Source organism: Camelus ferus, chromosome 3 (genome assembly GCF_009834535.1).
Source record: "Camelus ferus isolate YT-003-E chromosome 3, BCGSAC_Cfer_1.0, whole genome shotgun sequence".
In the NCBI taxonomy this organism is placed as follows: Eukaryota; Metazoa; Chordata; class Mammalia; order Artiodactyla; family Camelidae; genus Camelus; species Camelus ferus.
In genome coordinates this window covers 86,504,084-87,080,799 of record NC_045698.1, presented here as the reverse complement: position 1 = coordinate 87,080,799, position 576,716 = coordinate 86,504,084, and the positions used below count along the sequence as shown (strand labels likewise).

Genomic DNA, 576,716 nt, shown 5'->3' with positions numbered 1-576,716 from the left:
TGCTGCAAATGGCAACATTTTGTTCTTTTTTGTAACTGTTATGTGTATATACATATACATGTATGTGTATATACATATACTACGTCTTCTTTATCCATTCATCTGTTGGTGGACACTTGGGTTGCTTCCATATCTTGGCTATTGTAAATAATGCTGCTATGAACATTGGGGTGCATGTTTGATTTGTGAATTAGTGTTTTTGTTTTTTTCAGGTGTATACCCAGGAGTGGTATTGCTAGGTCATATGGTAGTTCTTTTTTTAGTTTTCTGAGAAACCTCTATACTGTTTTCCACAGGGGCTGCACCAGTTTACATTCCCACCAACAGTGTATGAGGGTTCCTTTTTCTCCACTTCCTCATCAACATTTGTTATTTATATTCTTTTTGAAGATAGCTATTCTGACAGGTATGAGGCGATACCTCATTGTGGTTTTGATTTGTATTTCTCTAATAACTAGTGATGTTGAGCATCTTTTCACGTACCTGTTTGGGGAAATGTCTATACAATTCTGCCCATTTTTAAATTGTTTGTTTTTTGATGTTAAGTTGTATGAGCTGTTTATATATGTCAGATATTCATCCCTTATCAGTCATTATCATTTGCAAAGATTTACTCCCATTGAGTAGGTTATCTTTTTGTTTTATAGATTATTTCCTTTGCTGTACAAAAGTTTTACATTTAATGAGGCCTCTCAACAAAGTTAGTAAGGTGTCTGAGCAGACCCTTTATGCTTGGAGCTATATATGTGAGTTTGAACTCACTAGTTTTTCTCTCTCAAATTCATAGCACTTTCCTAAATAGCCAGTTTGTCAGACCTAATCAGCATTTTCTACTTAGCGGAAGCAGTTAGTACTTAGTCTCTGTTATCATTCCCAACTCCTGCAAATTGCAAATAATAAAGGAATAAATTCTATTTGGTACTGGAAATTATTTTCCATTGCTGTCAGTGGACCAGACTCATTAAACAAATGAGATCAAGGTGATAATAAAATTATAGCTGAAAGTATCCTCAAAAGAAAACTGCAGGAAAGATTCAGGGAAAGATTAAGGTTAAAAGGGAGCAAAAGGTACCTCCAGAACAGCTGTCAGAATAGTTATTTAAATATCTTCAAGGTATCGGGAAAACTAGGCCCTGCCCGTATCACAATTCCTATATTGAGTATTTGCCTCCAGGCTGAAACTTGAGCACCACACTTTATAGAATGTGACCTTCCTGGCTAGCGAGGGTGCCTCGTATTAACATTAGATTCTGTAAGAGTTTCGGGTAACTCAGGACTATCTGTGAAGACCTGAAGTAGGAAAAAAAGGCAATTTTTTTTGAAAAGCAAAATGGACTCACTTTTCTCAACGCCAGAACAAATCTCTGCTCATTTTGGCAGCTAGTGGGGAGAAAAACTGTCTGCTTGATTCAGGCCACAGGACTTTTAAGTGAATTCTGGCAATCAGCAAGTCAGACCACTTTGAAAGCATTTGTGGACAGTATCCTCATCGCAACAGAGATATGCTGAGGAAATAAAACTAAACAATTTTAGATAAAATCCACACCAACTATGGATATAAATTAGCCTTAAAATTCTTTCATACATATGAATGTAAAAGTAAGATATTGGAAGAAAAAGCAACAGCATGGAATCAAAACAAAATAAACAATGAGACCAAATTAGTTTGGAGCAAACATATAATTCAAGGAAAAAGGACTTCTGAAAATTCTTATAAGTACACTCAGAGGAAAAATCAAGAGGGTATGCTATTCAAGAACAGGAATTTGCAAAATAGAAAAAAAGTCAAAGAATACATTTTGTTGGAAAATAAACATGATTTCAAATATAATTCAACAGAAGGGCTGAATAAAGTATTTGATATCACTGAAGACTGTATTAGTGATATATAAGATGAAGTCAAGGATGTCTCCCAAGATATGCAGCAAGAAGACAGAAAGATGGAAATTGTGAGGGCCATGATAATTTTCACAGTAGTTTTAAAAATGATTAAATAGTAAATTCAGGAAGAGAGACAATCAAAGCCAAATTGAAGGAGAATTTTTCAAAGATTAAAAAAATCATGAATACTGAGTTCAAAGGGCCCACTGGCTGGGTTAGGAAAATTTATGAAAGAACAAAAACAAATCCTGAAATCTTTCAGAACTCCACCAATAAACAAAAAATCCTTAGTGCTTTCATAAAAATGGGAAAGGGAAATAAATCTACTCTCAAAGAAAGAGAATCTATGTGGTATCAAATGCTTTATAGAAAATAAGGGGAAGTATCATAGAATAAGTTCAAGAAAGGTATTTTTGTTTATCTCTAATCTGTTTTGTTTTCTTCCTTCTGCTAGCTTTGGGTTTAGTTTCCTCCTTTTTGAAAATTGAGTTTAGATTTTTTTCCCATAGTTTCTTAGGTTATAAAGTTAGGTTTCTGACTTGAGGTCTTTCTTCTTTTTTAATGTAAGCATTTATAGCTCTAAATTTCCCTGTTAACACTGCTTTCAGAGCATTGCAGAAGTTTTGGTGTGTTTTGTTTTCATTTTCATTTTTCTCAATATATTTTATAATTTTTCTTGGAATTTCTTTGACCCTTTGGTTGTTTAAAAATGTGTTGTATAATTTCCACATTTTAGTGGATCTTTCAGTTTTCCTTCTTCTGTTGATATCTAGCTTCATTTCATTGTAAACAAAAAAGGTACTTTGTATGATTTTATCCTTTTAAAATTTACTAAGACTTGTTTTGTGGCCTATCATATAGCTTGTCCTGGATAATGTTCCATATACACTTGAGAAAAATGTATTTTCTGTTGTTGATGGGTAGGGTGTTCTATATAGGTCTGTTAATGTCTGTTTAGATTATAGTGTTGTGTAAGTACTCTATTTCCATACTAACCTTATGTCTGGTTGCTCTATTCACTATTGAAAGTGGCATATTAACGTATCCCATTATTTTTATAGATATTTCTTCCTTCAGTTCTGTCAGTGTTTATTTTGGATAGATACGGATTCTTATGTTTGGTGCATCTATGTTTATAATTGTTCTATCTTCTTGATGAATTGATCCTTTTGTCATTATAGAATATCCTTTGTCTCTTGTAAGAGTTTTTGACTTAAGGTCTATTTATCTGCTATTAGGATAGCTAGCCTATGCTCCTCGGTTCCTATTTGCATGGAATATTTTTTCCATCTTTTCATTTTCAAGTTATGCCTGTCCTTGGATCTACAGTGAGCCTCTTGTATGCAGCATATGGTTGGATCCTTTTTTTAATTCATACAGTCAAATGTCTTGATTTAGGGGTAAGGATTTTTCCATTTACATTTACTGTAATTACTGATAGAGAAGCCATACTAATGTGATTAAAAATTTTTTTCTGTATGTCTTATAGCTTTTGTCTTTTTTCTCCTTCACTGCTTTCCTTTGAGTTTAGTTGATTTTTGTAGGGTATGGTGACTCACTTTCATTTCCTTCTCATTTTCTTTTGTGTATATTTTATAGATATTTTCTTTGTGGTTACCATGAGGATTACATAAAATATCTTAAAGTTAATAATAATCTGCTTTAAACATATCAATTTAATGTCATTCTCATATAAAACTCTTTATATCTCAGCTACTCTTTATATTATTGATCTCACAAATTACATCTTTATATGTTATGTGCTGATTAGTCTTGGTGAACCAGGAGATTTTCACTTTTTATTATATATGCTTCTGTATTGTTTGAATGTATTGCTTAATTTTTTTGGTGTAAAATAAATAAAAGCATGTTTAATCACATAATCAGTTTGGAATAATCTGACAATCTAGCCACAAAGGTGATTTTTTTCTTTGTCATTAGTGTGGCTGAAAGGACCAAGGTACTATTTTTTTTTTTAATTGAAGTATAGTTGTTTTCAATGTTGTGTTAATTTCTGGCATACAGCATAGTGATTCAGCTGTATCTATTGATCTCTTTCTCTCTCTCTCTCTCTCTCTCTCTACCTAACATCTATCTATCTATGTATCTATTCCTTTTCATATCATTTTTCATTATAGGTTATTACAAGATATTGAATATAGTTCCCTGTGCTATATAATAGGACCTTGCTGTTTATCTGTTTTATATACAGTAGTTAGTATCTGCAAGTCCCAAACTCTAAATTTATCCCTCCACCTTTCCACCTTTCCCCACTAGTAATCATACATTTGTTTTTTATGTCTGTAAGTCTGTCTCTGTTCTGTAAATAAGTTCATTTGTGTCATTTTTTTTTAAGATTCCACATATAAGTGATATCATATGGTATTTTCTTTTTCTTTCTGGCTTACTTCACTTAGTATGACCATTTACAGGTCCATCCCATGTTGGTGCAAATGATATTATCTCACTCTTTTTTATGGCTGAGTAGTATTCCATTGTGTATATATACACCACATCTTCTTTATCCAGTCATCTGTTTATGGGCATTTAGGATGCTTCCACATCTTGGCTATTGTAAATAGTGCTACTGTGAACATTTAGGTGCATGTGTCTTTTGGAATTAGCATTTCATCTGGATATATGCCCAGGAGTGGGATTCCTGAATTATAGGTTATGTTTATTTTCAGTTTTCAAGGAATCTCCATACTGTTTTCCATAATGGCTGCACCAAACTATATTCCCACCAACAGTGTAGAAGGGTTCCCTTTTCTCCACACCCTCTCTAGCATTCTTCATTTGTGTACTTTTTAATGATGGCTATTCTGACTGGTGTAAGGTGATACCTCATGGTAGTTTTGATTTGCATTTCTCTAATAGTTAGCAATACCTTGCTGAATGCATTGATCCCAAACTACTATTTGTTTAATTCTAAAGATTTCTTCTTATAGACTGTAGCACAAAAACAAAGTAATCTAGTCCTTACAGTCAGTCATGTTATTAATTGAAGATTAGCGAACAGGTAGAGATAAGTTTGTGTTTGTGATGGGAAGATAAATTATGCAAAACTAAGTTGTAGGCTGAATCAACAAGTAGAAATGTATATACGATTAAAATTCCTTAAATCAACAAATTCCAACGAAAAGCTAACCCCAACAATAGTATACCAAGATGGTCTATTAATTCACCTACCTACTTTTACAATTTTTTACTTTGGTACAATGGTATCTTTAATGTACATATGTATTTTTTGTTAGTTCATAATTATAATATAAGGGAGTCTATGGAAAAAGTGATTATAGGCATAGTCTTTTGGGAGGACACAACAGAGTTTTGGCATCATGGCATTCTCAGCTTTGGCAAACTCTTTCCATTTCTTTGAGCAGTCAGCAAAATAGGCTGAAATGAGAGAAATGTCTGCCAAGAAACTTTAGAAGGAGGCAGTTTTTAATTAACAGGGGCCAGAGAAGGTGATAACCCCAAGGGGTAGTGAAGAGAAATTAACATGGGAAAGCAGTTCCACGCTTCTGTGGGTCCCAGAAGGCAGCCATATTAGTGGTGTCTGTTCTGATTGAACTTTTGCTGTGTCTTTTTATTGATTCCCTTGTCAGAATCTGACAAAAGGACTGCTGCCCGTCGCTCATTTGCTCAGAGTAGCGGGTTACAGCTAGAAACTGCTTCCTTACAGCGGACTGCAGAGCGAGAGCTGTCGTTTTGGTTATCATTTTACAGACATGATTAATGTTGTTGGGCTTTATGTAAGAATTAAGTGTGTGTACACACACACAGCCCGACAGGCTTTCTTACCCTGGATTGTTGAGGCTCTTTGTTCTCTTAGTTCTCTTTGTGTATCCCCCCCCCCAAAAAAAACTCCTTTAATTATTAAAATGTTTTAAAATGCAATTTCAAGGATAATAATTACACTAACTGTTACAGACACTTTTTTCCCCCTGCCATTTACTAAATCCTTAGCTTAGGAAGCATTTTAAAAGAATAATGTCCTGTGAATAAATACTTCAAATTTCTCTCACAAGGATGAAAATGAATAGTAAATAAAGCATATAAAGAGCTTGTGAAATCAGCTCATGTAGTGAAGAGGAGAAGGTGGAGGGATTTTCTTTTCTTTAACTGCCTAAGAGGGTGCATTGAGCTGGCAAGCCTATGGTGGGGCCCAGGAGAGCTTTTGTGCTTTTAGCATAGTGGGAACAGAAACATTCTTGAAAATATTTTAAGAACACTTTAAACACTGTGTGGGTCTTTTTGTCTGTATGAGAACCAAACTTACTCTAGAATTCTGTGCTTACCAATTTCAAAATACTAGTTTTCTAAAGCAAGGGCAGATTTCCTACACCTTTTTTTTAAAGATGTGATGATAATTATTTTTTTTAAATTCAAACAGTATTATTCTTATTATTTACTTACTTGAAGCATAGTATTTATTAAGAACACTTAACAAGAGAATAGTACAATCATCAGGAACCTGACCATGATACATTCCCTAGAGCCTTTTTTCTTTTCTTTTTTCTTTTTTGAAAGTGTTGAACGCCTTTATAAAGAACTGACTCACCCACAGTTCCTTACCACTCACATCCAAAGTTAATGACCATCTAGATCTGTGCATCTAAACTAGCAGCCATTAGCCACACTTAGCAATTTAGCACTTGTATTATGGCTAGTCTGAATTAAGATGTGCTGTAGGTATGAACTACACATTGGATTTTGTAGATGTATTATAAAAGCAGAATGTAAAATATCTCATTAATAATTTTTTATTTTGATTACATGTTTATATAAGAATACCTTTGACATAATGGGTAAGTATCTTATTAAAATTAATTTCACCTTTTATAAAACTTTTGAAATGTAGCTACTAGAAAATTTAAAACCACATATGTGTCTCACGTTATCTTTCTGTTGTACAGTACTATTCCAGGCAGCAGTAAAAGTTACTGTTTATTGTTTACTACATGACATGTGCTGTATCTGGTGCTTGATATGCAGTATCTCATTTAATCACACAATTACCATTGAGATAGGTGTTATTGTTATTTTTATATAGACAAGAAAATTAGGCAAGAGGAGTAAGTTATTTACTTAAGATTATGCAACTTCATAAAATATGTCACTCTTCTTTTAGTAATTTGTTATTTTTGACAGTCTGTGTAGTACTATGCATAAGACATGGTACTGTGCATGGACCATGCACTGTAATTTAGTAACCTTTGGTGTGTACTAATGCACCTCTAGATAAATTTAAAAGGATTGAAGATTGCCAAATAGAATTTTGCAAATTATATTTAATTAGATTATTAAGTTTTAGTAAATAAAGCATTAAAGTGTTTATGGAAATCCCTACGTGCCATGGTAGGAAATGGTTTAAAAATGCATTTGTGTTTGTAAAAAAATGTTGAAGAGGAGATATTATATGAAAAAAATGACAAGTAGTATTGAATTTAGAATGAACTTTGATTTCAAATGTGTTCAAATGTAAGGTATAAGACCTGAGTATCTTTGGTATAAGGATAATCAGACAATAGTTGTAGATCTTAACAATTCATATTTTCTATAGACCTGGAAGTATTTTATGGAGTACAGTATACTTCTCAGCCCTGTTGAGTTAAGAGAAACATCATTGTCAAGGAAAGGAGGAGGGATAGAAAAAGAGAAAGAAATAGTGAGAGAGAAATTAATGAAGAATAATTGTTAAATATCTTCTAAACTGACAAATCTTATTTTAACAATAAATAATATTATAAAAGACTGCCTACTTATGCTCAAAGAAGTTTTATGGTCAAAGATGTAGGAAGAGGACTTGAATAGATGGAAAATACTTTTCCTCTTTTAGTTAATATTCTGCAAACTGTAAGACATGAGCACAAGTAAAGGAAATAACATAAGAAACTAATCTGAGATGTGTAAACATTCTTGCAATTTAAGGTCTAGTTTCTTATGTAAGATCTCATGAGCATCTGGACAATAGGAGAAATCTTCAGGGGGATGGATCAATGGGATTCATTTTACATATTTTACAGAATTTCATACACAGGAGGGTGGTTCCATTTTCAAACTATATTCTGGAGAAAATAGCTGTTGTGAAATTACTTATGTGCATTTTAATTTATTTTTCTCTGCATATTTATACACCTTATTCAGGAAAAAATATGCTTTTTTTCTTAATTAGGTGGCCGAAATAATTTTCTGTATGATATATCATTGATATTTAGAGGATATTAAAATTATGTAATTTTTTAGAAGTTATATTCAATGTGTTACTCACTTTTTAGTTGAAGGTTTTAAAAATACTAGTAATATTATTTACTATGTATTTAACTTTTGTTTCAATACAGGGCAGTCACATGACTGTCATTTGGTTTTTACAGTAACAATGTCAGAAATCATTTCCTCATTTTAAAAATTGCTGAAGGAATGGAGCTCAGTTATGTCAAATAATATTTCAGAGTATTAGGTCAGTAATGGGTGAGCAAGGATTAAAGCAAAATTTAAATAAAACTTACGTTTGCTTTCTTCTCTCTTTGCTCATCAGAGAAAATTATTATTAGAGTTAACTTTGAAGCCCTAAAACGTAGACTTGTTTTGCCGTTTGCAGTGATCTTCATCATTGTGTCTCCCCAAGTCTATTAAAGACCTTAATGCCTAACCAGGGTCACAAAGGAAAAAAATCTCAGCATCATTTTCTAATATTTCCTCTCTAATGTACATGGATTCTTTCTAGTCTACCTTTGTCCACATCCCCAGCTTTGCCTTCTCCTCTTCTTACTAACTGGTTTTACTTAAAGTTGAATTCTTTGCATATTCCTATAGTGTCCTACATGGTTCCTGTTTCCAGAATCTTACCTTTTTAATCTATCATCCATATTGCCACCATGGCTATTTTTCTAAAGTACACATTTGATTGTATCATTTCCTTACTTTAAAATCTTAAGAGGATCTGCTTTGCCTCCTTAGATTTTAAGTTCAGACTCCTTGGGAAGATATGCAGTGCCTCAACCTATCTTTCCAGCCTAAGTTCCTGCCCTTGCCTGTGTAAGCCACCTGTTTCCAGTCATACTGAAACTGCAATGGCTTCTCCATGAGCCACTGGGAATTAAACGTCTGAATCCTGCCAGTGGAGTACCATTTCAACACATGTGTGTGGTCACAGCCAGAGATGAATTCATACCAGATCCTGGAGGCGTGAGGGCTTTGTGCACTCTGGTTGTTATTTGATGATTCGATCCATACCACTAGATCTTTATAAACCCTGAGTTTTACCTGATGGATTCCAGAAAAATGCCTGAAGGAACTTTGGCTTTTTCCATCTCCAAATATAAATCTGAAACCACTTCCTGCTGGAAAATGTAAACCTTGTTCTGATTTTTTTTTTTAATTTCTCTGTTGTCATCGTTTAGGTCAAGACAATAAATGTTGAGGAAACATTTATTATTCCTGAAAACAAATCCTAGAAAAAGTTTGACAGATGATATTTTAATTGGTTTGGCCTCTCAAGTGATTACATAATCATGGAACCTATTCTGTTTAACAACAGCTTGAGGTACTTTGTATTCTTGCCTCAAAGTGGAGCAGTTTCTAGCTGGTAATGCTGTGATTGATTTTTCCATATCAAATACAATGTTATGGTCTATTGTTTCCATAGCAAACATATAGCATCTGTCTTCGAATTCAGACTGTGATCTTGCACTAGCCAGTAAGACTTCATATGACCACATCATTCCATTACAAGTATGAGTGGATTAACATTGATTTTGCTCCCCCTGTCCAAGGCTGAAGGTCTGTCTCAACAGCAATAATTTACACAGCTGGCATATAAGTGTATGCTTACTCCTTCTTACTTTCATGGTAAAGATTATTGCTTTTGTCTGAAATCAGTTTCTGCTATTTTTAACTCATGAAGACTTTGGGTAACATGTTTTGAAGCTCTAGCCGTTTATGCCGCCATGTGTTTCTAATAGCATCTTGGAGCCTTCAGAAAACTTTGAGCTTTTACTCTGTACGAAACTTTAGAAAAACCACAAAGAGCTAGCAGACTTGAATACAGTGTGATTCAACTAAACACCGAGAATTCTAAAGTGAGTGTCATCTATTTTCTAACATTAAATTCTGTTACCTTTAAGCTGAAAATTTCCAACAATCTCTCTGTTTTGTCCAGTTGTAATCCACAAAATTTCCCTCCATGAAAGCCCCTATGTACACCCATCCCTATCTCACACCTTTGCCCAAGAACACTTCCTGGCCTAGAATGCCCTCACTCTCCTCTATGCCTATACTTCTCTTACCCACACTTCAAAACCCAAATCAAATTTCACCTTCCCCTTGAAGCTTATTGAAATTTTTCTGGTTCCTGGTGATTTTCCTTTTATATTCTTCTAACAGTAAAGTAAGCATTATAAATATTAACTTGTAATTACTTTATTCCTTGTGTTTAATTAATTTGGCAGTGTACCACCCAGGGTATAATAAACTCCTAAATGAAATATATGTGAAAGAGTAAGACCACAGAGGCTGGCAAACATTAGTTATATCTGAATTTCTACTATGTTTTATAATTCTTTAGTATCTCAACCCTTACTTACTATCAGAGTAGGCTGGTGTTAATTGGTGGCTGAAAATGTCCAACAGGTATGGAGTTACTTGTTCTTATACTGTCAAAGTTGAAAGAGGACTGAATTAGCAATTAAGAAATCTGAGTCCCAGCCCTGATTCCACTACTATCAAATTGTATGACCTTGAGCAACTTAATTACCATTGTGGGATTCAAATTGTTTGCTCAAAGATGATGTGGTTATGCCTGCCTAAACCACAAAGAACTTTTTTTCTTTTATACTCTCAATTCAAAATCCACAGAAGAGGGTCTGTGCTAAATTATGTACCGTGACTCTGCCTTGTATTTCACTGGCATTTGGAGTAGAAGCAAATTCCTGACCCAAGCTGAATCAACCAGATTCTCTCTGTAACGGGGAGATTTTCTCTTTCTTGGTTTGCAGACTTATTTTACTGGAGCAAAATTTCAGAAACTTCCTGAGAAATAATTCCTTGTGTGTTTAAATGCATCTTTATTCTACCTTCATATTTGATTGAAAGTTTGATTGGACGTTGAATTGTAGAATGAAAAGAATATTTTCTTGTAATTTTGAAAGCATAGTTCTATCATTGTCCAGCTTTTGTGATGCTGTTGAAAATTTGATTTACATTTCTTTGTCTATCTTTTCCCTGTTATCATTTTATAAATGTCATTTTTCTTCAAACTCTCTAAGGATATTAATTGCAGATTCTTTTTTTTGAATTAAAGTTTTTTGAGTTTCTTGGATTCTAGGAAGATGTTTATATTCGTGTCTTTATCAAGCTTGGGAAGTTTTCAGCTATTATTTTTTCAAAGAATCTCTCTACCCCTTATCACTCTCTATTCCTTCTGGGACTTCTACAATGCTTATATTAGTCCTTTTGATAGTATCCTACATGTCCCTCAGGCTCTATTCACCTTTCTTCAGTTTTTTTCTTTCTGTTTCTCAGACTCAATAATTTTAGTTGTCCTGTCTTCAGACTGACTGATTCTTCTGCTTGCTCAAATCTGCTTTTGGATCGCTCTAGTGGATTTTCAATTTCAGTTTCTGTATTTTTTTATTTCCAGAATTTCTCCATGGTCTCCTTTTTCATTGCCTCTCTCTTTATTGGTATCTCTATTTTGTTAATACATTGTTTACTTTCTCCACATCTTTCCTAAGTTCTTTGAACACCTTTAAAATAGTTGAAAGTCTTTGTTGAGCAGGTCCTAAATCTGGTATTTTTCATAGAGTTTCTGTTGGTTTATTTTTTTATTGAATGGGCCATACTTTCCCATTTCTTTGTATGTCTTGTGTGTGTGTTTTTTTCCTTTATTGTCAGTAACTAGGTATTTGCATCTAATAATGTGGTAACCCAGGTAATCAGATTCTCCCCCTTCCCTAGAGCTTAATTTTTTTTTAAATGAAGTGTAGTGGATTTATAATATTATGTTAGTTTCAGGTGTACAACTAAGTGGTACATTATTTTTGTAGATTATACTCAATTTAAAGTTATTACAAAATAATGGCTGTATTTCCCTGTGTGATACAATGTATCCTTGTTACTTATTTTTTATACATAGTAGTTTGTATCTCTTACTACCCTACTCCTTCGTCACCCCTCCCCTCCCTTCTCTCCTGACTGGTAACCACTAATTTGTTCTGTCTTTGTGAGTTTGTTTCTGTTTTGTTATATTTATTCATTTGTTTTACTTTTTAGATTCTCTGTATAAATGATAATATAATCTTTTTTTCTCTGTATGACTTATTTCACTAGGTATAATACCCTCTAGGTCCATCTACATTGTTGCAAATGTCAGAATTTCATTCTTATTTATGACTGAGTATTACTCTATTTGTATATCTATATACCTATATCTATCTTATAACTTCTTTATCTATTTGTCTGTTGATAGACACTTAGGTTGCTTCCATATGTTGGCTATTCTAAATAAGGCTGCTGTAAATATTTGAGTGCATAACTTTTAGAATTAATATTTGCCTTTTCTTTGGATATATATCCAGGAGTGGAACTGCTGGATCATATGATAGTTCTTTTTTCAGTTTTTTAAAGAACTTCCATACTGTTTTCCACATTAACTGCACTAATTTACAATCCCACCAACAGTGTACAAGGTTTCCTTTTTCCCTACAACCTCACCAGTATTTGATATTTGTAGTCTTTTTGATTATAACCATTCTGACAAGTGTGAGGTGATAGTTCATTATAGTTTTCATTTACATTTCTCTGATAATTAGCAATGTTGAATTTCTTTCCATGTGCCTATGAGCCATCTGTATATCTTCTTAGGAAAAATTTCTATTCAGATCTTCTACCCATTTTTAAATTGGGATATTTATTTATTTATTTTGATATTGAGTTATATGAGCTGTTTGTATATATTGGCTGTTAACCCCTTATTGGTCATATGATTTACAAATATTTTCTCCCATTCTGTAGGTCATATTTTTGTTGTGTTCTGGTTTTCTTGCTGTGCAAACGCTTTTAAAATTAATTAAGTTACATTTGTTTATTTTTGCTTTTGTTTCCTTTGCCTTAGGAGAAAGAGAATTATGTTACTATGAATGATTTATGATTGAGGTCAAAGAATGTTCTACCTATATTCTCTTCTAGGAGTTTTATAGTTTCAATTCTTACATTTAAGTCTTTAATCCATTTTGAATGTGTTTTTTTATATGGTATGAGGAAATGTTGTAATTGCTTTACATGTAGTTTTTCAGTTTTTCCAAGACCACCTATTAAAGAAACTGTCTTTTCTGCATTATATATCCTTGCCCCCTTTGTTGTGGATTTATTGGCCATAAGTGTGTAGGTTCATTTCCAGGCTGTCTTTTCTGTTTCATTGATCTCCATGTCTATTTTTGTGCCAGTACCATGCTGTTTTGATGATAATAGCTTTGTAATATAGTCTGAAGTTAGGAAGCATGATGACTCCAGCTTTGTTCTTTTTTTCTCAAGGTTGCTTTCCAAATTCAGAGTCTTTTGTGGTTCCACATAAATTTTAGATTTTATTTGTTGTAATTCTGTGAAAAATGTCATTGATATTTTGATAGACATTGCATTAAATCTGTAGATTGCTTTGGATACTGTGAACACTTAAGAATATTAATTCTTAATTCTTAATACAAGTTTAAATCCCCAGGCTTCTGCTGCTACCCAGGTGATGTGACTGGGTGAAGTTCCAGGATTTAAATATCAGGATGGTTTTTATAGATATGTATAACTGAATTGCTTTCTGTACATCTGAAACTAATGTTGTAAATCAACTACACTTCATTCAATAAAAAGCAAAATTAAAAACTATAAAAAAGAATATTGATGAACACAGGATATCTTTCCATTTCTATATATCATCTTCAAATTCCTTCATCAAAGGGTTCTTTTTTTCCCCCAATAGTCTAAATAGTGGGGATTGAACCCAGGACCTTGTGCTAAGCATGAGCTATGCCACTGAACTACTTCCCTCCCCACCTTCATCAAAGTTCTATAGTTTTCAAAGTATAGGTCTTTCACCTTCTTGGTTAACTTTATCCCTAGTTATTTTATTCATTTTGATGTGATTATAAATGGGATTATTTTGTTGCTTTCTCTTGCTGATAGTTCATTGTTAGTGTATAGAAATCAACAGATTTCTGTATATTAATCTTGTCTTTGCAACTTTACTGAATTCATTTATTCTAATAGGTTTTTTTGGTGGAAACTTTAGGGTGTTCTTTTTATAGTATCACATTGTTTGCAAATAGTAACAGATTTACGTCTTCCTTTCCAATTTGGGTGGCTTTTATTTCTTTTTCTAGTCTGATTTCTGTGGTGAGGACTTCCACAACTATGTTAAATGAAAATGTTGAGAGGGGGCATCCTTTTCTTTTTCCTGATTTTCACCATTGAATATGATATTAGCTGAGAATTTGTCATAGATGATCTTTATTATGTTAAGGTGTTTTCCCTCTATACCAACTTTGAAGAGAGTTTTTAATATGAATTGATGTTGAATTTTGTCAAATGCTTTTTTTTTGTCTATTAAGATAATCATGTGATTTTTATCCTTTCTTTTGTTAATGTGGTCTGTCACATTAATTGACTTGTTGCCATTGAGCCATCCTTGCAACCCTGGGCTAAATCCCACTTGATCATAGTGAATAGTCCTTTTCATATATTCTTGGATTTGGTGTCCTAAAATTTTGTTGAGGATTTTTGCATCTATATTTATTAGAGATATTGGCTTGTCTGGTTTTGGTATCAGGGTAGTAGTGGCAATAGTAGAATTTGTTTGGGAGTGTTCCCTCCTCTCAGTTTTTTGGAATAGTTTGAGAAGAATAGGCACTATCCCTTTATGTTTTGTAGAATTCCTATATGAAGGCATTTGGTCCTAAACTTTTGTTTTCTGGGAGGGTTTTTTAATTATAAATTCAGTTTCACTACTACTGTTCAGTCTGTTCAGATTGTCTGTTTCTTCCTGATCTGATCTTGGAAGGTTGTATATTTGCTGAAATCTGTCCATTTCTTTTTTGTTGTCCAATTTGTGGCATATAACTGTAGTGTTCTGTTATGATTTTGTGTCTCTGTGATATTGGTTGTTATTTCCCCTCTTACATTACTTATTTTGTTTATTTGGGTCATCTCTTTTTTCTTGATGACCCTTGCTAAATCAATTTATCAATTATTTTATCAATTAGTATTATTTATAAATTTTGTTTATCTTTTCAAAAAGCAGCTTTTTGTTTTATTGATCTTTTCTATTATTTCTTGTCTCTATTTCACCTATTTCCCCTCTGATCTTTATCATTTCCTTCCTTTTCCTGCCTTTGGGTTTTGTTTATTCTTCTAATTCTTTTAGATGGTAGAGTAAGTTCTTTATTTGAGATTTTTCTCTTTTTTTGAAGTAGGCTTATATCACTATAAATTTCCCTCTTAGAACTGTTTTTGCTGCATCTCATACACTTTGGAAAGTTCTGTTTCCATTTTCATTTGTTGTGTGGTTTCCTCTTTGACTTTTTTATTGATTCATTGGTTTTTATAGTAGCGTGTTGCTTAGTCTCCACAGTGTTTGTGTTTTTCCCATTTTTCTATCTGTAGTTGATTTCTAGTTTCATACCATTGTGGTTAAAATAAATTCTCAATATAATTTATATCTGCTTAAATTTGCTGAGACTTGTTTTGTGGTTTAGCACATGATCTTTCCTAGAGAATGTTCCACATGCACTTGAAAAGAAAGTGTATTCTTCTGTTTTTGGATGGAATGTCCTATAGATAACTATTAAATCCAACTAGTCTATCATATCTTTTAAGAACAGTTTCTTTATTGGTTTTCTCTGGTTAATCTGTCCATTGATGTAAATGGTGTATTAAAGTCCCCTACTTACTGTAGTGTTGTCATTTTCTCCCTTTATGTCTGTTAACATTTGATTTATATATTTAGGTGTGTTAAGTGCATATGTTAACAAGTGTTATATCCTCTTCTTGTATTGATTCTCTTATCATTATATAATGCTCTTCTTGATCTTTTGATTCTGATTTTGTTTAAAGTCTATTTTTTTCTGATATGAATATTTCTGCTTCTGCTTTCTTGTCATTTCCATTTGCCCATAATATCTTTTCCCATTCTCTAGCTTTCAGTCTGTCTGCATCTTTAGTGCTGAAGTGAGTAGGGCTTGCTGTTTGTTTGTTTGTCTGAGTTTGGTTGTTTGTGGCTATTTCCATTCTGAGGATCAGACTAAACTGCAAACATAAGTCTTTCAGGTCATTTCTGAGGCTCTGCCTTCCCCTGGTTATACAGTTATCTTCCAGTTTCCCCTATATATGAAGTTGCTCTTAAATATTCCTACTCTTTGATGTCTGGTTCCCAAAGGAGAAAAAGGGAAAAAGGGGGACAGGAAGGTATTGCCCTTTTAAATACCCTAGAAGTTGCTTCAGACCAAGATGAAGCAGCTTACAATAAATGAGGTGGTAGTACAACAGTGGTCGCCCACCTCAGTGTCTGCACTTCAATGATCAGAAGCAGCACTCAGTGATCAGAACACAGATCCCAGATATTTGAAGGATAGTGTCCTTTCTGCCCACTTTGGCTCCCACAGCCTGTGTGCAAGCTGCTGCAAAAACACATGTAAGGTTTCCTGTCACAGGGCTGGGGTGGAGGTAGGGTTGCCATTGCTGAGCTAGACTGTAGTTGCTTGAAACTAACTGCAGTTTATCCTCTAAGCTTTCCTCTGAAAGGTGCAAGGCTTCAGAAGACTCCAGAATTCCAGAATAGTTGTGTCAGACAGATTCATGTTGTCTAGGTGGGGAGATAAATTCCTGGTACATCCTGCTCCACCATCCTCCCAGAATCCTCTCGATAAAACAATACTTAAATGTTTATTTAGTCCTTATTTTTAGGCACATGCCAAAGTCTTTTTGTGAGGTACATAATGTTCTTGAATTTTGAACCTCTTATTTTCAAATTCTCTGGTCTAAATATCCATCCAAGGGGAATTTGTTGAGATAGGAGAAAAATATTGAGTCATCTATCTGTGTGTAAATGGAGTGGGGGCCTGGGTTATTCATCTGCTTGGAATGTAGGTTTTCAAATAGCCTCTATTTTCAGCTTCAGCCTGATGTTCAAAGTATTAAATTTCTCAGACCATTCTCATGGCAAATTGGCTCATTTATGATTAGTGTTCCTGTTTCCTGGTACTAAAATCTTAAGTTTTATTTCACTGTGCTAAGAGAGTTATCACTCTACCATCTGCTTCCCATCTTCCAAAAATTGGTTGAAATAAATTCATCTTCCTTTTTCCTCTCTATTATTTTTCTGCCCTTGTGGGCTAATAATGTAACATTGTTATTTTGTTTTATTATACTACCCTTTTACTAGGTTTTGTGGAGGAAAAAGATATGATTCCTTTACAATATTTGATGGCTTTGCGACATGTGATCCTTTTCTAACATTTAACTAGAATTAGGGCTCAAGAATATGAATAATTGATAGGCATCTTAGGTGATTCCATTTCACATTTTTTTGAGACAGTTGCTTCAGAGAAGAAACAGACATGAATTGGGAATTAATGGTTCAAAAGAAAAGATAGAAAAATGGAAAATTTCATTTCTTGAAATAAGTTTTTTGTTAGAGGTGCATAGGGTGCTATGGGAAGAAATGAAGTAAAGGAGAAACTAGCTAAGATTTGGGAAATAATATTACCTTAGGAGGTAATATATGAAGGGCAAGTGCAATTCAGTCAAGAAGGAAGTTCAGGAAGGAGATTGAAGACAGGCGGTAGTTGTTAAAGGTTGTAGCTCATTAGAGGAATTTAACAGTGTTTGGTATGGATAAAGATAGATTGGGGGTGGTAACAAAGAGACGGTAATGACATTGGTGGTAACAGATGAGGCCAAAATACGGGAAAGTCTTGGAAAGATTTTAAGTACGTAAGAATAGTTATTAGCTATAGTGTATAAATAGATGATGGAAGGAGTAAGGAGACAGAAAAATGTAACCCTGGAGGTACAGGAGATCAATCAAGAGCCACTAGTTATAACCAACATAAAAGAAGATGATGTCATAAACTGAGATGGTGAAAAGGTAAAAGTGGATAAATTCTACAAATACTGAAAAGAAAGAAAGAACAAGATTTAACAACTATGTAAAAAAATGATAAGGGGAACACTGCAGATGAGTTCAAGGTTTTGATTTAAGAGAACTAAATGATTATAACACCATCCATTCTGAAGAAGAAACACCCAAATAAATTTGGGTGTTAATTTTGATTACCATGAGATATTTCTACTAGTAGAAAATCTAACAGTCAGTTTAGAATATAAGTTTAGGGGAGAGTTTTGGCTGAAAATGAAAGAGGGGGTGGTCATTAGTTTATATATCATTGTTGGAGAGTACAAGTTTCCCAAGAGAGATTGTAAAATCAGATTAATAACAGCTACCAGCTATTAAATATTTATTATGTGGAATTCATAGTAGTAAGTATTTAACGCTAAAAACAACCTTACAAGAAAACTACTTCCCATTTTATTACAGGGAAAACGAGGACCAGAGGGAATAAGCTAGTTTCCACAGGTCCCCTGTTAAGTCTGTGACAGAGCCGAATTAAACCCAGGTTTGGTAGAGGACAACCAAAAGAATGTGATATCATGGAATTTAATAGAAGAAAGAAATTCAAGGAGGAAATAGTTAACAGTGGCAAATACCACAGGAAGTTCAAATAAGAGAACAGAAGATTGTCTATTGGATTTATCCACAAAGAGATCTTTGCTAACTTTGGTGAGAGCAAAGACTGTGGTGTGCTAGATCATTGTGGCCTGTTAAATAAAAGAGCAATGAGGACATAGAAACAATTAATTCAAGACGTCAGTCTGTGAAAATGAGGTGAGACAAAGGGCCCTTTTTAGATATAGTGCATGGTAGAAGGGAAACATGAGAGAGACTGGAACATGTCTGGATGCTAATTGGAAAGAGTAAATAGTGAATTCATAAAGAAAGGGCATAATTTATAAAGTAATGTTGCTGAGGGAGTCTACCATAACTTTGGGTTAAAATTTTATCCTTTGACTATTAAAATTTAAAGTATGTATAAATAAATATATTTAAAATTTTTCTTAATTGAAAGTATAGTTGATTTACAGTGTTTCAGGTATAAAACAAAGTGATTCAGCTATACATATACATACATACATATATTTTCTTTTCAGATTCTTTCCCATTATATTTTATTACAAGAAATTGAATATAGTTCCCTGTGCTATACAGTAGATCCTTGTTTATCTATTTTATATATAGCAATGTGTGTCTGTTAATCCCAAACCCTTAATTTATCCCTCCCCATCCTTTCCCCTTTGGTAACCATAGCTTGTGTGATTACATATATTTTTTCTGATGAATGTAATTCTGCCTCCTCTAGAAAATTTAAATACAACCATACATAAATTAGAATTTAAAAGTACTCCTGTAAGTTCAAACTTAACCCAGGATAACTGTTTATTAAAACTGTTTATTCTTCCAGGCTTTTAAAAATGAATCTATAAACATGTATATCTATTCTTTAAAATGGAATTATAAATACTAGTATATTAACAGATTTCTTCACTTTTAAATAATATATTGTGGACAGACATCACTCCATGTTACTAACAGAAAGCAATTTCAGCCTTTTAAAGTCTTCATTGTATTTATAGTCTTCACGGTATTTGCAATATTCCGTTGTAGGATATTGCCTTGTCCATTTGGACTACCATCACAAAAATACATAGACTATCCAGGCTTAAAGAACAAACATTTATTTCTCATAGTTCTGGAAGCTAGAAGTCCAAGAACAAAACACCAGCATTTTGGTGAGGGCCCACTTCCTGGTTTGTAGACAGCTTTATTCTCATATGACAAGGGAGCTCTCTGAAGTCTCTTTTATAAGGGCACTAATCCTCTTGATGAGGGCTCCACCTTTATGATCAAATTACCTTTCAAAGGCCCCACCTTCTAATCACCATCACACTGGGAATTGGGTTTCAACATGAATTATAGGGCAGATATAAACATTTAATCTGTAGTAGATCTGTTAAACCTATTCCTTATTAATAAACATGCAGAAAGCTTACAATATTTGCTATTAAAAAGCATAGTAACTTGATGTTGTTTATATGTGGACGCTAAAAAAAGTGATACAATTTTTTATTTATAAACCAGAAATAGACTCACAAATATGGAAAACAAACTATGGTTACCAGGAGGGAAAGTTGGGGAAGAGATCGATTAGGAGTTTGGGATTAATAGATACACATTACTCTATATGAAATAAACAAACAATAAGGACTTACTGTATAGCACAGGGAACTATATCCAATTTCTTGTAATAAGCTTTAATGAAAAAAAAAACTGAAAAAAAATATGCACATGTATAACTGAATCACTCTGCTGTATACATGAAACTAACATTGTAAATCAACTACACTTCAATAAAAAAATAAGAATTAAAAAAACCCACAGTAACCATATAATATTACCAATCCTTTTTTTCTTGGATTACTTTTCTTAAAGTGTAATGTCTGGTCCAAAGAACAAGAAGATTTTAATTGTTAACACATTGCCAAATAGCTCTAATTCCTATTCACACTGTCAGCCATGGTTGGGGAGGATTTACTGTAAGGGATGTATGGGTAGGAATGAAAGGAGATTTTGAATGAAGACAAGATTTTCTAAATTAGGCCAAGAAGGTAAGGAACTATCTTGTCCATCTCCCCTCATCCTCCACTATATTTTCTAACTTCTCTGAGAAATAGAGGCAAAGTTTCCTACTTAGAGTAAGGATGGAGGAAATGGTATAGGGACTGAGGAGAATGGAGACTATTTGAAATAGTGACTATGAGGGGAGGAAGAGAGTTGAGTATGGAAATTGTGGAGGAAATAGGTAGCATTATGGCCCTATTTGACGTCAAAGTCCATGAAGTTGTGCTTAGGTTAATCTACCTGATCATGTGATCTTTTTCTGGTAAACTTTGTGTAAGAGCAGAGAGGGGAGCCAAAAAAGTTCATCTGGGTTAATATTTTGTTAGGTGAGCACAGCCAAGAGACAGGGAGCTAGAAGGTGGTAGAAATGATGGACTATGGGATTCAGCCTTGAAAAAAAGGAAGGGAAGATTCTCAGAAGGGAGCAAGTAGATTTAGAAAAAATTATAGAGTACTGACTGGCTGGCAGTGTTCCAATGCTATCTATTTATACTGTTTTCACATTTGACCATGATATGCATCATACTGATACGTGTAGATACAGAAACACTGCAGTTGAAGATTGGCAAACCTACAAGAAAAATGCTTGTTATAGCCATACTACTAAAGCTAATTAATTTTATTATGGAATTTAAAATAATGGAGATTTTATTTCTCTAATAAATTAATATGACCAAATTTTCACAAATATCTTTGAGGGTCATCAGCAGTTGTCATAACAGAACTTTCTTCTAATCAAATGTAGTTTATAATATCCGATGTCTCATGAGCTCCTTGAGTTTCCATATGTAGCAAAATAATTTGAGGTTGTACATTATTTTGCTTAAATGGAGTACAATTTATATTTATATTTTTATCTAAGTTCTCCTTGATGACTTTTTTTAAAAAAGTAGATACTAGTAAGACTTCACAATATAATTCATTATTGCATACCTAACTTGAATTCTTGCTTAAATGTGACATCAGCTCACACTTTTATGAATTATCCAGCTACATACATAATCAGGAAGGTGACATTAAGTTCATTTTTTTCTCCCTTAAGAAATAAATTCTTTGATAGGCAATTCTTTACCACTTCCTTTGTGATGAAACACTATTGCTCTAACTCATATATTCAAGAACTTAAAAGAAATTCACTAATAATTTATTCATTCTTATAAAATAACATCTAAGAGATTTGGTGGAATTTTCACTGGCCATGATGTATTGTTAGTTCATTGAGAAGGGTGTGAAATATCCTTTGAAATATCCTTGAAGAGAGATTTTTTTCATAATGCCTGCCTTTTTAAAAAATAAAAATAAATTTGTCAGTCAAATACTGCCTAAAGCTCTGCAAATCTTGAGGAGCAGAATGGTGTCCATTGCAGACCTGATCCCTTTCTTACCTGTGTTTATAGTCTAGGAGGTCCAAGGTGAAATTAGGTGGGATTGCATGTTGTTAAGTCACACACTCTGTGAGCTCTTGGATAGTTTTGCCAGTTGAGGTGCTGTCAGCAGAGAAGGAAAACTCATATCAGGACCACATATTTACCCTTGGCCTACACCAGTTTGAAGAGGTTTGTTCTAAACAGTTTGCCATCATGTGATTAATTGGTGTCCTCAAGAGTTGGAACCATATCAAGGACTCAGAGTTGGTCTCTATTGCTGACACCTGAGACATTCTGCAGTGGCAGCAGCTAGATCAGCATAGATAAAAGGTGCCTGTAATTCTGGGCATGTACATAGCCTCCATCCTGTCATTATGATTATTCTATTCAAACTCCTTGTGTTAACATTGGGGTGGCCAAGGTCAGAGGCTGGCTGATATCCATTGGATGAGTCATCTGTCGTACAGAAGTTTCTTCTGGTAGATGTTCTCCAGTGGAAATTGATGTAACACACAAATATTAGCAAACTTAGATTCCACTCCCATAGATCCACCCATATTCTTCCCTATATTCCTTGTCTTTAACCTATCAGTCTTGTTCCTTTCAGGCCCCTGACCAAACCATGGTCCACTGCCTTTGAGTCCATGTATATTTTTACCTCAGACCATTTCTTCCTCCACACCAAGTCGATGAGCAGGTATATTGTTTAAAGCTCTGTTCACTGGGAAGATTCACTCTCTTCTTTTTCAGGGACTGACCTGAGTGAGGCTGTAGTATGGCAACTCTCCATTTTTAGGTTGCACAAACATATTAGCTAACTAATGCATAAACAGTGTTGAATTTTTCTTCTTTCTCCATTAGTGAGTCAAACTTTAAGTTTATGAGGGTGGCATTAATTTCTCCCATCCACTTCAACTGCAATATTGCTTTTCTGATTTACTGTCTTGACCATGTAAAAGCAGGGGGAGTTTCATAATGTCTGTTAACCCAAAGTTTAAGAAATCACTGTGGAGATTTTTCCAGCTTCCAGATAGATCTATCTCAGTTTTGTGCCTGGAGTAGGTCTGTAGGCCCTCTGTACTCACCGAGATGGAGTTGCATTCAGACTCCATTTTAATAGGAAGACCATGATGAGATTCAGAGTCTCCTAATACCAGTATTAGCTCAGACTCTGTCTAATAGCCATCAAAAGACCTGGATATTCCCCTTTTACCCAATGTGCACTTGCTCTGGTAAATGGCCACAGTCTTTGTTTGGAAGGATGGGTATAGGAACTATACACACTTGCTATTGCTGCCTGTAGGTTTCTTCCTTTAAAGTACCTGATTTCCCATTCAGTTTATGGGATCTGGGTTTGATAACTTACTTAATTTGATTTTTTCCATGTTAGTCACTAACATGGGCGTTCTACTATCTTTCCTGATTTTTTTTTTAAATAAGTTAAGCACTACTTTTGTTGCATTCTCATTTCTCTTCATCCTGGAAGCATGATAGCCTGTTAATCATTGCCATAGATTCCTTGAAGGTCAAGATCTTCTAGTTGCCATTTTGGCCTTGCCAAAATTATTATTATGATGTTAATAATTATAATTATTATATTAATAGTGTCCAGCTTGCCTCTGATGGCTAAATACCACCAGTTGGCCTATGCCACCCCAGAATCCTTTTACATTAGACATCTAATATTAATATGGGAATACATCTTGAGAGGACAAGCATCACATTACAAAACATTTGATTCAGGTGAGAGCTTTGCCAAATCTCTAGGCATAGGGGATATGTCTCCTCTATCAAGAGAGAAGGGGCCACCTTTACCAGCATAGAGGGTTTGGGGGGAATCAGAAGGTTCCATGTTCTTAAATGCATCCACTCATACATCTCCAACTGCAGTCTCTAAATCTCAACCCTTTTTCTATTAGGGCTCTGTCTTTACACAGAAGGTGTGATATAAGCACCCTTTTTAATTCCACAGCTCTCAAAATGAAATCTGATTTCTGATTTTCAACAGAATCTGCTCTCTGATCATAGTAAATAAAGGTCTCCTTAAATACTGTTATGGACAACTTTTAGATTTTACACTGTAACCTGAATCCATAGTTGGCTGATCTATATCTACTCTACTCTTCCATTAGACTGTCTATATCCATTAATAAAAAGCCAACTACCTCTAAATTGCCAGAGATCAGGCTTTAGAGCTACTGAATAAGTCAGTGCAACCCCTTTCACTTACATCCTCTTCCACACTACCACAGAGATTATGATGCTTATAGGATGGCAGGATGTCTTGTCATGCCACTTAATATTAGCATTGACCTAGTTTGCAGTCAATGCAAATTTCTTAAGTTAGTATCCCCCAGAGACTGACCTTGAGCTAAGGAGTTGAGTGCAAGTGGTTTATTTGGGAGGCGATCTTGGAATCCAACGGTAAAATAGAAAAGTGAGACAGGAAGTCAATCAGAGAGTGTTATTAAGCATGCTATCACATGGCCAATTGAGGCTCAGTTACCCCACCCGAGGGATGAGGGAAATGGGATATTTATGTATCTTATAGTCATGGGATAAGAGTTGCTGTTAAGAATGATATCTCCAACTCCCCATGACTATCTTCCCACCCATATGCAGGTTAAGTAAGTCTTCAGCCAGAAAAAGCCATCAGGCAGAGAGTCCTTGGTGATTCCCATGAGATATTATTGATTTGTATGGGAACAGTAAAGGCATTAGTATAGGTGTAGGATACTGACAGGGGATGCTCCAAGAAAGGGTATTGGTGAAGCAAAAATCCTGAGGAGTTGAAAGAAGGAAGTCTTTCAGAACACAGATAAATGCATTGTCTTTACATGGGATAGTTATTTCTTACATTATTAACAAAAGTTAAATAGGACAGTTTTGATGCAAATAAATTTATAGGTTTGATATCAGGTCATCAGCTGATGTTTCTGTTTTCTACTTGAAATAAGTATACAATATGCAGAGGGCATGTGAAGTTAGAATGTGTAAGATTTCCCAAGATTTGAATATTTTTTAAAGCTGCTACACAGAAGGGAAAGAGCTGACAGAGTAATAGAAACAAAACTGAATTGCTGAACAGTTTCACAGGACAAACTGAGAACAGTCATCACTATTATGGTTTTTCTCTAGAAGCATTAATATGTCAGACTGGTCCAGGCTTTGAATACAGACGTTCTTCGTTGGGCCTTTTATAAGTGGGAGAATGAAATGACACAGAAACAAGAATGTTGCTATAAAACACAGAGAGGTTAAAGGAATGAATTTTAATCCAGTATTATCCACATTCAGCAGAAAATTAAGAATCACTTGCCTGGAGCCTAATAGAATGAAGATAAAATTTCCAGTGCAGCCATGTATCTGATACGTTGGGCGCACTTAAGTAAGAGAGCCCTTACTGTGTCACAAATGGCAGATTAAAATTACATTATTGTGACTCCCATGAATAGGAATTTTTGGCAGGAACAAATGTGAACATTCAAAAACAAAAATAGGTAAAACATATTCTTTAGAGATGACTAAGCATTACTTAAAGATTCAGCATAGCACAGGAACAAATGTAAACCAAAACGAACAGTGTATCTTAAGTATGATGATTACAAATAGTAAAATCAACTTGATTCTCTTTAAATTTATATGTGTGTGTGTGTGTGTATATATATATAAATTTCTCAAAAAATTAGCGTATTTATTAGTCCTATGAGAGTAGATGATGGGACAAAATACAAGTGAGAGGTTTTCATTATTCTTATGCTGTACATATACTACTTAGGCAGCACCTGGGATCAAAAAGACTGGCGCAACTGGAAGGAGCAAATGAAATCTGAAAGTATGGGTATGGAAACATGTAAAAGCATCATCTTGAAATTGGAAATTGTGTAAGGCTTGAGGTGAGAGGCCAAAGAAATTATCTTAAATAAGTTATACAGTGTTGGAATGTTGTGTCAGACAGGCAGTCAAAAATTAGAGGACTCAACAGTGACAATTCAAGGCAGATCAGTGGGTTAAGCCAGGAAGGCCCCCAGGCAGGTTGTACAGGGTACTGAGAGAGGGGAACAGGAAAAAGCTTGGAAAAAGACCAAATAGGCAATATGAAAATAGGAACCTGCCCGGGAAGTGAAGGGTTAAAGAAAAACAGCAATGTCATATGAATGGGTAGATGGGTGTCAAGAACATGGTCAAGTTTTTCCCATAACCTTGACTATGAAGCCAAGATCTACTTCAGCTGCAGACTTTAGACATAGTTCTTGCTGGAATAGGAACTTGTCCAAGTCACAGGAGGCTCATTGCATGCTGGTGAGAGCAGGGGATTGAGTGTACATGAGAGAATATGGAAATTGGAAGACATTAAAGAACAGATCTTTACAGGTGAGATATGATGAATGAACATGGATCTTTCCGAGGTTAGTGTGTGTCAGTAAGAATTGCCTCTGCTTTTTTCTCTTTGTTTCCAAATCTGAAATATTTGAAGCTTCAGTTTAGGGGATTTTAGTAGGAAGATCTATATTCCACCAAAGAAAATGTTAAATGCTGGGAATCTTTGATAACAACTTTAAGATCAATACCAGATCCAAGAGAATAACCTCTGTGCAATACTGAAGAACAACATGGACTCAGAGAGAAGAACGTCTTATTACTGCAGTCACCAGGAAAAATACAGTCTGGAAACTAAGAGATCAAGTTATAAATGAACAACTAAGATTAAGCAGAGTGCCAGATGTTATAATAAGGGAAGGTTCAGTGAAATGAAGACTCTAGAGCCAAAGTTCTTAGCCCAGAGTACACAGTCCTTAAAGGTGTTTGTGGAGAGAATTCAGATGGTCGTGAACTTGCCCTAACTTTCACTAATTTTTAACTGGAGTTTAGCATTTCCTTTGATCATGAATATAGGCAATAAACAATAGTAATAACAGCAGTAGTTTAACCAATAGAAATCACAAGTATTTTTATATCACATTAGATTTGTTGCAGATCTCAAAATGTCATTTATATCCATCCATACTTCAAAATTGTAATGGTTTCATGTGATACACTACTGGATCTTGTTTTTTAATACATTAACATAAAAATCCATGTGATTATATCACAAAGTTGTTTTTGAAAAAAATTGATAATAATATTTTAATGTTTGTTTTCCCTTGTTAATCTATATAAATTATTTTGTGCATTTTAAAATATTTTGAGAAGGACTGCAGAAGCATCACAGACTTCCTGTATTTGTTTGCTAGGGCTGCCATAACAAAATATTACATATTGGGTAGCTTCAACAGTAAAAGGTTTATTCTCTCCCAGTTCTGATGGCTAGAAGTCTGAGATCAAGGAGTTGTCACTGTTGGTTTCTTCTGAGGGCTGTAGGGAAGAATCTGTTCCATACCTCATTCTTAGTCTTTGTTGGCTTCCTGGCAGTATTTGGCATTGCTTGGCTTCTAGATAATCACCCCCGTCTCTGCCTTCATCCTCATATGGCCTTCTCCCTGTGTGCATGTCTATCTCCATATCCCCTCTTTTTATAAGGACTCCAGTCCTATTGAATTAGTGCTCACCCTAATGACCTTATCTTAACTTGATTACCTCTGTAAAGACCCTATCTCCAAATAAGGTCACATTCTGATACACTAGGTGTTAGGAATTCAACATATATTTTTTTGGGGGGGAGACATAATTCAGCTCACAACACTTCCAAAGGGTCTATAGCATACAAAAAGATAAGAATACTACTTTAAACCTAGGTAGGCTTAGAGGAGCCTCATAATACTTCAGGTTTAGCTGGATAGGTCACATAGAGACTATGCCCTAATGATTACCTAGCCCACGTGGAGTTTGTTTGCTTGTATTTTCTCTTGCAAGCAAACTACTTATGTACTTTAAAATGGCTGACTTCCCAGTGAACCCCGAGGGAGAAGAGTGATACTACCAGAGAAGAGAAAGGGAAAAGACTGTAAATTCCAGGGGCCCAGTGTCAGGAGGGGAAATCCAGTCTAATCTCCCCAGGTGGTGGCAGCTGAGTAAATTACCTATAGCAAGCAGCTGTAACACATTACATTGCAATTATCCCTGAAGAGTTCTAAGGGCTTGTAAGCAGCTAAAGATAAAAGGCAGCCCTGCTAGAGGAAGAGCTGCTTCCTTTGCAGTTTTACAGTGTTTGAGGAAATAGACCTCATAGGACAGCCATTCCTTTCAGTAAGCCTTAAAGTACAAATAATCCCCTAGTTATGCAAGGGTCTTGTGTCTGAATATGCTGCCTACACATACAAGGCTTGTGAAGGAATTGCACGGGGAAAATGAATGTAATGAATTTTATGTAAAGAATTCTTATGAAATAAAGTACATTAAAACATGTACTTCTGGAATGATATCTGCCAAGGGTTTCCCTGGTAAGTATTATGATTGCCTATTTAAATTTTGACAGCAAAATCTATAAATTAGAAACATTTATTAAGAGCCCATTAAGTGCCAGGCACTGTACTGTACTTTTTAAAAGAGATTATCTCCACGAAAATCCTAAAATGTAGATACCATTATTAATCTCACTGTATAAATGGGGGAAATGAGAGTCAGTAATCCAGCAACAGTGTACATTTGGAATGTAGCTTACAGCTCAAAATAAAAATTTTCGTACCTAATGTGTATAAACCAGCTGTTTACTAAGCTTCCTCCCTTTCCTTCCAAGGACATCATTCTCTGATTACAGGGTCCAGTAGAAATTTACTGTCTCATGCATTTCCCCTCAGCATTTTACGACTCCTGGCTACCATCTCTAGTCTAAGTGTCATTAGCTGGAAAGAATGAAGTAGAGCAAGCAGTGATGTACCTGTAAATGATTAACAACTGGCTTTCTGGGAAATAAAAGCTCTGGTTTGTAGTGGTTGCCTGATTTTATGGTGTCCATACTCTCACAATGTTCAGTTTCAAGCCACCAATATGGTATCACTGGATTCAGAGCTTGGAGGATATGTGCAGTAGCTCACAATTTTACTGTACTTCTACCATACAGATTAAATAGATACAAATAGCCTCAAGATTATATATAATATTATAATATAGTCATTGGAGGTTCTGGTTCAAGATGGTGAACATAGGAATATCCAGAACTCACCTCTTCCTATGAATGTTCTGAATCTGCAGCTCTGTATGGAACAATTTCCTCTGAAAAAAAAACAAAAACTGGTGGAGCAACCCCTTTATATTGGGCAAAGGAGAGGAAAACCACATTGGAGAAGATGGGAAAGGCTGAGACACAGTCTCATCAAAAATCCTACTCCCCGTGCAGCAACCCATGATCACGAGGAAACTTAAAACCCAGAGCTCCTCAGTGAGGAGCAGAGTTCATACCCCACATGGGGGACCCTAACTTTTAAGACTGGCACCTGACAGAGGAACCCGAAAAAATCTGGCTTTGAAGAGCAATGAGGCTCTCTCACCCATGAGACCTGAGGTTGGAAGGCAAACTGAGAAATGACTCTTAAAGGGCCGACGTAGAGATTCTCGCCTAGGGTCCAGCACAGAAGCAGCCCTTTGGAAAGCACTCAGACTTTATGTAAAAGAGACTCATTTCCTAATTTTAAAGTATTGGTCTATTGATTCATTTTCATCTTTTTTTTTTCTCTTTTGCACACTCAATAACTTTTTCTTTGATGCCAAGTTTTTAAAATTTTACTGTATCAGCTGTTGGATATTTTGTAATTTCTTTAAATATTCCTGGACATAATTCTGGGATGCAGTTAAGTTACTGGGGAACAGTTTTGTTCTTTTTTAAGGTTGCTTTTATGCAAGTGCTCATTTTCCCCTGTACTGAGACTATAACCTACTAGATTTTCTCTCTGAAATCCCAAGTACTATGAAGGACTTCTGTGGGATCATGGACTACTCCTGGCCTTGTTTTGTCTCTGAGGCTTTTCTCCCTGTTTCTCCCTAATGATTTTTCCCCCAGCCTTAGGTAATTTCCTTATGTTTATGCAGTTATCAGCCCTCAGTAAAGGATTCGAGATAGAATTTTTACTAGGTTTTATAGCTTTTTTTTTTTTTTTTTTGCAGTTCTTTTGACTCTGTTACACTCTTCTGCAAATTCTAGCTCCTGTGGACTCCTCAGATTTTCATCTCTATTATTTCTACTCATGAAGACCATAGGGCTCTGTTTGGATTACTTCTCCCTTCACCATGGCTGGGACACTTCCTTCATGCAGCAAGCTGAAGCAATTGTACAGATCACCTCTTTGTTTCCCTTTTCTCAAAGATCTCTGTCCCATGCTTCTTAGGATCCAGCATATGAAATGCACTGGTTTACGTATTTAGTCTAGTATTTGAGTTGTTTATGTGAGAAGATAAATCTGGCCTTTGTTAGTCTACCACAGCTAGAACACACATGATTTCTTGCCCATAGATGAAGCGACCCATATTCAAACTGGTGATTATTACTGTCACATTTATGTAGTTCTTCTCATTGGAAAATACTTCATGATCGCTTCTGAATCTTCTGGTATATGCTCCACAACTTACTGCAGATTTTTTGTGGACAATGCACAAGTTTGATCTTCTTGAATAAAGTACAGATAGCATAATACTGCCACGTAGACCACTTGTAACTTCTGACCTAGTTGCACATGAAAGAAGAACTTGGAGGTGAGGGCTCTAAAACCTTTCTTTATGACTGTCAAGGAGGTAGGTAGATGGGCGGACATAAGCTATCAAGAGTCGAGAAATTCTCTGATTCTAGGCAAAGCAGTGTTGCCTGGTGCCTCTTGGGCAAGTGAGCGTTAAGAGGTGAGAGGTTAGCATGTTTCCTGCCTGTGATGGTTTACAGAGTTTGCTGTGTTTTCAGCGCTTACAGTAGGCTTGCAAGTAGAATGAGGACAGAATACACTCCATCCTCCCATCAGCACACCCAGTGTCACCGGTTTTTAAGGGACAGAGCCTAGGTACACTAGTTCAAATTAACACTGGGTTTATAGGAAAAAAAAAAAAAAAGAAGGATTCTAGAATTAGATATATGTAGTCCCCATTGGAACTGATAAGTCATAGGGGTAAAAGAGGACAAACTACTGTTTTATACAATTTTTAAAGGTTACTTTCCATTTACAGTTATTATTAGATACTGGCTGTATTTCCCATGTTGTGCAATACATCCCTGCACCTTTCTTACACCTAATAGTTTTTACCTCCCACATCTCCACCCCTTTATTGTCCCTCCACCCTCTCCTCACTGGTAACCATTAGTTTGTTCCCTATATATGTATATCTGCTTCTTTTTTGTTATATTCCCTGGTTTGATGTATTTTTAGAGTTCCATATGTAAGTGATATCATACAGTATTTGTCTTTGTCTGATTTATTTTACTTAGAATAATGTCCTCCAAATACATCCATGTTGCTGCAACTGGCAAATTTTTGTTATTTTTTTTTTTTGGCTGGATAAAAACTTTGGTTTATTTTGACGACCACTTTGGTTGCTTTTGTATCTTGGCAATTGTAAGTAATGCTGCTATGAACATTGCAGTGCACGTATCTTTTTGAATTAGTGTTTGTTTTTTTTTTTTTTTTTTCAGATATATAACCAGGAGTGGGATTGCTGGGTCATGTGGTAGTTCTGTTTTTTAATTTTTTTGAGAAACCTCTATGCTGTTTTCCACAGTGGCTGCACCAATTTACATTCCCACCAACAGTGTACAAGGGTTCCCTTTTCTCTGCATCCTCACCAACATTTGTAATTCGTGTTCTAATTTTTAATGACAGCCATTCTGAGAGGTGTGAGGTGATATCTCATTGTGATTTTGATTCACATTTCCCTAATATTAGTGATGTTGAACAAATTCTCATGTGCCTATCGGCCACCTGCATTTCCTCTTTGGAAAAATGTCTATTCAGTTCTTCTGCCCATTTTTAAAATTTGGGTTGTTTTTTAAATTGAAGTATAGTCAGTTTACAATGTTGTGTTAGTTTTTGGTGTACAGCATAGTGGTTCAGTTTTATATATATAGATAGATATACACACACACACACACACGCATACATACATACACACACATACACATACATATTCTTTTTCATATTATTTTTCATTTTAGGCTATTACAGGGTATTGAATATAGTTCCCTGTGCTATATATTTGGACCTTGTTGTTGTTTGTTTGTTTTTTTTTTGATGTTGAGTTGTATGAGCTATTTATATATGTTGGATATTAATCCCTTATTAGTCATATTATTTGAAAATATCTTCTCCCATTCAAAAAGTTTCTTTTCATTCTGTCAATAATTTTTGTTTTGTTTTGTTTTTGCTGTGCAGAAGCTTTGCACTTTAATTAGGTTGCATTTGCTGATTTTTACTTTTATTTCCTTTACTTTAGCAGACAGTTCCAAAAAATATTGCTGCAATTTATGTCAGAGTGTTTTGCCTATGTTTTCTTTTAGGATTTTATAGTATCTGGTCTCACCTTTAGGCCTTTAATCTTGAGCTTATTTTGTATATGGTGTTAGAGAATGTTCTAATTTCATTCTTTTACCTGTAGCTGTCCACTTTTCCAAGCACCACTTATTAAAGAGACTGTCTTTTCTCCATTGTGTATTCCTGCCTCCTTTGTCATAGATTAACTGACCATAGTGTGAGTTTTCTTCTGGGCTCTCTGTCCTGCTTTACTGATCTGTGTACCTCTTTTTGTGCCAGTAATGTAATGTAATGTTTGGATTACTGTAGCTTTGTAGTACAGTCTGAAGTCAGGGATTATGATTCTTCCAGCTTTTATCATCTATCTCAAGATTGTTTAGGCTACTTTTATGTTGCCATACAAATTTTAAAATGACTTGTTCTAGTTCTGTGAAAAATGCCATTGGTATTTTGATAGAGATTGCATTGAATATGTAGATAGCCTTGGGTCATATGGTCATTTTAACAATATTAATTCTTCCAATCCAAGAACATGGTGTATCTTTTCATCTGTTGATGTTGTGTTCAATTTCTTTCATCACTGTCTTAACAGTTTTCAGAGTACAGGTCTTTTGCCTCCTTAGTTAGGTTTTCATTCTTTTTGATGTGGCAGCTATTTTCCTTAACTCTGTCTGTGCCCTTATATTTTTCTACCTTTGCTTCTCTCTATAACTTCATTCCATGCCTCCTCCTCTGTGTTCTGGCATCCTCTGCTCATGGTCATATGGTCTCCACAAAATAATACCCTTAGTCCTTGGTCTTTAGGATTTTTCAGCTCAGCTTTATGTACTTGATTGGCACAGTATTTCAGGGAGAGGAAATTGATTGCCCCAGCCTAGGCTGGCTGTGTCTACCTGATGTTACTGTGGCCAAGATGAGGGGGAGGAATCACTTGGTACAACCAGGCACATGAATGAGTAAGAGAATAGAGCTAGCTGTGCTCTTTTAATGACATTTATCATAATAAATTCAAGTATTTAGAGTGCCAGGCACCAAGGGCAGAATAAATAGGAGGGAAGGAGGGAAATAAGAGCCCAACTTAGTCTTCTGTGGAGTTCTGCCTTTAAACTGACACTAATAGCTCACCATGGTCTTCATCATGGTATGACTAAGTCAATGAAATTATCATCTCTTGTTCCTGATTGCGGTTAAGTCTTATGTGGAGATCTTGCTCGTTTAAAAAAATAGATTCTGTGTTTATCTCAAGTAGGAAGAGATACTATTTAGAAGAAATTCTTTGCTTCAGAGGTTCTCCCAGAGCCAGCTCCACTCTAGTGTCTGGTTTTGCTAGGCCAGGAAATCACCAGCTGCAGATTTAGCATAACTGGAGTCAATGATAAGTTTGCTTGATTAGAGAGGTCCCAGTCTTTTTAGGGGACTCCAACCTCCTAAAATGAGCATTAGGGCACAAACCTGAAATGTTTAAGGAGTGGAGATGTGGTATGTCATACCAGTGGCATATAGCTTTTCCTCAAGGCACAGCTATGCCCCTCCTCCCCATCTAGCTAATCTTATTTTCTTTTTGTTCTGTTAAAAGAATGCCTAATACTTTCCAAAAAATCTATTTCAGTTTTGAAAACGAAGTCCTATAAGTTACAGAAACCACTGGGCCCAGCTGATAATTCTGCCCTAATAGAGTCACTTTACAATATGAAATAGATTCTAAATTACTCCACAATTAGGGATTATTCTTTCTGTACTACTGTCAATTCTATTTTTTTTTAAAGTATGGAATGTTCACCTAAAAGTCATTAAATATAAGTGAATTTGTCTAGTCTGATGACCTACTGCCCCTGAGGAAAACACAATGTGTGCTCACAATTGCTGTCTCTTTGTGTTCCCTCTTTTCAGCTGCTTGTTCTCCAACAAAGTCCTACAAAGAGGTGATGTGACTATCTGTACTTTGCAAATTAAGCTGTTTTTAGAGTGAGAGAATTTCCCTAGAACTGCCTCTCTCTCCCTTCCTTGACCCCTTTGCCCTTGCATTCATTAAAGCTAAGTTCCTGGCTCAAGTTAAGGGAAGATTTTAGTTATTATCCTTGGCAGAGGAACTCTCCATTGTGGCTTTGATTTGAACTTCAGCTCTTCTGGGTGCAGGGGTCACATGTGAATTTGTTATGCTTCCTGGCAAATGTTTCAGAATAAATGAATCTGATGAAATTCTCATGAAGTATTTGTTTTTTAGTGTTTCTCTAATACACAATAAATTGTAATTTATGAGGTATAATTGAAGAAAATTCTAGAGGAAGTTGTGTATAAGATTGGGGGATTATTAAATCAACTTTATTGTGTTTTCAAAACTTAAAAATGGTTTACAGCTATAATAAATTGCTTGAGAGTGCTATCAACCCATAAATTTTAATAATTTAATAAACATTCTGCAGTTAAGTTGGGATCATGGCCAAATCCCAGGGCTGGTTTTGTACTGTGAATATAATAATACGTGTTTTAGTTTACCTGGCTGATAAAAGAATGAATTGTTCTAGTGCCTGATAAGCATGGATCGGTCATTAATTTTAATGAACTAAGACTGGCTCAAGTTTGAAGTCAGAAGGGTGCACTAGGTTTCTCCGCCCCTCTGCATCTGTTTTACTGATCACTGTTGCTATTTAGTATCTTCAAAGTAAGAGGCTTGTATCAGTTTCCTCTAGCCTTTAACCTTGAAAATCAGTTATAAAAGTAATCACTGATTCGCCTCCTATTAGTGAGCTGTTAGCTGTATAGTTAAAATATGTTTTTAAAGTAATAAACTCAAAGTATTCATAATAATTTGCACATAGGGAGTTCCCAATGTACACTGATTAAAATAAATCAAATCTATATCAACTTAATAAAGCTAATAAAATGGTATTTTTGATATATCTTCTCTTGTGAAACTTGGTGCTCAAATTCTAAACAACCCATTGAGAAGAGTGGGAAGTATATGGAGAGTCTGTGTTAGCTTCAAATGTGTGCCTTAATGAAATGTGCTAATTATGTGAGCATTATATAAAACATTATTCACATGTCTGTGTAGACATGCCTGGGCCTAGAGTTGAACCAAGTTAATTAGTGCATATTTAATAAAATATTATTTTGCTCTTTTTTCCCTTTATTCTACTCAAATGAATTCATCTTATCTTTAAACTAAAGTGACTGCTTTAATTAGACTTTGTGTTCAATTGTTCTTTGCCTTCTTTTTATGATGACAAAAATATTCACCAGCATGCTAAAGGATACTTACATAAGATTTAAATCATTGACTTTAGACTACACAGTGTATGTTTTTAAAAAGAAATTTTGTGACCATCATAAAATGTAAGTGTGATGAATATTAACAATACAGGGTCTTTTCCTCTGATTACTTATTTCTCACTTTCTTATCTAACTCGGATGACTGAAAAAAATATCATAATTGATGATTTCTACCACTGAAAGAATATCACTTGGTAACTAGATGTGTGTATGTATTTATTCATCCACACAAGACAAGCACATGCTAATATATGCACTTGCCATGCCTAAGTTTTCACTTAATGAAGAGCTTAATAAAAATCAGCATTCATAGCCCTTGCGTAGTCAGATAAATTAGTTAATGCACAATAAGCAGCTCTAATGTATAATGCAAAAGATTAGTCTTATCATTTGCATAATGTGCTACAAACGGCCCACTGTTACAAGCAGTAGAAGCTCCCCCATTAAATGTGAGTTGAAAGCTGAATGACGTCAATAAAGTAATTATGCTTCATTTGGCATATCTCATTCATTCTCTGGAGTTCAAGACCCTATCTGAGCTCTGTTGACAGCACTGCTGAAAGGCATTGGTGATGGTTCAGAAGCAAAGCGATGGGGGTCTGGAAAGAAGCCTGATGTGCTCAACTCTCCACTGTATGACTTCTTCCTCAGCAGAAACTCATTTTACACTCTGGCCCATGCACATACTTATGTATAAATGTGTGCAACTAGAAACTTGTTAGTTTATACTGAGAGTAAAAGAATTTTCAGGCCAATAAGGTTCCTACATCAGTGACTTCCAGATGTATCAGAATTCTCAGTGGAAAGAAAAGATTGCCAAGGAAGCATTTCTGTCTTCCTCAGAGACACATTTATGCACACTCCACTTCTGCCAACAGGAAACACAGAATTCATTGTCAGTGTTGTTTCCCTCCCTCTTATCTTACCCTTAGAGAACATTTTCATGTCTGTGAGAAATTAAAAGTCATTCTTTGAAACTCAGTCTAGTCCTAAATAAACACACACACACACACACACACATACACACATGTTTTACTAATGTGGAAATTAAGACCCAAAGAAGTTACACCATTTACCTAAGGCCCAGTACTACAGGCTTTAGAATACTAGTATCTTGACTCTTAACTCAGATGACTCGTGTTTTTCTGTTTTGTGTAAAGTATTAAAAGATTTCTTTTTACATTTGTTTACTGTCTCAAGGATAGGGAGACAAATCATTTTATATTTGTCATGGTCAGCTGGCAAATATTTTTGCAAAGCTTCATATTAAAACCGTAAAAATGGTGGCTATGGAATTGCCTCTGAACGATGATGCATTTGCACGCTCAGACTCTCACTCTGATTCACTGCTCAAAAGCAGACTGTGGCTGATCTTTTTTTCAGTATCTCCAGCAACAACAGCATTTGGACAAACATTGCAAGATTATGACTTTCTTCTGAAAATGGCATTTTACTGAAATCCTTGCTCTCAGGGATTGATTAAATCTTTTCTTGAATATAGAAAAATAATCTGCCAGAAAATATATTTGCTTTGAAATCATGTATTCTATATTATGCTGTTCATTATATAACATAATAATAATTTTTAAAAACACAGTCCATGGACTTACTAGTACATAGACAATCTCATCATTTTCTAGAGTTAACCTCATTTATATGCTTATGTGACTCTTCATAAGCTATAGTTCTGTCTTGGCAAGGTCAAATATGTAGTTTATTGCTAGAAGTAGGCTAAAATACTGTCATAAGATTTATGATTTATTGCTGCTGCTTAGCAAGTAATCAGACATGAATTTTAAGACATAAATGTTGGTTAAGACATGGACGAACATATTTATACTCAAAAGTCCAAAAAAAGTAGAGAATTTGACATTTTAGCCAAAGAAAGCAATCAGGGAAGGAAAAAAAAAGTCTTAAATATTTCTTATATTGTAATTATGATAAGAAACTGAAGAAATATTTAAGCAGAAATATTTGCATTTCAGTTTGATCATTTTATCCATTTACGCAAATACTTTTATTTATTGAAGTAAATTTAAATCAGATCACCCATCTTTCACTGTTAGCTTAACAAGAGAACAAATAACAGACAAATTACCTAAAATGTTTACGAGCACTAATTTGAATAGCTCTGAATCTCAACAGAATCAAATCTGAAACATGGAATGTCCTTTCTACATAATACCAGTGTCACTAAGCAAAAAGTGAGACACCGGCTAAACAGAAATGATCTCCAAATGATCAGTCTGAAAACATTTTTTGAGTAGCTACGCAACTATATAGCTTTGACCACTTCAGTATGGACTAGACTAATTATCATTTTGGCCCCTGGTGGTTTGTGTGTGTGTGTGTGTGTGTGTGTGTGTGTGTGTGTGTGGCTATTTTCCATGAGCCTCTTCTCTTCAGTAGGTTCAGATGAGATGCATTGCAAAACTCCAAAAGTGAGAGAAATAATTGTTGTAGCAGCAGTGATGCAGCCACAGTCCTACTCACATACTGAGCTCCTGGGTCACTCAGCCCCCTGAATTGCCTCTGTGTAAGAGGTAAACCTAACCACTAATCACAGAGGAAGTGCAGCTGAAACTGCTCAGTTTCTATGGTCATTTCCTAAATTTGATTGGTATAAAAGGTTTAGTACAGATGCCTGGAATAAAATTGTTCCCAGAGTTTGATATGTAATGTTCATGATGCAGACTGATTTCAACTAAGGGTGTACTTTTCATATTGTATCCATGCTGGCAATAGAAAGGTTTTATTAGGCACTGGCAAATGGCCTTTGTGACTACTGCTATGACAGTCAGTGTTATATCTTAATTAGTAGTAGTATTTCTAGTTCAACTAAAATAGCTAAAGGGTCCTCCTGGGATCTATTCTGGGATATGATTTTGTTTAATCTTATTATTAATGATAATAAATTTTTACTTCGTTGGAGTATCATCTGTATGCCAACGATTCCATTATTTAAACAAATAATTATTCCAATTACAATTTCTTCTAGAACATGACAATAACAAATCATAGTTATGGCTTATTCAAAGTAAATTAGGTCTAAAACACTAATAAAATTAATTGCAAGATGTTTGATTGGAAACCAGAGCTGGTTAAAACAGGAGTCTCTCTTACGGTCTTTGATAATGCATTACTCTCTGGAATAGAGCTCCCAGCATAAAATATCTCAGCGCTTGTTAGCAAACAAAGAGTAATTGAAACTTGGTTGCTAGGAGACATTATTTCTCATTGTTGACAATCCTGATTTTCTTTGATTACTGGCACTATTGTTGTTCATTACACAAACTGAATGTTTTTATATAACATTGAAGAAACATATTTTGGAACCCAATTGTTGTGTGAATACCACCATGTGCTACCAAAGAAATGTTTATTCACAGGTTCGGCAGGTTAACTATCTCTAGTGAGCGTTTGTTCCAAAACCTTACTAAATAGTTTTTTATTTCTTACAAAATACAAATTTTACTGGAAAGAAAATTCTAAGTTTTACAGGACAAAGATTGTGAATAATCCACGAATTTAAGATTTTTTGAAAAACAGAAAAATAACCTTATCTATGCAAATTCAACCTCTCTATTGTGATTTCTGTATTCAATATTATTCCCTTTACATGAGGGAAAACAATATTTAAAATACAAGAAATGTTTAGTTTAAATGAGGTTGGAATTTTAAAATCCTGGATAAGAAAGCAGTAAGTTTTTAGAATGAGTTTGATAAAATGAGCACTTTGGTATCTAGTTTTCTCTGGTAAAGAATATTCACGTTACCTTTATTCAGAAGGCAAGAGTTAACATCATATTTGGTAAAGCTTCAAACAGACAGTTATGCAGAATATATCTCAAAAATCTTTACTCGAAATGAAATTCCAATTAATTTTATGCTGTCTAACCTCAGGTTAGATAACACTGGAATCTGCCTACAGGTTCCTGTCCTCACAGCTGTGATAACTGCTCTACCGTTCTTTTCACGCTGTCCCCAATCTTCACATTTCAACCTTACAGAATAGATGGAGAACGGCAGACAAGAAGTCTATACGCTTTCTCTCTCATCACACTAATTATCTTTTGTCTTTACTCATTCTTATTCTGTCCTATCACAGAAATAATGCTGTGTTTCCAGTCTGAAGCTCCCTCATCTCCTACTCTCTTCCTTCAGAAATCCTGACTCTGCATTACCCTCTTTCCCTTCAGTTATCAATATTTCTTTTTTCTTTCCATGGTTACGTATTTAAGGCTAAGCTTACAGTCCTATGTTTTGGTTTCTTTGATTTACTTTTTAGACTTTTCAAAAAAAAATCCTTCATTTATAGATTATCTATTTTCTAAACTGTGCAATTTCACTTCATCAAATACTCAGCCTGAAATTTCTCTCTTATGCACAAACAGCCTCTCAGTCTCCAAATCAGGGATTTTTTTTCTTAATTCTCATTCTTTTGACTTCACATTACTGCTTGTGACCTTTCCTTCTTTTAACTTCTTTTTTTTTTTTTTGTAACTTTCTTTAAAATTACTATTCTGAAAACCTTCCCAGCTCTTTAGTGATGTTTCACAAGTCTTCTTAATCTTCTCTTTCTGTTCTTGTTATGTATCTTAAAGTCATCATTCCTCAAATTTGTCTTGGCCCACTTCACTTCTGACATTCTCTCTGTTAAATATCTCATCCTATCAAACATCCTCAGCTGTCATCTCTGTACAGATCTCTAGGTAAAGTTATATGCAAAATCCTGACTTTCCCCCAAATTCAGACTTAGCTTCTGCCTAAGCAGTATTCATATGGATGCCTCATTAGCACTTAAGCTTATCAAATCTCATAATTCCCATGAAAATTTTATTCCTAATTATTTCAATTTATATTAAGGTACTATCATTTGAAGCCATTTGTGTTCTTCTCTCATCAGATCATTTCTTCAACCTTACGATTTGTGCCCTGATTGCTTTGCCATCTCAGTTCAGCTTTCTGTTGCCTCACCTCTGAATTACTGAAGCCCCTATTTATCTCTCTAAGTCATCTGATGCATTTATCAGTTTTATATTTTAAGCAAAATTCTAGTGGTACTATTTATGTGATTAAATTATTAGTAGCTTCTTCACAGGCAGCTCCATGGCCCCTTCTAGACTCCTCTCCCAGTTGTTCTTTTTTACTTGAACTTCTACAGCATATTGTACCTCTCCTTGAGTGCATTACAAATACTGAATTGTAGCATTAAAAAAAATCATATCTTTTCCCATTCATAATAGGATATAACTTATTTGAAGGCAGGGTTTATATTTGATTTGTCTTCATATCTTCAATATCTTGGTCATATTTAATACATATATAAATAAATGAAAAAATAAGTTTTTGTTCAGAAATTTAAGTAAAGGTTATTTTTCCATGTAAAAAAATGTGATAAGTTACTATGTAGTCTTAATGTACCTTTTTTTGAACCTTATTTTAAATTTTACTTTTTGTTGAAGTATAGTTGATTTACGTTAGTTTCAAGTGTATAGCAAAGTAATTCAGTTATTACATATACATATAAATTTTTTTTCAGATTCTTTTCCATTATAACTTATTACAAGGAATTGAATATAGTTCTGTGCTATACAGTAGATCCTTGTTGTTTATCTATTTTTATATAATAATACATATTTGTTAATCACTAACTCCTAATTTATTCCTCCCCTGCCCTTTCCCATTTGGTTAACCATAGTTTGTTTTCTATGTCTGTGAGTCTATTTTTGGTTTGTAAATAAAATTTTGTATCTTTTTTTAGATTCCATGTATAAGTGATATCATATAATATTTGTCTTTCTGTGTCTGACTTATTTCACTTAATATGATAATCTCTGAGTCCATCCATGTTGATGCAAATGGGCTTATTTTATTCTTTTTTATGGCTGAGTAATACACACACACACACACACACACACACACACACACACACACACACACACACACACACACACATACATACACATACCATATCTTCTTTATGTAGTCATCTGTCAATGGACATTTAGGTTGTTTCCATGTCTTGGCTATTATAAATAGTGATGCTGTTAACATTGCGTTGCATGTGTCTTTTCAAATTATACTTTTCTCTGAATATACACCCAGGAATAGGATTGCTGGATCATATGGTAAGTCTATTTTCAGTTTTTTAAGAAACCTCCGTACTGTCCTCCATAGTGGCTGCACCAATTTACATTCCCACCAACAGTGTAGGATGGTTCCTTTTTCTCCACACCCTCTCCAACATTTATTATTTGCAGGCTTTTTAATGATGGTCATTCTGACTGGTGTGAGGTGATATTTCATTGTAGTGTTGCTTTGTATTTCTCTAATAATTACCCATACTGAGCATCTTTTCATGTATCTATTGGCCGTCTGGATGTCTTCTTTAGAGAAATGTCTATTTCGGTCTTCTGCCTATATTTTGATTGGGTTGTTTGGTTTTTTTTTTTTTTAATATTAAGCCGTATGAGCATATTTTATACATAATTTCCATATATTTTAGAAATTAGCGCCTTGTTGGTTGCATCATTTGCATATATGTTCTCATCTTCTGTAGGTAGTCTTTTTGTTTTTGTTTGTGTTTTTTTTTTGCTGTGCAAATCTTTTAAGATTGATTAGGTCCCATTTGTTTATTTTTGCTTTTATTTCCATTACTCTAATTGCTGGTTCAAAAAAATATTGCTGCAATTTATGTCAAAGAGTGTTCTGCCTATGTTTTCCTCTAGGAGTTTTATAGTATCTAGTCTTACATTTAGGTCTTTAATCCATTTTTGAGTTTATTTTTGTATACAGTGTTAGAGAATTCTCTAATCCCATTGATTTACATGTCGCTATCCAGTTTTCCTAGCACCACTTATTAAAGAGACTGTCTTTTCTCCATTGTATATTCTTGCCTCCTTTGTTGTAGACTAATTAATCATAGGTGCATGGGTTTATTTATGGACTTTCTATCCTATTCCATTGACCTATGTGTCACTTTTTATGCCAGTACCATAATATTTTGATTACTGTAACTTTGTAGTATAGTCTGAAGTCACAGAGCATGATTCCTCCAGCTCCAGTCTTCTTTCTCAAAATTGTTTTGGCTATTCAGGGTCTTTTTTTGCATTTTTCCATACAAATTAAAAAATTTTTATTCCAGTTCTGTGAAAAATGTCATTGATAGTTTAATAGGGTGTGCATTGAATCTGTATTGCCTTGGATAGTATGGACATTTTAAATTAATGTAACTTTTAAACATATTTTTCTTCCCCCTTCTTAACATTTGGAGGCATGGGCTATTTTATACTGATGGAGATAAAGACTATTTTGAAAGAGATTTTAAATCTTTGCAAACATGAGTGTTCTTGACTTGTATTGGTATATGCTAATTGCATGACTCTACATGACACAGAAGAAGAGAAGAGGAAAGTATAATGTTATAAGGCTATTACATAATACCTGAATTAGTATAATATTATTGGAAAGTATACTCTGATGTTAAAGATGCATTTTGTAAACCTTTGAACAACCAGTTATTAAATTGAACATAGAGATACAACTAATAGGACAATAGTATAGACAAAATAGAAAAATAAGAACTCAAAACACCTAAAACAAAGCAGAAAAAAGAAATAAAAAGATGAAAGAACTAATAGAAAAAATACTTTTAATATTATCAATAATTGCATTAAATGTGCCTGTCTAAAAACTCCACTCAAAAGGTACTGATAATCAAACTGATTCTAAAAGCAACTATATAAGGTTCAGAAATTTACTACAATAATATATCAGCTAATTTTCGATAGGGCTACCAAAGTAATTCAAATGAAAAAGGATGATTGTTTTAACAAATTTTGCTAAGCAATTTGATTTCCATATGAAAAATAGATTTTAGAGTGAACCTCAAAAGTGAAAGTGATAAAAATTCTAGAGAAGATTCTAGGATAAAATCTTTATGTCAGAGGACACCATTAAAGAAATACATAGACAAAAACATAGAATGGGTGAGTATATTCTTTTTTTTTTCACATTTTTAAATTTATTTTTAAAAATCTATTTTTATATGTAGTGGCTAACATTTGTAAATATAAAACTCCCAAATTTATCCCCTCGCATCCCCTTTCCCCAGTAACCATAAGATTGTTTACTAAGTCTGAGAGTCTGTTTCTGTTTTGTAGATGAGTTCATAGTGGCCTTCTTTTTTCTTTTGATTCATATGAGTGATATCATACGGTATTTTTCTTTCTCTTTCTGGTTTACTTCCCTTACTATGATGATCTCTAGGTCCATCCATGTTGCTGCAAATGGCGTTATTTATCTTTTTATGGCAAAGTAGTATTCCATTGTATAAATATACCACAAATTCTTTATCCAGTCATCTGTTGATGGACACTTAGGTTGCTTCCATGTCTTGGCTATTGTATATAGTGCTGCTACGAACATTAGGGGAATGGGCAAATATATTCTTAAAACATATATCTAACAAAGTATTTATACCCAGGCTATAATGTTAAGCTATTATAATAGACCATAAGAAAATAAATGATTAGATTTTAACATAGGCATATGATTTGAACAGATAATTCACAAAAGAATATGTAAGGATGGCTAATAATCACACAAAAATATTTTTAACATTATTAGTCATCAAAGAAATGAAAATTAAAACCAAAGTTAAACATTACCATAAATATATTATAATGCCTAAAATTTTTTAAAATGACAACATTAAATGTTTGAGACATTTTGTAGCAACTGGAACTGTCATACACTCCTGGTGGTATAAACACTTTGAAAAAATAATCTGCCAGTTATTTTTTAGAAAGACATAACATATGACCTAACATTTTCACTCCTAGGTAAGAGAAATTCCCAAGAGAAGTGTTCACAGTAACTTTATTCATAATAGCAGGAAACAATAAACAACCCAAGTATCCATTAACAAGTGGGTGGAGAGATGGATAAATGTACTGTGACATATCCATACAGTAGAATACTACTTGGCAAAAGGAGAGAATGAACTGTTGGTATAAGAAACAAAATAGATGAATCTCAAAAATGTAATGAATGATAGACATTGAACACAAAGAATATATACTATACGAATCCATTTAAATGGAATTAGTAGAATAGGAAAATGAAAGTATAGTGACAGAAATGAGATTAGTTATTGTCTGGACCAGGAATTAGGGATTTGGAGTGGGGAAGGATTAGCTGGGATGAGGTAAAAGGAAAGTTTTGAGAGTGAGGGAAATGTTCAGTGTCTAGTTTGTGGTGCTAGTTACTTGGGCATCAAAGCTTATTAAACTGTAAAAAGGTGTATTATGTTTTATGCAAATTATATCTCAATAAAATTGAATTAAAAAGAATAAAATAAAGATCTATGAAGGGTTTTAACCTCATTTCCTCATTTTCTTAGTATTTAAATTTTCATAAAGTTTATAATGAGTCACTCGCTATTAAAAGGGAGGAGTGATTCTGGAAAGTATCCAACATATAGTATCCATGGACACTGCAGGGCTTTTATGTGCCTCATGTGAATTTATGAATGACCTTATAGTATGAAAGCAACTTAAACTTAGAATCCCAGGGTTCACTCTAATAGCTCTAGTGAAACTTTTGCTGAAGAGTCCACTCTGCACCTTCCACTCAATTTTGCAGTGAACCTAAAATTACTATAAAATATAAAGTCTTTTTTTTAAAAAGTATGATTTGTTGCTTCAGATTTCCTTTACTTTCCAAATAACTATGATTTAATTCTCTGTAAGGTAAATGTATTTATTTTCACTCATCACGCTATCTTATCTCAAGTGTATTTGGAGATATTAGGCAACATAGAAAAAATAGTAAATAATTACAATAATTACATGTAGAGATCATTTTCATGATAATGCTGCCACCACTTCATTCCTGCCAAACTCAGGTTTATCTAGACTTTCTTCTAGGTTATCCTCTAAGAGTTTTATAGTTTGGTTTTTGGTTTTGCTTTTGTTTTTTTCGGCATGGAGATGTCCAGTTGTTGCAGTACCTTTGTTGAAAAGATTATCTTTGCTCTATGGTATAGCCTTAAATTATTATTTTTTTTAAATGATGTTAAATTGTTTATTTTTGCACTCTGCCAATCACCACTGCAAAAAAATTTTATTAGCTAGTGCTTTTACTCCTCGGTGAATAAATGCCTCCAGTTTGAGGTCAAGGATGACTAGCTCCCCAGCTGTCAATATTGAGGCAGACAATTGATCTTCTCATTTTATTTAATCTTAGTAGCCATTTCCTTTTCCGTAACTCCAACGCTGCTTAGAAAAACTAAATGTGTCCACTGTCATCAGTGCTTAGTGTAAGTGTAATATGACATGAATCAAAGACCCTTTGGCCCAAAGTAGAGACTGGTAATTTATTACTGAAGAACAGAGGCTTTCCTGAAATTTCCTCTGGTTCAGGCAGATCACTATGAATTAACTAAGCAAGAGGGCAGCAGGTGCTCTCATTAAATTTACAGTCACTGGCAGCAGACAGCAAAGGAGTTTTAGAAGAGTATGCAGCTGCGTGGACACCTGTAATGGCAGCCACACACTCCCGAATACCATGCGGTGGGGGAAGGTGGTCCAGTGCTCACTCACAGTACTTCAAGCAGCTCTGGTCGCAAGCGTCCAGACAGTGATTTCTGAATAGAGTGCGAGGATGTGTGTTTTCTGAAATGATAAATGACCTTCTGAAACCTCAAGATTACATGAACCCTTCCTGAGTTGTCTGGGAAATCAAAGTGCCCTGTATGGCCATTTCTCATAAAATGGAAGAGTCTTCCCTGGTCTATTTCTTCTATCCTCTTCTTTGTCCCCTTGTTAAAAACTGATGTTAAAAGTGGGCATCGTTTCTCTAGGTTAGTTTAGGTAATATATGTCAATCTAATGATAATGGCCTCGACAGAGAAATGATACTTTGTTAAAATGGATTTTGTGCACTGTGCACTTTTTCTATAGAAGGAACCCACCATTCCAGTCTACAAAGCAGAAAGAATCCCTTTTTGTAGTTCTAAAATCTCTCTTTGACATCCATCTTTCTGGGTTTTTAATCTGTTTCTTCCCCTGACTGTCTTTATCTTTCCTCACATTAATAGAAAGATAATATTTCCTAAGCACTTGGGCAATTTGCAGTAAGTTTGGTGAGGGCCTTTCTTTTCTTCCTACCTCCCCCTTTCTTTTTTTCTTTCTTTCCTGTTAGATTTCTTTCTCTCATTTATTTGTTTATTTTAAAATCAGTCTACAATTGATCTGTGGAAGCTTACAATTAGACTGCATTCAATAACATAATGTAAGGTATGTGATAATTTAAAAACAGAACTAAGAAAAATAAAACTTTATAGTCAAAATTAGAGAAACTATTATAGTTAAGTAGGTTAAATGAGTATGAGATATTGCTCTACTTGAAACTTAAATTTACCCAAATCATATTGGATAAAGTGTCTTGTTGGATTTGTGGCAGAACAGATGATCTATCAGTAAGCACTGCACTTTTCCTCCTTTTTACACAGCAAGTTATTGTAATCAGGAAAGCCACTGAAAACTTTTATTGTGATATTCTATTTTGTTGGTGATATGGTGCTAGTGAGGCAGTTACTGTGTAGGCTTCTAAGTTTTCTTTCTTCAGTGAGGGTAGATTATGCCTACAGCCCTAACTAACCACCTCATAAATCTAAACTGGAATAAGAGTAGTATGCTAGACCTGGAAAGGAAGCTTAGGGTCCAACTCATCTGACAGTGGCTTTGCCATTGATCATAGGAAAGGAAGCTGAGATGGATAAATCTGACCAAATCTGTCAGCACTAGTGAGGAAGGAAAAAAAAAACAAAAGAAAAGAAAACATGGCAAAGCCTGTGATGACTGATGGCTTCATATATACAGAAGAGCAGGATTTCGTTATTTGTTAATTACATTTCTAAAGCACAGTCATCGTAGCCTCCCTCCTGCCTCTGCAACAGGGACAAAAATGACTTTTTAAATATAAAAATATTAGTTGAAATAATATTTTATTGAATAGGAATATACTTGTAATAAAGAAGAGCATATTTACTCTCAAACTTTATGAAAAATTTTTAAGAACTTAAAAAAATATGTGGTAGTGTGGGTGTGATATACCTTTATGGTGAATCTGCAGATAGGCTTAACTTCCATATGAACATCCGCTTATGCAATCATAGTAAACTATCTCATAAAATATGCGATGTGTGTGTATCACATTCTGCGCAATGAATATAAAAGATATGAGAATTATGTGTCAAAGGCTACTTAGTGGTTAGCTATATAATCAGTGTGAATAAAATTCAGTAAAGCACTGTTTTTTTTTTTATTACTAGATTAATAATAGCCTGTGGGAAGAGCAGAGTGTCAAAAAGAAATACGGACTGGTGAAATTTTTGTGCCTGTCTTCTGGATGGCCGTATGTTTGTAATGGGCATGCAAGTGAAATGCAGTTTACAACATATATTGAAAAATATTACCTTAAGATTTCACATTACTAGTAGACAAACATGAAAATGATGCCCCATTCCCCCCCCCCCTTTTTTTTTTGCTTTGGAGTACTTATATATGAAAGCAACTTAAAGGTCTATTTATTTTGTTAAGTATATGCTGGAATAGAGACATGGCAGAATTGGCTGTGAATCATTCTAGAACATGCTATGCCTTTATTTACTGAGATTCTCTAGCAGATGCCTGTGTTGCCCCATGTCACATCACCTCCCTTTTTGAGCCTCTGATTTTAGCCAGAGCTGTGCTGGGCTCTTCAGTGCCCTGACAGAGTCCCACCAAGTGTTAATCATCTATCCTTCTGATTTCTGGCTAGGATCGTGTCTGTAGTTGCCAGAGTGTGCCCCCACCGCCCTGAAGTGTAAGGGACTAGGATAAACTCTGCCAGTGGAGAGGTCAGCTGAGGACAAGGTCTCCAGCTCCTTGTCTCCCAGGCTGATAATTCTGGAAAGCACGTGGTTCACTTCCGGAGAAGAACTGCTGGAACAGAGCCCTCATTGTCCACAAGAGCAGTCTCAATAGTTCATGTTGATGGTGGACTTTCCTGCTTTTTCTGCGCTTCCCTCTCCCTTACTCCTGATTCCAGGATAAGCTAACTATCCAAGGCTCTGCATTCTGGGGAACCCAAACCAAGACAGTTACCAATAGTGTGGCTTTCTTCCTTAACATGTACCGTGAGACTCCGTGAGCTTTCAGTATATACGTGTATAGCATGGGGTCACCTGGGGAGGTTAGGAGACCAGTGCTATATACCTCACTGTTTTCCTGACTATTGGCATTACCTTATCTGGACTATAATATCTTTAGATAGAGTGTGATAGAGATAGATTCACAGCTCTTAGGGAACCGTGGGCACAAGTGTAGACCATGAAATAGTTTAATACACTCTTATCTGTTGCACAGTATTTGATTTATTCCCTTTTGAGATATGAAGCATCTCTTAACCAGGGGGTGAAAGTCAGAATCATTAGCTGAGTTTTATTTGATCAAAATATATATGCTGCACATGACAGAAATAACAAAGTTTCTGTCAATTATATGAGAGAACCATGAATGAAAGATAACAGTCCCTGCCCTGCCACATCCCAGCTCTAGTCTATTTCCCATTAACAACCTTAACCACTTCTGTTTGTAGTGCTTAGGGTCATTTCCATAATTTGAAATAAAATGCAAAATTAATTTCTTAGTCAAAAAGATACAAAAAGAAAAAAACTGTTTTCCTAGTGATGAGACTTCTCAGGATTTACTCTCTTAACAATGTTCATATGCAACATACAGTAGTGTTGATTTTATTTATCATGTTGTACATTACATCCCTAGTACTTATCTTGTAACTGTAAGTTTGTACCTTTGACACCTTCTTCATCTAGTACTTCCTCTCCTACTTCCCACCTCTGATAAGCTCATATCTGATTTCTCTTTCTGTGTTTGTTTGTTTATTTGTTTGTTGAAATATAATTGACCTATAACACTTTGTTACTTCCAGTGCATCACATAGTGATTAGACATTTCTGTAGATCCCAAAATGATTAGCACAATTAAGTCTTGTTACTACCTGTCACCATGCAAACATATTGCATTATTATTGGCTTTATTCTCCAGGCTGCACGTTTCATCCTGTGATTCATTTATCTTGTAACAGAAAGTTTATACCTTTTAATTTCCCTCAGCTATATAAATAAATATTACCTCAGTCTTTGTTTATATGACAATTTCTCCATTTCATCTTTATCTTTGAATTGTGATTTTTCTGGATATAGAACCCAGCAGTGGGTGTAGAACCCATTACTTGTGATCCCAGAATGAATCCCACTTGATCATGGTGTATGATATTTTTATATAATTTTGGGTTTGGTTTGCTAATATTTTGTTTTGAGGATCTTTACGTTTATATTCATCAAAGATACTGGCCTCTAGTTTTTTGTTATTGTTGTTTTGTTTTTTCAAAGCATCCTTGTCTGGTTTTGGTATCAGGATAATGGTGGCCTTGTAGAATGAATTTGGGAGTGTTCTGTCCTCTTCACTGTTTTGGAATAGTGTGAAAAGGATAGGTATTAACTCTTCTTTATATGTTTGGTAGAATTCCCCTGTGTACCTATCTGGTCCGGATTTTGTTTGCTGGGAGTGTTCTAAATTACAAATTCAATTTTTGTCCAGAGCATTTGCTTGATTTGGGTAGGGCATGTGCAAGGGAGTTGCAGGAAATGCATCAGCCCCTAGAGAAGACTTCTCCTTGCTTGGGAGCAAGCCCACTCTCATGTGCTCCTAGTGAACAGAGTACAAACTTTCCATAGCCCATCTCTTAGGTCCAGTCTTCTTCCAACCAACCATGGGAGCTCATCTACCCTGTATAGGACCCCAGGACTGTGCCTCAAACTGCTCACTCCTAAAGGCAGATGTTCACCTATATAACCTCCTTGTTTCTGTGAATCACCTCCTAGGGGCACAGGTTCCAACCCGACTGCTTTTCTTCCCTTTCTACCCAATAAATTGTGTATCTTTCTTACAGCCTTGGTTGTATGGAGTCCCTCTTCCAGCTTCCTGTTAGTTTTCAGTGAGAATTGTTCCACATGTAGATGCATTTTTGATGTGTTCATGGAGGGAAGTGGCTCCACACCCTCTAACTTCACCATCTTGATTCAAACCTCTTTGTAGCTTATTTTTATTTATGGCTCTTAACCAGATGGAGAGTAGGATCAATGTCTGTTTTTGCTCACCAGTGTATTCGCAGTACTAAGATAAGTGCTTCCCATAAGTAGATATTCAATCAGTATTTGTTACATAAATGGACCCCTTCTTAGCAGTTCTCTATCTCATTCAACACATCCTAGGCTGAACTAATAATCTCTGCTTTTATGAACTTGAAGTATAAGTACCTATGAAATGATTTTGGCAATACAGAACATGCTGAAAAAAGACAAGGTTTAATTTTGGCATACAACTCATTTTACATTTTCACCATAACATAGACAGTTTTGGAATTTGTTTGACATCAGCATAAGTAAGAGGTTTTCTATTCAATGATGGCTCTTAAATTTCTAGATCTGTAAGTATGAAGGTATTTGTATGAGTCAAAACAGGCCAAGTTATGCTACAATAACATATTGACCCCAGAATGTCAATTTAAAAAGTTTGTCACTTATGCTATATTTCTAATGCTGTTTATTGGAGGAGGCTCTGCTCCACATAGTTACTGAGGAACTCAGCCTGAGACTCTGCCATCTGGAACACTACCACTGGCTATAGCAGAAGAAGACAGGGCATGGAGCAAGCATACCTATTCTCCCATGCTTTGACTTGGAAATGAAACTCATCAGTTCTGCTCATATTTCATTGGCTAAATCTGGTACCTGTGTCCTTGTAACTGCTTGAGATCTAGGGCCTTTTAAAGATCATATGGATATTTGGTGAGCAGTAAATGTCTCTGCCACAGTAGTCATTCTTAAAGTAAATTATTAACTGATCCTTTACATTTAGATGTTTCAAGAGAGCATTAAGCAAAATATAACCAAAAGTATGCATGAATTTGTGTGCACATCTACTGTGTTTGTAATGTCCTTGACTAATTTTCTACTTACTGACTTACCTCCAGAGCAAGAGACTAAAGCATAAATAAAACTAAGTTCCAAGTTTAAGTCTCTTATGTTTTACTTAACTGAGATTTTCTAAGGGACATATCAGAGTGATCATAAATTTATCAATTATTTGATCTCTTGTTACATTTCCCTGAATTTTTTTATTGAGATGTTCTTGAAAATTCTATAGATTTTTATTTTCTTATTTTTACTTCCTTACTCTTGAGTGTTTTATTGTTTTAAGACTTTACTGCTATTTCAGCTTTTCATTTTGTATATATTTTTATTTCGTTTTGTTTTTCATTCTGGAAGTATTGTGCCAGGAGTTGTGGTGAGTTGTAGGGAAAACCAAAAATTTGGGGTGGTTAGACAATGGTCTCTTTTGTCCTCTGTTGTTTTCATAATATGGTTCCATTATGTAGCAGAGTGACCTTGAAAACGTTCTCAACTTACCTCTGATCCTCAGTTTCCTTTAATGTAAAATGAGATTTATAATAACATAGGAGAGAAAAACTTGCTACCCCAGAATGTCTCTTTGGCATGTGCATTATTTTGAGCTGAGAAAAATCAAGGCCCAAAAGACTCAGGAAGAAACTTTGACCTTCCCCCTATCTGCCTAAAAGAATGTCCCTGTTTCAGCAAGGGAGCTTTCATCATACATAACTAGTATAAAAGTATAGTATGAAGTATGAACTAGGTCTGTAGATGAGGAGGAACTGGGCAAAGTCTGTTAAAATTCCTCTCTGTGCCTCATTGTCTGCCTGGTCTAACAAACATCTGTTTACCAAACACTTGCTTTCCCTTCTCCATGTGTATTGCCTTCCTCTCTTTTGAAGCCACAAAACCCTACCTCAACATCTTTTTTATCATTAGCTGGAGATGGTATTTAAGGTTTCATCCATTTTGGGAGTTACTCAGTTTTCCTGGGTTGCTTCCACATATATGTTATTAAACTTTTGTATGAATTTTTCCTGTTAATCTTTCTCATGTCAATTCAACTCTTAGACTGGCCAAAAGCATCTAGAAGGATAGAGGAAATTTTCTTTCATCTCGTTAATAACTTCACCATGGATTTTTATTTTGTTTTATTTTCTAACATATATAAATAATCTGTGTAAAATGTATAACACAAAGCTTGGCACATAATAGACACCAAATAAATGTCATTTCCCTAATATCAGACTGCTAATCAGAGACTGGACTAGAGTAGAAAAAATCCTGAAGAACTGGTCTGGAATCCATGTATTATGACCTAATAAGTGGGTAAAAATGGCAAGTTGTTTGATGTTTCTAGATGTCATTTATTACTCTGAAATTGCACATCAGTAATGACTACCTGATCATATGTCATGAAAGAGTTAGTGGAGCACAGGCATGAAAGTGTGTTTCTGGAGTTACACAAGGGAAGTTCACATTTAGCTGTGCCGTTCAACTTGTTGATGACCTCGACTTTTTAGGGACTGGGCAAAGGCAGGAATGATTCATTTGGGGGGCAAAGTTGAGATTTCTTCCTCTTAAATGAGCATTAAAGTAGACATTTCAGAACATCAAAAGTTTACTTGCCATCTAAACAAAAATATAATGCAACATTCAGGTATTTCTACTCTAGTTTCAGTCCTGAGCTTATGAGAAATCATCTAACTTTTATACGTGCCACAAACCTTTTAGGGCTTGGAGATGTCGACTGGAAAAAAAAGCACAACCTGAAAGTTGAGAGTTGACTTTATTCAGCAGATATATCTGAGGATTTAAGCCTGGGATACAGCCTTTCACTTAGCTCTGAGAAACTGTTCTGAAGAAATAGGGGAGGAACCAGAATAGACGGGAGTTTTTTCAAGGAAGATCAGGTAGTTGGCATATTAAAATTTTACTATTAATTAAAGAGAACCAGATATCTCAAATTAAAGAATTTAGCACTTTTCTATGTAGGGAAGTTGCAAAAGTCTGGGCTCATTGAAATCATTCCTTTGATATGCACGTAGCTACCTAGGGCCAGTATCCTGTACTTCCTATCCTGAGTTCCCTCAGGGTGTACCTTTTGGGGTAGCTGCAGAGGCTGAGGACTTGTGAGCAGGCAGCCTGCTTGTCTCCATCCTGTGTTCCCTCTGGCTTATCATCAGGGGCAGTGGTAGTGGCTGATGGCTGATGGCTGCAACATCTTTTATTTACAGATATGGCAGGCAATATTTTCATTCACAGAAATATGAAGAGTTTTGCCTGCAACAGGTCACATGCTTTCAAGGAGGAGGGTGTGTTGTTCCTTTTGTAACTTCTCCTGGGACAGGATTGAATGGTAGTGATGATGACAACAGATCACTCCATTTTCCTCATTTGAGGCAGGTTTAATGGATAATCCTCTCTATAACTTTTAGTAATAATCTTAAATCACTAATTGTCACCTTTTCTGAACAGAGATTTTTCCCTGTACAGAAAATTCATAATTGTTGAAGTTCCATGAAAATGAAAATTCTAGCTTCTAAGAAAGATGCAGATTTTAGTCTGACTTTCTTTAGAACAAAAGACCAGTCACATTGTATTAATTTCATTTGTTTCCCATGAGAAATGAAGTGGCATCAGTTGTACAGTGAAAATAAAAGCCTGTATGGTTGTTAAAGAGTCTCCTAAACCCTTGGGCAAGTTTCTTAATCTTTTTAAGCCTCCGTTTTCTCATTTGTAAAAGGAAGACAATGGTAGTACATGGTGGAAAGTAAATATGATAATGAGAGGAAAGCCTTTCTCCAGTGCCTGGCACAACAGTACATGATCACTAAATGTTATTTAACTTTTATTAGAAGTAAGTTGTAGTAATGAAAATACACTACCAATGCCACCATTTGGTTTGTAGTAAATTTATACAGTAGGCAGTAATTTTTTAAGTAGCTCAGAAAAATAATCTAACATTTATAGTTTTGAGATTATGTGACGTATTGGATTAAATAATTATCTACTTATGATCTCATATTAGTGTGACTCACAAAGAGTTGACTGTATATATTTGTTACTGTGAAAACTCATATGTGTGTGTCACACAAGTATGGCAAGTAATGACTATTTTTTTTTCTTGGGTAAACCAAATTTATTCTAGGAAGAGCAACTCATTGAGAGATAAAAACATTTTAAAATGTACATTTATGTATTCTGTGGATTCTTATTTTTGTGGTTAGCTTTATTCCTTTGGTAACTATGCAAGTTTAAAAAGCTAAAGCTCTAAACTTTTCTTAGAAAAAATGAACAGTACATGTAAGTAATGACTATTTAAAGGTTATTACCCAGTTTGAGATTTTATTAAATGATGAAAATATTTTTGGAATTCATATGTTAACACATATTATGCTTAATAAAAGATAGTGTCATTACTGCTGTTTCAAAATTAAATTCAGAACATATTCCTAAGCTACCCATCTTATTTCTTTGGGCAAAAATATTAATTTGGGGGTTTTGGATACTTCTATAATATTTTGAATAAAATATTACAAACTCTGAAGAAGTCTGGAAAGTTTCAAAAGTGGTTTTTGGGGTAGTAAATTATTGAGCAGCCTTAAGCCTAATCTTTTTGATGGAGTTGCCACCTTTTGGTATATTAATTTTGGTGTGTATAAATGTACACATTTATAGCAGGTTTTTTTAGTTAGTGTATTTAAATAATATTTTATAGTTTATGTACAGTTAATGTATTTTGATGAAAGAGGGAAACTTCCATTTCAGATCCCTATTACCAGGATTTCAATATATTAGATTTTATCCCCAGTCTAGGTTTGTTTGAGAGAATAAATGAGCTTACATCATTATTTATATCTTACATGAATAATTAGTCTTGAATTTCTTGAATCTTAGAGCACTCTCCTATATGTTACAGATTAGTATCCAAGTTCTTACTCCTTTTAATAAGATACAGGTATCAGTGTATCTTCCTCAGTAACACACCAGAAGGAAGCTATTAAACAAGCTGTAACATCAATGAAACATTAGGGTTTTTTTTTTTTCTAAATTAAGTGTAATAACAATCTGGGAGACAAGGCTTTAAATAAATTTCATTTATCCTGCTTTTTACTAGAGGAGGGAAAATTGGTTTTGTCATGTAGTTTGTCATGTAGAGGTAAACTAGTGTGGTTTATTTGTTTAAGAATCATTCAGGTAAGATATTTTCCATTCATAGTTGTCACTATTGCAGAAATTGTCTTTGAAAGTAGATACCAAAAAATATTTAGGGATTTATTTTTAACAGATTAAAATGAACCAAATATATATAAAATATCAACAGCAAACTATTTAAAACTAAGCACACTTAACAGGTATTTTTATAAGAAACCATCACAGTTTGGCATAACATAGTATTGAAATAGCTCACTTTTAAGAGATACACACAGGGTTGGGGGCTCTATGGGGTGTGAGCAGATATCACTGCTCCTCATCATTCTGTCCATGTGCAAACCCTCTTTCAGAATTACAAATCACTAAAGACAGATAGAGTCATCTGTACACTGAGGAAGACATTTCCTCTCTTCTGTTTCCTATTTACAATTCCACTGGGTTCATAAAATGGTCAGATGCTACAGAGCCATGAACAAACTACAGTGCTTTTAATAGAGCCATTCATCTGCTCCTTCTGAAGGTTAGTGCTCTCTCTCGAGGGAGGGTTCTCAGATAATAAGAGGAAAATGAATGCCAGTTGAGCACCTGTAATCAAATTACTCTAATTCCCTCTTGTCAGATATTGAGCTCCTCATATCGTTTCATAGGTGGGCATTTTACAGACCCCCATGGTGTAATGCAGTTAGTTTCCTTTCTAGCTTCCCTTTCTCTTTCCCGTGCTCTAGCAACCATCCATCATGACTGGGTAAATCCTGTCAGATGGGAAGTCCCAGCTGTTCAGACAGTCAGACACTGCGCCAGCCTGGTCTCCCTGTGCACCTGTCACTTCCCAGCATTCGGCTTGTGAGGAAGGAGGCCAAGAGAACATTTATGGAATGAATGCAGGCACCAGTGCCCAGTGTGTCAACAGACACAGTGTGGCCTCAGCCTCGGTCCTGGTAGGATGATACTGCTCCTGAAAAGATTCACAGCCTGCCCACTCCCACTCCCCAAGGAAGAACTGATCTATGTAAATGCTTGCTGCTTCAAACCTAGAGCAACCCGTAATTTAGTCCAGACTCTTGCAGACCCAATGTGTCACATGTAACAAAACAAACCCGGTACAAAGCACTGAGCTTCTGACTCTTTCAGCTGGTCCATAACTCATCCTGCTGTAAAGGCTGCAGAGGGAATTTGCAGAATGGGCTGAAGTGTTCCATTTCATTTGTATTGTATCACTTGGGATCTGAGATGAATTCAGGATGCAGCCAGAGACATGGTTGGAATTTCATTCATTTTATTATGTTGGTTGGGACTTATATTTGCTTCATGGTTTTCTAATCTCAACTTTTATTGAACATAATCCAGGAATAACACATGGAAAATAATGGTGGTATACAGTGAGGAAAGTGGAACACTGAGGGTACTGGTTTTTTGATTCTGTGTCAAATAACTTTTACTATTAAAAAAAACAAAACCTTGAGTCAGGGATATATGCAAAGATATCAATCTAAGAATTGTCCCATTGTAATGAAAATAGTGCTTAAACTTTATTGTAAAATCATCTGCAATCAAGTAACTCATTTATCAGTTATGGCAAAATGAATGTTAGTCTTGAAAATGTCTACCTCACTAGTTTCTCAAAAGGACAAGTTAAAACATTCCTTTTCAGAAATATGGTTGTTAAGTCAGCTGTAAATTGGTATGCCTCCTGGTTTTTGTCTACTCTGAGCTGCAGAATGTCTTGTCTCTCTGTCTGTCTATCTATCTATCTAACTATCTACCTACATACACTCTATTAAGCTCTGGATTATAATAGTGAATGAAACAGAAGACTACTCTGTGCTTCTTGAGCTCATGGTCTCATATTTTATAAGTATTTACCAACAATGAACGTGGTTATACATATAAAAATAATTTCTTAGAAGGATTCTTTAACCAACAAGTTTAAATGGATACTCTGAAAATTTAGACTGTGACTGAACCAGACTCTGCCATGAGAACAGTACATATGTTTTACTACTCCTCCTTTCATAAAGACACCCATACATGCATTCTGATACTGATATGCAGTTTATTCTCCCTGTGGACCTAGTGATAATCCCTTAACAGAACATGTTAGGCAATAATGTCTTTGCTGTTTGGATCTTATGTGTCCATGTGTTTTATCTCATCACATTTTGTTAGCATGATCACTTCTTGCTCCAAGGCCTTGTTTGCATTTGCTTAAAGAACCTACGGCCTTTCATTCGATTGCAAAGAAAGACATTAATTCCTCTAATACACTAAAAAAAAAAAAACTTGGGTGACTATTGACAGGTGACTATTGGGTGCTCTGGGTCTCTAATCCAATGTTTTCCAATATTTTATCATCCATGAAGCTTTTGAAAGCTTAAGTATTTCTCACACTCTGTGAAAGACACAAGCTGCTATCTAACTTGTAGTCCTTTCCACCTTATTCCTTGCTTACAGAGCCTGACTTTGTTCACCATTAAAGAGTTTCCATGTACTTCTGGAAAAGCATCCCTGTAGGAGAATCTTGATTGGTCCTACCCAAGTAGTTGCTGCATTTCCCATGATAATTAATTGGTCAGATTGTGATCACGTGACATAATTCTGGCCAATGCGATGTTAGAACAATTCTGGAATTTTTTTCTTCACTTGGAGAAGAGACAAATGAAGGGATATTTCCTTTTCTTCCTCTTGACATTGTTTCTGCATGTGATGCCTGGAACTGAGATAGCCATCTGAGGACCTTGAAGAAAAGAAACTTAAGACAACAAGTCAAAACTCTGGGGAAGTAAATAAGACATAGAATGTGTCTTTGAAGATACGTTTGCTTACCCAACCCCGGGAATTACCTTCCTTCCATACATTTTGTTATGTGAGATAATACATATACACACTATTTACTTTGCTTGCTATGTTTTCTGTTATATGTAGCCAAAATATATCCTAATTCACATACCTTTCTTTAAAGATATTTAAGATTTCAAAATATAATAAAGGTCACAACTAAGACACAACTAAGATTAAATTAACCCAATTTTGAACTTGAAAGAAATACATTTTTACTTTGATCACTTGGTGTCAGTGTTAAGAACTGAGACAACTTGCTTCTCCTAAGCTTTTACTTCCTAGGTTGTGTGAAACGTAAATAACAAGATAGATAACTTTCAGCATCATAACTGTGCTTGATTTTGTTCCCAACTACACGTGTACCACTTTCTGTACTCTTCCAATTCCTGTCCTTTTAAAGAATTATAGCTCTAATATCATATATCCAGGTCTATTGTTTCTAGGCCTGTGGTGGTGAGATGGATATTTTAACCCCTTGATAGACAATCACATCCTGTTGGGAATAGAACTAAAAGTATGACCTCCATGTTCATCTCACAGACGCTCAGCACATGTCCCTTAACTGAACCTGTATAAGCTGAGATCTTTTGGTGGCCATCTTCCCCACTGTATGGGGAAGACCTAAGAATAAGGCAAATCAGAGAAAAGTACTACCAAGATGTAGAGTCACAGAGTCCTGTGGATATATTTGAGTTAAAATAGATTCAGCTCTTCCTAAAGCTCAGTCTGCTCACTAGATTTTTTCGGTCTCACAGGTTGAATTACAGTTACCATAGTAGGCAGAATAATGGCCCCTCAAAAATGCCCAGGCTTTAATTCCCAGACCTGTGAACGTGTTACTTTTTGTGGCAAAAGGGACTTTGCAGGTGTAATTAAGAGAATAGATCATAGGAAGATTATTCTGGATTTTATGTGTGGATCTAATCTAATCACATGAGCCCTTACAAGACAAGAACCTTCTCTGGCTACAGTCTGAAGATTCAAGCAGAAGGAGGGAGAAGTTGGAGAGATTCCAAAAGTGAGAGGAATTAAATTTCTGGTTTAGGGGCCCACATGCAAGAACCAGAGGGACTGTTTGGAGTTAAGGGTGGCTCCTAGCTGAGCGCTAACAACAACAACAACAACAACAACAACAACAACAACAACAACAACAAAATTAAGGACCTCAGTCATGTAACTGTAAGGAATATTCTGCTAACAGTCTGACTCATCTTTGAAGTGATTCCCTCCCAGGTCTTCCAATGAGAGTTGAGTGGGTTGACATTTTGATTTCGGTCTTGTAAGACCTAGAACAGAGACATTAGTTAAGACAATCCAGCCTTTTAACCTACAGAAATGTGAGATAATAAATATGTGTTGCTTTAAGCTATTAAGTTTGTGGTATTTAGTTATAACAGCAATGGAAAACTACTATGTTTATTAAGGAGGATTTGGGGGTTTTCTAAACAAAAGGGCCTTGATGAATATAATACTTTTTTTTGTCCCCAATATATTACAATATTGGAAAAAATATATTGGATTTTCTTTTGAGTATAAAGTAGCAATAGTCTTAGAAAAAAAAAACACAGAGAATTTATTCTGAAATATATTTGAGGTTGTAGAATGTTGTGGTTAGTTTTTGTCTCTTTTTGACAGAAAAGCAGATATCTTGAGAACACATGCTGTGCCCCAGTTTGATAGTAAGTGAATTATATATGGGGTAGAAATGAAAAGAAAAAGGACACGTTTGAAGTACTGGTTTGACAGTGGAACTTGCTTCAGGGATGACTGAGCATATTAACAGGTCAGAGTCAAGTTAATCAGGAAAGACTCACAGGCTTGCATGCAATGCCCAGGTAGGTGAAACGCTCAAGGGAAAAGAAGGCTGATGAAGAGAGACTGGGCAGAACCAAAGGGAAACAAGACCTCTGAGCCTGATTGGGTGACTTTGGAGGAAAGATTTTAATCATAAAACCAGGGGGTGAAAATAAAAATCTAGGAAATTAGATTTAGAAAGCTGATGGAAATAAAGGAGCTACTTGAGAAAATTCAGCTCATGTCAAGTTAGATGTTAAATCTGTTTTAAAACGTAACAGAACAAAGTGTTACCAACCAAAGACACTCACCTGAAATGCTGACTGTGGTGTTGAGAATTTTTACTGGAAATCAGTCACATATAGTCTTAACTGACCTCAGCTACTCAGACTCCAGCCCCTCACAGCAAAGACAGGCATTCACCATGAATCACATCATTGGCATAAATTATCAAACCAGTACATTGCAGCCCAAGTCTCTGGCATACAAAAAGACTGTTATAAGCCCATGAAGTTATATTAAGAGTGACAGGATGCTTTTTAGAAGCAAGTTCACTACATACCATGACCACATCAGGAAAACACTACAGCGAGAACTCTCTTCACTGGAGCCACATACTGCCAGAGGGAGTCTGTGCTAAGAAGGACAAGCAGAGGGAAGTGTATTCTGTGGGGCCCCTGCCACTACCCAGGCTGGTGTCTGTAACCTTTTATCATGCACCAGGAGCTCAATTTCTCCAATGCCACAGATGCCTATCAAAATCCATGTAGCAGCTTCAAAGCTTGTGGGAACTTCCTCAGCTCTGAGTGCCTCCTATCCTTTCTCAAGTTAGAACATAACACAGTGAACAGAAAAGGCCACTCTTAGCTAGAAGAGACCAGGCCAAGGTTCCAAGTGCCTTGGGTCCTGCCCAGGTATCCAAGGACTGAAATAATCCATAAGTTGCACCTCTCAAATATTAGCAACTTAACGGGTTTGGGGGCTGTAGCATTTTCTGAAGGTTTGCTTTGTATTCTTCAGGTATAATAACTCCAGCCTTGTGAGGAAAAACTGCTCATTCTCTCTCAGTGATATGTCCTTTCTTAGCCAGATCATCTTACCTTGCTCACACAAGGAAGTAGAGATATGATTTTGATTTTTTTCCCCATTGGAAAATAATATTTCTCTGTTACTATACTGATTAAAGTATTAGACTGTGCTATGGGAATACTCAATCCCTTAGAAAAATTACACAGAGAGAAAGAGGGAGTGAGAGATTAGAGATGGGGAGGGGTAGGTAGAGGAGAGAATAGGGAAAGACAGAGAGACAGAGAGAAAGACAGAGACAGAGGGATAAACTGACTTTGGGAGACTCATGAAGGGTAATGAAGAGTCATTTATGTGGGTGATTCCAAGGGCTGGCTTAGTACTGGGGCCACAGCAATGAAAGAACCTTCTACTTCTGTCTTCAAGGGGTTCATACTCCATTGGAAGTGGTAGGCAGAAGACAGTTAAAACAGAGTTTATTGGGTGCTACTATAGTAGTATGCACAATTCTACTGGATGGGAGAAAAGACATCTTGACATTTTCCTTGTCTAAAATAATATATAGTCGTTCCTCGGTATCCTTAGGGGATTAGCTCCAAGACCCCCACGGATACCAAAATTCAGGGATACTCAAGGCTATAAAATACCTACATATCCAGGGGTTCACCAGTCAACCAAGGGAAATTAGATTGTGGTTGGTTGAATCTGCTGATGCGCAACCCACAGATATGGTGGGCCAACTGTATGACCTTGCATACCTTTAAGTAGGCACTTTGGGTTCTCTTTCTTGTCATGGACTTTGAGATCCTGCAAGTTTAAAGAAGATAAGGCTGGGCATCTTTGAAGTTGTTTACTGTCTATGTGCAGTGAAGAACCCCTTAAGTACAGCAGCCCAGGGCCTCAGCTGGTTGAAGAAGGCTGCAACTGTGACCATGATTCATGTGCTGCTGTCAACACTTCCCCACTGCAGCGTTACAAGATCTGTTCTCAAATTTAACCTGCTTTAAGTCTGACATGTGTTAGAGCAACTTATATAGTGTGACAAGAGGGGAAAAGTGGAAAGAGGACTTTAGAAATACTACCTCTGGGCTGGCGTGAATTTCCAGTCACACACATAAGTGCAAAATTGTACCTTTTAAAATTTCTCTAATTTAATTTAGCTCTTGAGGTCGTATCAGCTGATGGTGGAGAACATAATTAAGTCAACTGAGAGTAAGCTTAAACTCATTCAAACTCATTTAACTATACATTTAAACTCAATTCAGAATTTTAAAAAGCTTTTCAGGGCTTACGTTCAACAACATCATGATTCTTCCCCCTCCCTTCCTTCTGTCCGTTATGGCCTCTAAGTTCACAGGGGAGAGTAGAAGGTGCTCCCGGGAAAGAGCTGCTCCTTGTCACCCTTGGAGCCCCTGGACATCCTTGAGATGTAGCTCACCTCTTTTGGTCTTCATTTTCATGCTCTAATTCCCACTACTTAAGTCTCTGGTCTACACAGTCTGCATTTGTCTGATTAATAACTCAAAATAATATCCTATTAAAGAACAACATAGACATAAATTAACTTGCCACTGTGATGACTCTTTGTCTTACAAGATCCCCTCCCACTCCAGTATGAGCTCTACGCATCTTGAGATGCATCTCCTATGAGGACTGAAACATTCATTCTTGACTACACATCTGATGTTTTGGTGCCCCCTCTTTTCTATATCCAGCAGCTGTAGGTCTGTAGACCAGGAATCTACTGACCCTACCTTTAAGTTAGGGAAGAAAGGCTATAGAGTAGAAAGCATTCCAAGTGATGACCTTAGTTAAGATGTTCTGGGACCACAGGCTAGAGTACATAGAATAACTCCTGAGTTGTGAAAGCACTCTAACCTTGCTTTAACTTGTGCTCTTATATTAGAAACTTCTTTTACTCCGAGGCAGCCAGATGCTCATTGTAGTGAAGCTCAACAAATTACTAAGTGCATAGGAGAGAACTAACATGGCTACCATGGAGAGTTAATAGAAGGTGTGGAAAACTAATAGCATGGTGACAGTATGGTTATTGTGCACTAATCTCACTGCAAGCTATAATTATTTATTCAGCATATATATATGTAACAACCAAACCAAAAGAAATGGGACATGCATTAACAGGAATTACTCTCGAAGAAGCATTAATAAATTTTAGCTGTGTTACAAGCAACATGTGCCTAGGGCTTTAAGTGACTGCTTTGGCTATTATGTTGCTTTGCTACTGATACTGACTGCTGGACAAATAGAGAGGCTCTAAAATAGTAAATGTTTTAGGCTTTGTAAGCCATGCTGTCTCTGTCACATCTTTTCAACTCTGCCATTTTGGCATAAAAGCAGACATAGACAATACATAAAAATCAAGCATGATTGTTTTCCAGTAAAACTTTATATACAAAAACAAGGGATTGGCTTTGGTCCAGTGATTATTATTTGCAGACCCGCCCTAGTTTTGAAAGCAGTCCCTTCTCAATTTTTGTCTTGCTAGAGCAAAATGATTAAGGAAGGTGTCTTTTGGGAAAATATACCCATTAACAACACTTCTCAATTCTCAAGGCCAGGCTGCATCTCTTTTTTTCCACTCTGTATCCCACATATCTGGCTTAATATTCACTATATAGAAGGCATTTCAGTTCTTTAAAAAAAATACGAACTTTCTTCTTCTACTCGGCACAAGTGAGGATACATTTCCTGACTGTACGTGGCAAGCGTGTGAGGTCACAGGCAAATCTGAGACATATGGACTACTTCTCAGTAGAGAAGTAACAGACACTAGTATTGACAGCAAGAACATTCTCTACGAAACAGACCAGATTCTAAACATGACACGGTGAAATACTGCGCTTGAGTATTTGCTAAAGTTGACATCTTTCAAATACGTGTTCTTTGTAGAAAATTTAAAATATTTAGCACCTAAGAATTGTTCTGAGTAGTATTGTTGCTTGCTAATTGTATGTTGCCATTTGGCTGCTTCTTTTGAGAGGGATTATATAATGTCAACTATTGTTTCATGAACCCTAAAGGATGGAGATGTGGTTTTGTCCAAATTATATTTCCCAGCCTTTGTCCCTTCTAATTACAGTTGTTCTTATTAGCATGTTAGAGGGCATGCAAAAATACATTTCTGGGACATGTATTTATCCTAAAGATCTATCTATTTGTAAATGAAATTGCAAATAATTGGTTTGTTGTCATAGTTAGTTAACAGCAGGGCTCATAGTGCTAAAAGATTGAAGAGATTTCAATGCCAGCATTTTATTCATGACACACACAGACGTTTTCCACTTGGGGCAAGATGAAAATTCCCTTATTTTCTTCATTGTGATCCAAATTAAAGCAAAGTTTAATTAAAGTTTCATTAAAGAAAGATCTTTCGTAGTTCTGGGAAGCATCTTTTTCTTTGAGCCAAATATGTTTTAGAATGACATGCTTTCATCTCAAGTTTTTAATGTTTTGCTGAGGGAAGAAAGGGAATAGATACACCATTAATGAGACGTGATGTGGCTCAGCCGAGTATAAAGCACCAGGTGTTCTATCGGTTCTCATCTAGGCTGAATATACCATGGGGCTGCACCTATACGCTTTCCTGACTGACAGTCTCTTAACATGTTGCCACTTGAGTGACCTCTAACAGGGAGCTCCTCCCCTAATCGGGCTCCCCACTGCAGTCTCATGTCTTTAGCTATCGTTCTTCACTTAACCTTTCTGATGCCAAATCTCTTCCCATCTTCTTTTTAGTTCCTTTTCTCCCTGCCCACACACTTTCCCATATCTTCTACAAACAAGTACACCCTGCTAGTTATTCTCCTTGGAAACATTACATGACTCTTTTTCTCATTTTCAGTATTTTACACGTGCATTCATTTATTATTCTGTTTTGTCTTTACTGTTACTACTTGCAAATGAATTTCAGCACTTTTGCTTATAATGTGGGTGGGTAATATGAAGGTACACAATGGGACATGAGAGTACAAATAAAATTTACACATTTCCCGAGCTCACATTTCCCTGGGAAATAGACTCAGACAAAAAGTGCATGCAAGAAGATTATTGGAGCGTGCTCTAGAAAACAGCATTTATGAGAGCATAAGAGAGGCAGGACTGGGTAGAGTAAGAAGTTCAACTGCAAGACAACCGCAGCTGAGACTTCAGATGATCCACAGAGAGTTCACGCACTGTGCTGGCCCTTTACAGATTCACCTGACTTAACCAGTCATCCAGTGCAGGAGGAGGGCGTACCTTTGAGCAAGGAAGTTCTCTTTGGAGGAGAGCAATTCCTAGCATTCTCCCCTTTATGTGGGAACAATACCAACCTCAGAATCTGTTCCTCTACTACCTCTTGGCCAACAGGTTTATAACTTGGATTGAGTTACTGCTTAATCCAACTAGGGTCATGTGAGTCTAATAAGGAATAAAAGGGACAGTACCCCAAAGCAGCTGTAAGAAGTAGCCAGCATGTATTGGAAAGGACTAAAATCTGCAAGTCTTTGGTTAAGGAGACCAGATTGTAAAATTGGATAGGGGAGAGTTTATATGGGAGCACTTTCCTGAAATACATAGGATATAAATATCCTGAGAAAGATTTCAGGAAATGCATGAACTAGTGACTAGGATGGTTCCTAATAGCACAGAGAAATGCTGCCTACACTCAAGTGCCATTACTTGTCAGAACTTTCTTGAAAGATGGTGAAGAATGAAATGGAATGACTCACAATACTGGGCATACTAAAGTGGATGTGATATGTAAGGCTAGAAGACCTATCAGCTGATTGTGTTCCATGGGAAGGCCATAAGGAATGTACTTGTGAGAGAAGCACAAACATCGATAGAAAGCTCAGTGGTGGCTCTCCTGTTAGCCAGGACTGATGGTAGGACAAGGTATTATAGAACTCATAGGACCCTGAAACAGTAAAGGCCAAGTGGCAATTCTTATATGTAGGCAGCCACATGGATGCAGTCATCATAATGAGTTGCAAGGTTGGAGTGACAAGACTAGGGGACCTGACTTGTAGAGAATTATGGGGATGCAATAAAGCATCCATAGAGGCAAAATACTTGTGTAGCCAACATGGGTACCACTCACCTTGAGCCATCAAAAGAAAGCAAAGTTGGATGATGCAGAGGCTGAGGGCTCTTGCCCTAATGAAGAATCATGACCCTCCTTCCAGTTACTGAATCAAGCCAGTTTTCAGTCAGGAAACCTGAGAAGGAATGTTATAACCCTACAGCAAGTATACACTGTGGTAATCCTCTCTTAAAGAGATCTACATGGATTTGCTAGGGTAGCTGTACTCTGAGGAAAGGGAAATACCCAAGTGTGTCTAGGAGTGCTGGGCTTAGTATCTAAGTTGTGACTAATACCCTAGGAAGCAAAGTCATCATGGCTCCCCTTTTAGAGTGGAGGAATTTAGGGATCATGAAATGAAAGGAATCTTGACCAACATTTGGCTTATGGTGGGTTTACTGGGCTAGCTAAACCATCCAGTGGTCATTTCCCTGGTCCTCAAATGTTCAGTTGGATTGACATATGTCATAGTTGGCTTAGCCCCTACATTGAGTCCTTGGCCTGTGGTTTATGAGATTTCATATTAGGGAAGTTCAAATAGAAGACTGAAACTTCACATCCTTCCCCTGTCAAAATAGTGAATCAAAAGCAAGCATCCCAGAGTGAGAGAATGGATGAAAATAGTGCTACCCTTAAAGATCTAAAGCCGTGCTGTCTGATAGGACTTTCTATAATGATGGAAATGGTTATCAAGCACTTGAAATATGGCTATTGTGAGGAAGTGAATGTGTAATTTTATTTAATCTAGATATTACATGTATCTCATGGCTACCTTATTAGACAACATAGATCTAAAGGGTGGAGGTCCCTATTTTTTTCCGTTTAATTCTGCAGAGATTTGGCCTTGGCAGAAACCTGTTGAATGCTAAAGGATGACAGTAAGCTACTGAGAACTCAACTAGTCAGTATCCTTGATTGCAGCTGCCATTTCAGATTTATTTTTCTAGAACCATTAAAATGGCCTCAGGTCCAAAGTTGAGGCTAATAATTTCATGAATACTTTTACCTGTTCCAACAGGAAAGTAGGATTACAATTTGTATTCACATGGAAAAGGGAACAATACACAATTACAGATTGGTTTCAGGGCTTTGTTAACTCTCCTGTCCTCTGATATAACATAATCCAAAGAGGTTGGGACTGCCTGGATATTCTGCAGAATGTACTGATCATTAGATTGATGATAAACAAGATAAATCTGCATTCAGTGAATCGCCCCCAAGAGTTGCTATCAGAGAATCTAAAACTGTCACTGAGTCTATGGAGCTTGCGACATGAGTGTTTTGTTGTCTTTTTACTAAAAAACGTTTACATGAACACCAAAACTGGTCCATGACTTCCTTTCCTTGTATTCTTCCACCTGGCATCAAGGTTCTGGGAGAGGAGGCTTATAGCGCTTACCTGTCTCTGGCTACTGAAGACTCCCTGTTTGCCAAAATATGAACAAGTTGGCTTTCATTAGTTCTCAACAAACTATTTATATTCAGGCAGTTTGGATGTGCTACTTCAATAAGAAATGTTATCTCCACTTCTGGAATATTTTTCATAAAAACCAAGACTGGTAATTTAGAATCAGAGCACTCTTTCCTTTGGATAATGATTAATTTGTACTATTTAGTGCCTTTTTAGGGTTACTAATTAGATATCAGAATCTTTTTTGTTATTAACATAATTACTGTATATTTTATTATATGCCATAAATATAAAGTTTATATTATGTGCTTAACATTTAATGATTCCATAATCATATTTTCTAAAAGAAAGAAAATCTTCCTTTCCAACATATTTCTGAATATTGCCTTGGTTGGTGACATCCTTGGAAGTTTCCTTAGGTGACAGATCTCATCTACTTTGTGAAATTTGGGGATCCCAATCAATGGAGGCTATATGAGTATCAGTGTTTTGTATATTCCTAATTTTTATTCATTAGGTCAGTAGTGATTCCATTTGCTAGTTCACAATTTATGTATTAAAAACAGTAGTTGATTGAACTGTAAGGTAAGGTTACTTTTTCATGCTTCATCTGCATTCAGTCTGTCTAAAACATCAGTAGTATCTCTTGGTTTCGTTATACTCAGAATCTCTGAAAATTTTGTATTTTTAGCAACTGTTGATACTAACCAATTCCTTTTTCTAAAATGACCTTGTGAAACCCATTGTTATGTACGCATTCTGTGACTGAGATTCTGTTACAGGATGGAGCGGGTTGATGGCTGAAGTTTGAGCAGACTCAGCTGGTTATTACAGCTGTGGGTCACAGCATGCTACATCAGACCAAATGTTCAGTTTGTAGACACTGCTGAAATCTTTCACCGACAGAAGTCCCGTTGGCTTTGAACAAAAGATATCCAAGTGTCTCTTCAGTGAGCATGCTAGAGAGTTGAACAAAAACCCAGCACCCGACATTTCTATGACTGTGGAAAGTGGAGTTATAACTAAAGTTTAAATTGGAAGGTTAAAGCTTGTGCACCAATGTAGTGGTCATATCAGATAAGACTATGCTCTTTCTTTTCAGAAACTTCAGACTACTAAATATCTGTGTAGAGTAGAATGAGAATTGATCAGCTAGAATGAAATGCTATTGCTATATAGTTTTAGACAAGCTGGTCTGAAGTCCTCAAACCAAATATCATTCAAAGAATACAACAATTGTCTCTTCTCAATACATAAATTCTAAAGTGTTCCTTTTATAGCCATTTTAATAGACATGCATGAAACGACACCTTTAAGAGAAATTTTATATATCAAGCCTAATTTTACTAACTCTTTCTAAGTATAAAGTTAGAGAATGATTCTGAAAGCAGTCTTCTAGAATTGTGGGCTTAAAAGTGAAGGGGCAGGCAGAAATACAAACAAGGCAATGGTAGTCTTTTTACTTCCCTTTCATTCTTTAACTGGTGTTCTTTTGGGCATCACAGCATCCTTTTCATTGCATCTATTTTGCTACCTCCATCAAAGAGAGGAGAAAACGTGAACTGAAAGACCTTAGGAACAGTATTGGGATGAGTAGAGAAGCTTACATTTCCCCAGAGGGAAATGTCAAAGGAAACAAACATCTTTCTGTAATTCTCTTTCTCTGTGCTGCTCTTGGGAACCTTATTGTCATAATTTCATTTTCAACCCACAGGCTTATGATTCTCAATATCTTAGCCATGTTATTGCTAATAACTGATGCCCCCACAGTCTCAGCTTCAAGTACCTACCCTTGATGAGTGAACGCCTCCCATCTTTCCAGCTCTCATTTTCTCTCTCTCTCTCTGTGGTAACCCAACTCTGACAAGCGTTCTTCCTCACCAGTCCTGACAACCTATGATTCTATCATCTTTTCCATATCCCATGCCTAGCTCATAGCCAGCTTGAATTCCACAATCCACATAGCCAGCTTGAATACCACAATCATTTTAACTGCTTCCTTGCAGACATCTACAATTCCATTTTCTGTATTTTGTTTCATCATAATCTCTCAGTAAACCTCAACCCTAAGTAAATAAACTGTGCTTGTACACCTAACCATGACTGGAGAACCATGTTGCCAGACTTCACTGCAAATCCATGATCATTAACTCCGAAGTTGATTCTTAATAATGCCCAGCTGTCATATGATATTTCCATAGTCCATTCACTCACCTACTATCATAGACAAATAATTCTTATAATTTGCTCTCACCTCAAACATCTAACACGTCCTCCTCGATTCTTACTCACAGTTGAGGATCTCATTTCCTATTTCATTAAAAAAAAAATGGAATCAGTTAAAAGAGAACTTCCATAAATTCCATCCTCACATCTACCACTTTCCTACCAGAATCTGCATCTGTTTTTATTCTGCCTTTCTTCATACTATGGTAGACTGAATAGCTTTGCTCTTGTCTAATGCCAGGCGCTCCACTTGGATTCACACTCATCTCTCTTTCTCCTTTCTCTCTCCATCTCTCTACACCCATCATTCCTATTCATGGAAGAACAAACCATTATTTCTCTCATCTTTAAAATCTTCTTTTCTTGACCTCACTTGAGCAAATGTGGAATTCACTCAAGGGTAGACCACCCTCCCACTGAACTTCACCTGTCACTCCATTTCTCTGTTTCTCTTTATAAAAATTAAAAAATTAATTTTAAGTATCTAATTGAAATAGTTCTCTATGCTGAGCCTCTCCAATTCTCCTTTTCCATTTATCTCTTAAATCCAGTCCAGTCTGGCTTTTACCCACATCTGATGAACAGAAATGCTCTTGCATTTGATAGTTTATCTTTCTGTCCTACTTGACAGACATTTTTTTTTTTGACTTCTAGGCAACATATGCTCTTGGATTCCCCCCCCCCAACCCCTACTAGCCCCTTTCTCCTGGTATCATTTAAAACTTTTTGTATTGCATGCTGAATTCCTTTTCTCTCTTCACAAATATGCTCTATCTGTTCAACTCCAACTCAATAAATTGCCACTCCTTCCTTTTGGTTGCCCAGGCCAAAAACCTTGCAGTCATTCTTGACTTCTATCCTGCTTTTACTTCCCACATGTATTTCCTTAGCAAATCCTATTGCTTCTGACTTCAAAAAACATCCACAATCTCTGTTTCTATTGACCTGAGCTATCATCACGTCTTGCCTATATTATTGCAACAGCCTCCTCACTCATTTCCCTGCTTCTGTCCTTGTCTCTTTTCTCTTCTGTCCCTGTCTCTTTTCTCAACACCATAGCCAGTATGTCTTTTAAAGTGAAAGTCAGTCATTCTTCTGCTCATAATCATCCAATCTAAACGAAAAATCCTTAAAACAGCCTGTGAGATCCTACATGATCTGGATCTTTTTCCTCTTTGACCTCATCTCCTAGCTTTTGTCCTCTATTCCACTTTTCTTTGGCTATACTGGCCTCCTTCCTGTTCCTTGAATCTAATATATACATACCTGCTCCAGGGCCTTTTGCACTGACTGCTTCCTCTGCCTACTTCTTCATATACCTATATAGCTTTCTTCCTAACTCTTTAAGTCTTTGCTCAGAAGTCATGTTCTCAGTGAGACTACCCTGACCACACCCTCTTTAATACCACATGCGTCTTCCACCACTACTCCCCAACACTGGTAAACTTGACCAAGTCTCCTTTCTTTTGCGTGTGCATATTATCTTCTATTTTACTTATGTCTATTTTCTATCTCCATCTATTAATAGGTAAGTTCCATGAAGGCATGGATTTTTTTTTCTGTTTAGACCTTTAGCATTTTAGCATCTAGATTGCTACTTAGAGCATGGTACACACTTGGCAAGTAATTGTTAAATGAATTAGTAAATGAGATCCAGAGACTTTCCCTCAAACATATATTTATCAACTGCACTTATCCTGCCAGGTACATTGGCTCTATACAAAACTGCACAAAACTACTGTATACTAAGTAATCTAAGAGAGTGGTCCTTTCCCTCACTGAGTTCAAAATATTTACGATATAAAATACATCATAAAATATTTACTTTTAAATGTTTTGCAGACATCTGATATGGTACTTACTACTTTAGACTCTATATGTATATTTAATTTAAAATTTTTATAACTGAATTATTTAACCCAAAAATGTTATGACAAATTCTCATGTACTTTTCCCCACAGATTTAAGAGATTTTCTCATTTTTACATTTTTGCTTCATAAAATGGTAGTCTCACCTATATTTCTATTCTCATTTTTATCCCCTCTCTCCCCAGTGATAACTACTGTTATAAATTTAGAGAATTTTGTACTCAAACTGGATTATATACTCCATATATATGGCCATAAAAATATATAGTATTTGTTTACAGTTACAGTTTCTCTTGAATACTGTCATACTGTACATAGTCTTTGATGAATTACTCTGTTCTTTTATTGTTGTGTTTTGAGTTTATCTGTCCTGATATGTTTTAATTACTTCAAGTATTCCACTCATTTCTTCATCAGTGAACAGTGTGTTCTCTATAGTTTTCACTCAGAACATGTGCTAAAATGATCCTACTTGCATTTGATTCATTGTGTACTTTTGTTGGATTTTCCATGTTGAATATATCTACAAGTGGATATGGTTAATCTATCTTTAATTCAATAGATATTGTCAAATTTCTCCCAGATATAGCCATACATTCCTATTACAGTCAGACACACATCAATATGAAATGATATCTCCTTGTTTTAATTTGTAGTCGGAGTCAGTGAGGATTCTTCATGATTATTGGTATATCCAGGTTTCCTCTTCCATAAATTATCTTTTCATGTAATTCCTATTTTTCTATTGTATTTTTTATAATGATTTATAGGATTTGTTTATATATTATGTATACTAGCTCTAAGTCAGCTAGGTTGAAGATAACTTTCTCCAGCATATGACTTGTCTTTCAGCTTGGTTCATAGTGTCATAAAGAATGTTTTAATTGTAATTTTTAATGTCAAATGACAGTCTTGTCTATGGATTTGTGCTTTACATGTCTTGTTTAAGAGATCTTTTCTTTGCTGATATAATAAAAGTATTTTACTCTAAAAGTTTTGCTTGTTAGCATTAAGCTTTTAACCCTCTGTCATTTGTGTATGTATTTGTAGCATGATTTAGTTATGGCTTTATTTTATTCAAGCATCACTTACTTAATTGTCCATTTTTTCCAAAGTGATTTGTGATGCCACTTCTTTCATGTATCACATTTTGATACATGATACATATGTGTCTTTTTCTTGGATCTTAGTTCAGTTCCATCTCAATTTTCCATATCCTGCTTAGTTGACTGGTATAGCTTTATGATTTTAATTATGAGAAAGATGTCTTCCATGCTTTTCCTTCTTAAAAATTATCTTTACCATTCCATTTATTCTTTGATTCACTCTGATCTGGCTTCTTTGGCTACCATTTTGTTAAACCCATTTTTACAATGATCATGAAGAAACCCCTAATAGATAATGTGGGTGCTTCTTACATTTCTGAATTGAATTCCCTGCCAACACTGAATACAAATTAACTGCTCTCTTCTTCTTAAAAAACCTCTTAACAGGTGTTCAAGGCCCTCGACAAGCTGAGTCCCAGATTCTGGTCTCTCCTCATCTTCTGTCTTCTCCAGCACATCGCCCATGTTGCAGCCCTAATGTTGCTGTCACAATGCACTTCTATTCATTTGTTCCTTTGAAACTTTTTTTTAAGAAACAGGGTTCCCTATCCAGCTTAGGGAAAATATAACACACTTCCAGGATGGCCACAGCAAATCCTTCCCAAAGAGTCTTCAAAATGAATTTTAAAGTAAAAATGAATAAATAACAAAATTGTATCATAGCTAGTTACAAAAACATTAATTTCTTTCCTTGAGAGGTTGTGAAAAACTTGAGAGCAAAACCCACATAGTTTTGCTTTGGTTTTCTTAACATAGTACAGTGTAATGTGAACATTCTTTCATCTGTTCACTCATACAGCTAATGCTTACTGAGATCTTCTGTGTAGTAAATATTTTTCTATGAACTTGAGATACATCAGTGTACAAATAGACAAAAATTCTGGTTCAAAATCAGTGGAAAATCTGAATTATATAGTCTATATCAGATACTAAACATAATTTTCCTATCTTCTTTTCATATGAAGCATAGTATCTGTATTTACAAAGCAATTATCATTGAAAATGTTTTAAGAGTTTTTTCAGACAGCAGTAGTTCTGAAGTTAAATTTAGAAAAATTCAGCATTTAAAAAAGTAGGTAAACGCAAGTGGTAATAGAAATTGTAAGGGCATTGGGAAACTCAGTTGTGTGTAAACTTGCTTCCTATAGCAAGTACATGTATTATTTGAAACTGCTTTTCATATGTCTACTTCTATGGCTCACTGATCAGCCTAATAATGTTCAAATGAAAAATGTGTGAAACCAAAGTCATCGGATGTGGGTTTATATTTGTAAGCTCCACGAGGAATATGCATTAAACAGTTATAGGACTGTGGCCTAAAAGTGCTAAAAATTGCTTTTCTTTGTCCTAAACTTAACTTTGAAACTATCTTTGGGGAAAAAAATTAAACTGTACTTTATAAATATATTTTTCTGTTTGTTTATGAAAACTAACAATTGTTTGGTCAAGCAATGTCTGAAAACACTTTTACCTCTTCCATTCAGTAATTGCTGGACCAGGAAAGACCTTCACACAGGTCACGTTATTGCTTAATTAATTTAGCATTAAAGCATGACAGGTTGTGTTTTAGTGTCTATTAATGCATGCCTTGGGTGCCTTCAACTGCTTGAGACATGTATTAATAGTCCAGTAAAGCATGCCCTAGAGTCACCTAGTGTCATTATAAAATGATTACTTAATTTGGAATTTTATTTTTAAACCTTATTTTCCAATGAATTTATGCTCTGTGTTCTTCTCCTGTATGAAATAGTTTTTTTTCCCCAGTTAGAGTTTTCAAATTAATTTGCCATTATGAGGGGTGAAAAGTCAGCAGGACCATTTAGCTTCTGTGGTGTGAATGTATTACTGTATTTATAAACTTCCTACATAAATACAAAGAGAACAGTAAAGGAAGGTTTTGTCTGCTACATTTGTTTTTAGAAGATTGTCTGATGCGTAGAAGAATAATTTTCTCTTCAGTAGAACTGAGTTTTCTGTCACCAATAAATAACATCTGCCAACTCTGTTACCCCTCACCTCCATGATACACGTATAAATGATCCACTGTCTAGCACTTTCCTTCTTCTCTCTAAAATGTTACTTTCCATTGAATAATGAAGTATGGTACAACCTAAATAATGAAGTGAAAACATATGAGGGGGTACTGGATAACTCTAAATACCTCAAGCCGCCATATCTCACCAATATTAGAAGCAGCAGCAACCTCTTCCCATCCCCCCTCCCCCACCTTGTTTAGGCTGTCTTTTTTGTGTGTGCTGGAAACCCTTGCATTGACCTTACTCAGAGTCAGCACCTTGGAAGAGGAAACTAATACTTCGCAGTTCACACCTCCATCCATCCTCATTGCCTCCAGACCTAAATCAAAAGTCAGATCACACTGAACGCTCTAGAGAGATTGTAATTATAATGACAAATACAGTGTCAAGCTTGGGAGAAGATGGCTTACACACCAAAATAATTGTGAGATTTCTCTTCTGCATATCAGTAAAAATTTGGAAGAAGTATGTGAGAAGAGGTGCTGAGGGGGTGAGGTGGGGGAAGGAGGAACATGATTTCTGTCAGTCTGAATGAAGTTTTTGGCAAGTACACATAAAATAGGTTATGGAATCGGTGTCCTGGCTCGAGTGTGTGGAACTGGTTTGCTCAGAAGATGCCTGGGAGAAGAATTCCATCACCCCATTTAACTCACATGGACCTATACAGAGGACACATGGGTCTGGAACAAGGACAATGATTACTGTAGGTTTAATTAGATAACATCTTCCATTGCAGCTGTTGCTGCATATATGTGCAAATCAGCTGGTAACTGTTATGCAACTATTGAGCTTGCAAATGCTTTTTTTTGCTTTGTTGTATCAATAAGCAAAGAGCATCAGAAGCCATTTGCTTTTACCTGACAGACTGCTATTTACCTTCATCAATTTGCATCAAGGCTGCCACAGACACACTGATATGTTTATAAGAGCTAGAGAGTAGTGTGTATTCTAGAAGTCACAAAAGATAACATGACTGCTGGAGACTAGAAAAATAAATTCTGTTAAAATACAGGGTTCTGGGATCTCAGTGTTGTTTCTGGACTCTATCCATCTGAAGCATGTCAAAATAGTCTTTTTAAAGTGAAAGTTAGTTGCTATATCTTACACCTCCTACCTTTAAAACAAACATACAAAAGAATCCTTAGTAGACCTTTTTGTTGTTTGGGAACAACATATACTTGATAGGTGAACAGAGGTTGAAAAAGGCCTCCTGCTGGTCAAGTCCAGGAGGCAGCAACAAGGGCACCATCTCTTCTGAACCAGGGTACCCTATGGTGCGGGATGGTTGGTAGCAGGTTAGGAAGCTGTCTGAACTGGTGGAAAGACACAACAGTAAATTACAGAAAGACCGTGGGATTTTGGAGCAAAGCTATGCCTCTCCATCTAATGGCTCTTTTCCTTTTAAGAAACAACTCTCAGTTTTACCCTGGACACATGTATGGACTGAATGCCTGGTCAGTCACCAGGCAGCCTCTGACCGTGTGACCTGAGCTATCCATTTTGAACTTCCTAAGAAGCAATAAAATCAGAATAATAATCACTTTATTATTAATGATATTATAATTCTTAATTAAATATAATTATAGATAATTATAATTATCTATAATTTTATATATATAAATATATATATATATGAATATATATATTCACTCCAGCTAGGCACAGTTCTCTCTCATATTACCATTCCTGCTCCAACCAACATCTTTGACTTCATGGGGAGTTTCACTGTCCTGAAGGGGATGTTATTTAAACTTGGATAATGGAACATGTACTGACTGTATGCTCACTTCAACCAGAAGTAGGTTGTTGTGACTTTTGTAGCTATGGAGGCCTAAAGAACACTGGATAGTGTCATCCTCCCCACGGTCATAATTCCCAAGTGGTACATGTCATTGTTTGGCAAACAGATGTCTAAAGCTGTCCATCTTCACTGAAACAGAAGCAACAACTAACTGTGTAATTGTGGAAGGAGTAAGGTTTTGGGTAAGAGAGATGCTGATGTTTAGTGACAAAGAAGATTCGGTAAGAGTTGTCTGGATGAACTTCTTGGAGTTTGAAATGTGTGTTGTCCATGTGAGTGGTCATAATGAGGCTCTGGTATGGAAGATACTTTTAACACTCTGGTAGGTAATATGAACTACTGAATGGATGTCAGTCATCCTCCTTCCCTGGCAAGGAAGCCACCTCAGTGCTTTTGAACAGCAGTCATGAACAATGTGCCCATTGCATGAAGAATAAAATTTTGCATGAGCTCACTGACAGATATATACTGTCACCAAGGCCAGTCTAATCCATCATTCACAGGAAACCAGATTGTTAGCAACAATGACCAATATGGGAAATGGTTCCATACCTTAGCTGAGTCAGCCAGCCATATAATGGCAGGGGAGGTAATTAGGTTTATTTATTTATTCATTTATTTTTGGAGGAGTTACTGGGGATTGAACCCAGGACCGCATGCATGCTAAACATGCACTGTACCACTTGAGCTATACCCTCCCCTCTTAGCCAGCCATATAATGATAGTTCAAATATATGCTTCTTATTCTGGAAAGGATGACCATCTCTATTTAGATTCCCTTTCCTTGTCTACCATGATTTTCTACCAAAGACCCCACTTGTGAATTTATGAAATGCCTTTTTTATCATCATATATGAAGTATCTGGCCTTGTGAAAGGATGATAGGTCTATTGAAGCCTTAATTGCTGCAATTGCTGGCGGTCCTTGTGACATTGGGAGATGTGCCATAGAATTTGGTATAGAACAAACCAGTGGCTAGTATTTTGTGATCGTTCTCCCATGGCCAGAATATGTGAGTCTGAGCAATAAGGAGACAGAAGTGAGAGTGGCTTTTTCACTCTTGCAGTCCCTGATCTGCTTCCCAAATTTTTGCTCCACATCACCTTTTTCCTAAACTCTATGAATTTAGAGGTATTAGGACTCAATGTGTGAATACTTCCACCAGGGGACATAACATTGGTTCCACTGAATTAGAAGCTGAGATACCCTTGGTCATTCTTGGTACCACATGCCCCTGACTAAATCAGCAAAAAAAAAGAGGCCCTCTCTGCTTACTGGGGTTATTTTTCCTAGTTATCCAGAGAAATAAGGATTGCTGCTAAACAATGGTAACAGAGAGGAATATCCCCTTGGGACAGGGACTGCCTCTTCTATAGAAGATTATATAATATCCACTCAGGCAGACTCCTTTTAAGTGAAATTTTGAATAACCTCACTAGGCAAAGAGCCCTGAATCAGCTGAGGCATTACTAAAGGAAGGCAAATGGTGTCTAGAATGGATAGTGGAAAAAAGGAACTTACTAGTGCCAACTGTAACCTTATAACAATTTCAGAAACAAAGGCTATTTTGTTTACTGATGTGATTTCCCTCACCTTCTCTTTTTTCCTTACTATCTTATGTAGGGTACGTTAGTGATGATTAATATCACAATTTAGCTCTTTGCTTCAAGTCCATCATTATATAGTGGTAGAACCAGAGGTAGAATGCTGGGTACATTAACTGAGAAGAATTTTGACTGCTCCTGTGTGAGGAAAGGAAGACTATACTTGTGTTAAGCAGTAGCATGTTGTAATTGGGATGTTTAAGACTGCAAAAGGGAATATGTTAATATTGACAAAGCCAAAGCGTGGACTGTATTGTTGACATCTGGCCAGAACTGTCTGATTACCCTTCCTTTGTTTGTACATTTCCTGCCCTGTAAGTACCATCTTCCCAAGTCTGAAGCCTGAAAACTATCTTCCCCAGCTTCCTTGGGCACTGTGTCCAAAGCCCTATCAGTCTTACAGTTAAGTACTAGTTAGCTGTTATTAACTATTAACTGTTAAATTAACTATTTCTATCACTTAATATTTTATACATTGTACTAGAAATTTCTAACATGCCTCAGTTGGGCTAAGAGAAGTCAAAGGAAGGGCTGGCTTTTATTTGAGCCTTAGGGAAGAGCAGATTTCCTCGGGATGAGTAAGGTGGGAAACCCCGAGGGAAACTTAAAACTCACAGGGAAGGAAGACTTGCTCACATCAACTGGGTATTTCCTGCAGAGATTCTTTTCCTCGCTCACACACTGGAGAGCCTGAACTGTAGAAAAGGGTTGTTCAGTTATGCTTTCTCTTAAGAACAAGGCAGGACTTCTATGTCAGATATTTTTCTCCAAATGAAATTTCTATTTCAGAAGTGAGAATGTACCGTTATTAATAGACCCAGACATCTCCGGGTTGATCTAAGTCCTAGACCTAGAATTAACTTGAGGATTTTTTTTTTCTCTCGAAGATACTTTGCTTGCAGAAGCATTTCCAAAGCTGCTCTTTTTATATTTGGAAGAGACCAGGAGTGTGAATAAGTAAGTGCTCATCTGAGTTATGCCAAGAACTGATCTAGCATTTTAGATTCCCGGGCAAAATAATTTCACAGGCTCTTGAATGTGACATGAGCGTGAATACGACAAATCCCTTTATTATTGCTCTTTCTTCACTTACTTGACCCGGTTTTTCAAATTGTTTAGGAGAAAAAATGCAAAAACATTCTAGAATACTATAAGCGTTCTGCACCTCCTTGAGGCCGAGGCCACTTTAATCATTCTGGAAGCTCTATTTTGCAATGGTTAATATTCAAATATTTATCATTGTCTTGGGTTTGTATTAGAGTAGAAGCATTTTTCCAGGAAAAAATGTGATTTTGGCATTGTTCATTAAACAATCTAAAATACAATCCTGCAACAGTATTGCACAAGGTCAGTCATTTCTCAGAGGTTCCTAATTTCAGAGTTGAAAATGAGCCTATTTTTTCCCCACAGACAAATGCTTTTCAGGATTAATCACAGAGAAAATAGTAACAATAGCGATAGACTATCACAGTGAAAATTGGACCTGGTCTGTCTTTGGACATTAGGAGGACAGAATGAGTATGCTGAGGACTTGGTGGTTTGGGAAGAACCATATGATTGACAGGGTACCAAAATAAATTGTAAGTTAAACTGGTACTTATACCAAGCTTGTGGGAGATGTAACAAGTATAATTTATGTCTTCATCCTTGGTAGATTAAACCTGTTTTTCTTAAAAAGAGGTCTCTGTCTGTCACTCTCTCGCTTCCCTCTTGGTTTCTGGCTCTTTCTAATTCCTCTGGCAAACTCAAGTTTGAAGTTAGGTTTGAGTAGAGCCCGAGAAATTTCTGGCTTCGAGCACATTTGGCTTAGAAAGAATATTCCCTTTCAGCCCTTGGATCACAGAAATCCTGCTGGACAAAAACAAATACCACTGCCGCCTACACACTTATGTTCCCCTCTAAGGGGCCTGACTTTCTAGTTCACAAAGGTCAAGAGCAAGCATCATTAAAATGGGCATGCTGGAAAGGGGTCCATTTCCATTTCACAGTCATTTATGATTCAATCTAGGAGGATAAGTGCAAGCAGCTTGGCCTTATTTTACCTCCTTTTGTCATGAATCGCACCCCTTAGTAAATACAAATTTTATTTTTACTTAATCACAGCCCATTACAAGTCCATATGGGAGTCTTTCCAATGCTTTGTGCCAGTAATGTTGGTTTAAATGCCTGTGAAGTTCCCCTAGATAATCATACTTCTATTATGTCATCACACAGTCTGCCAGGGAAGAATGTTTAGAGAACTGAAGTTGGGGGGAGGGTTTGGGGATGGGGGGCTCTCAAGAGCGTTTCATTGTAAACATAACTCTCTGTAACAGACTAAATATTGAGGATAACATGGGAACTAACACACATCTTTGCAATAAATTATTTCTGCGTTACCTCTCTGGCACGTTTTTGGTAACTCTTCCTGTGTCTGTTCGAGCATCAGTTCCCCATATGTTGGAGGTGTCTCCACGTTTATTAGTCAGAGCGGGTCGGTTGCAGTGTGCAGTGTGCAGTGTTTACTTTCACAATAGCCTTGTGCACTATATATTTCTTGAAGGGGAACTAGCACAATGCGTCCCATTTGCCTTCAATCACTAGCAGATGCAGAACTGTCAGATCATTTCACTTTAACTGGCCTGAGGGACTAAAGGAATTCAGAGGAATTCTAAACCAAGTGGTTCCTCTGTGTTGCCTGACTTCACTTCTTGAACTTAAGGATAAGACTCCGGGTAACATAATCTGACTCCCTCCTGAAGTACTCATTTCCTTTCCTTTGTTTTTCTTTCGAACGTCAAACTATGTGAACTCATTTATCCTTAGACCTTTGTGCTACATGTGAATTGGTGTTGGAAGAAGTACAGCACTGAAAACTAATCTTGAACTTTCTATCCATGCTGCTTCTGACGTTTTTGAAAACACTCTGCTGCATCACAAAGCAGACAGGTCCTTGGAGTCAAAAGGCCTGGGATCAGCTTCTGGCTCTGCAGTTAGCCTACAGATGACTTAAGGCCAGTCAAATCCTCTGGGTCTCTGGTTCCTCATCGATAGACTATGGCTCTCAGACACTGTAACCACGACCTCCCTATCCCTGGTTACCCCCAAATTCTGCTATGTGAAGTTATCTCAATCGCAAATCTGTATGTATGTGTATAAATGCACACAGACTTCCATACAACCATTAGGTCCCCAAATGGATCTGGTGCTCCAGAAAGTGGGAGGATTCAAAGGAGAATCTGAAGATGAAGCAGAAATGAATGAAACTGGAGAGGCTTTAGGAATGATGTTGATCATGGAAGTTTGGGAAAATAGGAAAAATAATAAAAGCAAGGAATAGCCTAGGAAATTCAAAAGGGGATTATAAGAAAAGAATAAAATCCCAAACCTCATTTGTCTCCATTCTTTTCCCCTAACAAGGAAATTCTAGCGTAGAGATTTTTATTGATTTATCTCTGGTTTGTTCCCTGAGCTCTAAGTCTCAGCCAAGAAAGAAAATTTCCTGCTGAGAATGGAGACTTCATTTCTTTAAGGCCGGAAGTAGCAGGTTAAACACAGAATGTGTTGAGGCCTGTAGGACTTAGATCATTTAATGAGTATGTTTTCCAAAAGCCATTCTACAATGAGGTAAGCACTGAGTTAGAATTACTCTCTGAGTCCGAGAATTATCGCCAAACATGCTTTTGTGATTTAGCATCTTAGTTGTGGACCAAGACTTGTCATTTTGCCAAACAAATTAGCCCTTCTTTTTAAAGCTCTCCATATTGTTAAAAGAACTATTAATGATATGTTTCCCATTCATTTGCTCTTACCTTCTTATATGATTGTCTGGTAAATACCATTTGAAGTCCATAAATATTTCAGATGTTTTCATAAGTCCTGGTTCAAAAAATAGGAAATTGTGTCCTACAGTTTTGGACAATAGTCGTACAATCAGTATCGATTCTAAGTGTAAATTTATGAAGTTTTTTTTAAAAAGTAGTAATTTGAAATGACCAAAGTGCTACATTATTTGTAAGTAATATTATTATGGTAATCCAGAAAACTCTTCCTAAAAAACAAACATTGACTGTTGCAATGAAATATTTTCTTCATTGTGTTTATTTCCACTTCGTAAAAAAAAAAAAACAAAACCCCTCAATTTTAAAAATGCGTTTAGTTTTGAACAGCAGTCATGTCGTTTTCTGAATGAAGCTTTCCTTTATTTCTGATTAATTGTCCAAGGAAGTTGTCCACAGCACATCAAACACCTAAATTTCAAGGATGTCAGAGTTGCTTCAAAATGCCCCTCCTCATTGTTGTTTAATTTATAGCTAATTACATATTACAATGTGGAGAATGTTCAAGTGTTAAAATTAGGACTATGGGTATCCCCATCAGTTTATATGTTCATGCTGTTTGTTATGTGTAAACTCCTGCCTGAGATTGTCATGGGGCTCCTTCTTGTCTCACAGTGAGAATGTGTGTGGTAGTCTTGTTTTTCCCCACCAGACACGAAGATTAAAGAGAAACAAAACCACTTAATAAAACAGGTAGATTCTATTTTTAGTTTTCTTGCCCTGCCTTTTCTGCACACAGGCAAATTTTTTTCTATGCCAAGATTATTTGGGGTTAATTTTTTTTAATGACATATAGCAACTTATTAGAACTATGATCTGTACAAATAAATATTTTACTGAAATAATGTACCCATTATTATGAATTCATACATGTAAGTTGCTTAGAACAGTGCCTGGCACACAATCAGTCTGCTCTCAAATAATGTGAGCTACTCTTGTAATTTTCCCTACCTCCCCAACCCCTATTCATTCCCAAGAGGAAAACAAGTTGGAAATCAGGCTGCTGAACCATAAGGGGAAGAGGAAGGAGGGTACAGGTTGCAGAGAATGAGTTTAGTTTCACAGAGCATTCTTAACAGCTAACATCCTTTGAGCACTTACATGTTCTTTTCATCAATTTTATGGTAGACCTCTCACAGGAGCTCCAGGAAGTAGGTGTTACTGTTATTTTTATTTTAAAGATGAGGAAACTGAGATTGAGAGAGGTTAAATTGTTCATGGTTGCAAACAAGTAAGTGAAAGATCTGGAACCCAGGTCAAAGGTATTAAAAGTTTATGCTCTTAGCCACTTTTCTAGTCTGCCTCCTTGTTCTAATCACCAGGCATGCTCTCAGTCCTGTAGTTAAATGGTGCTTGGACACAGTAAGCCCAAAATGAATTTGTGCTGAATTTATTTGGTCCCTGTAATGTATGTGGATGTGTATTTATTATTTTGTGAGACACGGTGAGTCGTAACAAGGGTTATGTTTCCTACAGAGCCAGGATGGGCCTAGGGCCATTACATCATGCTGCCCAATAGGATAGTTTGTTATTAGGGATCTTTGAATGTCAGAGGCCTTATCACTTTTATATCCTCAGTAAATAAGACAGTGCTTGGCACCTGTAGTATCTTAATAAAATCTTAATAAACATTTGTTCACCCCTTCACTTCAACAGAGTGTTTGCTCCCATGTTCATATCCCTGCTTTTTTCTATAGTATTTTCTACTCTTATTCCCCATCTCCTGCTTGGTGTGTCTTTCTCGTTTTTCTTATCTGTGTAGCCCTTTCCTTTTCCAAGTTTAAACCCATAACTTTGTTTCCATGGCCACCCCAATCCCAAACAGCGCTTCCCTGCTCTGAAATTTGAGAGCCCTTATTCTCTACACCACTCATATGGCACTTATTTCTGACTGTTGCTGGCAATTTTCCAAATTTTGTAAGCTTTTTTCCCCTCCTCACTAGTTATAAGCTCCTCTAGGGCCGGAACTATTTTATATAAATGTGTGTTTAACATAGTCGCCAAATTAGTGCTTTTTTACGTAGTGAGTTTTCAGTTTGCTACAAAGACAGCTTTATTACCTGCCACATTTCTGTGCAGAGGAAAAACATTTGCTCCATGTGGCTATTCAGTTAACTCAGGTGCAAAATGAAATTCCCATCTTAAAGAAGAATACTTTCAAAGTTAGGCTGTGTGTATGTGTGAGTGTGTGTGTGTGCGCGCACACGTGTATGCAAATATTCTGAGCATATATATTTAGGTTAAGAAAATCTAAAAGTGTAGATTTTTTTTAAAAGGAGCTTGTAATGAATGTCACATCATCAGGTCAAATTAGTACTTGGTAATTTAGGGAAGGGTGATAACAACCCCTGTGATGTGAAACTTGGGTCTAGAGGCTAGCATTTCCTATGCCAGCAGTTGTAATGGATAGATAACTCACTACTAAATATAGTGAGAATGTTCTAAAAGTGACTTGTTAATCTAAAGGGGAATTTTGGATTGGGAATGGGCAAGGAATTGGCTCATACGATATTACACACTGCTGGAGAGTTTCTTTTTAAACCCTAAGAGTAGCCTCAAATCACAGTTAGTACAAAGGACATTAAATTCAAGCAAAGATATATAAATAAGTCATCCTGATTATTGTCCAGCCTCTACACCATTATTCTTTATGTATTATTTTCTAGGGTTGAGGCCATTTACTTTGATTCATCTCTTCAGTTTTTCTAGGGACCTTGCTCAGAACCGAAACAGAGAGCATGACTCACAGATGTCAGGTTCATGCATTCTGCTAGTCACTCTGTAGCAGAATCTACACCTGACATCTTTTAAAATCATTTCTACTCTTTTATCCTGCATCGTTTTCCCCATTTTTTTGTTTTGTTTTTGTTTTTGTTTTTTTTTACTTCTGCTCTTATCACAAGGTCTTCCTGCTGAAAAGCAGTGATATGCTAATCTCCACCTTTAGAGGTAGTTGAAAATTTTATTTGTTTTGGTTTTGTTTGATTGGGAGACTTTAATTTATAGTGTATCCAAGTCTATAATATAAAAGTGGATTAAGCTTTTTTACATATTGAAAAGCATAATTAATTCAGTATAATGATAATTTCTTTAAAGTAAATCAGCCAGTTTGAACGTCATTGAAAAACAAATGTTGACTTAGAAGGATCAACAATCAATTCCAGGTTTTAAAACATCACATTTTAAAAATACCCCTTGCAATATATCATCAAATGTCAATGATTCATCTGCTTCCTCCATTTAAATGAAAAATGATTCCCCACCACTGTTATCCTCTTACTCCCCCAAACCTCCACCAACACACAAAAAAAGTGAGAGGTATGATTGCTTCATGACTTATGGTTTATGCTCAGAATTTTCCAAAAGGTTGGTATATCTGGCCAGTCTGCCTTCTCCTTGTCCTGCACTTTTCCTAGTCACTGTATGATTGACCCTTGACTAACTTGGGGGTTAATCTGCATACAGTTTCCAGTTGGTCCTCTGTATCCTCAGTCCCTCCACACCTGCAGATTCAACCAACTATATGGACTGTGTAGTACTGTAGTATTTACTATTGAAAAATATCTGCGTATGAGTGGACTCATGCAGTTCAAACCTGCATTATTCAAGGGTCAACTGTATTTCATGTTGCTTTGGGGTTGTAAAACTGCTCAGATTTTAATTTTAAGTAGGATAGGGTATATCTCTTTTGCTTTCCAAAGTTTATTTCTTAGAAGACTTCTGGGACCTTTGTACTTCTATTGGGGAGGAAGACATTTTTCTCTACATTTCTAGGTTGTTCTGGCTAGTCTAAGAATTAAATTGATATTAAGCAATTAACAGGAGAAAATCAAACCAAGGTTTAATAACATGTATGCATGGAAGAGACCCAGGAAAACTGAGTAACCTGCCAAAATGGCCAAAGCCCTCATATTAAATGCCATCTTCAGCTAAAGATAAAAAAGAATGTTGGGGGTAGTGATTTGGGGCTTGTGGTTTGGGGCAGGCAATTGGTATGGAAATGGAAAAGCAAATGTTTGATAAATAAATGTTTGCTGGGCCAGGCAGAGACAATAGGACACACAGTGAACTCTGATTTCTAGGTCCTGCCTAGAGTTTCCCCCACAACATCTAGCACATGTTTTTTGCAGATACCTCTGGGGTTAGCTCTATTCTAAGAACAGGCCCTCTTTCTAAATTCTTCAGGTAGTAAACGGGAAGGTTGAATTTTCTTCCTGAGTCTTTTGGGTCTTGATTGTTTTCAGCCTGAAATAGTCAGCATGCCAGAGAGACATTTTGTGGTGGCGTTTTGTTCCCCTGCCCTCAAAGATCTTAGAACCAGTTAAGTACATTCATATTGCCATTCCTCAACAGCAAAATGGCTGTGTGTTATGCATTTAGAAAACACCAGAAATACATGGGTCTTTCAGATCTACTTTCTTTCTTCATAAATCTAGTACCATTTGGAAGGGAAATGAGAAGAAAGGTTAGAGAGAGTCAAATTTATCTTTTACTAAAAGCATACAAGGATTAATAAAGAGTACCTTCAAGTTAGCTTTCTCCTGTTTTCTCTCTATAAATTCCCCCCATATTATAGTTATAATGAAACATCACAAAGCTATCACATTACACAGTCAGAGAGAAATTATTATTCCCCTCTGAACTGTGAAACCTCAGGGAAATTTACATTTCCTAAACATGAGAATCTTCCCTACATTTTTCAGCTGTGGAAGAATCAACAGTGAGAGTCACACACACACACACAAAAGATATCTGAAGTCTTTGTCAGACTGGTGAATCATTTCTCAGTAGAAAGTACAGTTGTGGCCTATGGACTTGACTAAGACAAGACAAATAATACAAAAAGACCTATCTGTTGTGACTGAATCAAGAACCAGCACCTGTAAGAGTTAACTACTGCTCCCCTCTTCCTTCAGACTGCATTCCTCTGATCTGGACCACAGCCTTGTTCAACATAGCTCGTGACTTTTGCTTTGCCAGTGTCTGCCGAGGTATATCAGTTTTGGACAGAAATCGAGATTTCATAAAGCTAAAGGGAGATCTGGGAGATATGAATCCTAAAGTGACAAGGACTTCCTGGGAGATGTTAATAGTCAACACATTCCGAAACCTCACGGGGAGGGAATTGGATCCTTTGTCAGGGTGTATCCCTGTCTCCAACATAGTGACAGCTTGAATACTCGACATATATACAGAGAGTTTCAAACCTTTTCTTTCCCTTTTGTCCAGTGGGAGTTTTTTCAATGAACTGGCAAAAGAAAGCCATATGATTTTAGTACTATATGGGGAAAATCCTTTGTGGTTGCTTGGTGCTGAATTATACTCCCCAAACTTGTTGTATATACCGCTGTGTGTGGAAGGGGGCGTATTTTACTACCCCAGATTGGAGAGTACAGCATGCTGGGGGAGTAGATTTTGGGTTTGAGACTTAAGTAACTGTGCCCTATTTTTTTGTTTAATATAAGGCAAATAAGCGTACTGCTGGATTATTTTTAAAAAGAAAAGAAACCTCAACTGTATCACATCAAAAAATATACCCACAATAGCCCAGCTAAAATCTGACGGTGTGGAGTGCATTAAGCTACTGGGAAGCTTTGTCTTGTGGCTGCAAGAGCATATTCTTGATACAGAGGGGCAAGGTTTGCACTGGAAACTCACACCCCACACCACATCACAGCTGCCCCTAGGTTTCCTCTCATCTTTTCACTCTGTTCTCCTTGACTCAGAAATGAAAGGAAGAAACAAGAAAACCTGTCCCCGAAGGCTGGTGTGAGGCGGGAGGGGGGAGGGGAGGTTGAAGGGGAGGAAGGAGGTTACAGCACTGTCAGTCAGCACCAGAAAATGCCATTTATGTGGATCCAGTGTGCACTAAGGGAGCAGAAATAAAGCGCTCTGATGTGGTGCCGCCCCCTCCCCCGCCACGCTCTTGCTCATTACAGCTCTTTCTTTAAACTGCTGGGTAGACAGCTGGCAGCCAGTGCCTCAGAGGAGGCTGGAGTAAGGGAGCATATAAATTACTGTTGCATTTTACGGCTTAGATAAACTCAAACTGCAGGGTTATAGCCTGAAATGACATGAAGGGAAGGCTCCAGCAGGCCTCTCAAAAGAACAAGGAATAGAAAATGGATAGAAAGAGTTATTCAGGGAATATGGGATCATGGTGAAGGAAAAAAAATCTAAACAAGTTGTGTAAAATCTGCTGCTTTAGTGGGTCTTAAAGAGCTTATGTCAGCTTAATTCTGTATGGTAGTGTAATGTAAATCTGTGGGAAATGGGGCTTTAGGCATCTCTGCTCTATTCCATTTCTGCAGATTGCCAAGCATGGCAATAAATGTCAAGTGATTATTTATTTGAGCATTAGAAACTTCATTAGATTTTGATTTGATGCTCTTCAACCTCCCCATCCCCCCCCCCCCACCAAAAAGAAAGCTCAGTTTTGAAATTCAATCCAGCCAGTTTGATTGGGGAAAAAAAATGTTATGAAATAACATCTAGTAAATGCCAGCATCTAGATGACAACATTCTGCATAAATAGAGAATCTCCTCTCCCGGGAGTTTACAGCACTTTGCTAATGCGATGAAAGATACATTTTGGCTGCAGTTGGTACAATTTTTGGAAGCCTTTTTGGTATTTTGTTAGACGGAAGGCTGTTTTTGAGGTGAGATCAAGCCCCTCTGGCTACAGACAGAGTCTGATTGTATGTTCTTGGCTTAACAGTCTGAGTTCATAATGTATTTAAACTTTCACTCAGCTTTCTTGGACATGATTTATTTGCAGATTATATTACCTGGGAAAAAGAGTTCGTGGGCCTGAGTTGTCCTGGGTAGTTTGGGACTCGGCTGGTTGGTGCCTGAATGTTTGTTCCGCCCCTGCTTTAGCGTAGAACCTGAGCCTTATTATCTTCAAAAAACAGCATCTTTTAACTGCAGTCAGCGGTGTCAGATAGACTGTTTACAGCTGACTTTTTCATTGCAGTTTCAGTTTCCCCTGTGCTTTTCATTCTACAGTTTTCCTGAGAATCATATATAGTATGGGAAACAAAGACAGGATGAGAGAGACTACTGCAATGGCTCGCTTCCTCACAAAACAGTACTCGCAAGTCAAAAGACCCACCCAATAGGAATCAGACTGACTTTTATAAAACCAGGGATTTGAGCACAGTGTGGGGTATGTATTATTGCCACAGAGCACAAGCCACATAGAAGCATAAAGAGACAGGCTTTATCTCTCTGCCTGAAACCCTCTTGGAACCTTCTGGGAGTGCACATTTTAAATCAAGAATCAAAACATTTTCCCAGCACAACTGCAAATTGAAAATAGGCACTTGAACAACACAGGCAGAGATGTAGAAGAAGAATGACTTTGAAATGCCTACAACCCACCCCAAGCCACCCCAGGTCTGTCTGTAGACAGGAGCAGTATTCATCTCTGGTAAAGGGTATGTAGCACTTGGTAGAAACAAATGACAGCTGACAAAAAGATCCATTAGATGCCTGAACTTGCCCCTTGCCAGCACAAAGTATTTTTCTTTTCTTTTTTTTCTGTCATAAAGAAAGGGCAGGTATTTTTATTTCAAGAAGCAGTCTATAGCCATAGGGTTTTTTTTTTTTTTTCCTGTAGTACTTCCTAGTACATTGCAGTTGAAACGAGCACCTAAATGACGAATTTCTTTCATTAGTCTAAGTGGTGTGAAACATTGAGGGAAACAAGCTTAAGGATATATCATTGTTCTGCGTGTTTAAAAACAAGAATAACAACAACTTGGAGGTCAAGAAGTTCATCCTCTTTTTGTGAGAGAAGTTTCTATCACAAAAACAAAGAGAGCAAAACTTTTATTGCTGCACATTGGTCAGTGACATTTATTGAGTGTTTTCCTGATGACAATCTCTGCACTGTGCTGGCATGATGAAAAAGCATCAGCCTTCAAGGGTCTGGGTCTGGGTCTGGTTAGGAAAACAGACCCTCCAGGCAAGGAAGGTGAATCCTTCCTGAATGAAGTCTTTGCTAAAGAAAGAGAGATGGAAGTTAAAGGAAGTGTGTGAGGCCCAAAGCCTTCCCCAGCAGAGAATGAGAAGTTGGAAGAATGGCTTCTTTATGCAGAGAAGTTTGGGAGGAACTGAAAGACAGTTAGGAGAGAAAAGGAGAGAGGGAATAGAATGTGCTGAGGCTCAGAGAAAGGGCATGTTCTGGTTGAGAAACAGAGAATGGCCTACTTTCAGTCAGTCATAGAGTCTTTGTGAGAGGACTGATACCAGCTGCGAGAAAGGCGGGAGTTTGGGCAGAAGACTTCCATCACCAAGTTGAGCTGTATCAATTTGATAACACTAGGCAACAGGAAGCAGTTATGATTTGCATGCAAGAGCAGTGTGTCTGGAAAGAGTGGGCGGCAGAGACTGAATCTCTGAGCCAGGCTTTTTAGAACACGGATTAGCTGCCGTATCTATGCATTTTACTCTAGGTGGTTTGTTGATGAACAGGTCGTGACTCCTACATTCAGTCTTGTGGGGGTGAGAGATATGGACTTAACTAACACAAGGAGGTGACAGAGGGCAGACAAAAGAGCAGAGGGAGGGTGAGGACTCAAGGAACAGCCTTCATAGTGACTTGGTACAGCCCTGGGGCTCTGATGTGGCCCAGAGCACAATTTCTCAGTTTCATGTCCCTACAGCAGCTTGTGTAGAGAGGTGAGAAGAGCAACATGATGGAAAAGGTTAGGAGTTTCAAGTGTAAGATGAATCTATGGATACAGACAGATACTAAGGCTTTGTGACCAATCAAACAAGAATGGGAGCATAACCGGGAGTCTTGGCCAGAGGTGAAATTTTTGTACGTGTGTATGTAAGCATTTGTGATTTTGTTTTCTTTAACTAGAGATTGGTCTGATTCTAGGTGATATGAAGTCAGAAAATACCTAAAGACTAACATTCCTTGTTCTTTGAAAGGCCACTAGGACACTTACTTATGTAAATATAGAGCAAGTATTATATAAATATTTGATTATTTATAATATTCATAAGTATTTATTTACATACATATTTAAATAGTTATGTAAATATGGAGCAAGTTGTCCTGGATGACAAGACATATGTGTTTTGAATGACTTTTTAGAAACTATTTTGTTCATTATAATTGTGTAAGTAATGGGTATGTGGGAGGCCATTACACCATTCCCCTAATACATGCATATATTATGGAAAATTACATTAAATATGTATTATTATTAAATATATTATTTAATATACAAAATAAAATTAAATGTATTAAAATATTAAATACTATATATTAAGTATATTTATTTAATGTAAATTTCTAAAATGAAGGAATTAGCCATGAGGGAATTAATGCCTAGAAAACAAAGGGAGACTGTAATGGACCCTGGAACAAGTCATGATCTGGTGTGTTCCCCAGCTCGGGGCCATGCATTAAAATGGCAGAACTGTAACACTGGGGCGAGACACTAAAGCACAAGCCAGAGGGATTTCCTTTTCTGGAAACACCACCAGAGAAGGGCTTGCTGAGCCAGAGCACCGTGTTAGTGGGAGGGAGCTGTGGATTGAGCCTTCTAGGGTGGCTGGAGCATCATGGCCCCTCCCTGCAGCATGACTCCTCCCCGGACAGACTCAGCTCCTAGTCATCTGGTGCTCAAGTGGCACTTGAAACACTTAGGGCAGCTCAGCTCTTCCCTGCCTCATACCCTTGGAATGACTCACACCAAAACCATCCCATCTCTACCATCAAGTAAATCAGCCTGGTCTGCAACGAAGTGACTGGAAGAAGAATTAAAAGAGTTTTCTCCTGAATGGCTGCAGGAGGCTGGTTGCATCAAGGGGCCCATGGAATCAGCCAGAGCAGAGGACATAGCTCCACCTTCGTGCTCTGGTTACAACCTTCACCTATAGCTCCAATGGCTCACATCATCTGTCTGTCCCTAAACTAGATTGACAGTCATATTATCTAAGGAGATGGAGTCAGATTCAGTTCTGGGGATTTATGACCAAAGAAGACTTGAGGCAAGCTGCATGAAATGCATAAAGGAGAAGTCCTGCATACATTGGTTTCAAGACTAAGCTCAAAATCTCCTGTTCCTGCATTTTTTACCACCTAAACTAGAAATAATTTTTTCCTTGTCTTACTTTTCTTTACAAGCACAAATATTTTAATTTAAATTGTAATTCGTAGTGAGACTTCCTAGTCACCCCACTTCCCCCATATTGATTTTAAGCTCCAGATTGCCTAAATGTGGATTAAACAACTTTGTAAATGCCATGGTCTGTAAATAATGTGTCCTGAGTTCTTATGATGAGCCTGACACAGTACTAAGTACTTTCACATGCCTGAACTCACAAGTTACAAAATCCTAAAGAAATATATGTAATATCATTATCCCCATTTTACAGATGAGGAAACTGATGCACTGAGAGTTTAATAAATTGTCCAAATTGAACCCAGGTATTGTGTCTCTGGAGTATGAACACTTAATGATTATCTTTTCTGCCTTGCTTACAACATATGTATACAGCATGGGCTCAGTAAATATTGATGAATGACTAAATGGATGTGGGATTAGTCATGTCCTAGGGTCTGAACAAGGCTCTGAGGTGGGACTGTGGTGGTAAACGTGCATAAGGAGTACCTTTTTCTGTGATGACAACTGTGTGGTAGTTAGAGGTAATATGAAGATGAACTTAATTAAGCACACTTCAGCTTGTGGACTAGATACAAGAGGGAAATAGGGATGTATTTTTTTCTTATATAACAAGATATCCAGAGTTTTATTGTTGGTAGTGTTGGTTTATTTGCTCAAGGATGCAATTAGGATCTTTCTTCCCTTCTGTGTGGGCATCTCAGAATGTTGATTTTCATCCCCATGTTTGTCTCATGGTCACAAGATGTCTGCGGCAGATCCAGTCATTACATCTGTGTGGGAGACAGAAAGAAGCAGTGAAGAATAGAACCTTCCCCATCTGTCCTCTTTTACAAAGAAAGCTTTCTATGGTGCTATCTTTCTCAGCAAAGTTCTGTTCAGCTCTCATTGGCTAAACAGGTCACAGGGTCATCCCTAATTGCCATGAATAGCTTATGCATCACCAACGCTAGGCAATTTGTGGCTCTGAACAAAATCGTAATTCTCTTAGGAAGGAATAGAGATTGTTTCCATCTGAAAAACAGATGAGAAACATACATATTTCCCAGTTAAATACAAAACAGATCTTCTATTTTATTTTGTCTTAAACCTGTTGTGTGCTTGCCTATCAAATAAGTTCTATAATCACAGTGTTTCATGTTTGCAAATGTCCTAGTGTCATTCTTGGCCATCATTTGTTATTTTGTTACGATACACCTCATTGCATTGCTGCTGTTTTGATTTGCCAATTTGAGTAACATGTCATTAAGTAGTTATAAGACACTTCTTTACAGAGCTTTAAGAGTTTTAAAAGATAATATTTATTTTGGCAACTACTCAGTGTGGTAATTTGAAGTCAAAGTCCTGCTGGGGCTGGGAATGAAACCCACATTCTCCAGCCTGAACTAAAACTGAATGCACATTCCTGTGGAAGACATCCCACAGTTTCCTTCTGTGCGAGGAACTGTATCAAGCCCTCCTGCTGCATGTGTGGAGGGGTGAGTGTGTGTATATGTGTGTGTGCACACATATCTAAGTGATAGAGACAGAGACACACAGAGAGAAGGAATGGGCCACATATAGCGTCTCTTAATAAGGTTCACCTATTGAGTTGCAGTGTCAAATCCAAAGTTTTTTCCTTCCTTCCTATCCTCTAATTGCTGTTGATATTTCATGGATTCATGGCTGTGATTTTTGTATAATGGCCATATTTACCGTTGTATTTAATTCTAGTATCAATTTTAATTAGACATTTCTGAAGCTGGTTAGTTTAATCCCAAATCATTATAGGAGGGTTTTTTTTTTTCCTGGTTTCTATAACTCTCAAATTTATGACATTGATATGTAGTGATCCAAATAAGAGCAGAAACAAAAACCTTTTACTTCTATAATCCTGCAAAATTAAGATTTTTCCTTATCACAATTGTAAGTTCATTCCCATCTCTTCATATTAAACATTTTCTTTCCTGTAAAAAACTGTCACATTTGTAAGTGACTTCTCAGTCCCTTCCTATTTTAGTACAAAAGCAAGATGACCATCTTTAGAAAATTATTACAAAGCTGCTTTAACAACTTGGAATATTATGCGTAATCATTTATCATAATTGCTTACTGTTCTGTCTTCCCCACTGAAGCATTGGCTTCTTGTTGGCAAGCACTTCACCTTTTTTTGTTTCCCCCAAGCCTTGGTTTGCACTTGAGTAAGCAAAGGGACAGGCTGACAGACCTGGGGAAATAAAATAGGCTTCTGTCCTTAGATGGCTTTTCTTTTAGTCTGAGACCTGTGATAGACAAACATAAAAATGTTCTCATTGTTCTCGTCCATTTCTTCTATTCTCTGGGAAGAGGAACCAACAATTTTAGATGCTTTCCTTCTTAAATCCTTTATTTCAAACACCCCTGCCTCCTCTGAGTTCCTGAACCATTAATTACACTGTCTCTTTAGTATCTTCAATCTCTTCCTCACCACTATCCTCTTCTCTCAGACTACAAATGTTCTCAAATCTTCCTCATCCTAAAAACCCTTCCCCTGAATATATCCTTCTCTCCCTTTCCCATCACTGTCAACTTCTTTCTCCACATTTACATGTTTCAGCCACTCCTCACCTCCATTATAATTCACCGTTACTGGATTCACAAGTGTCAACATGGGGCTTGGATGAAACAAAAGACCTGGCACAGACTGCACTTGGGTAAATCTGTCCTAAAGAAACAGAGGGGAGTCATTACTGCTGGGATATGTGACAAGACCAGAAACGTTTACCAGGATATTCACAGATTAAGCCTCTGGTCCACATTGTGTGGAACACAGTTGCTAATGATCTTGTCTGTAGTTGAAAGAGGATCATATTAGAGTTATTGGAAGCTTAACTAAACCCCCAGATCCAACACCAGGTAGCCTAACCTGACTCACCCCATGTGGAACCCAGGCGAATTTAATCAGGATCAGCTTCTCACAGGTGTAGTGTGGATACTAGAGAAGTACACTTGTACTCCACAGTTATTCACTGGACACTCAAAAAAATAAACAATGTATATTTTCACACCAAACTTACAAGGAGAACTTAAAGAGGCTAGATCTGAAATCTTTACAGCCATCTTTTATCAAAGGTTCTTTTATCAAAGCCCCATGGATTATGTTTTTCTAGACTAGATAACACAAATGTGAAGAAATATTTTGCTAGAGGAAACCTAGGAGATCAGACCCTTTGGAAGGTTGGTGTGTGTGTCCTAAAAGATGGCTGTCAATTCATACAGCAGATTTAGGGGAGGATCTTTTGGAAATGATGACGAACAATATTAGGAACTGGGATGCAATCATGGGAACACACATGCTGAAAAGTTTAGCTTCTAAACTGCTTTTCCCTTGAACTTAAAGAGGTCACAATCTTTTCTTGATACATTTTGATCTTATTTTGGAGGACACTTAAGGAAAGCCTGATATACTTATCACTTGTGTATGGGTGAGTGGGAAAAGTACGTGGAGGTGCCCAAGAGAGTTGGAGAACCCAGCATTGTCTATGGGTCAAATCCATGCACTCCCTCTTTTCAGGTACACTCAGTGGAGATGAAACTTAATGAGTGGAACAAAATGAACACATGTCTCATTAGCCTTGGTTTTCGTGTCCCACTCTTCTCTGCCAACATGTCCTTCTAGTCTATTTTACAGCCTAAGGTATGAAGAATCACCACCATTGTGTGACTCCCAAGTCCTTACATTCAATTCTGAGTGTGTGTTCAATCTGAGCTCAATCTGATCCTGGACATCATCTCCTAAACATACTCTCTCAGTCTGCCCCTGGTCACATTCTCCTTCTCTCCTTCTCCTGCTACTCCAGCACCTTCCTTCCTAAAAACATTGATGTTGGCACAGTAGCTCAAGGTAAACACAAGATCTTTTTTTGTGTGTTCACAAATGTTGACAAATACTTTCTGTTTCATCTCTAATGTATTTCCCAGTTTCATTTCTTCCTCTGCATTTTGCTTACCCTACTGCCCTTACTCCCTCTCACTCCATTGATTCTTCCTGCCTCTGTTGCCACCTCCTCAAGCCAAATTTCATCAACATATTTCTAACCCACAAATCATGTTAAATATAACAGAAAATAAAATACATAATTAAGTTTGAAATTTCTGTGTATTTTTAGCAGGTTTTACCAACCAGCCTTTTTAGTTTTATGTGCCCTTCCTCTCCATCTATAGAAGCAAGTCCTATATCCTAATACTCTGATATACAAGCTAATCTTCTAATATAACGTACTCTTTATTTTTTGCTCTATGATTTTGTACACGATATTCCTCCTAACCAAATATTTTTCCCTTCCCCTTTTTCCAAATGTCAAGCACATGATCGTCCCACAAAATCAAATCCGTATATTATGTTCTCAAAAAGCAGCCCCTGATTCCTACCATCAGACCTCCTCAGAAATGCCCTCCTTTTCCCCCAAGCACTCTGTATACAACTCTGTGATAAGATTTTTGAAGCAAAGTGTCTAAAAAATTTTTTGACTGAGCATTTTAAAACTCAGGTTGTCATTTAAATTTTTATCTCTATAACACAGCACAGTGTTTTGTACATAATAGTTGGCAAATAAGTGTTCAGTAACCTAGGAGGAAGCAAGTCTGGGGCAAAGCCATGAAGTATGGTCACAATAGTGGAATTCAAACCACCAGTGGAGACATTTGTTGCTGAACAGAGGAAAATTGCCACCTAATTCATCCAGCAAGTGTAATGTACATGTATACAGATGCTCTTTCCTTTAGGTAGTTTTTCACCAGCCTGTTAGCATAGAGACATAGAAAATTTCCTCAACACATATCGCTAATTTTATTTAGGATCGATGTGCATTTTTTTATTAGCACAAGAACAGGATTTTCCCCTAAGGTTGCTAGTGTAGGCTTCGATGATAAACTCATGACACTTACCTTCAGCAAGTAATGATTCATCTCCCCAGATCTCACTCAGAGTCAGTAGCAGATCTGGAGAATTTTCTGAAGTTTCTTTTATGTCCAGCAGGACTGGCTGAGACTGGACATGAAAGCTGTCTGAATACTCTAATCTATTCCCAACCTGCAGAAATGCAGGCTTCACGCTCTCTCTGCTCGTGTCATGAATCATGATGCTGACAAGTAAGTCAGATTCATAACATTAAACACAGGTTGATAGGAAGAACTTTTTCCTGCATCTGTTGGGAAAGGGCACAGCTGTTCTCCTGCAGATCTGAGCTTCTCCTGCCCATGTAAATGTAAAGCTCGAGTAGAGACCAAAAGATAGCCAGTTTTTATTTTATTTTCGCTGGGATAAAGAAGATCCATTTTTTGCCCTGAGAAGTCTCTATCTTGTTTTCTTTAAAGCTGCTTGCTGCGTCCTGGAAATTCCATTGTGTCATTGCTCTGAAGTTGATTCATATTCTATTATGAAGTTGTTATTATCCTGGCCTTTATTATAATGAATAATAATACTCTTTAGCTACACAACATCTTTCTTCTTAGATCATCCTGCTTAGCCTCATAAAATAAATTAATCAAGTTACACCTTTAACGAAAACAGTAAGCTACTTCATTGTAAAAGCAAATTGTCTTTGTTCTGATTCCAATTGTGTACAGTTTTCTAAAGAGGTATTTTAAAATATCAGGGGAAATTTCAGATTGGGCATTATTTAAGCTGACTGACTGGTCTCCCCAGAATTAAAAATAAAATAGTGTTTTGAAATGCTTAGTATGTGAGAAAAATGGATAAATGCTTCTGAAGCACAACAGAGAGATCAGAGCATATATTAAATACACAAATATAAAGTTAGTCTCTTCCTAGTGCAGTATACATTTTAAAATGTTTGTCAAGAAGAGTATCTGGTAATATTGAGCTGGTCATAGTTCTCCTTGCTCATAATACTTGCAGAAGTTTGTGCAGAAGTCACAGACAGGAAATATTTCTGACAGTATCTTATAATGTGACTCTTCATCACCCCCATCACCTCCTCCAACCTGGATGACTGCTGCCATTCTATTCCCTGCAGTGGGAAATAAGGAAAGTAATTATCATATTTAATGTATGTATGTGGAAATTTCTAATAATATCTAATTGTTAGGCTTCGACTTGAATTTAGTTTTTTTTTCCTCCAGTGGAAGTTTTTAAGTACTTGGTGTACAACCCTATCTCTCAAATTTATCTCTCAAATTTTCTGCGTCTGATGGAAGAAAATGGTAAGGGAGTAAACAGGGAATTTCCATCTCAAGCAATCTTTAGCACCATCCACCTCTCATCTATAATTGTGGCTGTTTGCAGATTCAGCACCACCTGAGTCCACATCAGTGCAGTCAGGTTTGGTAATAGATTATTTTCTCTATTTTTCTCTACCGTACAAGCGTTCCATTTACAGCCGGGCCATTTGGCTGTATAGCTTTTGGTTTAGGGTCTGTATGTGGCTAGAAGCAAGTAAGAATAGTCTATTTAAAATTATAGCCATATCATGAAGTATATATAAGCCAAGAAGACCTCAAAGCAATTTTTCTGTATAAAACAAAGAGAATTGAGTTAGTCATATTTGAGAAACAATTCATAATCCAGATGTGAAAAATTGTGAGAGAGTCAAATGAAGAGTCACAGCCTTCACTTCTAATTCTCACATGCAATTCAGATACTTCTCTTTCAAATCAATTTTGACTCACTATGGAAGGGTGAATAGTGCCCCCCTAAAGATGTCCATATCCTAATCTCCAAAACCTGTCAATATGTTGCCTTACATGGTCCAAGGGACTTTCCAGGTGTGGATTAAATTAAATATTTTGTGATGGAGAGGTTATCCTAGATTACGTGGGTGGCCCAATGTAGTTAAAAGTGTCTTCCCTCTGATATGTGAGGAAAGAGAGTCAGAGTTATAGACAGACGGTGATGTGATGACTGAAACAGAGAGAAAGAGATTTTTGAAGATGCTACCCTGCTGGCTTTGAAGATAGAAGAAGGGGCCATGAGCCAAAGAAGGCAGATGGCCGTCAGAAGCTGGAAAGGCAAGAAAACGGCTTCTCCCGTAGAGCCTCTAGAAGGAACACAGCCTTGCCAACACTGTGACTTGAGCCAGTGAAAGCTGTTTTGGACTTCTGACCTCTAGGACTATAAGATTATAAATTTGTATTTTTAAGCTGTGTAATTTGAGGGCAATTTATTATAACAGCAATGGAATCCTAATATGGTCACTGATGGTGATGAAGGGAAGTGTGAACACTGGGCCTGTCCAGGTTTGAGTCTTGGCTCAGCCATTTATCAGTTGTGTGACCTTCAACAAGTTATTTATACTCTCTGGGACTAAGTTGTCTTATCTATAAAATGAGTATACCTATATTGTATTGAGTGTTATAAAGATTAATTTAATTAGTTCATATAAAGAGCTGAGAATAGTTCCTGCTGCAAAATAAGTAGTCACGGAGACATTAGAAGAAAAATAGCATGAGTTAACCAGCACATGAATTAGGAGAATTTTGCCATAGATAATGCTTAGTGATAGAAACTTAAAACTAATCTCATTGATCTCTGTCTCTTCACATGAAGGATGTGCTGGATGCTATGTTAGTATATCTCTCAATTTCCTATCACTGTTGATTCTCTGTACATCATTGTGCTAAAATTACTGTCTACTTCTGCTTAATTCTTTAGCTTGTTATATGGGAGTTATTTGGCTTCTAACTTATTAACTGAAATAAATTAATCCAGAGATTCTGTAAAGTTTGTTAATATTCAGATTTATTGGGTTTAAATTCATTTTTCCAAATTCTTTTCTCTTAGACAATTATCATTTAAAAAATAATAACCCTTGGCCTTTATGCCATTTATTGGTTTAATAAGGGAAAGAGTAGGAGTATTAAAGACAATATGGGCAGAAGAATTTGGTTTCCTTCAAGTGCCTCTTTGGAAAGTTTATTGACGAAACATGCATTCTTAACATGTTCTTGAGATGTTATCAGATGCTCTTAAGGTGTGGACTTCAAAAGGATAGATGCTGAAAAAACTAAAGTTTATCTTAGTTATATATTGAAGAAAACTTTCAGAGTCCTGAGTTGGATATGCAATAGTGACAACCAATTATCTGAACAAACCCACTTTACAATTACTTTATGAATCTCAGAAATGAACACATGAAACAAAATAATAATAAGACGAGCATAAAGGGATCCTTTGTTTCTGGGATAAAATATCTTCCTTGTTGGTGAGAGAAGCAAAAAAAAAAGAGTCACATCGTTCTTTTTCCTCCTAAAACTTTCAAAGATGCCTTTAATTTCTAACAAACCATTCATCTCTTCCTGCATAGTGAATATCTGTTTATCACCACCACCCCCGAAACAAAACAGTCAAGAATCAGTATTAGATGGGGAAAGGCTCAAAGAAGAATATTGCAGTGAAACCAGAGAGTCCAAATAGTGAGGAACTGAAAATCCAGAGAGGTGCAGACCTTTTCATAGGAGGACCAGAGCGTCCCAGACTGCTCGAGAAAAAGGGAGCGTTTTTCTGAACATGTTACGGAAAACATCTGAACAGGAAGGACTTGACTTAGTTCCCTATAATTTGTTTTCTTCATGACTTTGAAAGGATTTTTTTTTTCATCAGAAGGATCACTGGAATAATTTTATTCCACAACAAGCCAGCATTACATAGAATCACACTATAATTGATACTGAAGTAACCTAATTATTTTCTCTGGTTTATTCCCAAAAGTCATACTCAATTTGCTGTATTGTCTCAAGGAATTTCAAAGAGAGAAAAAAAAGATGTAAAGAATTATTTAATCACTGAAAATGTATTGTGCAATATGTTGTGTTAAGCACTGTGCTGGCCACTGGAATTTGTTAAAATAATTCCTTTCCATAATGGATGGAAAAGTTAGAAAAAATACTAGAGTTAAATAATTTATTTACTGTTTGGGAATATAGCAAAGCAACTGTATAGAAAGGCTAAGATAAGACAACAGCCATCTTCTAAGCTGGAGGACAAAAAACAGGCAGTAAAACAATGAGGAATGTTGGAGACAGGCACCCAGTGCAGCTCAGAGATTGTGAATAGTTCTTTTCAGGTCTGAAATCATGAAGTCCCACAAAATCGTATAATACCATGCATGGGCTGCTGAATTTCAAGGATTTTCTCTTTTTAATTTTCTTTTTAATGTATATTCTTCCCATTGAATGGTTATCCTAAAAGTCAACAATTTTGACAGCTTTGATGTATTTGTATTAACATTTTTCTAGGAGAAATAGTCATTTAGAAAACATTCTGTTACAAAATGGATTTGGAAAAAATACCCACTGAGACCCTTAAACCTCAGTGTCAAATAAGAAAGAGCCATCAATGTGTTTGCTGCTCCACTTGCGGGGCTAATCAGTCCGCTTAGCCTTACAGGATGGTCAGAGTAGTTAATTAAGAGCCAGGGGAACTGAGTTCTGTAGAGCAGAGAGCAGTTTACAGTGAATGCAGGGTGAGGCAGCGTATGGCCAGTGCTAACACATTAATCCCAAATCGGTTAGCCAGTAGAGTTTAAAGAACAACAACATCTAAATTGGGCTATGAATAATTGATGACAGCAGCTGAACTATTAAAGAAAAATGACCCTTTCCTCTAGGAAGCCTTCTATATGCCTGTAATTGCTAAGCTTATTTTGTCTCTGATTGTGTACTGCTTCTCCCAGGAATATTTTCTTTCCTCTGAAACATGAGGAGGAACTCCAGCAACAGATTTTTGATGGGGGTGATAGAAAAAGTATATGCTTTAAAAAGGCTGCCAGATTAACTGAACTGACTTCAAAAAATCATGACCATAATTTTGCTGTTCATGTAGGTACACAACAGGAGAGACAAAAATTGAAAATTCCCTTTTTGTTGAGGGTTTTTCGGTATGAGGGTGGGATTATGAGGGTGTTCACCACAACGCAGACTTTGAGATAAAAGGGCAATACTTTTAAAATCATATCAAAAGGCGGACAGGTTTTTAAAATACGGTGATTACAAAGAATCTTACATAAGAATTGAGTATAATTCATTGCAGACTTGTGAATCATTTCCTCTAATGAAACAATGATCTTTCTAACCTTCTAACACTGTCTAACCTTCAGAAAGAGTGTTATTTGCAGAATCAGTTTTTGAAGAGCTATCAAACAGTGCATTAATACAAGTGAGATTAATTTTTCCTATTACCTCTTTTTTTTGTGCATTGTAAATGTTACATCTCTAATTGTTTCCATAGAAACAGTTAATGTTGGACTTTTGAAAGTAGTGGTAAGGGAGAGGGGAGCAAGGAAGATAGTTTGAGAAGGAATGACTAGCAGATGTGTTAAAATAAATTTAAGGATATGTGACATTTAAGTGCTAAATGAAAAAGCACAAACATTTCATACGTGTAGCACAAGGTTTTACAAACTTGTTGAGTAAAGGTTGGACATGATAAAGTTGCAAGTCAAAAGTCTGGACATTACATTCTGATCTTAAAAATATATGCATCTATCTACAGAAGTGTTTAAGGTGAGCCATCCCTTGCCTTACTTATTTATGTAAAAAGCACAATTAAAATTGGTGATACATTTCTTCATTCAATAAACATGTATAATATGCCTACTGTATGACAGGTTCTCATCAAGATGTTTGGGGCACATTAGTCTAAAAAGCAGAAAGGATCACTTGACAAAGCTTACATTGGGGTGGGAGGTGTAGACAGTGAGTGGAGTAAAAATGTTATAAATTGTTATGCTCTCAAAAAAGGAAAACCTGAGTAGGGTAAGAGAACTGGGGGTTTGGGTTGTAATTTTGATGAGGGTGGTCAAAGGAAGCCTTATTGAGATCATGAATAAAGACTTGAAGGAATTGAAGAAGTACACCACTGAAATATCTGGGGGAGATCCCTGCAGGCAGAAGGGCCAGTACCAAGACAGAAAACTGCCTGCTTGTTTCCGCTACAGCAAGGAGGCTGTTGTGGCTGCAGCTGAGAAACCAGGTTGGAGGGTTATCGGTCAGGAATGTAGCTGTCAGCTAGACCATTTTAATTTTTATACCATTATAAGGATTTTGACTTTTATTATGAGTAAAACAGGAAGCTAGTAAGTCATTGGTTCTCAAAGTATGGCCCCCAGATCAGTAGCACAAGCATCATCTGGGAAACTGATAGAAATGTGGAATCTTAGGCCTTACCCCAGACCTAAATTTCTGGGGATGAGACCCAGAAGTCTGTATTTTACTAAATGATCCAAGTGATTTGGATGCATGTTCCAGTTGGAGAACCACTGCACTAGGTGATTCTAAGCAAAAAAGTCATGACTGAACCTGATCATTTATCTTAAAACTTCTAGAGATTCACTATTAGTAGGACAGCCATGACTTATACTCCAAATTTGAGCATTTTTGATAGTAAAAAGGAGGCTAAAAATAAACAGTTATAATTTATCTACAACAAGTTGTAAGCTGAGATTTTCTCATAGAGTAAATGAGGCCACAAATCACTTGTTTATTCTATAAAGTATTATGGGCTCTTCTTCTAAAAAGAGATCTAGTCACCAAGGCTGACTTCTGTAGATTGAAAAGAAGAGGAAGGGGAAAAGGACTGCAGAGTATAACTTCCCAGTCTGGACCTTTCACTCTCATAAGTAATGCCTGGCCTGAAGTTCACAGGAAGGCTATCTCACTTGAAAATACAGACAAGTTACCGTACATAATCTGAAATGATTTAAAACGTAACTGGAGCTAGAATGGGATTTTTATAGAGGCCTGACCTTTGGTCTTGCTCATTTCATTACCAAGTATTTTACTGCTGACATTTAGTCTGGGCCAAAGTTTGTCCCTACGCATTTCAAAGTCATGACATTTCATCATGTGGTATTTTGCTTTTGATTAAGGTGCTATGGCATTAGTTGCCTTATAAATTTAATAGTATTTAACTATTTTATATGAACGTGCTCTTTTTAGAAAATGTGGCTACATAAAAGTACTATCTGAGTTGATATAAAATATTTAAATGAGGAATCTCTCAAAAGTGAAATGTTGCTAGTATCAAGGGTGGACTGAGATGCATTCTAAACAAGCCCCGGCATAGACATAAAATGGGAGAGCATGAAGCACAGAGCCCGTGATCAGTGTCTGTGCCTCTTGTACTCTTGTTTCCTGCCTACGACACCGTGGAATGCTTCAGGCCTCAGGAGAGCTCTTTCAACATGGTCGAACCACAGTTAGAAAGTGAGGATGGCAACCTGCACTATTAAAAACATTGCCTAAGGAAAATATAAACTAGCTAAAAATAGAAAGAAACACAGAATTTAAGCTTGATAAGAGATTAAGGTTTGAATCGGATGCTTCTCAAAGGTATTCCATGGATCATCTGCATAAAGGTCACGTGTGGAACGCATGAAATGTACAGGCAGTCGAAGGCTACCTGCTAGACTTGCTGGATCAGAATCTCTGGGCAGGAGACTTAGAAATCTGCATTTTTAATAAGCACCTTAGGTGATTTTTACGCACACTAAAGTTTGTGAAGCACTATGATACAGACAGTGTCCAAAAAAATAAATTATTCAGGGCCACAAAAGGTGAAGATAAAAAATAATTATAATGGTAAAATAAGTTTCAATGTTTAAACTGTTTTGGTTTGAATGACTGTCAATTAAGGAGAAATAGAGAAGAAAGAGATATACTGAAACTCAAAGGACTCACTGCAGCAAGTCAGAGGAAATGTTAAAAGCTTGAGAAACAGCCAAATAATTGCTGGGGTGGGGTTTTGGTAGAGCCTGCTCGGAGATCTCTTGGGACTAACTTCACATTGCTAATTTACAATCACATGCTGCATCTGTCACTTTTACAAGTCAATGAGAATGCCCACCCTTTAATAGCATGGAGTTACTTGTGATGGTCTCCAGTGTGGGCCATCCAGATAAGACCTTTCAGGATGTCAGGAAAGAACCTTGGTGACGCACATTAACACACACATGCTCCTTTATGTCACTTCCAATTTACTTTATCTTAAATTGTCAGCAAGAAGAACTCAAGCCCATATTAATAACTAGAGGTTTGTATTTTAGCCAAGAAAAATAAACCCTGCTGATAGCTCTGCAGACAGCTGGTTTGCTCTAAGTAGAGCCAGAAAAAGACATGGCTCTTTGTACTTGTGGAAATTTTATAGTATTTAGGAAAGGGAACTGGTGGAAGAGCAGTTTCAATGTCTTTGTTTAGGAGTGGCATTTTGAGAAAATAATTGAGCTTATCATTAAACATGATTTTTACTATAAACAGCAGAAAAAATACAAACACTATTAAGATAAAGTCATGGTAAGTTTCAGCCATCTAGAAATCTAATTGTGCTGAAGAAAAAAGATCTAAGTTTTTTTTTTTACTTTTCTAAATACAGTTGAAGAAATTAAGATGCTGTTCTGATCATCTCATTCTGATCAAAAAGCAAGAAATTGTTCATAATGAGAAGTGACGGTTAAGTGGAAATAAATGTCGGCCATAACCAGACATGGGGCTAAGATATTTAAAATGTAGACTTCAAAAGGAAAACTCAGGTTTGTCTCTACTATGAGCCTTAAAAGGGAATGTTACCCAAATTGCACAGTAGATTCACTCTCCGGTTTATACAATCTTCATTTGAACATGGAAGAATATATTCTAAGGGAACTGGTTTAGATGCACAGGAAGCTTTCCCAAATATAAAAGAACATGTAGAAGAAGTGAAAGGAGGGTCATACAGCAAGAAACAAAAACAAAATAACTGCCCTCTCTTAGGAGAGCAGTGTCAGAAAGGTTTGAGGCCAGACTTGCTGAGGCTTGTGGAAATGCTGAAGATAAGGAAAGGCTTGGTAAGCTATGTTCAAAGATAAGCTATGAACTAAGAAGGGCGGGAATCACTGCTAGGGGAGAATGGTACACTGTTAACAGATGACTGAAATGTTTACCAGATTATTTATTTATTAACTCCTATAATACCCTAAGCCTATCTCAGTGCCCATCACCTTTCAAGTACATCACACATGTGGAGGGAATGGATGGATGAGGAGTTCAGGTAGTGAGAGTGATTTCAAAAATAGGAAAGTGGTAGAGTAAGTATGACTTTTATAAAAGAAATTTCAATACCAAGATAAAATGTGAAGTTAATAAAGGGACTTGGTTGGTTACTTTAAAATTACGTCTCTGCAGACTAATAGGAATGACATCCCAAGAGGCAATCTGATGTGAGAACTATCACTAACAATATTCAGGACCAAAATGTACAAGTTTCCAAGGTGCAATCAGAGTATTTATCCACAATTTCAAAAGGGGAAAAAAGATGGATTTGGGATATTTCAGAACAGTGATGTGACTATTTCTGCCATAATTCTATCATATCTTATGAAGCAGAGAACTTGGAATGATACAGATTTTAAAAATGATGTTTAGATTCTGCTAAAAAATAAAAGTGTAATCAAAAGTAGTAGAATTTATTTTTTATGGGATTACCTAGTCTGTATATAAAGAAAATGCTGTCATCATTATGATTTCAGTAGGGCATCCTGAAAATTTTCTCTTTCATACTCAGAGAAAAGATGGAGAAGGTTAACTTGGTGATGCTATAAACAAATAGATTTCTATCTCTCCAACATACTCAAATAAAACCAAAATGGAAGGAGACATTCTCAAGCTGTACTGTATGACTCTGTGTTTGGCCTTGTTTTGTTCAATATTTTGATCAGTGATTTGTATTAAAAACAAACAGAACAGGAACTTACAAAATTTGAGTTTGACACAAAGCAAGAGAAAAAAATAATATTTTACTGCCAACCTGAGCAAGGTAGCATTTACTTGTCTTTTTTCAGATTGCTATAACAAAGTCCCATAGACTGAACAATAGAAATTATGAACAATAGAAATTTATTTCTCATAATTCTAGAGCCTGGAAGTATGAGATCAAGGTGCCAGCAGAGTCGGGTTCTGGTGAGGACCCTCTTCCAGTCTGCAGACTGCCATCTTCTCAATGTGTCGTCACATGGTAAAGGGTCAGGGAGCCTTTCTGGGGTGTTTTTTTAACAGGCACAAATCCCATTCATGTGGGCATAGCTCTCATAATATAGTCACCTCCCAAAGTCCTCAGATCCTAATACCATAATATTGGAACTTAGGATTTCAACGTATGCCTTTGGGACAGACACAAACACGTCATCTGTAAGCCTCTGTCCCTGCTCCTCTCCACTAAATGCACACATAACCTAGAAGCAACACAAGACATAACCAGAGGAGAACTCTGTAAGGTGGTGTGGTAGGTTGAATAATGTCCCTCCAAATGTATCTAAATCCTAATACCCAGAATATGTAAATATGCTGCCTTATGGGAAAAAGGAACTTTGCAGATGTGATTAAAGATCTGGAGATGAGGAGATTACACTGAATTATCTAGGAGAGCCCAATGTGATCACAGGTGTTCTTAGAAGAGTGAATGAAGCAGGAGGGTCAGAGTTAGAAAGGGAAGGCTATGTCATGATGGAAGCAGAGAGTTTGAAGATGTAAAGCTCCTGCCTTTGAATATGGAGAAAGGAGCCACAAGCCAAGGAATGCAGGCAGCCACTAGAAACTGGAAAAGGCTGGAAATGGATTTTTCCCTAGAGCATCCAGAAGACCAATCTATACCTTGATCTGAGCCAAATAAGACACAAGTGTGGGTTTCTGACCTCCAGAACTATAGGAGAATAAATATGTGCTATTTTAAGTCATCAAATTAGTGATACTTTGTTATAGCATCAATGGGAAACTGCCACAAATGGTAAGAGGAAGAAGAACTGATTAGGGACCCCAGAACTGGAGGGAAAACATAATGGTGGGGTGCTCAATGGCTGAACTTCCCCTTCAGCACCCAACACAAGATGACTCACACATGTTCCAACCTTTACCTAGCAGCCCAGCTGCCCACTTAGGCTCATTCCTCCTCTCGATTAAACAGAAGACTGGCTAAAATAAAATATAACGACAGCACTAAATGTTGGTGAAACCGGGTCATAGAGAAAGCCAGTCAATTGTACAATGTTGGTGGGAATGTAAAATGGTAATCCATTCTGGAAAACAGTTTGGCACTTTCCTATAATACTATATAGGCAACTACCATGTGATGCAGCAATTAACCTCTTGGGCATTTGTCCAGAAAAATGAAATCCATGCTCACACAAAACATCTGTATGACTATCCATAAGAGCTTCATTCAAAAGAGCCCCAACTGGAAACAATACAGATGTCTTTCAGTAGGTGACTAGTTAAATTATCAGTGATACATCTATAGTATGGAATATTACCCAGTAATTTAAAAATATGAACTTTTGATGCATGAAATAATTTGGATCAATTTTGAGATAACTATGCTGTTACAGAAGTCAGTCTTGAAAAGTATTTTGATCCCTTTATATAACATTGTTAGATAGACAAAATTATAAAAATGAGGAATAGGTTAATTGTTGTCCGAGGTTAGGGATGGTGAGAGAAGGTGGGTGTCATTATGAAATGGAATTATAAGGAATCCACTTGTAGATGTAACTCTGATTTATACTGACTATATATCAATGTCTATACTCTGCTTGTAGAGTTTTGTAAGATGTTACCTTTAGGGGAAACTTGTGAAAGGGTAAACAGGATATCTCTCTATTATTTCTTACAACTACATGTGAATCTATCTCAAAATAAGGAGGTAAAAAGAAGACTTCGTGAAAAGCAAGCCAAAAATAAATGTCGTGGATGATAGAATATTCAGCAGTGCTCTTAATAATGAATTTTCTCAGCTTTTATTTTTCATAAAAAGTTTTTATTTCTCCTTTGTCTTTAACAGATATTTTCACTAGGATTAGAATGCTGGCTATGATGACTTTTTTGCTTTTTCCTTGCGTTAAAGATGTCACTTTATGTCTCCTGGCTTGTATTGTTTCTGATGAAAAATGTTCCTTTGTATGTAAAGTTTTTTTTCTCTCTGACTTCTTTTAGGAGTTTCTCTTTCTCTTTGATTTTCAGCTGCTTGAATACGATGCATCAAGGCCTAGTTCTTTTGTTATTTTTTCTGCTTGAGGTTTTCTGCACCATTTCAGCAATCTTGAAAACATGAGTTAAAATCATGTTTTGGGGATAAGTCCTTCACTTAGTTGTAGGAAAGCCCTTTTAAATGGCAGACTAAGAAACTTTGAAAATTCTTTTCTCCATAAAAGCACCAAGAACAGTGCAAAATGGTCAAAATTACCATTTTTCTTAACTATTCAAGGTAACCCAGATCTTACAACAGTCAAAGAACATGTATTCAAGAAAAAAATGGCTGAATCTCAGTCACTTGAACAGCAGATAATGCTATATGAATTTGCCTTATATCCATGCCATTCTTCATGACTTGACAGAATCCTTGAAAATAATTAACCTCACAGCCATGATAGCTGTGAACCAGAGTCTAGAAATCTAGTGATTTAGGGACAAAATCACTTTGAAGCTGCCCTAAAATTCATATTACCAAACAATTGCCACTCACTGATTTGTATGACAGCTTTCTTAAAGGATTTTTCTTTATTTGACCTGACTCAGAAATCACTCAGTGAGAAAGTCCTTATCCATGGAATATTTGTTGAAAATAGTATAAAAAGATTAGAAAAAATTGTCAAACAGAAAAGTGTTGAAGAAAAACAAGAAGAGGAAGAAGAAGGAGAAAGATCATCTTGACAGCTGTAATGAAGATGGAATCCAGGTGTACACCAATGGAAAGAGAACAGAGATGTATCAGATAATAAGAGGACTGAGAAGGGATCATTGTATTTAGCAATGGGGGTGTTAATTGTGTATCTGAAAAAGAGCTGTATTAATGAAGCAGGAGGGGCAGAAACTGATTGGAGAGAGGTTAAGGGAGAATGGGAAAGGAATAGCAAACAAATACAGTCTTAGAATCAAGATGTTTTGGTCTTCCCAGTACTTTAGTTAGCCTCTTGACTTTGTAGGTAAGAATGGAAACTCCAAAAAACTGACCACAAAACACATAGCTAGTTAGTGGCAAACAAGGAGCTAGCATCCACATGTTCTCACTCTCATTTTAAATATCTTCCATTACACAAGATTGCCTCCTGAAAAAAAAAAAAAGCCAACGATTTTTTTTTTATTATTAGTTACAAATAGAGATTTTGGACTTCAGAAATAAAATAGTTTTGCTTTGTCCAAGAAGAAGCCAGCCCTTATTTTGGTTATGACATTCTGAAAAAGACAAAAATACAGAAATTGTTTCCCAATTCCCTTTTTTTTATCACTGCTCTCCTTTCAGAGACACAGCTGGTGATTTGCTCTTCAGTTACTATTAAACAGATAACATATTCAGCTACTCTTTGAACTATGAGTGTTATCAGCAAGAGGACAATTTCATTTTGTATTTTGGTCACTTTTTTCATGGACTTAACCCCGTAAAAGAACACTATCTCTGGTTCTTAAATATTTTACTCAGAGTGAGTTGTATTTTGTTTTAGAATAATAAGAATTGAATTTCTTTTTTTATTCAAAATCAAAGCCTTCCAAAGGCCTCTCTGCACCTCCCCCTGACCCACCAGCCTCTTATCCAGTTTTGATGTTCTCCAGAAAATATAGACAGGTGAATAATACCAAGTTTTATCTACATATCACCCAGCTCAGCATAATCTCATAGAAGAAAATGTAAAGAATAATCCGCAGTGGTCAAGGAGCTAGACTAAACTTGATCCCTAATTAAACAATACACCCACATGGCCAACCAAAGAGCTTGCAGCTCTTGCTAATCTGATGTTCTTTTACAAGGCTTATCTCCACTTGAAAGCTTTCTTTGAAAACATTTCTTTGGCAATAGTCTAAATTATTCACTGCTTCCAATATTAATTTTTGTTTTATATTTCTAGTGTATTCTATACAATGGGATAGAAACATTTTATGCAGATTTTTAATTAAGATTAGTGAAAGCCATCATGCTGATAATAATAACAAATAGACACATAACACACATGTACACTTTGTAGTTCTGGCTCATTAGATAGACTATGTGGCAAACAGCAATCAAAGCATCATTTCTTTGAACATTTACTTTAATTATGATACTATATACTACATATAATATTTATTCTAGGGGTGTGTAAAGGATTTTAAGATGAAAAAAGTATAATTATAGTAATTATGATTTGAGAGCTTTCTTGAATACTTCCTTTGGAGGTGACATGAAAAAATATTAACTAGAAAAAGGCTCTGGGCATGAACAAACACTTCGTTTTTTAATAATCCTCATCCTATCCAGTGCTGCTGCCATATTAGCATATTGTCATTTCTGCTTTTTCCTTTTTCTTAAAAAATCTATTTGCATAATTATGTAGAGTGCAATCTCCCTTTTAGATAGTTCTAGGGTATGGAGTACTTAGCATTTCATATTACTATAGGAGATAAGCTTCTGTAGATACACATGACTTTGGATATGAAAAGAAAATACATTTTTGTGTTTCCTCTCCTATTTCTGATTTCTTTGTGAAGAGGGAAGCTCTGGCATATTAGAACAATGAATGTTAAATTGTCTTATTTTCTTTCTGAAATGTCATATATGTCATAGAAAAATACTTATGTAGACACAGGTTTTAATTTTTGTTGTGATGAGAAATAGTTTTAAGAAATTCTGACCTCTACATTTATTACTCGGTTTCTATTCAGATACATAAATGAAATATGAATACATAATGAATATAAAAAAATTTTGTTTAATAGTGGACTAGTTTTCAGTGATCCTTAAATAACACACACAAACACATTCATACACATACAGATGTACACTCACATATGATGAATTACCTATACAAGGAGAAATATTTCTTAAATGTGCAATAAATATTTTGAATGGAACTCTTCGTTTATACCAATTTTTAATACAATCATTTTATGGGCTTTATTTTAAAAATACCTACTCATATATTTAAAAAGAAAAAAGTAAAACAAAATGGAAAGTTTCAAAAAGAATGAAAATTTGCTACAAATCTCATCACTCAACAGTTGGTTTTGGTGACCATCAACCTAGTCTCCCTTTATTCACACACAAGCCATCTGAAAGATAGGAGTAGTTTAAACAATGAAATTGTATCATGTGGAGTATTTTAAACTTAAAATTAAGTTGAATTGTATTTGACTTTAATTGAAGAAAAGGAAACTGATGTGAGAGTTAAAGAATTACTGAAGTGTGTGTGTGTGTGTATAGCACACTCGTTCATGTATGCAAGACACATCTGTTAATGATAGCTTTTAAATTAAGAGTAACAAAATTTAGTGCCTTTTATTTTTAGCAAAATTTCTAGTTTAGTAAAAGGTGTTATGTGGCTTTCAGAATAGTTGGGAGAGCTGGAGGACCAGATTCATGACTGATATTTAATGAATAATGTACAGAACCGTATCAAAGATTAAATGTGATTAAGAAGACACTATCACCACTTCTACCATTCACACTTGAGATGCTAGAAATGTTATTTGACAAGTGTTACTAAAATCTGAACGTATTCATTCATCCATCCCATGAGAAAAAAACAAAACAACAGAAGAAAAGAAATAACAATAAAAAATAAATAACAATAAAACTAAACATAGCTGGATTAGTTATATTTCTTGCTTCCAATTTTTTAAATAGAAGACTTACAGGAAATCTTCTGTTTAGTAGAACCTGCACTTCAGCTTCGTGGTGGCTAGAGAAGCAAGTGTTCTGGATTGTACTTCCTTGTCCGTCCAGCAAACTGGGACTCATAATACAGGAATTTGTCTTGTTGTTAGAATTTTGGAATGAATGGTCATAATAATTATCTGTTACAAGAGTGTTTGCTGATCTTACCATTTTTTTTACTCACTTCTTCCTTTTCCTGGAGCACACTCAATAATACTTACTGAGAAATTTTACATGGGAGGTAATATTTTGAGGACTTGCATGTCTAAAGAATTATTTTTAACTACACATTTCAAGCTTGAAAAATATTTGACTCTCTGCTAAAAAATATGAGAAAAATATCACTCATGCTTCCTCCCACATTTGCTCTTTTAGCTTTCATTTTTAATTATATTGTCATTTTAACATTTCCAAGAAGTTTAACATTCACATTAGACTATGTAACTATAGTTACTTTAGTTCTTTCATCCTCTGTGTTGACGTAAATGGATTCAACTATCAGTAACCATGCTTTTCTACAGTTTCTATTTTCCTAAGCTCTTTATTTTGTGTTATCACTCATTTGGCTAAATATCATTATACAAGAGTAAGAAGTCATATCCTTTACTTTAAATATAAAAGGTAGTTTTACTACCTATAAATTTGGAGTGACAGTTTTTCTTAGAAATGTATAAATATTTCCACATTTTTTTCTGAAACTGAGTATTTCTTTGCAGACCACTAAAAACTACTTGACATTCCCTTTTAATGTGACTTGCTCTTTCACTTATTTGTGAATTCTCATATGATTTTTTCTTTATCCTTAAAGACTGAGGAATTTACCAGAATGCATGTATGTACTTATATCAATCCCTCTGTATCCATTTTTTCTACAACACTGTGAGACTCATTCAGTAAATTCAGACCTGATGTATTTCAGGACAGGTTAACTGTGTACATAAATTTTGTGATACTTGTTCTGTTCTTAGAAACAAAAGTTATATATAGTTCAGTATCTTTTGCTGTATTCATAATTTTTTCCATAGTCATGTTCATGTTTTGTTTTGTTTTCTATTTTGTTTATATGATTTACTTCAACCTATGATACTTTTTTAAATTGAAGTATAGTTGATACACATTTTGTAAGTTTTAGGTGTACAGTGTAGTAATTTTTTTTTTTGGCAGTATATATTCCATTACAAGTTATTGCAAGATATTGGAGATAATTCCCTGTGCTATATAGTAAGTCCTTGTTGCTTATCTATTTTATGTTTAGTAATTTCTATTAATCCCCAAATCCTAATCTGCCCTCCATGCCTCCCTCTTTCCTTTGATAACCATAAGTTTGTTTTCTATGTCTGTGAGTCTATTTCTGGTTTGTATATAGATTTATTTGTATTATTTTTTAGATTCTACATATGAATGATATCATATAGTACTGATCTTTCTCTGATTCATTTCACTAAGCACAGTACTCTCTAGGTCCATTCATGTTGCCACAAATGGCAACATTTCATTCTTTTTATGACTGAGTAATATTCCATTGTGTATATATATACACCACATCTTCTTAAGCCAGTCATCTCTTGATAGGCACTTGGATTATCTCCATGTCTTGGTTATTGTAAATGGTGCTGCTATGAACATTGGGGTGCATGTACCTTTTCAAAGTAGAGGTTTTTGGGGGTTTTTTTCTGAATGTGTACCCAAGAGCTGGATTGCTGGATCATAAAGTAGCTCTATTTTTAGTTTTTTAAGGAAACTCCATACTGTTTTTTTATAGTGGCTGCACCAATTTACATTCCCATCAACAATGGAACATGGTTCCATTTTCTCCTTACCCTCTCCAGCATTTATACGTAGACTTTTAAATAGTAACCATTCTCATAGGCGTAAAATGATACCTCATTGTGGTTTGATTTGTGATATTTCTCTAATAAATAGCAATGTTGAGCATCTTTTCATATGCCTATTGGCTATCTGTATGCATGTTTTAGAGAAATGTCTATTTAGTCTTCTGCCCATTTTTTGATTCAGTTTGTTTTTTCAATATTGACTTATATGAGTTGTTTGTATGTTTTGGGTATAAACCCCTTGTTAGTCACATCATTCACAGATATTTTCTTCCATTCCATAGGTTGTCTTTTCATTTTGGTGATGGTTTCCTTTGCTGTACAAAAGCTTTTAAGTTTGATTAGATCATATTTGTTTATTTTTACTTTTAATTCTTTTGCTTGAGAGACTGATCTAAGAAATTATTGCTATGATTTATGTCAAACAATATTTTGCCTATGTTCTCTTCTAGGCTATTTATGATGTCATATTTTACATTTAGATCTTTAAACCATTTTGAATTAATTTTTGTACATAGTATGTGGGAGTGTTCTAATCTCATTGATTTACATATAGCTTTCCAGCTTTCCCAACACCACTTGTTGAAGAGACTGTCTTTTTGCCATTGTATATTCTTTCTTCCTTTGTCATAGATTAGTTGACAGCAGGTGTGTGGATTTATTGCTCTGCTCTCTATTCTGTTCTGTTGATCTATATGTCTGTTTTTGTGCCAATATTATGCTTTCTTGATTACTGTCACTTTGTAGTATAGTCTGAAGTCTGGAAGGGTTAAACCTCTGCTTTGTTCTTTTTTCTCAGGATTGCTTTGGGAATTCAAATCTTTTGTGGTTCCATATATTAGGATTATTTGTTCTAGTTCTGTGAAAAATATCATGGGTATGTTGATAGAGATTGCACGGAATCTGTAGATTGCTTTGGATAGCATGGCTGTTTTAACAATATTAATTCTTCCAATCCAAGAGCATGGGATATATTTCTATTTCTATGAATCATCATCAATTTCCTTTATCAGTGTTTTATAGGTTTCAGTGTGTAGGTGTTTTATTTCTCTGGTTAAGTTTATTCCTACGTGGTTTTTTTTTTAATGTAATTTTAAATGAGACTGTTTTGTTTTAGGTTTTTTGGTGGTTTTTTTTTTTTTTTTTTTTTTTTTTTTTACTTCTCTTTACAATAGTTCATTATTACTATATAGAAATGCAACAGACTTCTGTATATTTATTTTTAGCCTGCTACCTTGCTGAATTCATTGATCAGTTCTAATAGTTTTTGTGTGGAGATTTTACCATTCTCTATATGGATTGTTATGTCATCTGCAAACAGTGACAGTTTTACTTTATAACTTTTATTTATTTTTCTTGTCTAATTGCCGTGCCTAAGACTTTTAAACTATGTCAGAGAGAAGTGGTGAGAGTGGGCATCCTTATCTTGTTCCTCAGTTTAGCAGGAAGGCTTTCAGCTTTACACCATTGTGTATTATGTTGATTGTGGGTTTGTCATAATTAGCCTTTATTATGTTGAAATATGTTCCCTCTATACCTACTTTGTTGAGTTTTTATCCTGAATGGATGTTGAATTTTGTCAAACGTTTTTCTGCACCTGTTGAGTTGGTCACGTGGTTTTTGTCTTTCCTTTTGTTAATGGGGGTGTATCACATTGTTTGATTTGCATATATTGTACTATTCTTTTGACCCTGGAATGAATCCAGTTTGATCAGGGTATATGATTTGTTTTGTGTATTGTTGGATTTAGTTTGCTAATATTTTGTTGATGATTTTTGTATTATACTCATCAAAGATATTGGCTGGCAATTTTCTCTTTTTTTTTGTAGTGTCTTTATCTGGTTTTGGTATGGTGATGTTGGCCAGTGTCTTTATCTGGTTTTGGTATCAGGGTGATGCTGGCAATAAACATATAATGAATTTGGGAGTATTTCCTCTTCTTCAGTTTTTTGGAGTAATTTGAGAAGGATAGATATAAGTTCTTTTTATGTTTGGTAGAATTCCCTAGTAAAGCCATCCTGTCCTAGACTTTTGTTTATAGGGAGTTTTTAAAATTAAAGATTCTATTTTACTTCTAGTGATCATTTTGTTCAAATTATCTCTTTCTTCTTGACTCAGTCTTGTGAGGAACTTGTCCATTTCTTCTGGTTGTCCAATTTTTTGGCATGTAATTGTTCATAGTATTGTCTTACGATTTTTTTGTATTTCTGTGGTATTGATTGTTATTTCTCCTCTTTCAGTTCTTATTTTGTTTATTTGGGTCTTCTCTCTTTTCTTCTTGGTGAGCCTGACTAGAGGTTTGTCATTTTTTTTTTTTATCTTTTCAAAAAAACCAGCTTTTGATTTTATTCAATTTTTAATCTGTATTTTATGTTTTCCCTCTCTGATCTTTATTATATCCTTTCTCCTACTGAAAACTTCCCAAACCTAAATAATAAAACAGATATCCAGGTACAGGAAGCAGAGAAGGGCTAAATAAAATGAATCCAAACAGACCCACACCAAAACATATCATAATTAAAATGATAAAAGTTAAAGAGTGGATTATAAAGGCAGCAAGAGAAAAACAAAGAGTCATTTAGAAGGGAATCCGCATAAGATTATTATCTGATTTCTCTGCAGAAACTTTGCAGGCTAGAAGGGAGAGGTAAGATAAGTTAAAAGTCTTGAAAGGGGAATACCTGAAACCTAGGATACTCTACCCAGTAAGATTATCATTTAGAATATAAAGAGAGATAAAGAAGTTCTCAGGCAAGCAAAAACTAAATCCTAAAGATAGGATTAGTTCAGCAGTACTAAGGCTAGCCTTAAAGAAATATTGAAAGATCTTCCCTTAATAGAAAAGAAGCAATTACCTATAGGAAAGGGAAAATCACAATAGAAAAGACAAACATATAGTAAGAATTGCAGATCACTTAAGCCAGTACATACATTAAAAAATAATAAAAAATTTGTTGAAGTGATTATAACTAAAACAAACAGTAAAAGATAAGCATGAAGATGTAAAATAGGACAGCAAAATCACAAAATGTAAGGGAGAGGAGTATAAAAATGTAGATCTTTTAGAATATATTTGAACTTGAATGACTATCATCTTAAAGTCATTTAGGTACAGATGTAGTCATGGGTCAACATACTTGAACTCCATGGTAGCTACAAATCAAAAACAGTAAAGTCACAAAAATCAAACAGAAATTAACTCAAGCATACTACAAAAGAATATCATTAAACCACAGCTGGAGAAAGAAAAAGATAAACAAAGAATAACTACAAAAACAACTGGAAAACAAAGATTAAAATGGCAATATATACATATCTCTCAGTAATCCTTTAAATGTCAATGAACTAAATGCTTACATCAAAAGACACAAGAGTGGCAGATTGGATAAACCTGTAACATGCTGCCTACAAGAGACTCATTTCAAGATGAAAGTGATACACAGACTGTAAGTGAGGGGACAGAAAATGATATTTTATGCAAATGGAAGTGACAAGGAAGTGGAGGTAGTAATAGTCGTATCAGACAAAATAGACTTTAAAACAAAAGCCATAAAGAAAGACAAAGAAGGACATTATGTAATGATAAAGGGATCAACAAGAAGAGGATAGATACTACATTCATTAACACATATGCACCTAATATAGGAGCACCTAAATATGTAAAGTGTATACTAACAGGCATAAGAGGAGAAATTGACAGTAATACAATAATATAATAATAGTAAGAGACTTTCTAACACCCTGCTGAAATCAACAGTCACATCATCCAGACAGAAAATCAATAAGGCAAAGAGGTCTTAAATGACACAATAGACCAATTGGACTTCCTTGATATCTACAGGACACTACCTCCAAAGACAAAAAAACAGAATATACATTCTTTTCAAGTGTGAATGAATTGTTTTCTAGGATAGACCACATACTAGGTCATGAAACAAGCCTCAACAAATTTAAGAGGATAGAAATTATTCAAGCATCTTTTTTGACCACAACAGTATGAAAATAGAAAGCAACTACAGCAAGAATAATGGGAACAGAATGAACATGTGGAGACTAAAAAGCAAGGTACTAAAAAATCATTGAGTCAGTGATGGAATCAAAGAAGAAATCAGAAAATACTTTGAGACAAAGAAAATGAAAACACAACAGCCCCAAATCTATGAGGTGCAGCAAAAGCCATTCTAACAAAGAAGTTCATAGCACTATAGGCCTTCTTCAAGAAACAAGAGAAGTCTCAAATAAACAACTTACTCTACCACCTAAAATAATTTGAAGAAGAACAACCACTGTACCTTTGACTTTCTTTTTAGTGATGTTTCTTTTTGTTTGATTTTTTAATGTGACTTTCAGAGCTATTATATTTTCATTGATCACTTGAGTTTGTTTTCTAAGATCTATAAGCTAGTTGAATTTTCAACCCTTTCTCCCTTTTATATTCCTGTATTTGAGTATTGTAACTCTTTTTTCATTTTTAAAATTTAAACCAATTACACCATCCATGATTTCTTTCTCCTGATCTCTTCTTTATCAGCTTTTTAAAACACTTTTAATCTTCTTTATAAAGCATGCTTTAATGTGTGATTTATTATATTAGAGCTTTTGTGGTTACTTGATGAGAGACACATCTGGATGGCCCTGGAGTCCTTTCCCCTTTTAATACCTTATCTGGGAGCTGGTTCAGTAGACTGAACTGGGCTGCAAAGAGCCGAAGTCTTTAGCTCATGTCATCATTCTTGGCATATAATCTGTTTCCAGGGCTCTTGGTTTATATCTCTTGAACTTTGGTATACATATTCCTTATATTTATCCCAGGGCCTAGATATCACTTAATATATTTCTTGTTGCTTAGGGTAGGAATGAGCAAACACCATAACCCAAGTGCCAAATCCAGCTGCCTGTTTTTGAATGGAATGTGAGTTAAGAATAGTTTCTATATGTTTATATAGTTGAAAAAAATCCAAAGAAAAATAATTCTTGAAACATGAAAGTTATATGAAATTCAAATTTCAGTGTCCATAAATAAAGTTTTGTTAAAAGAGAGCTCTGCTCATTTGTTATGTACTATCTATGGCTACTTTTTTACTGCCACAGCACAGTGGAGTATTTGCAATGGAGAACATAAGGCCCACAGAGGCTGTTTTTGAATCAAATACAGTACTATTTGGTCCTTTAGAAAAAAAGTTAGCCCACTCCTGATTAGAGAAACTAGGTGTTCCCAGGTCCCATGTTAGACTTACGTATAATTATGTTATGTGGTATTAGGCACACACTCACTCTTGGGATCCTCAGTTGCATGTCCAACATACTAACCTAGGAAGACCCTCTCTCCTAGACCTTTGGTTTTGATGCATAAAGAACATCTAGGTCCAGCCCATGTTAGAGAAAAAAATGAAAGTATGGGGTCTATACCTACCCTACTATTTCTCTGCTTATAAAACTTCCCTGAATGAATTCTATGTTACACTGGAACTGTGTGGTGCTAGTGATGTGTGCCTGTTACCCTCTTGTATGATTTTATTCATCTTTGAATGTTAATCAGTGCTAATAGAAAGTCATGTGGGGTCAAACTGAGCATGTGGTGCCTGGAAGACCTAGGAGAATCTGAAGCAATTCACCACCTGTATTTTATTTTTGATGTTTCTTGTACACAATTTTTTTGGTCTTTCATCTCTATCTTCCCCACCATTGTGAGATATCAAGCTGAATCTCCACTGGGACATTTTTTCCTGTCTTTCTAGACAACCCTAGATCTCATCTTATAATTAACCATGATCATTTGGTATGCCATCTTAACCACTAAGAAAATTGTAAATTTTTCCTGATACATCATTTTGATTACCATTTGGCAAATGATTTGGCGAGTGATCTTAAAGATTTGTTCTTTGAGTCATGACAACTTTCTAGCTCCCCTTATGGTGGAATATTTTCTTCTATCATTTATTGTTTTTTGTTGGTGGTGAGATTGGAAGAAGCAGAGGGAAGGAAAATTTTCTTCTGCCGTCTTAAACTAGAAATTCCATGCTGTCGTTATACCCTTACAATTTCTCAGAATCATGTATAATTGATTTTGCTCTCTGCCCCTGAATTTAATTTGTCCTGACATTAAACTACTAAGGTTTTTAGCTGTGCAAGAAAAATCACTAAGATTTGTTTAAACTTTGCAATTTGGCATTCTTAGGACTATCCTTTCAATTGGATATACTAAGCTTATAGTAATAAGAGTGGACAGTTAAGCCTTTTTAAAAATATAGCACCTATTATGTCTTCCACTAGAAAGAAAATAATGTTGATTTCCAAAGAAATTTGAGTCGTAATTATGAAATACTTCCCTCAGTTCCCCACCATCAGCTACCAAGAATTTGCTTTCATTTAGTCTTTGAAACCAAGTTAACCTATTCATTCTATTTTTTGCAAACTCTGATTTTTGTAATACTTTAAGACATTGTATATGCCTCCCACAATACTCCTTAGAAATTGCATGATTCAAGTTTATTGTGAATTCCCAACTAGACAAGGGTATCAGGATTTTCTTTTCTTTCTTTCTTCTTGTTTTCAAAATGATATTTCTATGATAAGATGTTTTAGAGTTAGTAAGCCAAGACCAAAAGAATAAAATGCTTAGGAATGCCAATTGTTCACAAGATAACAGTATGGATAACATATAAAGAAGGTTTCTTTTAATTAATAAAACTGCCTTAAGAACAGTCAATCACAAGATATGAAGACATGTAGACCCAAGAGCTAGTAGCATGTTTGGGAGTTAAAACAAATACAGTCTTTAGAGATTTATTTTCTCTTGAGTACAAGGAAAAGTCAAAATATTTACAGATGGATGTGAGCCATGCTTGAAATTTTTTAAAAATTGCTTTACCTTTGTTTAGAATTCCTTGATGTCTAATAAATAACATTTTCTAAGGAAAAAAAATAAATTTCAAGTATGATAAATCAAAACTTTTGATTAGCTCTTTTTAAATTCTTTTATTTCCTCAGTTGAAAAGAATTTATGGGTGTAAAGGAGAAATTATTCAAAGACAGAATAGCATAAATTGGAAAAACCTCTCATGACTAAGACAATTGAAAAAAGCAGATGTTTATTGGATTATTTTCCCCAACACTTTAATGAGTAAGGATGTTGCCAGCAATTGTTTTCTTTCCTGTCTTCATAGTGGAGAACCATTAAAATGAAATAAAAAATAATGCACACTGCAAAGATCTACCAAAAAATCCACATTTTTACTGGTCTTAATTCATAGATAAGTGTTGGAATAGTCTTACAATGTCAGTTTTTTTCATATAGTTTGTCTTCTGGTATTTATAGCATTATAACTCACATTGCATTATTAACTACCACAGTAAACAAGTTCTTTAATATACTTAAGAATTATTTTCTCATTTAAAGCTGAGATTTTTTTAAATATTTATGTTTAGTTTAAAGAACTTTTGTATTAACTTTCATATAATGACTTAATAAAAATATCAGTTTATCTCATGTGGTTATGGTTATTGGTATATATGGCTTAAATGAATATCCTACATTGCCTATTTATTCAAGAAATAACATAATATGACATAAATAATATTCCATTCCTCAATCATACAGGTTTTATTATCTTCATTTACATTGCCTTCTTCTATGTCATGAACTTACGTATCATTATGAATACTCATAGTTTGATATCTTCCATTTAGGAATCAGCGTCTACATAGAAAATGCGAAGGTTGGAATGGACAAGAAGCTATTGCATCCATGAAGTAGTAACATGTAAGTACTATTAAACTCTTATACCCCTACTCTAGGGAAGGAATAGTTAAGTAGTTGTATTGTTAATTATGTGCAACTATTTATAACTGAAAGAAAAAAGACTGAATAATTGAGAGCAAAAAGGTATCCAAATACTTCCAAGTTCTGATAAATACTATAACCTATGTATGCAAAACTGTGCTATTCTGAGTCCCCCCAAACTTCCTTTCCCTCGCAGATATTTTATCTTCCATGTGACAGAATGTCTCATATGATGCAGTTCCCCCAAAAGGTGTTTTGATTCTAATTAGTATATGGCCAACATGATTTCAGCTTCAAAAGAGCAAATTAATGATAGCCAACATGATTTCAACTTTATGTCTTAGAAAATGACATCAAAGTACTTGGTAGTATTGGCTGTAACATCATGAAAAGTTAGGAGTAAGTCTGATAAAAACACCAAGACTTCTGTTTGGTCCATGAAGCACAGAATTATTCTGTTACACACATGCAACACATACAAACATAAATAACACATGGTACTGTTAGGGTCTGAAAAGAAAATGCAGCATCTATTTTTAAACAGGCAAAACAATACCACCATCCTATTTCATTCACTGAGTTATTGAAAGGATTTTCTGACATAATTTGAATAAAAATCTTTGTAGTAATTCCCACCACATGTTGATTATTATCATTAAATCTTAACCTTCACAGTAGCTAAAATCTAGCATAACTCATATGCTGACTTTGATGTAAATATTATGCTTTTCAATAAAGCTTTATGATACTGGTAATTAATCATATGTGTAGCTAACATCTACTTTATGGACTTGATAGTAATGAAAAATCAGATGTTCCTGTTTGTTTATTTAGTTGATAATTGCAGAAACACTCCTTGAGGCACTCAAAAGACCAACTTCAAAGTTCTATAGATTTAATTTATACCCACTATACCTCCAAAGGGATCTGATGTAGCTACAAACTTCAGTAAGTTATAAATTAGGAAAATCTTCAGACTAGCATTTTACAGAGTATGTTCTACATAAATTAGCTCCATGAAAGGTTAAAAATATAGCAAAGGGGGAAAAAGTTATGTAGTTAAATAAACTGAAAACTAGATAGTAGGTTTCTTTGGCGACACAGATTTTTTTAGCATAGATAGATTTTCTTGAAGAAACGTACATTGTGAGTCCACAATGGGGGCATGAAGTATATAAAAGAATAATTCCCTATTTCTCCTTTATTCACATATTCAATACTTATAACTCCAGATGTGTAGGGTTTTCCCCCACACCAAGCCACTCTTTACAACAACTGTGTGTCCTGCAATTTAATTCAGTTCTGACTAACCGAAGTTAGTGCAGACAGCACGCGTGAAGGACTTAGTTCCTCAAACCTGCTCCCTATTTCAGACACCTATCACGAGTAAAAAGCCCCCATGTTATCTACAACTTCTGTCCAACTTGGCTACAAATTGGAGGTTTCTATGACCATACTCCTTGGATTTGAACACTTGCTACAAAAGCTCACTGAATTCAGAGAAATACTTATATTTACCAATGTATTATTTTTTCTTTTTTTCCAATGTATTATATAATATAGAATACAGATGAACAGCTGGATGGAGATATATAGAGTGAGGTCTAGAAAGATCCTGAGTTCAGGAGCTTCTGTCCTCATGGAGTTGGGGTGTGCCACCCTCCTGGCACATGGAAACTACCCTAACTCCTTACTATTAGGAGGCTTCATCGTATAGGCATGATCAGTTATCTCTATTTCTTGTTCCTTTGTGGGGAATAAGGGATGGGGCTAAAAGTTTTAAGCTTCTAATCATGGCTTGGTCTTTCTGGTGACTAGCCCACACCCACCAAGAGTCAACTCATTAGAATACAGGATGTTCCTAATCACTCAGGAAATTCCAAGGGATTTAGAAGCTCAGTGTCAAATGCTCCTATCACTCAGGAAATTACAAAAGTTTTAGGATCTCTGTGTCAGTAACCAAGGTCAAAGACTAAATATAAGAACAAAAGCTTCTCTTAGTACCCTATTTATGAGGGTTTTAGGAGCTCTGTGCCAGGCACTAGAGGCAGAGACCGATATAGATATAATTCTTATTGTTGCACAGCATGTTATGTTTATCAAATACATTTGTCTACTGTGAGCAACTTACTTCACTTAGGAATATGTTCTGCTATATGCATTTTTGGAAATGCTATTTTAAACCATAATATTAAAGTACGTCACTGAGGATTTTCCTGTTGTCCTGTTGTCTTCTTCAGTGAGCTACTTTTAATTTTATAATCAGCTGCTCCTGGATTCCTTCTGATGACTGATAAGGACTACAGGCAAAACTAGGACTGGACTAGAAGAGCTACTGTCAGGAGTCCTACAATTCTATGGTAGTAGGGCAGAGGAGGGAAAAAGAAAGTAACATTTAGAACTTTCTGCCCTTCTTGTACAGAATCTTTCTCCTCCACTACCTCACCTCTACCACCACCACCATACAGTTCTTTGGCCAAAATCCTAGTGCCCAGAACCTGAATCTCCACCTTGTATCACCAATCTCTGGTAGGACTACATTTTAATCCTTAGCCTTACAGTCTTCTTTCCTCAAGGCATTGTGGCTGTCTGATTTAGTGGGTGTCAGAGGGCAAACATGTCTGGAAGAGGCCACAGTATGTAAATGATAGCAAAAGTACTAGCAAAGAGCATTATAACAGTTATCTTGGATACGAAATTACAAGTGTTAAGGCAGTTTGAGGTCAGTGGAAATCTCCATCATATTTCAGAGGCTTTGGGGCTTACTATTGCTCTAGGGAAGTACTGTAATAATAAAAGCAAAATATAAGCCTAAGGATCTTTAAATGCTATTAATTAGATTCATCATAAAAGGACTGTGAAATTAGAATTGTTGTGTTCTCAATTGTAATTTAATTGCATTAAGATGACAAAATTTTGTTTGACAATGGTGGTTCAAGACATTCAACAGAAAGTGATGCTTCAAATATAGAAAATTGTTTAATACTAAACTGTCAGAAAAGTATAGCACACTGTTTGAAAGCATGGCTATACCATATGCTTATGAGTACATGAGCTGTACATACCTGATCCCACGCACAGGCAAGAACATTGTTTTTTTGGCATGTGAAGGGAGACCTGAAGTTAGGTTGTTATTCTTTTTCTAATAAATATTTTTATGTGATTAAATGTAAAAAGAAGGAATGATATAATTTTTAATATAATTTATTGCGACTTACAGACATCTTATAAAAATTCATTATAAAAGCAAGAGACAGAAATTATAACACCTCTGTGAGTACCTTGTAAAACTTTAAAAAAATATTTCCAATGCTAGAGACTGTTCAGAAAAACTTTTGACTCCTTAAAAATTACTACAACTTTTTAAATGCTATGTGACTTATGCTTTGGTAATCATTGATGCTCTACTTGTCAGCTTTAGTTAGAAATAAGAGAGAGAACTAAGGTATTAGAGAATTAGTGTAAAGGCAGCCACTAGAGCAATATAAACCCTCCTAAATATCAAAAGAAATAGTTAACTGCTGAAAGAAATAAAGGAAAGAGGACAGGGAGGGAGGGAAGGAGGAAGGAAATAGATTAAGGGAAATAGACCACATAATGAGAAAGTAGGTGTTTGCGTGTATCTGTGTCTGAGGAGAGAAGTGAGTATATGGTTGTAAGACATATATGTGTATGTGTGTGCATGTGTATAGGAAGCTAACCTCGTAATGACATCAATGTTACCCAAGTTAGTTTATGAATTTAACATGATCTTATAAAAAAATCAATAGATTTGTTTTCCTCTGGTGCTAAATAAGCAAGTTGATTTTAATGTCTGTACAGAAAAGTAAGCAATCAGGAATATCCAGTGAAACTCTGATAAAAGAGAGCAATACACATGTTAGGGAAGAGGAGGGCTGACACCTCCCCCACTATAAACATATTATAAAGTCATTATAATTGAAACAGGTTGATATTGGCTCATTACTAGACAAACAGAAGAAGACTTAACTGTTTATAAAAATTTTGTATATGATAAAAGTTTGCATTTTTAGTCAGCAAAAAAAAGATACTTTTAAATGAGAGATTTGAGGACACTGCATAGCCACCTGGAAAGAGATAAAAATGGCTGTGTACCTCATGTCTTGCATCATATTAAGTTAGGAAGGGATAAAGAACTATTAAAAATGAAATCACAAAAACTAGAAGAATATATGAATGAAAATATGTATAGTCTGAAAGTGTGGAAAACTTTTTTCTCTAGAACACAAAATCTAGAGGCAAAAGAAAGGCAGATTAAAACATTTGACTCCATAAATAGTATTTTTAAAAGTAGTTTTTTGTGTGGCAAATAAGTAAAAAGTAAAAGCATATGAAATATTTGTAATATACATCAGAGACAAAGGGCTAATATCTCAGTACATGAAGCATTCCTATAAATTTTTTAAAGGAAAGCTAAGAAACCAGTAGAAAAATGGACAAATGTTATGAACAGGCAGTTCATAGGAAAATAAATAAAGATAGCTTTAAACATATGAAAATATTGTCAACCTAACTCATAATAAGAAAAAAATAAATTGGAACTTTATCTTAATGCCATTTCTTACCTATTGAATTAGCCCATAATCTGAGAATCTGACAATATACTCTGTGGATAAGATGGTAGAATGACACACATTCTCATGAGTTTCTAGTCAGAATGCAAAATGTTGTAGGTCCTCTGGGAATTTAACAGTATCTAGCAAAATTGCTTACTTCTTTATTCTTCAATCCAGGAATCCTGCTTATATGACTACATCTTAAAAATACACTAGGAAAATTTCCAAGGAACTTATATACATGGTTATTATTTGCAATATTATTTGCCAAAGCAAAAGATTGGGACTAACCCCTGTGTCTTTCAAGAGAATACTGTCTGAATGAACCAGGGTATATCCTTACAATGGTATACTATGTAACTGTAAAAACAGTAAGGAAATTTAATTGCTCTCCAGAGCAGATTGTTAAGTGACAAGAGCAAGAGGCAGAAAAGAGGAAGAATACAAATATGTATATGTGTGTTTGTACCTATTGTCCTGTCATCACAATTAATATGATAACCAGACATTATTGTCTTCCTGACATGATATACTATGAAGGACGTAGAGCCACCTATGAAATATTCTTATCCAGTGTGAACCTGTGTTCAACAAAGCCTTTAGTGCTAATATTCAGTGCATATGAAATAGGAGGAATAGAGAACTATGAAACTATTGACTGGGTGTCTTGAATAAATAATATAAACACAATTAATAAGAAGAGAAAGCACTGCTATAGACTGCCCCAGGGAGGGTCTCTGACCCTATGACATACCCCTGCTCTTCTGTGTCTCCCACTAGGGATGCAGGTCCCAACCAGATCATTTCTCCTGCCTTCCTACCAGACTCCATGTAGATCTTTCTTTGTTGTAAAAAAGCTGTTCTGCTAGTCCTGATATCAATTTCAGCAAGAGTCTCTCTGGATGTAGTTGTAGTTTTGACACGTTAGTGAGGGCAGGTGAGCCCAGTGTCCTACTCTGCTGTTTTGACCTCTCTTGAACAATTAATGAAATTTTAATGTGGAACTTTTCTTAACTGTCTTACTATAAAGTAAGCTATAGTTATATAAGAAAATACCTCTAAGTTTAGAGATGCATGCTAAAAAATGAAGGTGTGAAATGACTTGATGACTGAGATGTGCATTAAAATACCTCACCCCAAAATTGGAAGGACTAATAAAACCAGTGGAACAAAAAGAAACGAACAACAACAACAAAAAACCCTCCACAGTATTCAATGTTTAGAATGCAAATATGGAAAGATAGAACTGTGCAATGTTTTCCTAATCCTTGATTAAACAGATTTCATTAAAAAAGATTTTAAAATGCATTCTGCTGAGACACAATTTTTCCACTCACTGGAAGCTTTCAGGGGATACAGACGTAGAGAATTGTAACTGGAGATGATCTTCCTGCTTTATTGGGATCTACTAAACAGAAGTGTTCAAATTGCCTGTGCATTGATCAGAGTTTTTCAGAGAAACAGATGCAATAGGAGATTATAGAATATATATATGATTGTGTGTGTGTGTGTATATGTTAGCTTCACATATATAAGAAGATTTATTATAAGGAATTGGCTCACACAATTATTAAGGCTGTGAAGTCCCACAATCTGCCCTTCACAAGCTAAAGAAGCAGAAAAGCTAATAAATCAGGAAAGCTGGTGATATAATTCAGTCCTAGTCCAGAGGCCTGAGAATCGGGGGAGCCAGTGGTCTAGGTCCCAGCCCAAGTCCAAAAGCCTAATCATTGAGGGAGACCAGTGATATAACTGCCAATCTGAAAGCCCAAGAACCAGAAAGTTTGATGTCCACAGGCGGGAGAAAATGGATGTCCCAGCTCAAGCAGAGAACAAATTTGCCTTTCCTCGGCCTTTGTTTATTGGGGCCCTTAATGAATTGGATGATGTGCACCTACACTGGTGAGGGAGATCTTCTTTATTCAGTCTACTGATTCAAATGCTAATCTCTTCTGGGATCACCCTTACAAGAACACTTAAAATAATGTGTTATCAGTTATCTGGGCATCCCTTAGCCCAGTCAAGTTGACATAAAATTAACCAGCTCAGCCTGTATGAACTACACTCACAATGGCTGCAAACAATGTTGGCATCTGGAGGCACCAAAATAGAGTTCTATTTCCCACCCTGCTTATTACTTCTCTGACTGAGATGTTTTCATTTGAAAGAAGTGTTTCATGTGAAAAGAAACTGTAAGAGGTAAAATTGGGGGAGAGAGAAGAAAGGAAATCCGTCAAATAATAAACACCAAAAGACTAATTAACTTAAACTCAAGTTAATAACTCCACTGAATCTTGGCCTTCATTACTGCATTCCTTTCCCTCTGAAAATGAAATAATGAGCTCTATGTGTGGAATATTAACCAAAGAAAAGAAAAGAGACCAGGTCAGTTTTAGTAATTGCTATAAATTGGCATATCCATTTTTTGTTGCAAAAAATGTGCCAATGACATAAATAACTTCGTTTTCTGGATAACTTTGTTTACTTAGCTTTAATATAGGCATATCCATAATAATATCAAGGTGATTATACATGCATTCACCACAATCTGGCTATGTATTCCTACAACCATCCTGGAAAAATGAAGACATTAATAGACTATGAACTTTGGCCTTCTGGGAATAGGAGTAGTGCAGAGTGAGAAAAGGAGACTAATAGGTATGGAGTGCATGCTATAAATGTTAGAGACAAATTTGAGTGTCCTGGGAGGAAGTATTTACTTTTTATACCTTTTTCAGTAGCTCAGCAAGGGGCTGGCTTAGCCTTTTGGGTTAGAGGATGGTTAACAACCATTGAACTATGAACACGTGCCCTTCTAAAAAGGGTACTTTCTCAGACAAGAAACTCCATTGTTGGGCAGTTATACAGGTATCCCCTGCACTGTATTTCCCTCTCATCCCTCTACACACACACCATGTACAGAGCAGTGTGTCTCTCTTGAGACACACTTGAGACACACTTTTACATGATGAGGCCAGTCCATTTATGCTCACTGAAACAATACTTTATTTAGGATGAGAGCTCAGGAAAAAAATGTGTGCTTTGCTGTCTCTGTCTACATTTTTCCTAACAGATATAATTATACCCTACACCACATAGCACTTACAGAATGTGTGCCTATGCCCTAATTGTCTCACAAAAATGTTAGACACTTTTACCTATATTACCTAATTTTTATCTCTGCTCTAAGGTGGACTTTGATATACTTATTTTATAAACAAGGAAACATACATTAAATCCAACAATCATTCAGGCAAAGAAAAAAACTACCAACAAGCTAGAAATAGAAGGGAATTTTCTAAACCTGATTAAAATAATCTACAAAGACTTAGAGCTAATATTATACTTGATAGTAAAAGACTGAAAGCGTTTCGCTTAAAAATGGAAGTGAAGCAAGGATGTTTGTTCTCACCATTTCTTAGGTAACATTTTACAAGAAATCTTAGCCACTGTTATAACACAAGAAAAAGAAATAGAAATCATACAGACTGGAAAGCAAGAAGTAAAACTGCCTTTATTTGAGATGACTTGACTGTCTATGTAGGAGACACTAAGGAATCTATAAAAAAGCTACTGGAACTGAAAAATGAGTTTAGCATTATCTCAGAGTATAAATTCAATATTCAAAAGCCAATTATATCTTCATCTCACTACTATGGTAAGCAGAATATTGACCCCCCCCCAAAGATGTCCAAACCGTAATCTTTGAACTTCTGACTATGTTACCTTATATGACAAAAGAGATTTGGGAATGTGATGGAAGAATCTCCTGAATTATCCAGGGGCCCACTCTAATCCCCCTCTAGTCTAAGTAAGGTGAATATCTAAACCCACTCCATGGCCTTAAATGTGGAAAGTCTTGTTTTCAGAGAGATGTGAGAAAGGAGAAAGGTCAAAGAGATGCAACATTGCTAGCTTTGAGGATGAAGGAAGGGGGAGACAAGGAAGGAATGTAAGAAGCCTCTAAAAGCTGTAAAAGACAGGAAAAATGGATTCTTCCCTAAAGCCTCCAGAAAGGAATGTAGCCCTAATGACACCTTGATTTTAGTCCTATGAGACATGTGTTAGACTTCTGACCTGTAAAAATATAAGTCAGAATAAGACTAGAAATAGAAGAATAAGAAATAGAAAAAGAACAAAATACAGTAAATGTTATTTTAAGTCACCAATGTTGTGGTAGTATGTTCATCAGCAATAGAAAACTAGTATCAAAAAAATAGCAATGGAAAATAAAACTAAAGGACAATATAATTTATACTAGCATCAAAATATTAAATACCAAGGGATAAACTTACCATCTATCTAAAACCTATAAGTGGAAAGCTACAAAATATTGCTGAGAGAAATTAGAGAAGACTTAAAAGAATGGAGATAACATGTATGTCATGAATCACTTAAAAGCAATAGCACTTCCAGTGGCTATAACCAAAAAAGTGAAATATTTGGGAATAAGGTTAATAAAAATGTATGACTTTTACCTTAAAAGCTAAAGCATGTCTTAGAAAGATTAAAGAAGATATAAGAAATGAAAAGTATATATTGTTCTTGAATTAGAAGACTCAACGTTGTTAAATTATCTAATCTCCCACAGTGATCTATAGATTTAATGCAATCCCTATCTGAATTCAAGCAGGTTTTTGTTTTTTATAGATATACAAAGATTCTAGAATAGCCAAAATAATTTTGAAAAGAACAGAATTGGGTAACTCACACTACTTGATTTCAAGACTTAATACAAAGCAACAGTAACAAGATTGTGTGGCATCAGTATAAGCTTACACATATAGATGCATGAAAAAAAATTAAGGGCTTTTATTGAGAATGTATAAAGAATTTATACACCTCAATTATAAGAAGAAAAACAACATTTTATGGGTTGGGTTGTGTCTACTCAAAAGATATATTGAAAGTCCTAACTCCCATTACCTCAAAATGTGACATTATATGGAAATAGGGTTGTTGCAGATGTTAATAGTTGAGATGAGGTCATACCAGAGTAGGGTGGGCCTTTAATCCAATATGCCAGATGTCCTTATAAAAAGAGGAGAAGAGACGCAGATACTGAGGGGAAAGTGCCATGTGATGACAGAGGTGGGGTTGAAGTGCTGCTACTACAAACAAGAAATGACAGGGATTCCCAGCAAGCCGCCAGGAGCTATATAGAGATAAGGAAGGAGTCCACCCTACAGATTTCAGAGGAAATGTGGCCTTGCCAACACCTTGATGTTGGATTTCTGCCCTCCAAACTGTTAAGACATTAGAGATCTGTTATTTTTAGCCACCCAGTTAGTGGCACTTTGTTATGGCAGCCCTCAGATACTAATACACAACCCAACAACAACAACAGCAACAACAACAAAATGGCCACATCCAAAGAAATATACATATGACAAATAAGCATGTGAAAAGATGATAAAAATCATTAGTCACTGGGGAAATGAGAATTAAACTACCATGAGAAACCACCATACACTCCATAGAAAAATGAAAATTTAAGTATTATCAAAGATGTGGCACTAATCAGATTCCACACAGTGCTGGTGAAAATGCCATAGTTTGTGGTCACTTTGCAACGTCACAGCGTCTCGTAAGAGCAAATAGACATAAACGATGCAGTTCAGCAACGCTGCTCTCCTGTATTCACCGAAAGGAAGAATTCAACACACACACACACAGTCTTCCCAGATGCATTTTTATTTGTAATAACCCAAAATTGAAAAAAAAAAACTGCAGCACCTGAAAACAAACTGTCCCTCACCTGCAGTGTGGATGTATGGAAGTGTGGCACATCTATACTACAAAACAATATCAAGCAATAAAAAGGAAAGGACTATTCACACAACAACATGTGTGATAATCATGTGCATTATGCTAAGAGAGAGACCCAGACAGAAATCCATCATGCTGTATGATTTCTATTACATGAGTTTCTATTAAAGGCAAAACTATAGCTGCAGAAAACAGATCAGTGGTGGCCAGTGGACAGAACTGACAGTGAAGGGACATGAGAGTGTTTTCAGGGTTAAAAAAAAAAAGTGATCAGTATCATTACTGTGGTGGTGGTTACACCATTTTGTATGTTTACCAAAGCACATAAAATTGAACAAAGTGGCAAATTTTGTTTTACATAAATTACATCTTGGTAAGAATTATAAAATAGCAGTCTTATTTTTATGTAATTATTATGTCTTCCTGTACCTACCAACCTAGCATTTCATGTTTATATGCAGAGAAGTGACTAAATAAAGATTACTCAGGGTTAATAGTCACTTTTGGTCATCATAGTTTGAGGATTTTTTTTTTAGTTATATATATTTTGCTGCATTGTGTGAATTTGTGATCATGTTTCATAAAAAATAATCATTATTCTGGCATAAATATAAGAAAAATGCTAACTATGTTTTTATATATTGTAGTAAAATGTGCCTTTAAAAATTTTGTATTGAGTCCCCAAATGCCAAGAAATTGGACAAGAGATCACATGATACACAATAGTCAATCTATGTATTAATGACTTAGGAAGCATTTAGTTTCTAATCTTGCTGGTAAGCTCTGATATCTGTTATGTGAATTACTTTATTTCAGCATATATAGGTAGTATTATCTGATGTTATCAAAATAGAAATGCTTTTGAGCATTACTCACAGAAATAAATTTATCTCTCAGACCATTATTTTGTTCTCAACTTTAATCCAAATGTGGATCATATCTTATCATCTTCATTAGTATTCTAGCAATGCATTATGTTTTTAAAGAAATGCTATACCCAAGTGCATTTGAGTATCTCTCTTAGAAAATGGAACATATCTCCTTATACATACAGTATCAGTGAGTTTTCACACATTTTCAGGTTACTCAGTTTTGTAAATGTTAGCCTATAAAATTGGAAATAATTGCATCTAAAACCTACCCTCTTAGATCCTGGGTATATCAGATATTAAGATTTCTTCAGAAGATCATTACATGCTTAGTAAGGTGTTTTCTGTATCTATCTGGCTATATATTGTCCATTTATATCTATATATCTATCTGTTATACCTATTTATCAGGATAGATTCACTGCATGTTAAAGAGATTGAAAATGTAATTACATAAAAATGAGATGTAAGTGTATGTAAGTTACAATGAAATTTGTGCTTTAGGACATATCACATATTTGTGCTTTGCATGCAAGTATTCCCATGAGGTTAGATGTGACTAAAATAAAAATAGTGACTTGTGTGGCATATTTACATAAATACGTTGTATATATTTCCCTGGTCTATTTTATACACAAGGATAAATTATCCAATTATTAATCTGATATTAAGTTTACCCCTTCTGTTTAACGTTTCAATTGTGGAGAATTCTAGGTTTGTTCTCACAGTTCAGGGGCCTCACATGTATCTTCATCCTTTTTTGGTATCTTGCCCCATTTTAGTCCCTATTTTTGATGAAGTGGTATATTCCGACTTTGGAAGAACATCATCTGAAAGTGGAGGTGACATAATTTTAGGTCCCCAAGGTATTTATATTCTAAAGAAAAAACAGGGTTTAATGCTAAAGCCACAAATCAGTATCTTTGTGACATTACAGACTCTTTGAAACCTATACGGAAGAGATTTTGTGTTAGTATGAGGGAGAGCTTTCAGTCAGCTGTCCAAATACACTACCAGCCCCTTGTCTTTGCTCTCTGCTGACCAGAAATCCTGACCCAAGTGAAAAGTCTGCTATTGTAAAATGTGAAAATAAAGCAAGTTTTTGCTTAATTGAAAGGAGAAAAATAATCTCTCGCTATTCACTCATACACAGTAGAATGACAGATGTCATCTTCTAGTCCAAGATACTGTGTAAAATATATTCATGAGTCTACATGTACATACAAACTATGAAGAATTTTTTTTCCCCCAGTGGAAGCAAATGACACCAGCATAAAACATTCCACAAACCAAGCATGAAAGGATTTCACTGAATATGCAAAGAGACAAATGATAAAACTGGAAAGTGAGATATGCAAGTTAAGCTAGTCTTTGGAGCTGGCTGCATATGTAAAGCTTTCAACAGAATAATATTACACTTTACTGACAATGAAATGTCCATTACATAGAAGAATAATCATTATCATTAAGTGAATTTCCTGCTGAGTACATTTTTCACTGTGAGCAGGCTCATCTCTTGGGACATTTGCAAGTTAGTCTCTGTAAAATTGTTTAGATCAGAGAAAGTAAAAGCACTGGTTGTTTGATTTAGTTGTCAAATAGAAAATAACTTGAGAAATTTTAAAGCAAGCCACCAAGGTAGATTTTTTTTCTGCCCCTTCAGGACAAAATGATATACCTCTATTTTGTATTTTCATGGAAGTAATTTAAAGAAAAGCAGAGAAATTGAAATTCTGCTTGAAATAAACAAATCCTTTTACAGATGAATAGTCCTCATCATCTTTGTATTCACAGACATCTATATAGCAAGGCACCTGCCCAAAAAACCATGTTGGTCAAAGGGAAATTAGAAAAATCTGTTGCAAAGTACACATTTATTCTAAGAGTTAAAATATGAATAAAAGCCAAATGTATTTTTTATTTAGTCTTGGAAAGTTTCATTTTTCCTAAATTATGGGTATTTGACAGTTTATTTCACATCTTTTTGTTTATTTCTTTCTTTTTTTCATGAGACTTTCATAAATACTTCACATAAAGACCTATCAAAATATTTTTGTTTCATGCTCTAATTTTTAAACATTCCTTTGGCATTAGCAATGTTAAGAGTTACAGGAGCAAAAAGTGATCAGATTTTGCTTCTTTCCTAACTCTTCTTTCCCTTGAAAATATTCTAGTTGATAGAGTAAGGAATGCCCATGTTTAGTCAAAGAGAACATCCTTGAATATTACGGATTTCATGACCTCATCACATTCCAAAAACTTCTGAAGAAAAAGTGTAATAATAATAAAAGTGAGTTAACATTTTACAAGTGATTGTAATATACAAAGCAGTATTTGATTCTTTCAGTTGATTTATTTTATTTAATCCTCACAACCACTCTGCAAGTTACTCTTCTCTTTATTTTTTTTTAAAGCAGAAACTGAACCCCAGAAGAATTCAGGTGATATAAGCAAGCCAAATAGCTTTCCTAGAGTAGTTTTCTGGCCTCTAACCAGAAAGGGCCCTAAATCAGATTTTCTATATTTAAATCAAAAGCTTTGTTTTGTTACATAACTTTCTTCTGTTTTAAGGAAAATATTAGTAATAATAGCTAATGATTGTTCTTATCAGTGGCAGGTGATGAGCCAAGTGTTTCATACTCACTAACTCATTTGACTTCACATCTGTGTTTGCTGTGCAGAGCTCCAAAGCCCACACATATGTCCAAATAGTATGCCATAGTTTCTTTCCAGGTGAAGCATGTTTTCTCAGATTCAGGATGAACTCTATAAGACCAACCATTCTATTGTGTGTACGTGAAGGAAGACTGGTGTATAATACACTCTGTAATTAACACATATCCTGACCAATTTGGTTAAAAGATGATCACAATGACCAGCTCAGGAAACAATTTTATTATTTCAAACAACAATTGAATTAGATCTACTCAGCAATTACCTAATCAATTTCTCAGCAGTAAACTATATAACAGCTAAAATCTATTGGCCATTTAGTTAGAGCTTTATTAATAGATATTATTTTAATAACATATCACTATCTCATTTTCCAGGATGTAAACTGTGCCTTTTTTGTATCTAAAATATGTGTGCTAATATCCAAGAAATGAATCTGTGATTTAATAACTTTCATGTCCTATTTGCAAAAATAAGATCAGTGTGTTTTGTAATTATTTATTGTAATCAACTCTCAATTTTGGTACCCTGAGCTGAGTTAGTTATTAAAATTTACATTTGATTAACTATTACTCTGTCTTCACTCACAGAAATAGCCATGTTTCCATTTTCCTACCAAGTTTTATTATCTTTGCATTTTCAGTATATCTTTGTCTCGGAGTTTCATGAATATCACTAAATTTTATATTCAGGCAGTGCAAGAATTCAGCACATTAAAAAAAATCTATTCCTAAAATTAAAACAAAATAGACTATCACTGCTCACTGTGGTTAAAGATCTTGAATCCCCACGGATCAGTAGCTGCAATAGTAGTTCTAAACTGCATCCCTTTCATTACACATGCAGAGTTTTAACAGAGAAATGTTCATAGGACATTTAATCTCTGCTATATCAGAAACATTTCACATGCTCAAAAAGAACCAGATCAGAAAGGCAGCTATTCGTAGATCACTGAGATGAAAAGATTCTCAAGAGGTTATCTACCTATAGCCTTACAGTTTAAACCTGAATAGAAAAATAATCGTATTCTAACTTTTCTTCCGCTTGCTCTTTATAATCACCAAGAACAGCATTATTTGGTAGCACATAGTGTAACAATCTCCTTTATGTTCAAAATGCTCTTCACAGTTCTTATGAATCTCTGTATTTAAATTCAGAATCCAAACTGATCTCAATAGAGACCTAAAATGTCATCTTCTACCAAATCCTCACTGTCTAACCAATACTCCTGAGGCAATTACCCCCTCTCCACAATCTGAGTGCCATAAAACTCCTTTTCCACACTTCTTTCATGTCTGTTACTCTAAACGAGCCCCAGTGCACACTATACTTACTCTCATAGAGGCCGTAAGCGTAGAAGACCTTCCGTCTTAGCTTCGTCTGCAAAATCAAGCCCAGTTCTGTCACTCCTTCATACAAACTCCCTTCATGTGCCAGCCAAAACGAGGTATACTCTTTCTGCGTCTCTCCCTGGCACAGTGCATCTCCTGCTTTTTAACCTAAGTGTCAAGTGTGCATAATTCACTGGGCTAGTGAAGTTAGTTCCTAAGAAAGTAATGAGATGTGGTGGGCTTCCTAAGGATCTCTGATAGTTACACTTCCTGCTGACATGGAAACAGGATAAGAGAGATATGTGCTTTAGATATTCTTTTTATTCTTCATATAGGTTTTTATGCTCATTTCTTAATAGTGTTATTTCCTTTTCTTTTTTATCCTGCCTTTGAGATATTTTATCTCGTTCTGTATTTCATCAATAGTGACTGCAATTGTTGTATGTGTGAGGGAGAGAGACTGAGAAACTGTATAGTCCCCACAATCCTAGCAGTATTAGATTTGAATATTTTAAAGTAGAAAACTAGACTTATAGTCTCATGTAGGTACTATGCAAATGAGTCAAAATTTCATAGCTCTTCACCTCTAAAATAAAAAAGGAAGTAGCAAGACCTCATTACATAGGCAGAAAGTGGAATAAATGTAGTTCCTAAAAATGTCAGAATAAAATTTTATAATCTGATGATTTACAGTTCATTCTGTGGTTTTAGTATGTAAAGGATAAGCATATCTAACGGAAATGGATGAATTGGGTCAAATAGAACTGGAACCCATTAAAATTCCAGCCTGAATCTTTGAGGTATAGAGAAGCTTGGTCACCCAAGTGATATATTATATAGCCCATTATTTGCTTCTGAGTTTCCTATTTTTCATCTGCCCAAGAAAATGGATGGTTCAAAAATCCCCTCAAACCTTTCATTTTGGAATCCATGTTGGGATAGTTAAGAGAGATTAAAAATCACTCAGTAATTGAGTAATATTTGCCTGTCTGAGGTTTCAAACAAATGCTAATACAAAAATTTTTGAATAACTCAGATTCTTAAATTTACCTTGAAACATTATCGTATGATACCTAAATTCTAAAGGCATGTTTCCCTGAAGATTATGATTTTGTCATTAAAACAAAGGCACCAAACAAGCCTGCAGATTTCCCTGTCACTTGTTTGGAACAACTTTTTTCAAACGATGCAGTATATTTATGTGCATAAAGCAATATTCCCCCTAATTATAATTTCTTTTTGCCTATTCAAAAAAATACAACAGATGTATTTCTGCCAACTCTTGGACTGTCACATGGCAAAGGAACAACTGAATAAATGCTTCAAATAAATGTTCAAGTACTTCAACATGAATAATTTCTCAGCATATCCTGGCTGCTGTATTATAGCATTTAACCCTAATTCTGTCTTTGTTGGGAATGCAGATGATGAACAAGATGGTTTGCATTTTACTCAGATCACTTCCCTCTGTGATCAGTAATCATCAGAAACAGAATCTACAGATAGCAGAGCAGTTGCCTTTTAAATGTCACATAGCTGCCTTTATTATTCCAGCTGGCTTGCAGAAAGAAAGGTCCCTCTGTTAATGAGACTAACACTGCCAGTCTCATTATAATAGATTTAAGCAAATAAATAACATGTTTGCCATTTCTTCTCTTGTTTTTCAAGCACTATTTTTGTCACTGATCTCATTGCTACGGACATTTGAGTAGAATAACTGTAATTGTTGCATAGCTTAGGAAATGAAAATTACACATGGAGTCTCTGTTTATTTTAGACAATTCAGCATATTAATCCAAATTGTCCCAAGAGCCTGTCCTCCTCTTGGATCTTGCTCTCATTTGCCATTAGTGCTAACATGATGAAAAAGATACCATGGGTTAGGTTTAGTGGGTCACTAATGCGTGGCCGTACCTATTGCACGCTTGACAGGAGAGGAATAATAACATATAACTTCAAAAAGAACAAAGTCTCTTGCAAGCTGAAAAAGGGAATAGTACAAGGTCTGTCTAGATTATTGCCAACATTGATTTAAAAATAAAGAGCACTGATCTCCGGTCTTACGTAATTTAGTGAAATCAAAAATCCACTGGGAAAAAAATTCCTGAGAGAAGACATAGATATCACTTATAGAAAATCATGTTTTTCTAGTTGCACACAGTAAGTTAGGATGTCTAAACAAGAACTCTATGGCTATGTGGACAAATCGCACTGTATAGTCCATATTAACTCACTCCTTTCCAATTTAGAAGTTCTCATGTAGACACTACAAGAGTCACATAAAAGTTCTTTAATTTATTGAGCTTTTCACTAGTCACAGGCTTTCTCTGGATCACCTAGTGAGTAGATTTCTTAAATACCACCTAAACCAATGACCCCCAGATCTAGAGTTCCAGTCCTCCCTGTCCCTGGAACTCCCAATGCAAATATCCAGCTCCTTCATTGCCATTCCTACCTGGGTGTTTCAAAGATGTTGCAAATGATTGTAGCCAAAACAGAACTCTACCTACACTCTACTAAAAGTTTTCTTTCCTCGTCATTCCCAATCGGTGAATCACATCACTATCCACCCACTTTCTCAGGGTGAAAATCTTAGACTAATCTTAGATTTCTCTATTTCTTTTCTTCATGTCCTATACCTATACACCACACATATAAACATCAGTAAAACACATCTTTTGATGCTACCTCCATTATATCCCTCTGTTCACCTCCCTTTCCTCCACTACTACCACGGTGGTGCCAGCTGCAGTGTTCTTTTACTTGAACCCCTTCAAAAGGTCCAACCTACCCTTTCCTCCCTCCACCCCCTACCCGTCTCCTCTCCTTCTCTTCTCCTTTCTCTCTGCCATAAAGAGTTTCTGTTTATCATTTTGCGATGAACAAAGTCACAGTTTCCTAAACTTTCAAATAGAATATAAGAATAGAGAAAATGCCATATTAATATTTTCATCTTACAGACAGAGATTTCCAAACTCAAGGAATAAGTGCCCTGTGTGCTCATTGTTTTGCATGTAGACTTAGGAAATAGGTTTCTGGACATGCAGTTCAGTGACTCTGGAAACCCTGTGTGTAACATAATCTCGCATAAACTCTGTTCATTCTAATTATTTTAATTCTGTTGTATTATAATGATTTGATGGCTAATTATAACATTTATATTGCTAAATTGTGTATCATTGTATATTGTTTAATGAAGATATAAGCCCTAAATAGTTCTAAATATTTAAAGACTTTCAGTTATACATCTAAGACTGAGAAATACAGTGGCCTTCTCAATTGTTTTTATTGTTCAATAATTTAGGAATCATGTAACTTAGAATTGCTTAATTTTTAAAAGGAGGCTCATATTATTTCATCTACCTGGGATCAGGCAAATGTCAAATAGGTTTACAAAGAAAAAGTAAATAGGCAGAGGAGGTAATTTTGTAAGGCAAACATAACAAAGCTTTTTCTAAATGTATTAGCTATTTTATTGTGTTGTTGTCACCATTGTTGTTTTGATGTATTTCTTCTTAGACTTTTGAGGGGAGAGGGAAGAGAGATCCAGAAATAGTGACATCTGTGCTTATTCCAAAGCTGGGAAATAAAATCCTTACTACTCAAGAAGCAACCTTGAGCTTGTCTATCTTAGTGTATTTTCTTTTAAGCTTCAGTAATGAACATCTAAAATTGTTGTAATGTACACAGATAATAATCAGTGAGGTTTTTCACATTGCTTCTGGAAAAACTGCTTTGTGTTCCAGTTTTAATTAGTGTATTATTATCCATTGCTAATTTGAGGGGTTTAGGCTAGAATTAGCACACAGCTGCAGAGAATGCAAGCGCATGAATTGCTAGATTAGCTGGAGTCCATACAGAGGGGAAGAAGTAAATGAGGGAGATGCAACAAACCGTATCCTCCAGATAGCTCCTAAAATTTACCAGCTATTACCTATAATTTAAAAGTGAATTCCTTAATGAGAAGGAAACTGTGTTTCTATATTTCGTTTGTTTTATAATGTAATAATAAAGTATAGAATTATCTTTTCTTAAAAAAAATTAATACATTCAGAAAACTAAAGAAAATAACTTAACCTGTTTACCTACCACCCAAACTAAACAAATAGCAAAGTATTTCCATGTTTATTATTGATTTTTCTAAGGGCAATACATCTTTGCAGAGGTGGTTTCAGTTGCCTTTCTAGCCCTCCTCGTGCCCTACCCCATTCTTTTCTCTCCCTCCTTAGGGGTAGCCAAAATTCTGGAGTTCCTAAGGGCACTCTGTATCTTGATTTCTATGCTTTTGCCAGATGTCTGTAAATTTACAGCATACCCAGTAGTTTTTTTCATGTTTGAACGTTTTATAAATGATAACATGCCATGTATATTGGTACTGCAACTTAGTTTTTTTCACTTAACCTTATGTTTGGCCGACTTCTCCATAGTGATACATGTATACAATTGAGTTTGTTCATCCTGACAGCTGCAGTGATAGTCTTGTCCATGCTTCCCATGCATATATGCTGGGATAGGGATCCTTCCTGGCAGAGGTTCTCAAGCTGACATGATGCCACTCCCAAGGGCATCTGGAAATGCAGGGAGCTTTCTTTCTATCACAATATATTCCATTTTCTAGGGCTTCCACAACAAAGTACCACAGACTGGGTGATTTAAATAATAGATATTTATTTTCTCACACTTCTGAAAGCTGGAGATCCAAGATCAAGGTGTTATCAGGGCTGATTTCCTCTGAGGCCTCTCTCCTTGGCTTGTAGGTGGTCATCTCTCTGCATCTTCACATGGTCTTCCCTCTGTCACATGCCTGTGTTCAAATTTCCTCTTTCTGTAAGGATGCTAGTCAGAGTTCACCCTGGTGATTTTATTGTAATTTAATTGTCTCTTTGAAGACCTTATGTCCAGTCATATTCTGAGGTTGAAGGTTTGTATAAGGGTATATATGCATGATTCAAGTTACCTACTCCGTGAATTGTTTCCCATAACATTTTCTGTGTATTCTTTATATATTCTGGATTCTATCCTTTTGTTGTTTATATATATATATATATATATATATATATATATATATATATATATATATATATAAAATATCTTCTTCTAGCATGAAACTTGCCTTTAACTTAGTTTTTGGAATCATACTGAAGAATGGTTTAATATTTATTTAATAAAATGTATCAGTATTTTCCTTTGTGTAAGTGATATTTGAGCCATATTTAAGTCTTCCTTACCCAAAGGTCATAAAGATAGTCTCTGGCATATCCTTCAAAAAGGTTTAAAGTTTTGCATTTCAAATTTAAGTCTTTACCTAAATTTTATTTTTGTTATTATGCAAGGTAGGAGTTGAATTTTTCAAGATGAATAGCCAATTGGCTCATCACCATTTAGTGAATATGTAAGCAATTCTCTACCTCTCTCAAATAATAACTTTCCAATTAAGTGTAGTTCTCTTTCTGAGTCCTCTACTTTGACCCATCTGTCTGTGTGTCTGCTTCCACCTGGAATATTATAACTGTGTGACATTTTGAAAAGTCTTGATATCTCCTAGGGAAATTGTTTCTTACTGTTTTTCAGAATTACCTTTTTTTTCTTGGCCTTTACTCTTACATCTGAATTTTTGAATTAGCTTGCCATGTTAATGAAAAAGAGAATTAAGTGGATTTTCTTTGTAAGTGAGCTAAACTTATAGATGAATTTGGGAAAAAATGTTCATCTAAATATTAAGGTTTTCTATCATAAGCGTATTATTTAGGCTTTTGAAAATTATTTATTTTAGTAATACACTGTAATTTTCTTCACATATTTGCATCTTTAATTAGATGTATCTATCTTTATCTTAAAATATTTATTGCTATTATGAATTGTATCTTTTCATTGTTACATTATTAGAATGAGTAGTAATGTTACTACGAGATGATTTTGATTTTTGAATGTTGGTCTTAGATTCCAGCAAAGTTGCTAAATTCTCATATAAGTTCTAACAGTTCTTCTCTGGAGTTTCTTGGATATCATACATAAATTGATTATATCAACCACATTGATCACATATTTTTCCTTATAAAATCTTGTATCTCTTTTTTTGCATTGGCTAGGGCCTTAATAAAAATGTTAAATAGTATCAATTGGCATATATAATTTTTTGTCTGTCTTTTAATGAGAATGTTTTTCAGGTTTAACCATTACATGTCATGTGTGTTGTAGGCTTTTTATAGATACTCTTTAAGAATCCTCAATTCATCATTTGCAAATATTTTTTAAAGATTAATTGGTTTTGATTTTTACCAAAAAGGTTTCTGTGTACATTTAAATTCTCATTTGGTTCATCTCATTTAGTGACTTAATGTGTTGAATTTCATTCATAATACTTTATTTCCTGGGACAAATCTTGATCAGTCAAATTGTATTTGGTATATTTATTATTTTTTATGCTGTAACAGACTTGCTTTTCTAATATTTTATTTACATGCATTTTATCAGTATAATATGTCTGTAATTTTTTTTGCACCCTCCTGTCTAGTTTTGATTTTGTGTCAAAGTTACACTAGTTTCAGAAAATCATTTGATTAGTGTAGCAGAGACATCTACTTGCTGTCTAATATCTCCCTCAATCTCTATTTTTCCTTTCTTTTCTGATAAGAGATGTCTGATGATATTCTGGCATATTTTCTCTTCACTTTTATCTAGATGGTGACCATATAATAAATTCTAGTATGAATGTCATGTTACTATGTGAAATGCTTCTCCTGGAATTACGCAGACACAATATTGAAGTCTTATGTGATGACTCTGTCTGCACAGGGAGATAGAAACAGAAGTGTTGCATCAAATTTTTCAGGAATGTTTCTTAAAAGGGAAGGTATGCACTCTTACTCTTCTGCTTTCCCTCTTCTGTCTGGCATATTGGACACGATTGTTAGAGCAGTCATCTATATTGAATCATAAGATGACCTTGAAAATGGAAGCCCACATACTGAAAGTGGTGGTTGAGAAAGATTAGAACCTGGATTCCTGAAGATGCTATGAAGTTGTCCTGGTATATCAGACATGAAAAGTGTGTGTGTGTGTGTGTGTGTGTGTGTGTGTGTTGTGATAAGTTCTCTCTTGTTTAAGCTCCTATTATTGTAAGGTTTTCAGTAATAGCTAATGCTTATTTGTACTGGTAGTAGTTTTTATTACGTTTATTTTAGTCACTGAAATAATTTGCTTATAATAAGAATTATCTATCCCTTAAAATTCTGTTAACAATATCCTGTGAATCCTCTGGGCTTAAGTGTGTAGTTTGTCTCACTAATTCTCCCATCTGAGTTTTCTTCTCAGGAAAGGAGATTCACGATAACCATGGAGTTGCCATTCTCCCAACATTTATGAAGTAGATCTACATGGTCCCAGGGTGGACTGTGACAAAGAAGTATACTGTTCATATCTTCCTTCAAAAGAAACTGCCAGGGAAATCCTAGTTGACTGACAACCTTAGGATGCCCCATTTTTGGATCCACTGTAGTGTTCATGTCAAAGACACACTTACATCAAACCACTACCAGCCAGTGATGGAGCATGATAAGATTGCTAGAAACAGTTATTTATGCTCAGCAGGGGACTAACCTGCCAGCCTTTACTCAAGGACTCCTTTTTGGCATGATTGAGATTTTCTCAGTTTACTGTTGTTCAAATCTCTTTCTACCCAATTCTTCTTCCTTCATTCCCCGCCTTTAGAGGAGATGGACCAACATCATATGCTGAAGGCATTCCCTGCTTATTCATATTTTCCCTCCTTTATTCCTTCACAAGTTTTCCCTCAATAACCTTCTTCTATGTTTAATTTTTTTTAGGTATATGCTTTTCTGTACAAACACAGAATCAAGGCATTAAAAATCAGAAGGGGAGGCACTGTCATCTAAGTAAAGAAATAATCCACTTAGAAGATTACCTAGATAATTAGTATAAAGCCTCAGGCTTTCAAAGTATGAAGTAAAAATAGAATTATAAAGACAACAGAAATTGAGAGCCACACTGATGGGACTACAGCTCCCATGTCTGCAATTGGCCTCCAGTCCACCTGGGGCTCATCCTACCTGATCAACATGGTGTCATTGATCATATGGTTTAATGTGAAGCTCTGCAGGGCATCAGTTAGAGAAGTCCACACTGAGCGGAAGTAGCCCTCCTCTAGTACCTCTACCATGCTCAGGCAATGGCTGGGAGCAGTTCGGAGGATACATGGCCTTGGCATGAATCCCCTGAGAGAGCTGATGATGCGGGGCAACTGCAGGCTGTTCGTCAATTCTCTCTCCTCTTTCTCGGGCAGCAAGTCCTCTAGAAAGGAAATCTGGGAGGCACAACTCCCTGACTGCCACAGACCCTAAATCCCATTTTGTCTCATATTAGTAGTGGAACATCTATATCCACATAGAGTATTATACATGCTATGTCTGATATTACATTTGATATAACTGCTATTTACATCACTACTAATTACCTGTTAGGTTATTGATTAGATTACTTAGTCAGTTGTTTGGTTATATGTATGCTAGTTTTCTTGTTAATTCTTTTTGTCTTATATTCTATTTTTCATGTTACTAATATTGCTATTCTTTATGCAATATCAGTTTCCTGGAATTTTATAAAGGTAGTGTCTATTCTCTTCCTCACAAGTAAATAGTAAGCTTTTTCCTCACTTTCAAGGATGTAAAAATAAATAAAAAATAAACATGCAAATAGCAGAGCTCTTACAATCATGCATATTAAAACTGAATCTCAAAAAATGAAAAAGTAATTCTCAGCAAATAATTTGAAATTATGAAAGATACTGGTGGGAGGATGGAGGAATCAGTGAAAATAAAACATTTATTATCTCCTATTATCTTTCAGAGACAGCACAGTAAAGTATTCCAGTCCATATGTGTAGAAATTGTGGGTACTAATGAGATGTGAACTAATAATAAGGGCTCCGTTTGCTTCCACCAAAAACAATTCTGGATGGAAATAAAACAGAAAATAAATGATAAACCAAATATGAAAATCTTGAGACTTGTCCCCTGAAGTCTATTTGTGAACCCACTTTGATAAGAGTTTTTGTCATGAATGGGTGTTGAATTTTATCAGTGCTTTTTCTGCATCTATTGAGATGATCATGTGATTTTTATCCTCTCTTTTGTTGATGTGGTGTATCACTTTGATTTGCATATGTTGACCCATCCTTGTGTCTCTGGGATGAATCCAACTTGGTCATAGTGCATGATCTTTTTAATGTGTTGTTGCATTCTGTTTGCTAATATTTTGTTAAGGATTTTTGCATCTGCATTCATCAACAATACTGGTCTGTAATTCTCTTTTTTGGTAGTGTCTTTGTCTGGTTTTGGTATCAGGATGATGGTGGCTTCATAGAATGAGTTTGGGAGTGTTCCCTCCTCTTCAATCATTTGGAAGAGTCTGAAAAGGATTGGTTTAAGTTCTTTGTATATTTGCTCAATTTCCCCAGTGAAGCCCTCTGGTCCTGGACTTTTATTTGCAGGAAGTTTTTTTCATTGCTGATTCTATTTCACTTCAAGTGATTGGTCTGTTCAAATGATCTAGTTCTTCTTGATTCAGTTTTGGTGGACTGTATGTTTCTAGAAACTTTTCCATTTCTCCTAGGTTGTCCAATTTGTTGCCATATAGTTATTCATAGTATTCTCTTATGTTTTTTTGAATTTCTGTGGTGTTGATTGTAATTTCTCCATTTTCCTTTCTTATTTTGTGTCCTCTCTCTTTTCTTCTTAGTGAGCCTGGCCAGAGATTTGTAATTCTGTTTATTACTCTTTCAAAAAAAAAAAAAAAAAGCTCTTGTTTTGATTTTTTTCTTTTGTCTTTGTAATCTCTGTTTTTTTATTTCCTGCCTGATCTTTATTATTCCTTTCCTTCTGCTGACTTTAGGTTTTGTTTGTTCTTCTTTTCCTAATTCTTCTAGATGATAGGTTAGGTTGTTTATTAGATTCTTCTTGCTTTTTGAGGAAGGCTTGTGTCACGATGAACTTCCATCTTGGGATTGTTTTTGCTGTATCCCATAGATTTTGTGTGGTTGTGTTTTCATTGTCATTTGTCTCAAAGCATTTTTTAAATTTCTTCTTTGATTTCATTTTTGACCCATTAGTTTTTTTAGTAGCATGTTGTTTAGTCTCCTTGCAGTTTTTTTTTCTCATTTGTTCTTCTGTGGTTGATTTTTAGTTTCATGCCATTTTCTTCAGCAAATGGTATTGAGAAAACTGGCCAGCCACATGTAAATCAATGAAGTTAGAACACTCCCTAACACTATACACCAAAATAAACTCAAAATGGCTTAAAGACTTAAATATAAGACAAGACACTACAAACGTCCCAGAAAAAAACATAAGCAAAACATTTTCTGACATAAATTTTAGCAATGTTCTCTTAGTATACTCTACTTAGGTAACAGAAGTAAAAGCAAAACAAATGGTATCTAATTAAACTTACAAGCTTTTGTACAGCAAAGGAAACCATAAGCAAAGTAAAAAGACAACCTACGGAATTGGAGAAAATATTTGCAAATAATGCAACTGACATGGCTTAATTTCCAGAATATATTCACAAGTCATACAACTTAGTAACAAAAAGGCAAACAACCCAATCCAAAAATGTGCAGAAGACTTAAACAAGAAATTCTCCAGTGAAGACATACAAATGGCCAATAGGCACATGAAAAAATGCTCAATATTGCTAATTATTAGAGAAATGCAAATCAAAACTACAATGGGGTATCACCACACACCAGTCAGAATGGCCATCATTAAAAAGTCCACAAATGATAAATGCTAGAGAAGGTGTGGAGAAAAGGGAACCATCCTACACTTGTTGGTGGGAATGTAGTTTGGTGCAGCCATTATGGAAAACAGTATGGACATTCCTCAAAAATCTAAAAATAGACTTACCATATGATTCAGCAATCCCACTCCTTGGCATATATGTGGAGGTAAATCTAATTTAAAAAGGTACATACATGTTCATAGCAGCACTATATGCAATAACCAAGACATGGAAACAGCCTAAATGTCCATCAACAGATGACTGGGTAAAAAAGCAGTGGTATATTTATACAATGGAATAATACTCAGCCATAAAGAAGAATAAAATAATGCCATTTGCATCAACATGGATGGACTTGGAGATCATCATCCTAAGTGAGGTAAGCCAGAAAGAGAAAGAAGAATTACCATATGCTATCACTCATTTGTGGAATCTAAAAAAAAAAGAAAAAGTAGACATTAATGAAATTATCTACAAAACAGAAACAGACTCAAAGACATAGTAAACAAACTTAGGGTTACCAGAGGGAGAGGAGGTAGGAAGGGATAAACTGGGAATTCTAGATTTGCAAATGTTAACTACTGTATACAAAATAGATAAACAAGAAGTTCCTTCTGTATAGCACAGGAAACTATATTCAGTATCTTGCAGTAACTTATAATGAAAACAAATATGAAAATGAATAAGTAAGCGTGTGTGTGTGTGTGTGTATATATAATGACTCAAACATTGTGTTGTACACTAGAAATTGACACACTGTAAACTGACTGTACTTCAATTAAAAAAAGAAAAAGAACTGATGGAAAGAAATTCAGATTCATCAACTTCACCTCTCTCCAAAATTCTGAATCCTTTCATTTACACTAGATGCATAATGTATAAATTTTTAAAGTTTTGCCTCTCCTAATGCTATAATCAAGAGTCCTTTTTTAGTCCATTTTCATTGTCTCTCATTTTTCTTAGTTTTTATTCATGTTGAATTATTCCTTTATGGGTGTAGTTACTTTTTAGTGAATATCAGAAACTTTGAAGGAAATTTCCTCAACCAGATAAAGGACATTGACTTAAAACAAAACAAAACCACTTGCAGCTAACATCATAGTTGATGGTAAAAGACTGACTGCTTTTAAGATTGTCCACAAGGCCAGAATGATTACTCTCCCCATTTCTGTTCATTGGAGGTCCCAAGCTATACAATAAGTATGAAAAAGAAATAAAGCATTTATGTTGGAAAGGAAGAAATAAAAGTCTCTATTCACAACTAACATGATGGTCTTCATTTTGACAAAGAATCTATTAAATAGCTACTAGAACTAATGGGTGAATTTAGCAAGATCACTGGGTACAATATCAGTATATGAAAATCAGTTGTTTTCAGTATACCTGCAATGAAGACTTAGAAACTGAATTTAAGTAACATAATGCCTTTTACAATAACACCAAAATATGGAAATACGTGATAAATCTAACAAAATATATGCAGGATTTATATGTTGAGAACTACCGAACAATGGTCATAGACTGGACCAGTTAATATTGTTAAGAAGTTAATTCTCAAAAATGTTCTTTAGACTTGGTATAATCCCGATTAAAATACCAACAAACCTTTTTTGTGTGGAAATCAAAAAGCTGACTATAAAACTTATATGGAAAAAGCAAGGAAGTTAGAATAGTCTCCCCAATACTGAAAAAAATAAAAATAGAAAGACTTAAATTGCCTACCTATAAGACCTGTAGGCGAAGTAGGTAATCAAGACAGTGAGGTAAAGAAAAAGGATAATCACATAGATCAACAGAACAGACTAAAAGGTCCTGAAATAACCTACACATATATGGTCAATTGATTATCAACAAAGTTTCCAAGGCAATTCAATGGAAAAATCAGTATTTTCAATAACTATTGTTACAACAGTGGAGCCATATGCAAATAAATTGTCAACCATAAACACCATAAACAAAAGTTAACTTGAATTGAATAATCATAAACCTGAATGAAAAATGTAAAACTATAATACTTCTGAAAAAAAAGCATAAGAGAAATCTTATTTCAAGTGAAGATTTCTTAAGGCAAAAAAAGTATAAACCGTAAAAGAAGAAAGTGACAGGACTTCAAAATTACCTCATCAAGATTAAAAATGTCTACTCTTTGAAAGACACTGAAAAGACATGCTACAGAGTAAGATAAAAATAATTGCAAAGCACGTATCTGATGAAGGATTTGTATCCAGAATATATGAGTAGTTCTCACAACTGAATAGAAAAACAAAAATACCCATTAAAATATGGACAAAAGATTTGAACGCCAAAGAAAATAAACTGATAGAAAAAAGCGTATGAAAAGAAAATCAACATCATTAGTCATGAGGAAATTGAAAATTAAAACCACAAAGAGATATTGATACACATTTAGAATGGTTAATTTTTTTTTAATAAAGAAAAAATAACAACTTGACCACACCAAATGCTATCACGTATGTGAAGCACCTGGAACCCTCTGGAACTCTCATACATTGTTGGAGGGAATGACACAACCATTGTGGAAGTCTAATAAGCAATTTCTTTAAAAGCTAAACATACACTTACTACACACAATCCCACTCCTAGGAATTTATCCAGGAGAAATAAAAATATAATTTCACACAAAAACCTGTATATGTGTGTGTGTGTGTGTGTGTATACATACTCAAATGTCAAAATGCTTTATTCAGAAATACCTAAAACTGAAAGTTATTCAAATACCCATGAACTGATGAATGACAAAGTATGGTACATTCATACAATGGAATACTACTTAGTAATAAAGTGGGAAAATGATTTATGTAAACACAGAGATGAAGTTCATGCATTATGCTAAGTGAAAATATCCAGACTCAAAAGGCAACATTCTGCATGATACTATTCATATGACATTGGGGAAAAGACTAAACCACAGTGACAAAAATCAAATCAATGGTTGCCATGGCAAGGGGAGGGGAGGAAACTGACCACAAAGGGCCATGAGTAAACTTTGGGAGATGATAGAGTGTTTGATACCTTTATCATGGAGGCAGTTACACAAGTATGTGTGTTTGTCAAAATTCATAGAACTGTACACTAAAAAGAGAAAATTTATCTTAATGTAAATTTACATCAGTAAACTTAACTTGGAAAAAAATCAGTCAATTAAGGATGAATGTGATATAATTTTTACGTTTGTTTTTAGTAGACAACTAGCAATCTGAGATCATTTAAGTCACTAAAATTGGATTAGAGTGACTTGAGGCTGTTATTGGTCCCTGCAACAGCTGGTCTATAACCAAATCAATGTTTCTCATGGAATGTAGACTGGAGGGTCCTAGCATTAGTGCACAGGTCTCCTAACCCTTGGTGATCCCAACAGCTTTGCAAGTTGCCCATAAATTCTACTGACTTCTTAGCCTCCCACTTTCCTGTTGCAGAATTGGTAGTTGTCCTTAGGAGCAACTGTCCCCAGATATTGGGCTCTGTTCTCTGGATTCCTTGTCTTTTTATTAATCTTATTTCTGCAATTCTTTGCTCTTTGATAGCTATCAGATATATTTATACAGTTTTAATAGTAATATAATAATAATAAAAATAATTGTCCAGATTTTCTAGTCATTCTCGTTGTGAGAGTTGGTTTAATTTCACTATTCCATCATTCCATAGGAGAGCTCTGCCATTTTCACCATTCATCTTCCAAGGCTGCCTTTGTGGTCACCATTTCTAATCAACAGCAAAAAAGTCGATGTTTAGAGCCAGAGCTTTTTGTTTTGTTTTGTTTTGTTTCTTTTTGATCCATTGACATCCATTTGCTCATCTTCCATTGGGGAAAACTTAGTCTTGACCACCCAGCTCTAAGGGAGCCTAAGAAATATAGTTGTAGATGCACAGCCCAGGAGGAATGAGAGACCAACCATCTTTGCCACATGAGGCCACCAAAGAATATTCTAAATTAATTCTTTTGTTCTTGTAATTCATTGACTCAGATCTGCTCTTCATTTGAACCTTTAGGATGGTAAATGTTTTTCCTTGTTATGCAGTATTTTTTCATATTCTTCATGATAATCTTTAAAATTTATCCTGTAATAAAGAGATATTTGTCTGGGCTTACCCCTTTTATACTCTCATGGCTTCTGGCCTAGTCCTCCTCCTAGAGAGAAGATCATGCTCAACTCCTAGTCTAATTTCCAGAATTTAGCAGGCTTTTGTCCACTCTAGTCCTACTGATCTGGAGTGAATTCTTTGCTTGGTGCCCACCTGCATTTTCATTCTAATTCCGGACTGTGCAACGCCACCTCTCAAAGCAACCCACCAGCTCTCTGCCTGGATTTCTGCAAGTTTCAGTGGACCATCTCTTTTTGTTCAGAGTCAGAAATCACAGCTAGTGCGAAGGGAAGCGGGGACAATATTGTGCTGCTCCAGAATGTAGTACCCTTGATCCTGAGAACAGCTGTCTGGCTTTGTATTCGGAGTCAGGGGGGAAGCAGTAGGAAACGAATGAGGGACTTTAAATCATTTTTAGTGGACAGATTTCCACGGCTTCTAATTATACAGAACCTGGAAGTCATTTTATTTTTTGTTCTTTAAATTCTCAGATTGGAAAATCCTAGATCCAGGCCTGGTTTTGGGGACAACATAAGAAGATTCATCCTTTTTGAATTTTAAAGAAAATATTTTAGTGAGAAAATCACGATAAACCTAGTCAATGACTGCTTTCCACATACCATTTTAAATCAAAATACTGTGTTTGGCCTATTTTACATTGTATTGTTTTCATCATTTAATCTTGAATTATCTCTAGAAAAATTTCCAAATTCTTAAACCTTCTTCGGGTTTGAGAGCACTAAATTTAAGCCTCCGTAATGTCTGCAGTACTTGGACAAACAAAATAAACAGAATCAAGGGCATAGCATTACAACTGTGAATTGCGTTGTGCACTGAGAATGATTCACTATCCGGCAAGTCAAATGAGTAATAAAGATGCATTAGAAATACTTTCTACTCATATCTGCACAAATTCAAATAACCATATCACAGATACCAGAGGCCACATTTTGGGTTAGTGACTGTTAAACTCTGGGTGCAAATTTTCAAGCATAAAGAGGGAAAAGAGAATTATATAACTATGAAACGTCTACTCTTGTGAAGATGTTTTGTTTAGTTTTTAAAATCAGTGATTCAATATGTTTTATTTGTGAAAAGGGGGGAAAATAAGAAGAGGTTAACCACTTAATGCATTCTAAAAAGAGGATGAAAATGAAGCACGTTTTCAACTTTCATGGTTATTTGTGGGGCTATAACTGTACCCTCCAGAATAATCATTATAATTCATATATTATATAGTTACTCTTATCCTTTTGTGGAATAAAACATAATGATCCTTTCCACATCTGTATAAATAAACCTCCCCAGCCTGTATCTCTACAAATCACTGTGACATAGCCCTCAAACTAGACGCTTCATTAAATTGATGAGTAAATAAATTTTAAAAAAGAGTATCCATCCTTCCTAATTTATATGCTCCTTAAAGGTGTTATAAAACAAAACTTCCTTTAACATTTCCAGGCACTCCACTCATCTAAATTAAATAAAATTCAAATACTTGATGGGTAGGATATGCTATTTATAATCATCTGTCAATGACTGCTTCTTTTACAAATGGCTAAACCACTCTCAAGTAAAACAAACACAAAAGGGAAAGCTATGGATGCATTTTGCTTCTATACACACTGGCAGAATGCTGCCCTTATGTCTTAGAAGAGGAAATGCATATACAGCCAGAGAGAAGGAGATAGTTCTCATTTTCCTGTTTAAGTACAGTCTGTGTTGCTTTGTTTCCTCCGTTTTTGCCTTTTACTTGGATTTTGTTTGTTTGCTCCTCTATGTGCTGGACATCTTGTTTTTCTTTTTAATGCTAATGGGATGTTCTTAAAAGGCTAAACTACAACAAAAATATTTAAGCTCTTGTCTTTATCTTTTCAGAACAATATCCCATTTCATTTTCTTAAATTCTCTAGGCCTTTGTGGTTTTTTCCCATGTGTTCCTTGAAAAGGTTGGCAGATCTGGAATTTTATGAGGGGAACTGCACTATGGATTTCTTTTTTCAAATGATGCTTGAGGAGAAGGTTTTTCCTTCCGCTGCTCTTCAGGTTCGGGTCACAAGCTCTCTTTTGCAGCATGTCAGGGGCCAATTATAGAGCACCTATTCGGCCGGAATGCCCTCTTGCTTCAGATGCCGCCGCTCTCTCTGAATCTGCTGGGCTTTTAATGCGATGTTGAAATCGGCTCCTGCTTGACTCCTACAGCTGGTTTTGATCAGACCCCTCTAAAGAGGAAGTTTCAATTAGCACAGCTCCACATGTGCTCTGGAGGTAGATTTTATGACTACTCAACTAATAGCACTCTTTGTTCCTGGTGGTGTGTGACTCCTTAACAAACAGCCATTCGTGTGAGTCACCCAGTGACTTTATAGCAGGGCTCGGCTTTGCCAAAACCAGAAGAATGAGGCAGGCCAAATTGAATTAGTGGTTGAAACACATTAATTTATGCTAGATAAATGTTATTGTGGTCCCGTGGGCAAGTGCGTAGGTCATAGGCTTTATGAACTATATGCAGCAAGAGGGCTTCGTGGCAGTAAATCAGTCTCCAGCAGGACTTTACAAAGGACTTACAGCCACTTACTCTCTCCTGTTCCCTTAAATTGCTTCCGCCTTTCCCCCCTCCTATCACCACCGTCTTCCATGGAGACAGCTCACCATTTTGTACATGTTTTGTGATATTTAACATATGAGCAGTGGGATTAATGATTTGTCCTGGCTTTGCCTGACTGTGGTTGAGACGTGGCCATCTATTATGCCTGTGGCCCTTGCCACAGGCAGCTGTGTGTTTATCATTCCAGACTGCAGATCTCAGTGGGTACAGAGCTCTGGCTTAACACCAGCTTCCGGAGTCCGTGCAGCTGTGCAGTAAATGGAAACCTTGATGCCTCAAACATAGCACACACAACCAAGTCCTGACAGGGCTGTTTCTCTTCTGGGGAGGAATTAGATCCACTTAAGGCTGGATTATTTCTAGAGTAAAAAAAGTAGAAATAAGTGTTTTCTGGCTGCAAATTGTGGCAAGTGAGAGATGATGCCAAGAAAGAATTATGCAGAAATGATAGTGTTTAAACTTGTTTTTATGTGTTTAGATGTGTCTCTGCCAAAAAACTGACAAGGCCTCTTTGTTGGCACTTTTTCAGACAGAGACCACTCACACACTGAACATTTTCTTAATAAAGAAATAATTGTAAATCACTTGTGTCTAGGCAGGTGATAACCAGTTTACCTTAAACATGATCTCTTACAAAATCCAGGGAAAACAACTGGCTGGACAGAGTGATGAACTGCCACCCCCACCACTTCACAACCACCAAAAATGCCTGTGCATCAGTCAAGACCCTGGGAAATCTAGTGCAGTGCATGGCGGCATGAGCTTCAGAGAAGGTTTAAATACTGATTCTACCTCTCATTGGCTTTGTGATTTTGAGCAAGTTGCTGCTCCCTCTGTATCATCACATGTAAAATAGAGATAATAGTCTTATCAACTTTTGCAGAGTGTTAAGATTAATGAAATTCATAAATGTAAACCATTAACTGAGTAAATGGGGTACAATGTAAACTCTCATCAAATGATAGCTTTTATTAATTATTGTTGTTGTTATTATGATTGCTGCTGATCCAAAAGAAGAAAGTCTCTGCTTTCCGTTCAGTTTCCCGGAAGCTTTCAGAAGAGCTAATGGTGCAGGAGAGGTTGCCTTTTCCTGGCATAATCTATCCTCACCTGAAGAATAGTCAAGCTATTATATTCTGTTCAGCCCATTGACCGTGACCTATCTAACTTTTGGTCCTCCTCTACTCTGATGCTCGTTTTGCATGTTAGAAGACAACTGCTGTGACACTCATCTTCATGAGGGCACACACAACAGATGCTCATCCCATTTCTGGTGAATTGTTTCGTGTTGACAGATGCCCATGTGTTTATGCTTATGACTGTATGTATAGAATTCTCCAGGGTGAAACTTTCTCCAAAATTCACCATAAATTCCCAAGATTAGACAAGATCTCATTTTCAAATTAAAAAAAAAAATTCTATTGCCCCTTTTGCACTGGCAAATAAGAAAGAAAAACTGCAGTCTACCTGCAGTCAACCTACTTTTGGGCCTTTAAGCTTTCTGAATTAATTCAATCGTATGAATGTTGTTCTAGCTGAGTTCCCAACTAGAGCTCATTCAACTGTTTGAATTTAACCTATTGCTTGCTGTGCAGCCATATTGTAGTTACTTGGCTGATTTAAGAAACAAAAACGTAAATTTAGTCAAAACTTTCTAACCTGTCTGTGTGTGTATTGAGAAATTTTAATTTGTCCTGCTCTCCATTTTTAATTGGACTTCCTTAAGACCAGATCCTGAGGGGGAGGGTATAGCTCAAGTGCTAGAGCACATGCTTTGCATGCTCCAGGTCTTGGTTACTCACCCCCCCAAAAAAACAGATCCTATGTCTTCTTAAACTGAAAAAAATGTCTGTAGTAGCCTTTTCAATATATACCTTCTGAATATTACATAAAATGATGTACAGAGCTTATTTTCTCATGGCCAATCTTAACTTCCTAAGTCATCAAAGAGAATTTTTCATCCTATGGGCTTTCTCCTGAGTTCCCAAGGAAAGTTACAGTCGTCACCACTTACCTGCAGGGGATGTGCTCCAAGCCTCCCTCCCCCCACTTCCATGAATGCCTGAAAGCTCAGATTGTACGGAACCACAGTAAGAAATTAACAATAATAAATAGTAAAATAGAACAAATATAGCAATATACTGTAATAAAAGTTAAGTGAATGTGGCCTCAGATATCTTTTTTTTTCCTTTTTTTTTTTTTTTTTTGTTTTATTGACGTATAGTCAGTTTACAATGTTGTATCAATTCTTGGTGTATAACAAGTTTCAGTCATACATACAGATATCTTACTGCACAAATTTAATGCCTTCTCCATCTCAGCTAAGCATTTAAAGTACACCTTGGCTGTAACTTTTGTAGTTTGAAGGGTGACAATAAAACTTCCACAGATTACTCTCTCCTTTTTCATCATTTCACACATAGAAGATGTGTTCTTATTGTAGATCTTAACCTCAGCACCGTAACTTTTTCTTGCCTTATTAAGGCAAGAACTTTCACCTTTTCACTTAAAGGAAGCACTTCATGGCTTCTCTTTGGCATACTGAATTACCAGCACCACTGCTCTCCGGCTCTGGGACCATTAGTAAGTGAAGTAAGGGTTACGTGAACCGAAGCTGTATGATACCACTCGCTGATCTAATGACGTAAGCCCAGAAGTGACTGACGGCAGAGCATGCCAGTTGAGGGAGTGACTTACGGCCGATCGGGACTGGATTGCGCCTGCGCGAGATTTCGCCGCGCTCTTCAGGACGGCGGATAATTTAAAACTGAGGAATTGTTTCTTCCTGGAATTTTCCATGGACTGTTTTCGGACCACAGTTAACCTTGGGTTAATTGAAACCACAGAAAGTGAATCTGTGAACTAGGGGGACTATTGTGAGTATAATCTAATGTGGAAATAGTTCATGGGCCTCAGTACCGGGGCTTTTCAAAAATCTGCTACTGTTGCTAATAAAACTCCCCAAGAGCAGCGACGCTGTTCGTCTTCTCACTCCCTAGTTTAGTTTCAGTGCCTGGAACTGTCTTCTGACGCATAAGCCCTGAAGTATTGTATTTGTTCAAGTACTTCTTTAGTTAATGAAAAGTGTTTGAACAATAAACATTTTTTTTCCTCCTTAAGTCCCATTTCTACTTCAAGTCATGTTTTACTCTCATTTTTTTCTTCATTCAGATAAAACTTTTTTTTTCTTTAACCATGTTTTTTGTTTTGTTTTTTTACTATTGAAACCACCTTCCCAAGGATCATTTTCTAAGGGAAAAAAAAATTGGAACTGATACTATTAAGTTTTATGGTAAACGTGGTAAAATATGCGTGAGAATTGGTCTCGTGTCAAGGATACTGATTTTTAAACTACAACCAATAAATGTGATTTTTTGTGACACTTTCTGAGTAGCTCAATATGCTAAGACAAGTCCTTGGTATATTAACAGGCTGTAGTCCAGTGTGTATCATCACCAAGAACATCTGTCTGGGGCTGAGTCCGAGGGGTTCATAACTTTCCCGTGGAGATGGCTAATCAATAAAAGTTCCATGCTCAGGATTTTGTACATTTTGTTAATTAGGTCAAAGCAATAGGCCTTAGTGGCAATTATTTAGACAGTGATGTAAAAAGATAGCCTGACAAACAAACCTCCATAATCCACTTACGTCTCACAGAAGCCAAAGGGTTGGAAAAGCCTATTAACAAGCTCCCTGCCTGTCTGTTTGGAGACGTTGTTAAATCGAGAGTCTCAGCACCTGAGGCAGTCTGTTAATAAAGATCGTTTGTAGCAGATTTCTGTTCTATTAAGAATGGACATAAAACAGCATAATTTAAAACATGTCAATAACTCAAGGCAAAAATGCCAAGCATAGTCTGTTCTGTCTTCATAAAATGGAGCCAAGTATACACAAGGAAAGTGCCAGGAAGGCTTCTGCTGACTGAGTTTTAGAGATTGTTCATGATGAATAATGTGATCCTTCAAGTTAAAACAACTTCGTGGGTGGGTGTCTCTGTGTCTTTTCTGCACTAAATGCAAGGGATCTTTTCTATTTCAGGGCCATTGAGATTCTTAACCTCCAGCCCTAGAAGATGCCTGGAAACCTGTGCCGTGTGCCAGCCTTGTGAACTCATAATAGCTTGTGAGTGTTTCATTTTCCCCCCCTCTTTCTGTCTTTCTGAGTGGCATTTATCGGTTGTTTGGGAATAGATCTTTCTAGACACCAGGCTAGGGTTGGAATATCTTAGGAAGACTCACTAAAGAACTTAAAACTATGAAGCACCCATGTCACTCCTTATTTGATTAAAATGCTAGTCTCTTCAATGGCTGTGCTATATTTTCAACACAAAACAAAGGCCAGCAAGTCAATATTCCTGCAGCGTTTACCTGGCACTTACTGTATTACAATGGTAAAGGCTGATTGAAGGCATTGTCAGTGAATGCTTTCGGAGGATGAGAAGAGGACCTAGAAGGGATGGCAGAGCATTACTGAAGATGTGGGCGAAACCCTGCCATGCTTAACAGGCCCCTAGATTAAAATTCAACATGCTGTGTCTCCCACACCAGGTTTGGGTGGATGGTTGAGTCTGAGTGATATTATCTACTCTATTAGAAGGCCTCTCATGAACTGAGTGGTGGTTTTAATTAAATCCAGTAGGTTGAGAAGAGTGGTTTGGCAGTTTCAATTGATTTATTGTGTTTGTGACATCTGGGCCTGATTTATTGTATTGACTTGCAGAATTGTTTTTGGACACTCACCCTACGTATTTTCGTTCTGGTTGGAGGGACTCACAGCCTATGAATATGTAGCATTTTCACTCTACTGTGATTTTAGATTTCTCTTTGTATTTTTCTTATTTTGGCAGGATGGTAAACTATTGAATTCATCTTGTTAAAAATGTGATTGTCTGAAAGCTTGAGATTTTGTGTGCTTGAATAAGGCTGCTTGAAAAGTAATGCTGGGTTGAAATTCATTATCATCATCCCACCTAAGTTTATGAGAGAAGAGAGAGAAATTGACAGTTTTTTTTTTTAATTTAGTCTATAAATAAACTATTTACTCCATGTTATTGTGCCTTTCTAAATTTTAAAGTTTGGATTTTAGATATAAATGTGAACACCCAAGTCATAGAGAGTTTGTTTTCAATTCTGAAAGCAGTGAGCATATTCAACTGGATATTACAGACAAGTGTCCCCCAACCCAAATCTTACTGAAGGCAAGTCAGTTTTAGAAAGTCTCCACTTCAGACTCCACGAAGTATGTGTAAGAAGGGGTGGGGAAAGAAGGGAGGGGAGAGAAGAGTCAAGCTGCAATTTCTGCCAAAAGAGGAGGGCATAGAAGCCAGCAGGTCCCAATCAGCTGAATGCTTTGCTAGTGTACGAATGAGAGGTCACACATCCCAGATTACAGCCATCGTAATGATGTGTGGGGCTTCCAACATCATAGCTCTCTTTATTTTCTACAGCTGGGGCCACTTAGCCCCTGGCTGAACCCCCAGCCAGGGTCCTGGAACAAATCAGGGAATGTAAGGAAGTCTAGGTAATGCTCTAAAGCAAATCAGCTTCAGGTTCACCAATGGCTTAGCTTGCTTTGACCTTCTGCCTCACTAGAGGCTGGACACTGCCATTGTTCTTTGTAGTCTGCCACTAAATGAAGTTTAATCCACTTAGAATGGCTTCCTATTTTTCATTCTTGAACCCATATCTCTGTCTCTGTAGACTACCTAGTTTGTCTTCATAAATTCCTTTCCAAAATGCCCACAGTTCTACTTTGAGCCCAAAATTGGGATGGACGTGATAGTAACTACCTATTGCCTGTGATGGACTCCACTGATGACCACATACTGTCTAGGTGTTCCTCTATGGGCTACAGCTGGGTCTACCAGTTAAGTGCAGTCTGCCCCTTTAACTGGGCTATTATATAGGTGATTATACGTCTTAAAACATAGCATGATCTTTAAGTCTTTCTTTAAAATGCTAAATTTTTTTTTCATTTCCTTTTGTGGGGCCATCAGTTTAAATAGGAAATGATTGCTCATAGGTGTATCAGGTTGATTTGAAATTTTTACTATACTCCATGGTACCAGAGTTGCTTCAGATAACCTATGAACTAATTTAGTTTTCTGGGAGCTAGTTTAGTGTAATTCTCCAAATTGGATGAGATGGGATATGGGAAAGGAAACTCAATCATAGGAGGTACTTACTGAACATTCACCTATATTTCAGACATAAACAGGCATAAATTTTTAGCCCAGCATAAAATCTTCTGGGAAAATTTCACCCATATCAAACTTAACTAGGAGATAATGCCAAATTTCTTTTTTTAAAACAGCTTTACTGAGATATAATTTATATATCATTAAATTCACTACATGTACAATTCAACGATTTTTAGTAAAATTTTACAAAATTTTACAGATTTTACCAAAATCTGAGTTCAGAACATTTTCATCACCCCAAAATAGCCTGGTCTCAAAGGTATTATTAGTTATGATATTATGTGTGAATTATCTTAAGTTCATCATAGAATGATATTCTGTACATAAGTTAGCAAGAAAGTATAAAGAATGTTATACAGTTAAAAACAGCATATTGGTGGAATGCTCTTGTGGGTGGTTAGTTCAGATTGATGTGACCCAGGGATCAGACTACAACGTAGCCTGTCCTTCACAGAGAAAAAAAATTGAGAAGATTTTTAAAATTATTCATTCTAATGTAGAGTAAGTCTTTACGTGGGCAAAAGTATATCACGTATTAGACAAGCAGAAAGAACAGTGGCTTCTATGCTAAATTCAGTCGAGGAAACACATTCTTATTGTGAAACCATCAATCTGACTCACCCGTGCAGTGGGCTCTCTGATCCTGTACCTGTAAGCTCCTGTACCTGCAAGGTAAGCACCAAGATTTCTGGAGCCTCATTTCCTAAAAAACTGCCTTGAAAGTGCAGCATGAAGAGAAGCTGGAAAGAGCATTCTCAGTAGTGGTAAGTCTGCACTTCTTCACTGTCAAAGATAATGATCCTAATGGTGTTTTTCATGTGTGATGGTCATACCCAGTGGGCTAGAGAGCATGCTAGCAAGATATCAGACATTTAAAAACTTGGTCCATGAGCTAGGTGTGAACTTAATGAAGCATCCCTAATAAGAAACTCAAACATTCTTTTGAATTATTCAACATGAAAGGCTCACTATTTGGTTTTGCTTTCACTTAAAGATAACATGACACCAAAGAAATAGCAGTGATCAGGAGGAAGAGTTGGATTTGGCAGGCTCTCCAGTCTACATTATAAGTGTTTCTCAAGCAATTTTCTTTTTATAAACAAGACTCTTAGACTATAGAAGATATACATAATTAGATGTTGAACCTTGAATGATTTTAATCTTGAAGTTGAAGAAGTGGACAAATTGTCAGAGTCAGTTCTTCCTTAAAATACCTGTGATAGTGATTGGATATGAATGAAATTTACTAAGATGGATACTTAGTGATGTTTGATAAATATGGTCAGAATAAAAGCTATCTAGATCCACCATCCTTTTCCTTTCTACCTGTTTATCTAAGGAAACAGAAAGTTTCCTGTTACTGAATTGATCAGATAAATAAGTAATCCCTTATTTTTACTGGATTAACTATGGATTTTCAAAGTAGAAAAGAGGGAACAAAGGAGTTCAATGGGGTGGCAACTGAATGCCTCTGAAACAAATGTCCATTTTTCTTGTGAAACATTCTTTATTCCATATCTGTATCTTCTCTGCAGCAATCTGCTAGGTAGGTTTCCCTGGCATGTAACAAGGGTTGGAACCCAGTACCTCCTGGGATCACTCTTTCTATTTATGGACAGTTCAGATTGCTAGGAAGAGCTTCCTTGGATATACTGAAATCTGTGTCATATAGCTTTTACCCCTAGATCCTACACTCAGGGGATCATGAAGAAATGATCCTTTAAACTCAGCCATGAACCTCATTATTGGGAAGACTTCAGCTAGGACCAGACTTCCTTTCCAGCCCCAAATTCCTCTCCTCACCACCTAACCTCCTACCCCTTTCAGACTCTCCTTCTAGAACTAACCCTCCTTCTTGACTCTTGGTCAGATGTCTACCCAAATTAAAGGAACTTGATCCAACTGTCACTTGTTTTCTCACCTGAATCCGTAATTACCTTCTCATTACTGTATCACTCCCTTTATTAATTTGCTCAGGTCTACCTTGTACCACATAAAGTAAGTTAAATAAAGCCTTCTCTTAGCCTTGCTACTTCCCAAACAGCCACACAAACTTGTGCCTTTCTTTTTCAGTCAAATTGTTTTATTAGATTTGTATAAATGATCTGTGTTTTACATTAATTTTTACAGGTTGCAAAGGTGCCGTTCAACACACTGCTTTATGGATTTAAAATAAACGTAGTAGTTGACAGAGTTATAAAAGTAGGCAATGGTTAAGTTTTGATAGGAACTAGTTTATAAGGTTTAAACAAAAAAGTTGATAGCGTCTAATGGATGAATGTATATTATCTAGTCTAATTTTTTGCATTTGTGAATGACCTAGGAAGACTTTTGTCTGCATTTCATATTAAAATAACACATAACTCTCCTTGCCAAATTCAACCATACAAAAATGGGAGTGAAGTAATATAATTGTTGAAAGGTGGTATAATCTGCTAACTTTTCTGATGAAGAGAGCATATTAATAATGTACTCTAAAAGGAAAATTCCACCTACTGCAGGCTTACTGTGATCATCACTCCATACACATGTAGAATGGATTATCTGATGCCCTTCACACACTTATTTTTCTTCCCTTTCTGGCCCTTGAGAGATGAGAGTCTTTGGTAAGACACAGTAAAAAGACAGAGACTGTTACCATGAAGGCATCAAGATTTTCTATGAAAATACTTAATAGTCAATATTTTTAAAATAAAGATTTACTCGTTTTATGCATATGTTACTCTGAATAACCGAAAAAATATAAACTCAGTCCAAAGAATATTGTAAGAGGCTCCTGGCCCATCCTGACAAAGCAGGAAATTAAAAGGAACAGAGGAATTAGAAAAGACCTGGGAAAATATGAGGATGAACCCCACTCTCCAAAAACAAATGCCAAAGAGAGCAAATTTTTGAAACAAAGAGAATTATTCATAATATAAAAATAATTCTTCACTGTACAGGATTTCTAACAGAATTCTCTTGAATAAAGAAGTCCCCTGGCACTTTCAAAATGATTTATTCTCTGATGATTTAATTCTTGCAACATATACAAATAAAATTCACTTGAATTTATGCACATTAAACTTCTGTGAAATAATCCAAACTCTAACATTCTCATTTTTTAATAGATTTCCGTAACACGCAGTAATATTCTAAAGTTCCCTAAATTCTGAGCATTATATAAAACCAAATTTGGTTAAATCGGTTTTCCTCAATGGAAGAGAACATTACTGAAACCTCTGTGATTTGTGACCTATGATTGCTCTCTGTTAAATGTTATTTGAAGGTCAGGTCTAACCTAAAACTCTGGAATACAGCGCAAAATCATTAGCTTTAGTGACACAGCTAAAATCCCATGAATATCTGTACCTCTAACTCAGAACTGTGAAGAAAATTCATCTCTCTGTTGTTGCCAAGTCATTCTGGCCTCCATCAGTGAGATCACAGAGGCCCTCAAGGAAATAAAAGTTTACAATATTCACCAAGACATCTATGAAAATACACTATTGCTGTCTTATAGTGCAAATGCAGATCACACAAAAAGCAAAAGTACCATATATTCCTCCCCAGCAGATGAAGCCATTAATATATGTCTTCACACCATGAACTATGTAGCTTACAAAAGCAAATGAGAAAAGTTGCCAACAGTCAGGATTCATTATGTAAGTTCATGAAGTTTCTCAACTGAAAAAGATTTTGGAGTTAATTCAGCATACTCCCTTGTTTCAGAATCAAGGTGACTGAAGAGCAGAACATTTAAATTACACAGGATTGCCCAGCTTCTTAGAGGCAGAGCCAGGATCAGACCTCCTGACTCCTGATTTCAGTCTTGTCCACTTTACTGGTAATTAGTTGCCGAGACAACTTCTTATTCCTAAGATGTCTTTAGGTATGGAAAGTCAACTATGAGAAGCATGCATTTCCCTCAACCATGCATTCTCAGCAAGGGCTCTATCATTCCCGCAAGGGGTAAACTTTGGTTCCTGGGGATCAAAAAAACCTCAGATGTTAGGTATTCATGGTTTGTGGCCTTCCTAAAGGCCACAGTATTTAATCAGATACACGTTATGCCTGTGACCTCTAAGTTTCAAGGTGAAGGGGATGTGTGGGGTTGGGGAAGGGAGGATTAGGAAAAGAACATCTGGAAAATTCCTTAGGGGATCATTTTTCAAAAGTTGAGAAACACTGTCCTGGACCAAAGTCCACGTTCAGGATCTTAGGGAAGTTACCCAGACATTGATTAAGTACAAATGCTGGAGGCTCAACTTGTTTGTAGGGTTAAAGCAGTAAATTGGGATACAGAAGCATGCTTTACTATTCTCATCCAATTTTGGTGACCTGTGACACGTACAAACCAGCTTTTTACAGGGCCATGCTTGGATCTTCATCATTGTCTAACAGGACAAACAAGAAGAGGTGACACAGTACTGTGCTCAGTACTGTGAAAAAGGTAAATGTAGGAGGGTTGGAATCTGGGGAAAAAGGCTTAATGAAAAGGAAAATACTCAAAAAGTTCTCAGCATCTGAGTCCTACTTCTGTCATATATTAACACTTACTTGAGACTTTTTCTACTGAGGTTCTCCAAGTCTCACTTTCCTCACCTATAAATTTGGAATTACCTACCTTACATGATTTGGGAAGAAATAAAAGAAAAGCAGTAAACCTGGAATATAGCACCCACCAAATAAGTAATAATCTGTATCATTATTGCTATTACTTGTTAATATTTCAGAAGCCTTGAAACCTAGATTGTTCTTCATCAGTTTATTCAATAAGCGATTTATTCTTGGAAACTTTCTCATCTCCTTTTTTGAAAAGTTCTCCCCCTTCATCTCTGCCTGTCCTCATTTCATTCTCCCACTCTTTGACACTCCCTATGCCTGCCTTGGGCTTTCTGATGATGTGTTTGCGCCCAGTTCTGCCTGCACAGGGATACCTGAGCCCACTGGAACTATTGAGATTCAGCACAAGCATCACCCTTACCTTATATTTCTGCCTTCCCATCACCAAGATGCTAGAGTAAGATATCTCATTGATTAATGTCTCCCATAAGAACTTTAACCCCTTTGGGCAGAGGTTCATTTATTCAACAAGTATTTATTGGTCATTTACTCTGTTCCAGGCACTGCTGTAAGTGAGATATTCCAGATGTTGTTCTATAGTTGTGAACAGAACAAACACAACACCTACTCTCATGGAATCTTTATTTCCATAAGGTAGAAAGACCTTAATGCAAATAAGTGAACCACAGAGTTTGTTAATGGTAAATGTCTAGAAGAAAAATAAAGTAATAAAGGCGGATAATAAGTAAAACAAGGAGTATAATTCTAGGAAGTTGGCCAGTTCCAGAAGTCACACACACACACACACACACACACACACACACACACACACACACACACACACACACACACACACACACACACTCACAGGCATTTGAGAATAAGATATGAAGGAAGTGAGGAAATGGGCCGCATTTAGGGAAAGAATCTTATATCCTGAGAGCTGAGAGGTACATTTTTATGGCTGCCACAAGGCCAGATGTGTAGACCACATAGATCATTTTTAGGATGTTGGGTTTTACTCTGAAGGAAATGGAATCATGTTATATGCTTCTTAATACCACAGGTACTAGGCCCGATGCCTAAAACATATTAGGTGTTGAATAAATGATTGATGAATAAATCAGTTCATTCAAAAGTACATGTGTATACACACAACCAATTAAATGACATAAAGACTGTGATGTCCTATTTAGACAGGTACACTGTATGTACTTTTTCAGGTGAACATAGAACCCATTGCAGACGATATCGTTTGAAGAAATTGTAGCAAAATATATGGCTTTATACCTGTCAGTCATGTGTTAATAGATAATAATTATAACTTGATAAGGAAGCTAGGGAGAGGGGTAGGCATAATGAAGTGTTCCTCAGACAGCTGGACAGACAATTGGAACCTCTGTCAAAACTGAATTTTCAACATGATCTGGCTGCTGTGGGCTCTCACCGAGCAGTCTGGTTAAGATATAACTCACAGAATGTGAGTCAAAATTGGACATCTAGCTACATTTATTTTTATCCCATCATTTTATATCTATCTTACTGTATATATTGCACAATGTGTACATTAATATAATAGCATAAAAATGTTTATAGTTTACATATAATTTATGTATAAACAATTTTTAGAACTGAGTAGTCAAACTTTTATTCCTGATAAGAGGAATAAAATTTGGATACTACTGTCTATTTTATAGATAAGCAGCATGGAGACAAAGAACATCTATTCCTTTTTCTTTAAAAAACAAAAACAAAAGAACTCCAGTCAAGAAAAACCCTTATTTGCTTGGTAAAATTGTCAGGCTATTTAGTTTGGAGAATTTGTGAAACTGACCAGATGTGCTGAAATATACTTTCTTGTCACAAAATAGCTGATAATCCACTAGGATAAATCATTGTAGGGTAATGACTTTCAAAGAATCCATTTGATGCATTCTTCATCTTAATTAGGAAAATAAAAGGTTTGTTTGAACTTGATCTTTAGACTTCACAAGGTCAGTCATACTTGGTTGTTTCGTTCCAACAATTGCCTGTCCATATTCAAATCTGAAAAGATAAAAATGTGGAAATAAAACAGGAAGCCACAAACCACTCCCACTGTGCAGAATGACAGCATTGTAATACCACAGAATCTAGAGACAGATGGTGGCTTATAGCAGACATCAATCTTCAATGAGAGTAAATTTAGGATAATGCCCCTCTTTGGTAATGGACATGTCTTTGCAAAGTTATTGCTGACAACATCCTCTAACATGCTGATTTGCTAAGACAAGGTTTTTATTGCATCTAATCTTGTCGTAAGGCATGAAAAAAATAGTTGGGTACATGTTTTTCATGTATAGTTTTTACAAGAATTGCTTGCATTAGAGAGTGGCTAAATTGTTTTCCATATTTTATGGCACATTTTTAATGTTCCACTGCACACAACATTGATCACTTAGTCCATTAGCTTATTATGGTATCCTGAAAGGAGACACTTCCTTTGGGAAAAGCCATTATTTGAAATGAGACGAAGGCTCTGACTACATAGGACAAAACGGGGTGGGATTTATTGAGAAGCTGCTTAATTCATCAAGGGAAATAGCCAGAAAAAGTATATAAATGTAAATATATGTATTTTTCAAAATATCTGACCTATCTAAATATCCTTTGTTTTCTGAGTATCTTCTGAGTGTCTGCTGTATTGGACACTTCCCAACAGCCCAAACTCTCCCCAGTGAGGTTGATGGAAACAGCTTTTATGATGCGAAATTTTTTCTTAGTTGTATACATTAGGAAATGTTCATGGCGTTATCAGGGTTCTAATAGGAAGATAGAAAAAATAGAGGGACTTTAACATGGGGACTTGTTAACACAGGTTTGTTATAGAGGTTGCAGAGGAGCTGCAGAGACACACAGGGGCTGCGGAACATCCCAGACATCAGCTACAGTATAAGGTGCCACCTCTACCAAGTGGTATTTCCAGAGTCAGGGCCATCCAGCTGGAGCTAGACCCCTCCTGGGGCTGTCTTTGGGAGCTGGAACCATGAAAGGAAGATTTTCCAATGGGCCTGGAATCACTGTGAAGATATGAACCCTGGAGGAGACACCACTGAAGGGAAGTGAGAAAATAGTTGATTTTCCCCTCTTCCTACCATCTAGTTTCCAACAGTTCTTCCCTTTGACAAGGGAGCCTTGGAAATGCAGTTCCCAGTAATGCAGAACAAAGAGGAAGGCAGAGGATAAAGCTGGGAGCCAACAGATGAAGACAACTTGAACACACTGAAGTAGCTTTTTCTTCCATGCTTCTTTTAATATGCTTCCAAGCATGTAAACTCTTTCCTGCACATAACGAGGCATTTTTTTCCCAAGCAGTAAACTTTGAAATCTTTACCAGGAGGGGTAAGGGTCATGGTGGAAGTTGGGGGTCTTACAGGACAAGGTTTTCTTAGAACATAGTTTGAAAAAATGTTGTGAAATGGCTTTTCAGGCTCCTAATGCGTTCGTGCTTTCAGAAACGTAACTGAATGGTGAATGCCACACTCTGTTCTGCACTTACTATATTCCAGAAGCTAAGCAAGGTGCTTCTCCACATGTCACTTTATCTTCAGAGGGGCCTAAAAGGATTATTTATGTCTCTGTAGGGTTCAAATTACCACATCACATCTTCCCTGTAGGGGGTCCTTCGTATCTGCTGTTGAGATAGGTGGACAGTTCCAAGTTCTCCTTTGACAGGAAGCACAGACAACTCCAGTTATGTAAAACGTCCCATCTAGAAATTTAATAATACATGAGTTACTGTACTGAATCAGGCTTTGGATCCAATCAGTTATTTTGTCTCTGATGACACACACGGTTTAAGATCTGACATGATTGTTCTCAAATAAAATTCTTAAGTAACTTGTAAGGTTGTGTTCCAGCTAGTAATAGCTAGCACTTACTGAGTGTTTACTAGATGACAAGCCCTGCTGTAAGCATTATACTTTTATTAATTACTTTAACCCTTGCTATGAACCTATGAATTGGTTTTATTATTTTCCTTTTGCAAATGAGATAGAGACAAAGAACATTTATATAACTTGTCTAAATGCATTGAGCTAGTGATTGGCAGAGCTGAACTTGAGTCTTGTGTCCTCAGAGTCATAATACAAGACTTCCCCATATAGCATGATGACCCTTTATGGATTTGTGTCTCATAATTTTATCTAATTCTTTGTACAAGAAATTTCTAAATGAAAAATTGTGATTATTTCTCTAGAGGAAAGGCAGAATTACAGTCATACTAAATATGTGCATGTTGAAATATGGAATAGGTTTGGGTTTTTAATATGCTCTGTTCAGACAAGAATTAGATATACCTTTTGCTGGTTCACAGAATATGACCATAAATTTTTTTGTATCCTGTATTAACTAAATATAATTTTCTTTAAGCAAGATAAAATGGTGGACGTAATAATATTAGGATTTTTGTTTCTTAGAAGATAAAGCCCCAGGGGAAGGGACTGGTGAAGTTCTGCTCTGATGCAGGGACTGGACAGTGTAATAACCCTGGACCCTCGTCAAGTTCTGGAACCGCAGATGTGCCCATCTTGTTTTCTCCGGTTACATTTGAGGCCTGATTCAGTATCTTTGTCTTCTCTTATGAAACAAACAATCAGTGATATGGGCCCAGTCCTAGACAAATTAGCTAATAAAGAGATCACAAACAGAATGTGATGCCAGCCACCTCGACCATGAAGAATGCTAAAACTGAGCTTGTCCTGTCTTCGGGCCAGGGATGGAGAATTAGAGAGTTGTTGTTTTTTATCATTTTTCTTCATCTTCTTCTCAAACCAAAATATAGGCTGTGTCTCATTTTATAAATAAATATAATAAATATAATATCTCATTTTATAAATAAAACTTTATGAACAGTTTAGGATGGTTCTGAGCTCTCATCCTAATTCCTCTAGCTAACTTAGAAATTCATTGTAACATTCTCCTTTTAACTTATGTGCAAATTTTGCTATCTCCAAGAAAGCCTTTCTGTTTTCCTACCGCTCACTGCAGAAGGAAGCCTTGATATTTGCCTAAAACTGTCATGTCCAAGAGTCACTTCTACTCGTGGTCTTTGTTTCTACTCATTTTATCACCTTTTGTGATTTTTTTTAATAGATCATTATCTTATCTTCTGGCATAGATGCTATAGATTTAATAGCTGTATCTAATAGGTTTAATGCATTTAACCTTTTAATCCAGAGAATTCCTAAGTTTTGTTTTTTGATGAGCAGCCCCATTTTCCCCAATATGACTGATATAGTTACACTAAAGCGGTCACACAGGCTTACTTGCCACCATTATCTGCAGTCCGTCCCTGCTTGATCCCTACTCAGGTTTCTCTAGACCAGCGGCCACAGTAACAGAAATCAGGCTCCTTTTATACAGTTGGCAAACAATGACATTTTCCTGGCCAGGCCTCTAGGCTCTGACTGCTTGCCATGTTGCTGTCCCCTTCTGAAGGCAGAGCCCAACACTACTGCTTCCTCGAGCAGCTGTCAACAGGTTTTGTCCTTGGGCAACTGTCCCTCTGCCCATATTGGGCTGGATTGACTTCTGAGGGGGGTGGCCTGGCTATAGAATTTGGTTAATAGATAAATTCTTTTCTGGAGAGGAAAGAACTAACCCCATCCAATCTTCTTGTGGGATGTTGGAATGTGAAACACAGAGAGGGCAGGACTGCTAATAGAGCAGCATAGACGATAAAAGCAGATAGAAAGCAGTAAGCACAGAGGAAATAGAAACAACTAGGGCACAGGCATATGACTTGGGGAGCAAAAGTTGCAGGAATAAATGCAGTTAGGGACAGGGTTGAAAAAGCCAAGAGGCAGAGACCAGGGGAGCCAGCGAATGGGAATGTCCATTTGACAGTTGATGGGACTCGGGAGCCGGAGTATCCGGTCTCATGTCTCAGGGCTCCCCCCAAACCTGTGTGCACCAGATGAGTCCCTTTTCTGTGCCTCCTTATTTCACGGTGTTTCCTTGAAATAAACCCATGTCACCAAGGTAACAAAGACCCTATCTTGGTGCTGCTTTTGGTCTGAAAGAGGCCGCATGGGCATCATAATCTTAGATTTAGAATACCCATACACACTTTTCAGCTTTTCAGCAATGTAATACAAACTTTTCTTTCTTTTGACCCTAAACTTCTGATAGGTGTAAAAATTCATTTGTATACCAGAAGCCAAATCTTTCTGTGTTGAGAGGTCTAGCTGTAAAAATAATGAATACTCATTAATCATACAGAAATGTATCCCAAAGGTGCTAAGAATGTAGATTTTTTTTTATTGTATAATCTGCTGTTCTTCTCTGACCTTTTGCAGTTCTGTTGTAAACAATTATTAGGACAACAGAGTGGTTGTAAGTAACTACTTTATTAGACTCTGTAGGGGAAGAAAAATTTTCCTCAACCTTCTTAGGGTCTCTGGCTGGGTCTGAAAAATAAACAGACAAAAACAGATTAATAGGATAAGAAGGATACAAATTTATTTAAGGTTAAGTTCTATGTGATAGGAGCTTTTGTAAGGAAATAAGATCCAAAGAAACAGGCCTGTGCATTTTTGTGCTGGGTTTGAGGAATAGTGGACCATCGTGGAGGAATATGATAGATTAATGAGTAGAAGGTGATTATCGTAAACTGGGGTACACTTAGCAAGCCTGTCTGTTAGGGTTCCTTTTGCTGTTCCTTTGTCTTTGGAAATAAGAATGTGCCTTTCCTCTGGGTGTAGGGAAGGCACCTCTCACATAAAGATTTCATAACCTGCTTCAGGGAGGAAGGGTCTGTGGGGGAGGAGGTCAGAGTGACTTTCCTGCTTCTGCAGGAAACTCTTGCAGCTTAAAATACTTCCCTAAGGTTTTCCAGAGAATAGTAACTGTTAGCAATGTAAACAATCATTATTAAGAATCTGTGATCAAATAGTTATGAACAAGCTGTGAAAAAAAATGAGAGATTTAGTAAAATGATTTCCCCAACTTTTTTGTCCCTACATTTTTCTTAAAGGGTATCTGTGGAACCTACCTAGAGAAACACTACTTCATAGCATCCTTGGTAGAGTCCAGCATTTTATTGTTTAATGTAACCTTTTACCTGAACTATAATAAGCTCAAAGAAAACTGCAGAATTAGGAGTATACAGCTCAAGAGATTGTCATAAAGTGAATATTCTTGTGTAACCACCACTCAGATCAGGAAAAAGAACACCAGTATTGTACCAGAAGCTCTGTTCCTCCTCTCTCTGAGCACTGTTCTCATACAGGGAACGACTATCCTGACAGAGTAGTTTTGACTGTTTCTTAGCTTGGTATAAGTGGAATCATTTAGTATGTGCTAGTATGTGCTCTGTGTGTTTAGCTTCTCTGCTCTGCGTTAACGTTTGTGAAATTACTCCATATTGTTATATGTAGCAGAAGCTTCTTCCTTTTTATGTTTGCATAGTATTCCAATGTATAACTATACAGTAATTTGTATATCCATTCTGTTGATAGACACTTGGGTTGTTTTCCATTGGGATATAAAACAAATAATACTACTCTGAAGCTTATTGTACATGTTTTCATTGTACATATGCACTTCTTTTTGTTGGGCACATACTTTGGAGTAGAGTCATGGGGTATGCATAAGTTGAAAGACTCTAAAAAACATTTATGACAATGCAAGTTGCTCTACATTCTTGTCAATACTTGCACTGTCAGTCTTATAAATTTTAGTCATTGTAATGGATACATTCCCCGGATAGCTAATGTTTATTGACCACGAGGAGATCTATTTGTGTGTGCGTGAATTGCCTGTTTGGGTCTCTTGTCCACTTTTTAATTTCATTTTCTGCCTTTCTCTTATTGATTAGTAAGGATTATTTATGTGTTCTGGATATGAGTCCTTTGTCAATTACATATGCTGCAAATATATTTTCTCATTTTTTATATTGGCTTTTCACTTTGTTAATGGTGTCTTCTTAAACAGAAGCTAGTAATGAAGTAAAATTTATGAATTATTCCAGCATCCTTTGACCTGATTAGTGGCCATGTTATATTGCTCTGATGTCTTTATGGAATAGTCTTTAATAAATAGTTCCTTTGCTGGGTTTAATTGGTAATTGTAGCCTGTTATCTCATTTATAAAATTTAGGATGTTTCTCCATAGATGGCTGTCTTTCTTCTTGCCCAGTTCAAAGCCCTAAGGGCTTTTATGTAGACCCCTTTCATAACATGACCAAATTTTCTCATAATTTGTCTTGTATGTTAAAATGATTCACTACTCCATATGATTCTATCAAAAATGTGACAGTTTTTGTGGACATGCCTTCTTTCATAACAGTGACAAACACCATAAATGTAATTTACCCTGGCACTATTCCTTATGGTACCACATTGTTGCCATTCTTCATTCAAACAGACTCATTCATTCACTTATTCAGCAAACACTAATGACATGACTACTGTAAGTTAAGCACTGTACAGGACCCTGGTATCTAAAAGTAAGCAATATCAACCACAGCACTTACTTACCTTCCTGCACGTTACAGTCTAGAGGGAGAGGTAGACATTGCATCAACTATTACACATATTTATGTAAAGTAATTATGGCAGGTGCTATGAAGGAGAAGTGCCATTGTCAGGGAGTGGCCATTTTTCCAGGAAGGTGTATCAAGGGCTTTGTTTCCCCTTGTACAGCAGGCACAGGAATGTTAAGAAAATAATTCTTCATGATTCGAAGGAACTTGGGTATGAGGAAAAACTTCCACTCAGCAGATGACAGCATAGTTAGGTGGCTTGCAGTCTGCTTAAGTGGGGAACAGGGCAGCAGTAGACAGACCAAGAAAATCAGTGTGTGTTATCTTTGGAATATTAGATTGCAAGTTTTCAATCCTCATTCTGTGAAGATTTTTTTAAAAGAGTTTCTGTTCTAAAGCATTTATTGTAATTTCTACCAATTGATTGGATGAAAAGTGTTTCATGAGTATTTCAAGAGATTTTTCCTGTCCAGTAAATACTGACAGAAAGCCTGTTTTGTTGTTTTTTTGTCATTTTACCCACTTTCTCAAGAACATGTGAGGGTTTTTGAGCAATGTTTTTTGTGTGTGAAAACATTTCGAGGAGTAGAAATTTTGTAGCTTTCTAACTTACTAGTTTTATGTCTTCCTAGAAGCCAACAGTTCTTCAGTCTATTTAATCTAAGAGAAGCCACCTAATTATTTGCATCCAGGAATATCTATGGGGAAAAATCTGCTCATATCTTAGCAGATGAATTCATTCCCTTTTCTTTTGATGTTTTTATCTGCATTTTCAGTGCACACATAATCCAGTGTTGTCCAGTGGATTGCAGAGCAGGCTTCATTTTCAATAGTTACTTTTAGAATTTTCTTTTATCTCATATTTTAACTGCCTTATGTCATATACATGTGTTATTAGTTTATTTCAAATGACTGATTGGGGTTCAATTTCATATAGCATGGTAGAATGAGCTATAGTACCAGCAGCACATTTTTAAATAGTAGTTTATTTTTTACTCTTCATTATTAAAAAGTAATATAGACTCCTTTTTGGAAGAGTAATTTAAAAATAAAAATTAAAAATTATCTTTTACAAAACAATTATCTTTTAGATCTTTTAGAATTTTGATGTATATTTTTATAGTCATTTATTTTGTGATAAGCATGTATTTATAGAAATATCATACTCTGTGCTTCTCTTTAATTTGCTTTTGTCATTTAACACTAGGTAATGAACATCTTTCTATGTTATTACATAGCTATAAACTCACGTAATTAATGACTATTGCATATTTGCTCACATAGTTTCTTAGTCTAATTCAACTGCACAACAATAGTTAAAAGTACAGTGTGTGCCTGGAAAACCATAGGAGCATGAAATACAAATTTGAATAAAAGAAGATAGCAAAAGATGATCACACAAATGAATCAGTGAATGCTTTTTTCATAAATAGTAGGCAAAAAAGAATCTAAGTCATGTTTATTTTACCAAAAACAAAAATTAACCAAATATTTAAAATATGTACTAGAATTACAGTAAAAATTGAGTTTGTATGAAAAGATCATCAAATTGATAGTATAGATCAAGAAAGTTCAAAAATGCAGTTTATGTGTCAGTGGACAGATTGAACAGCATATATTTGTTTGAACTATATAGTTTACTTGTAGTCTCTAATATGATGCATCCTTTTTTAAAGTGAAATCCAGCCATTCTCTATCATTTCTGCATCCATTCATTCAGCAGTTATTTATTGAGGAGCTGGTATCTGCCAGTATCTTTCACAACCTAAGGGTACTGTAGTAAATCAAATAATACAGTCTTTCAAGAACTCACAAGCTAGTGAAAGGTGCAGAAATTAAATATAAAATTAGACACTTAAGAATAGTGGCCTGACTTTTTTACCCTTCACACTCTTTTGCTCTCCAGACCTGGAAGAAATAAAACCCACAACACACAGAAGCCTGAAGGGAATGAATCTTTCAGGGTTTGAGATTCTTAGTGTCCTGAAATCACACCACATTGAATAACCACAGGATGGTTATTCTTCCTTCTCTTGCTACACAGTAGAATCCAAAGCTCAGCCTCCCTTTCCTATCCCCCTTTTGTCTATGTGGCTGAGTCCAAGAACTCCAGAAGCCACAGGGAAGGAGATATAAAGAAGCTTCAAAGCAAGGAGATTTCCCTAATGCTTGGAGAGACACCCTGGGTTTATGTATCAATGAATCTATGTGCTTGGATGTTTAAATTTGGGAACATAAATACCCGTACAAATTTAAAACCTTTCAGTACAACTTGTTCTACTTTTCTCCCACTTAACTTACAGAGGTCTGTTGAAGGAGGTAAGAATCAAATCTTTCAGAAATCGTGAGGACTTCTGGTACATTATGACCAAAAACTCAGCTAATATAATTGTGCATCTGGTTATATAAATATATTCCCAGTATATATCTATGTGTTCAAATGTGTGTATGTGTGTTTTATAATCATCTTGCTTATGCCCTGCTGTATCTGAGAAGACCCTGGAATAGTGTATCTTGGCTATACTTTGGATTCAGCTGGGTAATTTAAAAGAAAATTCTGATCCTGGATTCCACCTCCAGACAACCTGATTTATTTGGTCTGGAATGTCTGGTCTGGGTGTGTGCATTGGGAATTGAAAACTGCATAGGGTAATTCTAATGTATGTCCAAGTCTAGGCACCCTGGCCTAAAACAAAATGTTATGGCTTATAAAAGTGGAATAAAAATGTATTTCCTTTCCTTACACAATGTGCTAAAATACAAGTAGTATATTTGGAACTTAAACTCTACAGATTAACCATTTTCTTCCTTTGTTTGTCTACTCTCCCGCAATACAAATGTCTGAGATAGAGCTGTGCCAATACTCTTTCTAAATTCTGCTCCTCCACACACCAGTTTTGGTTTATTGTGTGCATCCTACTTCCTGTAGCCTGTGTGGGGAACTTAAGATGCCTCTGAGAAACTCTTCCCTGCTTACAACTTTGTACCACAGGAGAAACTGAAGTGAGCGTCATTAACAGTTCTCTTACCATATACTGCTTTCCACTAAATTTATATTCTCAGAACTATGCTGCTTCTTATGGTGAATATATCTAACTCTTATTTCAGAATATAGATGAAATTACACTTAAAATTACACATATTTAAATAATGTAGAGGTACGTGACTTAAGGTGAGGAAGTAAACATCTTTCATTACCGTGTGGCATTTTTACACAAAATTTGAAAATTAACAAATTCTTAAGCTTCAAATAATACATGTGGTTTCTCTTCTCTGATAAAGACTTCCTTGAGGTAGGGACGAGAGTTTTAAACTGAACATGGGAAATATCATTTCAATTTAAATCTGAGCGTACCCTAACTTAATCATTAAATTAAAATGTGGGTTATTGAAAGTGTTAGACTTAGATAATTTCATGTGCCAAATATATTTTCTTTAAAATGCTCACCACATTTAAATTGCACACTGATTCTTAAATATTTACATTTCCAAATGGTCTACTTTTTGAAACTTGAAACACAAGCATCAAGTTCAATTTGTAAGGGCTTTGTCTGTCTTTCAGTTGTTTTCAACGATTATTTATTGGGTGCCTACTATATGCTAGACAGCACTTCAGCATTGATACACTAAATTAATACTGGATTCTCTTATGGAAAGCATAGTCTAGTGAGGGATACAGGTAATTAAAAATATAGGCTAATAAATACATAGTTACAAATGAAGATAAGTACAATGAAGTTAATGTAAAGTGTGCTCTAATGGAAAATAAAGGATGAAGAATAAGAGATTTTAGACTCTTGGAAATTAAAAAGCCCAGGGTGGATAGGGTATAGGAATAATATTCTTCCTGTTAGAAACAGGAAGAGCTACCAGACATGAGAGAACTTGGAGTGTTCAAGTTCATGTTGCTGGAGTTTATTGACCTACCAGTGAGTGAGATATAAGATGATATTGAAAGATAAGTATAACCTTGGAATAGGGTAGCTCTATATTTTATTTAAATGAGATGGAAGACCATTAAAATTTTTAAGCATTATCCAATTCATATTTTACAAACATCATTATGTCTGTCTGGAGAAGGATTATATTTAAGGCAAGTATAAAATAAGAAAGATGAATTAAAAGGTTGTGGCAGGAGTCTTTGTAAGAGATGTTGGTAGCCTAGATTATGAAAGGGTCAGAGGAAATTGATTGTAATTCATTTTAATACTTATTGGAGGTAGAGTTAAGAAATCATGGTAATGGACTGGATAAAGAGTTTTAGAAGAGGGAAGTATCAAGACTTATAGCCAGGTTTCTGGATTGGGGAATTGAGTATATGCTGCAAGAATCATTGAGTTGGGAAAGACAATTAGAAAATAGATTTTATTGCTCTTATTATTATTTTAGTGGAACTTGTGGAATTTGAATTGCATTTTGTGTACACTAAGTCTAAGACTCCTATAAACCCATTATACTCTGATGGCATGGTATAGTGATATGTAACTCCATGTACAGAAGGGAGGAGGGCTATTCTAGATTCAGTCAATATTAGCATATGGATTTTTCAAAAGTTTTTCTATTCTGGATTAAAATGTACACAGAAGTAGAGACTAGAACAATGAACCCCCGTGTGCCCTTCACCCCACTTCAGCAACCAGCAACTCGTGGCCAATCTTGTCAGCTACATCCATCCATTCCCTGCTCTCCTCCTTCCTACCACCACCACTACTAACACTACTGGATTATTATTATTATTATTTTTACTACTGGATTATTTTTAAGCAAGGCCCAGGTGGAGTACAGTTCCCATCATTAATTGGTTAGTATGGATTTCTAAAATTGAGGACCCTTCATAAAAATATAAACACGATATTATTATCACAACTAAAATAACAGCAATTTCTTTATATTATCATGTATTCAATGTGTTCTAGTTCCCTTGTCTATCCATAAATTGTTTTTAATCAATATCTGAATAAGTTTATACATTATAATTCATTGATTTCATTTTATGTTTCCTCCTCTTTCCTCTCCCTCTTTTTTTCCACTTGCAGTTTATTTGTTGATAAACTAAATTTATGCTCCTATATAGATTCTCACAAACTATATTTTCCTATGTTGCGTCCCCATGGTGTCATTTCCCACATTATTCTCTTTTCCCCCATTATTTCTTGTAAATTAGTAGTTGGATCTGTAGTTTTATTACCTGACTTATATTTAATTTTTGTGCGTGTGTCAAGAATATTTCATAGACGGTGGTATGTACTTTCATCACGAGGCACACAATATCTGGCTGTCTTGCTTTTTCTGCTGTTAGCAGCCACTGATGGTTATTGCTGAGATCCATTATTTCATTTAATGTTGCAAAAAGCCTCTTCAATTTTGTCTCTGGGTAATTTGGACACATTTCCTACCTTATACCTGGAATCAACCATTTCTCTTAGGAACTCCAGTTCCTTTCAGTTGAAAATGGTATTTCAAGAACACAATCTGGGTACTCATCGTTATTGGTCATTTTGGATACAGCAAAGAGATATAGCACATGTTCCTACTGATTATTTTTCTTTTAAATTCAGAATTATCAGGCTTTTACTTAACTGCTTAAGTCTGGCATATTGATGGTTTCTGATGTCATCAGAAGAGCTTACCTAGTGAGAGTGTAGAGAGGGCCCCATAACCTGAGTCTTATGAAAATAGATACTTAAGGATACAAAGGAGGAAAAAGACCTGACAAAGCTGACAGAGAGGAGCAAGTGGATGTGGTGCCCTGAAGTCAAGGAAGAGACAGTGTTACAAGAAGGAGAAGACAATTGCATTGGACAATCCTAAGAAATTAAATAATACAATGTGAAGAATGTGAATTTGTATTTGGCAAAAAGGAATAAATTCTTGCAGTGGAATGACAGGGCTAGAACCCAGGCAGAGTGGGTTGATAAGTAGTTGGGAGATGAGAAAATGTTGACAGTATGAATAGAGATATGTTCTAATTCTGAAAGGCGGAAAGAAAGTGGCTACTTATAATCTATTTTGCCTCAAGAAGTATTTCTTAATTGCTAAACCCTAGGTCTCAGTCAGGGCACGTTCTTTTCTTGAAGAAATCTGCGAAACTAAGGCATCCATGATTATAAAATATAGATTATTGGGGAACAAACAGATTTCTACTCAGTTCCCTTTTACACTTGTGGATGCCTTAATGTACTGAGTGATTCAATGTATGGAAGTATATTTACACACAATTCTTCTGACAAGACTGTCATAAACCAAAATAATTTCCATCTTCACTGTTCGGTAGAAGTCTATAGAAATTGTAAATCACTGGTATCTTATCACTGGTCACATCAGTCACCTATCATTTATTTACTTTAGCCCTGGATTTCTCTTTCATTCAGCTGAGTATTTCATTGTTCAGACTGTAAGAAGATTCAGAGGGTAAAGAAAAACAATATCCAAACTTTATCATTTCTGTGTGTTGCAATAGATTCACCTAAAGTCATTACCTAGACTGTATATTCTCAGCCTCACTGGCTTGGCCAGATGGTGTGTTTCTTTCCTCTGTAGCCTGTTAGTTTATTTTAACAAACCCTTGAGACTGCTTTAACATCCCATAAATGGAGTGGATGAAGGCCAGGTTCTTTCTAGGTTAATGATTTTGAGATCAGTATTTTTGAAACCTAAGCACTGTATCAGCAAAGGGGAAAAAAAATCAGATGGGAGAGAGGGTCACTATCAGTGATTATGATGGCAGTAAAACAGCTTGCAAAAGAAAAAGAACAGACCTTGTGGCTGAGCTTAGTCCCTCCCCTAGTTAAGTGGTAATACATACAAAAGTAAATCAGCCTGCCTGTTGCTTCTTTAGGAGCAAAGGTAAATGATAAAATGATAGGAATTATTCTCCTGTTTTTCAGTTTGGCAGTATTTTACTTCTTACTAAGAGTTATTTTTCCAGGTTTACAAGACCTGCGTTTGAAATGAAGGGGGTCATGTTATTGATTTACTTTTATTTTATAATATACAGTCGGTAGCAAGTAATTTTAATATTTTTTCTGAAAAATAGCAATCTTTTGAATCAAAAGAAGGCTCCACTTAAATGGACCCAATGTGGACTACTCAAATTCAGCAAATTACTTCTCTAATAGGAAAATTCTTTTTAATAACTATGATTAAAGCAGCTTATCTAAAAACAGTACCTGCAAAGACATAGGTGTTTTTCTTACAAAGAAATTCTGGAAAGTGAATGAGGGTGGGTTTTAAAGGAAAATATGAAAGATTAATAGCGTCCTCTGAATCACATTTCTTTTTTTGGCACAGGTGTGGATCAGTAGGACCCACTGTAGCTTTGGGTTTGCTCTCTCTCTTACCTGGATTATTGCTATCACCAGAAGGCTTTAGCTTTCCAGCAGCATGTACAACAAAGATGAAATTAAAATACCTCAGGCAGAAATGGGGTGGAGGATGGGTACAAGAGGTAGAGTTATGAGTATGGCTAAGAGTCACTAATAGCTATAATTTTGTGGAGGAAGAGAATCTCTTTCCTTTGAGCCTTATATTTATTTTTGAATTTAATATCCCAGCACCTAAATCTTCTACATTTGTTGACTCATGTGTAGTGGTCTGAAAGAAATACTGTACCGAAGAGACCAGGAATATAAATTAAATGTCATGAAGAATGGCCTTCAAAAATTATAGCACATAATTATAAATGCCTCTCTTAATTGACTAAAATCTTTAGGCACGTATACACTGGAAATTAAGCTGATTCTCAAAAATGTTGAAGTGGACCTCAACGATGGGTGACAGTGCCAGCTTTAGTTCTACTCTAGAGTGGAAGAAATCAGTGTTGGGAGAGTAGACTAGTCCAGTGCTGCTGAACTCCTTTAGCTTTTGCTTATCTGAGATCTCTTTCAATCTGAATGATAACCTTCCTGGATAAAGAATTCTTGTTTGGAAGTTTTTTTTTTTCCTTTTAGTACTTTGAATAAGTCATGCTATTCTCTTCTGGCCTATAAGGTTTCTACTGAAAAATCTACCAATAGCCTTATGGGGTTTTCTTTGTATATAACAAGTTCCTTTTCTCTTGCTTTTAGGATTCTCTCTTTATCCTTAACTTTTACCATTTTAATTATAATGTGTCCTGGTGTATTTCTCTTTGATTTCATCTTATTTGGAAATTTCTGGGCTCCCTGGACCTGGATGTCTGTTTCCTTCCCCATATTAGGGAAGTTTTCACTATTTCTTTAAATATTTTTTTCTAGCCCTTTCTCTTTCTTCTCTTTCTGGGACCCCTATAATGTTATTATTATTCTGCTTGATATTGTCCCAAAGGTCCCTTAAGGTATTTTCACTTTTTAAAATTCTTTCTTTCTTTTGCTGCTGTGTCTGTGTAAGTCCTATTTGCCTTCCAGCTTGCTGATTCACTCTTTTACCTCATTCTATCTGCTGATGAACGAACCTCTCTAGTATATTTTTCAGTTTAGTTATACCTTCTCTTTGGTATTTTCTAATTTTTTTTATTTCTTTATTGAAATTCTCGCTGTGTTCTTCCATTTTTCCTGAGTTCAGTGAGCTTCTTTATGACCTTTACTTTGAACTCTTTATCAGGTAGATTGCTTATCTCCATTTTGTTTAATTCTTTTTCTGAGGTTTTGTCTTGTTCTTTTGCTTGAAACACGTTTCCCTGCCCCTCATTTTGCCTCCTTCTCTGTGTTTGTTTCTATGTATTAGATAAATCAGCTGCCTCTCTCAGTCTTGAAGGAGTGGTTTTGGGTAAGAGATACGCTATGGGACTCAGAAGTGCAACCCTGCCTGGCCAAGGTGTCCTTTGTGTGGTTGCATGTGCCTTCCCACTGTGGTCAGGCCATGTAGCTGTTAGACACCAGTGGGCAGGGTTATTACTCAGCTGTCTGTAAGACTTGGCTGAGGAGCAGGGGTGCACATGTGGTCTTGGCAGGGCACACCTATGGGCACTAACAGGTTATAATGGAGAGTTCCAGAATGGTGCCCAGCAGTGCCAGTAGTAGCAAGGTAGCCTGAGATCACAAAGAGTTTTCCTGCCAGTAATCTCAGTCCTTGGGAATCATCCCAGCTGATTCCTGCCTTTCTGGGAGATGCTTCAAAATTGTAAGTGGATCTCTTTCACCCATGATCCATGTGCTTTTCAGTCTGGAGTTTGCTGGTTTTGGGGTCTAGTGAGTCTGCAAGAGCCCTTTAAGACGGTATTCCATTCCCTGTCGTTCTATAGTTTACCTGGAGATATTCCTCATGGTTTTCTAAAGCCAGATGTTTTGGGGGCTTGTCCCTCCTGTGCAAGATCTAATTGTCAACCTACCTGATGGGGAATCTCAAATCCTTCACTCCTCAGGGAAGGTGACCCTACCTTTGTAATCCTTCCTGATTGTGGATCACTGTGGCCAGGGTGTGTTTTTTCCTTCTTGGTGTGACCATATTCCCATTTCTGCTACTTGTCTTGATGCTGTCCTTTTGACATTCGTTGTGAAGATGCTGTTCATCCAATTTTCAGATCCCTTTCAGAGGAAATTATTACATATATAGTTGTAGATTTGTTGTGTCCATGAGAGGAAGTGAGTTGCAAATCTTTCTATGATGCTATCTTGAATCTTCTTCGCTTAGTTCTCCCACTGATAAGTTTTTAATTACCTGTACAAGCTTCACATTAAAACAGAATGATTTGCCTCAAAAGATACTATGTATTTGAAAATGCTTAAGTTATACAGATTGAGCTTTAGTTCTATATAGCTCAACATTTTTTTTTTTTAGAAATTATCTTATCCTCTTGGGAAATGTGCCTTTTCCCTGATTTCCATTCATTTATTTAAATATTTAAACCTAAAAACACTTAGCTCCCATTTGCCAAAATGGTTCATATCCTGACACAGTAAAAATTGCTTGTGCTGATGAAACTAAGTAATGGGTCTGGAAAGAACAGGGAGTAATACTTCACACTTCATCTTATTTTGAAATGTTTCTTTTATAAAAATTGTGGGAGGGGAGCCCCCTTTGTCCTTTATCTCTCAGATTGTACATATCTCAAAGCCCATCTCTCCACCATACAAAAATTAAAAACTTTTCTACATTCACAATGAGGAACTGAAAACATACAAGAATCTGGAAAATAGCCAACATTCTGGGTGTCTTCCCATCTATCTTGATGTAAGTTCAGTATGTACTATTTCAAACACATTTCCTTTTAGCCCGTTTCTAATGGTCCTGAAGAAAACAGTCTCAAAATCTCCTTTAAGCATACAAGTCAATAAGTTTTGTATGCATCATTATAAGAACAAAACATTGTCAGGTTTTACATTTGAGTCAATTTCTATCATTTGAAAAAATAATTATAGTAAAACATTCTGCCTTTGCTTCTGAACTGAGTTTAGGATTACTTTTATCTTCCATTTGCAAAGAAGTTCTCCGTTTTTCCCTTAAAATCACTCTCGAATCATGTTCCCTCACATTTGGGAAATCCCATCTGTTTACGTTAGCAATGAGCAGGCTAGGCATAAAATGGATAAAAAAATCAGAGGTGGGAAACAGAGTCTTGAAAATGTGTGAGAAATGCTCAGAAAATACACACGTACATACACATATTTTAGCAGTTTCCTGGAAACAATGGAAATCCCTCCTCTTCTTGAAAAACTTCCCTTCTTCCCTCTGCTCTCCAATTCCCACCCAAAAACCAGTGTTTTAACAGCAGTAAGGTTCCCAGAATGAAACAAAATGTGTTTCAGAGGCAGCATGGGAGACTGAGAGCTGTGAACATATGTGCAGTGTGGTGTAATATTAAAATACAGGCTTTTTTAATTAGACCCTAAAACTGCTTTTTAACGCTATTTTTTGAAGTTAAAGAAATGTATGGTTTTTCTGTCATATAGATTCATGCTACTCCCAAGCTTTCTTTTTAATTAATACACAAATAAGGGATACATAATGGGTTGCCCAGAGATGGCACATTCATCCTCACTAATGAGGATACCGTGTGTGGATGCTCACTTCTTGCCTAAGGCTATGCTGTTTTCAGTTCTTCATCCTGTAATTGCAGAATTAAATAGTTTACACTGGCTTGTGATTAGAAAAAGAAGAAACACATTTTAGGAGGTTAAAAATCCACTTGGTTATGGCATAGTTACAATTTCCTGTTAACACCAAGCCTTTAAAATTTTCTGGATGCATGATTTCTGTCTTGCCAACATCTCCCCAAATCCCAGTTCCCAGAGTAAAAGTCTTTAGTTGGGAGGAATTAAATGCTAAGAGTTCAAGTCCCTCTAATTGACCAGTGAGAAATACTGAGCCAGATGCCTGAAAAGGAGTTGAGAGAAAGTGAGCAATGATGGCAAACAAATGTCTGGACAGGGCAAACACTAGTTTATCAGTCCTTGAGCAGTAGCTTAATGATGGGGCTTTTGTTGAAGCTTCTCTCTTTGCTATATGTGAAAATGAGGAAAAACAAAACCACTCCATCGAGTGCTAGACCATCAAGTGAATGACATGGGATAGATGTAAATACTGAAATATAAAGTAAATCAAGTTTAGCCAAGAGAGTGTCAAACTGTTAATGATAGGGAAAGCTGCTTAAAGGAGGTGGGAAATCTAACCAGTGAAAAGGCTTAGCAAGATATTTGTTTCAAAATTCCTTGCATTAAGGAGACAGTTTTATTATTGAGATTGTTGTTGTTTAACATCTTTTCCCCTGTTCCCTGTCCTTTCGAGCCTGGTACTGTACAGACCAGGGAAGGAGGGAAGTGCTTAGTGAGATGCAGGGAAGGGCAATACTCAGGGATTCAGTAAGGTCAACGACAAATTAACAATTGAAGATAGAAATTTAGTGCAGAGATCTGGTGGTTTGCAAAAAAAGAAGAAAATGAGCAACATCTCACTTTCTAATATTCTTCACCTTATGAACCTACTGTAGGAAGTATTCTAGAGTCCTTTTCTTCTGCCTACACACAGAAATTTCAGTTGGGACCAATATAAAACAAATAAAAATTTTGTTTGCCATTGATATAGAAAGTATTAGATTCTCTTATTTCTGGATGGAAGTTACATGATATAAATTATTTACTGACATGAGGTTATAAATTATAATAATGAGTGAGTTCATTTGAATAATTTTCATGAATAAATATTAATATATTTTGTTTTATTTTTTAAGTGGTGATAATATATTTGGGTTACGTGGAGAAAAGTCCATTCTTAGAAAAAGATTGGATCTAAATTGATCTATGGAATATCTAGCTAGTATCTATCAATACTATGTAAGGATAGGAATGCTTTATTAGAAGGGAAAAAACCTACTCCAGTCTTGGTTCTGCCCATTGGAAACACCGTGTCCTTAGAGAAAGTACCCAAACTTTTATCTGAAAAAATTAGTAAAATATCTGTAACTCCTTTTTTGTAGCAATTTTTGAGGGTTGATAGAGACGTTTTATGTGGAGGTAACAAACATTTGCACATTAATATTCAGTTAACTAGAATCTTGTGAATAGATGCTTTGAAATGTTAAATTAAGAAGCTGAAATAAGCCTCTTACAACTCAGCAGTCTAATCCTTTTATAAAGTAAAAGACCTGATGTTCAGGAATTTCAAGGTAACAGTGTTCTCACATACCTTTGTTTCTTGCTGGAGTTAGTTCATTAGTAGATCTAGTCCAGACAAAACAAATGGAGTTTCCAGCAAAGTCATCTATTTTGAAGCCATACAAGTTAAACATCATCCATTGAAAGCTTCTTTGGAATTGAATTATGTCAAATAGGTATATGGGCCAAATATAGTGAATGTAGTTGATCATTTGATTCAGAAAATACTTAGGAATGATGGACTATTCAGACGTCACTGCTCAATGTCTTGAATCATAAACACATAAATCTAGCCATTTTCACCTCTACCTAACTTACCTGTATTCTGATCAGCATTGTTGTTTTTACTTCGGAACTGAATTTCCAGAGGTTCTTTCTAGAGGTCGGGCAAGGGAACATTTTCTTATTTTGAAGTAATTCAAACATTTTCTAAATGAGAAAAGCTCAGATAATGCAGTAATTTTTAGTTACAATTGCTTTAATCTGTTCTTAAAAAGCAATTAAATTCCTCTTAAAAGTACCTATAAAAATCTTATTTTGATGTTATGTTTCTATTTAAGTTTCTCACATACTGTGTTATTTAAGGATTATATGTCAGAGCCTTACTGGAAGTGTTTGTACCTTCTTGTTTATAAATAGGTAGAATTTAAAATATATAGTTCTGTTTCAGTAGTGTGTGAGTTCAAGTTATTCTCAACAAATCTTCTTTTACCTTTTTGTCTTCAAAAAGTTCCAAGTTAAGGATATATATTCAAGGTTTATTTAGGTAGCTTACCAGAAAAAGGGGTTGGGTGAATGGGAAGGAAAGTATTTGGAAAAATATCTCACAAAACCAAAGCTAGGGAAACAGCGAGGCTTCAGAGAAACTAAGACCAAAACAGGAGAGCCGATAGGAGCCAATGATCCCCTCTGGATCTCATTTGGGCTTGCAAGGACTTGTAGCTTTGGCTTTGTCTTTTTCTTCACTTCTTTTCCCTCTTTAAATAAATTGTTTTATTGATGTATAAAGGTCATAAGTTACAGTTTAATGAGTTTTCACAAAATGAACTCATCAGTGCAATCATCACCTAGATTGATAACTAGAACAATATCCGTACTCAGAAGCCCCCTGTTTGGCTCTCCCACTCACTAGCTCTCTCTTCCACAAAGGTGGACTTCAACTATCATAAATTAGTTCTACCTGTTTTTGAACTTTGTATAAATGAAACTATGCAATGTGTAGTCTTCTGTGTCTGACCTCTGTCACCCAGTGTAATTTTTGTGGGAGTAATTCATAATGTTATGTGTAGTTTCATTTGTTTTCATTGCTACATAGTATTCCTTTGTGTAAAAATGCCAAAATTTATTTATTCAACTGTGGTTGGAAATTCTGCTTGTTTTTCATTTTTGGCTGTTTTTAAAAAGTACCTTTAGGCAACATAATCAAAAATAAATAAATAGGACTGTATCAAACTAAAAAAACTTCTGCACAGCAAAGGAAATCGTCAACAAAATGAAAAGGCAACCTACCAAATAGGAGATATTTGCAAATGATATGTCTGACAAGGAGTTAATATCCAAATACATGAAGAATTCACACACTTTGATATCAGAGAAATTAACAGTCTGGTTAAAAATGGGCAGAGAGTAGATATTTTTCCAAGGAAGACATACAGATGGCAAAACAACACATAAAAAGATGCTCAACATCACTAATCATTAAGGAAATACAAATCCAAACCACAATGAGATATTACCTCACACCTGTCAGAATGGCTATTACCAAAAAAAACCCAAAAAACAAAAACACAAATAATAAGTGTTGGTGAGATTGTAGAGAAAAGGAACTCTTATACACTATTGGTAGGAAATTGGTGCAGCCAGTATGGAAAACAATGTAGAGGTACCTCAAAAAATTAAAAATAGAACTACCACACAATCCAGCAATTCTGCTTCTGGGTATGTATCTGAAGAATGTGAAAACACTCATTCAAAATGATGTATGTACCCCTATATTCATTGCAGCATTGATTACAATAACCAAGACATAGAAGCAGTCTAAGTATCTATCTATAGATAAAAAGATGGATATATACAATAAAAAAAAAATGAAATCTTGACATTTGTGGCAACATGGATGGAACTTGAGGGTATTATGTTAAGTGAAATTAGTCAGACAGAGAACGACAAATACTATATGGTTTCACTTATATATGGAATCTAAAAAACAAAACAAATGAACAAAACAGAAACAGATTCATAGATACAGAGAACAAACTGGTAGTCACCAGAGGGGAGTGAGATGGGGGATTGGGTGAAATAGGTGAAGAGGATTAAGACATACAAACTTCCAGTTATAAAACTCATGGAGGTATAATGTGAAACACAGGGAAAATAGTCAATAATGTTATAATAACTCTGTAGGGCGATAGATGGTTACTTGACTTATCATAGTGATGATTCAAAGATACATAAATGTCAATCATGATGCTGTATACCTGAAAATAATATAATCTTGTATGTCAACTATACTTCAATTAAATAAAAAGGAAAAAAGTGCTTCTATGAACATACTTTAATTTGTCTGTGGCACACGTATTTGTGCATTTATGTTGGACATATACCTGGGAGTAGAAACTCTTGATCATAGGTTATATACATATTCAAGTTTAGTAGATACTGCTAGACAAATTTCCAAAGTGGATATATCAATAGTGCATAGCTTCCCCAGTTGCTCCACTGTCTCACAGTGCAGTAGCAATAAAGTAAAGTAAATTACAAGCACTGTAAAATGTTAAGATAATATAAAATTAATTATATTACAGTAGTACTTATCTAGAAAGAAACTGAGTACATTAATATAGAATTTTTCAAATCTAGAATTTTCATTCAGTTTCTTTTATCTAGATTCCTTTTCTCGGCATAAAGTCTGAATCTTGTCAATTTGAGATATTAGTCACAGTTATATTAAAATCCATGTGAGAGATAACTCCATTGTCTAGATCATCCATGTGGCTCTTTGTGTTGTCTGCTTTTCCTCTTGGTGCTGTCTGTTGGTATGCCTTATAAATTTTGATTGAAGTCTGGATTTTTTAAGAAAAATATAGAGGCTTTAGAAATGGGGCCTTCCTCCAAAAGATTTTCTTTAGGTTCTTGCAGAATGTTAGAGCAGGGCTAGGCCAACCTTATTTAGTTTCCCGTGAATTGATTTTTTTTTTTTTTTTTTTTTTTTTTTTTTGGTCTGGGAAGGTAGTTAAGTTTATTCATTTATTTTTAGAGGAGGTCCTGGGGATTGAACTGGGGACCTTGTGTATGCTAAGCATGCGCTGTGCCACTTGAGCTTCACCCTCCCCCCTTCCTGTGAATTGATTTGAGACTGAATTTTAGCCTTTTTAGGGATTGATCTATCTAGTCATTCAGATGTCTCAACAGAAGGCTAGGCTGTTTACTAGGGTCTTTTGACATTAGTAGGCTCTTAGCTACAATTTATACTTAGGGTTTCAACCTTTTAGCAACTGTTTTCTGGTTGGTTCCCCAGACTCTCAGTCTGTTTCACTTATGAATGACAACTGCTTTTGGGGAAAGCAGCTCAGACTGCCTGGTTTACTTCTCTGTGCTTCCCTTCTCTTCAAAATATTAGCCCCTCAACCTTGAGCTGCCTTGCTAGCCCTGAATGTAAAAATTTTTCTCCCCAGGTCCATGAAACTCCTGAAGGCTATAATCAGCTTCTGTACCTCTTAGTCAATTCATTCTGCTAGATTTATTAGTGTGTCAGGCAACACTGCTTATGAATCAGCAAATGGATTGAGGCAAAAAGCAGTATGAAATGTCATGTTTCCCTCAATGAGTTTCTCTCCTCCTGGAGATGTTGAGCCGTTAAGCCCTGGCTGTTTTAATAGCTCAATAATATTTCAAACAGGTTACTATTGTATTTTGTCCACTTTTTGTAATTGTTTTTATTATGAAGATTGGTGTGCTTCAAGTTAATTCACCATTACTAGAAGCAGCAGAATTCCTCTCTTTAATTATCTCTTACAGTGTATGCTAACATTTTTTGCTTTTTCTCTATTTAGGCTGAAAATGGCCTCTCTGGGGCCTCATGACTTCCAAGTCTAATACTCAACAGACATTGAAGGAAGTCTTGTGTGTCAGTTCCAAATTATCAAGATGAAATCTAGTTGGTTGAGCATTATAACTGACACTGGAGGGTTTGTGTGTGGGGGGGAGGGGTATATCATTTGGCCTATTATCTAAATCACAGGGAATCTAAGAAAAAATTCTCCACAGAATAGTAGTGAAATTTGAAGAAGGAAAAAGTGAGAATTATAGTACTCAAAAAGAAGCAGAATCAGAGAAGAAAGCCAGAAAGATGTAACAGACATATGGCCTGAAGTCTCAAATGGCAATCTCCAAAACTCTGTTTCCTGAGAGTTGTTTTTGGGGGGTTTTGGTTTTGTTTTCTTAAAGCAGGGAGCTTCCATGATGTCTTTCCAAATTATAATACTCAAAAAAACCTGTATGTGCTTAATCTAGTTTTTGTTATGTTTCTGTGGCACATTCAAAACTTCTTGACTAATATGTAAAAAAATTCAACCTCTAGGTTGATAAAATTATCTGACACAAAACAGAGTGAGAAAATAACAGGTAGACAATTTTAATTCCTCTCACACTTGTATTGCTCAGTTCTGTTGATTCTCTTCAGCAGGTCCTTGATCTTTGCACACAGCTATGCAGTGGTTCGTAGAATTTTGATTTCCTTTGCATTTCCTATTGGTAAACATTCACTTTGAGAAATGCATCTATATCAGTTCCCTTCTAATTTTTTTTTTTTTTTTTTTTTTGAAAATGCTGGCTCTCTGCCACATTCATGTCACTGTGCCTGTGCAGGTCTACATTAGTCTGTAGTCCGTGCACTCTGGCCTGAGTTCCCTAACGTATGTCCTTTGTTCATGGAGGAATATGGGAGGCCTTTCAAATCCTGCTGGGCTGGAAGAATTCCTTCTTAGGTGGCTCCACTTTGAAAACAGAGAGTCCTTCATTGAAAACAGAAGATCTGCATAACGCTATTACTAACTTTGCAATCAGTAGGATATTTTTGATGAGTGAGGCTAGGTTATAAAAAGCCATGGTTGTGTTTGTATTTCTCTTTCCACACTCACTCTGGGGGAAGCTAGCAGCCATGACATGAGACTACTCAAGAAGCCCTACGAAGAAGGCATATGGCCTTCTCCCAACAATCAGTGAGAAACTGGGAGGCCTGCTGTCAGTAGTTATGCTAGTGAATCTTCCAGCCCCAGTCCAACCTTAGAAGTCACTGTAAACCCAGTGGGCATCTTAGTTGCAACACCGTTAGGTATCTCAAGCCAGAACCACCCAGAGAAGCCACCTCGATTTTCTGATCAACAGACACTGTGATATTATGCATCTTTATTAATAAGTCACTAATTTAGGGGGTAATTCGTTATGTAGCAATAGATAACTGATACGATTTCCGGAGGACCAGGGCCAGTAATGTTGAAATATTGTGAATAAAACAGAGAATGGTGAAAGATTAATTTGAGGAGAGGTTTGTGGGCAGATTATTACACAGGGAACTACAGACTATGACAAGGAATTAAATTGTATTACAAATTCAATTGAAGGTCATCAAAAAGTTTTAAGTATAGGATTAACATACTGAGGAGAAAGAGAAATAAAGCAAATTTAACTGTTCATTCATTCATTTAGCAAATATTTGTTGAATGCATATTTAAAGCAGATTTTGAGCTAGGTACTTGTGACAGAATGATGAACAAGATACATACAATACCTCCTTTATAGAATTTGCATTTCAGTGTGATGCAGGAAAAAACAGATATGGGGCATGCGGTGGGCCATGTCCCAAGATTCCATTGAGCCCCCAGGACGTGCCCCGCCAAGTGTGGGTCCTTGGCTGTACGCAGGAAAGAATTCAAGAGCGAGTCACAGTTGAGTAAAGGTAGATTTATTTAGAAAGACACACTGAAAGGCAAGAGAAAGGCCATGAGGTGTGGGGGTTGCGTGCTCAGATTAGAGTAAAAGTAGGTACACGCTCCACAGACACGTGCCAGCGGTCAAATGGAGAGAGAGAGGCAGTGGCCACTAGGCACCTTGTTGCCAATTTTTATGGGCTCAGTGGCTTCATATGCTAATAAGTCAAGAATCAGTCTAACTAGCCTGGGGAAGGGGCTGGGATTCCCAGGAAGTTGGCCATTTCCGACTCTTTGACCTTTTGTGGCTAGCCTTGGGACTGTCATGGCGCCTGTGGGCATGTTATTCACCTTGCTAATATGTTACAATAGGCATATAATGAAGCTCAAGTTCTACTAGAAGTTAAATCTCCCACTATCTTGAGCCTCAAGGCCTACTGGGGGTTGAATCTTTCACTATTTTGTTGTTAATTGCTGTAGCATTCTTTGGATGGCTGTGCCCAGCCCCCTTCCTGTCTCAAATGTTCACAGCAGTAACTAATAGACAAACTGAAAGTAAAACAAATTTAGATTGTGACAGATTGTGAAGGGTGAGTGGTGGTAGAAGGAATAGCATGATGGGACAGTGTTAGATGAAAGAAACTGCTTTGAGGTCAGTAAAGATGATAAGATTCAAGTCTATCCCTCCATACCTTGAGGAAGAGAAGGCAGTAAGTATGGGAAAGTAGATGATAACTATCTTCAGGCATCTTGAAAGGGTCTGAAGTGGGAAAGAATTTGACAAAATAGAAAAGAAGAAAAGCTAGTGTGGTCAGAGCAATACAAGCAAACAGAGGATAGGGTGAAATATGCTTGGGGAACTAGGCAGCAGTCAGATCATATAAAGCCCCAGGGATCATAGAACGGAGTTTGGATGGTACTCTAAATGCAATGAATAACTGCTGGAAGTTTTTAGACAGGTGAGTATTAAGATCAGATTTATATTTTAAGAATCATTTGATGCTATGTGAAGAAGACTTTTAAAAACATTTTATATAAAATATAAATATTTATAAGAAATATATAAAGTATTCAATTTTATATTTTGAAGGGGGCAGGAGAAAAAGCAGAAAGATTAGTTAGTGGCTTGTGGAGTAAGTCTGGCTAGAGAACATTTGTCCTAGATTAGGCTGGTGGCAGTCTACATAAAGAGAAGTAGATGGATCTGATGGATGCAGGGTGTATTTTGGAAATAGCTGTTGGAATTGCTGCTAGATGAGGATGGGAGGATGGTTTAGTGATTGCAACAGGCTCTCTTTGCCTTTACAACTTGATGGCATGATTTGTTTTCCTGCCTAAGGAATTATATGGCAAGTATTTTAAATGCTTTTAAAACTGAAAGCCAATATAAATTTGTTCTTAATTGCTAAAAACATTTATAATACCTCTTGAAATCATTAACAAAATAAGGAATTACTGGATTAGTAGGTAATGCTAATTCTTTGACCTTGCCTAAGGTATCTAAGAAAAGAAGGAGAAAGTATATATGATAATGTGTAATAATAAATCCTGCAGATAAAAAAATGCCAGCAAGGTCTGATGGAGCAAATATAATGAGAATGATCTTCTGATGTGGACCTCTATTTAGAAATTAGATGCCAAAGTCCTTGTTTGCATGCACTTGTGCATTTATATGTATTTATTTATTATGTATGTAGATACTTTATATGCATTATATGTGCTTGAATTTTTACTGTGATCAGAAAGTCTCATTGCTTTCCTGTCCACTCCTCATACAATTTTAATGTTGTCTTTTATATTATACTTAGTACGTTATTTGCACTTTAGCTCTCCCCTCCCAATTTCTTTTAAGGAAAAAAATCAGTCAGTTTAGGTGGTTTTTATTATATTTCTTAATCCATTATATTGTTTTCTCTAAGAATAATATCTATTTTGTCAAGTGAATTACCTAGAGATTGCTGATAAGTAGCTGAAATATTAGATATTATGCTTCTTTCTAGGCATTTGTTCAAGTTGATTTCCACAACTCTGCCTTGTGCTTGCATTTGAAATATCTCAACCTCTTAGTTGAAGCATGTATATTAAGCCACATTGTAGTTAAGGAAGCATAGAGTCTGCAAAGGTGTGTGCCCCGTTAAAAGACAGTTGCCTTGTGGTAATACTTTTCTTTTTCTCCCAGGGCTGTTCTTTACAAAGTTTGTAAGGCAGGACACGAAAGGAAAATCTCTGCTTGGAAATCTGGAAGCAACATGAAACTTGTGGTGTGAAATCACAGCCACTCTATTCTTATTTCCAATAGAAATCAGTTCTATGTGTTTTTTTACCCCTCCAGTGATACTAATTTTATTGATTACTTGATTCCATTCTTCTCTGACATTTTATTCTTGTTCATCCATCTACTTCCTTTTACTGTCCATAACTCACAAACTGTATCTCTTCGTGGACTCAGCTCCCATCTCCACTCTATGCTAATCTAATTTTACTCTTTTCTTATCTGTTATTCCTGATTTTCATAACTACAATCCAAGATGTGTGTATATGTAGTCATATGTGTACATGTGCAAAGCTGTACAGGTGGAAGAATTATTATGTATCAGTGAGGCTGTAAATAAATTGATTTCTCACACTTTCTTCTTTCCCCCTCCCTAAGCGTTGTATTCCTCATAGTCTTTTTTAACCTCTCCTAGAATGCAACCACACACTCAGCCTTAATACTCTTGATTGTGAATAGCAGATTTTTAAGGATGAGAGCTCTACAGTCAGAAACAGGGAGCTTTCCAGCCCTGGGGACTTTCATTACCACCTGGGAATAGCACCAGTTACCAGAGATGGATGAGAGGAGCAGGATTTCTAGCAGCTCTCAGAGAAAATTGCTGAAGTACACAATCATGCTGGGGGCTAGAACATGTTCTCTGTGGATAAGAGCTATTCGTTTGGGGTAGCTCTTTTTTCTTTTCTTTTCTTTTCTTTTCTTTTCTTTTCTTTTCTTTTCTTTTCTTTTCTTTTCTTCCTTATGATAGATGCACATTCAGGAGAATGTGATATGTATGTATCACATATATTTATATTTGTTTACATATAAATTTGAAGAAAAATAATACACTTACTGACTATGTAACCACAATCCAGTTTGAGAAATAGAATACAGTCTGCTTCCTAAAAAATCCCTTTGTATCCTATCTCAGCACATCCAGCCTTCTCCTCTAGGGTAACCAATAGCCTAAATTTTGTATTTATAATCTCCTTACTTTTCTGTAAAGTTTTATCATCTATAAATTGGCAAAGGCTCCAAAGGAAAAAGCAGTGCAAAATGTCATTTTCACCTTAATGAGCTTTCCTCCTCTTCAGGATATTTACCCTTCACATCTTTTTTGCTTGGTTGGTTTTTACGTAGCTCTTTCAGTCATTTTTGTTAGGACAGTTGGCTTTACAGGAGCTAGTCCATCAACTCTATAGGCAGAATTACTTCTATATTTAACTAATAATATGAAAAGTGCAGTGTGACATGCAGAAACCTGAACCCAGGCTGGGAGGCTTCTTATATGACAGAACACAGTAGACGTTTCAAGGCTCACCAGGGAGGGAGGAGAAGGGGCATTTTAGGCAGATGGCATCAGGCAAAGCAGTGAGGGTGTGGAATGACTTGATGTCACTGGGGAAAGGCTTGATGTCACTGGGGAAGAGTCTCCCTTTTCTGCATCCCTCTTTCTTTTGAGTGCTGAGGCCAGTTCCAAGTTGTCCTGAAAGCTTGAGTAACAGCCCTTTCTTTAAGAGATGAAGAATCAAATTTGTGTTAAAGGAGGCCAAGATAAATAGTATGTCAGTATAAACAGTATGTCACTTCCAGGCTCTCTTTTAAAAACTCCTCCTGTGCTATCTTTCCCAGGCAAACTTTCAGTGTTGTATGGCATGCTTCTGGAATAGTTGTTGTAGCCACGTGCCTGGCCTCGCTCTACCAGGATGATCTGCTCTGTACCAGCTCTCTTGCCTCAAGGAGTTCATCATCTAGTTAGGGAGCCAAGATCTAAATACATGACAAGTCAGTTCAATTTAACAATGACTCGTGAACACCTGCTATGTCTGGGATGGCACTAACTCCCGTGCTACAAGATGGACAGGATGTGTACATGTATGTCAGGAAATGTGTACAATGTGTAATGTGTTCTTATCTGGAGATAAGAACAAAAAACTGGAAACAGGAAAAATTTCTGTCAGTGGGAAATAAATAAACTAGGATATAAACATTCAACAGAATCTTACAAACAAGACAAAATTAATTTATTCTCTTTGAATATGTCTACATGGATGCGTGGCAGAGATATGATGCTGACTAAGAAAAAAAAGTTGTTACCTTTTACATAAAACTTGATTGCACACATATATACAAACTTTTGTACTGCTAATAATGATAGCTAATATTTCTACAGAGCTTAACATGGGCCCTTAAAGACACTTATATGCATTTTATTCTCACAGTCACCATGTGAGTTAGACTCTGTTGTTAACCCTATTTTTTCAAATTGAGAAGTTTCATAATTTGCCCAAAGTCACATGGTCCAAAGTGGCCGAGCTGACTCTAGAGTCCTCTCTCCTGTGCCATGCTGCACTGCCTCAGGAAAGCCTGACACTCTTGATGGGCGCGGTATTCACCAGCTTCTTGATAATGCTTACCTCTTAGAGGGCAGAAGGAGAGTGGAATAAATGATAGGATTTTTATTCTGGGAATAGCATATTATTTGTGAAAAATAAGACCTATAGCAAACTTCACATGATATTAAAATTTGCTTTATCTCTTGTCTCATATTAATTTTTCCTACTTTTCTGTTTATTTAAAAACCGCAATAAATTATTTTTTTTAAATAAATAAGAAAGGGACTTCATGTCTGGTAAGAGAGATAACCATGAAAATAAAACCTATTTCGGTGCAATGTTATTGCTATAATTAGCAAAACAATTAAAGCACTTGAATGTTTACAAAACATTATTACCTCATATGTATACAGCCTTGGGTGGTGGGTATGACCGATGTTTAAAATTTTTACATATAAGCAAACTGAAGCTGAGAGAGGTTAAGTAACTCACTAAGTCTGTGCAATGATTGGTCATTGATAAGCCGTTTTTGTTGTCTTATCAAGTGATGATAACAAGAGCTCTCCTCTCATTAAGAATAGTCCAGAAACACACCAGACATTAGAAAGTGCCTCGGGGGAGAGCATTCCAGTGAACAAGACACTAACTCCCCCATCCATTTTTATACCAAAATGAATGCTTCCTTTTCTCTTCTTTATCAAAAATCGTGAATTAAAGCCTGAGGATCAGCTCTGAGACCTTTCCTTTCCCTGCTCTCTGCCAGGACTACCACCGCAACAGAATGAGAAGGGGTTTGGATGAGGCACCCTCGTCTTCCTGCTGTCTTATAGACCTGTGCTGTTCACATGTGGCTACTGAGCACTTAAAATGGGGCTGGTGTGACTGAGGAATTGAATATAAAATTCTACCTAATTTAAATGTAAAAACTGAAGCAGTATAAAGTGTATTTTTCACAAAATGCAACTTTATTATTTTAAGACATTTCACTTTAACATGTGCTTCATGTAAGATAGCCTTATTCCCTTATAGTGCCCATGTCAGACTTGTTTCTAGTTTTACAGAAAAACTTATCACCCTTTGAGTCAGATTTTGTCAGATCTAGTCAATGTGGATTGATTCAGTTTGAATGACTTTTTTTATGCCCAGATGTATCATTATCATGTGTTTGAATATTTTATGTAAACAGTACAAGTTACAGTGATACCTACAATGCACAATTTATTTAATTCAACATTAATATGAAACTTTAATGTACCTACTTTATTTCAATTTTGTAAATTTTCCTTCCCAGTAATGTGCTTCATATAGAATTGTTAGCACCTGATTACATTTCATATCTTGAATACTTAATTTTTTCAGAATACTGGTACCCCCCCCCCAATAATTTTGCTTTGAAAACTTAATAAAAAAGCATTTAGGGTCTTATTAAAGTTAGAAAGTAAAAAAAGACTCAATCCCCTGACCTGGCTTAACAGTCTTTCCCCTGTTCCTTGAAAAGCTATAGAAGATAAGTGTGGGTTACATGGACATAATAGGGCCAGAAATTCTCCACTTAGACTCCTAGGAAGGGTAGGAGACCAAGTAGCTTTGCATATCACAGAAATGCAAGCTGGAAGTTTGGAGGTGACTCTGCCTGAGTGTGGAAAGGTGGAAATAATCCATGAGCCTGAATCTTGTGGAGAGGACTAAGCTACCTCTTCCCTTCCTAATGAAGCAGGGAAATGGGCCCTGCTCCCCACCTCTTAGCTTAGCCTTAATGGAAATATATATAGCTGTTCACCACTTACCTATCTTCCACCCTTGTACACACTCTAGAGCAGTAGGGAGCTTGGAATTTCTAGAGCTGGAGTTGGGGGGCGGTGCTCTCATATAGGCTTCTGTGAGCCTGTTTATCTCCCACCCAAGTGAAATCAACTCACGCTTAATGGCCCTGATCACAGAGTCTCTAACCACCCTTCTGTCTCAACACCAGAGAGGTTGCAGACAGCTCTGTGTGAGCAGTACCTCTTTGTGAAAGTGTGTATGGTAACTATGGCTATCTATTGGACACTGTGGACCCAGGGTGGGAGTGGTGGTAAAGGAATGCCTCTTCTCTGCTTTTCTTTCCCCAGGTGGGGAAGGCCTAAGGGAAGAAGGAACAGAGGAAAGGTTTTAGCAAAGAGAGGAGGGAAAGGAGAACATGCTATTTACAAGCTTGGACTACATCTTCAAGTAGTATGCAGGTCATTCTCCAGCCATTAGATGGGAACTGAATTCAAACCTAGGGCCATGATAATTGATTTCTGGGTAAGGCCAGCTCTCGCATCCCATGACAGTTTAGTTCTGAAGGGGTTCATGGACAGGAACTTTCTCCTGAAAAGTTAACCAGTGACTAGTGGACATAGAATAGGGTAAGCACTGTTTGGGTGTGTATGTTTTGGAGGTGGAAGGGATATCACTGTGATGTACAGGAGGTTAGAGCCTAGGAATAGGGTAGATACTGCTCAGAGATCTGTTGTGTTAGTCATTGTGGAAAGTAACTTTATGAGATAATGATTTATCTCCACTCGGTGGGTACCTGGGGGATGGGAAGCCTCTCCATAGAATATCTTCATCAGGCCTCCTTGATGACATCATTGCAGACCACAGGATTCTCTTAGCCACCAAAAGTAGAAATGTTCATGATGAAGACATGCAGTGCCTAGAGAAACAATAGGGCAAAGAGCAAGCAAGAGGCTGGGTTTAGCATGAGTGGGAAAGGAAGCAAAAGCATGAAAAGAGGAAAGAATGGACCACGTTGTGGGAAGGAATAGAAATGTTCCCATCATCCGTTATAATCCCTCTTCCCTGTACAGATTCACACAAACCCCAATTCAAGCTCCATCTCCTTCAGTCTGATCAGGGGACTGTAGAACACATTGGTGTCATCTTGGCAAAAGTGTTCATGGACTTTTCCTATAGCACATATCTGCATGGATATCAAGCATGGCCTTGCCCACCCTGGTTCAGCAGACCTTAATGACTTCTGTCAGTCATGCTTAATTATGATGTGGAGATTTTATCTCTGATACAAACAGTTTAACTATCAGAATGGGGTACCATATTGTGATCTTCATTGATTTGGCAGAGCCTTGGAGATGTCCTCCAGGTACATCCATCACATATGCCCCACAGGTGAATCCTGTACCCTGTGCCAAAGATTAAACCCACTGAAGCCTGACTAGCCAAGGTTACCAAATGAGTCCTCATCTTCAGTGGTGCCATGGCATCTGGATCACAGCAATTGAAATAGTTGAAGGACCAACTGAAACAGCTACATACAAAGAATAGTTTGATGAGGCTGACAGAAGGAGACAAAAGGGGTGGAGGGATCCCTAGGAAAGCTGTAGTGAAAGGAGACACTAAAGCCATGTGATAACCTCCACTGGACTGGGCTCTAGGCCAAAAGGGATGGAGAGATAAGGGGTAGTAAACTTCACTCTGGCTCCATTCCACTCTCTCCATCCTGCCCTAGATCTCATAACACAGACCTAGAAGTGCAAACTTTAGTTCCTAAAGAGAGAAAGTATAGTCTATAGCCATGGAAGATGTTTTTTTCTGCTATTAATAACATACTTAATAAAACTGTACATCCATCATTTTATTTGGTTCTCTCAACTTAACTTGCAGAGAAGCTGAGTTACCCCATAAGTGGAAAATACAAAACTCAAGAACTCAGGGGATGTGCTTTTCCAGGAGCCCATGGACCAAGGCTGTCTCACTGAGGTAGAGGTGCCGGCTTAAGAGATCTGGGTGACTGGTCAACAAGTCATATCTGGCTTCTAGTTTTTCTCTTATCTTGAGAGACACATAGGACAAGGTAATCCGATAGGATGTGCACACATAGGAGGCTAGAAAATGACATGTCCAAAATGAAGTGGGGGCACATTTCAGGTAGGATTACCCACTCCTACTCTGCCTCTTTCATTGTTTCCCCTTCCGTGATTCATGACCACAGGAGCCAACAGGAGAGCCTCCCAAAGCTGGAGAGTTCTTTCTCTCAAATCTAGAAAATTTCATCAGGTGTTTTATGTAACACCAGTGTTGCACAACTCCAGAGGGCATCATTTGCTCACACTTTACAAAATTGTGCCCCAGGAGGTAACATAAAATAAGACAGGAATAAGGATTCCTGGAATCAAGTAATCTGAAGTCCTAAACACCTAATATTAAGACAAGATGCATGAATGGTCTGGCACTTTGGAGATGGAGTAGGCACAAAGTCCTACCAGCCCAGCTGCTGAGACCACACATTTCTGTCTTAAGCCAGGTCCTGTCTAAGGAGATTCCTAGGGGTTGCCTCAATGCTAAGAGTTTCCACTGAGAACCAAAATAAGCTTTTCAAGGCTTAGAAGAGAGGCCTAAGAGACTTTGAATCTATTTGGGTGCCCAATGGGATAACCACTGGCAACATGTGGCAATTAAACATTTAAATTAATTATAATAAAATTAAATTAAAAATTCAGATCCTGTCACTATGCACATTTCAATTGCCCAATCGCCACATGTACTTAATGACTATAATATTAGGTAGTGCAAATGTAGAGGGTTTTCTTTCTCACAGAAAATTCTGTGGGACAGAGAACTTAACAGTAGTTCTGGAATCCAGTATCTAAATTAGCCTCTTCTTTTCCTATGGTCATCAGGACAGCTTTGGGTTTCATCAGGAAGGCCAAGTGAGTCAGTGGGGAGGAGCTAGTCCTGGCAGATACCTGCCTTCAGGACAAGGCTGAAACTGCCAGCCTTGAGCTGTCAGTGCCTGAGACATTAGTACAGGAGAGGGGGTGTTTCTGAAGATGGGCTCTACTAGCAGCATTCGTGAGGAGGTGGTGACACATCTCCTAAGTTACAGGGTCCTCTGTAGAAATAGCTTCTCTGTCATGTCTTCTACCTTGGATGTCACTGGAGAAATGTCCAGTTGGGTGAACAGAATCTTTTGATTATCTAGTGAGCACAAAAATGAGCTTATCTGAGGGCAGAATTGTGTTGATTGTCAAAATGCCTTTCTCATCCACAAAGGATATACTAGGGAAGATACCTATCACCTGTTCTGCATGTCAAGAAGAGAACATAGCCACATGAACTGTATATGCAGTCCATCAATTAAAAGCACTTGACATTTTCTGTAACACATCCCCATGATATGAATCATCCACTGTCCAGTAAATGGGTTATGCTGAACATTTGCATTCATTAGCTGAGCTGTCATAAAGACAGAGTGTTAGGATTGTTACTTCTAGTCCTCATTCTGAGCATTAGGCACTTGGGAAACAGACAGACTTTGCTCGTGTAGCCCATAGCAGGTGTCAGCATATGAGCTGCCATCAGCATCTCTCTTCTCTCTTACTGTGCTTTTCAATGAGTGCTAAAGAATTGCTTTAGGAGCTGGAGGAAGCTGTCAGATCCCCTGTGAGATTAAATGAACAAGCTTAACAGAACAGAAAGGCAAAAGGAGATCTGCTCGTGCAGGGGCACGCTGGCTTTGGCTCGCAGCTGTCAGGAAAAGGGAGCTCCAGTGCCAGCAGTAAAAATGGGCTCCTCCTGGAGTCACTTCATGCTATGATTTTCTTAGAAAAGTACAGTTTTCTTGGGCATGCCCATTTAAACACTTTGGAGAGAATATTTTACCAGAAAGAATTTGTTTTGTCTTCAAAATGTTTCTGATAATATGCAAACCCTCCGAAACAAATAAGTGCTTTCCTGGAACTCTTCACTTCTCACAGCTACTCCAGTTACTATTGGGGCCAAACTATAGATGTATATATCTCCATTGGGATGTGCTTGCCTCCCATGCACTCTGCAGACCAACGACACTACCATCCAAACCACCCCAAAGTCCCAAAATACACTTTCCTGCTCAGGTTTAGCGGAGGGTCTGAAAGATGATGAACAAGTATGACTTTCTTCTGAATAATCAGATTCTCTTTGGTGACACAGCACACCAAGTTAGGCATCTCATTCTCATTCTCTTTTGCTAGTCCCTCCTCATCTGCTCTCTCAATGTCTAAGTGCTCCAGAAACTAGTTATTGAGCTTCTCCAGGTGACCTCATCTAGCCCCCTAATATTGTCTCACATGTATGCTGCTGAGTTCCAAAATCAAATCTCCATTTCCTTAAGACATCCAAAATTTGCCTCCACACGTCCCTCTCATAAATGTGGTACACACAAAGCGTTCTCCATCTTAGTTAGTAGCAACGTGCTCCTTGCAGTTGCTCAAACCAAAAGTGTTAGAGTAACATTTGAATCACTTGGTGAGGTGCTAGTGAATGCTCCACAATCAACTCTCCAGGGGAAAAAAAAAATTTGTCAAGTTTGCTCATTTCCATGGTGCAAACGTTCTCACCACGGCTAGAAGCTATCTATGTGACTTCACTGTGGGCAGAGATAAGAAGCAATGGCACGATCAGCTCTTGCAAGCTAGTGTAAGTTGGCTCCAGCACACCACCGGGCTCTCATCTCTTTCCCTCGCATCCCACACTCAATGCAGAAGTAAACCCAACTGGCTTTACCTGTAAACCACATCAGACTCCCCAAGTCTTTCTCAGCCCTTGCACTGTACCATTTCATGTTCTACTCACCAGCATCTCTCACCTCAAGTTTTGCAATAGCCTCCGAACTAATCTCCTTTAGCCCATATAGTCTATTCTGAGCCAGAGGGATCTTTACAAAAGTTAAGTCATGTCACTCTTCTGTTCAGAACCTTCTAGTAGCTTCTGTCTTAGCAGGCAATGTAAAAGCCATCAAATAGTACTCCATTACTACTTTCTTTCTCTGTATTTACCTTATCTTCTAATATAATTAACTGTTTCATCATTTACTTGTCTGCTTTCCCATTCTAGAATGTAAGTTCCATGGTACTACATGGAGCATATTTATCCCTTTTGTCTGAAACCCCAACTCCTAGAAGAGGAAACAGATATACACTAAGTATTCAATAAATAATTGTTGAATGAATGAATAAATTAATAAATGAATCTTACCTCTTGACTTTTTTGATCTGGTTGCTGCTCATTTTGCTATCCTCCTGCTTCCTGGGCCTGACCTGCCACTAACCATAATGCATCCTGCCTCACTCCCAACCTGGACCACTGTCCTTACTGCTTTAGACTTCACACTTGATGGGTCAGCCCCTGACACCTCCCTAGTTCTTATCCACTTCCAGCGCTACCTGTTTTGATCTCCCTCATTGCTGGCCACAACCTGGTATGACATACAGAATATTCCTTTTCAGCTGTCTCCCAGCATCTTCAAATTTTTAGAAACCTGCCCAAAGTGAGTAATTAATATAACACATTTGCTCTCCTATCTCTGACACTGTGAGGATCACTGAAAACTAATAATTTAGGTGAATGATCATACTTCTATATTAAGCAAGTACCCATCATCATTGGTGCAAGTACATAAAAGGGGAGTTAGTGGGCAAATAAATAGTCATGATAACTAATATTTATTAGTGCTTACTCTACTCTTTGTTGGGCACTCTGTCTTTATTCTTTTCACATTTTTTCATGTCCACTTTTGTCAACTTAGATCAAGAGTTTGAATTTCTGAAGTAGCCTTTCAATCATAATCCATGTTTTTTCCTTTTTTCTCCTAATACTATTCACACTATAATCTCCCTGACTTTTAAAAGTATTTTAAAACCCTCCTGAGCCCTCTCATCATAATTACTAAAAAGCCAGGCTCTTATCAATGTCCAGTGATAATACTTAACATCAGCAGGTGCTTACTGTTTCCAGTTTTGCTTGAATGATTTGTGTATAATTATCATATTTAATGCCCTCAACAATCCAGTGAGGTAGAAAAAGAGGCATGAAAAGGTTAAATGGTTTTGTTCAGTGTCATGCATTTAATCAGTGGTGAAGCTGGAATTTAAACCCACTCATTTATTCTGCTATCCTGTTCCCCAGATGAGTAAACTGGCCAAAGGTACTTTTACAGCTTCACCTCCTACCATGGCCTCCACATACTAAACTGCACCACAGACATACAGGTGCTTTTTCTCCTCCTGAAACACATGAAACTTAATGCCCTTCGTCAGTGAGGCTTTCCAGAGCCACCCAATCTGAAGTGCGATCCTCTCTCTGTTAGCAGCCGGTTCATTTCCCTCACAAGGGTAGTCATAACTTAAGCATTTACTTGTTTGTTTACATATTCATTCTCTTTGCCCACCACATACATATTTTATTCAAAACAGGCTTCACCTTAAACTTTTCCATTTCTTAAACCTTTGTCAAAACCATCTATGTCATTGAATCTTCACCACAAACCCTGAGAAAGTACTACTCTTTATTGACACACATAGTAACTAACTTGCCCGAGGTCGAAGAACCTGTACGTGGTGAAGCCTGGATTGGAACCCCAACCCTTCTGGTTGCAAAGTGCTAGCAAGCTTACTTCCGCCCTAAGTGCTCAAGATTTGAGGACCCTAAACAAGGAGATTACTGAAGCAGCTGGCAGATGGGTTTAATAATCTCCTCTATAATTACCTGCAAATTTGTAAACCTTGAAGTGAAAAATAAATCCTCCCTCCTCAGGTTTCTTTTTAGAATGATGACTGAATGACCGAATGGAGCCTCATCTTGGGGGCTTGCACTAAGCAAATCACATCGCAAGAAGGCAGCTAATTGCTGAACTTGATTGCAACTGCTAATCACAGTCATCGGGAGAAAGAGTGTTGGGAATTAATTAGGCAAGGACCTTCCGAACAGCAGCAGGAAGCCTCCGAGTGACCTTTATTTACAGTCAGTTAACAGAAGTGTGACTAAAAATGCCAGGGAGCAAATCAGATTATTAATATTGATTGCTTAAAGAAAATGAATAATTTAGAAGCCTAGTCAGAATAAATACCCAGTGACAGAGATGAAAGAGCGCAGCAGACCACATTTCTAACATTCATCTGTCATGCGGCAGCGTCCCCTGCTCAGAAATTGAGAATTCTCACTCTCACAAAGCACAATTAGTTTCATGACCCAGCATGACTGCCAGTAGGAACTGTTCTCATTCAGCCAGCGTAGGGGAAATCCAGGGTGTTGAACTAAAGCTTTTGTCAACACTTTGCGTGGTAAACTAATTACAAGTCCATGGAAGGTTTACTTTCCAATTTTTATCAATAAAACATCAACCAAAAGAAGTTGGATTGCATTTTCTGTACTTACTAAGTAAAGCTCACAGGTGTCAGTTTTTGATGACTGTATGCCTTTTGTGGTGCATATATGACAGAAGTTCTCAACAGGAAAGGCAAAGGTTTCAGATTGCTCATAAGTAGAGATTTTCAGAGGTTATCTCCAACTTCTAATAAAAGGTCCCTTTCATATACTGAGGTCAGTTTTATACCATACTTCCCCAGCAACATGCCTCTGTCCTAATTCCATTTGATGATAAGACAGACATAGAATATTTATATAGCAAGATCTTGAACAGGTACTTCTGAATTACAGGTTTTCTGGAAGCAGTGATTTTTGAGATTTTTATGCCATGTTGAAGTATTTAAGTTATCTTTAAAGTTACACTCTTCTCTACCTGGATATACTAATTAAATTTCCTGGTGGGGGGGTTATTGCTATAATTATGTTTTAGGGCAGTAGACATTAATAGTTTTGCTGAAGTGGAAATATTTCAGAACTACCACAGTGGTAGAGAATCCAGGCATATTCACTTTGGATAGGACTCAGAGAAATTAAGCTCTGTTGCTATCAGATTAATGTAGCAAATTAACTAGCCGTGTTCAAGGCAGCCACAGTTTCTATATGACAGAAAACATAATTTGTAAACCAATCAATAAAGCAAGTCAAATCATTCATTTTCTCTATCCAGTATAGGCATTAGTATTCATTTATGCCTCTACTAATTTATGTCATTCATATCATATATCAGATATAGATAATAGCACTATCTCATACACATATCAGAGAAATAGATACTTAGAATAAATGTTTTCCAGTGAAGAAAATTGCATTTTTCCCCTCACAGTTACTTGAAGTACATTCCCTTAATACTCAGCTATACAATGTCAAAATGTATTGCTGGATAATCTCCCCTGGTGTTCCATTGCCCTAGAGTTGGGAAGGAACCAAATGCAAGCCTCAGTGAAGCTGAGATAATTTCAGGTATGAATTATTGACTTGCATTGGTCTCATTCTGTTGCCTGTTAGATTTTAGCAAATACTGCAGCTCTTGGTCTGCATGATCCTAGGTGAGACCCAAGACCAGCACACTTAATGTTCTTGTGGTCAAAAAAAAAAAGTGGTACTAAAGGTTGGAAGATTGCACCAAGTATGGCTAATATCTTTCAATATGGCTGTTATTGATTTAAGCATTGATAGGGTATTTGTCAAGCATGAATGAATTCTTGCTTCTCCTTTACAAATAGAAGTTGATAGTAATGGTGGTCCTTTTCTAAGGGAACTAGTTGTTTATTTCCTGGTAACAGGAATTATTACTAGCTTTTGACCTTTCCCAGGGAGCAATAGGAATGTCATCCAATTATGTATCTATTTCTTATTATATGGACTTTTTTCATGAGAACTTAAATTAATATAGCCGTCCTTTTGAAAGGAGAAAAGGTCATGTGAAAATCAGATTCCTCAGTCCTCTATGATCAAGGACCTGAATGCCAGCACTGCAGTCTGATCATCTTCTACTGGAAGATTTTCCTTTACTAGGTATTTTATAGGGACATAAAGGTTAGTAGGGAATTTTTCTTTGCCCCACAAATTTGGAAAACATTGTTATTTATAGGCTGTTTTATATACTATTTCTAGTATCTCTTCCTGGATGTTTTAAATTAGCTTGTTGTTTTTTAAAACATGCAAAACTGATGCTCAAAGGAAATGCAACAGCAGCAACAAAATACAGAGAGCTTTAATTAAATGCTGGTGTAAAGCCTCAATCACATGTGATGTTAGAGTAACACAGTTTTTATTGAGGTGTGCTAAATGATTCAGGTAGCTGGCAGGTGGGTTATCACACGTCATTAGACTGTAAGGGATTTTATGGGCTCTCGTTTGCATCTAGATACTAGAACACTGACTGTGGCAACCTTCTTCTCCAAAGCAATTTTCATTTTCAAAAAAAACCAAACCATGCAGAATTATGGCCTCGTCTTTAGATTCCAAAACGCTACCTGGAACGGAACTAGACTGGGTAAAAAGCAGAGCTTACTTTTTCTGATTCTTTTTCTGTTTTGAGGCGACAAAATGAATCAGGTTCTTTGGAAAGGCAGTAATGTGCCAATTGTGCCTCTTTTAATACATGAAAGCTAACATTAAATACATGATGCTGTGGCATTCTTAGATTTCTTTCTTTTGCTACTGGAGGGTGGTGATTTTCACATCAATTTTGTATCATTTGTAATGCAGAGGCATGGCTTTACGTGCAGATGTGCCCTATTTCTTTCCATTATGGGAAGTAAGAAATATGATTGCAGTAATTCCTGGTGTCAGATTATAAAAGCAGCATCTTTAGAATTTGTAAGTGTGCTGTTTTTATTTTATATCTTTGTTTATACACAGATTAAAACAAAGTCCCCTATGGCACAACCAACAGGTAATTGAATAGAATGTTTAAGGCTGCCACAAAGCAATGGAGCAGTGCTTGAATGTCTTGGAAATAGAGTCAACACCTGAGAAATTTTCTCTGTTGTCTTTCCCATGGCTTTGAAGTTTTTGATAATGCTGAAAAGATACAACAAAAATGGTATTATTTAATGAACAAACAAATCTAGCTAGTCACTATACTGCCTGCTATAGGAAAGAAAGATTTTTTTTCAGTATTACTTGAAGGATTTCAGGGGTTAGGGTGGATATTTTCCATATAATTAATTTTATCTTAATTTGCTTAGCTTTCTGGAGATGATCATCATATTGAAATTGCAATATGTTTCTTTGTCTTTTTCATCCCCCTGAAGTCTCAGCATAGTTTAGAACCAGGGAGAAGTGATTCTTTTGTACTTTACATGCAATTCACTGTTTCCTTATTGGGTTCCAAAGGATCCCTGGTCTCCAAGCTCCAGTACACAGCTGCCACTGCATATGTTGCTGCCGAAAACTAAAACTTGCTGAAATAATCATTCCCTATGTTTTTAAGAGGCTGTGTTTAAAGTACTGCTTGACACATCTCATTTCTTTAGGGAACTTGAGCTCATATGGCAAAACAGCAGAGCTAATAAAAATCCAAGATTTTTTTTTTCTGTTTAATATTGGATATTACGAACACTCCTTAGAATCACTGACAATCAGAATTCTTTTGAGCCTGAGGCATTGTATGTACTTTAGTTTCTAGAAGGTATAACACAAATATAAATTAACACCATATAGTGAATATAAAATTTGAATCCTTTTCCATGCACATGATTTAAAAACAAATTTTCTGTACACACACAAAGCTAGTTATATTTAAAACCATTAAAGGCTTTATTAATTTTTTTCTTCTATTATCTTGCTGCAGATTATTTCCAGAACTTTTTAAAATAAGTAGCAAAAATGGAAAATAGTGTTTAAATTGCTTTACTAGCATATAGAATCCATGTCAGTTACCTTAAGTCATCAGGTTATATGAGCTCCTCCATCTAGGTGGAGAGATTTCCAAGACTAGATGTCCGTACACTTCTTCCTGTATTACATATAAATAAGACAGTAAAAAATATAACTCCCACTCAGCAATTTCCAAAGTTAACACAGAAAGAACTATTTGGACACAGCCAGGATCTTCATTCATTTTAAAATTAGGTTGCTGTGGGAGAACATTCTTTCTGAAAATAAAAAGCTTTGTTATCAATATCCCTGAGATGTGAAATTAAAAATATAAGTTAATGGTAGATAGTCTGGGAAGAATTCGATTACAGCCTGAATAGCAAATTAGCATTTAGGGTTTCCTACCTTTTTTTTTCAAAAACATTCTTAACAAATAGGAATACCAAGGGAATTTTTCTCAAAGCCCCAAGCATATTTTGTGGAGTTTTTAGTCCCCCCCCCCCCCCCCATTCTGGACTTCTAGATTGTCAAACAGAAATAGGAAACATTTCTAAATGAAAAATTGTTCTAAGTGTGGTTTTATCCAATAATCATTACCGGATTGAATTTCACAGAATTCTAAAGATTTTTGTTTTTATGTTTGAGAGAGAAAGGGAAAATGAGTTGCATTTGAATATTTCAGTGGTTTTGAAAATAATATTTACGTTTAAATTTAAATGCAAAGTGTAGATAATTTAAGGTAGAATGGAATTCAGTAATTACAGAGTCCGCTTTTAGCTAAGTCTTAATTAGTGTGGAAGAAGATCTTTTGTGGCTTTATAGCATTCAGATGATGTTAGAAGATTCTGAGGCAGGAAAATAGATGTACATTCCTTTGACGTTTTTCTTGGGAAAGTTGGAAGTGCATCCCCCAGGGAGGATACATTTCTCCTTGTCTGCTTCCTAGCCCTTAGAAACACAGGAAGTGACCAGAATAGTTGTATTTGATTATTATTTAACCACTCAATTTCTGAATAATTCAATGATTAATTTTTTTCTTAATCAGAAAGGTTGTAACTGTGGCTAATATAAGATAATTTGTAAAAATCTTGTGATTAGCTACTTAAAGATGAAAAAAGCTGTTTAAGACTTAAACCATTTAGCTCTTTATAAATAAAACTTACACTGATCAGATAGATCTTTGTCCCTAACAATTCACGTGTACCATGTTTACCATGTCACAATCCATTTTATATCCATGCTTGACTCTCAATAAACTCATCTTCCTTTACCAAACCCAATGAAAATTAAAATGATTTCAATTACTATGGTTACAAGGTTTGACTATATGGATCAGTTTTTATAAAATACTTTACTCTTTTGTTCAACTATCTTAATAGGAAGTTCTAGTAAACAGTGTGAAATCCATAAATGAACATGTTTAGAATACCAGATGTGGCAAACTAGCACTATCTGGGATTGAATTTTATATGAACTTAATCATTCTGGATAAAGATTACAGCTCAAAATACCTATACTCTCAAAAAATATATATGGATCTGGAGCATTCATCATTATTTAGAACATCTAAGAAAAATACTTTATATAATAGGTTTAATTACCCCCAGTTGAGGTTGTGACAGAACTGTTTATAAAACTCTTTACAAGTATCTTAACATGAGAGGAAAAAAAATGTTTTAAAAATATAGAGCCAGTTGACTAATTGATTGCTTATGTGGGAGTTTGCATTAGAAATAACAGAGAGTGGGGTATTAGTCCTGCCCATAAAAGAGGGGAAGAGTATGATATGTAGACCCTGAGGAGACACTACTGAGTAGACTTGACTGATCACTTGTGAGAAGCAAGAGACCAGAAGCCAAGAGTGACTTAAGATTTGCCAGCCTTTAGATTTGGCTAGCTGAACAGAAAATGATTGTATGAAAAGAAATAGGGGAAATAGAGGAATTTTTGGATATTATAATCAGTTCTGCTTAGAACTTTTTGAGTTTAGCTGAACCTCCAGGATAGAATATCTAAATGAGAGATGGAAACAATTAATTGCTTTGATGTTGAGGCTGGAGATACAGATGTGGGAGTCATCTATACTCATATCTATCTCTGTATTTACTGATGAAAATAAATGAACACAAAATAAACTAATAGTTACCTGTAAGCCTGCTACCCAGAAAATAACCAGATAATATTAATATAATACAATACAATATAATGTATTTTCCAATCCTTCCATTACACACATTTATATACATGAATGTGCTTTTCATCCACTCACTTGCATGCATAACTATTCTGTTCTGATCACTTGTAAGCAGGCAGCTAAGGTGTTTGAGCATAACATTATTTCAAAGCCCTAGAGTTGATTTCTCACCTCATGACCAAATTGCAGGAATGGTATCTAGGAGGAAAAATAAGACTGGGAGAACACCTTGCAAATTCCAACATATTAAGTGCTAGTAAATATGTTTTTTATTTTGTTGTATTTTTTTTTAGCACGTCTTATTTAAAAGAGGATTTGAGTCAAAAAAAAAAAAACCTATTAAAAATACCTCTGTATTTTAAGTTAATACATCAAATCAAAGTTGCCCCACTGATTCCCTTCCACCTTCCTCAGGCTTACACCTCTTCAGTCTGAGACATGATTTCAGGCAAATTAAAGTAAATGCTGATCAGGATGATCAAATAACTGTTTGGCAAATCAAATGTCTTTTCTTACGTTAAGGAAAAGAGCTTGCTCTAAGCTGGTACACATCACAATTACGGCAGTGCTGCTTGGACCTGTGATAATGGTTTTAGACATAGCCTCAGATTGCTAAATTTCAGAAGCTCCAACCAGAACTGCAATTCTCTGCAGTGTCTTAGTGCAAGCACACAAGATGTGAAAAAAAAATTATTCAGGGAAGAAAATTATATGTAAATAGGAGGTATGAAAAAAATTGCCTTAATCTGTGCTCCAATAACATAGTCTAAAAATACAAAGAACAGTGGGTGTGTGCTTCTCCAGTCTCCAGCGAAAAAAACATCCAGAAGTTCACAGAGCTCAACTGTTTTCCCAAAATGCCTGATTAGGAAAATCAATTAACTTGGCATAATGGGCCCTGTGGAGAAATTGCTTCATTTCTATGGACTGGGGAGAAAAAATGTGAAAAACCTATGTTTTCTATTGCTGTACCCTTCCACAAAGCTATGAAAGCAAAAGAATAAAAAGCAAGATGCCTTATGGTGTATCCGCCTGGTTGAGCCTCAGCTGCCATTGTGATCCCAACCTCTTTCCCATAGAATTCGGGTTTTCATATATAGTTCCTGGGCAGATTTTTTACTCAGGGCTACCACTGTGTCTTAGGTTTCTGGCCTTCCAAGACTAGCTTCTAAATAGGATGTAATCTCTCCAAGTTACCCTTTCTTTGGAGATCTGGAAAATAAATAGACCTTGACCTTTCTTTTTTTCAGTTTCAGTTTTCATACTAATGTGGGCTGATGGGGTAAGGAGCAACAGTGGCCAAAACAAACACAAATTACGGTGTTTCCAGAAATTTTCCAACTTTGTCTTGGTGATAATCCCAGATACTGGGAGACTTTTGCTCCAGAGCATGAAGTTAATCAACTTTTGCTTTCCTTCAGTCCCTGGATCTTCTCTAGATGATAAAGAGTACTTTGTTATTTCAAATACGGTTGATTCGTCAGAAAAGCCTGACAAAATTCAGCGTGAGAATAGTTGTGATCCATAGGACATTTATATAAATCTGATCTTAGGAGGGTGATTTGCATTTCTAGAGCTTACAAGACTGACTCTCATCAGTTAAGTGCTTTCTGTTCTCCAGGTCCAAGGTCATAGTAGGGCATTTTCTCCCCATGAAAGTTCTGAACCATCTAAACAGAAACTACAATCTGGATGTCTGTGATACTGCTTGAATCTCAATCTTTGCTCCACAGATACTGCATGAATAAGCTAATCTCTTTCCTTTATGTCTCATCTATAAAAGAGAGGTCATATTACCTACCTCCTAGGGATGCTGTGAGAAGTCAGTAAGTTAATAAGGTAAAATAGCCCACAACTGTGCCTTTCACATTATATAATTACTGTCATTGCCAGGATTTATTTTGCAATGAAGTTGGGTTTGGCCTATATCAGTTTTTAATGGATGGAATTGTTTCCCCCTCAAAATTTGTATATTGAAGTCCTAACCCTCAGAACCTTAGCATGTGCCTATATTTAGAGATAGGGTCTTTTAAGAGACAATTAAGTTATGAGATCATTAGGTTGGACCTTAGTCCGATATGACTGGTGTGCTTTAAGAAGAGATTAGGACACAGACAGAGAGGAAGACCATGTGAGGACATAGGGAGAAGATGGACATCTCCAAGACGAGGAGAGAGGCCTCAGAAGAAACCAACGCAGCCAGCACTTTAAACTCCAATGTCTAGCTTTTAGAACTGTGAGAAAGTAAATTTCTCTTGTTTAGAACACGAAACAAAATTTAGGTACCTTGTTTGGCAGCCCTAGGAAACTAATACAAATGGACTTAAAAATTGAAATTTTCTGATAAAAGTTCTTCTTTGGAGGCTCTCTTGAAAGTCAAGAGATCTTACAAGGGTGGACCCCCCCTCAGCTACATGGAAACAATACATGGCAGTTGAATGAAAGATACTGTTCTTGTAGAGAGAGGATGGATTATCCAGTTGGCCCCAAGACCATCATTTCCCATTTTCTCACATCCGATCACTGACCCCATTAGTATTTATGGCACCTGATCTAAAGGTCTAGTTCCTTTTGGGTTATTATTAATATTGGTTCTATTTGTTCAGAGTTATCTAGACAGTCCCTGGTGTAGACTTTCTCCTGTCCTGACACCCTGGGAAAACCTTCATAGGGATGACAGTACACCGTTGGCGGGTTTGGGGTTGTTCACAGGTAGTTTCCTCTGTAATTCTGCTGCCTTCTCACCTACCCAGTATAAGCAGTAAAATACACATTTTAAGTTATGTCGTGTGTGTGTGTGTTGTGACCCCATGTTTAAGAATGACTTTCAGTAGGACAGAAGACATTTCAGTTTTAAAACGAATTTGGATATCATGAAGCCATAGCCTTCATTTTCCTGATTTTGGCTGGAAACTCATGCGTTTTCCCACAAGATGTGCATTGCCACATCATTCTGAAAAGCACCGTCATTTCTGAGATACCAATGGAAAGCCCTCTGTGACGTGGCCAACCGGCGAGACTTTGCCGTAACCCCATGCCATGCCAAGCACTCTGTAATGAGGACCATTCCTTCTTGGAGGCATTTCTTTTCATGGGTTGCCACAACCACTAGAAGCACAGTTCATGTCTACTGCTGGCTGGTCAAAGAAATAGTGTCGGTTTTTAAATAACAGTCTACAAGCAATTGTAAGTGAAAGACAAGGAGGGAGAAAGAGATGCATGCCCAGAGTTATTTCAATAGGCAAGTTCCAAAGTCTTCTAAGGTTAACTCTGCCTAATTAATAACAGTACCAAATGGGGCCAAAAGCATGAAGTCTGCAAATGGCTAATAATGAGGGCTAGACAGACATGCCCCACTTTCCATGTATGTTCATAGCTCTGACTGCAAAATGTAATTGAAGTAAATGGGGTTTTCTACTTACTCTTTAATGTCGAAGAGTGTTTGCTATTCTCTTTTCTTACCTCCAAGAACCTCAATTAATTTGCAGCAAATCTTAACACCGGTGGTATCACCGCTAGAACGCTTGAGGGCATTTACAGAAGAAGAGGGAGACACAGTCCTATGCTTATGCTCAGCGCACATTTATCTCTTTGTAGTTGTAGCTGATGAACCCTAACTATTGGGTTGGGGAGGAGAAGAGGGGATTGTTGTTTCTAACTACTCATGCTCATGAAAACTGAGGCTTTCCATTCTTTCTTTTAAAAGCTTAAATTCAAATCATTTCTTAAGTACCCTTTCTGTTAAAAGCTTAAATTCAAATCATTTCTTAAGTACCGTGACCCTTGAATGAAAACAGCCAATAAGATAGGATCTGAAAGAGTAAGACAGATTTTAGGAAGAAGGGATTTTTTTTTTCCTTGGGCTTTGCTTTCCCAGTCTTGAATTAATCACAGCTGTCTTTCACCAGCAAAGGTTATTTTTATCTAGCATGCTTTAAATTAAAAAAAAAAAAAAAAAGCAACCACCACAAAGGGAGCAATCTGATGTTCTTCAAGCTTCCCTAACCTGCCACAGAAAAAGAGGGAAGCATTAGCTCTGTGCAGCTAAGAATCCAGCTTTTAATTATATCTTCCTCGTGTTTACATGAACTTGAGTTTGCATTTCAGAAGCCTTATGGAAGGATTCCTGCGGCTGACCCAAGAGTGGTGGGGAATTTCTCCATCAAGTGAGTATTGATGAGCTGCAAAGTTCAGTGAACAGGAAAATTCTGCTCCTTTTATTGCCAGTGTGACAGGTTACTTTATTACCATGCCTTTCACAGCAATTTAACAGTTACCCTGGTAACGGATTCAGTGAGGTAATGGGATCACAGGCATTAGAGCAGAGGCAGGCTGGCCGCTTGGAGCAGCCATCTGCTGGCTGCCGTTCGGAAGCCTGTCTTCCTGGAGGAGCCCTGACAATCATGGGGCCTGCATGGCAATGAGGCAGGTGAAACCGCAGGCCTGCCCTATTTAGCTGTACTCTGGTGATTTGTCTCTCTAATTCTATTGAAATAATAATCAGGATTTGTTTCTGATTAATTAACTAACCTTTTGGTAAAAAGATTAGATAACGAAATTGCTGCCTATTCAGAGATAATGAGATTTTTATTACTCTGTCAAAAGAAAAAAGTACATTTATGTGTCACCAGCCCCTGTGTCAAAAGGAGGGGGAAGAAAAGATCTTAAGTCTTTGTCAGATGTGTGTCTTCCTCAGCAGAGGAAGGGTGGGCTTCCTTTTGCAGGAACTCCCTAGGCTGATTTGAAGCCTGTAGGAAAAGCTTTTAAAACAGCAAAGTAATAAACACATTTAGGCCAGTAGGCTTTGGGGGAGGGTGCTAATTTGTTTTAAAATGTCTCCTAATGGAAGAGAAATGCTTGGGTGTCTCAGGAACTTGCTTGTACCGTGTGGGTGTATTTATGTAAGTGTGAGAGTGTGAAGAAAGCAGTAAAATCTCCTTGCAAGGCTTTAGAATGACATATGTAGACAGGCTGCGTTTCCCCTGCACTGCCGATATGTCTCCGGCTCGCAGTCCATTTGTCTTCTGGCAGGAGTTGTACTCAGGCGATGGGCAGGGAAATCAGCCGAGCTTAGCAGGCAGGCTGGGGAGGTCACCTGTGACTGTCACAGGTAGGCTGCGTCAGGAAATGAATTATTCTAACTGGCTGAGTAAAAAGGGAAGCAGCCCTTCTTCCTGCTTCACTCCAAGACACACAGCTGGTTGATTTAACCTTTTCTCTTAAGAAGTCACAGCTCAATCCTTTATTAGGGGGAACGGGGGGACTTTCATTTTCTCACTCCTCTGTGGTTTCTTTCAATGTTGTGATATGAAAACAAAACAAAACAAAACAACAAAAACAAAAACAAAGCAACCCAGGAAAAGTGCTTCCCTTGGATAGAGAGATGCCAAACGAGTCCAGTGGCCTGTGTGCAGCAGTCAGCGTCATAGGGAAGAAAGCACTGAGTATTTCCAAATGGAATTTCACAGAGCTACAATGGTGTTTTAATTACTGAGACCTGAGGAGGAAACAGAGTGCGTGTCTCTTCCTGTGATGCAGTAAAACTGACTAGTGGGAGGGGGGCCAGGCCATGGGCTGGGACCCAGCTGAGCATTTTGTTAAAGTGTATTTGTGTCACTGCCTTTTCACATTCAGTGAGACACTTAGGCTTCCTGTGATATCCTGCGGCCTTGGCTGCCTCACTGTGTGTGTATGAACAGGAAAAGATTTTGAGTTCTAAAAATAGAAGTTTCTGTTCTGAATTTCATACGGTTCACAGACAAGTTGAAGGAGACCAAAAAAAAAAAAAAAAAAAGTGAAGGGGATCAGATGTGCACATTCCAGAGCCTACGTCCCATTCCTGAGGTCCCCAGTCTCCATCCCCCTCTTTATTCTCAGTCCCTCCTGCACCTCCAGTTGCCAGCTCATGGGCTCCATTTCTGATAAAAGATGCTTGACAAAGAAAGAGAAGTAAGATGTTAGAAAGGAGAAGGCTGCTGCTGGTGGGGATTTCTGATAGTTCATTGCCAATAGCTTTTTACAGGAACTTGATCTTGTTGGCCCTTAGCCAACTGAAAGGAATGAACACGGTGGGGGTGGGGAGCCTTTGTCTTCAAACTCCTGGTGAAATACAGGGTTAATATTAGCAATTATTATTAAAATTAGCCAAATGTTATTAAATGATCTTTGTATAGAAGAATAAGTATAGTTTTCCCTTTGGCAGACAATGACATCTACAGCTCTACATTTTCATGAAATGACTACACTTAAACACATTACTTCATTTTCATGGTATTTCTTTTGTGCCTAGGAGCAACCCTGTAATTGTTCACTTCAATTACAACATTACTATTTTAAACTGAAACCCATTTTATCTGCATGCCAGCTTTTTATTTGTTTTACCAACTATATCTATTTCCATTACTGCAAGGCTGATGGTTTGTCTCAAGAGGAAATCAAATCCATTAATTCAGAAATTTCAAGCCCGACTAGCTCTGCCATAAGCAGCATTTCTTATCCTAATAGCAAATGTGCTGAGACTGAAAGGAACTGACATGGCCCTGTTTTTTATCATAACTTAAGCATTTATGTAAGAAGGCAAATCTAATAGTACTAGGAAACTGTAAGTGTTATTATATATAATTCACTTTCCTGAGATCTGGACCAGGCTCTGGTTTGTGTAGCCATGGTTTAAATCAGGCTGCCACGAGACTTTAACTCACCTGACTTTTCCTATTTAGCCAACATATGGCTTCACAACAGATACATCTAGCATGAAACTAGATTTGTGGTTTTATTTTTTTAATCTCAACTTTTTTCTTTTCCCTTGAAAGAGATAGTTATCAATGCAGGAATAAAATAATAATTTAAAAAATTTTAATTGAGGTATAGTCGAGTTACAGTGTGTTTGTTTCTGGTGTACATCATAGTGATTCAATTATATGTATATTCTTTTTCATGTTTGTTTTCATTATAGGTTAGTACAAGATGTTGAATATAGTTCCCTATGCTATGTATTAAAACCTTGTTGTTTAAAAAATAATCATTTTGTATTCAAGTGATGTCTGAAACTAATCCCTATAACAGCACTAGCCTGAGACAAACCTGGTCCCATTCTGCTTCCTTTTTAATGCATACTGTTTAGGTCCTATCACATAGTTTGTGTTCGGTTAGATAGCTTGACTCGATAAAATCTGACTCTGACCCAGAAAAAATAAAAAAGAGAGACAGAGAGAGATTGCTCCTGACTTCTGCATAAGCCTTTGCAGGCACTGTGACCTGTTTATGTCAATGGTAAAGTGTAAGAGATTACTATCACAGAACCACATCATCTTCTGGGATCTAAAAAATACAGAAAGCTCTTGAGGACCCTGGCCCTCCTTTGTCACCAGAAAGCCCTTCAGTGCTGTAAATCAGTCCTCATTGGGAGCTCTTATATACCAGCCATCACCGATAAGCTTGGGAGAAGTAGACAAGGCTTTTAGGAATTGCTGAAGCATGAAGTTGACCTGCTTAGGGTTTTGTTGTAGGCTATTAAATCCAGGATGGCCGTTTTTTAAGATGATTCTGCTTTCTTCCTCCTTCGGCCTGGTTAAGCAACTCTACCCCCAGCTCATTATTGGGCTGATTAAAAAAATAAGAAGAATGGAACAACCTGCTATTTGAGAATACTACCTTCACACATCAATTTAATGAGAGTGACTTATGCTCATGTAGTTTATGGGCTCAAGCAAATTGACACTAATTTTGCAGCTAAGAAAAGATTTACTGACTGTACATACTGCTCTGCTTTTGTTGGCATGGGTACCACGACTCTTTTCTCCAAAAACAAACCCCAAATCTTTTGTAAACATGCATGATTTGGTTAACACATTGTAAATGGATCCCAGTTGTGCCGCACAAGCGCGCTTCACTATTATGTAAACAATTATTCACTGAAAGGCTTTCTTTAAATTGTAAATGAATATATTTCAGCTGTAATGTTGCTTTTCAGACCTGCCCAGTGGTATAAATCTGGTCATTTGTTTTTTGCACTCTGCCTATTACTAACCAGTTAGAAATGTGCTGATTATTTGCACAAGCCTTTCACACTGCGAGCGCAGTTAAATTGCTGTTTTATTTTTCCTGTGTTTGATGAGTGTTAACAAGAGCACCATTTGAGGAAACCTAAACCAAATACAGCTCTTTAATTGGGGCTGGGGGTGTTTGGGAAAAGCCACCCGGTGAGTAATTCTACTATTTAATGTTTGAAAGTTCACTCACCCCATCATAGGACTTATGGCAAGATTAATTAAAGGGGGTTGAGAAAAATTCATTGCCTTGCTCAAGCAACACAAATGGCTTGAGATATGGTGCATCCAGTGATGGGGGAATTGATTACTTAGTGCAATGTCTAATTTCCAACTCTGTCTTTTCAATGCCTGCGTTGCCAAACAGCTCAATGTTTGGGTTAGGTGATTCTGCATTCTATATCTCTCAAAGAAAGCAAACTTTGGAGAGAAAACAATGTGGTGCTTTCACTGCGCACATGATTTGGCTTTGAAGGGTCTGGCCAGGAACTGATGAAAGTTCCAGCTGACTCAGAGAGGTTTGTCATCATCATCATTTTTTTTTTCCTAAACAGTCAATGATTCATTTTAAAGGTTTCCCCACCCCTTGCAGTTTAATGGCATTTCAGTAATGTGCTGATCTGCAAAGCTCTGGAGACAAAAATATGATGACCTCAGATGGGCTCCTTCACGTGAACCAGAATAGGTGTTGTAAGTTTATCTAGCTCCTATACTGCCATTGCCTGAGATCGTGCTAACCTAGCATTAAGCCTTGGATAATGGAAAATGCCCCAGGTTCTATCCCTGGATTTGTCTCTACCTGGCTCAGTGACTGTGGACACTCATTTGTAACCTCTGTGAGCCTAATCTATGATATGACGGACTGGGGCAGCACGATCATTATTATTCTTCAAAAACTAAAATTCTGGGATGCCCGAGACACATAATTCTAACTGCTTTTTTGCATCCATAAATACAAGGGAGACTCAACAGTCAAAATATATGGTAGTTATTAGATAAAAGTATGAGGCTCTTTATTGCCATATTGAACATTAAAAAGGAAATCGGTTTTCTTGTTACTGCGAATTCTGTAGAGTTAAAGTAGGATAGGTGCACTTCTTCAGTATGCATTCTTCAAAGCCTTAAATGCTGATATTATCCTTGAGGAAACCACATGAATCATATGTTTTAGATCTAAATTAGTTTGTACTTGTATTGTTTCCAGTTTCTTTAATAAACTTTCTCCTCTAGTTATCAGGATTCAAACTACCTTTTTCTTTTCTATGTTCAGTGTAAATGAAAGAATGAAATGTGCACATCAGTATGCACCTGTGAAAATAAAGATAGGAGACTTCCCCCAATATCTTGAGAAGAGAAGAATTTTCTCAAGATACTGATTCAAGTTATCACTCATCACATATTGGAGCCGTAAGACTTGTGTACAAAAACCCGTTTAAGAGCCATTATTATCAGCTTTATTATAATGGCAAGGATAGGATTTAGTCCATTCTTTTGCTGTACTAAACACAGCTTTCTAAATAGTTCTATACCATTTCTCTTACTCACTATGTGTTCTGGTGCAGTTCCACAGAGGAAATGAAATTATTTTTGAATTACATGTTTCAGTTAGAAAAACACTTTGAAATTGTTAAAATATGTAGTTTTTAGCTAGTCTTGAATCCAGATACTTGGTTCATTTTGAAATTTAGATGTTAGACCAAATTCAAGTAGTAGCAATGCCTCCTTTTATCAGCTTTCCCGTCTGCCATGCCTTTTATTCAGTACTTCCTAGAAGAATATATATTTTATTACTCACTACTTCACTGTTTTCTTTGCCCACTTCTGACCCTGTTCAGGCAGACAATTGGCTGTCCTCATTTTACTTTTCAGCTCTCCACTTTATAAAACAGTATCCAGGAATACCCCCACTTAAAAGAGGGAACCACTAATCTCAAGCCAAATGCGTAGAGTATTGATAAAGTCAGTTTGGAGCTGAAATGTTATACAGAGCAGCTCACTGTGGCCTTCTTAACGTATCAAGGAAGGAAAGGTATCTCTAGCCTCTCTTGAGGTCTTGGCTGTTTACACAAAGAAAGACTTGGTCTAATTCTTTTGTATCAGGTGAATTCATGTTTGTTGTAATAAATGGTCACCTGAAAGGTTTCAAGTAAATTCTGTTTTTATGCTGAGTGAATTCAAAAAATCCAAATATTTTACTATATAGTCCAGCTATGCCTGTGTTGAGACTCTCCTGCTATTGTCAACTAGCCAACATAATCTAAATGGGAATTATTCTGTACCATGTTCCTGAGTAGATAGAAGTTCCCCCCTTGCCATGACTTGAATCTCAAAGGATGTCCAGCTACTTACAAATTTTTTAAGGTAAAGGTCCTAGAGCCTTGATTGATATGTCCCTCTTCACTTGCTTAACCTCTAAACACTTTGAAGGTAGGGAATTTACCTTCCTCATCTTTCTAATCTGAGATTTAGCACAATGCCTTACATTGAGTTAGCATTCAGCAGATGTTTGTTGACCTAAGTAATTATGACATCGTGAACATTCGTTCTTCCCTGTAAGGTGGTAAATACAAGTCATGTAATCATCAATGCAGATATTTTACATGTGTAGGAAATGTTGATTTCTACTTACAGAATGTCCTATTTGTGAATTTACTTGCACCTAGACACAGGTTCAGAGGCTAAAATGTCATTCATATTGCAAAAATGAAGACTTCTCAAAAATACAATTAAAATAATACATCTATTTGAGTTAAATCAATAAGGCAGGGGGAGAAAGGAAGATGATAAGGCACAAACAAATGAATCTCAGAAGCAGTACCAGTAGGAGAGTTCTAGTCTTGAAAATGTCTTTGTGTCATTATGGACCCAGAATGTGATTTTTCTGCATAAACTTGTACAAGAGCCTGTAGCTACCCTTCTGCTTGTAGACTTGTTGGTGTGAGGGCTTATAATTTAATGATCACTCATTTAAATAGCAGTAGGAAGAGAATAACTTAGTAACCATTGTCATATATTATTTCACTCTTCTTAAACATGCATGTATTTTTGTCTGGTAAAAATACTAAATCTCCTTTGAAAAAGAAAACTGAACATGCCATTCTTTCAAATGCAGTCTGACACCAAGCCCAGACAGAGGTAGTCAGGAGAGGCTACCCTGCAGATCGATGCTCCAGCTCTGCTGATTCTTGAAGAAGAGAATTTAACCTGGAGAAAGGAAGCAAGATTCATTTCAGGCAGGGGGAAGAGCATATGTTGTTCCATAGCTTTGAGTTTAAATCACACCACATTAGGAATGCCTTTCCTGACTACAATCCAAATATTATTTATATTTTATAGAAACTTAATTAATAATTTAGGAAAATTCTCTACCTTCTCTTTCAAAAAAGTATTTGCTTTTTTAAAACAGAAATTTGAGATTTATGAGACAAATAATAAAACAGTTATTCAGTAGCTCAAGTTGACCTTGTTAATTTTAACTTCTGAGAATATTTAATCTTGTTTCTTTGTTCATCTAGTCAATAAAATTTTATTGAGTCTATGAACACCTCTAATAACTATGATAGCTACAGGGGATACAGAGGTGAAAAAACAAAAAGAAAAACAAATGTGGCCTCATGCTCTCATGATTCTTAAAGATTTTTGAGGCCGTCTCTTTATTCATCATGAAAAGCGAATGGTTCTAGAAGAAAATCTCCAGAAAGTGGGTGCTCATTTATTACTTTTTTTCTGCATAACAAATTACCACGAAACTCAGTACCTCAAAGCAACAATGATCATTATCTCACAATTTCTTGGAGCCAGGAATTTTGGAGCAGCTTTGCTGAGCTGTTCTGTTTCAGGGTCTCACAAGATTTCAGTCAGATGTAAGCTGGACTGCCATTTTCTGAAAGTTAAAGAAGGCTGTAAGATCTGCTTCCAAGTTCTCACACATGGCTGTTGGTGGGAAGCCTCAGCTTCTGTCACCAGGATTCTTGAGTGACCTCATGGCATGGTACTGGTTTCCCTCTGAACACATTCTAACTAGGCATCCAGCAGGCCAAGTCAGAAGCTACAATTCCTTTCATAACCTAGTTTTCTGAGGCTACAGTGTTCCACTAATAAGCCTTGATTCCTTATGGGAGGGGACCACACTGAAAACCATCAGAGGTCACCTTGGAGGCTGGCTATGACAATAACTAATCATGTGTTTAGAAAATTTTCACATCTCTGAGTCTAGTTTGTAACATAGTCATCATTTCAAAAACTCTTAACTTAGTTCACCAATCAGTTCAAGTTAACAGCTCTTTTACTTAGAATCTGATAAGTTTAAGGAATAAATTTTCAGACAATGTTGGCCTTTTGTTTCTTTTCAGTAAAATGACCATCCTAGTACTTTGAAACTATTATTCTCAGTCAGAAAGCCATGGTCTGGAGTGAGCTTTGTCTCTGTTCTTCGTGAGGCATAAGGGTTCCAATAAAGTGCTGGCACAGTTATGTGAACAGTGGTGTATTCTTCCCAAGTATTGAAAATTCTAACCCATCAAGGAATCATTTCAGCTCTTTCATCTGTTTTGTATACTGAAATTCTGAGTGAGATTTGAAATTTTCAAAATTTCTGTTGCAAAAAAAAAGTTCAAAGCACTGATCTAACTCAAAATCTACCAAATGCAAGAGTTCTTTACACAACCTCCCTTACAGATGGTCACTGGGTAGCTGGACTACTTTACATGACAGGAGGCTCATTTCCTCATGAGAAACAGTAAATTCATATTCAGTAGAAAGCCAAAATTAGCTCGTTGAAACTTCAACCCATGAATTTTAACTCTGCCTTCTGGAGCAATGTAAAACAAGTTGGCCTCCTTTACTGCATGACAACCCTTCATGTAGATAGCTGTCATTTCTTGCCCTATAAACAAGTAATAAATTAACTATAAATTGGTAGTCTATTTGTCATTATTATTTAAATCCCCTGAGGCCACATTCTCTTTACCTATTTTCAGGTCCTCCTCATTTCTTTAAACATACTGTTTAATTCAAAATTTATGTTCTTTTTCCTTAGTCCAAATTACTGAGATTTTACTAAATGCAAAAGCAGATACTTGCTAGAGTTCTCAGAGATGGTGAATTTAATTTAATAGCCCTCTGAAAAGCTGACACTTAACTAAAGCAAACTACTATTGTGCCTTCACATCTATTTCCTCCCACAGTAGGATTTAAAAATCAGATTGCAAATCCTGTTACTGCTGGTCTGTCTGGTTGACAGGTATTCCTTGGGTTTACTTGGAGTCAGCAATGAGATTACCTAATCCCAAGAGTCCTATTTTCCCTTTTGCCTAAGGCCTTCCTGGTATTAATTAGGAGTAAGGAGAGGTGCAGAATTAACTCTTTCAGGAACAACATTTGCCTTCCTCTCATTAAATGCACTGCAGCAATAATGATGTAATAACACCTTCACTGTTGAGGTTGCCATATTTTAAAGGAATTCTCTGGTGTACTAGAGGGAGTTTGTAGAGCTAATTCTTAGCCAGAGCTACAAGGGAAGGATCTGAGATTTCTTTTTTGACAGTTTGCTCAGTATCTTTATTCTTGGGGACTAACTACTTTTGAAAGATTGCCTTGTTGTTCGTGGCTGGTTTGTTGTCTTTCTCTGACCTTCCTAGACGGTGATGATGCCGGTCTTGTGATAGCAATATTGCCATCTGGCTCTGTGCTCCTTTGAACTGATGCCATGTGGAAGAATTCTTCTCTTTCTCTGTATTCCTCAACAATAAATAAAGATGTTTAATTCAGGTTTTCTGGAGAGTTTTATCAATGCCAATAGCTTGCCCTGTCATTGTACACAGTGGTAGCAATTGCTCCATTTTTTTAAAGTGCACTCTTACATAGAAGTCTTCAAAAGCATTTTGAAAAAGCATCTTTACTTGTATAATACAAATAGTGTTTTCGAACTACTAAAAGCAGTGATTTATGCAGGGTCGAGAACTAGGCAAACAGGCTTCATCTCTATGTATGTCTTCCCTGTGAACTTCCTCCTGGAATTATACAGGATGAGACAAATCTAGAGGAACTATACTCTTCAAGAGGAGAAGAAATGGCCTTGTCAAAGACAGAGCCAGGTGAAATCAGTTCTCATGTCACATGTGAATGTTCGGGTCTTAAAAAGTAATTTTTTAAAAAGTCTTGTTAAAACAAGGTATCCATTAAATGTAGAGAGCCATGCTATTTTGGTAGGTGGAAAGTTAGGCTGTAAGAATTTTGACAGCTAATTTAGAACTTATGAGATGAGTCATGGTAGGGAAATGAAAACTGAAGTTTGATTCTCATTACTATTTTATTGCATCTTTCTAATTTAAAAGTCATTATTGGAGAAGGTACATTTCATAATAGTAAGAACACACTGAGTAGCATAAACCATTCATTTCTTGGAAAATTAGAGAAATTTCTATGAATGTCTTATGTTTGCAGCTAAACTTTGAGCATTTTGGGGCCAATTTCCATGCTAGGAGAAATGAACTTCAAGAGAGTAGAGTGGTCTTTTTGACTTTTCTCTAGGTTGTATCTGAAGAAAGATATTTAAGAAAATGATAGGAATGAAATAATTCCACGTGATTCCTCCTATTGTTAAAGTTAACTAAGCTCAAATATTAGTTTTAAAGATAACGTATACTCAAATGGTATATTATATCATTGCTTCAGGACTTTATGATCTTGGTGAATCTACTCACACAGTTGTCAAAGAGAAAAAAAGACAATGCTAAGTACTCTAAATAAATAATGTTCAGATTATCATTAAGAATGTATTTAAAATGTTTAAAGTATTGTAATACTCAGAATGGTCCCATGTCATATTATCCAAGTCTTAGAGGAACAGTATGAAGTTACTAAAATTATGTGTTATCTCTACTTTACAGATGACTAAACTAAAACACAAATTTAATGACAGTAATGGATCTAGATTACAGGGCAATTAATGACTTATTTTGTGTACCTACCATTTTCCTCTCTGAATCTCCCAGGATTCTGTAGCACACTGTTGTGAAGAAGAGTAAGACTCTCTGGCTGCAATCTCTGTTGTTATATTTCCATTCATCATACATAAGATAATATATCATAGTAAGGTTGATCCATGAATAGTATGAATTTATCCACCAAATCAGAGCAATTTTGAGAGCGAATGGAAATGCCACTAATAACTATGCTGGGATTTTGTGTTCACTCTAATTATGAGTAGAGATTGAAAAACTTAAACCACAGAAAATTTTGTGGTTTTGTTTTTCAATTTTGTTTGTCTTGTTTTGCCACGAGAGTGAGAATCCTTTTCTTATGTTTGTGAGGATGTTTGTTTGTTTGTTTGTTGCCTGGGTAAGTGGTGATTGACTAAGTTTTGGTCTTAACTTGCATGGGGCATGTGTCCTCTCTTCATTTCTTAATATCTCTGAGACTATTATGCGGGTTAGTCAGCCATATTTAGGTAAATTATATAAAATAACAATTATAAAGAAAACTTTTTATCTTTAGAGGTTTTTTAGATGTATGTGTGCATGTGTGTGTATATATGTATTTGAACATATATTTTTTTCTTGTGACAAAAAGATGGGAGTAATAGAAATGACTAACATTGGGTACTTTTTAAAACACTCAAATGTTGCATAAATATTTTTCAGAGCTCACTAAAATTTAATTTTGGATTACCAAGGGTTAATCTCAGACAAAATAATCCAGTGCTTACATTACTAGATTTTAAGTTTTATTTCTTGATAGCAATTACTCAATCTGAAATTAGTTATCTTTTAATGAGGGATTTTAATGTATTATACTAAAATTGTTACCACTAAGCTATTTGTATTTATTTCTACCTACCTCTGTTATATTTTTCTCCTATTTTCTGTTTCTTAATATTTTCCTAATTTGCTTTTTCCTTTCTTGATTATTATTTGGTTGGTCATATTTTTTGGTTCTTATTTTTTTTCAAATGGGTAATTCTAACTCTATTAATATTTCATTAGTAAGTGCCATATGTTTGTAACTAAAGAGTTTTGGATAATAATACCTAACAATAATAAAACAAATCAGTTAACTATAACACTCAATCTTGCTTTGATGACAAATAACCTCCAAACCTCAGTGGTTTACCACAAAAACTCATTTCTCACTTATGTTTCGTGTCATCTGAAGGTTGCAGGTTGACTGTGGCTTTACTGCATTTATCTTGTTCATTCCAGAATCAAGCTGTAGGAGCAGTCCCTTTTTAGGAACTGCTATTCTTTTGGTGAACAGAATGAATGAATAAATGAATGAATAAATAAACAGAAGTAGGCCCTCAAAACTTTCAAAACTTCACATTGGATATAGTGTATTTAATATCTCCTCACCTCCCATTGGCCAAAGCATGTCACATGTCCATGATATCAAGAGGGTTGGACTGTATGTTTCTCTTATAAAATGATGCTTCAAGTCACATGGCAACAGAGAAGGTAGAGAATAATTGGTAATGATGGCACAGTTTACTACAGTAACTCTAGCCTGTTGCTCTGATAAAACAAGATCAACATGTACTGAATCCATATAGGGTTGGGGATACTGTAAGGAACAAAACTATCCTTGAATCGGTGAAACTTACATTCAGCTTGTGACTTTCCTGCCTCTCTACTCTTCTGGTTTTGTTTTGAAATTATGCGAAACTTGCACCAAGTTTTTCCCGAATTTTAAATACTCCTTTTGTAAAGTAGCGTATTCTTATTCTAGTGAATTTGGTATCCTGTCAAATCTCTCTAGGAATACAAACACCTATTTTAAAGTTTTCTTCTATTTCTGTTGTCAACTTTACTTTCTCTGGTGAGAATTTATCCTTTTACGTAGTTTACGTGTTCAGGTATATCTTTATTCTGTGTAGACTTTTCTCCTCTTACTGTGATTAATCTATGTTGACCACTACAGAGGTCTTCCTCAGTTCAAGTGAGTATCACTGTTTTCCAGGCAAGACGTGCATTCTGCCCACAGGTCATCTGGCTATAGCGAATAATCAGTAGCAAATAACGAGGAAGGGGCTTGGTATGTGGGAGCGGTGAACATTGTGTTTAGTTGGTTTTATTTTAAGTCACCTGGAGAGCTTATCTTTTACATACAGGTAATTCTTATATATATGAAAGTTATTTAGGCTCTTGCTCCATTTCTATCTGTATCCTCAAAGTCCACTCTGTAAGTCCCCCATGGAAAAGTTGCCATAGGACTTAAAGAACTTATCTCCCTGCTTTATCCCTGAGAACAAACACCAGAGTCAGTGCATTAAGTGTTGGGTCTAGCCCAGTGATTCAAAATCCTTTAAATAATATTCAAAGATTGTCTCAGAGCCCACTCCTGCTGCCTCTGATCTGAAAGTTCCTCCAGGTACAACAGCTACTTAAAGGGAGACATGCAAGTTGAGTGAGGATTTTTGCCATAGACACCAAGTAAAGTAGGTGCTAAAACACTTGGTAATCAGGGTAAATAATACAGTAGTGCAGTATTTTAAAAGAACCCAAAATAATGCAAAAATCTAGGATGGATAAAATGGCAAACTTTAAATAAAGACAAGATCACTAACAGTGCTGTGCTGAGCCATGTTGAAGCATAAGGCAAAAGGAAAAATGAGTAATACTAATATTTTTAATAGTGGAGTCTTGTTATTAATTTTGATTTTTTAAAATATTATTTCTTGGTATTACTGAATTTTTTTGGCATCCCCTGAAGTTTTGCATTCAAGGCAAGTTCCTCACTCGTCTCTTTTACTTCACCCTAGTCGTTATTGTGACTCAGGGCCCTTCTGTCAAACCTTATCATTTCAGCAGTTCTATGTTCCATTTATATTATGTCAGTGGTGCTTTGACTTTGTTGGGTTAAATTAAAAAAACAAAACCAAAAAACAAAAAAACCCTCATCTATCAGCTTTAGAGCTTTTCCAACTTTCCCAATATTACTGTCCACCGATGGAATTTTTTTTCCCCTGCACTGCTATAGATTTACTCTTATTTTTTGTTTTGTTTTGTTTTTTTCTCAGTAGAATTTTAGGAGAGACTTAAGGTAAACTTGTATGTATATATGTACTCAGCCATGTTGAAGTGGAAGCTGGCAACAGATAGAAGAGCAAGAGAAAATGGTAAAATCACGTGGCAAGCGAGGGAAAGATAGGGAAGAGAGATGCCACACCCAAGTAAAAACTCTTAATTATGTTTTAAATGGCCACTGTCTTTCCTTCAAAAATAGTGGAAGAATATGAGTTGGGCATATTTTAGAATTTGGAAGTAAAACGTTTGAGTAAAAAGGAGATAGATCAATTGGGTCTTTTCAATCCAGGCCTAAAGAAATAATCTATAAAAGTAGGAAGACGAACAACTCTGCTTCCATTTTCTCTGAAAACTTCAAAGTATTATAAAGATAGATTCATTGAAATAGAGACACATAACTAAGCAAATAAGGAGAATTTAAAATCATTGCATTTTTTAAAAAAATCTCTTAAATTCAGGTAAAAGAGTCAAGAGCATCCCATGTTGTATTGTGATGGAGACCTTAACCAGCCGATGCTGACCTGTTTTGCTCTAGCAAAACTTTCCTTTTTGTCCCATTGGCTGTTCAAGTCAGAACACCAAATGACGAATCTATGTCGCAAACACTGAAATGTTAAAAGAAAAACATAACATCTACCATTTATCGATTGCTTAATGTGTGTCAGAGACTTAAGATGCTATCTCAGGTCATCTTCACAACACACACACACAAATGTGTGCCTAGAAATTAAAACTTCTCTAATTTTATTTTAAAAAAAAAAACACAAAAAAACAAAAACTGAGGCTGAAGAAGTGAAATGACTTGATGAAGATCACGCATTTAACATTTGCTAAGCTGGGGTCCTGCTTGGCCTCTCTGATCCCAAGCCTGTGCTCTCAACCACTATATCACAGGGGTATCTTTTCTTCTATATTAGTGATCAGGTTAATAGCCCAGTAAGTTTGGACCAGTTAGTAGAGGACCCCAGTTGTCTCTCTCTTCAGTCATTTCATTAAAACCTGTTCATTGTGAGTGTGAATTTACCTTTGTACTTCAGCTTTCACATGTATAAAGTAAAAGACTCCTACTAACTCCTTGGTTCTGTGATAATTATCAACAAGCCATTTGTTCTAAGTAGCTCATATGTGGAGGCTCTAGTGACCTAAATGGTAAACTAAGAGAATGCAATTTAAACAGGCAAATTTTAAGGAAACAGAAGTAATCTCCGTATTTTCATGCAGCTCTTTTTATTTTCATTCTCTCCTTTTCATTTTGAATCACTCTTTTTTTTTTTTTTTTTATGCACCAGCTTTGTCTTTCTTCCATCTTGTGGTAATAGAACCAATAGTTTCATTTGGCTTTGTTTCTGTCCCAGCTTTTTCCCACCATTGAAAACCACACCACCTTTAGATAAGTAAGATACCGCAGTCCCACGTCAGAAGATGCCACACGTTTCCCTGAAGGGCCGTGCCACTGAGAACCTGAGAGACAGCCTAATGAGTTACTTCACCAGTCAGAAGTGCTGGTTGAGCTTTACTTTCTGGAGTCTGTTTTTATTAAAATGATGTGTTATCAGGGAACATCAAATTAAAAGAATGAGACCCCCCATCTCACAACCGTTGGACTAAAATTTTGAAAGTCCTGGAGAGGATGTCAATCAACAGAGACTGTCATAAATTGCTTTGTGGAGGGGAGGGAAACTTGTACAACCATTTTAGAGAGCAATTTATCAAAATATCAGAAATTTGAAAATATGCATGCCTGAGGACTCGGCAGTTTCACAGTCATACATGTGCACCCAGATAAATTCTAAGAATGTTCACCGTAGCATCATGGTGTTATGAAAAAACTAAATAACTTAAATGTTTATCAGCAGAAGAGCAGGAACGTGAACTGTGATTTTTGCAAGTAATAGGGATACTAATCATAAATCAAAATAAAGAATCAGAGCTATATGTAACAACATGAAAAAATCTGAAAGCCTAATATTGAGGGCAATAAAAAGCTGCAGAATGGTACATACTATACGAAACCACTTAAATAGTTTTAAAACGTGAAACAATAGACTATTTTGTTTATAAGTATATAGTTCAAAACTTAGTGAAGGGGCTTGGAGAATGACAGGATTAGGACAAGATTAGGACAATTGCTAATTCTGGGAAAAAAGTGATTAGGTTCATGGGGCAGAGAGTTTCAGTTATATTTGTTGTCCCTAATTCTTAAATAAGCAATGTATATAAGGCTATTTGTTTTATTATTTTCATGCTTTTTTCATGCCTTACATATTGTACAATAATAAAAGTAAACTTTTTTAATTTTCTAAATATGGAATTATATAGTCCTCCCTTTATATGTTTATATCTGCAGGGCATTGGTTCCAACCCACCATGGTTACCAAATTCCGTGGTTGCTCAGGTTCCTTTTATAAAATGGATCTGTGGTTATAGAGGGCTGTTATGAGATTCAATATTTTTTTTTCAAATTTCTGACATTTTTCTCATAGATATCAGTATATCCCCAGTGAGAATGAGAACCATTGCTCTAACCAATCCCCACTTAAATTAATTTACTCATCCAACATAATTTAAAATTCCAGCTATGCATTTAACCGGGTACTACTTTATGATGTTGACCACCATTTCCACTTCCCCCTCTAGGAGAACCCAAACTTTCTGTGAAATGGTAGAAGTCAGAGGTCAGGAGAGCAGTCTAGTTAGCATGTTACTAGATTGGTCCAACCCCAAAAAATTTACCCTGAGCTCATGGCTACTGCTGTGGGGAACCACAATGACTTACTCACAGTGAAAGGAAAAATTTTGGTCAGCAGCCACCCAAATTCTCAAGTGCACAGGCTTGAGGCAAACTTTGACTGTATCATTTAGATTCTTTCCCCTTCTGATATCGTTCTTTGCATCACATTGCTTTGTAATCTGCCACAGTAAGTGAATCTTGGGAGGCAATGTGTGGTTTGGCCTTCAGTGACTCTTTGTTTCCTTGTGAGTTTCTTTACATAAGGTCATTAAAATAAGGTTTGGTCTCCACTGCCAAGTTAATAAGAATCATTTTCTACATAGTTTGGCCTCCACAGAGACCTTGAACTCCATTTCCTCAGAGAACTACAATATTCTTGGCTCCCTAACTCTTATTCTTGAATGAAGTACATCATCCTACTTTTTCTGCAAGTATTCACAGCTCAGGAACTTACGTTTTTTGGTTTTGTTCTTTCCCTCTTGAACTTACTTACTGAACTCTTCTAGTCAATCTCTCCTTGGCAACCTCAGTAGTTTCCCCACCCCATCTCACCTGAGGTACTCATTTCATTGCTACGTCCTACATCTCTGTCTTCAAATGAACCATCTCTTCGTTAGCTTAGCTCATTTTACCTCTTTTTCCCAGTTCCTTTCTTGTGCAACCATTCTTGGGCAAGAGCTCCAGCACATTAACACCACAGCTTTTTTCATTGCTGAAAACCCTCTTAGCCCTTCTGTTCCCTGGATGGGATTCCAGGGGCCACGACTGAAACCCTCCTTTCAGATACCCTCAAATCCCTGGTCTCTCTCTCCATTGTACTCACTTAGCAAATCCTGGCTCTGGTTAAACCCAGATATCTGTTTTCTCTGTGGCTGAACCCAAGCAACCAAATATTGCAGGAGAAAAATTACATAATTTGTTAACTGAAATCATTTAAATACAACACAGAAAACTCAAAAAAAAATTCAACAGTAACCTAGTTCTGTTTTCCTGCTAAGTTTTCATTTTCACTTTCCAAGGTGACTTATAATTTTTCTCTGTAATTTTGAAACTTTTCATCTCTTTGACCTCTATTTCATATTACTCACAACTTAAAATTTTGTCTCATACTTAATTGAGAGAAAAATAGTGAAGTTTAAATTTCCTAATGACCCAGCAAACATTTCTACAAACTTTTGTGCATTTGTACTCTTATGCTCTATCTTACTCCTCTAAAAAAGATAGACACATCCAAGTCTCTATTAATAGCCAATGTATCCACTTGTGTTGTATATTATTTACTATTTTGTCTTCTGAATGACTTTGCTCCTGGGGTGTATCAGGTATTTATTGTTGCATAACAAACTCTTCTGAAACCTAGCAGCCAAAAATAATAAACATTTATTATCTTCCAGTTTCTAAGGGTCAGGAATCCAAGAGTGGCTTAGCTGGGTGAATCTGGACCAAGATCTCTCACAAGTTTTCAGTCAAGCTGTCTGAGACCACAGTCATCACACTGTTTAATTAGGGCTAGAGGATCTACTTTGAAACTCATTCAGATGGCCATTGGTGAGTTTCTCACTATTAGCTGGAGGCTTTAGTCCCCCACCACTTGGGCCTCTCCATGGGGCTGCTCAAAATATGATAGCCTGTTCACCCCAGAAGTGATAAAAAAAAACAAGAAGACAATGAGAGACACAAAGATTAAGTGGAAGCTGTAGCTTATTATAAAATAATTTTGGAAGAGACTATCCCATCACTTCAATTATATGTTCTTGGTCACTGTGACCTTGAAAAAAATATATATATTGGTCTCTGCCCTGGTTCTTCACACAGAGTTCTTTAAATCCTTGTAATTTCTTAAGTGATATGAGCACTAGGAGCCTCTTCTGTTCTAATATTTGGTCTTTGATCCTGATTCCTGACACAGAGTTCCTAAATCCCTTAGAATTTCCTTGGTGATAGCAGTATCTTTTGTTCTAAATGAGATGACTCTTGGTGGGGGCTGGTCACCAGAAAGACCAAGCTGTGATTAAAAGTTTGGAATTCAACCCAACCTCCCATTCTCCAGAGGGAGGAGAGGGATTAGAAATGAAGTTAATGATTGATCGTGCTTATGTGATGAGCCTTTGTAAAAATTCCCAAAGTTTGGGGTATGGAGACCTTCCTAGTTGGTGAACACATGGAGATGGTTAGAGAGTGTCACTCACAGAGTGAACATGAAAGCACAGAGCTGCTTTCCACATATTACCCTACACATGTCTTTCATCTGGATATTCATCTATATCTTTTATCATATAATTTTATAATAAACTGGTAAACAGTAAATAAATGATTTTCCTGAGTTTTGTGAGCCACTCTAGCAAATTAGTTGAACCAAAGAGAGTCATGGGAACTTCCAGTTTATACAGTCTATCAGTCAGAAGCACAGGTGACAGCCTGAGCTTGCAATTGGCATCTGAAGTGGAGGGGGGCAGTTTTGTGGGGCTGAACCCTTAACCTGTGGAATCTGACACTATCTCCAGGTAGATAGTGACAGAACTTAGTTAAATTGTAGGACACCCATCTGATGTCTCAGAGAATTGCTTGGTGTGGGAAAAACCCACATACATCTGGTGTCAGAAGTGTTATGAGTATGGTAGTAGTGTGAGAAAAAAGAAGAAACGCAAGAAGAGTACTGAGGTTTTTCCTTCTCAGTCACATAGCCCAACCCTGATACAAGTGGCATGAGTCTACCCAAGTGCATGAGTAACGAGAGGTAGGATAATTGGGAGTCATCTTGGAGGACAGCTGCCACATGCAGCTACTCCTGTGCAGCCTAGATTGTAAATACCTCTCTCACTATTGGAGCATTCCCACCAGCATACAAATTTGCTTCTATGAAAAAAGAAAACTCCCATGCCCTCGCATTTCCCTCCATCTGCCTCTGAATCTGTTTGCCAAAACTCACTGCCAAACTTCGCAGGACTTGTCAATAACCACTGTCACCATGCTACAGCACTTTTCATTCATTCTTTAATTCTCTCCTCTGTTTTCTGGCTATACCACTCCTCTGAAATAATTCTTGTCCAAATCAGCAACAATTTTACATTGCCAATTCTAAAGGACCCTAATGTACCTTCATCTAGCCATAGCTGCCTGCTAGCATCATTTTAAAATTATGGTTTCTCTCTTGCTTTGCATGCAGAGGTGAATTTAGGTTTTGTGAGACTTGAAGCATATACAATTTTGGACACCCTACCTAAAACTAAAAACTCACAGTTATAATACCAGATATGAAAGTATATATGTATTTAGAATGAACAATAAATCACAGAAAAGGTAAATATTAAAAACTAAAAAAACGCCACCAACATCAAAAACAGAACAGAAAATAATACACCTCTCTCCTTTTTTTCTTACAGATTTGACTGAATACTCTTTATTACCTCTTCGTATAATAACGATCTTGATATATTATTTTTCATTGTGAGAGTAGAAAGATAATTCAGCTTCTCTCTGAAATGGCTGATCAAATATCCTTTTCATTATTTTTAGTTTAGACAACTTACTTTCAGCTTAACAACTCATCAATGATTGTTAGCATTGTTGTCAAATTTGGAAATTTTTCTTCCGAATACAAGCAACAAAATTTTGATAAACTTCCACAGTTCCCACAGAACTCCATACATTCAAACTTTATTTCTCCTTCAGTCCTCTCTGGGCATCATGCTAATCCTTCTATTTTTTTACTTTACACTCACACTGCCAAGTGAGTTAGCATGATAGGCATCCTGGGTGGTTCTGGAGGCCATTCCTACTCTGGAGTGGCGAGCAAAACTTAACCATACACAACAGTGGACTGTGAATTACGTAAGTTTCTCCTACTAAATCTAAAGTGAATGAATGTATGAATGTGTTATATGCAAAAGTACAAATGTATATGATGTGTGTAGATTAATTTTCTATTGCTGTGTAACAGATGAGTACACCCTTAGCAGCTTAAAACAATGCATACTCATTATCTCACAGTTTCCATGGGTCAAGAGTCTGGGCAAAATCTAGTTGGGTTCTCTGTTGAGTGTCTCAAAAGGCTATTCTTAATGTTAGCCAGGACTAGGTTCTTATCAGAGTCTCAACTGGGGAAAAATCTACTTCCAAGCATCTATACAGATTCTTTGCCCCTGTAGGATTCATGGCAGCCAACTTTAAAGCATGTAACAAGACAAAAGTCTAGTAAGATAGAGACTACAGTCTTATGTAATCATATGCATGTAATCACTCATTACATCGCCTTTGTTGCATTATACTGGTTAGAAGCAAGTCATATGCTCTGCCTTTAATGAAAAGAAGGGGATTACACAAAGGCATGAACACCAGGAGGTAAGGATGATGGGGCCATCTTCAAATCTTTTCACCACAGTCTGTCTTAAAGAATGGATATATAAAAAATATAAACTAATACTTGCCATAATAGAAAAACTTATTTTAACGAGTTGAAAATGATTTACGTGTAGCACTATCTCAGTGGCTCTATGAGGTAACATGGATCTGCTTTCTACATAAGCAAATGAAAATTTTACCTTTTTAGATTCCAAAGCCAGATAATTGAGCTAAAGCTTAGACTTCTCATAGTTCAGCATATAGTTGATCCCTCAGTGATAGTAGCTCCTCTGGGAACACTATAAAGTTGAAACTTTTTTTCTTTGAGATAGCTTTTAAGTACCAGAACCACATAATACACATTTTTAAGCATAAACTAATTACTGAGAATTAATTTAAGCCCCTAATTACTATTTGCATACAATTTAAATATATTTTCATCTGAACATAGCTTGATATATCACTAAGCTTTCAGGTTTATAAACTCAATGATTTTGTGGGCTTTGCTTCATTTTTCTTTCTCAGGTACTTGACACTGTTATCATCTAGTAGTCTTTTTTATTTTCTAAAGACTCATGTAGAGATGTTCATCTCTATCTTTAATTTAATCCTGAAGACAGGAACAACAATACTTCTCCATGATCTTAACAGTAAGTTTACATTGACAGTAGTGGTTAAACAAGTCTATAGCTTGTTTAATTTTGATAGCCCTGTGTGTCTTTTTCTGTCATTCCTCACTGGGTACCATGAAATAAGCATTCCTTGTTATTACAGTCTTGATCCTCCACACAGATATGCCCTTGTATTAAATAGCCATGTTCTAAAGGCAGGGAAGATGCAGATGTTTTCACTTGCCCATTACTCCACATAGCAATAATATTAGCCTTTTAGCAGTATACCCACATTAGCAATGTGTGTTGTGAATCAGCGCTGAGATTTGTAGTGCCTCTAATGTGTAATGAAGTTGCATATTTTTACCATGCCTTCACTCAGGCATGTGGGTTCTATAATTGAACTCAAGAGATTGTATTTTGGATTTACCTCTGTTCTAATAAAAATGTACACATATCAATGCTTCTGTCCCTATTTGGAGACACAATTTGATACAGTTTGGTCATCTGTTATTGAGTGTAGATATGCTTTCATTCCTCTGTTCAAAGAATAGAGTCATGATAACTTAATTATGCAAAATAAATTACTAAATAGTAAACAGTTTATCTGCACATGGCCATTATAATAGAATTACATGATGATACGAACTACTGGTGTCAAAAACAAATATCATTGCAACACATGCTTAGAATTTTTGAGGAAACACGTAATTTTAAAGTATTGGCTTAATTCTACTGTTATTACTCTTAACCAACCAAGCTTTCAAATTTATATGAATGTTCACATTTACATGAATGTTTAAACTGCGGATTTTAGGAATGCTCAGATTAAACTCAGAAGCAGATATTTCCAAATTTTGCTCAAAACATTACTTTTATGGTTTTTTTTTTTTACTGCAGTTGAATATTGTTGAATCACATCTGATGAAAAAGTAGAAATAATCAGAAAATTCATTACTCTTTTTTAAACAGCCTTTAAAGATTTGAATTAAAGTTAGACCTTTGGTTAGGTTCAAACTGAATTTTTGTCATCTGTGTGAAGTGTAATTTCAAGGACTGTGATAATGTAAGCTAAATTTAAGTGGTTTAAAATTTTTCTTTTGCATAACTCTTCTGCCTTTATGTGGAGATGTTTATGTATATCTTTCTCCCATGTAATCAAACCACTAACTGGGGCAGCCATTATTGTAGTCTTCTAATGAATGAAAAGAAATCAACACTAAAATGATCAAAACCATCAAATGGACATTTTCAGTTTAAGATTATTTTATAGAAAGTTTCATTTAGAAGATTATTATAATTTATAGGATGGAATATATATTTTTTCAAAATGAAAACATAATAATCACTAAAATTTATTAATCATTTATGTCTCTAAATGTTTACTTCTATGTATTAATTTACTTTTCTCTGCATTAACTTATTAAATCATCACAACAACCTTAAAGAGAAGTCATATTATTTTCCTAATTTCACAAAAGAGGAAACTGAGGCACAAGAGGCTAAATGACTGGTAAGAGGTAAAGCTGAGATTCCAACCCAGGAAGTCTGGCTCTTGATGACTAACTTATGCCATCTTCAAGAATTTATCACTGAGTCAAATAAATCTTTTAATGACAACTTTTTCATTATCTTTTCAAGAAAGTATTTCTTTTAATTAAGACTATAAAATTCATTTTGTCTTATCTGCTATTGAATTGTTTAAAAAATTATAAGCAATATCCAAAGTTTATTCTGTTTCTATAACAACACTCTTGCCTTAACTCAGAATCATTATAGTGGTTCTTTTGTTTTAAAGCCATTTCCTCAGACCACCACCAGTGTTGAAAATGTGTTTCTTCTTTTGTCCTCCATGTTCATCCCCACTTCCTTGCCCCACACCCACCAAATAATGACAGCAGATAACCTTTAACTATTCAGCCAACTATTTTGCTCAGTTATATTTATTAAAATAACCAAATTGATTTTCTGTCTATAAGAAAAGACAGTTTGAAATCTATATGCTTCTTGGTCAAAGGTTACGTCAATAAAATACTCAGTAAAGTGGAGATTTCAAAATCATCCAATTAATTTGATCAATAGAGAGACAAACTCAATATATTAAATCTTAAAGGTTTTTTCCTCTTCTAAATTACTGTCTGCAGACTACATTGATACAATTAGCCAGATAATCACCACAGCTCACTGCAACATGTGTTCACTCCTCAGTACTGTAAACATTTGGTAGACAAGGCAGGTTCCCTCAAATTGTGACTCTTCTCTACAGTTAGCAAACAGTTGTTAAGTAAAACAATTACAAGATACTTCAAGAAAATGTGTATTTTAACTGAATTGTAATGAGTTACTCCGATAAACTACCTGACTTTAAGAATATGCCAGTTAATATAAATGTTCTAGATCGCTTTAATGTTGATGTGTAATTTTAGTTTTAACATTTCCACCAAATGCAGAGATTTGCATGGGAATTTTTGACAGCACCTTTTCACCTGTTTTGAAACATCGTCTTGTTTAAGAGCCGAATGTTGAATCAAGTTTTAAATGTCCTGAGCTTGAAGCTATAGCAGTAGCTGGGATTTGTTTCATTTCACTCTCAAGGGTTTTGAAATACTAGTCATGTTCAAGAAGTCTCCCATGTCTTGTTCCTTCTGTTTCATGATAATATCATGAGTCATTTGAGGTCATGATTTGTGCTGTGAGCAAGTGCAAATTATGTGTGATGAAGAGTCTACTGTTGTTCTATTAAGTTACCTTTTCCTAGGGAAAATAATTTTCATTCAAAATAGAGAAGACATTAACTCACTTGGTTTAAGCCACAAGCTTTTATGACATTCAGTGTCAGAAAAAAGATTTGGTCATTAATGCAACATTTTGGACTCTTTGGGGCTCAATTTTAAAAAATATCAATTCATCTGTGTATGAACTTATCAGTTTATGAAAAATACTAAATGGCATGGAATGATTATACTCAGAAATCTAAAAAGAAGCAGTCAAATAATGAAGCAAGTACTTTTTTGCATGAATTAATGACACTGTATGATTATTTCACACATTAAGCTAATGTGTAACTGTTAAAAGAGTTGACCCATTTCAAGAAAATGAGAAATATAAGTAAATCCAGTATGAACTTTCTGGACCTATTAAATGTGCTGACTAGCTTTGGATGCCTTCCTAATTACTTCTTAATGTTTTGCACAAGTCATCACAACCTGCTAGTACATCTGTTGAGCCTGTTATTTCACATGTATATAAGGACACAGAGGGAATACATAGATCATATGGTACTGTGTATCCTTTAATACCAAGTCATTTATTTACCTGTAGAACTACTGGAATTTGTGAAGCACACGTGGTTTTTCAAAAACATTTTGGACTGATTTTTGGCATGTTTTCTGTTACTTTATTTCTGCTTTGTGCCAGAATTATGTCCAAAAATATCATGTGAATCTTCCATCTGTTCTCATTTAAACTTAAAGCAATTTTCTTTAAGGGTACTTAGACCACATTAAGTCATATCAATATCTTGTTTTCTTATTTTTAAAATGCCCATCTCATACGTATGTAGAAACGAGTGTATAACTGGTCTAGATGGTAGGTACTAAGCAAAGAGAACTTTTTAAACCATGATCTAAGAAAGAAATAACGATTTTCTAAGTTATCTTACCCCAAGGTAAGATTCAAAATTAACTTGATAATTAGGAAAATATCTTTTAATAACAAACATATTCCATTTTACTTTTGGCCTGGTTTTAGTGCTAAAATAATGCTATCTGGAATAAATAAAATTTGGGGAGAAAAGGAGAGAAAAGGTTTTTTCTTTTTAAAATACTTAACATTAAAAATAATGAACTAGAAGTGTTCCATTTTTCAAAATGTTACCCAAAATACTGAATTAAGGGAAAAGTACAAAAGAAAGTGAGATTTATAATTCAACGTAAAATACCAGGTTTACCACTAGCATTTGTAACAGGCATTGTTGGAATATAGGTCAGGGACCAAAGCAGAAAGATAGATACCATACTACGTATTACAAATAGAGAACATTTAATAGAATTAGTTACAAAAGTGTTGAAAGTCTGAAAGAACAAAGAGGGAAAGCTGATATGAAGAGGTCAATAATGTAGAAAACAGTCAGCATCTTTTGGACTTGGAGAACTAAATGGAAGTGATGATACTATAAAGTAGAAGACTGAAGTAGAAGTCCTGTGGATTGGGGCTTGGAACACTGAGAGTGGCATCCATGGCTACTGCTCAGACCACTGAGGGGAGTGCTCACAGCTCCAATGTAGACCTCTAGGATGCCTTATGAGGGATGCTCAGTGTAGTGGAGACAGCATGTGAGGGCTCGCCAGGTGTTTGGAAGGCACAGAGTAGGGTGACTAGGGAGAAGCATGACAGCTGGTGCTCACACCACTGAGGCATGCCAGATAGTGCTAGAAGCTGGTGCCTTCTCTGTCTGCTGCTCCAGGAGGCATACAGAACCAAGTGGAAAATGGGTGTGAGGCCACTGTCTTTTCCACCTTCCATCAAATAACATTCCAGTTCTAATTACTCCTTCCTCCCATCCACTGGCAACCACTGATCTACTTTCTATTTCTGTGAATTTGCCTAGTCTGAATAGTCCATAAAAATGGAATTAATGATATATGGCCTTCTATCATACTTTCTTTTACTTAGCGTAAAGTTTGGAAGATTTGCCTGTATTGTAGTATATATTAATACTTCATTCATTTTTATAAGTGAATAATATTCCTGTGTATGATTCTATCATATATTGTTTATCTATTCATTAGGTGATGGACATTTAGATTATTTCCACCTTTTGGCTTTTATGAATAGTGTTGCTTTGAACATTCATATACAAGTTTTTGGGTGAACATAAGTGTTTAATTCTCTTGGCTATATATCTAGTAGAATTGCTGAATCTTGTGGTAGCACCATGTTTAACTTTTTAAAGAACTGCCAAAATGTTTTCCAAAAGCAGCTTTGCTATTTTACATTTCCAGCAGCAGTGTTTGAGGGTTTCAGTTTTTCCACATCCTCACCAACATCTGTTATTGTCTGTCTTTTTATTATAGCCTTCCTAGCGGGAATGAAGTGATGTCTTACTGTGGTTTTGATTTGTATTTATCCAATGACTAATGATTTTGAATAAATTTTAATGGGCTTATTTATTATTTGTATATCTTTTTTGGATAAATAGGCATTCAGATCCTTTGTTCATTTTTAATTGCATTGTCTTTTTATTATTGAATTTGGAAATTTTTATGTATTCTGGATACTAGACCTTTATCAGATGTATGGTTTGCAAATACTTTTTCCCATTATGTGAGTTGTCTTTTCACTTTCTTAATTGTGTCTTTTGAAGAACAAAAGTTTTGTGATTAAGTCCAGTTTATGGCTTTTCTCTTTGGTTGCTTGTGCTTTAGGTGTCAGAGCTAAGAAATCGTTACCTAATCTAAGTTTGCAAAATTTTCTTCTAATATTTATATAGTTTCAGTTCCTATACTTAGATCTTTGATCCATTTTGAGTAAATTTTTGTGGATAGTGTCAGTAGGGGTCCAGCTTCATTCTTTTGCATGTGGGTGTTCATTTGTTTGGTACTATTTATTGAAAGGCCTATTTCCTCTCTCCATTGAATGTCTTGCCACCTTTCTCAAAATTATTCAACAGTTGATGTATGCAGGTATTTTTTTTCTGAACTCTCAATTTTATTCCATTGATCTATCGTTATGCCAGTGCTACTTTTTAGTTAAATTTTTTTAAGTCTTTATATTTTACAACTGTATATTGAAGTTTATAGAGATAAAATAATGTGATATCTAGGTTTTAATTCAAAATAACTCAAAGGTGAAGGTGAGAGGAATGGATAGGTGTTCAAGCTAAATAAGATTGGACATATGTTGGTAATTGTTGAACCTGAGTGATGTTATGCACAGAGGTTCTTTACGTATTCTAATTTTTATTTTTTTTATATTTAAAAAAATATAAATAACAAATATATAACAAAGATACACAAATGACAAAAATAACAAAAAATGAACAAGTTATCCACTACCGTCACCTTATCCACTACCGTCACCACCAGTATTACAGCTCTGGAAGAATTAAGGAAATAACTTGGGTTTACTTTTCCCATGTGGAAATAGTTTCCCAGTGTATCTCAGGAAATGTATATATTTTTCTACTTCCAAATTCTGAGAAAAAGTAGTCAAAAATGAAGAAAACAGAGGAAAAGCATTACAATTCTCCTGTAAGTACTTAACAATCAACATAGAGACATTACTGGTTGGAAGAAATTGCTGATGTCCAGTTGAAAGCAAGAGCAGGAAATGCTGACGTTGAAGAGAGAGGTTAAGGTTGACCTTTTCAGGAACCAGAACAGGAGCACATTGGAGAGAAGTTATTCTGATCTAATTTGTCTTACTTATAGTTGTTGTCATATTGTAAGTATGTTCCTGACCCTGACTGCTGCTAACAGTGAGTCATGTTTGCAAATATATAAATATTAGATTATTTACATAGCATAGTTTATACAAATCCTGTAAGTGATGTTCTAAGAAATACAAGTTTTGGAACCAGAATATGTCCTTCAGTTATAAATTTTAACATGCCATTCTTCATATTTCTGTCAACCTTGCTAGCAGATCTGAATGTTGTGTTATTCAAATGCCTCTCAATAATGGTCCCTGGCATTTCCCAAGGATTGGATATGTGCTGAACAGGAGAAATTCAGATTGAAGATACTCTTGTGAAATATTCCAACAGGAATTCAGAAACTGACCTAAAATCTGTACTAACTAGAGCAATATTGATTTTAATGATAAAATCCAAATCAAAGCAAGCAAACATTTTCATTTAAAAGAAAATGAGATTTAGGGGAGCAGTAGGTATCCTAATGCTTAACTTAAGCTTGTAGACAGGTTTGTGCAACTTGATCAACATTGCTGAAAAATAAATAACATTTTTCTGGACTGGAGTATTTTGTCATAAGAAGATCAAGATTATGTAATAGGCCAATTAATGTTTTGTGAGTTTCAAAACTTCATGTTAAGAAAGATTGTTTCTAATTATTAAATATGTGTGGCATTTATCTTTCAATTATTTAAATGATTTTTATATGTCATTTATATAATGTGAATGTTGTTTTCTTTAATATTTTCTATCACAATTTGCTCGTATCAGTTAAAGATGAGTTTTACATGGTTTTGAAAGATACAATCCTGTTAAAGCCATACATTTATTATTATAACATTTTTACATAAAATCTTTGAAGGCATAGTATAATAATGGTTTATATTTTGTTAATATCACAAAAAATGTTGTGAAAAATAGAGGAAAACTTGTGATTCCAAGACTGCCTGAGAATTTCTAGGAATTCTGGTTTCTCATTACGGAATCCTGAAATGGTTGTCTGCCAGGAATTTGGAAAAACTACCTAAATTCTATTTTGAGAGTAAAGAGCTATTGGGTGAAGATTAGCAACATGGCATTGTTGACTTATTGTGAGTCCAGAGGGACAGTGACCTAAAGCTAAGTAAGAAGCTTTAAAAATGACCAGTGATCATTCAAACTGAGTTCATAGAACCATTTCTCAGAGAAATCCAGAAACTCAGTGATGGATACTTGCTAGAAGAATGGACTTCCTGTATTTCATGGAATGGGAGCTCAAAATAGTATTGGTCATTATAGGGAGGGTGACTCCTTAAGGATAGATTAGTCAGGGACATCTGAGATTTGGAAAGAATTTAAATTCTAAAACTAAGAATTAAGTGAAACCCAGAAGTCCAGCCTACAAGAGAGAGTAACTCAATTACTATTATCTAGGAAGTGTTCTGAACAGCTGTTCTTGACTACCATGTTAAGTCTGATAGAAGGAAACGGAAGTGGTTTCAAATGGACATAAGAAATCACTGTTTAAAGGCCAGGATGATAAATAGCAAGTTAATTGTAGAATCTCCAGTTCTAGAGATGGTTACGAAAACATTGAAAAGTACTTATTTTAAGTAGTGAAATCCATCTGTCTGAAGTAGGGAGGTTGGACTCTTCGTGTTCTTCCAAAGTTCTTCCAAAGAATAATAATTCTATGTACCTTCCTAAGAATCAGATTTGAGGTTTTATTTACTTTAGGCTACAGGCCTTAATGAACTATAGATCTTTTTCACTGTTCTGTGATCAAATAAGAAGTAAATCTATACAGTTAAATATAAACTATCTTAAAATTTAAATCACAAGAAATGTTGAACTTAGTTAAGAGTTTATTTTTCTTTCTTCTCTTAGGGCATTAGTGGTGAAGGGTTGGGGGAGGGTGATATGTGTGGGTGTGTGTAGGCATGTAGGGATGTGTGTGTATGTTTATGTGTGTGTGTAGGCAATGTAGAATGCAGGGAACCGATGTTGTTATATGTTTATGTCACCAGCCCACTATTAGATAAATTCTTGCTGAAAAACATGAACCCATACTTTGGAAACATGAAAGATTTAATATCCCTTCCAAGAGAGCAGTTCTTGCCCTATTAGCCGAGATGATGAAGTTCAGTGAACATTTCACAGATACAGCTGACATTTCACAAATTGAAAACAAGCACAGACAAGCTATTTTATTTTCAAATGATTTTCAGAGTCAAAAGAGAATGCTGTACCCACAAATATGCTTACTTGAAAAAAGAAAACATTTCCTTTCCTTTTTCACACAAAAAGTTTTGACAGTTGAATTGAGGTGAATTGACTTCAGCAATTTTTGTTTGGATTTTAATTCTTCCTGTTCTTTCACAGAGAAACTTAAAGATCAATTAAGTATATTATACTATGTTGAAATTGTATAGCATTTAACTAAAAACCCAAAAGCAATAATGCTTTTCAAGAATGGAAAAGAGGTATAATAGTCCATTAGAAGTGGATTATTTGTATCATTAAGGGGAATCATTATGTGCTTTTGAATGAGAAAACACACTGAAGAAACAGAATTTGATGGTGAACGAACATTTGGTTAATAGTTATGCAGCATACATTCAAGAAGAAATAAAGATATGTGTATGTGACTAATAGACAAAAGAATTTGCAACACAAGTTGCATATACCATTAAAACACAATTATTCCTGGAAAACCCATAAGATTTTGCATCATGTCATATCATCATGTTAACACACATTTTTCAAAGATACCAATTTTGAAATATAATATGCCATTTCCTCTCCTATTAAAAAGTTGAATTGCTGCCACTGAAGGATTTATACACCTGCCAGATGCTGCACAATTCTTCAGTCAAAATACAAGTATCTCAATCACAACCCATATGTACTCCTTCAGTATTATGAACTGTGATTTCATCTCCATTCTCAACCAACCATGAAACTTGAAACATAGCCTGCCAGTTACATGGAAATGTACAAAATTGTATGGGGTTGAAGACTGCTGGCAGAGTTAGGTGTGGGTGTATGGAACACGTCCTTTCAGACACATAGACATAAATACCATTTGCACTCTTCTTTTTTTTTCCGTTTAATCATTGAATTAGGCAACAGCCAAAATACTCAAGAACTAGTCTTAAATAAGGAATACCAGGAAGGCATGGAGGAAGAACTACATACAGATGAAAATAGTCCATAAAAATGAGATTACAGGTCATTTCTTTCTAGATTGAAAAATTAACATACTTATGCTAAAACTCTTGGTAAGAGCTTATTGGGGGCAGAAAAAAATATTTCCCTTTAGATAGTCTCCAAAAGGAAATCACTAAATTAGCTTAGCATCTTAATCTTTTCAGTATTGTCTTAGAAGCCCCAAAGGAAGATTCCGACATGCACACATGCATGTGTACACAAATGAGTGAGATGAGCCGAGACGGCACAGATCTGCACTGTCAGATAAACAACTTTGTAATTTTCATTTGTACCCTGGATTTGCGTGTTACCAAGAGACCATCTTTTCCAGATTATTAAATTTTTTACTTAGCAGGTTCCAAATTTTATCATATGTTCTAGTATTTTACAGCATCTGAACACTAAGCTTCCAGAAACCCTTTTTCAGCCTCTAATTTGTGACATCTAATCTGCTGTGATTTGGGAAATCATATAATGCATCTCGGTGTAATTGTGTCAAGTATCAGATAGATCTGGAGGCGGGCCTAGAACTCTGACAGTTCCTTGTGTGGCCCTGAATGATCACTTACACTCTGAATTTCAGTGTTCTCTTCTGTAATATTTCACAACGGGCTCCAAGGTCTCTAAGCTCCTTGACAGATCTGTGACTTGTTTGGGTTCTCCAAGGCAATTTTGTTGTTATTTCTAATTCCTATTTCTTTTCTAAGTTTGCTGAATGAGTGACCTCCTTTTGAAGTATTACTGTATTTACCCTCTTGATTATTTAGTGGCAAGAGCTTTCCTAAGAATTCAAGTAGAAAATGAAGCTTTGCAAATAGATCATATAAGCCACCCTTTTGTAGCATTTTAAAACATTCCGTATGAGTAGACACTAAGGTTTACAACTACATGTATTTTTATTGCCCCAGCAAGTCATATTAAATAACCAATGAACTTTTGATGTTTGGATGAAGGAATGAACATGTGATTGAGTAGGTTGGATGGTGTCATGTATCAGTCAGAGAATATGATTTACGTTTTAACAGCTTTCCATCATTCTTTGTTTGTTTTTATTTTTAGTTTAGTTTACAAACAAAAGTATACGTTGCCCCTTCTTTCCAAGTTTAAATAGTTTTCCAGTCTCTATGGACAGAGAATAATTCTTTTGATAGAAGTTATCCTGTGTTCATTTATTTGTTAATTGGCTTTTCCTAAATCTCTCATAACTGAGATACAGCCATTCTATTTGTTTGTTTCCTTCTTTCTTTGTCTCTCCCTCTTTCTTTCTTTCTTTCTTTCTTTCTTTCTTTCTTTCTTTCTTTCTTTCTTTCTTTCTTTCTTTCTTTCTTTCTTATCTATTGTATATCTTTATACAGATGTTGGAGGATATATTTATACACATTATAGGAGGTGTATATACATATACATATATATGAGGAAATGACTAACAATGATTAGTGGTTTATTAAAAGGATTATTTTTTATTAAGTAGCTGTGTGTAATGAACCTAATTTCTTCCTTTTTACAACTTCCCCTTCTATTACAGGCTGTTAAGCTCAGAGCCTAGATAGGCTATACAGCAGACTCAGTAACAGTAAATGAAGTGCTGTGAGCTTACATCAGACTAATTAGTCTAAAGGATAAAAAAAAAAGGATGGGGGAAGGGTTTGGGAGGACATTTCAGGTTGCTTTGTGAAAGGCAGTTTGCTTAATTAAGCCAACCACTAATTGTTAAATATTTTTGAGGCATTAACAGAGCTACTCTGAGTGTAATTAAATTTTGATTTTAGTGGTATTTGCAGGGATTAAAGTCACAATCTGCTGAGGCACTGGGGTTAGTTAATATTCACTTCACTGCCACAGCTGTCCTCCATTATAATACAAAGGACAGGAAAAGAGACAGCAGAATGGGGGTGAAGTAATGAGAAAGCTATTCATTCATCTCAACCAGCTCATCACTCCACAGCCTTGTACACATGGGTCTGAGCTGGATGACACACAATCAGGCATTAAATCCGATTTAATTTGATACAATAAAGGGATGTCTAAGCCCTGTGCATTTTTATTTTTATACATGAGACTACGGAATGGATAAAAAAAAAGATAATCATATAATTATCATACATTTCCATCCAAGTGGAATTTCTGGACTTATTAGCTCTACAGGAGTCCACCAGGATTGTAAACCCATTCCTGCTAAGCCATTTTTTGTCCCAACTGAGCATGAATGAACCCTGTGGAAAGTGGTAGTGACTTTAAATCCCTAGTAAATATAAACTGGCAGGATCAATGTTTTGAGGGGTATTTTTTGTTTTGGGGTTGGTTTTTTTTTTTTTTTTTTTTTTTTTTTGAACCAAGACTGTCCCCTGTCCCCACCCTCCCCCAAGCAAAAAAAAAAAAAAAAAAAAAAAAAAAATTCTTCAAATGGATAAAGCTTTGCATCCTGTGACTGATAAGGAGCATTCCTACTGTTAACTCATAACATTGCTGGGGGTTTTGTGTTGTTTTGTTCTTTTAATTCAATAACTTTATGCAATGTCTTCTAGTTATTACATACTCTGAAAAGAGGGCAGGCATAGAAAAAAATCATCTTGTACTCCCTTCCAACACCATCTCCCCAACACCATCTCCCAGAATAGGAGTCTAACCTAGAATTTACTCCCTTTTGTTTCCAGTCATTACATTGGCTATTGATGGTAGTTTTCAGGATGATCTACAGTCCAGGATCCCTGCATCAGTGATACTAGGTTCCCAGTGTGTGCAAAACAGCAGCTTTGAAACTAGCTTTTCAATACAAGCTAGGGCTAGAGGTATTAGTGTGATGAATCTGGCCAATTGTATTCTGTATTGGCAAACATCATTTTTAAAAAAGAACCAAAATCTGGAGTACCCCTAGTGTTTACCTTGGTACTTGTCATTAGAATAAAGAAAGAGAGTGAGAAGAAGAGAAAGGGAGGGGATCACTCCAGCAAAATTCTATCTCAATTTGACTGCAGCATTTCTGTTCATACTCAGACAAGTTCAGGGACCAAGTGATTTGTATTAGTCTTGAGATCTCTTGTGTAATCTGGTTGAATTACTATATAATGAATCCTGCATTTGACCTTGTTCTGTAACAAGTTACTGTCTGACTGCTTCTATAGGCAAAGAGAAGTAGAGAAATGATGAGTGGATTCTATAGGGTAATCACCTTGAATTTCAGTTAATATTAATATTAGCATAATTTAATTCTAGTGTTAAGATGACTTTGGCCCAAAGGACTAGGTTTCTTTTCTGAGTCTTTAATTTTTCACTTCCCGTGAAGCCCCACCCAGCAGGTGGGAAGCGATTTCTATTGGGTAAGCCAATGCTTCCTACTTAAATGAGTCCAGTGCAGTACTTTGGGAAGAAATTTAAGAGCAACAAACATTAACTATGCAGCCCAAATATGTTACATAAATGTCTCATGATGTCCCAATCTCTTGGGTGTCTTGTTACCTCTAGGTGACTAGAGGTAACAGAAAGCATTCTTGTCCTATGCAGTTATCCCCATGGCTGCTCTCTGCAGTGTGACCTTTTCTCCTCCTACCCTCAGGTTTGGGACCCTCTCCTGGTGCCTCAGTAGTAGCCCATCTGATAACTTCTGCTTGCTGCCCTTCGCTTATTTTCTTAGATAGCTGCAGTATTTCCTTTCAGACTTTCCATCTTAGCAAAGGAATGCAGCTCTTTTTTTTCTCCTATATCGTGGCTATTTTAGTAAATAAATAAATAAACAAACAGAAGCCCACTCCCAGGCAGAGTATGTTTCTCTTTGTCGCTAACCACATGTACTAGTAAGCACACACAATCTCAGATGAAACTGCTATTTTCTCCATCACTTCAGTTGCAGCCCATGAAGCCCTTCTCTCTATCTTTGCCTTAGGTAGATAGAATACACATTCTTCTTTGCTTTGGGGTAACTTACCCTCAACATAGTATCCAAATAAGGATTTAAGCATGAGAAACAAAATCTCCAGTGATTCCCATGTATAATACTAATAATTTTTACTATAACTCTCCTGTAGGTATATGGATAAAATCTACAATCCACCATTGTTTAGAGCACAGTGCTTTAGTCTCAAGGTAGAAATCCTAGTTGGGTCATGCTAATTTACCCCACAATTCTCTTTCTTAATTCCTTGCAAAGAACAACTATGGGCAGTTTTAGAATGGTTGTTCAGAAATGGGGTATCCCATTACTTTGAAAAACACCAAGCTAAGTAAGCTACCCACACTGCACAGGTAGGAGCCATTTTTATGATGGCAAAGAATCATACTTCATTTAAACTGAGGTACCTATTCACAGACATGATTGAAATGACTCTGGTCCACACTGTCCACATTACAGGAAAGAAATTTCTATTTTGTCTGTGGAAACGCAATCCTGTCTAATCTATTATTTGCACTTACCATCATGTCAGAATGTAAGCTGTTAAGTTACATTCAAGTGAGTTTATTTGACATTTCCAGAGCAATTCCAACCAAATTGGTACACTAGCAGTTTACATCAGTGAGCAAGGCAGTCACCAACCAAGACATACTTTCCAGTTCTTTTTAGTCAAAATTGATTTAGAAACTAAAGCCTCCACAAAATTTTTTTCCCCACATTAAAAATATGGCAAACAACTTTGCTCTCTCCTCCCCCGCCACCTAAATTCAAAAATAAAGTAGCATGTATCATTTTTGTTACAGTAACTTGTTGAAGAAATCAAATTTATTTTAGGGTAAACCAATCTCTAAAACAAACTGAAATAATGCAAAGGATTGATTCATTTTTTCATGTCTTACTCTTTTCTGGAGCTTACTTTTTAAAAGCCTCCCCTTTTCCTTCAGTATCATCAATCATTCTTAATAGGTTTAACAACACTTCGAGCAATGTTTGAATTACTGTTAAACTTCTCTTCAAATTACTTGGTTCATACTCAGAGTAGAAAATAGTTAATATCTTTGTAAATTTATTTTTCTTTGATTCTTAAATTTCTCTAACAGTCATCTTGGAGCTAGGAAGTATCATTTTTCTGTTGACATGTGTGATTTTTCAGGTGATCTAAAAATGCTTTGAAAGCATTTTGCAAAGCTTCAGTTACAGGATTTTATCAGTATATAATATACTAAAGTTCAGGCCATAATCCTGCAAGAAATTCTTGAGTCTGAAGCTAAAACTGAATCAAAAATGTTTAAGCCAATGATCCGTCCTTACCAGGATTTTTCTCTATATATCCTGACAGGAAAAAACAAAACAAAACAAAACAAGAAACTCTTTCATTGTGTTGGTGACAAATGATATGTTACTTCTTGCTTTGCATCTACAGTGGGTGTGAGGGTAGCCAAAGTCATGTAACAACCTGTGTCCCCCATGTTGTATATTCTTTCTGCTCTTTGTGTGATACAAATATTTATACCATGCAAAGACTTTGCCTCCCTAACTCAGAATTCTCTGCTCGGAAGACCACAGCCATTAAGTGATTGTAAACAGCACCATTTGACTTTTGTGGCCACCCTGGAAGATCAAGTTGAAAGAATTTAGGCTGCGAGAAAGCAAATGCTTGTTTAAACACATGTATGATATAATTAAGGGAAGACTCTAGGGAAATTATCCAAAGCACATAAGAATCAAATAGATTCACTTTAACAAGTATAAGAACTCTGTTCAAATAAAAGCTTTTCGTGGCTCTCTAAGAGATCATACTTGAAAAAAGAAGGGTGGGGATAGAGATTATAATTCATTCCAGAACTATATAGCATAAGTAAATGAACAATAAAAATGATAAATTGGGCAATAAAAAAGATTACAGAAATAATGCTTTCACATATTGGGCATTCATTAAATTGACTTCTCAATGTAATTACTTTAACATTTCTACTTCTGATTCAGTACAGATTTTTAGATCATTAAGTTAGATAGTAAATAATATACATTTTTCCGGAAGGTAATTTATGATCTAACAAATTCCCCCACAGAGCATAAATGTCTGATGACCAGATCAGAATTTTCTGTAGTAAATTTTTGGACTTAGAATCATTGTTTAAAACCACTTCAACAGCTATGTACTTTGTACCTGTTATGCTAGGCTTTGTATAGTAAATTTGCACATATTTGACACAGCAATTATTTCATACACTTCTGTTTTTCCATAAGATTTTGTAAATACTCTCTACTTTATACATTATATAATATCTACTTTATGTATCATTTAATAACTACTTTGTGTGCAAGTTTTGATTCCCACCTAAATTGCAATGGCATGGTCACCACCTTACACCACTACGTAAGTATCAGTAAAGCACTATGAGAAAACAGATGAAGATTCAATTAATTCTTCCTCAGGCAGGTGAAAAAAAAAAAAGGATTCAAGATACGGTATTTGATCTAGGTTTCCTGAGTGTAGCAACTCATTAGACAAGTAAGGTAGTAAGAACATTCCTGGCAGGAGAAAAGAATATGGCACAGACATGTGGAAGTACATGGTATATACACTCAATCATGGAACCTTGCTACTCCAAGAGACATTTGATCACCTGGAAACTTGCTGGAAATACAGAATCTCAAGCTCCATCTTTGAATTTCAGTTTCAGAATCTATATTTTAACAATCCCTGGGTTGTCTGTATGCCCACTAAAGTCTGAAGTGCTCTAGTTTAAGAGGCTTGCACTGTTGGAATGTTGAAAGTCCATGCTGCTGGAAAAGGTGGGTGGAAACCTGACAGGAATAAGACTAAATTACAGTATCTAGGAGCCTGCAATCCACCCTATAGGCATCCTATAGTCCACCCACGATTTTCTGAAGAGCAGAATGACAATACTAAACCAAAGTTGTAGGATACTAATGCTTGCAAAAAAGAAGAAGGAAACTAGCTAGGATATTTTTGTAGTTGTTTAGGTAAAAGATCATGATGAATCCCTAGCCTGAGGCAGCAGTAGTAGAAATTGAACGAATAAGACATATTACAGAGGAATGCTTCAGAAAAGATTACCGTGGTTTTATCATAGTGCTAAGAAGCTATATTGAAAGAGGACAGACTGAGAAAAGGAGTCATTCTAGTAAGTGACTAGTTTCTAGAAGACCCCTGTAAAATATTGTTGGAGTCAAATATAGATGGAAGTTGTTCAGGGTATAAAGGTAAAGAAACTTCAAAAGTGGGTGCCAGATTGGTCAACATTAGTAGCATAGGTCATTTACCCACTCAATCATTCATTTATTTAACAATGTCAAGTGTCTGACACTTAGAGACATGATAGCTATGTATGAGCACTGAGGAAATGGAGTCTGCCCACAGAATTTCAGGTTCTGGAAGAGACAAAAAACAAATGGGTAGATGAAAGACTGTGTAATGTAATTTAAGATGGAGATTAGTATTCGTGTTATAAAAAAAATAGGGCAGTCTCAACATCAAGTCAGAGGTCAGAGAAGGACTCTGTGAACCTGGCCTTCACAACGAAAGAAAAAGGTGAAGTACCTAGAACTGTCTCGGGAATTCAACTACAGTTAAGAAGACATTTTGTTTTATTGTTTTGCAAAAGAAATTGAGTCATTTTAATGATAACCAAGATAAGACCTTAAATTTGTTTTTTTTTTTTCACAGTTTTACTCTTTCACCTATGTTATTATGTTGGTCTGTGTAATCCAATCTGAAGAGAAGGGAGGAGAGAAAAAGATTTTTCAAAAGATTAAGTCAAAGTTTCCAACAGGTGGGGTGACTTGGTCAAGATTACATATCCAAAAATTATGAGCTCTCTGATCTTTTGACTTACAGATGACTTAACTGCTAAGTAGTAAATTATGCATTAAAGTTTGTTAAGCATATAAAAAAGCTTCAGGCTACATATCTAAAAATATAAATCTCATTGTGGTACATTAAAGATGGCTGCAAATTCTTCTCTGCTCCTCTCACTGCGGAGCAGAATCCAATTCTCCTCCCCTTGAGTCAGGGTAGGTGAAATGATTTAATTATTACAGCATGTGTAGAAAGTGATGTGATGCTATGTGACTTTTGAAGCTGAGTCTACAGAAGCCTGGAAATTTCTGCCTGTGCCCATTACATCACTCACTCTGAAGGGAAGCCAGCCAGCAAGTAAAAAGTCAAAGTATCCTGAGACCATCATGCTGTGAGGAAGACCAGAAAAGCCGTGTAGAGACAGTGCAGGGCAGCTGTTCCAGCTGTGGTTGCCCCAGTTTAAGATCTATGGGTGAAGAAGCTTTAGATGTCTCTGTATCAAGCTGTTGTTAGATGGCAACCCCATGAGAAACCCCCATGGAGAACGGCCCAGCTGAATCCAGTCAACCCACAGAACTGTGAGAGATTTAAGTGAAATATTGTTTGAAGCCATCAAGTTTTGTGGAAGTTTCTTACACAGCAATAAACAACCAGAACACTCATTCTTTTCAAGAGGCATGAGATGGAACAAAAAGTATTGTAAATAAATGGATACCAACTCTACTACTGACCTTCTTTCATAGGTATCTTATTCTATTAACATCCACATAGATTTCCACATGACCCAAAGGATGTTTGTTTAGGAAAGGAATGCCTTTTATATTGGATTTATAATGCTTTTTTTAAATTTGGTTTTTTGTATTTATATTATTAAATGTAGTGCTCTGAGAAACAATATAGCATCAAAGGGTGCTAAACCTGGGAAGTACCTTCCTTGGAGGTCATTGGTTCAGTCGTCTTAATTTGCACATGAGGACAGAGGGGAAGGGAGAGCATGAAAGATTCTATAATTTGCAGAAATTCATGTAAACTTAGTGATAAAACCCCAGATCTCTAGACTTATTTTTCTTTTTCTCAGAGATTATTTTAAAAATAATGTCTCAGTAGATGAAATCAGCATGGTATTATTTTACTACTAGATTACATTTTATATTGTCAGATGAATCCAAGTATTATATAAATTAGACCTAACACTTCAGTCCTGAAAGAAGTACTATTTTTTTTTCTGATATACTGTGTTACACAATATTGGTTGGCAATTTAAAAGCAAGTGTGTTCCCCAAAAAACTAATGAATGGGGACTAAATTCAGAAGAGCAGTTACCTGTAGGATGGAGGGAGAGGACTGACTAGAAAGTGGTACATGATAACTTTCTGGGGTAATGGAAATTATCTGTAACTTGATTGAAGTTTTGTTACATGTGATGAATATTTATTTGTTAAAACTCTTAGCACTGTATTCTTAAGATAGAATCTGAGCATTTCACTATGTGTAAATTACTCCTTAATTAAGAAAAAGAGTAAGAACAAAAAGGAGAGGGAGATTTTTTTCCTTCATATAAGAAAATGACTTCTCAGCAGTTGTTTTCCCAATAGTGGAGATGGTTTGGGCTTAAGTACCCTCTCTCTCTACTTTTTAAAATTTTGAAATGGTCAAGGGTATGTACATCTGTGTTCATAAAACAAAGTGAAGCTAACAAAGCCACTCAGAGGCTAAATATATGTGATCATAAACATTAGTGTTAGAAAGAGTCTGATAAAACATCTAATCCAACTTTTTTTCATTTTATGGATAATCTTTGTCTTGCTAACAAATCCAGTAAACAACTGTGCTCTCTTAAAACTTGATGGAAAGTGAATATGTTGAACCATTGTTTGTAAAGTAGGAAGCCATTTGTCCAATGAAATCAGGTCAGTAAATAAAAATGGAGTAAAGCTCATACTCAAAAAGAAAGAGAGAAACCCAAAGAGAATAAGCATTTTAGCTTAACTGAAACATGAATTAGGTTTAAACTGAAACAGAAGGACTATAGCCTTTGGTTTTTTCTTCTCCAAGTGGATGTGCCAGTTGGAGAGTTGCATAGACTATCATGGATAAAGAGAGGAGGGGTAGCACAGCGGAAAGAGAGTGGACCCTGGACGAAGCTGCTTGGGTTCCAAGTCTCACCTCTGCTTCCGGATGGCCATGTGACTATGGCATAGCTTCTCTGTGCTTAGTCACCTCACACGTCAGATGGGATAATACTACTTACCACACTGAGTAGTTACAAGATTTAAGTGGGTTAGTATTTCTAAACACTTAGAATAAGTCTTGGCTCATTGCAAGTGCCGTATAAATGTATATTTAAGATATGAAAATAAACAGCTTCCATAATGCATCAGCTTTGACTTCTGGGTTAGTTTCTTTAGATGGCGAAAAATTTCAAGAGAACTTCCTTTTTTTTTTTTTTTTTAACAGTTGTCTAGCCCATATGATTGGATATCGACTTTTTTAGGTGGTTATTTTAACAAATCAACTTTATCAAGTCTTTCTTCAGCATTGTCTCTTTCCATAGAAACTTAATACTCTTTTCTTCCCATTCATATTTGGCCTCTGGTCTGATATTTATTAAATAGTAACAACAGAAAGTAAAACTTATGTGATTTAAACTCAACAATTGTTTGGTAGGCACCAATTCAACATGTGCGGCAAGGGCACAGACCCACCTCAGAACAGCCAGTCACTTGCAGAGGACAGTAGGCATCAGTCACTGTGTTATGACACAGAGAATGAGAACTTTGGCTAGTCTACAATTTAAAAGAGTTGCTATTGTCCTGTGAAACTATCATTTTAAGGCACTTGGAGGCTTTGTGCTGTTTCAAACTTTAACTTGAGAGATCTATTTATATTTAACTTGAGAGATCTGTTTATAGTTTCAGACTTACAACATTATATGTTTATTGTTATTGTTATAACTTAGAATACTTCTCTGCTGAATTTTTTTTTAGAATTATTAATACTAAGTAGTTTAGGGGAAAAAGTTGTGGAACCATTGTCAACAATTCTTTAATACAGTGTCAGATGAATCCAAGTATTATATACATCATACACAAGACCTCAACCCTTGAAGCAGAACTATTTGTTTTTCTGATGTACTGTATGATACTCTATTGCTTGGTGATTTAAAAGCAAATGTGGAAAACTCATCTGTGGGGGTAGAAATCAGAAGAGTGGTGATCTGCAGGATGGAGAGAGGTTGACTGGAAAGGGATCCAAGAGAGCTGTCTGGGTGGCGGAAGCACTCCACCTCTAGATTGTTGGGGTGGCCGTTACACGGGCCACTGGTGTGTGATCTAGACAGACACTCTGCCCTTCTCACACCTTCTCCAGTGCCCAGAGTACCCACAGCCTTTTCAGTTCATTCCATTCTTGCTACTTGTTCCCAACCCTGCCCCTCCACCAACCAGGAACTGTTCACTAGTAAAATGTCAGCAGAAGCAGCATGACTTCCCACATGCATATCTGGCTAGAACGGGACAGGAACTAAATCCCTGATTTAAAAACACAAAAAACAAAAATGCCATGATTTAGAAATTGACACTGACATGAGCTGGGACTCTATTTGTGTTTTAAAAGCATCTGTTGTTGGGCCACTTCATGCTGACTGAGGTTTGACAGGGCACATTCCTTTCTTCCATTCTATTAAGGAGAGTGGTGGGCCACATAAGGATATGGCAGAAACACATCACTTGAGTATATGGGCTAGGCATGCACTCCAAAGATAAATTCAAGACTCTTCAACCCGTGCTGAAAAGCATGCATTTTCATCCTAGACAGGCTGATTACAGCCTCACCAGCAGGCCTGAATGCTGATCCCCATTCAGTAACGCTTTGCCTGCTTTTGTTCCAGCATCTCCCAGCAGTGAAAACATAATGGAAAAGAAACTGCCAAATGACAGCTCACTGCTACTGCTGCTGCTTTTTTCTTAATATAAGAAAAATAATGGTGAAGGAGGACAATACAGTGAGTAGAAACATAAAAAAAGATGGAGGCAAATATATAAAATCCATTTAGATAATCAGAAACAGAGGAAGCCTTTGCATCTATTTTATGGTTTACCTTACTCTTAAGAAAATGAACAGTAAAACTAAATAAGAAAAAAGATGTTAATGACGGCAACTGCCATTAAGTGTGAGATGAATTTTTCAGCCTAATCTTTACCTCCCAATGGTAGCCTGAGCAGTTTCTATGGAATAGCAGTGAAAATAGGTGTAGTTGAGGAGCCTGCATCCCAGCTACCCCCAAGACTGCTTAATGATACAGCTGCCCTTTTAGGATAGTAAAGACATATCCTACCCCATTTCAAAACAATAATCCTACAAGAAAAACATAATGTGAATCCTTATAAATCTACAAGCCAAAAGACCAAGTGGGATCAGGCATAGCTAGCAACACCATTGCACCTGCTACCCCCATTTCCCCTACTAGGGACTGGATTCTTTTTTAAAGGCCCTTCTTCTCTGTTTGCTTCCTCTCCGTCAGAGCCCTCGTTGTCCTGCATGTGAACCTCACATAAATACTACACGAATTCACTATATCCATTCCTGAATTCCAAAGGGGGATAGCTTAAAATACACTTTTTTTCAAGACAAGTCAACACATGGCAAACAAGAAAGCCCTATTTTAATTTAGAGAGCAGACTAAAACCCACAGCGGAGAGGAGCTCTGACTCCCCAGTGCTCCGGGCTGTGAGCACCAGCGGTGGAACTGTCACAGTGAGGAGGCTCTCAGAGGAAGGGAAGGGGAATTCAAAGCCAACACCAGTTCCCCTGGGGTCTGTTGTAATCAGGAGACAAATGGTCTGTACTCAGTAGCATGTATTCATCGTGTTGTAAGAGGCTGCCAATGCGAGCTTTCCTATGCTTTTGTGAAAATACAGTACAAGTCTTTTTTTGCTCTCAGTTGCTTTAGAACAAGAAGAATAAAAAAAGTCCACTGCTGACAAACACTGCTTTGGGCATTTGACACTGGTCTTTGATCTAGTTACTCAGACAGTTCAAAATGAACAAATTAGGTGTTTACAACAAAAGACATTCCGTTTCAGCCTGTTCAAGTGCTAAGCGGGGTGGACAGTCTTTTCAAACAGAGCTGGGAGACTGTCCCTGCCAGGCCACAGGACGGGCAATGGGAGTTGATTCCCCCACAGAAATTAATAAATGAGGATACTGCTCTGTGAATTACCAAAAAAAAAAAAAAAAAAAGAAAGAAAACAAAGGGTTGGAGGGTCAACAAAATAAAATCTAAACCATTTGGATCACTCAAGCTGGAGGCCCCCAGGGACACCTCTTGTTCTTCCTGTGGTGGTTTCATTATGGTACCAACGCAGAAAAAGCTTTCATTCTCATTTCTGACTAAAGACCATGGCACCCATCCAGTCTACACACCACATAGAAAAGGGCAAAATCTTTATCCTATTATGTGAAGTCAGCTGGTGAAAGTATTCTATCTAGCGTTATTCTCAAAGAGGGGAGGAAAACTGGGTGTCTCTGTGTCATTTTCTATTCATGAAAGAGAATGGTTTTGTTCCCTGGACTCAAGTGTCTGTTTTGTTCCTACTGAAAACAGTGCGCTTAGAAAAGGACTCTTTGCCTTGGTTTCCTTTTTGTGAAAGGAAATGTTTATCCTATGAGATGATTTGTTAACAGTTTTGGCAGTCTATGACCAGTGAAGGCTGCCTATTAATTGCATATGTAATTTGCACCATGTTTTTCTGTTAGCATCAGGGGACAACCTGGGCTCTTTTGTTAGTATTTTACAATGTTGGAAAAAGCAGGTGCCGTCTCAGCAACTGTTCCAGCGGTAGTGGGCTTTGAGGTGTGCTGTGTGATTAAGGGGTACATGCGGAACATGCTGAAAAGTGACACCTTCAAATCACATTTCATTTGCATCAAGCAGTGGGGAATGGGAAAAAGGAAAGTAAGGAGAGAAAAAGAAAGCAATCTGCTAGCACAGATCCAAACATCCCCTAGAATCGAAATGTCAGACTTGAAAATACCAAATGAACCAGCCTGTCTAATATGTTACCATCCTAGCTTATAATTACCGGAAAGTAGTTATTTATCTGTTGTGTTCAGCTACCCTGTCAGCACTCCTGAGTTTAATTATCAGACTTCACTGAAAGTTCAATTTCCTCGGTTCCCTCCTCTTTCTGCAACAATGCAAATCGGAATTTCTTCGTGGTTTCTGTGGACTATCTTGGCACATCTCAGCCAGCCTCAGTTCTTGTCGGAGAGGCAGCTCTTCCCCTGGCGCTCAGGGAGGCAGCTGTTTGGCACAGTTACCACCCGCACAAGCATGACTCTTTAGTAGATCATAGTTCACAGCCTCTTGTCCATCAACCGGGGGGAAAAGAGAAGCCTCCGAGGAGGTTGTTTGCTAGCTTCACCTCCACGGAGCACAAGGGCTTCAAACATCTGCCCGCAATGGTGCGGCTGAGCCAGGAAATTCAAAACTGCTCCAAATAAGGGACCCTGGGAAGTAAAACAAATAGTTGTTACTCTACCCTTCTCCCTGGAAGGGCCAGTGAAAACAGTCTTGTTCTGGGTGTGATTCTTTCATGAAAGTCGATGGTTGAAACAGAGCCTTGATTGTCAGAAACAAGATCTGGAGAAGGTGGAGGACTTTGGAACCTGGGCGTACCTAACTTATAAAGAAAAACAGCTAGAACTTAGATGCTGAGTTTCCCCAATCTCCCACCAGTCTGCCACGACTGAATCCAGCCCTGAGGAGAAAAATAGATACTTAGGATAAGCTATTCTTACAAAGTCTGCTGAAAATCTGGACTCATCCTAAAGAAATTGTCTTAGACGGAAGTGAATGATCAGATGGTGGTGACATCTGTTAAAGTTCATTTGTAGCTGGGCGCGACAGCAACTCAAAGTTTCTCTAGTTGGTTAGCCGTCCTCTGAGGTATGATTTTTCCCATCAGCCAAGGTTGATGACAGTCAATGAGTAGTACAGACTTTGAATCCCAGCCCTGGCACTCTCTACCTCTGGGACCTCGGGCAACCTAACTCTTGTCAGTGCCTCAATATTCTCCCTATAGCAGGATAACAGTTTCACCTCATAGGAATGTTAGATATTGTAATATAGAAGTGTACTATATGCCAAGTGCTTGGGGCGGTGCCTGAAGTCTTGAGTGCTATAAAAGTGTTAGGTACTATTATTGTTATTTTTGTTGTTATTATTATTACTACTATTGCTATTACTATTTCATTTTCTTCGCGGTTTCCTCCTCCCCTGACATAGTGATTTGATTTACTCAGAGTAAGCTCTCAGTAAGTACACACTGATTAACAATGTGCAGTACAACATTACAGGCTTTTAAGGAGAACTAGCTCATTGACAAGTACTTTGACCAGATATTCTGATAGGTTTGACATCTAAACAAGGTGACTGTGAGCGCTAATCTCTATGCAGTAGAGCATCACTGATTACATGCAAGTGTCTAAAATGGACAGGATTTTGTATATTTTACACAATTTTAGAATCTAAGGACTTGTTGTCCGTATTAGTTTCCCACAGCCACCCTAACAAATTACCACAGCCTTGGCCTAAAATAACAGAAATGTACATTCTCACAGTTCTGGTGGCCTCAAGTCTGTAATTAAGGTTTCAGCTGAGCCGCACTCCCTCCAGGTTGCTCCGCTGATCTCTCTGACTTCTCCATTGAAGGGCTCCTATGATTATACTGGGCACAACTGGATAACTCAGGCCACTGTCACTATGTTAATGTCAGATGATTAGCAACAATTACATCTGGTAGATCCCTTTTGCCATTTAAGAAAAGACTTACAATACCAGAGGGTTAGGTTCATGAGGGCCAAAATTTTGCCTGCCAAGCTGGTAAATCTTGCAATAAAGCACACCCGCAACCAAAAAAAAAAAAAAAAGACCCCTGCACTACCCATCAGAAGACTATGTTCAAGTGTCACCTCTACTGCCAGCTCATTTGTTAATGAACATGAGTGACCACTGCTCTGCTTGAGGGCTAGTTTCTTGTAACTGTAGGGTGAAGGAGTTTGAGTAGATGCCATGTAAACACTTTCATTGCTCCAAAATTGTATAACTCTGTCCTCCAGTAGGGAAAATTATAACCCATTATCAATTTTCTGCAGTGCAAAGTGAATCTTGTAGTTTTTCAACCAATTGCTGAGCTACTGTCAGTGCCATTGCTAGGTCAGAGTAATGGGATGCTGCCAACCTATATATACACTGTGCTTTTACAATAGATAACACCAAGTATATGACATGATAAGCATATCAAATAGTTTCCTTTAGGAAATCACTGACTATGCATGCAGTTGAGTCATTCAAAATAAAGGTTGGAGCTATTTGAGTTTAAGCTTTATTGACAGACATTACTTTTGTACAAATCATTTCATGTGGAGTTTAAACGCTACCAAGTATTCAAAGTGAAAGACACAGAGGGCCTCTAACTTTCAGCACATCTCAATGGCAACCCATAAAGAGTGCAAGCTGGAAGGCAATTTAGAAAACTTATTGTATAGCAAATACAAGCACAGGCAAGAGATGGACTAGGGTGGTAGTAGTAAAAGGGTGATCAGGTTTAGAATCTATTTTTAAAGTTTTGCTTACATGCCTTGTTAATGGAATGGATGTGGAAAATGAGGAAGAGAAGGTTGAAAGCCCATCATTGACCAGTGTAGGGTAACTGTCAGTTATATTTTCAAACATAAACTCAGCCTTCTTTTTAAGGAGAAGGGAGTGCTAGTTTTCTTCATCATCTGTTCCCTTGGAGGACTTACTAATGTCTAGACATGAGGAGATAATGAAGGATAACTGGAGAGACGGTTACTGCTCCTAGTGCTGTCCAAGCCCAAGGCATACTAGCAACATGGAGAAGAAAACATCAGGATCCATTCTGTGCATATGGAGGCTGCACTGAAGGAGAGGGGCCAACATAAAAGCATACACTCTGCCCTTTTCATAGCAGTAGTAAGGCAGCCACAATCAAAGAGGACAGATAATCATTTTACTTTAAACTATAATATATAACTGGATCAGCTTGTAACCAGAATGGTATTTGGCAAAGTACAATAAAGTTTTTAGCTGTATTACAAATGCACCTTTATCAGAAGGTAAAATAGTTTCCTCCAAGTCTTCTTTTAGATCAAGAGGAAGTTGTTGCCACCTGCTTAATCTTCATACCTGCTCAAATTTTGATACCAAATATATATTAAATAAATCCAGTGAATATGTTCTGTATTGTAATCCATGAATACTCAGCTATACAAAGTCCTCTAATTTTTTTCAGGTATATACTAAGGCCTAGTATCAAGTATTTTATTGAGAGCCAATGAATTCAATAAATCAGTATGTATTTACTGAGGTCTTACTGGAGAGGCTAGACTGCAAAGATTCTGAGAATACAGGTATGAACACTATAAGGTCTCGTTCTCGTAGGAAGGAAAGAGACATAAACAAATACCTGTATTACACATGGTGTCACAATAGAAGAATGAATGAAGTGCTACAGGAATATTAATAGGCTGTAGTTAGTATTTGGATGAGGGTCTCAGGTGAAGTAATTGAGAGAGCTGACATTTGAGTTGGACCATGAAGGCTTAAAGTCATGACAAAAAGGAGAAAGCGTACATTGGTCTGGGAGCTTGTTGTTGGGATGGTGTAGTTCAAGACTGGTGGGGGTGGGGAGTAGGAGGGCATCGTGATCAACAGCATGCTCTCTGCAACTACCGCCTCTGTGTAAATCCCAGTTCTGCCACTTACTACGTGTCACTGGGCAACCTACTTAATCTCTGTGTGCCTCAATTTCCCCACATATAATACTGCAGTAACAGCCATTTCTTAGAGCTGTATAAAAATTAACTAATTTAACATTTAGTGCTTTGAGTAAAGCTTTTAGTACACAGTAACAGGTATACAATACTGTGATTACTGCAATAAAAACCAGGCAAGTATTTTCTTATTTTAACCGTGTTAAAAAATAGGTCAGGCAACATTTATAGAGTAATCAAGGTCTAAAAAATTATTATTTTTTATCTCTCTTGATCTCAAACGTTAAGATTGAACTTACCAGGTTGGAAACTTTCCTTTCTAATGACTATGTTTGTTGTTAGTTATTTCTAATGAGGACAAAGTGATAGGTATAATGCCCAAATGGGTTGAATGGCTACACCCTGCTCTTGACCACAGAGCCTTCAGCTCTGGCTCACTGTGAGGCAGATGGATCATGAAAGAAGGAAACCATACAGTGGAAACGTATCTGCATTACTTATCAATTAGCTGCTAGAAAAAGAATTCAAAGTCATGTCCTAATGGCATTGAGGCAGTGAGGTCATTTTAATAAGTGAACTTAATGCTTTAAAATTATAAATTGAGCTACTTTGTTCTTGTACCTGGGGAAGAGACCATATTTGGATCATAAGAACTAAATTCTGAGTGAGATTCTGGCTTGCTTACTGCATGATGATACTGATAACACCTCACATTTGGATGCTAAGTCATATTTTACAATAAACTCATCCATTGACCTTATCCTATTTGAATTTCCAAAATTATAAAATACTAAACTTGAGAATCTTGAACAAGACTTAAGGTGCATGGATGCCATGGAAAGAAACAGCAAAGCTTCTGTGGGCAGGGAGAAGAGAGAGTACTAGATTCTTGCCATGGTAGCCCAGCTTGACGACTGGGCAGTGAGGATGATAAACAAAGGAAAAGCACCTCACAGTAACTCATCATTGAAGGCCTTCTTTATCTACATTTTTTTTTGCACTTTGCTTGGCAACTGCTAAACATTCTCCAGTTGCCAAAGCAGATACACAGCCATCAGCTCCTGTGCCAGAAACACATTTAAATGACAATGCAACACTTGTGCTTAAGGAAGACCAGCCCAGTGACCTGGAGCTGCCTTGCCTACAACTGCTTTGCTGTGTTGAAACTGTCCTTTGTGCCTCATTTATTCTGAATACATTTGAGGGCAGCTGGAAACGAACTGATGAGAGAGTCTGAATACTGAGAGAGGTGAAGGAATGACATTTTCAAGGCAGACATTGAGACTTTTCAGCCAGAAGCAGCAGCAGCTGCTACAGATGCTGATATAACAGATAACACTGGGGGCAGCGAGCAGGGTGGGATGTCAGTTCCATGGGAGAGACACTGCCATACAGAGAAAGCGATCCACTAAACACAGATGCTACAGCATCCAGGCCGCACAGAGTGACCCAGGCGAGGTCTTCCCCCCGCAAGACGGCTGGCTGACAGATAATAGAGCAGAGAGAGGGGGAGAGATTCAGAGTTCACCTGCCCCTGTGGCAGGAGGCACTGTAAGAAGCATTCCAAACCCGAAGAGTGAAGCCTGCATTCTTCTTCCTTCAGAGCAAGCTGTGTACACCTCCTTTGGAAGCTAAAAGATTCTGCTTTATGTTCAGTGACCTTAAAGAAACTCTTCTTTGGTAGCTTTGATTCAAGAATTCTTTGCTAACCACTCTGGTTTGAATCATTACTAATGACTGGGACAAGTGCCAAAACATTTGACTAGATGTCCAAAGCATTTAAGAGTTTAAAAATAAAGTCTTGTGAGTTGAAAAATGCCATTTAGACGTCAGTTAACCTTGAGGCCTTTCTGATTCATGCCGTCTCAAAGAGTTCATAAAAATAGAAACAAAGAGAATCAGAATGCACCTGCCTCAGTATCTGCAAACCCCATGAAACAGCATATCAAAGGATTGGTTCCAAGTCAGTCTGACATTTGAAGAACAGCAGGGCTTACAGCAGGTGAAATATCAAAGAAAACAACAAAGGAAGGCAGGCAATTGCAGCTTTACCTGGTCTTTGCTGGGTAAGAAAGCCTGGAAAATCTGTGGCATCCATTTCTCAATGTGTTCAATAGCAAATCAAAGGCTTTCATTCACCCAGAGAAGTGACAGAACCCCAATTTCCATTTAGTCATTAAAGAACCATTTACTGAGCCACTACTATGTACCAAACATAGGGGCCTGGGAAGCAAATGCCGAAGACATGGCGCCTGATAACAGATTCTATACATTTTATATATATAATCAATCCATGATTTTAAAGGAGTGCAATGAATATTCCAAAAAGACACACATTGCTTTTAGAATGATAGAGAGTGATTTTACAAAATCGCTTGAAGAGGAATCTAGTAAATAATAATAGCAATAGTATGGAAAGGTGACCAAATTTTTGTGGATAAAAAAATAGGTCGTGCCATTAGTTGAGAGAGCCTGTAAAAGGAAGAATAGATTTAAAAGGAAATCTGGTAAGTTCAGCTTTAAATATCTCTCAAATTGACATAGGTGTCCCTGAAATAATCAAATAGCCTGATGTGATTTTCATTTCCTTTTCTGCTACCATCAGCACCACTGACATTGTAACACATGAATAGCAAAATGAACAGAAAAGTTAAAAGGCTTTGCCTATATCAAGAAAAAGCATTTAGGACTCGTGAGGGTTCTAGGCAACTGTGCCCGACACTCAGACTTCTCCCATTTTGGTTTCGGTTTTTTCTCACATTTTCTATAATTTAAGTGGTAAAAAGTGAGCCCAGAATCTGCATAGGTTCAAATTCTACTGCTTGCTGACTGGCTGACCATGAAAACTTTTCCTAAGACTCTGCTTCCTCCTTTGTGAAATGGGGATAACTCTACATAAATCATACAATTGATAAGAGGATTAATGGATTTGAATACAATCTGACACATTTTAAAGAGCCTAAAACAATGCCTGGGACATAGCCAGTGCTCAATATCTGTCAGCTACTTTCTTTCCTACTTTGTGTTTTTCTCCACTTCCTTGTGCTTTTAATTTCCATCCCCACCCTCTAAACTTTCTCATTTTCCTGTGAAAAAAAGAGCCTTGGACTAAGAAGATCTAGGTTTCAATCTTGGCGCAGTCAGTTATTACCTATGTGTTCTTGCAAAAGTTCCTTGACTTTCTGAACTTAAGTTTCCCTAGCCATAAATTGCAGATGTTAATGATGTATTTTTCATTAGGGCCTGGTGAGGAGTGAATGAGAGGTTATGTGTGTTGGATAGTCTCCATTTGCCCCTCCAAATCTCCTCTCCCATCTTCCACACCCTACCATTTCCTAGGTACTGACGTAAATTAATTTAGTTTAGTTAGACCCATTACCAACTAAATCAATGGGCAAACTTGCCCTCTGCCTTCTGGCTTGGTTTGGTGAATAGAAGACACCAGAAGAAATTTGAGGAGTCAGTATAGTGTGGTCACAGTGTTTATTTTCCTAGTTCTCTCCCTGTGAGTGAGCTGTGTCAATCCACTGAAGGTCGCCATTCCGATTGAGTAGCCCCTTCTCTCTCTGAGTTCTGCTATGTGCTCCCTCCTGCAGTGCTTTAAGCCAGGGATGGAAAAGGCTCCCCACTGGCGCTAGTCCTGATACTCTGCAGCATCCCTTTCTCCTTTCCCTAAAATAACCCTACAGACATCTTTGTAAATCATTCCTTTATTAAATTCTCCTCAATTATCCCTGTTTGAGTATGCCATCTGTTTCTTTCTAGGATCCTGACTGCTACACCATGTAAAGTCCTTGGCACTATGCCTGGCTCTTAATAAGTGAGAGTTTCTCCCTAAAAACAATGTCAACAAATGATCTCCTGCGCATTGCCTGGCTGTAGGGTGGTGTCCACAGGAAAAGAGTAGAGTCCTGACTTTGACAACATGACTCTGGACAATAATATAGACTCTTTGAAAAAGTGAGAAAATAGTATTCCCCAAAGTAGAAGAATCTATAGTCATATCCCTCTTGTAATTCAGACTCGAAACTAAATCTGTAGTAAAGTGAGTTTTACATTTATTGTTACTCTGTGTTGGCACATCTGGCTACCGCCAAGTGCAACAGTGCCCCAATCATCATTCTGTCTTTTGGACAATTCCAGTGTCCTCTCACACACGGAAGAAGAGAGAATCATGAGAAAGAACAATGTTTGTTTTCTGTCATAGATCTATAAATTATGCCTTATCGAAGGAGTTTCTCCCAAAGTCGCTGGTTACACGATTGGGTGGATTTAGCACAAGAACAATTGGAAGTTGATCAAATCCTTCAAAAATAGTATGAAAACTTCAGTATGGTGTTACAATGAAGAAAAAATATCTAATTCATTTTCCAATTATGTAACCACATTACCAGCATCTCCTTTAGTTTTAAGTCAAAATATTCATATTTTAGTCTACAAAAAAATAAAGAGATGTCAATTATGCAGCTGATGAATAATACAGGAGTTAGTGTAATTATGTGGTGCACACCTCCTTTTTTGTTTTATTTTTTCCTAGGTGCTGGCTTTTTTACACTTCCATTGGCTTCATTTTGGTGTTCATTCGTTGTATTCAAACATGCTTTTTCTAAGCTTCATGTTAAATTAGCTTCATTCTAAATACCAAATATCTTCTATTCAGATCCTTAAATGTATGCAGGATATTAAATTCATAGCACTGTTTCCATAACCCTTGACACTGAATATTTAATGAGGGTTTAAAAAAATTCAAGTAATTTTTCCTGATTGTGAGAAAATATAGTCATAGGACAGCCACTTAAAGTGTAAGTAGTATTTTAAATCATTAGTGCTAACATGCTTCAGTGTGATATTTCTTTTATATGTTAATATTAGCAATCTATTTGAATGTTTTGTAGTCTTTTTATCTGCTTCGCAAATGTTTTGCTTGCATGTCTTAAGAATTGTAAATCTCACTGATGCACAGATAATAAATACTGATATCTCTATTTTGTTTAAAGTCTGTAAACTGAGTTTTCCTTTTCTTCTGTCAAGTCCCTTGTGGCTTAGGGTCTTAATCGTCCAAGTGCCTTGTGTGAACCAAGATGGCTAGCATTCCTTCGTAAAAAAATGGACCCACAATAATAAAGACAGAGCAGCATTCTTTTCTTCAAAGAGTTAAAGGCATTTAATTTGCCCGTAGGAACCTATTAGCTTGTTTCTACAAGGCTCTTTGGATGTGTTGGTTTACTAAGAATTAAATATGATGCTGACACAGGTGAGATAGGGCTATGAGGAAAGATATATTTTTCAGTTGGGGCTCCATGTTTTCTTTTTCTCCTTTTTAAAAAGTTTTAATTTCCTTTAATGCTGATAGGGTTGAATCAAGGTGACAAACCCCTGGCACTGTGAAGACCCCTCAGCCTCATCCCGCATCTCTCCCTCTCTAGCACCACCAGTATTGATCAGGGCCTCAAATGTTTGGCAGGGCAGTAGCCGTAGTAGGTTTTCAACTAACTGCAGTCAGGGTATTTCTCTAAGGGGCTGGACCAGTTCTTCACAGACAACCCCGAGCCATGAGCTTTGCAATGAGACTGTTTCACTTGGAAAAATCAATATAAGGCTGATGCATAAAACAGTTCTTAGAATCAAAAGGTAAAGGTATTCTAGGGATGTATACCTCACTGCAAGGCCCCACAAACAGGCTCTTCCTACAGCAGGTTACTTATCTAGGTAAAGTTTTTCTTGTACACTTGGAATATGCATTCTGTCATTTATAAGAAAAATGTTATTTATTGCTTGGAATGGTGGCCAATGCCTAAAGAACACAGATTCTCAGTGTCACTGTGTTTAGAGAACTATTGAGTTGTCCCTTTCCATTCTCTATAGAGAAGAGGACAGAGATTGCAATTTTAAGATAATCTTTTAAAATCTATCATTTTCCACAGCAAAAACTGTTACACAGACTTTTTATAAACAGACGCTCACTCCCTATCCAAGGGGGAAAAACCTTCAAAACAAAAAACACCTATTTATTTTGATGGGAAACAGTCCTTATCAGTAGAAAGTTTAGGATTGTAACTCAAATGGTGGGCCCACAAGTCAGAGGCATAAAGAGGGGGCTCCAAAGAATACCTTTGGAGCCCATGACCTGTTCAGTGCATCTTATATAAATAAGAGTTGAGAGAATCGTGTTAATTCAGTGGAAAGAATATAGTTTTTGCAGCAAGGAGTTGCCAATTCTGACACAGCTCCTTACTAGCAAGTCATTGAAACTGAGTCTGGCTTCCTCATCAGTGAATTGGGTAATAATACAGATGAGGATTAGCAGAATGCTTGCAGAGCCAGTGCAGAGACTGGAACATGGCTTGCCTGATAAATAATTATTCTGGCAAACCGTATTTTATTTTGTGTTTACCACAATGTGGTGTAGAAGAGAAACGTGAAAAAGTGGAATTTGTTAAACACAAACATATAAAATCTGCTTATCCTCTTTCAGTGTTACCCAAACTTTTTCTCAGCGCCTGTCTGCCAGCTTATTCTTCTTTGTTTATAAGAGGGAAGAGCTTCATTTTCTCCACCCATCTAACACCTCCACAGTGACTAAGAGTTTCCCTGAACTGGTCCTCTATCCCAGGGAAGACTGCATTATTTCCCACAGCAAAAACTCTGCTAGTCCTTGTAATCTCAGCTCCTAAGTATCTCTGCCTCCTGGCTGAAAAACATCTGAATCTGAGAGAGAGAGGACTTGGTGACCTTTTTTATTTTCTGATTAACCAGCCACACTCAGTATTCTTCACTCTTGATTAGCAGTTGATTTGATTTTACAATTTAAATAAATCTGTAGTGAAAGAATAGCTGTCCTCTTCCAGATAAATCATTCGTTTAAGGTCTCAGACTTTGCAGTCAAGCTGCCTAGGTTTCTTGGCTTCCCTGTTTGTTGCCTGTGTGACTGTGGGCCAGCAGTTAATTTCTTTCTTCCTCAGTTGCCTCACCTGAAAAAGAAGTATAAAAATAATACCTACCCTTTAGAGTTGTAGGTAAAATTTGTATTAGTTAATAAATGCAAAAGAGCATAGAACATAGAGTAAATGCCATATAAATGTTGGCTATAGTTTCCCAAGGGTTTCCATTGGGCTTATTTCATAGTTGACTTTCGTACAAAGAAAAAAATATATATATATGTATATATGTATGTATGGTCAACTGTTAGCATGTGTCGTCAAGCTGTCTGACTTAATCTAGGCTATGTGATTTAAATCCCTCATTCCTCTCCCTGGCTAGTCTGGTTCCACTGAGTGAATGTGCTTGGAGAGGAAGTAATTCTTCGACTTTCTTTCTTCATCAGGCAAATTGCCTTGGGAGCTTTACCCCCAGTCTCTCTTCATCCCAAAAACTCAAAATGATGTCTTTGCAATAAAATTCAATCCATATGTCTTTTCTTTCTCCAGGTTTATTGAGATATAGTTGACATACAACATTGTGTAAGTTTACGGTTTGCAGTGTGATAATTGGATATGTGTATATATTGTGAAATGATTACCACAATAAAGTTACCTCACTTAGTTACAATTTGTGTATAGGGTGGCAGTGATGAGAACTTTTAAGATCCACTCTTTTAGCAACTTTTAAATATACAAGTATAACATACAATACAGTATTATTAACTATAGAACTTATTTATCTTATAATTGGAAATTTATGCTCCTTAACTACCTTCACCAATTTTCCCTATTCTACCCCCACTTCTGGAAACCACCAATCTACTCTGTTTCTATGAGTTCAGTTTTTTTTAGATTCCACATATATGTGAGAACATACAGTATTTGTGTAATAATTTATCTTTTATTTGTCTTTAGTATTTTGTTTGAGTGAAGAATTTTTATTGAAAACCTCAAAGATTAAAGAGGACCAAACGGTGAGTTTGGGTACCGTAACAGAAAATTTCACTTAACTGTACCATCATTCACAAGAATGAACAAGTCCAAGCATGACAAAATTCAAATTCTTATGTAATTACCACAAGTGAATGTAAATGAACCAATCATTTTATCAGAACCTTTCTTTAATCATATGAAAAAGAAGGGAATTTACATGGCATAACAAAATATATGCAAAACTTAATGAAACACAATGCTCTTAAGTTTCTCAAACTTATTTTTATAGGATACCGGATGCACTTGAAATGATTAAATGACTTAAGATGATACTTTTTTATTGCAAACTCTTTTAACATCAGTTTAACCCCCATGCATGTATTCAAAAGGAACACAGCTTTTGAATTAGAAAGATCACTTAAGTTGAAATGAGGAAGTAAGTATTGAACTTGGGAAAAAGTTGACGTATTTCATTGAGCATAATTCCCTCAAATCTCATCCATGTTGTAGCAAATGAAAGGAGTTTCTTTTCATGGCTAAATAAAGTCTCATCTATGTATGGGCACTTAGGTGTTTTCCATATCTTGGCTATTGTAAATAATCCTGCAAACAATGAGGGTACAGTTATCTCTTCAGCATAGTGATTTAATTTCTTTTGGATATATAGTCACTAGTGGGATTGCTGGATCATATGTTAGTTCTATTTTTAATTTTTTTAAGAACTTCTATACTGTTTCCATAGTGGCTGCACCAGTTTACATTCCTGCAAAAGTGTACAAACATTCCCTTTTTTCCACATCATCACCAACACTTACTATTTCTGGTGTATTTGATAGTAGTCATTTTGACATCACATTGTGGTTTTGATTTGCATTTCCCTGATGATTAGTTATGTTGAGCAACTTTTCACGTTCCTGTTGCCCATTTGAATATCTTCTTTGGGAAATGTTTATTTAAGCCCTTTGCCCATTTTTAAATTCAGTTAATTTATATTTTTTGCTACTGAGTTATATGAGTTTCTTATACATTTTGGAAATTAATGCCTTATTAGGCATGTGATTTGCAAATATTTCTTCTCTTCCACATGTTGCCTTTTCATTTTGTTGATTGTATCTTTTGCCGTGCAGAAGCTTTTTAGTTTGATGTTGTCCCACTTGTTTATTTTTGCATTTGTTGCTTGTTCTTTTGGTGTCATATCCAAAAAAACCAAGACCAATGTGAAGGGGCTTTTTCCTTATTTTCTTCTAGAGTTTTATGGTTTTAGATCTTACATTTAAGTCTTTAATCCATTTTGAATTAATTTTTGTGAGTGGTGTAAATAGGGATCCAGTTTCTTTCATTTGCATGCGAATATCCAGTATTTTTAATCACCATTTATTAAAGAGACTATGTTTTCTCAATTGACTGCCTGGGATCCTTTGTCAAATATTACTTGACTCTGTATGTGTCAGTTTATTTCTGGGATCTCTGTTCTGTTCCATTGGTCTATTTGTCTGTTTTTTGCCAATACAATACTGTTTTGATTGTTATGCCTTTTGTTATATAGTTTGAAATCAAGGTGATTAGTAATATACTTTGAAAGAAGTATGATGCCTCCAGCTTTGTTCTACTTTCTAAGGATTGCTTTGCCTATTTAGGGTCTTTGTGATTCCATACAAATTTTAGGATTGTTTTTTCTAGTTCTGTAAAAATGATATTGGAATCCTGATAGGGTCTGCATTGAATCTACAGAGGGCTTTGGTTAATATGGACAGCTTAACAATATTAATTTTTCCAATCTATGAACATGGATATCTCTCCATTTATTTGTGTCATCTTTACTTTCTTTCATCAATATCTGATAGTTTTCAGTGTACAGAGCTTCACCTACTTGGTTAAATTTATTCCTAACTATTTTATTATTTTTGATGCTATTGTAAGTGAGGTTGTTTTCTTTATTTCCTTTTCAGATAGTTTGTTTTTAGTGTATAGAAATGCAACTGATTTTTGTAGGTTAGTTTTGTATACTGTCACTTTCCTGGATGGCCAAGATTGTAGATTATACTCAGCAGTTAGGCAGGACTTTGAATTTGCTTCCCTGCCTAGGCAAGAAGGGAGAACGGGCTCACAGCAGTTATGACCCTTTGCTTGAAGACCCAATCAGGCAGAACTGCCAACCAAGGTTCCTGGCCACATGGGACCCACCAGCTCAACTCTGTGGTTGTTGATCACCCTAGCAAGCCAGCATCTTGCCCCATTCTTCCTGGCTGTCTGTTGCTATCAGATGTTTCTCTTCTCTCTTAATATTGGTGATTTTGTAATCAATCTACTTTCTTTTTAAGCTGGAAAACATTCTTCCCTTAAAATTCCTAACCACAATGTAAGATAAGGCTGTGGAGTTTAAGAAAACTTCACTAATGGCTTGAGAATAGAGATAGGACTTACAACAAGAAAGAAAAAAGAAAGAGGGATGGAGGGAAGGAAATTCATGTAAGAATTCCTTCTCTTACAGGCCCTAGCCCCAGAAATTCTTCAGTGACCATTTACCCCATTGGATGATGCCAGCACAGGGTATGTGTCCAATGAAATTAGTTAAATGACTGAATGAAAAGTTGCAAGATTAAGGCCATCTCCCATGCAGTGGCAGGGTTTTTGACTGGATTCTTCTTACCCTGGAGTTATTTCTTTTAAAGTCTTGACTTACCCCAAAAGTCTTGACTCCCACAGAGAGACTGATAGGTTATTCTCAGACCTGCTACCCAGGGTGTATAATTATACCCACCGGCTCAAATCTGCCCACAGTGAAGAAAACCTCTTGTGTTATTATTCACAGACTTTTAATTTGCAGTTTCCGTCCCAGAATTAGATCTAGGCTTTATCTTTATACAAACAAAATCCCATTGAAGGTTGTTCCACTCCCTTATGCTTATTTTAAAAATAAGTGTCTTACTAAGCAGAATTCAATCTTTTTCTTTTCAGTAATACAGATTTTGAAATTATAATTTCCTCCTTGCCCCTACCTCCGTAGTCCCCAAGTGTTTCAATCACTAGGTAGGGTTCAAGTTCAAGGTTCCAGACTTCTCTGGCCCCACCTCCCCTAGTAGCCTCTGCAAGTAGTGGCATTTCCTGAACAAATGAACTGTTTGGGGCAGAGGATGGGGAATCCATCTGACTTCTTTCTGTATTGCCTTTTCATTTATGAGGAATGAGTGTTTTGCCTGGCTTTGCTTTCTGTGCTTAAGAGCTTGCTCATTAAACCCAGCAAGGGTGGCTAGTCAAAGATTCTGGTCATCTCTACCTCTTTTTCCACCTTGAAGATAAGACTATCAATCACTAACATGCATTATAAGTTAGCTGATGAAAGCTTGATACTATTAGTTTAAATATCTAGTAATAAGGGTGCTTTCATTTTCTAAAAAAAACATGTAATTGTTTAGAATTCACAGCCTTATATTTAAGCTCTGATAATTTCTTGGGTAATAAAGTTTATCAGTATCAGGCTTTTAATTTAATTTACTTTTAATCTACATACAGTCTTAGTTAAGAAAACGTACTTATAAATTTCAAAACTGTGAGAAAATTCAATATTAAAGTTTTCCTTGATTCTGCTATCATTTAGCCTCTTTTCAAAAATATTTCTTTTTTTTTTTCCTTAATGACCTTTGCATTCTGGTAGTTAACTGCTAAAATAATTACTAATAGAATCATCCTACCTAAGACCCCTTGAGAGAAATCCAGTTGTATAAAGGAAGAATGAATGAATTAACTACTTTTTAACAGTAGATTGACATCTAATACCTAAGAGTTGCTTAATTTAGGATGGGCTGTTCAAAATTACTTTTGGATAATTTAAGGAACAAATTAGACAGTCTTAAAATTTAGACAAAGTCTAAAATTATAATGGTTCGGGTTAGACTGCCATCCTACATCATTTAAGAAATCCTGCAGTTTGCTTTATATTTATTAAAATAAAAGTAAACTATTGACCTTCCTATCTGTTCTATAGACTAGTATTAACCTTGCCTGAAAGAAGGTGATGATTTTTAGAGTTATGATTGTTAATGGCCTTTGAATGCATCCTGCACAGGCCTTTAACTCCCTAGTGTACGTAAGGTTCAGCCCTTTCCAGATGGGAAAATGATAAGGACACTAGGAAGATAGCGGGTCATTCTTGGGCAGCTGCCAGAAACTTGCAGCAAAATGAATCATGTTGGACTGCAGTACTTTAGCCAGCATTTTTCTATTTTAATTTATCAAGCCAAAGCTTGTTGACATGAAAGAGAATGAAATTGTTATACAGTGGGTTCTAAAAAGCCAACTCAAGGGTTTAGTGAAGGAGAGCTCTGGCTATAAATAACAAAGAAAATACAGGAAATGTTCTTTCTACTAGCACCTGCTCTGTTGTCTGAGATGCATTGGCAATTAACTCAAATCCCAGTATCAGTATCAACTGGAAAAAGGCCAGTTCTTTGAAATATTACAGAGGCTGCATAATCTGTTGTAGATGATCATCAAAGGGCTAATCCTCAAAATAATCATTTTACTTTTTGATATGCAGGGCTATATTTATTGTTTATCAAGTGTAATAAAGCAACTGACAGAAATGACAAAGTAGTATTGATACTTCTAAGAGAGACTTTGCAATCAGAAAAGGTTAATACCATCTTGCTTTAAAAAAAATTATCTTGCAGTGACTTGTCCGAAAAGGAAAACAATGATATAAATCACTGACCAGCATTCACAAATGAAATCTCTGCATTTAACTGAAGCATATAAATCAGGTTTTACAGGAAAAGCAAAGTACTGGCAATTTCCACTGTGAGAGATAGGAAAAAATTAACTGATGAGAGTAGGAATTCACATATGTGCATTAAGGGAAAAAAATATCTTCCTTAATGAAAAGGCATTTAATATTTCAAACCTCTAGTCAATGTTTTGTACATAGTGGCTCCTGATTAAGTATCTTTCTCCTATTAAAGAATGTTACATGTATTTGGGAGAGATGAAGTATAAACTGATACTATCTCTTGTCATCTGAGGGTGAGATAACACAAAGTTTCCATTTCATATGCTTGGACCCTGTGGAATCTGGAAATATATATTGTCTGTGAGTCTGTTTATTTCTTCAAGGTACAATTTGTTTATTTATTTGTGCCTTTCCTCAAAGGATCTTTATTGAATGCCTACTTTGGGCATCGCACTAAAGAAGGCTATCAGTTGCCCAAATTGACCATGCAGATAAATCAACTGAGCATGATACTTAGATTTTCTATGTAGAAAGATAGAAAGAGAACATGTAAATAATTACCTATGATAACTATCACCTGTGATATAATTGTAGGTAATATCACCTAAATATAGTGATATTTTTATTTAAGTTTATAATCAAATATGAAACAAGACTTCCTACTATCATCACTCTTTTTCTAATTTGTGAATTCAGTTGTACCTTGCCAAAAACATAAAATTAAATGCCATCTAATTTCACTATAATTTATTGTCTTTATTTAAAATAACAGAATTGCATGTTATTGTAGCCCTGGTAAATCTAGATTAGATGTTTACTATACGATAGTCTATACACTCCCCATAGACCATTAGGCCATTCCACATATCATCACTGCAAGTCATTTCAAATTTCTATTAGTATTATTTAATGATGACAATAAAATACTAGACTATTCAGTTACCTTTGAGGAAAAGTAAAATAATGATTAAATTTTGAGAGTGTATTATATTCTGGGTATGCTGCTCATTGCTTTACATACATTACCAATTTGATCTTACGTTACCCCTGTGTGGTAAGTACAGTTGACCTTTGAATAACATGGATTTGAATTGCACTGGTCCACTTTCACATGGAGTTTTTCAGTAGTAAATAGTACAGTACTACACAATCTGCAGTTGATTGATTCCTCAGATGCAGACCTGCAATACGGAGGGTTATATGTGGATTTTCAACTTCAGGGAGGGTGGGCACCCCTAGCTCCTGAGTTGTTCAAGGGTCAACTATACTATTATTCTCTGCATTTTACAGATGAGGAAACTCAGGATTCAAACATTTAGTTAACTTTAACTTGATAGTGTTTAAATTTGAACCCAAATGAGCGATAACATCAGAAATTGTACTAATCTGAAACAGTTTTTGAAAAGAAAAGGTAAAATATTACTTGCAGATAGTATGATTGCATTTTTAAAAAGAATAAACTAGAAAGCCACTAAATATGAAGACACATGATATTTACATAGTTAATAAATTTAATTTTTTATATAAATAATAACCAATTAAAAATATATTGGAAGAAAATATCTCAAACATAGTCCCCAAAAGAATGAGCTTTACGGAAACAATGTTATAAGGAATCTGTAGGTGATTACGAGGAGAAAAGTTTTCAGTATCTGTTGAAAGACATAATAAAATCCTTCAATAAAATGCAATCTATCCTGTTCTTAGAAATAAAGACTCAATATTGTTAAAATATTAAGCCAAAAAAAGAACCTCTAAAATCTACAAAATGAAACTGTTTTACTGTATTAGTCTGAAAAATGAACACATAAAACTAGCTAGAGATAGTCTAAAGAAGAATAAAGAGTCATACCAGATAATAAAACATATGCTAGTGCTCTAATTCATGTAACTTTAATAATGGCTGAGGAATACACAGAAATATCAATGGAAGAGAGTGAGTTCATAAATAGACCCAAATGCATATGAGAAGTAGCACAAAAAAAGAGTATCTCAAATCAATGGAGATAAAGATGAATTTTTTAATAAATCTTTGATAACTATATAGTCATTTGGAAAAAATAAAGCCACATTTTGAAATCACTACTTACATAAAAATAAACTCCAGATGGATCAAAGACTTAAAGTAAACAATGAAGTCATAAAAGTGTTGGATGAAAACATAACTGAATTTATTTATAACCTTAGGATAAAGATGATCTTTTTAAGCAGACACAGAACTCAGAAACCATAAATTTGATGACTTAGACAACACTTAAAAGAAAAACCTTTCAGCAAAGTCTAAAACATTATGAATAGAAGACATTTAACAGACAAGAAACACATGACAAAAAACTCATGTTTTTAATTTTGAAAAATAAAAAACTTACAAATTGATTTTTAAATAGAGAATAATTTAATACAATTATAATGCTGTATAATTGTATTAAAATGTGACAATAATTTAAAAACTGGAACCAACTTAAATATCTTTCAGAATGAGATTTGTTAAATAAGTTATGGTATATCTAAATAATGTAAAAAGAAAAAGTACAACCTAATCAATAAAAAAATCACAGTAGGTCCAAATAGTATAAAATTTTTTACCACTTAATTAAATACATTTAAATTATTTTGAAGAGTGATAGCCACAAAGTGAAGTTTAGGAAGGTGCTTATGTGTAGGAAAGATTACTTCTAGCTGTAACTATTCTCGAAGGAGAATCTCAAAAAGTAAAGAGAAGTTAAAGATGATGAGAAAGAAAAGAGGAGTGCTTTTCAAGCTAAGAAATAGCATGCTGAAGGCTAAGCGTTAGAAAAGGTTGAGAAGCTGAAGGCAGATGAAGTTTAAGACAGATGAAGTAAAAAGGTATCTTGGGGGTCATATCACTGAAGGGTTTAATTATCTCATTGAAGAGGATACAGATGATGAGGAAATAAGTTTGCTGTGAACTAACCAGCCAGGCATAAGGCAACTCTTCCTGAAATATCTCATTTAAACCTCGCAGCATGCCTCAGAACTGCTTATCATTATTCCCATTTTAAAAGTAAAGAACTGAGACTTGAAAACTTAAATAACTCACCTAAGTTCTCACAGTAAGTAGCAGAATTGACGTTTAAATTGGGCAGTCATAAAAGTTATTGTGTAACTTGGGACGCTGGAGAGTAAAAGGGACGACAGGCTCAAACACAGTTCTGTCGTGGCAAACAAAGGTGAAGGGTCACCTTTAGTACATTTGAACCAAGCCTGTCTCCAGAACCTCCTCTCTGACATCACTTACACAAGTTGGCCCACACCAAATATTTTCTTTTAAAAACCTCTCGTGACCTCACCAAATGCTCTGTCAAACATTGCCTCACGTCAGAATTAGGGATGAGGAAGCCCTGCTAGCTCACGGGGCTGAGGTCTCCATCCCCAACAAGGATCTGTACGGGTTAGGGGACAGCCGTTTGCCCAGGCCCATGTTAAATGACCCGAACCTCAACGTCTCCAGTCTTGTCCTGGAATATTGTTCTTCTGAATAATAAAGCCTGCAACTTCAGAATTTGAATGCCACGGCATTTCTTTCCTAGAAAAAGCTATGTTACCACCGTTCAGCCTAAGCCCGATCTTTTCTAGCAGAGGATTCTTGGTTGATTGATAATCAACACGATGAACCTTATACATGACATTATTTAGAAGTTACTTTCCTTTCACAGGCTAAGCAGTCATTATTAGCTGACAGTGGAGGACTGTTATTGAGGGTTGTGCTTGTTTCCAAAATATTTCTCATCAGAAATTTCTTCCTCAGTGGACCATATTGGATACCTGTTATCTTACTCCCTTTGCATGTTAAGCCTGTCGTCTTCACCCTGGCCCTCTTCCACCAATTTTTTCCTCCCAGGCCCTGTGCGTGTGTTCTTGTCCTCAGGTACAGAATCTGTGTATGTACATTCTAAAATGAGCCAGCATTCACATGAAAAGTGCCAGTAATTTCTATATCTCATTTGAAGGATGATTGCTTATTTATTAGTAGTATTTAAGTATTTATAATCAAGATTACCTTCTTCCTTTACATTTACAAGTATCAATGAATATACTCTATATGGAATATGAAGTAGGGAATATATTACATTATCTGTCTATAGATAGATACACACATATGTAACAGCAAGTTTTTGATAAGTTGTTACTTTGCACTTTTAAATGTATTATAAATTTTTGAAGGCTTATATATAATTGGCATTTTCCTTTACCTCCTTCTTGCCAGATATTTTTATTGCTTTTGTAAGCAAACTAATTTGTGCCACTCAAACACCAGATGAATACAGCTGATGTTTCAAGAAATACTGTCAAACCCAAACATTTTCAAAGAGACCATAAATAGCAGTGCCAATTAATTTTCTTTCCTTCCTCCTTCCCTCCCTCCCTCCCTTCCTCCCTTCCTTCCTTCTTTCTTTCTACCAACAAATTGACCAATACTTTATGACAGGCACAGTTCCTGGTAGTTAATATGGAAGTAAACAAGACAAGGCTTCCGACCTCATAAAACTTGCCTTCTAGTGGGTAGAAATGTGAGTAAATTAATTGTGTTGACAGTGCAAAGTATTCTGAAGAAAACTTTTTTTTAAGTGATGTAAAATAGACGTTTTCAGATAAACAAACACTGAAAGAATTTGTTGCTTGTAGATCTGCTTGTGAGAAATGCTGAAGTTTGTTCTTTAGGATAAAAGGAAATAATACAGATGAAAGAACAGGGTGAAGCACCCTGGAAATGGTAACTATGTGGAGAAACATAAGAAAATATATTTTTCTCATAATTTCTTTAAAAGGCAACAACAATATGATCACCCATGATAGAAAATTCCACCAAACTGTAAATATATGCTCATTTCCTCAATCTAAAAGATGTCTGTAAAAAAAAAAAAAAAAAACTACAGCTAAGATCATACTTCTCTCAGAATCAGGAACAGGGCAAGAATTTGTGCTGTGAACACTTGTAGTCAATATTATACTTCACGTCCTTTCCATTGCAGCAGGGAGGAAAATTAGTGGGGGGTATAGAGACTGGGAGGAAAGAAGTAACTGTTTTATTTGCAGATGGTTTGATTGTTTATATAAAAAATTCTGACATCTATAAAACAAACTACTAGCAGTAATAAGTGAATTTAGCAAGGTCATAAGATACATGGTCGGTATATCAAGAAATCAATGCCATTGCTATATACTAGCAAAAACAATTAGAAAATAAAACTAAAAACAATATTGTGTTATACTATCTATTGCTGCATAATAAATTACCAGAAGTATAATGACTTATAAGCTGCAATTATGATCTCACATAGATAATTTCCATGGATTGGGAATTTGGGGAAAACTTGGCTGGATGATTCTGGCTCTGGTTTCTCAAGAGGTTGCAGTCGGGATGTCAGCTAGAGCATCAGTGCTCTGGAGGCTAGACTGGAAGGTCTGCTTTCAGGAAGGCTCACTCACATGGCTGGCAGGTTGATGCTGGATATTGGCAAAAGGTCTCAGGTCCCCACCATGTGTGCCTCTCCACAGGGCCTGGAGGGTGTCCTCATGACCTGGCAATAGCTTCTCCCAAAGTGAATGATGATCCAAAAGAGGTCAAGGAGGAAGCCACAGTTTCTTTTATGACTGAGCCTTGGAAGTCCCACTCAGTCATCCCCACATCTTCTTGGTCTCTTGGGTCAGCTTTATTCAGTGGGGAATGCCTACAAAAGGGTATGAACCTCCAGAGAAGTGAAAATCTTTGGGAACTTTCTTAGATGCTGATCATCACAAGTACTATTTGTTATAGCACCAAAATACTTTTTTAAGTGTAGAAATAAAGTATGTGCAAGACTCTGTTCCAAAAACTACAAAGAATTGCCCAGGGAAATTGAAGATTTTCTAAATAAATGAAAAATATGCTATGCTAATGGATTGGAACGGTGAATAATGTAAAAGTGTCAATTCTCCCTCAAACTGATGTATGATTCAAGTTCAATTAAAATGTAATCAAGCTTTTATGTAGAAATTGACAAGCTGGTTATAGCATTTGTAAGGAAATGCAAAAAACCTAAAATATCCTTAAAGACAGTTGGAAGACACACACTGTCTGCTTGCAGGACTTATTACAGAACTACAGTATACTCTCAAGAAAGTAGCAAACAAATAAAAAGTGAAATAGTTCAGTGAACACAGTAGGGAATCCAAAAACTTTAAACATATTTATTTGATAAAAAACCAGGGCAATTTAATATGGAAAAATCTTTCTAGCAAAGGTAGTGTTGGAACAATTGGATAAATGTATGAAAGAAAAATGAATCCTGATGTCTCATTTTATATGATACACAAAATAATTAAATTAAGGTGCATCAGAGACTTAAATGTAAAAAAGCTAAACCATTAAAACTTCTAGAGGAGAATGTAACAGAATATCCTGGGGGCTTTGGATAGACAAGGATTTCTTAGGACATAACAAACACAAAGCATGAATGAAAAAATATATAAAATTTGATTTCATCAAAATTAAAACCTAACAACATAGCTTTAATAAAAATAAAAATATAAGCCTCAGACTAGAAGAAATTATATGTGTGCATTTAGAATACATAAAGAACTATCAAAACTTGAAACAAAAAAATAAATAAGAAATACACAAAAACTTGAACAGACCCTTCTAAGAGAAAATAGATGAACGGTCAAAAAGCACATGAAAACCTCAAAGTCATTCAGTGTCAGAGAATGCAAATTAAAACTACAATAAGATAATACTGCATACCCTTTAGAATGGCTAAATTAAAATACTGGCAGTATCAGTGTTTTCAGTACTGTGGAGCAACTTGAAGTCTCAAATGTTGGGTGGCGGGAGTATAAAATAGTGTAACCAATTCAGAGTACAGTTTAGCATTTTCTTATAGCTAACATAGATTTACCATACAATCAATCAGCTCCACTCCTAGGAATTTACTCAAGACAATTGACAACATAAGTCCAACAAAAAGACTTGTGCTTGAAAGTATATAACAGTTTTATGCATCATAACAAAAAATTGGAAATAGAGCAGATGTCTATCAACAGGAGAAAGGGGAAGCATATTGTAGTATACCCACAAAAGGGAGTGCTAATCAAAAATTAATAAAAGAATAAATGAATGATGCACATGAATGAATCTCAAAAACATAATGAAGAGTGAGGAAAGTTACATGTGAAAGAATATATACCGTATAATTCTATTTATATGAAATTTAATAACAGGCAAAACGAATCCATGGTGTTAGAAAGTAGAATGGTGGTTGCCTATGAAAGATGGTGTTTCACTGGATTGGGTGGACAGAGGGGATTTTCTCTGAGGTGATAGAAGTGTTCTGTGCCTGATTAAAGTGTTGTTTACATACATATTCATCCATACTCACTCAAGATGTGCTTTTCATTGTATGTAAAATTTACCTCCATTTTTTAAATGAGGAAGAAATTAAAAGAGTAAAGCAGTTAGGAGGTTGTTGCAAAAATTCAAGTGAGAAAATGATTATAAATCAATAAAAAAATGTTAAAAAAAATTCAAGTGAAAGATGATGGTGGGACCAATGGAGGTGGTGAAAGTCGCAGGATGGGACACGTGCTTTAGAGTGTGCAGATAAGACTTACTTATAAATTGGTTGTGAGAAATGAGGAAAAGAAAGGAATCAAGGATTACAAAGGTGAGAGGTGTCATCTTACTTGCTCTTTATTTTATGGCTCATCATACAGCCATAAACCTTTCTACAGAAGTTAGCCTTTGTTAGAAGGGGGTTTAGCATTTACTTATGTGGAAAGCTAAAGCCAATCTTTGACCCATTTGCCCCTGAGTCTCTTCCTCCTCCTTCCCCTTCTCTGTTCACGGTCACGAGGAAGGAGGAAGTGTTGCTCTCCTCTCCAAGCTGTATCCCAGGCTACCTTGTCAGATGGCTTCTGGTTAGGTTTGGCCAGTGGAAGAACTGTAGGGAGATGAAAACATGAGGAAGAGAGGAAACAGAGTATCTTTCCTCCTCTTTCTTCATGGAAGCATGTCTCCAACAATGGCTTTGTCTCCTTCATGGCTTCAGCCTCCATGAGGTGACCCCCACCTCCAGGCTCCCGACACCACACTGCCACTTTGGTCCTCCAGCCTAGTAATGTTTCCTGCTGTTGGTAATACTTGGGTTGCCTGGCAACCTCCTGTTGGCTTTTCAGCATTTACATCACTTGGGTGCCCAATTTCCTATATTAACTTCCCTCCATTTGAAAATCATAGTTTGATTTGTTTCCCTGGTTCAAGCTAGGCTATTAGTCAGGAAAGAAACAGAGTAACACTGGGACCTGTTAACTCTTACAACTGAGTCCAGTTTGCTTATTTTGTCTTACTTATTGTGAGTTGGTGCACATATGAATGGAAGACTCAACTGTTACAGTTCTGTAGGAAAGGTCAACTTAATAATAGTAGTATCAATTTTGCCTTAAGGAATGTTTTAAGCAACCCTTTTTTACCTACTTTTTCTCCTTTACATATATAGAAATACACTCAAAATAAATGTTCCATAAATGTTAGCTATTATCACCTGCAAACTTCTTGTACTACTATTCCTAAATAAACTATTCTTTGGAATTTTGTAGTCCTAAAGAAAACATATTTATAATTATCCTTGGGTCTAGGGATTCATGTGTAAATGATTATGTTAAGATTGTGATTTAATGAATCTCACATAAGGAGGAAAAAGAGGTTCCCTAATAGACTAAAAATGTAGTTCCTTAAAAATATGTCTTAAAGGTTTGGGATAATGAAACATTCTAGAAAAGCATAATGATGATTCTACAATATTGTGAATGTACTTAATGCCACTGAACTACATGCTTAAAAATGGTTAAAATGGTAAATTATGTTATGTATGTTTTACTGCAATAAAAAAGTAAAAAAAAAAATTAAACCTAAAGGAAGCAGAAAATATAGAATTTGGGGATATCTGACACTTTTTTTTTAAAATAATGATTTTAAAATATGTGTGTATAAATGTGTGTTAGTCTGATGTTCTTAATTTCAGAGCATAGTCACAAAGAAAATGTAAAGGAAAATGAGGCATAGTTTATTTCTTTTCCGCTTCTACCATCTGTTCACATTAGCCACAAAGAAACACCCTTATAAAATTCATTAAGCTACCGCGTTATAATTCAGTGTGGTAATAAGTCTTCAACACAATGTACACAATCGACAAATGACTATGGCAATGACATCATTGTAATGGTCATAATTACACGACAGTTCAGATATTTGATCGTTCAAAACATCAGTAAAATAACTATTCTTCTTTTTTGTCAGCCCCTAAATACCTCTATTCATTCTTTATTCAAGAGCCTGTGGCTTTCAGGGAAGAGATAGAAACCCAGTGCAGCAATAATGGAGACAAAGCTGGGAGAACTGGAGGAGAATCGGGCTTTGAGGGGCAGCAGGAAAAAACACTGCACCGCACACTTTGAGTGTAGAGAGAGGGAGATGAATGTGCAGGGAGCCAGCCTAATTATTGCAGAGTGAAAGGTCATCAAAATCAATTTGCAGCATGATGTACAAAGGTCATTATCAGCCTCAGATTTTCTCTGCCCGTTTAAAACACAATAAAAATAAAGTGAGTGCTTTAATAACTATGATTAGTAAAGAAAAAAAGCATATCATTGAGCCATCTGTTTAAATATTTGTGCTACCTTAGTTTTACTCAAAACAGCATGAAAGATGAGCAGTGAGGCGATTTTTTTTTTTTTTTTTCTGTTTGTTTGCTTTTAAAATCCTGACATTTTCTCCACTGGTTGCTGAGATTTATAACCCAGATGAAAGAGCTCCTCTAAAATTACTGCCCTTTGAAATCAATAGCACAGTATTTGTAACGACTTTCTTTTTATTAGAGAGCACTTCATTATTATTTTTATTATAATTTTATGGGACAGTCTGGAACAGAATTCATCATTCACTTATTTGAAGTATCTCACTTACTCAATGGCACAGATGGCCTGATCTGAGGAGATTTAATCACCCTATGGTAGGGCCAGCCGCCTTGATATTATATAAATGCTAACCATGAGGACAGGAAGCATCGTGCAACAATGACTGCATCTTAGCCACCATTAGAAGCTCTATGGACACTAATGCATTCGGGAACTCTGGAAGTTACAGTTATAAAGCTGCATCTTTTTATTTTTCCTCTAAAAGTTAATATAATAATAGTACCTTATGGGGCAGGGCTTTTGAAGTTTTTAACTACGTCTACCAGTAAAAAAAAAATACATCTTGTGTTATGACTCAACACACAACACACACGCACACACAAATATTCACACCTATACTGAAATATATTAAGAAGCAGTATTTGTCCTCATTATATGTGATTCACAAAGCTTTTTTCTAGTCTAATTTATTCTGTTTTGTTTTTAATGCCAGTCATAACCCACTAAACTGTTCTAATAAATGGATCTGGATCGTCATATGAAAAACAGATTCAGGAGGTGCTTTTGTGTTTTAAATGAAATAATGTATGTGAGTCCTGAGTGTATACCTGGCATGTGGTAAACATTTGATATTTATAGCAGTTATGAGAAATGTCTTGAATGGATTTTGCAACTTACCACAGTTTAAAGGAACCAGGAAATGATCTGCCTATAGAAGTGGCTTCTCTGAGTTGTTTTGTTTTTTTTTTTCCCCTGTTCATATTGCCTGGCCTCGATCCAATTACCTGGTTTTGAAAATTAACCAACTGATTTTATATTACAAAAGGTCTAGATTGCAGACAGGAAGAACGTAAACCCGAAAGAGAAATATCACTGAAAGCCTAGCACTTCCTTTCTATTCTCTGCTTCCTGATTCACTTACCTGTATTAGTTCTTACCTGTATCCTATGATGTAGGCAAAAGGGGAGAAGTGTAAGTTCCATAAAATGACATGTTTATAAAAGACCACAAAGACAAAAAACAAAGAAAAGGATAAAGTAGATACACAAATAGGAAAAAATGAGGAGTTCTCTAATTTTTAAGCTTGTATTATTCACTCACTTTCTGTGAACCTAGAAGAGACTTGAAATCTTATTGTTAACTGAAGTATTTTCATCCTTAATTTATTCGTGCAGTAAATATATATTTATTGAGAACCTATGTTTCTACCATAAGAGAGTCAGAGTTTCATACATACTTATTTTTTAGTTGAGAGAAATTATCTTTTCTAAAATGTTAAATTTTCTGCCTCACATATGATAAACTAACCACAGATCAAGAAAAGTGTAAACACATTATTTATGAATTTACCTGAAACTTGTTCTTTTATGTGAGTGTGAGAATCTGAAAATTACAACAGCATGAAATTTAGACTGAGACAACATTAATCTGGATTACCACTACTGAAAACTATGCAGAGTGCACTTGTAAGGAGATCAATGGCCAAACACCAAGAAGAGATGATAAAAGTCACTGGGAAAGGCCAAAAAAGAGTACTTCCTTTTCTATGAAGATCAATGTCATTTCCATCCAGCAGAGGAAATTAGGTTTAAATGAGGTCATGAGGTTGGGTTCCCCATGACACATGGGATTTGCTGTCCTTTTAAGAAGAGGGAGAGAGACCAGGTCTCTCTCTTTCTCCATCATGTGAGGACACAGTGAGAGGGACACTGCCTGAAAGCCAGGAAGAACTCTCACTAGGAACCAAACCCACCACCACCTTGATCTTTGACCTCCCAGCCTCCAGAACTGAAAGAGAGAAATGGCTGTCATTTAGGCCACCCAGTCTGTGGTGTTTTGTTTTAGCAACCCCAGTTTACTCATACATCTTTCATATCTAGTATGTGGTAAGAGGTGATGAAATTTTACCTGTTTAGCTTTTTACTATAGCCATAGATATACAAGGTGTGTACTTTACACTTACCTCTAATGACAGGAAGACAATCACAGAAACTTAGAATGGGTCCAAAAAAGCGATGAGCCAGGCAGAAGCATGCTGTGGGTAGTGAAGGAATGGGAGTTCTTCATACAGAAATGCAGAGTTAGCAGAAGCACATAAATTTAGGTAAGAAGGAGAAATGTCAAGCATTTTTCTAAATATTGGCTTTTACTTTTACAGTCATAGTTTTGCCAAAAGTGGCCATTCTCAAACCTCATGTTCTCCTCTTAAAAATTCACATTAATAAGAATTGCAGCATGAGCTGAAGTTTATAATGCATAGCTTGATGAGCATGAGGATTATATAAAATACTATTGATATGGAGGCTCTACACACTGAAGCCCAACTACAGGGATGAAATGATCAGAAGAGGAGGCACATGGTAGGGTATCCTATCTTCTTCTTCACTTAGCTGACCTGAAGACAGGATTTTTGATGTTGACTCTCTGATTAATAAGGAATCTGATGTAGAAACAGTCTATAGATAAAAGTGAGCTCTTCTCAGACTGATCCTAGCCACCTGGCTGTGCTAGCTACGGCCATGGCTAGTCACTCACAAAATGCAGGCATTGTATTCAATAGAAAACTCTGGACTAAGCACAGACATTCGTTGTAGTGTAGTTTGATGTTAGGCACCCAAGCTCTGGATCCAGATTGCCTGCATTTTGAATCTTGGCTCCGTTCATTAGAGTTGACTTCCTCATCTGAAAAAGAGATATAAAATATCTTACAAGGTTGTCGGGAAAATTAAATGAGATCATCCAAGTAAGCTCTAGAATCAGGCCAAATCTTTTCTACTTGTTGAACCTAGAATTTCCCATATGGCAAAACATTCTTGAGAGAAGAGATCATGGAGCCAAATTAAAAGGAGAGTGGGAAACCATCTAGTCCAAGATAAAGAAGATAAGGCTCAGAAGGATTCAAATCCCTGCCTACGATTACATCATGGTTGGTAAAAGTTAAAAGCCAAAACCCATCTCTTATGATCTTCTGCATGGTCTCCAATGACCACGAACACTTCTACACGTGCTAATGAGACACAGCAGTCATACTCTATAGAGACTCGTCTATGTTAGTAGCTTCTTTCCTTCTTGCTTGTCCATGGCTAGTCTCCATCACTTTTTTTTATTGTCAGCAGTTTTATATTTTTCTGGCCCATTGTTGTAAGCTTTGATTCTGCCTGAAGCATATCACGTTTGAAGTCAGCAGTTCTCTGACCATAATTAGGCATTTAATTAATATTGTTGAAAAATGTGCTTTCCTATTTGAATAGAGACAAAGCATGTCACTACCTCACTGTAAAAGGATGTGTGCACAGAAGTGCCTTCCTCTACATTTGACCTTTGAGATGAGCCATAATGTTACTTCCTGAATATGTTCTAGTCCTTCTCAGTTTCTAATAGTGACTTGTTAGTAAACCTGCCCTATGAAACCATGTGACCTATATTTTATGGGAGGAAATGAGAAGGTTTAGGAACTCTGTCATACTTCTTGATTTTTTTGTTGTTGTTGGTAAATGGATTTTAATCGTCACAAGTTGCTTCAGAAAAGTTTAAAAGAATTAACAATATCTGTGTACCTCATATTTCCTCTGGGCCCTATTCTTCTTGCTTTGGTGAATAGCTTAAGGATAAAGAACACGTTTCACTAGAAAACAGTTTTTTCGGTACAGTAATTTGTGCTTTATGTCATATTATAGTGGCGAGTGTAAATTTATCTTTGAACCATGTTTTATTAACTTTTCCCCCATAGAGTTACATCAAAAGAGTCTATAAATAAATGATGTGTTCATCCTGCTAGTTCTTACATGCATACCAATTACTTCTATTGGTTTCAAAACACGTAGTCAGTACTTTAAACAACCGTGGTAATATCACAAACTAAAATATTCAACATCTCCATCTCAGTATGCTGTCACAGTGCAGACAATGATTAGAATTGGTAATCAGTTTCACTGCTGGTAAGTTGATGCATTTTATACCCATGCTATGTCAGACTTCAATTAACATTCTAACACAGGGAATTTCAAAGACACTCACCTAATCTCAGAGAACAATGCATTTATTTATTTCACTTAAAAGCTCTTACGTTTTATGAAGGGTTCTTGAAGCAAAGATACCTATTGTCACAATAATATTTAAGTTGGAGCTTCTGAAGAAATGCAAAAAATACACTAGCTTAAAATTCCTACTGTAAGTGATGCATGTCATTACTGTGAAAGAAGAAAAGAACTTCACAAGCTATAAATTTGCAGAATTTTAAAATTATATAAAGGTCCTATCTCTTTACAAATAACACATTTCAAATAAGCCTGAAGTATGTGATGTTTTTTGAATACCCACAAAAGTATACTTGAAATTGTGTGAGTAAAATTTTAAGTGGTATATATATACTTACTTACTTTTTTATTTTTGTACCAGAGTGTCATCTCCAATCACTAACACATAAAACAATTAACAGCATAGGATTCATATATGAAATAAAAAACGGCGTGATGCTTGTGTGTGTATTATGCCTTGCTTTCTCCATTAACATTTTAACAGTACATAATAAGCTACTCAGTGTCAGATTAACTACTTATTCAGAATAATAATGGCTAAATAATCAGAAAGTTTAAAAAAATCAGGTTTTTTCTCAGAGAAAACGACCAAATGTAATGAGTAAATTGATTTGAAGTTTCTATCAAGTATCAACTGTTAAAGACAGTGGAAGGGCTTTACCAACATTGATGGCAGAACATCTGGATACCAAAAAATGAATGGTGCTGTCAGATTATCCATCTGTTTTGTCTACACAGTATGAACAGTCATATATTCAGAAACACTGGGCTGGTTAGCACAGTATAGACAAAACATCCCATATTTAAAGTTATTTTAGAGTTAACATCTGGATAGTGGAACATTTTTTCTTTACATCTGTATGTTTGTAAGTTGCACAGACACAGCTCTGATATACAAGATTACCATTGCATTTCTTTAAAAATTTGTACCATTTATAGTTCATTTGATATCATCTTTTAATTATATCTGCTGAAACCATAGTTTGGAAACACATATCAATGAAAAACCAGAGAGATGAAAATTAAAATTTTTGCATCTCAGAATAAATTTTATTGAACATTTTTAGAAAGGAAATTGAAAAAAAAATACCAAATGTAAGGATAACATTTTGCTTCAAATTTGTTTCCCTGATTGAGTCAGGATTTGGAAACTGACAATAATAGACACAGTTCTGTTTACGGGAAGTCAATGTTTTAATGCTGTTTAGGTGTGTGTAGAAAAATGTCTTGAGAAAAAGCAGAAGGCCTCGTTCTTTGAATTTCCATAATTTTTCTCAAGTTCTTCATGACCTATGAGCATTTATTTTATCATCCTTAGGAGCTAGCCTAAAGAATCTCACCTTGCAAAGTAAGGAGACATAATGTAATTAGTGACAGCAGTTGATAATATGACAACCCAAAGGGAAAAAGAAACTCTCTGGCATGATTTCCCCTGCATTAGTTTGTTTGTTTGTTTTTTTGTTTCCTACAAAGTACGGCATTACATTAAATTAAATTATTTTTCTGAAGATTCATTGCTGGACAAGAGAAATTTTAGTTTCCCTTCTTGTATGCCTTAAACAAATGCTCTCTGTGGAAAAATTGTGTTTAAAATTTAACATAGGAAAAAAATTCTTTGTAATCCACTAGTCTTTCCCAAGAGAAAAAAAAAATCTCTTATTTCTTGTACAGTAGTGACATTTCTGCTGAAAGCATTTGTTTCAGCCAATTTATTTTTGTAGTGATCTTGATTTTATGCAGCCTCACAAGGCTCAGTTCAATTGACATATTTTTTGGTGTGAGCAGGCACATCTCCAGAACAAAACTAAAGTCCAGCTTGGGAATTGAATGCAGGTGTCTTCAGCTGTGCATTGAAAAAAAAAGGAAAGAAAGAAAATGAAGACGATACAGGACACACTGCTGAAAATATTAGCATGAATCCAATAAATCCAAAGCTGTTCGCTGGACAGAAAAGTAGCATAACCCTGTGCCGAACCCACTCTAGCAGAAGATTTTATTGACGCAATTGCCTGGAGTGCATTGGGCCACTACATCCATAAAAATAATAATTAAGCTGTGGGATGTATTACATTCCACAGCTTAGCACCTCAGCTAAGCTCAGAGCATTGATTAATATTTCTATTTGTATGTCTTGTTTTCTGTCATTGAGTAAAGTACCTATTGGCCATCCATCATCTTTCGTTTCCATTTTACTTTTATCAGTACCTCTATTAAAAGGGAATCAAGAGAGCAATGGAATTTCCTTTCTAATAAAACCACAGGAAGGCCTAACTCCTGAATGTGTTTTTCAGATTGAAATCATCTAGGTTTAGTTGTCTTTTTATTTGAAACTTATAAGTTCTAGTCATGCTGACTGATTCCATGTATAGCATGATGCACGGGAGATGTAAATATCACACTATCTGCAGTTTGTTTTCTAATCAGTGCTCACAACTCAACCTCCCATGGATCTAGGGAATTCCTTGCCCTAATGGGACCGATGGCAATTTCCCATAGGCACAAAGATCCGTAGATCTAGAAGCTGTCTTTCCCATACAACTCCTGTAAACAGCTGCGATGTAAACTCAGACTGCCAGGCAACCTCACATTCTGCTTGCACCCCTATTAACAACATCACTCTTGTGCCTACCCTGTAAGAATGGAGAACAACAGGAACAAAAATCCATTCTGTGTCTAGCAGAATGGAGCTAGAGCTCTCGATGAAGTACCCAGAGCAAGGGAACTACAGACTTTCTCTTCTTCATGATACTTGCTTTAAAAATTTCCCCAATCATCCATACAATGTTAATCTGATGGATATTTTTTTTTCTGATTTCTGCTACATGACTGGTAGCCATTATAAAGAAAGCCACCTTACTTGATAAGTACTGGTCTGCATTCCATTTTAAAGGTGAGAGTGTTGCTCTCCAAGTCCCAAGTTGAGACCTGGGGAAGATATAAGGCAGGAGGGAGCAGTAGGGAAGCTTCCACGTCACTTTTGAGGGGTGAGAGTTTCAGCCAAAATCCAGGCTGGCTCATCTGCATCGTTGTTGTCTGGTGCTTGTCAAGAAAATGCTAGAAGTTGCCAACACGAGTTCCAAAGGGAGTGGGGGAGAATCACAGAAGCCAGATAATTAACTCAGGAGAGTGCCTGGAACAGAAAGTCTGTAATAACCAAGCAGGATGGTTAGGAAATGAGAACCAGGTAGCAAGACTGTCTAGGATAAAGAAATTCTGAATCACCCTGAAAGCTAGACCTAAGAACAACAGATCCTTAAAAACAACAAAACAAACAAACAAGCAAAACAAAGCATAAATAGCCGGAAAAAGAACTTGTTGAGGTCTTGGGAGAAAGACAAGCCTTACTGGCAAGCTGCTTGCTATAAAAGCAATAATGAAATTTTCTGATCCCTGACATCTTTGATCTAAAACTGGTTTGCCCATTATCACTGAGAAAGCCTTGGTCAGGGCAGGGGTGGGGATAAATGGAAGAGACCTTTGAAAGCAGAGTATCTTATGTCACAGCTTGGGTGGGACAGTTTCATATTCTGACTTTGTCCTGGTATAATCATCAGTAGCACCTCCTTTCACTCTAAGTAAATGACAGAGTTTATGGCCATCTTATTTAGAGGGCTCCAGCAGGGGGAAAAAGGGGGAAGGAAATAAGAAGACAGCCATCATCTATGTATTCAACAACTGTCTATTGATCCTTTGCTCTGCCCCAGGCTCTGGTAAGACTGCTGTAAATTAGATAACCTTATCTGTCCCTCTCCCAGAGCCAGCCATATAACAGGAAGAAAGATAGCTACAGGAAAGCAAATACCAGACATAGTTGGATTAAAACTAATTTTATAAAGGATAACCAGGTGGCAAGTAGAGGCTGATATCAGAAAATAATGTAAATATTTCAGAAGCATGAAACCTAAAAGATCAAAAGCTGTAGATAATAGGGTGCATTATTGACCTTGTAGTCTTTGTAGTGAGCTGGACAGCATATCCCTTCTTTGCTCTCCACCCCAACTGGATGGGTATGAGTTGGTAAAAGTTTCTTTTAATATGTATAGGATAGATTTAATCTGTCAGCCCCTCCATCTACAAATATTTATTATTTCCTACATTGCTCAGAACACTTCACCTGTTGGGTACGTGATGGTAAACCAAAGGGCAGACCTTATGCTCACAGAGCTGAATTAGTTGAGTTTTGAGTAGTCAGAATTATCCTGAATATTACAGACTAGCATTATTGAACACCTGAAAGTGAAACCAAGCATGTGCCTTTTTTGGATATAGTTTATATTTTGTATTTTTTAAAAGGAATTGATATAGATAGCTATGATAAAAAAAATATAACTTTTCTGGGCATCTTTTACTGGTTTCACATATTACTTTTGTCTTATGTTTAACAACACATGGTATGACAGAGTATGCAGGGGCAAGTATTTATTTTTGTGCTTAAGAACTCAAAGTATCTTTAGCCAGCCCCAGGTCTCAAATCTTGCCCCAAACTTCTTCACTGGGATCTCCTGCCTCTCTGTTTACCTGTTCCCTTTGCCTTCTGCTGCCTAGGACAGCACCCATTGCACCCTTCCCTCCTACTGAATTGCTGTCCTGTAAGAGATCAGGGAAGGGTTGGTGGGGCATTTACGGCTGTCCTCACACCATTGCTGTAACTCCATCATCTCCACCACACTGGTTTCATTATTAGCATCCCAGCCTATCTCCTCACCAGTCTCTTCCTGCACACCACACAACTTCCCTCCTGTCACAACATCCAAGATCTCCAGGATCAGGTGGGTCTCCTGAAGTTGAATTAAAGCTTATGTTATTCCACACCACCGGAACTAAATGCTATTATTTTAAAAAAAAACTATGTGTAACTCTATTTCCTCTAAAAAAGAGAACTATTCATTAGATTAACCTGAGTTAATAACTACATGATAAACTCCAGTTGGTATAAGAGAAAAAATTATATATATAAAATATATGAAATACATATATATTATATATGAAAGAAAGTTTCGTATCAAACAACTAACTTCTAAGAAATCTTGTGGAATCAAACTCTTAAAACCACTCAATACCTTGTGTTTTGGTTCATTAATCACGTAGCAGGCTTCAGATCTTAATTTACTTTCCCCAATGGGAAGAGTACCCTGATGGATTGACTCAGCTATTCCAAACTACTTAATGGTTAGAATTTCCAGTTTAAATTAGTAACTTATCACAGTGGCCTAATGAGAGTGCTTTAGGATGATAACTGCTGTGACTCCGCTCTCTGGGGACTGAGGATCAATCCCCGGAACCAGTCAATCATTGGACCAGGTATAGACATTACATTTCTTCTCTTCCAGGACCTGCAACTATTTAAGGATTCGAAAAGCTGCCATATTATTGGGAACCAAAGAACACTAGTGGTTGACTAAGCTGACTCACCTCAAAACCATAGCTGATACCCAAGTGAGAGTGAAAATTGGTTGAAATCAAAGAAGAAAAAGAAAAAAAACTCAAGTTCCTCAAGGGTAAGGACCAGCTTATATTTATCTCTGGAACCCTATAGTCTAGCATAATTTTTTGAAAGTTAAATGATTGATTTTCTGACTATAGGATTTTGTCATATTTACCACAACTATAAACTTAGGTATTTTTAAAATAAAGATTAAATTACTTTTTCAAACTTAGCCAAATTTGGTTAATTCTTCCAGATTTTTATGTGCTAAGTTATATTTTTAATATATAATGTCTATGTATGTACATTATACCTATATAATCATTATAATAAAATCATCACATGTATGGTCTGTGAAACGCAGTTACACTTCAAGAAACATTCGTGTGTCTCAGTGCTTGGAAAAGAGAGTAGAGACTGACAGATGAAGGGATGATGCAATGGCCCAGCCTTAGGACCACCCAGCCAATCCTGCCTTCTTTTCCGATGAACCTGAGACTCACCCCAAACTCCCTCTGAGACTATTACTCCAGATAACTGCTTTGAATAATCAGAACGGCCAAGAGATAAAACCTCCTTACCATCCTGACTAGCAATTCTCTAACAGAAAATAGTACTCAGATTTTTCAAGGTTTTTGCAAAGGGCTTTATGTGAGTGACACTCTTACCGATTAACAGTAGTCTGAGGCTATTCAGGAGATTTTCGTAAGCAGTGGTGGATTTCATTGGTCAGGATAGCCTGTGCCTGAAGAATGCAGTTTAGCAAGACAGATGGCTAACAAGATGTTAGCAAGTGACCACGCCCAGAGATTTTTCTCCATTAGATCTGGAAGCTTAGACATGCAGAGACACAGAGCATGTTGATATGAAACTAGGTGGCAATTGTTTTATGTGTTTGTTTGTTTGGGTTAAAAAACTAAAAGACTTTGTTTCTTGCAAAAGCCTGCTCTTAATTTTACCAGCCAACACTGCAAATATCCATGACATTGGTGTTAGGTAGATTGGGTAGGACAGGGTAGAGCTATAGTCACCCCTCATCACGTTATCAATACTGTTTTCTCATGCCTATCAGGTCCAACAATACCACTTTCTTATGCAAAGGACAGGTTATTTGAAGGATTATTCCCATTTTACTGAGAGACTGTCATTTGTCATCTAACAGTGATGTTGGTTGACTAATAATGCCACGGAAGAACACTAAAAATCTTGTTTATACTTCAATACTTTATCCAAGTTGTTTTAGAACCAAACATTTTCAAAAAGGCCAATTCTGTCTGTTCAATAATCCAAACATTTGTTTTAAATGGGAATTCTCAGGCTGAAAAGTGAGCAGTAAAAAGTAGAATTGAGCTAGATATGGACATGACAAGGTGCAATATTCAGTGTGTATATCAGATTTAATTTTGCTTAAGAAATGAATTTCTTCAGCTTATTTTTTAATTAGCTTAAGCAGCCACATTCAGGAGCCAATAACACAGACTTACGGGAACTGAATTACTGAAAGGGTTCTGCACCCAGGCTCTAAATCACAGGCCTTGAGCTGATCTCATAATTAACACCGAGCTGAAGCACTGCATCCAGTGCTGCAGAAAACACCACCAAAGAGCGGATGGGAAACACGGCAATCATTATACCCAGGCAGTAGCATCTCAGGGACTACAAAGCTTTGCTGAACATTGGGACGTCAGTTACATCAATGTGCTAAGCAGTTAATGTCCTGTCAGGCACATCTGTGTTTACTACCATCAGATACTCCCAGCTGTTCACATTGCCTCTGTTTGATGGTCATTCTGGGACCTGCCTGATGTTGAGAAGCGTGTTATTAGAGAAGTAAATTCCTTACTGAAGATTGATCAGGGAGGGATGTAAACTCCGGGAGCCTGTAGTTGGTTCATAAAGTTGAGGACATAGACACGTACTGGCAATTATAGAAGGTGAATTTATTTAGGACTCTTGATCAGGGCTTTTAGGGGTCTGTTATTGCTTTGGTTTAAATTATGCTTTGAAATCATTCCTGTAGTTAGATTCTTCTAGGGCACTTTAAATAAATATAAACCGTTCCTTTTCTGTAAGGACTGGAAGCAGGTAGGTGCCTTGCTGCTATACAGATAAGGAGAAAGAGCTGTTGATATGCCAAGAGCAGCCTCTTAATCAAACAGCTGGTTACTGAGGCCAGGTGCCCTATGTTTAAAAGAGAAAGGGTAATGTGTCTGTGCTGAGGATCCTTAGTTTGCCCCTCCCAGATCCCCTCTCTGACCCTCTCGACTATGCTCTGGGCATACAGAGCTCCTCAGGACTCCTGAGCCTTCTGGCTTCGACTTGTGCTCCGTCTTTGGGAGCCCCTGGCAGGAGGGGCAAGGAAGGTAAGAGAGCACTCTCTCCCTCCATCTGGCCTGCCCCACTTCAACTGGCTCTATCAAAGTTCATAGAGCAGAAGCTTCAGGACTCTCCTCTTTGGCTTTCTCTGAGCTTCGGGTGGTATCTGCAGCTCTGTTACTCCCAGGGCACTGTACTCACCTTTCTTCCTCTATTAAACCCTCCTTGAAGTATCCCGGTTTGAGTGTGTCAGCCCCAAATAAGCTTACAGGCTCTTTGATGGAGAAAATGAATTCGTACTACATAAACAGTAAGAAAAGTGATCAAGACTTGGGTTGTTTTGCAAGTGAAGAGCACACCTGAACCCAAACAGCTCTTGATACTTTACCAACGAATGAGGTCATAAAGTCTATGGTGTTTTCTCCTAATTCTCTCTCCTCCTAAAATATTTCTAAGATAGAGGAAAGGGAAGACAACCTGGCAAGTCAGCATCACTCACCAGAGTAGGACATGGTCTTACACAAACTTTTACTATGGATCCCAGGGGCTGTCCACCCCACCTCTATTCTTACTTTCTGTGCTCTCCCTGCCAGCCTAACAAGAATACTTTGGCATGTCCTCTGGGCAAGAGATACAATCTGATATGAACCAAAATGTTCTAGTGTGGGTGGAAAATGTAAACCCATTTTACAGTTAAACTCTGAACTGTTCAACCTTAGACTCTCCTACCACCACTTAAAACTGTGGTTGGCAATTTTGGTGCCCTCAAACGTTGGTTAAAGCAACTTAGCATATGCAAAGTATAAACATGCAAAAATACCACGCAAAGCAAGAGCAACCAACCACTTTCCTACTTAATTATTGTAGCAATTTCCTACTCATGCAGTCATATCTGGTGGCCAAGTATCATGGGATAGGCTTTGGTTTTGATCACTAACCAAAGTGAAATTTAAAGATTGGTATGAAGAGGGAAGTGCTTAGTAGTGGTAGTGATGGTGATTACTGCCTTCTTGATAAAACTTTCATTGCTCCAGGGTGTAGGACTTGCATCTTTCGTGGAGTGACCCAGCAAAGCCAAATGGCTCAGAGTCCTCAGTAAGCTTCCCCTGGTTAGAATAAGGAGTTCTGCTGCTCGCACTGGTGATGGACCACCTTCCTGGAGATGCTCAAGATCTCCACAGGTACAGCCATTTCTTTTTTGGCAACTTTATTGTCAGACAACCTGCCTTCTGGGTATGTTGTTATCAGTGTAGTCAACTGATGTTTCTGACATTGTTCTTGGCAAGCTCAGTTTTCCAGGGCCCTGCTCAGGAAGAAAGCATGAAAAAGCCTGGCACTGTTTTATGCATTTTTCCTTCTTGTGTGTTATATTTCACAAAAATAGAGGTGGGGAAATTATACTTTAAAAGAATACATGGCACCGCTGAATAAAGAAAAGGAATGACATTCATCTACAGAAATCTGTCACTGCCAGACTTTCACAGGAGAGAGTCCTGAGGTGTGTGGAGTTTTAGCAGACTGTTTGCAACTGTTTAGTTTGCTTTTCTTTTAGTCATATGTAGTAGATTCACCAAATTTAACTCATAACAAAACTCAGATTTGCAAAGAAAACAGGAATACTTTGTCTTAAACTAATATGAGCTTCCAACCTTGTCATTATCCACACCTCCCAGTCCGAGATCCTGGCCAGCTCCCCATCTCCCACCTGATGTTCAGTAGGAAAAAAAAATGGCTTAGTGTTCAATTTTGTTTAAAGTGTAATCCATTCTAGTAATTTAAACAGCCTATTTACAGTGTTTAGTAATTTGAGTAAGCCTTTTTTCCTCTGAGGTATCTCCCATGCCCTGTTTCTTTCCTGGTGATATTTTTGGGGGATATTGGTTGAAAGTGTGGCTTATGAAACTTTCCAGAACTGGAGAAGAGTTAGGGCCTTTCTATCTCAACTTTTCTGCCTTTTCTCCATTCATGTGCGGCTTACTCTGAAAGTGTTCACAGCTGAATTCTGCAGCGAGGTAACTCGTGATGTTGACTCAGTTGGGTTGGAGCCCATTAGTGCTCTCAGGCGATTTTGACCTCATTTGGGTTTGTGCTCCATCTGCAGATTTCTGTGAGTTGTGGCTTTGACTTCCATTTGACCCTATCATGGTTATCCCCTCAGCTGCCTGTGCTGTGAGTTATCTTACATCACACCTCCCTCTGGCCTCTTCTCCAGTCAGTCTCTACTACTACATGTTCTGTCTACACCAGTTAGGAAGCAGAGGTGCTTGGGAAAACTAAATTTCAGGGATTTCCTCCACCTGGATGTGGTGCCCCATTAGGTTGACATGATCTATCCTTTATCAGGGTAAGGAGGTCTCCTCTCAGAGTCAGAAAGGCGAATAATGGCAAAAAATGATACCCTAACAGTCCTTTCAGTATATTTAACGTGATTCCTCTTTTCTAAGATAATACCCACAGAGGAAACTCAAGAGACGTACAAACATGGCCATATAACCATCCATTCTACCTCCATGTCTCCTCACACAAATTTCCTGGGATTAGAAAGAAAGCCCTTATTTAAAGTACTTACTTATATCTTTCTTCCTCACTCCTGCTAAGCCCCAGTAATATCAGAAATGTCTGCTCTATACTATGTGTATTAGTCAAATAGAGTAATTCTGTTATAACAACCACCCCAAATCTTGTTCACATAATATTGTACAGATTTATTCTCAGTTCCACCACAGTCTATTGTGGACCAGGGGGTATACTGGGGACCAAGATGCTTTGATGCATAGAATTATTCAGGACCCTAGGGTCCTTCCAACTGCTAACTGTACCATCTTCTAGGATATCTGAGTTCTTCACTGGGTCCTCTGCATTTGGCTGCAGATGAGGAGAAAGAGACTGGAGGAGTGACAGGTTTGGATGCCAAGCCTAGAAGTGATAAGGATCACTCCATCCTCACTCTATTAGCCATTTACCTGCAACAGAGACTGGGAAACACCATCTACCTGGGTGTCCAGGAGCAATATGAGACAGGTATAATGAACATATGGTGGTGTCTCTATCACAGTCTAGTGACACAGTCTATTAACTGAGCCCACCAAGATTGATAGTTGATATTGTAACGGTAGGGGAAGAAGTGGGAGGAGGAGGTTAAAGGAATTTTAAAATCTGCTCTCAAGCTTTGAGCTTCCATTTTAGAAGCTGAATATCTTTCACTTCAGCCTCCTTTTTAAATGAAATACTAATCTCCACTGGGGATATAAGTATCTACTATGAGCTAGAGTAAATGTCTGGTATGTGGGCAGGAGCAAAGTATTTTTTAGTAATTTAAGAATTACCCTATTACCATATAATGTGAATAGATTTAATGATCCTTCCCCTACACAAATATAAATATGAGAATGAACTAGTATAGACAAGGGTCACTGAGAAAAGATAAACACGCTGGTTTAGAGACCACTTAGTAAAACAGTTTTGAAGATAAATCCTGGTCCACACACAAGGCCAGCCTCATAGACATGCAGCCTATACAGTCATTCAAAAGGGCCTCATGCTTGGTTCTGCTGTTGTCATCTTGAAATGCTTAATAATTTTTTAACATGGAGACCTTCATTTCCATTTTGCACTGGGCCCCACAAACTGGTAGCCTTTTCTGCCCACACATGATCATGCCCAAAAATGATAAGATAGCTCTAGATACTAAGTGCCTTCAAACCATGATCTGAAAAGCCCTTAGGATTTGGTGGAAGTTCCTCAGAGGTGTCTGCATGATGGAGATGGAGGGGAACCAAGCAGATGTTCTGCTGCCCACTTTTATTCATTGTGTGCATCAGGTTGATACATGACAATTCATGTGAGAAAGAAAGTCAATGCTAAAACAAAGTTGAAAGCCATTGAAATACAAAACTCCTCTCTGCTTTGAGACTGTACCAGAAAGTCAACTGTAGTGAGGTGAAAACAGATCTCAAACTTGGTTTCAGAACAGCTGGGTTTATTCCTAATTCTGTCATTTATTAACTTTGGGAACCTTACACAAGACATGATTTCTCTTAGTGTCAGTTTATCTCTTAAATTGAGATGATAATAAACTTGGTATGATTATTGTTTTCATTGTATAAAATAATATATCAATACTATATATAAATAAAAGGCACTATAATAGTATATAAACATAGTTTAAATGGATTTCTTTATTTTTAAATATTTTAATATAAAATTAATACAAAATTGATATGAACAATAAGGGTGTGAAAAGAAAGAATAGAGCATATTTGATCCCACATATCTTAACTATTTGCTGATTATAAGCCTTACATGACAAGTATTATTAATCGCATTATGTTGTCGACTCAGTAGACATATTAAAATTAAATGAACAAGATATCAGTCAACTGTGGTTTTCCAAAGAGTGCTTAATTAAGTGGCATTTGGTACTTAAAATATTGAGAAACATCACTTCTGTTCCCCAATGCTCCAGAGTATACTGACAGAATTAGAATCCTGGAACTCTGCAGCAGCTGCCTGCCACTCCCAGATATTTCTGAAGAATAAATGAATCTACTCTCAGCTAGTGTACTTAATGAATTCTAGAGGTTTTGGGCCCTCTGTGGCTTTCTGTCTTGGTGACTAAAGGAAGACAGGTCCCATTTGGTGTCTCTTCCTTGATTTTGCTCCTTGAACTATAACGACACAGTAAAGTGAAAACCCTGTACAAGGAAAAAAGACTTTCTCCCTGGAGCAGAGCTTCCCTTATTTTGTTCCCTCCCCCTGCCAATGGATTCAATCCTGGTTTTTCAAGACCCTCCCATTTCAGAAGGCTCTTCCCAAACAGCAGACAGCTTTATATCTCTCACCAGTAACTTGGGAGAGAACAGGAGGGACAAAATAATAGGAAAGAATTCGAAAGAAACAATATTTTCCAAAGAGGAAATAAAGCCCAAAGGAAACCAATTTAAAGAGTACTCCACTGGCAGGAAGAGCCCTCAGCCTCTTCACTTTTCTCCCTCTTCTGTAGGAGAGTGGTTCTATTGTCCTTGTCTTTGATGCACATAGCAGAGGTCTTTCTGGTTGGAGGCAGAATGAGCTACAGATAGGAAAGGCAAAGCCTTGAGTTCTCCATAGAAGTAAGAGTTTACAGTCAACATATATCTCTGATTTTATTTGATAGATCATTCTTCCCTTGTCATCCCCATATATGATGACTTACCAGCATGCAACTGGTAGACCTGGGGTCTCATATGACTAAGTAGATATTGTCATATTGACTTAATATTGACGAACTGTCAGAGGGGTTATTGGTAAGAAAACCAAAATGATGATGATGATATGATAGTAATATGACTGACATTTTTAAGCATGTATTATTAGACTAAGAGTTGTTATGTTATCTTATTTCACCTCCATTAGGTATTATAATAATAGCTAAATCAAAGAATTTAGCTATTATTATTTTCCACATTTCTCAGTGAGAAAATAGAAGCTCAGAAAGGTCAAATGGCTTCTCCAAAGCTGCACAGTTTGTTCCTAAAGAGGGCCAGGACTTATGCCCAGGATTCCTGGGAATCAGAGTCCCTGCCCTTAGCCTTCTCTTTACTGCCACTTTCAGGGCATAAAAATAACATGGCTATGGGAACCATAAAAAGATAAAAAAGACCACTAGACTTGACAACTCCAAATTTAAATTTACATCTAGAACTACAAAAAGACAATGTACATTGACTATTTTCTGGCAAATTTGATCTGTGATTAGAGTCAGAGAAAATTCATCAGTCCTACCCGCTGGCTTGGTGATTAGTGATTTCTTACTTTGAACAGTGTCTCAAAGCTATGTTAGTCAGAGAAGGCATTGCTTTCAGTGGGGAGGAGGTGATTTTTCTAATTCTTCTTCATCTTTCAAATTGGAAAACACAATTTGAATTTATATCCTGGCCTTGCAAATCCACCAGGAGATCTCTTTAGCTCAAAGCTTCTGTTTTCACAATAAAGCTCACTCACCCCATTCATGCCATCACAAGAGCATGTATACCTTGAGCCTTCAATATAAATCACATTTAATCACACTTTGTTTACATTTTTATTAGCTTTTAAGAATTTACCTTTGTAAGAGTTAAAAAGAAAATCTACACCTTTTACATTTTGGTGTCTGATTCAAATAAGAAAACATAGATCTAAACAATCATAGCCCTCAGAGTATAATCAGCATTTTAAGGTAAAAATACTAGTTCTCCACCAGAACCTCTGGCAATAAAGCCCATCAAATATTCAAACAAAAATTTCCTGCTAGATGATCCATGAAGGCTGGGATGATGGGCAGCCTGCTTCACCACTGGATGTTCCTAGCCTGGTGCAGGGCGCAGCACATGCCAGGCAATTGTCAAAGAGTTTGGAAGAATAAATACAGAGTTTCAAATCCTACTTGTTCTCTTTATAGCCCCTTTCTCATATTCTGGGGCTGACACTGCAGGCAGAAATTACCACTGGCAGCTGGTTTTAGTTGACAGAATAGTCTCACAAAACCTTTTTTATAAATTGAAATTTCAGTTCACTGAAATGGTTCCATCACCCATTATCATTGATCAGTGATTATAGTCAACACATTGTGCCAGGTTACACATGGTTCCTACCTCCTTTATGAGATTTTGCTGTGATTTGGGGCCTTCACTAGATTTTGACCTTCTAACAACCACCTGCCTCAATAGGCTGTCTAGACACACTGGTTTAATAGAAATAAATTGTAGCAAATTTGGGATTGGTAGGATGTTACTGAATTTGGGATTGGTAGGATGTTACCAAATTTGAGATTGGTAGGAAAATAATTAGATTTAACATGCCAAGCCACTTTGTATCCATGATGTTTCTCCTTAAGTCTTTTATTTTGGTTTCTTATAAATGCCAAAGTTCATTTAATTTCTTCTACCTCGTCATTGTGGTACAAAAACTCCCAAACTCCCATCCTCCCTTCCCAAGCAGGTACTGAGAAATAGGTAGCATACATAACACGGAGAAGAAAGAGGTCACAGCGTATACATTTTTTCTTTCTCTTCTGTTTTTCTCATAGACCTGGCCTGATTTCTTTGAAGCCTTAGGCCTGTTTTCAAGGCTGCTTTCAGCTTTATGTAATTCTAATGGTTCCTTCTTTCCTTGAGCTCCACATTACACATTGTTAATGCTAAATAAATGTTTCCGCCATTCTTGTCACCATTGCTTTCTTACTGGGTTTGTGTGCATTACTAAGTCCAATGGCAGAATCTCATTTCTTTGAATAGCTTAGCAATTTCTTGCACCTACCATAAAAACAAGCAAATTGACACCCTGCCAGGAGTAGCCAGAGGAGATCTTAGAAGAGAGTTCATAATGACACTGTTGCCATATTGCATGCCTGTAAATAATTCATTAAGTCAACCACCCTTTTGTTTTAAGCAAACACAAGCAGATGCCATTTTAAATTGGATTCAGACAACAGTCTTCAGAAAAACGTTATTGTAATATGACACTTAAACAGAATAACATATTTGCTTTATTGATTTTTGCAGTCATAATACACAGTGATTACTTCTGTTATCCATTTTGTCTTACTCATGGGCTTTGTCCTTAGGTCTTATTATTTCATATTTGTGGGAATATGTGTGAAATTTCATTGTTAATGGCAAGAGTATGGAAAAGTAATGAGATCAATTCTTAATCAATCAAGTAAACCCAGGTGATTTTCCTGGTCAACACTATCAGCAGGTCTGTACTATTAGCACCAGAAGAGGAACTCTGCTGACTTCAAGAAGAATATTCAAAAGAATATATGAAACCAGATTATTAAGGGAAATGGAACAATTTCCAAAAGAGAAGCACCTCTGTCATCCTTAAAGGATTGATGAGTTGCTGTCTTTGAGATAAACCAATGTATATATAACAGTCACATAAACTTTGGGGCCAAAAATTTAGGTTTACATTTTCTAAAAGTAAAGATTTATCTGTGCTGACAGGACACTTTATTTGTTGAATTTATGTGTTTATTTATTAATATGTCTTGTTCTAGGAAATATTTTACCTGATTCACTCCTTGAAGTGGCCATTTAAAAAAAATCTGTGTTCAGTAAACTGACTCATATTGATTATTATTGTAGTTTATAATCTTAGCTGTAAAGTAGAATCACATGTGGGAGCCTTTACAAAATACATATGCCCTGTGCCAAGGGGTTGAATTTAATTGGTCTGAATGGGCCCTGGGCAATAGATTCCATAAAAGCTCCCCAGATATTTCTTATGTGCAGCCGTGTTGAAAACTATTGCAGTTGTCTATTGACTAGATATTCTCATTTATTTGGGTGATCATCGTAACTGGGAAATTTTTAACACATTGGAACCTAGTTATTAGGAGACCATGGGTTATCATTATTATCAGTATAAAGATATGTACAAAATTATAGGATGCTGAACTGGAGGCAAGTTTGGAGATAGGTCTTCTCCATGGTATAAATGAACAAAAACTCTAGAAGATCACAATGCTAGTTAGCGTTAAGTCTAAATTAGAATCTTAGAGTATATCTCAGAATTCTGACCCAATTGTTACTCTATTATATAGAGAATCTGAATTGGCCAAAGTGGACATAGTTGTAATACCATTGGGTCTAGTCTAGCAAGAACAAGAGGTATAGAGAAGAGAAAGCAATCAAGGGCCTCTGGGAAAACAAGAGCTCAAGTCTGGAAGGTCAGGGAGCAGAGAGAAGGTTGAAGGAGGTTGAAGAGTCAAGGGTCAGCTACAAAGTGGGTGCTGCAGAATATGACAGCAGGAACCCAAGACAGAGTCTGGATTTAAAGTAGTCAGAGTTTAGGCAAAAAGTTTAGACACAACATTGTAAAATGACTATAACTCAATAAAAAAAAAAGTTTAAAAAAAAAGTTCAGGAACAGGCACAAAATGCAACAACCGTAGTAGAGGTGGAGGTGCTTCTTAGAATCAGTGAATGAATGGTGTGCTTCCTGAGTAATGTGGGTTGGCCCAGACTATGGGCAGAGGCAAGGTAGTGTGCCTGGCTAGAGTCAGGCAGAGATAGGATGGGGGAAGCTGTCGTTGATAGTCAACACAGCTCAGTCAGAACTTCAATGCCTAATAGAATCCTTGGGGGATACCCTTGTAAAGGGAAACCCTAACCAGAAGTTGTGGTATCACCATTAGTGAAACAGTTAGAATATTAGTACAGGGTTTATTTGTTCCTCCAAGGTTCTCATGGTGGTTAAAATGATTTTCAGCGACCCTCCTGACCTATATACCTAAGGAAACATTGCCGACTGCCTCTTTTCTGTTATCTATTAAAAAAAAATAGTAAAACTAAAACTTTGAAATGATCTGCTATTACTGTCGCTTCAAATGCTGGTATGATACTCACTTCAGTAAGATTATTTTTGTCATTATATAGATAATACATGTTTATAAGCTCTTAACTTTCTTGATATTAACTTAAGGAAGCAACTTTATCTCCTTTTCTTTGTAATACTTTATAGTGTATACTTTCCTTCCTGGAAAACAAGTGTTAGAATGAAGTATTATAGGTAAACTCTTAGGGATGAAATAGAAGAATAACTAAATTTCTTTTTTAAAATAGATGGAATAAATGTATTTTTCTCTCTATATTTTATTCTTAAAAAAATCATTTTGTGTTTAAGAAGAATCATTCCGTAACATATATGCAAGGTTTTTAATTGTGTGTTCACTCAGCAACAGGTTTTTGGAAAAGAAAATTTTAGACAGCATTAGCATAGCTTTGGACCTAAAACTATATGAGTTAGAAGAAACATATATGCTCATTCCTATCCAACCTCCCCCCTGCAACTTAGATTCACATGTAATTAGTTGTTTCTAACTCCTTTGAAGAATTGATTCAGTAATATAATCATCATCCTTGTGTAGTCTTGGGGAAGTCAAAGTGTCACATATTAAGGTAGCCATTTGAAATTGTCTTTCTCTTCCAGAAAATTTTGTTTCAATGTAGTTTGGTTATTTAGAGAAACATTCAAGAATTTCACACATCATTTTAGCCCTGGGCGTTAGTAATAGTCTAATCTTGATAGAGTTTGAAATTGTGTCATTTATGTGATACCTATGATATACTGATTTTTTTTTTTTTTGAGAGCAAGAAGAACAAGCACTGAACTCTCTTTCAGAGAGATTTACAGCATTAATAACCCCAGGCTGTTTTAAGTCACAGTCAATCTTTATTGAAGAAGTATAGAGATTATACAGCAATTCTTAATTTTTTTCCTCCTAGAATTGCAAACAGATATCTCACATATACATTATTTGAAGAAAACAGTGCATTCACACTTTAAGAATATGCCTAAGGTCATTACTTCCCCTTTTTAAAAAATTCTTTTCCATCTGTGCTCTAATGTACAGTGAAAAAAGAGCACTCTGTTGAATTTATCAAATCCAAGAAGGGTCTCAAATTTAAACATTTGATGGTCAGAAGTACATAGTCCTCCATATAAACACCAGGTTGTCAGTTTTGTAGGGCAAGCCTGAGAATGCCTGAGGATGAGATGCAGGATCTGAAGAGCTGTACAGTACATTCTCAGTCTTACAATAGTAAAAAATTAGAATCAGCTGAGAGCCTATAAATAGAATTAATAAACAAATTGTTCTATAATCATAACAGACATCTCTCTGAAATAAAAAAAGAGCAAACTAGTGATATGCCCAACAATTTACTGACTGAAAGAAGTCTTACACAACAGCACATACTATGTGATTCTATTTATATGATGTTCTAGAGAAAAAAAAGTCTATGGTGGGAACAAAAATAAGAACAATGGTCATTTCTGGAAGTCTGAGGGCAGTATTGACTGGGCAGGGGCCCTAGGGAACTTTCTGGAGCGATGATCATGTTTGATAACTTGTTTATTATTAACTTGCATTTTTCAAAACTCAGAATGCACATTTAAGCTGTGTTCTTTTCATTGTATGTCTATTTTGCATCAAAAGAAAAAAACTACAAACGGTGAACTCTAATGATATGCATGATGAAGTATTTAGGGGAAAATGTAGTAATGTCTGCTATGTACTTTGAAATGCACCAAAAAATAAGATGGATTGATTGATTGTGCAAGGGGATGGCTAGACAGATGGACAGATGGTAAAGCAAGTACAGTAAAATGTTCATGGTAGAATCCAGGTAATGAGTATACAGATGTTCAATGTAATATTCTTTTAAGTTTGCTGCATGTTTGAATTTTTTGTAATAAAACATTGGAAGAATGGAAAAGAGAAAAAATATTTATAAATCTACAGGTGATTTTCTCAAGAAATCTTAGCCTGATGATTTGCTGTTTCATATATTAAGATATGTGAAGATGTCACAAAATAGTGTTCAAGTATCAACATTAGCCTCAGGGTGATTGAATTTAGTTCCTCATCATGCATGTTTGAATTGTGAACCTTACCAAGCTAAAACACGAGAATGTCTTTTTTTTTTTTAACTTAATATAAACATATTCTTTGACTTTTTACTTGAAGCATACCCCACTACTGATAGTGATTTTTTGAAATTAGAAACCAAAGATGAATAAAAACATTCTTAGTTGTGGAAATACCCTAATAGCTCCTAATAGGTTTGTTGTTTGGTTTTTAGCCAAGATTGGTGTTTGGCTTTTGGGGGGAAAAACTTTTCATTCACTCTCTCTTTGGGAACAACCATCCAGAAGTCTTACAGGTTCTCCCTCCTGTCAGAAAAATCTGGTCATGGGGTTTTTCAACAATCAGTAAAAATACTTACACTGATTTATCTGGAGCCTGGTTTGTCTCAACATGATTCCTTCAAACACCTCATTACTAAGTTGCTGTTCAGTTTCCTGAAGGCTGTTGCCATCTGCAATTTTCATAGCTTTTAGAAAATGAAGGACAGTCCATATGTGGGCTGTAGGATGATTGATAGTAGAGTCAGATTTTTGCAGTTTGTGACAGGAATGACAGCTCTCTCAAGACACTGTTCATCGTGAGCCAATTCAACATATCCTTCTAAATGTTTCTTTTGACCTGGATTTATCTGTTGCTGAATAAACGATCTTTCCATATTGTCTTGTATAACGTCGGATCTTTATGCAGTGTTGTCTCTGACTTTTAAATCTCCTTGGCTGTTGCATTCCTGCAACTCTACCCTGCAAGGTCAAGGATAGAGCTGTTTTAACAGTGACGGCAATCTGTGCCTTCAGTTTATACTGGTTTGTTATTGATGGAGTATAAACTGTGCAATTGCTTTGCCATAAATTTCTCAAGATTGATCCTAGCAACATTTAGCTACACACACATTAAAAGCTAGGAAATTTGGTACAGATCTACCACTACTACTACCACCACCACTACCACTACCACTACCACTACCACCACTACTGCTACTACTGATGATGATGATGATGATGATGATGATGATGATGATGATGATAAAAATGCCATTTCATCTTTTACTATCAATTATAGTTCATGCATTTTGATTGTTACCTAATCTATTATGTTTTCCTTTCCTTCACTGTATGTATATCTAAAAGGGAATAGGAATTGATTTTGTATTTGCTATCCTTTCATCCCTTTTCTCCCAAATTTTCTGTGCCAGAGGGAGAGGTCTATTTGGACTAAGAAAAAAAGCCTCATCAAGCAGGAGAAATAGCCCCTAATGTGTTATTTATGATAAGATTTTTTTTTTAATGAGAAGACAGTCAGGATACCAAAGATGGATAATCTCAACATATGCTTCATTTAATCTCTTTGATTGTTGAAAGTCAGACTGGTTTAAAAAAAAGAAAGCCTGTTTTAACAGGAAGAGTAGGAACTTCTATACAGACTAGCTGAAATAGTATTCAGTCTCTATAAATAGCTTGTAATACATCCAAAAAGAAAAAAAAAATTCCTTTTATCGTTTTCACTAAAGCCATGTACCTTGAATATATAAATGAATCACATGGGCTCCTTTATCTTTATTCTGTCCTTTATTGTTTTTCCTTGTTTGTAAACAGAAGTTTTTATTTTAGAAAAAACTGCATGATTGTTCTGATTTGTTTCATACCAAGTATATATCTGTGCCTGCCATTTTCATGTGCATTCACACAAATCTTCTATTCATTTAGCCATCTGGAGTAAAGAGACTTTCTTGTCTGCAGTGTTTCATATATTGGAGACTTCAGTTTTGTCTGACTGTTTCACTGTAATCTGATTTTTTCCTTGTCCATGGTATATGTTACCGTTTATTGTTGTTAATTCTATACCCCTCAATAAAGTCTGTTTTCATGTCAAAACATTTTAAAACTAGAAGGGACCTTAGAAACACCTCATACAAAACTCTCCTAGTTATAAAGAATGAGACCCAGAGCCATAAAGTCACACCTGGAACCCACATACCCTGACTACCAGTCTAGGTCTTTTCTTGTTGCAGGGCTGTATATGATCTTAAACTATTCTGATTCCACACCTGCTGTCTTTAATCTATAAGTAAGGCAATTATTAATTTTCTGTAGATAAAAGAGTTGAGTTATGTACACTAGGATTTTACAGAGTATTCTGGGAGTTTATTTTTCTCATGGAGTCCAAGAGCATAATTTGGAAGCTACTTATTTAGTATTTGAAAGGCACTGTATAATGCTCACACGCGCTCTCTCTCTCTCTCTCTCTCTCTCTCACACACACACACATACACCCCTCTATCTTTTTCTCCCTCTTCTTTCCCTCCCGCTTGCCAGGTACTGTATTAAACACTAAAGATACAATGATAGATGAGGCGTAGACTCTGCTATAAGGAGCACATGCTTCTTAAGGAAGACAGAAAAGTAAACCCATATGATGTTTGAACTCAGCTTTACTGAATGAGGTGCCTGCAGCACTAGTAAGGAGAAAGGAGAATTTGCAGAATGATCTGGGAATGCTTCCTGAAGGAGGTCATCCTTAAACTGAATCTCCAAGGATGAGGAGGAATTAGCACATAAAGGACAGAAGATATATCTTGGTGGATAAATATCATTGGCAGCAACCAGGTGCCAAGCCAATAAATTTCCTTTTTATATTCAATTGAATAGTATCAAAAGGTATTCATTGCCATGTTTGCTATCACAAGTATATTCACTATATTTACCTTGTTCTCATCAAATATATGTAAGTAGCAGCTGATACTGGAAAAGATGAGGGAAGAGACACAAAGTTGAGAGAATAGAGAGTTACCAAGTATCAAGTTAGTAGTTCTAAAACCCTCAATCATCTCCATCCCTTTCTAGGTCTCTGATCTTGAAAATAGTGTGTAACTTCTCTGAACATTAGCCTACTCAAGCTTTAATTGAGAGAGAATAGTATCTTTACCTCTTCACAACCTAATGGTGAATATCAAATGACAAATAAGGAAGTACTATAGAAAGTATGTAGCATTACAATGATACAGCTATTGTTATCTATACAGAGTGTACATGTAACAGCTCTCAATGTGTACTGGCAGTGCTAATGTTTATCTGTACATCCTGGGAATGGAGGGGGCCTATGCTGTGTACCACACTGATAACACATGTCTGTTTAGTACATAGGATTTGTACTTTTCCTTTACAGTTCTTTTCACACTTGTAATACTTAGTATGTTTTTTCTATTAGATCTGAGATTATCTTATTCACCTCTGTCTTCTCTGCACCTAATAAATTGCCTCAGAATATGCTGAAACTGGAAACTAATCCTAATGAGTGAAGAATGAAATTTTTAAGCCTGAATTATAGAACTAAGTGATCAGTTTTCACTAGCTCTAGAGATATAGTTTTTTGTTCATTGTACACAACACAATGTTTGACTGCAGAAGTTAATTTCCAGTGGGTTTTTTCAGATGGTCCTTTGGGCCAACTGTGATCCTTTTTGAACATGCTTAAGAATATCCATAGCCACATCCTATTACTCCAGGATATTTGCTAGGTGCCAGTATAGACATAGGGCATGGAATTAGATCCTGTGCAGAGAAACAAGAAGTATCCAGTAGGCATTTCCTATCCTATTTAAAGTTACCTGACCATACAAAGCAACATATGCCTAAGAGAGCAATAAGAGATTCAGGCCAAAACAGTGCAGTGGTTTAAAGGCAGGGGAGATGTGGGCTAGTTAGAGAATGAGTTCATAGAAGATTACAATTCTAGCTAACATTTTTTGAATGCTTGCCAAGGCATCATTGTTCTAAGTTTTTCACATATATTAACTCGTTGAATTCCTACAACAACACTTGAGTTAGGTGCCATTCTACACTCATTTTAAATCCAGGAAAACTGTAGCTGAGTCAGGTTAAATAACTTGCTAACAGAGCTGAGTCTGAACCTTTAGTGTCCCAGTGCCTTCGTTCATAATTCCTATCCTTTGCCTCTTCCAATAGAATGTTCAGAGCCCAGTGAGATGTGGCCATTTAGAGAAAAGGCCCCTAGTGAAGGGGTGGGGGAAGAGTAAGAGCAAAGGCACGTGTGATAAGGACAGCCCAGTCAGAACATGGCGTTCCCACTGAAGAATAGGGAAAGTCTCTTCTGGAAACTTCTGATGAGCTGACCTATGAAGCCTTGAGTGATAAGCTGAATTATTAGACTGTATTATTTGGGCAGTGAATACTGGTGATCATGTTTTCGGTGGAGCTTGAAAACATTAGCACAGTGATTTGCAATAGGATCTGTACCTTCTGGCCTTTTTGAGGCAAACTTTATTTTTCCAGAAAGAAGAGTGTGCCTATATCTGAAAACTTTGCTGTTTTCACCAGTCTCACCAGCACTCAACTGTACTCTGTAGCAGCCTCTGATTTCCACTTGGACATCCATGAGTTTCCTAGGCTAAGCTGATCAATGACTTGGAATCCTCCAAAAAGAGAGATGTCAAATTTGCATTAATATTAGGACTTCACCTGAGGTCTTTAGACAAAGGATAGAGTAGGGGTGTGGGCAGGAGCTGGCCTAGGAAGGAGTCCAACACACAAGGCAGAGCATGAGAATAACAAATAGAGTTCAAACCCTCATGATACCACTGACCTCAGAATCCCACATGCCTGAAGCCCATCCAACTTCTGGACTTTTCAGATGTGTGAACCACTACATTCTCTTTGCTACTGAAACCAGTTAGCATAGGCTTTCTATTCATTTCAATAACAATCACCCTAAGTAATCTGTTGGCCAATGCTAAGGATTTCCCCTTGGTTTTAGGACACAGAGAAGTTCTACCTGAGCTAGGTGACACTGCACATATTATCTCCCTTTTTTATGCTCCCTCTTTGTGACCTCATCACCAGGACAAATCCCAGTGATTTTTCATAGTTCAGCTCTGAAGCCTCAAATCCCAAGTCAGTATCTTCTTTCCCAGGACTCCTAAAGTCCCTGCAATCTGGAGCTTGTAAAGCTCTGGGTGACCAAGGAATGGCGGTATATCATACCCAGGGCTTTGATATCAAAGTACCCAGTGGAGGCCTCATCCTGTTCAAATGACAAATTAAAATGAATCCCAGAGCTTTATTCTCTAAAAACATACGACATGTTTTCTTTTTGAACCTTTCGTTGTACTGTCTTCAGAATCAAGCTCTCTAAAGAATGTTATTATACCTTGAGCTTTTTGACACGTTTCCTAATAATTTGAAGCTTCTGACATTTATACAATAAAAGATGGCACTTCTGGAAAAAAAAAATCAATGAATCTTTTTGGCAATCGCCTAACTCTGTAGAGATGAAATTCACTTCCCAGACAGTGCTCTTCCATATCAAATACAGAGTCCCACAGTATAATTAAGATAGTTGTAGAACCATGTATTTTATGCCTTCACTGTCTGCTTTCAGCTACCTTGCGAAGTTCAGAAATAATACGGAGGCTATGTCTTAACTAGGGTAGATACATTTGCTAAGCAGAATGGGATGAGCAAGAGCTAGGTAAAGGAATAAAATAAATCCACCAGAAAACCAAGAATGTCTGCATTCTTTCTGATATAGAAACCTTGCTGATAAAAAAATAAAAGAAAAAAAAAAGGCTCACCTCCAGTTACAATTCCCAGGAGATTGGCAGCTATTACCCCCTATTGAGTTGGTACTTACCATATAGAGCCTGAACAATTCATACAGGAAAATAAACCATAACATTCCTGTTTATTATTACTTTAGCTGAGAGGTGGTGACATTAAACAGTTCTGCACTGCTGCTATCAATCAGCAGGCTGGGGAATGCTCTCAGCATGGGACTAGGACTCCTTGGAAACCGTGCTCATCAAAGCAACCAGCTGTCAGAATTCTTCAAATTAAACTGTTATTACAGTAGTATTCATTAGTCAGTTACTATTAAGATATTTTTATGTCGGCACCATTGACATTGGCTGTTGCTTTTTAACATGCAAGTTACAGATAAACATGATTCAGTGGCTCATGTGAGGCTGACAGACTCTATTAGAACTTGGTGTCCCTAGTCTAACGGCTGCAATAAAGGGCTCCTGTCTTCTCCATGCATGTGTGAATTCCTCTGGGAAGTCGGATGTTTGTTCTGCTGGTTGGAGTGGGGAGAAGGGGAGTAATAATATATTTCAACACTAGTGTTTGCCCAGCAAAGTGATAGCTCAACATCAGAAATGATAACTCTTAAAGCTGTTCCTGAGCCCCTGATGACAGTGGTTTATGCTTCTCCAGCTTGATGGTTTGGATTTCCTTTTTGTCTGAGTTGCTGGGCATGTTTTTAACTTTTTCCTGAAATCCAGACTCAAACAAATGATGTCAGATGGGGTGTGTGGAGAGATAAGGAGGAAAATCAGTATACAAGTTCTGGTAGGAGAAAAAATAGGACAAGACTTGGGTTCTTATTAACTTCAGTAGTATCCTTGGCATTTGGAGACGTTCTTAAGTGTCAGTTTTTAGTTTCAAGGCAAATTTAACTAAATAGTTTTACTTCAACTAGAAAAAAAAAATGTGTGTTAAATACTCACTAGCCACGAAAGAGTAATGTATTACTTACACGCATAGCACAAACTCATTCGCCATAGAAACCACAGACCGTCTCGGTTTCCCTCCCCTCATGTTAATCCTCATACAGTGTCTAGAATTCTGGTCTCTTTAGTGTAAATGGAGAATATTTAGTCCAGATTGTTTATTTTGTAGATGAAGAAAATGAGATTCAGTGCATTAGGTAACTGGTGTCAGCCTTAATTTTGTTTACCCCCTATTTTCAAAAACATCTGGGAGCTTCCATTCCACCTAGTAGACAAGCCACTTCCTAGTCCTCACATGCATGAAGATGCCAACAGACAGTAAACAGCCCACCTTTGCTTCTGCTGCAAGGAAGTGTGGGACTAGTTATTTTCTCTGACCCAGAATCTGAGGTCCCCATGGTTCACCACGGGAGTCAAGTATGAGTTGGTGTGAGGGAGCTAGTATGAACCATTGATATCCTATTACTAGCATGTGAAAGTATGAAGTTTTCAGGAATTTTGCCAGTCATTGATGTCATGTTAATAGCTTGAAATGGGTTATGGTGATACGGACTATTTACACCATGGAAATTGACAGACGCTACAAATTGAGCAGTGTTGGTGGTTGTTTCTTTTGGAAATATGTTTGTTATCCATTCATCAGCACATGACTGGTTTGCTGCTGTGTCTTCTTTGCTGCCTCCAGAACACAGGAGAGTGTACCCTGCTGATGAGCCTTGCCACAGCCACCCCTCATGAATGCATTCATTAACCCATGGCTGAGCTGCCAGATTCCAGGTGCTTTGGCCACCTCCTACCATTGTGCAGAACAAGTCAAAACTAAAATTCAGCTCATGCCTTTCTTGGACACCTCACTTAAAGCCTGCGTCTGTCTGGAAGAAGGAACATGTTTTTCTGTATCTCTCGAAGGGACTCATAGAGTTGTGGGGGTTAGGGGTTGGATCTGCAGTCCTGTGTCTGTCAAGAGGGCAATTTTTTCTTATTTTCCTAGAGAGACCTGCAGGCCAACAGTGGTACTTCGTATGTACTGGGAACACAGCAGTGAGCATGTCAGAGTTGTGATTTCACAACTTACCCTCTAGGAAGGGGATAGTGAATGTGATAATTTGAGAAAGTGATGGCGCCAAGGAGATGGAGAGAGGTGGACAGTAGGAGCAAGAGAGGTAGGGAGCTTCTTTGGGTCACGAGTTCAGGACAGGCCTCTCTGTGATCTTGGAAGAGAGCACTCCAGACAGAGAGAACAACAGCAAATGCCCAAAGTCAAGGGTGAGCTTGTATTACTCAAGAACCAAAGACACCCAGCCTAGCTGGAGGAGCGGAAGACACAGAGGGGGGTATGAGATGGGAACAGTGAGATAAGCAGGGGCCTTTTGTGTCCATGGAATGGAATTTGGATTTTATTCTGTGTGTAGTGAGACACTACTGGAATGTTTTAAACAGGGAGGTGATTTGCATTTTTAAAAAGATCACTCAAGCTTCTGTATGGAAATTAGATTGTAAAGAAACAAGCACACACGAGAGACCAGTTACAAGACTGAATGCTGCTCTCCTACACCTGAGTGCACACCTCCCCGGTTGGGCCTCTTGGTGTTTTCATTTTTATTGATTTCAGAATCCTGCTTCTAAAGCCCAGCCCAAACCTCCTGAGTCAATTACCACTCACCAGCTCAAGGAACCAACTTCTACCTCTGTAACATTTGGTTTTCCTTGAATTGGCTCTCAGTTACTCTATTAACAACATAACATGATGTATTCCCTGAGATGATTTGAAAGATAATTTAAGGAGCACAGGATAGTGGAAACAGAGCATCAAGACAAAGGAAAAATATGCCTGTTACATGTCAAAATTGATTTCAGTTTGAGACCTCATGCTGGAATTATGATGAAATAATAACCCTTGCACGGTGGAGGGTGTCTTTTCTAAGCCAGTGGCTCTGAGTTCTGGAAGCATGTTGGTGCACCTGAAGGACTTTTAAAAATACCTATGACCGGGTGTAGCCCCAAGAGTTTCTGATTTCATTGGAAAAATTAAGACATTGGAGTGTTTTCAAAGCTGCCCAGATCATTCTAATGGATAACCATGGTTGAATATTATACTTCTAAATGTCTGGGCACTTGGCCAGGACAAAAGGAAAATGAAGAAGAACTCTGCCTGGAGCAGTATCGGCATCACCTTTCACCCTTGAGCCTGGAATGATAAATAGTGGCTCCGTTTTTTTCCCCATGAAGGATGGACAGTTCATTTTACAATTTAGGCCCCAAATAGCAAAAGAGGGTATTTCTAGGACTTAGGGCGGGAACTAAGTATAGATGTAATCCATCCCAAAACACAGATGTAAGCCGTCTCAAATACTCGACTTCTAGAAGTGAATGTTGGCTAAACAGAGATTGACTCTACTTTGCTCTTGTCCACTGTAAGACACAGATGTGAAGTGAAGTAATGGGAGTGTGCTCCCCTGTAAGCCCATCTCCACTCAGGTCCAAGCGTGTGTACTGTGCTTCCTCCTCAGAGAAAATACAGTGGTGCAGAGAGGCTTAGAAACTGGGCAAATTGGAAAACAGATATTGGAAAATCTGGAAACTTAGGAGGTTGAAGAGAAAAAAATGCCAAACATATTTTTCTTTCCCCTTCTTTCTGGAGCAGAGGTACTATATACTGTATCAGGGCTTCCAGGGAGGAATTTCAAGTGGAATGTGGAGGGACCCCTGACTAAGAATGCCTTCCTGGAATGAACTGGCAATGACATGGACGAGAGGGTCAGCAGAATGTAGGACTGGAGAAGCGAGAGCCATCTTGGGTTAGAAGCACGTGGCCCCAACTGTCAGCAAATTGCCTTGTGAGGGAGAAGACAACTCTTTCTTTCCCTTCCACCTCTCTCTTGAAAGCATTGCAGAAAGACTGACTTTCAAGTGACATTTTCTTCACTTCTCCTTTGTCAGATCAGGACATTCAGGAACAATTCCTGTCTGCTTCCATATTTATGTAAGAGCTCATTTGTCATGGTGATTCAGAAGAAAAAGGCTTTGGAACATTTTTTTGATGGGGGCAGTTTTTGTTTTGTTTTTTGTTTTTTAATTTGCAGAGGGATTTTGAGATTGCTGCAGAGTGGACCTGCCTTTTTCCCCCCCATGGAGTAAACATTTGGGGAAATGGACCAAGGAAATGGAAACTAGTATTTTCTACCTGCTGCAACCCTCTCAGCCTGGTTATTTTCAGCACTTAAACACCTTGCTTCTACTTAAACAACAATTTTGTGCAGAACTCCACTTTCCATTATCAAATCGCTGTCATTGCTTGAGGGACAAAATGGCTTCTTCTCAACAAATCTAGATTTTCACCATTTCCAATTAGCAACTAACCTCTTGTCAAACTAGTGGAAAAGCAGTGGCACCCAGAAGATTTTATAAGATCTATGAATGCTTTCCAGTCTGTTTCTTTTTCATTTCTAAAACTCTCACCATGATTCTCTTTGAAGTTCTATCAGATTGCTTTTCTAAGTTTTTGTGAAATCCATGTCATTATGAAGAGATGATGTATTTACAAATGACTGGTAGACATCTATATTCTGCCCCTCCATTCAGTGTATATGGGTCTTTCTCTTTGTTTTCTTTTGAGTCTCAAAGACCAAAACAAAGATAAAATTGAACACAAAGCAGTCCCTCTTTGCTGAAGGTTGGAATGATATCAGAGGCAGTGAAACCGGTTATCTGTAAGGGAGGCTATTTGAATCCTGCCGCCTCATTGGTTTCCTGTTGTAAAGGTTGCTTTGGCCTTTTTGCACACTTGGAGAAAACCTTATTCATTGCGTTGTCACATCTGTGAAATAGAGCTCTTTGATGACAACGCTGCTGTGAAATAGAAGGTAACCTTTGCTTCACTATCAGGCAACTGGGGAAGTGCGGTCGTATCTCGGGGCTAAGAGTGATGTCATTGAAAGGCGAAACTGTTAAAAGAGAAACTAAACAGAAAAGAGTGCACTCTCACTGTTTTCCCCCCAGTAGGAAGACATTCCGTCGGGAACAAATGTCATGGCTGGCTTGGGTTACTCCTGGAGTTACAATGTTGTACTGGAACAAAAAGTGTTGATAACTGCTAAGAAACTAAATTGTGAAATAAAAGCAAGTATGTCATGAAGTGGTTGTCTGTCCTCTCTTTTTGGTCTATTGCCTGAAGCAGAACTTTATCCCTATAAATAAAACACCAAGCAGAGGACAAAACTGATAAAAGTTGATGTTGAAGAATTTAGTTCAGTTTTCCAAATTAGTAACCTTTCTAAACCTCAACTCCTAGCACAGAGTTTGAGTTGGTACTTGGCTTACTCTTTCCTTAACATGAAATGGAAGCAGTTCTTCTTTTGGGGGACGCCTAAGTGACTATTAAAAACTACCAGAAATGTTCTTTATACCCTGCCTTATTCTGAAATAATCACTTTTCTTAAGTCTGTGCTATATTCTCGAGATCATTATTAAAGACATGCTGAACTATTGCTCTTACCAGCAACATGGGCAGCTACTATTTTACCACCTTTCCAGCTGCCAGTTCCATTTTCTGAGGGTCACTTCTGATTCTAGGCAACTCTGGCATCTTTAATGATTTATTATTCACTCTGTGATTTGTCTGGATCCTTTATTCCTTTTCTTTCTCTCGCCCACTGTAGTGTCTTTTCCTCACTCTTTACTCTTATCTATGCCAAGTGGAAGTCAAGGATATGAGACTCAAGCCAACTGGCATTTCTCCTTGGAAATGGGTTTGGCAGAGGACTTGATGGGTGAGGAAGTACTGGGAATTCTTGGCTAAAATGTGGTTTTAGGATTTTCCATGGATTTTTTTGTTTTCTCTGCTCTTACTCTTTCCCATCCAAACTTATAATTGAAGTATAACTGTTTCATGTATCTGCATCTGGACACAATGCAGTCTATTTTTGTAGTATGACTGTAAAGACATTTGGAATGGTGGAACATCTGGTGGAAAAGAGAGGTTTTGATACTTGTCTAAACTTTGAATTTTGTGATTTTTATTTTTCTATCCAGTGTTTGTAAAAGAGTAAGATTTTCCACATTGTTGATATAAATTGTGTATTGAAATCATATGGAGATCTTTTTTTTTTCAAAGCATACATATGTCATGTCCAAGCCTGGAAATTCTAATTCGGTAGTCTGTGGCTGGAGATCAGGCATGTGTGCTTTTTAAAACTTTCCAGGTGATTCTGAACTAGACCTCTAGCTGAGAACCAATGGAGTAAAGACAAATTTTTGTTTGTTTTCTTTGATTGTCTTTTTAAATTTAACTACTACTTTATCTCCCATCCATTTTTGAAAGAATCCTCTGGTGCTTATTTAAATAATTTTCATTTATGTATCGTATTTCCATGGATGATATTTTTAATGATCCACTCCATGAAGTTGCACGTGGAAATCCTGATTGCTGTATTCACTTAGTCAGCCAAAGTAGATTTCTCAATCTCACCAATTAGAGAACAGAGATAGGAATACCTGTTGTCCAATGCTTAAGTTTTAAATGACACACTATATAGTAAACCAGAGATTACGTTGTGAGTCAGAAATGTGGGTTCTGATCACATCTGTGCCCTGAACTCTAGGGCTCAGTATCTGCACTGGTTAAATGTCAGGTTGGTTTAGGTGAGTCCTCGGTTCCCTTTTGGCTTCAGCGTGATGTGATCCTATGTACACTCCAGTCCTGTGTGAAATGAACTGGCAGTTGCTAACAGAAACGGCAAATGCATGAGAGGTTGCCTTTGCTGCTTTCCAGAGAACTGCCGTAGCTGCGGAGTCAGGAGCACCCAGGAGCTCCGCTTCCTCTATGCCGTCTGCCCCAGCCGGGAGTGGCTTGCTTCACACAACCTGTTATCCAGGTGGCAGGCCTTGGACTGTCAGCTCGCCTGTCAGCTTCAGTACCTTTAGATTCATGACCCTTAAAGGTGTTAGTTGCCTGATTGACTGACTGATGATGACTGACGTGTATACACAATTAACTCTTTAGTTTCACTAGACCTAAAATGAGACCCATATGTTTCTAATCTACAAATGTGTGTTAGTCTCTCCTCCCACAGTGAAATCACAATCAGGCACTTCCAAAGAGATGTAGACCAGTGATTTTTAAGCATTTTGGCAGTCATGCAGAATTTCCAGTCCATTGATTGATCCCTACCATAATCGGTAATGCCTATCTTTTACATGTGATTTTATAGCCATCCGCCAGAGACTGGGCATAGACAAGTACCTTTTTTTTTTTTTTTTGCCAAACCACACTTAAACTACCATTGATTAGTTTTTCCTCTAGTTTTTGCTTCTGAGCATTTTGGTTACCAACAATTTTCTACTAAAAAAAATTCTTTTAAAAGTATGCTACACGATAGTGACAGTACATAGTTAAATATTAACCCATTATACACATCAATACATGATTCACAGGAATAGTTGCTTGTTTGTATATCTATGGCATAAAGTAGATTCCTACTGAATTCCTACCTTTAGTTCTGGAATGCCCACAGTTTCTTCAGTTTGGTGCTGAGTGAGGCTTAGAAGGGCAGATTGTAGCCTAACAGCCCTCTATTTAAATATATACCACCTGCTTTTGCTCTTAGAATCCTTCAAAACTATTTCCTTTAAAGGAGGAGGGACTAATTTATTTTCTGTATCATACTCACTTCCTGAGGCTTGTAAACCTTTGAAGGAAGGAACAATATCTATTCTTTCTTTGTACCCCCAAATAACAGCTCTCAGCACATCGCATGTGTCAGTACCCCAGACTATCAAACAGTTTTCTCACCTGCCCAAACACCTACCTATACTGTTCATTCATGCATTCAACAAGCATCCAATGAGTGTCTACTATGGATAAGCTCTCTACAAGGCTGTAAGCGAGACTGCAATGAGAAAGAAGACACTGTCCCAATGGAGGAGGAAGACCAATAAATAAGCAAATAAGTGAGTAAAGAAGATGCTTTAAGAGCATATTAAATACTATGAAGCAAAAAAAATGGCTGATGTAACAGAGAGAGTCTGGAGGATTACTTTATACTGGAAAGTAAGAGAAGGCCGTGCTGCGAAGGTAGCAGTATAAGTTGGACCTTAATGAGAAAAGAAAGAGAAGCCAGAAGGTGACATAGAGGAAGAGAATCCAAGCCAAGGGAAGAGCAAGGGCAGAAGACACCAAGACAGCCACAAATGTGGCGCAGTTGAAGGAAGAAAGTCCAGTGGTGTGAGCAAGATGGAGAATGGAAAAAAAGGTCTGAGAGAAATGTGAGTCACAGCAAAAAAGCTTGGATTTTATCCTACATGCAAAGATGAGCCATGAGAGGACTAATCTCCATGCTGTGGTCCAGTCCTGAGTGCTGTCACCTGCTTGGAAGTTGGATTATAGGAAGCAACAGTAGAAGGTTATCAGTTAAGAGGCTATTGTCTTTCTTATGGAATAGTTATAAAGCATGGAGAGGAGTCATATATTTTAAGTATTTAACAGTGTTAGACATCCTCTTGATTTATCTACTTCTCTTCTCCTTGGTTCTCTTTTAATGATAATGAATATTATTCTAATTATCGTTATTTCCATAGTTTACCTGGGAGGTGATGGTGGCTCAGAGTAGAGGGCTAGGGCTAGAAATGAAGTGTATGGATTTGGGATATAGTTTGGGGTTCCTACTTATCTTTTGAGGCCCAGATAGAGTCCCAACTTCTCATGACATTTCCCTGCAACAATCATTTTCTCCTCAGAACACCTGTAGTACCTGTCAGTTGGCTATTATTGATTATATCATCTTGAATCTGCTTCTAGTCAGTTCTGTATCTAAAACTTATTGGGGGAAAAAAGAAGGATGTGTGAATTCTGTTGAGGATACTGAATCCCAGGCTCCACTCTAAATATCTTTCTTCGGAAGAAGGAGGAAGAAGTCAGCATTTCAAACAAATGCTCCAGGTGATTTAGATTATGGTGATTTATCAACCCTGCCTGGAGGAATACCAGTCCAAACTTTGGAAAAGAGAATAAGACTGGAGATAACAGATTTGGGAGTATAGGTATAGGTAGCAATTAAAACCATAGGCATGGGTGGCCACTGCCTAGGGAGAATGTGTAGAGGGAAGAAAGGAGATTAGAACTGAGCCTTGGGAGAGCCTCTGAAAGAGAATGGGGAGAAAAAAAACCTGACAGCTCTGTCAGTGACACTTAGGAGCAGAATTTCAATGAGGTGGGTCATACTTTCATTGCTACAAAATATTATTAGAAGGCTTTCTCTGTGCTAGGCACCAGAACATAGCAGAGAACAATACTGACAAACATCCCTGCTCCTGTAGAACGTACAATCTAGTATCAAATGAACAGAATGACCTGAAAACTCCAAAATAGAAAAGAGAGTTTTAAGGAAAGTTAGATGGATGCCAAAATTGCTGTGGGCTGAGAAATGAGTAGATGAGAAAGTAAGACAGAGGAAGTCTGATTTATACTTTCTAAATGGACAAATAGGGAAGAAAGAAACCAAACTCTGTATGGTTTTTCCCTGCCACTCACAGGTGAGTTGTGTGACTTCAGTGTTACTACACTGCTACTAAGAAGGGAAAACTTAATTTTCTGGGAAAACTTAATTTTGAACTCTAGCAAACAAAATTATAGATGTTAAAAGAACTAAAATACCTTCAAGTCTCTGGAATCAGGAAGAACAAAAATAGAACCTTTTGCAGAATGGTCCAAAAAACTAGCAGATGACAATGACAATTCACTGGCTTCTGCAAGAATTGGGGGGGGGGGGGGCAGGATATTTCCAGGCTAACAAAATAAAGAACAAAAACTAATTAATTAATTAATATTAGTCAAACATGAAAATTATGAGATTGCTATTCTGCAAAGCCTTTTAACCATATAAAAGTGAGGTAGAAAGGAATTTAAGACTGACTCAAATATAAAAATGTATGACTCACACCCATTTCTTCCTTTTCTGATTCACTTTTTCCTGCTCTTTTGCCCACAAACTACAAAGAGCACCTTAGTTCAGAGAAATCAGTTGCAAGTCCAAACATACATTCTTTGTTAAACCTGGAGTACAATTTTTAATCAAGGAAATTGATTCTCTCCAATTATACATTAAAAATTAGTTATCTCAATTTTTTCATGGTTAATATTAAGCCAATCCAGATTCTAAATATTTTTGGAGTGTGTGGTAGTTTATTCAGCAGAATAATTCTAAGTTGGAAACCATCCTGGAAAAAGAAGTTTATGAAAACTATCAGGAAATTTCAGAAAGAAACAGAAGTGAATTTCCTCCTTACACTAAATAAATTTCAAAATGACCAATGATTCAGAGACAAATATGGACCAACACAAAATCAAGAAGAAAAACTGGGAAATTTTATTTCTAATTATGGAATAGAAAATACTTTGCTTCTTATACAATACAAAACATATAAGTCATAGGGAATATCTGACTTGATAAAAATTTAAAATAAGGTATAATAAAAAGCAATTACTATAAGCTAAATGACAAAAATGGAAGAAACACTTGGAATCATTATGACAAAGAGCTAACTTTATTAATTTCCAAAAAGCTCATACAATACATTATGAAAAAGAGAAATAACCCAATGGGAAATTGGCAAGAAAATATGAATAGGAACTTCATAGTATAAAAAATAGTCATTGTTAATAAGGTAAATATAAAGATGTATCCTTCATTTATAGTTAAATACTTTGCAAGTTATCACAACTGCCTGAGCCTAGAGTACTATTATTACTCACATTTTCAGAAAAATAGCTAATTGGTCTGGCACCATTTGCTTAAAAGACCCTCTATTCCCCATTGATTTGTAATGCCACAGCTGTTATGCAGTAAATTGCCCCATGTGAATTAGACTATTTCTCAGTTCCACTATTGTATTTCTCTATTCCTGGAAAAATGGCACAATGTCTTACTTACTACTACTGCATGATATTTTGATATCTGAACAAAGTTCCTCCATGACAGTCTTGACAGTAGTTTCTCAACTACTTAGGGGCTTTTGCACCTTCATTAAACTTCAGAAACTCAGGATTTTTTATTTTATTCTGTTCCACAGAAGGAAACATCTAACAGGAATAGGAAATTATAAATATATACGTGGAAAAAAAGACATCTTTTCAAAACTGAATCTTCCTCTCCATGAACATGGTATAGCAATGCATTTATTTAGGTCTTCTCTAATTTACTTCAATAATGTTTTAGTTTTCTCTATAACCTCCTAAAATATCCTTTGTTAAAATTATTTCAGTTACATCAGACTTTCTAACTACCTTTGTCACATGTATAAAAAATTAAACAACTCTTTTGATAAGGTTATAGGAAAAAAGACTGTACACTCAAAATTTTTAAGAATTGGTTTATGGGAAGGCAAGGAGGAGAGTACTCACTAGACAGTCTTAACACATCACAATGACAGCCTTTCTTTATATGAGACTAAGGCCTGCCACCCATCTGTCAACCTCACTTCCAAGAATTGTTTAGCGATCCACTAGAAGAGCATTTACTTGTTTACCCACAAGTAAATAAACTTTGAAAGAGTAAACTGGCAGTGTTCACTTGAAAAGAGTTCAAATGTACATTTGAAAGGAAGAAGAATCAAATTATTCAAAGCAGATTATGGCATTAAAGGTCTATAAAAGAGTAATAATAATTGGTCAAATGAGTAAAATAGTAAGATTTTTTTTTGCTAGTTGAGTTTTTAACTTTTAGAATCACATGGCATATTCTCTTAATTAAAGAAAAATTAAATTACTTCCTCTTTAGTAGCCCTGAAATACCATGAAATATTATCCTGATTTATTTATTTGTAAAAATATTCACAATCCAAATTTGAAAGTGATGTTCCAGTGAACGGTGAAAGGAACGTGTCTAGGAAGAAATATGTTTTTTTTAAAAAAACCATGATTAAACACCACCACTTCCTTTTGACCCCTTAAATTCTACTGGCTACTACTTTATTATATGATATCTCTCCTTCCTAGACATTCTCAATTTTTCTCACTTCTCATGTCAACTGAGGAATTCTATTAAATGCCTACTTGATAATACTGTGCTAAGGACATATAAGAATAATACAAGATATAATAAAGCCTCACAAAGGAAAGTACAATATTTTTGTGAAGATAAGAGATGCCAATATGAAATAGAGAATAAATATGCATAGCATAGATAACAGGTCCCAAACACATACACTTGTTTACTAGAAAACAAAACAAAACAAATCAAAAGAAAGGAAAACTTAGAGCTTCACAAAGAGTTCTATGCAATATAAACTGAAGAATGATAGTAGAATATATTTCTCATTTTTATAAAGTTCATTGCTTACAATACTGAATTCTCTGGTCTATCCCAGATTCCTTTAGGCCTAGAACACCATCTCCAGAGAGCTAAGGAGTTAATGCAAAGGATTCAGTAAAATATTATCATCTCTTTTTATCCCTTATTCAGTGAGAGGGAACAGCCTATTTGAATATTTTGTTTAACATTTAGTTTTCATTTGCAAGAAAGAAAATGATTGTTCTCCATTGCTTGCTTGGTTTCTGTTATGCCTAACCTCCTGGACTGCATGTTATTATTCATTGCGTACATGCACCCAAGTTGAGCAAAGGTATTCCTCCAATGAAGTTAAAATAAGACTCTCCAAAGGATACCCTAGTCATAAGAAAGCAAGTCCAGCATGGGTAGAGGTCTTTGTTTCTTTCACTGAATAATGCTTTGTGCACAGTTGGCATTCAATACATATTTGTTAAATAAATTAATTTATTTAGACCTGTTATGGGAGATAATATTCAACACATCATGTTAGGGGAAGTCCATATGAAACGGAAGATAATAACCATGAATAAATGGGTAGGTTGCATGAATCACGCTCCTCTGAGGCAAGGTCAGTAGGTGATGCTTTTGTTTTCCCTTGTTGTGTATGTCTTTGGATTTTTGACAAATCTTTCCCTGGCTTGTCAGCTTTTTAAAGCCAGGTAAAATATTTTAAAAATAAGATCTTTCAAGTAGATAAATACAGTTATTTCTCCACATAATTATTCAATATTGAGGGGAAATATTATAAAATAGAACAAACTTGGACATTTACAAATAAATAGTACCATTTAACTGGTGAAGATGAGCTAGAGAATTTGACAATAATATTGATACCAGCTAATTTACTTCTTTAAGTAAGACGAAAGATAAGCTCCCCTCCTGTGCTGTCCTCATGCAACGTGGAAATTGTTTGCAAGGTGGAGTGACAAGTAAAATTTCAACTTGATGTATAATCTTTGTCCTAATACTAACATACAGTTATCAATCTTGATCTTCAAAGTTCTCTGATTTAGAAGTTAATTTCAACTTCAGCCTTTGTTCAGACTTAATAATGATGGTAATATTTTTTTTTTCAATTTTTTTTTTTTTTGGTAGGGGGAGGTAATTAGGTTTATGTATTTATTTATTCTTAGAGGAGGTACTGGGGATCGAACCCAGGACCTCATGCATGCTATGCATGCACTCTACCACTTGAGCTATCCCCTCCCCCCCATGATGGTAATATTTAAATAGGAAAAGTTATTTCAACATTGCAATTGTTAGAATTTAGGGATGTCCGTGAATCAAAGGAAAGGAGGAGGTTTCTATAAAGAGGGATTTACCCTAACACAGCCCTGGCCCCTCCCTGTTTTTTAACTACTCTGTCCCACAAAAAGTCATGTGACCTACCTGACTGGTGGGTTTGCAGGCTCTAAGTGGCCACAAATGACACTCTTGGCTCTTCTTCCTCTTGAGAACCTTCATCCTCAACACCTGCAAGGGCCATCTACCAGAAACAGTTGAAGGGCATATCCATTTCCTGAGGCTGCTATAACAAATTTTTTCAAGTTTCATGGCTAACAACAACAGAAATTTGCTCTCTCACAGTTCTGGAGGTCAGAATTCCAAACTCAGGTTCATTGGGCCAAGATGCAGGTGTCAGCAGGGTGGCACTCCCTCAGGAGACTCTGGGGTGGTGCCGGGGAGTCTTCCCTGCTTCTTCCAGCTCCATTGGCTGCTGGCTTTCCTCAGCTTGTGGATGCTTCGCTCCAGTCTCTGCCTTTGTGGGTACACTGCCTCCTCCCCCTCTGCCTGTCTTATCTCCCTCTGCTTCTCTCTTGTAAGGATACTTCTCTTGGCATTTAAGACCCACCTTGATAACCAGGAAAATATCATCTCCAGATTCTTAATGTAATCACATCTGCAAAAACTTTACCAGTTAACCTTCATAGGTGCCAGGAATTAGAACCTGATATTTCTATGGCCATTATTCAGCCCACGACATGAAGGAAGCCTGCCCTGTCCAGTATGACCAAGACAGACCAGGTATCTCCTAAATTCTAGTCCATTTGCCCTCCAGACTGAATTACAGTCTCCATCTTAACTTTGTCCACAGTAAAGCTAGTATTTTGATCTCCTACTCTGTGTCTTCCCAAAGTATTTAGAACATGGACAGGGAAGAAGAGTTCTATTTATTGGAGGCCCCTTGAAACTTAGTAGGAAATGAGATAAAAATCATGGCATAGATTATCATAGACAGACTACTTGAGAAACCCCCTGTTACCATGTACCACTGTGAAGAGGTCAAGAAGCAAAAATGAAATAAGGTGAGGGAAGGGGAGGTAGAGCGTGGAAATCTAGACCTAATTCAGCCACTGTGTGCACATTCATTATGCACAATGAAGTATCTACATATGGCACCTGAAAAATACCACTGAATTAATAATTTAGATGGTGATTATGCCTTTAATTTCCTACCATATTCTACTAAATAGACATTGTAATGAAAAGCATATTTTATTTACAATTATAGTTTATGAAAGCAAATGTAAACTGACAGTAATGAGAAGGTGGTGTCACTAAATCCATTTTAATGTAAATTGCCACACTGAAAATATTCTGAAAGCAGGAAGGGCAGTTAATGAACCTAGTACTGATACCCTGGTCAGAAATGACTGGCTTAAACCCTGGTCTTCTGTTTCAGACTCTTCGACGATCACCTCCTCATCTTTGAAGTGTTTATTGTTTCTCTTCATGGTACTCTAATTATAACAGTTTTTCTTCCCTCCCCCACCCCTCCTCCTCCTGGCTATCAGCAAACCTAGTTTGAATTATAAAGGAACAATTCTTGGCTGTAAACACAAATCTGTCTCCCAAGCAAGGGCTCACTTGCTGTGTATATAGCAGAGGAAGGGATGATGTAACAAGGGTAATTATAAGCTGAGCTGGCTGGTGTCACTGTGGAGAAGGGCCTGTCAGCATTTCACTGTGAATAATAATACCACTGCCTCTGCTGATGTGAAACGCCAGGTGTTGGGTTCTTGGACAGCTTTTAGGTCTAAGGATGCAACTTTTAATTGAAGACTCTGCTACAGAAGGCGATACTTGCTGCAACCCTGATATTATAATGCACAAAGTCTTTTTTTTTCCCCCACTGGTGGGAATCAGTCTAGAATTGGGAGCTACTGAAGGCTAAGACATTAGAAAGGAGCCTTGAGAGGAATGATTCAGACTGAAGGTGAGAAAGTAAAGAAAGCAACTTTATTCAACGGTTCTTTCTTCTCTCTTTTTTATTTCTTTCCTCAAAAATGTATTCCCTCTAAAAATGGTATTTTAGCTTGTGTTACCCAGAGACCTACAACAAGTTTTTAAAAATATTCTTGAAAACTAGAAAAAAAAATGAAGAGGTCACGACTCACCGTTAAATTCATCAGGAAAATGAATGATTTGGGAAAAATTCGTCACAATTCCTATCACATGTAAAGTCCTCATTTTCTGAATATATAAAGAACTCTTAGAACTTGATTAGAAAAATACCAACAACCCAATAGAAGAAAGGGCAACAAACATGAACAGATGTGCAATTAATACAAGTAAACATAAATGTAAAGATGCTCAACTTCATTCATACTGAGAGAAATGCAAATAAAAATCACATTGAGATACTCTTTTCATCTTTTAGACTGGCAAAAATCTCAAAGTCCAGCAACACATTCTGTTTGTGAAGATGTGGGGAAACAGCCTCATCAATTGCTGATTTGAGTGCAAAGTGGTCCAAACCCTGTAGAGGGTGTATTAGTTTTCTATCGCAGCTGTAACAAATAGCTACTTTTAGAGGCTTAAAACAAGACAGATTTATCATCTTACAGTTCTGTAGATCAGATGTCCCACATAGACCTCACAGGGCTAAAATCCTTGTGACATCAAGGGCTGTGTTCCTTACTGGAGACTTCAGGGGAGAATTTGTTTCTCAGAAATTCCAGAACTGAGGTCCCCATTTTCTTGCTCATTCAAGTTGTGGGCAAAATTTAGTTTCTTGCGGCTGTCAACCAAGGGTCATCCTCAGCTTCTAGGGCTGCCTGCATCCTTTGGCTCAGGACCCTCTTCTTCCATCTTCAGAGACAGCACTGGCAGGTCAAGTCCTGCTCATGTCACATCTGTCCTGCAAGTTTGTCTGCCTTTTTCCTCTTCCACTTTTAAGGACTCATGAGATTATACTGGGCCAAGATAATCCAAGATAACTTCCCCATCTCAAGATTCTGAACCTTAATCACTTCAAAGTATCTTTTGCAGTATATAGGGTAATATATTGACAAATTCCAAGAATTAGGATATGGACTTTTTTCTTCCTTTTTTCAGCTGTACTGAGGTATAATTGACAAGTGAAACTGTAAAATATTTAAAGTGTACAAGATGATGACTTGATATACATATCCATTGTGAAAAGATTCCCCTAGCATATAGACATCTTTCAGGGGCCATTACTCTGCCTACCCCAGAGGGTAATTTGTCAGCATCTCCTTTATTAGAGGTGTGTCTATCCTTGACTTAGTAATCCCACTTCTGGCAATGTGTTTTATGTATATGACTGTGCACAAACAAAAATGGCCTCTGTACCAACTTATTCTTTGTAGTACAGTTTATCATACCAAAAAAAAAAAAAAAAGATCCCAAGTGTTTGCCACTAATAGACTGATTAAACTATGATATATCCTCTTAATGCAGCTTTAAAAATAGTATAAAGCTTGATTGTAGAAAGATCTCCAGATATTATTAAAAAGCAGGTTTATGTTAATGTATGTATGTACGTATACTGTATGCTGCTTCAGTTCAAGAACCCAGTATTGACGCCCTTGTAAGATATGCCTAGCCTAAACCTTCATATATATATTTGTATATATTGTATATACATACTATTTTAATGAGTTTATCAGTACCATATGTAAAGATAGTCTATGTGCATATAGACTTTTTATATTTATTTATTAGTAAACAAAGGAACATAGCCTAAGAAACTAATAGAAGTGAGATTACCTATCGGGCATAAATGAAGAGGAAAAGTTAAGCCCAGAACAGGGGTGTAAATATGATTTCTCAGAGAACACTTCTTTTTATCATTTTGATATTTGAACGCTGTGATTGAATTACTTATACAGAAATGTAGTGGTAAAGTAAAGAATAAGAAAAAAACCCACCGGAGTTGGGGGAATGGAACATTGTTCTGCATCAGAGTAGCTTTATTTTTGTTAACTTATACATTAAAATGCATCTTACATAAGTTAGTGGGGAGACAAGAACACTAATTGACATGGAAGTTGGTTTAATATTAAAGTTAAGGGAAAGTGGTCCGATATAGAATTTTTTGTAGCATTGGTATTGATGTGAGTTTAAAATAAAATGTATTTCCACAGTAAATGTAAGTGGTTGAATGTCCATTGATAGTTTTTTCCCTTTCTAATATGTCCTGTACTTTTTAGTTCCTATAAGTTCCATTTTTTAAAGAAGTTAAATGTAATTAATTACAAATTTAGCATTTCATCCTGGCATGAGCTTTTCAGTTTCAGCAAAGCTTAAGAAAAGCACGTAAACCAAAGAACAGTGGTTCTATACCCAGAGCCAGCAGGGGGGTTGGTACCTTAATCTCCAGTTTCGTCAGTGTCTACCCTCAAACATGAACCAGCATAGGGTACAAATTGGTAAAACCTCTGACTTTAGTGGTGCAATCTGAAACTACTTATAGAGGGTGCAGCATTTTTTTATCACTTGGTTTCCTACAAACGTTAAAAGGACAGAGCCTACAGGAAAGAACATATGGGTTCTTATTCATTTTTTGCCTCTCAGTCGTGTGGGAAAACTCCAAAATACATCACAATCTTAACAAAATTGAGAGTACTGCCTTGGGATAGAGGGATTGCATGATTTTTATTTTCTTCTTTACAGATATATTTTCCAAACAAATACATGTTACTTTTTGATCAGGAAGAGAAATAGATGACATTTAAATAGTCACTGTAAATATCTCACTCTAGATTTGTATGAATCTTTCATACCCTATAATAATAATTAAAAACCCATCCAGTGTTTTCTGACAATCATGCCTATCAAGTTTGATACTTAGCTTCCTGACCTGCTTCCATCCTTTCTCAGTGTCCTCATCAGCCCGTTGCCTGTGCTGCTTAGCTCTCTAACCACATTCAATAATGTCTTTTAAAAGTGAAGTCAGGAAAGGCTGAAAGGCTGTGTGTGTGTGCATGTGTCTGTGTGTCTGTGTGTGTAAAAGTGAGGGAGAGGAGAATGACTTGTTTTCTGTGAGAAAACACACCCTACAAAACCAAAATGTCTCCCAGAGGTAAGAGAAGGAAAGAGAAAATCATGGGATCAATTGTAGTTTGTTACTAGAATATGTCTCATGGTTTTCAACATATCATTTCTGTGTACTTCTTTATTGATTGATTACAAAACCAACCTTCTGGGCTATAAGGAATGCAAGTTCCTGTCAAGGATTCAGCTTAGCATCAGCCTGGATGCTCAGACACCTCCTTCATTTTTAAGTTAGAAAAGCACCCCTTTCATGTGATGTTTTCTTTAATTGAATTAGAAATACAATTCATTGTAGGTTGTTTGAAGCATCTGTCTTCATAAGATAGCATTAAAACACTGAGATATAACAAGAAAAAATCACCCGCAAAAAAGAAAGAAAAGCATCCCTTCTCACCACCTTACGAATTGACCAACCATCAACGTCAGATAGTGTCTTTTTCATAAACCACCTCTCCTTACTGAGATCTGATCATATCTCCCCAATCCCTCCAAATACAGCACAGTGCAGGGGAACAAACTCAGCCAGGGAATCATACTTTGCTTCAGATTCTACTCCTTCTGTTAACTTCATGACTTTAGGGATGTAACTTAACCCCTTGAGCTTCAGGACCTTTATCAGTAAGAAGTCTTATTGCTTCATAGAACTGTTTTAAGGACTTAAAGAGATCACAAATGTAAAGCAGCAAACTTTACATTCAGATAAGTAACTGTTGACATTGAAGAAGGATACCTTCCCTCACTTAAAATTGGGGAAGTCCCAAGAGCCTTGGAATTCTTAAAAAATTCATGTAAGTTCAGTAGGAAATTTGGAATCCATTTTTAAGAAGTGCCTACTACTACAGAAAGAAATTTACCAGATGTCACTTCCAAGCAATAAATGGCACTAATATATTTTCAGTGGGGAAATACATTATTTATCCCCATAATCTTAAATGCTCTGGATCCAAATTTGTATTAGTCAGCAGGCAAAGCCTGGGTGTTGATTTCCTAGGCAGAACTTGAACAGATCCCCTTAATACTGCTTCTGAGGAATATCTGGGCATTCATGGGTGGTTGTACTCATATAAAGACAAGGAAGAATTCCTCTAAGAGTTTAAATAAGACCCGTATATAACCTACCCGTAATTTAGAATAAAAATGGTCCTATATACCATATACATATTTATACACATAGACACCTTTTTGTGTGTGTAGGCCTGTGATGACCTGGCTTACAAAAATAAATTGCCAGTTTGCAGTTTTATCGTTTTACCTAGACTCAAATTTATGAACTCTATTGGGATTCCAGGTTAGACATCAGTGTAAAGATACTGTTCACAAAGTATCCTAATGGAAAAAAATGGTCAAGATGGGTTCAGTATATTGATCTTCTTGAACCTCATTATAGCAAAGAGAACTAGAATTTGGAATTGAGATAGATGGAGAGAAATAGACAAGCTTTGTTAGATGTGAACAATCCCTTTCCCCTCGATTTTATCCTTTAGGGAAACAAACAGAAAAACCTCATTAAGTCAACATGAGTCTAGTCACAATAGTGCACAGTTCCAAGTAGCTCTGATTCCGTAGCAAAATTCACACCTCCTGTTGTTTAATTAAAACATCACATGACTCAAACCGGTCCAGACAGTGGTGGTCTATACTTTTCAAGTTAGTGAGCTTTTCCCTGTTGCTTGAGTGGGATTTAGATAGTGAAAACAGAATACCAAACAGTATAATTTCTATCTGCTCAGAATGTCCTTGTTTACACACGTGCTCACGCACATACACACACACAGGTACCTACACAAACACATACATACGTGGAGATGACTTGAGATTGCTTCCCAAGTCAGTTAGATAATCAATAGCTAAAGCTTAAAATGTCAGAGTTAAGTGAAGAAAGCCAAGCAGATGGAGGTCTGTTACCATTGTAGCAGTCAGGAAACCACAGAGAAGTAACAGACTTCCATGCAGTTTGTGAAAATTGGAAAGAGAAACTTATTTTTTTACTAGAAACCCAAAAGTTACAAAACATGCAACCTCAGCTTAATTCTGAATAAATCTTCTGATAACTCCACTTGTATGATCCTCTTGGAGATAGATTTCACACTGTAAATCACACTAAAATCTGCTCTACCAAACTGCACCACACTCTCTGACTTACCCTGCTGAAAATTAGAATAAAGGCTTTCTGTTACATCACTGAATCTATTTGAAACAAAACCCTTGTGAACTTAGGAAGGTCAAAAAGCAACAAGAGGTATAACAAAAGAAAGCTTGGGTGAACTTTCCTGAACTTCAGAGATATTCCAGTTTGGTCTATAATTACCCTTGAGAAAGAGAATCAGATTTTTATTTTGCCCTCCATCAAGACAAAGCAAAGTACATGTGCACTGATTTGGACACAATTTACCTGGGCCTAAGACTAACCCCATGGCTTGACCACAGCAGGCACATGTAAAGGTACTGAATGGAGTATAACTTTTACTCCAATTCCCCACAGTTCTATGTCAGTTGCTGCTTTAATTAGCTGCATAGAACTGGTATCAATATCAAATAAGCCTGAAAATCCAGAACATTCTTTTGCTGTCTTTTGTTCTGTTTTATGGAGGAGCACATATTTGAGGATAAGTGCTAGGCATTAGGTTCTGTGTGCAGATTATGTACTATGAGTCTGGACCTTAAGAAATGTACCAACTATTGGTGAGGTCTTTTTCAAGTGCTAAATTATCAGTGAGGTCAGTTCTTGGAAACTTTGGTGGGACACTTCACCACAGATGATCACTTTTCCGCAAGATGCCCACTGGTGATCCCCTGAAGAATCTGATTCACTGTCTCTCTTTTGTGTACAGGTTTAATACACTGATTTTATGACAAAATAACAAAGAAGTCCCAAACATTATTTGTTAGATGTATGAAATAATTATATTATACTACTGGGGGAAAGACACTGTTGTTTTTAATCCTGGCTTTCAAGTCAACAGAAGAGTCACTTCTCTGTCAGGAAGAAAAAAGACTATTTACTTCCAACTACAGCTAAGTGTTTCAGATTCAATGGTTATGCTTTTCCCTGAGGCAAATTTGAGATGACTCACAGTTAACCCACTGCAAAATTACACCCTGTTTAAACAGGGAAAAAATCTGTATTTGGTAACAGAAGTGGCAAATTTTTACAAATATTAATGAATTAAACTTAAATATAAATATTTGAGATGTTGGAATAAAATGAACAAATAGTATTTTGCATATTTATTTTATGTGGTACCCCAGTTAAGACTGAATTTCTTCAAGTATGAGATGTTGTTATTAAGGTTTCTCATTTTTCATTTCCAAAGCCATTGTTACATTGGTGATTTTTTGTTCTTTGACTATTGAATTATTTTAATCTATGAGATGTTTGCTGAGGCAGATAATAGGAGGTGTATGATGTTACCAAAAATAAATAAATAAACCCATATTCTTGTATATAAATGCATACTAAGTTTACAAAGTTGGGGATTTTTGTTCATTAATACTTTCATATAGTAGATGTTAGGATCAAGCCTGGAATTTCAAAGAGATCTGTTTTTATCAATTCTTTTTTTAAGCTGTCATGTGTCCTAAATCATGAAAAATAAGTGTAGATAGGTTTGTTATTAGATTCATCAAATGCCTCCCTTTTCCTGCCTGAACCACCTGTTATCTTTGAAGAAAGTATCACGAGCTGGGGGAGGAAACCCTCTGATAAGAGCATTAGGCTCTCTTTTAACTCTTTCTAGAATTCAAATGTTAGTGTACATTTGAGGCCTTACCTACTGTATGCCTTTGACATAATAATTATCATAATTAAATCTGTTGAATGTTTACTAGCTGCCAGGCCTGTGACCAAGTTTATGGCAGGCATTTGTTTTTATTATAGGTATTCATTTCATTTAATCTTCACATCATAGCCAGGTGTAGTTACTATTACAAATGTCATTTTACAGTTGAAGAAAGTGAAGCTTAAAGAGGTTAAGTAACTTGCCAGGAAATCACACAACCAGTAAGTGGCACAGCATTTACTGGAACCCTGAGTGGGCTGATTCAGAGCCTTTGTTCTTAACCTGCATAATATCCTTCTTAAGAAAATAATTTCTTACTAATAACAAGAGGGGGAAAATACTATACCTGTCCAATAAGAAATGGTTTAAGTTAAATTCACAGTTTAAATGAAAACTTGAGGAATAAAAAGCAGCTACTAAGACTTTTCACATAATTTACCAACAGTCTGTCTTTTGCCACTGGTTTGATATGTGTCAGAAATGGGTGAGAGCAAGCACTTGATGTATTGGGAATAATCATGAATTTGAGAATCTCTTCATGTCTACCCAAATTAAATCCTGAATTTTAATATATTTTTGAATGGTAGGACCAAATTTTGCCTGTGAATTTTCAAATACAATATACATATATGCATGTATATCAGCAAAATAATGCCGAATTATTAAATTTATATAGTTAAAAGCTATTTACATGTGTATAATGTTAGCCAGGCGTCTTTAATATGTTTTTACTTTGTAACATTTGATACATAAAAAGGAATACATATAACAAATATGTATACTACAAAGCATAAAATTAAACAAACACCAGTGATGCCACCAGCAAAGCCAAGACCCACAGCCTTGCTAACCTCACCACTGTCGTGTGAGACCTAATTTTGTGCCCCTTATCCGGACATTTTCCAGTTTCCTGCCACAGACAGATCACTATTATCCTGAATTTGATTTTATCATTTCCATTTCCCTGCTTTTTAAAATTGAGGCATAATTGACGTAAGCTTTATATTCATTTCAGGTGTACAATAATGATTCAATATTTGTATATATTGCAAGGTGATCACAACTAGTCTGGTTAACATCCATCACTATGCATAGTTATAAACTGTTTTTCTTGTGATGAAGACTTTTATGATTTACTGTCTTAGCAACTTTCATGTATGCAGGATGGTATTAATAACTATACTCACCATGCTATATACATTATTTTATCATTGGAAATTTGTACCTTTTGACCACCTTTATACATCTCACCAAGTCCCATCCTCCAACTCTGGCAACCACTAATCTGTTCTCTGCAACTATGACCTTGGTTTTTTGGTTTTGGGTTTTTTTTAGATTCTTTGTGTAAATGAAATTATACAGTATTTGTCCATATTTATCTGACTTATTTCATTTAGGATAATGCCCTCAAAGTCCATCTATGTTATCACAAATAGCAAGATTTCCTTTTCTTTTATGGCTGAACAAAATTCCATTGTTTGTGTTGTATGTATGTATGTACATAAGCGTGTGTGTGTGTGTATAGCATGTTCTTTATCCATTCATCTATACCAGAACACTTAGGTTGTTTCCATGTCTCGACTATTGTGAATAATGTTGCAATGAATGTAGGAGTGCATGTATCTTTTAAAGTTAGTGGGTTTTGGGGAGCTTGGGGGTAAATACCAAGAAGTAGAATTACTGGATGATAGTTCTATTTTTAGGTTTTTGAAGAACCTCCATACTGTTTTCCACAGTGGCTGCACCACTTTATATTCCCACTAACAATGCACGAGGGTTTTTTCCTTTTTTTACATCCTCACCAACACTTATTATTTCTTGTCTTTTTGATAATAGCCATTCTAACAGGTATGAGGTTATATCTCATTGTGTTTTTGATTTGTGTTTCCCTGGTGATTAGTGATATTGAGTGTCTTTTCATGTGCCTGTTGGCCATTTGTATGTCTTCCACAGAAAAATGTCTATGAGATCTTCTGTGCATTTTTTAATTAGATTGTTTGGGTTTTTCCTATTGAGTTGTATGAGTTCTTTATATATTTTGGATATTAACCCCTTATTAGATACATGATTTATAAATATTTTGTCCCATTCTGTAGGTTACATTTTCATTTTGTTAAGGATTTTCTTTGCTATTCAGAACCTTTTCAGTTTGATGTAGTCCCACTTTATTTTTGCTTTAGTTGCCTTTGCTTTTCCCTTTGCTTCTTAAAAATAATTTTAACATCTATGTATATTCCTACACAATATGTTGCTTAGTTTTCTAACCTTTAAGCTTTCTAGAAACAGCATCGTAATATGTATATAAGCAATCTGTGTGAACTTGTTCATTCATTCACCACTTTTATACATTTATTCTTAATTTTGAAAGTAATTTTCATTTTTTGAGGATGTAATATTCCCTTTTATGAATATAAGAGAATATCCATTCTCTTAGAGATGAGCATTATATTTTTCTTTTATAAATGGTGTTCATTTGAACATAATTGTGCGTGTCTCCTGTGTGAGTCCTTGTGGGCTGCTATAACAAAACACCATAGACTGGGTGACTTGTAAACAACAGAAATTTATTTCTCACAGTTCTGGGAACTAGAATTCTAAGATCAGAGTACCAGCATGCTTGGGTTCTGGTGAGGGCCCAGTTCCAAGTTGCAGACTGCTGACTTCTTGCTGTGTCCTCATATGATGGAAAAAGCATGGGAGCTTTCTGGGGTATCTTTTATGAGGGCACTAATCCCATTGATGAGGGCTCTGCCCTCATGACCTAATTGCCTACCAAAGGCCCCACTTCAAATACCATCACCCTGGGGATTAGGTTTCAACATATGAATTTGGGGGTAGAGAGGGACACAAAACATTCATTCTGTAGCATTTCCTATGCATGACAGTCTCTATAGTTTGGATATCTCTTTCTAGAGAAACATTTAGAAGTTATTAATGAAAATCCAGTTCCTAAGCTAAGCTAATTTTTTTTATTATAACAAATGCTTGCAAAGTTGCATTGAATAAGGAAAAATGATGTCCTGTCATTAAGTATACATTCTGTTTTATAGTCATGAATATTTGCAAAAGGGATGATTTAAATATATATCTATAACAGAGTTGGAAAAATGCCAATAATATCATTTGAACTTTTGTAGCCTTTTTGACCAAATAAGAAAGCTAAAGCATGTCATTTGTTTAAGACTATTAAAAGTGTGAAATCCATGTTCACTTAATAGAAGTCTGTTGCCACTCTCACTCTAGCAAAAGGAGTGCAATTGACATTTTAAATATACTTATGTATGGGTAATAGGAATACCATCCAAGGCTGAGAAAGATGATTAAAAAAAATACTGGTAATGCCAGGTGCATTGTTGCAGCCGTAGTCTCATTGCTTTCTTTGTAGTTTGTTGACACTAGAATTGGGTTCTAGATTCAGCTATCATTAGGAGAGGAAGAAACCTGGTACCTAATTCAGTGCTTTTAAGACCATGAAACTTTAATTATGTACATTTTTAATGACACACTGATCTAAATTATTATATTGTGCATCAGAATGCTTTTTATTGCAAGGGACGGAAAACCCAAGCTAAACCCAATTAGGTAAAAAGGCAAGTTATTGGGTCATGTTATATCATGGTTAAATCTAGCTTCATCTGTGCCTGAATTCAGGGCCTGAAACACCACCACAGAGCCTGATCCTTCTGATCTTGGCTCAACTCTTGTCTCTGTTGGCTGTCAGAACTATACTATCCCAGGTCCAGGTCTACAGGAAAAATGGGCACGCATTTCTGTCATCAATCTCTGCCAAATATCCTGCATTTCATTGGCTCTGACTGAGTCACATAAGCCATCCCCAAGCCTGTTTATATGACAGAGAGAATACAAGATTCTGATTGATCAAGCCCTTCTTACCTGCCCAGCTCTGCTCAGGGAAGAAGTCACCCTTACCCAAAACTTAAGCTGAGCCTGAGCGAGAATGTGATTCTCCAAGGATATCCCAGAAGAGCATCAAAGAAATACTGAGTGGCTGATTTTTCACTTCAATTGTTTTTAATGCTCTGGTTCTACCAAATTTTATTCCAAATTCTACTTCTCATCCCTAATTACCTTCCACTTTCTCATGGCTTTCGGTGCAGTTGTTTCATGTTCTTAAAGTGGAGGGGGACTTGTTTTGGGTGCCAAGCATCACCTTCCAGTATCATTACAGATAAGTGTATGCCACACATTTTCATTCATTGTAAACACTCCAGTAAGCTGCAGTTGTAGTGAGGAATCTGACATTCTTGTACTCTTTGTCTAGCAAGTCTGAAGGGAATAGTTATGTCATTCAATAGACTAAAAATGTCCCACAGCAAGTTTTAAGTATTTTTGCACTAAAGATTGCTCTTAAGTCAGCTTATAATTATCTCAGCTCTAGTTTCAGTTTTCTTTCATCTTCACAAAATATTGTTATCGTGTCATACCAGAGGAGATCTACCCTGTTTGCACCCAAACAGTTTAAAATTTGACATCTACTGTGGTTAAAATGATTACCTTCAAAAACAGTCCTCACACACTGATATTTCCACTAGCTCATGCCTGTGAAACACACATGAAACATATGCTCATTAGTTACAGGAACCAATTTAAATGATAATGTTTTCAAATGGCCAACATCAAATAAACTTAGGGAGTAAACATCATTGCAACATGGTAAACAAGCTCTGAAGTGCAGCTGAGTGTGAAGGTGATTATCAAGGGACAGAGCTGGTGGGTACAGGGTGAATAAACCAATCTAATGCCAGATAATAATGTAAATTTCTCACGCATCGCACTCCATTACTTGTCCCTTAATTCTGCTCCCACTCTCCCCTATAGTTTAAAAAAAAAAAATTCCTGAGCTCTTGCTGGCGCGTTCAATGTCCATTAAAAACAGGGAGATTGGGCATGAGGATTTGACATGTAGACATAAATAGGGACATTAATATTGTTAGGCTATTGCTATTAAGTATATTCCAATTAAGAATATCACAGATTCATTACACAGACCAAAGCTACTATTATAAACTTCCAATAGAAGTTTATTTAAAAATTTCATCCTTTAATCTCCTAGTATTAAGCATATTTTTAAATAGTATAATAATACTTTGAACATTTCAGCAAATTACTGCCGAGTAACATTTGATAGGCATTAAATATACCAAAACCACAACGGACTTAGAATATTTGAGTTGTTATGCCATGGTAAGAGGGCAGTTTATCAGACTGACAAAGAGGAGGGAAAATATTTCCAGCAGAAAGCATTATGGGAAGAGACATGAAAATATATGTTCCATTTTAAAAGTAGCAAGTGAAGGAGTGGGAGGGGGTAAGGAGGAGGAAGAAATGGAGCTAAGAAGACAACTTAGGTCTTACTTGTTTTGAATTTCAAATAGCAAGTATTATACAATTTTAAATGTAGAAAAAGTAAGACAAAGAAACCAAATAATGGGTTATAATATCAAAACCAAATTAATCTTATTGACAACTTTCTAAGTAAACTCACAAATATATATAGGTTATTAAAATCATACATAAAGACAAAAGGAGAAAGTAAAAACTCCCATTTTATCATCTCTGATGTCTTTCCCCAAAGGGAATTACTCTGTAATAGTTAATCTTCAGTTTCCTTTATAAAAAAGTATTTTGAATAATTTGAATTTGTATAATTTGCATGTAAAAGAAATATTCCACATGTTCTGCATCTTGCTGGTTCTTTAAGGGGATTACAACATACATGTGGGATTCTCTCATGGCAACATGTACAGATGTAACTCAGTAATTTTAGCAACTGAATAGTACTTAGTTGTAGGGTTGAAACAATTTAACTGATCTGATTGAAGGATGTTTTGGTAGTGTCCAGAGTTTTTTGTTAATAACAATGTTATTTACTTAAATATCTTGGTATATAGATACCTTAGCCAAATGGCTTTTTCCAACAAAATAGCCTTCTACCGATAGTTTAACAAGTCTTTTCTTAAGACCTGACAGCCTTGGGAACCATCAAACCTTTTAAATTTACTTATGTAATAGGTAAAAATTTTGTATCTTGATTATTTTATTCCTATTTCTTTTAAGAAGAGTATGATTAAGCATTTTTCATAATACGCCTAGCCACTTTGGGACAGGTTTTGAAGAAATTTTTATACCATGCTAAGAGATTTGGACATTTTCCTGGCACTAAAAAAAAAAATTCTATCATTAAAAGTTAAGTCTTGGTAAAATCTGGATGATAAAATGGAAAAAGAAATGACTAAATTATATTTTATTATTCTTGTCATTTTGTTTTATTATTTTTTTATCTGTATACTTAATTACTATATTAAGTTTACTCTTGAGGCATATGGAGTAAAAATTATTTGAATGGGCTGTCAGTTCTTCAAGCTTTAGTGATAACCTACCCAAGTAAATTAAGAGTGATAAGCATGGAGGCACTCATGCATGGAGTACCAATGATGGGGAAAGTGCCGCCATATGTATCTAGCCACATAAACTTACTGAAAATCTGTATGTTTACCAATGTATGCTCAGCAAATATTTATTTCTTCTAATTAAATCAACCCTATTACTTGAACTACTAAAAAAGGGGTTAAGAACAGTAGTTAACTTTTATGTCTTTCATATATTCAAGTATTTATCAAACCCTGATTTTATAGCAGTAATATGGGTCCTTACTTTGTCATCACTGTATTGCGTGGCAGTAGAAATTCTGAAAGACTAAACAGTGTTTCTAGAGGGACACTGGAGTCCCCATTGCAGGAATCTGAGTAGGCCCTGCCTTGCTGCACCAGTTATCACAGAATCCACAGTAGGCTCTGACCCTCATATGTCATACCATAATCATGCATGTGACTTCATTTTAACACCAGGGCTCAGAGGCAGGCTGCACTTCAACATCTCTTACGACGTATTGGGTATATTCTGTTAACACCCTGCCTCGCTGACCCCTGTACCACCATGAAAACATGTATTTATGTTCAAAACACAAGTGCCCTGTTTACCTATATGATATGTGACTCTACTAGAAACAAAACTGCATTCTCAGTTGCAATATTGTTTTGGAAATTGTCAACATAGGATGTGGACAATTTGGAATTTTCGGAGAACAGATCATTCCATTCAGGAGCAGAAAAGAATTGTTTCTGCCAGAGACACCATTTCCTTTTGTAAATCTCTGCTTTTGCAGACAGTTTATCCTCTGTTTAATTCAAAGATTGCGCCTCTATTTGAGATAAATAACCACAATTTAAACTGGACTTTAAGGGAATATTTTCATAGCATATTACTGGTCAGTCTCATGAAGTACAATTTTTGGTTTGTTCTGTTTTGTTTTTCCATAGTGAGCCATATTCAACATGTCTTGTATTCACACACAAAAATGAATTATACAACTTCTGTTATGAGATTTCGTTTTATAAGTTTGTTGGGATAGAAAATCCAGCTGTGTTAAATGATAATAATGTTGATATCCCTCTCCATGGGCTCTTAACTTGATATTCTATTAAAGTCTTGTTTGTAGGCTTAAACCTCGTGAATTCATTGAGGAGACAAAAATATCCTGCTTTCAGATTGCTAGGCAAGAATTTGCCTTTTTGTCTTCGCTTTTTCTTTCTCTAGATTTGTAATCCAAAAATCAGAGAAGCCAAAACATCATCACTATGGAGATATTCACGTGCCTTGTTCTTTTTCTCTGGCTCTGGAAAATAAGTCTGTGCAGGGCACATAACAGTGTAATTGACTGTCTGGTGCAGCTGCCATTGGGTCCTTCCTATAAGAAATCATATTAGCCTTCCTTTTTAATGTGTTCAGGGTAATAAGTCATCCTTGACATTCACCATTCATACAACAAAATGTCTGTGTTGCTAAATCAGCCCCAAGCTTATCAAATAATTAATACCAGATTTGTAAGTGACACAGATGATGTCAGGTTTTTGTATTAAGTAGGACCTTGATCCCCAGCATTTACTGGTTGCAATCCTTTTACTAACAGATAACATCTGCCAATGAGTAATACTTGGTTTCAGGGAAGAACAGCTTTTAGTGATTTTATTCCTATGAAGTTTACTAGGTTGACAACGCTTTAAGCCAAATGCTTTTGTTTAACTGCCGTAAAGCAAGAAATTGCTGTGCAAACTCTTTCACACTTTTTTAAGCCTTGAGGGAATTGCATTTCAGGATAAGAAGATTCCTGCTCAGTCCTTGGCATAGACTCACTTCAGAAATCACCAATGAGCTCATTGCCTTTATATTTTGGGTAATGTCATTTTGTTGAGTAGGAAGTAGAAAGACATTGTCTACCAGGGTCAGTTGGGAAAGACTTTGAGTTCTCAACCCTGTCATCTAGATCACAGAAGAAGGTGTAAAAATACTCCCAAATTAGCCAAGTTTCTTACTGTTGGAGTGGGAAGTCACAGGTGAGCAAGTGTAGAATCTACAATCATCTGCAAGTATTAGATTTGGAGAACTCAGTATCAGTTCATGCTTAGCTTAATACAGACACAGGTGGTTACATACAGAAACCTTTATAGATATGTGAACATACATGGGTTAGGTTATATACATGTATTTCCTTGCACTGTCAACTGAGAGGAAGTAGAAGCAATAATACCCTAGTAATAACCAGCATCCTGTGTGCCCAGATCTTGTTTTCCAATTCCATCCTCCAATAGAAAGAACCAGGTTCCTTGGAGAAACTGCTGATTCTAGGACTTGAATAGGAAATGCACAAGATGAGGTTGGAGCATCTTGCAGTGCCAGAAAGCAAGAAAGTGCCAAAAACAAAAACAAAAAGTTCAGAATGAGGTCATATCAAAGGGACATAGAGGCCACCTAAAAAGTTTCAGATGGCTAAAATGATAACAATTTGAGCAATGAAATAAAACTGTATTGGTTTATAACCCCAAATATAAAATAAACATCTATAAATCCATATTGATATAAATGAATGATTGAATAAATAAATGGGGGGGAATAGATTGAATAAATAAATGGGGGGGGGGGATAGACATCTCCTGTGAAGAATTCCAAATAATTCAGGAAGATAATTCATCCTCAAGAAGGTGAAGCAAAACTCCCACTTAAGTATAGGCTGCACATAATATGCTCTTTCCAAAGAACACAGTATAGAAAGGGGGAAAAAAGAGTAACCTGGAGAACATTGCCTCAGCAGGGTAATGAAGGTTAACATCAGCAGTGATGAGTCATGTTGATAGCGTGCATTCTTGATCTAATGTGATAAGAATGGAACTTGTCCTCTGTAGTCTTTCAAAAACCTGTAACCCTAGTCTAATCATGAGAAAAACATCACACAAATCCCAATTCAGGGACGTTTTACACAGCATCTGACTAGTACTCCTCAAAACTGTCAAGGTCATCAAAAATAAGAAAAGTCTTAAGAAACTGTCATAGGCAAGAGGAGCCTAGGATGACATGACAACAAAATATTAGTGATATCCTTGATAGAAATCCTGGAACAGGAAGGATAGTCAGTAAAAAATAAGGACATATGAATAAAGTGTGGGCTTTAATTAATAACAATGTATTACTATTAGTTCATTCATTATGAGAAATGAATATACCATAGTAATACAAAATGTTAATAATTGAGGAAACTGGGCCTATAGGAATGGCATATTATCATCACAATTTTCCTATAAAAATCTAATTTTATTATAAAATGTAAACTTTTAAAAAAGATTTAAACACTCCCTAATTTACTGTTTTTGGAATATGGAATTTAATTAGATGTCAATATTTTTATGACATCCAAACTAAATTATTATTCTCTGATGTCCCATAGATTTGTGAGTTGGTTCTGCTAAGTGCTTTAATCAAAGCTTTAATTTTACCCTGAGAATGGTCTTTCCAGATGTTAGTGAAATATTTTCTAAGTTATTCATATGCTGTCATTTTGGTTATTACACCATCTCTGATAAAAGACCACTGTAGCTTGACTCTCAGTTTTATTAAAACTCTATTATGATTATCCTTCTAAAAACACTCTAAACTCTGGTCAGCCTCACTCAGAGTGGTAATGAGGGTGGTATGTATCATTGCAAGTCTAATTCTGCCCATTATCTTCCTGACTCTCCACTTATGCTCATCTAAAAGTGTTATTTGAGCTGGAAGATCATTCTGTAACCTTCAGATTACTGCTGGGTGGCTTCGGCAGAAAGGGAATTACCAATGCATTAAATTTGAATTAGCTCTGAGAAATCATGCAGATGTATGCACCGAACATTATAGCAATACTGTCTCCCAGGCACAGCAGAATTGCTTTTATGCAGTTTTAAAAAATCACTTGAGCAACCCTTAAATTGCACACATGATGAAGCTGAGCCAGCATCTTCTGTTTTAAAAAAAAAACCAAAAAACCCTGCAGCCCAAATCTAGCCTTTCAGGGAAGTTGTCTTTCAGAGAAACCTGATCACACAGGGACTGCTGCTGAGTGGACTGTTTGGGTTTCAGCCCTGGCATATTAGAGTGCCCTGGCAGAGTGACTGCAGAAGTGTCACTTAGACTAATGATTATGAATTATGCAGAGGGTCATATCCTCTTAGTTACAAGTCATTTACACGGTCTCCCTCTAGACTGCCTAGCCTGGTTCAATATTTTTTCCTCCTACTAGGAAATAACTCATTGAATAGATGTTCAAAGTTGAATTTATTGACATTCTATTTTTCTTCCATAATGCCAAGCTTGCAAAACAACCAAATGAAAAAAACCAGACACTTACCCTCAGTGAAATTATAGCAGTAACAAGTCTCAGTTTGTTTTTTTTCCTTTAGTCTATCAGAACGCTTCTCTTTTTAAAGGTCTGACAGTACTAATACCTCCCTCTCTGTCTAACTCTTCTATCTTCAGTTAAATTGAAGAGGTGGTGTAAAGAAACATGAAGGGGGAAAAAGGACGACACAATTGACACTGAAATCCACACATCTCAATCTATGAGATACATACTGTTTGAGTGAACTACTTAGAAGGGGGTACAACAGGAAAACCAGAGAATCTCATTCTTGACATTAAAAATCTATCAGACTTAACTATATTTTTTATAAACCTGAGGCCTTGTGCCTACACTTAAGATGAAAGAGACAGGTCACAAACGATTGTCTATGTTAACATGTGACTTATTCAGCATGACTGCATAGATCAGTGGGGAAGTCAGCTGAAATATGAGGGTCTGCTTCTGTATTGCTCAATGAACTTAGATTTCAGTGGAAAGTATGAGGAATGTTGACCTCTCCCAAAAGTGGAACATCCATGACCAGCTTCAAAGTCACAAACTATTTTTCACAAGAAAGCCAGCCTGGAGCAGGACAAAGTGTTTTTTTTCCAGAGAGACTGAGCAGATTTTGTCTCCATGAGAGCTGATCACGGCAGAACCTCTCAAGACTCCATAACCAACCTCAGGGCCAAGTCTTGTCATTGTTTATATGTTGGGTGATCATTCAGCCACACAAAGTGTCATTCAACCTAGACCTCGGTCCAGGGCAGCTACCCTGATGGCTATATTTTAGAGTAGGCTCTTGCTACCAGAAATGACAAGGGTCAAGTAGGGAAAACAGAAGGAGAGTGCTCTGGAACACTGTTCACACTTCCAACAAGCTAGCTGACATAGGTGGTACAGTGATACAGTGATGGCGTCCAGCTGACACATTTGCTGTTCCTGAGGGACCTATGTTGTCTATAGAGGTTTCTCAGGAGTACAAGTAGTAGAGCAAGAAGATAACTGTCAGACTTCACCAGCTAGATCTCACTCCCATCATCCCTGCCTGCCCAAAAATAAACCCAGAAAAGCTCCCACAGGGCAACTTGTGCCAGTGCAGTGGAGAGAAATGTCACTTGAAAACCTTCCTTGACAGGATAACTTTAGTTGTTGAGATAGCAGCCAGAGGGACGTTTAACCCAGAACTCCAGCCATGCCACTCCTATGCTCAAATATGAAAGGCCTTCTCAACCCTCTCAGAAGAAATAGCAGTGCTAGAATGACCTCCAAGCCAGTCGCTCTGCCCCTCCGCAACTTGACCACTTCCCCTCCTTACACGTCACCCCATGGCTGCACCCCTACTTGCCCTTCCTCTGACCATCTAAGTTTGCTCCAGCTGATGGCCTCTGCTTAGAAAGTTCTTCCCTCAGCTGTCTACCACCAAGGCCTATTTACTCACGCCCTTCAGGGCTCAGCTCAAATGTCATGACTGACATGTTCTGGGACCTCTTTGTAGCAAATAAAAACACCCACCCAGACATAACATGTCCCCTTGCACCGCTATATTTTTCTATATAACACTCATCTCCCACAATATATTGTGGGATGCACAATATATTTCACTTATTTGTTCATTCTTAGCTCCTGTGACAAGAATGTCAAATATACAAGTGGCAGACACTTTTGTTTTATTTACTGCTTTCTTCCTAGAATCTAGAAAGTGCCTGGGACAAAATGAGTATTCAGCACCATTTGTTGAATTAAACGAGGAAGTTTTAATGTGTGTTTTCTCTATCTCCCCTTCTCAGCCTAACATCCCTCCACCCCCATCTCTTCCACACACACTCATACTTGTATCCATACCTAGCTCGATGAATTTTAAAAAGCCTTGCTGTTTTGCAGTATCCGGTCTTACATTTAGATCTTTAATCCATTTTGAGTTTATTTTTGTATACAGTGTTAGGGAATGTTCTAATTTCAGTCTTTTACATGTAGCTGTCTACTTTTCCCATCACCACTTATTGAAGAGACTGTGTTTTTTTCATTGTATATTCTTCTTTGTTGTAGATTAATTGAGTATAAGTGCTTGGATTTATTGCTGGACTTTCTATCCTGTTACATTGATCTGTGTGTCTGTTTTTGTGCCAGTAACATACTGTTTTGATTATTAGCTTTGTAGTGTAGTCTAAAAACACAGAGTATGATTCAGCCTTGTTCTTCTTTCTCAAGATTATTTTGGCTATTTGGGGTCTTTCGTGTTCCATATAAATTTAAAAAACTTTTGTTCCAGTTCTGTGAAAAATGCCTTTGGCAATTTGATAAGGGATTTCATTGAATCTGTATATTGCCTTGGGCAGTATGGCCATTTTAAGAATATTGAATCTTCCAATCCAAGAACATGGTATATTTTTTCCATCTGTTTGTGTTGTCTTCTATTTCTTTCATCAGTGTCTTAGTTTTCAGAGTATAGGTCCTTTGCCTCCTTAGGTAGGTTTATTACTAGGCATTTTATTCTTTTGATGTGATGGTAAGTGAGATTGTTCTCTTAATTTCTTTTTTCTCTATTTCATGGTTAGTGTATAGAAATGCAGCTGATTTCTTTATATTAATTTTGTATCCTGCAACTTTACCAAATTCATTGATGAACTTTACTAGTTTTCTGGTGGCCTCTTTAGGATTTTTTATGTATAGTATCACATCATCTGCAAACAGAGACAGTTTTACTTCTTCTTTTCCAATTTGGATTCCTTTTATTTCTTTTCCTTCTCTGACTGCTGTGGCTAGGCCTTCCAAAACTATGTTGAATAAAAGTGGTGAAAGTAAATATCCTTGTCTTTTTCCTGATCTTAGAGGAAATGCTTTCAGCTTTTCACCACTGAGAAAAATGTTGGCTGTGGGCTTGTCTTATATGGCCTTTATTATGCTAAGGTATGTTCCCTCTATGCCCACTTTCTGGAGAGTTTTTATTATAAATGTTGAATTTTATCAAAATCTTTTTCTGTGTCTAGTTGAGATGATGATTTGGCTTTTATTCTTCCGTTTGTTAATGTGATATATCACATTGATTCATTTGCAGATATTGAAATATCCTTGCATCCCTAGGATAAATCCCACTTGATCATGGTGTATGATCTTTTAAATTTATTGTTGGAGTCAATTTGCTAGTATTTTGTTGAGGATTTTTTGCATCTATATTCATAAGTGATATTGGCCTATAATTTTCTTTTTTTGTGATATTTCTGTCTAGTTTTGGTATTAGGATAATGATGGCCTCATTGAGTTTGGAAGTGTTCCTTCGTCTGCAATTGTTTGGAATAGTTCAGAAGGGTACGCGTTGCAGCAATATGGGTTGGCCTAGAGATTATCATATCAAGTGAAGTAAGTCAAAGAAAGAAAGACAAGAATCATGTGATATCACTTATACATGGGATCTTTAAAAAAAAGAAAGATACAAATTCTATTTACAAACTAAAAACAGACTCACACACATAGAAAACAAACTATGGTTACCAAAGGGGAAAGTACAGGGAGGGATAAATTAGGGGTTGGAGATTAACAAATATACATTACTATATATAAAATAGATAAACATCAAGGACCTACTGTATAGCAAAGGAAACTATTCAATTTCTTGTAATAATATATAATAGAAAAGAATCTGAAAAGAAAAAAATGTACATGTATATGTATACATATAACTGAATCACTTTGCTGTACACCTGACAATGTTACAACTAACATTGTAAATCAACTACACTTCAATAAAAAAAAATTTTTTAAGTCTTGTTGTTAATAGAGGTCGGAAAAATGCCGTTACCAGACAGATCACAGGGTTCTCAGATACCAAAGACAGAAGCGCTTTTTCCTGTCAAAGGTAAACAAAAACAAACGCTTGAGCTCTGAAGTCAGAAGCAGATGTCCAGTATCCTTGGCCTATGGCCCACAAGCACTGTGGAGTACATGTATGTGGGCACTGTCCCATGAGCATTCCCTTGGGCTTGTAACTGCAGTACCATAGTGGGAGAGAACCAAAGGCTGAGAGCAGAATCCATCGCTTGTTCTTTGTATTTAATAATATAGAGATATATACAGTAAATGGTAAAGAGTTTATATGATAGGTTATATGTTCAGTTATTCTCCAAATACTATTTCATCATCTTTCCAAGGTATTTCCAAAGTACAGAATGGTCATGTTGTTTGTATATGCAGATGCTTAGACCAGGTAGACTTTTAAGTGCCCAGAGAGGGTGCAGTTAGTTGAGCAGCTTGTTCATTCAGATTTCTGTCTGGATATGCCCTGTGCTCTATTGGATGCACATTATTTTGATTGACAGACCCTTACATGTAAATTCATATACCTGGAAATTATGCCCTAAACCAAAAGTTGATTTCATGTTACATGGCAACTTTAGTTCATCAATGTAGCTATGCAGAGGGTTATGTTGAAAAGAGTCAGATACTGTGGGCTCAGTGGAAAAGAAAGTGACATGGTCCATGTCTGCCATGGATAAAAAAGGGGAAAATGACAAGCATTTGTGCCTTTATTTGCCATCCCTGTTTTAGTTTCCAGCAGCAGTTCCAAGTTTGGGTGTATACTTAACTAAGGGAGTATTTCAGAGTTTGTGTCTTATATAATTTGCTTCATCAATATTTCATAATTTTCAGTATACAAGACTTTCTTTTACACTCCTTAGTTAATTTTATTCATAAGTGTTTTATTCTTTTTGATGCTATTATAAGTGGGATTTTTTTTTCTGCATTTTCTTTTCAGATACTTCTTTGTTAATGTATAGGAAGAACTGATTTTTGTGTCTTCATTTTGTATCCTGCAACTTTACTGAATTTCTTCATTAATTCAAGCAGTTTTCTTGATGGGGTCTTTAGGGTTTTCTATATATAAGATCATATATTCTGTAAACAGAGACAATTTTGCTTTTCCTTTCTGATTTGGATGACTTTTATTTCTTTTTTCTTACCTAATTACTCTGGCTAGAACTTTAAGTTAATATTTTGAATGGAAGTGATGAGAGTGGGCATCCTTAACTTATTCCTGATCTTAGAGAAGAAGCTCTGTTTTTCACCACTGAGTATAATGTTAGCTGTAACTTTTTATATTAGGCCTTTATTATGCTGAGATACTCTCTTTCTGTTTTTAGTTTGTTGAGAGTTTTTATCATAAAAGGGTGTTGAATTTTGTCTGTTTTTCTACATCTGTTGAGATGAGCATGTGATTTTATCCTCTGTTCGGTTAATGTAGTATATCACATTAATTGGTTTTCGTATGTTGAACCATCCTTGTGTCCCAGAGATAAAATCCCATGAGTTCATGTTGTATGTTCCTTTTAATGTGCTGTGGGATTCAGGCTGCAAATATTTTGTTGAGGACTTTTGCATCTATGTTCAACAGTGATATTGACCTACAGGGTTATTTTTTCTTTGTGGTACCTGTCTGACTGATATAAAGGTAAGACTGGCCTCAGAGTTTGATATTGTTCCTTCTTCCTCAGTTTTTTGAGAAGAATTTGGAAAGACTGGCATTAATTCTTCTTCAAATGCTTGGTGGAATTTACCAGCAAAGCCATCTGGTCCTGGGCTTTTCTTTATTGGTTTTCGATTACTGCTTCAATCTTCATATTAGCTATAGATCTGTTCAGATTTTCTACTTCTCCATAATTTAGTGTTGGTAGGTTATATGTTTCTAAGAATTTGTTGATTTCTTCTTTGTTATCCAGGTTGTTGGCATATGATTTTTCATACAGTCTCTTATGTTCCTTTTCATTTCTGTGGCATCATTTGTAATCTCTTCTTTCATTTCTTATTTTATTGATTTGAGTGTTCTTTCTTTCTTTCTTTCTTAGTCTAGCCAAGGGTTTGTCAATTTTGCTTATCTTTAAAAAGAAACAATTCTTAATTTTGTTGATTTTTTTTCTATTTTTTATTGCATTTATTTCTGCTCTAATCATTATTTCCTTTTTTCTGCTAACTTTGGGCTTAGCTTGTTCTACTTCTTCTAGCTCCTTGAGGGGAAAGTTAGACTACTAATCTGAGATCTTTCTTCATTTTTAATGTAGGCATTTATCACTATGAACTTCCCTCTTACTACTGCTTTTGCTGGTTGCCATATGTTTTGGTATATTGTGTTTTTATTTTCATTTTTCTCAAGGTAATTTTCTAATTTCCCTTGTGATTTCTCCTTTGACTTTATGGTTGTTCAAGAGCATGGCCTCTAATTTCCACCTCATATTTTAAAATGATTCTGTTAGAGCCAGTTATTACAAAGATGCCTGAAGGAAAAAAAAAAAAAAAACCAGAGACAAAGAGTTTTGATGTTTTCCAAATAACATGGAAATGCAGGTCCATTATATAAAAATGAATTTAGTACACCTAGCCTCAGGAATTTATGATGAGAACTATAAATCTGACCTAAAGAGGACTTCACCCTAATATCATTCCGCCTTAATGTTTATAAAATACCTAAGACACAATCCCAGCTTCATCCTTTTCTGTCCTGTTCTTACTGGTTCAATAGTCCAGAGTCTAGTCTCATCACCACCCCTGAGTCAACACTCTCTTATCCTACCCAGACTCTTTGTTAACCATTACTAATTAAAGACCTTTGGTCTCTGGCTACAGCATGATTTTTATGAGCTAGAGTTTAATCAGGCATATGGGGCTTAAGGTTTTCTATTTCTACATTAACGAATATGAGACATATAATTACCTGTGTGCACAGTCTAAAAGGAAGAATAAGATATATACGTTGTAGTATCTGCTTCTGGGTAATATAACTCATGCGCTGATTGTGTATAGTGAACAGTCCCCAGTTTTAGCAGCCAAATAAAGTTCCAAGTGATTCATAAAGAGAAGCAAAATTTTTCCTCACAATGGGTATAATGATACCACTTGCGTTTATTATTTCCATGTATTAGTTCACTTGATTTTTGCAAAATCGCAGTGAGAGAGCCAGGGTTTTATCTTAGGATAAATGCTGAGCATATGTAGTTTGAATATTTGTAATGTTAACTTTTGAAAGAAGCCCTCCGTTTCATGACATGAAATAACTGGCAGTTTTGCTGGGAGATGAAGTTCAACAGCATGCCCTGTAAGCCTGGTTGTTGGGATGAATAGGGCATGCTAGAGTAAGCCAGTGGATATAAGGAATCCTAATTGAGAGTGAATATCCAAAGACAAATGAATTCAGTTGTAACTGTGCCCCCTACCCACTACAGTGGAATTCACAAAGCTTAAAAAAGCATAAAAATACCAGGAGGAATTTCTCATAAATATCAAGATGTAGACAAGAAGATTCAAAGAGATAAATAATTTCCTAAACTTTATCAGGTTAGAGTATAGTAAAACTTGGACTAGAATCCTAATGCTATAATTCTAGACCAAATGTTTTCTTCTACTTCATGCTGCAGTCAGCACATAGCAGCTAGTATTACTGAGGGGGTGAAAAAAGGCCCTGTTTCAAAATCAGTGGACTGAATCAAACACCATTCTGGCTGTGAGTGTATTAATTAAGTCCAAATTGCATATTAGAGCAGAGAACTGACTACAACCCAAGATACATCCCCTGGGGAGAGCTATCCCTGTGGGATGGAATGAAGAAGTGACAGAACGGGATCAGGAACCTATACAGTGGAGTAGGAAATTATAGCAAAATTTAGGGTTTTAGAGAAGCCATGGATTCATAATTTGGCTGTAAGTTTGAAAAATAATATGTTGAGGGATATTAACCAGATGAAAACAATGTTTAGACAGGAGGGAAGCTAGTTAGAGACACTGTAGGCAGAAACTCGCAGAGAATCACCTCTGAGCTAGGATCTGAGAAACAGAATATCTCTGTCAGTTGGGTCTTATTTCTCCAGTGCTGTGGAGGTGGAAAGAAATATCTCCAGTTCATACCAGGTTAAAGTGAGCTTTAAAAAAAGGAAAGTAAACTGAAAATCACTTGGAAAAACCACATCTGCACCTAGTTATAGCATAGAACAGAATGCCTGAATCTCATTTGATTTCCATGTAGGTAACATCCCCAGACTCACTCAGACTTGTAAAGTCTGTTTACATTCTAAAGTGCTTGCTCTGACTTGTACTAGAGAAGACATGGACAGAAGTCAGGGGAAAATATAAAGAGAAACTGAAAGCGTAGAGATATATAGATGATGGGGAAGACTTTCGTGTTTTTCTAAATGCTTAACTCAGCTATTGAACATGTTTACCTAAATGGAATATCAAAAACCTCAAATTCAACCTGTCAAATATTTAATGAAATGTGCTTTTGCTACATCTGCTTTTCCTTTTGCATTCCCGTCTCAGAGGAACTAGCATCTACTATTCGTCTCCCAAATTTCACAAAAAACAAAAACTAAATTTATCTCTGTGCAGTCCCTTACCCATTCCTTTAGATTCTTTACTATGAGTCTAGCTTGAGGCCCTCACCCCCTAGATTACTACAATAGTCACCCTACTGGCCTTAGTTCCTCCAGTCCAGCCCCATATGTTTACTCACCACACTGCTGACAGAGTAGTCTTTATAGGTAATAATTTGATCCTGACAATTAACCATATAAAATCTTCAAGAACAGCCCAGCTTTTAAAAGATGTTTTAGAGTCTTTACTCTTTGGGACCTTTAATGACCTTCATGACCGTGGCTAAGTGCATGGTCTCTAAAGTAGGCTATTTAGTTCAAATCCAAATTACACCAAGTTGTGTAACTTTGGGGAAATTATTTTTTTGTGTTCTCTCTCATTCATCTGTAGTTGAAATTATCAAGCATATGGAATATGTTTGAAGAAATGTTTTTAAAGAAGATGGAAAGAAGTGAGTATCAAGCAAAAGATTATGATAAATTTACCAGATTTTAAAAATAACCAAATAGAATATAAAGTTTAAAATTCTGAAATCTATAAAATTAATGTTTTAAGTTACAAATACAAAAAAAATGTATGTAACACTGGCAATCAAAATCCAGCAGTATTTAAAATATAACACAACATGGCTGAGTTGGATTTATAACAAGAGGTACTCGAAGATTGATTTCTTAACTAGTGTTAGGAAAATGATTAATTACATTAATTACAAATCATATGATCACTCTGATAGAAGCAGGAAAAATAGTTGATAAAATTTAACTTTTAATCATAATTTTTAAAAAATAAAGCTCCTGGTAAACCAGGAATAGTGGAAAACTTCCTTAATTTGGTAAAGAGCAACTAGAAACAGTTTGTAAACATCCTGTATGACGAGGAAACACTGCAATCACCTTTTACTTTCAAAAAAAGGACAGGTATGCCCTAAATTACCATTTCTATTCATAATTTAAAAGTGAAAAAAATGCCAGATTCAGAAATACATACACAAAAATTAAATGCATTTCTACTTATCAGAAACAAGTGTAAAAATTATGTATATCATTTTTAATGGATAACATTTAAAATATCATCTAAGAAATCTATAAAACAAGATAAATCTAACAAAAAATAAGACCTTCAAGGGAAATTTTTATAATTTCAATAAAGGAAATGAAAGAAAACTTATATAAATGAAGGGATACAGGATGTTTATTGAGGAGAAGACTAAATAGTATTAAAAAATCAGCTCTGCCACAATTCATCAACACACTACAATTATAATCAAAATTCTGACACATTTCTGATAGATACATATGGGTATGTGTAAGGAACTTGAAAAAGTGATTCTAAATTGATACAGAAGGAATTGAGAATATTGAAGAAACTCATCAAGAAAAACCAGGTGGGAGGTTCTTATCTTACCAGATATTCTGACTTACTAGAATGCTAACTTTTAAAGGATTGTTATTGGAGCAAGAATAGACAAATAACCAATGGAACAGAGTGGATGGAATAGAGAAACAGATTAAGAGCTGAATCCTTCTGCCTCCATACTCGGCCCAAAAAATGAGAATGAAATCACACCTTATTACCATTATTAACATGAATCTGCTTTCCACCGTCTTCATAGAATTTCCTTACTCCTCCAGGACTCTCCTGACCAAGTGAATGGCTTGATTGTTTATCACAGGAACTTCCCCAGTGACCCAACAATTCTGAGATGGAAAACATTGACAGTTTACACCCTAAGATGTTTTGAAATCCTTGCCCCAAAATCCTCCTCTTAGCCTTTTTCCACATTTCTGGACTGCTGTGATTTTTACCGTAATGAAATCTCCACAGTGGAAGAGAAGCCTTAAACCAAACTTCCAGCTCTCAGTAACCTCTGGCTTTCCTTTGTTCACTTTAAGGTGCTGCCAAAGCTTTGTGAGGTGGTGTTTTCTCATACCACAAATGCAGTAAACTTAGATTTTTCTCTTTTTTGGGTGATATTTGGGAAGCTCAATTTCAGCATTAGCTATATTTGTATAGAAACTTGATTTCTATCTGAGCTGGCATGGAAGATCAGTAAGGAAATAGATGATTGACCTTCAATACAGTGCTGGAATAATTGAATTTTATCCTTATAGAAAACTACAAAGTTAGACCACTTTGTATTATGCACAACAATCAATTTAAAAGGATATTAAATACCTACATGTAAAAAGCAAAACTGGAAAAATGTTAGAAGACAATAGAGAAGAATATGCTTATGCTCTCAGGATAAGGAAGGTTGTTTAAACAAGATACAATAAACCCAAAATACAAGAGACAAGATTGATTAACTTTATTAATACTGAAAATTCTAGTTTATCAAAATTCATCACAAAGTGAAAAGACAAGTCACAGATTTAGAGAAGGAAGCAACACATAACACATAATGATTCAGAATCAAGAGTAAGAAGGAATTCCTACTCATCAATAAGAAAAAAATAACAGGAGGCACATAATAGGAGAAGAAAATAAGCATATGAAAAGATGCTTAATGTCATTTATAATAAGAAAAATGCAAATAAAAACTCTACTAGGAAATTAATTTACACAAAACAGACAGGCAAAAATTTTAAAATCATGTATTATCAAATGTTGGCAAGAATGTAGACAGGACTCTTACACTGTCGGTTGGGCTTGCAAATACATAGAACCACTTTGGAAGATGATTTGGCACTATCTGACATATAATACACTTATCCTATTCCAGAACAAGTTTTAAACTATTTTCATATTATTCTTTTTTCAAACATTTTAGTGATTTGCTTTATGATTGTTTCTGAAAAGCAGAGGAGGCAAACATGAAAATATATTTTTAAGTCTTCTAAGCCTTTAAATGGTCCAGTTCTCCACTTTAGCATCCATTCTCCAACCAGCCTCTAGTTCCTCAGCACGAGGTTGAGATAGCAAGAAGAGAAAGGAGCAGGAAAGCGAAATTTTCTTTTCCATTAAGGGCTGTACATACTAATTTTAAAGAGCCTAGAGATTTTATTTATCCTCTAGATCTTACAGTCCTGAACTGGGTACCAATTGGAGAAGTTAAACATTGAGAAGAGGGGAGCAGTGATTTATCAGTGCCTTGGTCTGCAGCCATTCCAGTAACTATCCATCTGTCTCTTTGACACTGTTTGGGGAGGTGGATGGAGCCATGCTGTCCAGTCAACCGGTCAGGTCTCTTTCTTTAAGCCAGTAGAAGAAAAATCCAAGGGAGGTTCTTTACCACTTCGTACTTGAATAGAGATGTTTTATTTTGGCTGAGTGAAGGCCCAGTAAAGGCTGCTATTTCTCCATTATTTCTTCCTCTGCTCTCAATTCCCACAGCCGTTTGTACCACTAACAAGACACTTATTGGAGTCAGAGGGATACTGCAGATTTCTATCCTGCCAAATTGCAGAACTTTTTAGGGCATCTTCACATCCCTTAACACAATGCCTTGCAGGTAGTTTGCCCCAAAGTGATGCTCTCCCAGTTGAGACCATTCACCAACTATCATAGCTCCAAGTGGCATTATCTGAATTACAGTGCCCAATTTCTGCCTTCCTGCTAGTGAAGAGCAGGATGGTAGCAAGGGTTTTTGAGTCATGTTGTCTGTCTCCTAATGCAGAGATCCTCACGTAGAGAATAGTAGCAAAGAACCTCAGATGAATCTGAATCAATCCTTATAAGAATTTCACTTTTGTAAAACCTCACAGTTTTCCCAACTCGTGATCTCCCATCTACTAAATGGTATATGAAAGGGTATTAAATGCCTCTTGTAAATAACAGCATGATGATATTTTGAAAAGAAAAGACACCTGGGAAAAAAGTTGTCAGCATGTCTTGTGGAGACTCTATACCTATTGGTACTCTTTCTTCCAGGTAGCATTCCTGCATGTCAAGCTGAAGCCATTATCTTACCAAGAAAAATAGGGCACATGGCTGTCACCTTGGAATTAAATTAAGTAAATGATGCCCTAATGGCCTAAAAGAATTAATAGACCTCCAACACGTGAGCCATTTCCTTCAGAGAAATAAGGTCCTTATTAATCTGGACAAAAGATTCGTGAAAAAAAGGCAGGTGTCAGGAATGTGATCCCGTTTTGGGGATGGACAAGCAAGACAGAGGAAATTGAAATGACTGACCTTTGTCTTAAAAGGAGACGGGTGTCAGAACTAATTACATAGACCATTTTGGCTTCCTATTTTAAATTGTCACACTTCAGCAATTAGAAATCACTTATGCTCTCAGTGCTATATTAATTTGTACTTATAGTCACAGACTCAGAAACTATCGGATGTAGAAGCAGCCTTGGAGGCCAACCTTTTCACTTTTCAGATGAGAAACCTGATACCTAGAGATGTGATAAAATTTTTCCAAAGTCATACATCCAGAACTCAAAGTCTGACACTAAATTTGATACTTTTTCCTACAGGGATGCTATATTTTGGATAAAGATAAACATTTTCATTTCTTTTAAAATTATTTTTTATAATGAACATGTATTATATATATGAATTTTTAAAGTAAGTTGCATGATTTTCAAATGTGCTCTCCTTATGCAACATCATTTCCAGGATGCCTTTTCTGATATTAGCACTTCTACCCAAATACCTACATAAATACACACTCCACCACTGAAGTACACCCTCTCCTTAGGGTAGCTGTAATACCCATGCATACTTGATCATTACATTAAACATATTTACAAAGTTCTGTTCATATGCCTGACACCCCTACAATACTGTTAGTCTATTGAGTTTAGAAACTGGGTCTCACTCAGCTTTATACCCCAAAATCTTAACACAAAGTAAACATTGTTGAAGGATTTAATTATTTGTAATTTATGCATGACAGGACAACATTCTATAAATGACCCATGATATATTGGAAACTACTTAGCCTTTTAGGTGATTTAATAAACAACATACCTGGGGTCTTCTGGAAAAAAGATCTCCTAAGAGAGTTAAATAAATAGCAGCATCTCTTCCCTCCATCTCAAAGAAAGAAACATCCTATGGCTTGTCAAATCCATCTCCTCCATCTGGATGTAGAATCTTAGAGCATCATATGGGCATTATTTTATTAGGCATTCCTGGATCCTCAGTCTTTCCATTCATGTATTGCCCTCAGGCTCCCTACAAACAGACTTAAAACTTTTGCCTTTACCTTCTGTCCCCATTAAAATACTACTCTGTTTTTCTCTCTTTGACCTCAAACCCTAGTGATCTATATTCCTTATTGCTACTTATTGAGTGTTCATTTTTCTTTTCTCCATTATATATTTGATGCACTGAATGAATGAATGAATGACTATGAGATCTTCAAAGTCTAAGCTTGCCCAGTTGATCCTCCAGGCCCAGTTGCCTCAACCTGTTTCCTGGACCCTTTCTGGTCTGACAGTTCCTCTTGATTCACATCTGTCTGTAGCCTTTTTTGTTTCCTAGAAATGATGACTGGTTCTCATTCTTAGGTTTTAACCCTGCTTTTGAGTCCTGTTTAATTGGGGAGCATGGTGAGGGGTGGTTTTAACCACTCTGGTAGAAACTTAACCTGACATAACCCACTCTCAAGGGACCTAAACCAAAGCATGAGTCTTCCTTACAGGGTTCTTTGAACAGTTGGTCCCAGCATCACCACAAAACAGATCAGAAATAAAACCTCATCAATGTAAAAGAAGAAAAAAAAAGTGAAGGGATAAAATTGACAAAATTCGTTCTTTAATTTAGAATACTAGAATATCATCTGACATAGACAGCTCTCTTCTTATCCTCTCTACCCCAGGTCAAACTAAAAGTTTCTAGAGCTGTTCTATGTTAGCCAGGGACTCCCTGGGATTAGGTGTTCTCAGTAGTGGGAGCTGCCCCCACAACTCCTGGCTTCTTTTGAGTCTTCTTTTCCTTCTTTGAACCCTCAGCCAAAGCCCCCTCTGCTCTGGCCACACCAACCTTCTGAGGGTTAGGGAACTGTCTGCTTTATTTTATGAGCTGGTCTCCAGGGTCTTAAGGGTATCAGCACAGCCACAGGGATAGCCACATCACCTACCCTGATGTGGAAATACCCACAGTAGCTGTTGCCTATATGCCAGAAACAACACAATTTACTTACAATTCAACTAAGGCACCTAACAAGCAGCATGACCTTGGGTAAAGGTTCTTAACTTTAATGAGCCTTAGCAGACAAACTAGATATAATAATACCTACATTGGTATTATAATAAGTAGGCAAATTTTGATTAAAGTGCCAGCAAATGGAATAGGTTAAAGAAGTAGTTGTTATTTCACTTTATGTGATTTCCAATGTTATGAATACCATAGCAAGTAGAAACGTTTGCGTATCTTCTCTGACCTCTGTCCCAGTATCTGACTACAGGAGTTAAAGATGTCTCACACATACGTAAACCTTGTGAAGTCATGTGTCAGATTTTGTCTCTTTTATCAATTTCATTCATTGTATAAATTTAGCTCTGTATCATATTTATTCATTAACTTGAGAAATAATTATGTGCCTGTAATGCTCAAGGTCTTATGCTAGCCACTGGAGATAGAATTGTAAACAAGATAAACAATATCATTGTCTTCGTGAGGTTTTGGAGCCTATGGAAGGGTTACCGGGCTTCTAAAGGTGGACGTGAAGACAGGGCAAGTACCACAGCCAAAGCAAACTGCATATGAGAAGGCCTATGTGTCAGCAGAGTTTTCTTCTGCTAGGTGACCCTGGTTCCCCAGATAGCACAAGAGGAATAGCTGTGGTCTTGGCTACTGATTGATTTGATATGTTAAAAGTGCTGACCTACCTTTGAAATCCAAGAAAGTGAAATAGGACTCTTAGGTACCAGCAATTCTAATGAAGCCTTTATTCTTATATGACAGTAGCCATTTATGGTGGGATAGTAACAGGTGGAACCAAGACTGTCCACTTCTCAAAAGATTCAATTAGGAAAGCCATGCTCTGCATCCTCGTGCTAATTCAGATTTCCTGGCTCCCTCCCTCTAACAGACAAAGTATCTGGCCTAAGTATCAAAGGAGTGTCATAAAATTCACAAGTTTTGCTTCTTCTTGCATTTAATAAATCCCCAGTGATTTCCATGAAGCTAATTCTGCATAAGCCCCTTTTCATATATTACATGTAGAGGGGTATTGGTGTTATGGGGGCAGCTCGAGGGTTTGGACTGTAAGCACAAAGGCAAGCAAGAGTCTTCAGCCTCACCTTTGAACTCCCTGACCTGCTCTGGAGGGCAGAAGGGGACTGGTATATTTGAGGAGGAAAGAAGCCAGTGTGGATGGCAAAAAATGAGTATGAAGGGAAAGTGGAAGGAGATAAAACTGATGGGATAAAGGTGGGTAATATTATGTAAAACATATGCCCATGTTAAAAAAAATATTGAGTCTTGTGGGAGGGTATACCTCAGTGGTAGAGCGCATGCTTAGCATGCACGAGGTCCTGGATTCAATCCCCAATACCTCCATTTAAAAAATAATAAAACTTTTCTTTTTAAAGATGAAGTAAATAGAAAAAAAATGCATTAAAAAATTGAATCTTATATGGAAGGCAGTGGGAAATATACTGCCTTTCTTTAAAGGTTCAGAAAAACAAATGGACTCAAAGCATAAAAGAAATCTGAGAATGAGATAAACATTCTGCTAGAAAAAAACACCTCAATATAGTCATTTGATTGCTATGACTTCTCTTTAGTAGCAACTGAAGGAGACACAAGGAAAACATTGGGCTCTTACATTTATGCCATTCATTTGGGAAACAAGAGTTTCATTGGTCCTGCGGTGATAGATTTGGATTAGGCCTGGGAAGATCATTTGGGTCTGCTCCCTGCCAACAGGCACGTGAATCAGGCAGTCAGGACAGAGAGGAGATGGCTTTAGTGGTGTCACAGAAAATCTGTCTTTATGAAAAAAAAAGAATATATATATATATATATATATATATATATATATACACACACACACACACACATATATATATATGCACAAAGACATATACAAACATGTGTATGTGTGTATATGTCATAAATACAGTAGTGTGTCTGTATAAAATTAACACTTTTTACTGCCTTCTAAAGAAATTCTATCTTGGTAACCATGTGGGATGTTTTTGAAGCATGTTGGGGAGGCATCGATGGTAGGAGATCCATGACTGCCTACTGTAGAGAAACTGTAGTGGAAAAAAAAGTGCTCATTCAACAGAAATGTATTGCATGACTTCTGTTTTCCAGACAAGATTTTAAGTAATGAAGGCTACAGCTGGGAATAGAACAGACAAAATCTCCACCCTTGAGGAGCTGTCTGAAGGAGACAGATGATAAACTTAAAATTCAGGAAATCTAGAGGATAAGTACAATGGAGGAAGATTTAGTAGGGAAGAGAGAGGGAGTGCTGTAGTCAAAGGAGGCCTCCCAGATAAGATGGGGTTTGGACAAAGGCCTGAAGGGAGGAGGCAGCCAGCGATGTGGACACCCAGGGAAGAGACTAAGATGAAGGTAGGGACTCAAAGCAGAGAGCACTGGAACAGAGGACTGGGAAGATCAGAAAGGGAGCTAAGAGTTGGCTTGTCTTCAAAAGGAGTATTATGAAGATGTTTGCTGTATGACCTCCATTTTCTCATATAATCCTTCAGTAAAATTCTCACAAGTGGCTCTTGCCAGTGGAGAGGATGCAGTAAATTGCTCGCTCCTTTTTTTTGTTATTGTTAGTCCTAGACTGTAACTTCAGGCTATGCAAGAAAGGCCCCAAACACGTGGATTAAAATAAGAACATGAGTAAAGGAAGACCTATGTTGGAGGACAGGTTATATCTTTAAAATATTTACAATTTCCAAGAGCAAAAACTTGGCTCAAATGAGTTAATCTGTGGATTACACAGAGTTCTGAAGTCTCAGCCCTGTGGTTTAGTTAGGGAATATCCCATCCCCTTCCCCAGATTCAAGGGCAAACTGTGGGTGACTCAAGCCAATCCACTATTTAGTGCTGGGGTACTGATGCTCAGGTCTGGCACCCCACCTAAGCAAGTTCCATCAAAGCGACCGTCAGAACTTTTGCTAGGAATTCTGGGGATCTTTGTTGCTGGGGCTGCGGTGTTAGCCTATGGCAGACCAGGTGGCTTAAAGCACAGAAATTTATTTTCTCATATTTCTAGAGACTAGAAGTCTGCGAATCAAGGTGTTGGGAGGGTTGTTTTTTCTTGAAGCTTCTCTCCTTGGCTTGGAGATGGCCATCTCCTCTGTGTCTCCATATGATCTCCCCTCTACATGGATCTGTCTCCTAATCTCCTCTTCTTGTAAGGACAGCAGTCAGATTAGGGCTCTCCCTAAATTATTTCATTTTAACTTAATTAACTTTTTTAAGACTTATCTCCATATAGTCACATAGTGAGTTACTAAAGGTTAGGACTTCAACATATGAATTTTGGGAGAACACAGTTCAGCCCTTGACACTGGGACTAGGACTAATTTTCCTGGGAGCCATCCTAAAAGATTTCCCCCTTTCATTGGAAATAGTGGTATGGGGATTTGTGGTCATCAAAGAAGCAGCTATTCTGTGGCCTCGAGGGACAATGAAAGGTTCCTTGTGACAACTTTTGAACTGCTGTATCCAGCCTCAACTAGAGACAAATGAGGCTTTTCAGGTACTCAGACCAATAAATTACCTTTGCACTTACACTCTTTTTGGTCTGGTTTTCTGTCAATTCTGATTCAATTATTCCTTACAGATAAAGACTAGAGTGAGTTCATTGACTTTAAAAATTAATAATATATGGGATTTATATTCAGAGTTCAAATTGCTTTTTCCCTGCACCACCAACTGAAGCCTCTCTCTCTCAAAATCTCAATGAAGTCAAGATCCCCAGACAGCAATAGGGTAAAGAGAGAAAATATATAGCACAAGTGGAAATGTATTTTTTTCTTCTAAACAAACCACAAAAATAGTATTCTAGACTAGACTAGTAGATTAAGCAGTTGAGAACAAAAATGTCTCAATTCCACCATCATTTATTGTGATAGTTTTTATTTATCTTTGAATAAACAGAGGCTGTGCTTAGCACATCAGTCTAGTTCTAATCTCCCCTCCTTTGAAATAAACACAGGTATGTACACACAATTTTTCTGCCCCAGAAACTTGATCCCTGGAGAGAGATGAGTATTGAAAGCTTGAGTCCATCATGACTATATATAATAGATCTTTTTAGCAAAGCAATCAGAATTAGAAAGTAACAACTCTTCATCTTTAATGACAAAGGCCAACTCAGAGATTCATGTCCTGCTATTTAACTAATCATTATTTCAGGTTTTATGTATGTTATAGTTATCGCCCAACTTTCTGTGCTAAATGCTTAAGTCACCTGGAAGAATTTAAAAGAAGATTTTCTGAATGCATCCCAATGTTTCTCCCTCCTTGAAAAAAAATGGGAAAATGATTTTCTGATAAAATTCTAAAGCATTCTTTACTTGATTCCTTAACAACAAGAAAATAGTATTAAGGAAGTTTTATCAAGGATAAAGTTACTAAGTTAGCAAAATAGCTGAATTAAAGAGTCAAAATTCAAAGCCACTGTATCATGTGGTCCCAAAACATTTTTTTCTCTATTTAAAGCATGACAAGATGGAAACAACTTATGATAAATATTGTTAAAATTATGGTTTGTTAACATTACACTATCACCATATGAGAATGTAACATTAGAAACCACTGTCAAACATGTGAGACAACTTCAGAGGACAAGGGACTTTGAAGGAGGATGAAACTCACAAACTTTACACATTAAAATGAAACTAGATCCTTGTTGCCTGACAGGAGGCTATATGGTCTAAGTCTTAGGTCTCATACTACAGAGGATTAAGTGGCAATGAAGTGGAGTTTTCTTGTCCTTAGTGGTAAAGAAAGTTGCCTCCTCCATAGGACATTTATTTATTCACTTCTTGTCCTTACAAGTCTCTCGCTCTTCTTTCACCTCAGGTCAGGAACCTTTAACCCCAGCCCTTGCCTTGTTCCAGTTTCAGCTTTTGTCAGTGGCTCTGAGGCTGTGTCTTCTCTCTTTTATCTTAGTCAAAAGTTAAGGTCAAACTTTCAAAAATGTCTTTCAAGAAGAAATTGTACACCATTCCCAATATTCTAACACATCAGGTTCAGAGAATCTTAAAGCAAGCAGTAGGACAGAAGGGAGACACGCACATTTCCTCTACAGTCCACAAGATGGGTATTAGCCAGTCATCATTCTCCAGACAAAAGAGCCAGTTGTAGAGAAAAATTACAGATTACATCTGCTTCTCAGTACAATTGAATTACACTGTCCAGTCACAGATCTATCTGGCCATTTACCACAAACTCAGATTAATACTCGGGCTTCCTTTCTTACCCTGTTTGTTGAAATGTCTCTTGTAAAGCCAGCTGTGGAAGATTTTCCTCTAAAAGTTAATTCTAAAGCAAAACAACTGGTAATTACTTTTCAACTTTTAAGGCTCATTCCCCTTAATGCTTTCCAGGAGACCGAGAGAGCCCATTTACCATGAATATGTCACATGTTGAAAATATTGTCTCTGGTTATATTAGTGAGGTTCTTTAAGTAAATAATTAACATTAGAGGAGTAAGACATCACAAGAAAAAAATACACATATTACGGACCCTTTATTTATTATGCAGTTTGCCAAGGTTTTTTTCTTTCCACTGTCTTTTTAAACTGGAGAGAGAGCAGCAATGTCCACTAGAAATAAAACATAAGCCACATATGTCATTTTAAACTTTTAGTTGCCATAGCTTTAAAAAGTAGAAAGAAATGGTTAAAATTAACTTTAATAGTATATTATATGTATTACATTTAGTCCATATATATTATAGATTATACCTATTATATTATGTCCAGATAGTATATTACATCCTAAATGTTGCATTTCAATATACAATCCCATAAAATTATTAATTAGATACTTTTTATTTTTTCCATACTAAATCCTTGAACATGTTTAACACTTAGGCCACATCTCAGTTGAGACAAAGCATATATCAAATGCTCAGTAGCCACATATATCTAATGACTGCCATCTTGGACAGTGACGGCATGGAAATATGTTTTGTATACTCTTTGATTTACATGGATATCATTATATGTCACTATTTATATAAACCTTTGACCTTGATATGCTTGGAAGGAAAAGCCCTTCACAAGAAAGAGAGAAAAGAAGAGAGAAAATGCATTATATTTATCTCTCTAAATAGACTGTAACTGATCATTCTGAATAATCAAATTTATAAACTCACAATTTAAAAGAAGAACTGTGTTAAGGTTGTCAAATGCTGGCTCCCAAAATATCAGCAACATAACCTTTTAAGAAGATAAAGCTGAGGTGTTGATCACAGTAAAGAGAACACCCCTTACTTTTGGTAGCACCTTGGAGGTGGAAAGTCTAAGTCAGAATTGAGAATGGAAAGTGTGATGTAAAGTGGACCTTCCAATGCAAGGACTTGATTATGTTTAGGTCAGGATCGTGATATAAAATTTAGAACTGTTAGAAATAGCCAGTAAGGATTTTTGAGGAAGAGGATTCAAACCATTGGTGTGTAAAAATTATCTATTGATGCTTTCTAATGAAGGGTTGAGAGGTATTCAGAAATTTCCTGTGATGAACAATTGTTATTTGCTTGGGCAAGACTCTACTGGAATAATAAAGTTATGCTAATGAAGAAAAAGAATACTTTATGTAATCATGTTAATGTAGACATTAAGTTGTAGGAGGGAAGGTAGGTAGTTTTGCTTTCTAGAGTGTGTGTGTGTGTGTTAATTTCAATACACACAGATGTCCTGCAGAGAGGAAATCCCTCCTACTTCACACATCTGACAAGTCTGAGAAATATTTACACAAATAAACTATCTTTGCATGGCCACTTCCACGTAATCACAAAAATCAAGTAATTATAGGATAAATTGGTAACATGTTTAAAAAACATGAAGGAATCGACCCTTAAACCGAAATGATCTGGGTCAAATGCCCACATGCTTGAAGTTGTCTTTATTTATCAGCAAATAAGACACAGAGAGCACCTGCCCTCAGGAAATTTACTTTCCAGCTAAGTAAGACTAGAAAGATTTGGGTGATTTTTAAAAGGAAACAAACAGGAAAGCAATAAAATAAGGAACTGGCTGGCATAGGTATGCTCCTGCAGAAATAAGAAGACACTTTAATACTTGAGGTGGAGAATTGCTGAAAAGGAGTTTTCTAAGGATATGACATTGACTTCTTGTTTCATTAAAGATAGAGTGGGAGCCAGTGCAGGAAGCATAAATACTGAGGTTAACTGTGGCAGAGCGTTCCTGACTTTGAATAGCCAAGCGCCAAGTGTCCTGAGCAGGAGAGAGTTTAGTATGATCAGGAAGCAGAAGGAAGGCTGTTGTGGCTAAATTTCATTGGGTGAGGAAGGAATTGGTACCAAATGAGACAAGCTCCCTGTGCTTAATAGTGCTGTATGCTAGTTTTATCTCTGTTGTTTCTGCCTTGAAAATCCTTAATAATTTTTAAACAAGCACCTCTGTTCAAAAATTATTTGTACTGAATCCCACAAATTATGTAGCCCATACTAGTAGTAAACCATAGTAAGGATTTCAATTCACACACATTGTATGGGTTTTTTGTATCCTTTACACACTCAAGAAACCCGGAAATAATCAGTCGAAGGCTGATGTAGTCTTTGTGGTATCAGAGCCTCTAATTCCTTATACCTTATTGCTCTGCTGTACAGGGCTTTTAATCCCAGCAGTACCCTAAACTCCAAAGCGACTGCTAGCACTCCAGCCATTACAACTTCTTCCCAGCCATGACCAAGGTTGCCTCCTGAGTTACCGTACCAGACAAAATCAGGTACATTCAGGGTGTTATGGCCATAATTGAATTACTATACCATTTCTACCTACTTCCTATTGATTGATATAGAAAATGGTCATGCCTGGCTGCAAGGCAAGCTGGGAAATGAAGTCTTCATTCCAGAAAGCCATGTGTCCAGCTAAAAACGAGGATTTCTTTTTTCTACATAAAAAGAAACTGATATGAGGGGAATATTGTCAGCTCTGCAATACACTGTCACTTTTTTCTTTGACTTGAAATATACATTCATTTATACCTTCATTCATTCAGTATTTATCTACTCAAAAATTTTATTGAGGATTTCTTTGTGCTGTGCTGTATGCTAGCAACTGAGGAGAGAAAAATGGTTAAAAGGTGGACCTTAGGAGATAGATTGGGGGCAGGGGAGAAAGACCACAGGTAATTACAGTAGAACATCACAAGAAGTAGAATAAACTGTCTAAAGAGATAAAAGTTATGAATAGCTAACTGCAGGTGTTGAGGAAACCACCCAGAGGACATGAGGTGACAGGTATGCTTGATTTTACAAGGATAGATTAACAGACAAAGAAGGGAAATGTATTTACAAGTTATACCTTCTACCATGAAGTGTGATATTGACATAATATGTGCCATTTTTGCAGCTCTGTTATAACTATTAATCAGACTTGATAGATAAAGCATGGCTCAGCCACTTCTTTGGTTAAACCCCTCAGCAATCACTGTGGGTCCCCACACAATTGTTTTGGCTGCAGCAGTCACAGCCAATGACAAAGAGATGCTGATATGAATGGACTGACCATGTTGCAGCTCGGTCCACCAGTAGACATAACCTCAAAGGCAGGGAAATATACTAGCTGACAGAAGAATCAGGCACTGCCTTTATATCTCAACCCTCCTGCCTCCACACCCATCCAGCTGAAAAATCCCCCATCTGCTCTCCATCTCCCTCCTTGGCCAGTCCTACTGCATCAGAGACCCTCCAAGCCAGCAGGAGGGTCTTCCCCAACTACCCTGAGATTGTAGGAGGACAGCTTGCCCATGACACCCCCAACCCAACTTTGAGAAACGATTCCCATAGCCACTCATTCCTTGCTCATCTTTTCTCAAGGAAAAAAAAAATAGAGCGAGATTGTTGGGAATAATGTTGAGCTTTAGAGAACAAACAAAAGGATTTCTCAGTTTGGAAAATAAAGATCTATTCAGACTTTTCAGATCTACTCTCTGAAGTCACAGTCATACTCCCACTGTGAGGATGGCTGTCACTGTCACAGTGCTGACCCTCCTGTGCAGCTATTTTCTTCTGAAACAAACAAAAAAAGAGCTCTGTGATAAATCACATCTGCAAGATGTGTTTCATATGTCAAGCACACATTGCTTCTAAATCAAATGCTGATACATGACTTATTCCATCAAAAGTAAGCAGAATGCCGTAATTTATAATCATCCTGAAGCCCACTGCAGAGAAAATGAAAGCAGACCATTAAATTTTAATGCCTGTTCGCTTCTCTGAAAAGTGTTTCTGGCCACATTTGAAGCAGGGCAGTGTTTCTCACACGATTGTGCATGCTCCCAAAAAACAGTTTGTGTTTGCCAACATTTGTGGAAACTAATTGAAAAAATGATTTAGCTGTCAAAAGCTGCTGTCAGTCAGGAAGTTCTCCTGAGCACAGAAGGTGATGGCAGAGGAGCAGCAGGTCCTGTCCATCCCACCCCCCCACCCCCCGCTTTTTAACAATTGTCTGTTGTGCGAGCCAGCTCCCTGCAGCAGGGCTGGGAGCAAATATTCATTGGGGTGTCATCTTCGTTTAGCCTCTCGTCCTGCACACCTATTCATCTGTGTTAAGTGAACAGCAGCATCAGCTCAAATTAAGCTGGCTTGAAAACAGCCACTGTTAATAATTTCTGCTGTGATTCAACTTCGCTTTGGCTAACAGGTGAAGATGTTTCATAACGGAGGCAATTACAGCTCTGAGAGCGCTTTCCCACTGCCTGTTTAATCAGAGGAACGGAACACTAGCTCCTCGTGCGTGGGGAAGGGCCAGCGCAGCCACCATTGGGCTGCATTCGTTATCTGCTAGATTGAACAAGCTGCCTGCCGGGACAGATGCTTAGTGCAGTGATTAGAATATAAAGCAATTGCAAAGGCTGAGGGGGTTGGAGTCAGTCTCCTTTATCTCAACTTACTACAGGCTTTTCTGGTCAGATAACAAGTCTTCCAAACTGCTCTTTGTAGATGAGAAATCATATGTGTATCAATGCATGAAGACTCATGCATATTCATTCATCTGTGCCCTGTATGAATTTTCCATTTAGACTAGGAACTTTTTTTTTTAAAGGAGAGGATTCTTCAATTCTATGCAAGTTCAGTTCAGTTCAGTTTTTATAAGCAAATTTTTATGACATGGAATATAGAGGCAGTAAGTGTTAAACCAGTAGAATAAAAATGCCAGTTTTTTTTTTATTATTTTCTGGGATTGAAAAGTCCAATGGTTTTACTAATTTCCAAGCAACTTTCGTAATTAGGTTTTTTTTAAATGAAGATAGGTGAAAACTTCAAAATACATAACCCTAGGTTTTCATTACTTCATAAGGAAAGAAAATTGGAATTATGTGTATGTTTTGTTACTTTTTACATTACAGAGATAGCATATTTCCATGTAGAGGGAAATCCATCATTCTAGCACAAAATAATTTTTCATATGAACTCTGCATAACTTTAGATTATAGCAAGAACATAGCTGTATACATCCTAATTGTGGAGATTTTCAAATAGTTCTTTGCCAGCCAAACATTTTTCCTCTTCTGCTAAAAGAAAATCAAGTAGTCTAAATTGAATTTTTATTCATTACAATTTCCTGAAATGTAGTTCTTAATGGTTTCTGATGTGCCTAAAGGCATGAATCTTAAACTACTCCTCCCTCCCCCCAACCAAAGAACTAGAGAAATGAAAAAGACCCTTTTTGTTAGTGGTATTAAATTTCCATTGTGCACATTAATCTACTTTCAGAGTATTTTCCTTCAGTATGTTTTCCATTGAGGGCCTTTAATAAAGTCCTTGGTAGGTTATGCTTAAGGAGCAATTGATTACAGAGCTGCATATCCCCAAACTGATCACATTTTCTATAAACAGCAGAATGGCAAAGAGGGATGGGGATAGTGAGAGGTTAGCCATATGCTTACTTTTATTTTTAAAAAAATTTAAGAGCTTGTGAATGGTTCTAATTTCATAACACCATGGTTATACTTAGAGCCATCTATTTCTATCTAGAATTTTAATGCAGATTGTAGTCTTCATCAATTATTTAGTAGGCTTTGAGGCTGTGTGTGTGTGTGTGTATATATATATATATATATATATATATATATATATATATATATATAAAATGTGTGTGCTTAAGTTTTGGGACACAGGAATAAACAGGAAAAATAGAATGATAGTGTTTGCATTGCTAAATCTATGGTTCAGCACTGTGTTTAAAACACCTGCTTAACAAGATAGCAACTTGTCTTTCTGAAGAGATATTTCTCTCTCCCCTCACTCTTTGGAACCATCCATCTAGCCTCGTCTTGGAATATTCTCGGCAAGAATCCATTGCCCACTGAGTTTCCCCCTGACAATTATTGTTGCTCCTTACCCTGGAAGCTTTGAAAGTCTGTGTAACATTAGCCTATCTAGCCCAGTGAAAATGTCTTTACAGATTAGTGTAATGTTAATACTGCTGGCTCCCTGCTTTTGACCTGAAGTGGAATATATTGCGCTGCTGGAGCAGATGGAATCGGAGTTTCATTGGGCTACAGAGATGGGCTGGCTGCCTGCCAAAAATTCAGTGCTAGTGGCAGTGGAGGCTTGGGCTCAGAAAAGCAGGCTTGAATCTATTCTCTGCTCTTGGAGATGGAGAACAAAAGTGTCACATAAGTTTGTGTGGAATCAAAATACATTTGTTAAGATCGTTCATCTGCAGATGTTTACCCAGCATTCGAGGAGTAATTGAATCTTTTGGTATAAAATGGAGACATCTTTATTCAGTTTTGCTGAAAGACATGAGACAAAAGCCAGAGCAAAGGATAAAACAAGAAATTATCTGAACTCCATTTAACCTTCCAGCTGAATGCCGATCTCACCCTAAGAATACAAATGTGTACGTGCGGAGTATTTAAAGTCTATTTCCTTTTTTATGAGTGTAAATAGATCTTTGTCTGAAATAATAAACCAAATTCGTAGGTGAATAAAAGAGCTATGTTAAATATAGTCAAAGTAAAACAATTATGCAGGTAATTCCAAACCAGAATCTAAAACTCTGGGGGGGGTGGAGAGATATGTCCTAAATGATCCATACTGGCTCTCTTACTGACTGCATTATTCAGACCAGCGTTCAAGACTCTTACTGGCTTTATGTGCACAGAAAGAGCCCAGAATCATATTCTTCCAAAATAGATATACCTGTTGACGGCTTCCCTTTTACCTGAAACTGGGACCATTCATTAAAAACTGCAATATCAGCAGCATAAAACTGTGGTTGTCAGATATAGCAAATAAAAATAAAAGACACCCATTTAAATTTGAATGTCAGATAAACAGATGTCAAATAAATATTTAGACACAATTCATGATACGTAGCGTAAGTATCTCCCAAATAATGCATGAGCCATGGGGCAGTTACTATTTGGAATATACGTAAACTAAATGTTTATTCATTGTTCATCTGCAATTTGATTTAACTGAGCATCCTGTTTTATCTGGCATCCCCAAGATGTACTTTTTATTGTCTCACTTTTTGAACATGATAAGTTCCGCCCTACACACACATGCGTGCACACACACACCCCAACCTCCAATGAGCACACTTTTCTGTATTTATCCATAGGGTTATTTCTGAGCTTATTTTAATCATATTTTCCTCTCAAGTACTGCCGTTCCACAGCAGTAAAACATATGCTGTTTGCTGCCTGAGTAGATGGGTAATGTAAGCTGTGATGTGGAGAGGATTCTTCTCTTATCTGTTCTCTCTGAGGGTGTAGTTACAGAAACATATATATGTGCTTTTATCTGTGATAAGAGCTACCATCTGCTAGCTGCAATGTGCACAGCTTACCGTCTGAAGTGCTTATACATATTATGAAAACACACAGCTTTTGTGTATGTTGAGAGTACATATAGACAGTGTTCTAATAAACCAGAATATTAGCTATTTGAATATATCAAATGGATGCAAGATCGAACCGCAATTATGGACAAGAGCGATTAGAGCTGGCCCGTTGCCATGCGTATATTTATGCCAGCAGCATTTTTGTGACCTTTTAATATTGCATTATTTACAGCCTCTTCCCACGAGATAATTATTTTAAATACATGAAACCTTTTCAATGAGACAAAGCCTCTGCTTCATTCAAGAAGTAGGAGCTTCTTACTAGGGACACTCAAGCCCTGAGATGTGTGCTGTGTATACGTGAGCGCCAGAGAGACTGAAACAGGGCGACAGAACATATAAATTCGAGTTCCTTTGACCTTTAATCCAGGAGAACACGACAAGAAATGCGCTACGAAGGTTGGTTTGTAGCTGTCTGGAGACTGATAAGCTGTAATAAAGGTGCACTCAGTTGCAATTCATCTAAAGCTTCCATTGCTATCATCCTCCTTTTTCGATTTGTATTACCTCGAGTACTTATCTAAATCCCTCTCAATGCCAGCTTGAATGCACCTCGTGTTCTCTTCAGCTGTGACTGGGGCTGTCCATGTGCGTCGGTGTGCCACAGTGCACACTCTTTCCCTTGTTTGACAAGAACCAGTGCCAACACCTAATTAAGGATAAGCCACAGAGCTCTCAGCTTTATCTTTGTCAACTGCTCCATTCCTAGCTTTCTGCTTAGTTGAGTTTTTAATGACACGATCAATAGTTCTGTTCAGCCTTCCTCCGGCCCACCCGTTCCCCATCTCGGTCACTAACCACGGCAGCAGCAACAGCAGGAAGATGGCAGCCATTTGTGCCCCATGTTCTGCACAGAGTGCAGGGAGATGTGGCCACCTTGCTCTCTGAGTGTCACCTGCACACCAGGGGGATGTGCAGATCTGTTGGAGGGAAAATTCAGGAGTCCCTCAAAAAGGTGTTCACAATTTTGAAAGCATCTAATTTACAAAGAAAAGGCCCATCTGGTTCAATCTTATGTTACATTGTATTAAACTTTCTAACTCAACTTTGCAAATGTAAGAGTTCATCATTCCCTAAAACTCTGGCAAAACCAGATTAAAATATGTGATACTGACTTTCAGACAGCCAGTTAACTGTGAACTTAAAACTTAAAGTGTGACATCTTTTATATATATACATCATATATACATATATATACACATACACACATCTTTTTATATATATATACACACACACACATACACACAACACATATATATGTGTCCATATGTATTTACGTATGTATTCAGAGAGTGAGCCCTGTGTTGTGTTTTACTCTCTATACTTCTGTATTATATTCAAGGAGGTGCAATATTTTCCCAGAAGGTAGTTTTCACTATTAATTTGAAATCTCTGTTTGCATTTCTCTTTGTTCTCTGGCTGCTGGTTGAAGCTTAATGTGTTATATGATCAAGGAAATGTCACAAGGCATTGAGCTGTCCCGAGACAGTATGATTCACTGAGAGATCACTGAGATTAAAAAATACCCAAAATGCTGAGATAGTTGTGTACATCACTGTTTTGATGTGATTTTTGACCATGTCAAAGGCACCTACATTCAGTGGGGAAGAAATGGATTATTTATCCCATTTTCCATTGCTACTTCATTTCAACTCTATGTTTTCTTTAACATTACTCAACATCTTTTGTGCTGGCTGCAGAATCATCTGTTTTCTCAATTTACTTGGGGGTTTTGACTCCATTCAAACATTTGTTTTTAACTGGTAATTTGGTATAAAAGAAAAGAAAACCAGTATTTTATCTGCAGACAAGAAGGGGTTAACATATTCTATAGCAAAAAAAAAAAAGAGAGCAATAGTAAAGGAAACTATTCAATCATTTTATTTCACAGACATTCCTAGATTGGTCCCTAACTGCTCTACAATGCGTAAGAAATGGATAAGAAACGTGGTGTCGAATGGATAAGAAACATGATAATCCCTAAATGACAAAAGTTTAGAGTACAGTTAAAGAGATAAGATATCCTATATCTAATATTTCACTACATGACCTTTGGAAGTAGTGGTAAATCTTTGCAAATATTGTAAAAAGGAATCTCACATAGGATATACTTGTTCCCCTTTTTTCTGAGTTGATCATCCCAGCCCTACCAACAAAAACAAGACAAGGAATTGAGTCTCTTAGGCACTTAATTTAAACCAAACATTTGCTTTTGCCCACATTTTCTAAATACTTTAGATGAAACTTTTGCTCACCCAAGTCATTCAGGCCTCAGTGTTTTCTGCCTGCCAGGAGAGAAAGCCTCCCTTCCGAATACCACCCTAGCATGTCAGAATCAGCAGCGCTGTCTGCTCCTGCCTCCTCTCCTTCAGGATGTCGAGCTGATGCTTTTGATGTCTTTCCTGATTAACATTGTTTTTGTGAGTGGTGGTGATGGGTTTGTACTGGACCATCTGTACTCTGTGGTAAGGCACCTTGAGAGGCCAAAGGCACTCTTGGCAAGATGACTATGGAGAGATTTGTGTGCATCCTGTGACCACAAAGCTGAGTATTTCTCTTCCTTGTGTTAATTAGACCACAGTGAAATCACTGAAACCTGCTTTCTCTCTAATTGGTCCAGCTCCTCAAAGCTCGTATTCTAAAATACTGTTTTGCCCAGAAGGTGGCAAATGCAGATTTCTCAGTAGGCTAGTCCATGTGAGAGTCTGACAGATTGGAGATAATTGGTCTACCTAGTCCATAATAAGCCTATTCCTAAACCAGTGCTTTTGTGGCTAGGGGAGGTTAAATCAGAAATGTCATGTGATCAAGATCTCTTAGTTCTTTGAGGAATGTCTCAATTGTGGACGGATCTCCCACTGAAGAACTATACTATGTAAACTCTACAATAAGAGCAATTCTGTCCAGAAGGATACAAATACAACCCATTTAAGGATATTATATTGATCTTAGATTACTGCACTTCATGAGACAGCGAAAAAGCAGCATTCTTTTCTAAATGGAAAGTACAAATGGGTCTACACATAAGTTGACCAAAAGGGAACAAAACAAAAAATTTGTCTGGACTTTAGATGAATTTTTTCTATAAGCAGAAGTAGCCAACAATGTTTTCCTGTCAAAGTTTCAAATTATGTATAACCAATAATTATTTTTTTAAACAAATAAAACTTGAAGGCCTATTATATCAATGGTTGATAGAGAATAATTTTGTGTTCTACACATGAAGAGTCTTATTTAAAATATTCTTATAGTTTACTCTGTTCATGTTCACTTCGGTTAGGAAATGAAAGTAAGCATATTATAGAAAATGCAAAAGCATAATACATCTATGTGGGGATTACTTTGAACTGATTATTTGTACATTTTTGTTAATCATATACCAAGTATGAACAATATATTTTTCATTTCCTAATTTCTGTGTGCATACATTGCTGTCTATAGTTAAGCCAAGCTCCTCTGCAGATGGACCAATAGACTGTCACATTAGCACATTTTTCTGTATATTCAGGCTTGGTGGCTTAAGTAAAACAGGATGCTTACTCCACATAACCTTTATTTACATACATGTCCCGTCAAATTTCTTATCAAAAACTATCAATTATACCTGAGTTTAGTGGGCAGAAAACATTCTGTTTTCTAAGGATAAACATAGTGTTATTGCTAGGGGGCTACACATAAATATCTATTTTACATAAACTAAGAAATTCAAATTTCTATTAAAAATAGATATACTATTTAATAGGCCACATTTGATTTGATTAAACACATACAAGAGTAATCCATCTGTTTACAAGACCTGTCCAGAAACTATTGTTTTAATACAAAAGGTGACCTATTTGTTTTGCCAGACAAAAGTCTATGTGTTGTGGGTCGATAATTAACCTCCTCAATGTATATCTTTCCCAAGTCAGTACCTTAAGCTGCTTATACTTGAAAGTAAATGAACTGCATAGCGAAATAAATTGCTGTGACTAAAGCATAGTATCATGTGTTGTTCAGCCATAGTTTGGAAGAATCAGTGCAAATCTTTTATAAGAGGTACGCCAACATGGAGATGTAGGTTAGTTTCACCTCTGTCTGAATCTGATGTCAGTGTGGTAATTACCAGGCCCAGTCAATAATACCTCTCCTCAGTATAATTGCAAATCCAGTACAACCATGACCAGGACTAAATTGCTTCAGAACAATCAATAGGAATCTTCTGATTGTGTTCCTGGGTGTATGCATCAAATATAAAGAGGAAAACTGTCCATTCAAGCAAAAGGTCAATTTTATAAATAAAAAATACTGCATAAAAGTCATGTTATGTTTATGTTCTTTCTTGGTAGAAGAGACTAAATATATTGGTTCATTGTCCATGGAAAGAAAGCGTGTAGCAAGGAGTTCATCATCAGGCAAATAGCAATCAAGAAAAGCAAGAATATTTTTGAGTGAGGGATACATCTGTGGTTGAGGATAAGCTAGCCAGTTCAGCAAACACCTTCCTTTTATTAAGGAAAACAGCTTTGAACTTAAAGATAAAATCCTTGTACTATTTGGTAAGCTTCAGTCATTAAAGGAGCTAATTAACTAATGAGCCCCATATGATTCCAGTTACATTAGAAAATAAGATTAGAACTATTAATTTCCTATCAGAGGCATATAAGTAATAAAAGTTACTTGGAAGGGTCGGTATCCCATCTACTGAGGCTAGTGTTCCTCAAGCTGAGGAACAGAATTTTCAAGTAGATGAGAAGATTAGAATCATAGAGGTACAGAACTAAGCCAAAAGTGAAAACATATGTTTAGTGATGATGAACTTAGGGAGTTATGTTGTTGCATATCTGGCCAAATAAGAGCAACTTTAGATCTAAGAAAATGGGAACGAGGTTCCAAAAGGTTGGTGACAATGATTCCACAATGAGGCTAAGTAAAAGTGGTAGGGGAGTGGCCGGCAGAAAAGGGAAGAGAGAGACAGAAAAAGGTATGAGGACACACATGCAATTTGGGCATATAAGGAAATTTAGAACTAGATGTTTAGAGCTTTTATAATAATTGTCATAAGACATTCTGCTTCCTTTTGTTAAGATCTTCTTTGATCTTTTCAAAGAAGTTGGAGAATAGTTGCTAAATCACATTTGCCCAACTCTTCTGGAGTGGGAGATTTGAGTTGCTTAAAACAATATGCCATGGGAAGCGTACACGGAAACTTACATACACCAGGTACAAGGGTAGAGGCAATGATTTCATAGGAACCTGGGCCAGACCTGCCTGCTGGATTTGGAGGGTCTCCGGGGACATGGGGGATGGCTGCGGTGCACTCAGGGGACATAAAAGCTGGTGGTGGACATTCTGGGAGTGTTAATCTACTTGAGCTTTCCTGGAGGCTGACATCTTGCTTGGATCTTTAGCACCCAGACCTAGCCCCACCCAGCAGCCTGTAGGGAAGCCTCAGGCCAAACAACCTACAGGGTGGAAACACAGCCACACCCATCATCAGACTTTCTAAGCCTCAAAGGCCTCTAGACACAATCCTACCCACCAGGGGTTCAGGACCAAGCTTCACCCAGCAGTGGGCAGGCACTGGCTCCTCCTGCCAGGAAACCTACATAAACCTCTAGTCCAGCCTCATCCACCAGGGGTAGATATTGGAAAAAAGAAAACAATAATCCCAAAGCGTGTAGAAGGAATCCACAATCACATAGAAAGATAGACAATATGAGGTGGCAAAAGAATATCTCCCAGGCCAAGGCACAAGATAAAATCCCAGAAGAAGAAATAAGTGATGAGGAGATAGGCAATTTATCCGAAAGAATTTAAAGTAATTATGTCCAGGATGTTCAGAGAACTCAAGAGGAGTATAGATGCACAGAGCAAAGTTTTTAGCAAAGAGTTGGAAAATACAAAGAATACCCAGAGTTGAAGAATAAAAACACTGAAATGAACAATACACTAGAAGGAAACAAGAAAAGACAAAATGAGGCAGAAGAATGGATCAGTGAGCTAGAAAACAGATTAGTGGAAATCACTACTTCAGAACAGGAAAAAGAAAAAAGAATGAAAAGAAATGAGAATAGTTTAGGAGAACTCTGGGACAACATGAAGCGCTCTAATATTCGCATTGTAGGGGTCCCAGAAAGAGGGAAGAGAGAGACAAAGGACCTGAGAAAATTTTTGGAGAGAGAATCACTGAAAACTTCCCCAACTTGGGAAAGGGAACAGTTACCCAAGTCCAGGAAGCACAGAGAGTACCACACAGGATCAACCCAAAGAGGAACACACCAAGGCACATAGTCATCAAATTGACAACAATTAAGGATAAGGAGAAAAGATTAAAACTAGCAAGAGAAAAGCAACAAATAACATACAAGGGAACTCCCATAAGGTTATCAGCTGATTTTTCAGCAGAAATTCTACAGGCCAGAAGGAGTGGCACAATATATTTAAAGTGATGCAAGGGGGAAACTTACAACCAAGAATACTTTATCCAGCAAGGCTCTCATTCAGGCTTGATGGAGAAATCAAAAGCTTCACAGATAAACAAAAGCTAAAAGATTTCAGCACCACCAACCCAGCTTTACAACAAACGTTAAAGGACGTTCTCTAGTCATCAAACCATAAGAAAAAGAACAAAAAGAAGACAGGAAAAAAAAAAAAAGACCTACAAAAGATTGCTTTGGCTGTTCAGGGTCTTTTGTGGTTCCTTATAAATAATTCTGGAATTGTTTGTTCTAGTTCTTTGAGGAATGTTGTGAGTATTTTGACAGGAGTTGCATTGGATCTGTGGATTGCTTTGGGTAGTGTGACCATTTTGATAGTGTTGATTCTTCTAATCCAAGAGCACAAGAAATCTTTCCGTTTCTTTGTGCCACTTCAGTTTTCAGAGTATAGGTAACCTCCTTGGTTAAGTTTATTTCTAGGTATTTTGTTGTTTTTGATATAATGGAAATGTCTCTGCCAGTTATAAAATTCTGGTTTTTGAAGTGAAAAAGTGAAGGGCCACAAATGGCAAAATATCCTTCTTTTTTGTGGGTGGGTTGTATTCCATTTTATATATATATATAAAATGTGTGTGTATATATTCATATATATGTATATGTATATATACATAATGCATCTTCATTCTCTATTCACCTATTGATGTGCACTTAGGATGCTTCCGTATCTTGGCGATTATGTTGCTGTCAATAGCAGGGTGTATGTATCTTTTTGAAAATTCTTATTTGGTGGTTGGCTTTATTCCTTTGGTAACTATGTAAGTTCAAAACAGTAAAGCTCTAAACATTCTTAAAAACAATGAACAGTATGTATATGTAAATTTAAAAATATATGTGCAGTGAAAAAAAAAAGATCTATCAAGACATAAAAGAAACTTAAAAGACTTATTAGTAAGTGAAAGAAGCCAGTCTGAAAAGGCTACAAACTGTACGATTCCAATCAAATGACATTCTGCAAAAGACACAGCTACAGAAACAATAAAAAGATCATGGTTTCCACGGGCTTGGGGAGAAGGAGGGAGGGAGGAATGAATAGATGGAGCACAGGGGATTTTTAGGGCAATGAAATTACTCTGTATTGGTGGCTACATGTCATTATGCATTTGTCAAAACCCATAGAATGTACAACATTAAGAGTGAACCCTAATGTAAACTATGGAGTGGTTGATAATAATGTGCCCATGTTGGTTCAGTTATACCAAATATGCCACACTGTTGAGGGATGTTGAGGGTAGGGGAGTATATATGTGTGGGTGGGGAGGTCTATACACAAACTCTGTATTTTCTGCTCAATTCTGTTGTGAACCTGAAACTGCTCTAAAAGAATAGTCTATTAAAAAACAAAACAAAACAAAAACAAAACAAACAAACAAACAAACAAAAAACAGTATACCATGATGCACTCTGTTCCACTGTCCTTGGTGACTTTCCATTGGCTAGCGAGAAGTTTCAAACTTCTCATTATCCCATTCTAGGCCTCTCATCATCCATTCTTAATTGGCCTTTCCAGGACGGCCTTTCAATCTTCTCTCCAGGACAACACTCATCTATAATGTGCCTTAGGGTCCCAAGAGTTCCCGGCAACTCTTCACAACATCCTACACATGCATCGCTTTTCACTGTGACTTGTTCCTTCTGTAATTAGAATGTTCTTCCCTCATCCCTGCCCACTGGCATCCTACCCATTCTTTCAGTCCCAGGGCAGTGTCAGCCACCTTTCCTGATTCTTCTAGATTGTCCACCATCTCTCCTTCAGTGCTCCCACTGCACTCTACACAGCCTTGTATTGAGTAAGGTTGGAATGAGAGAGGTATCAACAAAGGCTAATCACCACCGAGAGGAATTATACTAATAATATGCTACTACTAATTAAAAAATATAAAAGTTGCCTAAAATATTGGTTGCATAATGAAGTTGAATTATATACAACTTAGAAGTAACCACACTGAGAGCTGGCCCTACCCTCCAGTGGGGCCCTTAGGAAACTGAAGGAAAACTGAGACTCCTAATTCCAAAAGTTCTCAAAATGGAGAAAACTATTTTTGATATACAATCACTACTTTATATCACTTCTTAAAATGTTACTGACATACCACATATAAGACACAGTAAACTAAAAGTGTGTAAAATTGCTCATTAGCCTACACTGACAATTCTACTCTCACTATAAAATATACCAGATCTGAGGTCTCTTTGCTTGACTAAATATTTTTAGGAAGTGCTAAATGAAGAGAGAAAGAGAAATTAATTTAAATACTGTAGTAATTTCCAAAGAGTCCAAAGGAACACCTGTCTTAAGAGAGAACGTCTTATATATATCACCTTGTCTAAGCTCCTTTTCACCACCCCACCCCCACCAGCAAACAGGAATTCTACAGTTGGCATTTCTGCATTAAGGTACAAATGAAAATGCTGCAGTCAAAACACCCTAAAAGGCTGTTAAATAGCTGATAATTTCATCAAGTCAAAAATGTCAGTGTATTGGAGGCATAATGCTATAAACATTCTCAATTACCTTGCTTAACCCTTGTAGGAAGCTAACTCGTTCTCAGCGAGGCAGTGGACAATGGAGCACAATAGCCACCCTCCAGCCCCTCCCTCACTCCACCTGGGCAGCCGCTGTAAGGGGACTGCGTGGACCGTTGCCCACTTCAGCTTTAAATTGCCCAAGCAATTGTTTCCTGTAGATTAATTTGTAATTCTAAATTTCCAGGCAAATGAAATGTGAGCCTGTCCCTCCCTCAGGCCATTTACAGAGCCATAGCTTCCCTGTAATCTGAGGCTGAGTGCTAACACGGGAAACAGGAGAGAGGGGGCCAGGCCAGGGATGTGGGAGAAGGGGAGGATGGGGGTGGGGTGGGGGAACCATGGACATAGTTCAGGAGAAAAGAGAGCAGGTAGAGAAAGCAGGTGAGATGGGGGAGAGAGTGCAGAAACCAGTCCTGGGATCTTACATCCCTCACCCTCTCATCCTCAACAGTATTTCTTGTATCCATACACAATTGGCAATTTTATGCAACAACATTGTCCATGCATGTTTATGCCTCATATCACACACACACACACACACACACACACACACACACACACACACACACACACACACACACACAAATTGTAAATGAACAAACAAAATAGTTTTGAAGCAAGATTTTTGCAATACTGTGAGACACATGTCTAAAATATTCACAATGGAGGGAACTGTAGTCACTGATTTCCTAATGAGCTAGTTAGTCCTCTCCCCTCATTCTAGCCTCCATCCAGGACTGCCGCTTTGCTTTGAGGTCAAATTACGTATCACATTGTGGAACAGTTTGAGTCCCTGAGAGGAAGTGCATTCTCAAAGGGCAGAGCATTAAGTCATTCCTCCAAGGCAGTGGTTTCACTCAGTCAGTCAACATTTGTTGAACAAGCACTTCTCTTTGGAAACAACATAAGACCGTGTATTTCTTTAACATGATACTTGCCCAAAGCCCACAGTTTACTGCAGTGGTGCTTAACCTTTCTCTGGGACATGGACCCCGTTGGGAATCTGATTTTGTAAAAATATGAAGCCTCTTGCAGAAGGCACATAAACTTAGCTACCAAACTGCATTCATCCTTACTTTCCTCCACCAAGGCAAAATAGGAAAGCAATCTTTATGCACATTTGTATTTTCCGTGGCCCACCTTTCATTTTTCATGCAAGTATTTATGGCTGCTTCCTAAATATAATTTAAATCAGTCTAAAACATGCTGAATCATGCCAATTCAAATTTTATTCAAAATTACATTTCAATAAGAAGTCAGCCAAAGTTTGCCTTTAAGCTGGCATTGAAAATGTGGAATGGTCTTTGACGTGGTCAGGTGCAGGCCACTTTTGAGCCACTGACTTCAGCGCTTTGTTTTGAAGGCAAGTCTTAAAAACCGTGACTCACGATATGTAGATGCCAGGAAACAGAAACAGAGTTTCCATAGCTCTATTTGCCAGACAAAGGGAAACTTATATTAATAAGAATTCTAGTATGTTCCATGTTGCATTATTTCCCTCATCTGCTTAGTAGATAAGACTAGTTTTGGCAAGCTCTGAATCACCAATCTCGCCCATGTAACATCATTATTGTTATAGGGAAAACAGGGTAAAAGATCTCTGAGGTCACAGAGCATATCTGAACTATTTTCCACTGGACCTCTTACCATGCCCATAGCAGAGGCAGTGTGTCACAAGGGCTCAGAGAAGTTGCTTCTTCACCAAAGGATTGGCACTTCATATGCAGACAAATAACAAGGCGCTCTAGCTGCACACAGATTCTTCTGTTGGAAGTTTCACGTGACCAGGCATCAAGCACAGTACCTAGATCACAGGAGGCATTCAGTTGATAGATGCTGAAAACATTTTTAAGGCAGAATAGGATTCCAGTTGTTAGAGCATACCCATATGTTGTTTAGTCTCTAATTTTAAGTAATTTGTTGGGCATTAAGCTACCAGGGAAGTAAAAATGGATGTCACACTTTGAGAGAGAAATTATAAAAATTTTGGAAATTCTGTACATTCCACCGTAGATGACTGCACAGTTGAGATATTTAAAAGTTTGCAGAACATGAGGGGCTATGAAAATAGCTGCCCAGTTTTCAAAGCTCACTGACTCAGCAAAATTTCTTTTTTGCCTGGAAAATGTAAATTGATCCCATACACACCTATTTCCCAGGTCTCTTCCTGCCTGCCTCGCCCCTGCCATGCACATGTAAATATCTTCTGAATTGGCCTTTTCTTTTTTTTTCTTCTTTTTGTCTGAGTTAGCCTTTTAAAATCATACATCATAGAAGCTTGCTCAGCTCAGAACACTGTTTTCCTTTCTTTTCAGTATTCAGAGAAACTAGTGAAAACATAAGTAACATTTTTCCCTGAACAAATGAACCATATTTCTACAAAGACATGGATGGTGCCAGACCCTGGGATGACAGCCTTTAATAGACAGCCTGCACTTGCATGGACCAGGCTGAAATGATGATAACTCTAGACTCCTAATCTAGGAAAGTATCTTAGGAATATTTCAGTTATACCAGGAAACATATGATAGATAACATGTACACATGATCATAAATTCCAAACTGGGACTGGAAGTCCCAGGAAAATATAAGTCCTATTGTAAGATGACCTACTTAATTGGATGTAGCCCTCTGCTTGATCCTCTTCAGTTTCAGATGTAGCTGATTGAGTAGTGTTCTTCTGTGATTGCCAAAAATAGTCCCCAAAATTACTGTTAGGATACATGTGTTTGACTTAGGCCGTCATCTTTCCGCAGAAAGTACCCTTACTGAGCAGTCTCCTTGTGCCAGGCCAAGGCATACATGCCAGGTGCCCTTAGGAGAGGTGCAATCTCTTGTCCAATAGGCTGAAGCCAAGTAGTAAAAAAGCAAACCAGACTGCAGTAGGGAAAGGCCTGATGCTTGGCTGAAGAAGGCTTATCACTGAAACTCCCCAAAGTTGGACCTTGCCTGAATTTCCCAGGATGTTAAATATTATAATCTTAATTTCATCTAAAATATCAAAAATATTTTCTTGTTCAGTGAGAGAGCGTGGTAGGTAATTTTTAACATGTCTTCAAAAAAGAATAAAGTGAAATGATATTGAGATACTTCTAGAAGACTATGGAGACAGCGCTCCATTCTGTTGTGATATTTCTTTTGTAACCAACTCTGTAGTATGTTAGTGATTTGCATGTAACAGCCCCCTGGCACAAATTAAGTGGAACAAGGTCCCACTGCAGCTAATAAACTCTCTGTAACAATTCCCTCAACTTTGCCTGGTCACAGTGCTCAGCAGGATCACCATATGTGGAATTGGATTGCAAGATAAAAATAGTGCTGTTTTGTGCTTCCAGACCCGTACAACTCTATATTGTCTCTTTGGAAATACATTTTGTTTAATGGCCAGTGATTATCTCCTCTCTGGCTTGCTGTAATACCAGTTTTGGTGGTGATGGTGTTTTTTTTTTTTTTTTTTTTAATCACTAGTGTTATCTGTACTTTGGAAGAAGAACTACAATTAAACATATTTTGAGCAGAAGAGGGAAAGGCAGCAGGGCTCTTTTAGCGTCAGTTCACAAAGCCTATCATTCCAAAATGTTTCTGGTTTTAAGCTGATACCGTCAACCAATGTCAGCACAGCTGAGGTGACTGTGCTAATTAACTGTCCTGCCGAACCAGCTGAGAAAGCTTGTATAAACTCCATGGGAACATGAGCTGTTAAAACGAAATTCTATCCCATGGAGCTAGGGATCGAACCCAAATATAGAATCAAAACACAAAACAGTTGCCCTTAACCCTCAGGTGATAACATCATCAGCTCACGATGTTAGAGAGTCAGCAGAGATGAATATAAGGCTGGTATGACAGAATAAAAATTAATCACGTGTAAAGAGCTCAAGGCATCCTCCCTTCTCCTGTTTGCAACAAAGCACTTGAGAATAGCCAGCCAGCATAGCATCTCCAAAGAGAGAAAGCACTCCCCTTCCAGAGTCCATTCTCAGGAGAAAACCAGACCAACATAAGAAAGGCTGTAGTCTCCAAGGGGCTGCTTGAGGTCTGTACAATGAGGCTGGAGGAGGGATGTTTGTCCTGGGAATGTGTTGAAATGGGAAGTGTCATGTGGTTGAGACAATAAGGGTCAAAGTGTCAAGAGGGCATGTGTAACATGGCACATGGATAAGAAAGATTGTGCTTTGGCTTAGGAGGATGAGAGGCTACAAGGAGCTTCAGCATACTAAGGGGTAAGAGAGAAAGTTTTATGAAAGTTTCTATGGACTATGTACCCCTACCACCACCAATAAAAAAATCTGGGAGAAATGGTGAAAGGGATATTTTTATTTTTTGAAGTTTTTTTTAAAAAATTGTATATCAATCTACAGATGCTTCAGTTTAGATCAAGTATGTCATAAGTATTAGAGGAGAAACCAAGAGTCTTTTAAGCCATAACCCTTGTAAGGTCATCATTTGGGTTCAAGAATTCAGGAACGAGGGGGATGGTATAGGTCAGTGGTAGAGCATGTGCTTAGTGTGCACAGGGTCCTGGATTCAATCCCCAGTACCTCTGTTAAAATAAAGAAATAAGCCAATTACCTCCCTCCCACTATGAAAGGCAGGCAGGCAGGCAGGCAGGCAGACAGACAGAAAGAGAGAAAGAAAGGAAGAAAAAGGAAGAAAGAAAGAAGGAAAGAAAGAAGGAAAGAAGAGGGGGAGAGGGAGAAAGGAAGGGAGGAAGAAAAAAGAAAGAAAATAGACGAACAAGTTTATACTGTTTAGCACAGGGAACTATATTCAATATCTTATCATAACCTATAATGAAAAATATGAAAACGAATATATGTAGGTATACATATGACATACATTATGCTATACACCAGAAACTGACTCAGTATTGTAAACTGACTATACTTCAATTAAAAAGAAAAAAATAGCACCAGTGAAAAAAAGTAAAAATTAATAATATTTTTTAAAAAGAATTCAAGAACAAAGGAAGAGAGCACATTGTTTATTAAAAACTGAAAATCACTGTTTTCATGTCATAGAGAAACTGATATTTACCTCCTAAAACCATGTCATTAATGAAGAGAGAGAGATGGGGGAGGAACTATTGGGAGAGAATTCATCTAAAAGCATAGGTTTAAGGTAAAAACTTCTTGAGATGAAGTAGGCTGGTGTCAGATCAACCTGAAATTAAGAGAGCTGAAATCCTATCCCATCTTTACTGTCTCCATCACAAAGAGAACCAATGGTAGACCAATGGAGTGTTGCCCTGGAAAAAGATACTTATGTACTATACTTCATTGAAAAGTAATCTAGCAGACTCTCACAACTGGTTAATAGTAGATTGGCTATTTGGAATGGGATGTTTACAACCAATTAAAGAGAAATAAGTCATCATCTCATTAACTAGCTCTAATTTATATTTTCTTTAAAGATAAATGCATAATCATCAAAGCTTTTGGATACAATGTAGGTTTAAGGACTCGGTGAGAAAAGGGCTAGACTGTTGTTTCCCTCAAGGACCCCTTTTTTGTTTTTCTGTATGTTCAAAAGGATTTCTCTGTAGGAATGGATATTTCAGGACCTGTGTAAAATGGAATGTTCTCTCAACAGGCATGCTTTATTTTTGAAGTGATAGAGTCTGGTCAACACTTGACACTTACCAGATAAATAATAAAAAGAGGAAAAAAGATATAATAAAAAATGAGACTCTTGTTTGGGCTGTGCTTCTCTACATACATCAAGACCATCTTGAGCACCATGGATTTGTAGGCGATAGTCCTGTGTCAAGACTGTGGAGGATTTGAAATTTCCATCTGTTTGCCATCAAACAAGTTAACCTGGCAGAACATGAGACTCCCAGGGCCAAGACAAAGGACTGTATTACCCACAGTACAGCAGACAGAATGAGCCTCCAGCATGGAGGTGTGTCCTGCTGTGTGATATTCAGCTGGACTTTGCTTCTCTGGTGGTGGACACCACCTTTGTTCACCTAAATAACAGACTTCCAAGACAGTTGCCGATGGGCCATGGGGAGCTGCCTGGAAACCAGGTCTCTGTAGATCACCTTAATCATTTCGAAATATCTTATCTAGGTCCTAGTGCAGTCATCTTTTATAAAAATTTTTTTTCAAGAAAATCACTGTGCTTTTTCAATTTCAGATAACATATAGTATGATTGTATTTTAAATCAAAGCTCTCTCCTAAGCACTTGAGTTCTGGAAAACAGCAGCTTACACAGGCTGGAACTTCAGTTAGCAGCACTCGGGTCTATGATACTACCATGTTCTTTACCCCTAATCTTTTCCATCAACAAGGCAGTTAAAATAGTAAACCCCTGGAAGATGAAGAAACTAGACTCTGAAGAGGTTATTAAGTTGTTCAGCTCCTTTACCATTCAGTAAATTATCTCATCGTCTATAGCTGAGTCATTAACTCACTAAGCTGATATATTGAGATTCCATCCATGAGCAGATTACTATCCTGGCCCCTGATTATTCCTCCGTGATTAAGGCTGGGTGACCACAGTCAGAGAAGTTACTGCTTAAAAGGAGAAGGCAGTTTTAATATTGCACCTGCCAGGGTCAATGCACAATGTGAGGTGTTTCCGAATACCATGTAAAATAAGATTCTTTTGCTTTCATGTAACAGAAAAAGTCAACTCACCTTGTTTAAAGTTTAGAATAAAAACACTTCAGCAGCAACAGTTCGGTAATGCCATCAGGAAACCAGATTCTTTAGGTACTTAATACAGTGTTTTTAAAAATGTCTGGCATCTAGTAAACACTCATTAAATCTCAGCTATTTTTAATACCTAGCACACTTTCCCCCAGACTCTTAAATAGTGGATTTATATATAAAGTAAATGAGAGCAGAGTGAATTTTGCCCAGGGAATGAGAAACAGATTTTACAGAGAAAATTATATTTAAGCAGGTTCTTGAGCTTAGGAAGATGATTGCTAACTAGATAAGGAAAGTCTTTTAGGGCAGAGGAAGCAACATGTACAAGGCAAGAAAGCTTGAAGGCCAGAGAGACTGGTTAAATAAATGTGGTTCATCTGTACAATGGGAAAATAAGCAGCCATTGAACAAAATAAGATAGAATCCATGTATTGACCTACTCATGAATGGAAAATTAGGGTTAGACAACAGTATGCAGAGTAGGCTCTCATTCAGTTCTTAGTAACTGCAGTGTTCGAGTCATTTATTATCATGTCAGTTTTTTTACATGAGAAATTATATCATGGAATTGGGAATTAGCAAATTGTTTATTTTTATAGGAGGAATGGAAGATGGTGAAATGGAACTAGAAATGGTATTAGACTATATGCTATACTAGAGAATTTGGACCTTATGCTCTAGATTAGATTAGGAATTGGCAACTACAGCCCATGGGCCAATCTCAGCCCAGCAGTTGTTTTTGTAAATAAAGTTTTATTGGAACATAGTCTCTCACAGTCATTTTTATGTGGTCTGTGGCTGCTTTTGCACTGCAGCGGCAGAGTTGAACAGCTAGTTGTGAGAAAGACTCGATAGCCCACGAATCCTGGAATATTTATTACCTAAAACTGTACAGAAAAAAATCTGCTGACGTCTCCTCTAGCTAATGAAAAGAGATCAAAGTAGAGGGTGGCATCATCAAATCTGTTTATTAGCAAGATAACACCAACAGAGCCTGGGAAACAGATATGAAAATGTTAATTGTAATAGCTCTGACAAACTTTTTACTCTGTCTTATGGAAACTTCTCAATAATCCTCACACCATCCTACAAATATATACAAGAATTATTGTATCCTTTTTCTGAAATAGGAAAAGGGAGAGCAGACCAGATAGCTATTATGTGGTGCTCCCCTAATAGAACATAAGCTCCAAGAGGAAAGGGACTTTGTCTTGGTCACTGTTCTGTCTCCAGCACCAAGGACAGTGTCTGGCACATGATCAGGCATTTATCTAAATAAATATTCATGGCCCAAATGCAAGAAGGAATCAATGAATTAAAAAATGAATTGGTGGAAATTCATATGGGGGTGGAGGCAGCCTCTCAAAGTCATCCTGCAGAATCAGCCATCCCAACTCTGTATCCTCGTGTCATCTTAGGAGCTAGGAAACAGAAAAACCAACCCAGAATCCACAGACTCTCTTTAGCCCAAGGCTGTCTCCTCTGTATTCTATCTGAAAAGAGTTGTCACTTCATTTGTCTATCAATTTGCTTTTGTTGTGTAGCATGACCTATTTTCTTCCAATTTCTCACATCTAGTTCATGTCTCCTCTTTAACTTCAAGCTATTCTGTGGGCTTTCCCATTACTAAAGGGATTCCTCTCCCCTCAGCAGGTTGCCCTCCATCACCTGTCCAGTAGACAGGCTTGAGCGTTGTCAAACATTGCTCTTGTACAGTTTGTATCTAGTTCTTGGTCTTTCCGCTGCACCAGCCCTTGAAAGCTGACAGGATGAATTGCTTGCTTTCTGAATCTTAATGTTTATCTGCCTTCAGATCTCACCATCTGCTGTGACTTGGAAGCTCAGGTAAAGTACGTTTTTTTCTCCTTCTTCCGGTTGCTCAGCCTCCTGCAGGTATTGCCAATGTCTCTGTCCTCTCTTCAGACATCGTCTACTTGGAACTGATGGGGTTTATATTGAAATTGATGGGTGTGCCTGGTGCTTTTCGCCTTCTGGGCTGTCATTCTTTGCACGGCACAGATTCAATCTGCCCACTGAGGCCTTACGTAAAGGAAGCAAAAGCATCTGTAAAATCAGAGTCAGCTGGGTTCTTTCTTCATTCCACTTATCTATGCTTTCACGGTACTACTTTCTCTAGTTTCTAAGCCAGAGGTGGCAGGTGGTAGTCAGACCTCTTTGGCTTATCCTGAAAGTGACTCTGAACTTGAAAATTTGATTTAAACAATGGAACCCCGTCTTCTTTTCCAAATTTGAAAGAAGCGGTACCCTGGGGCTTGTGTTTCTCTTTGGTGAAAACAGGCAGGAGTAGAGGAATGGCTTCTCAGCTGCATTCTTTTGATGCTGTTCACACTCTCAAGTTTCCCCCAGTCTCACCACTCCTCCAATCTGCCTTTACAGCCAATCAGCATAAAGTGTTTATAGTTGCTCTTTATGCCTGAACTTTATAGTTTGAGCTTTTTCAAACTCTGGTGTAAAGCCAAGTTTCCAAAATCCTTTTAGAGAAGGGTCAGTAAACTTTTTCTCTAAAGTGCCAGAGAGTAAATATTTTAGGCTTAAGCAGGCCATATGGTCTATATCTCAATTACTCAACTCAGCCATTGCAGAGTCAAGGCAGCCACAGGCAAAACCAAACAAATGAATGTGGCTGTTTCAATAAAACTTTATGTACAAAAATAGGCAGCAAACAGAGTTGGCCCATTTGTCATAGTGTTCTGATCCCTATTTTGGAACATCACCTCTGATTTTGAAACATCTCACATGCATCACTCTATATTATCCAAGGAAGAGTCAAACTGTATTTAATTAGTACAGCAGCTGGTAGAATCTGGTTCCATACTGATTCAATGAGTTTATCTCTATGAATGTGTATTAACATGTGATCTCAGCAGCTCCAATCAAATTTTTTTAGAGGGGCCTGAATTTGTCTTCTAGATTTTAAGCATTCATGGCTTTTTATGAAGCCTAATAAAATATTATATATGCACTACTAGATCCTTTAAACATTGTTTACATGAATAAATAATAGACCCTAATGAGACCAGTGCTGAAGTTATTCCCTGGTTCTAACACTATTCCCTTGGGAGCTACATTATCTGGTTTAAGTCACCATGGAGCCATTTAGCATACTATAACAGTAGACAAAGTCACTTAGTACCCTCCCAGCAACCATGTTCCCCAAGACTGTTATGGCCCTGGGGAAATATTTGTCTCATCTGTCTCATATTTGTTTAGTATTCTACATCAGTTACAATCAATACAGTAAAAACACAACTAAATCTTCCTGGAGATACTTCTTGACGAACTACTATGTTCCAGTGCCAGGTGATAGATAGATAGACAGACAGACAGACAGATTGATTTTATATATATATATATATATATATAATTTTCAGAGAATGAGAAATTGTATCTATATTTGTACACATATATTCATATAATAATTTTATGTAATTATTCCATATTTAATCTCTAATTCTTAGAACACCTAAACTTACAGATGAGCAAACTGAGACTTAGATGTTAAGCAGCTGGTCCAAGTTAACAGAACTTCAATATCTTGCTTCTCAAGCGCATGCTTAATCACTCTGTAATGGTTCTTCGTAATAGTATGTTTTCTATATTTTTGTTGTTGTTCCCACACACACTAAAAAGAAGAACTATGTTTCTGCTGAGGGATTCTTTGGATGAGATTGATGTTTAAATTGGTAAACTTTGAGTAAAGCACAATGTCCTTTATAATGTGAGTGGACCTCATCCAGTTATTTAAATGCCTAATAGAAAAAAACTGACCTATCCCTGACCCCTCACCCCTGAGCAAGAAGAAATTCTGCCAGCAATGGCTTTCAGACTTGCACTGCGACATCGGCTCTTCCCTGGGTCTCCTGTTGGTATCTCTGGAGAACTCTGACTAATACAGTTCTATGAATTTTCTGTAATATTCTTTACCATTCTCCATGCCCTGCATTGGCTCAGGTCCCAATCTTTTGATGTACAATTAGTCTTTCTGCTTCTAGTTTCTTTAATTCCCAATATGGAATTAGGTCAGGAGCTCCCAAATGCCTTCAGAATCAAATTTAGTCTCCTTGGCATGACATTGATGGTCCATCACAATTTGGGGCCAGCTTTCCTGACCAGTCCCATCACTCATTCCCACTCCACCCAGTGTCACCACAGCATTCCATGAACTTGTCCTGCTTTCACACCTCTAGATCTTAAAACTGTTTTTGCCATGCTTTTTGTGTTGGGAAATATTCTTCTAGGCATCTGAGCAAGACTTCCAATAACCATGTGTACAATCAAGCAGAAGTTGAAGATTTTGTTTCTGGCCTTTAGATGGTCTCATGAGTTAAGAGCAAGAAAAATATTCAACCTTCCCTAAGAATCCTTTCCTTATCTCTATGGCTCATATAAATCCATATATGCCTGTTAGAGTTAAAGAATAATCAGTTGCAGGTAAAACAATAAATCATCTATTTGTTCAGTAAGCACACTGACAAGCCACAATTTTGACTGTTTTTTCATTCACCCAATGTTCTTCACTTAACTGACACAATATCCCAGTTATGTTTTCACGGGTAGCCACACCTTCAGCAAAGAGATGATGTGAGACAGGGGCCCATAAAATTTCCAGGATAATTTGAATTCTTTTGTTTCATATTGTATTGAATTTCATCACACTGATTTCTGACTACCTGTCATGAATGTTTCTTTTGTTCATTAGAATGTAAGATTAGAGTTGCTTTCAAATTCCCTTTGGTGAATTGTTAAGAGCTGTGAAATGTTATCAAAAGGTCACTGAAATACATGTGCCAGTAGCTATTAAAGTTAATAGACAGAAAGGCCGATTCTATATCTGGAAAATGGCCCAGTCAAGAATGCAGGTACAATATCACCAATATCCATTCATGCAGCAAAAGAGACTGAGTTCCTCTCCACTGTGCTAAGTCGAAGGAAAATAAAAATGAATGTGACATACTCTCTACCCTTAAGGAGCTTATAGTCAAAGGAAGAAAACAGATTAATAAACCACAGCTTTCTGTACTGTAAATAATGCTTATGAACCTAGAAGAAGGTGTGCATCAACTTAGTATTAAGAGAGGCCCTACAGCAGGGAGGGTATAGCTCAGTGGTAGAGTGTGTGCTTAGCCTGCACGAGGTCCTGGGTTCAATCCCCAGTGTCTCCATTTAAATAAACAAACAAACCTAATTACCTCACCCCTCAAAAAAATTTCCTTTAAAAAGAGAGGCCCTACCAAGAAAGGAAACACAAGTGATTTTGAGCTGAGTCAGAGGGTTTCACATTGTCGAAAATTCGGCTTACTTTAAAGAACTGAGTCTCAAAGTGAGGTCACTAGACCACAGAAACCTGGCCTTGCATGCTGGACAGGGACCCATGTCTTGGGTTTAGAATGTATTCTACAGAATTATTTTTTAAAAGGGGCATAGGGAATTGTATCAACCTGTGTATTTTAACATTGCCCTTGTTTATTAGCTCTACCATAGTATTTGTCATTCACTTGAATATTGAGATTCAACATTATCTCCTGCAATATTTGTGTTTGTTACTAATTCACCTCATTTTAATAGCAGATTTGTAAAATATCTATATAAGAGGATGAAAAATTATGGATTGTTTTAAATGCTTAATATCTATTGAAAGCACATACAGGCATACTTTGGAGATATTGTAGATTTGGTTCCAGACCATTGCAATAAAGAAAATATTGCAATAAAGCAAGTCACACAAGTTTTTTGGCTTCCCAGTGCTTATAGAAGTATGTTTATACTATACTGTAGTCTATTAAGTGCACAGTAGCATTACATGTTAAAAAGAAATGTACATACCTTAATTTAAAAATACTTTATTGCTAAAAAAAGAAAAAGATAACTGTTATCTTACAATGCAGGATTGCCACAGACTTTCAGTTTGTTTAAAAAAGAAGCAGTATCTTTGAAGCGCAGTAGAATGAGGTATACTTGCATATGGAGCATTTACTTATGTTTAGCATTGATTAGTTTTTCCTAATATGTGTATAGGCATTTGCAGTATTATCTCATCAAATATATCACTTGACTCTCATAGCCCTCTGGTAGGAGAAAATTACTCAGGAACTTTTTATTTTTTATTCTACTACAGGTTGAAAAATCCTGCGTTTATTACTTTCAGATTTCGATCAGTTGGGTTCAGCCCATGACTACAAATTGTCCCAATTATTCAAGGTTTTAATCCATTTTACAAAGGCTTGCCCAATGTATTGTGGTTAACAACTAAATGAATCAAACTAATAGTCTGTCCAAATATGAATCTCTGAAGAATGTCTGTGCCTCATTTGAATATGAAGCTTTTGTTAATCATTGTTCACTCATTGGGTTCTCAAATGTGCCTCCTCCTTAAAATTATCGAGAGATATTTATAACATTTCCTTGATCTTGACCTGCTAAACATTTGCCAGAATTTCTGTGTGGTGAGGTTGTAGGAATGCATTTTGTTTTTAATCCCAAATTATTCTAGAGTAGAGATGATTGCATTGACCCAGAGCATAACTGGTAGTTTTCTCTATTTGGTGTCTAGTTGAAAGCCAGTTCCTTGCTCTGCAGCTGTAGCCAACCTGTTTTTGACTTTTCTTTCATGCAATTACCTACTGCTTAAGGAGAACTCCTTTTAATATGGCTGTTACAAAGGAATACTCAGGCATATACCCTTATGGAATAGTAAGCTGTAAATTGACATTTCCCATTTCTCAACTGTGAATATCATTAAATCAAAAGGTTTTTTTAATTGAAGTATAGTCAGTTTACAATGTTGTGTCAGTTTCTGGTAAACATCATAATGTTTCAGTTATACATATACATACATATATTCATTTTCATACTTTTTCATTATAGGTTACCACAAGATAGTGAATATAGTTCCTGTGCTATACAGTATAAACTTATTGTTTATCTATTTTATATATAGTACTTAGTATCTGAAAATCTCAAACTCTCACTTTATCCCTTCCCACCCTCTTTCCCTCCTGGTAACCGTAAGGTTGTGTTCTATGTCTGGGAATCTCTTTCTGTTTTGTAAATAAGTTCATTTATGTCTTTTTTTTTTTTTTTTTGATTCCACATATGAGTGATATAATATGGTATTTTTCTTTCTTTTTGTGGCTTACGTCACTTAGAATGATGATCTCCAGGTCCATCCATGTTGCTGCAAATGGCATTGTTTCATTCTTTTTATGGCTGAGTAGTATTCCATTGTATAAATATACCACAGCTTCTTTATATAGTCATCTGTTGATGGACATTTAGGTTGTTTCCATGTCTTGGCTATTGTAAGTAGTGCTGCTATGAACACTGGAATGCATGTATCTTTTTGAATTAGAGTTCCTTCCACATATATGCCCAGGAGTGGGATTGCTGGATCATATGATAAGTCTATTTTTACTTTTTTGAGGAATCTCCATAATGTTCTCCACAATGACTGCACCAAGCTACATTCTCAACAACAGTATAGGAGGGTTCCCTTTTCTCCACACCCTTTCCAGCATTTATCGTTTGTGGACTTTTGAATGATGGCCATTCTGACTGGTGTGAGGTGATACCTCATGGTAGTTTTGATTTGCATTTCTCTAATAATTAGCATTAAATCAGAAGCTTTAAAACAGTATATTAAAACCATGTCCTTCTACCATGGTAACTTTTCTCTTTTGTTATTTTATGTTGGAATTTTAGACCTCTAATATTATTTTTATGGAGAAAATTCTTAAATTGGAACTGTTGTCACTTAAAGATAGATGTATTTTTTGTTGTTGTTCTCATATGATCCGTTTAAACTCACCATCAAAGTGAACTATGGACTCATTTTGGGAAGAAAATATATCCCATAGACCATAATTCCCCAAGACCTTTATTTATTTGATTTCTGCTCCCTGGGATCACGGCCTCATGACATGCAATTCTCAGTTCTGTGAGCCTCCCAGGAAATAGCATTCATGAAAATCATTTCACAGCAGACTTCAATGCCAACCCAACAATAAAATATTCCAGCTCATTCTCACACTGAAGGCAGCCACGGACAGCCACTGCTCTTTTCTTTTTACATTGAAAAGACATCTTTTGCTAAAGACATCAGAGATATCTGCAGAACAGACTACAAAGCAACCTCTTTTTAATAGAGATGTCCTTGAATGTCAAACTCCAGTATAATCTAATTGGAACTTGAATAATTCCAGCTACTAGAGATTTAGATTCTAGCAACACATAAATCCCTGCAATTCCTTTTTTATCAAATGGAGAAGTAATTTTGAATATAAAACTGGAGGGAATTCACACCCATTAAATGTAATCTTCAAAGCACCTGGTTCTTCACTTCTCTCAAAGCCAACCATGAAATCATCCCTCTTGTTGTCCTAGCAGGAGGGAAAATCCTCCACTTTAATTGTTCTCTGTTGAGTCTCTTTCCACCCTTGATTCTCTGTACCTTCAAACCCTTTAATTCCTTCCTCTACCAGAATCCCACCTTATTCCCCTTAGCTCTGAGTGTGATGTGTTTAGTCATCCTTCAGGCTACATCAAGTTGCACTGTCTTTGGCACATGGAGGGAAAACTTCTGATTCAAGGAGGAGCCACCACAAGATACTCAGAATTTTGCAGATAGATTTCTTCCTGGCATATCTCCTGTGCTTTACAATGTGAATTACAAACAAATAAGCAAGCAAAAACAAAACCAAAAATGGGTCCCTTTCTCTGACTTCATAATGTTTAATAAGTTTGTTTTGCTGTATTTAGGTGAGAGGCAAGGGGCTGGCTATTTAAGAACATGTTTATCAGATTGTTCGGGCATATAATCTAAATTTACTACATAATTTCCAATAAATTGCTCAACTTATTCATTCTGTCTTTATCACTGCTGTAGTAGTCACAAATAGACAATTATTAAACGTTTTGCTGTGTTTAAAGGAACTGATAGGAAAGCTAATCTGACGAAGTAAGGTAAATGAGGCTTTATCAAATATATAACTTTGAGCTACACTACACAGCTACAGCACAGTGAAAAGATACATGTAGTTTCTGCTCTTTTACACTGTTTTATAAATTAGGACATAGAACAAAGCTTTCCTAGGCAGTGGTTTCCTTATCTGCAAAATGTCCATGTTTGAGAATTAGTTTCCATGTTGCTTATAGATATAGAATTCTGATTTGAAACTCAAAAAATAATTTGTCATTATGATTTCTTTTAATACTTCCTCCTTAACTCTAAGGCTAATCGGTTTTTCTTTTCTTTCTGATTGTTCCCAAATGACCCAAATCTTAGACTACTAATAAATCAAATTTAAACTCAGTTGCAGACGTTTGCTATCATCCATACGTGCCTAGAATCTGGTGATTGATTTTTATGATCTTTAATCTTTCTGAGCATTTTTGCAAAAGACTGAGTAAGTTAGATGTACATCCAGTCAATCATTTAAGAACATTTATTGACTCTTGATATCTTTTATTTCTATTTCTTTTCCCTATAACATTTAAAAGCAAGTTGCAGTTACCGTGATAATTCACTTCAAAATATTTCAGCAGACATCATCTAAAAATAGCACCTTCTAGTAAAACCACAACACCATGAACACACCTTAAAGAAGTAACAGTAATTCAAATGTATCTTCTAATATATATACCATATTTATATTTCTCCTGTTATTCCCAAAGTGACTTTTATAGCTGATTTGTTTCTCATTCTGGGATCCCATAAAGATTAACAAATTCCATTTGGCTGTTATGTTTCTTTATTTTCTTTAAATCTAAAACAGTCATCATCAAATTTTGACCCATGGGACACTCCTGCATGCTTTGTCCTTATATCTCAACCTAAGAATGATTTTCACATTTTTAAAGAGTTGTAAAACCAAACAACAAACAAACAAACAAACAAAAGAAGAATACCAAATAGAGAGCTTATGTGACCCACAAAGTATGAAGCTTTTGCTATCTCCCCTTCGCATAAAATGGTTGCTGATTCCTTCCTGATCTAAAACTGCTGATTCTACAAAGGATGGACAGTTTTTTTACATGAAAGTTACCTAAATGTATTATTTTTTATGTATGGTTATACAACTTGATATATAGTTAAGCCAATTTCTAGCTTATTATAACCAATTAAAGGATTTGAATTTTTTCATCCCTTTTCATCAAATTTAATTTTTGAATGTTTAAAACATTTATATGATTCAAAAAACAAACTGTATGAAAAGTGTGTTCTCAGAGAAATTTCCATTGGTATCACTGCATCCTAATGCATTTTTAGATAAACATTTCCATTTGTTTCTGATTTATTTTTCTATATTTCTTTTTGTAAAAATCTAAGGCCATCACACTGTATACCCTTTTGCATCTTGCTTTTTAAGCTTATCTGTATGTCCTATAAATCAATTAATATCATAAGGAAGTTTTTTTGTTTTGTTTGTTGGTTTAATGACTACATAGTATTATGTTGTATAGATACAACATAGATTATTCACCAGTCTCCTATGCATTTGTTATTTCATGTTCCTATAGCTGTGTGTTTTAGATTTGGGCCATTCAAGTAAGTGTGTAATGGTATTGCATTGCTATTTTAATATGTAATTCCCTAATGACATATACTGAATATCTTTTGATACACTTATTGACAGTTATATATCTTCTTTGGTAAGTTGTCTGTTCAGGTATTTTGCATATTTTTAAATATGATTGGTTATTTTCTTATTGTTGAGTTTTAAGTGGTTTAGTCTTGGGTTTTACATTTAGGTCTCTAATCCATTTTGAGTTAATTTTTGCCAACACAATAAGACCTGTGTCTAGATTTATTTCTTTATTTCTCTCTCTCTTCTCTCCTTCTCTTTCTCTCTTTCTTTTTTTTTTTTTTTTTTTTTTTTGCATATGAATATCTAGTTGTTCCAACCCTATTTGTTGAAATGTTGAAAAGATTATCTTTGTTCCATTATACTGCCATTGCTCCTCAGTCAAAGATAAGTTGACTCTATTTGTGTGTGTCTATTTCAGGACTCTTTATTCTGTTCCATTGACCTATTTGTCTGCTGTCTTCCCAGTTCCACCCTGTCTTGAATGCTGTAGCTTTATACACATAGTGTAGGTTCTCTGACTTTGTCCTTCTACTTCAATATTGAGTTGGTTATTCTCAGTCTTGCTACTCCATGTAAACTTTAGAACCAAATTGTCAATACCCACAAAATAACTAGCTGAGATTTTGTCTAAGGTTGCATTGACTCTGTAGATCAATGTTGGGAAGAACTGATACCTTTACAAACCAAGTCCTCCTGTCCATGAACATGAACTGTCTCTCCATTTATTTAGTTCTTCCTTGATATCTTTCATCAGAGTTTGGTACTTTTTCTCCTATCAATCTTGTACATATTTTGTTAAATTCACACCGAAGTATTTTATTTTGCAGGGTGCTAATGTAAATGGTATTGTTCTTAATTTCAAATTTTGCTTCTCCAATGCTGGCATATAGGAAAACAGTTGCCTTTTGTATATTAACCTTGAATCTTGAAACCTTGCTATAAGTAATATAGTAAAACCCACTTGCCACCCTGAGGAGTTCACCATATTGTGGAGGATAAAGGCATGTCCTCCCCCAAATGATGGTACACTGTGTTAAGGCTGTAGAGGTAATCTGATCAATACATTTGCAGAACACAGTGGACAGAGTGCAGAGTCCTGAGAGAAGAAGAAAGGAGCTGTTTTCAGAGAAGAAAAGACATTGGGAATATAAGCAGGAGGCTTTTTGCCCATCAGAGAACAAAGAGAGATGAAATCAAGGCAAATTTTGCAGCATAGGCAGAGGCAAGAAGGCATGGGATTGCTTAGCACATTCTACACAGCACTCAAAGTTCAGTATGGTCAGGACCCAGGCTTCCCAGGTAGGGAAATCAAGGGTCAAAAACAAAGCATTTAGTCTGATTGTGAATACTCATGATTCTCATGGTAAGGAGTTTGGACTTGATTCTGAAATAATGGGGAAGCAGTAAAGATTTATTCTTGTGGACAGGACACTTTGAGGGTATTCACGCAAAGTGTCTCTTTGAGTTACTGGTTCTGATTCACATATGAGGCTAGGAAACTAATCCAGAACTTGGGAGTCCAAATGATGCAAAGACTACACTTAAGGTGACTTTTACAAGCAAAACTCCGTAGGAAAATCTCATGATATCTGTAACACTCTGCAGGGCAATAAAGAAAGCGCACTCTCCCCTACTCCCAGCTGGTCTTGCTCTAGTCCTTCCTGCAGTCCTCTGGTCTCAAGTGCTCTTTTCCAGAAAGTTTCTCCTAATGAACCTGATCCAACTGAATATCCCTTGATTATCCAGCTTGCAGTCATTTACTGACTCTTTGTTTCCTCTTTGTTCCTTTGTCATTTTCATGAGTTTATGTCCTATCTCCCAACTGGACCGTGTTTCTGAAGTTTACCTCAACTGTTCCTGTTCACGCAGTAAGCTTTTAGTAAATTCTCTTCATTGTCTGTTTGATGGGCTGACTCTCTTATAAGACACACGTAAGAAATAGACAAGTCTAGGGATTCCAGAGAAGTGGGTTGTAATAAAGGAAGCCCCATTAGCTAACATTTGGAAAAACTGAGCTTGCTAGCTAAGAAATATTATGGCAACAGAGGGAAGACTAGAAAAAGAAAACAAAGTGTTGGAGAGGAGCCTAAGAAACAAAGGGAAGAGAAGAATTAATAAAGGCTCTCTCTCTGAGAGACTGATCACACAGTGGCCATAGGGCTAAGAATCGAATTATTTGCTTTTGGGAATGTTGGACCACAATTTTCTAAACAAGCACCTTGGAAGACAATTACCAAGTAATTGTCCTTAATTTTTAAAATACTGTGAAAATCCGTAATATGCCTTATAAACGTTACCAGAATATTTTTAATCAAATGGCATTTTGCCAAGCCATGAACTCCTTTCAGCCCCATGACTTACATCATCACAGCCTGGATTCAGGGAAGCCCTACCAAGATTTTGGTGACAGATTTCCATCACTTCAAAACAGAGGACCACCTTGGAAATGAAGTGAATACCAATTCATTCCAAGGAAATCATGAAAGCCAAGGCATGATGAGCTTGGTCCACATCCTGGACTCTGGTTGCCTCATGAGCATACACAACCTGGCATTCATCTGCCTGGGAGGAAAAGGAAGGTTACAGAAAGTCTTTTGAAAGGTCTACTGATAGGAGAAAATTGTCTCAAGTCCAAACAGTCCTGATATTTTTTTTTTAACATCACTACTTACCTGCTGTTATATACTGAAGAAATTTGATGACAGTGTTTGTTTAAAGCATAACAGAATGTTTATAACCCAGAATAAATCATACAAACAGAAAAATGGAAGATGGACACAGATGGAAAAATAAGGGCTGCCTTACCCTAATATGTTGCCCGTCTTGCTCAGAGAAGTTGGACTAACTAGAAGTTGTTGCTTTGGCAAGATGAGAAATGTTAAGGAAGACCTCTCCTGAAACTCTCCTTCTCAGTAATGGGTTATCTTCCAGGAGGGAGCTTTCTTTTCTCTTAGGCATTTGTCTTGGAGAGGAGGTTTGAATAAGATCAATAATTTAATTTCCATGTATAGCAAGAGAAATAATAGGAAGCAGAAGATAAATGAGGAAGAACCTTCAGAGTAAGGAAGGAGGGACTGGGAGAATTAAAGTCATATACTTAGTTGTTTGGTCTCAGCGAATGCCTGGGACAGAAAAAGACAGAAAAGAAAATAAATTCAGAGAAAGATTCAAGAGCTTAGAGCCAGACCATAAGAGAGCTTGGCACCGAAGTTCTTCATAGGGAGAGGTTTTTTTGATTTTTGTTGTTGTTGTTGTTGTTGTTTTTTAATGAAGAATTATGGACAAATAAATCCTATTTAGGTAGATCTTTCATCATCACTTACTCTCTTTTACAGTATCCTGCTTATTTCTTCCAAGGTAGTTATTGCAAGTAGCAAGTAGCAAGTAAATTATCCATTCTCTAGTTTACTTCTCTATTTCCTGTTTCTCACATAAAAGTATCACTGAGAAGTGAGACCCTTTCTTTTGCACCATCTCTAGTATTCATCAAACAGTATTATTGAATGATTGAATAAATGAATATTAAAGTACTACATAGAGGCTAAAAAGAATGAACTGGAAAAATGTTGCTGTTGAGTGTGGGTGGCATTTAGGAGGACCTGAGAGCTTACATTATAGTTTCATTATAGTTGTATTAGACCTAAGATTGCAAGAGCCTAAGGAGAGTTCTTAAACTGGTTCTCAAAGCTGGCTTTGGATCACACATACAATGGAATCTTTTGAAATATGTGCTGAGCCCACGCCAGCTCAGTACCAAATTCCAGGGAAGCATCATTCACTAGTTCACCATATTGGATCCCCACCCATGCTACTAAATCAGACTCTCTAAGATTGAAGCCTGTGTTGTGCATCTGTGTTAAAAATGAATATTTACCATTTGAGAACCCTCGCCTTCTTGAGGAAACATTTCTTCAAAGCCATGGTTCTAGTGGGGTCAGGGAGAGGGGTGACTGAGAGGGTGTGGTGGGAGCAGAACATAATCTGGGATGAGCCAATCGCAGGGCTTCTCCCTCTACTGCCTTTTCACCCTCCATCCCCCACCTGAAGAGATAGTGGCTGCTGTAAGCATGGTCACACGACTGAGGCCAGAAACATCAGAGTCCTTTCTCAGAATTTTTCAAATTCTTCCTGAAGAAAAAGCATGCTTTCCTCTTTTATTATATGGCTGCAGTGGCCCCACTGCTTGGAGAATAATGAGTGAGTTCAGAACATGAAGTCAGTGCTCAGAAAGAAGCAGAAACAGGAGCAGATTTCCAGGGCCCTCAGCATCCCTGGCTTAGGTTCCTATTTCCCCTCCAAAGTCTTGGTTATTGGCCTTTTTGCTTTGAGTCTCTGTGCTACTCCAGTATTCCTCCCCCAAATTCTGTGTTCTGCTTAAATTAGTTCAAAATGAATTTTTGTCACTTTGTACCCAAGAGAAGCTTAATACAAACGGTTACGCTACCTTTAAATTTCTAAGTAAAACTAGGGAGGGTCTTGGGTAATTATTTTCCCCAGCCTTGAACAGGCAGCTTAGAGAATTTAATTGTCACCTCAGAGGCTGCACTAAGAATAGAGAGTTTCTACCCTACATCAGCTTTCTCTATTTGCTTTTGTTCTAACTCAGAAAGAACAGAGAACCAAAATCCCATAAAGAGTAAGAGGAGTGAGAAGATTAACGGCCAAACACACTTGCTTCCCACATTTTGATATTTATTCATTTAGATAACCGGCTCGATTTCACAGCAGAATTATACTCTTCTGACCATAACCCTTCACCCCCTGTGCTCCAGCGTTTCATTCTGAGGAAATAATTCATGATTGTAGGCCAAAACACAAAGCGGTGAATTTGTGATTACACGAGAAGAGATTTTTGCAAGTGAAAATACATTCCAATTTAGCCGTTGTCCTTTTCCTTCTTTCTTTTTAATTTTTCTCCCCACTTCTAGGCCTTTGCTGTTTTCCCTTTTACATATGTAGAGTGGAGTATTTCATAGTGTCAAATGAAATCGTGACACTATTCATTTGGGGGGATCGTGAACAAAACTTGCTATTTTAAAATACAGTGAATAATGAATAAATACCTAACACTGGAGAACCTTTTAGCTGACTTCTTACCGTCTAAATACAATAGTAGTGACCTCTGTAGATAGGACTTAAACTTTGAGCAGAGTTATTAGATGTGGCAAGCAGCCATCCCACCCCTTGCCCTCTCATCCAGTTTCATTGCTCCTTGCTAACAGAACTGCCTGAATGTGGGCTCCAACTGTGCAGGGAGATGCACAGGCCCAGCGTAATCTTGCTCGGCCAATGCCAGTCATGATGAATTCTTACCTTTTTTATTTCAGTTGGTCTAAGAATGACTGTGTGACCCAGTCCTAGGCTAGATAATACCTAGAGGAAGACTGTCTAGGGCTTCCACGAAAGATTCCCCTGATGAAAGATGTCAGCCAACAGATAGTGGCTAACAGTTTCTTTCATTCCTTGTTCTAGAGCTAACCACTCTAAAATTGTTTGATAATGTCACTTAGTGTAATTAATTGTAACATTATTTTAAATAAATTAAATAAATTGATTTATTGATGCAAAAATTGCTCAGGTCCCTTCCCCTTCCTACTTAGTCATTTTAGTGTGAGGGTCTGTACCTGGAGCTATGACTGTCCAACAAACAACACAGATACCCAGGGATGGAAGAACAAAAGGATAAAAAGAGCCTGGGTCCTCTAGAGTTCATGTTAAGTGAACAACTGTCTTTCTAGTGGTCCATGTCACATTAATGTAGGAAGTTATCTGCGGCTGAATGCATCTTAGCTGATACATGATGAAGAATTGAAAGCACACTTAAATTCATCAAATTTCATTGTGGTAGCAAGGGGATAGGGAATGAATAACAAATACTTTAAACATGGAAAAGCTAAGTTTTTTCAATAGAACATCTAACTCTCTGTAGAGAAATTCTGTTATACTCAAGACTGTACAACTATAGGACCAGTAACACTTGGAGGTAGAACACAGTGAGAATTGAACTTTACACATGCTAGAATACACTTGGTCTGGTTTTACTTTATGCTCCATTTCTCTCATGTACAACTTTAGCATTTACAGATTTGATTAAAAACAGATTAATGGAACAGAATGTGTAATGGTCCTCAGCTGAGCATCAGGAAATTAAAACAGATTTGAGAACTCTTCTGCGACACTCAGGATTTAAATACATTGAATATGTCAGCAATTTTGTACTCTCACAGCAAGAGATAAAAGAAGCAAAGATAAAGGGATGCACAAAATAGAAAAGTCTTTGGGGATATTAAGGCAATTAAGAGCAATATGGAAGTAATCAAAACTTGGTCGACAGACTAAATAAGACCTTATGAAATAAAAATATGGGCCAACATTTGCAAAATGTTGCATGCCTTCAGATTGCATATGTCTACAAAAGAAATCAAGGGTTAGATTCAATGAGCAGATATGAAACATTAGCAATGGATGAAACAAAAGGATTTCCTAGGGTTGAACATAGACAGGCATGCTGCAATTTAAACCCTTATCCAAACACCAGCCGAGTTCTGAGGGTTGAAGCAGGGTTTCTCCATCTTTCATCATGAGAGAGAACGATATGTGAATAGAAAACATGCAAAAGGCAAACACACAGCGTGCTTGTTTTAGTTATTGTGAGCAATGCTGTTTCACATCATCCTGAGATATTCAGGAATTAGGCTTAAGCTTTTATTTATTTTATTAAGATTATTTTTTCCTGAGATAATAAGTGTTAAAAGGTACACATAGTAAATGTACCCAATATCCTAGCATGAAACATACAGAACTGCCTGAATGTGGGCTCCAACTGTGGATTAATAAAACCAAGACACTCACATCAGGGGATATGGTGCTTCTCCAGAGACTTCCCTGGGAGAAAAATAAGAACCGCAGACATAGATAAACATGGGGTTTAAACTATCAGTCAATGCAGATCTCATGAAGATGAGAATGCAGCCAACAGATGTGACCCAAACCGCAGCAGACAGAGGGAAATCATAACGAGGCAGACGAAAAGCTATGTCTCTGTCTGGATTATATGTGATGGGTTGGAAACTGACATATTACAATCCCGATTTCAATGCAGCAGCTGTCATCTTGCTGATCCACTTGTGTATTTCTCTCAGCTCATCCAGCTTCCTTTTGTGGTTCTTTAAATGTGGCAGTATCCTGAAAAGATTATTTTAATCATATCAAAGACATTTGAACTTTAAATAATAATGCCACAAAAGAGAGGCATAGCTGGTGTTTCTGCTGTTAATTTGTTTCATTGCTTCTTACATTAGCTGCTTTCCTATATCCATGCATACCTTCTGTGTTTGCAGCTTTGATTGTTAAGGGACATCTAAATGCCTTATACACTACCCTCCCACATATTAAAAAATCCCTTTTTTCTTTGGTTAGAAATTTTGAGGCCAGATGCAGACTGTGATTTCCAGCAAAGACAAGTTCCTGCTAGCTTACTCAAAGAGGTGTTTCCTTACAGTCCCCTAAACAATTGTGAAAATCCCACTTGGAGCCTGGTAACTGTGCCTGATGTTTTTTCCACAGCAAGCACAGCCACCAGATAGAGGATCTGCTAATTAGCCTCTTTTAGAGTCTACCTGTAAGTTGCCAGACAAAACATCCAGAACTTTCAGGGTCATGTGAATAAAGCACCTTTCCCATTAGTGTTCACAAATGGAAGGGGAAAGGCTCCAAGGAAAGCAATGTTTCAAGCCCAAGGAACATTCCACAATCACAGAGCAATGTTCCAAGAGAAAATTAGCCACAAAGACCTTTTTTGGCCTTCAAAGATTTCAAAACACTCTGGGCATAAAATTGGAAAGCATCTGATGAAGTAACAACCCAGCTGCAAAATGAGAGAGATAGAGATGTCATCCTTTTTCTTATTTCCTGAGACTGTGAATGCAATAGACAAGAATGCTGTGAAAGGCAAAAATACCCAAGGTGTAATCATTGATGGAAACTCTTGTCTTTGCACTGCATAGTCACAAAAGGAAGGCTTAAGTGTGTGACAAAAGGAACCCAGGCTCAAGGGACCGCTTCTCTCAAAACCTTGGTATTCACTAGCCACCATCCAGGACAGGTCACTTGAGAGCTTCATCTCTAAAACAAGACCTTGGACTAACAGACCTTTGAAGTCCTGTCCTCTCTCAAGCATACAGATACCCGATATCTACCTCTGAAAAAGAGGCAAATAGATACTGAGAACAGAAAAGAACCTTGTCCCATAACATTCTCCCTTTGGTTAAGGGCTTCTCATCTTTGCTTTCCTACATGTAAACCTTGAAAACTCAGGATGTACATTTCAAGGGTGAAACTTAGGAATAGGAAGCTCTTCTGTTAGGGAAGGCACCTGAACAAAGTAAACAGGTAAGAAAATGGGAACCGTGGACTCATGTGAAAGACTAGAATCCATGGTAGGTAAAGTGCCTTTAGAGAAATGGGAATTTTTACTGTAAGATTCTTAGAAACAGTTAATACCCTCTTCAAAAACAGAAGAATCGTCCTCTTCTGGCCCACATAACCCAAACTCCAGGGAGTTAGCTGCTGTGGGCCATAGTATCCTGGCCAACAGGGATCAGAGAGTAACTGGATTCTTGGGAAACCTGACAATCAGGTTTCCTAGAAGGGGTGAATACAGTGCAGACTAGCACACTAAAAAAAAATTTAATATTTAGCAAATACTTACATAATAATTACTAGGTGCTAGGTGCTAATATATACATTTGGTATATGTTAACTAGTTTACTCCTCTCAACAATTCCATAAAGCAGTGCTATTATTATCGCCTCACACGTGGATACTGCCCAAGGTCACACAGCTCTCAGTGGTTACCTAATGTTGCATGACAAATCCCCTAAAACTCAGTGGCTAAAAACAACAATAATCATTTATTTATATATTTTTCACAGTTTCTGTGCAAGAACAGTGGACTGAGTGATTGTCAGTCAGGGTGTTTCATAATGTCAGATATCACCTGGAGCTGTGGTCCTCTGAAAATGTGACTGGGACTGGGGGATCCACTTTCAAGGTGACTTATCTCATGACTTGCAAGTTGGTGCTGGCTTGTAGAAATGTCAGTTTCTTCCCACGTGGGCCTCTCCACAGGATGTGTGAGTGTTCCCATGTCATCCCACTGGCTTCTACCACAGGAAATGATTCAGGAAGTCAAGGCAGAATTTGCAATGGCCCCATCTAGCCTCAAATGTCACATGCTATCACTTTTGTCATATTCCACTGGTCATACAAAGCAGCCCCCCTTCATTTTGGAAGGAGGCTGCATAAGGCGTGAATACCAGCAGGTGAGGATTAGTGGGTGCCACCTTGGAGGCTGCCTACTGCACAGCTAATACGTGGTGGAGGTGGTGTTCCACCCCACACACCTGGCCTCGCAGTCCGTGTTTCTTCCCCTATGCAAGGCTGCCTCTTGATTGGGGAGCATGCACTTCTCATTAAGGATGAGGAGAAGAGGAAGCGCCTCAAGGGAGGCAAGACTTGGATAAATCCTAGATGAATAGCTTAGATTTATATTTTTCCCTCTTGGACACAGGGAAAAGTCCTATTCATGATTTTATTTTAGGTTTATAGTTCCCTCTAATTTCCCTCCGTGAAGTCACTTTTGCAGCACCTATAGAAGCCTACTTAGACCTGGAGTTCTGAATGCTGAACAGCCCTGAAGGTAGAGATCCCAGGTAGCGCTGCTCAGAAGGTGAGGCTGGGTGCCAGGTGACAGGTAGTTACAGCAGAAGTAGGGTGGGCTGGCTCCTTGCCCAGAATGTGTAGGGAATAACATGAGAGAAAGGAGAGATCTTGCTTATAGAATTTATATAAGAGTTATTCTGTGGCAGACATAGGTTACAAATTAGGAGAGCGTATGATTATGGAGTACTGTCTTCTACTACACGTAAGAACCTAGGAAGTAAAGAATCCTTCGGATTTGAAGGTAAATATGCAAAAATCCCCCACAAAGTGGCCAAGCCAAAGAAAAAGTGGTGATTCTGATAAGCAGCATTGGATATTAAGACAATTAATTTCAATCTTGAGAAATTACCAAGTAAAGCTGAAAGTTAATCATATTAGCATTCAGTTTTCTTACAGTTTGGATATGGGCTTCTCAGGGATTTTTATACAGAAATCTGGCAAGGCTCCCCACTTCCCCTAGTTAGACACTGACACTTCCTGGTTAAAAGGCAGTTCAGAGAAGAAAAAACACGAATAGCTAATAAATACATGAAGATTTTGCTCAAACTTGATAATAATCAGATTAAATACAAATTAAAACATAATACTCCATTTTCCACTTAGTACATGTATAAAATTTTTGAATATTAATATACAGTACTATGGAAAAGGCACACTAATACACTGTTAGTAGACATGTAAATTAAGGCACCATTTGGAAAGAAAATTTGATCATATTTCTCACAGTTCTACTCCAAAGTGCAGTCCTAGAGAAATACTCCCACTTATTCTTAAAGTACTACGTACAAGGAAGTGCATTACAAAGCACTGTGAAATAGTGAACAATTAGAAACCCAGTGTTTCATCTGTAAAGGCTTGGTTACAAATGATTATATTACATCCATAGTATAGAATATTACCCAGTAGCTTAAAGGAGCATGGAAGATCTGCATGAACTGACATAAAAAGTTTCCCAGGCCATACTGTTAAATGAAAAAAGCAAAGAAAGAACAGTAACTGCTACCAAGTCCAAATTCATTCTGGTCATCACATGACAGGCCAGTAAATCAGGAGACAAGGTATTGGGGCAAGGAATAACAACTTTATTTGAAAAGCCAGATGACCAAGAAGATGGGCCACTAATGTCCTAGAGAACCATCTTACCCAAGTCAGAATTCAGGCTCCATTTAAACTAAAAAGGGGAGTGGGTATGGTTAGTTATTGCACATTTCTTGGTGTCAAAATCCTTTGTTCTTGCAGCTCCCCATAGGTCAGGTCGTGATGTTCCTGTAAACCTCCCACAAGACAAATGTTATTCTCTGTTCTGCAACTGTTTTTCTCTATATGAATGGAAAAGTGTTATACCCTTAAAGTCAGAGCCTTGTGAATGGGCTGCCCTGTATATTTCAGGCTATAGGTAGCAAATTTTAATAAAAGGTACAGAACTAGTATGACTAGGCACAGAAGACAGCACAGAGTTAGAGCTAAAGGAACAGATCTAATATGGAGTCATGTTTGTTCTTCCCTATTATGTAAGTACAGTATAATCCTATTTATGCAAAAATAATAACATAAAACAATATTTATATTGGTGTCTGTCTATAAATTAATCCACAGAAAAGGGTCCAAAGGATGCATATTTCTCCCTTAACCATAGTTTCCCCTGAAGAATGGAGTAAGATTGATTGGAGGTGGGAGAGAATATAAGGTTGAGACAGGAAGCTATGAAAAGGAAAACTACAATTTTTTTCATCAAAATTTATTCATGTATTACTTGTGTAATAAATAGAGTGTTTTAATCCTGAAGGCTTTCTAGTGAAGTACTCAGTGCATAAAAACATTATAGAGGTATACACAGTATCACTCTTTTTGCCACCACATTCTCAGAAAATCAAGCCTTGTTTGCTTGAAATTGTAAACACTAGTGGATCAGGTGTCTGAAAGAGAAATAAACCCATTTATCTCTGTTATCTGTTGTTAGTTTTTAGCATGACCTTCTTATGGTTTCCATCCTTTTTATGATCATTGCTTCCTTCCCAATTCATATAAAAGGTCAAAAACATAAACCATCAGTTGAATTGGAAAATTGGATATGAAAAAATGGCTCATGAAAAGGCAGATTCTGCATTCGAGGCACACTGGCACACAATTTTCCAGGTGAATATTGCAAATAAAAAAATAGATCAACAGTTCATGGATTTTTGCAGCATGAGTAACAAAAAACCACCCAAGGCTCAATGGAAACTCTTACCTTCTCTTCAGATCTGTCGATATAACTATAAGCTATCTACTATATATAAATGGTACCAATAATTTCACTATTCCTCACACCTTGTCCCCTGTAGCAAGATGCTTTCATCCTTGCTTTTCATTATCAGGACTTCTGTCCTGGCTGTCTTCCCCACTAGACAGTAAACAACTTGAGGGTTAGTGTGTCTGGTTCTCCTCTGCATCTACTACGTCTAGCTCAGTGATCAGCCAGTAGATGGTTCTTAAGAATTACTGCCCGTTGATTATTCAATTGATATATAAATGCTATGTGTTAAATAAAGCATCTATAGAAGGAATTTCTAATTTTTATTCTTGTTGATTATTACAAGTCATGATAGAAAGCATGTAAAACACCAAGTTACAATTCCAAATATGATAATTTTGGAGCAGAATTTGGAAGAACTGTAGAATAGAGTCTGAGAGGTATAGTGGAAACATTCGGTCAGTGCAATTCTTTGGGGCCAGGAAATTTCTATATTTCCTACATCCAGCACAGCGGCTGGTGACCTAGTACCTAGGTGGTGCTCAATACATACTGCTGAATAATGATTAAAGCAGGAATAGGCCTGGGCTTTGGAGGCAGACAATCCTGTAATTGAATCTTGGCCTGATGAATTTCATTCACGTGATTATAAATATTCTGTTTCTTTAAATCCTCATTTTAAACTTGAAATGAAAAATTCCATAATCATCAGGTTGCCGTGAAAGTGAGGTAGGTCAAATATCCATAGCAGTGCCTGGTTCTTGAGAAACAGTATTTACCTGCCTTCTCTCAACTTATATTAAGATTGAAGCTGAGTTTCCCTTTTCTGACAGTTTAGAGAAACAAAGATGTTAAATTCAATCAAAGATTTTTCCAGTTTGTTCAGTTTAAGCTTTGGCCACCACAAGCACATCTCCATCATTTTAAGTGATACTAGTATGATGTGGATAAGATATAAAAGCTACTAGTTTCAAAGTCTTCACAGTCTTTTTCTCTGTACCCCCTTCTCCACCTCCCCATCCCTCTACCTGCTAAACAGAAGCTTTGTTTGCTCACTTGCCCTCACCCCTGCCTGCCAGGAGAGAAGCTGAATCTGTGGGCTCAGGTCCTGCAGCTTGGGATACAGACTCAGGAGAGAAAGTAGGAACTGGAGGAGCAAAGGGAGGAGTCAAGGTTGGTTCCTGGGGGACAAGGAAGACCAGAGGTAAAAGCTAAGAGTGAAAGGAGGAAATGTAAAAATCTTTCAGCTCCCTTTGGAGCAGAGGTTATAGTAGAGATTTGCACAGAGTGTCAGACAGAGAATGTATGCAGGCACTTCTGGGTGCCAAGGAAAAAAGGAGGAAAGAGATTTTTTTAACTGTTGCAGTGAGTTACGAGGCTGATATCTTTAAATGTTTTCGAACAGATTTAGTAAAGCTTACAATTATGTTTAGTCACTTTGAAATGCTGGTCTATGCTTCTTTATGCACAATACCGTGCAAAAATTCAGTCTCTTCTTGCCCCAGGCTTTATTCAAATTATAAAGAGTTCGTAGAAGATCATATTAGAATTGCTCTTAGTACAGAAATGAATAATGAAAAAGTCTACAACTGGTGTACAAAAATGTGGTGAATTGTTTAAAGAACATCACAAAGAATAAGAAGAAACCAAGAGAGACTAGGACAAGATGGTTCCATGTCAAAGGTAGAATCCAGTGTGGCCTCTGCCAAGAGGTCTGGGTGAACAGGACTGGATCTTCTTCCCAAAAGAACAGAGGATGCATATGCACAGTTAGAAACTCACACTCTCCCTTGTTGTAAACAGGTAAAATACCTAAAAGAGAGGAAGTTAGATTGACCTTTACATTACTGTCAACCACTCACTAAATGTAGGGTATCCTTTTAATGCAAACTTTATTAAAATATAGCAAATATATAGAAAAGGGTATGTAACAGTTTCCTAGGGCTGTGTTAACAAATTACCACAAACTTGGTGGCTTAAAACAAATTTATTCTCTCAAAGTGCTGGAGGCCAGAAGCTCTGGACCAAGGTGTTAGAATAGCTACACTGTCTCCAGGTGTGCTGGGGAAGAATCTGTTCCAAGCCTTTCGGCTAACTTCTGGTGGCTCCCAGCATTCCTTGGCTTATGTCCATATCACTACCATCTCTGCCTCCATCTCCACATTGTCCTGTCCTGTGTGTATCTGGGTTTTTGCCCTACCACTCCATTCTGCCTCTGTCATTACATTGCCTGCTCCTCTCGTTTCTCTCTTCTTTGTGTCTCTTACAAAGACACTTGTCATTAAGTTTAGGGCCCACCCAGATAATCCAGAACGATCTCTTCAAGACCTTTAATTTAATTACACCTGTAAAGACCCTTTTCCCAAATAAGTTAATATACACAGGTTCTAGGATTTGATGTGGACATGTATTCTGAAGGGCCAATGTTCAACACACTAAAATGTCCATGTCATAAGTATACAGCTTAATGAATTTTCCTAAAGTGCAGTAACCATTCCCCAAATCAAGAAATAAACAGCATCCGAGAAGCCTTCTCCCGCCCCTTACCATCATCACCACCACCTCCAATGATCTCTGTTAGTTTTGCTATTTTCAGAACTTTATATAAAGAAAACTATCAGTATGTATCCTCTTTTACTCAACCTTGCAACATCACACTGTGAGATATTCACCACTGTGAGATTCATGTAGTTGCAGATGATTCATTGTCATTACTATGTGGTATCACATTGTGTAGCCATACCACACAGTTCATTGGTCCATCTATTGTAAATGGACATTTGTGTTTCTACTTTTTGGCTATTAATAATAATGCTGCCATTAATAGTCTAGTATTTGTCTTTTGATGAAGATATGCTCTCATTTCTATTGAGTACATACCCACAAGTGAAATTGCTGGCTCACAGAGTGTGTGTATGGTTTACTCTGGTAGATACTACCAAAGGATTTTTCAGAGCGTTTGTACTAGCACAGCCTTTGAGCTTAAATTTTCCAAATGATTAATTAGTCTTTACTGAAGTCTCCAAAAGGGAGACTCTACAAACTCCTTTGGAAACTCCTCTGAGGTTGAACTAATCTCAACATTTCCAGTCTTTTCATCAGAATTAGTGAAACTCACTTTTGCAGAAATGGTTTGTTAAGTAAATAGTCTATACAAAATGGTAGAGAGAATGCTTCACCCACTTTAAAAGTAATTGGGAAACATTTTAACATCATTTGTTAAACATCACATGCAGCCTGAGTGTGAGCTGCGCCCCCTGGATATACAGCCCTCACCTCTCCAAGGTCTCCACAGCTGTGCTTTTTAGGCTCTTCTTCAATGGATGCTTTTTGTCTAATGCACTGTCTTAAACTAGAGGAAACACAGTTTCTTCCTTGCGTTACAAAGGAACTTGTTTCATGAGTTTAAATCAACTTTGCTGAAGTTTAGCAGGACCACAGAAAGAAGAACATTATGGCAGACATGGTTTTCCTTTACCCAGGCACCATTTCCACCCTGATGGACCATGAGGTCCAAACACTTCTCCTTCTTTTATGCAAAGCAATTCACAGTGCTCTCCAGCTTGTACCCACAATGCTGCGTATCCAAACCTACAGTGGTTATTCAGCAGAACAAGGCCTTCCGTATACCTGGATCCAGACTCCATGGAAACACTTGGGGTTATGAACACAGAAACTGGATGTAAGGACCCTGGCCACAGAGAAAAAGAGCAGATACAACATATATCAGTTCAGTGCCCTTTAGCCTCATGAAATTTCTTATATGGTATGTGCACCTGCCAGTAGCATTGACTGTATTAGGTAGGGTTGTGAGAGATTTGGGAAACTTCTGTAAATGGGACCAGCGTTACCGTTCAGAAGGCTTTTATACAGTCTCTGCAATGAATGCTTCCATTTAAGGGGATGTTTACAAACATTGGACTCTCCTGGCTGCTGAATCTGATTCAGTAAAGTCAGGGCCATCTCATAGCATCATTTCCTGTAGGAAAAAAAAAAGCAGAGTCAGTGCCCTGAAGTCCCTGAGCAACATGTCTGTCTCCGGCTTGCACAATCTGGAAAGCCTGTTGCTTCACAGGGGGATTATTGTGTCAAGCACAAGTCAGTTTCAAAATTCACTCAATTTGGTCCAGCTCAGCAGTAGTTCAAAAGGAAGGGTGCACAATGGAGGAAACTGATCCTCTAAAATCAGTTCTCTTAGTCTGGCTTCCAATTAATTTCTAGAGCACCAAACAAGAAATCAAATGAAGTATTTTAAATGGACAAGAGTCTTCTAGAATATGGTAGATATTGCCTGATACCCTCCTGAGAAATTTTATTCTTTCTGCTATCCCCCTAAATAATCCAAATTTCCCAACCATATGGTTTAGATGAGTTTGGCTCAGTGTTGTGCCAGTAAATGTTTAATAACCAGCTCACTGAGGTCAGAAAAAAGTCCTGATTTCTAGTGTTTGACAAATTCCGTGGTATAAATATGCCCACAGTGACCAATTTGAAGCTACCAAAGTGATGTCACTGGATGAAGAGTTGATATGAGCTGCATAGTGGTAGACCATTATATCGTATTTCTACCATACAGATTTAGTAGATACAAATAACCTCACGAGTAGAGATAATAGTAAAATGGTTAAGAAATTATTCGTTTGGATTGTTATTACCTTTGTTTTTAATATAATTTAATTGTAAGTTATATAGTTTAATTTTTATTAATGGCTATATTTGATAAACAAATGGCAAATTTCCTGAAAATTTATTGATTGGCTCTAGCAAATAGGTACTAATTAGCTCCAGCACATCACTGGGTTAACCCCACCTTCAGCCAAAGGGAGGACTGATTTCCTTGATCCAATCAGAATTTCCTATTTCCCCTGGCCATGGTTTTAGAATGGGATAGTGATTCAGTTTAGGACAGTGAGATACAAAGAAATATTGGCTGGGAGTCCCACAGAAGAAAACTGCCCTCTCTTCCTTGAGAAGAAGATGGATGGTGTAGTCTAAAGATTTGAGTTTTAGAACTGTTGTATCTTGAGAAATTCAACCTAAGGATAAAAGTGGTGTATGACTGAGGACAGAGTAGACAGAATGGTAGAGAAATGGAGCCAGGGTTCTAAGAACATCATAACCAGAAATAAGTCAAATCATGTTGGAAGTCCTTCCTCTAGATATTTTAATTTCATGAGCCAGTATATTATTCTTTATTTTGTTTATGCCATTTGAGTTGGTTTTATGTTACTGATAGAGTTCCAAGAGATCTTTGGAAGATTTAATTTATAAAAATAAAAATTCATTAACCCTTCTTAGAGATATTTATGGTTAGCACCCAAATGAATATAGCAGATTGTGTTTCTATATGATAAAAAAAAGTTTTTCTTAGCTAAACTTTAAATTTCTGCGTTATCTGAAGGCTCAAAGAGTAAGCCTAGTTAAAAGTAAGTTAAAAATATTTTCTGGAAATTATTATTTAGGGTATGTTAGGTGTAAATATAGATGGTATTTTTTAATTAAATTTTTTTTGACATAATTGCAGTTTCACACAAAGTTGTAAGAAATAACACAGGGAGATTTTAGGTACCTTTCCTTTAGTTCCCTCATTAATAATGTCTTACAAAATAATGCTACAACATCACTACTAACATACTGATATTAATGCAGTCAAGATTCCATCACCACAAGATTCCTTTGTGTTGCCCTTTTGTACCCACACCTACATATACCTCTCTTCCCTTACTCCCTGACTCCTGGCAACCACTAATCTCCACTATTTCAATAAATTTGTGATTTCAAGAATGTTATGTAAATGTAGTCATACAGTATGTAACCTTTTGAGATGGGCTTTTTTCACACAACATAATTCTCCAGAGATTTGTTTAAATTGTTCAGCGTATCAATAGTTCATTCCTTTGTATTGCTTAGCTCTATCCCATGGTATCAATTTACCAGAGTTTGTTTGTTTAACTTTTCACCTGAAGGACAACTGGATTGTTTACAAATTTTGCTCTTACAAATAAAGCTTCTATGAACATCATGTCCAGATTTCTGTGTGAACATAAAATTTCATTTCCCTGAAGAAAATGCTCAGGAATGTAATTGCTGGGTTGCATGATAGTTGTAGGTTTTGTTTTACAAGCAAACTGTGCCCTAGAGTGTCTGCAGCATTTTACATTCCAACCAGCACTGTGTGAATGATCTTGTTCCTCTACATTCTTGACAGTATTTGGTGTCTTCATTATTTATTATTTTAGCCACTCTGATAGGTGAGTAGTGATATCTCACTGTAGTTTAAATTTGCATTTCCCTAATGGCTGATTACATTTGAAAACCTTTGCATGTGCTAATTTGCTATCTGTTTATCCTCTTAGGTCAAATGTTAACTCTTATCTTTTGCCCATTTTCTAACTGGATTTTTTTTTTTTTTTACTGTTGAGTTTTGAGAGTTCTTTATATTTTCTAGATACCAATCTTCTGTCAGATGTATGTTTTTGCAAATATTTTCCACCAGTCGGTAGCTTGTCTTTACATCTTTCTGAAAGGGTCTTTTGCAGAGCCAAAGTTTTTAATCTTGATGAGATCCAATTTATCACTTTTTCCTTCTATGGACTACGATTTGTGTGTCAAGTCTAATAACTGTTTGCCTAGCCCTAAATTCTGAAGATTGTCTTTTGTTTTTTTTTCTAAAAGCTTTATAGTTTTACTTTTCACATTTCAGTTTATGATCCAATTTAAGTTACCTTTTATGAAATTTAATATTTAGGCAGTGTTCATTTTTTTGCCCATGACTGTTTACTTGTTTCAGCACCATTTGTTGAAAAAGCTAGGTGGTATTTTTTGAAAGGAATCATCTCTGCTGCTCCTAGTACAAAATCTGGAAGTTGGCTGTTTTTCTATTAATACCACATGTAGCTAAATTGGTTATGATTTGTTACTTTTCTTAAAAATGGAAAGCAATAAAGCTAATTTCCTTTATTATTAATTTCTATACAATCATTACAAATAATTAAGAGCTTAATTAGACATCTAAATATTAAACTTGGGTATATCTTCTTATTTCCATATAAAATATAACTAGAGTTACACTGCGATGGCCTATCAAAGTATTATGTTTGAGGTCTTTTCATTTTGTTTTGTTTTTAATGTAACTCGGAGAAATCAGTCTTATTCCTTCATTATGACATCACATACTTTAGTCCACCGCCTTGCCCAATAGATGAAAACTCTTATTCTGCTAAGGATAAGCAAAAATATGAGGGGAAAAAAATTATAGGTTTTAAGAATTGCTTATTAAATTCCTTAATATTAAAGAAAAGAAGAATGAGAATACTCTGCTATAAAAGAAAAAATTAATTTGGCAGATACATACTATTAATTGTGAAAAATCTTGTGAAAATCAGGTCTGTAAAGTTCCCATCCCCACTGGGTCTAGGCTCTTTCCTGAGCCCGTCAGACCCTGCTTCTTCTCTTTGTAAGAACACTTCATGCTTCCGTAGATCCTTGTCACTTTCCCCCACTCGGCCACAAACTCCTTATAATATCACCATCTTGCAGATTACCATGCTTACAATGAACACTCAATCTTTGGTGGATGAATGAAATGTTGAACCAGTCAACAGTCCTCCAGGAGCTTAAAATCTACAATGAGGGCATACTGAAGGATACAGCACTAGTGGAATCTGAGAAATGTTTCAGCTTTGCAGAAAGAGAGGCAGCTAGACCAAGATACTTTGCCTAAGGATATTAGACTCTCCTATATGGCCCCGCCTTCTTATAATTTTCACTCTATCCTTTGGGGCAGAAGCCCTGCTAATAACTATTCTCTACTTTACTCTCCTTTATTTTCTTTTTGTATACATCCCCCATGAGATGTGAGGAGCCATGTTTGTGACTATGTTTAGACAAGATTCCAGTGTTTGGGGGACCTAAGTGCCATCTTAGTAGTATCTCAGTCTTTCTAGGTTCACTGACACAGTGAATGATGCTCACCAAGTACACGGTGTCCAACTTAGATACCCTAGGATCATCCTGACTCTGCCTCCACCTGCTCCCTTTATCCATTCATGTAGCTCAGATCCATGCTTCAAACCTCTTCACGTTGCTCAGTTCCCATGCTACACCCTAATCCAGTTAGTCATCTTTTCTCACTTGGGGAATAAATAGCCTCAGCTTTTTAACAGGGCTTGTTGTACCTAGTTTTTCCCTAACCTACCACCTGCCTAAATGTGTCTAAACCCCAAACTGGTTCAATTATCCCCCTGCTAAAAGTCCTACCAATCCTTTCCATTGCCCTTAGGATGACATCTAGATTTCTTACTACAGCCCTTGACAGTCTTTCCCAGGCTGTCTCTCCAGACTTGTCCCAACCCCATCCCCACCCCTTTGTGGGCCCCCAAAACTTGAGTTCTAGGCTCTGGCCAAATGGAATTTCTTTTATACATGTCCCTTCATTTCTGGTCCTTGTCACAAAAAATTTTCCCTGCCAAGAATATACTTTCTGCCTAAACTCTCTGCATCCTTTAGTGATGATGTTTAAAAATCACTGCCTGTGGGAAGTGTTCCCTGACCTCCCTGACCAGATGAGATGCCTCTGCTCAGGTCACCCACCTCCCTGTGCTCCTGCTGTCACCAGTCTTGCCGTACTTTTTCCATCCTTTAATGCTCAGTCTCTTCCTCTTAAAAGACTACAAGATCTCTAAGGAGAAACACTTTGCCACTTTCTCAGTGTTGGATCACCAGCAGCTAGCCCAGCACCAGGTACTCTGTTGGCACCCTACAAATGACTTTTAAAATAAATGAATAAATAATCGTTATGTGGGATGGATTGTAATAGAAAAAAAAAAAGAAATATAGAAACCAGTCTGTAGAATTTTGTTATCATGAAAGGAAAAAAGTAATAAAAGTCTGGAATACATTTTGGCAGTGAGAAGAGAAAGCAAGCTGTGGCCATGGCAGACTTGATGGAGGCAGAAGGTTAGAGCAACAGCAGAGAAAGGAAGGGAGAGCTAGAGGAGTGAGCATTACAGTGCTGGTCAGTTTAAACAGAAAACAAGCACACACACACGCACAATTTCAATGAAAAAGAGGAGAATTAGGTTGCTTATTTTTAGAGGAAGGCAGGATGAAACTCTGAAATGATTGCCACAGTGCTTCTTTTTTGGCATTTTTCTCTTTTCTGAAAGAAAAGAGAAAAGAAACCTCTTTTCTGGTTTCTTTCTTTTTTTTCAGACTTATAGTAGAGGCAGTGGCCTCCAAGATCAGAGACCAAGCTTATTAAGATATTTCTTGTCTAAACATGTGGCTTTGCCCATCAAGATTAGGCACCTTAGGGACTCAGCACAGAGTTCAGGCTGTAACTAACTTAAAGGAATGTGAAATGACATTAAGGACAGTTTTCTAACCCAAGAGGATGTAAACATTCAGCCAGCTGTGAAGGCGAGAATCAGAAGGACAGGCCCGGGGACCAGAAGCTAGGGAGCCCAGAGCTCTGCCGCCCCCTCCCCAAAGTTAACTCCAGAACAGAGCGTTCAATAAAGAGCCCAGAGAAGTTTGTGTGTGGCCACCAGCGAATGGACTTGTGTCTTACTTCTTGCATGAGGCTTAAGATGGTGCTGAGACGCACACAAAAGCCATCGTTTCAACATCATGTTGGCCTTAATAGAGACATTGCCAAATGCAAGTTCGTCTGTCCGACCACAGTGAGTCCTGACAAACTGAAACATTGGAGTTTAGAAGCAGAGAGAGGTTTATTGCAGGGCCGAAGAAGGAGAGCGGGGTGGCTCATGCCCAAGAAAACCCCGAACACGCCAGAGGGTTTCAGCAAAGTATATTTAAAAGCCAGGTGAGGGACGGACGGGGATCACGGGGTGCATGATCAGATCGTGCACAATTCTCTGATTGGCTGATGTTGAGGTCAACACTATCAACTCCTAGGTGCCAGAAGGTCTGGGGGCCATGTGCTCTTTCTATCATCAAGTGGTTAATTTCTTCCCTTTGGTGGTGGGTTTTAGCATCTGTAAAATTTCAGGAAATATACATGAGATACTATTATCTGAGTACTTCAGAGAGGGGCTACAACAAAGGATATGGGGACAGGCTTGTCCCAGGAAGGCCCCACAGAGTCCTGCTCAGTTACAGAGACAATGGAAACCCTGTAAGGCTTATCTTGTAGATGTTTCCAGCAACACAATATGGGAGTAATAGAGCGGATACCATACACAGACACAGATGCAGATACAGGAATAGACAGAGAGATATCAGAAAGAAAGAAACAGAGAAGGACTATGATAGCCACTCAACCTGAGTTGTTCACCCATGTAGTGGGAGTGGAAGAGTGTCTCATCTTTTCCTCTGTCTCCAAGAAGGACAAGGAAGGAGCCGAGTTGGTGGCCTTGAGAATCAGAAAACATTTATAGTTAGGGCAAGGAGGACACCAGAGGAATTGTAAAACTGTAGAAGAATGGTAGCCATGGACTACAGATTAGCTGTAGATGCCACAGAGATAAATGTTAGTAATCTAAGAGCAAAGGAGTATTTATATATCATTGGAAATGACTTGAGATTGGATGCCAATGACTGGAAGCACATATCTCTTTCACAGTGCAATAATAGCCATCCTGGAACTAAAGAGAATGGAAGGAAAGGTTGTAGGTGAGAGTATCTGGAATTGACTAATATTTACCCAGAAGAGCTAACAAAAATCTGAAAGTGGCATACTTTACCTTAATTTATTTTTCTTTTCTTTTGTTTTCATTAGTGGTTATGGGGCCAAAAGCTAATTTAAGTGCAGCTATAGTGCAATTTTTCTGTTACATTTATTTCTGCATACCTAAGTCACACAGTTTCTGAAATTTGTAATATCAACAAAGATGGAGGATATGTAGGTATGTATATTTCTAGAGATAAAAAAATTGGTGGTCTCACTTCTTATCATCCTAACAGATAACTTTATATACTTAAATATGCCATCATTTTTATTTTCCCCCCAAATTAGAAATATTATGAGGAATCAATTATTTCTTGCAATAGTACCATTTAAAAAACTAATTTTCAACTAACTCCACCATGGTAATGAACAGATAACCCATTCTAGGTAAATCAGAGTATGTAATTGGTGTGCTATTAAATTATGAAAGTACATATATGGTTATTATGTTACATATGTGCCACTGTGTTATGTAGTTACTAGGTTGCACATGTATAAGCTCACTGTTCAGTGGATATCCATCATTATGTTTCATGCAGATTGGAATCAAATGGTCCCATTATTTTGAACTTGGAATGACTTTAGAGTTGATCCAGCCCAGTGCCGTCATTATACAAATGAGGGAATAGAAGCCAAAAGAAGTTAAATGATTTACTCAGCCGTACTGTCCATTAATGTTGCAGCTAAAATGAGACCCCTGCTCTGATCATTTTAATTAATTTCAAGGGTAATTCTTCATAAATTGGCTTATCACTTAAGACACCTTTAATAGCAAATAACTGAAAATAAAATTGAAAATGGTTTAAATGATAAGGAAAATGTATCCTTTTGAATAGCACAGAGCATGAAGGTGTAAGAATTCCAGAGTTAGTTAATTCTGTGGTTCAATCCCATGATCAAAGGCCTGAAGTTCTTTGCATCCCTTTGTTTTCCCTTCCTTTCTGTATCACACTGTCCTCAGCCTGGCTCTCCTTATGGTCCTGAGACAGTTGCAGCAGTACCAGGCAAAATACAGACACATCAAGATCCAGTGTCACTTTATATGAACAAAGATTGTTTCCCAGAAGGGCCCCCAGAAAACTGACCCGCATTTCTCCTTGATAACAACTGCATCCTGTACTCATGGAATAGGATTGCATTAGGGACTTAGATTAATCAGGACACTATAGGGACAGAAATGCACCAGCTTCCCCAATGTGTGTAGCCCTTCTTGAAAATGGAGGAATTAGTCAAAGATAAAGGGAAAGAAGGAGGAATAATTGGAAGGTAACCAATAGTGTCTGTCATAACTGGTGCATGTTTCTGGGTATAAATCCAAGTTGGCTCTAAATGGTACAGGGAAAATGAGTATTCTTATGGTCTAATTAAAAATCCATAATAAAGCAAAGAAGTACTTTATGAAAGTGAAGAACTAGTCACATATCCTTAATGTCAATCCAGATGATCACATAAAGGATTTGTTTAAATAGCACAGCTGAAAAAGCACAATTTTTTCAATTAGTTATAGTTTACATGGAAATAACAAACTTTGTTTTGTTTGTTTTTTCTAAATCACAGTATTCTGGAGAATTAACAGCCTTAAAGAACTAGTTATTACTATCTCTACAGATAAGGAAACTGATGCTTAGAGAAACTGACATTTATGATTCCTACAGTGTGGTCTCTGCATCAGCTATATTAGCATCACTTGGAAACTCACTAAAAATACAAATTATTGGTGTCTATCTCAGACATACTTAGAATCTTTGAGAATGGGGCTCAGTAATCTGTATGTAGTTTAACAAGCCTCCCAGATGATTCTGATGCCCTGGAAAATTTTAAAACCACAGCCCTAGACAAATAGCTCTGGGTCAGGATTTGAATATTGGCTGTCTTACCTCCAGAGCTGGTTTATTTAACCAGTAACACTCAACTGCCCCCCTTCCCCCAGGAAACATAAGAGTTGCTTAAACAAATTAGACTAAGGGAGAGCAAAACAGTGCCATTTTCTATATCCATATTTCACTATTGATTCTGTTGCCATCATGAACATGATCCATATTAATTATTAAGGAGGTGGTGAGTGGGAGCTACCAGTTTGGCCACAGTGTGATCTGGTTGCTCTGGCTTCACTTTAGGACACGAAATTGAGAGTTGCAGGGGACTGAGTTCTGTGAACCAGACCCTGGAATGGGTTTCCATTTACAAAAGGCCTTCTTCTGATAATTTTACATTCAAATGATCCAATACAGAATTAGATGAAAGAGATGAATCATGAGATGGCTGTGGGTTAGTTGAACAGATATTTTTATAATGATTACAGGCACTGACAACACCACATTCTTGAAATTATATTGCTTTGTGTTACAAAGAGCTTATTCTTCTCATAATGGCATCTTGATAGAATGTGGGTGGGCTGAATAGCTCCCAGGGCATTAGCAAAGCAAAGACATGAAATCCTTGTTTTATTTTCTGTAGCTCCTCTGGATAGCTTGAGAGAAATTATGTAACTACTCTACAAATGATGGGTAACTATGAATTCCAGAGAAATGAGGCAAGGGGTTGCATGATATCATTAACTAAAGGAAGGACAGAATTTGGGTCCTCCTTCATGCAATCCAGACCCTGCAGTCTTTTTTCTTTATATTTTGCAGATGTCTCCTCTATGAGCTACGTAATAATTTTTACCAAAGTTACATGCATCGTCTTTCCTTTTCATTTGTTTGGTTTTCACACTAACACTGTAAGACATAAACACTTTCGATATAAATAGCTATATTTCATGGAAATAGTAACAAAGCAGCAAATTGAGAGCTTAGGTGTATACATAAGCAAACCATTTAGGATTTTATTTCATTGCATGTTATCTGCTTATCTAAAAACACCAAACTGCTGTCTGTTCAGGGTGGTTAGCCACAACCTGAGCTTGATGGTTCCACCTGAGAAAACTACATCACCTCTCTCAGCCTCAGTCTCTTGATCTATAAAATCGGGATAATAATAAAACCACATAGGAGTATTTAAGGTTTTATAAAATAATATGTGTAAGTCACTTACCCAGTAACTGACTCTTTGATAGTAAACAATGTGTATTATTATTTTTATTTTCTCTTCCTTCATTATCATTATCACAATAAAAACCATGTGAAAATTATACAATGACATGCATTTAAAAAATTTTTATATGAATGTTTTTCTGAGAAGTTCTATAGCTTTTATAAAATTCTCAAAAGAGTCTTTGACTTTTAACAAAAATGTTAGGTATTAGAGCAAATGTTGCATATTAATCACCATATCCCCAAGAACCAATAACCAGTGTTAAATGGTTAAGCAACTAAACTCGCTTACCTGAAACTACTTGCTTTTGAGGAAATCTGTGAGAATACTTCTCCTTTATGTCTTATTCGAATAAATGTAGAATCAGAGGTTTTCTTTATAGTTGTAGATATAGATGTGTTTCTTTTTGCCCAGTGTTTTCTAAGCAAGGTATGTTCATTGCTTTTTTAAATTGTAGTATTTTTCAACATTTTCTGCTTTATGAAGACCTGGAATAGAAAATTACCAAGATAACATTGGAATTACAAGAATATTGTTAGCCAGCATACTGGCTGACTCTGGAGGTGCCTTCGGTGCCCAGATCTAGATAGCTGGTTGTTTAGATCCCGGATGAGATTGTAGGGTCTACTTCTTATCATTAATTACCTCCCCACCCTGATTGGCAAATTCATCCCACCCTTCACCCAGAAACAGATGAATGAGGTGGGAGGGTCTGAGTGGCTCTGTGACCACAGCTGAAATGATGATACCAAGAGTTTATACTTTTACAGTCACTCAAGAATCTTATCTTTGTGCAGTTCAGGGCTGGACATGTAAACAAAACAAAAAACAGGTTATTTCCTTTTCTTGGGGTAACTGGAAGGAAATTATATGAATACTTTATAACTGTGACTTCTCAAGAACTATACAGAGGATTAGCATTCAGGTGAAATGATTCTATGAGGTCAGTATTATTACAGGACAATACTGAACATTAATCACCTCAACTTAGAGGAACATCATGAGCTTACCTGTGATGGTGAAGCTAAGATTCTTTAGTATTTTTTTCTAACATTTATGGGAATTCATTTGAACTAATTAAATAAATTCAACAAGATTGGTGTGATGATTAATTTTAGGTATCAACTTGGCTGTGTCTCAAGGTGCCCAAGATATTTGGTTATACATTATTCTGGGTGTGTCTGGGAGGCTATTTCTGGAAGAGATTAGCATTTGAATCAGTAGACTAAGTAAAATCAGTAGACTCACCAATGTGAGTGGGCATCATGCAATCCATGGAGAGCCAGAATGGAACACAAAGGCGGAGGAAAGGAGAATTCACTCTCTGCCTGACTGTGTAAGCTGGGATTTGGTCCTCTCTCGTCCTCTTTCTAGGAAATACACCATCAGCTTTCCTGGTCTTCACACCTTCAAAGGTGGACTGGAACTACACCCCCTTGCTTCCTGGGTCTCCAGCTTGCAGATAACAGATTGTAGAATTTCTCATCCTCTATAATCATGGAGACAATTTCTCATAAAAAATATATATTGGTTCTGTTTCTCTGGAGAACACTGACTAATACAACTGAGGTATTTGTTATGTGTAACAGTTGCAACTTTTAATTTCATAATTAACTGATAGTCTACCTCCTTTTTAATCAAAGACAACTTTATTGTGTTTTTCTTAACATAGAAAAATAATGATTTACTGTGTAAAAAGATAAAGTTGCCAAAATTAAGGCACAAAGAAAAAGTAAAAATTATCTGTAATCCCACTGCCCAGAGATGATTATGGACACACTGCCTTTAACCTCATATTGATGCATATTTATCTTTAATATAAATAGAAATTTACCTAGATCTGCTTTTACATGTATGTACTTTTTTCGTAAACTTTTAAGTATTAACATATACAAAAAGGTACATAGTTCAAAGTAAAAATACCCAGATAGCCAGCACCCATTTCAAGAAATAGGACATTGCCAGTATCCAGGAAGCCCCCTCAGCCCACTCACAGTTACCTCCCCAACAAGGGTAATCACCAAACTAACTTATAACATCCTGAATTATTTCTCTGTGTTCCTTTGTTCTATATAATTAGAATCATACAATATGTACTCTTATCTACCTGACTTTTTTTGCTCAATTATTTTGTTTGTGACCATATCGATGTTTTTGTATGAGGTTGGTTGATTCATTTATTTTTATTGCTATATAAGATTCCATTATTGTAGCTACTATTTTTATTTTCTTATTGTTATATAGAGCAATATACATGTTATTGCTATATAGGATTCCATTGTTGTATCTTTTGTTTGTACTGAATATTTTACTTAATGATAGTAAAATATTCCTACAGCAGGAAATATTCAACAAACCTTTCTGAGCACTTACGTTCCATGCTCTGCATTAGGTATTCATTTAAAGCGTCGTTTTAAATACGTGGAATTTTTTTCACTATATGAAGGGACTATTCACTTTATTTTTAATGATCCTTTAGCATTGGGGAAAAAGTGTTTGTTCCCATGTTTAGAATTATAGGAAGGAATTTGTGCTTCGTTGAAAAACTGTGCATTGTCTAGAGTCTAAAGGATGGATACCCCTCAGGGTTATCTGATTCTGGTTCCACTGAAGCACTTTCACAACTAGTCCTAAATTGTGAATCACTTGTAGCAAAGAAAAAAAAAAATCTTATCTATAGACATGCAAATTCTGTCCTTTAGAAAACAACTGACTTCCTTCTCCATACCTCCAAAAGTTCTGCTTTCCATTTGCACATATATGTTACCAAACCAAACTTGGTCCGCTCACCCACAGGCAGTAAAGCCAATCTACTGAAACAGGGTTGTGGTGAAGAAAATGCGGCATTAATTGCAGGCACGAGACAAGAAGTGCTGGGCAGCTAATGGTTATAAAAACCCCAACTCCCAGACGAAATTCAGGAAAGCATTTTTAAGGCAAGGTGAGGGAGGGGAGCCCCAGGGTGTGTGATCAGCTCATGTACGATTCTCTGATTGGATGATGGTGAGGTAACAGGATGGTATCACAGGGGTTAACATTATCAGTCCTCAGGCTCCAGTAGGTCTGAGGGTCATGTGCTGATGGTCATGAAGTAGTTAACGTCTTCCATTTGGTGGGCCTTTTAGCATCTGTAAAACAACAGTTCTCCTGGCCCAACTGCTATTTTTGTCACTCCAAGTTCACATTCTTTGATTCATTAATTCTTGAACCAAGCTTTTGTGACTCAGGAGGGGCCGGGGAGACTATAGATTTTCTACAAACAAGAGGCAGGTAGAGGACATTGGGGGAGGAGGTCTGTCCCAGGAAGGCCCCATAGGGACCTGCTCAGTTACATACATTGCACTAGTCCTGATCTATAAATGTATTATTCTTAAATTTCTCTTTTGAGTCAGTTATAACATCTGCCTGGTTCTCTTATTAATTAATAAATAGACTTAAATTTTTAACACATTCATTTTTATGTTTGTATGACAGTCATAATTTTATTTTTTTTTGAAAATTCTCTTTACACAATTTTACAGTTTTCTTCAGTAATAACCTAAATGATGCTACACAAATGCCCAAAGTTCTCTTTTTTGATTCTAAAGAGAAAGCAACTGCCTGAAGGTGGGACACAGGGGATCTGTTTAATCTTGCTGGCTTAAATATTTTTCCTATTTCATGGTCTATCATAGTTGGCTGAAATCAATTGAAACATCTTCCACCTGTTACCTGCAGAATTCACACAAGTAGCACACTAAGTTGTTCACTTCAGACATTTCACACATTCTTTCTTATTTGATGCACATTTCACTTCACATCATCGTTATATATTGATTACTCCCTGCCTCGGGAATTCAGTCTTAGATTTCATCAGCCAGTCCCCATTACTATGAATGAGATTTCCTTGTTCTCCTTGGTCTCCCTTGATGAGACTCCTTCTAGTCATGGTAAGTTAGTTAACGATATCCTTCTCCTCGTGTTTAATCCTCCTTTATATCAGCTCCAGCACAGAGCTTGGCACACAGTAACCATTCAACACTTTGTGAATGAGTGAATAAATAAACAGCAATATTGCTGCCAGTCTGTTTTTCTGAATCAGAAATTATTAAATATGGTTGTATAATGACTTCTAGAATATAGCAGTTAGGCTCTTGAGGGATTCCTAAAATAAATTTGTGAATGTTCACTTACTGTAACAAACACATGTGAAAATAGATCAAAATAGTGTTAACCCAGGGAGAAGTAGGTAGTAACTAGTATGGCAAAATCTGCTGAGGTTCCAGGCAGGTTTGGCAAGGGTGCAAAGGAGGATTCCAATCTAGAACACAGGACCATGGCTTCAGGTACACAGAATAAAGATGGTGAGATGCATGGTTATTCCAGGAAATCTGTCTGGTAGGAAGACTTGACAGGAACAAAGTGGGCTGATAAGACCAGCGAAACAGGTGGCTATTTGAGAGACTTGGTGAGACAGGGCATAGAGATTTTGTGTGTTTGGGACAGAAAGGAGAGAAGCCAACATACAGAAGGGGCAGATACTTTCCCCTCAGATACAAAGCAGCAGTAGAACAACTGGGGGAGGGGGTATTCTTGATATTTGATCAACTGCCTACTCACTGGTCCAAGAGAGAAGCAAAGAAAACTTGCTAAGGCTTTGAATTTGACTTCTATGAGCTGGACTTGAACCAGACAGGTTGTGCCAAGTACAGAAAGAAGTGTAAAATGACTACAGACTTGTAAGATAATTCATTCTGAGTTAGGAAGATTAAAAACAGAGGTTGTGCCAGGTGAAATTGGAGTCTTAGTAGCTTTCCCTAGTTTACAAAAACATCTTTAATTCTCCATCTCTCCCAGGTTTCTTCAGATCTATCCATTGTGCTAATGATTCTGCTTAGCTCAGGTTCCAAGGTAACTCAATGTTTGTGGAATTTTTAATCTCCTTTCAAAGTGTGTTGACAATGTCAAGTGGTTTTGCCACTCTGAGAAGGCGTCCAGTTGGTCATTTCTGAATGGGAATCCTACTTAGCAATTTTCCTTGTATAAAGCATAACCAGAATGAGGCAAACCCAAGTCCTTCATGAGTATAGCAGTGGTAGAACAGCTCCCAGAATCATTCACTTCAAGTAATATGCAATACAGTAAAATTCAAGTACAATTTTTAAAAAAATTAGGGACATTTGGTTGAGAACATTTGTAGCTCTGTTTGAACTAGGAATAATACAAATGCCCAAACACATATAAAGTGAAGAGGTCATCAAACAATGCATTCTTCGAGTGATGACTTTTTAAAATAAATTTCTATCCTTAAAAATTTCAAAAAACACAAAAATAGAAATAACAGTACAATAAACCACAGTGTTTCCAGCATCCAGATCCAACCATTGTTTATGATCTTGTCACATTTGCTTTATCCATCCTTTTTATTTTCATTTGCTGAAGTTAGTGACATGTTTTTGACACCAAAACTGGAGTCAGTATTTGCCATCATGTAAAATTAGTTTTGTGTTTTTCTGAATGTCTCTTTTGGAAAGTACTTCAGTATTTTGATTTGTTCACCTCCTATGAATTCCTAGCAACAAATGATGGATGCCTACTGTGTACAAGGCCCCCTGTATTTGAACTTCTTCTGCCTTTAGCTCTTAAAACTATCAAAGCAGTTCCAGGAACATCAGACATCTTTCTAGAAAACTTTATCTCATTGCGTACGTGGGTTTCCAGTGGCAGGATACAGAAAGTAATCTAGCTAAATTGTGTAGATAATAATATACCAGCATAATGGTACTTAATTTCTGTTTAAGAGCATTTGCCTTCTACCACTTTCTTTGAAAGCAACATTGTGTTGTTTTAATATTGTTAAATTAGAACAATAAAAGATTGGCTAATTATTTTTACTTTGCTTGCATATCATTATAACTGTGCCCTCTGTCTATAGAAAAAGAGCTGACAAATAACTGGAAGCTACAAATGTAACCACAGTTTGGAATAAAATAATCCCAGCTCCTTCTAACTGCTTAGGACTCTGTCCAAGATACATCGCTCTCTCCTGCCTCACTGTCTCCTGCAGCTGCTACATGTTGAGAGTCATGCCTGCTGGTACTGCTGGAGCTAAGAGGCTGTCAACATACCCAGTCTGACCTCTTTATACCAGGTTTATAACTCAGCTGTTTAAACTTGTCTTGAGCCAGAATTTAACACAGTGTTTTAATCTGAGAAACATAAGCATGCCTTTACATGTGTATGGAAGTCACATATTTTTTTTCCTCTTTACAACAAGTTGATTAAAAATACATATGCATGACAACTTAGCCATTTCAGAGCTATGTCAGAAATTAGAGAATTTGTTCTGGAGCTGATTGACTTTAACTGCATAAATAATAGAATTTAAGAAAGCCTTTCCCTTAGAGAGGAAACTTTGCAATTTAAAAGACCAGGAAATTGGAAGTTTTTAAAACTTTTAAAAATAAAAAATAAATTTTGAAAAAGAGAGAGAAAGTGAAGCATTGACTTCTTAGAACCTGAAAATGAGCCTTTATTCATCTAGTATTTCACTATGTTTACCGTGAGAACACTTTGAAATTTGGCATAATGACGTTAAATAACCACAATTGAGACAAACATTCTATAAGGGACTGTTATAGGTTGCCTCTAATGTGGTAATAGATGTCATTTTAAAATGCAACTGTACCGTCTGAATGAAAGACGATGACTTCTAACACATTGGTTACAGACAATTGAATATTACAGCTGTCTTCCCTCCTGACTTGCTGCTATCATTTTATGCAATGCAACTGGTGTTGGATTAGCATGGAATTCTCATAGGATCAAAGAAAGCTACCATTGAAAAAACTCTCATGTTCACTATGAAGTAGGTAATAAATCTTCATGATGTATTTGCTTTCAGAAAAAAAAAAAAAAAAAAAAAACCCTTACAAATACATTTTTGAAATCTGAAATCTGGTGAGTATCTCTAAGTTTAAGAGTGTACTCACTTCTTTAAGTCCCAGTGTCCTTTTCTGTAAAATGGGAATTCTAATACCACACAAAGTGATTATTAAAGATAATTGTGACTTTATGAATAAAGAGCCTAATCCTGTGCCTGGTACCACTTTCCTGTACACAAAAAGTACTCAATAAATGTCAGTCTCTGATGCTTTGAAGGAAAGATACAACAACTTGAAAATTCCATTTCATAGTAATAAATAGTAAATAAGGAAGTACCATTGGCTGCTGAATAAACTGAAGCTTTCTAATATCTTCCATGGTGAACACTCATGCCTTATAGTACTAAAAACATCAAGTTCAAATGTTAGACTGCCTATTATCTTTTCATCTTGAGAAACAAAAATGAAAAATCTTACTTTCCACATGTACTGTCACAGAGAAAAACATATAGAAAATAATAGTCTACTAAAAATCAAATTATTTGCCCCTTATAATGTACTTTCCATATCAAAGTCTGATTTTCCAGAAAATTTTGAGTGATGTTTATTCTTTGTTCCTTCAATATTATTTGACTTTTGAAAGGGATTAATCTGTTGGCTAGGAGCTCTTCTCTTTTTTTAATTTATTTAATTTTTTATTTTGGGTTTTTTTGGGGTGGGGAAGTAATTAGGTTTATTTATTTAGTTTATTTTTGGAGGAGGTACTGGGTATTGAACCTGGGACTTCGTACATGCTAAGCATGGACTCTACCACTTGAGCTATCCTCTTCCCCCTGCAAGGGGTAACTCATATTTTATTTTTAATACATATTTTATTCCAGCCTTTATTTTAAATAGATTTTTAAAACTATTTAATGATTGGTTCTATTTTGCTTTGGCCACACTTTAAGAAAGTTTTTCACATTCAAAGCTTGTGATTGTCTACCTACGGATGAAGATGCATAGTACTGATCTTGCCAATCAAAGTTTAATAGCCAACAATCACATCCTGAGTATTTACATTTGTTCATGTACATACATCTTGACTTAGGGACTGTAACGTTTAGCCATAGTTATTTCAAATCTTTATTCTCCCTCCTCGTTCTTAAGCACTCTTCTATAGTTGGTTATATCATCTTCACAAGTTTTAATACTTCTTATACATTACATCTTGCTTTTACTAATCATAGAAGTAAAATAAGCAATTTAAGATAGAATATCCAATTATGAGAGAGATTAGATGAATGAAACCCACAGTGCCCTTTAGTTCAGTACTATTGAACCAAGAAGCTCCAGAGTTCACTGGAATTAGTAGTTCAGAGATGATGAGTTAGGCATTTAGTGGAATGTAAGTTTGAAATGGTTAAGAAGTCTCTGGGGGATGGCATTCGAGATAGAAGGAAAATGGGAGCAGAGGCACAACTGTAGAAATATACAAGGTGCACCTACTTCCCTGTTTATTTCCTGCCTCCTAGAAACATAATTTATTTGCACTGAGTTAATCACTTAGTTTGCACCCTATACTATTGTGGGCAGAATAGAAGAAACATAACTTTTACACGGCACTCTTTTGAATGTTACTGCATTAAACCTGTACATTAATGTAAGATGCAGGGATATATTTACTTCATTTGGGAGCACTTCTCACCCCAATTCTGAAATAAGGTTTAGCTCCCCATCCATCCAGTTCTTTTATAGTTCTTAGAGTAGTTTTGTCACTTTGTAAGTTTCTCCTATTTTTTAGAAACATGATTCTCAGAAGATTTCTGGTTTCTATTTCTACTATAAATGGAATTTCTTTTTTGTCACTGTATTTTCTAACTACATAATATTTATGTAATAGATCGTTCTAGACATTTGGATATTCACCTTGTATTCAGGCACTTTGCTGAGTTCTTCCAGCTAATTATTTTGACATTTCTAGATAACAATCCTCTTACCTAGTAGTTACATATTTATTTTTGTTTCATGTCTTATTTTGTATGTCTCAACTTCTTGAATATAACAAGAAATGATGATAATGACTAGCCTTGTTGTACTCCAGCTTAAAAGAAAAGCCTCAAGAGTTTCAATATTATGTGCCTCTTGCTTAGAAATAGATTATCATGTTAAGGAAGAATTCTGCTATTACCTAGATTTGTGCCCAGGCATCACCATCATATAAAACAAGGTATGCCTGAACTTCAGAATGTAGTCCCCTAAGTACACACTCCCCTGAAAGAAAACTGGCCTTTCTAACCATCCCCGCAAGAGGCCTTCCCATTTCCAGACCAATGTGACAATTTTCAATCTTTCCAGAGGAAACTCAAATTTCTATTTCTATCAAAAGGATGGGATAGACTTGTACAGTCCTGATTCTCAAGCTCTGAGATTTCCTATGCTGAATCACACCAGATTTGATATCCTGTTCAAAAAGGACTCCACCAGGCCAAGCCAGGATCCTTCCCACAGTCTCTCCTTTGAATGAGATAAAGAGCTCACATTCCCTGCTTGAGTGCCAAGGCTTCCCACACATCTCCTGAAGATAACCAATCATTTTTAGGGTGAGCTCTTTTTAAATACATATTTTAAAAGAAAATGATCTCTAAATCTAAAGGTATACCCACTTGACAATTTAAAAAAAATAACTTCAAGGTTTATCTCTACTTTCAGAGTGATGATGATTTCACAGATTTTGTTCAATAATTGTGGGGGAATATATGCTGAATATTCACTGCAACATACCCTATAGCTCCCTATCCCCATATACATTACCTTCTTCCCCTGGCAAATATCATCTTCTAACATACAACAAAATTTATTTATTTATTATAGCACTGTCTCTGTCCCACATCTGGAATGTGATCTCCACCAGGACAGGGATCTTGCCTGTCTTGTTAAGTAAAGGATCCCAAAGATCTAGAACAATGCTTGACATTTAATAGTCACTGAATCTATATTTTTAAAATCAGTGAGTGAAAAATCACATTCTGATACTCTTGCTGAAATGAAAAAAAAAACCTGTTATTAAAGGAAATTAATATTTTCATCTTTAGAAGCAAAAAATCAATAGCAAGTTTCAAATTATTTCTCTCCAACTTTAAAAGGCAAAACTTCAAGTATCCATTGTAATGATTTTTTTTAAAAATACTGTAGCTTTTTGACCAAGAACACATAATGAGGAAAGTAGTATTTGGGGGGAAAAAAGATTCTAAGTAAAAAGACAGGGTTATCAGCACTCACATGAGGATGAGATGGCCTTAGAGGCAGAAGCCATTCCTCACTGGCCCAGAATGATGACAGAAATGGAATGCATGCTTCATAAATGTTTACTGACTAAATTAGTGAGCAGATGAATGAATAAATGAATACACAAATGAATAGCATTCTAATAATGTAAAAAAGTCATGAGTGAGAATGTCTTGGAAATTCGGGAGAGTCAGTGCCTTACCCCAGAGAAGTAAACCTTTTCAAGGTGGCTTAGGATTGGAGGTCAGAAGAGGACTTTGGATAATGAAATCGTTTTAGGAAATTCAAATTACCCTGGAGATACACTAATCATACTCCGAGCCTGCATCTTAATGATGCCTAACAGAAGAATGAAGTAAAACCAAACTCAGAATTTCCTTCACCCTCATCAAATATACTGTCCATTTGAACATTGCCAACTTTTTCTTCTCCATCTTCCAAGTAAGCAATCCTAAATTTGAGTGTGGAGTGTGTGTCAGTGAAAAAAAACAAGTGTTAAATTCTGCCAGATGTACTCATTTACATTCTTCCAGGCAAAGGAGCCCATTTCTTTTGCTCAATGACCATCACTGCCCTCCTTGCATTAGAGTGCTGAATGAAGGCTATTCTGACTGTGATTCAGAATTCCTGGCATTTACTATCCAGTTAATTGTTGCTTCCAATTAGTCTTTCCTGATAAGGAGATGCAGCATTTGCTCACTGATGTGATCTTGTGCTCCACACAAATTGCTATGCAGAAAGATTATAGCTTTGTGCTGCTGCAGCATTTTATTAAACTAAACCTGAAATTCAGACGGGAGTTTTTAGCTCTGGTTTTCTTAGTATTGCTTCAGCCTTAATTTTGTATCTTAACACAAATCAGTGCCTACAGGGAGGGAGTGAGTCTTCCATGGTGTGCCCCTCTCTGGTTAATTTTCCTGATTCTTCCCTAACATCATTGGTATTTCACAGGAATGCACATTTTATTAAATGGATAAAATGTGTCCTACATACATATGTATATGGATTCCACAACAATTTTCCAGCTCTTTCAAAACCCAGTTTCAAGGGCATTTAAGAGTGGGGGGGATCTTTGGTAAGGGAATATGAGGTTCATGATGTTTCCTAAAAATGGACACGGCAATCAGTTTCTTAACAAGCCCTCTAGGTAATTCTGATGCAAGGTCAAATTTAAAAACCAAAGATTCAAAGGTCTTGAGGAGATACTGCCAAAGACCAGTGGTTCCCAAACTTCAGTGCATCACAATCACTGGGAGGACTTGTTTTTAGATACTGAGCCCCATCTCCAAGTTTCTGATTCAGTAGGTCTAGGGTGCCAGACAAGAATATGCATCTTTAAGTTCCCAAGTTATGCTGATGCTGCTGGTCTGGGGACCATATTTTGAGAAACACTACAGAAAAATTAATCATTTACTTCTTTGCAGTCTCTTGTAGCATTATTCCAGTGATGTACTTTGGATATAAAACAAAATCTAATGGAATCTTGGACCTCTCAAGAGTTCCATGGTCTCAGAAATTTAAAATTTATAGAACTAAATGGAAAAATGCTGAGGGTTTTAAGATGTGAAGGGAGACTTGCTTTTGATGCTCCTCACTTTGAAAGAAATCTTGGGTATTAAGTCATCTAGAAATGCATTATAAATGTGTACAGGACAGGACATAGACCTCTACTTCAATTTTTTTTTTTTTACCAGACAGTTTGTATTAGAGACCTTTCTGTCCCCTAAAAAGAACAGCTGTAGCAGTAAAAGACTAGAAAGAATAAAATATCAGAGATTGAGAAGAAGATGACCCTGGTGGCCATTTTGTCACTGACTTGCCTGGTGGGCAGATTTTTAACCTCCCTAGAAATCAATTTCTCCTCTGTTTAAAATTCATTTAACAAATTATCAATTCATCCATGTGCAGAACACCAAACATCATACTGTTAAAGAGACAGAGATACATTATCCATCTCTCCTGAAGAAAGACATGCATATAAATCACTGCAGTGTGTGGTAGAAAGTGAGAGTGCTACTGAGAAGAGCCCCAGAAAGAGAATGAAATGATGGACCCCATCACTACATCTTAATGCTTCTTCCATTTTCTGGGCCCTGGGCTTGATCACTTAGGGTCATCTTCTCCTTCCTCCCCTGTTTCCACAAGCTCCCCAAAGTCCCGTTGATTTTCCCTTTGAAATTCCTCTCAGCATCATTTCTTCTTCTCCTCATAGCTTCATGTCCTTCTCAGACCTTGTCTGTCACTTTGCTCTACGATTTCTGCCGTAGCCTCACACAATTCTGGGAGCCTGCCGTCTTCTGTCTCTCTGAGACATCCTATAGCCTGTTACCAGATCCATCTTTCAAAACAGGAGCTTTTATCCTCCTGTTGCAACTCTGTCTTTCTTTAGCAGTTTCTGCCTAAACAGCTCCACCTGGCATTCAGGCACCCTCCTGAAGTGCCTCCCTCTCCTGTCCACACATCCTGCATTCCTCTCCTGCTTCACCAATACACTCTACGCAGCAAAGCTATGAGCCTTTAACAACATTCCACAAGCCCTTCAGAAGATGCCCAGTTCTTTTCCCCCATCCATATTTGGTCCATTGTTCAAGACCACCACCCTCCCCCATCAAGGGTTTTCTTCTGCTCTGAATTTCTGACACCTGTATCAACAAGTTCATCAGAGTCCTTGTGTCTCCTTGTCTTTAGACTCTCTCCTTTGAGGGGACGGTTTAGGTCTTGTGAATTTCTTCCTTCCTGCTGAGCCCATTGCCCTACTCCCAGTCACACACACTCTGTTGCTCATACATACAGGGCAGCACAGGGCACAGAGCAGAAACTCCGGAAGCGTGTGGTAGATGAGTGAAGTAAGGCAGTGGACATCTGTTGCTTTCTTTCTGCCAGGCTGGTATGCACTCACCATCCTGATTCCTATGCTCTCTTTTCCTTATGGTTCTCTGCTGCTAAGAAATGTGGCTCAGGCCTGGCTAACTGAAATTTTGGATGCCCCAGTAAGTCATGATCCCTTACAGATGATTAAGTCTCTCAAATCAGGCCAAGCAGAACCAGAGAGACTCAACTGGAAGCCTTTGTCATAAGTGCAGGATTAAAGAAATCCTCTATCTGCTGTTCTTGAAGATAACTGGATACTCATTTGGAAAGGCTGGCAGACATATGGGCAGAGATAGCGTGCCTCAGAAACATGTCAACCCAGAGAAAGGAAGAATGCGGAGATGGAAAAAGACAGATTCCTGACATCGCTGACACCTGAATTAAACTCCGCCTGAAGCCAGTGCCCTCGACCTTTCAAAAGCCAATAAAACCCTCATTTTCCTTCAGCTAGTTTGATTTGTTTTCTATCATTTACTGTCAAGAGAGACCTACTAATTTAAATAAAAATAATAAAAGCTGACACAAATTTAGAACTTAAGACACACTTTGCTAAGTACTTAAAGTAAAAAATGCATTTAATCTTTTAATAAAAGACCATTTCTAAATAATTGTAGTGAGTCAATAATAGTGGATGATTTTCTTCTCCTTGAAATAGGGTATTGATGGCAAACTTTATATACCAGACAGTATTACTGATCTCTCATTATGGATTTTTCTAATCGTCAAATATGGGCAAGTATTGCAAAAAAAAGTCATAAATTCCATCTGTAGCTACTGAGGAATACGTGTATCATAGTACTTGCCTCTGCCAATCGCAACATTTTTCCTCCATGTAATAAAACCAATTATTTCATAAAAGAGCTGTATGTGTATGCCTTATGGAATATGTGAATATCTATAGCTCATTTTTTCTGAATATAACTAATTCATTAAGCACATGAAGGTTAACACATATATTTTTTAAATATCTTTGGAAATATTTTATGAAAAATCCATTTACAAAAGTTGTCATAAAATTTCTTTTTCAGAATATGGTGGAAGTAAACTAAAGTTTTGGATGTGAATATGATTTAGGGTCTTCTGATGTAAAACCTGGAGGCAAGCACTTTTATAAGAGATGGACAACTAGAGCTAGTATATACACAAAGACACAAACTGACAAGATTTACAAGGGGTGTTTTGGTTAACAAGGAGGCTTCAATTCTCTCTACATTTATTTCTATAATTACTTTTAGACTTGAGTTCTATTTGCAGTCTGTTCAAATGCCATTACTTTTTACACGTGGACATGTAGCATAAGTGGGAAGTCACATTAAAAATGGGAACAAATAACAGCTTTCACTTGGATTTCAAGTTCATAAGATAAAGTATTTTTGCAGGAAAGAAAAGAAAAGGACCTGGTAAAATGTCTTTAACCCATGCTCAGTCAGCTGACAGTTATGAGTTTAAACTTTATGCAACAAAATGGCTTGCTAACTGAAAAACCCTGTTTGTCTTATTAAAACCATTTGCTTTGCCTACTTAAAGTTGGTTGTCACAGATACCATTAACTTTCAAACTCAGGGTCAGTTCACTTGTCCTTATTCAAGAAAAAATGTATCTCAACCTACAAGGACTTACTGTATAGCACAGGGAACTATACCCAATATCTTATAATAACCTATAATGAAAAAGAATCTGAAAAAGAATATATATAATATGTATGTATGTGTGGGTGTGTGTGTGTGTGTGTGTGTGTGTGTGTGTGTGTGTGTGTGTATATATATATCTGACTCACTTTACCATATACCTGAAACTAATACAGCATTGTAAATCAGCTATACTTACATTAACAAAATTTTTTCTTTAATTTATCTCCTTTGTTAAGACACATTTTCCAATTTTTGAGGAAGCCTAAACCTTTTGGTAACCCCAGATCAATGGTGAAAGACGCCCTCCTCTATCACAGGCAGATGCTCATCCTGAGAATTACAAAAATAGAGGCAAAAATAAAGGAGGGAAGGAAAGCAGAGGGAGGAAGGAAGGAGTTAAAGGACAGAGAGCATCTTGCTGTGGGAACACAGGGAAAGTATCTGTGCCTCATACACGTTCTTTCCGCGGACTATCAATGCACTTCCATGCCCTCGCCGTGTGTATTTCTCCAGTTATCATTGGTGTCCAGGTAGAGGCAACACTTCTATTCAGAACAATCATAAAGAACTCTGAAAGATCAGGCTACCATGTAGTTAATATGAACAAGCCTGAGGCCAAACATAAATTTAAATTTCTCCACCTTTAGGAAAGAAAAGGAATCTTATGATCTAAAGTTCTATTAGGGAAGTCTGAAAAACTTGTGAGCCCCAAATGTTTTCACAGATATCTTCAGTGTAACTAGGCTGGAAAGAGACAATGGAATCTTTTCTGAATCGAGATCATGCACTGGCTGTGAAATGTAATTTTAGAGCAAGCCACAAAGAAAAATAGGGACCTGTTTGCAGTTAGGATCAGTGACTCTAAAATTTCTCAAAGATTCAAAATGCAAAATGACATTAACTTGCATGCAGTTCTGGACATGGTGGACCACTTAGCAGGGTTGAAGCAGCAGAATTTGGATATGCTAGCTGAGCATGTAGAGGGATCCAAAAGGGCGGTTGTCATTTTGTCAGAGTCAGGAAAATAGTGGCAGAGGAAAACCACAGTCATCAATCAGAGAAGAGCTGCTAAGAGAAGCAGCACATGGGAGCCAGGGTCTGCATCTGCCCTGAAGAGGGTCTGTCTCTGGAACATTAATGCAGAACCAGGCCAGTGTTTGAGCCAAGAGAATGCACCATGGGGGATATCTTGTTGAATGGTCCCCTAGCTGAAAAGTCAGATGCTTTTCCTGGTACTGATCATAAGAATGGCAACAAAGCAGTTGTGCTTAAACTTGACTTAAGAGAAAAAAAAGTCTTCATCTCTGAGCCCAGATAGAATTTACAAATATTTATTTGTATTGCATCATCTCTCTTGAATTGTCATTGTGCTGGAATAGAATAAATAATAGAATTCTGGGAGTAATCAGCCCATGAAATGTGCACAGAGTTTATAGCAGCAGCAAATATGCAAAGTCTGGCTAAGCCAATGATAAAGATCTTCATTTATTTTTCAAGTCAAAATTTTAAATCTCAAGGGATCTAATAGCAGCAATAGAAGTTGCTAAACAGATTCATTTAATTTTTATGTATGTTTTGCCCTGTTAGAAACTCCAAGGACTATAAGGAAATCAAAGAGCTTGATTTTTCCAGGGATACAAGATACACATAAAAAGTTAACAGTGCAGCAACCATTCAGAAGCCACAATTTGAGTGATGTCACAAAGCTGAAACTGGTACCAAATGGCAATAAATCACTGCCTCAGAGCTCCTATCACTTTGTCCTCACCATACTATTCTGGTGGACCCCACCAGTATAGTCCCACCAGTGTAGTATGGATCCCCACCTACTTGGACATAAGATTTTTCACAAGTGGTGAAACTTCACTGACTTTCAAGGTTTGCACCTCAAAAATGGGCATTGGATGTCAGATTCCCCCCATCCTCAAATCTCTGTGAATCTTTGATGATTTCTAGGATCCTATATGAACACTTCAGTGTACAATCAACCTTTCTTCTTCTCCAAATAGAAAGTCAACCAAAGCTGAAATATTGAAGATCAAAGGGGAAATCAGAGTAGTAGTAGTAGGAGGTGAAGGAGCAAAATGAAAATTCCTTTAACATGATATATATCTACGTCAGGTCAACCAGTGTCCCTGTTTTCACAAGTGAAAATTATAATGTATGGAACCCATAAAGTCTACCTCTAGCCTTTTAACCTCAGAATCTCTGTAATTGATTAATTAAGGCTTAAACTGGAAGGGAGAATGAAGATATATAATTCCTGATTAAATAAAACAGAAAATATATGAATTGTTTCCAATATAAAAGGATACAATGCAAAAAAATGAAAATTCTGTTGTTTATTTAATTCTACTGTGCCACACAGATTTCAAAACTGTAGGAATGATTGTTGTCAATGGCAATTTACATATATCTCAAACAATACTGTCAATTGGGCGTAAAAACTGAGACTCTCATTCAGTAGTTGTGATTCTGTTAAACTAGGTTTTGCTTTTTATCTCAGGACTGATTTTCTGGCATTTAAAATTTAGCTAGTACTTTCAAATCATCATATTGACTCCATCAGAGTTAATACCTCTCTTTCCTACATTATTTTCTTCTTTTTTTTCCCTTTCACTTTGGCTAATGGATTTGATGAAGTTGGAGTATCTATTTTCTTTTCTCCCACTTGGACTTAAAATAATAGTAAAAATATCACATGTGTGGTGTTGGGAGAAGATGTTCGCATGCATTTATATTGCACCATCTCTTTTGAATTGTCCTTGTGCTAGACTAGAGTAAATGGTAAAACCTTGGACATAACCAGTCCTCGAAATGTGCACAAAGAGTTTTCATCAGTAGCATATAAAAAAGCAAACTAAAATACAAAAAGTTAGGGGAACTTAGCAAAGTGACTCAGTCAAGCTTGTTTCTAGGCCATTGCTCTAAATATAGGAAGTGCTAATTTTGGACTGACATAGACACGGCATACTACAGGGATTTAATACCATACTTGAACTTCTAAACACCAACTATTTGCCAAATAATTTACGAAAGAGGCACATGACTTTAAGACATAGCTCTCTCTTTTCATGTCAATCATTCACTTCTTAGCATAATTTTTCTTTTATTATGGAGCATTTTCAGCTGTAACACTTCCATTGATGATGCTGATCACTATATGTATTTAGTCTCTCTGGAATACAGTGATGTGATATTAAAGAATTTAAATATGCACATAACCAATTGAGCACAGCTTTCACTTCAAAAACAAGAAAGAGGAAGGAACGGAGAGGTGGGAGGGAGGGAGGTTCGTTCATTCGTTCGTTCGTTGGTTCATTCGTTCATAGCCGGGTAAAAGAAATTGAAGTATCTTAGCTTCTTCGCTTTAACATTGCTAACAGACTCTTTTTTTAAGTTGTTGGATTACATTAGAACATTTCACAAAGACTGCTGATTCTTTCTTCTTACACTTCTTTTGTGGCTTTCTATAATACCTATAAGCATCTCTGGAGTAATTTTAAGTAGCATGTGTGAAGTATGTCATTGAGAATTTATGGGGAATATTTATTGGAGTCATTGAATTGTCTCCATGAAGCTTTTGACAACTGTAATCTCACAAATGATCTATAAGATTTGGAGTGGACAGGAATCTCAGTTGCTAGAATTCTGAATGGCACAGTAAAACTGAAATATTCAGAATTACCAGGGTTAGATATATGTTTGGCTGTAGAGATGTGATGGTTAATTTTGTATCAAACTGACAGGGCCACAGGATGCCCAGACATCCAGTTAAACATTATTTTAGGTTGTTTCTGGATATGAACTTGGGATTAAACTGGGTAAAGCATGTGGCCCTCTCTCGTGAGGGCAGGCATCATTTAACCCACTAGGAGCCTAAAGAGAACAAAAAGGCAGAGGAAGGTTGAATTCACTCAGCCTCCCTGCTTGACCAGGAACCTTCATCTCTCCAGCCCTCCCTGCTCCTGGTTCTCAGGCATTCAGACTGGGACTGGAACATACACCATCAGCCCCCCCAGCTCTCAGCCCACTGAACTACACCACCAGCTTCCCTGGTCTCCAGCTTGGAGAGGGCAGAACGTGGGACTTCTCAGTCTCTATAATCATGTGAGCCAATTCCTTAGCATAAACAAACAAACAAAATACATACATGTCCTCTATTGGTGCTGTTTCTCTGGAGAACTATAACTAATACAAGGGGAAAAGGGTATCTAGATAATTCAAAACTGCATAATGGAGCTCCCTAATTTGCCAAGAAGGTTAAACAGTTATGTCTCATACGGTAGAAGGATATTCTCCTTCCTAATAACCAGGGGCCACCCCACTGTGCATGTAGTTTGTACAGTCAGTCAGCTCACTGCTGAGAATCTTCCGGGCATTGTGCTGGCTGCCAGTGATAACAAGGAAAAAGGCATAGTGGCTGCCCTTAAGGAACCTAACGTCAGAGTCCTGAGATGACCCACTCTCTGCCTTAATTGAAGGTGAGAGAGGAAGTAGTTATTCACTCCTCATTCAGGAAGGATTCATTAGGTGCTTAACGTAGTAAAGGCTCTGTGCTTTGTGCTGCAATGAGTGCAGTGAACTAGGCAGACTTGACTTTTGCTCTCCTATAGTTGGCACTCAGTTTAAATAGACAAGCAAGTATTTCATCACCATTGCTATATGTGTTAAAAGGAGGAGGAGGAAGGTGCTGAGGGAGGAAGTGTGGAAAGACAGCTCCTCGGCTGGGGGTAGGGGATACTGAGCTATCTAAATGATAAGTTCAAGGTGACTCGGGAAAGAGGAGAAGAGTTTGGGAGAGAACGTTCCAGCCAGAATGAAAAGTAGGCCTCACAGGCCATGTTAAGGATTTCTCTCTCGATTCTAACAGTCTCAGAGGATTTCAAGCAGGAAACTGATGGGATCAGATTTTTATCACTAAAAAATTCTTCTGCTTTCTCTGTGGAAAATGGATTCATGTTCAGAAGTACAAAGCTATTTTAGAAGCCCAGGTATTAGTGCTATAATGGAGGAGATGGCAAAAAATGGACAGATTGAAGAGGTATTTAGGAGGGAGAATGGGCAGCAATAAGTAAGTGATTGAACACAGGGTAAGGGAACGTCTGGTACCAAGGATGACTTCCAGGCTTCAGGCATGTGCAGCAGAATAGTTGGTGGAGCCCATCACTAAAATGGAGAGAAATGGAAGAGAATTGAGACTGGGGCAAGGTGCGCTGTGGCATGTCAGAGAGAGGGCAATATTGAGGATGAATCCAAAGTGTTAATCTGGGCCACTGTTGCATTTAGCAGAAGACTCCACAGATGTGTGTTAATGCCTTTCGGGGAGAATGAATTTTCTTACTGTAAAGCATCATAACATTATTTCAAAATTAATCTGCATGCATTACGCTATCATATATCGACAATTTAAGACAAATATAACCTAATTAGAAGCATGGCAGTGTTTGTCACTCAATTATAGTATAACATTGTTTATTTACTCTCCCTTCCCACCTCTCCCTGTTTTGCTTCCCCACAATTTGTGTCCTCACTTTATCTGGATGATGATATGGAAGAGATGGTCAGTGAGGTCAGACTCCATGGTTCAAATCTCCCTGCTACCATTCTCTAGTCGTATGATTGTGACAAGTTGGCCAAACCCTCTGTATATATTATGTTATATTATATTATATGTATTATTTCTATTATCACCTATAATAATGCCTATTGCACTTTTGTGACATTTTAATAAGAAAATCTATCTAAAAGATCTAGTAAAATACTCCATCTATGTTAAATGCTCCAAAAATAGTAACAATAATAATTGGCTACTGCCCTATAGTATCAGAGTGTCCTTACCCGTGTTCTGCTACCTCTCATCTGGCAAACCAAGATGGGAGACGTAGCTCTCCTGCCCCACCCTTTGGGGAGAATAGCAGAAGCGTACCATTCTAATTTGAGCCTCATATGCATGTCTCATTTACTGAGGCCTCCCCAGCGCCCTCTCCCACTGCTTGGCCTGTCCCATTTCCAAAGAACTTGACCCTCTCTGCTCCCAGACAACTGCTGAGAGTGAGAGTTTCATTCTTATATTTCTTCTATTTCCACTCACTCTCTTTAAAAACAAAAGGAGAGCAGCTCTTTTTGTAAACAAGTAGGAGGGGTATATCACAAATAGGAGGGCACATCAGAGTTTCCTCAGCCTCCATCTCTGTGGGCTGGAGGGTAAGCCCTTGACTGCACTCCTTTCTCTCTCAGGAGAGTGCAGATCCAGAAGTGGTGTCCCGGCCTTGGGTGGCCTGAAGTGGTTCTGACTGAGACATTCGAGCAGTTGTTGATGTGGACACAGCATTCAGTTCAGCTGCCAATTTTAGAATCAAATGCTTACAGTACTACAAAATTTTCACAGAACATGTTTTCCAAAATAAATGTCATTAAATCCACACTCCCACCAACTGATTAGAGACTTGAACTCAGAAAATATGGCAAAAACATTAGAGCATCGAAAGGAAGAAAAACACATGCTCACTTCATATGGTAAAAATGACTCTTCCCTTCCACTCCAGAAAGCACATACACTTGGCGAATCAGCAAAGTGAATTCTGCTTCCCCTGAATGTAGGGGAATCATACAACGTATCTACTTATTTCCAGCTCAAGCTGCACTAGGTGTTACTGAATTTACATTTCCATGACTTCACTGTACATTTTTAAATTAACAGTGAAGATCTCTTTATTTTGTATGAATAATTTAAAAATTAATTGTACAGTCTCAAAGAAAACAGTTTTGGCAAATCGGGGCAACAGTATACCTGATGGAAGTTACTCTAAGAGTCTTGAAAATAATTTAAGTATTGTCTTCTGGAGCTAAGGGTCCTACCTATCTTCAGAGTGGTTATGTCTGTAGTTTTGAGAGTTAGTGAGCCACGAAGTGATCATTTAAGGGACTGTGTCACAGCAATGGCCATATGAGTTTATTACTGTGATGACATTTCTTTGAAAGTCATCTCAATTTGTACCTTGTACTTTTAGAAGAGGGAAAAAAAAGAAAAGAAAAACCTTTCTACCTTATTTCTACCCATTACCTCCATCTGGGATACAAGCAGTATCTGATCAAACATATGGCACATAAACTGTAATTTAATTAAATGTGAACAAAGCCTTTTCATGTACCATATTTAAATTTTGAAATGTAGCCCAGTTTTCCTTCTATTTAAAATACATGAAACAACACACACACACACACACACACACACACACAAAGTCACTCTGTTAATGACAGATGTGCTGATGACATGTAAAGAGCCCTGGCCCCGTGACGTGGCCTGGCTCCAGCTGTGTAGGTAGGCTACTTTGAATCTCCTCCACATTGGCACTCAGTTGAGTTGAGTATTTTTGTCCTGACCAACCTATCATTTTAATAAAATTGCAAGCATAGCTTCATTGTGATTTCATCCAGTTCTAGCATCTGAAATGATTTGATTTAAATGATGCTAGGGTGTTTAAAGCCCAACCACAAGCTAACCAAAGAGTGTTTATTTAAACTTGTATGTTCTCGTAGGAATTCCTGGGCAAATCAGGGAACAAGTATAAGTTTGGAAAAAAGAGGGGTTTGTAGACACTGCCCATACAGAAGATTTAAAATTCATTTAGCTAATTAAGTATTCCTACAACAAAACAGGAATTTGAATAAGGACTCACATAATGTTAATAGAATAAAAACCAACTCGCTCTTCATAAAGTTGGCCAAAAAGAACAAAAATAAAAACAAATTATGAGAATCCTGAAATATTTAGATTTTTTCTTTCTTGATAGAAATAATCAGAATTCTACAAAGATCGCAGTTATACTTCACAAAGTAGAATGTTTGAGGCAGAAAAAAATGACATCTGTGAAAGATCATGCAATAGATTGTTTTATTTTTTTAGAGAGCCTTAAAAGTTTAAGCAAAGTAATGTACACATCTCTTTTCTTCCAACTGCCCGATTATAGCTTTTTACCCAGGCAGCATGCTCCTTATAATGAAATGGATTCCTCACAGCCCTGTGCCTGCTTCTCCCACATTAGATTCAAACTAAAAACCTGCTTGGAAATTTCTTTTAGTAAGTAATATAATTAGGTCAAACACTAAAAGTATAACAAGGCATTCCAAATGGGAGCTCTCAGACTGGATGTTCTTACTACTCCAGCTAACAAAGTGTGTTATGTACACATTTAAAACTTTAGATTCAATTGTCTTCAGCTTCTATCTTCTAAAGATCACAAGGGAAAAAAGAGACCAAAACAATTCAAAACATGTCGGTCCGAGCACTTTTTTCCATTAATTTTTAAACCCATACATATGGCAAAGGAAATAAAATCCTTGTGTTTCTGACTCATTTACACTTAACTCACCAAAATGTTCTTTTTAAAAAGAGAACTGACATCCAACAAGTCTTCTGAACCGTTTTTTCTTTTCCATATTAGTCCCATCTTGTCGACTCACAGTTCCCAAGGTTCAAGGTTGGTTCACAGCTTTGAACCCATATGCTGAGAATAAGCTTGAAACTTCACAAAACAAACATGCTTTGTTGTGACCCCCTCTGAGAATAATTCCAGTCAAGCTTTGGGTGTGACATTTTTTCACTTCTGCTTCAATTTTGAGTTAGAGTGGGAATAAATGATGCAAGTGGGAGAAAAAAAAAAACTTTAAAAAGAAGAAAGGAATGAAAGAGGAAATGACTAATTCCCTTGGGATGTGGTGCACAGAAAGAAGTCTGGACTGGAAGTCAGGGGAGCCCCTACAGCTGCTCCTCCCAGCTCCAGCACTAGCTAGGGTAGAGCTACGTAAAATGGTCACCTGTCCACGTGGGTAACAAAATCCACAATTACAAAAATGAGGGGGTTAGAATTTATAAAGTTGAATGAGATGATTATGATGTTTCTTTCTGCCCCTGACACTTCTATTATTTTATGAATTTATCTGTGGACAGTAAAGCATGCCAAGCCACTCTGGGAACTTGGTGATCATGCGAATTGCCCCAGACCAGCTCTTCTTCTACCTCTAAGGCCTCCCCTGCACTCTCCTTTCCCCAGGCTGCCCCTGGAACACTTCTTTGACCTCTAGGCTGCTCTGATCCCTACAGCTCCATGTTCCTATTGATCCACTTCTATTTCATGTTCCTATTGATTCATTTCTATTTCATGTTCCTGTTGATGCACTTCTCTGAATCTTGAATCTTCTGCTTTGTTCTACAGTCCATTTTTGGACATGAATTGGTTCCTTTTGTACTTGCGTGGGATTTAGCCCAGAACACCCTCTGTGGTTTGCAGTCCCTGAACTTCTCCTTGTCTTCAGTCACAAACCACCAGGTCCCTGCATCAGACAGCTCTAAAAGTCTGTGTGTAAACATCTTGAGAATTGGTTCAGATTTAATGGAAGCTTTGTCTAGCTGTGAAACTAGCCAATCAAACATTAAGCCGTGATAACTTTTACTCAAGTATTCTGGTCTAGAAACTGATCTAAACTGGGGAAAAAGAAAAAGTCTTTCCAGCCTACTGATGTGAACATAAAGGAGTTTGTTTTTTTTAAATAGATACATGTTTAACACACTTTACTTAAATGGAAATAAAATCACTGGTTCATCAAAAATTCTGAAGAATATCCTTTGTCCTTTTTCTTGGATAAATTAGCCTATTGGCTTCTACAGAGTGTTTGGTACACATGGGCCAATGTGGAGCTATGTGTGCTGACCTTGAAGTTTTTTCACTTAAGAAACATAGAGTAAATCAGATCTATATTGTAAGTCATCTGACTAAGTATCTTCACATTCTAGAGACTCTATTCATGCTTGTGATTTTTTTTTTTTTTTTTTGTCTCATGTTTATCACTTTAAAGATTTTGTAACCATGTGTGTGGAAAGTAGTTTGCCAAGTTTCAAACCCTTTGGAATTTCCTTAGTTCTCCAGTTGAAATCAGACTTAAGCTCTTCCAGGTTCTGTTTACTGCTGGCTAATGATGATTTCCTTATCCAAATGGAGGAAAGACTTTTGAACATATATTAAAATGTGTATATGGTTTCTGAGACATCAAATAGCTGGAATAACAAGTCAACATTTTGATGAGTTAAGTATAAATTAACTAAAAACACATGAACTAAATTCCCCTTGAAGCACAGATGGTTTGAGAAACCTAGAAGTGCTTGGAAAAAAATATGGCTTCTATTTTCATAAACCACTAAAGTTTGAAATAGTGGTTGAAGATTAATTTCCATCTCTTTCCAATTGTTGCTTTAGAGTTTTAATAGATTATATCCTTGTTTGGTTGTTTGTTTTTAACCTGGATTTTCCAAGGAATGGAAGTTCTGTCTTCTTCCTTCTTCCTTTCTTCTCTTTCTTACTCAAGGATGACTGGGCAGCAAGAGTAAGAAACCCATCTTTGAAGAGTAAAGAGCACTAATCTGATAAATACCAAGACACTAGCCAGCCATGTTTTCTGATGGATGAAATATTGGAAGTACAGACAAACCTGTATGGGGATCTGCTCCAGCCTATTTTCTTGGCTTTGGCAGAGATATATTTTTGTACTGTTAGGATGCTAAGTGTTGACCCACTAGTGTAGACTTAGAAATGTGGTGTGACCTGTCTGTCTTCCACCTGCTGTGATTCTGGCCCCTAGGCTTCCATTGGATCAGGCAAAAGGAAGCCCGTGGGTAATAAAGCGAGCTCAGGGGGTGTGGCACTGGTGTTGAGGCTGATGCCCAGTTAATAATGAGGTGACATTTTCCTTGGCCTTCTTTGAACATATCTTTCTTCCAGGAGCCTCATGGGAAGTAGGGATACCGAGACCAAGACAAGATTCTAGGTCTCTGGATGAAAAAAGTCAATATATTACTAAGCATCATCTAACACCACCTTATTATTATTATTTTGGATACTTAATTGTACCAATATTCAAAGTAGATCTTTTAAAAAAAATAATTAAACTTCCTATGACAGTAGAAAGATCTTTTCTATAAAACCTGTTCATCCAACTGTATATTTTTTCATTTCCTATATTCTTTATTCACTTTTTAAAATTATAAAAGTAATTCATACTTGCTTACCATGGTGTATAAGTTTTAAAGGAAAAACATAATCACATCACCATGTCGTATCACTATTAATAATCATATCATTATTGATGTAAGGAATTTTGATAGGCTGATGTATAATTTCAAACCTGCTTTTATGTGTATATGTATGAGTAGCTTTTTTGTTTTTCTCAGAAAAAATAAGTTCATACTATATCGCATGATTTCTCAACCTCTTATATTCATTTGAGTCTATTCTGAAAATCCATCTAGTTCAGTAGCTATAGCTCAAACATATCTTTTTAAGTAACAATTTAATATTCCATATCATTATTTCCTGTGCTATGTTCAATTATTACATAATTGATGGACCTTCAGGTCATTTCCAGGTTTTTGCCAACCTTAAGAGTTTTGCTATACAAATCTTTGCACATATGTCCTTGAATTCTAGGGTTTTGGTCTATGCAGAATTAGTGCTCAAAAATGGGATTGCTCAGCCAACTAGTATGGATGTGTTTAACTTGTAAAAGGTATAACTACATTACTTTCCAAAAAGGAATGTAGAAATGTGAGGCTGTCCATTTCTCCATATTCTCTTTTTAAATTTTGCACATTTAGTGAATGAAAATAGCCATTAGTTTTCCTGAGTGATTTTCTATTTCATTAATTTCAGTTTTGTATTGCTAAATTTTTAGAAGAATTTATTTCTGTGATTTAAAGTAATGCTAATAATGATACATTTTGTAAAGAGAAAAGAACATTGCTCATGAAAATTTAACATACATCAAAATAGAATGAGGTAGGTCATGTGTTGACATGGGAAGATGTCCTTCACAAACTAAGTAATAAAATAAAGATGCAAAACGAAATGAATAATAGAAATTTTAATATATATATATATATATATATATATATATATATATATATATATATATATATATATATATATAAAACAGCAAATAAAAAATTTCTTGTTGGTAAATTCTGAAACCTTGTTCACCAGAGTAACAGTACTGTTTCCAGGTACCCTCTCTGGAGGGGTGGATTTTTACATTTTACCCAAAAGACACATTTGTGTGTAAATTTGTGTGAGTGTCTATTATTTTATACCTAAAAAATGATATAAAAAGTCTGATAAAAAGGAGCTAGTTGCAGTATGGCTACTGTTTTCCCTAAGCAGTAAAACCTCCATTTTCTTACCATGGCCAGTATTAGTACGTTGTACTGAATTTGACCTTGTTTCCTAAAAACTGTCAACTCTCAAGCTAATATTCTCTGGAGAGGATTAATGTCTGTGCTAAATTCTTCTGGTTACTTAGTTCCTGACTCAATCTAATTAAGAGCAACTACTATAAGTCACATTACCCGAGTAAGAAAATCAGCAACAGGAATACACTCCCAAGTGGAAGGATTGTATCTGTTAAAACAGTGTTTCAATTACCAAGTTGCTGTTCTCTTAAACGTCACTTTAGATGTTGATACTTGTCAGACCATTCTGACGACTTTTGACATGAGCCATGCTCAGTATTTAGCAATGACAAAAATGTATGAGACTAATTTTCAACTTGGTTCTGTGGTATAATTTTATTCTTCGAGGACATTGCTGTCATTTGTAATTTTTCTTTTGGGATGAAGTATGACTTGCTCTAGTTAATTAGGTTTTAATCATTTGAGTTCAAAATGCAATATCGTGAACAAAACCAAGATTATCTTTTAATTAATTACTGAAATATTTAAAGTTATATTGTCTTGGTAAGTGAGTATACAAACTGATCAGTAAAATGAATAGAAATAAACAAACATATAATGATACATTACATCTCTCTACCTTAGAATGTATATCATAAAATTCCCATTTCAAATAGGTGAAAAAATTGATTATTTAATTAGTGGTAACCATCTGGAAAAAAGTTCAATTTCTACCTCTCATGTTGCACTAAAATAAATTCCAGGTGGAACAAACATTTTAATATAAAAAATGAAATTACAGAAGTACCAATAGCATAGGAAAATTATTTTCATAGTTTTGAAAGAGGCTTTTCTGAGATTCACAAAACTAAGAAACAGCAAAACAGAATTAATTAGACAACATAATAAGAAATTTCTGTATATCAAAATACGCTATACACAAGCTGAAGACAAATGACAAAATAATTTTTAAAATACTGAAACATCACATTCTGAATTAAGAGCCCATATTCTCAATTCATAAAGAGCTTCTAAGAATCAACACAACCAACAAATTGATTTTAAAGTGGAAAAAAGGTAAAAAACAAATGAAAATTTTAAAAACTCTTAAATAAAACTTACACAGCCTTCAGCCTTACTCAAAACAAGAGTACAAATTAAAACTTCAAGACACCATTTGTTACATCTCACTGCCAAAGATCAAGTTCATCCAACCTGTTGGTAAAGGCAAAGGGGAACAGACAAACCCATGTATGTTGCCAAGACTGTAAGTCAGAACAGTTCTATTGTGAAGAATCTGGCCATATCTATGATGATTAAAAATTATATTTGATCCAGCATTCTACTTCTAGGAATTCATTCTGCAGATTAACCTGCACATATTCAAAATACAATATTTTGAAGAGTATTCATTTCAACAATGTTTTGTAAGAAAAAAAAAATACTGAACCAAACTGAGAGGGCAGGGTGGGGGCAGGGTCTGGTTAAATAAATTATGTTACTTCCTTACATTCCACTACTATGCAGCCATTGAGAAATATGACCAAGCTCTCTAGATACTGTTATATATTAATAAGGATACGTTAAGTAAAAAAATGGAAGATACAGAACAGTGTGCATAGTATACCACAAATTGTTTTAAAAAGAAAAAAGTACATATACGTATGTGTATAGGCACAGAATACTTCTGGGAGTGTAGATGTGAGACCTGGAGTCAGTGATTATCTCTGGGAAAGCAGCTGAGTGCCTAGAGGACGCAGGTAGGACTTAGACTTGATTTTTACCATCTACCTTTGTTATATTTTGAACTGTGTCTTTCCCCAGTGAAGTATTCAAAGAAGGGTTCTTGTTCGTATTCAAGGGTCCTCCCTGCCACTCGTATTTCCCAAGTGACTAGATGCAGGCAAATAAGTTTTGCTAAGTACTGAAATATTCCTTCTGTGTATTAAGCGCTAAGGAAACTGAAATCACAGTTTTACTGTCATGCATATCATGGAGACAATGGGAGAATGTGAAGTAAGGGAAATTCCTATATGACAGAAAGGAAAATAAGAAAGAAATTCTAGGGCTTGGGGAAGAGCTAAGGAGAAGAAAACAATAAAGAATGACATTCAGGGGTGAATGTCCTCTATGAGCTTGGGGTGACAACCCTAAGAGAATGAACAGAAACATCCAGACACAATCGAGGAAATTCCAGGGTGGATTTTCTTGTTCGCTTGGGTTTAGTTTGGTTTGGTTTGATTCATTTCTTCGGGCATTGTCTGAGAAAATTTCATACCTCTTAGGAAGATCCCATGTTCATCAGAGCACCTGAACAGGGATATATCTAAGCAGGTAGGCCTAACAAAGTAACTCCAGTGCCTCCTTGCCTTTCATGATGTGTTCAAGGTCCAGAGCTTCCTACCTGCTTTGACAGGAGGACAGAAAAGTACAGAGTAAACTTGTGAACCTAAAAAGGGTTGAGGTAGAGTCCAACAGGACAGGAATCTATGACCAGACTCAATAGCAGGGACTATGAACTCAGAAGTAGATGCCAGTGCCATGCCAAAGGGACCCAGCAGGACTGGTCACCCACAGGATACCCAGCCCAGCCACTGTGCCATGGGGACCAGTGGGGAACCAGAGGACAGCTTGTCACATAGACCTTCCTCCTGCTTTCAGGAGAACACTTGCAAAGGCAGGCTTTCAAGGATGTTATTTTGCTAAAGACTAAAAAGTGTATCTTGTCACTCCATGGTAAACGATGACTTCCATTTTTGTAGGTGGGATTCGTCCTACCTTAAAGCAGTGAATAGCTTGATACAATGAATAGGAAATCACAAGATATAATTTATGGGGACTGTAAAATACACTAGGTTAATATATCATTCCTCATGCATCAGTGTATTGTTTGTTTATTTGTCTGTTGTAAATCACCTAAAGTTCTGCTAGGCATAGGTAGGTATATGGATATATTTTGACTGTTAATATTGTAAAAATCAATTTTTTTGGTCAAGAGCTAAAATATATTGCATATATACAAATGAGAATTATATATTTTCCTAAATATTTGATAGGTGCAAACTGCATAGGAAACATCAATACTTGCTATTTGTTGCGATCCACTTCTCTCTGACCTTGAACATGCAGCCAAGACGCTAAGAAAATCTCCATTTTTAGCTGCAACTGCTCTGAAAGCATCAACATGTCATTTAAGCAAAGGAAGGGCAAACTGTGTGTGTATGTGTGCGTAAAAGTTATATATCTAATAGCCACAAAAAAGTCTTCAGGTAAAGCAGCAATCAACTATTTATAGTGCTTTCAAGTCTATTTCCAAATATACTATGAATATTCTTGAAAGCCCCCGAAGTATTTCTTGCCTTGTATATTCATCAAAGTGCTGGAAAATTACACAAGAGCAATCAGATAAGGCAGTTAATACGGCTGGCACCAATGTGACTGCTTTACTCCTCCCTCTATGATTAATTACAACTAAATTGATGTTACCAGCAATGATTAATTCACAACTTAGGTGCAAAGTAAATGAACTAACCAAATTGGAATTGGCACTAACAATTTCTTAAGCCTCAGCAAAGCACCCAAATCATGATAAGCTATTATGCACAGAATAATTTCTCCCGCAGAATGGTTAAAATGCATAGGGGTAGGCTTTAGTTTATTTATATACATAGGTTTATTTTCTTATATCTTCTGAAGCAAAGTTGAGATGCAAAAAAAAAAAAAACTGACATGTTTTTTGCTTAGATATATCACAAGCATGGGGAGACAAATGCCTCAAGTCTCATTTACTCAAAATAAATGCAAAATGTTTTCTTCCATTCTGGTCTTTTAGTATTAGCTTTAAGACCTTACATTGGGTTGTATGTAGACACAAACCCACACTTGGCCCAGCTGTATGTATTCTGAGCCACTTTTCTCCTCCTAAGAATGAAGAGAATTTTAACTATTCCGCAGAGCTTTTAAACAAAATAATACCTTAGAAGCCCTGGCACAGAGCAGGCTTCCTGTAAGATTGCCCACTACAGTTTCTAGTGGGTTCTCCTGAACAAGGAAGGAGTAGTCTAATAGTCTAATAAAGGCTCCCCACACCGGCCAAAGCACCTTTCTGTTCACTTCTATATCCAAGTGCATAGGAGAATAAAAGCCTACAGGAAGCCATTATTTCCCCCAAATAAGTTGAGATAACAAGAAAATGTATTTATGATGAATGACTGTGTAATCAAACAGCATTGAGACAGTAGCTTGCAACTATATAATCTCTTAGCAGAGGGAAGATTAAATTTCATTCAATCAGATATTCTTAAGAAACACAAAAACATAATTACTAGAGCCATTAAAATTCAGCTAGTCAGAACACATGCTTTTGCGATTAGAACCCTGGGAGAAACTGATTGAAGCATGGAGAGGCAGGGTAGGAACCAGAACTAGTCTCTGGTCTGAAAAGTTCTCCCTTGTTTGCCTAAAATCATAATGTGTGTTCTCAGCCTGCAAAATATACGAAATTCCCAAATAACATCATTTAACCTAATTGAATGCGTTTTTATGTTTCAAACAGTATTTCTTCAAAAGACATGTAACTTGACTGAATGGAATAACTAGATAAGCTTCCCCAAAGCTCTTTACTTTACATTTCTTAGAGCAAAGACCGTATTTTAATAATTTATGTATTTTTAAACACTTAGAAGAGTGCCACCTGGCATATAAGAGTTTCTCAATGATTATTTGTATCATAAATACATATTCTTTTCTTTAAGATTCAGCATTTTTGGACAACTGATGGCTAAGAATAATGAATTTTTTTAAAAGAATATGACAACTATCCTTATCATTTTTAATTAACCTTTGACCAGATTTTTTCACTACAGAGTCACACATACATCTTAATTAAGGGACAAAAAATATAATTAGTGTCTATTATCTTTGTCGGGGGGACAGTTTAAATTCTTGCTGGTTCTTTTCAGTTGACATCTTTTACACGTTTGAAAAGATCTATTTTGATCATTATAAAGAAAATTACTAGGTTGGCTTCAGACCTTAAGTTTGATTCTAAAACAGCAGAAATGCATTGATGAGAGCTGAAGTAAAGCAACTAAAATAAATATTTTTTTTAATTTATTGCAATGAGTGGGATTACCCAGTGGAAAAGTGAGCAAAGATAATAGAAAAGAGAATCGTCCACAGAATGTGAAAATATTAACACATGAACTATCTATCTCCTTATTTCCCTGAAACAAACACAGTCTTGAACAAGGATTTATTGACACTAAACCTGGCCTTAACCTCTCCACTGCTGGGGTAGTGCTCTTCTCACCTCTTTTCTTGTCACATTTTGCCCATTCTCAGGAGCTCTTCTTCTACTGCCCACCTCCTCACGTACATGAAACCTTCGAGGATTGACGCACTCTTTCCAGCTGTTGTTGAAACTCTTGTGTTTTTAAGTTCAAAGCAAAGAATTGGACCTTTGCTTCCATAGCTCGGCTATATATATATATATAGCTGTATTTTAATATCTTGCTTCAGTTTAAGAGAAACAACCTTCTGAACAAGAAGAGTCTTGTTCCTTTTATCTTAAACCACTGAGACTGGCTCCTAATTCGATTTCCTTCACGACCAAATATGTGTGGTTGTGTCCTCCAGAAATACAATGAACAAGAGTCAGTGCATACTTTTAGGGAATTTAAAGTCTGGTGAGGGATTGTGTTTGTGTGTGTGTATGTGTGTGTATTTACATATGTGAATAGAAAGATGTAACAAGTTTCATATTAGGTGCACAAACAAGTTGGTCCTTTTGGCTCTTCAGGTAGTAAACTGAGTAACAGGCATAGACCCAAAAGTTTAAAATCTAGTTCATAATCTGGTATTTATTTTTGAAATGGATTGAGAGGCTTCCTTTTTAAAATTACACACAAGATTATGTTTTTGTTACTTACACAGCATGGTAGGTAATACCACTTTTAAGACTTAAGAGAAAAAATTAAAGAGGGAGAGTATTACACAAATCAAATACTCTAAGAGAGTGGTACATCTTATATCACATAAGCAATATGATTGGGGAAGAGAGCAGGTTCAATGTTTTAAATCTATTTTGCGGCACATGTGTTTGTGTGGCCATATTTATGCAAAACCCATTTATTTCATTCTTTGGGTGCTTAGTTTTTTCTGATACCCTCATAATTTGGGGAAATAAGTGAAGCTGAAAATTAAGTAAACTAATAATCTTTGTTTCCTTTTTTTATATACTACTGTGATACCATTATCTTTTGATACGAAATTTGTTAATTTTTAACAGTCTTTTGTAAGTCAGTGGTAGATGTTTTTTGTCAGGAAAAGGTCAATGCCCTTAGTCTTGTCAATGCAATGAGGTTGACACCACTCTTCCTTTTGAGTATATCATAATTTATGCATCTCCTGGACACCTGTCTGGTTTAGGTGGACATTTTTCCATCTGTACTTGAGCTTTCTGCCATATTAATTTCCAAGCCTAGTATTTAGAGACATTTCCTTTCATTTTTCTGCTACTTTCTCTGATTTTCAAATCCTTGAGTGTTTTTCCCTTTCTGGTGCTAAGCTTCAGTTCCTGAGAGAAAAAGCAGGGATTACTCACTGTGATGGTGCACTGAATGCCAGCAACAGCCAGGACACTTAATTATCTCAAATAGTCATTGCATAGATTCACAAAATCACCCTCTTGTCACATTATTATTACATGATCCCCAAATGAGACCATAATATTTATTTTATTTTTCTTTTTGATATATCTAAAAATAGGGCAGGCAATTTCTAAAGGAGAAATTAAGAGTCTAAAGATTTTAGAAGACAAGTCCTTATTCCCCATTTAGTATTGCTTGGGCAGTTTGTATGTTTGCTTCCTTTCAGTTTATTTTCTTAGCAATCTATGATAAACTCTCCCATATTCATTTTGGTTCTAATTTCTTAAGGTATTTTATTTGATGTTATATATGGTATTGTAGAACTCATCCAAGTATGAACTTTCAGAGCAATTTTCCATAATTTTACCAAAATAGTCCCTACAATCAGAATATAAAACTACACACAGTTTTATTTATTCATTGTACTTAAGGATTTACCAGCTATCTGTAAACTCCAACCCACTACATTATTTATAAATATATATATACTGATTAGTTCTTATAGTTCTAGGATCTGTTCTTCCTTCATTTGCAATTCATTTTTATATAATCAACCTATTTACCATGATCATTTTAATCCTTTTTTAATATAATTGAGAGCCAAGTCTTTAGAAGTAAGAAAGAAAGAAATGGTCTTCTCTTCCCTTTCTTCTCTTACTAACCTGCCAAAAAGGTCTGTATTTAGGATCCTGGAATAATATCTTGTTTTTAATTCCATAAGGATGTTATGCTCAGATTGTTCTTGTCTGATTGCTCCATCTAGCCTTTCACATGTGATAGTAAATTGGTGCTACATCCCCCATTAATGGTCTTCAGATGGATTTGACTCATTTTTTTGACGAGTCTCATTAGGAGACAATCATGCTTTCCTTTGGTAAAAAAGAACCAACCTCATTTTCCAGTTCAGTTCAGAAGCTTTGGCTTTCCCATCCAAAAAGGCTTTCATGGACAAGAGTTTTGTCTGGAATAGCAAACTGTTTCTGCCCAGAGACTATGAAATAGTCATTAAAAGGTACTAGACTTTCAAAGTATATTGAATTACTAATAAATTCACTGACTTGCTGTATTCTTTCTCAGCTCTTACTCACCACTCCCATAGAGAGGGAACAGCAACGTCAAAAGCCCTGATGCTAGAGAAAAAAAAAACTTGGCTGACTCTGGCCAGAGTCCTTCTTAGAATGGGAGGTAATATAAATTCAGTTTTAGGGAAGCTGCTTTTGGAGCAAAGTTAGCCTTCAAAGGGAGAAAAAAGACTCAGCTTCAGAAAGAGAGATGGTATTGCCATTTTCCTTGGTGTTTGACGGATTTTATGCTTTCTGATTCTAATCACTCATGAGGCTCAACTTTGATTATTTCCACTAGATTTAGTGAGACATCTTGCAGTATACCCCTGTTCTCTGAGGACGAGGCTTAGAAGCACCCTACAGCCTTGGTCTTCCAGCCTTGGTCACTTTCTTGGGGGACAACGCAGAAGCCATATGCTGTGCTCAGGATACGCCAAGCACAGTCTCCTCTTAGCCTTCAGAGAAAAATCTCTACCCTTCTCTCATCTCTTCTGTCTTCACTCTCTCCTGAATGTCATCAATCTCGCCCTTCCTACCCTAGGTGACCCTTTTACAAGAGATTAGACTCAAGGGTTTAGGCTTTCTAAACCAAAAAACCAGGAAGAGAATTGACTTCAAGCTATTTCTGCTTTCACCCGGCAACTCTAAGCCATAGAAAGGCAAAAGTCCAACTACCTTTTCTAGAATTGGCAAGGGAGAAATGCCAAGAAAACATTACTATGAATCAATGCACGAGCAAACTCTATCACCTTGATAGTTTAAGTGTATATCTGCTACTTGTAAATGAAAAATTATTGACTAAGGAAAAGATTATTGAAAATAACAAATGGCTGTTATCACCATGTCATTACCAGAGCCAAGTCTGATGAATAAGGTGGTGTTCAAGATGGGTAATTCAGTTTGGGATCCAAAATGAGCTGTAACTATAGAGTAATTAAATTGACATTATTAATGACTTGCAAGCTGGCTTTTAAATCAATTCCAAAGCATGAAAATAACTATAAAGCTACCCAAAACTACTATGATCGACAGCTTTTATTTGCATATAAAATTGCTGGTGATGTACTTCTTTACTTTTCAATAATATCAATATGTCACAATTCATTATTCAACAAATATTTGTTGAATTCCTCTGTGCCAGGAACTGTTCTAGGCACTTAAGGGTACTTTGGTGAATAAAAACAAGCAAATTTTAAAAAATGCTTGCCCATATGAACCTTATATTCTCATGGGTGAAAGCACACAATAAACAAAATAAATAAGTTATATTTGATGTTGCGTTGTGATAAGTGCTATAGAGAAAATTCAGAGAGAGGAGGAGGGTAGGAAGGGTGGAGATAGGGAAAGGAATTCCAAATATGGTGGTCAGAGGATGTCTCACCAAGGTGACGTTTGAGCCAAGGCTTAATAGAGATGTGGGTACATGAAGGAAGAGTGTTTTAGGAAGAGATCAGTAGAAGTGAATGCCTGGCATGTTTAAGATGGCAGACGGGCTAAGTGGTTCATGTCAAGAGGGCGCAAGGCAGAGAATAGCAGGAAATCAGACCTAACAAAGACTGGGTCACAGAGCCCTTAGAGACTGTAGTAGGAACTCTGGCTTTTACTCTCATGATATAGAGGAAGTTATTTGTAGGGTTTGACATCAGATTTATGTATCATCGTGGCTGCTGTGTTGAAGGTAGACTAAAGGACATGAAAATAGACTAAATAGACTAAAGGACGTATGTTGAAAATAGGCTCAAGTAGAAATCAGGGAGACAAATGGGAAGTGTAGTGCAGTAATCCCAGGAAGAGGTGATAGTGTGTCGCACCAGCCTGCAAGCAGGTGTTGTGGGAGAATGGGTTCTTGCCTCGTGCAGAAAAGAATTCAAGAGAAAGGCATGGGAAAGTGAAAGCAAGTTTATTTAGAGAAATACACATTCCATGGACAGAATGGGGTCTGTCTCACTCAGAAGGAAAGACAGCTTAGGAGGTACATACTCCATAGGCATAATATGGGCCATCTCAGAAAGGTGAGAGGGAGAGAAGCCGAGGTGTGGGGTGTTTAGTTTAAAGTAAAAGTAGATGCACATTCTGTAGGCAGAGTGCAGTCCGTCTCAGAAGGCGAGAGATCAAGAGCGATCGCGAGGTGCAGGGCTGTTAGGTTTTATGGGCGCTGTAATTTCGTATGCTGAGGAGTAGGAGGATTAGTCCAGCTACTTTGGAGAAGGGGTGAGGATTTCCAGGAAATGCCCCCCAGCCCAAGTTTTGACCTTTTGTGGTCAGACTAGGAGCTGTCATGGTGCCTATGGGTGTGCCATGAGGCTCAAGGGCTACTGGAAGTCAGATCTTCCACCCTCTTGGTTATAACCAGTTTGTCCTGTCCTCAGTTACCATGTCATTCCTTCAGTGGTTGCGCCCTCCCTCCTTTCCTCCCACTTCACAGTGAGGGTGATGAGAACTGGTCAAACTCAGGATGAAATCAGAAGGTGAAACCCAGCAGAATTTGCTGCCACATTGGATGCAAAATGGGATCAGAGTTAGAGATGGGTAAAAGTACAGGTCAGGCAAGTTGGGGATTTCATTTCTGGATATAGTAAGTTTCCACACTTATTAGACAGTCAAGTAGTACTAGTCTGAAGACCAGGGCTGGGGTAAAAGCTAGAGAAAAAAACATTGGGAGTCATGATTCTAGAGAGAATGTTAAAATTTTGATTTAAGTTCCCATAATTTACATGCTGATTTACAGAATTTTTGTCTGGTAGCAATACAGATAATTTCTGTCCAGTGGAAATTTATGGATTTTTTCCAATCCTATAAGGCATTAACCCGTTTTGTATCTAATCCTGAAGCCTTGTCTTAACATTCTACAATGCCAATCTGACACTTACTGAGTTATCGAAGACTTCACAGGTAGAGACTCAGTCTTCCACAAGACTCCCCTCACTTCAGACATCAGTTGTAGGCTCCAGGGCTCCTAGCCACTCACACTTATGACCAGCTACCTATAAATTTGAAGGCTCCTGTTACCTCCTCATGTGTGATAATTTGCTAGAGACACTCACAAAACACCAGGTAGTGCTACACTTAAAAATTACAGTTTTATTATAAAAGATATAAATCAGGGCCAGCCAAGTAAAGAAGCACACAGGATGTCCCCAGAGCAAAGCTGCCATGTGATGTTTCACCCTCCCAGCATGTCAGTGTGTCTCACTGACCAGTGAAACTCACCCAAGTTTTGGTTTCCAGACTTTTTATTATATAGGCATGATTAATCAAATCATTGACCATGAACCGTCTCCAGCTCCCTTCCTCTCCCTGGAGATCAGGCTATTTATCATCTGCCTCAAAGCACCAACATTCCAGAATGGTCATTCTGGAACTACATTGGGGCACAGCAGGAGTGAACTGCACTAGCATAATCTCTAGTGTGGTCCCAGGGTCTCACCATGAATAACAAAGACTGTCCTATCACTCAGGAGATTCCAAGGGTTAAAAGCTCCCTCTTGGGAACCCAGGACAAAGACCAGACACATTCTTTATTATACAACACATTCCTTTATTAAATTGCTAGTAATTACATAGCTCTTCAAATGTTCTTCAAATTCATTTTAATCTCTTACTGGTCCCCTCATTAATTAATAAGTGCAGTAAAATATTGGACATGTATTCATTATATATTTTCTTGAAAGTCATGATTTTACATTTTTGAAAATTAAACTTGAACGATAGTATTAAATGAGGTAACCAACAGAGTAAATCAAGAAGAAAGAAGGTCCACAGAACAACCCTTAAGGACTCAGAATTAAAGTTTACGATAAAAAGCAAGAATTCATAGGAATGACTAGTGACCAAGAAGGAAACCAGGAAAAGTGTATTCTCCTAGAACCCAAGCAAAAATTGCAGTTCAAGGATAAGGTGGTCAACTGTATCAAATGTGGCTGAAATGTCATCATTGGATTTAGTAACTTAGTGGACACTGGTGACCTTGACAAGAGCACTTTTGAAAATGGTGAGGCCATAACAAACAATGAAGTAATGATTCATGCTGTAATATGGATAAACTTTGAAAACATTATGCTAAGTGAAAGACGTCAGACACAAAAAGATTGCATATTGTAAGTTTCCACTTATATGAAGTATCCAGAAGAGGTAAATATGTAGAGACAGAGCACCAAGCATGGACAGCCAGAAATGGGGAGCAACTTCTTAATGGGTCCAGGGTTTTCTTTGGGGCTGATAAAAATGTTTTTGGAGCTAGATAGAAGGAGTGGTTGTGCACATTCTGAATGTACCAAATAGCACTGAATTGTTCACCTTAAAATGGTTGATTTTATGTTATGCGAATTTTGCCTTAATTAAAAAAAAAATAGGTGGAGAGAAGTTGGGGATAGTATAGGCCACTCTTCTATGAGAGATTTGCTGATGGGAAACAAAAATAGAACTGTAGCTAGAGGAGGATATGGAGTCATGCAAAGATCTAGTTTATATTAAGGGAAGAAGTAAGAACATATTTGATAGCTGATGGAAATGACCCTGTAGAAGGAAAAAAAAAATGGATGATGCAGAAAAAAGAAGGGAGATAATCATTCCATTTCTTATACATTTTGTTTTCATTAAAATGCAAAAAAAAAAACCCCAAAAAACCAAAAACAAAGAAACCATCTTTCAGAATCCACTTACATAATATTAAACCAAATATTTCTGGTGTCTAATCCGAGCTAGGCCACTATCTTGTTCTGTGTCTTCACAAAGTCTCCCAAATCCTCAAACCTAAGTTTTCTCCTCTGTAAAATGAAAGAACTGACTGAGATTATCCCTCAGAATCCTCTCAGTCCCAGAGCTCTATGATTTTTCTGATACTCACTGATTTATTTTATTATAAGATCTAAGAATATCCTTATGAAGTCTTCTCTCCCAACATTCATATCATTGGATTTACTCAAACTTCCTTTTTAAAAAATTCAAAGCTATACTGATTTATAGCAGATTAAATGAACAGAACACACAGGTTGAGCAAAGAATTGAAGACTAGCTAGATGCAATCAGAGACATCTGGGTGGACTTAACACCACAGCTTTAAAACATCTGGGTGACGTTAGTACTCTGGTTCTGGAAATCATACATTCCTAAGTGTGACATTACTTTGGATGAGCAACTTGTATCCTTAAGCTGCAAATGCTTCATTTTGGCAAGAAAACTTGATAACCAGAGGAAAAAGCACAAAAGAAAATAAAAATCAGAACATATCTAGCATGCAATGGTGAGCTATCTTGATACAGAAAACTAAACTCTAATTATGATACGTGATTTATTTAGAGATTACAGATATTTGATAACCCACTCACTCATCAAATTCACTGTGCCTGAACCCAAAACATTACATTTCCCACACTCCTTCTCCTTCACTGTTCCTCTCACCGGTATCCTGGTTCAAACTTAGGAATCAATTTTGACCCTCTTCCTCTTTGGACCCCTTTCCTACATCAGGTCGTTTGTTCAGTCCTGTAAATTTTTATCATCTCCATCTTGTTCCTGGCTCCATTCTCACAGTACCACTGCTCTCCTCCTTGTCACTCTCCAGAATTACTGCTGCCAAACGTTCCCTGGAGCGTGGACTGCTACAAGCCTTTCCCGGCCATTCTGTCTGCTTCCACATTCCATTCATGCTGCTTTGCCAATTAACCCTTTTAGGAAGCAAGACCAACCTTTGTAAGACTGAGCTCAAAACACCCAATAGTGGCCTCCAGTGGGATTCAGACCACAGGCTGTATCTAGCACCAATGCCTTGAGCAGAAAGAAAAGTCTTGAAACATGGCCCCATCTTTATTTCTAGTATTCCCCGGGTAATCACCTTAACCTCTTGCCAGATGAGACTCCTCATATCCCAGCATGATGATGATAATGTTCTTAAAACATATTCTTGTCTTGCCTTTTTCATATATCAATATATTTACCTATTCAAGCAGAAGCATCTTTAGTCACAGAGAGGATTTGGATAACTACAGCAGAAATGGAAAGAGAAGCTCTGTTCAGTTTTGACTTCAAAGCTGGGTCAGAAGGACACAAAGTGTGGAGACCTTAGAGCCAGAGGTCTGGCAAGTCCTTGGGTCACCTTGGCACATGGGACCAGCATGAGATCACCCTCTCTACTCAAGTTCCCCTCTCCTCACATGGGGAATGAAACTTCACCAAGAGCCTTGCTTCAGGGGAGGCCCTATAAGTTGGCAAGTAAGATTGACAATGGCAGCTCTAGAAATAAAAGGTAGAAAAATTGCCTTTTAAGGAGATGGGTTTGTTACCTGTGGGTGTGTGGCTTTACTTCATGGAATCTGTCCTCCAGAATCTCTTCTAAACTCCCTATACTTCACCACTGCTTTTGGAGCATTTTGACTTTTTAAAAGGCATTTGGTAAGGTAATGAAGGCAGTGATGTTGTCAGTGTTGTACACAGAGAACTCAATGGTATTCTCCTTGGACAGCCATATAATCAGTTGTGTTTCTAGACTTTGTCCTTGAATGAAAGGAAATGGCAGACTTTGTACTGGGTACTAACATCAGTATGTAATTTTGTGTTTTATTGGTTAACACAGATTTTTAAACTAGCAAGAAAAATGAACTCTTCTGGATGAAAGGCTGAGATTTAATAGATATTAATTGTTGGAATTATTTTTTAAAGTTGTTAGTCTTTTTAGTCAAACTGCTTAACTCCTCAATTGTCCAAACAGATAAAATAAGTTGAGGAGGTGGTGGTGGGGTAGTGAGACAACCATCCACAACACAAGGAAAATAAGTTTATTATTTATAAAATACTTCCCATTTAAGTATTTTTGCACTGTTAGTCAAATCAGTGTTTTTTTAAATAGCAAAAGAAAATAGATAAAAAGCTACAAAAGTCAATGGTATTAGGCAAATTAGCTTTACTCCTTTTGGCCTGTACTAGTAATTCAAGACAACTGACCTAATCCAAGTTGGAAAAAAATAATTAAAAATTTAAAACACTGAGGCTTAAATTATGCTCATAACTCCTCACACCAACATAATACTTATTACTACATGAAAGTTTTTAAATAGTTTTGATCCTCAAAGGAACTCTGAGAATTAACAACTTCTCGATTAAGTTGAGAGCAGGCGGGAGGAAGTAGGGTCCCTCTGAAGGGGAGAAGCTCATGAACAAATTCCTCCCAGTCTGTTCCTGGCTATGAATGATTGGATTTACTTCTCTAGAAGGCTTAATTAATCAAAGAATATCTTTCTTTTCATTACTGTTATATTGAGAGCCAAGAAGACGACAAACTTTAAGAGAAATGTTTTTCAAGAGATTTTTATTTTCCATGTAATCTGGCAAATGGTACAGTATCTACAAGAATTACTGACCATGTCAAGTCTGCTGATGGCTAACCTGACAGGCAGCATCATTCAGGATCATTTGCTGGTGGGTTTTTTTTTTTTTTCTTAGTTCGAAATTGTGGTGATAAGATGGATAAGGTCATTTAAAGATGGTGACATGTGGTATCCGCTAACAAATGCTGGGTCGTATTTAAAACATGCTGAGAGCAGCACAGAGGCAGGGACAAAATGTTCGGAGCTTTTCAAGCCTAATGTCTCTTTCACTGTATAGATTTCCATCAACTGGTTCTATTAGGTAAATTACATCTGACCTTTATATCTCAGTAAAGGTAAATGTAATTTAAGAGTTTATGAGAAAGGGAGTAGAGAAAATGGAAAAAGTCCACTGTGCGGAGCAGGAATTGTGAAATAATGATACAGAAGTCTCCAAATAAATGTCCCCTGTATGTAGTTCTGATCAGTTCCACTGGAACAGCCCAAAAAAGTAACTGTTTTGTTCTTTGCTGTTTTGCTTGTTTTTTCCCTCTTTAAAGTAAATCTCAGAGTTGCAACCTAATTCTTTTCTTTGGTCCAAGTTGTCTTGGGAATCGTCACTTTTTCTATTCAGTATGTATCGATAAGCGCACACAGGACAGCAGAGGTGCAATGCAATAGTTGTTCTCCTAGGCTGCAGCCTAGATGTCCGTACAAGCTTTAGGAGGAAGGTCTCCTGTGTTTTTCAAGGGCCTCGAAAATATTCATAGATTTTCTATATGTTTCCACTTTTAAGAATTTACCCAAATGGTGTAAGAGATGTACACACTGATTGCTATAAAGCACTTGTTATAACAATTTGAAACAGTTAATGTTCCATAACAAGACGATAGTTAAATTATGATATAACTTTACAGTGGAATAAATGCAGCCATTACAATCAGGTTTTCCAGAATGCTCTCACTTTTAAACAAGATATATATCTGGATTGAGAGAGAGAAAGAGTAAGAGATATTCTCCAGAAAGTTAAGGTCTAGGTGAATGATAGGATTGTGGGTGATTTTCTAAACAATTGAAAACAAATATGTATTATTGTACTTCACATAAAAGTAGTATTTTTAAAATTACCCTTAGAGAATATACAGTGGAATGAATAATGATCAAGATAATTGTGAACTGAAGAAGCAAATACCGAATAGTACATACAGTATAATTATATTTTCATAAAATTATATACATGCTTTAATATGAAAAGAGAATAAAGACCAAAAAGAAACAGAATGTAAACAGTGTCTGGGTTAAATAATTATTGGTAATATTTATTACTTTATATTTTTCTGTATTTTCTAAAATTCCTAGGGCTAATGTTTATAAAATTAATATGTACATATAGAAAAAAACATACAAAAAACTTCTTTTATAAGCATTTCTATGTTTTATACATTTGGTCCTTACTCCATAACTCTAAACAGTGGGCGTGCTCACACCTCTTGTGGAGTCCACCTCCCAGTATGACCCCCAGTGATCTTCACTTCCTGATATTCACACTCTTCTGAGGTCCTCTGTTAGAAAGAGTAGCCTATGTGACCAAGGGGGTATTGCAAAAGTGACAATGTGTGACTTCTGGGACTAGGTAATAATTGGCTTCTTAGACCACTCACTCTGCAGGAAGCAGCTATGGTGTCATGAGGGTGCTAAAGCAGCCTTTTAGAGAGAAACCGAGGCATCCTGCCATCTGCAGGCATGGTGCGCCTTATTGGGGGTGGATTTTACAGCCCCTTCATGACTATACCATGAGAAACTGAGTCAGAACTCCCCAGCCAAGCCACCCCAAATTCCTTATGCACAGAGTTAACTAGTGTTTATTGTTTTAAGCTGCAAAGTTATGGAGTAATTTGTTATGTAGCAGTCAATAGCAAATGCACCTCTCTTTCTTAATTTATGAATTTTGAACATTTTCTATGAATATTCTGTAACAGATGAGAATTAGCTCCCTCTCCCGTCCTCCATTTGCAATCCCTTCCTCCTCTTTTCCCCAATTTTTGGTAATTGTATCATTTAGTGAGTGAGGTGATTCTATCCATTATAGTTGAGAATATAAATGATACGCCTAAAGCCCTACATCTTTTTCCGTCAACTTTAAATGACACCTCTTAATCTCAATGTACAATACGAGGCTCTGTGACTCCACCCCACTCTCCTCTCCTCCCTCATTCCCATCTGCTATCTTCTGCCAGCTCTGCTTTTGCTTTAAGATCATAAAACCTGGTTGTATTTACCCTCCGTTCCATGTCCAAGTGATGTCTTGATGCCCTATCTATAAGTTGATGCTGATATTTGAAGACATAAGTAGCATTATGACAATGTAAACATCTTTTTCTCCAGAACAGCCATGTTGTATGGTAGGATTACATTTCCACTTCGATCAGTCCCACGTGATGAATCCTAGGGGGCCTGAAGGAACATGTTTCTGTGATCAAATATTCTTTTTTTTTTTTTTTTTAGATTCCATCAGTATCTCAAAATCATGTTGTATCTCAGTTTGCTTCACATTTGGCAATGTCTTTCCTTTCCAACTTTTCCCTCATATGAGTACTTTTATATATGCTCTACATTTCTTTTTCAATATGATCTTTCAGTTTTTTACTGCAATTGAGTGAATCCATTCCATTCTTCCTAATGTCATTTTTGGAGTCCACTATATGCTGTATTAGTTAGGACTCATTGCTTGCATTCTGACATTTCTTTCCCTTGTACTCTTAGGTTAATTCCACCATTTCTTTTATTTCATGTCTTCCTATTATTTGTTTTTCTTCCCCGTCATTTCTCTAAAGCATACTGTCAAATATGTTTTTCAGGTTGGCCATATAAGAAGAAACTTTCCATGACCTTGCCTGCAGTGTCTTCATTTATACCTCATGCTAGATCAAAATGTTGTTAGAAACATATCTCTAGGTTTAAAAACCTTTTCTCTCAGACTTTTAAAGTTATTGTCTTATAGACTCATTGTTATGAAAGAGAAATCTGACACCAGTCTGTTTGGTGTCAAACTTCACAGGACTTTTTCTCCTCTGGAAGCTTTGAGAGTCCTGTCAGTATATTTGCTTTACTGAAATTTCATGGCTCGATGTTGAGATCATTTGGCCACACTTGAATTCCTTTGAAATGAAGGCTCTTGTCCTTTCTCAACTATAGGAAATTTTCTTCCACCATTATTTGACAATTCTCTCCTGGTCTTTTTCCATATTGTCTCATAATCAAATATTGAAACTTCTTAAATTATAGAAGTCTCACCTTTTCTTTCATGTTTTCTTAATTTTTTATTTTGCTACATATTTTCTTCCCTCAACTCTATCTTCTGTCATTTTCATATATATAATTTTTAGTTTTCCCAAACTTTGATTTGCTATTACATTTAATTTGTATTGTATTTAATGAGGTATGAAGATGACAAGCTAATTACATCACTGTACAAGGTACATCTTCAAATTGAAAATCAGAAATCAGTCTTCACTGGCCATTCTCTGCCCTGAGGTATCTCTCTCTTGGCACTCCACATCAGGTGTCTTTCTCAAGACATTGAAATAAGACAGAGATTGTGTGGTGGGTCACATAATAAAGACCAGGAACACTTTGTATAGGGAATAACCAGGTTTCCTCAGGATAGCAAGAGACTGCGAGTGGGAGTACAACCTATGAACTGTTTTTCCCAATCTTCTCTTCCCCAAGTCCAGTCTCCCCATTCTCCTCTTTCCCTCAGAACCTGCCAGAAGAAAGCTAAAAATTTCCCTTTACTTAACTATGCAGAGCAATTTACATGCCCTTGTTCCAACCTTCTCATCCAGGACCATTCTCTTAGCCTTTTATAATGTTTTACAACCTTTTATAACCACAACATACATCTCTCATTTATTCAGCCATTCAACAATCCTTAACACCCAAGTGCTCAATGTGTCCAGGTGCTCTTGTTCTGGGAGCCAAAGATTCAGCAGTAAAACAGATAAAAATACCTCCCCTCGCAGAGCTTAGCTCCAGTGGGAGAAACAGACTGTGTAAAAGAAACGGAATGTGGAGAAAAATGGAGCAGGGAACAGAGAGGAAGGAAGGGTTTGCAATTTTTAATAGAGGGATCAAGGAAAACCTCAGTGAAGAAGGGACCATCAAGTAAAGGGACCAAGGATATCAAGCCAGATGATTCAGCTTTACGTTTTCTGCTTCTGTCTACCTGGTTCACTTTGGTCTAATTTGAACAGGTCCTTTCAGGAAGATTCAGGAGTATTTAGTGATCAGAAGTTCTTGAGGCAGTAATCAGAATCAGCAGGAGACAGCTGGCCCCTCCCAGGCCCTCTGGTACTTGGGGATAGCAAATCAAGTGAGATCTCTGTAGAAGAGGCGGGAACTGTAATGTTTTCACGACCAACATGACCTGCTATGAGGCTCTCTTGTCCTCTCTTTCTAGTGCTTTCATTGAACTGGAGCAACCAGCCTCTTGGCCTTCTTTCGAGAAATGCTAATATGAGCCAGATTTTCAGGTAAGCAAAAAATAAAAACAACAGAAAGCCAACTATACTTTCTTTCATGTTAAGTCATAGAAAAGAGCCATGTATGTGAATATAAACTGAACATAAGGGTCAAAGTTAGGGGATTCTTTTCAGTGTATTTTTTCATTCCACATGAAGGGTGAACTCTAACGTAAACTATGGACTTTGGATGATAATGATGTGTCAGTATAGGTTCATTATGTGTAGCACATGTACCACTCTGGTGCAGGGATATTGATAATGGAGACGACCATGCATGTTTTGGAGGCAGGGGCTCTATGGGAAGTTGCTGTACTTTACTCTCAATTTTGTGAACCCTAAACTGCCTTTAAAAAGGAAAATTTTGAATTAAAAATAATTAAATGGAGAAAGGTCCATTCAATCAGTCTTCTGAATATGCTAAATTCTAAATTGCAGAAAAAAAGGTCCTTTTTAAGGCTATTAATTTGAAGAAGTCCTGCAAGGTTGCCTTCCTCAAGTTGAAAACTCCTGTTTTCCACTACAGGAATCTGATGTAGAACATGGCCTGATTCACCTGCTCCACAAGGATACAGTGTCTGTCTTGCTTTTGGCACTTACCATTTTCAACAGGATTCACACACCTAGTTACCTACGTTCCCAACAAGGCTGTGAAATCCTCTCAGACAGGGACCAAATCTTAGCCTTCAAACAGTGCCCAGCAGCTAACTGGTTCTTAATGTATGCTGACCACATAGTGTATATCTGTTACTCAACCAAACTTGGTTCCGCTCTCCCACGGGCAGTAAAGTCAATCTACTGACACTAGATTGTGGTGTTAGAAAGTGCAAAATTTATTACAGGAGAACAGGTGGCTCATGCTCAAAAACCCCGAATTCCCTGAAGAGTTTCAGCAAAGCATTTTTAAAGACAAAGTGAGGGAGGGGTGTACCAGGGTGTGTGATCAGCTCGTGCACAATTCTGATTGGGTGATGATGAAGTAACAGGAAGGTGTTACAAGGGTTAACATTATCCATCCTTAGACACCAGTAGGTCTGGGAGCTATATGTTCATGATCATCAAGCAGTTAATTTCTTCCTTTTGGTGGGGGTTTTAGCATCTGTAAAACAACCCAGGAAATGTGTATCAGATGCTATTATCTGGGTGCTTCAGAGAGGAGCTACATACAGCAAAGGATATGGGAGAGAGGTCTGTCCTGGGAAGGCCCCATGGAGTCTTGCTTGGTTACATAACCCACTGGACTCACTGTAAGAGCAGAAGTATCAGTTGGCTGTTACTGAGCACCATCTATTCTAGGCAGCTGGCATCATTAGCTGTAATCTTCATAGCAACCAGAAAAGTTAGGACCTGTGCCAGTTTTACAGATGACAAAACTGAGGCTTGGAGGATTTGAGTAAATAGTCTAAGTGTGTACAACTAGCCAACATGGAGAATCTAGGATCCTGCCCCTGGCATGTGTGACCCCAAACCATAATTTTGATTATGCCCCCTGCATTCATTAAAGATAAACAGATGAGACATCTCAGAAGAAACAAGGAGAAGGGAGGCCATTGTCTCTGATGACTGCAGCCAGTCTGAAAGAACACACTTGGAACACAGCACACAGAAATGAAGGACTCCCCCGCCACTACAGCTGTCCCTTTGCATACTTGGACCCATCATAGGTGCAGTGGTCACTACCCTTTCATCCCTATTCTAGCCACATTTCGAAACTGAAGTAGAATGGGGTTAGATGACTTCCCATAATAGGACCCACAATCTCTTACTATTAGCGCATGTGAAAGGCCCTATTCTTTCCCTGTTTCCCTTTTAGAGAAAAAAAAAATTAATGGCAAGCAAACCACACCCGAGACTAATGAGAAGAATGAATAAAGGAAATATTTTGCCATTTTGCAGGCCCTCGTGCTCTCGTATTTATAGACATCTTACCAAGAGAACGTGTCTTGCAGAACATGTCACAGCCAAGGACGTTGAATTTTCAGTAACTCTTGGCTGCTTCTAGCTGTGCTTTGAGTTTAACCAGAGCAGTGCTGACGTGTGGTTTCCCTTACTTTGTTCAGGCTCTGGTGTGTTATCTCTCAGCAAGCGGAACGATCTGATGGTTTATTTGGCGTGAGGTGCACGAAGGGCCCGAGTTACGTAAGGCTATTAAATCAGAACCTGCCTAGACGTCTTCAGAGGCTGTTAGCCTCGTTCACTCTGGGCAAATACAATTAAGGTCCTGGCTATTATTTACAGCAAATACCAGTGAAAATAACCTCCAGTTCCTGGGTTTATTAACAGCAATGCTGAGGGGAAGGAGGAGGATCAGTGGGGAACGTGTTCAGCGTTGCAGCTTGCGCTGATTAAAGCCTCCTTGTCATATTCCATATCGCTGTGCTGTAGTTATAGCAAATGTTCCTTGTAATGCATTTTCAAGTACAAAAATTGCTTCAGAAAAGAGCATTTAGAAAACTAATTCTATTGAAACCAATGAAGTGTTGACACATTGCCTGATGCAGATTTGTTGAAAGAGGCTTGTTTTAAGTTAGAAAAGCACAGTCCTGGAGGCAAAAATCAGTGACTTCTCAGTCTAGTGAGTGAGAGAACAGTGAAGCAGTGTGCTCGGCCGGCACCCCTCATTAATCCTTTCCCGTAATTCTACCCTGCTCACCTTCTCCCTTGCCTGACTCTATAGAATTTCAAACCCGCTGCCAGCCCAGGAACTTGCTCAGAAACCATTCATTACTCAGGCAGGGCATTTATAATGTTTGCTGATGTGTCGGTGAATAGAACACAGTGTAAATTTGGACTAAAGTGGGCTCTTTTTTTTGTCACGTCAATGGCTCCTGTACCATGTGTTCCATCAGTGTTCAAAATCCTGGGAGGGTTTGACATCCTCATCTTTCTGAGAGTCACGTTTCACCGTGCCCAACCCCAGGAAGAAAAAAGGATGGAGGCTGTTTGCAGCTGAAAACAGAGATACAGCATTAAGTAAAAAGTTTATTATTTACCTCAAACTAGGCTATTTGGTTTCCACAGGAAACCTGGGCCTGCAGACCCCGGTAAAATCAAACATAAAAGTAGTCATCCCTCGCATTCTAAACAGACCCTTGTGTAACCAAGTTAAGCAGTTTGGTGATGAGAGAAGGCGAGTGAATTAAGGGAGTGGTCAGTGAAGAAAGATGGTCCGGTTTTCACATGATAAGCTGTGTCAGGGGAGACACTCACCCAGCCATTGTCAGGTGGTAACTGCATGTCCCAACGCTGCTTTCCCCAGGAAGGTATTTAGGGATCTCTACAAACTAACATGTGGAAACAAGGTTGCTAGCGGAGAAGAGGGTGGAGGCGCACTTTCTCTGGGTCACTTGGGTGATGGATTCATCAGATCTGCTCTGGTTATTTATAGTCATAGTCATCTGTCTGGAAACCCGATTGAGTAACTCATTTTCAAATTCTGTGCCTACTATAACCTAGACAGTAAACACACTCTAGATTTTTTTTTTCCAATTGAGGTGAAATTTACATATCATAAAATGAATCATGCAGTAGCATATATTACATGCACAGTGGTGTGCAACCACCACCTCTATCTAGTACCAAAGCGTTTCATCACCCGCAAGAAAATCTCACACCCATCGATCAGTTATTCCCCATTCCTGCCTCTCCCTAATCTCTGGTAACCAACAATCTGCATTCTGTCTCTAAATATTCTGGGTATTTCTTTTAAAATGAATCACATGTGACTTTTTGTGCCTGGCTCCTTTCACTTAGCATAACGGTGTCAAGTTTTGTCCACCTTGTAGAATTCCTTTTTATGGCTGAATAATGTTTTGTAATATGGATATACCACAGTTTGCTTATCCACTCATCAGTTACTGGATATTTGGGTTGTTTTGACCCTGTGGCTATCATAAATAGTGCTGCTATACGTGTGTGTGCTTGTCTTTGTCTGACTACCTGTTTTCAGTTCTTTGGGGTACATACTTAGGGGTGGAATTGCTTGGTCCTATGGTAGTTCTATGTTTAACATTTTGAGGAATCACCAAACTATTTTTCAGAGCACTGATTCATTTTACATTCCCTTCAACAATGTACGTAGATTCTGATTTCCCAACATTCTTGCCAATACTTGCTATATTTTTTTCTTTTTATTATACTCATCCTGGTGGATATGAAGTGGTACCTCAGTAGGATTTTGATTTTCATTTGCCTGATGACTAATAATGGTGGACATCTTTTCATGTACTTGTTGACCGTTTGTTTATCTTATTTGGAAAAAATAATTATTCATTTTTTAAATCTTCATTCGTTTTGTATCCAACTCCTTTAAGAAAGCCCAGAGGTACATATTAATGTTCCATGTTACAAATACGGAACCTAAGGCCTAAAAATCCTAAGGAACTTGTGTGAAGTGATACAGCTAGTAAGTGGCAGTGCCAGAATTCCAGCCCTGATCTGTCTCCTTCCAGAGTCGGAGCCTTAACCACCATCCATACTACCCCAGTCAACAGTCTCTCCCAGAATCTCAGCCCTGGAGCAGAACTTTGAGACCATTGAGTCCAACTAATTGATTTCTCACGTGCAAAAGTGTTGTGAGTTCTCATTATTTACGTACTTCTCAGTATTAGTCAGGGCTCTCCAGAGAAACAGAATCAACAAGATGTGTATAAAGAGAGAGAGAGATTTATTGTAAGAAATTGGCTCCTATGATTGTGGAAGCTTGGCAAGTCCAAACTGATAGAACAGGCCAACAGGCTGGAGACTAGGGAAGAGTTACAGTTTGAATTCAAAGGCTGTCTGCTGGCAGGATTCTTTCTTACTCAGGGATGTCAGTTTTTGTTCTATTAAGGCCTTCAACTGATTGAATGAGGCTCACATTTTGGAGGGCTTTCTGCTTTACTAAGGTCTAGTGATTTAAATTTTAAGCTCACTCAAAAAACACTTTCAGAGAAACATCCTGATTAATGTTTAACCAAATATCTGGACACTGTGGCCAAGCCAAGTTGTTACAGAAAATCACACTTCCCTTCTATACTGTCATCCACATGTTCAGAGTTGCCCAAGCTCTGATTTCCCTGAAGTGAAGGAAGTGTTCCTTAACTAGCATCACAGGTGTGCAGACTATATTTCCCTCACCTCTTTGTTCACTCAGTAGCTACTGATGGAGCAGCATCTCTTAGGTGACTTTTGGTTGGACAGTGAACATTTTACTCGTGAACCTAACCATCTAAGCTGTGTTACAGGGCTCCCAGTTTCTCATGTGAGTCCACGCAGTGGTCTGACCAATGAAGCCCTCTCAGATTGCCTCTGAGGCAGAGGCACATGCTTTGGTTAATTGGAGTGGTCAGGTCTCAGTTTGAGAGAGACATGTTTTCTTGGCCCACAGTTTAGAATTTCATGCTGATCTGGTTGACACAGTTCAGATCAGTTTGACCCACCGCTGCAGTAGTTACCCTTTGATCTGGAGTCTAGTTTGTAATGTGACCCATTCAGATGGCTTTCCTATAATAGTCAAGCAAGACAAAACCAAATCATCCCATTTATCTTAATGGGCTTTTTTTCCCCTCTTTTTTCTTTCTTTTTCTTTCTTCTTTTTAAAAATTTTTTTAGATGTGAGGCCTTGCCGATCTTTTGTTAAAAAGAAAAAGGATATCTGTGTATCTGGTGGGCTTTGAAATACCATCTGGTATTTAATGTTATTGTCCTCTGTTCTCCCAGTGGTGTGCTGAATCATATCTTAAAAGTTCAACAGCCATTCAGTGGGTTGCCATTCAATATACCGTGTCATTATCAAAGATTTGGATTTACAAAATGTTACCTGGAAACAAAGCCCACTTAACACGCTGTTATCCCTGAGGCCACTGCCTGAGATGGGTCTTATAGTGTGAAGTCTGTTTGTCTGACATTTGTCACTGCCCTTTGGGTACCCGGGAGACCTTGTAACCCTGAAAATTGCTGGTTGGATTATGTAATTTTGTGTGACAAAAGAAACATGACAGCATTCTTACACTAATATATCAGTCTGGGTATGCATCTTGTCTTTTATAAACCCCCATATATTGGCAGTGAATGTGTGAGCAGTTAAGCTTTATTTTAATGATTAAATACATGCCAAGAAAGTTGAACTGTCATGAGTACTTTCTAAGTATTAAGTGAAGGAGGAAAATCCATCAGTGAAATAAACCCTGTGATGCATTGTTTCAGGAAAAAAAAAAAAACTTTATAACAGAATACTCATTCCAGAATGGATCTGTTTGGCAGGTAAAAATACTTGGTAAAAGGAACACACACTTGTATTTAGTACAATTTCACAAGCTTAAGCAGCATCATTAAATGCCTGGACGCAACTTGTGCTGACTCCTTGTAGAATAACAATGTGGCTTTCTCTTTTCACTTAATAATGATCAGGATTACTTGTATGAAACACAGCAGCAGAGTGCTTTATGCAATAGTCATAAACAACCTCTCCTAAAATGCATTTTTGCTTTTATACCTCAGTGAACAGCTCTGTTTGAGTAAATGATCCATCCTTGAATTGTGTATACAGAGAGAAGATCAGCATTGGATTGTTGTTTTAATAAACTGGAAGGCTGCCAACGTTCTCTGGGAAGAGGACAAAGACATTAATGCTAGCATGCAATCTAGCCCGTGTTTGGATTTAAGACGGAATTTAATCTTCTTGCCTCCTTTCCCATTCTCCCTCCCCCTTTCCAGTCCTTTCTTCCCTTGATACACAGTCCCTTTCATGGAGTTAATTCAAGCTATCCTAAACAGCATGAACTAATAAAGGATGGCATTTTTAAAAAGAGGAGGCATTCACAAATGTTGAAATGTGGAACGTTTAAAATTCTTTCTCTGGTCCTTAGTTTAAAAGAGTGGTGATTAATGAGTTTATGTTATCTATCAAAACGCTTCCATCATGCTGCTGATGTGACATGGGATTTATGGTAATGAAAACCCTGCAGTCCCTCCCCTGTATCTAAATCAGCCCCACATTCATACAAAAAGCACTATATGATGTATTTGTAGCTAGCTGTAAGCAAGATCATTTTTAAGAGATTATGTACTGCCAAAAGGGAACATTCTTAAAAATATAGGAAGGAAAACGATTTCCTTTCCAACCTATTGCTCTAGCAAGCATCATACTACAAATACCAATCTCCTCCTGGAAAAAAAAAAAGAAAGAAAAATATTGAGCAGATGATGATCACGTGATTAGGCTAGTAATGCTCAGTGAATTTCCTGTAGTTTTCTTGGAACTCCTTTGTAATACATTTGCAAAAAGTCATACAGATTTTCATTGGGACAGCATGAAATTGCTCTTTGTGTTACGCATCTTAGAAAGAGAAAATCCACTACTACCTTGAATAAAACTCACTTGGTTCCTTCTGTTAGCCGAGTATTCCAAGTAACCTGATAAAAAAAAACCTCATCCAGTCTCAGCAACTGGAAGAAAAAGGCTCTATCCATCCCTCCCCCTTCATTAGGCAGATGTTTCTGTTTCTGCAAGACCTTACACAAAGGACAAAAATGTGTTTGCAAAAATTGCCTATATCTTGCTTTCCAGTGCCCTCTCAGAAGGATCCCAAAATATAGACATTATATGCCCTTTTATCACCTGGGTGTAAGAATGAGTATATAAGAGGAGCGAATACCAGATCAAGTTCTCAAGACAAAGTCTTTCAACATGTGAAAGGGTGTGGATTAGAAATGAGGTGTGCTCAAAGAATTGTGTTTCTGCAAATAGTAAAAACCCTGAACTTTGCAACTAATTTCTTTCTTTAAATATTGACCAAATCAAGTGTCTATTCCTAAAAATCTCAGTCTCTTGTTATTTAAACTTTGAAATGCTTTGATGAATGGGTGAAAAGGGGAAGGAGTTACCCCAAGAAGAAGCAGACATTTGTAACTAACACTCCTGAACATCATCAGGGGTCACATATGCCCTACAGGGGGAGATTGGAAAAAATCACAATTTTTTCTAATTGAAGTGTAGTTAGTTACAATGTGTCAATTTCTGATGTGCAGCATAATAAGGGAAAAAATCACTATTTTTTACATCACGAGGACCCCTCTGTCATCTTACTCTGTAAATAGTCATTTTAGTCTGGGTCATCTACATGTCAGGCTTTTGAGTACCTACATTTTAAGTTGATCCATTTCTGTGTGCTTTGGAAAGCAGACAGAGAGCACCGTAGTGGCATATTTTTCTTGAGGCAGAATTTCTCCCTCCAGGGTGTAGACACAAGCTCAGTGTGTTCCAGAAACAGCACAGTCTTGTATTCCTTGGCCATTTCCTGCTGCTTTTGCTACTTCTGCCTCGGAGAGATGCAAAGGATTGAGAAACACAGTTAAAGAGAAAGGAATCCCAGAGGCCACGAGGCGAGTGGTAACAAGCGAGTGTGTGTGTGTTCATACTGGGCTGGGTTTGAAGGGGGTGGAGGAGTCTTGTTAAAATCACAAAAACTGCCTGTGCAGCAAATAGATTCTCCTCCCCCTCCTCCTACTACTAACACTGCAGAAAATGGAATCTATCAAAATGCTCTTAAAAGTAGTCCCTGATGATACTGGAATAAAAAGGCTGTTATGACAACTGTGAGGTGGGAGGAGCTTCTTGTCACCCACCTGTCTGTCAGACTGAGCCTCAGGGACCCTTTAGATTTGTAAGGTCACACCAGGAACCTGGCTGCTAGCTGAGATGATCTCTTTCTGTACCCTTCCCCCAACCTACCTCCAGATGACCTCAAGCTTGGCCTTTGGGGTCAAAGTCACAGGAGGGCAAATGTCATTTCCTATTGATTGTCTATTCCTTGTCTTTCTTCTGGTCTCAGTTTTGCTGTTATGAATCGTTGGTCTTACTCTGGCCCAGCCCCAAACACCTTCAGTATTCTTAGATGGCTCATGTTTAGCAAAGAAATGATGAACCATTTTCAAGTTTTAAACCATTTTTCCAGTTTGCACTGAGGTTGGTTTTAGTTTTGAAGAAATACTGTGATGTCAACATTATTGTCTCTAGTATATCTGCTTCATTGGCCTCTAGTATTAAAATGCTGTTACTAGTTTGCTTGGTTGGTTGGTTGGTGTTTTGCCAGATTGGTAAGAAAACCATGAAATTATCACTCTTTTCAAGGGGCAGGTCATTTTTTAATTACCAGGGAAAAGCAGGAAAATAGTTATGTTTGTTATATAACAATCAGAAGGTAGGAGAGCTCACAAGAAAACATCTTTAACTGCTTAAGTTTTATAGGACAAAGAGAACGAAGAAAGGAGACACAAATTTCAAGCAAAAACTCCGTCAAGTTTTTGCTCCTCAAGCAGAGTGACAAAGTCAAGCCACAAAACAACTAGAAGGAAAAGGATTTGATGTACTCACATGATCAGGATTTGCAGGCTTTCTCACTGCTGTCCCTGCCACCACACGCATCAAGAATCATTTTAATGGACTGGCAGTAGAGAAAAAGAGCCCCAGGATCAGTAACGATGCTGTGCCCCACCATATTGGAGCCTAGGGCAAGATCAATAATACCAATTGTGTTTGGTTTAAATTTTTGATATTTGATTCATCATGGATTTTTAGCATTAATTTTGATTTTTTGAATATTGCATTAAAATATGATTTATCTTGATTACTCAATTTTTTGGTATCCCCTTAATTTTGTACCCAAGGCAAGTACCTAACTTGCCTCATTCACCTTGACCTAGTCCTGGCCCTGCTTTCAGAGGAAAATAAAACAAAAGAGATAACTAAGTAACTGACATAAGTGATTTTCTTACATTTAGCAAGCTTAAATGAACATTAGAATTAAAGACTAGTTTTTAATTGTTGGTATCACCAACACTTATTGTTTTCTAAAACACACGCCAAAGTTCTTAGGAGTCTGGAACGTTTTATGTAAATTAGGTGACATATTTGAAGATGCAGTTTGGGAATTTTTCTTTCCTAACTCTCATTTGTTGCCAGCAGCACTGCACCTAATTAGTGTGTGACAGTCATTGCCCCACAGAGAGGACATAAGCCCCAGAACAAAGAAATGAATCAGGCGGCTGGGTAGATCCTCTGTAAGTATAGGCATCACCCGTCCTTTGTGTTCTCTGTAAGAACTGGGGCATAGAGAACTCAGACAAATACTGTACTCTGGCTACTGCTATTGCTGTGAATAATAGTTCATTGTCTCTGACCTGAGAGTTTCTTGTTTTCTACAAAATCCATGACACTGGCAGGATAACTTATTACCTTGCAAAAGCTTGCAAAAACCTTCATCCTATATAGTATATAATCAATATCCTAAATAAATCAAGTTACTTAATTTGATTTATTGCAGTGTAATTTAATAGTATCATAAGAACACTAACTTTTTAACTTTTTAAAGCTTTTCAATGTTTTGTTTTTAGGCCACTCAAATATACTTGTTTTATTCTTTACCCACAGCATGCCCTTTAAAAAAGAAAAATACTTGTCTATATTTGAACAGTAATTAAAGGTTTATGCGAGTGACTAGAGATGTCCAAATGTGGTACATTCTGGACACATATACAGTCCAGAGGTGTATCATTACTGAAACTAAGAACACAGCAGAATAAAGATTTTCAAGGAGTGCAAATTCCATTTCTCCATCTGCCATATTCAGAGGAGGACATGGATTAAGAATGCATTAACATTTCAAACTCAAGTTCAAGGTAGTACCTTGAAGAATGTAATAACAGCAAATAGCAAACACAAGACAAATAGAACATCATTTATCTTATTATCTCTGATTGAAAACAACTGGTTGGATTACATTTTTTTAGAATATTTAAAGAAAGAAAAGAAATCAAATGTTGATTCTTCTCTAATCACACAATGAGATCACCAAAGCAAACATACAGGTGACATGCTCACAGCACCACAAACCGTGAAGAAGGGAGTCAACGTTTTTCTGTAGCTCTCCCCAAGCTTGGGCATTCGGGAATAACATGTTTCTGCCCATTTGCTCATTTGTGAATGACCTGTAGAAACTGACATCTAAAATAACTTGATGGGGGTAATTAAACCTAACCAGTCTTGGCTACTTTCTCAAATGTCATAATAAAAGGGTGAAATTTTATACTAGACATAGTTGTTTTCCAAAGTGGGAAACATAAAAATTGAGGGAGACGAATTATAGTGTTATGAGAGCAGTCTTTTTACTGAGTAAACCAATGAACGTGGGTTTGCTGAGACATTTCTTCTCACTCATGCCCTGCTGTCGGGAGTGGCCGCTCCTCTCTGCTCTGTTCCTCCTCCACTTTCCTTCCTTACTCATTATCAAATACACTCATCTTGTTTAAATAACATGGTACTTAACCTCTGTTTGATGTTGGGAATGTAGGGCTGCTGAAATTACAACCAGAAGGATATAAAAGAGTGTGAGAGAAATAGGCAGAGAGGAAAATAGAAATTTCGTGTTTAAGTCTCATAATGGCCAAGAAGTATTTTAAGTTCAAAGTGTGATGTGTATTTCTGGAAGGAGAAGCCAAACTGACAGTAGATATTTTAACCTGGTAAAATTGGAGATGTGGATCAAGCTGTTTGTAATTTGACCATTTATTTTAGGATTGTACTATAGTTATATATTACCATAGTCCACTGGCCACTCACCAGTGCCTAAAGTCTGTCTAAACGACTCTCCTAAAATCATGGAAGCTGAAAGACAATTCAGTAAAATAAATTTTAATTGGGATGCACTTTGTACTAACTTGGGGAGTTTTCAGACACCCCTCTACCAAAATTTTGTCCTTTATAAAGGGGTTATTGTGACCTAGATGGTACCCTTAAGAATCATTGGTCTTGGCTATATTTGGTGGGTTATTCTTAGGTGCCCAGAAGAGATGTGCATGTATTACCTTTGAACTTGGGCATTACTGAAAGGACATAGAAAGAATATCATCTATTGCAGTCTCTCTAAGCCACAGAGCTTCTGGGATGGGGATACACAATGGGTTTCATGGAAAAGCAGAACAGTTGCTCAAAATGTTTGTGGAATCCCCTGAACTCAGTTGGCCCGCCTTTTTCATTTATCTCAAATGAAAGCAGGGCCAGTAATCTTCCATTCAACAGGGAATACTTCTATTAGCCAGGAATTTATGCTAAGCCATTTCACTTGCCTCCCTAGTTTTCAATCCATGTGTGACTGACTTTGGTTTGAATTCCATTAACTGGTTTAATTGGTGCTGTTTGGTTATGTAAAAAAGTAAGTTATATCTAATTGATGCCATAAGAGATCTTTGTTGTCTGGCATATCCCAGTCTCAGTAAAGGTGGTGCTAAAAGGCCTGGAGTTAACAGGGACTAGAACTCAGATGAACCAGGCTTCTCTAGGTTTCTCTTCTTTGTGATTCCCTGCATACCAGGTTTTTCCTTGAAGTTGAAACTATGACTACCAGTATCTTACATCTTTCTAGCGCCGCTGCCAAGAAAAAAAAGTACTTTCCCCCCATTGTGAATAAAAAACAAAATTTAAAAATTACAAGGAAAGTTTCTTATTGGTTGGCCTGGCCCATGTGACCATTCCCATGGCCATAGTCAAGGAGCAAGAGTGACAAGTCCAATGAGACCTCCATGGGTAGAGTGAAGGGAAAAAGAAGTTCCTCAACAGGAAGGAGTGAATGCTAAGCAGGTAAAGCAATAGCTATCTACTAACCTGAGGGAACAGTTAGCTTTTACTCAATACAGTGTATTGTAGGCTATAGCAATTCGTATAAGAAAGAACCCCCCTGGGCTACTCAATATGGCAGCTGTGGGTGAGAAAAGTAACTGAGATTTATGCATTCATAGTATAGCCTGCCCAGTATTTAGTCCACTTTCCCTTCATTCAAAAGATGGGGAGATAGAGCTTAGAGAAATAAAAGATAACCCACATATATGAATGTTGCAAATAACAACATCTTAGTTCATTCAAGCTGCTACAACAAAAATGCCATAGAGTAGGTAGTTTATGCAACAGACTTATTTCTCACAGTTTAGGAGGCTGAGAAGTCCAAAGTCAAGATGCTGGCAGATTTAGAGTCCAATAAATGCCTTCTCCTTTCAGTGTCCTCACAGGGCAGAAGGAGTAAGGGGGCCCTCTGGGGTCTTTTTCATAAAGGCACTAATCCCATTTATGAGGACTGCACCTTTATGACCTAATTACCTCCCAAAGGTACCACCTTCAAATACTGTCACCTTGGGGATTAGGCTTCAACATATGAATTTTTAGGGGACACAAACATTCAGTCTCTAGCAAACAGTTAAGAATAAATCTATAACACAACATTATAAACCAACTATACTTCAATTTAAAAAATTGTTTTTTAATTTTAAAAATTAAAAGAAAAAAAAGAATAAATCCAGTTGCTTCAAACACACATTGGAGGGTGAACTGACATCCTTCCTGACATTCGTTCACAGGAACTGGGGAGGTGTGGTTTGGGGGGATGTCTGACAGTGCCAGTTAAGAGATTTTTTGCCTAAATCAAGAGCAGAGAGAGGCCCAGGGTTTTTCAGGCTACTACTTCCTCGCAGTCAAAGTTAACCCCTCACGCCATTATAATGTGTTTAATGAAAACTCTTGAGAGGAGAAGCAGCCAGCAGCCTAAATGGAAGTTCTTCATGTCACACCCCCACCTCCACCCACTGCCGCCATCAAGCCAGCCCTTCTCTTCCTACCTCTCTGAGGGCAGAGCTACACACTCACGCAGTCACTCTACATCCCTTCCTTTCAAACATGGAGCCACTTGTGCATTTATAGAGATTGACGTTTACATCCCTGGAGGGGCAGTCATCTTACCCACTTCATGTCTATTTAACTGAAATCACTATGCCAACATGTAACCTTCAACTGGGAAGATGAAGTTTTTCTGCTCATATGTGAAAACACAAATTCCTCAGCTAAATTTCTTCCCATTGTACAGAGAAAAAGAAAATAACTTAATCTCTTCTGGGTAATAGCAGAACAAAATCAGGGCTAGTGTCTCCCTGTCTCTTCTCCCTTTCTCCCCTGGGCAAGGGTCAGCTAATTTCCACTGTCTGATTCTCATGCCCCACTCCGTCCCACCAGCCTCTGCTTAGTTGTAGATTGCTCATGTGGACACGAGGTACCTGTTGCACTCTGCCGCTCTCTGTCATCCTCATCAAAGCAGGAAGCCCCCTCCAGCCCCACAGTCTAGTCCTCTCAGCACTTCTAGGTCCCACCTAGGAGTCCAGGAGTTCACACACACCTTCTCTATACTGATCTGGGGCCGTTGGATTAGATGGCACTGTCCTTGGGCCTCCCTGCCTTGGCTGTGGCTACATTGTTACACCAGTACCAGCTGCTCCAGTGCCAGACCAACTCTGGGGCTTTAAAGAGATTAAGGCTTCCTCTGAGAAGGAGCACAAAGTCTGCAGCTCTCAGATTCCCCCATATTTACACACAGATATGCACACACTCTTGGGATTTAGACTTTACTTCTCAGGATCCCCGAAAGACCCAATTAAATAGTTGACAAACGTAAGAGGTAGTTTTAGATATTAACAATAAGGGAAAGTAGCTAAAGGTGTGTGGAAATTCTCTGTGCTATCTTTGTAACTTTTCTGGAAACCTAAAACTATTCCAAATTTTAAAGCTTATTTTAAAAGTAATGAGAAGGGAGAAGTGGTTGGAGGTATGGACTGATGGTTGTCGAGAGGGGGTGATGAATACAGGGGCTTTACTACACTACTTTGCCTACTTTTAACTCTCCATAATAAGTAATTGAGTAACTTAAAAATATATATTATGGTCCCTCCTATAGAATCTTAAAAGTCTATGTAAACCTTTAGAAGTCAGTAATTTTTTTAACATTTTTTATTGATTTATAATCATTTTACAATGTTGTGTCAAATTCCAGTGTTCAGCACAATTTTTCAGTTATTCATGGACATATACACACTCATTGTCACATTTTTTTCTCTGTGAGTTATCATAACATTTTGTGTATATTTCCCTGTGCTATACAGTGTAGTCTATTCTCCAACTTTGAAATCCCAGTCTATCCCTTCCCACCCTCCACCTCCCTGGTAACCACAAGTCTGTATTCTCTGTCTGTGAGTCTATTTCTGTCCTGTATTTACGCTTTGTTTTTGTTTGTTTGTTTGTTTTTGTTTTTGTTTTTGTTTTTGTTTTTTAGATTCCACATATGAGCGATCTCATATGGTATTTTTCTTTCTCTTTCTGGCTTACTTCACTTAGAATGACATTCTCCAGGAGCATCCATGTTGCTGCAAATGGCATTATGTTGTCAGTTTTTATGGCTGAGTACTATTCCATTGTATAAATATACCACATCTTTATCCAGTCACCTGTTGATAGACATTTAGGCTGTTTCCATGTTTTGGCTATTGTAAATAGTGCTGCTATGAACATTGGGGTGCAGGTGTCATCCTGAAGTAGATTTCCTTCTGGATACAAGCCCAGGAGTGGGATTCCTGGGTCATATGGTAAGTCTATTCCTAGTCTTTTGAGGAATCTCCACACTGTTTTCCATAGTGGCTGAACCAAACTGCATTCCCACCAGCAGTGTAGGAGGGTTCCCCTTTCTCCACAGCCTCTCCAGCATTTGTCATTTGTGGATTTTTGAATGACGGCCATTCTGACTGGTGTGAGGTGATACCTCATTGTAGTTTTGATTTGCATTTCTCTGATAATTAGTGATATTGAGCATTTTTTCATGTGCTTTTTGATCATTTGTATGTCTTCCTTGGAGAATTGCTTGTTTAGGTCTTCTGCCCATTTTTGGATTGGGTTGTTTATTTTTTTCTTATTGAGTCGTATGAGCTGCTTATATATTCTGGAGATCAAGCCTTTGTCGGTTTCACTTGCAAAAATGTTCTCCCATTCCGTAGGTTTTCTTCTTGTTTTATTTCTGGTTTCCTTTGCTGTGCAGAAGCTTGTAAGTTTCATTAGGTCCCATTTGTTTATTCTTGCTTTTATTTCTTCTAGGAGAAAATTTTTGAGATGTATGTCAGATAATGTTTTGCCTATGTTTTCCTCTAGGAGGTTTATTGTATCTTGTCTTATGTTTAAGTCTTTAATCCATTTTGAGTTGATTTTTGTATATGGTGTAAGGGAGTGTTCTAGCTTCATTGTTTTACGTGCTGCTGTCCAGTTTTCCCAACACCATTTGCTGAAGAGACTGTCTTTATTCCAATGTATACTCTTGCCTCCTTTGTCAAAGATGAGTTGACCAAAGGTTTGTGGGTTCATTTCTGGGCTCTCTATTCTGTTCCATTGGTCTATATGTCTGTTTTGGTACCAATACCATGCTGTCTTGATGACTGTAGCTCTATAGTATTGTCTGAAGTCTGGGAGAGTTATTCCTCCAGCCTCTTTCTTTCTCTTCAGTAATGCTTTGGCAATTCTAGGTCTTTGATGGTTCCATATGAATTTTATTATGATTTGTTCTAGTTCTGTGAAATATGTCCTGGGTAATTGGATAGGGATTGCGTTAAATCTGTAGATTGCCTTGGGCAGTGTGACCATTTTAACAATATTGATTCTTCCAATCCAAGAGCATGGAATATCTTTCCATTTTTTAAAGTCTTCTTTAATTTCCTTCATCAATGGTTTATAGTTTTCTGTGTATAATTTTTTCACCTCCTTGGTTAGATTTATTCCCAGATATTTTATTACTTTGGGTGCTATTTTAAAGGGGATTGTTTCTTTACTTTCTTCTTCTGTTGATTTATCGTTAGTGTAAAGAAATGCAACTGATTTTTGAACGTTAATTTTGTAACCTGCTACCTTGCTGAATTCTTCAATCAGCTCTAGTAGCTTTTGTGTGGACCTTTTAGGGTTTTCTATATATAGTAACATGTCATCAGCATATAATGACACTTTTACCTCTAGAAGTCAGTAATTTGATGCTTTATTCTCTCTGTATAATTTCTACCATTAGGACACTGGTGCTTAAATGGTAGGGCAAAGAGAAGGAATAGAAAGAATCAAAAAACAGCAGTTAAATATTATCCATGTACAAAATTGGCTTATGTTCTTTTGTTTTGTTATTAGATGGACCACCTGAAATTATTTCTCCTTCCGTTATATTTTTAAAATCTTTTTCCACCTCCATTAGATCTCTTCTATACCATGTGCCCCTCTGTGTGTCACTTGGCATAAGATCCCACTGCAATATAACAAAACATCCAAATCACTGTGGCTTACACAATATAAAAGCTTATGTTTCTCCCACAGAAAATGGGTCTGGAGATCAATAGCCCAGGACTGTCATGGCAGCTCCACAGACTTTTCCATGGCTCAGGCTCCTTACTGTCCTCCACTCCTTAACTCCTAGGATGTTGCCCTTGTCATCAGGCTTACAAGACGGCTTCTAGAGCTCCAGCCATCACACTAACATTCCAGGCTGCAAGAAGGCAGGTCAAGTCACTTCTCTTTAAAGAAACATCCCCAGAGTCTCACAGAATAATTTGCTAATCTTTCATTGACCAAAACATACTCATACAGCCAGTCCTAGCTGCAGGACAAAGTGTAGAAAATAGTCTTTTAATTGTACCTTGCCTGTCCTCTATAAAACCAGAGTTCTATGACTGAAGAAGGAGGGGAGGATGTATGTTGGGTAGGCAATTAGTAGCCTCTGCCACAGTCAACTATGAGAAAAATCTGAACATGGACTGGCAGGGCAGCCCAACCATGACTTATGCCCAAATTAATGACCCAGCTAGTGCAATCAGCAAAGATCTGGAAGTATCTGTCATCCCACATACGCTGCTGACTGGTTTATGTTGATTGGTCTGACTGAAAGTTGAAACTAGAAAACTGCCTGTAGATCCACCCTTCACAGTCAGATGCCATCCATCTCCACAGAAGCCAATACATGTGCATTTGTGTCAGCATCATGTTGAGCACGAGATATGCCTGCTGTGACTGTAATGTCCTTTAAACCTAAAATGGAAGCATTACAGATTCCTCCTGGCAGCCCTCTTGACCCTCTGGGGGACCTTCTGGGCTCCTGGCCAGTCTCCAGAGAGACTCCTGCCCGTCTGCCTGCAAGCAGACACATTCTGGGCTCCCTGCCCACGTTCTAACCTGCTGCTCATAAGAGAAGTGAACGAGGTCTATTTGGGTCAGTCCTGACTGATTATCCTGTTGCCCTGAAGTAAGTTCAGTTGAATATTCCACACAGAACCAACTGTCTACACCACATGTCCACACACCGGATACTCAGTAAAAGCAATGAGGGATGATGGGAAAGACCAGCTGAAGCCTGAGACCAAGGATTGAGACTGAACAATTCTTGGGCCAGATGGTGAGACCTTAGGAAATTCACTGAGTCTCTAAGCCTCGGTTTTCTCATAGGCCAAGTGGGGATTTTGCTCCCTCCCCTGCTTCCATACAACCTGATGGTGAAGCTCGGTTTCGGTGAGATAGTACATGTCAAAGTACTGTACTTTCTCCCCCCACACCCCCCCAAAATGGTTATTGTTATTGTTGTTGATCTAAGGAAAATATACATCATTGAAAAGAAAACAAAAACAAAAACAAAAAATAGTGATGATACGGTTCAGGCCCATTTGACTGTGGCTAAGAAAAAGAAATACAGTCCCTAGTGCACTATATGCAAGATGAAAGGATTAGACAAAAAAAAAAAAAAAATCAGTGAAATTATATCCGTCCCCAAAAGGAGAGATACTCAGAGTAAACTCATAATATTCTAGCCATCATTTCCATTTATTATTAGCTGTTCCTTTCACAGAACACCAGTCCAAAGAGTAAATGTATCATTAAAGATTCGGTTCTCCCCCTACAGGGAAGGTAGAATGAGTTTTATTCCTTTTAACAAAGTCAGCGTTAAAATACAGCTAGACTCTTCTCTTGGCAGCAAAGACCCAAAACACCCACCTAGAATTTCCCTTCTCAATGCAATCCACTAGGACCTACTTCTATTCATAAACACAAGCCTTTGGGCATAGTAGGTAAGCTGTTAGTTGTACACATAAATCCAGTTTGAGGATAGGTGTGTTCTGTAGTTGTGAATGTGTATGTAAATATATTTCTATATACTGGAGCCTGCAGAAGGTTTATAGTTTTGTAGAAATATTAATAAGAAACTATTCTAAATCCTTTAGTTTTTGTCAAAAGAAGGAGCTTTATTTTATATAATGTAAAATTAGAATTGCTTTTACTGGCTATCACTTTAATATCAACATTTTTATTTGGCATTAGATCCAAAGATAAATGTCTGTGATTTGACATAATAAATTGCTCCCCATATGTGAAATGAAAATCACTTGAGCTTTATTGGCCACTTAGGGGTTTTTCTCTGATCTAACTTTAGAGGGTAATTTCTTTTGGGAACAGAACAACATCATTCCGTGATTTGACTGCAGAAGTCGTAAAAGTCAATAAACAGATTCACTGACCATTTGTGAACTTTTCATTTGACCCACAACTGGAGCAAAGGACCTCTTAACTGTGAGTAATTTTTCCTGATGAGATTAAAAATTTCTCATTCCAACTTTCCTAAATCTAGAACTTCCCTTGCACAAAAAACAAACACACACACACACACCACAAAAGGAATTGATTCCAGATGTGCAAGAGGCCTTGCATGACAGTCTCTGGTTTGCTGGTCACAAAAGGACATTCTGGCAGGTGGCCACAATGGTATTTTGTTCCTCTCGAGCTTGATGCCATTGAAGCACACTGTAAAATTCACCTGGTTTATATCTGTGAGATTTTTTTCCCTAAGAAAGGAAGGGAAACAAGATGAGAGAGGTAGCTGAATGTTCACCAGATCACAAGGCTGGAATGTGTGGTTTCTGAAACACAGATGTAGGTGAATTTTCCAGTAAGAATTTTGTCAATGCTGACTGTTCGCAGCGCTATTCCACGCTGTGTAGAGGGAAGAAAGATTGGAGACATCGTCCCAAGCCTGGAGAACTTAAAATGCCTTATGAGAGACAAGGTTAATGAGAATGAAACAGGCAATGTGCTCCCCTACCATCCTTCATAAAGCATCACTGTGCAGCCCACACTAGGGTATGATGATCTGCTTCTGTGACTGATGTCACCCACCACATTGGAGTCCTCCCAGAACTGGAACCGTGGCAGATCCTTGCTGTAAGCACAGAGCCCAGAGCACAGCCCAAAGCATATTTGATGTTAACTCAAGTAATGAAGGAAACAACAATGCAACAGGTTAAAAGGATGTAAGTGCCATGGGATTCAAGCTGCCACCAAACATAAGCCCATCTTATTTATGGGAATTAATCAAGCATTAATATCTTTCATTTTGCTAATAAGGCATTCCTTCATCTTCTAAAGACCAATTTGAATGTCTGCCCTCAATGGTACTATATACTGAGAAACAATGGATGCCTTCCTGGGGAAATAGAGTCTTTATTCTGGAACTCCGTTGCTAAAAAGTAGACTTTCTATTATGGGGCAAGAAGGGGAGAAGAGATGGTAAAGGACATCCTGCAGAGAGATGAAGTTAGGTTCACTGCTTTTGGTGATAGTGTATTCCAAGGACCAAGGCAGTGAGTACGCTGCTAAAAACAAATGTGCTCAAACCAAGGTGAGGGCTGGAGATTGGGGGTTTTTTTAAGTAAATTAAGACCAATTCTGTACAAAGCAGTTAAGTAAGACAAAGTATTTGCTTACTAGATTTTATAAAGACTCTAGAGGAAAAAGCACTAGACTTGCCATCACTGAGACCCAATTTTCCAGCATTCCCAAAGTGTGTTCCATGGAACACTGTTTACAAGGAGCTTTAATAAAGATCATTATTAGAAGGATAAGTTCCATAGTCCAGTAGGTTTAGGAAACACTGACTACATCATCTCCTCCTTTGCGTTTATGTTGTAAAGAAAACAGTTTATGTTTATTCATTCCCAAAATTCTCCCAAAATTTTTTGACTAAGGGCTCTTTATTCACAAAATATCTTCCAGAATTTAGATTCAAAAACATCTGTCCAGGAGCCCTACATGAACTGATGTCTAACTTTCCTTTTGGTGCTAACATTCGGTATCACTTCCTACAAGTGACAGTTGAGATGTGGAAACAGATTACTAAAGAACACGGGCAAGATCCAGAGATTGAGGCTTAGCAAGAAACTGTTCTGAAGACCAAGGAAAAGAAACAGCAGTGGGCGTCACATCCTGAAATTGACATGTGCTTGAAAAAAAAATGGAACTTGAATCTGATCAAACCTCTCTACATCTTGCCACCAGTTTACAGGGATGACACCACAGACCACAATCAACAAAATTCCAACCTGAGAAACTCTAGAGGATGAATAAGCTGCTGCCTTCAACAAAGAAATTCTAAGTAAAAAAAAAAATAACAAAAAGAGGGAAATATAACAAAGATACCTAAATAGACAGGTAGATAGATAGATAGATAGATAGATAGATAGATAGGGAAAATACAACAAAATTTTTCCCAAAAAGAAGGTATCTGTAGATTAAAAGACGCTTAAGAGGAACTTCGCCGTTGAAATGTTTGGGTTTTACTTGGGTCCTGGATTGAGCAAGCTAACTATGGAAAAAATATGTTCATGGGACACTCACAGAATTTTGAATACTTTCTGGATATTTGATGACATTAAGGAATTGTTAATCTTCTTAGGTTTGATAAGTATTATAGTTGTGATTTTATGAATCTTTATAGTTCAGAAATATATCCTGGAATATTTATGTACAAAATATGTAGTCTGAGGTTTGCTTCAAGACAACCCTGTGATGGAGGATATCAATGAAAAATAATTGGCCATGATGTGATAAGATGGCTACATGAGGGTTTATTATACTCTTTTCTCATATGTTGTATTGCTGAGGTTTTTCCGAACTAGTTTTTACAAAGCAGTTGGAGGAGAAAAAAAATGCGGCGAAGAGATTATTACAAACTTGGTAAACACAGAGTTTGAAAAGGAACAAAAGGAAAGAATTTTGGGGAGCAGAGGGGCGAAATCATCATGGATGCAACAGAGAAATTAAAGAGTGTGAAAACCAGGAGAAGAAGGACAGAAATGTCAGTGGGCTTTTGAGAGAGGAAAAGAGATTGCAGAGGGTTCAAGGCACCATGACTGGTGTAGAAATGCTACATGCAGGAATAACTTCTCATTTGAGAAAGTTGGTTATGAAAGAAGATGGCGGCCGGAAATCAAGTGAAGGATTGTCAAGGATCATGCAGTGGACAGAACTGTGCCCTTACAGAGTTCATGCATTAAAGCCCTAGCCCTCCACACGACTGTACTGCAGATCAGACCGTTAAGGAGGTGATTAAAGTTAACTGATGTCATAAGATGGAGCTCTCATCCAATAGACCTGGTGCCCTTATAAGAGGAGGAAGAGAGGTGGTGTTTTCTCCACCATGTAAGACACAGCAAGAAGGCTGCTGTCTGCAAGCCAAAAAGGGAACCAGAACCTAACCTTGTAGCACTCTGATCTTGGACTTCCAGACTCCAGAACTGTGAAGAAATAAATTTCTGTTGTTTAAGTCACCCCGTCTGTGGTATTTTATTACAGCAGCCTGAGCTGAGACAGGTGAAACATGCACACCCTCTTCAGTAGCCTTTCTCCTTCATCCAGTGATTATCATGACCTTCTTTTATGATGTTGGAATTAGACATGGAAAAATGAGTGTCCCTGAGTAGTACTATTCTGTGTTCTTTTATTCGATGGTCAGTCAGGTGTGGCCACAAGAGGGGTCATAAGAGAGGCACAGGAAAACAAAAGTTTATTATACTCAACCGGTGCTCGAGAGAGTCACTGCACAGCAAGAGGAGGCCACATGGGAGAAGTACCAAGGCAACAGGCTCACCCAGGCAGGCGGGAAGCTGAGAGAGAGAGAGACAGAGGGCCTGTGGGCAAGCGCCTTTTTTGGAGGTCAGGGTGGAGCACGCAGAAAGATCTCAAGGGATTGCACTGGGGCATTTGAAACTTCCTAGGAGCGCCAAGAGAGGACCTGCGACAGGGCCAGCCCTATCGCCCTGGTGCACCTGCCCCTGGGCAGGATGCTTGCTCACTACCTGTGTCGGGGATGTTGAGGCCGCAGGAAACAAAACTGAAGTTTCAAAATTTTATAATACAGGTACCAAGTCTCAGTAATTGCTTCTCTAACATTTTATTTTTGCGACTTGTTCTTTGCACTGCATTCATCTTTTCCTTCTCTAAAGGAAGTTAAAAAACAACAGTTTCCATCATAATCAGAAAGGTTGGATAAACAATTTTAATTCAAATCTTTCTCCTTATAACTTATATAATATTGTAAGTAATTACATTTCAAGAAGTAAAAAAGATGTTATACTTCTTGGTCTGCCATTAAGATCTTCTATGATTTGACCACAGTCTCTTTTTCTAGTCCTAGGTTTCTCTACTGCTCTTTCCATAGTCACATCTGAGATGAACAAGGAAACAAGTTAATAATGCTTTTCAAGATAAATTAGTCAAAATATATCAAAGGGCCAACATTTTTTTTAATGTACCTTTTCTCCAGTGAAAAGCTCTCCCCAGGCTGTACTAAGTGAGAATAGAATCAAGGGCCTTGTTTGCAGTTAATTATCAGCTACAGCCAGATTCTTCACCTTGCCAGCACAGTGGAATCACCCAGGGAGTGTTAAAAAAAAATACTGATGCCTGGGTCCTGCCTCTTGGGTTTCTGATTCAGTTGGTCTGGAATGTGACCTGGTCATTGGGGTGTTTAAAGGCTCCCCCAGGGTTTGACTGCACAGCCAGGGCTGAGGAACACTCACAGCAACCTGCCTTTACCTGTATTTTGTCCACAAAAAGACTGTGCAATATTTACAAAATACAGTCCATGCACCTTTTTATTTCTCTATTCTTCACTGGTAATTCCTGTGCTCCCCTCAGTCTCCGTTTCTCATGGTTGAAGTCTAACTCAAAAACCATTTTCTTGAAAAGCCTTTCCTGATCTTCAAGTGATAGCATTCTTGCCGTTCTCTGAATGAAAAAAAAATTTTACTCACACCCTTTGTTAAGCTGCTCATCAGTCTTGGACTCTTACCTTGTTCATGTGTTCTTGCTGCCTCTTCTCTCCAGTGCCTTTCCAGCACCCTTCCCATAGCTGACTTGTAATAAAATTTTGTGTTTTCATGTCATGTGAGAATTTGAAGAATCACAATATGACTATATTTCTACAAGTGTTGTATAATGCTTTTAACAAGAAAATCATCCAGTCAGTTTAGTTGAAATAATCTTCTAATACTTCCCAAGTCACGATTTGCTATGAATGCGAACACTCACCCTGAATCATTTTAAGATCTGAATCAACTCTGAGTATATTTGCTTTACTTCTCACTGACAACTTGTCATTGTTCAGGTTTACATGACCAAATCCAACATTGTATATGGGATTCCATAACGAAAGGAAACAAAATAGTCCACTTTGCCATCTGGCCTCCTGCTAGGCATTAGGCTGGGTTTCCTTCCAAATTTTAGGACAGAAAAAGGAAATAAGAATTAACATGCATCGTTGGTTTCTTGGCTTTCTGCTCCTGATTGCTTCAGGGCTGACAGCTCACCTGCATTTTGAAACAGACACCTGCTAATTCACCTTTCCACCCTTTAATCTCACCTTTCCACCTACAGCATTTTAACTACCCTACAATTAATACACTCCTGGTTGTACCCACTTGGAAGGGTGAGTTGGGAAGAGGCTGAGGAGGAAAGCCAGCCTGAGCGTAATTCATAGTCCCCACTCCCATCTTTTGTTGCTGGGTGAGAATCCCTAATCTGGATTCATTCTGTCTAATAACAGGCTTCAAAACACTCTCCCCACCACCCCCCTACACACACACCCCCATGAGATGTCATCTCCTTGAACATAACCATCTGTTCTCAGTTTCCCATGAAGGTCTCTGACCCGTGCCTCCCAGATCACTGCCCTAATCCGAGGACCAGCTGTCACTGGGAGAAGGAGGTGGTGTGAATAAGCGACCTGAGGAAGGGGCACAGGGAGCAAAGGGTTCTGAAGAAGCGGGGAAAGGGAAAGAAAGGGGAAGGTAGATAAACAGAGACTTTGTTCTTCGCCCTTTGCATGCTCTCCACGACCTGTTGGTTAATATTATATTCTCCCTGGTGGAAGACTGAGAGTCTCCAGCCTGTCCCAGCTTTATGGTAATCCTTACTAAAGTCAGCTTCATGTGCCAAAGGGAACTTCTTTCCAAATGAAAATTAAGTTCCAGGTCCTCGGGATCGGTGTGGAGCCTGCTGCAGTCCCTGCCACCGGCCTTTGTACGTCCCTGGGAGGGGGCCGTCAGTGGGGGCACCTGCAGCCCTTCCGAAGCAGTCCTTTGGCGAGTGTTTGCCCGGTGGCCCGAGCCACCGGAATTGGACTCTGGCCGTCTCGCTGAGGCTGCCTGCTGGGGCCACGGCCCTCCCTCACTCCTGCACTCACGGGAGCAGGGCTCCAGAGATTTCCTCTGTCTTGGCAACATTATTTTTCTGCCCATCCTGGACACTGTTGATCTCTTTAGGGAGCTCTTTTAGAATCCCACAGGGTGTCTTTTGCCCCTTTCACTCCCCAAACTCAGTCTTGTCCTGATGCTGGCTTTGGACTGCAGAGACTTAAAATGGCAAGCTTTTGTCTTGATGCTGTCTGTATTAACAGGATGGAATGCTGACTTTGTGCTAAGAACTTTACATCTTGTGTGAATGAACACTCAGTGAGTCTGAGGTATTGGTACTCTCCCAAATTTACAGATCAGGACACGGAGGCACGACGTCTCACCCAACCCAGGCACGTGTCCTCCCCACTTTCTACTATGTCGTGCGCTTTTTTGCTTGGTACTCAGCATGCCCTGGGTTTGAAGCAGCATATCTGATGCATCATTTAGGCTGAGAAAATAAGGAGGCAGGAGAGGAACCACCCCTTTTTACCAGACACTGGCAAGATGAGAACAGGCTATCTTCATGCCTTCCTAGAAATTAAAGAGACAACACCTTTCCAAACTGCAGCTCCTCTCCCAGGGTAATTAGGGGGCACCCAAGGCTCTGGTGATTTGTGATTTACTAGACAACAGCAGCCAGACGTTGGTCTGTGGAACCAGGACTGCGTGGTTACTGCAGAGGCCATGGATGTAGTTCGGAGCTTGCTTCTTTATTAAATCTCTCTGCCTAATAACCTGAGAAGATACACATTACATTTTAATTTCTTTACTTAGTTTCCCTTTACATTTCATATTTTAAATTTCATAGGGCATTTCCATGTGAAAAATTTCTTCATGTGTCCAAATTTATCATTTTCCTGATTCGTAGTCCCTTTTACCGATGAAGCCACAAACTCTGCCCTAAGATTCAAGTCCAAGGTTACTTCCACTATTCCATGTCTACCCTTCCAACACAAGGATAATGTAAATGCTCCTATGGGAGTGTCCCAACACCTGGTAGCAGTGAATATGATCTTATTTGAAAGTGGGATGTTTGCAGATGTAATTAAGATGCAAGATAAAATAAGGTCATAGTGGAACAGAATTGTTACTGAACCAAACTTGGGTCCTTTTGCCCCCGCGCAGTAAAGCCAGTCTACTAACACTGGACTGTGGTAAAGGAAATTGTAGCATGTATTGTACGACACTGAGCAAAGAGCGGCTTTCCCAATGGCTTTCAGGGAAAGGTTTTTAAAGACAGGGTGAGGGAGGGAGATGGTGTATGATCAGCTTGTAGACATTCTTCTGATTGGTTGGTGATGGGATAATCAGGAGTCAACATCACCAACTTTCTGGTTCCAATCAGTCTGAGGTCTATGTGCTTGTGGGCAACATACAGTTAACTTCTTCCAGCTGCTAGGAGTTTCAGTATCTGCGAAACAGCTCAAAGGACATGGATCACCATATTGTCCATAGCCTTGAGGAGGAAAGTCTTTGACTTTCTTTAATGGCTAAACTATTATTATTTTGACTTGCTTGACTGTTTTCCTTTCTTTTTGCATTTTTTCACTTCCTTGATTAAATTTATCCTTTGGAACTAAGGGAAGGCCTAGGAGGCTAAAGTTTTCTACAGACAAGAGGCAGGCAGAAAACATGAGCAGGGGCTCTGTCCCAGAAAGTTCCCATGGGGTCCTGCTCGGTTACAGTGTGAGCCCTAATACAGTATGACTGGTGTCCTTCTAAGAAGAGACAAGACACAGAGACAGATGCATAAGGAGGAGAACTTAGTGATGATGGCAGAGATTAGAGTGGTGTATCTACCAGCCAGAAAACACCATGGATCGCTGGGAACCACCAGAAACTAGGGGAAAGGCAGGCAAGAGTTTTTCTCCCAGAGCTTCCAGAGAAAGCATGGCTCTGCCAACACCTTGACTTTGTTACAGCAGCCCTCGGAAATTAACACAGGTAGCCTCTGAATACAGATATTACACATCTGGGACTACAGCAAGGATGGGGCTGCAGGACTTTCCAGGCTGAGGTAGATATAAGCTGTTCTGGTTTTGAAAAAACAACTTATCATCACTTACTCATTTTAAGTATAATAAAGTTTCTTAAATTTCTTTCTTTTTCTTCAGTGTGGTAGGGAAAGTTTCTGTGTTAATGTCCATTTCCCAAAGAACTGAGGCACACAACCAGCCTTTGCAAATCTCCATTCCTGTAACGCCACTGGAGCCTTCTGTATCTAGAAACATCTTCCAGGTGTTGTTGTACAACAGTTCTTCTCAAACTTTGTTTATTTTGAAAAATCACACTGCCCAGATTATACCCCCAGGCAAATTCTATCTGAATCTCTGGACCTAGACAGGGGACCTAGGTATTCATGTTTTTGTAAAGCTTTCCAGATGATTCTAGTGATCTTTCCATTCAAGGTCTATATCCTACAAATTCCTCTTGGGGTGTTATTTCATCAGAGGATAAGCTTAAGTAAATCCCCAGCCATATTACAAGCATCTAGAACAGACTGTTCAGTAAATAAAGTTTTATTTGAATGCAACCACATTTATTTAGATGTTGTTTTCCGGCTACAAATGGAAGAACTGAGTGTTATGCAGAGACCATGTAGCCCACAAAGCCAAAAATATTTACCATCTGTCCCTTTGAGTAGTTTGCTGAAGATGGAAACTTACCAGATTCATCTTTTCCTTCCACGAGGAAGATCAAGGAAAGGGGTTTGCACTTAGTAGGGGCTCATACAAATCAAAGTGAAGTCAGGTGAACTGAAATGAACTGAATTAAATTGAATCTTCTTCAACATAGTATTTGTAAAGAATCCAAGGGGTTCTGCCTCCCAGGGGTGTTTTGTATTTTAATAAGTAACTTGCAAAGCCCCAAAGCCTTTATCTGAAGACAGAAAGGAATCCCTAATTGCTGAAATTGCAAGCACCTGTAATTATGAATCTGCAGCTCTATTCTATTCTATTGTGAAATCTCCCCCCTAGAACCCCTCAAATTGCACCAGGAAGGCTGCCACCCAGGCTCCCTGAGTGCAGAATCTACTCTACTTCACCAGCCTCAATGGAGCACTTGATGATAGTCATTTCTGTGAATAAAAAATATAAATATATGCAAGGTTTATTTGTTCTGCTTATGTTCTTTTCTGTTAGCTGAACAAGTTCTCCATGGGAAAAAACTGATCCTTTTTCTTAAAGGGTGTCACCACTTCTCATTTTCTATTTTCTAGAAATTTCTTCCCACAGGGACTTTTTTATTTTTCCTGTTGTGAACAGGTACGTCAGCAGAAGTATGTTGGCAGATTTCATTATTTTACTTTAGTCTATGAGTGATGAGAAATTGCTCTGAATTAAATTTCATCAATGCCAAATCAACTTAACTGGGGAATTTGTCGACCAACTAGACTGATACAAAGGCTTCTAAGATCCTCATAACCTGGGCATTTCTTAAATTTGAATTAGTTGACATGGACGCTCATGAAGAACAAGTGTCCCTCTGGTGTCTCCGGAAACCCAAACCTCCCCAGGGGAAGGGCTTTGGGCAGCTGACTCCCAAAAGAGTCAGGAGAGAGAAGACTCCAACCAAGGAGTTAAAAGGATCAAGGTTGGAATTCTGCGTCTTCTTGTTTACTAGCCCCTGAACTTGGACAAGTTACTGAACCTCTCTCCATTAGTTTCCCCAAGTGGAAGTGGGAGATCATGAAAGGATTGTAAAGATTAATGACATGGAGAGAACTTGGCACAGTGCCCAGCACATAGTAAGTATTCAATAAATGCTCTCTGTTTTTATGGTCTTAGTTAATATTAAATTACTGTTATGGGAGATTACATCCTTGTGACAGACGACTCTAGAGCATTCTAACCCCTATTTTCATAAGATGAGGACTCATGATATGCCATTCCATAACTGCACCTGGTGCGTGTGTGTGTTTAATTTATAAACATGAAATTGTTACATCTACCCAGCAAAATATTAGAACATATTATGGCTCTAACACAGTAGCCACATCTCCTCATCTTCTCATTCCTCCTCCTGCATAAATCATTGCATCTATAGCATGATCTTATTCTCCTCCTGCTCAGGAGGAGTGAGTGGCTCTTTCTCCCTCTGTGACAAACATACACCCTTCTGCCCGCTTTCAAGCAGCAATCACCCAGTTCTTCAGGAACCGAGTCCACTAAACCCCACCACAGCTGGTTTTCCTTTAACTCTGGACTTCCTCTCCCTGAAGTCACATGTCAAGCTAACCAGTCCTCCATCACCTCACACAGGAAGATGACTTTACTCCCTTCTTCCTTCCATCTTCTCAAACCATACTCACCCTCTAAAAGTCAGCTTCAGTGCAACATCCTCCCTATCAGGGACTCCTTCTGGCCTCTTGAATTCCTCTTTTATTTCTGAGTTTGATAGCTATTATAGTCTGTGTCCCATAATTTAACATTTTACTAAACACCCATCTTTCACTCTCGATTGATGTTTTGTGTGTTCTAGTTGTAGCTGCTTTACCTGACTATAATCCTTAAGGCAAGAAACATCTCTCAGAATTCTTGTGTAGCCTATGTTTCTAGATCATATATACCATGTGGTGTGGAACATCAAATGCGGTTTTAAGACACACCTAAATTCAAGTTCCCAGTTCTGTGAATTTGAGCAGGCTTCTTCACCTCTGTAGTCAAAAGTTTCAATTATTAAAAAAAAACTATCAAGAACCTCATTTTTAATGGCTTTATAACATTTTACTTTATGTTTGAACCTTGCTTGCCTCCTCAATCCCCTATTATTCGACACTTACATTGTTTTAATTTTTGCAACTATACGTGACACCCAAGTAAACAGATAAATATTCCTAAAGGTGAATTCCTAGGAAGGAAATTGATGGCTTAAGGGTATGGACCCTGTGAGCATTTTGGGTAATTATTATCACCTTCTCCTCCAGAAAAGCTGTATCAATCTAAACTGTTCCAGCAGTGTTCAAGATTAGATATGCATTTGCAGACTCGCAGATTCTATTTCATGGTTCTGACCTCAGCTGGAGCCCTGCTGAGTGTGTTGAGCTTGCCCAAGCACGACTCCAGTCAGTCAGCGCTCCAGCTCATCACCAAGTAGGGTTCTGAGAGCCCTGCAGTAGCATTAGCTCCTCAGAGCCCTGGAGCTATCTTTCTCCTTCCTTTCATCTCTATCTGAGAGACTCATCAGTCTTATCATTTCATTCAGTATCATGAAATAATCATCACCTTGGCCAGGATACTTTGGAAGTCAGCACTAGTTCTAACAAATGACCTTCCGCTAGGTTTGGTGGAACATTTGTGTTCTGGTGAGAGTAATTCCCATACATACAATCCTGAGTAACCTGTTTGCCAACCTTACAGGACTAAACTACAATTTTCTACAATGCATAATCCTTTCATCTCTGAGAAACACATTTCCCTGCCCAGCTAGACCCTTGGTGTTCGTAAAACAATAAAAAGCATTTATTCTGGGCTTTTAATCTTCAAAGTATTTTGTGAACATTAACTAATTAATTTTCACAACACTCTTGTAAGATTAGTAAGTACTCCTCCTCCCTGAAATAAAAGCCGCACCAACATTGAAACATTTGACGTCACAAAAGCCCAGAACCTAATAGTCTGGGAAGGGAAGATTGTTGATTACTAGCTCAGTTGTGTGAGTAGAAGGAAGCTGGGCAGGCTAGTGATTGATGCAGAATCACAAAGGCAGTCAGCAGTAGGGCAGCAATTAGATTTCACTTTGCTGGTGCCCATTGCTCTGCTTAGGCCAAGAAGCAGTTAGGCCACGGTAATTCAGTCAAAATTCTGTACAAGAGTTAAAGATGTCTGACAAATTCAAGGTCACCTACATACAACCGAATAATGTGAAGGAAAAGTACAGAGAAAAAGTCATAAATATTCAAATTAATGATAGAAGAAGGAGAAAATGTATCTCAGAAAACAGGCACACCAGGCATTGAATTTAAAGGTTAGGCATTGATGAAGAGCTTCAAAATATAAATGCAAATGACAGGGTGACTGGACAATTAATCATAAGACGACTGTCCCATGAATTCTTACTTGGATTTATACCAGTACTATCAAATAATGTGGACTGTTAGGAGCTATGAAATTCTAGAGAGTAGGTAAACATATAGCTTTTAACACTCTTGGGGAAAAAATTAACTTGTTTTATACACTGAGGGCATAGGGATTACTTTTGACCTTTGTGTCTTGAATAGATAATAAAATAAATAATTCTAAGTTTTGAAACTTTTCCTTATCAGCTAAATCGTTAACTTCATTGTGCTCCGGTCTCCAGTCTAGGAAGATAAGTGTCATTTGCTGTCATTTTTCTGCTTTATGTGGGTAGAGCATATAATGGGCACTGTGGGGAAAGTGTGCTAGACTCCTGGAAATCAGAATGATAATAATGTAATGATACATTGGGTATTGAAAATGTTGTTTCCTATGATACTCTGTATTTGTGCCAGATATGGTACCTAGAATGTAAACAGCAAAACCGGTCATATAGTATGAAAGAGCGTGGACTTCAGTAAAGAAGCCCCCATTTTCACTGTAGTACTGCCACACGCCAGCAGCGTGCCATTGTGTGGGCTGTATACACTCTCTAGGCCCCAAATCCCTTATGTGTTTAATGCAGATAATGACATAGTGCTGGTCAGGACTCTTGGTTGCAAGTGACCTTTCCTTGACTCCATATTCCCTTCTGGCAGCTGCTTTATTTCTCTGCTCTTCTGAGAGAATTGTTCATCCTCTATCTTTTGGTCCTCATTTCCCCACCTTTCTTGAACTAGCCATGAGTAAGCTCCTCTCTATCATCCTCCATTGAAACTTCTCTTTTCAAAGTCGACTTGGTAAAGCAATATTCAGCTCTCAGTCCTCACCTTACTGTACTCTCTGTAGCTAGTCCTCGGTGGACATAGTCAAACATCTCCTTGGTTTCTTTAATATCACAATCACCTGGATTTTCTATGACCTCAATAGTGATTACTTCTTTTGAAATTTTATATATATATTTTTTAATTGAAGTATAGTTGATTTACAATGTTGTGTTAGTTTCTGGTATACAGCATAGTAAGTGATTTAGTTATACTTATGTATATATTCTTTTTCATTATAGGTAATTACATGGTATTGAATATAGTTCCCTGTGCTATACAGTAGGATCGTGTTGTTTACTTTATATACAGTATTTTGTACATGCTAATCCCAAACTTCTGGTTTATCCCTCCCACCCCAATCCCCCCTGGTAACCATAAGTTCATTTTCTTTGTGAGTCTGTCTCTGTTTTGTAAATAAGTTCATTTAGGTTTTTTAGGTTCCACATATAAGTGATATCAAATGATATTTGTCTTTCTCTGTCTGGCTTACTTCCCTTAGTATGGTCATCTCTAGGTCTGTCCACATTGCTGCAAATGGCGTTGCTTCATTCTTTTTTGTGGCTGAGTTGTATCCCGTTGTATATATATACCACATCTTCTTTATCCAATCATCTGTCAATGGACATTTAGGTTGCTTCCATGTCTGGGCTTCAATAGTGATTACTTTATAGTCTCCTGTACTGCTGACTCTTCTTTTTCTGCCTGATTATAAGTGTTGGAAGATCCAAGGACTCTGTCCTTGTCTCTTCCCTTTCTATTCCCACCCCTCTGGGAGATCTCATTGTATCCCATGGCTTCAAATAGCATATATATTTATATCTGCAACCACATGACTTTCCTAAACTCCATACTGGCAAATCCAACAGTCTACTCAACATCTGCTCTTTTATAGGTAAGAAAAATTTCACACTTGACACATCCAATGTTAGAATTATGACATCTGTCCACTTAGTCCATCATCAGTCCTGCCAATCTTTTCTTCCCCAGATCATCTCCATCTCCTTTAGAGTCACTACTATTCATCCAGTTGCTTATACCAATAACCTAGGGAACATCCTCATTGTTTCCTTGATCTTCTACTGCCACTCTTCATCTCTCCCACCCTTTACTCACATATCCTATCTATCCGGAGGTACCACTTGTTCTAAGAATGTATCCTGATTCTGCCACTTCCCCCATCTTCCCTACAACCTTCCTAGTTCAAGCTGACAACAAACATCTCTCACTTGGATTAATAGACTTTTACCTGGTTTCTCCACTGCTTTTCCTCTTGTTCCACTGTTGTCTTTTCCTCGTGTAACAAAGTGATTGTTTTGGAAAATAACACAGATAAGTTTATGCCTGTACTACAAAGCCACCAATGGTTTTTCAATGCAATTATAATAAAATCTAGAATTCTTAGCAAGTTCTTAGAGGCCCTACATGAACTGATCTTGCCTTGCTCACCAACCTTGTTCATTGATACTTTCTTTATGATACTTGAATACAACAAGCACATCTGAATTTCAAAGACATTGTACTTACATTTTGCCCTACTGGGAAAGTCATGCCCCAGATTTTCACATGGCTGGCTCCCTGACAACCCAGATCTCAGCTCAAATGGCAATTCCTGAGAGAGACTTTCCTTGATATTTTGAATAAAGTTGTCTCCACACACTTCCACAAGCACACATATATTTTCTACTCCATTAACTTTCTAAATTTTTTCAAAGCACATATCACTATCTGAAATTTTATTAATCATGTATTTATTATCCGCCTTCCCCATTAGAAGATTCCATAGAGCCAGGACCTTATTTTTTTTCTTCTACTCTACACCTCCCACACCTAGAAAGGTTTTAGCCTACTCATGGCACTTATTAAATATTTTTGTAGTAAAAATAAAACTCCAACTCAAACTGGCTTAAGGAGAAATAGAAAAACTAAATGTAACCTAAGAGTTGAGGACTAGATTTCATATAAGGTATTGCTCAAACCAAGTACGCAGGATTGAAACATTAGTGTTACATGTTTTTCAGTCTCTTGGCTCAGTTTTCCTCTACATTAGTTCCCCTCTCAGGCAGATTGGGCAGGAAAAAACATAACAAGTGGTACCTCCTGAATAATATGATCCTTATTGTTCTAGATCTCAGGATGGAAAGAGCCCTGTGAAGAGAGACAATGATCTGCCCCCTTTCTTATCTCCAAAACCTAGAATAGTATCTGAAACGTAGTGAATGCTCATTAACAGTTATTAAGTGAGTTAATAAATGAATAAATGCAGACCTTGTCTCTCCCAGTACCCACATGTCAACTCGTAGAGAAGACTCTGTTGGCCCATTCAAGTAGAAAGGGTAATGCTGAGCTATCAGCTGGGTCCCACACTCATGTTAGCAGACTAGAGTTCCAACAAAATCCCAAATGGTGGGTGATGGTCAGCTCCCAGTGAAAAAAGTGGGAAGAGAAGACAAAAGATTTCTACTACAAATACATAACTGGTTAGGCTGACTTAAGGATTAAATGAGTTAATATTTGTGAAAAAGCCTGATCCAATGCAGAAAAAAATTAAAAGCATTTCAACAAATATCGCTTTCTTCTACCACTTCACAAACTAACCTACATGGGGCGTAGAAGTATAAATTTGTGTTCCATCCACTTGGAAGACTTAAGACTACTTGAAAAGGGTAAGTCTACAAATTGCTAAGTCTGAAAAGCCAGTCTCAAACAAAGATGCCTTTGAACCTGGAAACATGAGCCATTTGAGTTTTAAGTATCTATGATTCTCTTTGCCCAAGGAACCTAAAACTTAAATGATGAAAAATAAGTTTTTACAGGCTTTTGAGTCCATCTAATTTTCTAGTCCATATAGTGTACCTGCTTCAACATCTGCCTTGGTCCCAGTTCTCTCTTCCCATAGGTAGATGACAGGCAGAACTTCAAATGGAGGAATGCCTATGGTTTGGACTTCATTGTGAAGTCTATTTTGTGGGTGGCACATTTTAGGGGTGACATAGGCAGCACAGGGGAAAGAGTATTTCTGGCTTCACTGAGATTTTATTTTACTAAGAATGTGCTCTCATCTGTACATATTCATTGCCCTGAATTCTATATATTTCTCTTGTCAACTTGTTCTCCCAGACAGTATTTTTCACAAAATATTCTCTCCACAAACCTCAAACGACTACTCCCCATGCTCCAACCTCAACTAAAAGCCTTGCTCTTATTTTTCTAAGGAAATAGAAGTTGTCAAAAGAGCATTAATGTGTTCCCACCACTAAATGTACTCTTTTTGTTCTATACAACCTGCTGTTTCAGAAGATGAACTGTCTGTGCTCTTACCAAGGGTCATGTGGACTAATTGTGTACAGGATTTACCCCTCTCATGGATGCAAGGATATGGTTCTAGCTAGCATTTGTTCTCTCTCTCTCCTGCATCTTCAGTTTTCCCTTTGAGTGGCCCACTAACTTGAAAGCATAGTTGCACTGATGCTCTTGATCAGACATTACCTATCCAATAATTGCCTGACTTCTCCCTTCCCCTTTATAGCAATAGCCCTATGAAATAGCTGCATTTTCTTTCCTCACCTCTCTTTTGAACCTAATCCAATCAGATTTTTGTCCTTACTAGTCTACCGAAACAGTTCTTGTCAAGGTCACCATTGACCTCATATTGCTAGGTCCTTTAATCAAACCTCAAGTTCCATCTTACTCTGTTGAAAACCATTGACACACCATCTTTTTTACCTTCTTTTTCCTTCTTGAAATACTTTCTTCAAGTTCAGAATAACACTTTCTTCTGGTTGTCCTCCTTGCCCATTGGGCTCTTCCACTCATTTCTCTGCTGGTTCTTCTTCATATTGAGAACCTCTAAATATTCCACTAATCCAGGGCTCCATCCTCAGACTTATCCTACCTATTTACATCACTGTACATCCATATTTACATTAGGAATTTCATCCAGTAAAATTACTATCCATATGCTAATGGTAACCAAGTACACATCTCTGGTCTCTCACTTTTCTTTGAATTCCAAGCTTTGTGCCAAATTCCCCACTCAACAGCTCTGTGTAGAATTTTAGTAGACTTCTCACACTTCATGTATGTTAAAACTCTCCCAGACTAAATACTTGACCTGGAGAAACCCACACATGCTACTTCTCATATTTTCCATCTCAATTAATGGCAACTTCATTCCTCAATCTACCAGGACACCTCGAAAGCTCTACCTTCAAATATATCCAGAAAATAACCACTTCCCACCACCTCTACTTCTTCACCTACACCAAACCTCCGTCATTTTGCATGAATTATTTTAACAGCTCCATTATCTACTGCAGTTGATTCTTTTGCACAGAAGCCGGAGCGGATTCTTAAAAACATAACTCAGGTCATATTACTCCTCTGCTCAAAATTCTCCAGTGGCTTCGCATTGCTTGCAAAATAGAATCCAAACTCTTCACTATGAGACTATAGGCCCTCCACGATCTGGCTCCTGACTGCCTCTCTGACCTTGTTTTGTACCACTTTCCCCCTCATTCACTCAAACCTGGTCACACCAGGCTTTGCTCTTCATTGAACGTGCCAAGCTCATCTCTACCTTGAGGTCTTTGCATGTACCGTTTGTTCACCTAGAACACTCTCCTCTGTAGGTTGCACACCCCAGCTCTCTTCAGGCCTCAGAATCCTTCCTTGATGACCTTATCCAAAGCAATTCCTCTTCTCCCTGCAGGGCTCATTTTTCTTTCTGACACTTATCACTGCATGACCTATAGATTAATCAGTGCCCAGTCAGGAGACAGAAACCACACCATAGATTTAAACAAGGGAATTTTAATATAAAGAATGGTTAACTAGTAGGAGGTAGTTAACTAATAAAAGGGGTAGAAGAGGACCCTGAGGGGTCTAGATGTATGCAGAAAGGTAGCTCCTACGTCTAGGCTGAAGAAGGATGCACACCTAGAAAGCTAATGGCTAAGAGGACCCCCTTCCCAGGGATGAGAGTCAGATCTTCGCAGAAAGGGTATGGCTTCCACAGGAGCATACAGTCCGGCTGAGACCAAGAAGACTTACCAATGGATATGGACTATTATTGGTCTTTAGAAGAAATCTCTTGCCGGAGGGTGTGACTGGGCCTGTGTTGCCTGCCATTGCTGGAGGGCTCGGAAAGTGGCCCTGGTGGGGACAGTGTGACCTAAGGGTGTGGCTGGAATTTATCTGCAGGAACTGCTGGGCTTCTTCACAGAATAATAAAAATGGAGGACGGGAAGTTGGAAAGGAAATATTGTCCTGCCATTATCACGTTGCCCTGTGACTTCTGTTACTGAAGTTTCACATTCTGCCAGCTGGAAAAGAAGAAATGTTTACAGGATCCAGCTTTAGTATTACAAAGAAGGGAGGACAATAAATTGATGACTAGGACAACAGCTTTTATCTTTACCTGTTTATTCTCCATTTCCTCCCCACTAGAATACAAGGTCTTTAAAAACAATGACTTTATCTTTTTCTCCTCTGTGTTCCAGCATCTAATACAAGTCCCCAGGATAGGGTAGGAATTCAAAAAATATCCACTAAATGAAACTATAAATATAGAGCCAGGCTCCAGTCATTTGTTCTTTTTGCTGCCTAGCATCCCTTCCCTCTTTTTTTTGGCCAATTGCACCCCAATTTGCCTCGATAAAATCCCACTTTTCTGACTCTTAGGCCATGCAGGTGCGTCACATGCTTCAATGGTGAACACAAGTCCTAAACCAATTAATCATTGTATTCCATCATTTAGCCAGTGAGATTCAGGCCCAGATGTTTTCTGAAAGAGCCCTGGATCTTGTGCTTTTCATGACGAGGAAATAAGTCTGGGGCTGCTGGCTGAAACCCCAGTCATGGGGGTTTGTCTGAGGTTAACGCTCACTGAGGTAAGAGCCAAGCAAAAGATAGAGCAGTGCAAGATCCAGGTGACATCATTTGAATTCCTGGCTCCAGCCAGCCACAGACTTTTCAGTTACATTAACCAATAAATTCCCATTCCTCCTAGATGTATTAGTCAGGATTCTCCAGAGAAACAGAACTGATAGATAGATAGATAGATAGATAGATAGATAGATAGATAGATAGATAGATAAAGAGATTTATTACGAGGAGTGAGCTGCCATCATTATGGGAGCTGAGAAATCCCGTGATCTCCAGACTGCAAGCTTGAGCCCCAGGAAAGCCAGAGAGATGTGATTCCAGTCTGAATCCAAAGACCTGAGAATCAGGGGAGCCAATGGTATATGTCCCAGTCCAGAGGTGGGAAAAAAACACATTCTAGTTCAAGCAGGCAGGCAAGAAGCAAGAAGGGCAATTTTCTCCTCCTCAGCCTTTTTGTTCTGTTTAGGCCTGACAGATTGAATGATGGCACCCATATTGGGAAAGGCCACCTATGACATTACTGAGTCCACTGATTCGAGTGCTAATCTCATCCCGAAACACCCTCACAGACACAGCCAGAAATAGTGTTGGGTTTGGGCACTCCTTGGCCCAGTCAATATGACACAAAGAATTAACCATCACAACACCTGTTTGGTTTTGTTTTTCTGTCACTTGCAGCTGAACAAGTTCAGTTATACTTTCTAATTTTCAAAATTTCAGGCTCTTTAGGGAGAATGTCCTTTCCTTATGCCTTATACCACTTTATCAAGCACCCAGCTTCCCCCAGAAGATACTCTATATGCTCATAAATAATCTTACATCAGTATCTGACAAGTTTTGTCAACTGACTTTGCATTTGGCCCCTGATCTCCAGCCTGGAATAACTGCTTTGAGATACATTCATCTGTAAAAATGATTGGTCAGAGGAAATAAAATATTCAAACTTTCAAATTTTCTCCAGACATAGACAAACAGATGAAGAAAGAGCTTGAAACTGACTGGAAACCTTAACATAGCCAAAAATAACCAAGTAGCTACATCAGTACTTATCGTAATCCTAGAATCCAGTCAGAGTGGAAGTTTTTCAAGTACATCAGCACAGAGGATAAGAATGACAATGCAATACCTGACCAGCTGCTTTCTGCCCGGCACTAAGTGGATACTGTGACACCCCACCAGAGTCCCACTTCAGGACCAACCACAAACCCCCAGTTGCTGGGAGTATCACCTGCCGATAGACCACAGCTCACAGCCTTGCTGGACACTGTCTCTCACCACAGGGAGCTGCCTCACTCGAGGTTTCTCTCTTCAGGAAATAATGTGAGGTTGCAGAGGCCCAGCCCCATGCCTCAGCTGGGATAGTTCTGCAGGGTTGCCCCAGTTCCAGGGTTCCCTGCAGGGACACTGGAGACCTTGCTTGCAGTCACTTTCTCAGTGCCCAGTGCTGCTTTACTCACTTCGTTACAGGTGTAGCCGTAACGGCTCTCCCCAGTATACCTTCTGCAGGCAGTTCTCCACCTCAGACTCTGTCTCCAGGAACCTCATCTAAGAAAGGTGAAAAACGAAAAGACGTTAAGAGAAGATGAGTAACGTGAGCCTTTTCACATAAAAAGAAATGAAAGGTGGGACCACACCTACTATAGAGCCCCGAAGTTCTGATTTTGAAGGCGATGGGCAGGATACCTCTAAAGTACTGACTTCTATAACTGGGGAAAGAGGGAATGGAAATCTTAATATTTAAAAAACTTAGTATTTTAAGTCTGGATCCACTCCTAACTATTTCTAATACCAAAATGCACTGCAAGTGAATTAAATATCAAAACAACAATAAAAGCAAAAACATTAAGTGGATAGTGGTAGATATACAGATAGGTGTGTAGGTGAGAAGGAAGGAAGGGGAAAAGAAGAGAGAAAAAGGAAGGAAGGAAGGGAGAGGAGGAAGGAAGGGCAAGAGGAAATCCATGCATGTATCAGTTCATCTTGGTGGTTCTGCTTTTCTGACTGAATCATGACTGATACATTACTGAACTGATCTGAACTACATTGAAATCCTAAGCATGAGGGCTTAAGACTTGAAGACTTGAAAAACTACTGATTTAATAATGGGTGAAAAACATTACAGATAGAGCTCACATTTGTCTGAATATTCCTAAATGAGAAAGATGAAAATCACAACTCCCCTGGAAATTATACCGAGGATATTGAGGAAAAGCCACAGTCAGTTTCGTGACTTAAGATTCTTCTGTCACCTTAGTTGACTCTTGACTTCTGATTCTACCTTTGTTTCTCTGTTCCAGTCTTTGAATGAAAGAAAAGACAGACAACTTGGCTAGAATAAGATTGCTTGTACTGGCAGCATCCAGAACCCCAGATTTTTATCTTTAAAATTTACTTTCTTTGATTTATGTTATTTATTGCTTTAGAATATATACATATATTACGTTCCTATTTCCCCAGAGGAGTTGAGGTTACAGCTAAAAAGAGAAAAGAAATTTGCATCTTTACACAGTGTATAACATAGTGAAAATGTTTCCATCAAGATTACTTCTGATTCAGTTTCTTCATAACATCTGTTTCCACTGAACAAAAATAGTATGCTGTCATGTATCTGGGACACACTCACACTTTCTATTTTCACATTAACAGCACAAAAACTGTCATTGTTAGCTTGATAGAACTGCCACCAACACCACCTCCAACACAGGGGCGTGCACACTGCAGACTCACAGATTCTTCTTACTCTGTACTTGGAATGTTCTGTACAAATTGGCAGTTTTCCCTCGCTCATTTCATCCTGTTTTCAATCTTATAATCTGGATACAAAACGATGTTTTTACTCAGACATAATAAAATGCCTCTATAATGAGAAGCAACATCTTCATTCTCTTCTGTATTTTCCAGATTTTGTACTATGAATAGGTATTGTTCTTCTAAACAAAAAATAGTGACATTTTAAAAAACAAAACAGTATCAAATTCTTGTCTCTAAGTTGAGGGGGAGAGTGATAATAAAAGAGAGACTTTCAACAAAGTAGAAAAATATGTTCAAAACTGAAACATCTTTTACATGATCTCTCCTGATTCAGGACATTCCATTCTTAACAGTCATTTCTACTTAACACCTACATGACCATTTTATATCTTATGATTTAATATTTATGTTGCTTTATACATATATTAGATGTACATATGTGTGTATATTGTATATACATTATCCATATATTTCTAATTGAATACTATATATTTAATGTACAGTTGGACATTCCTAACGATATCTTTTATTTCTAAAGTGTAGGACGAGAAAAAAATTATTTGTTCACTTTCTCCTCTTACCATCTCCTTTAAGATTCTCCACAGGCACTGCCAACTCCAGTCCTAAATGTCTTATTTTCTTCTCCACCTGTATTTTCAGTCTTTGAGGTAACTTCAACACAAGGCACTCAAACCAGAAACCCACAAGTTGTCCTATGCTCTCATTTTCTATATTTATTCTGTTGCCAAATCTTACAAACCCTTTCTCCAAAATTTCTGTTGAACCCAGTTCCTCATCTCCATCCCCTTCGAAAACACTTTAATTCTGGTTCTACCAGTTTGGAGCTGATTCATTCCATGGACTTTCACAATCTGATTATTGGAGAGTCCAATTCATTGAAATTTAAACCTGAAAAGGTTTTATTTCTTCTAGTAATGGCCCTCAGCTGTGCTATAGTAAAGATCTCCTTTTTAGACCAGGTTTCTATAACTTCCTTAAATGTTAGTTCCAAAAAAATTGTGTCAACGTCTATTCATCCTTAAAACTCTAATCTCAGACTCCATGCAGTCCGTCACATCTCCACCTTCATTGTTACACGGAACCTGTGATTCCAGCAGGTTGGAGAAGGGGTGGGAGGTATGGAGGCATCCAGTCTGCACCCACATCCTTCCTTTTAGTTGCAAGCTCATCTGCTGTGCTGAGGCTGGAAGAAGATGGGCAAGAGCACAGCCTGCTCCTTGGTTAGCTGCACCTGCTGTTCTCTATGGGCTCAATGACCATGCATGGTGAGGCCAACACTAGGCAGTCACAGTCCTCCAGTGAACCCCAGGCAGAGTTGTGCTAATTACATCTCTCCCATGTCTTTGCTCTCTGCATGTCAGAAATCCCATCAAGATGGTGTCTCTGGTCTCATCTTCACAACACAGTCAAGTCTTGCACATGTTGGCTTGTGCAGGACCCAGTACTCCTACCTCAGGAACTGAGAACCTGTGGGCCCATCCTAACCTCTGTCCTCTTGGTGGTTCCCTACCACGCTGTGTCTCTTCATTTCTCTTCTCTTTAGACCAATTGGCACAAGATTATGTCAGTAAGTTCAACGGCCAACAAGGCATCCAAAGGGGGAACAAATACCAGCCTTCCCTCTGTGTGCACCCAAATATTTAAGAACTGTACTCTGAGAGTCAACTCCCCCTTCCTTTGGCTTTAGGGAGGGAACAGCCTTCATCTAAGAACACCACACTTCTCCAGAATGCATCAAGACTGGACCCTATCAATCTGGGCGAGTAGAGGGTAAGAGAGGGGATATTGGCAATAGATGGTAGGACCAGTTCTGACTTGGTCCTGCTCTCTAATAAGCCCAATTGCTGGCAGTTCTTTAATCTTACAAGATGAGGTACTCAATGCTTTTGTCTTCAGATTCAGTCTAGAGTCACAACTCCTAGACCCGAGAGATGTCTTACCCTACTCCTAATTGGTGTTACCATCTACTATCTTATTCTCGCTCCATTTATCATGTATTTCTGGGGAATTATGGAAGAACCTATTTCTCTGAAAATCAATTTTCTGAAAGCCAATCGACCAAATGACCAACATGTCAAAATGTTCAAGTTCTCTTTTACCGAAAGCTTCTTTTTCAAAGACCAGTTCACCAAAAATCAATTCACTCAAGGCCAGTTTGCTGAAAGTTAGCCAAAAGAAAAACTAGCCAAATTACAGATTTCCCAAATACTTGTTTTTTACTATCTGCTTGAAGTTTATAGCAAAGTTGTTAGGGAAATTTCAATAGTCTTTAAGGCTTTGTTTTGAAGCTTCAGTTTATATTTAGGTCTAGATTTAATTTAAGCTTGTTTTTAACCACAGCCATTCATCCAGGTGATATGCAGTAGGTTTGTTAATCCCTCAAACGTGGATGCCGATTCTGTATATGATTCACATTTCAAATGCTAAGGCTTCTCAAATTTTTGAAACATACACAATACAATCTTTGAATTGAGCTCGATAAAAATATCTGTGAATTCTGAGAGATACAAAAAGCAATGGACTCTGTTGTATATGTTTTAGCGAAATCCACTTGATCGTTTATAAAATACTTGACATCAAGATATACACAATAGTTGTAATTCAAAACACACTAACAATGGGCCTTTCCAAAAGCCATAGACCAAAAGTACAGAAAAATCCAGACATTAATAAGCTTTTCCTGGCCACAGTAGAATGTTTGCCGCCAAAATAAAACTAAACAACATTAGAACTTCTCAACAGTCAAATAAAATATCACAGAAATCTTTGAAAACTGTTAAAACCATTCCTTTCCATGGGAATTTCCTAAAGCTTAATAAATAGATGTAAGAAGTAGCTTTTTGTAAAATAGTGAGTTTGGTAAATGAGGCATTTGATGACAGCCAATCAGGCAAACAATGAAGTATGCAGCTCACACCAGGCCTGATTCAGAGCACTGGATTATAACCACACTTCTTGGGAAGGATGCTTCATCTGCAGCCAATGTGAGAATGTGGTTTGGATGTGTGCCCTGAGAAAGCTTTCTTTACTCAGGAACATATAACTAGGGCATATACAAGTGAGACAGAAAGTAAATTGTGCGCAAAGAATTGCACAGAGAAGAATGGGTACTCCATGGTGGCAGGGAGAGGCCTATTGGGGGCAGAATATTGTGTGTGTAGAGGGAACAGAGTATTGGCAACATCTAGCAGAAGCAGCGGGATCAGAATTTTCCTTAGAGGAACTGGGGGACCAGCTCCCCCAGACAGACTTAAATGAGAATAAAAGCCTTGCTGATGAAAGTAATTATAATTAAAACACTGGCTACGTTGTACCAAAAGGCAACTAAGTACTGGGGTTGGCTAGGAAAAAAGCAACTAAGGCTGAAACTTACACTAAACAATGTATTCTTAAAACCCAGAACTTAAAAATCTGAAGTGCTTAGTCTCACAAAACAATCCCAGCTGACTATGTATGCCTCTCCATTACTTTCAGCAGTCCTAGCTTTTATTATCTAGGAAGAGGGATGGTGAATTCTTAACTTCATGATAGGCATTCAGTGCCTGCCAGATACGGAAAGAAGACAATACAAGATGAAAGGAAAGACAGTACATCACAACTGGGACACCTTCTATCTGAAGAGAAAGGATGGGAACTCAGGCAAATAAAATCTCAGGGCATGTGAGCTCGAGGAGTGCATTTGATGCAGCTTTTTAGTATTGAGGTTTTCCTGAGTCCCACTGACTACTGTGATGACAGAACAGAAATGAATGTGGGATTTTCCTAAAGTAAGCAGTGTCCTGTGATTCGTTTTCTTGCACGCTGGTGGCCGTGTTGGACGGAAGTTCAGCCACAAAGCCGCTGAGGCTGGGAGATGCTGGCTGCAGGGCACATGCTGTGCCAAGTCACCTAGTGTGGAATCATCACAACAGCCCTGGCAGGTGAAGTGTGGCTCCAGTTTACAGACAGGAGACGTGGACTTCACAGCACTTGTTAGACACATTGCTAGCCAATGACACTGATATTCCATGGTACTTTGCTAGTTCACTGAATCTACTACATTCTCTTTGCTACAGTAGAACTCAAAATAATGAAAACAAATGGGATTTGTGCCCCCTCCATATTTATGTGCATTTTATCTATTCATTTTCCCTGGGCCTTTACATTTCCAGATAGGATAGCTGCAGCTTATATCTTACATGAAGGTCACAATCAAAACATTTTCCTACTTCTTTTTCATTATTTGAGATTTCTAGATACTTCAAATATTACTGCATATTCTAGGTATGAAATATTAGACTTTGTAAGGTATACTATTTTGCTTTATAAGATCTTTTTAAAAGGAAGAAAGGAGGAAAGGAAGGAAGGAAGAAAGGGAAGGAGGGAAAAAAAAAAAAAGAAAGGAAGAAAGGAAGTTAGAAAGTTCCCCTAAATAATGACAGGTCTTTGTACAGATGTGGCTAGGAGTGAGGAGACCCAGCACAGGCTCAGCACTGCACTGAAGCTGTCACTGCATTCATGCAAGATGCTAGAGTGACATTGATTTCTTTCTCTGTAGCCCAAACTTCAGGCTCTGAGTCTCCCTTCTGCTGCTGAAAAATAGGTTCTTGCCTTGCTTAGGAAAGAATTCAAGAGCAGGGCATAATAAAGTGAAGGCAAGTTTATTTTGTGATATACACGCTCCATAGATAGAGTGCAGGCCATCTCATAAGGTGAGAGGGTGAGAGGCCAAGAGGTGTGGGGTGGTTAAAGGAAAAGTAGATACATACACCAAGGATAAAATGCAGGCTGTCTCAGAAGGCAAGTGAGAGAGCGACCACATGGTGCAGGGTTGTTAGTTTTTATGAGCTCAGTAACTTCATATGCTAACAAGTAGGACGATTATTCCAACTATTTTAGGGAAGGGATGGGGACTTCCAAAAGTTGGGACCCCGCCCACTTTTTGACCTTTTCTGATCAGCCTATGAACTGTCATGGTGCCTGTGGGTGTGCCGTGAGGCTCAAGGTCTACTGCAAGTTGAATCTTCCACCATCTTGGTTCTAAGCAGTTTGTCCTGTCCTCCACTGCCATGTAATTTCTACAATGGTTATACCCTGCCCCCTTCCCTCTTGTCTCACGTCCAACTCTGAATCTTCTCCATGTACCCTGGGAGGACATGTGGTCCACTTCACTTCCATACATGTAGGGAAAGATGCAGCTGCATGCCAAACCTGTGTAAAAGCTTCTCTTTATCATTCATGGACTTCTTAATGATGGCCATTCTGACTGGTGTGAAGTGATACCTCATTGTAGTTTTGATTTGCATTTCTCTGATAATTAGCAATATTGAGTATTTTTTCATGTGCCTACTTGCCATTTGTATGTCTTCATTGGAGAATTGCTTGTTTAGGTCTTCTGCCCATTTTTGGATTGGGTTGTTTGTGTTTTTATTATTAAGCTGTATGAGCTGCTTATATATTCTGGAAATTAAGCCCTTGTCAGTCGTATCATTTGCAAATGTTTTCTCCCTTTCTGTAGGTTGTTCTTTTGTTTTGCTTATGGTTTCCTTTGCTGTGCAAACACTTATAAGTTTAATTAAGTCCCATTTGTTTATTTTTGCTTTTATTTCTATTGCCTGGATAGACTGCCCCAGGAGAACATTGCTAAGATTTATGTCAGAAAATGTTTTGCCTGTGTTTTCTTCTAGAAGATCTAGTGTCTTGTCTTATGTTTGAGTCTTTAAGCCATTTTGAGTTTACTTTTGTGTATGGTGTGAGGGAGTGTTCTAACTTTATTAATTTATGTGCAGCTTCCAGTTTTCCCAACACCACTTGCTGAAGAGACTAAACAATAAATGCTGGGGAGGGTGTGGAAAAATGGAACCCACTTACTCTGTTGGTGAGAATATAGTTTAGTGCAGTCATTATGGAAAACAGTATGGAGATTCCTCAAAAAACTAAAAATAGACTTACCATATGATCCAGCAATCTCACTCCTGGGCATATATCTGGAGGGAACTCTAATTTGAAAAGATACTTTCACCCTAATGTTCATAGCAGCACTATTTACAATAGCCAAGACGTGGAACAACCTAAATGTCCATTGGTAGATGGCTGAATAAAGAAGTTATGGTATATTTATACAGTGGAATACTACTCAGCCATAAAAAAAGAAATAATGCCATTTGCAGCAACACAGATGGACTTGGAGGTCATCATTCTAAGTGAAATAATCCAGAAAGAGAAAGAAAAATACCATATGAGATCACTCATATATGGAATTTTAAAAAAAAAAACCACAAATGAACTTATTTACAAAACTGAAAGACTCACAGATGTATAAAACAAATTTATGGTTAGCAAGAAGGAGAAGGGGTGGGAGGGGATAAATTGGGAGTTCAAGATTTGCAGATACTAACTACTAAATATAAAATAGACATACAATCAATTTCTTCTGTATAGCACAGGGAACTATATTCTATATCTTGTAGTAAACCATAATGAAAAAGAATATGAAAATGAATATATGCATGTGTATGTGTGACTGAACTATTATGCTGTACACCAGAACTTGACACAACATTGTAAACTGACAATATACTTAAACAAACAAACAAAAAATGCTGGTCTCTAGAGAAGATCCCTTGTGGTGCTTAAACATGCCTTAGTTAGCAGTGTTTCTTAACTCATTGTTGGGAAAATTGCTCATTTCCTTAAATCTTTTCCCTTTCAGATTAGCTCCATTTCTTCTGATTCTGTTCTTGGAATACAGTTGTAATACGACTGCTGACACTTTTCACATATTCTAGATATTAGTCCTCATCTGAAGATAGTGAAGGTCTTTCTTCATTAGATATGTTAAAGTTGTAGAGGTTAAACATTGTTATAGTTCCTTTGTAAAGATCCATATTGCAAGATGATCTTTTTAATCGAAAGTATTGACCTTTACCACTCTGAAGATATCAGGCGTAACTGTCAAAATTTCATAGGCAGTTAATTTTTTTACTGATATAGCTGAAAAAATGACATAAAAAAATAATCAAGTAAGACTAGTATAAAATTCCAAAGCACTCATTGTTTAAAAGTCTTATTCAGATCAGTGGGGCTGAAGTTCATATACATTTTATTTGGTTTTGTTCTGCTTTCTATGAAGTTTTAAAGGAGTCAGACAGAGATCCAAGGAGAAAAGGAAGCATTTGATTTTTTTTATTTTTGTGTATATATCTCATAAGTTGCAAAATAATCAACATAAAATTTGGTTTTCAAAAAATAAACACTTACCCATGAGAGTTTTAAGAGAATAAATAACTTATTTTAGTATCAAACCTAATTAACTAGAAGCTTATTATCAAGCTTTCTTTTTTTTTTGAAATATAATTCCTTGTCAGAAAATTGGTATTATCTCCCTTTCAGGCAATAAAGAAAATATATCTAAGATTTTCCATTTTCTCTTTTTTAATTTTTTTATACTTTATCCTCTCAAGAAATACAGTGCCTCTGTTTAGGAGAGATGCGTAGTCATTTTGTCTCTTTAGTCATTGTGATCACTTTTCTGGTTTTATCTACATGTCTAATGGCACCGAACTTTCTTCTTAATACTAACATGTTCAGGCCCTCATCCTTTTTTCAGAATCCATTTCATCAGCTTGAAATGGATGCAAGGAAAGAGTGCCAGGGCTCTTTGAACACCCAAGAGCCACTTTGAACTTCCCATCCATGATTAGAGCCTCTCAGGAAAGCCCTCTGGTACTGGCCTCAGCCCTTGGCTTCACCTATCTCCTACAAGACCAGGGCTTCTTGGGCGAGCAGCAAATCTTAAAACAGCTCTTACCAAGAATTTCTCTGGTGATGTTGATAGCCACTCAGTTTTAAAAGGCTGAAATAAAGGAGACAACTGCTTGGCTAAGTCGATGTCCCTTGACTCTTCCCAGCTCCTCCATCCATGCCCATTAATAAGAGCTCATGGTAGACTCCTAGCAGCTGGTGGAAGAGCCATGAGTCGATGTTAGTATGAAGGGAAGGGAGAGAAGAGAAAAAAAGAAAGAAGATGTGGTTCAGACTGGCAAGTAGGAGAAAGGTCAGTTGGCAACAGCGCTTGATTTTGACACCCAGGCTCCACTGTCAAAGGACTATGTGGTATGTCCTTGCTATAGGCACCGTTAACAATCTTGTTGACTGTGAGTCAGTATATGACAAAAGGGTTTGAAACACGTCTAGCTGGTTGTGGTTAATGTGAGCTCCTCAGAGGCTTCCAGAAAGGCTAGGATCAGCTTGGACCAATTGGACAGGGTTTGCCCAAGTTCTGAGTGGTCATCTTGACTGAACCAGAAGGACAGGAGCAGACTGGTCAAAACCAAAAGAATGTTGCAAAATAAATATTTTCCAGTTTAAATAAAAATGTTATTTCTACAAATTAATTAAGGATATTTTCTAATGGGGAGGGATAAACCGGGAGTTTGGGGTTTGCAGATACTGACTACTATGCATAAAATAGATAACCAGCAAGGTCCTACTCTATAGCACAGGGAACCATATTCATTATCTTGTAATAGCCTATAATGAAAAAAGAATATATATGTATGTATAAATGAAAAATTATGCTATACACTAGAAATGAATACAACATTGTAAGTCAACTGTACTTCAATTTTAAAAAGGATATTTTCTGATGATATTCTTTGGTATTTGATAGTACTTCGTGAGTTGTAATTCGATGACTGGTTTTACATAATAATTTTTTTTTAAATACTTGCCATCATGTGTTGTAAAACATACATGACTTGCATTGAATTTTGTTTTTTATAGTCCTGATTCAACTTCTATCTCTTCTTCAGTAACTAATTTCTTAATTAAGAGGTGCCCAAAAATGAGGAATGAAGTTAATAGGTGTACACCGTAGTCCTGAAACTTCTGTTTGGCACCACTCAACTGGCTGCTTAACTTGCCTTTTTGTAAACTTTGGTGTCCTTCTAAGACTCTATAAATAATCATGACAATAGCTAATCAAAATAGATGTCATATCACAAAACCACAGCAGAGTTTAAACTGAGTTTAGCAAAATCAACAACTTGCTCACAAGACTGATGAACTGCAGTTACATATTTTCAACCAAAGCGTTTCTTGCAACCAGATAAGCAAGTGTCTTCCTGACATAGATGGATGAGAGCACACGTGCCAGAAGCCAGTGGAAAATAGAAGCTGTCATCTAGAAAATGACAGAGCCATTTCGAGTCCCTCTAGATTAGCTCTCCATCTTCAGCTGAGCAGATATACTGTTAGCCGAAGGTCTATTGCCAGCAAATCAGAAGCAAGAGGCCAGAGCTCTACCCTTCTGAGATAACTAGAATCATCAGAGGCTTAGAGGCAGAGAATGCTCATGATGACATCTCAGCTTTCTGGAAGGTTTGTGGCATAAAAATGAAGCAAATAAGAGTTCTACCATGTAGGTCAGCAAAAAAAAAAAAAAAAAAAAAAAACAAAGAAAGAAAGAAAAGAAATAAATCAATCTATTCCCTATAGAGACTTACTCATGTTCCAAAACAGTGTGAGCTGGTGTAAACAGATTGTTTTTAATACCCTGCCTCATTCAAAATTGTCTGGCAAATACCTGATTATAACATCACAAACTTTGCTGCTTACCTTTATCTAAACAACTATTTGGAAATTCATCTTCTCTGCCTGGTGTCACAAAATAAATACTGTCTCACTTTCTGACCAGTATCAAGGGAGGTAATTCTGAGGTTAAAAGGAAGGTCTGGAGTGCAGTGAATTTAGCGAGACAGATTTTCACATGCAGCTGGGTCTGCATTTCGGTAAAAGCTTCCCTACCTTGTCTCAGAGCCCTCTGGGGGCTGTCTCTTTGTGACTGAGCTTAATGGCTGAGGATAATATGCTGCCCTCCGCGCGGTCCTCAGGCAGAGATGGAGCGCTGCTGTTCTGTTAATGGCTTGGCACCACGTGACACACTCTTCATAACGCTTTCTAGGCCTCTGGGCACAGCCAGCCAGGGCCTGGGCAGACTGCTGTCTCATGGTCAATCATTAGGGCATCTCTGATTTCCGAGGATCCAGCTCAGGCACCACTGGGGAGGTCCGTTCAGAACCCTGCAGTCATGATGCCAGCTCCACGTCTGCGAGTGAAAGTCTCCAAGGACACCAATGGACAGATCAGCACATTTGCTGCAAAACAATAACTGCCTTATACACATCTTTCTTCATGGCTGGGGTTAGCAAGAGGGAGAAAAATTTGTTTAAAAGTGTTTGGAAGCTAAGAATAATAAAGAAACAAGCCATTCTCCCAGGGGAAGAAATGCCTGCCTTTCACTCTAACTTGGAGCTACAGGAGGACAGTTGGGTATAATTTAGGACTCTCTGGAATCTCATTACTCTTATCAGGCCTAGAGTTGTTCACAGATTTTTCTATTAATTTGATGAGCCAGATTAAATCCGGTTATATTGAGGAGGCTAACTTCAGAAAGAAATATTTTTCCAACTACTTATTTTGTCTATAATGACCAAGTTATTCATCTTACGTGCATTGAAGTAAACTCCTATTTCTGTGTCATTATAATATGATTTCAGGTCTGTCAGGTCATATCACACAGAAGCTTCCTAATCCCCTCTCTCCCCAACTGTTTCTTTTTTATCAATGACGTTCCCCATGATAAGCATTCCGAAGGAATAGCTGTCGCTTCTCTCGTCAACTGAGTTTCGTCAGTTCTGAACACAGGGTCTTGCTTTGCCATTGCCAAGGTCTCTCTGAGACCCCGAATCACAGCTGGCACTTCAATCAGGAATTCACACCATGAAGAAGCTGGCCGAGGGGCCCCAACCGACTCTGTAGAAGATACATCATCTCCTTTCACAGCCCGCAGTGGAATACACCTTTCGTTTTCTCACTGAGAATGACTACATCATTCACAAGTCCTTCTTGACAAAAATAGTAATAACATCCCAGCCTCTGAAGGGATGGGAACATTTTGGGATTTGAACTGAAGTGACCTTAGCTTGTCAGGATGATTTGACTCTAAGAAATACAACAGTGAATCCTGTTTTCTGTCATGGTTTTAAAATCTGGCATAGCAATAAACTTAAGGGCATTTTAGTTATGTGTATTATGACAAAATGTGTCAGTAAGGATACATAAGTAGAGGGTTTTTTAAAAGAAATATGTGTATATAATGGAATTGATATTCTTTCCCGGTACATGGTGTAGTATTTCTACGTGATTTTTTTTTTTATCATTTTCAGGGATAGATTATAATGGAACCTCTTTAAGATAATACTTTTGATATTTAAAAGTGTTTTATTTATATATGGGAGTGAGGATGAAGGAAAACATTTAGTGACCATTTAGGAAGAGAAAATATTGCCAGTCTTGGCAGATGTGGTATTAAGATTTGAATTTCTAGCTGAAGTCAGCACGGAAAGTTAGCAGATAAATCTGAAAATGGAAATGGAAGATGGCCACACATAATAAGAACTAAGAATTTGAAGTAAAGTTCCCCTTCTTTGTTGTTAAGTTCTGTTTTCAAATTTTATGGTTTCCCCATGGTACATGTTTAACAATTAATTTTCTAAGTGTAACTCATTCAAAGAAAATAAGCCTTCTTCAAATACTAATACAGGCTGAATCTAAATATGCCAAGTGAGGCAGAAAAGTGGTAGATCAGATGCCCAAAAAATCACTTTGCTCTCAGTTATCCAGACATTGTTTCAAGAATCATTTTGTGTGGCTAAAGAGCATGTAATCTAGTCTCCAAGAAAATCCGAGAACATCACCGTCTTCTAGAAAAACCACCCTTTCACATTATACTATCTTCCATTCTTAACCAAAGCAGAGCCCAGGGTTACAAACATATTCATCCAGCATCTTACGGGTGAGATCTATATTTATCCATATTTCATGGATCATTACTTATATTATTGTTATGCATGGCAGAAAAGGAGCATTTTGTGTGTACCACATTTGTGAACATAGGTGTTTTAACAATGAGAAATGACTTTTTGTAAAGATACTCTAATAGTTACCAAATATGTGTTTCTGTATCACCGCATCTGAAACTAGACAGAAACCAACAATTAAAAACATAATCAGAGGTTCTAGGAGAGGGAAAATGGGGGGTTATTGTTTAATGGGCATAGAGTTGCAGGTTTACAAGATGAAAAAGTTCTGGAGATGTGTTATACAATAATGTAAATATACTCACCACTATTAAACGATACACTTAACGTGGTTAAGATGATAAATTTTACATTCTACATTTTTTTACCACAATTAAATTTTTTCTAAGTTTTAAAATATAATTAGGAAAAATATTTTCTTCTGGATCAAGGAAAATGGGCTTGGTGAAATTCACTATCTACTTGCTAAAAGCCAGCTTTAAGTTACACAAAGCATTTATAGAGAACATTGGCAAAGCTGCTATAGGGCTCAAGGAAAACAAGAAGCAAAGAGAAGATGATCAATGCCTTTGTCTCCTTGAATAATCTTGATTCGTGCAGAATAACTGAGATGACCTCTCAGAAAAACCTCTCACTGTGAAAAGCCTGGCTGGGGAACCTGTGAAAAACACTATTCCTGAACAAGGCCTATTGATCCTGGACATGATCATTGCTTAGACATTGACAACAACACCACGTCTCTAAATGTCAGCTATACAACAGGGAAAAGAAACTCCTTGGATAAAAGTAAACGAGAGGGAACTGAGATTTGTTGATCTTGCCCAGGATGCTTTTTCACTTAATCCCCTGAGGTAGGTACTCTTATGCCAGTATTTCCAATGGAAGAAATTGGATTTGAGTGGATTTGAGAGGTCAAGGAATTTGCCCAGATAGTACTGATATCATTAGAAGTGGAATGCCAGTTCAGGGAATCTGATTCAGTCCAATCCTAATTTCTCTGTTACACCATTTTGGAAGGTCAGGAGTGAAATTGAGGGTTAGAGGCATAACTAGTGTATTCTGTCAGCTCTCATACTCTGTGACGATTCTCACACACTATGTCTCTTTATGGTCCCTGGTTCCTAGGAATCTGAGTCTGCCTTCTTGAGTGACCATATACCTCCCACTGTCACAGGTTAGCCATTATCTCGTATCCATCCTTTCAGCGATTGACCTTCAATACCGTAATGCTTAGACACAGACACATGAGCAAGATCAGGCCCCTGACCTCAACAAGCTAGTGGAAAATGATGACAGATAATAAATGTGCGATATACCTGCCTCAGTGGAGGTATACAGAGAGTTCCATGGAGGGAAACAGGTAAACACCAAAATGGAGGAGAGAATCAGTGGAGAAAGAATGGACGGGATGTTGTATCTTCAGCCCAGGGCAATGAGAATGAAATGGTATACTTCATCCCCCAAATCCCCTCTGCCTAAGATCCATCTCTGCCTTTTGTGAACAAAATTCCTAAAATTTTAGGGACGTGAAGCAGTACCTAGCATTTTAACTTTTGCCTTATCATTAAATGCAACTGGCCAAGTGACAGATCAAGAATATGTCATATCCTATGACTAAGGACTAAATATGGTCCTTAATTAGGAACCAGATGTGTATGGGAAGGTAGGCAGGGAGGATAAGTAAGAGTGGGATTGTGAAATAGGACTGTATTGCTTGTGAAAATTAAAATTTCTTAAAGAATCTTGAATGGGCATAAACTGACAGTGTTACCTCTCCCCATATATATCATACATGCATAGCATACTAGACAATTAAAACTTTATTCTTTCATCTTCTTCCATGAATTGGAAATTCATCTTCCAATATTATATTATTTTATTTATAACATCACATATTATAATATTTATCTTATATATTATATAATTTGTCTACCAGTTTAATGAGACCACCCACAAGGATTACCTTTAACACACCAAACACATGGTTTGTTGGCTATACTTAGGAAAGCTCTTTGAAAACTCCTGGTATTGCCTTGAACTTTCTTTGGATTTCTTGGATCTGATGTTCACAATCAGTTACAATAGATATACTGAAGGAGGGTGTGCTGGATGTGGAATATCTCTATAGCAAGCCATGCTAAAGCCAACTCCATCAGGTATTTTAGTGGATAATACTACAAAGGAACTCTCAGGAGAACAGCAAGGAGAAAGCTGGAGAGATTCACAAACTGTAATTAGCTCCATTAAATGCCTGTAACTGAATTTCTAACATGCTGTTTAAAGAATGGGGACATTTATGAGAAAATGTAACACACCTCTTTTTGGTCCCTGTTATTGGGTGTTAAACGTAAACTACATTTATAGGTCCCATGATTATCACATTTATTTTCTCACAACAGTTTCCTCAGCATTGTTTGTTATCCAGGAAATTTCACAGCTCTAGAGGACCCAGACTTCAAAGTCAAGGAAGTAGATTTGGGGCATGGAAGCCTGGGGGCACCAAGGGAGATGATTCATCAGCGTTAGAAAATTACTATATTTTCTCTTGGTCTTTTTTTTTCACCTGTAGGATGCAAATCAGAATTTGATTTTCTGCACATCATTTTGAAAGCCCACATCTTCACTTTAAAAGATATATAGAGATTAGCTTATCACTTGAGAGAAAGTTGAGCCTATCAGACAAAACACTGTTTCATCAGTTGTTGATGGAAGAAGGCTTCCTTGGCTAAAGAAAGCAGCGTGACCCCTGGGTCATGGGATAACACTGGTGTGTTCACACTGGCAGGGGCCTTTTTTTTTTTTTGTAAGTGGCACCTGCTGTGAGGATCTCCGTCTAAATACTGAGTGCCTGCAGCAAATCACAGATGTTTTATGCACTAGAAAAATCGACAGGAAGTAATCACTAAAAAAAAAAAAAAAAGAAAAAAAACCAGTGTGGAGTAGGTAGGAGCAGAGAGGGAAAAAAGACTCCTTTACCTTTGAGGGGATGTTTGGGGGGATGGATTTAAGATGCAAAATGTGAGGAGCTTTGCTGTGTGTCTTAATTTGACCCAGACTCCATCTTGGCCTGCTGAGATGGCACAGGCCTTGTAAGGGAGAGGGGGCATCCTTGATAGAAGCTGAGTGGGAAAACATGCTTAAATTCTTTATGTTGTTTTTGGTAGGTTGGGGTTCTTAGCTTTTTCAGTTTTCTTGTTATTTTGTGGCCTCTAGGTGTTTCATAGGATGAGTACCCTATAATTTTTTTATTATTAAAATAAATGGTTTCATTTTGGTGCAAACCTTTCTTATTAGCCAGGGAACACTTCCCTTTATTTACACTTCCCTGGGGACTGTCCCCACCACCTCAACTAGGTGCTTTCTCCCGTACTGAACACTGGACATTGAGCATCTAAACAAAAAGAACTCCATGCCTGAGTTTATCTTGTTTACACACCAGCTTATTTTCAGTGCATTTCAAGGCCATAGATTTTATTTTGTAAATTTCCAAGTAAGTGATAACAGAAATTATTTGTCTATTCTCCATTTTCCCAACAATTTCTGGACCTCGTTTCAAAGAGATGCATGTCGTCAGAGTGTTAACATGCTTTTCTTTCTTCCAGAGAAACCAAAGCACGTTGTTTGTTTTCACAGGAGTATTTGTACTTAACACGTTTACATTTAAAGTCACAATTGCTGCACTTCTTAAATGACTTCTCTAATAACTAACTTCTAATCACATTAAAAATCTGCCCCCAATGAATTCTTCGGAGCCCCCTTTTTAAAATTTTTATTTTAATATTTTGTCAAGTTTCTTTATAGAAAGGGAAGAACATCTGAAATAATATTGGACATTTTGCCAAGTCTGTCAAATGAGTAGCACTTCTACTTTCTCAGCTCCGTCTCATTAAAATTGTGTTCTAATTCTGTCTTAACTTGGTCTCTGTGCTTCATAAGTCATTGCCTGCTCATTACTTGTAGTGTGGGAGATGAAATTTATTCAAACCCAATAGCTGAGATAAAGAATTGAAAAGCAAGCAGCTAGGAGCAATGGAATCAGCCTATTTCAGGGCTTTTCTGGCTGGATTTTTGCATCACCACCCTTTATGCCATGTGTCAGTTTGCATTTGTGACACTATCTGTGTTTGGCTTATAGATTTCTGTTAATATGATATTCTTAAAACAGAAATGTAGAGAATCTCCCTTCTTTTTCTTGTCTTAGCATTGAAATGTCCCCAAGTATCTGAGCTGATAAAGGGGAAAAGATGATTTTCTATAGTTTCATATAATTAGAGAATCATTAAAATTGCCCCAAAAGATTAATTGTTTCACCGTGTGACAATTCATATCAGTGTGTCTTACAGAAAAGAACATTAGTGACAAAGAGTAAATGTTATACCCTCAGAATGGTTTGAAGGGAAATGGATTTAGAATATAATGTGACTTACAAGCAGTTTCACATAGAATCCAGAAGGGAACTGTGCTTTCTAACCTAACCACTCCATTTCGAGCTTTAAATGTCACAAGAATACACAGTGGAATTCCTAATTTTGAATATAGAGGAGTTTTTGAAGAGAATTGACTAAAAGCATTGTACTTTTCCATTATAAAATTGAGTTGTTAAGGAATTATATGGTCTAATTACCAAACTTGGTATTTTTGACTGCTTTGATTATGAACAGATATTGTCATTAGCTAGCTATTTAAATTGACGGCAATAACAAGCAGTAATTTAGAAATATGTTCTAAATTAGTTTCTATATGAAAGCAGAGTCTTTGTTGATTTGTGTATGTGATTAATGTCAAGTGTCATGAATTAGCTGAGGGATTTCTGTGTAGAAATATATGCATTTATATAAAAGAAAGAAGAGATTCATTTATACTCCAATTCTGAATTAAAAGAGGGAGCTTAATATGTGCCTAAATATAAATACCAATGCATTTTTGTCTGATTACTCATAGAGAATATAGGAAGAACAACACATTTCTTAGACATGTGACACTTAGGTTTAGGTTAGGTTTAACCATCTACACATACAGTGCAATGTATACACCCAATCTCGAAACCACAAAGAATATATGTAGATTTAAATTTAAATAGATAGAGCCCGTCAAAGCATTATATAAGATATGTGGAGAAATCTGACAAAGCCACTGTAGTACAAAATTACAAAATATTTTATGTGACTAATAAATTGTGCAGATAAGCAGTGGACCGTAGTCACAAACAAATTAGCCTTTGATGTAGGTATTTTCTGGTAACAGTAACTGGATTGGAAAGGTGACCCTCTGGAGAGCATTTAGCATGGAGCATTTTTATTTGGTTTTTATTTCTTTCCGGTGTGATATTTGGTTCATGATCTTGGTCATGCTTGGACCTCATAACAGTTTGTAAACCATCCAGCAGAGGAGGAGGTAAAGGTATAATCTAGGACTAAACTAGAAATTAATAGCCCACACAAGCCTAAACTCTGTATTTCTACCCCTGCTTCTCCTCATGTTCTCCACTCCAGGCCTCTACAAAGCAAGTGAAGCTTCTAACAGTAATGTGGAAACCAACTTGCTATTCAAATATGAACATTTTAACCCCAAGCTTGGGTCTATATAACCCTTGAATTTGTAACTTAAGCCTCAGAAATCTACAGACTAAAGGGCTCTGTCAAGAAGCATACTGAGAAAATGCGCCGTGTGTTCCCGCAAAAGACTTCACTCTGTTTTTTCACTAACAAAACATTTTCCCCTTTTTTTAGGCTATAAGAATCTAGTTGCCAGTTATACTTAAAGTCTTTTGTGAACTGGGCATTTTCATAGAAATAACCGCTGCACCAGCAACACTTCTCCAAAGCGACGAGGACAGGATGTGTTCCCACCCCAGAGTCCCATGTTAGTCAGCTCCTTCTCACCAGAGAGGGACAGAAAATACCTACAGCGACAAGGAGTAAAAGAGCAAAGGGCCATTGAGGGTCTATTGTCAGTTAAATACCCTGCAGCGGCCAGTAGTCTGTGGGGCTATGCTCTTTCCTAAGGACTACTGGTTATATCTGTCCTTCATGGTTGGTGGTGGTGGGTAAATCTATTTAGCACAAGTGGCTGCTATGGTCATTGTCAAGGATTTTGGTTGATTACTCACATTTTGCCCTTAATATCTTCTCCCTTGACATTCTGAGTTCTTACAGTTTCCTCAGTTGTTGCATGCCTTCTCACTAATCCCAACCACATTAAAGCATTTGTGATGTCAGGTCACAGAGAAATCCTTGAAAAAGTGGAAGGCCTTATTGGACCTTGTCCACATCATTCTTACAAATAGGCACGCCCACACCCTCCTCCCATTAGCTTTAGTGAATATTGTATAGAAGAGTATCTGTCTGTGTCTCATCACTCAGTAGACCATCAGAAATTATTTACCCTACAAAATACTTTTTCTTTGCCCATTTTTTAAACTTTCATGCAGGTATACCTTGCTTTATTGCACCTTGCTTTATTTCATTTTGCAGATACTGTGTTTTTTACAAGTTGAAGTTTTGTAGCAACCCTGCATTGAGAAAGTCTTATCAGCACCATTTTTCCAACAGCATTTGCTCACTTCATGTCTCTCTGTCACACTTGGTAATTTGCATAGTGTTTCTAAATTTTCTTTATTATTATATTTGATATGGTGATCTGTGATCATTGATCTTTGATGTTACTGTTGCTAAATGATTACAACTCACTGAAGTCTCAGGTGGTGATTAGCAATTTTTAGCATTAAAGTATTTACATTTTTTAAGACAGTTCTACTGCACAGTTAATAGACTACAGTATGGTGTAAACAACTGTTATATGCACTGGGAAACCAAAGAAATATGTGACTTGCTTTATTGTAATATTAGCTTTATTGCAGTGGTGTGGCATTGAACGCCCAATATCTGTGTATTTTACTTTCTTCAGATGTGATTGCATATTTCTTTGACTTGTTCCGGTAGTTGATTTATCTCTTGCAATCATACAAACTGCCCCTAAATATAAAGATTTTCTCTGAGAGTCCTGATTCAGCATCAGACCTATTGGTCTCCACCTATGAAAACTAAAATGAGTGTTAAAATGAATGAATAAACACACTTCATTAGACTTCTGCACATATTTAGGATTAATAATTCATTCATTCAACAGATGTTACTTCTTCCCTGCCATACCTATGTTCTGAGTATGTTCTGGGTGCTGAAGATAGTGCAGTTAACAAAACAGACACACCTTTGTCTTATATTCTAATGGGGAAAAAAAGAAAATGAATAAGTAGATAAGCAAATTATCAATATAAATGCCAGATGGTATTTCATTCTATGGAGGAAAATAAAGCAAAATATGGCAGAGAGAGTGGGCCTGAGGTAAGGGAAGGTACTGTTGTAAAAAGAATGTTTAGGAAAGGTTTGACTGATACAGAGTTATTTCAGCAGAGATCTGAAGGAAATGAGAGTCAGAGTTATACAGATCTCTAGGAGAAGAGCTCTCTAAGCCGGGAGAAGAGCATATGCAAAACTCTAAGCAGCAGGGTTAGCGTACGAAGGGCCAGCAAGGAGGTCTGTGTGACAGAACAGAGTGGGCCCGGGGCCAGAAGGAGTGGAGCAATTCAGGTAGGCAGACTGAATGATGGAATGACAATGACTGGATGGCCTTACAGGCCATGATAAAGACTGTATTTCTAAGCATTATGGGAAGCAAGGGGAGGGTGAGACGTAGGGTACCAGAATATGCCACCCCAAGATATGCCTCTTTGACCTATGGATTATTTTGAGCTATTGAGAACCAGCGGACACAGGAAAAGCTCTAAAATCTGGACATAAGTTTTCCTTTTGTAAAGGAAATTTACATTAATAAAGGAAATTTCCATTTGTAAGGCTAGCTCCCTCTCTCACACCAGGAACAATTCTTATCAGTGGAGAAAGCACACACTTAAATTTGCATAACAAACTTTACCAAACAACCCTTGATTACCATACTTTTCCTGGTCACCTTCCCATAACTTGCCTCTCCTGCCCAGAAGCCCAAAGCCCCTTTTCCTTTGTTTAGCCTAAAAGGGAATATAAGCCCAAATTCTAACCAACCCTTTGAGTTACTCAGCACTAAGTGCTCCTGTACATACATGTATGATGCGCATGTTAATAAACTTGTTTGTTTTTCTCTTATTAAATCTGTCTTTGGCCAGTCTGATATATAGGGCCTGAGCAGGAGAACCTACATTGGGTAGAGGAAATTTTTCTTCCCTTACAAGTGTTTGAGCTTAGGAGTGGAATGATACAATAAAGATTTCATATTGGCTGCTGTGGGAGATGGGGCCAGGATTTATTGGAGCTCAATTAAGAAAGCTCTGGCAGTCTACTGAGAGATTATGATAGCTTGCAGTAGAGTAGTAGTTGCACAGGAGGAGTGCTCCCTTTTTTGCTGAATATTTTAAAAGTGAGGCCTCCAGAGAATTTCTGCTCAACCCAGCAAGAATAGGAAATAACTTCACAAAATTCACCCAGTCCATTTTTCACTCTTGAAAAACTTTTCCTTAATTCAAAGACACAAGTTTGTCATAACACAGAAGTGTTCCCGGAAAACTATTTTTATCATGTCCTGTGAAGCATAAAGAAAGACAACCTGTTGTTTGTGTCTGTCTGTTACTAAGTCTGTACTGGGTGCTTGTTTGCAAACTAGAGAAACCTACTTTGACTGAGTTAAGCAAAAAGGAAAAAATTTAAAGAATATCATTAACTTGCTGAATCTGTGGAAGAGTTGGAACCAGGTCTTTTAAGCTGACAAGAAAAAAGAGTTTCCTAGATTTTTTTGGTGGGAGACAAACATGAGAATAAGTTAATATATAAAACAGGAAAAATGGCGGGTGGGGGGAACTAGATGAATACAAAACAAAAAGGAGAGGTATGCTTAGGCAGTTATGTATCTAAATGAGAATTATCCTTATGCCAAGAGTGATACATTTTTATAAAGTCACTATGATCAGGTTATAGAAAATGTAGGCTCTCTGGCTCTGGTTTAAAGGAGGATTTTCCCTTTATTATTACAGGGAATCTAGTTGGATTATTTCAGCCATTCATTAGATTTCTCTGGGGAATTGTTGTTAATGTTTTTATTAAAAACACAAATTTCCAGACCATAATACAAAATGTCCTGATTCAGTGTATTTGAGCTGACACCTGGAAATCAATCCTTTACAAGTTTATAAGGACTTTGACAATTAGCCAGTACAGGGAGTCACGAGTTAAGCCGCACCCTACACTTGAAAATGTGTTTTATTTACCTGCTGAAAGAGAGAATCTGAAAATAAAGGTTTGCATGCTAATTTGGAGCTACTCATTTTACGGAGTCACAGAATGCTAGTGTGCAAAGACCATTATCTAGTCAAAAAGAAAACAAACAAAAGCCCCCAGAGTACCCAGTACCCACAGAAAGCTCAGTTCCCCTACACCGTGTCCACCCCACTGCCCACCTGTTGCCTGGCATTGCTTGAGAAGTGCATTTAACGTTGTTTTCACAAGTATATATTAGTATGTATTTATATTTATCTGATTTCTGTCTATTTTCAGAAAGTAACCAAATCGGCATTTAACAATTATATATACAACAAAATGGTTTTTTAAAAAAAAGTATTAGAAGAAGGAGGAAGGAAGGAAGGAAGACCGAGGAAGGAAGGAAGGAAGACCGAGGAAGGAAGGAAGGAAGACCAAGGAAAAGAAGGTAAATGTGGCAGTGATCGTTCGTTCACCTTTGTAATGATAAAGTTTAGATTGACTTCTGCGCTCCATCTCACTCAGGGCAAAGAGGAAACTAAACTGTAAGCTTCACTAAAGGTAAGTGGCCTAATTGCTTTCTCATATTTATTTTCCTTCTCGTATGAAGCCATGAATTGCTCAGTCACTCGTCAGTGGCTGTAAGTCATAGCACTGGAGCCACCACCACACTGAACTTTTATTCCGTCGTGCTAAGGGGCCTACACATTTCAGAAGGAAATTTTGAAGTCACCTAAGACTATGCAGGAAATAAAGTGGTCTACGGCCCTGAGTATGTGACATCACATTGGGAAGGGGTACCCTCAAATTTGAACAAACTTTATTAAAATGTTTCTAAAGGGAATTTAGGTTTGTCCTTGTTCTTAGTTTTCAGATCTAACAGCTACGCCTAAATCCTCCGAGTTTCAGTGTATCTGAACCACCGTTTCCCAGGTTTCATTTTACTTTTTTCTCACGGGACACTGCTTCGAATTCTTCAGTCCCTTCAGCGTCTTGGGCTTTGTCTTTCTCATTTTTAAAGGTATTTTACTCAAAACAATGGTGGGAAATAAAAAGAAAAGAAAAACAGTTCAATCCTAGGCTCCTAAAAAGTACTGAGCTGCCAGTGTCCCTTGTTTGTTGTGGTTGTGGTTGCTGCTGTTGTTATGACTGTCCTTTCTTTTGTGTACCTTGAATGGTTCTTGCTTTTTAAAATGTTTATCCAGTGTTTCACAGACTTCCCATGACTCCCCACTGATAAAGCTTCGGTATAATTAAAGTATTTATATGAACACTGCTGAATTCAACTTGCATTCTTTACACACACAAAGGAAAATTCCTGGCATTTCCAAGTCACAATTGTGTAATCAGATGGCATAGTGTCAGTTGGTTTAAGAATACTTTTGCACTCAGTTTTTAAAAAAAAGTAAAATTGCTATGTTTTCTATTCAATGGTGTTTTTAAGTGAAATTAATTTTTCTTGGATTATACTTCAATTTGACTGAGTTTTTTAAACTAAGCAGTTATAAAAGTCATACTGGACCATATTTGCTTATTTAATTAACTTGGGAAAAAGGAGCGTATCTGGACAGAGAGAAAGACAACTCATCACTATTCAAATAGGCCTAAACACAGCCTTTTTTTTTTCTTTTTTTTTTGCCTTTAAGTGAAGTCTTGCCCCTTGACACATCCTTATTATGGAAATAAATGTAACATTGAATAAGTTAATGTCATTCTTTTGAAATTATGACATGAAGGGGAAGAATTAGAGCATGCTGGGAATTTTGGTAAGAATTGATTTACAAAAGAAGTTGCCACATTCGTTTTTATTGTGGTTAAAGCTCTAGTTTGGGAAAGACAAAAGGGCAAGGAATTGGGGAGTTTATGGCTGACTGTGGATCTAATGAAGAGAGTCCATTGGTTCCACAGGCCAGGGTAAGATTCCCACAGTCCTGAACAAACAGTTCTCAACCTATAATTCCTAAGCCTTTGTTTCCCCACTTTGGAATTCTGACTACAGGCAGGTTACCAAGCCAACTGAGTTCCCTACAAAGATCCAGCAAAGCTCTTTTTATCACAAAGATCAAGACAACAATTGTGTGCCTACAAGAAAAGAACAACTAAAACCATCCAACAAGCATTAAAAGAACAATTCTAGAGATAGTTGCCTTTGAACTCCAATAATGGGCAACATTCAGTCCCGAGATTTGAGATCCCTGAGTTAAAAAAGAATTCATTACCGATTGCCTTGCCTTGTAATTATAAGAGCTGCTGGCAGCAAGTATTTTCAGCAGCATTAATTTTGTCAAATGTGGTATTTTGCAGTGGTGTTGAATCCCATACAACGGCCATATTATAAATCTGCTTTATCAGCTTAGTTTTGTTTATTATGGAGTTCATTTATGAAATAAAAGAGATCCAGATTTTTGCCTCGGCTTTACCCCAAACCACAGAAAATGGCATATTGTTTTGCAAAAGCTTGTTCTGAAATACCACTACCTGAATGTAAAATACTCTGTTTGTACAGATACATTCCATGGACATGCGTAGTGCCCAATTGAGAAAATAAAAAAGGTTAGTCATCTGGACATTTCCCTGTCTATTAGCTACCTTGAATAATTTCAGTTTCATGTGGGAAAAAATGGAGATTTCCTTTTTGGGGTAGACATTTCATTTTCTGATGGCGTGGGAGCATTTTAAACTGAATCTGAGCAGGCGTCAGTCATTCAGAATAAATATTCTATTTGAAGAACTTTGACTACTATTATTTGTGCAGGCCCTATATTTAAACCTTAGAAAGAGCTTCTGGGATTTAGTAATTCCTTATTGTGAAATCCACAACAGGCTGTTTGTTTTTATGTGAGTGCTGGCTTTTTTTTTTTTTTTGGCATAAAAACATCTAAAGAACCAGCTATACTGGTACTTTGTTTTGGAGAGGACTGAGTGAGTTTTGCATTTGACAAAAATCTAATAGCACCACCCCAGGTTGTCCAATGTGAACAACCTGCTGCTTCTAGAAACCTTGTCAAAACAATTTTCTTGCTAAAAAGGAAGGGATGAAGAAAAGTTCACTGATAGAATGAGCATTCTGGAGTTTTGTTTTAAATTAGATTTTAATGATCTATTATTGATGTATATCTGCATTTAAGTTCCAATGCTCTGCCAGCAAATTTTATGCCAGCATCAACATGGAGACCCACTTTGGGGCATGTATGTTAATTTCTTACAGGAGAAGCTGTAAATTTGGCAAGTAACTTCTCTCTTTATTTGTAAATAACCAGCTTTAGTATGTTGCCTACAAGATTGCAGATTATCATGAAAAAGAATTTAGATTTTGGGGGGGATCTACATTTCAATACTAGATGTTGGTAAATAACAGAAATGCATTAATTAGCAGCCTACATAGGCAACTCTGAACTAAAAGTAGATTGGTAAACTATGTTCTTGGAGAAAAAAATCCTGTAAATCAAATGTGATTGTTTCATAGGATTATTTAATGTTATATTCCCATCAAGACCTTGATGACAAACTTTTTAGAAAAAGGGGAGGGGCCATAAATGCCATATTTAATTAATGGTAAATAATATATTCCACGTAGTATAATCAGGTTCATAGAATGGCCAATCCTGTGTATTTTATTAGTGATGTCTTAGAACAGGAACTGCATCTGAGTCCAACAGTTAGAGGTCCCAGAGAGATTAAGGCCAGGCAAATGCAGAAGGAGAAAAGGAGGGAGGGATGATTTTACATGCCAGGGCACAAGAAGAGAGGCAGACTGAGAAATGTAATTTGTGACCTCCCTCCTTTTAGGTCTACAAATAATAATACAGGGTACTCTAGGCAAAGAACTTTGGGTATGAATTGCTGTAAGTCAAAGTGTATTGTGGTTATGCACATTAGGCTTTCAAAATGTAGAGACGATGAAAGCAACATATGAATGATATGTACCAAAGCACTTGCTCTACTTTCAGATGCTATTAAAATTATGAAGGTTTCTTGATGAGATTTTTGGTCCCAATAACATGGAAGAGAAAGCATTGAATTAGTATGTAAGTTGAGTTGTTACGCACATACGTACATACGTACATGACATAGGGGAAGAAAACCTTTTTCTCTCCCCTTTAAGGCTAGGCCTGAAAATTAAACTGACAAAGACAGATTAATAGGAGGAAAGCATACAAATTTATTTAATATAAGTTTTACATGACACAGGAGCCTTTATAAGGAAATGAAGACCTAAAGAAACAATTAAGCCTAAGTGGCTTTGTTGTTCTTCTTCTTTGTAATAGAAAAAAAATCTCCTATTTGGGAAATGGATATGCACTTCAGGAATATCAGAGATAGAGCACAACAGAGAAAGATCGGGCGTCACGAATTGTAAGTTTTCATTTTAACATTGTGATGCCTGATAAATTGTGAAATTTTTGTCATACGCAATTATTTTTCTCAGCTATATCTTTGGGAAATTCAAGGATCAGAGGTTATGGTCGATGAACACAGATAAGAAAATATTTTTAAATAATTCTAAGGGGAAAATCTAGATTTTGTTCACCTCTCTATTATGTGATGAAGCAAAAGCCTAAGTGTTTTTACACTAGATTTGATGAAGAGTCAGAAATTGTGGGAAAATGTAATAGGAAAATGTGTATGAGTTGAGGGTAGTAAACTAGGGGAAACTTAACAAGGACTGTTTATCTGGATTCCTCCTGGTATCCTGCCATCTTCAGAGGTAAGGATGCTCCTTTCTTCCAGATATAAGGGGGAGTACATAACCTGTCACAAGAGTGTCCTATGACCTGCCTCAGGGGAAAAGGCGGGGGTCAGAGAGTTCTTCCTGCATCTGCTATTTCTCAGCTTCCTTTGGTTTAAAATTGCCAAGATGGCATATTTTGGGGTAATGTGTTCTGAACACTGACAGTGTGCGTATATCTATATATATCACACACAAATACATACAGGCACACTTAAAGCTTCTAATTTGTCTCTAAAGAGTAAAAAAGAGCTGTGGATGCAGTCAGAGTATATAGTAGGCTCTTATCTTTTCGGAACATTATCTAATTTATATACCCATGAACCTTTGGTTTGGCTGTATAATTCTGAGGAGTTGCCATTAGGATTATAATTTTTATGGGTCGATGCATAATTTATTTGTCTTTAAATATAGTGTTAGCACTTCCAGGTTGACTTTCGTTTCCCCAAAATTTATGTGTAAACTCTAAGCACACACCCATTACCCACCTAATTTTGGAGTCTTTTAAAAATTAAAAGAGAAAGGGAATGCAGTCTAATTGTTTTGTTTCTCTAGTAGAGAAACATTTCTAATATCCAAAGTAGAAATTCTATGAGAGAAAAAAACTTACTTCAGATTTCGATCTCTAATATCAAACCTGTGACATTAAACTTAATTTCCACTCAATTACAGGTGAACTCTTGTCTTCCCTCTTTGGCTCTCACTGGGGGGCAGGGCAGCACATGGCCTTGTAAATGAGGGCAGTGGTCATTGCCCTCCTCTGACAAGAGCAGCCACAGGTGGTTCTTCTTTCACAACTCACTGTGTCCCCTGCCCTCCCAGTCACAGATCCCAGAACTGTGATCTGGGCCTGAACCAAAGCAGCTATCCTCACGTGTCCACCAGGTTCCATGTCAGACCAACTCATGAACCCTAGCTAGTAGATAAGGACATAGGAGCAAGCAGAGATAGGCAATCGAAATGCTAGTCCCTGTTTTTCATGCTTTAAACATATTATTTCCAGTCTTCACAAAACCCTGCATAGCAAATATAATTATCTCCATTTGACAAATTGAAAAACTGGTAAGTAGAAAAATTTAAGTAATCTTCCCACCACCATATAGCTAGGGAGTGGCTGAGCATTGAATCTCATCAGTGTTGTCTGACTCCAGTTAGTTATTTTAGCCATGCTATCAAAGTTATTAGTTATAAGTGGATTGTTATCTGTAAGTGGGAAGAGTCCAAGAGGTCTCTGTTCAGTTGCTCGAATGGAAAACTCTTGAGATTCTCAAGAATCAAGGATTGTGTCTTACTTATCTCTACATCCTTCAGGGAGACTACCTCAGTATTAGCATAAGAGATGTTCAAGTAATAATAATTGAATGGATTGTGCGTACATTGGAATTTTTTTCAGGTTGTTTTAGTTAGAAATGACAGTAAAATAGTAAGTTTGTGTGAATATAAGACACACATTTGAAATTTTTGACTATGCTAAAGATTGTAGAATGATACAACACAGAAACCATTAGCTGCTATATTCATTCACTGTCCCCTAATTTTTCGCTATTAAGAGATAAGTAAGTCCATGGGCCAACTGTACTCTTAAAATGGCTTTGACCTTGGTTGCATCTCTGAATCTCAATTTGGAAGTAAAATTTTAAGATTGTAGACAACATCTGGGTGGGAAAAAAGATCTTATCATATGTCTGATCACGTAAAACCCAAATATCAGCGTAAGGAATCTGTAAATGAGACATCAAAGTCAGTGGATATGCTAATGAATGCTTCACATGCTTGCCAAAATGAAGCAAACTCCAATAATAAGAAAATTGGATGTGATACACTACTATTTGCAAAGCATTTTCCTAAGTTTCTCAAACTGAGGTACTTGTCCTTGATAGCAGAAATCAAAGATAAACATGGTTAATGTCAAAGTGGGTAAAATATTTTTATATTAAAGCAAACAGATCTATTATAGATGAAAAAGGCAAAATAGGTATTCATTTTTAAGATATGAAAGAGGAGACCTCAATAAAGTTTTTCTCTAATGTGTACTTGTGGGTTTCCCCCAACTTCTCCCCAATCTGCCATGAAAGATAGTGATGAAAATATTTGAGAAAAACTACTGTATATTATTGCCTTTGTCTTCAGGAGAGCCCTGTGATGTATTTGCAATCATGCCTAATTGACAGATAAAGAAGCACTGAGAAGTTAACTTGCTCAATTGTGAAAAGGAAAGGTTTTTAAGAACATTCCCATTTCCAGAGAGACTCCCTCCTATCTCTTGCAAATGCCAGCTATTCAGAGCACATCATTAACATCCTGTGTCAGATTTAGTAGTGCTCTGGAAAAAATGCATATGAATATGGATTGCTGTTTACCAAGTATATAAAACAGATATATATTTATATTCACTCTCAACCTACTTTCTATTAACCAACTCTGCTACTAATTGCCATTCTTCCCTCTCTATATAAAATATGTCGTATTTACTTTCTGTGAAGTGTGATGAAAATCTACAATAGCGGTTCTCAAAGAGTGGTCTCTTGACCAGCAATATAAGCATCACTTGGAAACTTGTTAGAAATGCCAGTTGGGAGACCCAATCTCAGAACTGCTGAGTCCAAAACCCTGCAGGTGGAGCTCAGCAATCTGTGTTTTAACAAACCCTCCAGGGGATTCAGATGCCAGCATTTGAGAACCACTCATCTAGAATGATTCTACCTGCACACTGCTTCTCAGTTGACTGTAAACTGTTACTTCCCTTGAAAGAAGCCAAAACTGGAAACTATAGACCATGCATTATGAGTATGTGCAAGAAAAACCATGCAGAATTTCCCAGTCAGTGGAAACATCCTTATCCCTCTGTAAAAAGATTGCTAGATAGATGTCTAAAGTATGTATGTTTCATTTTTGATGTATTCCTTCCCTGGCAACTTTTTGATTAACTGACCGACTGTCAGGGCTGGTCCCAAGTGTGTTCCAGCTCCCTTTATAAGAAAGTTGAGATAGATGATAGACAGATGTAGATAGGTGAGAGATAGATAGATAAACTTGATGTATATGAATGAGATAAGAATATAAGCCCATCTCTGAAAATCCCTCAAGGGACACAGAGAGGGCATTAGCTTTTTTAAATGCCTACATTTGAAGTACATTTGGGGAAGTGAAATAAAGGAACGTGATGCTAAGAACTAAGAAAGAACAAGCCCTCAATTCAGAGGCCTTGGACCACAGAGAATCTGGGAGAGCTGCCATATGAGCTGTGTGGAGAGAGAGAGGACCCTCATCTAAAGAGAAGTCACAGCACCTAGATCTTTTAGACCGGTCTGTGGGCTAGTAGTATCTCAAATCAGGGCTAGACCTAATTGAATAAAGAAAAGCTTTGCCTAGACCACCCTAGGTAAAAACTGCTCTGTGGATACTTCCACCCCAGGGTACTTTAGGAATTGTGCATACTGGCTTGGACCAGGACTGCCAACCATGGAGGAAAACACTGTAACCCCAGTGTGTCCCTTGAAGACTCTCACCAGTTCGCTCCCTGCTCTATACCTCCAAGATAAGCGAAGGAGATAGTAGTAGTATTGCCCCCGAGAGAAATCTCTCTGCTTCTCTTACTGTCCCTCTCCCACCCAGTCTGATCCTTACCTGCCTGTCAGGTCAAGACGATCTACTGTGGAGGAAATCTGAGCTCTCTGACTGGTGCATTGAAATAATCTTCCACAGCAAGTGGATATGCAGCCTAGCAATTCAGAATTCAGTCTCTTCTCAGGTGGACTTACATTCTTTTTTTTTTTTTTTTTTTTGTATTTTTTTTTTGCACCTTTATTGTGATATGGTTTCTGTACACTAAACTACACATCTTGCAAATGTACAATTTGATGAATTTTGATAGATGTATACACCAATGAAACTACTACCACAATCAAGACAGCTAACATTTCCATTACTCCCCAAGAGGTGCAATTGTCTGTGAATCTGTCTGTTTTGTACATAAGTTCATTTGTCTTTTTTTTTTTTTTAGATTCCGCATATAAGCAATATCATATGGCATTTTTTTTTTCTCTTTCTGGCTTACTTCACTTAGAATGACAATCTCCAGATACATTCATGTTGCTGCAAATGGCATTATTTTATTCTTTATTATGGCTGAAGAGTATTCCATTGTATATATATACCACATCTTCTTTATCCAGTTATCTGTCAGTTGACATTTGGGTTGTTTCCATGTCTTGGCTATTGTAAATAGTGCTGCTGTGAACATTGGGGTACATGTATCTTTTTGAATTATAATTTCCTCTGGATATATGCCCAGTAGTGGGATTGCTGGATCATATGGTAAATCTGTTTTTAGTTTTTTAAGGAACTTCCAAACTGCCCTCCAGAGTGGCTGCACCAATTTACATTCCCACCTATAGTGTAGGAGAGTTCCTTTTTCTCTACACTCTCTCCATCATTTATCATTTATAGATTTTTTAATGATGGCCACTCTAACTGGTATGAAGTGATATTTCATTGTAGTTTTATTTTGCATTTCTCTAACAAATAGTGATGTTGAGCAACTTTTCATGTGCTTATTTGCCATCTGTATGTCTTCTTTGAAGAGATGTCTGTTTAGGCCTTCTGCCCATTTTTTGATTGGATTGCTTGTTTTTTTGTTTTGTTTTGTTTTATATATTAAGCTGTATGAGCTGTTTGTATATTTTGGAAATTAGTCCCTTGTTGGTCTCATCATTTGCAAATATTTTCTCCCATTCTGTAGGTTGTCTTTTCATTTTGATGATGGTATCTTTAGCTGTGCCAAAGCTTTTAAGTTTACTTAGATCCCATTTGTTAATTTTTGCTTTTACTTCCATTACTCCAGGAGCTGGTTCAAAAGATATATTGCTATGATCACTTATAGTTTAAAATATAGTGAAGTTAACAGAACTAATGAAGAACAGTGAGAACTTCCCTTCAAGTGATGCAGAATCTCTCTCCAATGCTAAATCCAGAAAGAAGATTTGCACTAAGGGTTCTGGGGGAGGGGAGTAGGGCAGGAGAGAGAAAGTAATATTGCCAAATGGCTAGTAGTTAAAAGCTCTCTGCTTTGGGCTTTTTTTTTTTTTAATCTTAACCACATTGCCTTCAAAAGAACTATATGTGATTACATATTATTGCCTCAAAGATATCCTAACATTATTTAGTAGTTAGTTTTAGAGCAATGCAAGAGAAAATTGTTTCCGTTAGTACTGAGTGATAGCTCAACAGTATTTGACTGGGCTTTAAGGAACAGAGCCTTCTGATTACCCAGGTGTCAGCCTCTCCCTCTCAAGTCTGGTTTTCTGTGCTGCTTTTGCTTTTTCCTTGGCACCTTATTAGAGGCAGAAAAATAATCTGAATATGAATTTGAGGTGTGAAAATTTTATCCTCTAGGATCTAATTTGGTTTAAATTGGGCAGTTGATCACCGATCTGGGATTTGATAATTTTCCTTTTCCCAGACTCCGTGCACATTTAGAGGGGTGGAAAGGGAGCATCAGTATCGTCTTGTTGATTTTGACTTAGCTTTGCCTCGTGAGTGGATATGAAGCTGTATTTCTTGACAGAGAATGACCTCAAAGAGAAATGCACTGCTGTGAAGGTTATGGCAAGGAAGAAGCCATGAAAGGGTCTAAGAAGCAAGATAAAAGTTTTATGAGGAAAGTCATATGCTGCATTTGTGTTATCAAATCTCAAAATTCAATACCCAAAAGAATTGAAAGCAGAGACTCTGATCTTTGTACACTCATGTTCACAGCAGCAGTAGTCATAATAACCAAAAGGTGGATACAGCCCAAATGTTCAGCAGATGAATGGATAAACAAAATACAGTATATACATATAGTGGAATATTATTCGGCCTTGAAAAGGAATGGAATTCTGATGTTAAAAACAGAGATAAGCCTTAAACATGTTATGGTTATGGTAAGTAAAATAAGCCAGTTGCAGAAGGACAAGTGTGGTATGGTTCCACTTATATGAGGTACCTAGGGTGGTCAGAGTCAGGCAGAGAAGGTAGAATAGTGGAGATAGGGAGGAGTGGGGAGTAACTGTCTAATGGGTCCAGAGTTTTAATTTGGAATGAGGGAAAGGCTCTGAAATGGATAGCGCTGAGGGTTGCACAACATTGTGAATATACTTAATGCTACTGAATTCTCCACCTAAAAATGGATAATGTGGTAAATTTTATGTTATGCATATTTTACTACAATTAAAAAATGAAGAAAAAAAAATCTTGAGATTCGTGAAGGTCCACACAATGGGTTCCTGGCACATGTCAGAGTTCTGTGATATTATTGCTCTTAAATGGAAAAATAACAAAATGGATAATCTAACAGGCATATACAAAGTCCTTCGAGAAAATTATATTTAATCTCACTTTTACCAATCATCAACTAATTAAGAATGTTAACTACAAGAGTCTGAAACCTGAAAAAGCATTAAATAAATATTATGGAATAAAGTTGTTCTAAACTCACAATAAGTGATAGGGATGTTTATTAGCCGATTGTGTGTGTGTTTGGATGGATAGTGAAGTTGTTAAAAACTTTCATCTCTTGAATAAATTTCAGAAGAGGTGTCAGGAAAGAGAGCAAAAACTAGACAAAAGAGAAGAGACAAGAAGCCCATCTGATGACCAGCTCTGTAGGGAAGTAAGAAGAGATAAGTTAGAATAGCAGTGGAGAGGTCTGAGATGGCAAGTGCTTGCAAAGCTAAAAATAGAGAATTTAATCTGGGATGGAAGAAACTGTGAAACCTGACGGGGACTGGTGATGTCTCATTCTGTAACGGTCTAACTTTGCTCTCAGTATCAATGAGGAATGTTATTGATGGTGATGGGGAGGAAAATTGGGGATTGGGTGCCAAAGAAAAAAGTATTTCGGCTCAGTGTCTTTGATGTGTTCGTCGGAGGAACGGGGAGGACCGGAAGAGTGATGAACAAGTGCCGGCAAGAGCTGCGGCAGGAAGCAGCCCACGTGGGGCAAAGGTTTGGGCAGGTTTCTAAGCGGAGAAAGAAACCATTTCTGGTGCTGATGCAGCGCACAACGCAGCAGGACTTGGCCACAAGAGCCAGGTAGGAAAAGATGGAAGGAGAGATAATTGAAAGATAAGAATGAAGCTTGAATCTGGTAGCCAGAAGGAAAAGGTGTTCCCTCGGATGAAAGGAAGAGGTGGGGAAAGGAGCAGATGCTGACAAGAAAAGCAAAATTATTAAATTAGTATGAAAATTTATTTAGCAGTATGTTCAATATAATGACTTAACATCTCTCTCAATTCTCATAGTGTAAACAGCAAGCACAAGGAAACAAGTTTAAAAGGAACTCCCAAAATCTCACGCAGGAAAATCCCTCCTTCATGTAACCGCACACACCAACACATTTATGCTTTATGTTAAGATTTTGTTTTCTAAAGCCTTGGAGGATTTGATGGAGATCTTCACTTAAAACTTGAACCTCATGTGAAGTTCCCTCGTGTATATACCCTGGTGTAGAAAAGCATCGCGTCCTGCAGAGTTCCAAAAGTAAGAATGATGCGTATACACGTCTATGCTCTTGTGTTACTCACCGTGATAAAAATAGTGTTTAGTGTGCTTCAATCCCACAGATAGATAATGCGTTTATCCGTTACATTACACCAAATAAATCAATGAAAACAAATGTCTTTCTGCAGAATAATTTTGTCTTAGACGGTTCACGTAGATCAGGAAATAGATTTCCTGCCTTCCTGCGTAAACAGCCCGAAGCCGGTGGTCTCTGTTTATGGTTTTGTGTAAGTTTAGAGGCGGAGAGGCTTGTTTACTAGAATAAAGTCTTTAAAAAAAAATTCTTCTCTTTCATTTAGGTTAATAACACACCACATATATTTGTCAATCAAATTGGAATTACTGTCAGCCCATAATGCATTTTAGTTTAGCCAATATCCGTCAGTCCTGATTTATTTGCTTAATACAAATCTAATTGCGTTTCAGCCTGCTCGCCTCCTCTCAGCTGTTAACCGACCAAGTACATCTTTAATTTCCAAGACCGATAGTGTGGTAGCAATGGAGGGAGAGAGATTTGCATAAGGCCCCAGAAGGGTGCCAAAACTCTTCACGCTTTAAACAACAGCCTTTATTATTCTGTAAGTGGATGTGTTGAATTTTCATGCTTTTGTTTCCAGTTCAGCCCTGACAGAAAAGAATAAAGTAGATTTTGCCAGCACCCCTGCTGTGCCCTGGGGGAGAAATTCAATGTGCCTCATTTGTCTTAATTGGAGAACCGCCCTCAGCACCAGCTTTTTCTATGAATACATTAGCATAACCGACAGAAAATTCAAGCCTACTTTGGTAGAAGTAGTCGCTCCCCCTGCACACACACCTCCCATTTTTAGGCTAATAAAAAGTGCAAGAAGGGAGAAGTCCGTGTTTCATCTCCTGGACTTCTCAGAGTTGCCGTTGGAAAATTCTCCTTACAGGAGAGATGCATCAAACCTATTTTATCTCTGCGCTGTTATTAGAGCCGGTCGTGAAAAATGTGATAAATATCATGCATGACAGAGAGCTGAAAGCTTCTCTTTATTCTTCATAATGTGCTAATCCTATATCCTTGTTCTTTGACTGGTTATGCTGCTTATTCAGAGGGGAGAGTTGGTTTTACACAGAGACAAATGTGCCGCAGGTCTGAATGAAGCTGGGGGAAAAAAAAGAAAAGAAAAATTCTTACCGAGGCGAATTTATTCGTACTGAAACAGACGCACTTATCTCAGTCAGAGCGGGATTTCCAGCTCCGTGCCAATTCGTTGGAGGACTATTAAATTCATCTTCACGTGTTTCATAGTACAAAGGGGTTCTGAGTCTGGACAAGCAGCCTGCGCTGTGTAAATCGTTTCCCTCATCCAGGCTCTTCCAGGGTCTGATTGAACTAATGGAATTTCAAGGTAGGTGTTTCAAAAGAAATATTTCATTTCCATGTTCCCAAGACTGGTATTAATTCTTTCATCACATCTGTTCAACTCACTTGCCACTGCCAGTGAAAGAAATGGAAAACATGAGGAAAGATATAATTTCTTAATAAAACGTGGTGTACACATTCTCTTGGAAAGATGGCTGCCTTTCAAAAAAACAATGAATCCATATTTTGTCTTGATTTTGCTCCAGCAGGCCTAATTTACCACGTCAGTCACATGCTGCTCTCACTAAAAGCCTTCCAGGGATTTTCAGTAAGGTGGGAGTTTTTGTTAAAAGCTTGTTTTGTTTTGAATTATTTGGATGCCCATTTAAAAATTAAATACCTTTTGGGTCAGGTCATTGTAGGGAAACAGAAGGCAGAATCACTTTGGAATAAAAAATGCGTGATGCAGAAGCTCCTATGGCCTGGAGACAACCAACCCTTTCTTACTTCTGGGTAAACCCTCATTGTGTCGCCAGTTGCAAGTGCTTGGTCCCTCCATCGGAAGCCCGAAGGCAGAATGAGGGATGAATCCACTCCTTCCCTCCCACTCCTGCCCCCTTCCTTTGCTTTTCTCTCACTCAGCCCCAATAAACATTTCAAAAGGCTAAGAGGAGGTGGTGAGTGTTGGAAACTAAGAATAAAATGTTTGCTTTCTTCTGTAAATGATTCTAAAAATAATCATTTGGCTTTATCTGTCCAGTGAGAGGATGTCAGCTTTTCGGTTTACTACTGGTTTCATTTACATTATAAAAATGACAAGCAGTTTACCCAGTTTAGCAGATAATCCCTGCTGCTTTCTAAACAAACATTCCACCCACTGTGAGAGCTGTAACTAGAATCCTTCTCCCCCCAACCCCCTCTTTACCCCCCCCCCCCAACTCGCCTTGAAGTCTGGTCTGGGGTCTGAACTCACCTCACTTACCTGGCTCAGCCTTTTCTGAGCAGCAGTATGAAAGAGGGTCCTCTGAACGCTCTCTCCATCCCAGACTCTTTGTTTCTTTAAAAAAAAAAAAAAAAAAAAAAAACTCATCTTCCAGGAAACTTGTATTTACCACTGTTCCTAACAGCTTTTAAAAATCATAAGGAAAGAGAAATAGGATTAGAGGGAGCAATGAGGACTGAATTACAAAGTGTGCTCAGTAGGTTGTTGCTGTTGTTCTAAAGTATATTTTATTAAATATTTTTCTTAATGTTTGCTGTTGTGAGAATAACGTGTTCACCTGATCAAAATGAAAAGATACTGATTATAGAAAAGAGTGAAAGCCACTCGTGTTTGGGGGGGTTTTTTTGGTAATTGTTCCAGTTTCTGAGAAAGACCTTGCACCCTTTGTGAATATATTAAAGGAACTGGAATTTTGAAATACACTGATATGGTACTTTCTTGTTGCTCTGCGCACTTGCACGTGCAAACACACACACACACAGGGCTGATTTGGCCCACCTCTCCTAGGTTGAGACGTGCCAGTGGGATTTAACCTTTTTAGGAAGACTAATCACTAACTAGTTGTTAACCTGAGCAGAGTTAAGGAGGAATGCTTTATGGTAATTCATACATTATTTTTTGAGCCATCACTCTTTGTGAAAATCAATTTTCCCCACAAAAATGAAACATTTGTAGTAATGACTCTTGAAAATCAAGCATAGGTATTGGGGGGTGAGGTGGGGGGCATATTACAATTGAGGAACGGATGGAAAGGAAATGAACTCTTTCCCTGTTCACAAAATATACATGTATGTGGAAGACCCGGAGTGAAAAATCATCCTGATGATTTCACATCGCGTTATCGTGGGCCACCAGCTAAGTGGATAACTTGATGAGGAGTCGGGTGTTGACGTGGCATGTCTCAGAAGAAACTCCTGGGATTCTTTCCTGGATCAATACTTTGAGGACTGAAATTTTAAAAAGTTATATAAATATTAACATGGAAAAATCTAGAACTGACTTTGGAAAGCACTCTTTTTGACTCTACAGATTTATTTAATTTACACAAGTTCCTTACGTGGTCAAAACACAACAGCCAAGCAATACAAATCAGGAGAAAACCTGTGAACAAGAATAGGGCACCGAGTAGGACTAGAGTTGAAGATAAAATATTCCTGAGTTTAAACACACAGTTCAAATAACAGTGACCTAACATTCCATGTGATAATCATTTCTGTTGCGGTTACAAAGAAAAAGGCACGTAAGTGCTAATTTAACATCAACAAATTAACAATAACATGTGCCACTTCCTGTAGTAACGGGCAAAATGAGGTGGTGAGTGGGAAACACTTACCTGGGACTTGTTTTGTACAGTGAAATTTCTCACTTTAGGGAATTTGTAACAAATTAGCCAAACGAGAATCCCCAGTTTATTTAGGGAACACCTTATGATTTTTTTTTTTATTGTTTAAACTTCTTTGGAAGCTACTGATTCACTGTTCACTTTCTTGGTTGATAACCTCTGTATCTGATTGTAAAGACTTAGCCAACATAAACTGGGAGAGTCATTTCAAGTAATCTCTGGCTTATCTGTTTGACTCTTTTCAGTAATATATCTCTTCTCTGAAAAGAGAAAGAATGTCAGATAATGAATGATGGTTGTTCAGTAACTATCTCCTTTAGGTTTTCACTGGAAAAAAAAAGTAAGACACCTGTGTGAGGTATGCAGTTGTACACACGTTTTGCCTCTGGGAAACCGACCAGTTCCCTGTAAGAAGGTGAAGTAGACGCAGTTCATTCTGGCTTGGATCTGAGGTGTCTGGACAAACTGCAGTGTTATCTGGTCTGACAAGGGAAAGCAAGGGATAGAGGGACACAGGCTGTTACTGTTCCCAGCAGCTTTTCTCGAATGTTCTGAAAAATGAAGAGAAAGAACAGGGTCGAAGAGTAAGAGATCATATAAACACACCCACTTGATACCAGAGGCAAACAGAGGAAAAGCACTTGTCCAAAAGTCCACCAGAAGGAGGAGGTTCGGGTGGTACTGGAGTGTTCAAGAGAGCTCAGGAGGTGTCAGGGAGAAGACATTGCAGGCTGGGTCACAAAAAGTATGCTGGGAGAGGAGACGCTGTCAAAGATTCTTTGGGCTGTGATACTGCTGTTTTCCTCATTCATTTGAATAAATTGTGTATCTCTAGATCAGAGATTCTGCCCTAAGAACTGAGGTGAAGTGAAATGAAACGTAAAAAAATCCAACTGGTCAGACTCCCACAAGGATTTTGCAAACCACCTGGCTTGATGAGGCTTAGGATAGCTTGTAAAGTTAGGCAACTTTTGACTCCCTATCTAGCTCTGATTTGCCTGAGTCTCAGCAGATTCGAGGGAAAGGTCTTGAACTCGGCAATTCAGACATGTATCGATGGGGTATAAGTGAGGGCATTGGATCCCCAACTGCAGAAGAAACAATGGCATCCCTCAGGAAGGGGAAAAAGAAACATAATGATGAAAGAAGTTCTGCGTTGTGGACCAGATGCAAAAACAGCTCTAACAAACAGAGAAGTAGACCCAAGTGGAGCGTGAAACTAAATTTAAATCCATCCTAACATAGCCCTCAGAGATCCCCTGGATATGCTGGGGAAAAGATGGCTCTATGTGGTTGTAGGATAAGAAAATGAGAAGAGGTAGCTGTGAGGACTAAATAAAGACCCATAGATCCAAAAGGATACACAAATGTCAAGGAACTCAGGGTCAAGCACAGAGACCAGAGTGCCTAAAGTTGTGAAGGTTAAAACCTGGTAAGCACCACCATTCAGATTCCCTGAAAACAGCAATGGTGATGTGCTGGGACACTGCCAGAAGCACCACCAGGGTCAGTGTGATCTGCAGCAGAGCCTAGGAATGGCAGGGGGCTGGTAGTGGAATAAAGGTAGTGACATCCACACAGGGAGGAAGTTAAGATTCAGTCAGGTTGGAGCTGACTTGTTCCTACCTGGGAGCTAATGATGATCATTCATCTTCAAGGCTTTGTGTATGACCTGTAGATGAGAAAGTCCTGTTGCATCAAGTAAAAACCCCATTATTCCCCTCTGTCAGAGTTTCCAAGACATGGTCTTGTTTCACCCTTTTGTCTAGTGGCTAGTTAATCAAAAGAAGAATTCATCACTTACACTGACACAAATGAAAACCATTTAAACAGTGTGTGAATTCTGACCATCATGAATTTTCTTCAGCTTTAAGAAAGTGTGTTCTATGTCAGATTCATGCTGTCTATTGCATCTAATTCTTCTGAAGGCAGAGCAATAAAAATATGAACATGATATCAATGTATTACATTATGAGCTGATAAAAATACCCTAACTTTAATTTTTTTCAAGGGAAATAGAAAACCAAAAGTACACCAAAATTTCAGTACACAATTGATCTTTCTCTAAGAAAAAGTTAAGGAGCATAGAAGATTTGATTTTAGTGTATGCAAATAACCTGAATTAAATGTGCTTCAAACTACTGACCTGTCACATACTAAATGAGTATTCAGTATCTTTGATCTGTTCTCTTTCAGTGGCTGGTTATCATATGTGGACAATATGGCATTTAGGTTGGGTTATAGGCAATATAAACCAACTCCAACTTAAGCAAAAAGAGACTGTTAGATGAAAAGGTAAAAGTCCCAGAAGTGAAGATAAGCTCCTGGCCTTTGAAAGGACAGGATGCAGAGTAAGTTTTAGGGGTCTAGGGAGCATGACTCAATAGCCACTCTCTTTAGGAAGCCACTGTTGGGATAAATAACAACCTCACTAGCCAGACTTACACTAAAAAGAGTCACATTAGTGATACTTGGGTCAGGTGCCCATTTGATTAACAGTTCCACTAAGACCACACATGATGAGGAAGTGACAGGTTTTCAAAGAAAGCATGTGTGCTATTAGAAAAATGGGAATGGACACTGAACAGGGAAAAGCAACAGATGTCCAATAGAGCAACTTCCTGAAATGTACCTGTGCTGAATATTGATTAGGGAAAGGTGAGAGGTGAGAGTATAAGCACTGGCAGCAGAAAAATTTCAGGCTGCCTTTCGTTCCCATAAATGACCTCCAAGGAGATCCTCAATCTCTGAATACATTGTAGTAAAACCCAGAAATAACGATGTTGTATAATGGTAGGGAATGTCTGCCTAAGAGATGCATTTAAATATGGTGAAACTGAGACCCCCTAAAAATGAGTTCCCTTATCAACTTTGTGATTTATTTCTCTATCCAAAACTTTATTCCCTGTCTTGCCCCCTCTGATCTCAGTCTTGTGCTAACTGAACACTAATCAAACAGTCTGATGGCTAAAATTGCTGTTGTCAATAACACCATTAATGCACTAAAATTGCTATTATAGGTATCATTAACATACCAGCTCAGGTTGTTTATCCAGGGCAAGATGAGCTAACAGACCTTCAAGCCATGTACCACCTGGCCAGAGAACCATAAACCAGAGGCATCCTGACTCGCAAAACTGGGATTAAGAAGTGTCACAGAAATGTCATAAGAGAATGATTAATTCCAGCTTCTTTGTTCTTCCCCTTAAAAAACAAAACAAAACAAAACAAAAAAAAAAACTAACTCAAAACCAAGTGGGAGTGGATCTGAGGCTTGTCTCCCATTTCCTTACTTGGTGTTCTGCAATAAACACTACTTTCCTTGACCATTACCAGGTGTCAGTAGATTGGTGTTGCTGCATACTGGGTGAGCAGACACAAGGTCTGGTCAGTAACATTGGTCATTTTTTGCCTCCTTTGCAGGCTTTAAATGCCCTTTCCTGGTTTTGTACTGCTGACCACCTCTTGATCACTTTCTGATTTTCCATTTGATCTTCATTATTTCTCCATCTCCCCACAGATCTAGTCACCAGCCCAGTGTCTCAACAGTGCAAAACCTAAAGCAATGGTATCTGAGTTTTAGTCTTTCATAAAACAGCAATCTTTATCAATGTGAAAATGACATTGTACTCTAACTACCCTCTAATCCTTGGTACCCAGGCACTGTAACCTCAGCTGTCGCCTCACAACTCCATGTTGGTCTGACTATAGAGCTTTTAGCAAAAGTGAATTCTTGTGAAGCAATTAAGAAAAGTCTAGGTATAGACCAAGCAGCCTTTCAACTGTGGGCATTTTTAAGGCTGGTCTGATTTTGAAATGGCTCCCTTAAAGACCAAATGGGGGAACGCCAAGAACTCTGGGCAGTACTTCAAAAGTCAACAGCTGCTCTGCATTCCCAGTCAATCCCAATTTGCCACTTGGCTGCTTACTGATGAGCTTTTGTACCAGTGTTGGATAGCCCCATAGTGTATTTTCTAGTTCACCCATTGGCTTGTCAAGCTTTGAGCAGATATCTGGTACCCCAGAAGTTTGGCTTCCCTGCAAAATAGCTTGTTATAAGGGAAAGAGTATTTGATTGGAAGTCAAGAGTCCAATTTCAGGTTTGAACTGTTCCTAATTACATGTATGGTGTTAGACAAGTAACTGAATGTATCTGGGCTTTAAGGATTTTTTTTGCTTTGTATTGTTGTTATTGTTAACATTTTATTATGGGAATTTCAAACATACACAAAATCAGAAAGAATAATAATGAATCCCACATAACTATCATCTACTTTCAATAACTGTTAATTTTGATTTATCTACACTCTGCCTTGCCCACTAGATTATTGTAAAACAAATACCAGACTTCATATTATATCCTTAAATATTTCAGAGTTTATCTCTGAAAGACTAGAACTATTTTGTTTTTTAAAATCACACCAACATTGTAACCAGGCAGGACCCTTGGGGCTTTCCTGAGACAGACCCCGCCCCCCATGTCCTCTGCTGTAACTCCTCTCTGAAGTACCCAGATAACAGTATCTGATGCACTTTCCTGAGTTGTTTTACGGAGGCTAAAACCCCCACCAAATGGAAGGCATTAACTTGACCTTCTTGAAGCCTACTTGATGACCATGAGCATGTAGTCCCTGTGACACCTCCCTGTTGCTTCACCATCAGCCAATCAGAGAATTGTGCACAAGCTGATCACACACCCTGGGATGCCCCTCCCACACCTTGCCTTTAAAAATGCTTTGCTGAAACCCATCAGAGAATTTGGGGTTTTTGAGCATTAAGTGTCCCAGACTCTTTGTACATACGGTGCCTATAATAAATGCTGTGATTTTCTTCACCACAGCCCTGTATCAGTATATTGGCTTTACTGCGTGCAGGTGAGAGGATCCAAGTTTGGTTCAGTAAGAATTTTAGATACTAAAAACAATCATAATTTAGCAATATTTTAAAATATCCAGTCAGTGTTCAAATTGTCCTGATTGTCAAATGTTTTAAATGCCTTTTTAAAGGATCCAAATGAGGTTTACAAAATTTAATTGTTGAAATATTTCTTCAGTCTATTTTAAACTATAGATTCTCTCTCTCTCTCTTTCAACTTATTTAGAGGGGGAAAAAACGAAATCATTTGTCCTGTAGAGTTTCTCAGTATGAACTTTGCTAATTGCATCCTTGTAGTCATAATATTTAATATATTCTTCTGTCCCGTGTATTTCCTGTAGTTAGATCTAGATGCTTGGTCATTTCAGGTACTAATTTTTAGTAACAGTGCTTATTAGGTTGTATTGTGTACTTCCATTATGAAGCATATTATGTTGAGTTATTCACCCTTTGGAATTGCTAGCAGCCATTGATAATCATTGTCTAAATCCATTATTTCATAAGGTATTGTGAAATGGGATATATTTCTAGAATAGCTTGTACATTTACTAGCTGCAGTACTTATATCAACAGTAGCTTCCTCTTGCAAGCTATTTTGATATCCTGCAGAATACATATATAGGAAAGGCAGTATAAATATTGGAACATTTCTCTATATTCACAACTTTTTAAAAATAGTTATTTCCTTGGCATCTTCCAAAGGAGAGCAATGGGATTTTGTTTTGTTTTGTTTGTTTTGTTTAAGATCAGTATACACTTCTAGGTTTGATATGCTTTAATCCATTCTAGTTATTATTCTTATTTACGCTAATGGGAACCTCTTCAATTAATCTAATAAGGCAAGAATACATAAAACACATTCACAGAAAACATGATAAGCTATGTAGAAAATCCAAAAGAAATGACAGAAAATACTCCTGGAACTAATAAGCAATTATAGCAAGATTGTAGGATACAAGTTTAATATACAAAAGTCAATCCCTTTCCTGGCAGTAGTGAAAAAGTATAATTTGACATTTAAAATGCCATACTGTTTACATTAGCACTCCCAAAAATGTACTTGAGATAAATCTAACAAAATCTGTACAAGATATATATGAGAAAAACTATAAAACTGAACAAAAATCAAAGAAGGACTAGGTGGAGAGATAATCCATGTTTGTGGATATGAATACAATATTGTCAAGATGTCAGTTATTCCCAATTTGATCTGTAGATTCAATACAATCTTAATCAAAATCCCAGCAATTTATTTTATGGATATCAAGAAACTGATTCTAAAGTTTTATGGAGAGATGAAAGACCTGGAATATTCAATACAATATTGGAGGAGAACAAACTTGAAGGACTGACGGTACCTAACATCAAGACTTATAATTTAAAACTAATGCTCTGCAAAAGACAATGTCAAAAGAATGAGAAGACAAGCTACAGACTGGGAAATAATATTCGCAAAATACTGACCAGATAAAGGATTCGTCCAAAATATACAAAGAACTTTTGAAACTCAACAATAAGAAAACAGTCTGATTTAAACACCGGCTTTAGGGGGAGGGTATAGCTCAGTGGTACAGCATGTGCTTTAGCATGCACAAGGCTCTGGGTTCAATCCACAGTACCTCCATTTAAATAAATAAATAAATGAACCTAATTGCCTCCTCCCCCTAAAAAAACAAGCAAAAAATTTTTTTAGAAAGTTAAGTCTTTTTTAAAAATTGTCTTTAGAAGATGTAGAGGAGGAAGGGAAGAAAGAAGAAGAGGAAGAGGAAGAAGAGAAGACATAACTGGCAAGAAAGCAACGCAAAAAACAGCCCCTGTCTCTGCAGTGCTGAAGTTGGATGTGGATCCAGACAGAAATCCCTGAGACTTTCTTTAGCGCGCTCGCTCTCTTTTTTTTTTTTCTTTGTTTTTCAATAAAAAAGCCAATAATATAAAAACTTTAAAGTTATCAAGAAGTCAGATTGTGATGATGACCTTGTTCAAATCAAGCCTGAATAGGTAAAAAGAAAAACAGATTTTGTGACTTTAAAAATACTCCTAAGGTATTCAGGAAAATGTCCTTATGTGTAACATCTCCATTCTGAGTGATTCTGGATAAATGATGTGTGGCTGTAACTTCCTCCTTGGTTAAATTATAAGCTATTATCCATTACAACATGATTGAATATATGCCACTTCAAACCAAGCCCAAGATAAATGACCTATATTTCAAGTTAAGCTTTTTACATTTGAACAGAAGACGACAACCTTGGACTATGACTAAATCCCAGAGCAGAAAGCCTGATATTTCATGTATTCTAAATATCATTGAGTCAAAGACAATGAAATTTGTTATATACTGTGATATTTGAGAATGTATGTGAGCTTTTACAATGTACTCCATGGTTCAGTACTATTAAGCACTGATACATCCTGCTGATGCATCGCATCATCAACCTGCCAGGAAGCCTTTGGAGAGCCATTTGTCCCTGGATCCAAATCAAATATGTACCCTGACTGTTAAAAAATATTTTGTTAGACTCAATGACCGAGCTATCTTTGACAGGACTGCCAAATGAATTATGACAATGGTTGACCGCTTTGGGCCCTGGGGCCATATTGCCAAAAGGAAAAAGAGAAAAATCTGTTCTTTCTAGTCTGATCTTATGCAGAACAAATGCATCACTCTTTCTGTTCTGAATTTCAGTTGAATTAGAAGGTTTTTGCACTCTTTTCTATTGGAACTTAACAGGGTCTGGAAGTCATATATCTTGAGTATTATTTGAAGTGGCATAAATTCATAATCAATGCACATCATTAGTTCTGAATCACAACAAAGTTGAGGCTAAATGGAAAGAGGTGTGTAGGAGCCTGACTTACCTGTGTTCAAATTTCAGCTTTCCCACTCATGAGGCTCCTAGTTTTAAAGTGGGAGAATAACAGCCATTTTTGGGGACTGCTGTAAAGGTCAATGGTGAATGTTAAGTGCCTGCCATATTGTAGGCATTCATTTAAAAGATAGCTTTTATTATTATTATCTAACAACAACGGGCTTCTTCTAAAATTGCTAACTTAAAGGCTAATGAGGATAAACATATGAAAACAATTATGTATAAGGCAGTGGGGAGCAGTCAACTGGGAAATGCAGAACCTGCCTAAAGGCCTTCATAAACAAACATTATTGCAAATAACAGTGTCAACAATAATAAATTCACTGTGCCACCCAAACCTACCCTGTCTGCCCACTGGTCTCTAAACATTCAAATTGTTTCTAATAATGTATTTAGGAAGAATCATCAGAAAGTATTTTGCCTTTGGGCAAGTTTATAGCTGAGATATGCAAAAGCAGCTTTTACTTTTTTTTGAAAAACAAATAGTTTCTAAATTCATTTTAAGTTCCACCTCACTCCTTTGATCAACACATTAGTAATTCTGCACATCCCAGCTTTGTTTTACTGCTCCCCCGCTGATTCAGAAAAACACAAACCCTTGGATTTTTTTGTCTGTTTTGTACTTTTGGGGGGGGTATTGAAGTACTGTAATATTTAAAATGTGTCAGTTTCCGGTGTACAGCATAATAGTTAAGTCATACGTGTACATCCATATATTCCTTTTCATATTCTTTTTCATTATAGGTTACTATAAGATATTGACTATAGTTCCCTGTGCTACACAGAGTAACTTGTTGTTTATCTGTTTTATATATAGTAGCTAGTATCTGCAAATTTCAAACTCCCAATTTATCTCACCCCACCCTCTTCCTCCTCTGGTAACCATAAGTTTGTTCTCTCTGTCTATGAGTCTGTTTCTGTTTTGTGAAAAAGCACGTTCACTTTCTCTGTCTGACTACCTGAACTCCCTAAGTCAACAGAAACAGAGCAGAAAGGAGATGCAGGCCGTGTTTCATTTCCCTCAGGCTTACACCTCATTGTTACAATTTTCTTAAAGTCCAAGGTCTGAGGAATTATGTAAATGGCAGTAACTTATCTAAGACAAAGACTTAACTTTCAGCTTTATTGCATTTCTTTGTATTTTATTATTTCTCTACATTGTATTTTAGGAAAGTTTTGGAAAGTACAAAGATCTTACCTCATGGTGGGGGGGTGGAGAACTGTTTAAAACAATTACTTGGTTTTTAGTTTTTTTTTTCCCCCCCAAAAATTGTTCTCGTCCTGTAACTATTTGGGAGTTCACTTTCTCACAAAAGATGGGCTTTCTGAAAAATTTCCATTGGCAGTAATCCAATGTCATATTGCTTTAAATTAAACCCTCAAGTGTTTCACTTTCTCTTCCTTAGCACCACAAACAATTTCTTCCTCTTAGTGTTAGACTCAGTTTAACTCAGCAAGCTTCCAGAAGCAGTCCACAAGGCCCCAGAGGGCAGAAATTCAAACTTACACCTTGAAAGATGCTGCTAGGCTTTGTGGTTTTATATGTTCAACACAGTCGCCAGTGCATCGCCCATGTTCAGTTGTGGGGGTGCGCTGGGGGCCAGAGTGTCTGTGGAGAGAGAAGGGGTTGAGAGTGCATCTTGAAGATTCCTAGGGGGTCAGAGAGGTACTATTTACGGAAGTTTTGTATGGCTGGAAAGGAATTTTAGGCAGTTGTGTAAAATTATTATCCAAAAATTTATCTAAGGATAAAACCCAGATCAGATCAAATAGTCTAAAGAAATGATTCATAATTCAAGATTCTAATATTGACTCTTTAAGTCGAAAACATTTGCACTTGCCCAGAATTTATTTCACCCTCCAAATATATTTATAACAATTTTATGACCTGTCATATGTATACAAGTCTACCAGCCAGAATTATTTTAATTCTATTTAATTTTTTCAGACAATATTTCTCCAAAGCACTGAAGATTACTTGGGGGTAAACACACAATTGGAGAGAAGCAGCAAAGGCTTAACATCTTTCCTCACCCAGGTCCCCCTCCACCCCCACCCCATCCCAACTCAAACACTCAGGTTTAACTAAGACAAAAAATATAGATCTGAAGAACAAAAGCTTAAGTTTAACCAAAGTGTGAAACCTCATGGGACAGGGACAGAATAAGGCAGAATAAGGTGGGCTCCACAAATGAAAGTCTGAGTTTGCTCCTTGGATTTGCTTGGTTGAAAATTGCTTTCTCTTGCCTGGAAGAGAATAGATCAGATGTGACTCTTTTTTCTTTTTCTTTTTTTTTTTTTTTCCCTATGGAGTGACTCTTAAGAGTGGCTTTCAAGCATTTTGTTAGGAGTCTCTCAATCCTTCACTGTGTATTCCTTTAGACTTTGCCTTTCTTTTGAATTCTGTAGTTCAGTTACCTTTTGGTTGATTTGTGTTGCTGATGATTTGAAGACGGTTCTGGTTCCCTTTGATTCAGCTATTTAAAAAGATTTACAGGTGGGTCTCTTTAGTCATGCCCTGAAAAGGTGATAAAAATTTTTGTAAGCTATTTAGAGACGCCCCAATTTAACATAATTCTACTCTCATTTCTCTTCACCTTATCCAGATATCCATTAAGCTGTTTTATATAGGCGAAATATGAAAGGACAAGGCTACTGTGGTATTTCTTAACCTGTTATCCAGACCACAATATTTTAACAGGAATGAAGAGCCAAATGCAAATTTCCATTCTCTTTGTATAACATTTATGCAATAAAGAATAAATTGAGGACATGATTTTTCATTTCTGAAGTACTAGGGCTAGTAATGCATGAGCTGCAGAGAAGCAAGCACTAATCTATCTCGCTGCTAAGAAATGAAATGTCAGCTAGAGGAGCTTGTTCTTACTGGCACTCTTTCACAGAGTTCTCCATCAAAAGCAAAGGAAAAAGCCAGTCTTTTTCCAATTGCATTATATCACAGTACGTCTACCCTTTTTTCATGTGTCCTGATTTAGTTCCTTCATATGGAGTATATAGAAGCTTTCTTTTTTTCAAGGCTACCTCATTTGACTTCATTTTCACAATGAAATAAGTGATTTTTTTTTCTAAAGAAAAGTAGGATGGAAGCAAAGGAAATACTTCTTTAAAAGAACATTTGTTTCTTAATAGTGGTTGTATTTCTGGGCTGGCGTTTTACCTGCTATGGGTTTTGGGTGGTGTCACAAGGTGTGTGTGTGTGTGTGTGTGTGTGCGTGTGTGTACCTGATCAGTTCTCTTCACTCGTGTTATTGGATGAATTACTTCTCTGGTGAATTGAGATCAGAAATTTTTAGGTGAATTTAGATCACAAGTAATATTAATGATAATAAAGCAGTTTCATATAATAGGTGGCTGAAAAGCCTGAGTGCTTACTAATTGTTTAGTTTTTAAAGGTGGGGCAATTATTTTTAAACATATTTCTTTGCAAAACAGTAGGTAATACCATTAATTTTTCTAGTAGAAGTGCATTTTTAAAATAATGTATTTATTTACAAAACACTGAACTTAAAGAACAGACTCACTTTTTACAAACTGGTTTTAAAAAACATTTATTCAAAATAATTTAGACTTAAAGGAAAAGATTACAGAAACCCACACTACCATCTATGCTTTATGAAATGGAAGTATCTATGGACATTTTGTTGATTTTCCACAAGTGTGTCTTCCTGTAATGAAACATATGGTTACATCTAAGTAAAGTAACACCTCCTTTATTGGACTCCCTCAGGGATTCTCTATTTCAAACAGTGAGATTTTTCCAGGTAACTGAGGCTTTTCTCTACAAAGATTTTTCAAATATTTCCTTAGAAGTGTACCACATAGGTCCATCTTTTTTTTCAAAGTGCAGTGTTGCGGGGAGGGTGTAACAAAGTGGTATAGTGTGTTCTTAGCATACACGAGGTCCTGGGTTCAATCCTCAGTACCTCCACTAAAATGAATAAATAAAACCTAATTACCTCCCCTCAAAAAAAGACAAAACAAAAAAATTTAAAAAGCAGTATGAAACATAGTTTAATCTTTAAAACATAGCTTAATCCCTCCTTTGTAAATGTGGGCTAATGATAATACTTAATTTGCAAGAGTGTTTTGAATGTTTTTTACTAGGCTGTGTCTCTGCCGCAAATGAGTCAGGTGCAGCTCATAAAGTTATTCGTGAGTTCCTCACGATGCACAGGTGCCTCCTCTACAAAATCTGAGGGGGTGGGGCTGGTGAGGAGGAGCTCTGTCCTAGCCAATCACGCCCTGTTCTGTTTTACTTCCGGTAAACTTACCTCGAGGAGCGGCATCCGGCTCCCCGTGCCTCCCGCCCTTCCGCGGGAGTTGTGTTACTGTTCGGGGCTGACAAACCAGAGCTGAATTTCTTAGCCTCCCAGGTAGCGGGTACTGATGAACACTGGAGCCTTACCTGTGAGTAAACAGCTTAATAGTTCCAAGAATAGTGGTGTAGCATCAGGGAGCCTGTGCTTGTTGCGAGCCTTTCTTGTCTCTTCCTTCCCGCTTCTTAATTGCACCGCCGTGAACTGGGACAGCTGGATACGCACCCCTGACGTTAAGAATACCTTGCATTACCTTTGATTGGCTATTGCTTCTGGGTGGAGAGGAAAACATAAGTAAAACTGTCTTAAAGAAAAGAAAGTTGGGGCTGTTATACTTCAAATACAAGTGGTTTTCAAACTTGTTTTGGCAGCAGAATCCCTTTCCCAACTTCCTAGGCTAAAGAAAGTGAAACAGAGCTACATCCCACTTAACTCAGCACCTCCTCTCAAAACAAGGAGGCCCCTTGGAAAGAGACTCCTCAGAGCCTAGGGCCTTCTTCTCTTTCTATCCCTAAACAAAATATTCATTTTAAAACTCGATTAATCACTTTTTGATTCTCCATAATAAATGTAAAAACCAGGATAATAGTAAAGAAAGACATTTTAGTAGCTCTAACAGGCTATGACCTTGAATACTACCCATCCTTATGAAGGGAAGCCAACCTTCTCCCACGTTTCAGAATTTCAATGTAGAGATATTTTTTGTTTTTTAATCTTGGCAGATGTTTGTGTTCCTCAGTGGTGAATTTCTCTACATGCCTTTCAACACCTGCCATCCATGGAGAAGCCAACCTATTCAAGTTAGTACTCATTATCCTCAAAGTAAGATCAGCTGGGATCCTATTATGGGCCTGGTCTCGATGACTAGTATATCCTATTTTTAATCTCTCAGCACTGATTTTTAAGATTTTTGAGTCATCTTTTATACAACGGGGAGTAATAAAAAGAATATTGGAGCAGAGTGAAAAAACTTAGAATATGACAACAGTGAAATAATGTGTGAAATATCTTTGAAAATGTGTTGTATTATTCTTTGATTTATAAAGACGTTTTGTTTGCGGGCCCATTATGTGCCAGGGACCGGGCTAGGTACTGGGGACGCAGCAGTGAACTAAACTGAATCTCTCTCCTCGTAGTGCTTACATTCTAACAGAGACAAATCGAGCCATAGATTTACTCGTTACTATTTTCTATTACATCATCATCATCATTGTTATTAAATAGAGCAACTTGGCCTATTTGTGCCATGCCTAACATTTGGATTGTGAACATAGCATGTTTGACGTTCAAAGGTAAAGACGGGTTTGTGTCTTGCCTCCTATACTACCTTGATAGATTCACAAGCAAATCAATTCATTTTACCAGAGACACTTCCTCATTTGTAAATGTGGGTAATAATAATACTTAAGTCGTCAGATGTTTTCAATATTTTTTAATATGGAAAATATAGTCTATATATCTTAAAGTGCACTACAATACTACACCGACAGTTATATATCTATTCATATGGTATCTTTCTACAGAGAAGCACAATGTGATGTCCTCACTTTAGCTAATTAAGGTATCTTTTTTTTCTAAACATATGGTAAAAAAAATTAATTGGAAACAGTGTTCACTGTTCCAGATAATATGAATTGTGTTCATGTTGCAACATTTAAGCTATATGCATAGCCATGAATTGGCCAGTGTTTTGCCAACAGCAGAGTAAATGACAACAATTCACATATCAGTTCTCCATTGTTCTGATTACAACCTTGTACATGGGAATGATTCATGGTTTACTTGCTTTTCAAGTCACAATTTCATGCAGCATCATTTATCTTCTATCAGCAATTTATACTCAGACCAAGAATCCACGTGCTGATCTCTTGTATGTCACATTATTTCTAGTCTTGGACAGCCTCATTCAGACTGTAACATCTTTAATGTAAATGGTGCAGATGGCCTTGAAAAACACGAAAACTCAAACTTTCATTTATGTCTACTTTATGACCATAATTATTTTGCCTAGTAGAGAGAGTCTTGTTCCATGCTAGGGGCAGAGTAGTTTCTTCAGTAATTTTTATCCGCTGAATATTGTAGCGTGTGTTATCGTGTGTTTATATTTCACATATCAAAACCAATCTAATTCCAGGAGAACCACATGGGTTAGAACCATAGATTTGAACCAAATGAGAAAAGACAGATGATAGAAAGAGGGTGGTCTTTAAGATGGGCATTCATTGATTCATATTTTCATTCAGGAAGCATGTTGCAGATGCTTACTGTGTACCAGGTCCTGTACTAGGACCAGGGATACACGTTCCCTGTCCTCAGGTAGGAAGAATTTAGTGCGTGAGTGAATGACATAAATAGTTACAAAACGCAAATAGGGGTAGTGGGAAGAGGGCATGAGGAAAAGGCATGGAAACAAATAAATTAGTGCAGTCTAGAATAGGCAAATCCACAGAGAAAGATTTGTGAACGGGGAGGTGGAGGGATTGGGGAACTATACTTCTAACAGAATGGGATTTATTATAGGGCCGAGGAAAATGTCCTGAAGTTAGGTACTGGAGTTGGTTGTACAACCTTGTGAAAAATATTTTAAAAACCACTGAATTGTATACTTTAAAAGGGTAAATGTTGTATGAATTACACCTGAATTTTTTTAAAGCACAGAATGCAGGTTCAGGAGAACCATGAATTTTCCAATGTAAGTGGATGTATTAGGTTCCAGGATTACAATAACAAAATACCACACACTGGGTGAATGGGTGGCTTGAAATAACAGAAATTTATTGTCTCATGGTTCAGGAAGATGGATGTCCAAAATTAAGACATTGAAAAGCCCTGTTCCCTCTGTAACTCATGAAGGAGACTCCTACGTTCCCTCTCCCCAGCTTCCAGTGAAACCCATCAACCTTTGTCATTTCTTGGCTGGGACCTGCATCCTTCCAGTCTCTGCCTCTGTTGTCACATGGTGTTTTCTCTATAGGTCTGTTTCCAAATCTCTCTTATTAGGACACTGGTCATTTGGGTTAGAGCCTATCCTGGTGACTTCACCTTAACTTGATTATACCTGCAAAGACTCCATTTCCAAATCGGGTCACATTTTGAGGTTTCAGGAAGGACATGAATTGGAAGAGAACACTATTCAACCCCTAACACTGGAACATAGAGAAGAAGAATGTTTGGACTTGGCGATGCACCTATAATGCTGTATTAGGAGTTTGTTCTTAAATTCCTAGGCAAAATGTAGTTTTGATTTTTTGAGCTGGGAAACTAACAACTACATGTTAAGAGAATTAGTCTGGTGATAACTGGTAGGATGATGTGGATTTAAAAGAGACAAGAATTAGAAAAACCAAAAAGGAAAGTTGTAGAGAACATTGAGGAGGGAAAATCCTCAACTTGAACAAGGAACCCATACCCCCACTGTCACCATTTTAAAAAATCCACAATATTCTGTAATTAGCCTGCCTCCAGGGCTTAAGAATGGTAAAATGCTGATTATTAGTATTGATTGTTTTGTGAAAAATTATACAGTGGAAATGTATTTGCCTTGCTCACCAGTAAAAACACAGAGAAGTAGAGACATTTAGAGAATATTTTAGGAGATGAAATTCTGAGAATTTGTTGCTGGATTAGATATGCTGAGGAAGAAGATACCAAAGAAGGCTTCTGGTTTGTAGTTTACATGAATATGTAAATCATTCACTGAAGTAAGGGATGTTGGAAGAGGACCAGTTTGGGATTGGGAATGGAGGTAGAGATGATGAGTTTAGTATTGCACAAGCTGAATTTGAGATGCTTTTGATATATATTTAGTGGTTATGTAAAGGATCTGAAGTGCACTTGTGAGTTTGTGTATAGGAGATAAATGAAATTAGAATATGGATAAGATCTAGAGTAGAGAGTACCTAGTATCATGAGGGGCTCTGAATTGAAGATCAGGGGGGAAGATGAGCCTGCAAATTACACAGATTGGGAGAGACAAGAGAGGAAGGAAGAAAACAGCAGAATTTCTCTACTGAAAGCAAGAGAAGGGGCCATTTTAGATGAAGACCATGGTCAGTAATGTCCAGTGCTATTGAGAAGTCAAGATGAAGATTTGGCTGCCTGGAGATAACTGATGACTCTAACCAGTTACTTACCATTCCTATGCTGATAACTCCCAAATCTAAACTCTAGTCCAGCTCTTTCCTAAACCCCAGAATCATATCAGTACTTCATTCTTTTTTATGACTGAATAATATTCCATTGTATGGATATACCAAACCTTGTTTATACATTCATCAGTTGATTGACATCAGGTTATTTCCACCTTTTGGCTCTTAGGAATAATGATGCTGTGAGTATTCATGTCTTGTTTGAACATATGTTTTCCTTTCTCTTGGGTGTGTACCTAGGAGTGCAATTGCTGGATCATAGGGTAACTCTGTTTAATGCTTTGAGGAACTGCCAGATTGCTTTCCAAAGCAGTGCCCATTATCTCTTGGCAAGATTACAGCACCAACATTGTTACTGCTCATCTTGCTTCCATCCTTGCTCCCCTACAGTCCATTTTGTCTGCTTGCATCCCTCCAGTGTATCCTCGGTTTAGTCAGAATAAAGCCAAAGCACTTGGAATTACAAGCTCCCACACAATCTGGCCCTGTGTGACCTGATTAGTTTTATCTCTTGCTATGCCTCCTCCCCTTGCTTATTCACTCCTTATCTCTTAGCTGTTCCTTGCATGCACCAAGCACACTTCCACTGCTTATCTGCTCCCTCTTCCTGGAACAGACTTCCCACTATATCCATAGTGCTTTCTCTTTACCTCCTCAGGTCTTTATTCATATATCTCCTTCTCAGTGAGGCAGTGAATACTCCATTACTCCTTTCCTGTCTTCTGTGTGTGTGTGTGTGTTTATTTTTATCCATCATATTTATTACCACTGAATGTATTGTGTAGGTTGTATTATATCTGGTTTCCCCCCACCAGAAAGCTAGCTCCACAGAGGTAGGGATTCTTAGGTTTTGTTCAATGCTGTAGCTTTAGGGCCTAGAGTATATAGTAGGATTAAAGAAAAATTTGATGAGTGATTGAATGATTATGTGTTGAGCCTGGCAGCCGTACTGGAAGAGGTCAAGTAATGAATGGGAAGTGAGGACAAGAGTCAGTGAGAGTAGATACACTTCCAGTTTGAGAATGAGAGACTGAATGTACACCAGTCCCTCTGCTTTCTCTCCTGTTACCAGAGATTAAGGGTCCATGCTCTTAACTAAGGCCAACTCTCCACATGTACCCAGGTTCTTGTTGGGAGGAAAAAGTTTTTCTCTACCAACTTAGATACAGATATTCAGAGGCCTGAAAATAAACAGATTAACTGGAGAAAAGACGAAGTTTCTTTAAAAAGAGCACATAGGAGTTGCTTAGTGATGACTAACTCACAAGATGGCTAGAGATGAAGGTTTATATACCAGCTTAACAAAGAGCAGTGGGAAGATCTGGAAGCTTCTATTGGGCTTTTTGGTGCTAATGGAAATGGGCAGTCTATCTCCTTCCTGGCTGGGAATTTCCTCCTGGTGGAGGATGGGGAGTATGGCAGCTGAATTCCTGTTTCCTAGTAGTGTATGTCACCCTTCTTTCAAACAGAAAACTCCTTCAGAGGGGGGTCAGTGAGCAGCTGTATTTTCAGGAGGTTTTGTTTATTTAGATAATGTCTTTCTGTGACTGCTGTCTATTCAGAGGTTTTCAGTTTAAAATAATCTTCAGACCACTTTGGTAGGCTGCTCTTCCTTCAGTCTCATCCCCTGTAGCCTGCACAGACAGGTGCCCTTGATGCACCCTGTCAGGAAACCAGTCATGGAGAAAACCACATGATGGTCCCCCTGAATGCTGAGCATGGTGCAGGGTCCTGGTCAGGGACATCACCCCTGCAAAGATCTCCACTCAATCCTGCATCATTAATTTTCCCTTCTCAGCCACATCATCTTGTTACATACAAACATTCTGTTACTCTCCCCAGTTTGTTTTTTTTTAAATAATAATACCCAGATACACTTATTGAATAAATAACCATAAGCTACTACAAGATACTGAATATAGTTCCCTGTGCTATACCATTTAAACTTGTTTATCTATTTTATATCTATTAGTATCTACAGATCTCGAACTACCAGCTTATCCCTTCCCACCCCCTTCCCCCCCGGTCACTGTAAGTTTGTTTTCTATGTCTATGAGTCTGTTTCTGTTTTGTGAATAAGTTCATTTGTTTTTGTTTTTGTTTTTTTTTTAGATTCCACATATAAGTGATATCATATGGTATTTGTCTTTCTCTTTCTGGCTTACTTCACTTAGAATGACAGTCTCCAGGGCCATCCATGTTGCTACAAATGGCATTATTTTGTCATTTTTTATGGCTGAGTAGTGTTCCATCATATAAACATACCACAACTTCTTTATCCAGTCTTCTGTCAATGGACATTTAGGTTTTTTCCATGTCCTGGCTATTGTAAATAGTGCTGCTATGAACATTGGGATGCAGATGTCTTTCTGAATTAAGGTTCCCTCTGGATATATGCCCAGGAGTGGGATCGCTGGATCATATGGTAAGTCTGTTTTTAGTCTTTTAAGGAATCTCCATACTGTTTTCCACAATGGCTGCACCAAATTACAAGTCCACCAACAGTGTAGGAGGGTTCCCTTTTCTCCACACCCTCTCCAGCGTTTATTGTTTGTGGTCTTTTGAGTGATATCCATGCTGACTGGTGTGAGGTGATACGTCATTGTAGCTTTGATTTGCATTTCTCTGATAATTAGTGATACTTGGTCTCCCCAGTTTTAAATAAAGGAAAATCAACCATTGGCTTTAGTAGAAAAATTTAAATATATACTGGGTACTGGATGACACCTAGGAATTACTGTGAGTATAATTGTTACCAGACTCAGATTTGGCTGCTTGCTGCTCAAAAGCCAATACTCGAGAGATGAGTATTGGTTGGAAAGGGAAAGTTGCTTTATTCAGGATGCTGGCAACCTGAGAGAAGGCAGAATTATGTCCAAAAATCAACTCCAAAGATTCTGCTCAACCATGAAAGTTTTTAAAGGGAGAATCATTTAAGGAGGGGTCAGGGTCTTTGTTATCTTCCACTGTATACAGACTTTCTTCTGATTGATTGGTAGTGATGTTCCAGGAATCTTGTGCTCAGCCTGAAGTCACCATCCTCCACCTGGGTGGGGGCCTTAGTTACTACAGAAGAACTCAAAGATGTTGTTATGTCTATTTCTTGTGGAGGAACCAGGACCCTGCCCCAGGGCTGCACTGTTCTTTCCTAACTGCTCCTTTGTGTCTGCATTCCATCCTCTCCCTGATGAGCAATGTTTGAATGTGCCCTTTGGAACGCAGGGAAGGTCAAGGAGGCTGAATGAAGCCTATTTCCTATAAACAAGAAATGGGAGACACAGAAAGGATTTGTACCCAGGAGGGCCCCACAGGGTCCTGCTCAGTTTCATAGTCACAGGAGACCACAACAAGATCAATAAACACAGGAGGCCCTCTGTTCATCCTAATTTACAGCAAGTCCTGTCTTCTCCCACAAGCTTGGAATGAAGTCTGCACAGAAAGGGAGAGAAAAACTAAGGGTTCAGACCAGGGAAGGGCCTGGAGAAAGTGAAGCAGTGCTCAGGGAGACTGCCCTAGGACTGCCAGGAAGGCACCTCTGTGTGCTTAGAGGAAAAGCTTAGTGAACTGTGATGCCTGGAACTTTTGCCGTTGTCTTTGGGTAAAACATTTAAAATTATGTTGTGGATTATTTTGTCTCGATAAAAAGTTGACTCAATTTTAAGGGACTAATTTTGAATACGTAGACTTATGAAGTTAAAAACAAACAAACAAACAAACTGGGCAGCAGTCCTAATTTTAATCTAGGAAATTGTGTAATAGAAATTTTCAAAGACTTGAAGAACTAAGTTAAATAATCAATATTCTGCATTGACTATATAACCCATCAGAAGGAAATAGCTTTTGGAATAAAAGAGCAAGCATAAATGTAATCAGCCAAGTTGTCAGATTCCCCCAAACCATTTTGGTGTTCTAAATGCCAATCCCCAGACAATCCTTAGATTCAGAACAGAAAAGAAAATACTAGCACTTACTTCTATAACTTACTTAATATTAATGGTCTTAAATGCTCATAAACACAGCCTAGAAATTGCCAATCCTGCACTTCTGTTAGTTGCCTTTCCCTGCACAAAGCGTATACATTCTCTATTAATTTCCTAGTTAATTCAAAACTAGCTAGTGTGTTTCTATAGATAGATATCACCAAAGAGGGGGAAAAATGGTGAAAGAAAAAAAAAACTGTCTTATGGTTGTTGTTGTATTACAGTTCTCAGCAATGGATTAAATTATATCCAAAATACCAGTGCATTACTAATTCCTGGAAAAATGACCTCACAGTGAGGGGCTTCTCTAAGTCACTAATGGGTTTTAGGCAAACCTCCTTAAACTGCCAGATTTAAAAGAAAAATCTGCTGGGGACCAGTCTCAGGGTTAGGCATCCTCCACATAGGAGGGCACAGCCAATGGTTGAGACAGATATTGTTGTGTAATAAAGAATTTGACTAGCCTTTGTCCCCAATTCCTAGGAGGGAGTCGCTAAATCCTTGGAATTTCCAGAAGGAAAGGAGTGTCTTTGTTATTCATGGTGGGCCCCTTGGGCCACACTGGGAATTATGCCAATGAGGTGACTCCTGGTGAGCCCTTGGGTAATTTCAGGATGCAGGCTTGAGAAACTAGCCATGTGATGAGGAGGTTGAGGCTTTGAGCCATGCATTTATAAGCCCAACTTCCCAACTTGCAAGAAGGGGAAGGGGATTTAAGATTGAGTTTAATCTCATGGCTAGTGATTCAGTCAATCAAGACTGTGTCGTGAAACCCCAATAAAAACTCTGGACATCTGAAGCTCCCGTGAGCTTCCAGGTGATTGATACTTAACAATGTGCCAGGTGGATCACGCATCATGAGGACAGGGAACGTTTTTGTTTGGGATCCTCTCAGACCTCACCCGCTGTGTCTCTTCATTTGGCTGGTTCCAGTTTGTAGGCTTTATTATAAAGTTACAATCCTAAGTATAATGCTTTCCTGAATTCTGTGAGTCATTCTTGCAGATTATAGAACCTGGGGAGGTAGTGGGAAGCCCCAAATTTGTAGTCAGTGGGTCAGAAGTATGAGTGGCCTAAGAGCCTGCAACTGGTGTCTGAAGTGAGGGGAGTGTGGTGGAGCACTCCACCCTCCACCCGTGAAATCTGACCCAGCTCCAGATAGCGAAAGTCAGAATGGCACAGCAGATACATACACAGAAAACTTGAGCACCTGCAGTAAGTGCTCGCAGGGGGCACACGGAGAGGTGCACAGAACCCTTTCTCTAAGGATGAGTAACACATTTAGCAGTTGTCTCTTGCAATGACTCTAAGAATGTTTATTTTGTAAAAATGGAAAGTAAAAGGAAGAAAATAAAATCACCCAACTGAAGATGATCAAATCAATGTTTATATTCCCGACATATTTTCTTCTACACATCTTTTTATGGATTTTTACATATTTGAAGTAATGCTATAAATGTGATTGTTTTTATTTCCACTTAGTATGTCCACCATCAACATTATTTTTTGACGTTAAAGACTCATCAGAGATTTTCATTTAAATGGCTACACAACACACTATCGTATAGATAGGATGTAGTTGATATAAAACTTTTGCTAACTTTGAGCCCTTGGGTTGCTTCTGGCTTTTGATATAACAAATCTTGCTAAGATGAATCTTTATGTATAAATCTTCATCCACATTTCTGATTATTTACTTAAGGTAAACTTTAAAAAACAATGTCTGATCTTATTTCTTACTCGTAGAAAATCTGATTTTTGATTGGCCTCAGACTTCAAGTTAGAAGCTCTCAGACAAGACAGCCTCTATCTCTTGGCAATTTGTTCCTGACATTTTCCTTTGGTGTCCTTCATCCTCTTGGCCAGTGGTTAGCATATCCTGTGGCCTCTTCCTTTTTTTTAATTAGTACACTGTTTCTTTAGAGCAGCAAGCTGACTTTGGTCTTGCAGGACAGGTGGAATAATGTAACACTGAATCTTGGGCACCAAGGTTTCTCACCTTCTCTGTTCAGGGGCTTTCCACAGCATACTGGGAACATCATCTTCTTTATACAGATTGAAAAATTTGTGGATTCAGCCAGCTCTTTGGGGTACTAGGCGTTCAAGCACAGTAATACAAGTGCAGCCAAAAATATCTTTCTCCCCCCCCCCTTTTTTTTTAAACAGTAACCAAATTGAGAACACTCAGATTGGCATATACTAGGCATCCCCTGAGCAGATTTGTTCTTTCTTTCTCTTATGCTCCTTAATCTATTACAGAAGTGCCCCTTACTCAGGAGCAGGTGCACTGGCTGTGGGTCACAACACCCAGCCTTGTGGAGAAACCTGTTCCTACCACCAATTCAGACCATATAGCCCTTCCTTTCTTCACCCAGAGCATAGGCGGCAGCTTCTGGAGCTAAACATTTCTCATAGAAGGTTCAAAGTTTGCATGCGTTGTCCACTTCAATTAGTTTCTGGCAGCCCATCATTGGGAAAGAGATGTTCAGCTTTCTCTTGAAACAGCCTCTGAGGCACCACAGCAGAGGGTGATAAACTCTTGAAGTAGAATTCCTGAGTTTAAAGGATTTGTTTTTACAACTCCTGAAACCTGATGCCAAACTGATTTACAGAAATAGGAATTTGTACTCCTGCCAGGCATGTGCAGTTGTCTAACTTAAAGCTCATTTGCCAAAACTAAATCATTTACTTAAAAAATTGGAAATCTAATAGTCCGTCAAAACGTATTGCTTTAATATGCATTCATTTCACAACTTGTGAGGTCAGCTGAATATTTTTTCATACCTCTTAGTTAATTGTACTTTTTCGATTTGAGAACTTTGCTCTGAGTATTCACTGGGATCTTAAGTGTTTAGCTAGTTGTTAAATATATATATAATACATACACTACAGATTTTTTTTACAAAAGACTGATTAATGTTAAGATAGGGTGTTAGCCTTTTATGAAGTTACGATATTTACAAGTCATGGGTTTTTTCATAACTTTCATGTTTTATATCTTTGCATATTGAGGATTATGTTTTTGTGAAGTTAAAAAAAATGTTTTGATATTTTCGTTTGTGCTTGTGTGTT

At 37.1% G+C, this 576,716-nt stretch overlaps 2 long non-coding RNA genes and 1 pseudogene across 2 annotated transcripts; 1 reads left to right on the top strand and 2 right to left on the bottom strand.

The window, feature by feature from the left end:
* Nucleotides 1-93,182: 93,182 nt before the first annotated feature.
* LOC116662689 lies at nt 93,183-113,519 on the bottom strand. Its single transcript, XR_004318686.1, has 3 exons — nt 113,226-113,519; nt 94,716-94,829; nt 93,183-93,396 (listed from the first exon to the last, which is right to left on the bottom strand). It is a non-coding gene; the product is annotated as an uncharacterized LOC116662689 (long non-coding RNA).
* Nucleotides 113,520-122,766: 9,247 nt separating this feature from the next.
* On the top strand, nt 122,767-537,848 carry LOC116662688. The gene is made up of 6 exons (XR_004318685.1): nt 122,767-122,840; nt 159,628-159,711; nt 297,352-297,519; nt 300,797-300,943; nt 475,422-475,494; nt 537,789-537,848. It is a non-coding gene; the product is annotated as an uncharacterized LOC116662688 (long non-coding RNA).
* Nucleotides 537,849-562,717: 24,869 nt separating this feature from the next.
* Nucleotides 562,718-576,716, bottom strand: part of LOC116660046 — a 17,601-nt pseudogene continuing 3,602 nt past the window's right edge.